The sequence below is a fragment of the Trichosurus vulpecula genome, chromosome 8, assembly GCF_011100635.1.
Source record: "Trichosurus vulpecula isolate mTriVul1 chromosome 8, mTriVul1.pri, whole genome shotgun sequence".
Classification (NCBI taxonomy): Eukaryota; Metazoa; Chordata; class Mammalia; order Diprotodontia; family Phalangeridae; genus Trichosurus; species Trichosurus vulpecula.
This window is the reverse complement of record NC_050580.1, coordinates 222,705,357-223,282,072: the sequence shown is the minus strand read 5'-3', so window position 1 is coordinate 223,282,072 and position 576,716 is coordinate 222,705,357. Positions and strand designations below refer to the sequence as shown.

Genomic DNA, 576,716 nt, shown 5'->3' with positions numbered 1-576,716 from the left:
GGGGTATTTCCTATGGTCCCTGAGCCTGTGTTATGGCAGGATGGATAGGGATGATGTTGAATTCACTAAGTAGGAGATATATAGGAGTCCCAAGAAACAGAGGGAGGACTGTCAGTAAATACTTTGGAGATCTCTATTATATATGACTTCACAATCAGAGGAACCTCCTATGCTATAAGGGATCCATGTTATAAAGGCAAAGGGATCATAGGATTATAGACTTAGAGCTGAGCACTGAAAGAAACTTCAGAGATCATCCTGTCCAACATCTTCATTTTCAAAGTGAGAAAATTGAGACTTAGAGAGGTTAAGTGACTTACCTAAGGTTGCATAGCCAGTAAGTGGTAAGAGATTTAAACACACATTCTCTGACTACAAATATATCACTCTTTGCACTACACCATGCTGCCTCTTATGGATTTTTATGTATCGCTTATCAAAATCACTCTCATTATTTTATAATAACATTATGCTTCTCTTGTATCTCACACAAACAGGTGCTCATTAAGTCATTGTTTGTCCTTTGTTTTGAAACAGGACCAATGACATCATAGGGTGATGCCTTGACTTGCTCAAGAACTGGATTTAAGTGAGGCAGTGTTGCACAAAGTCATCAGATTCACTTTCTCTTCCAGAATCATCAAAGTCCAGTGGCAAGACAAGAGTCAAGATGACTAGTGATGGCCCAAGAAGCAGTGGATGACCTTAGTGTCTTTGATGCCTGACCAAGTTCTAAGTACTCCACAGTGCTGGTTTCAGCTGCCTTCATGGCTGTTAGAAGAACTTGTTCTCATCTGCTCATTCCACCTGGGGAAGTCTTTACATGCTTGGGGTAGACATCTCCCTAACTAAACAACAAATTTGAGACCTGTTGGTTACCCTCAAGCCTGTCATGCTGTGCATGTTACAGATTATTGGAGCCACAGGTAAGAGTTGGGCTACAGGTAGACACCAAAGGTGAATGAGCAGCCCAGAAAAGGCCTTGGCAAGCCCTCACACCAGAGCTGCTAGTTTTCCCTGAACAGCCCATACACCCTTCCCTCAACAAGTCCTTCTTGAATTAAGGAATGAATGAGAATAGGACCCCATCTGTAAAATGAAGGAGATGGGTTAGCTTACCTCTAAAGTACTTCCAGCTCTGGGATTTTATGGCTTCATAACTTGTTTTGTAGAACCTTTGTCTATAATGGGTTCAAGTAAGCCATTATAAGACAGGGGAAAAGTGAAAATATGAACCAGGAATCTCAATCCCCAGTTAAAAATTCTAATTCCACTATCTCTCTGAATTGAATTTTTCTGCATGAGAAAAGATCTTGTGGGGTTTTTTTTAATTCAGCCTTGCAGGAAATCTCTGACCAAGCATAACTACAAAATACATTAAGTCACCTTGAGCCTAAAATTTTAAAAAAGCAATTCAAAGTATGTAGTGTTTCTGTTAGTGCTGTCTTTAGTATTCATACAAAACCTTCTGGTGCATTTTCAATCTGAAGAGGTGGATGCTAATAACCTATAATCAATGTCATATTTGCCAGCAGCTAAAGAGGAAAAGAACCTTTAATTGAGTATGATTTGGTGTCAATCAAAAAATTGACTTTAGTCAAGAAAAATTGAGAGATTGCAAAACCGGACAACCTACCATGTGGATTATTTCTGTACTCAGTGTGGAAAATGCAAGCAATGTGATAAATATAGATATGAGGATTTTAGAAGGGGGAGGGAACCTTACAGAGCATCTACTCCGATCTCATAATTTTGCAGTTGATATCTTCGTGTGAAAGGCATAAAGTTCATCTCAGAATCAGGAAGATCTGGGTTCAAGCCCTGCCTCTGACACCTACTGACTCAGTAACCTTGATCAAGACACTTAACCATTCAATGGCCCCAGGCAACTGTCTAAGGCAGTAAATTTCAGAGCAGTTTGCATATCTGCCTCAGTAAATGCAGTTTCCTCACTGGTAGTCCACTACACAAATTAAATGACAGATAATATTTAAAAATAAAAACTTCCTATGAGTATGGATTATGTCTCACTATAGGGAAACTTCTTGAGATAGCTTTGTTTAAAATCTATATTCTGCTTCAATGTGTTTTACTCAGGCGATACTATCAATTTTTCAGTCACAATTTAACACACTGTACTGTGACCCCAACATCATGTCACTGGTCCTCTTTGAGTACAAAAAACAACCATGAATTTTTTTAGGGACCAGACTTGTGAATGGAACTCCTGGTGAGAAATTCTGTAGATCTGAAGCTTTTGGTTTTAACATTTAAATTGTTTGGGGCAGTGAGAGATTAATTGACTTGCCTAAAAGTATAAGACTAGTATGTCAAGAGATGGGATGTGAACCTAGGTTTTCCTACCTTCAAGCCCAGTCCTCTATCCATTGTGCCAACTTGATCATTACAAAATGTGATGGTTTGCCTTTTGGTTTGTGTTCTGGTAACTCCAAGGCTTTTAACAGAAAAGCTTTACATTTAGTTCTATAGTGAACATAGGGTTCATGGAGTGTTCAGAGAGGACTAGCACCTCTGGTTTAGCTTTTCAGAGCTGCTCATCCACCTTTCATGGCCACCTGTCACCTACCTCTCACCTGGAGCTTCAAGAAGCTGTAGCATGCACAGTGGCCACACCCTGGTAAAACCATCTCAACCAATGGCCAAACCAAGTTGAGAATAACCAACAGGCTTCAAAACCATGGTGAGTCAAGGAAGTGTCTACCCTAAGCACATAAACATTCCACCAGTGGAATGGGCAGATGAGAACAATTTGTTCCAACAGCCATGAAGGCATCTGAAGCAGGTGCTATGGAGTATTTAGAGCTTGGTCAGACATCAAAGATACAAGGTCATCTGCATCCTGGGCCATCACCAGTCATCTTGACTTTTGTCTCACCACTGGACTTTGACTGCTCTAAAGGAGAGAGTAAGGCTGATGACTTTGTGCAACTCTGCCTCACTTAAATCCAATCCACAGGCAAGTCAAGACATCATCCCATAATGTCATTAGTTCTCTTTGAAAACAAAGGATGTACAACAACAACAAAGCATAAGTATGGGAGCATGTATGTCAACCATCATTACCATCTGAAAGCCTAGTTATCTGTCAAAAAGAAAGGTTGCAATGACTTAGAAACTAGTTGGTGAAGGTGTCCAAAATTAGTGAGCTGTTTAATTGTCCTTAAGTATTTGTATTGCTTTAAAATTTGTTCTGAACTTTATTTTTAATTTGGTAACTAATGATTAGTAAATATTTATGAATCATAGTTTTAATTAAGGGGGATTTTGTTTTTAACTTAATCAAAAGTATGTTTTTCTCTTTGCTTCATTTAACCAAGTCTATGGGAAGCCCATTTGGACAATTACATTATAACCAAAGCACCACTTTAAATGGGATGACAGTTCGTGCTAATTACAGGTAACTAGCAAGAAATAAACTGCTTTCAGGAGTGATAACATTGAAAATTCAAACCTATAAAGTGACTGTAAACTCACTTGTCACATCCAAATTTCCATGGGACATTTTTACCCTCACAGTCCCCCAATACTTTCAAAACATAAATATACACACAAACATATATATATTCTCTCTCTCTCTCCCCCTCTCTCTCTCTCTCTCTCTCTCTCTCTCTCTCTCTCTCTCTCTCTCTTTCTCTCCCTCACACACACACACATACATATACATGACAGTATAGTCACTTCACACCTTGGGGACAAAATATGACAGGTGTTTACTGGCTATAATGGCTTTAATGGTTAATAATGCATAAGCAAAAAATAAGTAAGGCAAAAAATAAAACATACATGATAAAAAACGTTGTTTTTAATTATTATTTTTCATTATGAACTTAACAATTACCCACAAACATTTTGATACATAAAAAAGAGCAAAAATGAGGTTTGAAGTGTAGTAAGTGCTATTTCTTGTGAAATTCTCAGATTTTCTCTGCCTAGCTCTGGTTGACTATGTGGAAACTCTTGAGTTTGTTTCTAGCCATGTTAACCTATTACTGAAAGAACTTGGCATTTTAATAGGACATCATAAATTTTGGTTCCTTTAGTAAAACTTTTATCCTATGACAAAAGGAGCACAAGGTGTTACATCTGTTAAAAGAAGAGAGAGCGTCCAGCTGGAATTCTCTTGGCTTCAGCTCTTCAGGTGACACTCTATGATTCTAATGAGAAATCAAGAAGAATCATCTTTTACTGCCCAAGTATCATGACAATTCTGTTGTGGTTCTCCATTGTAAAACATGGACTAATGTAAGTGGAGGACACAGGAGAAGGCTGAGGCAGGTGAGGACCCTGGTTGCTTTTGCCTTTTTGATTTTGTTCCTTCCTGATCTAAGATAAACAAGTATCCTATGGTGGAAATGACCATCTCTTATGAGAACTCTGTGAGCTACAACTGGACTAAATGGACTGGGAGTTCTCTCAATTGGCAGATGCTGTGTCCCTAGAATTGCAGTGGCTAAAGGAAAGGGAAGTTTCTACACTGCAGAAATCAGCCACCAGAAAGAAGATTAACTATTTGATCAGACTGAAATGAAATGTAAAATGGTGAATTAGTAACCCTGAAAACTCTTTTATGTTATGATGAGGTTTAAATGTTAACTTCCTAACCAAGTGAAACTGGTTATGTTATGTTATGTTATGTTATGTTATGTTATGTTATGTTATGTTATGTTATGTTATGTTATGTTTTGTTACATTGTTACTGAATCCTGTACTAACCATTTTGTATTTGGAATTATGTGTGTGTGTGTGTGTGTGTGTGTGTGTGTGCCCATGTACATGCTCTTATTCTTTTATGCTTATCATTTGTTTCAGTGTAGCAACAAACTATTTGTCCCAAACCTGATTGATGTTTTTACATTGGATACCTTTTTTATTTGCCCTCTGCTTTCTCTTTGGTGAAACTCTTAGGTTTACACCTATTATATTAGGTCACACTACTATTATAATTAGTAGTGTAACCAGGACACAAGGTGGGTCAGAAATTGCTAATAAGCCAATAAGTAAGAGAATGGGGAGAATAATTCCCTTAATTAAATGTCAGGCATCTCTAGGACTAAACACAACACAAATCACAATGGCTTTGACAAGAGCCATAGCATAGCCCCTGTGGGCTCAGCCATGAACTCTCTCAATTTCTCCACATTAAATATATGGAAGTAAACTTCTATTATTGATGTGGTTTTTTGGAGGGGAAAAATGGGGGGAGGGGTGTTAAATATTAAATGTGACACATATACTCTGACACACTTTCCCAGAGCCAGGCTGATAGTTTGCTCCTCAAGGTTGTAGAAGGGACATCCTTAAACGCTGAGGTGTTGCTCCTTTCTAATGCCCTCAGCTTGAGTCCCCAACAAGCATTGTTCTCTATGATTAGGGGTCCAATTATTAGCGCCTCCAGTTACATTTAACTGCTTATTTTAACCACTTCACTAGCATCTAACATCAATTGGCTTTTGCAAATGTAAATCTTCTTCAGACATGGCAAGAACAAATATACAAATATTTCCCCCAGCACCTCAAAAGTATGATTCTCCTCTGCCCTGCCATACTACCTTGGTCTCTAGGTTGGTAGGGGAAATAGGATCAGTTTCTACATAGCACTGGTCCCACTAATTTCATATCCAAAATCCAGATTGCTGGATGAGTTTTTCCACTGGGCTGTTGTTATTGTTCATTCATTTCAGTTGTGTACAACTATTCATGATACCATTTGGTGTTTTCTTGGCAAAGATACTGGAGTAGTTTGCCATTTGCTTCTCCTCATTTTACAGATAAGAAAACTGAGGCGAACAGGGTAAACTGACTTGCCCTGGGTCACACGTCTAGCAAATGTCTGAGGCTGAATTTTAACTCAGGTTATCCTGACTCCGGGCCCAGTGCTCTATCCACTTCATCACCTAGTTGCCCCTTTCCACTGGGCTAGAGTGCCAAAAATCACTCTTGAATATTGCTCCTGGAAGGTGTGGGAAAATTGGAACACTAATGCATTGTTGGTGGAGTTGTGAACTGATCCAATCGCTCTGGAGAGCAATTTGGAACTATGCCCAAAGGGCTATAAAAATGTGCATACCCTTTGACCCAGCAATACCACTTCTAGGGCTGTATCCCAAAGAGATCATACAAATGGGAAAAGGATCCATCCATACAAAAATATTTATAGCAGCTCTTTTTGTGGTGGCAAAGAACTGGAAATCAAGGGAATGCCCATCAATTGGGGAATGGCTGAACAAGTTGTGGTATATGAATGTAATGGAATACTATTGTGTTATAAGAAATAAGGAGAAGATGGACTTCATAATAAGCTGGAAAGACAAATATGAACTGATGCTGAGTGAGGAGAACAGACCCAGGAGAACATTGTACACAATTATACATACATTGTATCTGTCATATACTTGGTTCTTCTCAGCAGTGCAAGGTCCTAAGACAACTCCAAAAGATTCATGATGGGAAAGGCTATCCACATCCAGAGAAAGAATTATAGTCTCAAGGCAGATTAAAGCAAACTATTTGCTCTCTTTTTTTGTTTTGTTTTGTTTCTTCTTTCCCATGTTTCACTCCATTGATTATAATCCTTCTTTACAACTTGACTATTGTGAAAATAAGTTTAATGTGAAGGTATATGTAGAACCTATATCAGATTACATACCATCTTGGGTAGGAAATGGGAGTGAGGGAGAGAATTTGGAACTCAAAAACTTTTGGAACTAAATGTTGTAAACTAAAAATAAATAAATTTTAAATGAAAAAACCTTTATATATTAGAGGTTAATATTTTTTATATATAACTTTCATTTTCTGTTCTATTTTGTATGTAGAAATGGGATTTAGGGGTTCATCAAATTCAGAATTAGATCTTGACTCTAAGAAATCTGTGACTTGCTCTCTCATGGACAAGGATTTTACTTCCTGAATCTAGAATGGAAAGGAACAAACAAAAAAGCCAAGAACTTGGGCCCATTTCTCTGGTCAGATAGTAAGAAAGGCTTAACGTCTTCACTTTCATAGTAAAGTCTCTCGCTATATGTGACTAGATCCCATCAGAGGAATAGTTGCAAAGCTTCCCCAGATACTAATGAATCAAAGAGAGACAGTAAGGCAGATTCAGGCATTTTTGAATAAGCTGACTACTCTGGCTATGCAGCCAACCATAAAAAGCCCTCCCCAACCACATAGTTAGCTAACTGGAACCATTTACAGAATATCCAAACATATATCATGGTCTTTCCAAAGCATTCCCCTTATATATCATCATAATTCTCTTGGAAGCCATCTCTCTAGTTGTGGTTATGTTAGTCAAGCAAACAAATAGGGTCTGGACTTGTGCAGACACTTCACACAAATTTTAAAAGGTAGTAACGAAACTCCTCTATTTATTTCCCTTCTAAATTTTTTCTGTGCATTTTAGTGTTTTATTGATTTTTTTAAATTTTCCTACATTTTTATCACTACCTACTACCACATAATCCATTCCCAGCTGCCAAATAGAAGACTTCATTTGTAACAAATAAATACAATAAGGCCAAAAAAAGAGTAAACATGTTAGCCATGTCTGAAAATGTATGTTTCATTCTGCAATTCTAGTCTCTATCAACTGGTAAAAGACATGTTCTTCTGAATTTACCAGTGTTCTGAATTCTGGATTGTCACTGTGTTGGACAGAGTTCTGAAGTCCTTCATTGTTTTCCATTGTTCTACCAGCTATGCTCATTTTTGACTCAATTCATATACATCTTTCTAAGTTTCTCTGGATCCATCATGATCATCATTTCTTTTTTTTTTTTTCAAAAAAATCTGGACTTCTTACATGAACTGATACAAAGGGAAATGAGCAGAATCAGGAGAACATTGTACACTGTAACATCAATACTATACAACGAAATACTATGAATGATTTAGCTATTTCTCAGCAATACAATGATCCAAGGCAATCCCAAAAGATTCACGATGAAAAATGCTACCCGCCTCCAGAGAAACAACTGATCCTATCTGAATACCGACTGAAGAATACAATGTTTCACTTTCTTTCTTTCTTTTTTTTTTGTTATTCAAGTCTTCTTGCACAAAATGATTAATATGGAAATGTCTTACATGATTGCACTTGTGTAGCCTGTATCAGATTCCTTACTGTCTTACTGGAGAGATAGAATTTGGAACTTGAAACTTAAAAAAAACAACAAATGTTAAAAATTGCTTTTATATGTAAATAGGGAGAAAAAAATAAAAAATAAAATATTTTTTAAATTGTACCTAAAATAGATTAAATGCAGTTGGAAAGATTCCAAATGTTTTCAAAATGATGCCACAACTTTCCAACATACTTATTAGAAGTTTGCCTGCACAACTGACCAATGAATAGATAGAATTAATTAAGTATAAGTCTTGTTCGGTTACTTATGAGAAGGTTGCCCTTCGCTGCTTGTCTCCCCGCTTGAAGACATGGCAACTTGGAATGATTTTTAAGCAGCTGTTTGATGGCAATATGTCAGACACGGAGTTCTGAAGCCAAAGAATCCTTTTCTTATATTTGGTGTGCCAGCTGCTCAAAAATTTCTTGGATTTATTGGTGAAGTTTTTCATTCAGCTGCTCTACCTCACCAAGACTCATTGAACTCAATTGTTCTCTGGTATAATAAGTGTGCTGTCTCTGGTCACTAATGTCTGAAACAGAAGCTTTCTTTTCTTTTTTCTGAGTTTGCTGGTGATGAGACCACAAAACACTATTATAGTAGAAAGGGGCACTTGGATCTTGTAACATTTCAAGCCTGAAGCTTGCAGATTTGCTCTGCTCCAGAATTCTTTGCACATGGTTTTAGACTTTCACTGTTGTTCCATCTATCCATTTTGCAGAATATTTTGGTACTTGGGAATCAAACTGTGGTAATAGCTTTCTATCTGATTTATGTCTCAAATTTAAATACGGGTGCTGGGAAGTTTTTGAACATTCAGGATCAGACTCTACATCCTTATCCAGGGTAGGCTGCATAATCCAATTAATCTTTTTACTAAATACAGCTTTGACTTCTTCATAAGTGCTTTTGGAGAGTTTTGATCCAGGACAATCCTAGTTTGCTATCAAATGGAATTTTTCAAAGCACTCTTTGTGGCCCCTTAATGGTCTGGTATGCTTCTCCTTCAATATCTAGCTCAAAGCAAAGGTGGTAGAAGGAAAGTGTTTTTTTATCTGTTGCCAGTTTACAAATACCACAAATGTTGTCATCATTTAAGTCAATGTTTACAAAGTGGTCTTCATTCATAATTGCCCCTTGGGTGGATCTTCTAAGAGTTGCAAAGGACTAGAAGGCATAGATAGGTTGAAATCTGCACTAATGGAAGGAATTCTCATACATGGACAAATGCAAAGATCCACCTGGGTCTCCAAATGCTCTTTGTGCTCATTTGCCACACATACCTCACAACTTGAAGATGGGTTTCTTCAGTTACTCTCGACTGTCTTTCTGTAGGATTGCCACCATTTGTGAAGAAATGTATTTCTCCCTACCCCAGTGAAGTCTTAAGTTAGACTGTGTCACTTCCCAGCTCAGGCCCACCCCCACCCCATCCCCAAGGCAAAGTGATAATCATCATTTCTAATAGAGTAATTATATTCCATGACATGACATTCTTATTTCACAATTTGTCCAGCCATTCCCCGACTCCTAGACATACAGTTTGTTTCTACCTGGACTCCTGGACATACAGTTCTTTACTACCACAAAAAAAAAATACTGCTGTAGATATTTTTGTACATTTGAATGATTTCCCTCTGTCTTTGATGTATAATCAATCTAGTAGTGTCACTGGGTCATATACAGTACTCTTCACCAAACTGGACTTCTTGCTGTTTCTCACATACTATAGTCCACCTCCAATCTCCATTCCTTTGTGGCCCCCTTCAAAGCTCAGGTCAAATGACATGTCCCAGCCGCTAAAGCTTCCCTCTCAAAATTACCTCATGTCTACTTTCTACATACTTAGATGTATTTGAGAGCCAGCATGGTAGTGAATAGAGTGCTGACCTCATAGTCAGGACAATTCGAGTTAAAGTCCTACTTCTCAAATATTCTGGCTATGTGACATCTCAATGCTCTGAATACTTCTCAAAGAGAAGAGTGCTTGGGGGGCGGAGCCAAGATGGCCGCTGGTAAGCACGGACTAGAGTGAGCTCCGTACCTGAGTCCCTCCAAAAACCTTTAAAAATGGCTCTGAACCAATTCTAGAACGGCAGAACCCACAGAACAGCAGAGGGAAGCAGGGCTCCAGCCCAGGACAGCCTGGATGGTCTCTGGGTGAGGTCTATTCCACACGGAGCTGGGAGCTGGGAGCTGGGAGCTGGGAACGGAGTGGAGCAGAGCCCAGCCTGAGCGGCGTGGATGATCCAGACCAGAAGCCGGGTGGAGGGGTCCCTAGCGCCCTGAATATGTGAGCTGCGGTGGTTACCAGACCCCTCGACCCACAAACACCAAAGACTGCGGAGAAGGTTAGTGGGAAAAGCTGCGGGAGTGGAAGGAGTTCGCGGTTCGGCTTCCAGCCCCGGGGGCAGCGGAGGTGGGGCAGCTATGGCTGCTGCTGCTTCCAGCTCCAGGCCCACCTGGTGGGAGGAATTAAGTGGCGGATCAGAGCAGGAGTGCAACAGCCTGCTGAAAATCTAAGCCCAGTCTGGACTGGGGGTCCTTGGAGAAGGAGGAGTGCGGCTCTGACAGAGCTGGCACCTCCCCCCCAAACGTAGAACATAGAACTCGTAAGTCTACAAGCAGTCATTCCCCACTGAAAAACTCAAGGGTCAAGTTAGTTGGTTGGGAATATGGCCAGGCAGCGAAAACGCGCCCAGATTCAGTCTCAGACTTTGCATTCTTTCTTTGGTGACAAAGAAGACCAAAACATACAGCCTAAAGAAGACAACAAAGTCATAGAGCCTACAACAAAAGCCTCCAAGAAAAACATGAACTGGCCCCAGGCCATAGAAGAACTCAAAAAGGATTTGGAAAAGCAAGTCAGAGAAGTAGAGGAAAAATTGGGAAGAGAAATGAGAAGTATGCGAGAAAACCATGAAAAACAAGTCAATGACTTGCTAAAGGAGACCCAAAATAATACTGAAAAATACACTGAAGAAAACAACACCTTAAAAAATAGACTAACTCAAATGGCAAAAGAGCTCCAAAAAGCCAATGAGGAGAAGAATGCCTTGAAAGGCAGAATTAGCCAAATGGAAAAGGAGATCCAAAAGACCACTGAAGAAAATACTACTTTAAAAATTAGATTGGAGCAAGTGGAAGCTAGTGACTTTATGAGAAATCAGGATATTATAAAACAGAACCAGAGGAATGAAAAAATGCAAGACAATGTGAAATATCTCATTGGAAAAACCACTGACCTGGAAAATAGATCCAGGAGAGATAATTTAAAAATTATTGGACTACCTGAAAGCCATGATCAAAAAAAGAGCCTAGATACCATCTTTCAGGAAATTATCAAGGAGAACTGCCCTGATATTCTAGAGCCACAGGGCAAAATAGAAATTGAAAGAATCCATCGATCGCCTCCTCAAATAGATCCCAAAAAGAAATCTCCTAGGAATATTGTTGCCAATTCCAGAGCTCCCAGATCAAGGAGAAAATACTGCAAGCAGCCAGAAAGAAACAATTTGAGTATTGTGGAAACCCAATCAGAATAACCCAAGATCTGGCAGCTTCTACATTAAGAGATCGAAGGGCTTGGAATGCGATATTCCGGAGGTCAATGGAGCTAGGATTAAAACCTAGAATCACCTACCCAGCAAAACTGAGTATCATGTTCCAAGGCAAAATATGGAGTTTCAATAAAATAGAGGACTTTCAAGCTTTCTCAGTGAAAAGACCAGAACTGAATAGAAAATTTGACTTTCAAACACAAGAATCAAGAGAAGCCTGAAAAGGTAATCAAGAAACGGAAATTGCAAGGGACTTACTAAAGTTGAACTGTTTTGTTTACATTCCTACATGGAAAGATGATGAGTATGATTCATGAGACCTCAGTATTAGGGTAGTTGAAGGGAATATGCATATATACATATATATATATATATATATATATGTATGTTTATGTATATATATAAGTGAATGTGTATGTATGTATATATCTATGTGTATATGTATGTATGTGTATGTATGTGTATATATATATATATATATATATATGTAAAAGAGAGAGAGCAGACACAGGGTGAGTTGAAGATGAAGGGAAGATATCTAAAAGAAATAAAATGAAATTAAAGGATGAGAGAGTAACATACTGAGAGAGGGAGATAGGGAGAGATAGAATGGGGTGGATTATCTCGCATAAAGGTGGCAAGAGGAAGCAGTTCTGTGGGAGGAGGGGAGAGGGCAGGTGAGGGGGGAATGAGTGAACCTTGCTCTCATCAGATTTGGCCTGAGGGGGAATACCATACATACTCAGTTGGGTATCTTACCCCACAGGAAAGAAGAGGGAGGAAGATAAAAAAAAAATAAAAAAAAATAAAAGGCGGGGGGATGATGGAGGGGAGGGCAGATGGGGGTGGAGGTAATCAAAACAAACACTTTGGAAAGGGGACAGGGTCAAGGGAGAAAATTCAATAAAGTGGGATGGGTTGGGAAGGAGCAAAATGTAGTTAGCCTTTCACAACATGAGTATTGTGGAAGGGTTATACATAATAATACATGTGTGCCTAAGTTGAATTGCTCAACTTCTTAGGGAGGGTGGGTGGGAAGGGAAGAGGGAAGAGAATTTGGAACTCAAAGTTTTAAAATCAGATGTTCAAAAACAAAAAACTTTTTATATGCAACTAAAAAATAAGATACATAGGCAATGGGGTGTAGAAATTTATCTTGCCCTACAAGAAAGGAAGGGAAAAGGGGATGAGAGGGGAGGGGGGTGATAGAGGGGAGGGCTGACTGGGGAACAGGGCAACCAGAATATAAGCCATCTTGGAGTGGGGGGGAGGGTAGAAATGGGGAGAAAATTCGTAATTCAAAATGTTGTGAAAATCAATGCTGAAAACCAAATATGTTAAATAAATAAATTGCATTAAAAAAAAATAAAACAGCCACGGGAGAAAAAAAAAAAAAGAGAAGAGTGCTTAACTTTTTGTATGTCATGGATCCCTTTGGAAGTCTGGGAAAACCTATGAGCACTTCCTGAGGACAATGCCTTTAAATAATTGAAGGAAATGCTAAATTTCAGTTTATCGAAAATTAAGATTTAATTTTCTTCCCTTCCAAGTCCATGGACCCATCGAACTCTATTCACAGACCCCACAAAGGGCAAGGTTGACAACCCCTGCTCTCAGACTCTAAGTTGGAGAGGGAGTATTGATCTGCATTTGGGGTGGGTAATTTCCACAAAAGGAGGTCCCTATGCCTAGAGGCAACTAGTAGCACAATGGGTAGAACCCTAAGTCTGGAGTCACAGAAGAAGAGTTCAAATCTAACCTCAGATACTTACTATGTGACCTTGTGCAAGTAACTTAAACTCCTTTTGCCTCATTTTCCTCAATTACAAAATAAGGACAATGACTTTACAGGATTATTATGAAGATGAGATGAAATAATATTTAGAGGTTTTTCTCCAATGACACAATTTTATTCTCTTCTTAACCACAATTCTTATACAATGGTTTCCCAGAAGTTGTAATAAAAGAAAACTTAGATTTTATTCCAAAAATGGTGGCTGGAAAGCAGGGACTTGTGTGAGCTCCCCACCAGGTCCCTCCAAAAACCTATAAAAATGGCTCTGGACAAATTCTAGAACTGCAGAACCCACAAAATAGCAGAGGGAAGCAGGGATGCAGCCCAGGACAGCCTGGATGGTCACTGAATGAGGTCTATCACACACAGAGCTGGGAGCAGAGCAGAGCCCAGCGTGGGCAGCAGCAGCAACAACCAGACCAGGAGCCCAGTGGAACAGGCCCTAGTGCCCTGAATTAGTGAGCTGTGGCAGGTACCAGACTTCTCAAGCCACAAACACCAAAGACAACAGAGAAGGTTAGTGGGAAAAGCTGCTGCGGACAGAGTGGAAGGAGTTCGTGGTTCGGCCACTGCCCCGGGGGCAGCACAGGTGGTGCAGCAGCTACAGAACTATAGCTGCAGTTGCTTCCAGCCCCAGGCCCACCTGGTGGGAGGAATTAAGGGGCAGATCAAAGCAGGAGTGCAGAGCCAGCTTAAGATCTGAGTCAGGTCCAGGCTGGTGGTTCTTGTAGAAGGAGGAGTGCTGGGGTGGCAGAGCTAGCTGTATAGAAATAGCTCTGAAAACAACAGCTCATCCCCTCAAGCTTGGAACAAAGTACTCTCTACTCTACAAGCAGTCATACCCTGACAAAACACTCAAGGGTCAAGTAGGTTGGCTGGGAACATGGCCAGGCAGCAAAAACACACTCAGATTCAGTCTCAGACTTTGGAATCTTTCTTTGGTGACAAAGAAGACCAAAACATACAGCCAGAAGAAGTCAACAAAGTCAAAGAGCCTACATCAAAAGCCTCCAAGAAAAACATGAACTGGTCTCAGGCCATGGAAGAGCTCAAAAAGGATTTGGAAAAGCAAGTTAGAGAAGTAGAGGAAAAATTGCAAAGAGAGGTGAGAGTGATGCGAGAAAACCATGAAAATCAAGTCAATGACTTGCTAAAGGAGACCCAAAAAAATACTGAAAAAAAAATATTGAAGAAAACAACACCTTAAAAAATAGACTAACTCAAATGGCAAAAGAGCTCCAAAAAGCCAATGAGGAGAAGAATGCCTTGAAAGGTAGAATTACCCAAATGGAAAAGGAAGTCCAAAAGACCACTGAAGAAAATACTACCTTAAAAATGAGATTGGAACAAGTGGAAGCTAGTGACTTGATGAGAAATCAAGATATTATAAAACAGAACCAAAGGAATGAAAAAGTGGAAGACAATGTGAAATATCTCATTGGAAAAACCACTGACCTGGAAAATAGATCCAGGAGAGAGAATTTAAAAATTATTGGACTACCTGAAAGCCATAATCAAAAAAAGAGCCCAGATATCATCTTTCAAGAAATTATCAAGGAAAACTGCCCTGAAATTCTAGAGCCAGAGGGTAAAATACAAATTGAAAGAATCCACCAATCACCTCCTCAAAAAGATCCCAAAAAGAAAACTCCTAGGAATATTGTCACCAAATTCCAGAGCTCCCAGATCAAGTAGAAAACACTGCAAGCAGCCAGAAAGAAACAATTTGAGTATTGTGGAAAAACAATCAGGATAATACAGGATCTAGCAGCTTCCACATTAAGGGTTCAAAGGGCTTGGAATATGATATTCTGGAAGTCAATGGAGCTAGGATTTAAACCCAAGAATCACCTACCCAGCAAAACTAAGTATCATGCTCCAAGGCAAAATATGGATTTTCAATAAAATAAAGGACTTTCAAGCTTTCTCAGTGAAAAGACCAGAGCTGAATAGAAAATTTGACTTTCAAAGACAATAATCAAGAGAAGCATGAAAAGATAAACAAGAAAGAGAAATCATAAAGGATTTACTAAAGTTGAACTGTTTTGTTCACATTCCTACATGGAAAGATGATGTGTATGATTCATGAGACCTCAGTATCAGAGTAGCTGAAAGGAATATGCATATATATGCGTGTGTGTATATATATATATATATATACATATATATGTTTATGTATATATATACACATATGTGTATATGTATGTATATATGTAGGTATATATATATATATATATGGACAGAGGGCACAGGGTGAGTTGAATATAATCAAATTAATGGATCAGAGAGGAATATATTGAGAGAGGGAGAAAGGGAAAGAGAGAATGGGGTAAATTATCTTGCATAAAAGTGGCAAGAAAAAGCGGTTCTGTAGGAAGGGAAGACGGGGCAGGTGAGGAGGAATAAGTAAATCTTGCTCTCATCGGATTTGACCTGAGAAGGGAATACCATACACACTCAATTGGGTATCTTACCCCACAGGAAAGAAGGAGGAAGAAGATTAAAAGGGGGGATGATAGAAGGGAGGGCAGACAGGGGGAGGAGGTAATCAAAAACAAACATTTTCGAAAAGGGACAAGGTCAAGGGAGAAAATTCAATAAAGGGGGATAGGTTAGGAAGGAGCAAAAAATAGTTAGTCTTTCACAGCATGAGTATTGTGGAAGGGTTTTACATAATGATACGCATGTGGCCTATGTTGAATTGCTTGCCTTCTTGGGGAGGGTGGGTGAGGGGAGGGAAGAGGGGAGAGAATTTGGAACTCCAAGTTTTAAAAACAGACATTCAAAAACAACAAAAAAAAATGTTTTTGCATGCAACTAGGAAATAAGATACACAGGCAATGGGGCATAGAAATTTATCTTGCCCTACAAGAGAAGAAGGGAAAGGGGGATGGGAGGGGAGTGGGGTGACAGAAGGGAGGGCTGACTGGAGAACAGGGCAACCAGAATATACACCATCTTGGAGTGGGCGGGAGGGTAGAAATGGGGAGAATATTTGTAATTCAAACTCTTGTGAAAATCAATGCTGAAAACTAAATATATTAAATAAATTTAAAAAAACAAGAATAGAAAACTTAAAAACACAATAATAACATCTACAATATCATGAATATAAAAGATGAAACAAAACTGATTACTAGTCAAATGACACAAAATCAGTCAAATGCATTTTCAAATTAATCTTATATTAAAAATCATTCATTTTATCTCCCTACCATTTTGTACCAATCACATTTGAAACCCAATATAAAGCATTCAATGAAAGAAATAATAATAATTAACAAATATACAGTGCATTCCACATCCCAAGTCTCACGTTAGGCACTTCACAATCATTTTTTTTCTTTTTTGCATTGGATTCAATTTTTTCTCAATTACATGTAAGTAAAAAGTTTTAACATTAATTTTTTAAAATTCTGAGTTCTCAATTCTCTCTCTCCTTCCCCTAGCTCCCTACCTGGGAAGGCAAGCAATTTGATATAGAGTGTATTCATACAGTCATGCAAAACATATTTCCATATTAGCCATGATGCAAAAGAAAACAAGACCAAAAAAACAAAAACAAAAATAATAAAATTTAAAAGTATGTTTCAATCTGCATTTAGACCCTGTAATTCTTTCTCTGGAGGTGAATAGCATTTTTCATCATAACTACTTTGAAATTGTCTTAGATCAGTGTATTCCTGAGAAAAGTAAGTCATTCATAGTTGTGTATCACACAATATTGCTGGTACTGTGTACAATGTTCTTTTGGATCTGCTCATTTCATTTTATAAGTCTTCCCAGATTTTTTTCCGAAAACATCCTGTTCATCATTCCTTATAGCACAATAGTATTCCATCACAATCATATGCTAAAACATGTTCAGCCATTCCCCAATTAATGGACAACCCCTCAATTTCCAATTGTTTGCTACAACAAAAAGAAATTGTTATAAATGTCCTTGTACATGTGGGTCCTGTTCCCTTTTCTATGATCTCTTTGGGGATACAGGCTTAGTGTTGGTATTGCTGGATCAAAGGGTATGTATGAGTTTATAGTCCTTTGGGCATAGGACCAATTTGCTCTCCAGAAAGGGTGGATCAGTTTACCACTCCACCAACAATGCACAAACAGTGCCTATTTTTCCACATCCCTTCCAATATCTGTAATTTTCCTTTTCTGTCATATTAGCTAATCTGATAGGTATGCAGTGGTACCTCAGTAGTTTGCATTTCTCTAATCAATGGTGATTTGGAGCATTTTTTCTCATAGATATAGACAGCTTTGATTTCTTTTGAAAATTGCCTGTTTATACCCTTTGACAGTTTATGAATTGGGGAGTGATTCCTTTTCTTATAAATTTGACACTATTCTCTATATATTGAGAAATGAGGGCTTTACAGAGAAACTTGCTTCAGAATTTTTTCCCATTTTCCTGCTTCCCTTCTAATCTTGGCTGCATTGGTTTTGTTTGTGCAAAAAGTTTTAATGTGATAAAAACAAAATTATCCATTTTACATTCCATAATGCTTTCTGACTCTTGTTTGGTAACAAATTCTTCTTTTATCCATAAATTTGATAGAAAACATATTAACACGATCCCCTAATTAGCTTACAATGTCACCTTTTATATCTAAGACCATTTGGCCTTATGTGTTTATATGGTGTGAGATGTTATCCACACCTGCCAGACTTCTTTCCAGTTTTCCTAGTAATTTTTACCAAATAGTGGGTTCTTGTACCAAAGTCTTGAATCTTTAGGTTTGTAAAACACTAGATTACTGTGGTCATTTTACTACTGTGTATTGTGTAGCTAATCTATTCTACTGGTCCACCACTCTATTTCTTAGCCTTTACCAGATTGTTTTGAAGATTACCACTTTGTAATATAGTTTGAGATCTGGTATTGTTAAAGTCATATTTCTTCATTTTTTTCATTGAATTCTTTGATATTCTTGATCTTTCGTTCTTCCAAATGGATTTTATTATTTTTTTCTAGCTCATTAATTTTTTTGATAATTTGATTGGTATAGCACTGAATAAGTAAATTAATATAGGTGGAATTGTCATTTTTATTATATTGGCATGGCCTGCCCATGAGCAATTAATTTTTCTCTAATTGTTTGTATCTGTTTTATTTATGTGAAAAGTATTTTGTAATTCCTAGGTTTGTCTTGGTAGGTAGACTCCCAAGTATTTTATATTATCTGCAGTTATTTAAAATGGAATTTCTCTTTCAGTTGCTTGCTGCTGGGATTTGTTGGTACTATATAGAATTGCTGATGATTTGTGCAGGTTTATTTTGTATCCTGCCAATTTACTGAAGTCATATTGTCTGCAAAGACTGACAATTTTGTCTCCTCATTGCCTATTCTAATTCCTTCAATTTATTTTTAGTATCTTATTGCTACAGCTACCATTTGTAGAGTAATATTGAATAATAGTGTTGCTAATGGACATCCTTGCTTTACCCCTGATCTTATTGGAAAGGCTTCTAGCTTATCCCCATTAAGGATTATATTTGTTGTTTATTTTAAATAAATAATACTTATCATTTTAAGGAAAGCTCAATTTATTCCTATGCCTTCCAGTGTATTGTATTTTATCAGAAGGTTTTTCTGCATCTCTCGAGATAATCATACTATTTTCTGTTGATTTTGTTATTGTTATGGGAAATTTTGCTGACAGTTTTCCTAATGTTGAACCAGCCCTGCATTCCTGGTATAAATCCCACCTGGTCATAGCATATGATCTTTGTGATATTTTGCTATAATCTCCTGACTATTTAAATCTTTTTGCATTAACATTCATTAGGGAAATTGGCTTATAGTTTTCTTTCTCTGGTTTCACTCTTCCTGATTTAGGTATCAAAACCATATTTGTGTCATAAAAGGAATTTGGTAGTATTCCTTCTTTGCTTATTTTCTCAAATAGTTTACATAGAATTGGAATTAATTGGTTTTTTTAAAACTTTTGGTAGGATTCGCTTATAAATCCATTTGGCCCTGGGGATTTTTTTTCTTGGGGAACTAATTTATGGTTTTGCAATTTTTTTTCTAAGATAGGGTTATTTAAGTATTTTATTTCTTCTTCTGTTAATCTGGGCACTTGTAGTAACAATTTGGCTAGCAGCAGCTGTAGGGGTATAAAAGCCAACAAGAACAGCACAGAGATGGCCACTAACACAGGTGCTTTGATCTGCTTTACTAAGGAAAGTAACTTTGAGGGGTTAACAATCTCACTTTAATCCAACATACAAATATCATTCACTTAGTTCAGGAAGAAAAGCCAGCAACCTGAACTTCAGAGCAAATACAAATAAATTACAAACATCAGCAGACAGACCTTGTCTGATTCAAATCTCAATGCATAGTTACCAGGGTTTAACAAAGTCCCAACATCTGGGTTTACAAGCCAGAAGGCTCTTAATGGCTGTCCAGAGTTTCTTCAAGTTACAGGCCACTCTTCCTGTGAGTGAGAGCCCCAAAAGTCAAATGCCAATCTTTGATCTTATATACCTATCTCAGGGCCCTGGAGTGCTTGATTACCTCAGTGCTGAGGAGCACTCAAACAAAGAACAGTGAAAAATCCCATTTAAGGTGTGGGAAAGTTAATCCCAAGTATCACCTTATACAAGTCAATGACTCCTGATTGCCTTAGTACAGAGAAACATTCCAAGACAAGATCCCACTTTATCTGCCCCATTCAAACAAAGGCCAGAATCACTAAAGGCACTTAAGAGAAGAACAAAAAAAAGTCCTACCTTAATTATTGATACAGCACCATATATTTTTGTAAACATTCATTCTTTCACTTAGATTGCCAAATTTGTTGGCATATAATTGGGCAAAATATCTCCTAATAATTCCTTTAATTTCATCTTCATTGATGGTGAATTCACTCTTTTCATTTTTAATACTTTTAATGTGGTTTTCTTCTTTTTATAAATCAAATTAACCAACGGTTTGTCTATTTTATTGGTTGTTTTATTATTCATTCAGTGGTTTTCTTGCTTTCAATTTTACTAATCTCTCTTTTGATTTTCAGAATTTCCAATTTGGTGCTTAATTTGGGATTGTTAATTTGTTCTTTTTCTTGCTTTTTTTGTTTGTATGCCCAATTCATTCACGGGTACTTTCTCTATTTTTTTTTGATGTAAGCATTTAGAGTTATATATTTCCCCCTAAATACTACTCTGGCTGCATCTCATAAATTTAGGTATGTTGTCTCATTGTTGTCATTCTCTTTAATGAAATTATTGATTGTTTCTATGATGGGTTCTTTGACCCACTCATTCTTTGGGATTAGATTATTTAGTTTCAAATTAATTTTCAATTTATGTTTCCACAGTCCTTTATTGAATATAAATTTTATTGCCTTATGGTCTGAAAAGAATATATTTAATATTTCTACCTTTCTGCATTTGGTTGTGAAGTTTTTCTGTCCTAATCCAGGGTCCATTTTTGTGTAGATGCCATGTACACTGAGAAAAAGGTATATTCCTTTTTATTCTCATTCAATTTTCTCCAATACTATATTATATCTAACATTCCTAAAATTATATTCATCTCTTTAATTTCTTATTTATTTATTTTATGGTTTAGATTTATCTATCTCTGAGAGGAGAAAGTTGAGGTCCACCACCAGTATGCTTTTACTATTACTTCCTGTAATTCATTTAACTTTTCCTTTTAGAATTTATATGCTATGCCTTTTGGTGCATATATGAAGTAATTGTGTATGGTACCTTTAGCAAAATGTAGTTTCTCTGCTTATGACCTTAATTAGATCTATTTTGCTGTGCTTTCTCTGAGATCATGATTGTTGTTCCTGCTTTTTTTACTTCAGCTGAAGCATAATAGATTTTACTGAAGCCTCTGCTGAAGACTCTGTGTGTCTCTCTGTTCCAGGTGTGTTTCTTGTATACAATACATTGTTCAAATCTTGTTTTTGATTCATTCTGCTATCCACTTCTGTTTTATGGGTATGTTCATCCCATTCACATCCACAGTTATGATTATTAACTATATTTTTCTCCTCTCTCTCTCTCTCTCTCTCTCTCTCTCTCTCTCTCTCTCTCTCTCTTTCTCTCTCTCTCTCTCTCTTCCCATCTGTCTCTCTCTCTCCCTGGCCTCCTCAAAAGTTTATTTTGCTTCTGAGTACTACTTGTCTTGATCTGTACTCCCTTCCATCAGCCCTAGTTACCAGTAGGGTAAAATAGATTTTTATTACCAACCATTGCTATTGTTTTTATTCAGTCGTGTCTGACTCTTCATGAGCCCATTTGGGGTTTTCTTGGCAAAGATGCTGGAGTCATTTGCCATTTCCTTCTCCAACTCATTTTAAATGTGAGGAAACTGAGGCAAATGCATTAAGTGACTTGCCCAGGGTCACATAGCTAGTAAGTGTTTGAAGCCAGATTTGAACTCAAAAGATGAGTCTTCCTGACTCCAAGCCTGGAACTCTAGCCACTGTGCTACCTAGCTGCTGATGCCAAACTAAATGTGTATGTTATTCTTTCTTTGAGCCAATTCCAGTGAGAATAAGGTTCAAACATTGCCTGCCATCTCCCCCATCTTTCACTTCATTATAAAAGCTCTTCCTTGCCAGCATCTTTTATGTAAGAAAATTTTCCCTGTTCTTTCTCTCCCTTCCTTATTTTCCCAATGCATCCCTTTTTCTCATCTTTTTTTTTAAATCATCCCATCATAGTCACTCACATTCATATGCACTATATATACTCCTTCTCACTGCCCTGATAACGATAAAGTTCTTAGGAGTTACAATTATCATCTGTCCACATACAAATGTAAACATTTTACCCTTATAGATTCCTTTATGACTTCTCTTTCATGTTTACCCTTTTATGCTTCTCTTGGGTCTTCATTTTGAAAGTCAAATTTTCTATTCAGCTTTGGTCTTTTCATTGGGAATGCTTGAAATTCATTAAATATCCATTTTTCCCCTGAAGGATTATAATCACTTGTGCAGGGTAGGTTATTCTTGGTGGTAATTCTAGCTCATTTGCCCTCTGCAACATCATTTTCCAAAACTCCAGTCCTTTAATGTGGAAACTGCTAAATAGTGTGTGATCCTGACTGTTGCCCCATGATATCTGAATTGTTTCTTTCTGGCTACTTGCAATATTTTCTTCTTTACCTAGGAGCTCTTGAATTTGGCTATAATATGCTTGGAGTTTTCATTTTGGGATCTCTTTCAGGAGGTTATTGGTGGATTCTTTTGCTTTCTATTTTGTTCTCTTGATCTAGGATATCATGGCAGTTTTCCTTGATAATTTCTTGAAAGATGATCTCTAGGCTCTTTCTTTCATCACGGCTTTTCAGGTAGTCCAACAATTGTTAAATTATCTTTCCTTGATCTATTTTCCAGGTCTGTTGTTTTTCCAATAATATATTTCACATTTTCTTCTATTTCTTTCATTCTTTTGATTTTGTTTTATTGTTTCTTGGTATTTCATGAAGTCATATGCTTCCACTTGCTCAATTCTAATTTTTAAGAAATCATTCTCTTCAGAGCTTTTGTACCTCTTTTTCCATTTGGTCAACTCTGTTTTTTCAAGCATTCTTCTTTTCAATGGATTTTTTTGCCTATTTTATCATTTGGCCAATTCTGTTTTTTTAAGGTATTATTTTGTCTTATATTTCTTGTGCCTCTTTTATCAAATTGTTGACTCTGTTTTCATAATTTCCTCACATCACTCTCATTTCATTTCCCAGTTTTCCTCCACCTCTCTTATTTGATTTTTAAAATTCTTTTTGAGCTCTTTAAGGAGTTCTTTTGAGGCCTGTAACCAATTCACATTTTTCCTTGAAGCTTTGCATGTAGTTATTTTGACTTTGTTATCGTCTGAGTTTGTAACTTGATCTTTTCTGTAATCATAGTAACTTTCTATGGTCAAGTTCTTTCTTGTTGTTTGCTCATTTTTCCACCCTTTTTCTTGACTTTTAACTTTATGTTAAAGTTGGGCTCTGCTTCTTTGGTCCCAGGGTCACTCTCCCAAGCTTCAGGCCTTTCTTGCTGCTGTTTTCAGACCTAGCTCTGGAGTCTGTAGGTTTTTAGTGCTTTCAAGGTGAGGTCCTCTAAGGAGAGGTGTGGTCACTGTTCTCCTCACTTATGCACTGATCTCTACCCATGAAGGGATCTTGTTCCTCTGTAGCCACCAGTGTTATTACTTTTCCTGACCCTGGGACTGTGCCCAGGTCCTTGCTCTCCTGTACCACAATTTTTAGTGTTCCCTCTGTCTTGGAATTGGGACCAGAGTCCATACTAGTGACCATAAGCACTCCTCTCTGTCCTTGAGACCAGAGACCCTGCTCCCCTGCAGCCATGAAAACTATCACTGTTCTTATCCTTGGGACTGCAACCCAGAACTGAGTATGGATAATGCAACGGGGTCCTGAACCCAGACCCAGCAAAGGGTCCCCTGCGATCTTCCAATGAGTTATCTGACTAAAGCTGGTGCTGCCATCAACATAACCACCCCCAAGACACAACCTGCAGTACTTGTGCTGTGGCCCCAGGACGTGAAAAAATAATTTGCTTTTTGTTTAAGTGCTTAGTATATTGCATGGCACATAGTAGGTGCTATACACATTTTTATTCCTTTTCTTATTCCCTTTCCCCTATGAAATTACAGGTCCAACCCCCTCCCCCCATACACACACAAAAAAAAACCTTTTCTATGTAAATATTGGTTCTCTTGATTTAAAAAAAAAATTAAGCTCCTTGAGGGCAAACAGTGTTTCATTTTTTTGTCTTTGAATCCTTGGCATCTTGATCCACTGCCAGTCACAGACTGAGTGTGTAATTAATTCTATTAATGGTTTGACTTGAACTCATCAGAGGCACCTAGGTGTTCTCCAGTCAGTCAGTCAACAACTATGCACCAGGCACTGTGCAAAGAAAAGAAAACAAAGCAATCCATCATTCCTTCAAAATGGGCCAGGGGTTGGAGAAGAGACAATACGTAAATACCTAGGTATATATAAGAGATAGATAGATAGATAGATAGATAGATAGATAGATAGATAGAGGAAATCTTAAATAGGAATATTTTAATATCTAGGGGTGATGGGAAAAGACCAGGGAAGGTCTCCTGCAGAAGGTGAGATTTGAGATGTACCTTAAAGGAAACCAATGAATCTATGAGGAAGAGGTGAGAGGACAGAGCATTCCAGAAATAGAGATCAAAGATACAGAGTCACATTCAAGGAACTGCAAGCAGAACCATGTGTACCTGTATCATATCATGGAGAACAATGCAGTATGAAAACACTAGGAAGATTGCAAGGGATCAAAGTATGAAGTGCATTAAATGCCAAATAGAGAAGTTTCTATTTGATCCTGGAGGTAGTAAGAAGCCACTGGAGCTTCAAGAGCCATGAGTTATAATGATTAGATCTTTAGAAAAATCACCTTGGTCACTGACTGGAGAATGGACTGGAATGGGATGAGAACAAGTCAGGAAGACTAACTAGAAGACTCTTAGCTTAGTCTAAGTGAGAGGTAATGGGGGCCTGAACTAGATAGCGAGGGGCAGATTAGAGAGAATTTAGAAGATAGTGAGGAAGAAAGAAGTGGAAACATCTATAAGTGGATTTCTCGAGGAGTTTAGTCTAAAACAGGGGAGATACAGAATCATAGTGAAAGGGGTTTTTGTTTGGTTGGTTTTTGTTTTTTTTTTTTAAGGACAAAGACAATGGCAAAGACATAGGCATATTTGTAAGGTACAAGGAAGGAACCAGTAGACGGGAATGGAATGAATATAAGAGAGAGTGAGGATGATGGTGAAATCTGCTTGAGAAGTTATTTGTCCTTCGTTTTTGAAAAAGACCAATGCCGTCATCAGGGTGATGTCTTATTTGAGGCATGAATTGAATTTAAGTGATGCAGAGATGCACAAAGTCATCAGACTCACTCACTCTCTTCCTGAATCAGTATACAGTCCAGTATACAGGACAAAAGTCAAGATGACTGGCGACGGACCAGGATGCAGTGGATGACCTTGGTGTCTTTGATGCCTGACCAAGCTCTAAGCACTCCACAGAGCCTGCTTCTGCCACCTTCATGGTCATTGTAACAAATTGTTCTCATCTGCCCATTTCACATGCTTGGGGTAGACATTCTCCTAACTCACCAACAGGATTGAGGTCTGTTGGTTACCCAGAACCTGGTTTAGCCCATCTGCTGAGAAGGTTTACTGGGATATGGCCGCTGCACGTGCTACAGCTTCTTAAAGCCACGGGTGAGACTTGTGTGCCAGGTGGATACCAGAGGTGGGTGAGCAGCCCTGAAAAGGGCTCAGCAAGCCTTCACACTAGACATACTAGTCCTCCTGGACACCCCATACGTCCCCGCTGGAGAAATAAGGAAGGAAATGAATGGCTTTGGCAAGAGGGGCCAGCTTTTCATCTGTGCTTCTATGATCTTGGTCCTAGATTGACAAGTGATATTTCCTTCCATTCTCCTCACTAAGAGTGTTGTGTTTAAAGAAACAATCTAGCTTCATCAGGTTTCCCCAGTCAGACGCATAATGGCAATTCTTATAAAGATTGACTTCCCAGAAACTGCTATTTAAAACAAGCCTGACAAATAGAATGTTCACAATTAAAAATAAAAGCACCATCCTTATCCTCACTGGTGACTTCTCCAGGTCTCCCTTCTCCAAGTATCCACTTTACGGAGGAGTTGGTTTGTAAGCATTTACAAAGGACAACAGAAGCAGCGCAACTTTGAAAAGAAAAGGTCATGCCACACTAGCTTCATTTCCTTCTTGGTCAGGGTTACTTGAGTGGCAGAAAAGAAAATGCCGTACACCTGAATCTGAGTTTGGAGTTTGACAAAAGCTATAATAATATTCTTGTGGACTAGTTTCCTGGGGGAAAATGTGGACTAGATGTTTAAATTGCTGGACACAAAAGAATAGTCACTGATGGATTAATGTCAACTTTAAAGGAAGTCCCTAGCAGAGTGATTCAGGGATCTGACCTTGAACCTGTGCTTTTTAGCATTTTTATCAAAGATTTTTAGGATGGCATAAATGTTACGTCTACCAAATTTTTCAGATGACACAAAGCAAGAAGAGATAACTAACACATTGAGTAACAGGATACAAAAAAGTTTTGAGAAGCTAGAATAATAGGCAGAATTTAATATAAAGTTAAAATTAAAACATTTGGATTTTTAAAATTCTTCAAAAATACGATATATAGCTTGACAACAATTTCTCTGGAAAAAAAAAGCTTTTTAATAGAATGCAAATCTAACATGAGGCAATAATGTTACATGGTAGCCAAGAAAATTAATGCAATCTTAGGCTGCTTTGAGAGTGTGAAGAATAAAGAAGCTCTTCCTGGTCTGGAGTATTATGTTCAGTTCTGAGACACATATTTTAGGAAGTATATTAACAAACTGCATCATGTCCACAAGAAGGCAACCAGCATGATGAGGGGACTAGAGACCCTAACTTGAAAGACATGGGAAGGTTTAACCTGGAAAAGAGAAGACTGGGAGGGGGTGGTGACATAGAGGCAGTCTTCACATTTTTAAAGGGCTCTGGTGTGGAACAGTGATTATACCTGTTTTCTTAGCCCTGGAAGAACTAGGGACAATAGGTAGGAGTTAGAGAGAGGTAGACTTGGGCTTAATGTAAAGAAAAACTCCTGTAGCCTTTAAAAACTCTGGGTATCCTTATCTCAACTACCATTCAGTGAGTCAGCAAATCAGATTGTCAGAGTGGGACTGTATCTCCCTCTCGCTGTTCCAGAGCTACCCTTGAGGAACTGAGGTGATTCTTCTCTAACACTGTTGGTGCAAGCTTTCATTCTGATTTGTCCTCCCCAAAATCAATCACCAGTTATAGCAATTACTTTCCTTATAATATTGACACCCATCAGTGATGATAATAATAGCAGGTACTTACACATTGCTTTAAAGTCTACCAAGCACTTTACCAATACTATCTCATTTTATCTTCACAGCAGCACTGGAAAGTAGGTGCTATTACTATCCCATTGCACAGATGAAGAAACTGAGATACCGAGAGTTTAAATGACTTGTCATACCTCTAGTAAGGGGCAAGCATAATCTTCACTAGTAGCAAAATTTGCCCTGGATTCCCATCACCAGATATATTTTGGTCTGCCCTTCCAAGATTTCAAAGCTATAAAGTTCTAGCATTCTCCAAAACCATGTACCTAAAAGCAAGGAAAAACAATCAAAAGAGGCAATAATAAAGGCCTGTTTTCACAGCGTATATAGCCCCAAGAGGGAAACTAAAGCCTAAGGACTCTCTCTCTACCCAGAAACCTCAAACAGCATCTGTTCCCTATCCCTCCATTTAGTAAAAAGTAATAAAAATTTTATAATCAAAATTCTATTTTTCTAAATACCCCTGATTGAGCTAGTTCAGCATAAGAACAATCTTTTTTGACAGGAAACAGTTTTGGCAATGTCAAGTTACACATAACTGTGTATATCCAACTGAATTGTCAGTTAGCTATGATTGTTATTATCATTACTATTAATATGAAATAAGAAATTAAATAAAGGAGTTACTAAATTTGAGAAGGCAAAAGTTGAAGAAACTTGGGCTGTTGAAAATCTTCAATGAATTCAAACTCCCGAAATTCCACTTAAAATGTAATAGATGTGATGAAAATAATATTGACATTTCAAATTATTTTGAAAAAAAAAGATTGACATTTCTAAATTGAAATTTCAAAAAGCCTTTTTGAGTTTGATGTCATGAATCCAGCTAGCAGACCAACTACAACAAAACTGGACAATTCAAAAGAGCTAGCATTTGCTATAACTCTCATGATCAATCGATCGCTCAATAAATAAATATTAATCTCATGAATAAGTGTTAAAAACATGTCAGATATAGCATACAACTTTAGTAATAATACTACTAAAGACCTATGTTAAACACCATCAGGGCAAAAGCAACTTTAGAGAGCTACTGAAAAGCTGCAGAAAGGCCCTGAATACATCACTATCTAGCTGATTCACGATAGAAGATTTGTACACCCTATATCCAATTAAAGGTAACCAAAAAAAGAAACATGTTGAGTGGAATCTAGATAACAAAAGCCTATCAAACATGCTAGATTTCCTAAATCACCAATTGAAAGTAAAAGCCAAAAGATAAATGGTATACAAAGACTCAAAGCAACCCAAAGAACAAAATAAACAATTCAGTAGGGAAAATGACTGATCCTGTGATTTCATTGATTTAAGGAAATGTTGGAGAGCCTACTGGTTGGAATGTGTGTCTGTCTCCAGTCTCTCCCCACTCCAATCTATCCTCCATTCAGTCACTAAAGTGATTTTCCTAAAGCACACTTATGGTCATGTCAGCTCCCCATGTCCTTCTCTTATCCTCACGCCTACCCCCACCCCCACCCCAAATAAACTCCAGAAGATTTTATACTGCATCGATTAATTATCATAAAACCTTTGACTCTGTTTTGCACTCATAGCTTATTCTTGTATACAATAGAGCAAAGTTATGGTGAGAATCAATCACTCAACAAGTATTTAAATATTACCTACTCTATGTCATACACTGTGCTAAGTGTGGGAAGTATAGTCAACAAGTCAACCACCATTTAAATTCTTACTACATGCCAGCCATATTTGAGGTACAAAGGAGAAGTGGAGAAAGGAAACAATCATTTATATAGTGCCTACTATGTGCCAAGCACCGTGCTAAGAGCTTTACAAACATCTGATTCTCACAACAACCCTGCAAAATAGATGCTGTTATTATCCCAATTTTATAGCTAAGGAAATTGTAAGTGAATTGCCCAGGGACATGCAGCTAGTAAGTGTCTCAGGCTGGATTTGAACTCCATTCTTCCTAACTCCAGGCAGTTTATCCACTACACCATCTAACTGCCTCTAAGAAAACTAAGAAAAGTAAAAGAATAGTTTTTACCTTTAACAATATTACACTCTAATAGGGGAGATGACACAAACGATTATACGCGTATATGATCTATACAGCGTAAATACAAATGTAATGACAAAACACAATGAACACATATTTGATATCAAGATGGAAATCTGTCTCTATTTAAAACATGCCACCATTAAAATATAATTTATATCAAATGTGGTATTTTGGGGAGCTATAGTTTAAGCCCATTATGGTTCTGCATGGCTTTTTATCCATTATCATTTCTCTTAAATAGGAGTGTGGCTTCCAAGTTAAAAAGGGAGTTGGAACAAAATATCTTATTAATCACTTGATGCACATAACTAACATTAAGCTACATGGGTCCACTACTAATCTCTTTAAACAGCTGCTTGCTTCATCATGTAGAATCTCCAATGATATCAAAGTAAATCTGGAACCAATGAGTATAAAATAAGATATGTATAAGAAAAGACTGAGAGTAAAGTTTTAGAGCTTGAATCTGCAGATCAAATTGAACCAATTGACAAAGGTAATATAGATACTTTGTTCTTCTCTGCACAGGATACATCAAACATAAAGCTATTAAGAAGAAAAATGGATGAATATGAGATCTAACAGCAACCTAAAATTAATACTTAAGGGGAGGAATAATTTAAACAATTAATGACTTGCAATGGCTATCTTAATTTACATGTTCAGAACTATCAATTGGACCATAAAAAATTGGAAATTATGACAAAAATCCACATCATATTAATGAACTCCAGGGTTCCTCACCCTAAGGAAGCTATAGAAAGATGAACCCTTCTTTGCCAAAGAGGAGGAAGATTGATAGACATTTTCATATCACATGATTAATATGCAGAAAAACTAACAGAAATACTTTTGGAGCAAGAAGATATCACTCCACTGAGCAATAGTAAAGGCTAACGTCAGGTATGTGCCATTGGAATTCTCAAATGTAAGTGAAAGTGGTTTATTTCCAGAACTATAAAAACCGTTATAAATTATAAGTATAAATTATTAATTATTAAAATCAACTATTTCATCTATTTGTAAAATAGTCCATGTAACATTAAATATAAAAAGATAAAAGCAGCATCGCAACTTGTCTTAAAACCATTACAATATTAATTTCATCAGGATGAGAATGAGATAATGGCAATAATAATAATAATAATATCTTACATTTTAATAGCATCCAAACATTTTCACATATCTTATTTCCTCTTCACCAATCATTTGAATTACTTGTGTCCCCATCCCAATCATTTTGGCCAGAAAATCTTTTGTAGTACAATGGACAATGACTTAAAACATTAGAATTAGGACTCCATACTCACTATTCTGAATTAGCATTGTTACTTAACCCTGTTGGCTTTGTTTTCCTCATCTGTAAAATGGGCTGAAGAAGGAATTGTCAAACCATTCCAGTATCTTCGTCAAGAAAATCCTAAATGGGATCACAAAGAGTCAGACCCAACTGAACAACAACACATATATGTATGTTCCCTTGTGGAGCAGGGAGTCTCTCCCCTTATATGAGGGAACATGAGACAATCAGAATGCTGATTCTGGGGTCAAAGAACCTAGGTTCCAATTCTTCCTCCTCGAATTCCGCAATTTCTCTCTGTGTAACCTTGGACAAGTCAATTAACCTCTTTAGATTTGTTTCTTCATCTAAAAATGATAGTGATTTCACCTGGATGGGCTCTGAGTCCTTTTTCACCCTAGATCTCTGATCCTTTATATAATATATATATTATATACATATATATATATATATATATAGTTATCCCCTCCACATCATGGGGATTAAGAGGATCGTACCTCTGTGATGTATGTAGAATTCTTTGGCCCTCCCTTCATAGCAGAAAAGAAGTCTGAATTATTACAGTACTAAAATATAAAATATGTAGATATGCAATACTATAGATATATTTTATGCATTTTTGAGTTTCTAAACTTTTTTCTGAGTCATCTGCCAGCCTTTGTGTGTCATCTGGGGCTTCCTCAAGACTCTTATGCCCACCCACAATATATTGAAACTGTGATGGGGAAAGTTGTGTTGTGGATGGGATAACTGTACTCAATCTTTGGCTTGCAACTCTTTATTCATATGGCCACTACCCTAGTTCAGGCTCTCATCACTTCTGGCCTGGACTATGGGAATAACCTTTTAATTGAACTCCTTGCCTTGTCTTTCCTCACTCCAATTCATCTTCTTCCCTGCCTCTAAAGTGATTTTCCATGATGCAATAAACTGTTGAGACTTACTTTATGAGAAGTCTGGTAATCAGCTTTCCTTGTATGGCAAAAAAAAAACCCAATAAAAACAAACAAAAAACAAAACATTGTTCCAGTTATTTGCTTTCAGAATACTGCTAATTGCCTTTATAACCTGAACTCTTCCCTGCTGTACAGCTGCACAACCAACAACCATTTCCTGAGAAGGTTGAAGTTGCTACCAGTGAGTATTCTTAGTGCACTAATAAATCTCTTTTCCTTTAAAAAATAAAATTTTCCTAAAGCATAGTTTTGATCATGTAACCCCATCCCCATTCAATAAGCCTCACTGTCTCCCTACTATTTCTGGAATCAAATCCAAACCTCTCTGTATGGTATTTAAAGTTCTTCATAATCTGGCCCCTTCCTACCTTTCTAGTCTTTTAATACATTACTTCCCTCCCCACACTTAACAGCCCAACCATACTGGCCTACTTTCTATTCCTCACATACAACACTGTGTCTCTTATCTCTATGCCTTTTGCGCTGGTTGTCTGTCCCTTACGCCTGGAACACTCCTCCTCCCAATCTCTGATTCTTTGATTTCCCTGACTTCTTTCAAGACTCAGCTCAAACATCACCTCCTCCAGGAGACTTTTCTGAATCTCAACAGCTGCCCTACCAAATCTCCCTTCCACCTACTCTGTATTTATCTTGAATGTTGTCTTCCTTGTTATAATGTAAGCTCCTGGAGCATGGGAAAGTTTCTTTTTCTTTGAATCTCCAATGCTTAGCACTGTGCCTGCAACGTAGTATTTTTTGGTCAATTGGCCATCCAGATAAGCTAGATTGGGGGGGGGGAGAGGAGAGGGAAAGGGAGAAAGAGAGGGAGGGAAGGAGGTAGGGAGAGAGAGAGAGAGAGAGAGAGAGAGAGAGAGAGAGAGAGAGAGAGAGAGAGAGAGGGAGAGGGAGAGGGAAAGGAAGAAGGAGAGGGAGAGGGAGAAGGAGAGGGAGAGAGAGAGTTTTTCGTATAATTCAGAGATCCTAAAACAGTTGGCCTATTCTGATGGATGGATGGAAGTGTGTGTGTGTGTGTGTGTGTGTGTGTGTGTGTGTGTGTGTGTGTGTGTGTGTGGTTTCAGGTCTCTGAATTATATGAAAATCCCTCCCTGTATAGCAGCAATTCATACTGGTGTAAGGCTATTTCTGGGTCAGTTTATAAAATACTTAGCGACATGTGAATGGCAAATGTGGGGGATACTTATGCACATGCGCAAATTACTAAAACATTTCCAAAGAGCCAACTTCCCTGCCTTCCAACACTGACCATGGCTCTGTTCCATACCCAGAGGAGCACTTAAATGATGAGAGGTCAGTACACTCACTTAGACTGGCTTCAATTTATCAGCAATGCAATGAGGGCTAAGCAGGAGTTGACTGGCTGTCATACCATTATACAATCATCTGGAAATCTAATTTGTGGAACCAGTAGCCATCTGTTCAATGGGTAATGTGCCAAGGTACCTGCCAACTACTGAACAAGCTTTCTACTGTTGGGTAACTAATTGCTTCTGTGGGACTGACACAGCATGAGGCCCAAGTCACAGAACATGATCTTCCACTAAATTACTATTGCTACTCAGGTTTCTTTCTGAGTATGTGTACCAACTCTGCGGTGTCTGTGACACAAAAAAAACTGGACGACAGGAACTAGAGAGAGTGCCATGTCCAATAGGTATGGTGGGTCAGTGACGACAAGGGAGTCTCTCTCTTGAGGCTTCTCAGGTGATTACAGAAATAAGAAAGCCAGGCTCAGAAAAGATGTGGCAGAAGTGAGGGGCCAGAAGAGAGAAAAGATGGCAGCCCCTGTTGTGTTCCCTAGAGTCTCTTTTTGGTCTACATAAGAAATGGTGCCTAGAGGAGTAGAACATGTGTGAGCGATAGGAAATGTCTCCCTGGTCACTTGTGGATTAGTGGTACTGAAAAAGGACTTGGAAATTCTGCTAAAGATGGCAACTCCCTAGACCAGATGTTCTCAATATTTTCTTGCTCTCAGGACTCCTTTATACTCTTAAAAATTATTGAGGACCTCCCCCATGAAGAGCTTTTGTTGTATGTGGTTCATATCTTTGGGGGAAGGGAAATAATTTTAATTTATTCATTTTATTTTTTTTAATTTTTCAGTTTCAAATTCTCTCCCTTCTGCCAACACCCCACACAAACACCCATTGAGAAGGCAAGAAATATGATAGCTATTATAGATATGAAGTCATCCAAAATATTTTATGTGATTTCTATCTTGATATTCACCATATTCAAAATTTAAATGTCTTAGTACTATTATGAAAATAGTTTCAACCTCATGGACTCTCTGAAAGGGTTTCAAGGACTTCCAGGGGTTCCCAGACCCCACTTTGAGAACTACTGCCCTCAACTATAGAAGGAAAGCTCTTGATGTAAATGGAAGTCTGTCTAGGAGAAGAGGAAGAAAGGAATACCTTTTTTGGAATCCTTTACTGATGGATCACAGCTGGCCTCCCCTTTTGAGCAGTAGCTTAAAGGTGAGTGAAGGCATCTGCAGAGTGAGAGACTCCTCAGAGTCTCCTTACCCAGCCCCTGTGACTGGGATTTTATATTACGGGTGAAGGCTACCTCACATGTAATTATTATTAGTTTCTCCCAAGGGTGCTACGCCATCCAAAAAATACATGTGTTAGGCCAAGTGCAAGCCTATCCTTTCTCATTCTCTTCATATCAGGCAGTGATCACTCTCTGATCACATGTGAGGCCTCTCCCTCTGGTTCATATTACAAGGGGGAGGCTAGCCCTTATTCATTATAAGAGATAATGCATGAAAGAGGTACCAAAATGTTATGAGAATTAAGAATATGGAGAGATAAGTTCTTGGGGAGTGGGGTAAGGTTGATGCTAAAGGAGGCATTTGAACTGAGCCTTAATACAGGTAAGATTCCACCAGGTGGAGATGGGGAGGAAGGAATCCTAGGTAAGAGATTTTCAACAAGCAGTTGGAATTGTGGGCCTGGAGCAAAGGTAAGAGGGCAGACCTAGCTTTATAGACTGTGAAGTTTTCCATACAGGTCATGGCCACAAAAATAAATGAGTTTGTCAAGGGAGAGAGTTTAGAAAGAGAAAGGGCAGTCAGCAGTGTCAGACGCTGCCAGGAGGTCAAGGCAGATAAGGACTAGAGAGCAAAAAAAAAAAAAACCTAAACATTGAATTTTACAATTAGTTGGTCACGGTTTTCCTCTCAGAGAATATTTCCAGTAGAATGGCTAGAGTGGGAGGAAGATTGCAAAGGGTTGAGAACTGAATGGGAAATGAAGATCTAGAGTCTTCGAGGGTTAGAATACTGTTTTGAGAAAGAACACTGAAAGGCAAGAGAGAAATTGGACAGCTCCAGGGCCTAGGATGCAGAGAGTGGTGTAGTGCGTAGAGTGCCACACATGGAGTTAGGAAGACCTGACTGAGTTCAAATCCAGCCTCAGATGCTTATCAGCTACGTGACCTCAAGTCACTTAATCTCCGACTGCCTCTGTTTCTTCTACACTGGGATTCTGTTAAAATTGTATCTTGTTCTGGTCCCCCTGATCATCACCACCCCTTCTAATCAGTATGGCAAGTAAGTTATTATATAAAGGGGCAATAGCAGGAAATAAGGTAGCAAAGGAAAACCTGGAAGTCTTGTATAAATCTTCCAAAAGATCAAAGGAGTATAATAAATTGCAAACTGTATTATATATTAGGAGCAGTCAGGAAAACTCATCTTCCTGAGTTCAAATCTGGCCTCAGACACTTACTAGCTGTGTGACCCTGCACAAGTCATTTCACTCTGCCTCGGTTTCCTCATCTGTAAAATGAGCTGGAGAAGGAAATGGCAAACAACTCCAGTACCTTTGCCAAAAAAACCCCAAATGGGGTCATGAAGAGTTGGACATGACTGAAATGACTTAACAAAAACAACAAAATCATATAGTAACCAAAATTCACATCCTGGTAACATGTGCTGAATCAGGGGATTTCGGTCTTATGATATATAAATGCCAGGAAAATTCCAGACCTGTAGAACTTCAAAGGGTACTAATAACTTTGGGATGATGTGGATATGTTAACTTTGAAGTTTACCCGATAACTTAGACATGATTTGGATACGTTAATGAACTAACCCCCAGGTGGCATAGATAAGAGTTGGATTCTCTCCCCAAAAAAACGCTGTAAAAATTAGACCTCAAACTCCTGCCCCCCACTCCAGCCCTCTTCCATTTCCTAAGGGTCCATGCTGCCTAGTGCTCCCAACTCTAATTCAGTTACATGAGTGGTTGTGTGTGCCTCTCCCCCTCCCCATCCCATTCCCCATACTACCTGCCTCCCGCCCCCCACCCCATCCTCTCTCTCCACACACTTGTCATCACTTGTCTCTCTCTTTCTTGCGCTGTTTGCCCTCAAACCTTTTGTGGTTATTAATAGTGTGATTGCCACCCCATTTCCCCACTGCCAATCACGGTCTTTACTGGCAAGTACCCAAAGAACCAGGTGTGCCTGCCTCCATTTCATAAATTAATGATCAATTCAGGGATAAAAATCATAGCTACCTTTCAGGATGCTGAGAGGATAAAATGAGATGATATTTGTCAAGTACTTGGCAGGCCTTTAAGTGTATATAAATGCTAGTCATTATTATCGTTGTTATTATCTCGCAGGGCTATGAACTACAGCAGCGTGACCTTGGGCGGGTCACTTCCGCTCTGTCTAGAGCTTAGAGAGTATGGCTGCAAGGCTAGTAGAACTGAGCAGAGGGCAAACAATGCAGAGGCCAGAAAGCACAGAGAATGTAGGGTTAGGAGAAATGTGTTTAAATATGACCTCTGATATTTATAGTTGTGTGTCACCTTGGGCAAGTCGGTTAGCCTCAATTATCTCCTACAGGAAACGCAGATAATCATATTTGTATTCCCTATCTCACAGGCCTGCAGTGAAAAGAGATACTTTTATAAACCTTAAAGAGCTCTATAAATGAACATTTTTACATTTTGCTTCCCCCACCTCATAGAAATTTGGGGATTGGGTCCTATACATCCAAGATACTCTGAAACCATTTGCCCCTTTATGGAAAGGGATTTTTCCCCCAGCCTGACACTGCCCCCCCATTGCTTCACACCCCCACATACTCCCAAAGGAAGGAGCTGAAGAAATGGTCCCCCCTATCTAGCAGATTCCAGGAGTGTCACTGAGGCTGGCAACGGGGAAGGTCAGGCGGGGGGGGGGGGGGGGGAAGGGGGGGTGAATGTAGTTTTCAACTTCCCAAATGCCACGGTGATATTTACAGAAGCAATCATGCAAATGTTATTTACTGTGACAAATGCATTTCCAAAACAGATGCCTCCCACAATCTATCCACTTGGCTGCTTCGAAATGAAACAATTAATTTTTTTTTGCAGGCTCCCAGGAGGGGTGCTATTGTTTCAGGGGCCTGGGATGGAGGATTAGCAGCCAGACGGGAAGATCAGCTAAGATCCCCATCCTCTGCTGCAGAAAAACCCAGAGAATGTATTTTGCCTGAACTGGAGACTTGAAAGGACAGAGGTCAAACACCCTCACTTGGTCAGCTCTGTCACTTGACTTGGTCAAAAGCTGGACTTCTCAATGGTTGCAGACTGAAGCATTTGTAGCATATGCCCAAGCAACTGGGGATAAAAGAAACAGAAAGTCTGTGAATGAAGCACTCAGTGAGCAGGCAGGATTCAGCAAACAGCCAAATTCAAGAGGTTGAAAGCCAGCTGTTTAGTGGCACTGCTTAATTTGCTAGGCACTTTTACCTTCCCAGCAGATTTCAGGGCTATAGGTTATCTGGACATCCAGTACTTGGCTTGGCCCCAGAGACTAGCAAAGACCTTGGGGTGAAAGGAGGCAAGACACTTGTTTAAACACAGCTGGAGTTGGTGTAATGATTCCCCTCTGCTTCCACCCACACTTGAACTAAGCAGGCCCAAGGCTCAAGAACAGTAATGGTAAAGGGATCTAAACAGTTTGATCTTTGGTGATATGTGTGGCATAGGGACAAATACAGGAGCAAAAAATCAGGTAAGCTATGGAGGACGTGGTGTATTTTCCCACGGTTTATAGAGGGTGTGTCTGGCTACTAACACTCTGGGAGAGGGACACAAGGAGTATGCTTGTACACCCCAGGTCCCCACATATTTCTTTCTTGTGTACTGCAGGTCCCCACAAGGTCAAGTTTGATGCTGCCCCAAAACCCAAGAATTTTGTTCTTGTTGTTGCTCAGTCACTGAAGTCATGGTCATTCTAATCATGTGTCTGACTCTCCGTGACCCCATTTGGGGTTTTCTTGGCAAAGATACTGGAATGGTTTGCCATTTCCTTCTCCAGCTCATTTTACAGATGAGGAAACTGAGGCAAACAGGATTAAGTGACTTTAGTAAATCTGAGGTCACATTGGATTCAGGTCTTCCTGACTCCATGGCCAAAATTCTATCCACATATCAAGGGGGTACCTGAACTATGTACTGTGTGAAACCCTGGGAATACAAAGAAAAGCAAAAAACATTGGCCCTACCTTCAAGGAGCTCACTATATAAATACAATATATAAATATTCTTGGGGGAGATGATATGTAAAGTATTATGTACATACCAGATGTATACAGTGTAGATGGTAGATTGTTGGTGTTTGTCCTTTATTTTCTTTTTTTAAAATTTACTTATTTATTTTTAGTTTACAACAATCAGCTGTACAAACTTTTGAATTTTAGATATTCTCCCCCTCCCTCTTCTTCCCTGTCCCCAAGACAGTATGCAATCTCCTATATCTACATTTACATTCATATTAAACATATTTTCATATTAGTCCTGTAAAGAAGAATTATAACCAATGAAATGAACCACAAGAAAGAAGAAACAAAACAAAACAAAAAAGAGAGAAGAAATAGTATGCGTCGATCTGTATCCAGACTCTGTAATTCTTTCTCTGGATGTAGATAGCATTTTCCATCATGACCCTTTTGGAGTTGTTAGAACCTTGCGTTGCTGAGAAGAGCAAAGTCTATCAAAGTTAGTCATCACACAATGTGCTTGCAACTGTGTACAATGTTCTCTTGGTTCTCCTCATTTCACTCAGCGTCACTTCATATATGTCTTTCCAGATTTTTCTGAAGTCTGCCTGCTTAGCATTTCTTATAGCACAATAGTATTCCATTACATTCATATACCACGACTTGTTCAGCCATTCCCCACATTGATGGGCATCCCCTTGATTTCCATTCTTTGCCACTACAAAAAGAGCTGCTATAAATATTTTTGTACATATGGGTCCCTTTCCCACTTGTCTTTGGGATACAGACCTAGAAGTGGGATTGCTGGGTCAAAGGGTATGCACATTTTTATATCCCTTTATCCTTTGTTTTCAAAGAAGACCAATGACGTCACAATATTGGGGTCAGGGTATGGTGCATTCAGCTGATCAGTCCAATACAAGTTTGAAAGGCACAACCACAGACTGGCCACAAGTGGTTGGTCCATTAGAACACTTGAGGTGGAGGCTTCTGGATTTGTGCAACTCATTTTTCCTTTGTGCTTCTAAGATTTTGCTTTGCTTGTAGAGCATAGCACCTTCTTTGAAGCAGGCACACTGTGCTGGACAGTGCATGCCAGTGTTTCCCAAGTCTAACAATCAATGCTAGAGTTCTTCAGAGATGCCTTGAGAGTGCCCTTATGCCACTTTTTCTGACCACGATGTGAGCACTTACCTTGTGTGAGTTCTCATAATGTCAGACAGAAGGCACTGGAGAGGGGTACGAGTTGTAGAGAGGAGGGAGGTGGGCAATGACTAGATCTCACCTGAAGAAGGTGAGATTTGTGCTAAGTCTTGAAGGAAGCCTGGGAAGCTAAGAAGCAGAGTCAAGGAGAGGGAATACTTGTGATATGAGGGGTAACCAATGCAAAAGCACAGGGACAAAAGATGGAGGTCATATTCAAGGAAATGCAAATAGGAGAGTTTAGCTGCATTTTAGAGGACATGGAGGGGAGTAAAAAGCCAAACTGTGCAAGAGAGATTATGTTTGACCCTGGAGGTAATAGGGAGCCACCGTAGTTTGTTGAATGTGGGAGAGGAAAGTGACCTGATCAGATCTACCCTCTATGAAAATCACATTAGCAGCTGCATGAAAGACTTATTGGAGTAGGAAGAGAAACTGAGAGCCCAATCAGAAGGCTATTGCAATGGTTCAGGTGACAGATGAAAGCAGTCACTATGAGTGCAGAGGAGGGGACATATAAGAGTGATCTTGTAAAACTATACATGGCAAGATGTCAAAACAGATTGGGTCTGTGGAATGAATGTGAGTGAGAAGGGAAAGATAGCACAGAACTTTCCAGCCTGAAACAAAAATAGAGAATTGGAGTGAGAGAGAAAGAGCATGAGTTTTGTTATGGTCATGATGAGTTTGAGATGCCTATAGGACACCCAGTTTGGCATATCCAAAAGTCAGTTGGTGATGCAGGACCGGTTGTCCAGAGAGTAGAGGCAGATATGAAAACCTGGGAATCACTTGCATAGACATGATAATTGAATCTATAGGAGGTGATGAGATCACCAAGTGAGACAGTTTAGAAGGAATAAAGAAGCTTGACCAGAACAGAGACTTAGGGGACCCTTGTGGTTAGTGGACATGACAGGGATGAAGGAGACTGAAAAGAATAGGTCAGACAAGTAGCAAGAGAACAGTGTCACAAATACCTAGAGAAGAGAGGCAAGGTCATCAACAGTCTCAACAGCTGTGGAAAGATCCAGAAGCATGAAGACTGAAAAAAAAAAAACATGAAGAGATCATTACTAATTTTGGAGAGCGCCTTTGGGTATTGAAGGATGAGGTCACAAGCTGGACTGCAGATGTTTTAGAAGAGAAGGAGAGGAAAGGAAGTGAAGACACAAAGTTGTAGAAGCATATTTAAAAGCATCTTTTCCAGTTTTTCTAGGAATATTAGGAAATATTTCCCTGATGTAAAAGCCCTTTCCAGATCTAGATGCTCTAGGACAGAGCTGTCCAACCACAGGTTTTTATTGAAACAATAGACAATATATTTTGATTGCAAGAGCTCTGAGGTAGCTCAGTTTTGTTTGCTAAAGCATTTGTGTAAATTTCTATGCTTGTAAGCAGGCCACATAAATTGCACTGCAGGCTTCATGTGGCCAGCGAGCCGCATTTTGGACAGACCTGCTCTAGGACAAGAGCAAAGGGCTTTTCTTAAGGAAATTGATTAAATTTGGTGGAAACTGAACTTTTCCAGAAAAGTACCTCTTGTCTGGTTAAGATTCTTGCATTCTCCATCCCCTGAAGCAATTGAAACCTACTCTTCTCCATTCAGGACTGATACATTGACCTTTGATAGAAGACCCTAGTGACCCTCAAGGGGAATAACCAAGGAAGGAATTGAATAGTAGCTGAAATATTAACCTGAAAGCTAGGCAGCTAGGTAGTACAGTGGAGAGAGTACTGGTCCTGGCATCAAGAAGACCCAAGTTCAAATATAGCCTCATATACTAGCTGTGTGACCTTGAACAAGTCATTGAACCTCTGCCTACCTTTGTTTTCCTACTATAAAATGGGGACAATAATAGTAAATGCTGTGTGGATCAAATAAAATAACATTTATAAAGCATAGTGCCTGGAATAGGCAATTAATAAATGAATAAATGCATATCTCTTCTTTTGCAAGATTCCTATAAATGTTACCTTAAATGATCTTTGGATAGAAACATGTCCAAGGGGACAGAGACCATTTAAAAGGAAGACCAAATCTATCAGACACACAGGGAGAAGTATTTGTGCATGTCTGTGTTTGTAGCTAATTTATATGTGCCAGTGGAAGCCCTTCTCTTAGGCCACCTACCAGTTCCCGGAACTAAGTCAATTATACCAGACCATTGAAAGCCAAAGTGAGGGAAATTAAGCCTAACTCAGTGTCCCCATGGCCGGGACACCTCTCTTATCTTCTTCCTGATATTGGATAGTACATGGTGCCTGATATTTGTGACCCACTCTATGAGCAAGAGTCTCATTGCTCCCAAGCATTCTGACATCTTAGTGGCCCTCTGCCCTGAAACTTTCAGCTGGTTGAAAGTGACAAGTTTGTCAACTCTAATTTCTTCAGTGTATGCGAATCTGCTCTGCATTCAGACATAAAGGCTTAAGGAGTGACTAGTCTTAAAATCAGCAGCCCTTTCATAGTAAAAGGGTATGTGATTACAATATCATAAGGACACTCTTCAGAAGTCTTGACTGATTACTCAAGAAATTCTTCTGCTCCTTTCAGAGTGCTTGGCTAAAATTGGTCAGTGGATCATCCTGTCCGAGAGAGGCTGAATTCAATGTGAGTAGATCCTTGGCAGTGGGAAATGAGGTCAATGCCTCTGTGCCCACAAAAAGAATTCTTTTCTCTGTTATAGGGTTGAATCTGGAATCAGTCTATGAGTCAGTGAACTTTGAGAACAGATTTTCCATGATGCAGGTGAGGTCAGTACTGAAATGTCAACTTGGGAAAAGTTGGGAAAACCTCAGGATGGGGGCAGAGCATTTTTAAATGTCTCTGTCCTAGGAAAAGCCAGTATTTGTATCTCACTCAGTAGAGGAATGAAATGTGCAGATTCTTAAACAAATGGTTTTATCTCACTTGGTAGAAAAATGAAATGTGCAGATTCTTAGGACAAAATGGTTTAGCTGGTTTAATTTCAAATATGATTCTTTTTAATAATCAAGATTTTTTATTTTTAGTTTACAATGCTCAGTTCCACAGATTTTTGAGTTGCAGATTTTCTTCCCCACCCCCTCCCCAAGATGGCATGGAATCTAATATATCTTCTACGTATAACTTCTCATTGAACTTATTTACACCATAGTCAAGTTGTAAAGAACAATTATGACCAATGGTTCTTTAACCTAAATTAAGAGTATACTCAATGGAGTTTTGATTGTGAGTGAAAGATTGCTAGCAACAGAAATGTTTGTTTTTAATCTTTTCTGTAAGTTTGAATTGATATCCATTCAAGAAAATGGTGCTCAGCCCTTAGCAGAACTAAAACTAGTTTTAAAGTTTGACTCTTGTTTAAACAGTAGTTCAAATCGCATTTCCATATGACTCCCCTCACAGACAGAGATGGCTAGCTCCATACTCCACAGCTGCATGAAGGGTGGAGTTGGCTCAAAAGCTTGAGAGATTAGAAATGTAGGCTATTGGCTTCTAGTTTTGAGAGAAGACACGCTTTTGGCTTCTACCTTTGAGAGAGGACATACAGCTTCAGATTCTTGTCAGGGAGCGATTCTATAAGGGAGGAGAAAGATTCTGGGAAGAAGCAAACATGACAAAGGTGCAGCCTCCTGGAATGATATGTTGTCTTCTTTTCAGAGTGCTTCCTGTCAGGGACCTCTTCCCAAAGAGACTCTGCAACTGCTTGCTTCTCTCTCAAAGGTGGAAGTCGGACACCAGGATCTCTCTTCTCCCAATATCAATCCATCAGGAAGCATGAAATATTGAGTCCACCCATTTCTGTCAGAGAGGAAAATTTGTTGCAAATTAACTTTAAGCCATGGGTTATACAAATGATTCCAAAAGTGGAGAAAAAATGAACTTCTAAAGCAATTTTCAGCTTAACTGGTTCTTAAGAATCCTACTCTACAGATGCCATTCTCTTACATTTTCTCCTCGAGTTGGAAAGGAAGCTTGTGTAAATTGATGTGAGGAAAGGAGTTGCCTCAGAAAAAAAGTGAGTAAAATACCTTTAAGGGAAAAAAGCAATTGATTCAGAAAAAGGCTAAATTTCATTTGGGAGTTTGTTTTGCCTGGCCACCATGGGCTTCTGAATGTGTTTGCCTGAATTTAATTGCCATAATTAATAGTAAAGTCATTAAAAAGACATTAGGATTGACCAGGAATTTTTAGGTCTTAAGTAAAAAAACTAATTTGGGAAATGAATTGTGTAGCAAAAAATGATGTAGAAATTGGCTGTAAACCTGGAAGTTTCAGATAAACTAAAAAAAGCAAAGTTCAACTAAAAACAAGTTTTGCAATGAATGTGTACTGATTTGGGAAGGGCAAACAAATTCCATGGAGGAAAAAAAACAAATTAGACCTCTAAACACAATTTGAAACATGATTTGAAAACAAAGAAATATAAATTTAAGAAATTAACAGTGTTAGGAAGAAACTGAAATGCCTAATCAATATGAAGAGGAATGGAAGTTTATGACTTGCAATAATCAGTTAATCAGAGTCAGTTCTGGAAAAGAAAAATAAATAAATTAGATTGAGTTTATACTCCCACAGAGAACAGACTTGAAGCTCAATAAAGGACAATAAAAAATGTAAAAAGATGCTCTCAAAAATAGAACAAAATTGGAATGCAACATATATGTGGTACTATTAACTCAACTAGTGCCCAGACTGAATGATTTCAATTTCAGATTCCCAACAGCAGAGAGAAAAGCTGAGGATTGCAAAAAGTGTTGATGCAAGTTTAAGCAAGTTTCAGACATCATTGAGATGAGAAGAGAGTAACTAGATTGCCTTGCCTATAGAACTTCCAGACTCCGTTTGGATAAATGCTTATTTCCTCCCCAGAGAGCTGGAGGTTAATCTTAAGGTTTCTAATGATTAATTTTATCTAAGCTCAGGGGGCAGTTAGGTGCCTCTGTGGATAGAGCACTGGACATGAAGTTAGGAAGATTTGAGTTCAAATCCAACCGAAGATACTTACTAGCTGTGTGATCCTGGGCAAGTCACTTAACCCTGTTTGCCTCAGTTTCCTCACATGCAAAATGAGCTGGAAAAGAAAATGGCAAACTACTCCAGTATATTTGCCAAGAAAACCCCAAATGGGGTCGCAAAGAGTAGGACATCACTGAAATGACTTAACAACAAGAAGAAGCTTAACTGAAGGCCCTAATCCTAATATTGTTGTGGATTTGAAAAAAAAATCAATGGAATCATGAAGCAACCTTTAAAATTGAGATTTATATTTGGTTTGATAAGTTAACTGGGAACATTATTTTTCATTGCATAGTTAACCTATGCTCTACATGATAACTGCTGGTGCCACAACTTTGTAGCTATAAAACTCATACTCTATACTGGTTTCTAAAGGCAGCCAGTAGAGAATGACCAAAATGGCGAATGAATACAATGTTTGGGGTTTTGTTTGATGTGAGTGAGTGTGTGTGTGATGCACACAACCATCAGTCTAATGCCATTAGACTGGCAGTAAGTTTGTTTTTGTCTTAAGTCCATGAGATCATTTTACATTGGTATTGTGCTTATAAGGTTCTTGCATTCTAATTTTGGAAATGATGATAAAGACATCCTGTTGAGTTTTGGAATGACACCATATATTTGTAACTTGAGGATAAATACTCTTTGATCAGAATGCTGTGATTGATTGATGAATTGGAGCTATTTAAATAGACTGTTTTGTCTGGAAGACAAAAATATTCTAGTTAATGACTTCAAATGAGCGTACTCTGGTTTGTCGAGTACATTTAGGCTTGGTAAATGGAATATTAGACTTTGGAAAGGAAGTTGGAAATGCTATTTGAGAGCATGGTTTGAAAACAGTTAAGCTCTCGAGATCTATCAGTCTTTTGAAGACTGTTTTCATTGTTTTTTTGTTTGTTTGTTTTTTTTAATTTATTTATTTAACTTATCTAGTTTTCAGCATTGATTTTCACAAGAGTTTGAATTACAAATTTTCTCCCCATTTCTACCCTCCCCCCCCACTCCAAGATGGTGTATATTCTGGTTGCTGTGTTCCCCAGTCAGCCCTCCCTGTCACCCCACTCCCCTCCCATCCCCTTTTCCCTTCCTTTCTTGTAGGGCAAGATAAATTTCTACGCCCCATTGCCTGTGTATCTTATTTTCTAGTTGAATGGAAAAACTTTTTTTTGTTTTCGAACATCTGTTTTTAAAACTTTGAGCTCCAAATTCTCTCCCCTTTTCCCTTCCCACCCACCCCCCCCAAGAAGTCAAGCATTCAACACAGGCCACATGTGTATCATTATGTATACCCCTTCCACAATACTCATGTTGTGAAAGACTAACTATACTTGCTCCTTCCCAACCTATCCCCCTTTATTGAATTTTCTCCCTTGACCCTGTCCCCTTTCCAAAGTGTTTGTTTTTGATTACCTCCACTCCCATCTGCCCTCCCCTTCATCATCCCCCCTTTTTTTATCTTCTTCCCTCTTCTTTCCTGTAGGGTAAGATACCCAATTGAGTATGTATGGTATTCCCTCCTCAGGCCAGATTTGATGAGAGCAAGATTCACTCATTCCCCCCTCACCTGCCCTCCCCCTCCTCCCACAGAATTGCTTCCTCTTGCCACCTTTATGCAAGATAATCCACCCCATTCTATCTCTCCCTATCTCCTTCTCTCAATATATTCCTCTCTCATCCCTTAATTTGATTTTATTTCTTGTAGATATCTTCCCTTCATCTTCAACTCACCCAGTGTCTGCTCTCTCTCTCTCTCTCTCTCTCTCTCTCTCTCTACATATATATATATATATACACACACATACATATATACATACATACACATTCACTTATATATATACATAAACATATATATATATATGCATATTCCCTTCAGCTACCCTAATACTGAGGTTTTATGAATCATACACATCATCTTTCCATGTAGGAATGTAAACAAAACAGTTCCACTTTAGTAAGTCCCTTGAAATTTCTTTCTTGTTCTTTTTCTTGATTACCTTTTCATGCTTCTCTTGATTCTTGTGTTTGAAAGTCAAATTTTCTATTCAGCTCTGGTCTTTTCACTGAGAAAGCTTGAAAGTCCTCTATTTTATTGAAAATCCATACTTTGCCTTGGAGCATGATACTCAGTTTTGCTGGGTAGGTGATTCTTGGTTTTAATCCTGGCTCCACTGACCTCCAGAATATCGTATTCCAAGTCCTTCAATCTCTTAATGTAGAAGCTGCGAGATCTTGGATTATTCTGATTGGGTTTCCACAATACTCAAATTGTTTCTTTCTGGCTGCTTGCAGTATTTTCTCCTTGATCTCGGAACTCTGGAATTTGGCGACAATATTCCTAGGAGATTTCTTTTTGGGATCTATTTGAGGAGGCGATCGGTGGATTATTTCAATTTCTATTTTGCCCTGTGGCTCTAGAATATCAGGGCAATTCTCCTTAATAATTTCTTGAAAGATGATATCTAGGCTCTTTTTTTGATCATGGCTTTCAGGTAGTCCAATTATTTTTAAATTATCTCTCCTGGATCTATTTTCCAGGTCAGTGGTTTTTCCAAAGAGATATTTCACATTGTCTTCCATTTTTTCATTCCTTTGGTTCTGTTTTATAATATCCTGATTTCTCATAAAGTCACTAGCTTCCACTTGCTCCAGTCTAATTTTTAAGGTAGTATTTTCTTCAGTGGTCCGTTGGACCTTCTTTTCCATTTGGCTAATTCTGCCTTTCAAGGCATTCTTGTCCTCATCAGCTTTTTGGAGCTCTTTTGCCATTTGAGTTAGTCTATTTTTTAAAGTGTTGTTTTCTTTAGTGTGTTTTTCAGTATTTTTTTGGGTCTCCTTTAGCAAGTCATTGACTTGTTTTTCATGGTTTTCTCGCATCCTTCTCATTTCTCTTCCCAATTTTTCCTCTACTTCTCTAACTTGCTTTTCCAAATCCTTTTTGAGCTCTTCCATGGCCTGGGACCAGTTCATGTTTTTCTTGGAGGCTTTTTGGTGTAGGCTCTTGCACTTTGTTGACTTCTTCTGGCTGTATGTTTTGGTTTTCTTTGTAACCAAAGAAAGAATCCAAAGTCTGAGACTGAATCTGGGTGAGTTTTCGCTGTCTGGCCATATTCCCAACCAACTAACTTGACCCTTGAGTTTTTCAGCAGGGTATGACTGCTTGTAGACTAAAGAGTTCTATGTTCTATGTTGTGGGGGATGCACCAGCTCTGCCACACCAGCACTCCTCCTTCCCCAAGACCCCCCAACCCAGACTGGGCTTAGATCTTCAGCAGGCTGTGCACTCCTGCTCTGATCCGCCACTTAATTCCTCCCACCTGGTGGGCCTGGGGCCGGAAGCAACTGCCGCTGTAGCTGCCCCACCTCCACTGCCCTGGGGGTGGTGGCTGAACCTCGAACTCCTTCCACTCCTGCAGCTTTTCCCACTAACCTTCTCCGCTGTCTTTGGTGTTTGTGGGTTGAGAAGTCTGGTAACTGTAGCAGCTCACTGATTCAGGGCTCTAGGGCCGGCTCCACCCGGCTCCTGGTCTGGTTGGTCCGCGCCACTCACGCTGGGCTCTGCTCCACTCCGCTCCCAGCTCCCAGCTCCGTGTGGGATAGACCTTACCCAGAGACCATCCAGGCTGTCCTGGACTGGAGCCCTGCTTCCCTCTGCTGTTTCATGGGTTCTGCAGTTCTAGAATTGATTCAGAGCCATTTTTTATATGTTTTTGGAGGGACTCGGCAGGGAGCTCATGCTAGTCCCTTCTTTCCAGCTGCCATCTTGGCTCCCCTTCATTGTTTTTTGATGACAAATTTGGTGATTATTCCTTAGACATACTATTCAGATGATCTTCTCATCAGGTTTGTTAAACTTGTATCAATGGGCATAGGTGATCAGGCAGTATAAAATCCTAGGCAACCATGTGCAGGACTCTACTCTTTGGTATGATACACGTCTAACAGATCCTTCCCTGAGTGGATGCGAACCTGAATGATCAAGTAAGGAAAGCTCAGGAAAGTGAAAAATTTTAAAGAGAAGAATTCAGCCCATAAACAAATTTGGAATTTTTACTTTTGTAGACTGCATGAAGTGTGTGCAATGGTGTGCCCGCCCTCAGATACTACTTCTGGCCCTATGAAAGGAGCATAAAAAGAGCCTCCCTTAGAGGCTCCCTTCCTACCTTCCTAAACCTGAACTTGTGGAGATCCCAAGATCGTTAACAATATTACTATGCTCTGTGGGGTGTATCTATTTATTAGGAATCTTTATGGCTGCAATACTTAGAAAAATAGGTGTTATCTTTAGGTTCAGGTCTCTCCCATTATTGGGATAGTTGGGATAGTTGTTGGGAAACAGTTGACAAAGTTTTCCTCACTTGAAACGTCTATTTCTGAGTTGTTGCCTGGGTTAGGCAGATTTTGCATAAATTGGCAGGTGATCTCTTTTTCCTGGAGTCTGCTGAGATGAATATCTATCAGTCTTCATCTATTGGTGATTACCAATATTCCAAGAACAATTCCTCTATTAGTGATTATGGTGGATTATCTTTTCAGGGCCCTCTCCAGTTTCTGAGACTATAGTACTGTTAAGTACTACGTAATATAAAGTACATGCTATATTGTACTGGATTATAGCCAAGTCACCCAGTCTCTCCACAACTAAGCATGACTAGCTTTCATCAGTCTCCTGAGTTACACATCCCATAAACATCAAGACTTCTCAGCAAAACTCTTGTCTTCTTATTGAAACTGTCTGTCTAGGCCACCTGGCCATCTGCCTGCCATTGCTGCCTCTCTCCTCCCCACCTTGACCAGCACTCTATGCACAAAGGGTGGACCTCTGCAACCTGGGCGTTTTGAATCCATGCCCCCATCCCTCAGAAGTTGGAACACCAGCCCTAGGGCCTAACCATCTTGACTGGTGATTGAGTGAATGCAAACTAGTTCACTTAGTCAACTATATCCAGTTGCACCTAGATCCCAGAACACTCTCTACTTTCACATCCCATGTAGCCATCCACTCAGACCATCTTTCCATTTGCTTGCCAATACATATGAACTTCCTCCACCACTTGCTTCCCACTCTTACTATGATCATGGTAATCAAATAAATTATACTATTGCTTCTGGAAATAGTGTGTCACCTTCCCTTACTATACACCAACTTACTACCCTTATGACTCCCCAGACCAAAATTGTCTTCCTTGGACACCAGTCTTGTATATATGTTGTCTCCCCCTGTTAGACTGTAAGCTCCTTGATAAGGAACTCTCTTTCTCTGTTTGGTGCTTGGCAAAGCACCTAGAATATAGTATGTTCTTAAAAAGTACTTTTTAATCCACTAATTCATCCATTTATTCATTCATTAGACATAGAAACGACTTTTGAGGTAGTCTTGTCCAACTCCCCATCCCCTCACCTTTACTTTTCCTATTACTCAACTGAGGAAATTGGGTGAAGTTCAAGTGACTCTCCCAAAGTCACCCAGATAGTAAATGGTGAACCAGAACTCAGGTCTCCTAACATAAGAACTCATAGCTACAACACTCTTCTCTGCAACAAGTAGTGAGAGTAGAAGTTGAGTGATGCTCCTTATTTGTGGCCACCTGTATGGTACAGTTGGCCTAGAAGTCAGGAGGCAAACAACCTTGGGCAAATCACTTCACTTCAGTGTGCCTCAGTTTCTCTTATTTGTAAAATAAAGGTTACAATTGTGTAATCCCTAAGATCCCTTCTAGTCCAATGTTTTATGATTCTTCAATTTCCCCTGAACTTATTCGTTTTCATGGCTCAACTCTGGTCTTTCAAATTTCTGCAGCATCAATCCTGTATTTTGAGGGACTTGTTTTCCCAGTCTTCCTCATATTTTTCAGGGAAAGATTGGCTGACTAAAATCCTAGTCCTAAGAAAGCCATTTAAAATGATACCCAAATTTTCCACCTTCTCAGCAACGGGTCTCTGACTAATAACTATCCCAATTATCTCTTCCTGGAGTAACTTTAAAGCAATAGGAGTAGAGGACTGCTAATACTTCCTGGGATTTGTCTAGCAGATGTGTGCTTCAATGGTATAGCTTAAAGTTAGCTTCACATAACACTCCACAGCTAGACTGTAAGTTGTTTACTGTTCAGCTCTTTCATGCTTGACAGCACTGAGGTCACAAAAGGCTTTAAGAAGCAAGACCTTCCTACCCAAGTCTTGAATACTGCAGAAAAGGGTTTTGGTGGATTACTAGAAGTCTTTCCTGGTGAGCATTCTAAGCCAGCACCCTATCCAAGATAACATAGAGACAGTATATTGGATTGTGATCAGAAAAACTTTAATGAATATGTCGTGGTTAGCATTAATTTGCCATATTAGCTTTGTGACCATGGAAAAATCATTTAATCTCTCAGTGCCCCAGAAAAAAAGCTCTAAACAGATTAGTTTGCTAATCCACATGTCAGTCAGCTAGTATATAGCTAGCATATACATTACCACAAACTAAGATTTAAAAATGCTTCACATTATACCATCATGGAGGGGCAATCATCATGGGACCCTCTGTTACAGACAGACAAAACTTGGGACAACCCTAATGCACAAAAGAGAGACACAGAATGTTTCTGACCCTTTTAGATTTAAATTTCACTGTATCCCCAAGTATCTGAAGACTTATTGAAAGAGTGTTCCAAAAGTTCACTATATTCTTCTCTGTGTTGTCATGAACATACTATATATGTTTACCTGAAGTACACTCCGGGCAGAGGTCCCTTAAAGCACAAGAGCTGTATTTGGCTTCCCCTCCACTGTTCTCTTCATTGTGCCCTGTCCAGGATAAGCTCATCAAGAGGAAACTCATCATCATGGATATTGCTTCAGTTTTGTTACTCACACCTCAACAGTACCTCTAGTTACTTCTGCTCCTCTGATAGGCAGAGGGCAGAACAAAAAAAAATCCTCCCATATCTCCCTTGATAGAGGATTCAAAATCCCAGTCATCTCTTCAGTTACCACCAGTTGCTCTACTTGGTTTCAACTCCAACACCACCATCATTATCATGCCCCTGGGTGGGGTACCCTTTGGCACCCACACCAAGGCTTTTCAACTTCCTTTTGTGGATTGTCTTCCCCCTTTAGACTGTAAGTTCCATAAAGCAGGAACTCTCTTTTTTATATCCGTACACTCAGTGCTTAGCAAGATGCCTGGCACATAGTAGTCATTTTAAAAATGTTTATCATATCATATTTATCCTCACGACAACCCTGGAGGTCAAGTGCTAACATTACCCCCATTTTACAGGAGAAGGAACTTCGTCAGAGAGAAGCTAAATGACTTGTCCAGGGCCGCACAGCAAGTAAGTATCTGAAGGTGGATTTGAACTCAGGTCTTCTTAACTCCAGTTGCAGGGTTCCATCTGCTGTATCACCTAGCTGCCTATATTGATGGAATAACATGTCCAACCAATATACTTGCATTTTTAAAATATATTTTACTTATCTTGTTAAATATTTACCAATTATGTTTTTTATAAAAGTTTATTCTGACTTAAGCAATAAAACAAGTGTTTCTATAATGAAGCAGAATAGAAAAAAAGAGAATTGCACCCAAAACTTCAGATACATTTATGCAACTTGCTATTCCTTTCAAATGTACAACAAACTTATCACATAGCTTTCTTTTTTTCCCCTCCCTTCCAACCCCCTAATCCTGCAGATGGCTACCATTAGACACACATGCGAGTGCACGTGCGCGCACACACACACACACACACTCGCACACATGCACACACACACACACACACGGACATGTATTTAATTCTTCTCTGGAGGCAGATAGCATCTCTTTTCACATATCCTTTTAGTTAATTTAGGCATTTATAATAGTCAAAATGACTTATTTGCTCAATTTTGCTCTTAAAACACTATTGCTATTGCTACATACAATGTTCCTTTAGTTCTGCTTGTTTCACTCGTCCTTATTTCGTCCAAGTCTTTCCATGTTTTTCTAAAATAATTGAGCTCATCATTTCTTATAGCAGAGTAATATTCAATCTCAAACATATACCACAATTTGTTTAGCTTTTCCCGATTATCTGGAATCCCTACAATTTCCAGTTCTTTGCTACCACAAAGAGAACTGCAATAAATATTTTAATAGGTTCTTTTCTTTTTTTCCCTAGTCATCTTGGGTAACAGAATGAATAGTAGTATTGCTGGGTCAAAGGGTATAGGTGATTTAATAGCTCTTTGGGCATAATTCCAGATTGCTCTCCAAATTGGTTGGATCAGCTCACAGATGCACCAACAGTGAATTAGAGTGTCTGCAAAAGGTATTGGGGCAGTTTTCCTTTATAATTAAATTACTATATATAATTTGCATTTATAATTACATAAAATGCAGATTTTATATAATTATAATTCCTTTGTAATCTTTTGAAATAAGATGTCTAGACTCTTTCTTTGATCACAACTTTCAGGTAGTCCAATAATTCTTAAATTATCTCTCCTCAATCTATTTTTCAGGTCAGTTGTTTTTCCAATGAGATATTTCACATTTTCTTCTATTTTTTTCAACTTTTTGTTGTTGTTTCTTGATGTCTAATGGAGTCATTAGCTCCCACTTCCCAATTCTAGTTTTTAAGGAATTATTTTCTTCTGTGATATTTTGTACCTCTTTTTCTGTTTGGCCAATTCTATTTTTAAGGTGTTATTTTCTTCAGTATTTTTGCCTCTTTTACCAAGCTATTGTCTTTTCTTAATTTTCTTCCTTTCCTCTCATTGATTTACCCAATTTTTCCTCTTATTTGATTTTGAAAATCAGAGTTAGAGCTTCCAGAAATTCTTATTTGGCTTGCATCCAATTCACAGTTTTCTTTAAGACTTTGCTTATAGTTGTGAACCAATATACTTTTGTGTATGTGTTGATGACAGCATCCTAGGGATGTTCCACCTTTTGCTTCTCAAAATTTTCCTTAGCTTTCTTCAGCCTCTCTGCCTCAAATAGCAATTACTGCTCTCTCATCTTAATTCTTCTGGTTCTGGCCTTTGATAGTACTTGTGGTGATGGATGGTCTTATTATAGAAGCAAACACAGTTCCAGAATGAAAAAAAATCCCCTTAATTTCACTTTCTCAGAATCATTTTTCCTATTTAATATAATGTTTTCCTTCTTGGATATTTTTTATTAGTGACTCCAGGATATTGTATGTTCACTTTAAGAAAAGGAAGAATTGCAAAAGAAGGTGGTCTAGCCATATCAGATCTCAAACTGTATTATTAAGTGATAATTATCAAAACAATCTGGTACTGGCTAAGAAATAGAGTGATGGATCAGTGGAACAGATTAGGAACAAATTAGATAATAATAAATGGCCATAGTAATCTAGTATATTGTAAACCCAGAGATCCAAGCTCTGGGAAGAAAAACTCATTATTTGAAAAAACTGCAGGGAAAATTGGAAAACAGTATGGTAGAAACTAGGTATAGACCAACATCTTACAATATATGCCAAGATAAAGTCAAACTGGACACATGACTTACAAGCAAATTAAGAGAGCATGAAATAGTTTATCTGTCAGATTCATGGATAAGAGAAGACTTCAGGACCAAAGAAAATATAAAGAGTGTAAAATAGATAATTTTAATTATATAAAATTTTAAAAGTTTTTGCATAAGCAAAATCAATGCAACCAAAATTATAAGAAAAACACAAAACTGGGGAAAATTTTGCAACAGTATCTCTGATAAAGGCTTCATTTCTCAAGTATATAGAGAACTGAGTCAGAGTTATAAAAATGCAAATCATTTCACAATTGATAAATGGTCAAAGGATATGAACAGATGGTTTTCGGACAAAGAAATCAAAACTATATGTATGCAAAAATGCTCTAAATCACTATTGATCAGAGAACTGCATATTAAAACAACTCTGAGATACCACTTCACACCTATCACAGTGGCTAATATGACAAAAAAGGAAAATGTTGGATGTTGGAGGGAATGTGGGAAAACTGGAACACTAATGCATTGTTGATGATTGTGAATTGATCCAACTGCTCTAGAGAGAAATTTGGAACCATGCCCAAAGGGCTATAAAACTGTGCATACCCTTTGATCCAGCAATACCACTACTAGGTGTATATCCCATAGACATCCAAAATAAAAAGGGAAAAGGACCTATTTGTGCAAAAATATTTATAGGAGCTTTTTTTGTGGTGGCTAAGAATTGGAAATCAAAGAAATGCCTATGAACTGAGGAATGGCTAAACAAACTGTGGTATATGATTATAACAGAACATAATTTGTGTGCTATAAGAAATGACAAGCAAGATGATTTCAGAAAAACATGGAAAGATTTACTTGAGAGGCAGCGAGGTAGTGCAATGAGTAAAGCACCAGCCCTGGACTCAGGAAGACCTGAGTTCAAATCCTGCCTCAGACACTTGACACACTTACTAGTTTACTAGCTTACTAGTCACTTAACCCCAATGGCTCTGCCTTCCCCCCTCCAAAAAAAAAAAAACTAAAACAAAACCAAAAAAGCGACTTACTGTTTCAACAATCCAGCTAGCAGCATCTGTGGGGGTGTAAGATCCACTAACAGCCAGTACCCAGAAAGCTGCCAGCACGCTGCAAAAGCACAGGTTCTTTTGATCTGCTTAGCTAAGGAAAGTAAGGTTAAGGGGCTGACAAGCTTACTTTAATTCAGCATACAAATATCATTCACTTAGTTCAGGGGAAAAGACCAGCACCCTGAACTTCAGAGCAAATTACAAACAAATTACAAATGTCAACAGACAGACCTTGTCTGATTCAAAACCCAATACATAGTTACCAGAGTTTAACAAAGTCCCAACATCCAGGTTTACGAGCTGGAGGGTTTCTTAGCTACAGCTGCCCAGGAGTCTCCAAACGCCACCAAGAGTGAGAGCCCTGCGCAAATGGCTCTGTCTTCTCTTCTTATAGGGTTTCAGATGTCATCAAACGTCATCTGAATGACCAGAACTTAGGCTGCTATGATTGGCTCTTGAGTTAGCACCACCCCTTGGTACCCTGAGAGCTTCACACACACATTGGCTTAGCACCTAATAGGGGTTTGGGCCTGGGGCTTAGCACCTAGTAAGACTCAAGATGGGCATAGCTCTGGAGTTAGCACCTCCCCTTAGTTAGCCCCACCTTGGGCCCCACCTTAGTTACCAATCCACACCCACATAGGTTTTACAACTAATAGGGGTTTGGGCCTGGGGCTTAGCACCTAGTAAGACTCAATAAAATACACTGAATTACTCAAAGGAAACAAAAGCCAAACTCTTCAAGGGCACTTGGCTGAACTAAGTGTTAAAAGCCCATTTTGCTTACCAACACACTTACCTGAATTGATGTATAGTGAAGTGAACAGAACCAGGAGAACATTGTATACAGTAGCAGCAATATTATTCGATGAATTGTGAATGACTTAACTATTCTCAGCAATACAATGATCTAAAACAATCCCAAAGGATTAATGATGAAGCATACTATCTGCTTCTAGAGAAATAACTGATATTGATTGAATACAGAGTGAAGCATGCTATTTTTTACTTTCTTTCATCTTTTTCTTTTATTCAAGTCTTCTTGTGCAAAATGACTAATATGGAAATGTTTTACATAATTTGCAGATGTCTGACCGATATCTGATTGCTTACCATCTCAGGGAGTGGGGAGGGGCAGGAGAAAGGGGCAGAATTGGAATTAAAACTTAAATAAAAATGTTTAAAATTTTTAAATTTTAAAAATGAGGAAAAGAAAAGGGAGGATTTGAATGGAAAATTTTTGTGCCATTCAGTGGAAATTACAAGTGAAAATTCAGATTTCACTTCCCAGTTACAAAGAGGTTTAAGGAGTAGGGAAAAGAGCAACTAGCTTTAGAAACGACTTCCAGGAATGTGAATCCCTTTGAGAAAAATTAGATTTCAATTAAGTAAATAACTAAAGGAAGAGATCCTAGATGAAGTTTCTTGGGTTGTTTTAAGTAATGGAAGGGATCCTAGATGAAGAGGAGTTTTTTTTTTTTAAGTAATTGAATGAGGATTCCAAAGATGAAGTTTCTTGGGTTTTTTAAGTAATGGAAGGCATCCTAGATGAAGAGGAGTTTTTTTTTAAGTAATGGAATGAGGATTCCAAAGATGAAGTTTGTTGGGTTTTTTTCAAGTAATGGAAGGCATCCTAGATGAAGAGGAGTTTTTTTTTCCTTTTTAAGTAATGGAATGAGGATTCCAAAGGCAAGTTCCAAAAGCAATGGTGCAAGCCCTCATTACCTTACATCTGGACTACTGCAATAGTCTACTGGTTGGTATGCCTGCCACAAGCTTTTTTGTTTATTCCAGTCCATCCTCCTTTCAACTATCAAAGTGATCTTCCTAAAGAGTTCATCTGACCATGTTACCTCTGTTTTCAATAAACTCCAGTGGCTCCCTATCATCTCCATGATCAAATAAAAAAATCTTCTCTTTAGCATCTAAAACTCTGCATAACCTGCTTCTTCCCCAACCTTTCCAGTCTTCTTACATATTATTCTCCATCCTATCCCCTACATGTTCTGCAATCTGATTCTGTCCTCTTTGCTGTTTCTTAAACAAGACACTTCACTCCACACTGAGGTATATTCACTGGCTGTCCCTCAATACCTCAAATACTCTCCTTCATCATCACCACCTCTTGGCTTCCCTGACTCTCTTCAATTCCTAACTAAAATCCCACCTTCTACAGGAAGCCGTTCTTGGTACCCCTTCATTTAATGTCTTCCCTCTGTTAATTATGTCAAATTTTACTTGTACGTAACATTGATTGATTAGGGCAAATAGAGTCAGGATAAATAAGAATAGGAATGAATATAAGTAGCAGCAGTAGGACGGGTCTGTGCCTAGAGAAACACACTAGAATGGAAAAAATTAGGGGAGTAGGGAGTTGGGAATCGAGCTAGAAGGACATATTAATGACAGTAGAAAGGAGATATTGAGTAAGCAGAGATGATTAGAAAGGGGAAAGATAGTGAGTAGTCTTATATTTCCATTGGCAGGGACTGGGAACCTCCTCCAAGGGCATTTATCCCCTTAATTTCCTATGTAGAACAATGCTATGAAGGTGTAAGGCTAGAACCTGAGAGATGCTTTCCAGTCTAGGTCCCTCCAGATTCAAATGTTATGAACTTATGAATGACAGACCAATAACGTAAGTCATACCTCTCAAGTCTTCAAGGCCAATGACAGGGAAGAAAACCATGGAAGATGCTATGGTGCCTCTGAGCCTGAAATACCAGGATAGATGGATCTTAAGCCTGATACAGTGTTACAATTTCTATGTACCAATATCTCTAAGCAGAAAAGGGAAAATAACAATGATAGTAATAGCTAGTGTCACAAAGCACTTCACATGCATTGTCTCATTAGAAAATAAAATTTTATAACCAAAGGAACTTTGCTCAAATTCATTGTCAAAAACAAACACACCTCTGCTCTTCTTTTGACTTCACAATTTCTGTTAATGGCCCCATCATTCTCCCCATCTGTTGAGTTTAATACCTAAAGCTGTCTTTGACTCCTCCCTCTCCCTCACTTCTCACAATCAGTCATTGAGTCATTTTTTATTCTGCCCTTGCAATATCCTTCAAACTCTTTCTCTCCTTACCAAACACACATACCACCCACCATGGGCTTTCATGGCTTCTTTGCTATGGTATTGCAGCAATTTCATAATGAGACTCCCCACCTTCATTTAGTCTTTCCCTATTCCAGTACATCCTAGACACCACCCAGATGAATCTTTCTAGTATGCAATTCTGACAAAGTAGCTCACCCTGCTAAAAAATCTTCAGTGCTTCTCCATTTTTTGGACCTAAAAGTCCAAATTTCTAAGGTTGACATCCATGATCTCAGGTCAATATGCCTTTCCAACCTTAACTCACACTATTCCTTTTCACATATTGGCTATTCCAAACAAATTTTCATCATTTTCTGAATGGGTCCCACACTTCCCCAACTTTATATTTTATTTAAACTTTCTCTTCCACTCCATGTAATCATCACCTGTTGAAGTCACACCCATCTTCAAAGTTTAGTTTCAAATATCACCTTTTTCATAAGCCTTTCCAGCTACTTCCACTCAAAAGTGGTCTCCCTCTTCTGAACTCTCTCACATTTTTCTTTGTTCTTCTTTATAAAATATTGATTTGCACATATCATATCTGTGATTAAATTGTAAATACCTTGAGAATAGGGCCCATTTCTTATTCATCTTTACTATCCTCAGTGCCAATCACACATAGTAGGTGCTTAATAAATATTTGCTGAACATATGAATTTATTAAAGTTATAAGACTTTAGTGCCTGCAGCCTTGCAATATTAAGATCTTTTAAGTAAGAGAAGCCTTAATTCTGGGATCTGAAGAATTTTCCAGGTCTGGTTCCCTTGCTAGACACTGAGGAAATATAACAGTCTTTCAGTGAAAAACTGATCCCTTGAATCCCAGGAAATGTAAAATTATTCAGGTCTCATTCTTTATGGGCTTTGAATGATTTCCCCTCTAGAGCTAAAGAGGACAATAAAAGACAATGTAGGCATGCACTTTTGAAGGGTTTCCCCTGCTTCAAGCTGTAGAAGGCACTAAAGAACAAGACAACCTTTTCTTCCAAGTACCTTTTACCCATACCAAAGGATCGTCCTTTCTTCCAAACGAGTTCATTAAAACAGTAGAGTTTTCCTCCAATCAGATCAGCTCCCAGCATCAGCAGTAGATCCTCTCTATCAGTTGTATTCAGCTCTTATCAGCCTTTCAGCACTGGCTCCAGCTCCATAAGCTTTTGACTTTGTCTTCTGTTTTCTGGCCTCTAGCGTAACAACTTCTGTTCATTTCTTTGACCTCCCTCCTGTAATTAGCTTATTTGGTGACTGACTTTCTAATGTCTGACTTCTAGAACCTCAAATCAGGGCCTTCTAGTGAGTCGTGACAAATCTCTAACTTAGGTTGAGAAATGCAAAATTCACATTTCTTTCTTTCACAAATACTTCACATGTAATAGTTCTATAGTCTCCAAACACAATTTGATTCACTTTCCCAATTCCTAAGTCCTCCAAAAAGAAAAAAAAATCTGTCATATTCAAATTAATTGCTGGAGAAAAATACAGGACAGCCATTGGTCAGCAGTCTTGCCTCGTAGGGAAGCTATTTTTTCCTCAGGTCCTCTCGTTTTTTTTTACCTGAGGGGATTCTTTATCTCAGTTTCTCAGAATTTTTTTTATGTTTCTCCACTAACTTTTTCTCTGTTTCTCACACAAATGATCTTTTTCTGCCTCTTTCAGAAAATAAATGTACCCATAAGAAATTGTCAATACTTACACATATCTTCAGTGTGTAAGAGAAGAAGGGTCCCACTTCTAGAAAACTGCTACAGGACAGAGCACACAACATTAAAAGTGATATTTTTGTAATCTATAGCATATATTGTAAGCAATAATATAATTTTCTCCATTCACCTTACTCTTTTATGTAGGTAGTAATATAAACTCATACATGTTATAGAAGTGATATATTCAGGAAAGCAGACTTACATATTTGCTGAATTTACACATCAAATATTTGAGGAGTGGATGAATTAATGTTGCATTAAAACTCTGACTTTTGCATTTCCTGGCCATGAAATTTGCATCCCTATTACACTGATGTATGGCTTTGCCTTTGCTCATCTGATACATTGCTTCGGGTGCTCAAGGCTAGCAGGGAAGCAGGCTCTAGGGGGATACCTCAGCGACTTTGGTACTCTTCTTGAGAGAAGAAAGAAGAGCCTTCCAGCCACTTTCCTGGCATGTGGTCATTATTTCCTGGGCTTTGAAGATCAGAGCAGTGATTTTATTCATGGCCAGACTAGAGTACATGCATCTCCATTTAAATCCTTAAACCAAAGAAGCAGCTTGCAGAGAATCAGCAAAGCAACTCCTGGCCAAACAATTAAATGGAAACTCTGTCCTGAGACCCAGGAGTCAGCTGGAAGAATGGATGGTGGCCAGCAGTGTATGCTTCTCTAATCTAAGTAGTTGATCTTGCTGCATGGCATTGGAGCTGTTCCTGTCAATTCTTGCCCAACTGCAGAATTTCCATCTCATTGCATCCTAAGAGTGATGTCTGCCATTTTCCTCTCATTGAGGTGATGGATAAAGATTTATAAATGACCAAATTGAGGCTTGAGTTTCCCATGGAATTGTGATAAATAGATGTGTGTATTTATGCAAGTCAGTCAGTCAAAGTCCAGGTATAAATACTAGAAGTTGGACCATAGCTATTGTTCCTTAGTGATCGACAAATTGTGCCTGTTAACATTCTTGTTCTTAATTTAATGACCTATTTAACTGGTACTGTTCTCTTCAGAGTCTCTTAACACATCAAAATGGGTAATTTAAAAACAAGCAGCAGTGATTATTTTTAAAGGAAATACAGTAATCATAAGCATGATTTATCACATAACCAAATTTGGCAAACATGCTTCTCATGAGCTCACTGCTCCAATAGGTAGAAAATTCTAGTTACAGTGCTACTGGCACTATCTCTTTCACTATTTCTCATAGTGAAGAGACTTTGGAGACTTAATTTGTCATTATACCAATATTCCTCTAAAGACAGTGGGGATTGGCTTTCTCTGAATACTTCCAGACACTCTAAGATGGTTAAAAAGACTAGCAACTAGGTGGCACAGTGGATAGAATGGTCTGGGCCTGGAATCAGCTTCAAATCTGGCCTCAGACACTTATTAGCTGTGTGACCCAGGGCACATCACTTAATCACTGTCTGACTCAGTTTCCTGAAATGTAAAATAGGGAGGTCAAACTCAGATCTCTGAGTCTTCTCATTGGAAAACTTCCATACTGACAACTAACCATTAATGACAACCCTTTTGAATTCAGCTATTTACCTGTTTCAGAATCCATCTCATTGTACTGTCATCTGCTGAACATCTGTCCATCTTTTCCAAAACAATAGCAGGGGAGTCAGACTCTGCTAAAAACTAGATGAGCTCTTTGGGCATCTGGGAGGAGCAGTAGATAGAGTACTGGTTTTGGAATCAGGAAGACTCATCTTCCTGAGTTCAAATTCAGTCCCGGACACTTACTAGCTGTGTGACCCTGGCCAAGTCACTTCACCTTGTTTGCCTCAGTTTCCTCATCTGTAAAATGAACTGGAGAAGGAAATAGCAAACTACTCCAGTATCTCTGCCAAGAAAACCCTAATTAGGGTCATGTAAAATTCAGACAATTAACTACAAATATGAGCTCTTATCTAGAGCATTTCCCTAATCTACCAGTTCAGTAAACCTGTTGCAAAAGGAAATGACGTTAGTCTGGTATGATCTGTTCTCACTAAAGCTATGTGATAACTATTTTCTTTTCTAGATGTTCCCCAACATTTCTTTAATAATTCATACTAGAATTTTGCCAGAGACTGAAGTCAAGCTCTCCAGCCTTTGGTTTTGTGAGGATCAAGCTAAATATTTGTAAAGCACTTAGTACATTGTCTGGCACATAGTAGTTGCTTTAAAAATGCTTGTTCTCTCCTCTCCTCCCCACAGTAAGTACTCTCTCTCTCTTGCTACATTCATCCTCACAACCCTTAACCACTTGTCTTTCTCAGAGGGTCTGAAGGTTTCAAAGGGAGAAGGGGAGTCATGGATTGTCCCTCATATTTGGGAGAAAGGAAGGTCTACAGAGTAAGAAATGGCAAGGTTGGAGGCTGAATGGTGTAACAAAAAACATAGCCTTAAAGCAGAAAGAGCACTGAACTAGGAATAAGAGGACTTAAGTTTGAATCCTAACTCTGTTCACTTCTCTTTTTGTTTCATGTTAGCTGTGCAACGTTAGACAAACCATGATATGACCAAGTATTTATTAAACAGTCTTTGCTGAAGACTGTGCTACAGGTACAAAGAAGGAAACGATCCCTACCCACAATGAACTAAATTCTAATAGTGGGGACGGGTCCATATCACAATATGTACAACACAAATATGAAGTTCATAAGTGTGAGTGATCATAGTTACAATAACACACACTAAATATTTTACTTAAGGGGTAACACTAGCAGTTGGGGCATCAAGATAGGCTGTGTGAAGAAGATGTAAGGATCAAATGACATAAGATTTTTAACAAGCCCTTAGCATAATGCCTAACACATAGTAGATGTTGTGTAAGTGCTTATTCTTTTCCCCTCCGTATCCCTACCTGCTCCCCCACCACCCATGAACAGAAAGAAGGTCAATTTGGCTGGATTATAAAGTATGGAAAAGAGAGAAATTTAAAATGAAGATAGAAAGGGGCAGAGGCATTTATAACCTCCAAGATTCATTTTCCTTATCTTTAAGATGGATATAGTATTAGTACTATCTACCTCATGGGGTTATTATGACTATTAATTATTTCTATCTGAATTTAAGCATTTAAAGTATGAATTACTGTCTCGTCATCTTCCCTGGAAGCCCCTGAAATTTGATCCAATAAACATTTATTAAGTGCCTATGGTATGCATGGCACTGTGCCGGACTCTGGGGGTAAAAGGATAAAAACAAATCAGTCTTTCTCTTCAAGTCTCTTACATTATATTGCACCATCTATCTGCAATGCTGTTGGCTCTTAGTTTCTCAAATACAATAGTACCTGGCACATAAATTTTTTTCCATTCCTACCCTTTCCCTTCTACTTGAGTGTTTTGATTCACAGATTGATGCTCCTTTATATACCCAGGCCTCCTAGTTCATCAACTGAGAGGCTTCATGGTACAGTGGATGGAGCATTGGATTCAAACCTTGATTCCGATACTTATTAGCAACATCACACTGTATGTAACATCTGTGACTTCGGTTTTGTAAAATGAGGGGGCTTGGATTCAATGATCTCTAAGGTCCCTTCTAGTTCTGGATCTATGAACCTATACCCTTTACTGCATTCTAAAACACAGGCAGGGATGTTCACATCTGGATCTCCTCATCCCTTTCAGTGTTCTGCTTCATCACCAAGACCTCTGAAATCTTATGTGACCCACACCTCCTGTGATCATCTCTCCCTGTACCTCATCCTCCTAAACCTAATTTTGACCCTAGAATTAAACAGTTCAACTCTTCACTGTCTGCAATCTCTTTCTTTCTCTCTCTCTCTCCCTCTCTCTTCCCCCCTCTTTCTCTCTTATAGATATAGATATACATATAGATATACACATACACACACCACCCTTTAACTGTGGGGGGACAACACACCTCTATTTGTCCTATTGCCACTTATGCCTTGCCAGTTTCTAACTTACCACCTACATACCTACTCACATGCTATTGGTCAATGCTAGAGGAGGTCACCCAACCCAATCATGCTGACTGAATCTACTGTGAATTTTATATTCTCTAATCTCAAGTGGGCCCTTGCTTCCATAAAGCAATCTTTTATCTCCTCTATGACTAACTAGATTTCACTCCTCACAACAGCTATTCCATCTCTTCCAAGACTAACACACCACACTTTTCCCTCTGTCTCAAAAGAGGACATTATTTAATACTTTGGAAAACAGAAGACATTCACTGTGAGCTTCTTCTTCACCCCATCTATAATCTTATATGCCTTTGACATCATCTTCCAATAACCTCTCCAGTATCTGAAAAAGTAGCCTTTCTCTTTGCCAAGGTCAACACTTCTACTTCTTCAATTAATCCCATGCTCTTCTATTTTGTCTAGCAGAATCCCCGTGCAAATTTCATCTTTCTCTCCAGTCCTCAATTTCTTCCTACTATCTGTCTTTTCCTCCATAGCCTGTGAAAGTGTCTATGTCTCTTCCATTCCTAAAACAATCACCTTTACTTGGCCCTATCATCCCATCAAGCTATTACCCTGTATCCCTCCTCCCTTTCACATTCAAACTCCTAGAAAAAGCTCTCAATGCTCTTTATCTCCATTTTTTTCTCTCACCCTTCAACTCCTTGCATTCTAGCTTTTGACCCCCTTAGTCAACTGAAACTGCCTTCTTCAAGGTGGCCAATGATTTCTTAATGGCCATATCTGAAGGTTTTTTCTCATTCCTTATTCTTCTTGACCTCTCTGTAACATTTAATACTGTTGAATATCTTCCCCTACTATATCCTCCTTCCCCCTGGGATGTCATGAATGCTCACTCTTGGGTCACTTCTATTTATCAGAATGTTATTTCTCATTCTCTTTTTCCTGGATCTTCTCCTAGATCTTCCCTCTCTCCCTCTCTCTCTCTCTCTCTCTCTCTCTCTCTCTCTCTCTCTCTCTCTCTCTCTCTCTCCCTCCCTCCCTCCTTTTTCTTCCCCCCTCTCTCTCATATAAATATAGATATAGATATATAGATATAGATATACGCACACCACCCTTTAACAATGGGGGTACAAAACATCTCTATCCTGGACCTTCTTTTCTCTATATATACCTTGTACAATCTTATACCTTACACACACACGCACACACATACGCACACACACACATACCACACCACACTGCACCACACCGCACCATACCACACCACACCACCATGGACTCTGCCATCCAGTAACGTTGTCCTCCTTGCTGTTCCTCAAACAAGACACTCTGCTACTTGGCTCCATTTTCATTGGCTGTCTCCCATGCCTGGAATGCTTTCCCTTGTCACCCCTGCTTCCTGGCTTACCTGGCTTCCTTCAAGTCCCTTCTACAGGAAGCCTTTCCCAATCCTTCTTAATTCTGTGGCCAGCCCTCTGTTGTATATTTCCTATTTGTCCTGTATACAGCTTGTTTGTACATAGGTATTCACATATTATCTCCTCCATTAGATTATGAACTCCTCGAGGTCAAGGACTGTCTTTTGCTTTTCTTTGTATCCCTGGAACTTGACACAGAGCCTGGCACAGAACCTGGTAGGTTAGGTACTTAATAAATCTCAGTTGACTGACTGATCTCATTAGCTTCCATGCTTTCCATTATTTAAGCCATCTATGCAGACCCTAGTTTTCTCCTACACTTTTATCCTGCCTGATTTACATCTATATACACTGTAGGCATCTCAAATTTAAGATGTCCAAAACAATCCTTTCTTTTATTATTAGGGGCAGCTGGTTGAATTAGCTTAGAGTCAGGAGATCTGAATTCAGATCCAGTTTTAGACACTTACTAGCTGTGTGACCCTGGGCAAGTCAATTAACCTTTATTTACCTCAGTTTCCCAACCTGCAAAATGGGGATAATAATAGCACATATCTCCCAAGCTGATTGTGAGGATCAAATGAGATAATTATAAAGTGCTTAGTGCAGTGCCTGTCACACAGTAAATGCTATATAAAAGTTAGCTGTTATTATTTCTATTTTATTCTATCCTAACTTCCCTTTTTGTCCCAGGGCCCCACCACATTTCCAGACCCACAGATTCTCAACCTCAGAACTTCTCCTTCACTGCCCACATCCACAGTTGCTAAGTCTTAGCAATTCCACATCTGCAGCATCTTTTAATCCAACTACTTTTCTCTCTACTCACACAGCTGTCACCCTAGTTCAGACTCTTGTGACCACTTGCCTAGACTACTGCTATAATCTCCTAATTGGTCACCGTGCCTCACATCTCTCCCTTCTCTGATTCATCCTGCACACAGCTTTCAGTGATATTCCTAAAGCAGACATCTGACTTTGTCATTCTCCTGCTCTAGTGACTTCCAATTACCCCTCAATCAAAAAAAAAATTTTTGCTTAGCATTTACAGACCTTCACCAATTCAATCAAGCCTACTTTTCCTGGTTTTTTTATATGTTCCACACTCTCCATACCAATAAAACTGGTCTATACCTTCCTACTGTTCCTTGTATATGGCAGCCTATATCTAGCCTCCACACCTTTATATTGGCTATCTCCCATGCCTGAAATGCTCTCCTCCTCACCTCCACTTCTTAGAACATCTCACTTCAAGTGTCATCTCATAAATGAGGCTTTTGTTGACCCCCCCCCATTGCTAGTATCCCCATCTTACTTTGTATATATTTTGTACATATATAAGCATATAAATGTTGTTCTTCCCAATTTAATGTGTACTCCCTGAAGGCAGGGAATATTTTGTTTATGTAGCCATGTTCTCAGCATGTGGTGGTGTTTGATAAAGGTTTGTTGAGTGAATGAATGAATTCCCATTGCCCTCTGAAGTCTCTTGATACAGGGTCTTCCTGGAGTTACTGGGCTGAATTCAGGTCAACAAGAATGCATTCAGGCATTGTAACAGCAAATAAAACCAAGACAGCCAGCATAATAAAACTTTTCTCTTGGGCTTTGCAATCTCAAAACAGAGCTAAGACTTGAATACAGATATGCAGCAATACCCTACTTAAAACCTGTAGTTCCACAAGGTTAACAATGGAACTAACAAATGTGTATTGTACCCAGGAATGTTATCCTCATGCAATTCACAGTGGAAAAGCATACCTGAGCTGTTCCTAGAATAGTGAAAGAGATGGCACTTGAATGTTTCCCTCCCCGACCCCACACGCACACACCTCAACTGCAGGGCCCCAGAATTTAAAGTAGTATAAATGGCTCATTTTCCAACTTTTAACTATTTTGACTCAGTTTCTTTAAAACAGCAATGACCTTGAAAGGCTCCCTAGAGTATCCCATACTAATATTGGGGTGGTTATCAGTGTTCTTGCTTCTTTGTAGTAGATTTTTAAAACCTGCTGTTGGGGGGGAGTTAAGAGGGAATAATTGAGCCTTACTCTAATCAGATTTGGCTTAAGGAGGGAAGAACATACACACACAATTGGGTATGAAAATCTCTTACCCTACAGTAAAGTAGGAAGCAAGGAGATGGGGGGGGGAGTGGATGATAGAAGGGAGGGCAAATGAGAGAAGGGGCTAATCAGAAGCAAACACTTTTGAAGAGGGACAGGGTCAAAGGAGAGAACAGAATAAATGCAGGGGTGGGAAAGGTTGGAGGGAAATATAGTTAGTCTTTTACAACATGACTGTTATGGTAGTGTTTTGCATGTAAGAGAAGGGAGGGGTGGTGATAGAAGGGAGGGCAGATTGGGGGAAGGGGTGGGGGAGGGGAGAAATGGGGAGGAAATTTGGAACTCAAAATCTTTTGGAAATGAATGTTGACAACTAAACATCAAATAATTAATTAATTAATTGGTTTTTTTTTTTTGAAAGAGACAAAAAAAATTTTTAAGCCTACTGTTTAAGAGGAACCAAATCCTGAATATGCCAAACTCTTGGAAGCTGAAACATTCTACCAAGGCAGGTACAATTTTCAGAGTCCCATCCCATTCCAGCCTAAATGGGGCTGGCTCTTTCTACTGACTCACCCCTCCTAATTAGTAATCACCTTCCCACTTAGGCTTTACATATAGGCATCACCTTGTTTCTTGCTCTATTGTACTTATTATGAGATATTGTGCTGTTCAGCTTTTTCAGTCATGTTCAACTAAAATATTGTACATGATAATTAAGTTTATGTCTTCTCATTTTACTAATCTATAAGCTCCTCAAGGACAGGGACCATGTATTATTCAAACTCTCTATTTCCTCTAGTGTTTATTACAATACTATGAATATGATAATGGGTAATTATTCAATCATCCATTAATTAAGGGATGCTTTATTATGTCATTTTAATGGATGGATGATTAGCAAATGTCATTTTTAAAATTATATGTAGTGTCTTAGTGGAAGGAGCTCTTGGCTCTCAGAAATCTTTGGTACTTAGATAGTGAACTCCTGGAGTGCACAGGCTGTCTTTTGCCTCTTTTTGTATCCGCAGTGTTTAGCACAGTGCCTGGCAGATAGTAGGCACTGAATAAATGCTTATTGACTGACCTACTTCCAAATGTGTGAAAATTGCCTTTCTTTTTCCATGTACATAGTCCTTCCCCATGTAGACAGCTTAGCTATATTCTTCTCAGATTTCAATAGAATTTGACAAACACGTCTGAGTTGACTGACTGTTTTAGGATCAACACACCTCAGAGGATTAGTTTTGCTTATTTATTTCTTAAAAAACCAGCAAGAAGAACACATGAGCACTATAGAAGAGACAGATAATGTGTACATATATGTCTATACATACACACATACATATGTATCATATATATACATATGTGTGTGTGTGTGTGTATACATACACACACACATATATCCATATAAGGGCATGCTTCTTCCAGACTAGCAAATTTGCAGATTGTAAGAGGCAAGAGACAATGAGACATAATGTCTCATTCAGAATGCATTTACATTTTGTAGATAGTGAGCCCCTTTTCAAATGTGAATCCATCATTCTTCACCTAGAAGATGCAAGGTTTGGGTAGCTCATTTGCACAAGAAAAGACCAGTAGAGATGATGAACTCACCCCCAAATCATCCCTTTTCCCCAGCCACTCATTTGCACAAACAGGAAAACCTTAATATTTAAAAGAACAAGTCCAGAGATTTGTCAAATTGGTCAAATGGTCGTTGTCTGGCTATATCCTAACCTGAACATTAAGGAAATGTACTGAATGAGCTCCATAAGTTAGGGTAAGGTCTCTCACCTAAAGGACCAAGCCCTGAACTAGAAAGAATTGTCAAAAGGAAAGGCTAAACATCTGTTCTCCTACCTCCTGCCTGTGAGGTGACAAGCCTGAAAGCTGAGGTCCTAAAGGAACAGTTTTCTGTCAGTCCCAGGGTTTGCAGCTAAGCCTGAAGCTGGAAGTGGTAAAGATTTCAGCTACGTACTGAGGAGCAGGCAGATAAATCTGAGCAACAGAGAGTCTGTGAAGAACAACCTAGCAGGGATACTAGACCTTATGAAGAGCAAGAGCAGCTCAGAAATCCATCCATACCCAACAGTGAACTCCATGAAAGCTCTAAGAAGATATCAAGGGCACTAAGAGTTATGAGTTGCTTTGGCCACATCTGTTTACTACACATGTGTCTGAGTACCACTGTACTTTAAATTTGTGCCTCCTCTCCCCAAAGACAGTGTGTATGCATTTACATATATTTATATGTATATAAAATATATATATATATGTGTATGTATATATGTGGAGGAATGTGCCCCAGGTTTGTGGAAGGGAAGAATGTTTTATAATGACTGTTCTATTATGTCATTTGAATAAATGTCTTTGCTAAGAGCTATTTGAGTCTACTGGATAATTGTTAATGGGAAGCACATCAATAGGGGCTTGTGAACTATGGTTTTAAAGTGGTAGTAACACGGTATGTTCAGTCTCGAAGTCTGAGAGTAGTTGCCCCCTCAAAGGACCTGAGTGGAAGTGCAGACAGGAGAAGCAGCTCTATGTATATGCTCTTTATTATAGAGACATCGTGTCATCTTCATATTAATGTAATCAATTTGTGGTTTTTGGAAACAAGATTGAGGATTTTTTTAAAGCTCCCAAACACTAGATAATTAACTCAAGGACATGTTCCAAGAAAAAATAAAAGAATTCAAAAGAGTAATCTTCCACTTGAAAGACTCTGGTCTCTATTAATTATAACTTCTTATTCATTGTGATTAATGATTGCCAGTATGACATTTAGAAAGTTTAAGAATAACAAGGGAGAATGTGTCCTTGTGATCAAGTCTATCAGGGGTATAGTTTTTCCCTAGGGAAATGGTAGAGCCTTCTCTCTGAAATCATTTAAAACTAGTCCTGACCTAGCTTGGAAAAACATGCTGGAATGAACAATAGCCCTCTAGGGAGAGATTCTGGATGACCTAATTAGTGTCTTCCATCTCTGAGTGGTGTGATGATTGACAGCTCTGATAACGATGATGACAATAACAGCAGTAACAAATGTAGACAATTAAAATGGGAACAATAGCTTAAAACAAAATGGCAGCCACCAACTTGGCAACTTGATGGAGAAAAAGCCATAAATACTTGCTAATCAGATATTCTCAGGCAGAATCAGACCCATTTTCATCAAGAAATCATTAGGTCATCTGAATGACCTAATAGAGAGTGGAACCAGGAGTAAACCTGGACAATTCAATGAGGTTAAAGGATAAAGCCTTCGGGACTTATGTCTCTTTGGTAGGCGTGACATCCTAACTGACGGGGATGGGGAGTACCCTAAGCCTGGTTCATTATTCACTCCATTCCTACCTATCTGAGGATAATTAATTCAGGCCTAACTTGAAGTTGGAGAGTGGGAGTAGGGGTGGAGGTTGCAACCAAGGGAGGCAGAGGAATTATTTGATTGGATCAGACTATTGTAGATTTGAACCCCACTTTGGCACTAAAGCTAATCAAAAGGAAGACAGTTTGTATATGAACCAGTTGGGAGAAGGAATACACAAAGGGAACTGAAAAGGTTAGGGGGTGGTATAGGTAAATGGTAAGGGGAATTCCCCAGGAGAAGAATGAAGCATGGCCAGCTTGGGCCTGTCCCCAAAATGGAGGCCCTGAAAGGAACTCACCTCCCAGGTAAGAAGGCACCAGAGAGAAAAGTTCCAGGATGAGAGACCAGGTGAGATATGGTACTAAGAGTCAGAAGCTGAACTTAGAAGCAATGGTGGAAACTTTCAGGAAACGACATGGGACAAGAGGTGATAGTAGCCAGTGGCGGTCAGTGATGGAATAGAGGGAGCTCCTATGCCCAGCATCCTGAAGGAGCAACAAGAGTTGCTGAAACAGGGTTCTTGGTAAAAACATATAGCTTTGGAGTTAGAGGAGTGGCAAAGGACAGAGCCAAAGCGTATAGGTGCAAATTTGGACTTTGCACTCCTGTTACCATGAGTTCTTCAGATGATGTGGCACTTTTGGGAAGAGAATTGCTAATATAGAAATCCTAAGTCCAAAATTCTACTGTGAGGCATCATAACCTTCCACCTTATTAAGGTTCTACTAAGAATTTAGAGGACTATATAGATTCTTAGGAACGTTACCAGAAAGTGAAGAGTTGACTTATTGACTGCCAACTGCATCTATATTCCAGGGAGTCTAAGGTACGGTAAGAGTGTAATGAAATGTATGGGACACTAGTGGAGATGATGGGACTCACCAGAGGGACAGGAGTTCATCTTTGATCATTTATGTGCTCCTGTGAGTCTGTTGGTTTGGTTGTTTTGGTTGTTTTTGCTTTTTTTTTCCGTGGTCTGTTCTGATTCCAGTATATACCGTTAGCTTGAGTATTTGCGTAGGAGCTGAAGACCTTATGATCCATACCATTAGAAAACTAAACGCAAGCTATATATTCCAATATACCCAGTGGGGACAAAATAAGCCGCATTCTGAGGTTCCCAGGAAAAACCTGTACAGGTACATAAGTAAAAGAAGAAAGACTTTTAAGGAATCCCCAAGATTGAGCTTATGTGAGCCCAGAGCTTGAAATTCTATGCCAAAGGCAAATATAACACAGAGCATGATGTAGACTTCAGAAGAAAACATCTTCCCTATGTGCCCTAAAGAGCCACTGTCATTATCTATTAGAATATGCTGCCCTTCTGGGGTGCCTTTTCCAAAGGGCCGTAGGCAGGAAGGAATTACCTATACCTACCCTGATACCACCATAGAATGAGCTCCATGGCAGGGATTATTAGCCTATTTGTGTGTCACAGACCTCTTTGGCAATCTGATGTACCCTATGGGCTCTTTCTCAGAAATATGTTTTTAAATTCATGAAAAATACATAGTACAACAAAGAAAACCAATTATATTGAAATGCAGTTATCAAAATATTTTTTAAAACTAGTTCACGGACCCCAGGTTAAAAACTCCTGCTCTATATCAAACTGTTTGAGACATCATATTATTTGGTTGGAACCCAACACTATCCAGATGAATTAGGGGGCACTCTTATCTCATTACCCGTATCTATTCTTGCTCTTCCCCATTTGCCTTCTTCCTCCCTATTGTCACCCCTACTTTGCTAGCTATTAGGCCATACAAATGAATTAGACATGAGAGAAAATGAGGCATAAAGAGGAATTGATCTTTGCAGAGCTGTGAAGACATTTTCTGTTCCATGCTCTTCTTAGACCCTGTACATGGCATATGATCTTTACTGGGTGTACACTGATCGATCAATCCATTTCTTCTCCTTTCCTAAAGTCCTGGCTCAAAAGTTACCTCCTCTAAAAAGCTTTCCCAAGTTAATCTCACTCACTCTGAGGAGTCTTTCACTTTGCATCCTCCTTATCCATACTTAGCACACCCTCTCTTTATGTTTTCTTAATTGACAGTTTCTTGTGCAGTGGTTTAGTAAATATTAAGTCATTTCCATGTGAATTATACTAGATGGCTTTCCAATGCTAATATTCTTTGATTTGTTTAAGTGTGTTATGTATTTCTAAGTGGACTGTGTGATCCTTAGCAGTAGATACTATGTCTTTTATTCTTTTTTAAAATCTCTTCCCTCTCAGACTTCCTTAGCTTGGTGCTAAAAGTTTAATGATTTTTCTCACTCTTGGATGGATTTATTGCTCTGTTACAGACTCATATGGCGAATAAGGACAATTCCCCAAACCTTTCCATGCTCCTCTGGGCCACATGGGGCAAAGGCCACCATTGAAAAGGAGACAGAATATACTATGCAGAAACATATCACGTCTCTCTTAAAGTTGATATAGTCCTATCCTTTTATGTCCTTTCTCCCATCCCCAACATAGAATTCCTCACCAATCCACTGTGCTTGGGTAGGGCATGGCAGGGAAATGAAAGAAGGGGCCAAAAGACTCAGCCTCTCTGAAGATTCTTTTTTTATTACTTTCAAACACCAAGCTTCACAGAGGAGAGAGTGACAGGCCAGGGACTGCAGTAATTAGATTTCCTAGAATTAACTAACACATTCCATGCTGAGAAGCTCAGGGTAGGCAATGTATTCTCTAACTCATCAGCATTAATTAACGGCCATTTTATTACACCTGACCCATTTATGGCAGTAAATCCCAGGTTGCCTCCGATAGACATAGAACACCTGTGCCTTCTTAAAGGGATCTCAGGCTCTCAGCCAAATACGTCTACCTTCTGTATATAATGTTATGTCCTCCTCCCCCACTGGCCAAACTAGACTGAAGAAGAAATCCAGGGCCTATCACTTACCCAAAAAGAAGAAGACAAGGAATTACAATGGCTAGTTTTCCTATCTTCCATTCCCAACTAACACCCTCCTAAATCAAATGAATTAACCTCAGTGGCCCCGTCTTAGCTGAGCTCCAGATGAGTCATTTATTCAACGTTTCTCTTCTTTCCTCTCCCACATTCCCGACCAGACAGCATTTTTCTAACTTCTTTGCTTTGTCATTATGTACTTTTCTAGAAGTGATTTATCGTTCCTCCATTCTTCCACTGTCATTTTCAGAAGCAAAGAGGAAGATATAGTGGATGACTTCTTCTGCCTTGGCCTTTCAATCTAATCTTCTAAAGTTAAACCAGAAGACTATGGTCCTGTAAGGACCATATTTCCCCACTTGTGTTAGATGCCATCAGGATTCTATCTGTAGCTCTGGATCTTCTATGCCATCTCCTCAATTTGTTATAGGTTCCCCCTCCTATACTTATAGGACCAGCTCCTAGAGCCCATTTCCCACCCAGCCAAGAAATGATGAGTGATGACAAATAAAGGATTGCTGGCTTTCATGCATGACTAGTGGAATGTCTACCATCAGTAGTAAAGCCTTTCCTTTTTTTCAGCATCCCCCCACCAGCTGCTAGGGCCTACCATCACCAAATTGTATTTATTTTGTATATATTTATACTGCATATGTATATGTTGTCTCCTCCAACAGAACATAAGCTCCCTGAGGACAAGTTCTATTTCTTTTTTGCCTTTGTGTATCTAAAACCTGGAAAATAATAGGTGCATAATAAATGCTTGTTGATTGATTATTTGAGCTTTATCTTCAAACACTTGTCATTATAAACTCCCAATACTTACCTCCCATACAAGATCTGGTTACTTTTCCTTTAAAAAAAAGTTTTAAAATTTTTTCTCCCTATTTTCTCCACCCCCCCAACCCCACCCATTGAGAAGACACAAAAAACAAAATCCATTATAGGTATGTATATTCATGTAAAACAAATTCCTGCATTAGGGGAGAGAGAGAGAGAGAGAATAAAATTGGCTTTAATTTACCCTCCTAGTCTATCATCTGTCTATATGGAGGTGGATAGTATGTTTCATTATGAGTCCTTTGAATTGTGGTGGGTCATTGTGTTGATCAAAGTTCCTGTCTTTATAATATTACTGGTTTTGGTTCTTCTTGCTTCACTTTGCCTTAGTTCACACAAATCTTTCTAATTTTTTTCTGAAAATATTTCCTTTATCATTTCTTACTGCACAATAGTATCACATCACATTCATGTACCATAACTTGTTCAGCCATTCCCCAATTGATGGACATCCCTGCAATTTCCAATTCTTTGCCACCGCAAAAAGAATCACTATAGATAACTCTGTAAATATGGGTCCTTTTCCTCTTTCATTGATCTCATTCAGTATAGGTCTAGTAACAATATTGTTGGGGTAAAGAGTATGCACAGTTTAATAGATTTTGGAGCATAGTTTCAACTTGCTTTCCAGGATAGTTGGACTAGTTCACAGCTACACCAATAGTGTATTAATGTACTTGTTTTCCCACAGCCTACTTGGATTTGTCATTTTCCTTTTATATCATCTTAGCCAATCTGATGGGAGTTAGGTGGTATCTCAGAGTCGTTTTCATTGGCATTTCTCTCTTTCTTAGTGATTTAAGGCATTTTTTCATAAGGCTATTGATACTTGAATTTCTTCCTCTGAAAACTGCCTATCCTTTGATATGAATAAATTGAATAAATATCAAGTGGAGAATGGCTCTTTTTCTTATAAATTTGATTTGGGGGGAGGGGTAGAGCCAAGATGGTGGGAGAAAAGACAGGAACTTACCTGAACTCACCCCAATTTCTCTTGAAACAACTTTAAATCAAACTTAAAAACAAATTCTGGAGCAACAGAATCCACAAAAGAATGGGATGAAACAATTTTCCAGCCCAAGGTAATTCGGAAGGATTGCAAGAAAGGTCTGTTTCACTTGAGTAAAAAAAAGGGGGGGCACAGCCCAATCTGCATCTGAGCAAGCCAACAGGAGGTCTGTAGCCCCATCACAAATCAGTAACCGAGGCCCCACAATCCCAGCTCAACAGGCCAATGGCACAGTGGGACAGCTGTGAGGCCTCCAGCCCCAGAGCAATAGGTGAGCCACCAGCTCTGGATCCCTCAGCACAAATGGTGAGCCTCCAGTTCCAGAGGCCCCAGAGTAGCAAGCCAGAGGCCATGCCCCTTGCCCCCAGTGTAAGAAGCTTGGGACAATGCCTTCTATACCCCAGGAGCAGAACTCAACTTTAAAAGTCATGAAATTGGCTGGAAAATAAGCAGAAAAATCCCCGACCATAGAAAATTATTATGGTGACAGGAAAGATGAAAACACAAACTCAGAAGAGGACAACAATGTCAAAATGCCTACATGTGAAGCCTCAAAGAGAAATACGAATTGGTCTCAGGCCCAAAACATTCTCAATCAAATAAAAAAGGTAGAAGAAAAGTTGGGAAAAGAAATGAGAGTTTCATGAAAAAAAGAGTCAATAACTTGGTAACAGAAGCACAAAAATATTTTAAAATGTACAAAAATTCGATGAAGAAAAGAACTCCTGAAAAAAGTAGAATGGGACAAATGGAAAGGGAGGTACAAAAGGTAACTGAAGAAAGTAATTCCTTAAAAGTGAGAATTGGACAAGTGGAAGCTAATGACTCTAGGAGACATCAAGAATCAATTAAACAAAATCAAAAGAATGAAAAAATAGAAGAAAATGTAAAATGCCTCATTGGAAAAACAACTGACCTAGAAAATAGATGCAGGAAAGATAATTTAAGAATTATTGGTCTACCTGAAACCTGTAATAAAAAAAAGAGCCTGGACAGCACCTTTCAAGAAATTATCAAGGAAAATTGTCCTAATATCCTAGAACCAGAGGATAAAATAATACTTGAAAGAATCCATTGATCACCTCCTGAAGGAGATCCCCGAATGAAAATTCCCATGAATAACCAAATTCCAGAACTCTCAGCTCAAGGAGAAAATACTGCAAGCAGACAGAAAGAAACAATTCAAATGTCAAGAAGTCAAAGTCAGGATTACACAGGACTTAGCAGCTTCTACATTAAATGATTGCAGGGATTGAAATATGACATTCTGGAAGGCAAAGGTGCTTAAATTACAACCAAAAATCAACTTCCCCTTTGGGGGAAAATGGACATTCAATGAAATAGGAGACTTCAAGCATACCTGATGAAAAGGCCAGAGCTGAACAGAAAATTCGATTTTCAAATACAAGACTCAAAAGACACATAAAAAAGTAAGGGGGGGACACACATAAATTATGCAATAGGGTTAAACTGTTTACATCCCTATGCAGGAAGATGATACTTGTAACTCTTAAGAACTATCCTATGAGGGCAGTTAAAAGGAGTATACATAGACAGAGGGTGCGGGTGTAGGTTTGATGGGATAATACTAAAAAAAATTAAGGGGTGAGAAAGAGGATTGCACTGGGAGAAGAGTGAAGGGAGAAGCAGAATGGGATAAATGGTATGAAGAGGCATGAAAGACCTATTACAGTGGAGGGAAGGAAGTGGGGTGAATATTGTTTGAACCTTATTCTCATTGGATTTGGTTCAAAGAGTGAATCACATACCCACTCAGTTGGGTATAGAAATCTATCTTACACTATAGGAAAGTAGGAAGGAAGGGAGATAAGAAAGAGGGGACTGATTAAAGGAGGTGGTGGTCAGGAGCAACACCAGTGAGGAAGGACAGCATGAAAGGAGAAAGAGAGAAAAGTATGATGAAGAGAAATACAGAGTAATCATAACTGTTAATGTGAATGGGATGAACTCTCCCTTATAAATTTGACTCAGTTCCTTCTATATCTTAGAAATGAGACCTTTATCAGAGAAACTTGCTGAAAATATTTCCCAAGTTTCCTGGTTTTCTTCTAATTTTAGCTACATTGGTTTTAATATGTAAAAACTTGTAAATTTTATATAATTAAAATTATCCCTTTTACCTTCCATAAATTTCCCTATCTCTTGTCTGGTGATTAATTCTATCCAAAAATCTGACAGAACATCTTTCATGCTCTCCTAACTTGCTTATGATATCACCCTTTATGTTTAAATCATGTACTCATTTTGAGCTTATCATGATATACATTGAGATAAATTATGCTTAGTTTCTGCCAAACTGCTTTCCAGCACACCCAATGGTTTTTGTTGAATAATGAGTTCTTGTCCCAGTAACAAGAATCTTTGGATTTATCAAAGACTAGGTTACTGTGTTCATTTGCTTCTGTATATTGTGTGCTTAAGCTGTTTCATTGATCAACAACTCTATTTCTTACTCACTACCAAACAGTTTTGGTGATTATCACTTTGTAGTATAATTTGAGATCTAGTACAATGAAGTTCCCTTCTTTTCCACTCTTTTTCATTGACTCGCTTGATATTCTGGATTTTTTTTGCTCCCTCAGATGAATTTTATTATTTTTCTATCTCTATAAAGTAATTCTTTGGTGGCTTTGTCATTTTTATTATATTGGCTTGGCCTACCCATGAGCAATTTCATTTCTCCAGTTATGTAGCTCTGTCTTTATTTGAGTGGAGTGTTTTATAGTTGTGTTCATATAGTTTTTAAGTATGTCTCGGCAAGCAGACCCCAAATATATTCTCCAAGTATAGTTTCTAGTTATTTTAAATGGAATTTCTCTCTCTTCTTGCAGGGTTTTGTTGATAATGTGTAGAAATGTTATGATTTGTGTGGGTTTATTTTATATCGTGCAACTTTGCTGAAGTCAATTGTTTCAATCAGTTTTTTACTTGACTCTCAAGGGCTTTCTAAGTAAACTCTCATATCATTTGAAAAAATGTGATGCTTGTGCTTCCTCCTTGCCTATGCTTATTCCTTCAATTTTTTTCTTGTCTTATTGCTATAGCTAGCATTTCTAGTATAAAATGGAATAGTAACGGTGATAATAGACATCCTTGCTTTGTCATTGATCTTATTGGAAAAGCTTCTAAGTTATTCCCATTATAGATAAAACTTGCTCCTGGATTTAGATAGACAGTATTTATCATTTTAAGGAAGTCTCTATTTATTCCTATACGTCCTAATGTTTTTTTTTAAACAGGAATAGGTATTGTATTTTATCCAAAGCTTTTTCTGAATTATTAAAATAATCATATGATCTTGTTGGTTTTGTTACTTATATTTGTCAACTATTCTCATAGTTTTCCTCATATTGAGCAAGCCCTAAATTCCTGGCATGAATTCAACCTGGTTATAGTGTATGATCTTTATAATATGTTTTGATAGTCTCCTTGCTAAAATTTAATTTAATTGATCTATAATTTTCTTTCTCTGTCTTGACTCTCCTTGGTTTGGGTGTAAAGACCATATGTGTGTCATAAAATTTCATGGGATCCTAACTTTACCTACTTTTTTCAAACAGTTTATGTAGTATTGAAATTAATTGTTCTTTAAATGTTTAGTAGAATTCACTTGTAAATCCAGCTGGTCTTGAATTTTTTTTCTGTGAGAGTCCATTTATAGTTTATTCAATTTCTTTTTTCTAAGATAGAGATATTCAAATGCTCTACTTCCTGTTCTGTGAATCTGGGCAAATTATATTTTTTTGAAATATCCATTTAATTTAGATTATCAGCTTAAAATTATTTTAATAGATTGTGAGTTCTACTGGCATATAGTTAGGCAAAAATAGCTCCTAATGATTGCTTTTATTTCTTTCTCATTAGTTATGAGTTTATCTTTTTCATTTTTGGTAATGATAACTTTGTTTTCTTCTTTTTTTCTTAATCCAATTGGTTAATGGTTTATCTCTTTTATTGTTTTTTTTTAAACCACCTCTTACATTTATTTACTAATTCAATTCTTTTTTTACTTTCAATTTTTTTACTCTCTCCTTTGTTTTTCAGGATTCCTATTTTTGTGTTTAATTGGGGTTTTTAATTTGTTGGTTTTCTAGGAGTTTTTTTCATTGTAATTCATAGAACTGTTCTTTCTTTTATTAATGAAAAATTTTAGAGATAAAGATTTTTTCTTAATTACTGCTTTTCCTATTTCCCATAAATTTTGGTATGTTATCTCTTGTTGTCATCTTCAATTAAATTATTGTTTCTATTATTTGTTCTTTGACCCACCCATTCTAGTCTTTGCTTCAAAGACTCTTTATTGAATTTAATTTTCATCATATTATGGTCAATTAAAAGTGCATTTGATATTTCTGTTTTTCTACACTTGTTTGAGAGGTTTTTATGCTGTAAGATAAGGTCAATTTTTGTGAAGGTGCCATGCATAGTATTTTCTATGCATACTAATTTCTATTCCCATTCAATATTCTTAAAAGGTCTACCATATCTAACTTTTCTAAAATTCTATTCAGATCTTTAACTTTTTTCTTGTTTAGGTTTTTTTGTTGTTTGATTAATCTAAGTCTAAGGGAGTAATTTGAGATCCTCACTATTATAGTTTTACTATTTCTTCCTATAATGCATTTAATTTTTGCTTCAAGAATTAAATGCTATTTCATTTGGTGCACATATGTTTAGTATTGATATTAATTGATTGTCGATGGTACCTTTTAGCAAAATGTAGTTTTCCTACTTATATAATTAGGTCTATTTTTACTTTGAAATAATAAAAAGCATCCCTGACTCATATTCAGCTAATGATTGCTTTTATTTCTTTCTCATTGCTTAGGAGTTTATCTTTTCCATTTTAATACAATAATTATTATTTATATATAATATAATAAGATATAATATAATAATAAATCCTATGTCAGCCCTTTATTTTAACTCTATGTATATCTTTCTGTTTCATGCGTTTCCTGTAAACAACTTATTGTTGGATTCTAACACAATCTTCTCTCCTCTATTTTATGGGTGAGCGCATCCCTTTCATATTCACAGTCGTGACTGCTCATTGCGTTTTCTTCCATCCTATGTATTTATTCTTCCCTTTTCCCCCTGCCCCCTCTTTAAGAATCTATTTTATTTCAGATTAATACCTCCCATAATGTAGCCACCCTCTTACTCCCCCATCTTTTCCCTTAACCCTTTTCCTTCCTATTCCCTGTTAACTAAGATGTATTTCAATACACAACTGTGTGTGTTCTTCCTGCTTTTAAATAGTTCAAATGAAAGTGAGGTCAAGCTTGGACTGCTTCCTCTATCCACTATCCCCTTCTTTTTATATAAACCCTTGTTTGTGCATCCTATTTCTATGAGATAATTTTCCTTATTGTTCCTCTCCCTTCTTCCCCCTTCCAGTATATTCCTCTTTCCCACCCATTCCATTCTTCTTTTGAGATCATCCAAACACAACAGAATCATAGCTAGTGCCTCTGTCTTCTTAGGTTTCCTCATTCTGACTACTTTTTTCAAAATTGTTGACTGGAGGGATTCTAGCTCTCCAATTTTCTCTTGACCATCTAAATTTTCCTAATAATTTGAGTTGTCCCAATTTGAATAGGCTGCTAGGAAGATAGTGGATTTCATTGGCTCCCAAACTATTATATTTAACTGATAGTAAGGTGTGTTTTTTAAGTAAAATATTTTTAAAATACTTTGATATGATTTAAAGTATTTTACTAAAGTGTTTTAACTCTACTCAACATAATAAAAATAAATTTTATATTAGCTTAGTTGTTTAAATTCCCTGTTGGTTTTCAAGATGAGGCTAGAAAACTACTTGTCTGGAGTGTTGTGAAAGATATTGAAACTTCAGATATAGGTTGAAATAGTTAATTTTGGAGGTTCCTTGCAACTCTGAGGTTCTATGGTAAACCATTGAGTCCCTTGTCTTGCCTTGACCTTCCAGGCTTCCAGACTTTTGGTTTGTATCAGATCCTGACAGGCCCCCACTTCAAAGCCCGCTCATCCATGACTCCCCAGTAGCTTTCTCATGCTGGCAACACCTCCATCTCTATAGCTTCTCACAGCCTCCATATGAGAAAGTACACTTGCAAGCCATGGTCACTTCAAACCAGCTCACTCCATGACTTCCCACACAACTTCACAATTTCCCTCCAAAGGGCATTTTTCAGCTCCCTTTAATGTAAACTCCTTGAGGGCAGAAACTGTGTCGTTTTTGCCAGGAAGTAATGTTGTGCCTTGCACACAGTAAGTACTTAACAAATGCCATATGTAGCTTAAGTATCCCTTCCAGTTCTAAATTTATTATCCTCTGACCCTGCTTGACCCTTGCCACTGGTACTTGATCCCTTCCTGAATATTATTCCTGAATGTTACCCATGCCCCAATATATACCACTAAACCAACAGTTAAGAAATTATCCAGAACTCAACCATCTTGGTGGTTCAAGAAGACTTTGCTCCTGGATATTCATACATATTCACCTAAACCTTCTAGCTGAATTTCATCAGAGATATCTTTAATGATAGTTGAAGATTCCAAACAACACCCACCAGAAAGTGAACTATGACAGTAATGATCATCTCAACACTCAGCAACCTAGGTAGAAATTAGTTGAATTAGGGTCCATTTACACATATCTGCTTCTATGCAGACAAGCACCTACTATATAAGAACAATTAGATAAGCCCTACCCAAATTTAGTAAGCCAATCAAGGTTTCAAAACATTTTGAAAGTAGACCCCTTGAAATACAGTATTAATAAATTGATTAGACCCTCCAGAAGGAATAATACCTTAAGCTTTATCCTTTATTATCAGCTAATATTTTAGTGGAGTTTGAAGCACTGGGAAAATGAGTTACAGGATAAACAATTTAGGGGTTACAGTAATATAACTCAAATATTTTCCAGGGGAATAGGCATTTAATTGAGGAATCCTAAAGTATTACTTCTTTGTGGTTGGACTACACCAATAGGATAAAAAGAACAATATTATCTAGATTAATTTATGAATTTAGTGCCATAACAATCAAACTACCTAAGGGTATACTTTATAAAACTAGACAAAATAACAGCAGAACTCATTCAGATGAAAAAACGGTCAAGAATTTCAGGAGAAAAAATGAAAAAGAAAAAATAGGAATGAAGGGAGCCTTTCTTTCTTCTTTCTTTCTTCTTTCTTGTGATTCATTAAATTGGTTATAAGTCTTCTTTACAACATGACTAATGTGAAAATATGTTTAATATGACAGTATATGTAGAGCCTACATCAGATTTCATGCTGTCTTGGGGAGGAGTGAGGGGAGGGAGGGAGAGAAAATTTAAAACTCAAGCTATTACCAAAATTTAAAACTCAAACTATTATCAAAACTATTTTGTAGTAGTTAAGAAATGGAAAAGGTGATCAATGGAACAGATTAAGTAAACTAGATCTAAGAGCAATTAAAAATAGTAGAATCATGTATGATAAGCCCAATGTCACTATGGACAGAGGGTGATTTCTTAACCAAATAAAGAGTACAGTTAATCATAAAAAATAAAATGGATAATTTTGATTGTACCTTTGTACAAACAAAATCAAAGCAGCTAGAATTAGAAAAGTAAGAGTTAACTGGAGAAATAGCTTTGCAGCAAATTTCTCTGATGAAGTCTGATATAAGAGCAAGAGCTATTCTCCAACAGATAAATAGTCAACGGATATAAATAAACAGTTTTCAAAAGAAGTATTAACTATAAATAACTATTCCAAAAAAATGTGTCTAATCATTAATAACAAGAAAAAAGCAAATTGAAACTACTCTGAGGTTCTACCTCAAGCCCGTCAATTCGACAAAGATGAGAAAATAGGAAAAAGGCCATTATAAGAGGAGATATGGAAAGATACAAAACACTAGTGCCCTATTGGTGTAATTGTGAATTGGTCTAGCCATTGTGGAAAACTATTTAGAACTCTACCAAAAAAAACAAACAATAATCCAATATACCCAAAGGGGTCAAAGACAGAAGCAAGGGACTCATAAGTACACAAATATTTATAGACGTTTTTGTGATAGCAAGGAACTAAAAACAAAGTGGGTGCCTGTGAATTGAATAATAACCAAATAAATTTTCAGGCACTCAACAACTCTTCCCTGGACTACTGCAACAGCTTTTTAATTGGTCTTCCAGCCTTAAGTCTCTCTCTCTCTTTCTCTTTCTCTCTCTCTCTCTCTCTCTCTCTCTCTCTCTCTCTCTCTCTCTGTCTCTCTCTCTCATCTTCTACTCAGCTGCCCACTTATCATCATCATCATCATCATCATCATCATCATCTATATTATACTTTAATTTTTGCAAATCACTATACACATATTATCATATTTTATTTGAAATAAAACAAAGCTCTTGATAACCTGGCCCCTTCCTACTTTTCTAGCCTTCTTACAATTTACTTCCCTCCACACACATACTCTGTGATCCAGAGATACTGGCCTACTTTCACTTCCTCAAACACATACTCCATCTCCTGATAAAAAAAGAAAGGAAACCATATCAATAAAAACTTTTTTTAAATACACAGAAAACAGCAGAAGGAAGTTCAAAAAAGGAAACACATCTTATTAAATTTAATACTCATTTTAAAACTGTATAAAATAGTTCACAGTTTCATAGACAATACTCTTTTCTCTTATTCTTTGTAGACTGAAATGTCCATGTTTGTTCATGCTTGTTAAGCTAATAATTTTTAATTAATTTTTTAAAAGAGTGGTGCAATCCTATAAGACTGGTATCAGGACTCCAAAATCTCAGAATGAGCTAAGGCTGAAAATAAAAGCTAAAGACAGTAAAGAAGGGAGTACGGTGGCTAAAGCTATGAGAAAACTAGGAGATCAAAGAAGGAGAGGAACATTATTCAAAGAGGATGGAATGGAGCGATGACAACTGACAAAAAAGAGAAGGAATAGCTACTAAATTCTGATTTTGTGTCTTTTTCCTCTACCAAGAAGAGTGAATTTTGCACTGGAAAAGAAAGAACAAAAGATGGGCTGACAGTTAGCAAGAAGATAGTAAGAGAGCACCTATCTGCCCTTAATTAATTCAAGTTACCTGGGCCACATGAACTGCATCATTAGATACTGAAAGAACTGGCAGGTAGATGGGAATCTTGAGCCCCTGTCAGTGATTCTTGAAAGATTATGAGGAAAAAAGAGAGGGCCTGAAGAAGGACAAATAGAGTTCTGAATTGCAAAAAAAAAGAAAAGAGAATAAAATACGTAGAGTCTGACTTTGAATCCTGGGAAAACTCTAGAATATATTATTAAAGAGGAGGTTAGTGAGCATTTGGAAAAAGAAGCAGTGATCACAACAGAGCAACATGTATTCATCAAAAACAAATCTTGCCAGACTAACCTTATTCTCTTTTAGACATAGTTACTAAGCCAGTAGATGAGGGTAATGTTATAGAGATGGCTTACCTAGATTTTAGTGGCACATTTGATGACATATTTCATACTACTATGGAAAAGATGGAGAGATATAGACAAGACTATAGTACAATTAGATCGATTCAGTATTGAATGAATGGCAAGAGTAGTCATTCACTATTCAATGTCAGATTGAAATAGTCTCCAGTGGGGTGCACTAGGGGTTTGTGCTCAGCCCTTTGCTATTCAACATTTTTATCAATGACTTGGATAAAGGCATAGATGGTAGCCAGGTGGCTCAGTGGATAGAATGCTGGGTTTAGAATCAGGAAGACTGATCTTCCGGAGTTCAAATTTGGTCTTGGACACTTACTAGCTGTGTGACCCTAAACAAATTGCTTCACCCTTTTTGCTTCAGTTTCCTCATCTGTAAAATGAGCTGGAGAAGGAAATGGCAAACCACCCCCGTATCTTTGCCAAGAGAAAGGCAAATGGCATCATGAAGAATCAGACATGACTGAACAATAACAACAATAGATGGCATCCAGTAGAATGCAAGCTTTTTTAAATCAGGGACTATTTCATTAGGGTGACAAAAGGCCAGCCTCAGAAACATACTAGTTGTATGACCGTAACAAATAATTTAACCTCTCTCTGCCTCAACTATAAAACGGGAATAATGATAGCATCTACCTCCCAAGGTTATTGTGCAGATTGAAAGAGATAAGATTTAGCACCTAGTAGGTGCTTTTTAAAAATGTTTGTTTCCTTCCTTCCTTCTTCCCTTTTTAGCCCCAGAGCTTAACACAATGTCTGTTACAAAGCGGGAATTTAAGGAATTGAATAACTGTCAAATGGCAGTCTGACACAAAGCAGGGAAGGAAAGTTAACACATAAGATAACAGAGGCAGAATTCAAAAATATCTTGCCAGGCCAGAAAATTAGACTTTTTTGAAAAAGAAAATGAAATTTAACATCCTAGACTTGAGTTCAAGAAATGGACCTCACAAATACAAGATGGGAAAGGCATGGTGGGACAACACCTTTTTTTCCAAGTAGACTTGGGGGTTTCAGTGAACAGTAAGCTCAGTTTGAATCCAGAGCATATTAAGGGAGCCATAAAAAGCTAATTTGATCTTGGGCTACACTAAAAAGAGTAGTCCAAAACTAAGGACATGGTAGTCCCCTGCTCAGACTAGGTCTGTGTTCAGTTCTAAGTGCTCAATTTTAGGAAGGACATTGATAAGTGGGAGTGCACTCAGGAAAGGGTAACTAGAATGGTAAAAGGCCTCAAGCTATTTCCATCTGAGAATCAATTGAAGAAACTAGGGAGATTTAGCTAGAAGAAGAGAAGATTTAGTAGGGGGCATGATAACTGTCTTTAAATTCCTGAAAGGCTATCACATAGAAGAAATATTATTTTTTAATCCCAGATGGCAAAAGTAGGAATAATGGATAGAAATTGTAAAGAGGAGATTTGAGGTTTGCTATAAGGAAAATTTCCTAACAATTAGAGCTACCCGAGAGTACAAAGGGCTGCCATTGGCAATAATAGAGCCCCACTCCTTAGAGATCTCTAAGGAAAGGCTCCACTTACCAGGTATATTGTGCTGGGAGTTCTATTTGGGATATGGGATGAACAAGATGCTTTCTGAGACCTCTCCTGCCTCTGAAATTCTGTGAAACACTGAGAAACCTTTAAGACCTCAAGAATCTTTCATTTCAGGTACCATGACAAAAGTCGGGAGATATTTGGAAGCACGTACCCTTCAAATTGCAGTGCTAAGCAGTGTCCTAGCCCACCTACTTATAAGATTGGACCAAAGAAGAAATGTACCTATGGAAAAAAATAACTTTCTACAGTAAGACCCATGTATGGAAAGTATGTAACACTATTGCCCCCTGTTTCCCAACCAGGGTATCAGTATACATCAGCACATCATGAGAAGATGGCTGTGTGTGTGTTTACGAAGGTCTTATGATGTCAAATGAAAGGGAGTTAAAAGACAAATTACTTTTAAAACACTTGATTTAGTTCTAAAAGACTTTATTAATTTAATTGTTTTAACTCTACTTTTCTACTGCAATAAAAATGAGTTTTAAATTACCTTGTTTTAAAACTTCAAACAAAAATTATTTCTTAAGCAGAATTAAACTTTTATCTGTTTTTGGCTGAGTCCTCTCCACCAATTTGCAAACAAATGAGCATTGCATGGCGGTAGGGTGGGTGAACTGTTGGTATGGATTGACAGTGTGGATAGACAAATGATTAGACTAGGGAATGAAGGAAAGGTATAAAGTTCAATGAGACAGGGGCAAAATACACACACACACACACACACACACACACACACACACACACACTCCCACTCAGTTTGTTGTAGTAAATTTATAGACTTGTCATAGACTGAAAATGATTGAGTGCCTACAGATGTTTCCAAAATGCCATTCTGACTTTTATGTATACTTTATTCAAGTCAAGAGTCAGGAGCATGTGTGCGTGTGCGTGTGTGTGTGTGTGTGTGTGTGTGTGTGTGTGTGTGTAATGTACATACATGGTTAGAAACTGGAATCAGCCAAAAAAAGTGGATTTGTGACCCTCTCCAAAACATTTGCATAAGACAGTGAGGTCTGTCACCAATACTGTAGTACTGAATCAACCACAGGAAATGTCCTGTTAAAACGCTGTCTGAATGAAGACTTCTCCTTCAACAGAGAATTATACATTACAGTGAGATGGGGCAAAATGCACCAGAGAGGGAACATAAGATTCACTGAACACGACATATAGTATTAGGAGGGCAACAATATATTAATGATACCCAAATAACTTTTCAATCCCATAAGTAATTTACAATTATATGTAATAATTGATAATAAATTCTAGTCATTAAATACTAATTAATCCTTTTGCTGAGTAATGTGTTAGTTTGATTGGTGTTCTACCTTTAAATAATTTTATTTTTTTTGTTGTAATTAAAATTATTAAGTAATTGTCAGAAGCATTTACTATGTTAAGCAAATCCCATTAAACACAGTTCAATAACAAAATCTGTAGTTATAATAATCCAAATCATTTAAGGATCTCAAAGAACTTTCTAAATTACTCCCAGACACCAGACATTAGAAGATTCTACCAATACCATGTAATTATTTCCCTGATAAACACAGTTAACTAACACATTCAAGGAAAGCCAGTGAGATTACACACACACACACACACACACACACACACACACACACAAGATATTACATATAGCTGAAATCTTCACCCCTTATATTTTGAGCAAAAGTAGTCCTGAGAGAGTCGTCCTTGGAGAGGGTAAAGAAGAAAAAGGGCCAAGACTAGATTTATGTTCAGTTGAATGAAGAATCCATTTCTGCACCCTTTAGTGAGAATTTTCCTGAGGCCAGACCCAGAAATCTGTTTAGGAAATGTGATTTCTGAAAGACCTTATTTAAGAAGTGCCCTTTACAGGTTACGCTTGTCTCTAGGGCAAGAAGGGAATGGAGGGGCTGAAAGAGAAGGTCATCTCCCTCCCTCCTTTCTCTGTCTCTCTCTGTCTCTGTCCCTCTGTCTCTCTGTCACTGTCTCTCTGTCTCTGTCTCTCTCTGTCTCTGTCTCTCTGTCTCTCTCTCTGTCTCTGTCTCTCTGTCTCTGTCTCTCTCTCTGTCTCTCTCACTCTCACTCTCTCTCTGTCTCTGTCTCTCTCTCCCTCTCTTTCTCTCTCTCTTCCCTTTCTCCCTCTTTCTCCCCAACTCTATTACTTGTCTGCCTCCCTTTTCTCCCCCTTTTCCTCCCCCCTTCTCTTTCTCTCCACAAACCCTTCTCCCTCTTTCTCTTGCTCCCCCTTCCCTCCCTCCCTTTCTTCCTTTCCCTCTCCTTCTTTTTTCTCTTGATATACTGGACACGTACAGAGAGTAGTAAGTGCTTCTGTATGAATGTGTAAATATATATATATGGAGGGCGGGGGGAGTACGTACTGTCTGAAATGTGAATCTTTTCAAGTCTAGCTCAGTTCAAAGCAATTTTTTCTCTCCAAAGCAATATAATGTAAACTCCAGGGAAGTCCCTAGTAAAGAAACAGCCCTTGGGGAACACTGCAAGCTTAGTGAGTACCCAGATTGGGTTACAAAACCTAATGTGAATATGAAATGTTTCCATCAACTTATTTCTTAAAAATTCAATAAAAAGCAGAGGCTTTATTATTATTATTTAGATTCCAATCTCCCCCGCAGTGCTAGGAACACTAAAGCAGTTCTGCTAAGATAAGGGAATCCGGGGAACAAAATGGAGAATACACGCTGCAAGCAAAGCAGACACTTCAGACTTCATTGTCCACCCAGAGGAAAATGCAATTTGGAAAAAAAAAAAAAAAAGCTAACAAACCACACAAATGCTGACACCTCAGCAGGGCCTTTAAAATTTTCCATCTGAACTGTCTATGCCTTACATTAGAAACCTGGTGATGATTTCTGATTTCTAGAATCTGAGCTATTTTCTCTTAAGGCTGGCTCTTCTACTCCATCATTTTCATTAAACAAGGCAAAGCCGTTCTCTCTCCTAGTCTCTGAAGAGAGCTTTTAACTCTCTGGTCTGATTGTATTTAAGCGTCCTCAAATGCACTCCCTACTTATTATTCTGGGTCCTTAGCTCTCCAAATTTCTGGCTCCAGAAGAACAAGGGTTGGCAGAAACTCAGGGAAAATTGAGAAAGGCACCGGGAGACCCAGGAAGGTGAACCTAGGGGATTCCGCCAGCAGGCTGGGGAAGGGAGAGAAAGAAGGACGTGGTAGAAAGGTATTCAATTTTCCAAAGTCAGCAGGCCAAGGTCCCAGGAATAGATAGGGTAAGCCCAGGGAATCTACCTCGGGAGAGATTCCATTTTCTGACACTCAAGGACAGCACAGGAAGCTACACATTTGGGTAGACCCCAGAGGATCAATGCAGTATAAGCTAGGAATGTGTGAAGGGGGAATGACAAGCCTTACAAAGAAGTCAGCTTTGCAGGCACAATAAGAACACAAGGTGCACTGTATTGGAGATACCTGAGGAGCATTCCTCATTAGGAAACAGCAATCAGTTTAGCCTAAATGCTTATTGACCCCCATATACATATATGGATAATTTCTATTAGAGTCTATGTCTATTTGTGACCTCACCAGTAATGGCCGTGTTTTATGGATCTAGTAGCATTAGAGTGGTAATCCCCAGAACTCTAGGGTTATTGATTTAAACATACTAAGCCAAAGCTAATTGTCAGAACTATAGATAAGGCAGCAGTGATTGGGGCTCTGACTCAGGGCACTCACTGAGTAAAAGAAGTGCTTCCTTCCCATAGTTGTCTTTTGGTTTTCTGTCTCCAACCCAGATCCCTCACACAGCCTTGTGGCACCTTCTACCAGGACCTATCATTTAGCACTACCAGGTTTCTATTCTTGTGCCTGGTGGAATTTTACATGTGTACAATGCTTAGGGAACAACACACCTAAGATTATTTAGTGCATTGTTGTTTAGCTCTTTAGATAATGTCATGACACTTTGATCTGAAGAATGGACCCAGATGGGGTTTGACTTACATATACCACCACCACTTCCAGTTGAATTCACCTCGTATACAAAAGGTCCTACAGCTATAGTAATTATATCACTTCTTTTGGGGGAGTAATTGATCCTTAAACAAGGAAATTGGTTCATATGAGAAGAAATGATGGCATCTCCACCACAGAACCAATTTCCTTCAGGAGATGCTCCTACTCATTCTTGTGTCTGTCTCTGTCCACGTCTATCTCTTTCCTTATCTTCTCTCTCTTATCTATCTTTGCTCTCTCTGTCTCTCATCTCTGTGTCTGTCTGTCTGTCCCTTCATAAACAATGTACATTCTAACCAGAGAGGCCTCCAAATATAGCCTCCAGAGCCATAAATATTTTAGCCAAGGAGCAGAATCAATAACCTCTAGATTTCTGGGCATCATAACTCTATTGACTATCACACTGCGTCCACCAAAGCACACTTAAATAGTCACACCTCCCATACACGGATCTAATGTTACTAGGTCAATAGGGCATGGCCGTCACTGGTGAGGTCACAACTAGATGTAGACTCTATCCATATAAGTATCCATATATGTATAAGAGGGTGTCAGTCAATAAGCATTTAAGCTGAACTCCTGATTATTGTTCCTTAATGAAGAAAGGAGGGCCACAAGGTTTATACCCAAGACTTGACTTTCTTTCCCCTAAATAACACTTCCACGATGAACACAAATAGCAGAGAAACATATTTATCCAACTCAATCACAAAACAGAAATCAGAAAAAGTATAAATGTGAGACTATATACCAGATAATAGAGAGTAGAAAGAACTCTCTCATTAAGAATGAGGTAACTCAGCTCAACCAAAAAAGAGAGTCACAGATCCTATCCAGTTGGGTATACTCTGAGTACGTTCTCTCCCCTCCTCCCCCTCCCCCTAGCTTTTCAGCTTTCTTTGGTGTGTCGTCTTCTCCCATTAGGTTGTAAGCTCCTTTAAGGCAGAGACTGACTTTCTTTTTTCATATTTGTATCCCCAGTGCTTAGCACAATGCTTGATACATAGTAGGTGCTTAATAAATGTTTCTTGGCTGACTATGTTACTAACTCAGGTCAGTCTTACATAAAACAACAGATAGGGACAGAAAATGGGTCTTTTTAGCTCCATAGGTTTTCCAGCAATAGAACTGAAGGAAGGAAAGAAAGAGAGAGAGAGAAAGGAAGGAGGGAAAAAGGAAGGAAGGAAGAAAAGAAGGAAGGAAAGAAGGAAGGAAAGAAGGAAGGAAGGAAGGAAGGAAGGAAGGAAGGAAGGAAGGAAGGAAGGAAGGAAGGAAGGAAAGAAGGAAGGAAGGAAGGAAACAAAGAAACAAAGAAAAGAAAGAAAGCCTTTTCTAATATGTCAGATGGAGGTGCCTGCAGGGTTGCATCTATTTGGCTGGAGCACAAGCCTTCACCAGCCATGGACCAGATCTCTAATGTACTATACAATCAACTTGGCCAACCCCTTGAAAATGTCACTGAATAGCAGCTCAACTAGCCTTAAGCCTAGAGAACCTGCATTCTCTACACAGATTAAGCTTTTTAAAAGATCGGATCTGATGACTTCATTACTTTCTGTATCGAAAAGTCTGCCCATTAAATGCTTTTTTTTGTATGCTAGAGTCAGCAGAAGGTTGTAGGGTTTTTTGTTTTAGTTTGGTTTTGGTTTTTTGGGGGATGTGGGGAAGAGCTTGAAGATGATTCAAAGCAAAGGGAAAAAATTTTCAGCAGATTTCTGCTGGTTTTCTTTAGATTTAAAATGGGGGAAATGGATTATTCAAGCTTAATTAATGTTTTTTTCTCCAAAGGAAATGAAAAGCCTTTAATTCGTAGGGATTTTTGTAGGTTCATTACCAAGCTATCACCTTCATCAGTGGAAATGAGCATGTGTTTTTTCTTTTTCTCCCCAGCTCTGTACATGAGCTCATCTATTTCCCAGTAGTGTCTGAGTCTCTAAGAAACTGGCTAATCATGTTGGTAAGGAGGGATAAGCCGAGCTGAGGAGGAGATGGGAGCTGTAAGATATTTGAGCAAAAGATATTTGATGCTCCTTTCGATTTCAGTAGTTTCTCTAGCAAAGTAAAGCACTCAACCAAATTTTCTACTCTTAGCAAAGACAACTTGTCCTTTCATGTTCCCAAATCCATACACAGTGTTTTGACTAAAGGCAAAGACTTGTATAAAATGATACAAAGTGAAGAAAGTAAGGCCAGATGAACAGTAGACATAATAACTACACTATAAAAATGAAAGCCCTGCTATTGTTATTTGTCCTTCGTTCTCAAAGAGGACCGTGACATCAGGGAGGTGACCCATGACTTGCAAGTGAATTGGATTTAAATGAGGGAGGGATGTGCTAAGTCACCTGCCTCACTTTCACCTCCAGAGCCCTCTGGGTCCAGTGGCAACATAGAATTTTAATGAAGGTTCCAGGATGAAACATACATTCCCTCCTCTAGGTAGAGAGGTAAGGGAACTACAGGTGCAGAATTTTGCTGATGCTGTTAGATGTGGGGGAAGGGAAAGGAACAAGCCGCAAAATACTATGTATGGATTTGGGAACATGAAAGGAAAAAATGTCTTTGCTAAGACGTGTGCCAGGCACTGTGCTAAGCCATTTACAACTCATCTGATCCTCATAACAACCCTGGGAGTTAGGTGCTATTATTATCTCCACTTTTACAGTTGAGGAAACTAAGGCAGACAAAGGTTAAGGACTTGCCTAGGGTCACACAGTTATTACATTCCTGAGGCTGGATTTGAACTCAGGTCTTCCTAACTCCAAGCATAGTTCTCTATCTGCTACAACACCTAACTGCCTCAGTGTAGTTGCCTTTTCAAGTCAATGTTGCTTAATTACTTTTCTTTTGCAATAGGGGGCTAATCAAGGAAGCCTCTGACCAATCTGATGAGTTCTCCTCCAGTCAACTTAATGAAAATATAGCTGAGTCTTGAAGGAAGCCAGGAGTTGGAAAAAAGGAAGAAACCCATTCCAGGCATGGGGTGGGGGGAGTCAGTGAAAAGGCTCAGAATAGAGTTGTACGCAAGAAATAGCAAGAAGGTCAATGGATCATAGAGTATGTGGGGGGACATAAAGTATAAAAAGCCCAGAAAGGTAGGAAGAGGCCAGGGTGTGAAGCCCAACAGAAGATTTTCTATTTGATCCCGGAGGTAAGAGAGGAGAAAAGTGGCATGATCAAACCTGTTCTTTAGGCAGATCCATCGGCACTGGGTGGAGGGAAGATGGAATGCAGAGAGAAATGAGGATACAAAAGGATATTCTTAAGATAGTGTAACAACAATGTTGCTAGCAGCTGCTGTGGAGGTGAAGGACCCAACAAGAGCAGCACACAGAAGGGCTGCTAGCACAGGTACTTTGATCTGCTTTTCTAAGGAAAGCAACTTTAAGGGGTTTATAAACTCACTGTAATCATACATAAATCATTCACTTAGTTCAGGGAGAAAAGCTAGGACCCTGAACTTCAGAGCAAATACAAACAGAAATTACAAACAGAGACAATATAAACAGATCAACATTTCTATCTAACCAAATCACAGTATACATAGTTACCAGAGAAGCACCAACATCTGGGTTTTCCAAAGCTAGAGGGGCTCTTAACAATGGCTACCCAGGGTCTTGTCTGGTCAAATCACAGGATACTCTTCCAGTGAGTGAGAGCCCCAAAGAAAATGCTAGTCTCTTAGTTTATATACCTTTCTTAGGGGCCAAAGGCTTCACACCTAACCAGCATGGGGCTTAGCATCTAGCTAGACTTAATCAAAGGCACTTGATTACTTTAGCATTCTAAAAGAGGAAACAGTAAAAAAAAAAAAAAGCCCCACCTTAATTACCAATACAGATAGTCCAGATGTGAGAAGACAACGGTCTCTACTCACAAAGCACCAGAGTGGTGTCTAGTGAGGGGAGAGAAGGGGACATAGGCAAGAGGTGTTATGAAGGTAGAAATGACTGGGCCAGACAACAGATTGTATATTTGAAGTGAGTTTGAGTGAGGAGTCAAGGTTGGAGTTGTGTGACTGAGCGGATGCTAGTGTTCTCCACCAAAACAGGGAAGTTCAGAACAGGGAAGAGTTTATGGGAGAAAGGTAATGAGGTCTGTTTTGGACATGTTGAGTTCAAATTGTCTACAAAACAGCCAGTTTGACATGTCTAATCTGGGAAATCATATCTCGAAATCTCTGAAAAGGCACAGAATAGAGTTGTATGCAAGAAATGGCAAGAAGGTCAATGGATCATAGAGTATGTGGGGGGGACATAAAGTATAAAAAGCCCAGAAAGGTAGGAAGAGGCCAGAGATAATTGAGTCCATGGGAGCTGATGAGATGGCCAAGCAAAATAGTACAGAGGGAGCAGAAGAGGGCCAAGGACAGAACCTTGGGGGACACCAACATTTAGTGGGCATGTCCTAGGTGAAGATCCAGCAATGGAGATGGAGAAATAGGAGTCAGAAAGGCAGGAGGGGAACCAGGAGAGAGCAGTGACACAAAAACCTACAATGACTACCTGTGGTCATTCATTCAACTAACATTCATTGAGAGTCAGCTCAATGTCAAAGGTATTGTAGAGGAAGAAAGGAAGAAAAAGACATAGGCCCTACTGTCAAGGCACTTATACTCTAATTAATGGTAGAATTAGAACTAGAAGCCAGTTTCTTGTGTGTTTCCCACTATATCACAAGCAGATTAAATAAGACCTAAGAGGAAAATAGGCAGATTGTCTAACTGGATATATTTGATCTAAAGCCTCAAATGAGGTCTTTGAGAGTAGAGGCAAACCAAGCTTCATTCCTCTGCTTCTTAGCACAGAAGCCAAGGCTTCTGATCCTCTTCAGTACTTGGGCTGGTATTCTAAGCAGGGCTTTACTGCTGGCTCAGCATGTAGCACTCAGCGCTCAATTACCCTCTTCATCATGGAGCATTAGACTGGCAGGGCCATTCAGTGTTACCTCCAGGCCTCAGTTACCCAGCTGTTTTTGTAGCTCAGGAGCCGCTGCTAGAGCTGAACAGTTGGGTAGGCGAATGAGCCATTCATAGGAAGCAGGTGCCACTGGTTCTGGAATGTGCCTGAGCAATTCTTCTCTCCCAGCCATTTGTCATGAGATAAAGACAGTGTAAATGTATTTCCACAAACCTTTAACACTAACCATCTGCCCTATGCTTATCTCTCCTTCCTCTGAGCTCATAGCACTCTCGGTATCACTCATTTGGCAACTAATAATGGAATGCCTTGGGGTGTCTTTAGCATTGTTGTATTATGTTGTTGTTGGACTAATTCATGTGTGTGTATCATGTCTCTCCAACTAGAGTATAAACTCCTTAAGGACAGACCAATATCTCTGTCTCTCAGTACACTTGGAAAATTCTTTGAACATGGTAGGGCTCAATAAATATTTGTTGACTGATTTATTAATTTACCTAATCGAGAAATCAAAATAGCTCTTTCCCAACCAACGCTATATCTAAGTACTTGGCAATTACATTCCCTTTTGGTTTTGAAATTAACTGTAGGGGGGCAGAGCCAAGATGGCAGCTGGAAAGCAGGGACTAGCGTGAGCTCCCCGCCGAGTCCCTCCAAAAACCTATAAAAAATGGCTCTGAACCAATGCTAGAACTGCAAAACCCACAAAACAGCAGAGGGAAGCAGGGCTCCAGCCCAGGACAGCCTGGATGGTCTCTGGGTGAGGCCTATCCCACACGGAGCTGGGAGCTGGGAGCTGGGAGCGGAGCAGCACAGAGCCCAGTGTGAGCCTCAAGGACCAACCAGACCAGGAGCCAGGCGGAGCGGGCCCTAGCGCCCTGAATCAGTGTGCTGCAGCAGTTACCAGACTTCTCAACCCACAAACACCAAAGACAACAGAGAAGGTTAGTGGGAAAAGCTTCAGGAGAGAGTTGAGAGAAAAGAGATCAGAGAGAAAGAGATCAGAGCAGGAGTGCACAGCCTGCTGAAGATCTAAGCCCAGTCCAGGTTGGGGGTCCTTGGGGAAGGAGGAGTGCTGGTGTGGCAGAGATGGCGCATCTCCCCCCAAACATGGAACATAGAACTCTTTAGTCTACAAGCAGTCATACCCTGCTGAAAAACTCAAGGGTCAAGTTAGTTGGTTGGGAATATGGCCAGGCAGCGAAACACACCCAGATTCAGTCTCAGACTTTGGATTCTTTCTTTGGTTACAAAGAAGACCAAAACATACAGCCAGAAGAAGTCAACAAAGTGCAAGAGCCTACACCAAAAGCCTCCAAGAAAAACATGAACTGGTCCCAGGCCATGGAAGAGCTCAAAAAGGATTTGGAAAAGCAAGTTAGAGAAGGAGAGGAAAAATTTGGAAGAGAAATGAGAAGGATGCGAGAAAACCATGAAAAAAAAGTCAATGACTTGCTAAAGGAGACCCAAAAAAATACTGAAAAACACACTAAAGAAAACAACACTTTAAAAAATAGACTAACTCAAATGGCAAAAGAGCTCCAAAAAGCTGATGAGGACAAGAATGCCTTGAAAGGCAGAATTAGCCAAATGGAAAAGGAGGTCCAACGGACCACTGAAGAAAATACTACCTTAAAAATTATATTGGAGCAAGTGGAAGCTAGTGACTTGATGAGAAATCAAGCTATTATAAAGCAGAACCAAAGGAATGAAAAAATGGAAGACAATGTGAAATATCTCATTGGAAAAACCACTGACCTAGAAAATAGATCCAGGAGAGATAATTTAAAAATTATTGGACTACCTGAAAGCCATGATCAAAAAAAGAGCCTAGATATCATCTTTCAAGAAATTATCAAAGAGAACTGCCCTGATATTCTAGAGCCACAGGGCAAAATAGAAATTGAAAGAATCCACCGATCGCCTCCTCAAATAGATCCCAAAAAGAAATCTGCCAGGAATATTGTCGCCAAATTCCAGAGCTCCCAGGTCAAGGAGAAAATACTGCAAGCAGCTAGAAAGAAACAATTTGAGTATTGTGGAAACCCAATCAGAATAACCCAAGATCTGGCAGCTTCTACATTAAGAGATCAAAGGGCTTAGAATGCGATATTCTGGAGGTCAATGGAGCTAGGATTAAAACCAAGAATCACCTACCAAGCAAAATTGAGTATCATGCTCCAGGGCAAAGTATGGATTTTCAATAAAATAGAGGACTTTCAAGCTTTCTCAGTGAAAAGACGTATAAAGTGTTTCACAGACTTAATAGCACAATATAAATGACAACCATTGTTTTCACTGTATTTCCATGTGTTCTAGATTAGATACTTTTTTTCTCAATCAAAGTATCGAGGTACTTTGGGGTGTCGTGGTAACATCCTTGATATATCAAGACATCCTCCATTACCTGACTCCTTTTTGCAGTCTTGAGGCAGTGGTGACCTATAGTGCATCTGAGGTGAGATTTAAAGTTGGGTCTCCCAGACTCTGAAGCTAGCTCTCTATCCACCATCTCAAATTGTTGTCTCTCTAACCGTGTTTTCCCACGGTAAAGACTGAATCTATGGTTACTGTCTTACAGGGCAGCCAAGCCAGCCTAGCCGGAGCAGCAAGGCACCCTAATAAGGAGACAGCAGGCAGCATGTTCCAGGCAAGTCAAACCCTCCCTGCCACTACTTTGACCACCATCTGTCCTCACACCCAGATAGAGAAAGCCAAGGATCCTGAACCTAGGAGCCTTGGGAGTTTCGATGCTTCCACCTCAATTTTTGCAACCATCATCTCCAGGAAGCAACCTCTGTGAAGAGGCAACCTGGCCACTGCTTCTGCCCGTGCTACAGCCACCACTACTGAAGACCCAGAAAATAAAGTTCATGTCACTAGAGTCTTTAGCACGGTCCAAATGGTTCAACATCAGAAACTGATATGATTTTATCAGGGGAAATGACATTAAAGAAGAAGCATTTACTCTGATCAAGACAATAATCCAAGACAATTCCAAAGGACCCATGATGAAAAATGCTTTCTACCTCCAGAGAGAGAAGTGAGGAATACTGAGTGCAGATTGAAGCATACTTTTTTCCCTTTTTTATTTTTCTTGGGGTTTGTGTGTGTGTGTTTTCTTTTGCAACATGGCTAATATGGAAATATGTTTTGCAGGACTTCATACGTATAATCAACACCATATTGATTTCCTTCTCAAAGGGGAGGGTAGTGGAAGGAGGGAGGGAGAGAATTTAGAACTCAAAATATATATATATAGATATATATATGTATATATATAGATATATATATATGTATATATATATATAAAGTTAATGTAATTAGGAAATATTTAATGAAATAAAAATATTTTTAAAAAGTTTTAACATCTGCTTTGCTGTTGCATCCTAAGGACCATGGGACTTTTCCATCTGACTTACAGCTGAAACCTTCCATATGTACTGTCTCCCACATTACGATGCAAGTTCCTTGGGAGCAGGGGCTATCTTTTCTATCATATCCTCAGCGCTTATCATTGTACTTTGCACATAGTAGGGGCTTAATAAATGCTTTTTTCATTCATTTATTCAATCTCAATATATGTTCTCTGTTCCAGCCATGTTGGGCTGGTTTCCTCACTGACTCCCCTTCGTTCCTATGTCAATACCTTTAATTTTTTTCTGATGCTGCTGTGGATCCTTTTTCACCCTTCTTTCTATCTAAATTCTATTGGTATTTCGAGATACAGATCAAATGTCACTCTCTGCATGAAACTTCTCTCCCTAGAGTCCAGCCAACGTTCCATTCCATCTCATTTCATTACTTCCTATAAACATTTACCACTGCGCCGCCCCCTTGTGGTGCCCTTCCTTGGGGAATGCTCAATCAGCATTCCAGTTGAGCACATGGAGTTCTTCCCCTCCTAGTTTAGAGTATTCTCTGCCTACTTCCAGCTGAGTTCAGACCCCCGACTGGTTGCTGAGCTGGAAAAGCTGACGATTCAGGATCCCACACCTGCTAAAAGACAGAGCTCCTGGCTGGCAGGTCTCTCTAGGCAGCTTTCAAGAAAATACAATGTGATTTTGGTGGGAACTGGGAGGGAGGAAGAAGGAAGGATCGTAAGACAGGGTCAGAGCCCTCTATGTCCTCAATACCCAAAGGTAATGTGGATTCAACCAACCAGGCTTGTGCCAGAGGCCTCTGGCTCCCTTGATTCCTCTTTGGCGCTTCCTTTCCTCTAGCTACATAACCAGGTCCTGGAAGGCAGGTGAGCGCCAGCAACAAGGGCAGCATTGACCCCAGTGGTCAGGGTTGCAGCAGCAGTGGCAGACCTGGGCTTTTGAGTAGGAAAGCATTGGCATCAGAGGAGGAGGTCCCCAGAAAGATAATAATTTCATGTAGTGCTTTAAGATTCACAATGGTTTTTATGGATGTATTGCAGACAAAGAAAGGCAGACAAAGTTAACAACTTGCCCAGGATCACACAACTAGCAAATGTCTGAGGCCAGATTTAAACTCACACCTTCCTAATTCTAGGTCCGGTGATCTATCCACAGTGCTACCTGTTATTGTCAGTCATGTCCAACTCTGCATGACCCCATTTGAGGTTTTTTTTGGTAAAGATACTACAGTTGTTTGTCCATTTCTTCTCCAGGTCATTGTACAGATGAGGAACTGAGGCAAACTGGGTTCAGTGACTTGCCCGGTGTCACGCAGCTAGTAAGGGTCTGAGGCCAGATTTGAACTCAGGGGCTCCTGACTCCAGCTGGAACTCTATCCACTGTGCTACTACCTGCCCAAAGATGATCCGTCTTATTGTTTGGTCAGACTGTGTCAAGTGACATGAGGGAGGAACTGGATAATTAGTAATTTTGCACAAAATTGTTTATGTCCCAACAAGGCTTAAATGTTACTCTCCCTTGTCCTAGTACTTGTACATGATAAGCTAATGAATTCTGTAATTAGCATTCTATGATTCTTCTTTGCTTACTATTCCCTTTTCGGTGTGGGAATGAACTACCTGCTCCATCTTGATTCATGTTTGTACCTTGAGTACCCTTCTGTTCGTCTCCCCTCATTGATCCCTTCTCAGCTAGTTGAGCTAGAATGTTCTCTCCTTTCTACTTGTTCAAATCTCCCCACTTCCCAACCAGATCCCCGGTTTTTCTATAGGTTCTACAAAGTGCCCTTCGCCCAATCAGAAGAGTCATACTTAGGTGAAATGTCTTTAATTAATTTAAGGAGGTGCTCAGGCCTTGTTCGCTGCTAATGAATAATCACCTAATTAATGTATTAGGGCTAAATGGGGGTGGGATGGTTTCTGACCCTGCCTTAATACTTGTATGTGTACAAATTGTTGCCTAGCCCCCAAAAAGTAAGTTCCTTGAAGACAAAGATTATTTCATTTTTATTTTTGTATCCCCATTGGCTAGTAGGCATTTGATAAATACTCATCGATCGAATGATCTTATATTATCCTCTGTTTCACGTATGTCTTCTTTCTCTAGCAAGGTTATAAGGTCCTCAGGATCAGAGCCTGAGTCCTGTTCTTATCTTGTTGGGTTTTTTGTTGCTGTTGAGTCGTTTCAGTCATGTCCAACTCTTCATGACCCCCTTTGGGCTTTTCTTGGCAAAGACACTGGCGTGATATCCCTGATTAGTCCCATGCCCTGCATCATCAGCTCCAGCCATATAGGACTACATAATGACTCTCATCACTTGGAGCTAAAAGGTCTTCCAATAAATGGATAGTACTGCTATCGGAAGCTGCCGACAACATGCTATTTATTAATTAAAATTACAAAGAACTATTCAGCCCACAAAACAGAACTGCCGCTAACTGATGACTAGAGCATTCAGTTTTCACACTTCAAGGCTCAAAGCAGAGCCAGAAGAACAGGGAAGAAACAGAAGGTGAAGGTAAAGGGAAGAGAAGAGACTGGCAAAGTGTCAAGGATGGTCCCATTGTTAAGTTTGTTCAGTCATTTTTTTCAGTCACGTCCGACCCTTCATGATCCCATTTGGGGTTTTCTTGGCAAAGATATTGTTGTGGTTTGCCATTTCCTTCTCCAGTTCATTTTACAGATGAGGAAACCGAGGCAAACAGGGTTAAGTGACTTAACCAGGGTCACACAGCTAATAAATGTCTGAGGCCAGAGTTAAACTCAGGAAGATGAGTCTTCCTGACTCCAAAGCCCAGGCCACTGCACCATTTACCTGCCCCAATTGTTGTTAAGATAGCATTTATTGATAAAGAAACTGTGTGCATTTAGGTACTTCTTATAGTAAGAGGTTGACACATTCCTTATGAGCCTTGGCCAGCTTCTGCTTCGGTACCTCCAGCCGATCCAGCCACTCAGTCAGCTCCTCCTGCCCGTAGGCATTGACAGGCCTCGTGGTCCAGTGGGACACACATTTGCCTGGGAGACAGGAGACACCAGTTATGGTTTAAGCTCTGCCTACCACAGCCTTTGTGGGCTTGGGCAAATCATCTTCCTCTTCTGTTCCTTAGTTTTCTCATTTGTCGGTTGGAAGTTACATCTGGCCTACTTGCTTCACCAAGTACCATATCAAGAGACTGATGCTATTAGTTATAGCTCATACTTTTATAGTGCTTTACAGTTACAGATACTCTACCTTGAGTATCTCATCTGATCCTCCCAATTACCCTGTGAAATGGGCGAGATGGATATTGTTATTGTAATAGGAGCAATCAGAGGAGCCCTTTGATTGGGTTGGGGACTGTGGGGTGGACGGCATCCCATGGACCATTGCAGGAATGAGCCCATACCCTTGACCCTTGTCGAGGGACCCATTTGCTCTGGCTCAATGCTAAAGGGCCTATGCTTTGAGTTGATAGAGTAGTTCCTTTAAAAAAAGAAAACAGCTAAATTTTGAAGGAAGCTTGGGATTATAAGAAGTGAGGATGGGAAAGGGAGTGCATAGCCTGTGCAAAGGTACGAGAATGGAGAGAGAATATCATGTGTAAAGGACAGCAAGAAGGCCAGTCTGGCTGAAATCCAGTGAATTTTGATCCTATTCTGCAGTAAACAATAAAATTTGGGAAGACTTAAATCTTGTAATCCCTTGGAAAGTGAAACCTAACTTAACTCTCTCTCTCTCTCTCTCTCTCTCTCTCTCTCTCTCTCTCTCTCTCTCTCTTTCTCCCCCCTTCTCTCTCTCTCTCTTCCTCCCCTCCCCCCCACACACACATACACCCCACAAACACCACCCATGCCCAGCTCCTCCATCTAGTCATATATATTCTGCAAGGGCCCATGTTTATGAGGAAGGTAGGATGACATAGAGAATAGAGTCATGGTCTTGGAACAAGTAAGACTTGGATTGAAATCCAGCCTCCAACACTTACTAGTCATTTAACTGTGGAGAGGTCATTGACCTCTCTAAATCTCAGTTTCCTTATCTACAAAATAGGGATGAAAAATTCCTATAGCACCTACTTCACAGGGTTGTTGTAAGCCTTCGTTGAGATGTTTATCTGAAGTACTTGTACACTTTGAAGTTACACATAAAAATTCATTGAAAAAGTGTGGCATGGTGACTGGAGAGCTGACCTCAGAGTGAAAGACCTGGGCTTGTTCTACCTCCGACACATGGTGGTTATGTGATCCTAGGCAGTGTCTGTGTTTCTTTGTAATATCTCTGTGCCCCAAAAGAGGGCAGAACTGGAAGCAAATGACAGAAGATGCAAACAGACAAATCTAGGCTAAAAGTAAGAAGAAACTTCCTAATGATGAGGACAGTTCCAAAGTGGAAAGAGCTGCTTTATTAAAGGTCTTTAGGAAGAGACTGGATGGGAGAAGATTCTGGGAAGATGGGGGAGTAGGTCAGAAAATTCCAAGCTCTCTCGAGATTATCCTCCACAAAAGGGATAAAACAGTGACCAAGGGCAAACATAGAGCAGGTAAAAATAAATTAGAGAAGGGGCAGAACAGGGCACCTCCTGCAACATTTGGAGAAGATCTGAAGAAAAATCCCCAGGAGGAGGCAAGGTCTGGGTAAAGAAACACCTCCAGGCTAGGGACCACTTAAACAACAAGCAGCAAGCCCTGGGGTTATCTGGGTTGGGAGGCTGTCTCAGCCCCAGCCACAGGAACCTTTACCCCTTGGACGGTGGGGGAGTTGGGAGTCAGAGCTAGGGAAGCTTGATAGAACCTCTGCTGAACACCAGACCCAGCTGTGCTATGGAGATGTAGCTGACAAGAAAGAACCAGTATACCCTGGTGAGTGCAAAAGCAGTGGAGTGGGGATGTTGGCTGTGGGCACTTACAGGAAGCTGGAGGTCTTGGTTTGGGTTCCCGGCCAGAGGGGAGAACTGAAGGAGGATCTGAGGCCAGAGGCACCATCCCCCATACCCCAGGACTAGAAATGATTACAAAAATTAGGCTATTACAAAAAAAAATCAAATGAGAGAGATGGAGGAAAAACTAAAAAAAGAGAGAGAAAAAGAGAGAGAGGAGAGAGAGAGAGAGAGAGAGAGAGAGAGAGAGAGAGAGAGAGAGAAACAATCCAAGAAAAAAAAGAAGATTATGAAAAGGAAGTCAACCAATTAGAAAAGGAGACCTAGAATCTTAAGGAAGAAAATGACTCCTGGAAAATAAGAATTGGGCAAGGGGAAGCCAGCAAAATAAGAGATCAAGAAATAATAAAACAGAATGGAAAAAATGGGAGAGAATGTGAAACATCTTGTAAGAAAGATAACTGGTCTGTAGAACAGATCAAAAAGAGAAAACGTAAGAATAATTAGATTACCTAAAAGCTATGATCCAAAAAAGAATCTTGATACAATAACACAGGAAATAATTAAAGAAAATTGTCCTGAAGCATTAGAACAAGAGAGGAAAGCAAAAATAGAAAAAATCCACCAATCATTACCTGAAAGAGATCCTATGAGGAAATTTACAGGAATATTACAGTCAAATTCCAAAACTCAAGAATAAATGAGCAACAAGAAAAAACAATTTACATATGTCAGTGCCACAATTAGAATCACACAAGACCTAGCAGTGGTGACACTAAAAGACCACAGGTCTTGGAACACCATACATTGAAGAACAAATGAACTGGGCCTTTGGCCTAAAATATCATACCCAGCAAAGTTAAACATAAACCTGAATGAAAAAAGTAATTGGACATTCAATGAGTTGTCAGACTTTCAGGACTCTGTTTAAAAAAAAAAAAAACCTGAACTTAATAGAAAATTTGATATACAGGAGCCAGAGAAACATAAGGTACATACCAAAGATCAATTACAAGGGACTCAATAAGGACAGGATGTTTACCTTTTCTGTATGTAAAACATCTATCTAGGGGAAGCTAGGTGGCACAGTGAGTAGAGCATCAGCCCTGGAGTCAGGAGGATCTGAGTTCAAATCTGGCCTCAGTCATTTGACACATGTACTAGTTGTGTCACCTTGGGCAAGTCACTTAACCCCAATTGCCCTGCCCCCCAAAAAAAACCATATATCTAAGATTGGTATTATTAATTGGGTAGTTCAAAAAGAAGATTGGGGTAGACCTGAGCATGAAATAACTTCAAAAAGTAAAAACAGTTCAAGAACAGCTAAAAAGAGTAATTATCTTATACAAATGATGTGTGAGAGGAAGAACCAATACAGAGGAATTAAATGGGGGAGAGAGGCTGTTTGTTCTGGAAACCTACTTTTATCGGGAATGAGTTCAAGAGGGAACAATACATATACATCTAGAAGAGTATAAAAGTCTTCTAAATTTAGAAAGAAATAAAACTCTAAGAAGATAAAGAGTGGGGACAGGATAAGAGAGGGGTCTTTGGAGGGGAGAATCAGGGAACAAAATAAAGGGGGATATAGAAGGGTGTTTAGTAAGAATAGGAGAGTAAGGGAGACATTTAGAGGGGAGATTGAAGGAGTAGGTCAAAGGGGCATATAAAAGGGTGTTTAGATTTATGGAAATGGGAGGATAAGGGAGGGATCATTGGAGGTGGGTAGGTTAAGTAATAGGAAGGCAAGGGTAGAAGTAAAATAGAAGAGCCAGGAGGGATAGGAGATAAGAGATACTCACAAACCTAAAAGCAAAGATTAGGAGTAGACTATCTTAGGGAAAGTATATGCTTATGTATGTATGCATGTATGTATATATGTATTGTGTATACATGTATACATATATATATATATATGTGTGTATATATATATATACCCATGCTTAATTGTAGCTTCTGGGGGGAGGGATTAGGAAGGGGGGATAAAGAACAAAGTAAAAACTGCACAGCAGAGAACAAAAGAAAACTTACAAGGAAGCAAAGAAAAATGGATAGTTTTCAACACAAAGTATAGTATTTAATGTATAGGCTTTGTCGAAATGGAAATTTATTGCTATATATTTTGAATCCTCTTACGTTCTGCTGTGCACATGACATGTTTTTTCTTTTCTTATTTTATATTTAAGTTTATAATGTTTTTCTTTTCTTGTTATATATTTAAGTTGTAGTATTAAAGTCTGAAATAAAAAAGATTTAAAAAGAAGAAGAGACTGGGTGACCATTTATCGGGAATGTTGAAATATGAATGAATTTTTGAGATTGGGTTATACTTCATGGCCTCTGATGTCCTAATTCCAAAAGAAAAAAAATTTGCTAATTAAGTCAATTCAGATACGATAAAAATAAAAAATATAGACTGGGGGAAAATTTTGTATTAGACAAAGATAGGGATAGACCTGTGATTTCAGTGGCATAAGGAAGTCCTATCTGAGGAAACTCCCTCTACCAGAGCAATAAAGCACATTTTCTGCATGTTATAGCCTTGGAGTACTATCAGCAATTGGCCCAGGATCACACAGCCAGTAAGAGGTAAGACCTGAACCCAGGTCTTCCTGGCTCTAAGCCTAGCTTTCTATTCACTGCCTCCAATGTATTAGACAGTTCTGATAAACAACCAATACCCCAAATTTATAGAAATTGACGCAAATCTCTAAAACTAAGAGTTGCTCCTCAGTAGATTTGTGGTAAAGGGATAGGAATAAATGACTTTCAAAGGAAAAAATATAAATGCTCCACATCATCTAGAAAAGTGCTAAAAATTGCTAATAATCATAGACATGCAAAGTAACCCAAATCCACAGTGTCACCTTGCACCCATCAAATTTGCAAAGACAATAAAAGATTTTTAAAATTCAGTGTTGACAGGGATATGGACAAAAACAAGCATGATAATCCACTGTTGGTTTAGCTGGGAATTGTTCCAACCATTTTGGAAATCAATCTGGAAATTATGCAAGTTACAAAATTGTTCATACCATTTGACCCAAAGATCCCACTAATGGGCTTATACCTCCCAATGAGATTACTGAAGGCATGAAATGAATTATCTGGACTTGTTCTTCTTAGCCCCAGAAGGCAGAACCAGAAACTATGGGTGAAAGTTGCAAAGAACTACACTTAGAGTTTAGATAACCAAAAAAAAAAATCTGCCCAGGAAGGGTCACCCTTGCTGGAGATTTTTAAGTAAAATCTAGGTGGAACATTTTGGGAGGCTGTTTTAAAGGAGCTGTTTTTTTAATATTTGTTGGATTCGAAGTTTTATAAGGTCACTGCCAACCATAGAATTCTGAATGAAAATATTTGTAATAGCACTTTTTTTAAGTTAGGAACAAATGGCCTACCCAATGATTGGGGAACGCCTGAGCAAGTTGAAGGAAATAAATGTGATGGTGTATTACAGTGCCATAAGGAATGACATATATAAAGAATTCAAAGAAATTTGTGAATACTTTAATGAAGTGATGCAGAGAGAAGAGAACTGATCCAACAAAACAATATCCCACAATGACTAAAATAATAAAAAATGAAGACAACTTTGAGAGACAATAAAATAGAGATAAACATAATGGGAAAAGCCATGCAAAAGAAGCAGAACCAAGAGAACAATATAGACAGTGACTACAACAGTGTAAATGAGCAGATCACTAAAGGGAAGTCACTCTGCATAATGAAAAAACTAATGAAGGTCCCAGGAAGAGATTATGAGATGTACCTCCTCCCAGAGGGCAGAAAGTTAGTAGACTAGGACAAAACATTGCATACATTGTCATATATAGTCAGATATAATCTCTTTATTGGTTGTTGTGGGGTTTTTTTCCTTAATTATTTTTCTTTGTCACAAGAATGGGTTCAGTCTGGGACAGAGATGGGGAATAATTGTGATGTACATGTTTGTAATGTAAAAATGAAACATATCAATAAAACTTTAAAAAAACAAAGACAACAGTTACTAATAAAACATTTTAAGATAACAACTTACTAATTTACTAAAGTAAAAAAATACTAAAGCTATTAAAATGTAATATATTGCATGTACTGTTACTCTCCTCTGTTTTGCTTCTTCTCTTTTCTCTCTACACTCTCTCACTTGATCTCATCAGCTCCGCAATGAACCCAATTATCCTCTCTATACAGATAACTTTCATATCTGTATATCCAGTCCCAATCTGCAGTGTTAATAGCCTTTTAGACATGTTCAATTGGATATCTCCAAGACATTTCAAAACTCAGCATATCCTTCAAAACCCACCCCTCTTCCAAAGTTCCCTCTTACTGTTGGGAGTGCTGCTATCCTTCAATTCACCAAGACTAGAAATCTTGTTGTCATCCTTAACTCCTCAACCCTGCTTGTCCCACATATTCAACCAGTTGCCAAATCATGTGGCACTTCCTCTGGGACCACTTTCCCAACTTGCACTCACATTCACAGGTTGGGGTCACCAGAGGCAGTTAATATTACTCTCCTAGGGTTCTAGGGAAATGTTCTAGGTTCTTTTCAACCCCTGAGGGGTTGGGTTTCTAGTACTGTTGCTCCTGAGCCCCACTGGTATGTTCCATATTAACAGTAACCCAGCCAGTCTTAACTAAATTTTAGTTAAAAAAAAAAAAACATTTACTCAGATGTAAGAATTTCCACCAAAACCTAGAGTAAACTGTGCCACAAATGCAGTGTCCATGGGAAGAGTTCAGCAGTGGTGAGGCCCATTTGTGCAAAGAGATACCTCCCAACTCCTGGCCCCAGAAGCCCTTTCTCCCTTTGTGGAGCCCTTGTAAAGTTCTCCCTATGTGTAGCTCTCTGCTAAGCTTTGAAGGTCGATGCTTTTCTAGAATCATAACCAGCATTATTCTTTAGTGCAAGGGATCATGTTCCTTGACTGCTGCTGTCATTGAATAACTGTCTTTCAACAGACTATCTTCCAACATGTGTCTGCAGTTCCTTCCATTTCTTTTAGCCATTATTACTCTGGTTATCACATCTATCAGTTCCAGTGGATGCTGACAGTATTTAGTTCCAACTGCTAAATGGATCCCGAGGAGACCTCTCTATTTCCTGGACTCCAAAATTGCCCAGGCACTCCCATCTCAGAATGTTCACTCACCTAAAGAATAAACACAAAAAACTCACCCGAGACCAGGTTGCTCTAAGCAGGTCATATGCTTAAGGTCTCCATTAAGCTGGACAGAAGACTCAGAAAGCTTCCTCCAACCCAGATCTCAGGAAACAACTCAATCTAGCCCTCCCAATTCAAAGCCACAAGGCAGAGAAAAATGTAGGTGGGTCAGCCCTTTTATATGTACACTTGGTTCCAGCTCAGCAAGCGCTGAGTCATCAATTTTTCTAGATCACAGAGAATTCTCTATCTCTTGCATAGAGAATTTTTTATTATCACACAAAACAAAATCTGAAGCATCTTAACTGAAAGTAAGCTCACTACAAGCTTTCACAAGGTTACTTGGACTAAACACAAGCAGGAACTATCTATGCATGCTCCAAGGACTGCCCCTTCCATTGACCAGTTAATCCTAATTACACTCATGATTTCTTTCTCTCAATAACAGCCCTGCTTCAATTCTCTCCCCACCCCAATCCATACTCCATGTAGCTGCTAAAGTGATTATTAAGGGATCACCTCTAGAATCAAATATAAAGTTTTCTGGCATTTAAAGTTTTCATAACCTGGCCCTTTCCTATTTTTCCAGGCTTCTTTCATAAATTCTCTCCTCCATGCACTCTATAGTCCAGCCATATTGGCCCATTTGGCCTTATACACAATGTCCTATATCTCATGTTTGCTCCTTTGAACTAGCTATACACCAGGAATGCAATGACCTGCCTCTTAGAATCCCTGTCTTCCTTCAAGACTCTGTTCAAACATCATCTTCTAAAGGAGGCTTTTCCTCATTCCCTCAGATACTTGTGCTTTTCATTTGTCCTATATACATCTTGTATATGTGGTGGAGGATGAACCCCAGTAGCTTATTCTGAGTTGTTCTGTCCATTTGCAAAGAAGCATATGCTTACCTCTGAAGGAACAATCATTTTGGAATGATGAAGCAAAACCTGGGGGGTACCCTGATCTGCCACCCTATGACAGGGGAGAGTAGGGAGAATGGCCCAAAACCATGTCAGATAGGGTTGGGCACTTATCCAATGAAGACTGGCACAGTGGACCTAAAAAAGGAATGACTCTATTTTCTGCTTTTTCCCTTTGACTCTGCCCAGGGCATCATGTAATTCAAACTCCCAGTGAAGGGTGGGAGAAGATGGTCTTTCTCCGATCCAGCAGCATGGCAGCTCTGGTCATATGGCAGACAAAGCAGCGTTTTGCTAAGTAAGCTGAGTCTGCACCATGGGCCATTGGCTGCCTTTTCTGTTTTGTGTTTCTCAATAGGTGATTTATTCTAGTGCTTTTTTGGAGAATACCACCAACACAACAACGAGCCCAAGCCCTAACCTACCTTACCAGTCTGTGGACTTGAATGGAATTGTTTGGACAGTGCAAAGGTAAAAATGTAAAAAACCTATTCAACTGCTCTGTAAACTGCTTCATGATTAGATGTTTAAACTGCATTTTCCCAGAAGAGCAGAAGAACAGTAGTTGTCTCACTGTTATTTCAAGGTTGCTGATTTTTTTTCTGTCAATGCGCGTTTGTGCGTCTCGTGTTTAGCATTTCTTTTATATAGAGGCAATAAGTAGCTGTCCTAAATTTGATGTGCATTGTCCACTGAGTATCATTCTACTCCTCACTTTTGAGGAGATCCTAGATGTAAGCCAAACCTAAGCTTTCAGTGATTCTCCCTGGAGCTGTAGGGTGGGAGCATAAAGAACTTGACCCTTCTTTTAAGTTGTCAGGATCTCCCCAGGAAAAAGTACTGTACCTGAAGATGGAATCAAAAGGCCTAGATTCAAATCCCAAGTACCAATTCTTTGACCAAAAATATCTCTCTGAGCTACATGATAGAAAATCATTTAACTCTCTGACATTCAGCTGATTCTTTCATCTCACAAGGTTGTGAGGATCAAATGCATGTGAATAGGTCTTGTTCCCCTTACCTAGTTCCTCCTCTCTCTTTCTCAAAAAAAAAGTAAATACATAAATAAACCCCTTATAATTATTTTGCACTTAAATGTGTCCTTATCTCTTCCAACAGAATGTAAACTCCTTGAGGTCTGGGACTGTCATTTTTTTTTGTGTATCCCCAATGCCCACCAGACGGCCTAGAACATAATGGCCCTTTGAACTATACAAACGTCAGCATGACACAATGAGAGTAATGGTGCAGTCACAAGACCAGAATCGGTGACCCAGGAAGGGAACAAACTTGCTTATTGGAATGAATAGAAGAGGCTAAAGCTTTGAAGCAACTTATGCCCTTAAGTTTGTTCTGGGTAGTGTTTACATTTGCCTGAAATTTCTTCATTTTTAATTTAGAAACTGTTCAGAAATGCAAAGCTCTGGCCTCAGGCAACTGAGGGCCGGTGGGCTGTCTAGCCCTGTGCAGAAAAGCAAGCTACTTTGTTACAAAGAATAAGCTTTAGTCCATAAAGTAGGTTTATAACAATCCGGGGCATTTCTCCCCTTGTAAAATGCATGAACATGATCAATAAACATTCTTCTTAAAGCAGCTTTGCCGTCTGGAGAAACGAGACATCGTCTCACATTCAGGGAGGAAGGAGGAGAATCAGGACTAGCCATCTCTGTCTGCAAATTCCAGCTGAGAAGCATTTTGTTCTAAATTGAAGTTGCCAGTGTGTATGCAAGTTCCCAGGGTCTAGTTCAAAGATAGCAGAAAGAGGGAATCTTTCTTCCATTAATCAATATTATTCCTAAGACTAAATTAACTTTGATTTCTCCTTCCCTTTCTCTTTCTTTTATTTCTTCCTTGTTCTGCTTCCATATTTCATTTTTTCTTTTCTTTTCCTTCCTTTCCTTCTTCCTCCTTTTCCTTATTTGCCTTCCTTCCTTCCCTCATTTCTTCCCTCCCTTCTTCCCTCCTTCTGCCCTTCCTTCTTCCCTCTCTTCTTTTCTCTCTCCCTTCCCCCCTCCCCTCCTTTTCTCCTTCCTTCCTCCTTCTCTTCGTTCCTCCTTCCCTTCTTCTCTCCCTCTTTACCCTTCCTTCCTTCCTTCCTTTCTTCCTTTCCTCTAAACCAAAGTCAGTTACTCAGTAAGGAAAGAAACTGTGTTTGGTCCACATGATTTACACCCAGGAAATCTTTAATGTCTGCTGATTATCATCATATGCCTGTCCTTTAGCTGTTTGCTAATTGACAGTAGTGTTGATCCTGTGCTATCACAGGTATTAAAGTCGGAAAACAGACATTTATTAAGCACATACTATGTGCCAGGTACTATGCTGCTTAGAGACATGGCCAAAAACAACAATAAAAACAGTGACAAAAAACCAAAAAACAGAAAACAATCACTGTTCTCAAGATGAATGCATTCTAATGGGGGACGTGATTATAAATAACTATGTACACACAAGATATATACAGTGTAAAGGGAAACTACCATCAGAGGGAAAGCACTAGCAGGGGGTGGGGGATAGAAAAAGGTTTACAGAGAAGGGTAGTTTAGACTTATTGTTCCTTCCAACCGTTCCCTACCCAGGGAAGAAAGAGAAGCATCTTTTGCACACCACGTTCTTCTGCTTCTTCAAATCAAAGCATTTTGCATTAGGAAAAGGTGCCCACTGTAGAATACGAGCTTTCTAAAGGTCTGTTGTATCTTTGTTGTCTTTGTATAATTGCCAGTCAGTCACAATTCTTGGCACATGGTAAGCATTTAGTACACTCTTATTGAATTCACTTGAATTGATGGTGTGCAATGCACGTCTAAGGCCACCCTATCTGTTACTATTTCTGGTAAGACCTTTTCCTCCAAATGTATGTGATGGAACTGTGTATCCTATCTGATTATAGCAACATAGCGTCTAAAGTTGGAAGGGGCCAAAGAGAACATCCATCTCTCTAGTTTTATATATTATGGAACCAAGAGGGGAAGTTACTCACCCAAGGTCATACAGGTGGTAAATGGAAGTACCTAATTTTCAGAGTCAAGCTACATTATGCATTTCTACTGTACCACAACTGTACATTTGTACATTTGTTGATCTTCCCCAACAATCCTGTAAGGTAGGCAATGATGATAAACAAATTACATATATACTATAGTGCTTTAAGATTTGCAAAGCACTTTGTATACATTATCTCATAGGAGCCCAGGAACAACACTATTGAGGTGGGTGATATTTTTATTTAAATATTTACTTTTATTTATTTATAATTTATATATAATATAAATATACAATATATTTATATATAATTTATAATATATATGTTTATTATTTGTATTTCTTTACTTAAATATTTATTTAAAATAAAGTTTTACAGGTGAGGAAACTGAGGCTCAGAAAAGTTAAAGAATTTGCCTATGTGTCAAAGGATAGGTTTGAACCCTCATCTTCCTGACTTCAGGCCCAGAACTCTATACACTATGCTACTTGGCCTCCGGTTGGACAGGTACTATTACGATTCTCTTTTGGAATCACAGCATCTCATCGTCATAAGCCAGAATACAACCCCGCTTCCTCAGAATTCCCATAGTACTTCCTTCATACTTCTTTTATGGCATTTATCTCAACCTCTGTGCTACAATCATTTGTGTATTTGTCTCCTCCTGGATAGTGAGGTCCTGGAGGATAGATTCTTTTTCTTTGTAAATCCCATAGCATCTAACAATTCCTTGCACATACCAGTTTTTCAATAAATATTTGATAAAATCATTTCAATTTTAGAGCTAGAAGGCAGAACCTGGATGACCACTTGCCAGGGGATTTCTGCTCTTGTCCTAATTGTGTGAGAGGACCACTGAGATCCCTCTGAGTATCCAGGATTCTAAACCAATATTCATTAGGGGCTCAAAGATTTACGTGAGATCTCTCAGAAGGTTAGTGGAAGAAATTAGATTAGACCCTAAGTCTCTCCCTTGATACTCAATCTAGGTCTCTTTCCAATACCCCTCCCTTGAGGGAAACTATGTTTCTTAGTATAATCCAAGCTACACCAAAGACATATACTAGAAACAGGGCAGGCAAAATAGGAGAGTTTTTTCCCCCCGGGCTGATCTGGGTTTCCACCTGGAACAGATGTTTTTACTTCCTGAATTTAAAGCAGATGCTATGCATTATTCAATCAAAGTACTATATTTTCAACCTGAAAAGTACCATAAAGCTTCCTATATAAGGACCATATTTTCTGAACCAAAAATCAAAACACTTGGTCTGAAAAATGATATTGTTTCTTTTGTAAAATCTTGCTAAAAGCACATTTTATTTTCTGGAAGATCTGAGCTGTATAACTTCTTGGCTCTCTTCAAACCAAATGATAATTCCCTAAATCCACTATTTCTTCTCGAATATATATATGGGTAAAGAACTCCTAACAAAGACCCCATCCCTACCCATGTGGATTCCTATAGTGAAATTGACCTTCATTATCTTCCTTCACTTATAGGGGGTAGGAAGGTGTGATATCAATTAAGTTGGGACTTTCTTACTCTTTTAAAATGATTAATTAAGTGTCTTTGATTGAACCTTACTAGGTGCAAAGTCCCAGGCCCAAACCCCTATCTACTAGGTGCTAAACCAATGTGGGTGTGAAGCCCTCAGGGTCCTAAGGGGAGTTGCTAAGACCAGAGCCAATAGTAGAAGCCTGAGATCTGGTTGCTCAGATGAGATTTGATGATGGCTAAAGAGTGTATAAAAAAAGAGAACAGAGCTATTTGCTTGGGGCTCTCACTCTTGGAGGAGTGTTGATGTGGAGACAATGAGGCAGCTGTAGTTAAGAGCCCTCCAGCTTGTAAACCCGGATGTTTGGACTTTGTTAAACCCTAGTAACTATGCATTGAGATTTGAATCAGACAAGGTCTGTCTGTTGATGTTTGTAATTTGTTTGTATTTGCTCTGAAGCTCAGGGTGCTGGCTTTTCCCCCTGAGCTGAGTGAATGATATTTGTATGTTGTATTAAAGTAAAACTGTTAATCCCTTTCCTTAGTAAAGTAGATCAAAAGAACCTGTGTTGGCAGCTTTCTGTGTGCTGGTTGTTGGTGGGTCTTACATTCCAAGCAGATTGTTCCAACAGAAGGAATGCATCTTCCTGACATTCCTGACTTCTTTCAAGACTCTACTCAAATCCTACCATCTACAAAAGGCTGCGCCCCGACACATTGCTAGTACCTTGCTCTGAAATTACCTCCCATTTGCCCTGTATATATTTCATGTGTGTGTATATATATATATGTATATATATTTCATATGTATGTATATATGTGTATATATATATATGTGTGTGTATATATATATTTGTTTACATGTTTTCTCCCCCATTAAAATATGAGCTCTCTGAGGACAAGGATTGTGTTATTGCATTTCTTTGTATTTCCAGTTCTTAGCATAGTGCCTGCTTGTTGATTGACGGTATTATATCTGTCAAAAGTATATTTCCTTTAGAATGTCACCCCGCTAGTGGGGGTCACAACATCTAGTTTTTCAGTTAATACTTGCATGGAGCCTTCTGAGGTAAAAATACATGGAGGCACAAATTGAATGCTCTCCAAGGAATTAGAATGCTGATTTAGATGGGTTAATTCTTAGTAGATTCTTCCACATTTGTCAAGACCAAAATTCTTTTCACCTTCCTCCCCACTAACAATTAAACTGGATTCCAACACTATTCTTTATTCTGCTGAAGTTGAAAAGTTTTTCTCCAGTGTCACTTTCTATTCTAAAGAATTTGACACAAAATCTGTAAATATAAATCATTTCTTCTCATATTTCTTTAAAGAAAGTAAAAATCAATGTTGGAGGAGAGGGCAGAGTAGTGGCAAGTGGAGTCAAGCCTGTAAGCAAAAAGAGTTATTTGTAGACAAAACATCCAGAGGGAGGGCAATAGACTGTGAGAGTGAGAGAGGTTGGCTACAGACCTATGGAGGCATGAGAAGCAAGGGGTTTCTGAAGTGAATCAGCACCACAGGGCCTAAGTTCATAGATAAGCAAGTCCTGGGTTGCCATCTTTAGTGTCAGAGAGATGGGCTGTCTAATGAGAGCTTCCGGGCTAAGTTTACAGAGTTTTAGAGCCTTTTGCTGGAAATTGGAAGTCTGGATCTGATGCCTCTTTGTTACTCCATCAGTAGCACAGCCCTACATACAGTGATACTTAACATCATACTGGACACTCCCCAAAGTCTCATCTTTGGCCATCTGCTTTTCTCCATACCCATTTGCTTTAGTTTATCCATAGTCATAGCTTCAGCTCAGAGAGGATTAGCAGAGAGCTAATAACCCTCAAGTTTCCAATTAGAGCACTGACCTCTCATCTGTGTTCTTTTCCCATATTTCCAGTCACCTACAAGACATGGATCACCTTCTATCCTCTCAGCACAATATGTCAACAGAATATAATTTCTCTGAGGTCAGGGATGGTTTCATTACTCTCTTTTGTATCACTAGCACCTATCATGATGCTTGGCTCAGAGGTGGTGCCTAATAAATTTTGGCTGACTGATTGACATAAAATTGATTGACATAAAAATTGAACATAAAAATTGAATAAAAAATCATCTCTCAGCTTAACTATATGAGCTAATGAAGGTAAGACAATTCCTCTGATTCGGCCTCAGCTGTAAAATGGAGAAGGATGTACTACATGGTCACTAAGTTCCAGCTCTAATTAAATTGGGGGAGGGGGGAAGGAAAAGAGGGAGCGAATAAGCATTTGTAAGCCCCCTCTATATGCCAGGCCTTTCCTAAGCCCTTTACAAATATCATCTCATTTGATCCTCACAACAACCCTGAGAGGAAGGTGCTATTATCATCTCCATTTTACAGTTGAGGAAACTGAGGCAGAAACTTAGTGACTTGCCCAGGGTTACACAGCTAGTAAGTATCGAAGGCTGAATTTGAACTCAGGTCTTCCTGACTCCATTGGACCACCTAACTGCCTCACTTTAAGCCTCAAGGGTGAATATAATGATCCCTAATATCCATATAGTTCTCTTATCTTCAGCTTTAAGGAGCAAGAAAACATCAGATTACATGACTGTATTATGTATTATTACCATACTATACTAATTATATTATATTGTCTGTGGATAGACAGGCACTGGGAGGAGAAGTTGGGGGAAGAGCCAACCCTTTCTCAGGACTTTCCTCAGCCATCTCTGCTACTTAATATCTATCTCCCTTCTTTGCCAAAGCCACTTTTGCTCCGCAGAATTAAACAGAGTTGGTTCATTACACTTGCTCTAATCTCCCTGACTTCAGACCCTCAGAGTCTCTCAACGGTTCTGAGATAGCTCCTTCCCTTTATACAAATTCCTTAGAACATGACCAAGTCCCTCACATAATGGCTTTGATTGATTCAAGCAGGTGTACATATCCTGGTCACACTCCTGTTCTGCATGATTGATTCGATCAAGAAGTATTCTTGCCTAACAAAAGTAATTACTTTTAAAGTGGGTGAGATGTTCAATGGAGCTCCCTTTTATATTAAGATAAAGTCTACATACACACATACACATAACACTCCAACTTCTACACTCATTCCCTTCCCACCCTCTACCACTGCTGCCAAGACGATTCCCTTCCCAGTTTCCTTGATTCTGCCAATAGCACCATGATTTTCCCCATGTTTCAAGTCAGAAATCTCGAAGTCATCATTTTTGTGGTAGTTGTCAGGTCATTTTCAGTCATGTCTGACTCTTCGTGACCCCATTTGGGGTTTTCTTGGCAAAGATACTGAAGTGGTTTGCCATTTCCTTCTCCAGCTCATTTTATAGATGAAAAAACTGAGGCCAACAGGGTCAAGTGATTTGCCCAACATCACACAGCTAGTTAATGTCTAAGGCCAGATTTGAACTCAGGAAAATGAATCTTTGGAGTCATGATAATAGCCTACATTTATAGAGGGTATCCCAAAAGCCATCACCATCATCATCATTATTATTATGGTTGTGGTTGTTACTGGTATTTTAAGTTATTAAAAGCTTATAGCTGCACTAAGACTTTTAGGACACTTTGTATAATGTTTTAAAATGTACAAAGTGCTATATATTACGTTATTTCATTTTAGCCTCACAATAACCCGGGGATGTACTATTATTGCCCCTTTTTACAGGTGAGTAAATTGAGGTACAGAGAGGATAAATAAATTGCCCATGGTAAAGTAGCTAGTAAGCACCTAAGGCAGGATTTAAGCATAGGTCTTCCTAAGTCCAGGTCCAACATTTTATCTACTATACCACGTTCCATCATCCCTTTTTTATCTCCTATGTATCTAATCTTGTCAATTCTTCCTTCAAAATGCCTCCCGAGTTTCTCATACATATCCACTTGCCACCACTTTAGTCTAGATCCAAATCACAGCAGGCCTGGATTATACAACTGACTCCAAATTGGTGTCCCTATCACCAGTCTTTCTTCACTCCCCTCCCCCTACCCTCCATTTCACAGCCAAACTAATTTTCTCAAAACACTGTTTTCATCATGTCCCTCATTTGCTTAAGGACCTGAAACAGCTCTCAATTGCCTGCTATCTCTGGCCTAAACTCTGCCTAGCCCTTCATAATCTGGCTCAACCCTGCTTATCCAATCAATTCCCAAATGAGCCTTCTGTCCCAATCAGACTGGCCTCCCACAAAAAGTCACACAAATCACCACCACTATGCTTTCCTCCAGCATGGATTGCTCCACTCTGATCCCACTTACGCAAATTCTACCCTTTCTCTGAGACCCAGTTCTACTCCTCTCTTCCATGACACCTTCGCCAGCTGTTGTGATCCCCCGTGGGGTCTTTTTCCTCTGAACTCTTTTGTACTCATAGTCAGTTCTGCACCACTGAACTCACAGGGATATGTCAGTATTTATCACTCTTTGGTTGCTACATAGGTCTCTCTTTTTGCCTTTTTAACCGAATCACACGTTCCATAAGGAAAGTCCCTAGCATCCTAGTCCTTAGCACAGTGCTGGTACACATCATCGGTACTGGACAACTGTTAATGGATTGCCATGGATATTAAGGATGTTGAGCCCAGATTTGTACAAAGTGGAGATTTCTCAAACCTGGGAGGATCCACGTTCAGAAGGGTAATTCCACATTCCAGAACAAGAATCTAAGCAAACCAAACTCACACCTACCACTAGAAGCCAACTGACCAGGATTTTTGGTGTTTTCCACAGCTGCCCACTCAGAGAAAGGAGTTTCCTTCCCTTGCCTCTTGGTATGGAAGTAATTAGAAACAGCAATCATTGCCATGTTGCATACCCCAAAGCACCACGGCTGGATGCACTGAACACATGTAGCTATGAGACCACCTGCCAGGGAAAGAATAGAAGAGTCATTTGCTGAACATGGCAGGGGTGACGGTTAAGGGGATGAGCTGCTGAATAGCAAGTAGCTGCCCCAACTTCCCCAAAGCCCTAAATAATTTCCACGCTTTAAAAAAGAGAGAGAGGGGGGAAAATATGCTTTAAATTTTTCATGTCTATTATTCCACTTGTGAGACTTTGTGAAGGGCTGTGAATACTAAGAGCAAGAGCTAAGATGACACAATTATATTAAGACAGATACAATTTTGGACTGAGAAGAGGGAAAAATCTGTCACTTTCACCAACTTGTGATAGTTACTAGCTACGTGACCATGAGCCTCTCTCTGCCTCCGTCTTACCATCTGTAAAAAATAAGGGTCATAATACTGAGGTACTTATCTCACCTATTGTGAGGTTCATGTGTGATGACATAAGAAGCATTTTACAAACTTTATGTTTTACAAATTTAATGTTGTGTTCATCAAATATTGCAAGGTGGTTGTTGTGTTTGTCCTCTGTTCTCGAAGAGGACCATGACATCAGGGAGATGATGATATGACTTGCAGTTGACTTTGATTTGAGTGATGGAGGGCTGTGCAAGGTCAACAGCCTCACTTTCTCCTCCAGAGCCATCTGGGTCCAGGGGCCTGATATTCGCCAGGTTGGATGATGGCCCAGGATGCATTGGTAGCTGCGAGGTGGGAAGATGAAGGCACTATGCCTGTCCAAGAAGAGGCTGGATGACAATTTGTATCCCTCCATTGTGGGGAGTGTAGTGCAGGAAAGGGGAAGGAATAAGCATTTAGATAGCACCTACTATGTGCTAAACTGTGCTCAGCATTTCACAGATAACGCTGGAAAGGACACTAGATTTTTGAGATACGGGACTTGAAACTGAATCCCAGTTCTGCTGCTTACCCTCTGGGTGACTTTGGGCCAGTCTTCATTTCTCTGGCTCTCTGCCTCCCAGCTAGATGGGGCAATGGACAGACCACTAAACCTGGAGTCAGGAAGACCTGAGTTTAAATACAACCAAAGACACTAATTAGCTGTGTGACCCTGAACACACTTGACCTATCAGCCTCAGTTTCCTCACCTATGAAATGACTCTCCCAGGGTTGTTCTGAGGGTGAAATGAGATGGTAGTTGTAAAGCGATCTACAAATCTTAAAGCATGATGTAAGTGCTAGCTATCATCATCATCATCGTCATTATTGTTATTATGAGGTTGCCCTACAGCAGGGATTCTTAATCTTTTTTGTAGAACAGACTCCTCTGACATTCTGCTGAATCCTGTCCTAAACCTTTCTCCAAATCAAAGTTTTAAATAACAGGAGCAAAAGTTAAATTTTGGCAATAAAAATGCAATTTTTCCCATGCAAGTTCACATACCATCTGAAATCTATCCATGCACCCCTCAGTGCATGGATCCCAGGTTAATAATTCCTAGTCTATATAGCCTCAGATCTAAATATATGTTTCTGTTAGCTCTTCCTACAAAGATATCTATGATCTAAGAGTATGGCAGCCAACCAAACAGAGGCGACTGCCCTCTCTTAGAAGCACTTGCAGGCAAGGAATGAATACATCTCTGAAGAAATAACTTCTTAGTTCTCCTAATAATGTCTCTTTTTCCAAAACCTGGTAGTTAAAATCCTGTCTTCCTCTCCAAAAATTCACTCAAGCCCTGCGGGAAGACAGGACTCTGTCACCTCGTCTCTTCAAATACACCTGTAGGAAAAATTCATTTCCCTGACAAATCCACTGCTCCCCTCCTAGCATTGGTTTGGCCTGACATTTCCTGAACATCCATCACTGCCTGTAGCATACCAGTGTAAAGCTTTGCTGGGTTTTGCTCACCCCTATCACGTGCCCTAATTGCTTAATTGCTCAGGAATATACTCTCCAAAGATTTATAGGATTCCCTCCCTCTTTTTACAATTCTGTTGTTGCACTAATCACTACCATTAGATTACCTTGGTGACAGTTTTGAAGATCTCTAATAAGCTTTCTCAAAGATCAAAACCAAATTGGATTTTTTTTCTTCCCTTTAGTCCTATGTAACTGACAATTCTCTTTTTATTTGGTTTGTTATCTAATTTTCCTATCACCCAAATGTACAGGTCATCGAAGATCTGATTTATTTGTTTATAGAAAATCAGATTATTAATGATTGTATGTTCTCTGTAACTATATTTTTCCTATGGTCCTAATTATATTTTACATGGCATTTGGGGTTTTTTTAAAGCTATTTGGCCTTAGGCAACATTTATGTGGTTATATCCATACACAAATATACTTTTAGGTTATTTTAAGTCATCTCAACTTAACTGAAAGCTACAAAGAGCAACATAGACTCTCCTAGGTAGGTAAATTGAGCCAAGTGGATTTTGTCCTGAATCCTGAAATGAATACATACCATTTTTGGAATGTTCTTATCCTGCTATTGTAGCAAACCTAGAATCTTTCCATTGCCCCATATGCTCATTTTTTAAACATTTAGCAAGAATGCACACAACTATCACAGAGGTTCTAAGCATGGACATTTTGGAAACATCAACAAAGATTTCACAAAAAGTTTTCTGATCCTTCATTAATTGCAAAATTCATATTTGGGTTCAACATGATCCTATTTCCACTTGGCTTATAGAAAGTACAAAGCAGCTATACCTGACTTACTTGGCAACTACCTTTTATATTATATCCCAAAGCAGCAGGATAGCCAACCCACAACAAGTTTAATGTTTGCTAGTGTTAACCTTTTACAGGTAGTGAGGGTTTAGCTGAAGTGGGTATGTATATAAATGGAGTGTTTGAATGAGTTTCAGAAGTCTCTAATAGGATCATAGGTGTAAGAAGAACAGTGATTGTGTCATTGACAGAAATGCAGGATAAATGTTACTTGTTCCCACTCTGCCTTGTTCTTCTAAAAATACATAAAGGAGTGTACTCCTACATGTACTCCCTCCTAAGGGGGAATTTCCTTGATACATTTTTTGCTATGCTGCATTTTGCTTTGAACTAGTATATCATATAGTTGCTCTGGTAAAAGGAAAATCACTGGGTATTCATGAGCTGTGGTTTTGAGTATATGCTCACCCAAAGTATGCCTACAAATACCTTTAGGGGATCCTTGATTGAGGGGAGCTCACATAGGATTCAGAGGTAGAAGTGATCTGAGAAATCATAGGATCATAGATTTAGAACTGGAGGGAAACTTAAATGACTTAGAGTTCAACTTTCTCATTTATAGATGGGGAAATTGAGATCTAGAGAAGATGAACGATTCGCCCAAGGTCACACAGGTGGTTACTGGCAGAGTCCCCAAACTCTGATCCCAAATCCAGTGCTTTTTTCATCTAGGCCAACCTCTTCATTTTAATTCATTATGTTTTCAAGGAAGTCTATGAATTCCTAAGTTATCCTGTGCATCCTACCTTTAAGTTCAGTCATTTTGGCTTCTTGTAGAATTCATGTCCTTACAAAGCTGTTATCTTTTGATCCTCTTCCACTAATGTTTCTTCTGCTTCTGTATTTTTGAGTTCCAAATCTCTCATTTTCTTTTTCAAATAAACACTTTACAACTTGGAGTTTTCATCTATATTTTAAATGATCTATTTTGTTATTTGTCATATTTCTTCTTTGAAAGTTATGATATCTCGTGTAATGTCCATTCTAATATTTTCTTTCGAAAGTTTTATTTGAGGGGCAGCTAGGTGGCGCAGTGAGTACAGCACCAGCCCTGGAGTCAGGAGGACCTGAGTTCAAATCTCGACTCAGACACTTGACACACAAACTGGCTGTGTGACCTTGGGCAAGTCACTTAACCCCAATTACCCTGCCAAAAAGCAAAAAAAAAAGTTTTATTTGTCTTTTGAACCATTCAGTTGTTTCAGACTCTTCATGACCCTATCTGGGGTTCTCTTGGCAAAGATGTGGTTGCTGCTTTCAAAGAGGACCAATGACATCACAGGTGAAATTTTGACTTGTGTATGAATTGGATTTAAGTGTGTCAGCCTCACTCTCTCTTCTTGAGTCACTGAAGTCCAGTGGCATGGCAAAAGTCAAGAGGCCTGGTGGTAGCCCAGGATGCAGTAGATGACCTTGGTTTCTTTGATGCCTGACCAAGTTCTAAGTACCAGACAGAGCCTGCTTCAGCTACTTTCATGGCTGTTGGAACAAATTGTTCTCATCTATTCATTCTGCCAGGGAAAGTCTTCACATGCTCGGGGGAGGTATCCCCCTAACTCATCAACAGTTCTGAAATCTGTTGGTTACCCTCAACCTGGTTTAGCCCATCTGCCAAGATGGTTTACCAGGATGTGGCTGCTGTGCATGCTACAGATTCTTGGAGCCACAGGTGAGAGTTGGGTGACAGGTGGACACCAAAGGTGGATGAGTAGCCCTGAAAAGGGCTTGGCAGCCCTCACACCAGACATGTTAGTCCTCCTGAACACCCCAGGAGAAATATAGGATGATTGTGGAATGGTTTGAGAGGGTCTAATATAAGTCACTGGTTTTTTTCAGGGTGGAGGAGAATTGGGAATGTTTGAAAACAGTAGGGAAGGAAGGAAAGTGTAAGGACTAGGGGCAGAGAGAACAAGAACAAGGCAGAATTGCTGAGGATGTAATCTGCCAGAGAATGGATGAGGGGTTGGGATCAAGTACATATATATAGGGGTTGTCCTTGGCAAGGAGAAGGTCCACCTCTCTGCTTAAGACTGAAGGAAAGGAGGAAAGAGTGGAACATAATGATGTTGGGTTTTGAGATAAAGGGAATGGGAGAAGAGGGAGCTTCTCTCAAAGGGCTTCAATTTTTTTCTTTAAGTAAGGTAAGAGCCCAGGTCCTCACCTAAGGATCATTATTACCTCAAAATTATGCATGCACATAAATAAACTCTTGTCCTTTCTGAAGTGACTCCTACATCTATGGTAGAAAAACTGGATTGGTTTGCTATTTCCTTCTCCAGCTCATTTTACAGATAAGGAAACTGAGGTAAACAGGGTTAAGTGACTTGCCCAGGGTCACACAGCTAGGAAATATCTGAGGCCAGATTTCAACTCAGGAAGATGAGTCTTCCTGACTCCAGCAGTCTATTCACTGTGCCACCTAGCTACCCTAGGATCAATGTTCCCCACTTCTTACAGGCTGGAGGGGAGGGGAGTAGCTCATAATGAATCATTTCCATGAAGGGACTATACAGAGACCACCACAGCTGTCTCCTGAAAAACAAGCCTGGTCAAGCTCCCCTCTAGCTCTAAAATCATAATCCTGTGGCCTCTAAGGTTGTATCTGACCACAGGATGAGCCAGGGATAGGCAGAGTGAATGAGAGCTTTAAGTTTTTCCAAGTCTAAAATGTTATTTCAGAGAGTTTTTACTTTGGCATTTCTAATTTTTTATCTCATTTAATGTAGCTTTAATTTCTATAGATTTGGTTCTGTTTCTTCTTTTAAAGTTGTTCGGTTGGTGGGGTTATACTGAAAGTACCTCATTCGTCATTTTGTCAGTCATGCAACCTGCCAGGCACTTATTTTATAGTTAAGGAAAAATGAGGCCAAAGACGTTCAATGACTTGCCCAAAGTCACCGTCTTGTTATCGTCCTTGAGTCTTCATGCTTGCTCACCCTGCATATCCAATAAGCTACCATAGCTTGTTTCTACTTCTGTAACATCTCTCCCATTTTCTCCTTTCTCTAACTCACATGGCCACCACCTTGGTTGAGGTCCTCATTATCTCTCACTGAGAATGGTGTAATAGCCTCCAAACTGGTGTCCATGCTTCAGGTCTCTCTCCTCTAGAATCCTTCCTTCCCACAGCTGCCAAACTGATTTTCCTCAGTGGCAAATCCGACCATGTCACCTCCTTACCCAATAAATTCCAGGGCTCCCTATTACTTCCAGAATCAAATATAAAATCTATTTTAAAAGTCTGTCCCAACCTGGTTCCAACCTAACTTTCTGACTCTATTTTATCTCAGTCCCCTCCATGTACACTGAGGTTAGGACAAACCAACTTTCTTGCTATTCTTTTTCCTACATTTGTATGTTCTATGCCTGAGATTTACTCACTTCCGTCTCCCAGAATCCCCAAGTTTCCTTCAAGGCTTAGCTCAGACACTAACTCCTACATTTGGCCTTTGTTGAGCACTTCGGCTGCCAATACCTTCCTGACCAAATCATAGTGCATCTGCTTTGTATGGTATCTACATAGGTACATGTTGTCTACTCCAATTAGACTGTAAGCTCCTTGAGGGCAGAAACTCTTCTCACAATTATCTTTCTAACCCAGAGCCTAGCACAAAGGGGGTGCTTAACAAATGTGGATTAATTGTTTGATCAAGGTTTCAAGGTCAGGATTCAAACTTCTGACTCCAGATCCAATATTACTTCCCTTATAACATGCTGGCATGCTAAGTGGTGCAGTGGATAGAGTGCTGGGCATGGAGTCAGAAAGACTTTTCCAATCAAACCTGGCCTCAGACACTTACTAGCTGTGTGACCCTGGGCAAGTCATTTAACCCAGTTTGCCTCAGTTCCTCATCTGTAAAAAGAGCTAGAGAAGGACATAGCAAACTACTCCAGTATCTTTGCCAAGAAAACCCCAAATGGGGCTATAAAGAGTGAGACATGACTGACAACAACAAACATGCTGGTTATCTCTTCTAATCTCTAGAATAGTTATTAACTTGAATCACGCCCAGAAATAGGCAAAGTGTTGTGAGGCTCAAATGAGATAATGGATACAAAATTCTCTGCAAATCTTAAAGTACTATATAAATGCCAGTTATTATTATATTAGTTTACAATCACCAGCTCTCCAGTTTGGTGATGACTTTATCCCCTGAGCCTTGTGCTGTACTGCTGAGCTCAAGCAACATTATGGAGCAATAGAGGAATGTACTGATAAACACTTAACAGGAGGGAGAGGATGTAGAAATGTATGCACGCATGCTTTTAAATTTAATCTGCATCAGTAACACTTTCTTCATTCTAAACAATCAACAGAATAACCAATCAATTCTTGGTGTGCTTTTTTGATTGATTGCCAGTTTCCAAGATGTAAATGTTCACACTGAAAGTTTAACAATCATTTCTCCCAAGCTGGTTAAAGCTGCCTCCAGCACATCCCTGGAAACAGGTATGTAATCTGGGTAGAAATTAGTGGCTAGGGATGAAATGTTCTTTTTAGCAGAGTAGTTCTAAGTCATTTTAAATTCATCTTTAAATTAACTTTCTTCCTAATTTTCCACTGAGCCACCCCTTTATCTTTCCTTGTGGCTTTAAAGTGTTCTATAGCTTCCTCCTACTTTCTGTTAACAAACTCTCTTGTTACCCTTGCCTTTTCCCTGTGAGTATTAAAATCTCCTATTCTCTATTTCTACAGCTTAACCACAGATCTTCCAGGAGTCAATTCTCTGTAAAACCAGATTATATAGTCTTTTCTTCTATGTTCTTCATTTGAATGATCATCTTAATTATACTTTCATCCTGCTGTGACCTGAATCCTCACATCTCCACTCATAGTTTCAGTTTTTAGGGTATTATCTCAAGATGTTGTATTCCCATCCTCCCTTATTGTTCTCTGAGCTTGGCTATCTGGTACTCTCAACCCCCTCCTGGGACTTGGGAGTCTGTGAAACAGTTTCTATTCCTACTGAATCCATACGGTTTATGGTCACTGGTACTGAGCTTCCCTGTTGTTCTCATGTTTCCCAATCATTTTCTTCCTATTGGTAAGCAGCAGGTTCAGAGCTGTTGCATTTTCTCCTTTCTAGGTCATAAAATTTTCCTCTGTGTGATTTAAGAAACTCTCAGATGCTGCAATGGTAACTCAGCAGATAACAGGGTAGTTAAACCCCTGTGTGTGTAAGGCAGATAGATCCATTGTTTATGGTGACCTGTCACCACAGCAGCTAGCCATTACCAGTTGGTATGTTAAATTTCAAGAGCACTTGAAAAAAATCACTTGATTATTTGTCCATTGCTTAGTAAACTCCAGTGAGGTGGCCTCAAATGGAGCATCCCATTTGTAATGGATGAGGAAGCTGGAGATCCAAGGTCAAAGGACTTTCCCAGGGTCCCACAGTGATCCATCAGTTACACCAAAATTCAACCACACAGACCATAGACTGTCTGAACATCCTGAATGATTGAAATCAGAGCAGATAGAAGGGTTTGAAATTTCACTTTCTGGGTCTTCCCAGCTCTTGGTGTTTATTCTCTCTATCTCCCCCTAAGATTGCAGAGACCAAATTCCCCCTGCATCTAATTGCATGGTGAAAGGTTATTTAACATCCTTGCAAAAATATAGAAAGAAAATACATTCTCAGAAATAACGAAGACCTACATTCTCATTTCAATGTCCATTTCAATGATGGAAAATCTGATGCACAGAGAGGAGATAGGATTTGATCAAATGTCCCTAGGAGTCCATGAAAGAATCAAGAATGGTGCCTGGAATTCCTAGAACCCCCACTTTGTGCTTGGCTTAAAGTGGCCATATATGGACCAACCTCGAAAGAACAAGGGGAAAAGTTAGTAGGATCATAGAATTTGAGAAAGGACCTCAACGGTCAGCTAGACCTTATTTCACAGATGATAAAAACGAGCCACAGAGAAGCCGACTTGCCCATGGTCACATAGGGAATAGTGCTTACTAGCTGCGTGACCTTGAGTAGGTCACTTAAAAAAATCTTTGCTTCAGTTTCCTCAACTGTAAAATAGAAATAATAGTACCATCTACCTCCCAGGGTCATTGTGAGGATCAAATGATCATAAAGGGCTTAGCACATAGTAGGTACTATGTAAATGTTAGCTATTATTATTATCATCATAGCTGAGATTTGAACCCAAGTCCTCTGATTTTTAACTCTAGCTCTCTTAAATGAAAGGAACCAGTTTATCCTTCTTCACAGTCGTCTAACTGTAGTGGCAAGAGACAAACTCCTGTTCTTGAGGTCTTCATAGGTTTGTAACTTACTGATTTTTTTTTACTAGACTTGCAATTTCATTGGTATTGAAACTACCAGTTAGGAAACTCCCTCCACTAATGCAGATCAATACTTGCTCTGCAATTTATAATATTAAAGAGTTGCCTGGGGCATTGAGAGACCAAGTGTCTGGGATCACACAGCCAGTATGTATCAGAGCCAGGACTTAAACTCAGTTCTTCCTATCTCCCACCACACACACCCCACACCCCCGCATGCCCCCATCCACCCATCTCCCCCACAGACCACGGGTCTAACAACCACAGTTGTCTCTCATTTTCATAGTAAGAGATCACATTTATGTAGCATTTCATAACTTTAAAAAAATACTCTTCCCATAAAAACTTTATGAGCTAGCTATTACAATTCTTATCCTCATTTTACAGATGAGAAAACTGAGTTTCAAAGAGGCTATAACTTGCCCAGTATCAAACAGGCTGTTCGGGGGCAAGGAAGAGACTTCGAGTGGTATTAGATCCAGCCCTATCTCTGCCACATCATATGGGCTCCCTTCCATGGTCAAAGTAACATGGAACTCCCAGGGCCAGAGCAGGGTCACATCCTGATCTAGGTCTAAGCTGTCAGGCCTCCAATTGTAGTGGAACATTGCTTTACGTCCTTTTTAAACTACCCTGCCACTGTCAGTTTGCAAATCAATACTATGCAGTCACTTTAAAATTTGTCTACAGGCAGAGTCTTCTCAGGACATGCCCTCAAATCAAATTAACAGCACTTAATCGCCTACCAACCATACCCAAACACCTGACACAGGACATCAGAAAGTAGGACCCTAATACAATACATACGATGTAACTTAATACAATATTATGCAAGCAACACAAGCTACTCAAGATGACTCAAACCAGGACATCTGGTCACCTTGGACTTACCCACAATGCCTCTGAACAGAAAAGGAGCATGAGGGAATAGATCAGCAGAGAGACTTTTCCCCGTCCTTTTTACCTCCTTGCTCTTCCTCCCATACAACACTCCATCTCCTAGCTATCCCCGCTATCTGGAATTCTCTCCTCCGCATCTCCTCCAGCCCCCCTGACTTCCTCAAGTCCCAGCTTAAATTCCACATTCTACAAGAAGCCTTTACTGATCCCCCTCAATACAAGTTCCTTTCCTTTATTGATTATCTCCAATTTATCCTTATATGTCATTTGTACATAGCTGTTTATGTGTTGTCTCTTCAATTTTAGATTGTGAGCTCCTTGAGAGTAGGGATTGGTTTTTTTTTTTCCTTTCTTTGTATCCCTGTTTGTTGTTGTTCGTCCTTTGTTTTCAAGAAGGCATCAGGAGGATGATGCCTTGACTTGCAAGTGAATTGCTTTTCAGTGAGGCAGGGCTATGCAAAGGCATAAGCCTCACTCTCTCCTCCAGAGTCATTGGAGTCTGGAAAGTCTGGAAAGACATAAGTCAAGATGACTGTCAATGACCCAGTTTTGTATCCCTAGAACTTAACACAGTGCTTGGTATATGGTAGGTACTCAATAAGTGCTTGTTGATTTGGCTTTACCTATGGAGATACCAAAACTCTACCTCTAAGGGTAATTTCATTTGTCTTCTAGTCTTAGACCCCTTTCATAATTCAGGTTTATGCATGTGGGTATATAGACACCACTACCACAGGTCACAGACTCTCAGGCCAGTTGCAAAATAATTCCTTCCTCCTCATCTTCATTTGTATTTCACAGTGAATTAAGTACCACAGTAGAGGATTGACCAAGATACATGTCTATTTCATGTGGGAGTGGGCTATCTCAGCTGCAAATTTCACCCTCAGCATTTACCTTCCTTCTACCCCTATCCTAACCTGCCCCATTAAACAAAAAACAAAAAACTATACTTTCTATCCCAGCAGATCAAAGGATTCTTATTTAAAGCTGTTCTGGGCGTTGCTATGGCAATGAGAGATTCTGGCCATCAAAGCGCTATAGCCCCTGGTGCCGTAGGTGTCACTGAATCACAGGCTAGTTCTGGATGGATGAGCAGCACAGCACCAACCAGCAAGCCTTTCTGCTCATGAAAATCACTGAGTTGTTCAAGCTCCTCTCAAAACTCCTGTGAAGCATCCTTGACAGAAAGTCAGCCACTCTGCCGATGGATTGGACACCATCTGGCCCCCATCAGAGCCCTTAGCACAGACCAAGATTCTGGTGGGGTATTTTTCCCATTATGCTCTAATGGGCCCTTACAAGGAGTCTTTGAATGAATGAGCAATTTGCCAGCTGAGTCTGAAAGTGGCCCAATTTCTCTTCTGCTGTATCTTAGAAGGAGCCACTCTCCTGACACACCCCACCAAGCCATGCATTCCTAAATCCAGCTCACACAAGCGATTGCCAGAATTGGAGGGGTGACAGTGGGACCTTTAACTAAATTTATCCCAATGTTGGCATCTTCCTAGACACCCTCAGGGTAACCCCAGATCTCAGACATTCTGATTTTGCTCCCGTTTTGAAAAGGGTTCTCCCCCCATGATGAAGAAGGGAGCAAAAATTTATTGGTTGTTGTCCTCCATTTCCCCCTTACCCTCCATGATGAGGAAGAGAGCAAAAATTTTTTAAACTCCTACTACAAGCCAGGCAAGTGTTTTACAAATATAATCTCATTTGATCCTCACAACAACCCTGCAACGAAAAAAATGTTATTACTTTCTTCCCAATTTTACAATGATGAATTGAGTCATACAAGTTAATTGATTTGCCCAAGGTCACCCAGGGAGGAAGCATCTTGAGGCTGGATTTGAACTCAAGTCTTCCTGGCTCCAGGCTTAGTGCACTATCCACTGTACCACCTAGTTGATTCTGAAAGAGGAAAGGGAAGGGATACAGAAAGAAAAGTAGGCAACGTGAAATCAAAAGATGGCAATAGAAAAAAAAATTTAAAGAAAAAGATTCATGCAGTCAGTTGAGGAAAAGGCATAAGAAGTCATGGATGGGTAAAACAATAAAGAACCTTATTCTGCTTGACTTGGCCTTTCCTTCGTGGTCTGGAGTTCTTTCTCTTCTCCTTTTAGTTTTCTATTCCCCTCCTGGAAGGCCAATCAGCAGCTGGCAGCATTAAGCTTCCCCCTAGCAATCATGTAGGAGGCCTGGCTGAGCCTAGGACATGTATCAGTTGGTAATCTAATTCCATCCTATTTGCAGAAGTGTGTGTGTGTGTGTGTGTGTGTATCCTTAGGGTTATTGTCATGTCTTCAATGTAGAGAAATTGTTTTCAATAAAGCTGCATATTTTTTCTACACTAAAATTTCCCTGAAACTCCCTTGGATTGCAAGTCTGCAATAAATATCTCTCCCCCTCTTTTGAAAAAGAAAAAATAAAATGCTCGAAGAGTCAAGGAAGAACAGCTCCATTCCTATAAAGAAATGACTGAAGTTCTCCTCCAAGAAAATATTGGCTTATCATCCTTGTCAGGTAGGTCATGGAGGGGATGCCCTTTCAAGTACAGCTTGTCAGGGGTTCTTGATCCCTTTGGCAGTTTGGTGAAGCCTCCTAGGTCATCTCTTTTTGTTATTTTTGAAGTTTTTGGCAATCACTTGTGTGTGTTGGATTCCAGAACGTATGGCTTGGCAGGGTGTGTCAAGAAACAGCCCCTTCTAAGAACCAGCAGCAGACAAATTGGGTCGCTGTCAGACTCAGCTGGCAAATTGCTCATTCATTCAAAGACTCCTTGTAAGGGCCCATTAGAACATAATGGAAAAAGGTGAACCCTTTCACGTTAAGGCCATAAGCATTTATTAAGCACCTGCTGTATGCCAGGCCCTGTGCTAAGTGCTGGGGATTCAAAAAGAGGCAAAATCAGTCCCTGGTCTCAAGGATCTCATTGTCTAGTGGGGAACACAACATGCAAACTATGTACAAGCAGGACATATATAGAATAAACTGGAAAGGGAAGGTACTAGCTTTAAGGGGAGTCAGGAAAGGCTTCTCATAGAAAATAGGACTTGAGCTGACTCAGTGAAAACCAGGTAAGTCAGGAGATGAAGAGGAGGAGGAAGATAATCCAGGCATCAGGAATAGCCAGGGAAAATACACAGAGTTGAGAGATAGAATGTTGCGTGAGGAAGAGCGAGAAGGCCAGTGTCATTGGATCATAGAATAATATTTAAATGCATAAAATATGTAGGATTATAAAGGAAAAAAATTATATTGAAATAGAGTTATCAACATTTTTAAATGAGTTAGTGGACCCCACATTAAGAACCCCTGGACTAGGTGGTCTCTGAGGTGCCTTCAAACCCTGAGATCGTATAATCCTGTGACACAGAGAACAATATAGGACTAAAATAAGGCTGTGTGGTAAGAGGAAGAAAAAGAACCTTGAACCCAGAGTTGATGCCTCCTGCTGCCATCTCCTGGATCTCCCACTCAGGTAGAATTTCACCAAAAAACAATTTCCTAAGCCAAGATAGCTCAGGTTCCTGGGAAACTGAAACCCAGGATATCACAGGCATCACCTCTGACATAACAAAAGACTAGCTGTATCAGTGTTTTCTTGGATATTCCAGAAATGAGGCCTGAGGTCAGGACAAAGTGTCAAGCCTTACTGGCATGGCTGGATCAAAAGGGGTTCAGTTCATGATGAAGCTGATATTTCAGGGAATCATGCCAGGTGCAGAACACATACCACCACCATAATAGGCTAAAGTTTGAGAGAAGCAGATTGTCTTAGATCCTCTGTGTTCTCTCCCTGGCTTCTTGAAACCTGTACTTCTGCTTTCTGAAAGCTGTTCCCTGCTGACACCCTAGCTACTTAGACTTGGGCATTTAGAGAATCCTTGACCCTGACCTCACTTGGCCCTAGGTTTGCATTGTTTGCATGAGCCTGATTTAGACCTTTCCCTTCCCTGGGAATTTTTTCTTCAGACCCTAAGACTGATCATTGGTTGCAATGGCAAGCAATTATCTCCAATTTAACCTGTATATATTTGGCATGTTTTCTCCCCCATTAGACTGTAAACTCCTTGAAAGTAGGACCTGGTTTGGGGGGAGGTTTTGCCTTTCTTTGCAGCCCCAGCATATAACACAGCACCTAGCACACAGTAGACATTTAATGAATGCTTGTTGACTTGACTTGGCAGATGTTGCAATTCCTCTGACCCTTGCCAAGGTGGGAGCCGGTGGGGGGTGGGGGTGGGAGAGAGACAGGAAGAGAGAAAACAGAAACAGTGAACATAAAGCCAAGGTGCTAATTCTTTTCCTCATTCTAGTAAACTGGCTATTCTGCAGTTTGATTATTCAATCTAATCCAACTCAACATTCATCAAGTAGGTATTTTTCTCATTTTGTCTGAATTGAATGAAATTGTCCTGAAATATCAAAAGTTGTTTGGTCATATGTTACTAAGTCATCTCTTTTTGTGATTTTTGAGGTTCAAGAAAGTCCCAGGGAAATTTATTCTCTCCTCTTCTCTCTCTCCCCTTTCTTGTCTCTCTTTTCTTTCTCTTCCTCTCTTTTCTCTTCTTCTCTCTCTTCTCCATTCTCTCTAACCTTCATTCTTTCTTTCATCTCTCTTCTTTCTTTCTCTAAAATTCACACACACGCACTCGAGCGCGCGCGCGCGCGCACACACACACACACACACACACACACACATTCTTCTTTAAACCATCAATGTAGGCAACTTCTAGGAAGGAAACTCCCTCCAATGATGCCAATTTGCAATTGTTCTATAACTTAACTCAGGTACCAGGAGGTTCAATGGTTTGCTGGGGGTTACATTACCATTTATGTGTCAGAGGCAGAATATGAATCATAGAATTGTATAGATGTAAGGAAAGTCAGATCAATAGCAATGCTGTCTTTAGCTTTTGTCTTACATCTGGTTGCTCCCACCACATGAGTATTAGTATGCAATATTTGGGCAACTCAGTGCATATGTAACTAAAAATCAAAAATATGCCCGATATATTCTTAACTGAGTTTATATGTGTGTGTATATACATGAAATATGCATATTATAAATGTACATAAAAGAAATCACTGCTGAGCCCAAGGGGACCAAAGCATTTCACCCACTCTCTTTTATTAAAAGACCATTCTGCTGTGGCCCACACACATGGTCAAACTGAGCTCAATTCTAGGGAGAGGTTGGCTTCTAAAGGGGGTAAGGATACCCTATATCAAATTCTTTAGCCCTTTAAACCTGGCCCTGGTGCCATGGAGATAAATCACTTAAAACTTAGGTGTTGGCTGTCTTCCCTTTCCATGGGAAAGAAAAATATATACTCAATATACAACGTACTAAAAACCAGATATGGGATGGGTGTTTGTTTCTTACACACAAAAGAAGTGCCAAATGGTTACAAAAGACCGTTCACTAACAGAATAATTTAAAACAGAATTCAGCAACAATGCATAACTAAGATTATATTCTCTTTCAAGAGGTTAATAGTTAAACTTCATCTGAACGTAAAGCAGTTTGTAGGATAGCCAATTGGGCATTTTACATTTCACCTTAGCTCTAAACAAATCTCAGCTATGTGTTCTGGAAAATGTGCCAGGCCTATCATTGTTGGTGGTTGTCTTTTCCAAGAGCAGCGAAATAGCTGTTGGGTTCTCCTGCCTGTACTGCTAGTCAGCTATGACCAAAATGACCTCAGACCTCTGGACCTCCTGTATTCACAAAATCCCCTCCATGTCTGGACACATCGATCTGAAGATAGATATCCATTCACCTCCAAACCAGAAAAAACAAATACAAAAGAGGAAGCCTAAAATTCAGGCTCTGGCTTTAGGCAGGATCTGTGCTGTAAGAAGACATGCAATCATGGCACCCCAAGAACAGAAACCCAAAATAGGTCAAGCCACCTCACCCCTCTTATGAAGTAACTCAAATGGCCCCTACCAGGATCTAAACCAGAAAAGAAAAGGGCACTGAGGATGGTGTTAATCTGAAGATCTACTGAGTTAATCAGCAATTCTGGTTGAGTGGCGAATAGAGGGACTCTATTATCTCATGGCACAAGTTATATATGTTCGATATTTAAACTCATATTCTTGTTTACCTCAAATAAAATCCCAATCCTCCTCACAGACCTACCATCTACCTATCACCACCACCATGTTCTACATAGTATAGAAATTTTTTTTTCTTTCTGGCTGAAAAGCTATCATTTCTCTGACAAACTGAATGGCTCTATCTCCTTCAAAATTCTAAAATCCAATTTATTAAAAATCCAGTTGGACTTTACCCTCTTTTTTTAACTAAACATCTATAAATTCTCACCTACTTTAAGTAGTACTCCTTGTCAAAAAACAGGTATACTAACTCATGATTGGTGGAGCATCAGATTGACTCAATGGTCCTGGAAAGAAACTTGGAATAATGCAAAGAAAGTGACTAAAACATCCATACCCTTTGACCCAGAGATTCTATTGGCAGGTATATAACCCAAAGGCCTCATTAGCATTAAAATATTTATGGCAACACTTTTGTGAGAGCAAAAACTTGGAAACAAAGTAGATGTCCATCAGTTGAAGAATGGCTAAACAAATTGTGGTACACGAATATAATCCGGTATTACTGTGCTTCAAGAAAAAAATGAACATGATGAATACACAAGCATAGGAAGGCATTTGAGGTGATGTGCAATGATGTAAGCAGAACAAGGGGGAAAAATGCACACAATGACTGCGACAATTTAATTGGGAAAAAACCTGAAGCCTGCGCCCCCACAAAAGAGATACGAGAAGAAACCTCCCCAATATCCTTTGCAGAGGTAGGAAACCGTGGGTATGAAACACGGCATATGATGTCAGACCTTTTCAATATGTTGGTTAGCTTTGCTAAATTGCTTTTGTTTTCTCTCTTTTTTAGCCTTTGTTATAAGAAAGCTATTTGGGAGGGGGAAGGAGTGTTGTGTTCGGTTGTTTTCAGTAATGTCTGACTCTTCGTGACCCCATTTGGGGTTTTCTCAGCAAAGATACTGGAGTGGTTTGCCATTTCCTTCTCCAGCTCATTTGACAGATGAGGAAACTGAGGCAAACAGGATTAAGTAACTTGCCTAGGATCACACAACTAGTAAATGTCTGAGGCCAGATCTGGACTCAAGAAGAGGAGTCTTCCTGACCCCAGGGCCTGCACTCTATCCACTGTACCACCTACCAGCCTGGAAAGGAGTGTAGGCGATATAAAAACAAAAGATATTAATAAAACTTATTTTAATATGGCAACATAGTAGTTCAATTTCTTAGCATGCTGTGAAAGATGTATTGGGCTCTCACAAATTATGCCAATGGAGTATAAGCCCTAGCTGGTTTTACCAAGCTAGATGAGTCATGGACCAGATGTTTGCACTCTGAGGAACAACCAAGCTAAATTTGTAGAGGCTCCTCCCCAGAATGATTACCATCAGGTGATGAATATTTTTTAGCTAAGGGTGGAGGGAATTGGGCAGGCAGGGGCAGGTGAGGAGAAAGTGGTCCTTGGGAAAAGGGTTCCATAATGGCTGGACCCTAGGGGTAGCAGTCTAAGCCCAAGGTGGGAGAATAAATGGGGGAAGGAGGAAAAATGCTCCCCACTCCATGTTGGTGCCTTGCAGCACAGTCCCATTTAAGGCTCTGGGTAGCAGTGGGATGTAATGAAAAGAGTAGCGATTGACATGCAGATGCCCAGCTTCAGATACAGGTTCTGACATTCCCCAGCTGTATGATCACTGGCATGACCAGACAGCTTGACTTTACCTCTCTGAACGTGTTTCCTCTTCTGTAGAACTGGGATCACAATGAAATCACAGGTCTGGACCTACCCCACCTCCACCCCAGCACCACCCACCTCACCAAAGGAATAACAATGACACCACCTGCCTCACAGAGAAAAATGCTTAAATAAATAAATATTGCCAGTGGCTGCTGTCATTTGTGCTGCTGTTACACCTCTCAGTTCTGACCATCAGTCTCTTGTGTCTCCTTTCATCTTTGCCAGTTCCAGCTCGTCTTCCCATTCACTTGTCTCATCTGTCCAGGGCCGCAACATCGCAGACAGAGAGCAGGCCTTGGAGTCAGGAAGACCAGAGTTCAGGTCTCACCTCTGGCTTCATGACTGCTGGTAAATCATTTAGTTCCCTCGCACAATAGGCAACTCTTGGAGTTACAGAGGGTTACCAACCTGCATCAACAGGGACCACTTCATCATCTGAGAGTTCCTTATAACAATAAAATCACAGGTGCAGTACCTATCCATCCTAAGCCAGCCACTACTTGTTAGTACTTTGGAGTATTCCCTTCTAGTCTGAAGGGAGCTCCATCCAACCAGTACCTGCCCCTGTTAAACAAATAATTAATTCAAAATTGACATTTCCCTCAGGGAACAAAACTTCCACCTGATATTACACCAGTGAACCATCTGTTCTCCAAAGTAGAAATGAAACCTTGGGAGCTCTGCCCTGGGCTGTTTTGATCTTGCCCCCACCTTGTTATAGTTTTCTGCCATCACCAAAGAATATCAGTATTGCCTTCCAGTCATTTTGACTTGACTCCAGACACGTACACATCCAATCAGTGGTCAAGTCTGATACGTTCCAGCTGCAAATTCTCTCACTCCATAGTATTCCCCCTTCCTACCAATTCCACTGTAACCTCTGGTAGACATCCTTGTCTCTTCTTAACTAAGCCTTTAGAAGAGACTTCTAAATGGTCCTCCCACCTCTTCTCTTTCCAATGTGCCTTCACACTTTACCAAGATATCTTCCTAATATGTTGCTTTAAATATCGATTTTTAAAAAGCTTCCATGGTTCCCCATTGCCCACTGGAAAAAAAAAGCATATACTTCTGGTCATAGGATTACAGATTTAGAGCTAGCTTAGCCATTTACATATGAGGAAATTGAAACTCAAAGAGGTTCAGTTTATTACGCAGTTTAGTAAGGTTTTTGCCCAGGCTCACATAGTCATTCAATCAGTAAACTTTTATTAAAAGCCTACTATGTTCCAGGCATTGTACTAAGTGCTGGGGATACAAAAAGAAGCAAAAGACAGTCCCTGACTTCAAAAAGCCCACAATCTAATGGGGGCAGGAACAATATGCAAACAAACATATACATATAAACTATATACAGGAAAAACAGGAAATAAATAAAAGGGGAAAGGCCCTGGAATTAAGAGGGCATCCTGTAGAAGGCTGAGATTTTAGTTGGGACTTAAACGAAGCCAGGGAGGTCAGTAGTCAGAGCATACCCAGATCCAAGATATGGAGTGTCTTATTCATGAAACAGCCAGGAGGCCAGTGTCACTGGATCAAAGAGTACATATGGGGAGTAAGGTATAAAAAGACTGGAAAGGTAGGAGGGGACTAGGTTATACAGAGCTTATAATGCCATACAGAGCATTTTGTATTTGATCCTGGAGGCAATAGGGACCCACTGGAGTTTATTGAATAGTGGGGTGTCACAATCAGACCAGGAAAATCGTTTTAGCGGCTAAATGGAAAATAGCCTGGAGTGGGAAAAGACTTGAGGCAGACCCACCCGCTATTATCACAGTCCAGGTGTGAGGCGATCAGGGCTTGTACTAGAGGGATGGCAGTGTCAGAGGAGAGAAAGTAGGGTATATAGGAGAAATTGCAAAGGTGAAATTGAAAAGCCTTGGCAATAGCTTGGATATGTGGGGGTAGAGAGGCAGGGTGAGAGAGACAGCAGAGGAGTTGAGGATAACACATAGGTTTCACTTCTGAGGGACTGGGAGGATGGCATTACCCTCTACTGTAATGGGGAAGGTAGTAGCAGGGTAGGGAGGGTTAAGCGAGTAAGTACCTGAGGTAAGATTCAAATTGAGGTGTTCCTGATCCCACTTCCAGTGCTCTACATACCACAGCACCATTTTTTCATTGGCCACATTCTATTTTTTTTTTCCTATTAAACATATTTTCACATTAGTCATGTTGTATAGAATTAGAACAAATGGGAGGAACAATGAGAAAGAAAAACATAAAACAAAACAAAAAAAGAAAATAGTCTGCTTCAATCTGCTTTCAGACTCCATATTTCTTCTTCTGGATATGGATGCCATTTTCCGTCATGAGTCTTTTGGAATTTGTTTTAGGTCCTTGCATTGCTGAGAAGAGCTAAATCTATCAAAGTCAGTCATCGCACACCATGGCTGTTACTGCGTACACTTTTCTGGTTCTTCTCACTTCACTCAGCATCAGTTCATATAAGCCTTGCAGATTTTTCTGAAGTCCACCTGTTCATTATTTCTTACAGCACAATAGTATTCCATTACCTTCATATAGTACCACTTGTTCAGCCATTCCTCAACTGATGGGCATCCCCTCAGTTTCCAGTTCTTGGCCACCACAAAAAAAAGTTGCCATGTTTTTGTACATGTGGGTCCTTTTCCCATTTTTGTGTTCTCTTTGGGATGCAGACATAGAAGCAGTGTTGCTGGGTCAAAGGGTATGCATATTTTTATAGCCCTTTGGGCATACTTCCAAATCACTCTCTGGAATCATTTGCCACATTCTGGTTGTCCTTCTCTTTCCAGTCTTAGCTCATATTATCCCCTTTCACATACCCTCTGTTCCAGCCAAACAGGACCATTCTCTCTCCTCCATTCTTATTCTTTTCTCTCCTGTCTCCATGCTTTTGTTCACATTGAAGTGCACTCCTACTTGCCCCTTTCCTGGGAGTAATTGACATGTAGCATTTCTCAAACCTTAAATCACCATATATACAATTTGTTGTTGTTATGTATCCCCCTCTCCATGTGCTGAAGTCCTTCCCTTTCAAGGCCAAATTCTGATACTACTGCCTCCAAGAAGTTTTCCCTGGCCTTCTTTCCCTTCCCCACCCCCTAAATGTGGTTTTTTCTTTCTCATATTTCTCACAGGACTTTCCCTAGACCTCTTCTTTGCAATTATCATACTCTCCTTTATATCATACTAATCTATACACATCTTTCCCCTGCTATTAGGTTGTAAATTGATTAAGAACAAGGTCTGTGTCATATCAATTTTTGCAGATGGAATATAGTATACGTTTAATAAATGTTTATTAAATGGCTTTTAAAATTGAAGCTTGGCCTGTTTCCTCCTTGGCTTTTTCTTCTTGGCCTCTTCATGCTACTAGTGATAGCACCATTTGTCTAAATCAAGGGTTATAGAAATCCATTGCTGTATGACCTACCAACCTTACCAAAATGGAGCCTGCAGAGAGACAGCCTAAAAGCCCAGAAATTCAGAACTGGCGGGACTAGGTCACTCCACTCGTCCCCAGAAGTTGTGTGTACAATTGCTCAGTGGATAAGATAGGCATTTAGCACTCTTAGCTTAGCGTAAGGTAGCACTGGAACTCTCATTTTTGTCCAACACCAACAAAATATCTGGTTATCCTTTGGTCTGAACTTATAGCAGGTGAGCCCAAGGAGGGTTTTAAGAATTCCTCTGCAGGGGCTCAGATTCAACCTGGTTCAGATTCATTCTGGCCCTCTGGCATTAGTGATACAAATGCTCATACTCCTTAAGAATCTACCCAATATGGCAGATCTTTAATAAACTTTGTTTTATTTGGGCTGAAAAAAAATTCCTCTGAGGGTACAGTTTATCAGGTGATAGACAGAAGTAATTTATTCCACCTCTCTGGCCTTCCCTTCTTCATTTGTAAATGAAGATTTAGACCAGCTTGTCTAGTCAACTAGAATGAGGCAGCATGGAATACTGGCCTTGGCCCCGGAGGACTTGTGTATTTAAACCTCATCCCTGACATTTCCAACCCAAATGAACATGGGCAAATCACTTAACCTCATGGACTTGAGTTGCCTTGTCTGTAAAATAAGGGAGTTAGAATGTATGGATTAGATGAAGGCTCTATCGGCTCTAAATCTATGATCTCCAAAAGTCCTTCAAATGCTAAAATTCTTGGATTTGGAGTGGCTTTAGATTCTCAAAAACCTTCCCTTGTACTGAACTTCCCCAATGTAACCAGCAGCAATTATGGATTTAGAGTTGAAAGGGACCTTGGTTGTTGTTGTTCAGTCGTGTTTGGCTCTTCATGACCCTGTTGGGGTTTTTTTGGCAAGGATAGTGGAGTGGTTTGCCATTTCCTTCTCCAGCCCATTCTATAGATGAGGAAACTGAGGCAAACAGGGTTAAGTGTCTTGCCCAGGGTCACACACGAGGCCAGATTTGAATTCAGGAAGATAAGTCGCCCTGATTCCCAGTCTGGTGCTCTATCTACTGCACCTGGTAGCTGCCCAAGGGACTTGGAAATCATCTAATCCAACCTCTTCATTTTACTGTTGTGGAAACCAAGAGGTTGAGTGGCTTTTCCAAGATGAGAGATAGTTAATGAGAGGCAGGATTTGAGTTCATGTCCTCTGATTCCAAACCCAATACTCTTTTCTCCCCTCCTCCGGGCAAGAGAGTCAGTCAGTCAATAAACATCTATTAAGTGCCTACTATGTGCCAGGCACTGTGGGGCACTCTAGTATCTTTGCCAAGAAAACCCCAAATGAGATCATGAACAATAAGACACAACTGAAAAATGCCTGAACAGCACAGGAGGGTTAAACAGTCAGTCAGCAACCTTGCTTGAGCTCTCTCTTCACAGAGTAAAGTGGTACAGTGTGAAAATATGCTGACTGTGGAGTCAGGAGACCTAGGATCAAAATTTGCCTCTGATGCTTACCTATGTGACCTTAAGGAAATCATTTAACTTCCCTGTGCCTTCAGTTTCCTCATTGATAATGTGAGGTAATTGAACTAGATGGCTTCCAATAACCCTTTCAGCTTTAGAACTGTGATTCTACGATCTAGGGAAAGATACAAAGGCTAAGTGGCACAGTGGGTAGAGCATTGGGTCTGGAGTCAGGAAGAACTGAGTTCAAATCTGACCTCAGACACTTAATAACTGTGTGACCCTGGGCAAGTCATTTAACCCTGTTTGCCTCGGTTTCCTCACCTGTAAAATGGACCGGAGAAGGAAATGGCAAACCACTCCAGTACCTTTGCCAAGAAAACCCCAAATGGGGTCACAGACAGTTAGGTATGACTGAAATAACTGAACAACAACAAAGGAATAAGGAGTATGTTTCTTTCCCTAAAGAATCTTGATGACCTAGTAGGAATAACAGGCATTGAAAGAAGCATCCCATCTCTATCATCATTCAAAGGTCTCAGGATCCACAGGATTTAAAATCTGGAAGAGACCTTAGAAGTCACCTAATCAACCCCTTCATTTTAGTGGTGAGAAACCATGGCAGGGGATATGACCTGGAAAATTACAGACTTAAAAATAGAAAAAGTAATTTATTATTTCATTGAGTTTTATAGCTTTACACACATGGGACCATGTATGTCCCCTCTTGATGCCCCTCTGGCCATTCTCGGGTAATTAGATCATTGTCTTTATCCTGTATCCTCACTACCTTCTTTCTTGGTATAAAACTCCTTTGCCTGTCCTAATCCACTTACTACACTTTCAAATATTCTAATGATATTTGTCACATTAGAAGTTTGAATGTTTAAGGCTTTGAACATATTAGATGTCCAAAATAAATATAACAAAGTAGAAAGAGCGTGGGATTTGGAGTCAGAGGACATGAATTCAAACCCCACCTTCACTACTTAACTAGTTGTGCGACCTTTTACAAAGCATTTAAAACCTCTCTGGACCTCAATTTCATCTGCAAATTGAGAAGGTTGGATTAGATACTCTCTAAAGTCCCTTTCAGCCTGAAATCCTACATATTTGTTGGTTTGATTTGACCATTCTACATTCCCTGAGGGAGTTAATCTACTCAGTTTTGGAACTCTGCCCTGGGACTAGGTGGTTTTGGTTGGCGAGTGGCCCAAAAAGCTCACCCAACTCATTATACCTAGCCAGGTTTCATAGTTCATCCTGCCATTCAAACAGTGCTTACTAGTAAGTCCTACTGGCCTACCTCACTGTCTTTTTACCCTCCCAATCACTACCCTCTTTGTCCCTACCTGGAAAAGCCCTCTATTGGGGCTGACCATTAGAGACCATGCCTCTCTGACTTCTATCCTCTAGGGAACTGAGGCCAACCAGGGGTGGTTTACCATCTCCTTCAACACTGAATGCTAAATCCAGCTCTTGCTCTGGTAATAGTATTAAAATCAATGAAAAGTTACCATCCCCATAATTCCCTAGACAAAAATTCCCTAACCACTATTACCTAATTTAAAAATTTCTTGAAGGCAGGAATGATTTTGCTCTTATATCTATATCCCCACAAACTAGCCCAGTACCTGGAACTGGAAATAGGAAATATCTGATTTCATTATATAGAGAAGTATAAGGAAATTCCCTCTACCAAAGCAGGTTAGCACCTTCTCTGCAATTTATGCAATTTAGTTGCCTAGAGCACTAAGTTGTTAAGTAACTTGCCCAAGGTCACACAACCAATATGGGTCAAAGGCAGGATTCAAACCCAGGTCTTCCTAACTCTGAGGCCAACTCTCTGTTACTCTATTATGGCATGCTGCCTCTGCCTTGAAAATAATAGATGTTTAATAAATGCTTTCTCATTCATTTAAAATATTAGCTCATCCCACCTAACATCTTTAACTGGTTCTGTGAAAACATGGCTTTCAATGAAACAACATTGTCAAAGCTATAGCTTCTGGGTATGGACTAATATGGGATGTTTTTAACAGTAAGCCAATAAACATCTATTAAGAGCCTCTGACAAGTCAGGCACTGCACTAAGTACTAGGGATACTAAGAAAGGCAACAGACAATCCCTGCTCTCAAGGAGCTCACTATCTGAAGGCTGAGACAACATGCAAACAACTATGTACAAACAAGATGCAGACAGATAAATTGGAGACAATCAACAGAGGAAAGACACTAGCATTAAGGAGGATTGGAAAAAGCTTCTCGTAGAAAATGGGATTTTAGTTAGGGCTTTAAGAAAGCCAGGAAAGTCAGGAGGCTGAGATGAGGGGGGAGAGAATTCTAAGCATCAGCAACAGCCATTGAAAATACAGTCAGGAGATAAAGTGACTGGTATGGGGAACATCGAAGAAGCCAGTTTCACTATATTCAAAGTGCATGGGGGTGAAGTGTATGAAAACTAGAAAGACTGGAGGGGGCCACTTTATATAGGGCTTTAAAAACCAAACAGATTTTTTTAAACATTTAATCCCAAAGGCAACTATAGGTGACTGAATTGGGGAGTTTCATGGTCAGACCTGTCCTTTAGGAGAATCAATTTGACAGCTGGTGGAGCAGTGGGAAAAGACCTCGGGCAAGGAGACCAAGCAGCAGGTTATCACAATAGTCCCGGAGTGAGGTAATGAGGGTCTGCACCTGGCGGGTGACAGTGTCAGAGGAGAGATGTGAGAGAGGCCGGGAAGGTAGAAACAGCAAGACTTGGCAACAGATTGACTCTGGGGGTGATTTCCTCTCCTCCCTGCAGTCACTTCACAGCTGCCATCCACCTCCCGCTGAGGACCCAGCCACACCTCCCACATTCTGGAAAGCCTACGTGCTGGGAGGGGGTGAGAATGGGCGGTTCTATGGCCAAGAAGTTGCTGAAGGTGAGAGGAAGTCTTGGCATCTTCTATGGCAATTAGTGTCTCCAGGTGGCTGGTTTCTATTAGCTCCGAGTCAAGCGACAGGATTCTCAAGTGCTGCCTCCTGGGCAGCGTTTAGGGAATCTGGTGCGGAAATGTTAAAGCCTTAGAAGTCCCATACCGATGACAAGGAAGAATATTTCCCTTCCCATCTTCCTGATCAGCTTTGCTTGGCAAGGGATTGAAGGTAATGTCCCTAAAGTCTTAGATATCAGCCGCCATTCATTCTCTCATCATTCAACAAAAACTTTTTGAATACCTACTGTGTTTCTTTACATACAAAGATATAAAAGATACAATACTCCCTGGATCCTCCCCAAATTGGAGAGATAAAAAAGTAAGCACACATGAGAAGTTAAGTAGCAATACAGAGAAGTAGAAGGCCGTGTGGTATGGTGGACAGAGTCCTGGAACATCCGGGTTCAAAATCTACCTCTGATACTCATTGCATTATTTCAGTCACTTAAATCACTCTGAGCCTCAGTTTCTTTGGTAAAATGGAGATAATACTTGGAATGAGTCACCTCAGAGGGTTGTTGTGAGGCGCATTGAGGCTTATTTTTTCAGACTTTAAAGTGCTATACAAATGTCAGCTCTTATTATAGTAAATGTTTATCGATCATAATAGCTAGCCTTTATATAGTGCTTGAAGTTTTGCAAAATGCTTTACATATATTAACTCATATGATCCTCACTAAAAACTTGTAAGGTAAATGCTGTTATTATCCTCAAGTTATAGATGAGGAAACAGGCTCAGAGAGATTAAGTAACTTGCCCAGGGCCACACAGCTAGAAAGGATTTGAATTCAGATCTTCCTAACTTTGAAGACGACGCTCTAACCACTGCGCCTCCCAGCTTCCTAGTACCCTGTGATTATTGGATTGCGTTGATAAATGCTCCATTGGCTTCCAAAGCGGGGGCCAAGTCCCTACGGAGGACAACGGCATCACCCCGAGGGTTCTGTGGCTCACCCCAATGTGAGAAGATGGATGACAGCTCCTCCACCCGCCGCAGCAAAGCCAGAAGTGAGAAATAACTCCGCCACACCTGCACCTACCCTTATTCTCCAATGGACCCCGACCTTGCTCTCTCTCTCCACTGTGCAACCTCATAACTTCCCACACTCTGAGCGAGGTGTCAGCCTCAGGGCAGTGATGACCTGTTCTCCCAGTACCCTCACAGAAGCAGCTATTCTAGAGTCGCTAGAGAACCGTCTCCTTCAGGACATTCTCCCTCTCACTCCCCAGCCCGCCAAACATCCCTCAAAATGTAGGATCTACACTCTGTGTCGATGACTGAAGAGTAAAAGCCACAGCCACATAGCATTCAATCTGAGGGATTAGGGTAGGGTTGGGTGGGACGGAGTGAGCTGCGCAGGGTGAGCAGGCATGGATGAGTTTCAACAGACTGTAGATGTCCTTATACTATCTATTCATCTACCCCAAACCCATCCCCTGCTCTTCCAAACTTTTCAAATGTACTACCATCCTTTCCACTATCCAACGTTCGTGACCTCAGTGTCATATTTAAATCTTCACTTTCTCACACCTCACAATGCCAATCAATTGCCGAGTCTTGTGGATTCTCCCTCCATAACATTTCTTACACATTTCCAGGTCTTCAGTCATACGGCCACCACCCTCCTTCAGGCACAAATGGCCTCTCACCTGAACTGTTGCAATAGCTTCCTGATTGGACTCCCTGCCTCAGTGCTCTCCTGCTCTAACCTATCCTTCACCTAGCTGCCAAAGTGACCTTCCTAAAACATAGGTCTGACCATAACACTTACGAAGTCCATAAACACCAGTGGCTCCCCTCTGATTCTAAGATCAAATATTTCATCTTTGTCTCACTCTCTTTTAAGTTCTATTTTTGTATAAGTTTTATTAAGTATACAATTATTAGCACAGTAATACATATACATTGCCGTTGCATTTTTATAAATTGTTTACTGATGGTAGTGTATAATCAAAAAGGTTTAAGACTACTGTTATATTCTATAGTATTATAAGAGTTCCAAACAATGAGAAATTATTTCATTAAAAACTCCATGGATCAGGAAATACCCAGGAAGGAAGAGGATGCCTACCCCCCAATCCCCCTTCCTGCCTACCCCCCTGCCCTCCACCCCCAGATTAAAAACCACAAGGGTTCTGGACTTGGAGAAGAGGAGGCTTGAACTGACTGAAGGTTTTGGATGGGGAAAAGAAATGGGGAAGACATTCTAGGAGAAGGTACAACATAAACAAGGACATGCAGATGAGAATGAATAAGGCGTGTTTGGGGAACTATAAGAAGACTGACTTGGCTGGAGTAGAGGTTTCATATTGAGCAGTAATGGGAAATAAGGTTGATAAACCTCAGTGAGTAGAAGAGATTGAGTGGAAGACACGGAACACCAAACCAAAGAGCAATGAAATTGTTCCCCTTCGTTCTACCCAGGGCGAGGGTGCAATAGCAGTACCAGTCAAGAAGCTACAGCTGAAAGACCTCTAAAGAACGATTCTGAAGGCCCTTCCCTTTGTTGCTCTTCAAGGAACTTCAGTTGTGGACAGTTCCCATTTGCAGCTAGCATTTCCTACAGAAAACAACTGTTCAGAAGTTCGTAGAAAGTACTGATTCATTGTGCAGGATGGATTGAAGAAAGAAAACTGGAGGCAGGAAGATTCATTAACAGATAATCACAATAGTCCAGCTCTAGGGTCTGGGCTAGATTGGTGGCAGAGAGAATGAAAAGAGACAGATGGGAAATGTTATGAATCAACACAATTCCAGAATCAGTAATACATAGTATAAGGAAAAGGGAGGCATTAAAGACAATTCCTGAATTTTGTGCCTAGGTAATAATAATTATAGTTGACATAAGCTTTAATTGCTTAAAAGTGCAACAACTTTTGAGACACCTTGTATGGTGCTCTTAAGTTTCCGAATCACTATATATATATATATATATACACACACACATTACATATGTGTGTGCGTGTGTGTGTGCATGTGTATGTATGTATATGTGTATGTATATGTATATATACACACACATTACATATGTGTGTGCGTGTGTGTGTATGTGTGTGTGTGTGTGTGTGTGTGTGTGTGTGTAGAGAGAGAGAGAGAAAGAGAGAGAGAGAGAGCATGCATGCCATTTGAGACTCCAAACAACCCTATGAGGTAAGTGCTAAAGGTGTAATTATCTCCATTATACAGATAAGGAAACTGAGATTGAGAGGTTAAGTAATGTGTATGGTCACACACAGAATAGTATGTTTTAGAAGCAAGATTCAAATCCTGAAGTTCCTGATTCCGAATCCAGCATTGTACACAGAGCTATCATTAATGATTCTGATACTCGGGGTCAATCCTCAAATCAAATTTTTAAGACAAGTTCGATTGTGATGGGGAGAAGGCAGAAACCTCTAGGAGAGACTGCTGCGGGTGCTTGGGAAGGATACTGAGAGGTTGCTGATGAGAAGGCCTCCACCAGAAGAGGGGAAAAGCTGGTTACAAGAAGGGGAGGATCATCTAGGATTTGGCTGTTAGAATGGGGGAAAAAAAGAATGGGGTATAACAGAGCTTGCTATTTTAAACAATGAATCCTGGTAACTCGTTGCTAGGTTCAGTTGTTTCTACCTGCCAAATGAATACAAGTGTTGTCAACACTCCCTAAATTTCAATGCCCTGGATCAAAGCCTAAATTTCCCTGGCATAGTTATTGCTCTGACTGTACTCTTGACAGGGAAGTCAGGAGGGAGAGTCAGTCTTATGGTGAAGATGATGAGCTCTGTGTTAGACGTGTTGGGTTTGGTCTGCAGCCCCAGAGTGTGGCGCAAGATAAAGCCTGAGTCTTCTCTCTTACCCAGTGGAATATATTGGTGCTGCTGGCTCAGCAGGCCCCGTTATCCAAACAGCCTACAAGTAGCAGAGGAAAGCGTCAACACTGCATGTTTTTACCCCTTCCCACATCTCTAGGTTTTGTGCAGCTTCATCAAGTTCCAAGGCTAATTTATTCATAAGCAATTGAGCTGAGAATTGGAAGGAATCTTTGTTTCCTGGAAACCTTCCAAGTACACCAGCTCCTTCCTCACTGCAGACACAGACACTGGGCTTTGACTCAGGATGAAGGAAAGGTCCCCAGGGAGGTACTAAGGCCCAGGACCCTCACCTCCTGGACTGGCTCTTGCTGGCCTTCCAACTCCTTTTTCTGGTTTGAAGGAAGTATTGAACCTCACATTTTGAAGCTTTTAGGGGATTTTAGATGAGTTTGTTTCCCCTTCAGTCCAATGTGTAGTAACAAAAAAGCATAATGGTTAAATCTAGTCAGATTTCATGTACCTTTCAGTAAAGGATTGATAGGGCCATGATAGCCACCAATAGTGGCCCCCATGAGAAATGTAAATAGTTGGGCTTTAAGTGAGATTTCATTATACTCAAATTGCATCAGTTCCCCAAGGAACCATCATGGTGTGGTGGGAAAAGCACTGGATTTGAAGCCGGAGAATCTGGTTTGAATCCCAGCCCTGTCAATCGAAAAGTATTAAGCACCTATTTGTCAGGCACTGTCCTAGGCACGCAGGAAACAAGTACTCTGAGAATCTTCCCCTTCCTGATTGATTCTTTTGTGAAGACAAACTAGACCATCTTTTGCCTCAGTTCTTAGCTTGCCTTTAACTACTGAATGGGTTTTGCCTCAGACAAACTGAGACCTGAGAAAGAACTTAGCTGAAAAAGGCCCTGCTCCCCACCATATCCGATGACTAGTCATCCTGACCTATGTGTTGCCCAGGACTCTGATAACTCTGAAGGAGAGAGAGGGACTGATGACTTTGCACAGTCCTGCCTCACTTCAATCCAATTCATTTTCTAGTCAAGACATCACCCTCCTGATGTCACTGGTCTTCTTCAAGAATGAAGGACCACCAACAACAAAGAATGAAATAATGAAGTTACATTCAAATGGGGGAGATAACAAATATGTGCACATATATGATAACTACAAAGTTAGTTAATAAATACAAACATATGCAAAGGAGTTCAAAGCAAAGTAGTCTGAGGGGCAATTGAGAGAATCATGCAGAAGATATTGTCTAAGTTGCATCTTAAAGGAAGAAAGGGACTCTAAGGGAAAGGGAAGGAACTACACACATAGGGGACAGCCATTGTCAAGGCATGCAGATGGGAAAGGAGTCTCATGAATGAGGAGCAGAGTGAAGGCCAGTTTGTCTGAATCAAGAGTGAGGAATGAGAAGTGGTCGTACTTCTTTGAGACTGTTTCTTACCTTTAAAATGAAAATTAGATGACCTCAAGAGGCAGAGAATTTGGATTCATTTTTGCTAGTGAGACAGAGTAGTATAGTGGCAGCAGCTTGGTGTGGACTTAGGACTGGTGGTTAGATGAAGAGAGAAAGAGATGCTTCAGCTTCAGCAAGCACGTAGCCATGTGAGCCTGAGAATAGTGTTGAGCCAATTTGAACTCTCTCTCGGCTCACTATCTGTGCTCATTCAAACCTACTGAGAAAGGGTCATGCTATAATGGGCTAGAGCTGAAATTTACAAAGGAGTAGTGAAGTGTTTAATTTTCCCCTTCCCCCTACCTGCAGATGACTGGCGTGTACTCCAAGATTTTTCTGTTCTCTAAGGTCATAATTTCCAAAAGTCGTCTTAATTTGATATACAATTATGACCTCTTTGTTATTTGGGCATGTTCTTAATTGTGAATGGGAGGGGGAAGACTGAAAGGGAAAGAACTAATGAATGGCTTGGAATTAGATAGAGAAAAGCAGATGCTTGAGATTTTAGGACAGCAAGGAAAAGATTCTGAACCCAAGTTAAGGCATGAGCCATCTGAAAGAGATCCTTGGGAGTTTTTACTTTTTTAATAACCTTTAAAAGCTCCTCAATAGCAGAGAAGATTAAACCACATGACTTAAGACCAACCTTTTACATTAGGCTAGGCAGGAGTCATGAGTAAATGGACTTGGGTGGTATAAGATGGCTTGGTAAATGCAGGATGCTTCTCTGAGACAATGAACCTCAAGCAAATTCACTCCCCTCTTTGTTTCTTTTCTTTTGAAACTGATCTATCCCTACTGAGGGGAAGAGGGAAAGGCAATAAATACCCTATGAGGGGTAAGCGAAGAGTTGAGAAAAGAGCACCCACATTCCAAAGGCAGGGGTCATCATGAAGTGAGAAGTCAGTCCTTCACCTATGGAGCCAATATTGCCCAACAGCACCACCTAATGGTTAAAAATGGAGTGACTAATGAAAAAGCATTTATTAAGCGCTTACTATGTGCCAAATACTATGCTAAGCACCAGAGATACAAAAAGAAGTGAGGTAGTTCCATTTCTCAAGGAGCTCACATTATAATTGAAGGGAGACAACAAATAATGAACAATTTGGTTTTAAAGTGCGTAGAGAGTCTCGTGGTTCTAACAATGCTGCTTATGTCTCAGGTCAGTCTTATGACTGATACCAGATCCCAGGAATCTTTAGGGTGCATTGAAATTCAGATGGTAATGTCTGGGGGTCTGGAGAGAGTATTAGCAACTAGATGGTAAGGCCCAGTAATCTTTGATCATATAGGATGGATTGTTGTTGGAGACTCCTGCTTATTCAAGTGGTGTTAGTGGCCATGTCTGCCTGGCAAAAGGAAGGGAAGGGGTTGATGCAGGGAGCCACCCACTGCCATTGGAAAGGAGAAACCAGGATGGCATCCCTTGGTTCCTTCTCACAGGGCAGTGATAGAAGGTTCAACATCCAGCCACATGAAGGAATGGAAGAGGGAGCATTTGTAGGAAGATTAGGGGAAAGTGTAATGCCTGCTCTTGCTGGACTCTCCATATGAGATCTGAGTCAGAGGAAGGACTGGGTTTAAGGAGGGTGAGGTAATCTGTAAGTTATAGAATAATTAATGATCTTCATTGGAAGAAGGAATTTCCTCAATGGAGGCTATAACAACAATTTTACTTGCAGCTGCTGTGGAGGTGTAAGGCCAACAACACCAGCACACAGGACAGCTGCTGGCACAGGTTCTTTGATCTGCTTTTCTAAGGAAAGCAACTTTAAGGGGTTTATGGTTTCTCTTTAATTAAACATACATACATCATTCATTTAATTCAGGGGGGAAAGTCAGCACCCTGAACTTCAGAGAAAACACAAACAGAAATTACAAGCAGAAATTATATAAACAGAGCAAAATAACATAAATCAGCAGACAGGGCTTCTGTTTGTCATAGCAATACATATGTAATTACTAGAGAGAGAAGCACAAACATCCGGGGTTTCAAAGCCGGGCTCCTTAACAGCTACCCAGAGATTCCTCTGGCCAAGTTACAGGAACACTATTCCAACGTGTGAGTCCCCAAGCAAAACCTCTCCTCCTTCAGTTCTGAGAGTTCTAGCTTAAGGGCTATGTTCAGAGTATAAGTACCCTTTTTCAGGGCCCCAGGGCTTCACACCTCTCAAAGGCTTCACACCTCTCCTGACCTAATTAGCTAAAGGGTGTGGGCCTTCCTATGAACAAAGGCAAGACTCAATCAAAGGCACTGGATTGCCTTGGTGTGCTCCATAAGAAAAAACAGTAAAAAGTCACACTTTGCTTGCCCTAACAGGAGCTCCCTACATACTATAAAAATGCTTTAAAGTTTATATCACATAGAATAGAAACTTCTAGTATCAGGATGATATGTAAACTTTGCCTCTGAGCCTATATAATTATATTTTATTACAATCTTTTCTTAATTGTGTGCCTGTCCTGCCAAATTCCCAACCCCCTGCCCGTACGTACCATCTATTCCTGAACTCTACCTCATGATCCATGTGGGAGGTAATGTGTGTGGTACAGTAGAGTGCGGGGTTTTGCTTCAGAGGACATAGGTTCAAATCCTGGTTCTGCCAGTACTACCTGTATGACCCATATGATCCAATGCAGTCACTTATTTTCTCTGGGCCTCAATTAGAAGATGAAAGAGATAAAATAGATATCCTCAAAAATTTCATCCATCTATGATCCTATTACTATGAATTCCGTGATTCCTGGTATTTGATCCACACTTGATCCAATCATTAATTCTAGTTGCTCATTGGTTTCCCCGGAAAGACATCATGAAGAATGTCAAGGAGCTTGACAGTATTCTGCAGACCAGACAATGAGGGGTAAAGGGTGGGTTGGGGACATATATGAATCTGTACAGTAATGAATACTACTGTAATGGGGCATTACTCTGTGTCTGCTCATGCACACATGCAGTGGATATACAGAGATAAACCACATTTTCATCTGTTCACACACCAAGAGAGAGACATATCTCTACCTTTGATGCATCCCTAGCCACTGTCAGCCTCATCTTTGTGAAGTTAGTAATTCCTAGGGGCCATATGATTGTTCAGCTGAGTCATTACCTCCTGAAGGCCTAATTGGAGTAAGGCAACCACCTGCTCTCCTAAATGAGGCATTCATCCTTACAAACCCAGCCTAAAGTTGGAAATATTCACTGGCTTTGGACGCAAGCAAACTCCCTGTATGGGATGAATACTTCCATCATTTAAGCAAACACCACCTGGGATATGCTGCACTCCTGAGAGCCCCACAACAGCCTCATGGGAAAATTGTATCTGGCCGGTAACCAAGGAAACATTGTCATGGGTATTAAACACCTAGGGTGACTTGGCAAACAAGGCCTGAAATCAAGAAACCGTGTTCACCTGGGAAATTTGCTGTCTTGATGCTGTTAAGGTAATGAATGACCAGCAGGTGTTCATACAGGAGGTGGCTGCTCCAGCTGCCTTTTCAGTCTATTTTCACAAAGTCCATCTCCCACTAAAGAGCTTGCTAGGTGGGCTTGGTGGTTAAGGTAAAGCATAAGACATCCCCTGCCTAGTAGCTTAGCTCCCTGGAGATGGGACTTTTACAGAGGCATCTCTTGAGCTTCCTTCTGTGCCTTTCACATTGACTAGGTGGCATAGTGCATAGCGTTTTGCACCTTATCAGAAAGGCCAGGTTTGAATTCTTCCTCTTACACTTGCTAACTGTGTGACCCTGGACAAATCACTTCCCCCAGCCTCAGTTTCCCCATCTGTAAAGTGAGAATAATAATTTACTTCAAAGGGTTATTGGGAAGATCAAATGAGATAATATATGTAAGGCACTTCCCAAATCTTAAAGTGCTACATAAATGATAGCTATTATTATTAGCAATGAAACCTTGAACCACTACTTGGGGGTTGGTAACAGAAGCAAAGCCCTTTTGGAACTATCATCCAGAGAACCAGAAAGATACCAAGAATTATAACCTGATTTAACTTGTTAAGAATGGAACTATTCTTGGGTAGGGAAAGAAAATGCAATTAGCGAGTAAGTAGCTACAGTCTTAGGACTCCCCAGAAACGTTTTGTTATCCCTTTCTATATCTAAGAAGAAAAAAGACCTGAGTCACCCTTTCCCTCAGGTCTCATTTGACCCTTCTCATGGGTCTGCCCTGAATAATGGAGGTTCTTTTTGCCAGATTAAGGATAAAAAGAAGTCATCTTCCAGGTACCACAGGGCTGGTGTGTAGGTGTCAGTAAGGTGAATTTTAGTGTAAGTAAGGTAGATTTTAGTGTGTGTAAAATGGATTTTTGTTACTATTTCTTAGAGTTCAGTTTCCCAGGATCTATGGCCATAACAACCTCAATTTCCCAGGATCCATGGCCATAACAATCTCTGTTTCCCAGGTATTAGCTCATACCTGGCTCATGGTTCAAAACATCCCCACCATGCTTGTGCAGCATTATTTAATGATAAATAATATAAACATGTGTGCTGGAATTGTAAACATCCACTGTGACTGCACAGTGAGATATAGGGATGAGGTGATGTAAACTTGGGAGGCTATTGCCAGCAATATACCTTCTTTGTCTGATGCCCTATAAAACAGGTGGGCATTAGTGAGTTGGAGAACTTTTATGGTTGAATGCACAAGCTGGGATGCTGTGTGCCTTGACTAGTCCCCATCAAGGCTTGGGAGGGGGGGAATCTGTGTTTGCCTCAATAGGCCCCCATTGAGGCTTGAGGGGATTTAGGAGAACCCTTTAGGGTTGAATGCACAAGTTGTGCCTGTCTCAATTGACCCTATCAAGACATAGGGGTAGTTGCCCCTGCTTCTCACCGGCCACTGCGAAAAGGGTGATTAGGGAATGCTGTAGGAGTTCGTGATGCTTCCGTTATCAGCAATACTGTGTTAGAGAAGACTAGACTAGAATAAAGCTTGTTATTAACTCCTTTGAAGCTGTTTTCCTGTCTGACCAGATCAAGAATGAACCTGTTAGAGGCTGGAGTCCAAACCTCCAGTGCCTCCTGTATGTTATCTGTCTAACAGCAGGGAAACCATGAGAAGTAAACTACATGGAACCTCTATTTTAGGCTCCTTCTGTCCTATGGGAGATTGGAGAGGTTAGCAAGAGAAACTTACCCATTTAAGGAGAGAAAGAAACAGAGAGAAGGGAGAAAATAGTATACTGCAATGGTTCTCAAACTTTTTGGCCTCAAAATTGCTTTATGCTCTTAAAATTTATTGAAAACTCCAAAGAGCTTTTATCTATTTGGGTTACATCTATTGATATTAACGCTATTGGAAATAAAGCTGATACATTTAAAATTATTTGTTAATTCATTTAAAAACAACACTAATAAACACGTTAGCCTATGAGAAATATGAAATATACAAATATCGAAAAGTTTCAGTGAGAAGAGTGGCATTATTTTATGTTTTCACAAATCTCTTTAATGTCTGGTTTTAAAAAAAAAAAGTCAGCGGTAGTCTCATATATGCTTTGGCAACGTGTTGCTTTTGTTGCAGTATCGGAATTAAATCTAGCCTCACACTGGTATGTAGTTGGAAAAGAGAGGAGCTTTTCAGATCATTAAGGTGAGTCTTCCTTAACACTATACCAAAACTCAACAAATAGTAATTCCTTAAAGGTTAGTTGCAATGTGGAATATGAAAACAATATCAAAAAACTCTTCATGTTTGTATGTTACATTAAAATTCATCAATCCCTCTTGCACTTTGAATGGATGTTTTTCGTAAGCATACGTGATTTTGTAACATTATGTATTGGTCATTTGGGAAAATATTGGTTCACTGATTTATGCGGATCTTCCAAACATTGACCCATTTGTTGATACCATTACCAATCTTCTCAGAAAAGTCATTAAGTATTGAGAATCTGTCGAGTTCCTAGTGCTAGATACAAGTTTTCCAAAATTCTAATTTTTCCCTTGAAAGTTCAAATTTGATTATTGGAAACAAATGTTGTCAAGTTGTTTTCCTTAAAGTAACATGCTCACTTCATCCGTTTTCAAGAAAATATCTGCCAAGTACCCAAGTCTGAATAACTACAATGTATCTATCAATAGTTCTTTAAAGTAGTAATGTTGTTTCATGGGGAGGGGGTGGGAGGAGGGGGCCAGAAGTAACTAGTTCTGCTGTATTGGCAACCAAAAATGGGCTCCTTAGCACTTAGTCAACAAGTGCCCTTGACTAGTTTGGCTTTTTTCCCCTGAACTGAATGCTGTTTGTATGTTGGACTGGAGTAAGCTTGTCGGCCCCTTCACCTTGCTTCCCTTGCTTAAGCTGATGGAAAGAACCTGTGCTTTCCCGGTCAACCCCTTCACCTTGCTTAAGCAGATTGAAAGAACCTGTGCTTTCCCCGGCGTACCTTACAGCAGAAACTGGATGGTTAAAAGCAGCTCCCGTTGGAGCCAGAGGCTGCTACAGCTACAGCCACAGCCACAGCCACAGCTGAAGCAGGAGCTGCCAGTAGCAGAGCTGACCTACGGGAGGAAGCTGAACAAAGACTTCAGGCCAGTGGGTAATCTTTTTACCATAGAGGGGGAAGCATGATTTTTCTTTACGCAATCATGCTTCTCTGTAGCCTCCTGGTTACTCTTTCAAGGCGTACTTATTGGGCCTGGAAGCTTTTGATCAATATATCAAAATGGGGTTGCTGGTTCATGGGTTGGTTACTGTGGAGCCTAAATATATGTTTTGATTCTTCTACCTTCTACTTTGAGAGTTTCTTATATCCGGCGGTTCCGAACCTTTCAGACATGTTTATGATCCTCTTTGAGATTATAAACTCTGCCCTCCTAATACAAGAAGTAACTAGTTCTGCTCAAAATTCAAATAATCACATTAAGTGTTTTTCCTCAAGCCAATCATTAGAAGTCTTCCATGAATACTTTCCATTTAATCACACAGAAAATTAAAAACACATATTCTCAAGGTTAGATTTAACAAAATTAATAATTTTGTTGCTTCATCAAAGATATTCTTAGGTAAAACTGGCATTTTTTAACCATGAATATGTGACGATAAAGAATACAATGACTATTAATACAGTTTGGTGCCACTAATAGATTCATGCTAAGGCACTATTATTTTTACACCATCAATGCAAATATGAACACAATTGTCCCAGGATGAACCACGGGATTCAAAAAAAGTTATTCAGTACTTCGAGTATTGCAGTCTCACTTGTGTTTCTTGCCAAGACTTCACATAAAAGATCTTCTTTGGCCCTCGGCCTCTGTTCTCTGACCCCAGCGGAGGAAGCCCCATCCAGAAACTCAACATGTCTATTTTGAAGATCCACACAAGACAGATCTTTGACTCTTGTGGAAACCCCACCATTGAAGTTAATCTCTACACTGAAAAAGGTCAGTTCCGAGCTGCTGTGCCCAGTGGGGCTTCTACCAGTATCCGCTAAGCCCTGGAGCTCCAAGACAATGATAAGACCCGCTACATGGGGAAGGGTGTCTCAAAAGCGGTTGAGCACATCAATAAAACTGTTGCCCTGACCCTGTTTAGCAAGAAAATGAATGCTGTGGAGCAGGAAAAGATTGACAAATTGGTGATAGAGATGGATGGCACTGAAAATAAATCTAAATTTGGTGCAAATGCCATATTGGGAGTGTCCCTGGCTGTTTGTAAGGCCAGAGCTGCCGAGAAAGGTGTCTCCCTGTACCGCCATATTGCTGACCTTGCCGGCAACGATGAAGTCATTCTTCTAGTTCCAGCCTTCAATGGGATCAACGGTGGCTCCCATGCTGGTAACAAGCTGGCCATGCAAGAGTTCATGATCCTCCCTGTTGGAGCAGCAAACTTAAAGGAGGCCATGCAGATTGGAGCTGAAGTCTACCACAACCTGAAGAGTGTGATTAAGCAGAAACATGGACAGGACGCCACCAACGTAGGGGATGAGGGTGGCTTTGCTCCTAACATCCTGGAGAATAAAGAAGCTCTGGACCTGCTAAAGACTGCTATCAGTAAGGCTAGCTATACTGGTAAGGTCATAATTGGCATGGATGTTGCTGCCTCAGAATTCTCCCGATCTGGGAAATATGACTTGGACTTCAAGTCTTCTGATGATCCCAGCAGATACATCTTCCCTTCTGAGCATGGGGACCTCTACAAGAGCCTCATCAAGGACTATCCAGTGGTGTCTGTTGAAGATCCCTTTGACCAGGATGATTGGGGAGCTTGGAAGGATTTCACTACTACTGCAGGCATCCAGGTGGTAGGGGATGATCTCACACTGACCAATCCCAAGTGCATTGAAAAGGCTGTGAACAAGAAAGCCTTCTCAAAGTGAACCAGATTGGCTCCGTGACTGAATCTCTCCAGGCGTGCAAGCTGGCCCAGTCCAAATGCTGGGGAGTAATGGTTTCCCATAATTCTGGGGAGACTGAAGATACCTTCATTGCAGACCTGGTGGTGGACCTCTGCACTGGGCAGATCAAGACTGGTGCCCCCTGCCGATCTGAGCGTCTGGCCAAGTATACCAGCTTCTCAGAATTGAGGAAGAGCTGGGCAGCAAGGCTAAATTTGCTGGAAGGAACTTCAGAAACCCTTGGGCCAAGTAAGCTCTGTGGCCAGGAGGCCTATGAGCTCGCAGGCACCAGTCACCTCTGTAGAAGTCTGCTCCTGCCCTAAGAATGGGCAGCACCAAGTACTGGACCAGTTTTGTTTTGGGGGCAGGGGCCTCTGCTGCTTAACTTTCCTCTCCCTTCCACCTTTCTGTGATGTTCTCACTGCTTCGTTCGCACTGTCTTACACCAGAGACTACCTGACATGTGGCTCTCTGTCAGAAAACCCTTATCATGTTGTGACTGGGATAGAATCACCTTGTCTCACCCCCAGCCCTGGTGTTGATGTGCAGAGCCATGTACTTGTGATGCAGCCCCAATGAGCCCACAGGCCAGATCCTTAGTGGCTTCTATGTACAGAATAAAAGTATTCGGTAAAAAAAAATCTTCATTAGTTGGTTCTGATACCAGAAAAATACAAGTAAAACAACTGTATAGATTAGTCCACTTGTAAACACAAAAGTCCAATTCTGCAGAAGGGATATTAACTCATTCTTCATTTTTGCAGCTAAATCCTGAAGCCAAGGGAAAATTCTCCTGTATGCTCATGACAAAATAAGATTGAAAAGAGCGAATAAAGTTGATACTATTATGAAAATAGTTTTGACCCACTAATCAGGGATTGGGGACCACATTTTAAGATCCACTGGTGTAGTGTAAAAAAAAAAGGCAAGCTAAACTTGGAGTCTGGATATTTGTATACAAATCCTAGCCTTAATTCTAGCCTAGTGCTCTATGGGAAAATGATTGATTCTATATTACCTCATCTATAAAATGGAGATAATATTTCTATTTCTATTTGTGTACCTGTCTTCCAAGGTGATTCTGTGAAAAGAACTTTGTAAGCCTTGAAGTATTATAGAAAGGCAAGGGTAAGCTCTGATACACTTTAAACTCTGCCGCCTATATCTAAATGCAAATGGCAGGGTACATAGGGAAAACAATAACCTTGACTTTATCTCTGGTCTTTCCCCTACCTGCTTACTACATGGGAGAAGAGAAGTCTGGAGCTGGAAAAATGGGGAATCTTGAAACCCCAGAACTCTCTAGTAGTTTGTTGGGCAAATGTCCTTTACATGGATAATGAACATGGAGTATTCTAGTCTTCAAAGATTAAAATCAGAAAGCAAAGGGAGTGTTCACCTTAAGCTAGAATGAAGTCTCTGACAGAGCAATCCAAGTCCCTGAACCTAGAAGTTGAAGTCAAAGAAAAATTAACTTGATTCTGAGGGCACCAGCTATTTACTTAAGAGTGACTTTATTTGTTCCCCTAAAAGGATTGGTGCCTGGAACTGAAAGTCTTCTTCTGAAGATGGGAACCTCCTAAGCCAAGTCTCTGAAGGGAACAAGATGAGTCACCTCATAAGGAAAAATAACTGAAAAGAGTGGATCCCTGTGCCCAGGTCCGTTGCTGGTGCACTGGCTGAGAGTGGCTGCTTTCCTGGAAGAGCTATAAAAAGAAGCTTCTAACTTTTGAAGCAAATGACCATTGAAGAGTTACTCTTTGAATGAGGAAGAGATAGGCAAGGAAATTGATGGAGAAAACCCTGTAGCCACATGCCTAATGAGGCTGTGTCAATCACAGAATATCTAGTGATCTAGTGGGGACCTACATGCCTGGCAGAAACCAGCAAAAGCAGTGATGACAGCACCAGAAAACATCAATGCCTCTGAAGGCTTAAAGGTATTAGTTGCCCCTCCAAGCATGTGACATACATGTTAACTACATGGATGCCCTGCCATGCATATTCCTGGACCATATGTGCTAAGTGGTAGAAATTCAAAAACAAAAATGAAGCCATTCCTGCCCTCAAAAAACTTATATTCTACTAGTGGAAAACAATACAAACAATAGATGTCAATTTAAAATATATACTGACTGTAAAGACAAAGTAATTTTGGGAGGGGGGGAAATATAATTGGGGAAATTAGGAAACAAGAAGCAGTACTTGAGGTACTTAAGGTGGTACTTTAAGGAAGCTGGGAAGTCTAAGGAAGGTGAGAAGGAAGTATGTGGGGCAATTCCATGCCTATTCAAAGGCATGGAGGTGGGAAACAGCAAATAGACCAGTTTGGCCAGAATGTAAAGTTAATGAAGGGAAGTTATGTGAAATAAGCCCACTGAGCAGCAGAGATGGAGCTTTAGTCACTAGATGGCTATCCCTGTTAATGTTCCCATACTTTTTTCCATATTTTCCCAGACTTTTCAGGAGAATACAGTAGCACCTCCTTTTGTATAGAAGCAGTTATTATCTCCTCATAGGCCACATGGATGTTAACATAGAGGCAATATAATATAGTGGATAAATGCTAGGCTTGAAGCTGAGTTCAAATCCTCCAATACTTCATAACTTTGTATGTATTTTGAACATACTTGGTATAAAAATGGGATTGAATCCATCACATTCCATTTTAGCTCTGACATAGGTGAAGACAGATCTCAACCAATCAATCCAAAGATCTTGTACTTGGTACAAAGAGATTTCCAGACTAGAATGATGTTGATAAAGATTTGTGTTAGGATTAACCAAGAAAACCTGACCACATTCCAGAGATCATCTATACATTGTGATTCAAGTTGAGGAGGGGAAACTTTTCCAGAGATTGGAGGAGGTTGTTTTCCAGCATATCTCTGACAAGGAACCATCTGAAGAAGGGGGCAAGAAGAAGCTTCAGATTAGACTTCAGCCTTGGCCAGATCTCCTGCCCTACACCCACCCCATACTTTAACTTAAAGAGGACCATCTAGTTTCAAAGGGTCCAGAAGATGATGGACTTCCCATTTTCCCATTGAGTTCTAAGCGGAATTCCCAGAAAAGCTGACATCTACAACCCAACAAAGAGACTATACCATGCCTAAGGGAAATTTCTTGGACATCCCACAGATGGGAGAAAAGGACTTCCAGCAACCAAGAGCTATGTTGCCCTTTTGGCCACATGTGTTTTCTAAGGTTTGAGCCTATTTTCCCGTGGAGTGTGTATGTATTTGTGAAAGAGTGTGTCACAGACCTTTGAGGGCTATTTCATGATATTTCATGTCAACTTTTCTTAATGTGGCACCTTAGTAAATACTCCTTTCTAAAAGCTACTTAAGACTGACTAAATTTCAACTGGGGAGGATTGGGGGTTTGAGCAAATGTCATTAGAGACATCAACTCTGACTCCTCAAGGGAACCTTCAGAACCCTGGGACAGGGGAGGACATAGCCAGCCCAGCTCTGGAAAACTGACTCCTCAGTGAGAATGAAAACAGAGACCAGGATACCTCAGAGCGCATATGTGTTGCACTTGTTATTTCCCCTAATAGAATGTAAGCTCCTAGAGGGCAGGGGCTATTTTGGTTTTGTCTTTGTATTCCCAGTACCTAGCATGTTGTTTAAAAATCAGGGCCTGTGGTTTCAACGATACAAGAAAATTCCTGGGGAGGAAGCTTCTTTTATCACTTCATATGAATAATTTCTCTGTAACTTCTCATCCTAGAGAATTGCCTGGGGCATTAAGAGGCTCAGGGTCACAACAGCCAGTCTGTGGCAAACGCAGGACTTGATCTTCCTGAGTCTTCCTGACTCCGAGGATGGCTATCACTCTACCTCTCACCTGCAGCAGCTGGATAACCATGGAAATGTCACTTACTCTCTCTAAGCCTCAATTCCTTCATTAGAACGTTAATATAATGTTTTACTGGGGGTGACACATATACTGGAAAGTAAATTTTACATATATATTTGTATACATATATGTGTGTATGTGTATGTATGTGTGTGTATGTATGTATATGTAAAACCAACTTGGCAGATGGGCTAAACCAGTTCAAGGATAACCAACAGGCCTCAAACCTGTCAGGGGATGTCTACCCCAAGCACGTATGTATACATATATACATATATATGTGTGCGTGTGTATATGTATGTATGTATGTGTGTATATATGTATATACACATATATATAAATGTGTGTGTGTATATATGTGCGTGTGTGTGTGTGTATATATGTATATGTAAGTACAAAATTTACTTTCTTGTTGATGCCCCCAGTAAAACATATTCTTTGAGGGCAGAGAATTATTTTTTGTTTCTGTTTTTGTATTATCAAAACCTAGTATGGAGCCTGGCACCTAGTAGGCACTTAATAGATATTTGTTAAATTGGATTGACTTGCAGCAGAGGCCTACTCTTCAGCCTGCAATTTAAGACATATTTGAATCTCAGTTTGATATTTTTCCACCCGGCCTCTAGAAGTAAATCACTAAAACTAAATCATAGGAATTACTTGTGCCCCCTTCCTAACAGCTCGACAAGCCAGGAATTAGAAAAGGAGCAAGACAAACTCTTAGGTTGACTTTTCTCTCCATGCTTTCAATACTGTTAAACTAAAGTTGGGTTCAGTGGAGAAGAGGAACTTGTCCTACCTATTTCATGGGGTGGAGATAATGTATGTAACATACTTTGCAAAACTATATAAATGTCAGCTGTGATTATTAATCTATCCTGTGGAAAAGACACTGAATTTAAATTAAAAAGTCCTGGGTTCAAGTTCCGGCTCTGCTATTCACTAATTGTCATGAATCACTTCCCCTGGGGCCACCACACGGCACACGATACAGCACCAGGCCTGATGTCAAGAAGACCTGAGTTCAAATCCAACCTCAGATACGAGTTGTGTAATCCGGGGCAAGTCACTTAACATCCATTTGCCTCAATATATTCTTCTATAAAATGGGGGTAATGGTAGCACCAACCTCCCAGTGTGGTAGTGAGGGTCAAATGAGATAATCCTTGTAAAGAACTCAGCACAGTGCCTGGATGTAGCAAGTGCTGTATAAATGTTAGCTATTGTTATCATGATTCGTTATTATCATTACTTCTGGACCTCACTTTCTTCATCTGCAACATATGAAATTCGAACACTGTGTCTCCGAGATTTCTTCCAGCTTTCTGAACATCCGCCATGATGACCTCTAGGGGGAAAATGTTCTGTTGACCAGATTTTTAAAGTTCCTTTGCTGAAGTCCTCCTCTGATGGATGAATCATCATGGTGTGGTGACTTTCACCTTTCGAAAACTGTGCTAGCAGAGCCCTGGGAGATCTCGTCAAGCTGGAGAGCCTTTGGTTACAGCTTAGCAACGGTCTGCGCGTCTTCACCCTGGAGACCAACCTAGGTTCATTCTGAAAAGATGAACGCTGGAAAGCTGATCACCGCATTATATGTGTGTGTATGTATGTATGTATGTATGTATGTATGTATATATATGTGTGTGTGTATGTATGTGTATATGTGTGTGTGTTTGTGTGTGTATATGTATGTGTATATACATGTGTGTATGTGTATATGTGTGTGTTTGTGTGTGTATGTATATGTGCGTATATGTGTGTGTTTGTGTATGTATATGTATGTGTATATGTGTGTATGTATGTATGTGTGTATGTGTGTTTGTGTGTGTATGTATGTTTGTGTGTGTATGTGTGTGTATATATGTGTGTGTTTGTGTATGTATATGTATGTGTATATGTGTGTGTTTGTATGTATGTGTATATGTGTGTGTTTGTGTGTATATGTATGTGTATATATGTGTGTGTATGTGTATATGTGTGTGTTTGTGTGTATGTATATGTATATATGTGTGTGTGTATGTGTATATATGTGTGTGTGTTTGTGTGTATGTATGTGTATATGTGTGTATGTATATGTATGTGTATATGTGTGTGTGTTTGTATGTATGTATGTGTATATGTGTGTGTTTGTGTATGTGTATGTATATGTATATATGTGTGTATATGTATGTGGGTATGTATATGTGTGCGTGTATGTGTGTGTGTATATACACATACACACATACATATATATATATGTATGTATAGACACATACATAAATATATAGATTCAGCTGTAACAATGGATTTTGATCTGCATTAGTGGCGAGTATGCCCACACTGATGAAATCACAACTCCTCAAAATATTGAGGCATTTCTTAAATTAGGCTCTCCAGGGGATCTTGAATAGACCCCTTTAAAAAGAATAACTTCTCTGGAATGAGAAGCTCCTCTAACAGGCCTACGCCACCCAATTACACCTATTTTTGTATAATCTTTGACTTAGAGAATATAAGCATCACCCACAGAAATCTGACAAACAGGAAGTCCAGAGACAGCCTACCTCTCTTCCCAATAATTATCCCTTCAATTGAAAAAAGCCTTAGTTAACTAGTGTAGTGGAACAGGCCTGTAATCCCTGCCACCAGAGGAGGCTGAGGATGGTGAATCCCTCGAGTTCAGGAATTCTGAGCTGCAGCAGAGCTAAAGTCAATCAGTAGTTGGCACCAAGTCCAACACCAATACGGTGAGCCCCCAATAGCAAAGACCCACCAGTCTATTTAAGGACAGGCAAACTGGCCCAAGTGTGCCAGTCAGCAGTGGGGTGAGGCCATTGAGTGGCTGCTGCACTTCTAGCTTGAGAGAGTTAGGGAGTTTTGTTGTTGTTGCTTAGTTATTTCAGTTGTTTCCAATGCTTCATGGACCTATCTGGGGTCTTCTTGGCAAAGATACTGGAGTGGTTTGTCATTTCCTTCTCCAAATCATTTTACAGATGAGGAAACCGAGGCAAACAGGGTTAATTGACTTGCCCAGGGTCACACAGCTAGTAAGTGTCTGAGGCCAGATTTGAACTTGGAAAGACGGATCTTCCTGACTCCAGGCCCACACTCTGTCTAACTGCTCCACCTAGATGCCTTGAGATAGGGAGATGCAGTCTCAAAAAAAAAAAGAAAAGAAAAGAAAAAAGTCTTAGTTGAGCAACTATTCTGTAGATCATGCTGTGTGTGGGACCCCTCCCCCCCCCCACACACACACATGCTCTTCATAAGAGTTATAGGGATCCACATGCACTCATATGACCTCCTATGAACAAAGACACAGAGAAAAAAGGTAGAACCTTTCATGGAGCCTTGCACAGACTTCCTAGAAGAAGATGATGATAATAGCTCATATTTACTCGGTGCTTTCCTCATAATGACCTTGCAAAATGGGTTATGCAAGTGTTATTATCATTAATCCCATTTTACAGATAAGGAAACTGAGGCTTAGGGAGCTTAGTTGATATATCCACTGTCATGCAGCTTGTTGTAAGATTTAGAGTCATAATAGAAATTATCAAATTTTTAGAGTTTATCTAATCCAACCTTCTCATTCTCATTTTATAATGAGGAAACTTGAGCTCAGAAAAGTGAAGGAAATTGCCAAAGATCTCATCCCTGTGTAGCAGCATCAGGATTTGAACAGAGGCCCTCTCATTCTAACTCCTATGCTTCTTCCATTATCCCCATGCTGCCTCCTGGGTGGCAGAGGTAGCCCTTGTACCCAAGTCCTCTGAATGAAAGTACATTGTTCTTTCTCACTACCTCAGATGCCCCTTAATAAATCTGAGCACCCAGACTTCCCCTTAGAGCAGCCAAGGTCAATTGACATGCTGGGATGAAAAGCTAGGGTCCCTGAAGGGTCCTTCTTTCATTATTCACCTTGGGGAAGATAAGCCAGAGCAGATGTAGAGGGGGAAGCCGGAAAGAGAATGTCCCAATGTATTCGGTAGCATATTTTCCTTTCTTGCTCTCTCTGGAGTGTGTTGGGTATTCAAGGGGGACTGGCACCTCCTTAAGGCTGCCTTTGGTGCATCGTCTCCCAACTGTCACCTGTAGCTCCAAGAGGCCGTAGCAGACACGGTGGCCATGCCCTGATAAAACTGACTAGACAGGCCAAAGCAGTTTGAGGGTAACCAACAGGCCTCAAACCAGTTGGAGGGTTAGGGGGGCTTTACTCCAAGCATGTGAAGACTTCCCTGGTGGAATGGGTAGATGAGAACAATTTGTTCCAACAGCCATGAAGATGACTGAAGCAGGCTCTGTGAAGCATTTAGAGCAGACCCGCACAACTTGGCAGGTAAGCAGGGGCCAAAATTAAAATGGACTAAACTTCTTTGGACCTCAGATAGTTTTTGTGGCTCACTTTCCAAGTTATAATTAATGATTAAACTATTTTGCAAATAGACCATATTAAAAAGAGAAATTTCAATTAATATCAATTAATTACACTTATTAAGATTTTTATTTATCATGAAATCACATTAATGTTAAAAATTACTTTGCTAAGTGGTACAAGTTTTAATACATTTTGCAAGTTTTCTTACTCTTTATATATGTTCTGATTCAATCTTCCATTTCTTTTTATCACCAGTCACCCCAAAAAACTTTAATGTTAGAACCAAAAAATTTCTATTGCAACTACTCACATAAGAAAGAAATACTGAACCAAGTGTCTGACCTTGGAAAGAGCACTCATGTAACTTGGAGGGCAACTACGCAGCAAGGGAGGGGAAGAAGCCCTTGTGTTGTTGCCACTAGTGGCATAGCGGGCATCAGCTGCATTGGCACATGGCTGCACTCACTATGTCCCTGCTCAATGCCAGTAATGACCAAAAACACAGCGAAAAAATATCTCTCACTCCTCTCAGACTAGAGACAGACTGACAATGTTTGGTTGCTGTGGGGCACATGACAAACGGGAGAGGGTGCGTAGTGGCAACCCACCCACCGAGTTACATGATGGGCACAATAGTGACTAGTGGAAGGTGGGTTAAGCAAGACACAGACAAAGCACTCATTACATCTTTATTTTACAAGCTCTACATTTTTGCCGGCTGCCCAAAATCCTTTGGTTGGCCACAAGTGGCCCTCGAGGCATATGTTGTGCAGGCCTGGTTTAGAGCTTGGTCAGACATCGAAGATGCCAAAGGCATCTACTGCATCACCAATCATCTTAACTCTGTCTTGCCACTGGAAGAAAGAGTGAGACTGAAAACTTTGTGCAACTCTGCCTCAGTTTAATCCAACTCACACAAAAGTCAAGACATCACCCCATGATGTCATTGGTCCTCTTCAAAAAAGAACAACTCCTGTTTGCTTTTCTCTCTGTCTCTGTCCATCTCTCTGTCTCTGTTTCTTCCCCTCCCTTCTACAGAAAATGAGAGAAGGCAATCAAATACAGTAGAAAAAAAGTCATTTCATCAATAGACCCTTGGATAAGGATTTCCCTTTTTGCTCTTGTGTGTGCATTGAGCACACAGATTTAGAAGCTGCCCACCAAATATAAAAGCACTGGAGTTCTCTACAACAATCCCTTTGTGCAAATCTCTGATGAAGTAGTCAGTGAAGCGGAATAGAAACATGGATGTGCTGGTAATACCAAAAAACGGCTTTCCAAAAAAGCAGGACATACTTTTAACTTCTGCATTCTTAACATTTTCTCTGCCACTTAAGTCTAAATGACCGCTATGACAATAAATGAAGGCTAATTTGGTTTTCACACTCTGGAGGTATAAATGCTCCCACTGAAAATTTAACAATCAGCTCTTACTAGAAAGCTTGAGCTGGCTCCAGCACACCCCTGAGGAAAAAGCCATACTAACTGGACCAGACCATACACCTGAGAGTTCTTGGCAATAGTATCTACATAAACATTGGTTTCCTCATCCTTAAAATGAGAGGGTTAAATGCACTGATCTCTACTATCTCTCCCACCTCCAGAAACATAATATTGTCCTCTTAAGGTTTAGGAAAGAGACAGATGTCCAAAAAACAACACCAACAACCCAGTGTCAGGGACAGAGTAAGCGGCTGAATTTCAGAGAGGTGACATAAGTACTTTTCTGAACCTGAGGTGACTTTAGTACTGTGTCTTATAAGCATTAATCACTCAACAGTTTTAGAAAGTAAGGCTGGGGAAGAAGGAATCAAGGTCCTAACTCTATAACTGTGTTTTTTCAAAGCAAAAACACAACAGCAAACTCACACAGAGACCTCTAGTCCCTCACAGTCTTTCCTCGTGAAGAAAGGGAACCATGGACAGCAGCCCTCTCTCTGTGACTCCTGCAGCAGTGACAGGGAGAGCTGGCTACAGTTCCCACTACTGGAGCAAAGACCTGAAGCTGGAGAAACTCTGATTGCCTCCAGGTGACTCTGGGGAAGTGATTGAGTGACTAGGGGACAGGAGGGGGGCCATATTGCTGCAGGCTCAGATAATCAGGAGGGTTTATGGTGGTGCAGCTATTACCACACTCCATTGAACTTTCACACAGACAATATCTCAGGCTCAAAACGACCATCTACTCCCAAGTCAGTTACTAGGAATAGGCAGCTATTGCCACGACTTCCCATTCATCAGAGACAAAGCCAGGCAATGACAAGGTCGTGGGCCTCACTCACACAGGAGTAAATTAGGTTGACCTCTGGGAGGAAAGGGAGATATGTTACCTTCTTAACACAATCATTGGGCAGATGGCCTCTGTCAAGGAGGACGGCAGTGTATTACTGCCTCTGAGGAAGTAGGACTGGGGGTCTCTAGCCTGGTTGGACAGAGGGCTGAAAAACCAAGGTCAGAGCAAAAGAACAAGATATTTCTTAATTTCTGTGGCCTCCCAAATGCCCATCTCCTCATGGCCTGGTCACTCCCCTCCTCACCTAGACAGCTGAATAAAAGAAAAAGACCCTTTTGGTGTCATTAAGATGGCAAGAAAGGGGGATAAGGAAAAATAAAGGGGAAAGGATGAATTTTCTCCCATTAAGGTAACAGAAGCCCCTTACCCAGTGGCCGATGATGTGCATGAGAATAAAGAAAATAGGAAGAAAATTGATGTAACTCCTACGTGTACCAGGCATCATGCTGCACACTTTACAAACAACAACCCTGGAAGGAAGGGAGGGAGGGAGGGAGGCACTATTATTTAACCCGTGTTGCGGTTGAGGAAAGTGAAGCAAACAGAAGTTGTGATTTTTCCAGGGTCACACAGCTGGGGCTGGATCTGAATTCAGGTCTTTCTGACTCCAGGCCCATTGGTCTCTCCACTGATAGATCAGCTCCCTCTGGTACAAACCCATCCAAACAAGTTTGGGATTATTCTCCCCTGCAGAATAAAATGTGAGATCTACCCAAGGGCGTGTGCCTTAATTCCAGGTACAGATCTTGTGGGCCCTGCTTTCCATTGGCAAGGTTACTTCTTAACAAATAATAATAAACAGACAGCTACTCTGTAAGGGAATTAATTAATTAGTCTCGAGTGGCTGGGGCGGGAGGGGGAGCAGTGTGACATTCTATTCAGGTAGGTCAAGGCATTAGGCATTGCTGGTTATCAACAATACTCCTGATGTTTCCTTATTGCTTTACAGTTTACAAGGTGTTTACTTCCCAATGGCTTCTTAGGAGTAGGATCATCTCTGTTTTACAGATGAGGAAAATAAATATTAGGCAGGTGCAATGATTCATCCAAGGTTATAGCAAGCAGGTAACAGAGCCAGATCTCAAACCCAGGGATTTCTTATTCTTGTTTCAGAGCTGTTTCCACTACACCTCGCTGTTCTTCTCCAAAGCACTCGCATATCTCATTCTGGGCATACTGAAGTCAGATTTAATTTGTTCAGGACAGCCCGTTGTTAAATTATCAGTCTGAGCATTTACACCTCAGGGATCATCAAATGCCACAAGTCAAGGCTTGATTTATTGTTTTGTTGCTCCTCTAGACTTAAGAAAGTGATGAAGAAAGTATTAATAATGACAGATTAAACTTAAAAGTGTGTCCTATGTCCATTCTCTCTCCCCCTAAGCAGGTGGTTAAACATTTACCAGCATATCATTGATCTCAGGGCTGCACTTCACTGTAGTGGAGTCATTGCAGCTTAATAGATGGGGACAGGGAGCTCTTATGGATGGAGTCTGAGAAGCAAGGGACACCATAATAGAAAGAGAAATCTTTGCTCATGCCAACCCCCCCCCCAAATCCTACAATACCCACTTAGAAACTCACCTCCCCCATGAAGCCTTCCTTGATACGCAATGCAAGTACGTATTACAGTGGATATAGCAACAGGCCTAGAGTCAGAGAGAGCTCTGTGACCCTAGGTAAGTAATTTAACCTCTGTCTGACTCAGTTTCCTCAACTATAAAATTATGATAATACTAGACCTCAGGCTATTTGTAAAGAGATAAGCACAGTGCCTGGCACACAGGAGGGACTTAATAAATGCTTTGAAAAAAAAAGCTTCAGTCCACAGTGATCTAAGATAGGCTTGGCTAGTTGGCATCTTGAATTCTGAAATTCTATAATTCTGGGACTCATACAGAACTTTTCATCCATACCAGTCACCAAAGATTTGCAGAAAATACGGACTGGGCATGCTAGCACACCTGGCCCACTCCATCATGGATGCCAATGATAATCACAGAATTATAGCATATTAACTATAGAAGGGACTTTGGTGGTCATCTTCTCCATCTCCCTCATTTTTGCAGGGGAGGAAAATGAGTTCTAGAAAGGGGAAGCTACTTACTGAAGGCTGAATAAACCATTAGTGGTAGAGCTGGGATTAGGAATCAAATATCCCCATGCTAGGTACACACACAGTAGGAGCAATATATCATAAGACTCCGCCATGCAGGCTAGGCTCCTTTTCCTAAAAGGTATTGAAACCAACCTCAGAAAGCAAATGGTCCAAGGAGCTAAGGCCTGAACCAATGATGTAGTTTCTGTGTGGCCTAAGTACAAAAAGCTAGCATGGAGTCAGGTACTCCAACATGGCCCACACAGAGGCAAAGAAGCCATGCCCAGCTGAATCAACACTGAATCTTTGTCATAAATTCTTTCTATGCTATGGCTAAGTGGACCTTCTTTTGCTAGCTTTTGGAAGCCCTGCAAATATCTCTTTTCATTCTAATCTGAGTCTGAAACATCAGACCATCCTGAACCATACCAGCCTATAACAGTAGTCCTCAGAATTGGATCAGAATAAGGGTGGAAGGAGGAAAGGAGGAACAAATAATTTTTAAGCATCCACTACGCTGTGTTAGGCATAGCTAGGCAGTATATAGAGTCTTCCTGGAGTCAGGAAGACCTGAGTTCAAATCTGGATTCAGACACTAGGACATGACCTTGGGCAAATCACTTAACCTCTTTTTGCCTAACAAGGCAGCTAGGTGGTTCAGCGGATAGAGGACTGGGCCTGGAGTCAGGAAGACCTGAGTTCAAATCCAGCCTCAGACACTTACTAGCTGTGTGACCTTTGGCAAATCACTTAACCTCTGCCTTTATCTACTGGAGAAGGAAATGGCAAACCTCTTCAGTATCTTTGCCAAGAACGCCCCATGAACAGTATGGACCATGGGGTCATGAAGAGTTGGACACAACTGAATAACTGAATGGTGAAGTCTTCCTGGTTCCACGCCCAGCACTCTCTCTACTGAGCCATCTAGCTGCCTCTGTGCAAGAGGGTAATGACCCTTTAGTTACCTTACTACACATAACCCTGACCCATGATGAGAGTCAGTGGTTGCCAGGAGTGTTATTGTCTGCCCTGTAGTCCTGAAGTTTCTAGCGCTACTCTTGCTCCTCATCTCCACTTTACCTCTGGAGACCCTCTGTGAACTGCGAAGATTTGGCATTCCCCATCACATGGAACAGGCTATGAAGCTGTGGAATTCAGACTTTCCAAAGTGAGGACATGAAGCTTGGGATTCCTGATCTTGATTCAACACCAGATCCCATCACTCCTTCAGGGGCCTGTTACCTAGTTTGATTGGGGGGGATAGTGGGGGAAGTGTTACTGTCTGTTTTTGTTTTTGTTTTCTCCTCCTCTAATGTTACTTGTACCAGGTTTCTAACCAGGCATATGATGGAGTGTGTTTGTTTCAACCTGTGAGAGCTGCTTCTTAAATGTTCAATGTGAGCATTTACACCTCAGAAATCAGCAAATGCTACAAATCAGGGTTTGATTTATTGTTTTGCTGATTACCTAGACTTAAGAAAGTGATGGATCAAATGCTAATAATGCAAACTAACAGCCCTGGAGTCAGGAGGACCTGAGTTCAAATCTGGCCTCAGACACTTGACACACTTACTGGCTGTGTGACCTTGGGCAAGTCACTTAACCCCAATTGCCCTGCCTTCCCCCCTCCCAAAAAAAATAATTCATATTAAACTTTAAAGGTCCATTACCCACTTTTGAAGAGCCAATTGTGAAACATTTTCCAGCACACTACGACTTCTAACATGCCAGGAATCAAGAGTGTTCAACAACAACTTTAAGAAGATTTAAACTGTGAAAGGTGCTCTAGAACAGTAAACCACATATAAGTTGTTGTTATATCAATTGAGTTGTGTCTGACTCTCTGTGACCCAGTTTGGGGTTTTCTTAGCACAGGTTTGCCATTTCTCCTCTAGCTCATTTTACAGATGAGGAAACTAAGGCAAACAGGGTTAAGTGACTTGCCCAGAGTCACATAGCTATTAAGTGTCTGAGGCCAGATTTGAACTCAAATTTTCCTGACTCCAGGGCCAGTGCTCTACCCACTGTACCTGCTGCTCCGTCCACCTAGCCACCTGGCTGCATATTGACTTAGAAAACCACATACTAACATTATCTATATTCTATTGTAATTTTATTTATTTTGTTAAATATTTTTAATCTAGCTCAGGCTATACTCAAGGGTGTTGTCTGAGGCATGCTCAAGCCCTGTGAGTTTGACACCTCTGCTCTAGAAGGCCTTTAGGACCTTTGGGACCTCAGATCTTCCTAATGATCTGAGATGCCTCCTTTCTCAAGGTCCTTAGTTTAATAGTGCTTGACATCTAGATGATACAGATGAGGCAAAGTAAAATACAGGATCTCATTGGTTAAAAGACCTATATCTCCACCCTCCAGCAGAACCTTCAGTTCATGCCTATGATCCATGACCAGTAGAGGATCTCCAAAAATGGGCAGAAAATGGTCATTCACTAGCCCCATGTAGGACAATAGAGAGCCTCCACCAATGCAAAGACTGGGTCAGCCATTGGTCAAGTACTCATAGGTTTATTGGTCAAGTACCATAGGTCCATTTCCCCAGCAAAGGGTCAATTAAGGTGGAGGGACAATCAAAAATAGTTGAGGAACTTTCCATATCATTAGGTCATCTTAGCCACATAGGGCTTGCTCACCTACTCAGCAAGAAGAAAGGATGGAGGTCTTCTAGTTAGCTTCCTATGATGAAGCAAGTAAACTTCATAGCAAGCAAGTTAACTTGTAATCACTCCTAAATCTAAAGTTCTGGGGCTTATCATTAGAAAGAATCCCAGAGCTTTATTAATGAACAGACTGCATAATTGTAAATTGATAAAGTATAACAAAAATAATGACTACCCCTACAGAATCACACTAGAATGAATAATACTGATTGGGATAAAATAGGGGGATAAAACATGGGTCTAAATTAACCATTTCCCACAATATACAAAGTGCCATATAAATATTTGTTGTTATAAACTGCCCGAATGTCCCCAGGGCCTTTCACAGAATGAAGAGTGAATTGAATTCAACTGCTGGAAGTGGGGGATTGTGGGTACATAGTATTGCTTATACTATCAGATTCAGACTTGCCGCACTGTTCTTTTTTTCCTCTTTTTCCTTTCTTACAAGATATGGGTCTCTGGGCAGGGCAAAAGGAAGGATGTATTTAGAAATGAAGGTAATATGAAAACAAAAGGTGTCAATTTAAAAAAAAATACTATAGAAAGAGAAAGTTGTGGTCCTTACTGAAGTAAAGGGGATCTGAAAAAGGGCACCTGGGGAGTGGCAGAACCAGAGATCTCAAAGCACTGACTGATAGAATGCATCCACTGCATGCATTTCATGGCCTGGATTGATTCCCAAGTTGAGGAGAAGAGAGACAGACAAAAAATCAATGAATTCCCCTGAGTTCAGAACCTAATGGAAATCCCTATTTGCCAGTTACAATGATAAAGCCTATATTAACCAGGATGCTTGTTTCAAGATTAGGAAAAGTAGGCCCATTCTTTAGTGGAGGAACTAGAATGAGAAATCCTAAGAGTCTTCAGTTAACAATCCAAGTTAACCAAAGAAGAAGAAGGAGGAATTGGAAAAGGAGGAGAAGGAAGAAGGGGAGGAGGAAGAGGAGGAGGGAGGGAGAGAGAGAGAAAGAGAGAGAGAGAGAGAGAGAGAGAGAGAGAGAGAGAGAGAGAGAGAGAGAGGGAGAGAGTAATATGCTGCTGTAGGTAACTCCCTCTGTTTAGCACTGATATGCCATGATTCCTTAGTTGGTATATGTGTTCTGAATGGTCATCGCCTATGGCCCTGGCACCTGCTCCCAAGACCACCTGCCACCTTCCCCAGCCCAACAGAAGAAATTTACCATGGCTGATACTAGGAGGGTTGTCTATAGCAAATGACTCTAAAATCCTGACCCCTTGACACAGACCTTGAAGCTTTCACTATCAGGCTTATTGTTTCCACAACCACACAGGCTATGTGAAATGGGTAAATAGTTTCTGCCAATTGCCTATGCCCAAGATGGGCTCTCAGTATTCTCCTTCCCCCTTATGTCCTCTCCACTAGGGCCTGAGTACCTTAATGGATTCTCTTGGCCTGGCACTGATTGTGATAAACAGTGTGTCTATATTTGCGGTGACCTGATGAGAGCACAGAGTTTGGCAATAATTATCATGGATTTCTGGAATGGAGACTAATGGTTCAAGTTCAGATCTCAAATGCTTTTGATCCACTTCATCATTAAAAGGCCATTAAACATACAAGACATATATTAGCAAGCATCAAATCTACATCAGTGTAAAGAGGAATTATGCTGATAATAGCTCCTGAGGCCGTTATCTGCAGCGAGCAAGGGCACTTGTCTACTTGTCACCTTTCATGGGTCTGGAGAAATGGCTTTTATTGAACCTGGTGAGGTAACCAAGCCTCTGCCTTTGCTAATGTCCTTCCTCCTTCTTCGAGCTTTCTGCTCCCTAAAGATTTATTTTCCCTCTGGAACCCAGGCTGCCCCCAGGGTGAGGTACTCATATATCAGTAGATGCAGATAACTGGTGGCAATAACTGTGGGAGTCTGTTTGGTCTAGTATCCTCTAACCACAAAGAGCAAGATCACAGGGAGAAGTATTATAGAAAGGGACCGAGGAAACAACTGGACGCCGAATGACTATGTAACAGTACTGTGGAGTGGTTCTACACTCGGTTGTTAAACAGAATTGTCGCTCTTACTTCTTTCTACTTCTGCGTGGGTTGCTTTTCTCCTTGGGTGTGACTTTACTCCAGCAGTTCTCAAGGAGAAGTTTTTCCTTTCAAATTGGGCTTCAGTTGGTAAGAAGTTTGTCAAAAGCACTGCCTCCAATGAATCTCAACCAGCAAGTCTCCCATAGCTAGACTAGTAATTCTGGACAGATTCAGGAATAAGTTTTTTTAAACACTCTACTTAGGGAAGTTGGGAAAATGAGTCAGCTCAGGCCCCTCCACCAGAATATAATGTTCTGGCAAAATGTTATAGTGTTAGTCTCTCTTTCTCCCTCCCTCTCTCCCTCTCTCCCTCTCTCTCTCTCTCTCTCTCTCTCTCTCTCTCTCTCTCTCTCTCTCTCTCCCTCTTTCTCCTCTTCCTCCTCCTCCTCCTCTTCCTCCTTCTCCTCCTCTTCTCCTCCTCCTCTCTTCTTTTCTCCTCTCTCCCTCTTCTCTTTCTCCTCTTCCTGTCTTCTTTTTTCTCTCCATCTCTCTTTTCCTTTCTCCTCTCTCTCCTTCCCTCTTTCTCTCTTTCTGTCCTTCTCTCTCTCTTTCTTGAAAAGTGAAAGAAAGGTAAACAAAGATAAGCCTCCCATGCCCTTAAAGAGACATCAGATTCCTGCCCTCTCTGGAGAGAGAGGGAGGGTTGAAATGGGGCAAAGACCACTAGCCCCTCTCTGGAGTCCTGAATGTTTACAGTAACACAACATCTGTCTGTCATGCATAACTCAATCATACAGTCCCAGTCTGGGCATTTTGGTACTCACTCCTTATGGCAACAAGCTTCCCTGCCTCCACTTCTGCTGCTGGCTCTTGGCCACACTCCTTTTGATTCTACGTATTTGCTCCTGCTCCTATATACTTGTGTGGCTTCCAGTCTCCTTATAATGAGATGGACTAACTTGTCAGCCAAAATGTGGGTTAAATAGTCGTGGAGGCATGGCAGCTTCCCAGAGATCAAGTAGGGGAACACTGGATTGATTTCTGCCCAAACTAGCAGTCACTCCAAATACAACATTGTAACTACTATGTACTCACACTCAAACAACACTCGGAGAGTGAGTGAATAAAGTAAATATGCATCTCTCCAGATTTGTGTGGAGAAAGGACAATTAGGTTACAAACTACATAACACGTCTTCAAAACCATTAGATACTCTATCCAGAGTAAGCAGCTTGGCCAAACAGCCTTTCCAAAGATCATTTCAATTTGCTTTCCACACAAAAGTTGTGGTTCGATTATATACAAATTCTGTATATTTTGCTGCTTTTCCCATCAGAAGATGATGGGACCGAAGATGACAGCTTATGATGCCTGTATTTCTTGGTGTTTTCTTCCTCCTTCAAATTATCACATATATCCCTGAATGTTTTCATGTTGAATCTCCTGTAGGCAGAAAATGACATGTTTGTCTTTGCATCTCCAGCAGCTAGGTGGTGTTGGTCTTCAAGCCACAAAGACCTGGTTTTGTATCCCATTACAGGCACTTATTAGCTGTGTGACCCTGGGCAAGCCACTTAATCTCTCTTGACCTCAGTTTTCCTATCTGTAGAATAGGGGTAATAATAATAGCACCCACCTCCTAGGGCAGTTATGAGCAACAAATGAGGTAATATTTGAAGGGCACTTTGCAAATCTTAAAGCACTGTATAAATGCTAGTTATTATTATTAACTGCAGTGTCTTGTACATAGTAGACACTTGTATTGGATGGGATTGGATGGTCCAAATTAATTGGATGAAAATGGACCAATTTATAGGTAAAAAGAATAGTTTGCAGTTATACAGTACTTTTAAGTTTTGCAAAAGAGCTTTCATCACATGGAAGGCAGATAATGAAAATATCATTCCTCCCATTTTACAAAGGAGAAAACCAGTGTGAGAGAAATGAATGATTTACCCAAGGTCCCAATACCTAAGAAGAGTCAGGGCAAGGATGTAACCTGTGATGATCAGCCTGGTGAAGCAGAAAGAAGACAGGCTCTGGAATAAGGGGACCTGATTTGAAATCTTGTCTCTGGTACTTAGACCTTGCATGACCCTGGGACACAATTTCCTCATCTGTAAAATTAGAGGGTTAGGCAAGGAGGTACTTTGCCTAAGGTACCTTCTTATTCTAGATTTTTTATTACTCTTAAGCCCAGATCCAATATTGTTTCCATTATACGACCCTGAACCTCTAGGCTGTGTAGAGATGCGCAAGTGAAAGGACCAGGATGCAGGGAGGAGGGGCATTTTTCTTGGGTGAGCCTTCCTCTGCAGGGATGCCCCATGATGTCACATATAAATCTGCTACTAACTGATAAGGAGGCTAAGAGTTCCTGTGTTAGTAGTAAAGAGAAAGGGAAGAGAACATGCATTTATTAAGCACCTACTGTGTGCCAGGCACTAGGCTAAGTGCTTTACAGATAGTATCCTCACAACAATCCTTTGAGGAAGGTACCCTTATTATCTCCTTTTGGCAGCTGAGGAAACCAAAGCAAAGAGAGATTAAATGACTTGCCCAGAGGCCACATAATGTCTAAGGCTGAATTTGAACCCAAGTCTTCCTGACTCCAATCCCAGTCCTCTATCCACTGCACCACCTATCTGTGGGTGGGATAGAGTATTGTTAGGTCTTATCCTGGGGGATCCCACCCAAAACCTCCTTTAATACTACCCCCATGCAGAGGATCTCCTCGATATCAAAGCATTATAATCCCAGAAAGTCTTCATTTACCTGGGGAAAACCCATTTGAGGAGCGAACAAAGTGCAATAGCTACAGCTCACAAAATCACACAATTACAGAATATTAGAGTTGGAAGGGACCTAAGCAACCATCAACCTATAACCTCCCAATAAACCACACTATAATATAGCCACCTTCTGCTTGAATACCTCCAATGAGGCTGAACCAGTCACTACCTTCTGAGGCAGCACATTCCATAGCTCCATTTACAAAGAATATTTCCTGACTCTAACTCAAAAGAATATTAATTCTTATCATTTCAGGAATCCTCTCCAATGATACAAATCACAACCTGTCTTGTGTGACTCTTGCTCATTCTAAAAGTTCACCATAGGTTGTCCATTCAACATGCTGGGGGGCGGGGGGGGGGGTCTTCCTCACTTTCTCCAGGCTCGATGACGGTCAGTCAGGAATGTGTTGAAGCCAGTTGAAACATTTATACTTCGAAATTGGCAAATGCTACAAATCAAGGCTTGTTTTATTCTTTTGTTGACTGTCTAGCCCAGTGATGTCAAACTCAAATAGAACCATACAGAATCACCACTGGCCACATATTGAGTTAGTTTTAAAATGTTAGGGCAGGGCAGGGGGGAAGGGAAAAAAAAAGGAAAAAAAGAAAATTACATGATAACTTTATTATATATTTAAAAGAAATAGCTAGTCGTACATTTGCAGTTTCATTTATTATGGAAATGCTTGTTTTTATTTCTTAAGTTCAGATTAAAATAAATAAAACATTTTGAAATGAAATGTTATTTGTGTTTTACTGTATTTTTATTTATTTTTGTTAAGTATTTTCCAATTACATTTTAATCTGGTTCTGACATTACCTGAAAGTGCTGCTACTGACACCTCTGATCTAGATTTAAGAAAATGAGTTGAAAATCTTAATACTGTAGATTAAATTTGTGTGGTGTGCATGCATTGTTTTCTAGAGAACCAGCTGTTAAACATTTACGAGTACACCACTAGCCATCAGTGTAATACTCTGGCTGTCTACCTGTCATCCCTCATTCTTACCTTATGACCAGCCCATCTTCTCTTCTCAGCATGCAATTCCTTCAGGACTTTTACTCCTTTTCTTCAGAGTTCCTTGTTGGTCATGTTAATTGTTTTTTTTATAATTATTTTTTTAAATGAAGATCTGTCTTCTCTCCTTTCCACCTCCTCTCCTCATTAAGAAAGCAAGAAAACTTAAATACCTTTTTATAAACAGGTAGAGTCAAGTAAAACAAGTTCCCAAATTGGCTATATCCAAAAGAAAATATGTCTCAATCTATGCTCTGAGTCCACCACCTCTCTATCAAAAGGTAGGAAACCTTTTTCATCACGAGTCTTCTGAAATCATGACTAGTCATTGTGTCGATCAGAGTTCTTGAGATTTTCAAAACTGATCATCTTTACAATATTGTTATGTATAAGTGGTTCTCCTTTTTCTACTCACTTCCCTCCACATTGATTCATACAGATCTCTGAAACTATCCCCTTCACAATTTCCTACAGCATAATTGTATTCCATCATATTCATATGCCATAACTTCTTTAGTCATTCCCTGATTGATGAATACCCCCTTAGTTTCTGATTCTTTTCCATGTTGGTTACATGTTGTATAGCTCACACCCATCATAAACCTTTCCAGTGTCCTCTATATGAAACTCCTTTTTAAGAGTTCTTCAGAGGCAGTGGTGTTACACATCTTGCTGTCACATAAACAATGTAAGTATTTAAAAGATGAGTCTTTGATCTTATGATAAGTTAGAGGGCAATAAAAGAGCTCAGTTGTTTCCCAAAAGTAATCTAGCCCACCCTCCAATGTCTGATCAATTCTGAGCCCAGTTCACTGTCTAGCTATAATATCTGCCAGAGAAATTATATGCTATTGGACAAATTCTACTGGGTGCTGTTCAAATGCATATTGAAATCTGGGCAATAGTCATTCTTTGTAAATTTGGTCTTTTCTATGTAGATGCACAGGCCAAACTCCTTTACCAGATTACTGCTCTCTTCCAGTTCTGCAGTGTCCTGGAGCTTGGTGTCAATGTCATCTGCAAATGGAGTCATTTGGAAGATTATGCTCTTCAACTTTGACTCTTTGTGGGATCTCCTCCATCACAGCAGCAAATACATTTGGTGAGCACCTTTCTGTATTATGCTTTTCTAATGTTCATTATCAGGGGACTGCTGAACAGGGTTATTTATGTTATTATATCTTCTGAGTAGTCCTGAATGATCTTGATGTATGCATGGAAGACAGTTTGTTGTAACCGTCTATAAGGCAGTGTTTTGTTCTACTGAATCAAATTTTTCTCTTTCTCCTCCTCCTCCTCCTCTTCCTCCTCCTTATCCTTCTTCATAATCAACAAACAACAAGCATAGTTGGATCTTAAATTGCATCTTTCAGTTAATTGTGAAAGGGTAAAGACAATGGACTATTGTCTGGAAGCAGGCTTCAAAACATCTACTTGTTCACTATTAATACCCTCGGAGAGGGTGCCCTCTGTTAGTGTGATTCTTAAGAGATGATTCTCATAAGGATTTTGTATACTAAGCATATAGATCAGTAGATATTCTTGATCACCTTTTCCTATGGTTCAAAACTTCTTCCATGCCTTTATCTTTCCTTCCTTCATATACCTTATTTATCAGTCCCTTGATGCCCCCCGGTTTTATGGCCTCCACCATGGATCTTCTCTACATACACTTAGTCAGATGAGCTTGCTTTTTCCCATCCTTGTGTTATTTAGTGCTATTTCTACCTCCTCTATAAGCATATCTGGAACTGTGATGCTGAGGTCCAAGTGTACTTCTACTATTATTGTTGATAGACAAAAATTTGTTAAAATGGTTTTTGGTTTTTGTAAATCTTTTTTTTAATTTTTCCTCCATTTGTAATTCTCCTTCCATTTTCATCTTTGAATGACCTGGCTCAATTGGTTTTTCCCTCCACTGATTCCCTTGCAGCTTTATGAGCAAATGCTCCTCATAATTGTCCATTATCCTTCCTCATAAGATTTTACACATGAATTTATATCAAGAAGCAGGATTACCTTTGGCAAACAATCTTTCTCTATTTGGCAAGCAATTCAGATGTTTGCTAACTAACAAGTTTTCTGGGCTCTTTAAAAATTCTTGTGGCAATTAATTTACATTGGTTAAACTTCTGGAAGAAATTATTACAGTCAATGTCATTTTTATTGTTCATTTTTCTTACTTTCAGTTAAAAATAATTCAAGTTTAAATTAAGTAGACTATGTCCTTCATTGTTTCTGCTCTTCTTCCTCCTTTACTTTCTCTTCCTCCCTTTCCTCCCCTCTTCCTCCTCCTTTTTCTCCTACTCCTTTTTCTTCTCCTTTTCTTCCTTCTGCTCTTCCTTTTCTTCCTACTCTTCCTTCTTTTCCTCTTTTTCCTTTTCCTCCTCCTATTTTTCCTTTAATTCCTTCTTCTCTCCATCTTTCTCTACCTTCTCCTCTACCTCCTGCTCTTTTTCCTCCTCTTTATTCTCCTACTTCTTCTCCTCCTTTGCTTTGAAATCACCAAGTATCAGAGAATGTTGATTCAATATGAAGGGTCCTCATTTCTCCAGTTACCATTGGTATCTTTTCATTAATAGCTCCATGATCTACCTTACTTATCATTAGTATCCTCATACTTACCATTAGTATCTATATGATCTACATTAGTACTACATAATGATAAAATACCCCCTTTAAATACTATTTCTAGTATTCTCTGGGTGAATGATAAAATTCAACTCCTTTCTTTGTCTCTCTAAGGAGTACCTTAGAGCCATCCTGCCATTTGACTTTAACTTCTTTAGGGTCTATTTTAGCAAGAATGTAGAATGATGGGACGGAGCCAAGATGGCCACTAGAAAAGAGGGACTTGCCTAAAACTCTCCCCCGGGTCCCTCCAAACACCTATAAAAATGGCTCTGAACAAATTCTAGAACTGCAGAACCCACAAAATAGCAGAGGGAAGCAGGGTTCCAGCCCAGGACAGCCTGGATGGTTGCTGGGTAAGGTCTATCTCATGGAGCTGGGAGTGGAGTGGAGCAGAGTGGAGTGGAGCCCAGAGTGGGCCATGCTGAGACCAACCAGACCAGGAGTTGGCGGAACAGGCCTTAGCGCCCTGAATCAGTGAGCTGTGGCAGTTACCCAACTTCTAATCCACAAACGCCAAAGACAACAGAGCCGGCTAGTGGGAAAAAACTGCTGGGACAGAGTGAAAGGAGTTCGCAGTCAGCCACTGTGCCAGGGGGCGTGGAGGTGGTGCAGCTCTCAGGTTGCTTCCAGAGCTACAGCTACAGTTGCTTCTGGCCCCAGGCCCACCTGGTGGGAGGAATTAAGCTGCAGATTAGACCAGGAGTGCAGAGCCTGCTTGGATCTGAGTCGTGGTTCAGGGTGGCGGTTCTTGGGGGAGGAGGAGCGCTGGTGTGGCAGAGCTTGCTGTGTAGAAATAGCTCTGTAAACAGCAGTGCAGCCCTTCAAGCTTGGGACAAAGTACTCTGTACACTACAAGCAGTCATACCTTTGCAAAAAGCTTAAGGGTCAAGTAGTTAGCTGGGAACATGAACAGGAAGCAAAAACAGACTCAGATTCAGTCTCAGACTTTGGAATCTTTCTTTGGTGACAAAGAAGACCAAAACATACAGCAAGAAGTCAACAAAGTCAAAGAGCCTACAACAAAAGCCTCCAAGAAAAACATGAATTGGTCTCAGGCCATGTGGAAGAGCTCAAAAAGTATTTGGAAATGCAAGTTAGAGAAGTAGAGGAAAAATTGGGACGAGAAACGAGAGTGATGCAAGAAAACCATGAAAAACAAATCAACAGCTTGCTAAAGGAGACCGCCAAAAAAATGCTGAAGAAAATAACACTTTAAAAAATAGACTAATCCAAATGATGAAAGAGCTCCAAAAAGCCAATGAGATGAACAATGCCTTAAAAGGCAGAATTAGCCAAATGGAAAAGGAGGTCCAAAAGACCACTGAAGAAAATACTACCTTAAAAATTAGATTGGAGCAAGTGGAAGCTAGTGACTTGATGACAAATCAAGATGTTATAAAACAGAACCAAAGGAATGAAAAAATGGAAGACAATGTAAAATATCTCATTGGAAAAACCACTGACCTGGAAAATAGATCCAGGAGAGAGAATTTAAAAATTATTGGACTACCTGAAAGCCATGATCAAAAAAAAGAGCCTAGATATCATCTTTCAAGAAATTATCAAGGAAAACTGCCCTGATATTCTAGAGCCACAGGGCAAAATAGAAATTGAAAGAATCACCAATTGCCTCCTGAAAAAGATCCCAAAAAGAAAACTCCTAGGAATATTGTTGCCAAATTCCAGAGTTTCCAGTCAAGGAGGAAATACTGCAAGCAGCCAGAAAGAAACAATTTGAGTATTGTGGAAACACAATCAGGATAATATAAGATCTAGTAGCTTCTACATTAAGGGATCAAATGGCTTGGAATATGATGTTCCGGAGGTCAATGGAGCTAGGATTGAAACCAAGAATCACCTGCCCAGCAAAACTGAGTACCATGCTCCAAGGCAAAATATGGATTTTCAATAATATAGAGGACTTTCAAGCTTTCTCAGTGAAAACACCAGAGCTGAATAGAAAATTTGACTTTCAAACACAAAAATCAAGAGAAGCATGAAAAGGTAAACAAAAAAGAGAAATCATAAGGGACTTACTAAAGTTGAACTGTTTTGTTTACATTTCTACATGGAAAGATGTGTATAATTCATGAGACCTCAGTATTAGGGTAGCTGAAGGGAATATACATATATATATATGTGTATGTATGGGCACATATATATATGTATGTATGGGCACATATATATATGTATGTATGTATGGGCACATATATATATATATATATATAGGCACAGAGTGAGTTGAATATGAAGGGGTGATATCTAAAAAATAAAATCATATTAAGGGATGAGAGAGGAATATATTGAGAGAGGGAGAAAGGGAGAGATAGAATGGGATAAATTATCTCACGTGAAAGTGGCAAGAAAAAGCAGTTCTATAGGAAGGAAAGAGGGGACAGGTGAGGGGGAAAGAGTGAATCTTGCTCTCATTGGATTTGACTTGAGGAGGGAATAACAAACACACTCAAATGGGGATCTTACCCCACAGGAAAGAAGGAGGAAGAAGATAAAAAAGGGGGCACAATAGAAGGGAGGGCAGATGGGGGAGGAGGTAATCAAAAGCAAAGAATTTCAAAAAAGGACAGGGTCAAGGGAGAAAACTGAATAAAGGGGAACAGGATAGGAGGGAGCAAAATATAGTTAGTCTTTCACGACATGAGTATTGTGGAAAGGTTTTGCATAATGATACACATGTGGCCTATGTTGAATTGCTTGCCTTCTTAGGGAGGGTGGGTGGGGAGGGAAGAGGGGAGAGAATTTGGAACTCAAAGTTTTAAAAGCAGATGTTCAAAAAAAAGTTGTTTTTGCATGCAATTGGGAAATAAGATATACAGGCAACAGGGCATAGAAATCTATCTTGCCCTACAAGAAAGTAAGGGAAATGGGGATGGTGGGGAGTGGGGTGACAAAAGGGAAGGCTGACTGGGGAATGGGGCAATCAGAATATATACCATCTTGGAGTGGGGGGGAGGGTAGAAATGGGGAGAAAATTTGTAATTCAAAATCTTGTGGAAATCAATGCTGAAAACTAAAAATATTAAATAAAAAAAATAAACTTGCAAGAAAAAGAATGTGGAATGACAAGTAGCTAGCTACTATATAGCACTTGAAGGTTTTTAAAGTACTTTACATATTTGATTTTATTTGATCTTTACAACTACCCTTTGAGATAGATGCTATTATTATCCCATTTTCACAAATAAGGAAACTGAGTCTGAGAGGTTAGTGACTAACACAGCTATTAAGTGTCTGGGGCTAGATTTGAATTTAGATCTTCCTGTCTCAAAGTCTGGTCAGCACTCTATCCAGTGTGCCACCTAGCTGCCTTTCATGATTTAATTCCTCTGGAAATACGTCCGCTCATTAGTCATTTGACCAGTTCCTTGGGTGTGGCCTTTTGACTGAGTCCAAGTTTTACAGAACAAATCTTTTCATTAAGGGGATTTGTTCTGTGAAGTTTGAATTCAGTCAAAGGGCTGCAATTGAGGACCTAGAGGGCTGCATGTGGCCTTGAGGCTGCAGGTTCCTCACCCCTGGACCCGGATCTCACATTCAGAGTACTAACAGTCAATGTCCCTCCCAAGGCTTCTCTTCTTCAGGTCCCACACCTCTAATTCTTTCAATCAATCATCACATTACATACTCGGGGCCCTTCAACATCCTGGTTGTCCTCTTCTGGAAGTTCTCCATCCTTACTAAAATACGGCATCCAGAACCCAAGACTCCGGGTGACATCCGAACAGAGCAGAATGCGGCGGGACTGTAATCTCCTTCTTCCTAGAAGCTATGCCCTTCTTCATGTAGCCCAAGATTGCAACAGCTGTTTTAGCTGCAAAAAATGTGCCGCCGGCTCATTTTAAATTTGGAGACCACTAAAATCCCCAGAAATTCTCCTGAAAAACTGTCGTCTTAATGTCCCTTCCTGTTCCTCTACTTGGTAGAGGTGATTTTTTAAAAAAATCCAAGCGCCGTTTATCCCTATTGAATTTAATTGTATAGATTCATCCCAGTATGGTGACTTGTCGAGATCTCTCTGGATACTTCCTCGGTCTTCCGCCGAATCCTCTCTCCCTCCCGGCTTGTCGTCATCTGCAAATTTGATAAACAGGCCGTCCGAGCTATGGCTCAAAATGTTAGGCAGCGCAGAGCTAAGCGCAGATCCCTGGGCACTCCGCCTGAGGCTTCCCACCAAATTGACACTGACCATTAATACCTACTCCCTGAGTTCAGCAAGTTCCAAATCCATCTAACTGCGCTGTCATCAAACTTACATTTCTCAGTTCTTTCCACAAATATAGTGAGAGGCATTTTACCAAATGTTTTCCTAAAATCTAGGTAAATTAAATCTACGACCTCTCCTTGATCTAACTAGTTAGGACTCTGTCAAAAAAAAAAAGGAAAAGGAAATGATTTGAGTTTGACACAAACTCTTCTGGATCATAGTCCAGGAGTCCACTAATTGTCCCTTTAATGATGTTTTCAAGAATTTTCTCAGGAGTCTTGCCCCAACAGACACACTTCTCACTAACGCTCTGCTCTTCCCAGCTCACCTAGTCAGCTCATCCAAGCATTCTAGTGCACTTTGCAGTGTTCCACGAATAGGTTGGGTGAGGGGAGGGTTCTAATTATCCCCCATATCGTGGCCTCTCATTCAAAATGGATGACCAGATGGTAAGAGATTATATGCTTCTTTGGCCTGCCAAGGGAGACAAGAAAAGAGTGGAGAGGGAGAAACCAGAGATTCTGAGTAGGAAGAGAAAAGTTAGGTGAAGTTAACTTTATTGTCCTTTCTTTAGGGTCACAGCTCTGGGCCAAGAACATTAAGAAATGTGCAAATCTTACTGGAGTGGCAATCAAGGAAAAAATTCCTAGAGGCGGCTGCCTCCCCCTCTGCCACACTCTTCACCCACATCTCCCGTTCCTTTCTCCTTCACCCCATTTTCATGGAAAAGCAGCTTGAGGAAATGTTTCAGCACTTCATGGGCTCATTCTAATTGCAAAGCTCATAAGCACTTAGCTCTGCCTTGGCAAACTAGGCCACAGGGATACATAATGTTTAAACTACTGTTACATTAATAAGGAGACATGGTCAGGTAATAAATAACCTGGCTGTTGAAGAAAAATAATATTAGGAAAGCTAATGTTGAGGAGAAGAAACAAGAGCCAAAGATTGCAATGGAGAAAAGAGAGAGGCCAAGTGGTCACAGGATGTCTAGAGACCCCATTGGAGCACGGAGGACCCTCTCATTGGGTCCAGAGGAAATGAATGTGACTCTAGCCCTGGCCCCATTTTCCCTTCATACTGGCATTGGTTTGATATGGGAAGGAGGGTGAATCCTAGCAAAGAATATAGAGGGAAGAGAAAACCAGACCCCAGGCTATGTTTCCTCTTGCCTCATGATAGCCAAAGGTGTGGTTACCTCTGGATATAAGTCATTTTTTCTCCACAAGATAATCACACAAATCATGTAGAGAGATGGAGCCATTCATAATTATTTTTGTATTTGAACATCTATTGCATCACTAGAATCTGAAAATTTTCTTTTTTTTTTTTTTGTTCCATAGGATATGTACTCAGTGATGGCTCTTGGGTGATAAGATCTAGGAATTACTGATCACCACTTTCCCCTTCCCTCTTCACACCTGCCTTAGTCCTTTGCCATGGTCCCTGAGATTTTGATGTAATGCACTTGGGTCCCAAAGCCTTAAAAAAAAAGAATCAGAAGCTAGAAAAGACACCTGGGTTTTACTTCTGTCTCTGTCATGAGTGTTCTGGTAAGCAAAAAAAGATGGAATCTGAAAAAAATCAAAGAGTAATAAAAAGGAGAAAAACCCAATGACTTGAAAAACCTTCTCCCAGAAGACCCTGGCAGGAGGCTTAATTGAACTGTACTTCAGAATTGTCCCTATGAGAAATCAGCTCAGCCAGTGTATTGGCAATTAAATTGGGACTTTCTTACTGTTTTAGAATGATTAATTAAGTGTCTTTGATTGAGCCTTATTAGGTGCAAAGCCCCAGGTCCAAACCCCTATCTACTAGGTGCTTAAGCCTATGTGGATGTGAAGCCCTCAGGGTCCTAAGGGGAGGTGCTAAGACCAGAGCCAATAGTAGGAGCCTGAGTTCTGGTCCTTCACATGATTGATGATGGCTAAAGAGTGTATAAGAAGAGAGAACAGAGCTATTTGCTGGGGGCTCTCACTCTTGGAGGTGTGCTGATGTGGAGACTCTGGCCAGCCTGTAAACCCAGGTGTTCGGACTTTGTTAAACCCTGGTAACTATGCCTTGAGATTTGAATCAGACAAGGTCTGTCTGTTTATTTTTGTAATTTGTATTTTCTCTGAGGTTCAGGGTGCTGGCTTTTATCCCTGAGCTGAGTGAATGATATTTGTATATTGGATTGAAATAAGATTGTTAACTCCTTAACATTGCTTTCCTTAGTAAAACAGATCAAAAGAACCTGTGTTGGCAGCTTTCTGTGTGCTAGTCGTTGGAAGGTCTTATACCCCTACAGCAGCTGCTAGCCAAATTGTTGCAACAGCCAGCAGCTGTGGATAGGAAGAAACAGGACCATGTGCAGTCAGTGTGGTTCAGGGAAAAGACTTGGTAGTCAGAGCACTTGAATTCATACTGTCTCTGACACTTGCTTCTGTAACTTTGGGCAAGTTACCTAATCTCACTGGTTCTCAGTTTCCTCAACTGTAAAATGGGTTAGGCTACATAGTCTCTGATATCTCTTCCATCTTTTGATCTGATCTACAATCCTATGAATTCAATTCAACAAATATTTGTTACATAACTTTTATTATGCAAGGCAATGCACTGTTCTTATTTTTTAGTAATATTTCTTTTTTCCAATTGTATGTAAAGACCATTTTTAACATTTATTTTTAAAAATTTTAAGTTTCAAATTTTTCTCCATGTCTCTCTCTCCTCCCCCCTTCCTAAAATGGTAAGCAATTTGATTTAGGTTATATATGTGCAATCATGCAAAACATATTTCCATGTTAGCCATGTTGTGATTAAAGAAACAGACCAAAAGGAAACACACACATACACACACACACACACACACACGTACACACACACTCACACACAAAAAAGGAAGTGAAAATAGTATACTTCGATCTGCATTCAAATTCCATCAGTTCCTTTGTAATTGACTTGGATCATTGTATTGCTAAGAAGAGCTGTCATTCATAGTTGGTCATTGCACAATGTTGCTGTTACTGGTGTTCTCCTGGTCCTACTCATTTCACTTTCCATCAGTTCATGTAAGTCTTTCCAGGTTTTTCTGAAATCTACCTGTTCATCATTTCTTATAGCACAATAGGATTCTATTACATTCATATATCACAACTTGTTCAGTCATTCCCCAGTTGATGGGCATCCCCTTTGTTTCCAATTTTTTGCCACCACTAAAAGAGCTGCCATAAATATTTTTCTACATGTAGGCAGGTCCTTTTCTTTTTTTTAATGATCCCCTTGGGAGATAGACCTGGTAGGGGTATTGCTGGATCAAAGGATATGCATAATTTGATTGCCCTTTGGGCATAGTTCCAAATTGCTCTCCATTAGTGTCTCAATTTTCCCACATCTTCTCCAACATTTATCATTTTTCTTTTCTGTCGTATTAGCCAATCTGATAGGTGGGAGGTGGTACCTCAACATTGTTTTAATTTCTGATTCTCTAATCAATAATGATCTAGAGAATTTTTCATATGACTATAGATAGCTTTGATTTCCTCACCTGAAAACTGCCTGTTCATATCCTTTGTTTGACCATTTATCAATTGAGAAATGACTTGTATTCTTATAAACTTGATTCAGTTCTCTGTATATTCGAGAAATGAGGCCTTTATCACAGATACTTACTGTAAAAATTGTATCCCAGCTTTCCACTTTCTTTTTAATCTTGGTTGCATTGGTTTATGCAAAAGCTTTTAATTTAATACAATCAAAATTACCCATTTTACATCTTGTAATGCTCTCTTTCTCCTGTTTGGTCAGAAAGTCTTCCCTTCTCCATAGATCTGACAGATAAACTATTCCTTGCTCTCCTAATTTGCTTATGGTATCACCCTTTATGTCTAAATCATATACCTATTTTGACATTATCTTGGCATACAGTGTAAGATGTTAGTGTATGCCTAGTTTCTGCCATGCTGTTATCTAGTTTTCCCACCAGTTTTTGTCAAATGGTGAGTTCTTATCCTAAAAGCTGAGGTCTCAAATCTCAAATCTCAAACAAGAGATTACTAGGTCATTTACTACTGTGTCTTGTGTACATAATCTCTTCCACTGATCCACCATTCTACTTCTTAACCAGTACCTGTATCTGTAAGGCAAGTGTCACAATATAAATAATGACCATGAATATGCCTACATAGTTCTGTATTGTAGAATAGACACCAGAGGATCAAATCCCAAAACCAATAACTATAATTCAACATAGCAGCAATTGTATCCCAAAACCAGTAAGTCCATTTCATTATAATAGCAAGGAAATTAAAACACAATATCAAAGCAGGGCCCTTCCCCTCTGCTGGTGCCTTCCCATAAACACTCACTCACAAATCCTAGTTGTCTGCTTGCCTGCCTCCCCTCTTTCCACAGTCCTGAGAGCTTGCAGTTCTGAGAGCCCTTGTAGTTCTCAGTACCCTTGCAGTTCTGAGAGCTTAAGACTACCCTGTGTGTGTGTATGTGTATGTGTATATGTATATGTATATATATATATATATGTGTGTGTGTGTGTGTGTGTGTGTGTGTGTGTGTGTGTGTATATATATATATACACACACCCCTTTTTAGGGGCCTAGGGCTTCACTGAAGATTTCTTCTTTATGATGTAGTTTGAGATCTGGTATGGTTAGGTCACCTTCCATCATTTTTTTTCTTGATTCCTTTGATATTCTTGAGCTTTTGTTCTTCCAGATGAATTTTATTATTATTTTTTCTAGCTCTATAAAGTAGTTTTTTAGTAGTTTAATTGGCATAGCACTGAATAAGTAAATTAATTTACATAGAATTGTCATTTTTATTACATTGACTCAGCCTACCCACGGGCAATTGACAGTTTTCCAATTGTTTACATCTGACTTTATTTGTGTGAAAATATTTTGTAGTTGTGTTCATATAGTTCCCGGGTTTCTCTTGTCAGGTAGACTCCCAAGTATTTTATATTGTCTTACAGTTATTTTAAATGGAATTTCTCTTTCTATCTCTTGCTGCTGGGCTTTGTTGGTAATATATAGAAATGCTGATGACTTATATAGGTTTATTTTATATCCAATAACTTTGCTAAAGTTATTAATTATTTCAAGGAGTTTTTACTTGATTTTCTAGGATTCTCTAAGTATACCATGATACTATCTGCAAAGTTTTGTTTCCTCATTCCTATTCTAATTCCTTTAATTTCTTTTTCTTCTTTTCTTGCTATCACTAACATTTTTTTTTGTTTTGGGAAATATAATTTTATTTCACAAAAAAACAACTCAACCCAGCTATGAAATAGTTGATGATGATGATGATGCTAGCTGTGAACAACAGTGGTGGTGATGGGTATCCTTGCTTCACCCCTGATCTTATTGGGAAGGCTTCTAGCTTATGCTCATTACAGACAATATTTGCTGATAGTTTTAGATAGATACTACTTATAATATTTAATCAAAGCTCCATTTATTCCTTTGCTCTCTGGTGTTTTTAATAATAATGGGTCCTACATTTTGTCAAAAATCTTTTTTCTGCATTTCTTGAGATAATGTGATTTCTGATGATTTTGTTATTTATATGGTCTATTATGCTGATAATTTTCCTAATATTGGACTAGCTCTGCACTGCTGGTATAAATCCCACCTGGTCATAATATATGATCCTGATTATGTATTGCTATAATCTTCTTTCTAGTTTTTATTTAATTTTTTTTGCATTAATATTTATTATGGAAATTGGTCTCTAGTATTCTTTCTCTGTTCTGGCTCTTCCTGGTTTAGGTATCAGCACCATGTTTGTGTCATAAAAGGAATTTGGTAGGACTCCTTCTTTGCGTATTTTCCCAAATAGTTTATATAATGTTGGAGTTAATTGTTCTTTAAATGTTTGGTAGAATTCACTTACAAATCCATCTGACCCTGAGACTTTTTTCTTAGGGAGTTCATTGATGGTTTGTTCAATTTCTTTCTCTATCTATTAATCTGGGCAATTTATATTTTTGTAAACATTCTCCATTTCACTTAGATTGTCAGATTTATTAGCATACAATTGAACAAAATAGCTCCTAATTGTTGCTTTACTTTTCTCTTCAGTGGTGGTGAATTCACCCTTTTCATTTTTGATCCTGGTAATTTGGTTTTCTTCTTTCTTTTTTTTTCAAATCAAAATAACCAATGGATTGTCACAGGAGTGGGGAACCTGCAACCTTGAGGCCACATGTGGCCTTCTAGTCTCTTGGGTATGGCCTTTTGACTGAGCCTAGTTTTACAGAACAAATCCTTTTATTAATAAATCCTTTTATTAACTTGAGTGACTGGAGGAATGGTGATCAACTTGATAGAAATAGGGAAGTTTGGAAAAGGGGTGAGTTTGTGGGTAAAGATAATGAATTCAGCATGCATCACGTTGATTTTGTGATGCTTATGTGACATGCTGTTGGAAATCATTCAAAAGGCAATTGGAGATGTGTGACTGCCACTCAGGAAGAGACTAAACTGGTTATTTACATTGGGAGTTACTTCATAGAGATGATAATTATACCTGGTAGGGCTGATTTGGTGACCAGAAGAGAGAAGAGATAGGGGGTATAACATGAAAGGTGTACCAGCAAAAGAAACTGAGAAGTAGTGGTCAGGGAGCCAAGAGTCCAAGTGTCCAGTGTCCTAAAAACCCTGAGAGGAGAGAACATATAGTAGGAGATTAGCCCCTAAATTTTTTGTGCTGCATCTGCTCTTCTCAGCAAATGAGACTGATACCAAAGCAGATATTGACAGAGAGGACTTGAAGGAAGTCAATTTGGCTAGTCATTCAGAAACTGTAGGCCTGCATCTCCTGTTTTGAAGGGCCATTTCAAGTGCTGGCTGTCTGCTCCTGGAGATGGGGAAGAAAAGTGACCTCTGGGACTCTAAAAGCCTGAACGTTAAGCAAGAATTACAATGCTGACAGCCAAGCTTTACCTTACCAGGACTAGGATATTTCTATGGGCTTTAACCTTGCCCTAGATGCCTCATCATATATATAATATTTATATTCCCAATCTCACCAATGAAACTTTTTTTAACCTACTTCATCATGATATTGGGAAACTGAGTTGAGACGATTTTTGTGAGATAACTTTGAAAAAGTTATATGCTATAGAATCTATAAGATTTCTCACTCCCAGCACCCATACTACAATCAACAAACACAGGGCCTCCTGTGTGTCAAGTACTCCAGTTAGAGGAGCTATGGATTCAAAGATAAAAAGGAAATGGACCCTGCCCTGGGAAGTTTACATTCTGTAAGAGGTAGAAGGCTTTACGGGTGATTCTCCAAACTGTCTATCCTGCTAGTTGACCAAAGCCAGTAACAAACAAAGGCAGGGTCCTTTATCTCCTTGCAATGTGATGCTTGGAGTGTGAAATTCATTTGGGAAATTGTGGCTAAAAACCATTATTTCAGGTGAAGCATACATGCTATGCAAAGCCTCTTATTAAAAGACTGCCCCTAACCGAAAATATAATTCCAACAGCAATTTCAGCTCTAGCATAAACGTTTACCTTCACCAGATGACTTATTCTTTGGAGCACACCCAGGAAAATTATTTCTGCCCAGTGGTGTACCTTGTTAAGCTCAGAAGGTGAATAGCAGCAGCTCACCCACAGTTTGCCTCCTGAATTAAGGAGCTGCTTTTATTGCTGTGTAAGTAGCAGCCTGAGCATCCATTTATCATAATACAGCATCTCTGGGTAAGTGCATCTGGGCTGGTTGGCACTGTGGCCCAGAGGACTGCCAGCCAGGGCTCTCATTATTGCAAGCAAATGGCTACCAAATCATTGGATGGTAGAATCACAGAATCAACAGGATCCCAGAGCTGGAAGGGACCTCAGAAGTCATCTGGTTCAACACCTGGTAGAAACATTAATCTGCTCTCCAACATTTCAGAAAAGTATTCGTCCAGCCTCTCCTAAAATATCCAAGCCCCATCTGTGCTCAAATGACACTGGACCATTTCAGGCTTCTCTTACAACAGTTGTGTGGTAGCCAACATTTTCACTACACTGACCATGGCCGACAATGCCAATTCTGAGGTTATAGAGTCAACTCCCATTTAGCCAATATGACAGAAAACGGGGAAATAGAGAATGGGGTTATATAGAATATCCTAGCTAAGGGAATATTATCATATGTTGCACCTGGATTGCCAATATCCAAGCGATATGAATTCTACTTTGTATCCGTAAGACAGTTTATCTGTGTCACATTTATCCAACTCCTTGAGGAGTTGAACAGGAGCCATAGGATCATAGATACAGAGCTGGAAAGGACATAGAATGACTGTCTAGCCTAGGGGTGGGGAATCTGCAGTCTTGAGGCCACATGTGTCCTTCTATGTTCTCAAATGCTGCTCTTTGACTAAGTCTGAGTTTTACAGAATAAATCCTTTTTTTAAGGGGATTTGTTCTGTGAAGTTTGGATTCCGTTGAAGGGCTGCACTTGAGGACCTAGAGGGCCACATGTGGCCTCAAGGCTATAGAGGGCCACATGTGGCCTCAAGGCTATAGGTTCCCCACCCCAGTCTAGTCCACCTTCCCTCATTTTATAAATGAAGAAACTGACACTCACAGAGGCTGTGACTTGCCCAGAGTAGCACCTGTCAGAAGAAGGGTTTGAACCTAGGTTTGCTGACTCTAGAATCAATGTTCTCCCACTATACTATACTTAACTATTTTTTATCCATTACTACCTAACATGGTAGAAGACATACAGTAGGCATTAAATAAATATCTACCACTGGATTGACTTTATAGAGCTTTTAGCTATTTTGAAGCAACTAAACTTCTTTTGTATTATTTGATTCTCAAAACAACAGAGTGAAATAGACCAAAAAAAATTATGATGTATTGGTAGTTTTATCAGTGAAGTCAGAACTGAAATATTATCATTCCCAGTAAATGATGAGGAAACCGAGTCCCAGAGTGGTGAAGTGACTAATCTAAATTCAGATAGCTAATTAATGGCAAAGCAAGGACTAGAATCTCAGGCCCTAGTTGGTGCTTCAGGATCTCAAGCTCTCAGGGTTATGGGAGTGTGGAAACAATTCTGGTTTTGAGCTTTCTGGTTGATTGGATTCTTGATAAATTGGAGTTTACATAAACATTAGACGAAAGAGATTGATAGAATCTCTACCCACTCCCAGGGAATGCTAGAATACTTCTTTAGTTTGACACAGGAGCCATGTCTAGCTCTTTTGCTTCAGCTCTAGGTTTTTATTGAGAGCTCTTCTCTTGAAATATTTGGTTTTCCAAGTTTGGTTTGGTTTTTTTTAATTTGCTATCATTTTCTTTCTGGCTCCTCTTTCTTTGTTGGTGGGCATACTCCTGTGACTAGGATATAAGGTTACCTCAGATATTTAGTGTTAGGGAATATACAGTAGGCTGGCCTGCAGCTCTCTGACCTAAGTATCCTCTAAGGGGGTGCTGACTTGACTCCCAGACCTGAGAACCTAGGTTCTGACCATTGGATCTAACTGAGTTTAGGTGCCCTTTCTTCCAGGTTTAGTGCAGCAATCCATGCTGGCCCCTTGCCCTAATTTCTCACTTCAGTTTTCTTCTCCACCATTCCCCTCTTCCTCTCGTTGCTGGGCTGCATTAGATGTCTGCTGCTTTTCACAGGACATGGGGAAGATAGAGAGTGTACATCTCACAGAATCCTTGAGGATTTGGCCATCTCTAATCTAGGGCTAACAAGTTATATCTTTTAGCTCTTCCCCCTTTCATCCTTATGTGGCTCAGAAGTCAGTGGTTGATGCTTATCGGGCATAGGATGGGGCAAGCAGGGATTATGCTTTGCATTGAGGGGTGGCGTGGGGGAGGAGAGCCCCATGGCAGCTCTCAGTAAGAAGCCTATGAGATAATTTGTCTTCTTTCCATGAGAGGATGAAATCCAGTGGGAGAGACATGCTGATTCTCTGGTGTTCATTCAAAAGAACTTTAACTTTTAGTGGTTTTCTCTCCTTTGTCCTATGGATTAACTTGTACTTGCTCTACATCTGCTGAACATTTCTTTTTATTTTTCTTTTTGAGATTTGGAAAGTTAAAGGGATCTAGAAAAAGTTATTAATCTGCCATCTTCCAGCTTCACCCATCTGTATGGTAACATCTCTCTACATAGGGAGGAAGTGGTAGAAATACCAGTTCCAGGGCCACCCAAAGCAGGTGCCCGTTGTGCACAATTAAAACCATCCCCTGCTTATCCCCTTATCAAAGTAATTTTTAGATGACATAAAGTGAAGAAACATACTTAATATGTTAGATAAAAGAACTGAAATGTTCCCTATAGGGCTACAATGGGTAAGATCAACATATAAAATGAAAGTCCTTGAAATCCCTGAGAATTCTGGATCTAGAGTCCTTTCATACTTTTCTCAGATGCAGGGTGACTGTTTTGAGTTACCAGTTTTGCATGGCCCAAGCCCCGATCCGGTACAACACTCTCCATTATCAGATCATACAAGAGACACCAAACCAAAGGCAAAAAAAATGTAAAAGCAGCATAACAGAGAAGGGAATCAAGTAGGAGAGTCATTCTCTGCATGTACAATAGGTACAACCTCTGTCAATTCCCATGATGGGAAATGGCATAGGAACCTCCTGGGAAAAACTCACACAGGTGTGGAGAAACTATTTCAGTACATGGGCGTATGGTGCGACTAAACTATCAATTGGTCCTGTGTCTCCTCACAGCACATTCTCAGCAGCCAGCATGGACAAATCTTCAGGACAGGCTATTATATACTTGTGTCTCTCTGCTTGGATCTGAAGTTATATAGATCCTGCTGAGGCCTCACAGGTTTAGGGACGCTGTAGCAGCACCGTTCCACTGCTTTTACCTTTCACCTAAGTTTACCTCTCCATCTTTGTCTCCTGGTGGCTCAGGAACCCCTGGGACTCCCCAGATGTTGAGCCCAGTTGCCTATTCATACTGCTCTCTCTCTCTCTTTTCTTTCCTGCTGCTGCCCCATCATCCTCTAAACTGGGCCACCAGAGATCATTCCTAGGTACTGCTAAGTCACTGGACTGTGCAGTCTCTGAGACCATCCAGGCTCAGGTGTTTTCTGCCCTGCTGGCTGACTTTCCACCTCTTGTTCTGAAAACATAATCACATCAATATTATCGTTGTTTTTAGAAAGAATGCTTCAAATAATTGCCCCCTGTTGTTCTGCTCATCATCTTTGTGACTTCCCGCAAAGCTTTACTTTTCCATGTGGCTTCTTCTTCATCTCCCTTTCTTTTCAAGTCTGTGCTTTCTAATGAACTCCTCACATCCTAGTTCAAGTTCTCCCCACAAGTCCAGGTCTCCTTCACTGAACATCATCCCCACAGGCATGAAACTAGACAGGAGAGTTCCCATTAAGTTTCGACAATTGCAATCCATATTACAAATAATATTAATTTTACCAATGATAAATGACAAATTATGTGACTAGATTGTTAAAAATCATTTCCATAAACACAGAATGAAGAAGGCATGGCTAAACCACAGTCAGGGTTGGGGAACCTGAGGCCTCAATGCCATATGTGGCCCTCTAGGTCCTCAAGTGCAGCCCCTTGACTGAATCTAAACTTCACAGAACAAATCCCCTTAATAAAAGTATTTGTTCTGTAACACTTGGGCTCAGTCAAAAGGCCAGACCCAAGGACCTAGAAGGCCACATTTGGCTTCGAGGCCATAGGTTTTCCATCCCTATTTACTGATGTAGATCCAGGGCCTGATCTCCCTACTGGTTCAAGCCCTTCTTTATGGGTGTTTTTGAGAGAACAAACGTAGGGCTCCTTCCATCATTACAGGATGCTCAAAAGGTGGCAGTCCAAGTAGTTTAGCACTTCTCCAATCCTTCGACTAACAAATTCCCATCTTTGTCTGTTTTAATTTCTATGGAAGAAATACAGAGTCTTCTGAGGTTCAAACAAAGAACTCTTTTACCTACTTCTTACTCTCTCATCGCCAGTGATGATAGCCTATAAACTTTCAAGTTCCTATCATGCCCTGCTCTCTCCTTCCATTGTGGGGATTTTATACTATTGCTAATAAACTTCTCTGTATCCTAAATCTCTCACAATCTTTCCTTCTTCTTGGACCTTTGGAAAACTGGCTCCTGCTGGTAGGCACAGCATCCCTGGATGTTCCTTCCAGTTTCATTTGGGCATATCTACCAACACATTGGGCCAAGAGATGTAGACATACCCCTTTCTCCTCAATACTACTCCCAGAGCCTCCCTGTGCCCCTATCACTCAGCAACTTCTGTTCCTTTAAGGTTCATGCCATGTGCATATCCCCCTATTGAGATCCTCACAGAAATTCATTTCCAAGTCATTCTCTCATTTATTTCTATTTGATTCAGACCCCTGACTTCTTTATTATAAATTTCAAAAAGCATGTTGCTGTCACCTTGAACACTTTGGCTTCCACATTCACTAACTACTTAAGTGCCCAGGACTTACAGCTTCACCGCCCAAGTCACTCACATTGAAGGTCATTCATTGCACCCTTAATTTGACCACCACCAATAAATGTGCTTTGTCCATGATTTTGAAATCTGAAACTCTTCAGATAACTGTGCCAACTATACCCTGTCCTATACCATTGAGTCCCTTGCCACCTAGTCTATTTGTAGAGAGCTTCTTCTTCTCCCGAGTTTCATGCCTCAAAACTCCTCTCTATCTTCCTTTTCTCCAGTCTCCTTGACCCTGTTGTTAACTATGTCAACTATACCCTATCCTATACCCATGTGTTTCCACAATCTGGCTAGCAGCTTCTGTGGGGGTGTAAGATCCACCCACAGCCAGCACCCGGAAGGCTGCCAACAGCACAGGTTCTTTTGATCTGCCTTAATAAGGAAAGCAAGGTGAAGGGGTTGACAAGTTTACTTTAATCCAGCATACAGACAGCATTCACTTAGTTCAGGGAAAAAAACCAGCACCCTGAACTTCAGAACAAAATACAAACAAATTACAAATATCAACAGACAGACCCAATACAATTCGTAGTTACCAACATCTAGGTTAACCCCGGGAGCTTGGAACAAGGGCTGGCCCAGAGTCACGCACCACCACTGCTGTAGGTAAGAGAGCTCCAAAGAACAGACAGCCAACCCCTGGTTTTTATATCTTTTTCAGTGTTGGGGCGAGTCACACATGTGACTCACCCATGTGACCTAGAATCAGCAGACTTAAACCCACATGGTCTAAAAGCCTCTGCTCTCCCAGACAAGTAAACTAGGCCCTCCCTGGAGTTAACCCCACCTTGGGCCCCACCTTAGTTACCAATCCACACCCACTAAGGTTTTACACCTAATAGGGGTTTGGGCCTGGGGCTTAGCACCTAGTAAGACTCAATCAAAGACAATGAATTAATCAAAGGAAACAAAGGCCAAACTCTTCAAGTGCACTTGTTGAACTAAGTGCTAAGGAGCCCATTTTGATTACCAACACACTTTGAGTCCCTTGCCCTCTAGTCTATTTGAGGGAGCTTCTTCTTCTCCCCGGTTTCATGCCTCAAAACTCCTCTCTATCTTCCCTTTCTCTTCCTTTTCTCCAGTCTCTGAGTCAGAGTTGGTGCTTCTTCTTACAAAGGTCGATCTCTCTATTTGCACTTTGATCTCATTTCTCTCTTATCTCCTCTGGGAGCCTGCCCCTTGAATCATTCCATCTCTCCCTCTTTTATTTTCAATAGTTCCTTATCCACTGATTTGTTCTCTGCTGCCTGCAAATGTGCCCAGGGCTCTTCATCCTGAAAAAAAAAATTCATTGGATTCTATGATCTCCTCAAGCTATCATCCCACATTTTTCTTTCCTTTAACCAGCAATCTCCTCAAAAAAGTAACCTAGAATTGAAGCCACCATCTCCTCATCTTTTATTCACTTCTCTGCCCCTTCAAAACTGGCTTCTCATGCCAACACTTGGCTGAGACTACCTTCTTCAAAGTTACCAGTGATCTCTCAGTTTCTAAATCTGGTGGCTTGTTATTGGTCCTCGTTCTATTTGACATCTCTAAAGTTTTTGACACTGCCGACCTCTCCTCCTCACTACTATTTCTTTGCCTTCTGTGATATCGATTTCTCTTGATTCTCTTCCCCTCTATTTAACTACTCTTCCTCAGTCTTCTTGTAGTCTTCCAAAGTTCTGTCTTGATACCTTTTTTTTTTCTTCTTTCTATAACATCTCCCAGGGACCTCATCAGCTCCCATGGATTAAACTGTAATTTATATGCAGACCACTTGAAAATCTGCACATCCATTCCTAATTTCTTTCCTGAATTCCAGTTCTCTTGCACCAACTGCTCAATCGACAGGTGTGATATATAAAAAGTTCAAAAGACATCGTTTATGGGTAATTAATCATTCTATTAATGATGCTAGCATATTTTTGATAAAAGGATGTTCATTTGGCTGCCTCTCTTAGACCAAAGACAAATCATGGAACCCACTCAACACTTATATGCTCTTTGATTGAGTCTTACTAGGTGCTAAAGCCCAGGCCCAAACTGTATCTACTAGGTGCTAAGCCTGTGTGGGCGTGAAGCCCTCAGTGTCCTAAAGGGAGTTGCTAAGACCCGAGCCAATAGTAGGAGCCTGAGTTCTGGTGGCTCAAATGATGTTTGATGATGGCTAAAGAGTGTATAAAAAGAGAGAACAGAGCTATTTGCTTAGGGCTCTCACTCTTGGTAGAATGCTGATGTGAAGACTCTGGACAGCTGTACTTAAGAGCCTTCCAGCTTGTAAACCCAGATGTTGGGACTTTGTTAAACCCTGGTAATTATGCATTGAGATTTGAATCAGACAAGGTCTGTCTGTTGATGTTTGTAATTTGTTTGTATTTGCTCTGAAGTTCAGCGTGCTGGCTTTTTCCCCTGAACTAACTGAATGATATTTATATGCTGGATTAAATTGAGATTGTTAACCCCTTAACGTTACTTTCCTTAGTAAAGCAGATCAAAGAACTTGTGTTGACAGCTTTCTGTGTGCTGGTTGTTGGCGGGTCTTTCACCTCCACAGCGGCTGCTAGCAGGTTGTTGCAACACCTGAGGGTGGAAAACAACTCTGATTGGTTAACAATTAATGAAGGAATTAATATTATAATGAGAGGTGGGCCTGTTCTAATGAGGATCAGGGGTATATGACTCTGATCATTCAGTTTTGGTCAAAGAGAATTATCTATGTCCATATCACCCATCTGACAAAAGGGAGAATCCACATTTTCCCAGACCTGTCTGAATAAAACACAAAGTGCCGGAAGCCACCGATTCACCTATTTTACCTTTTGGACAGATCTGTGTTCTCCCTCTCAGTATCACCCCTGTACTTCAAAAGCCTGCCTGAGAAACAACTTATAGGGGCTAATTTTTGAATGAGGAAGTAGAAAAGGGGAAAAAACTTAGTCCTAATTCAATAATTAGTTATCAAATACAAGAGAAAAATAATCATTTCTCTCAACAGCACTATTTAAATACCATACTTGCAACTCAAACTTATCCACAAAAGAGCTCATCTTTCTCTCTTTAACTTGCCCTTCCTTTAAACTTCCCTATTTCTTTTAAGGGTACTACATTCCTTGAAGGTTCACAATCTTGGAATCATTCCACCCCCTACCCCCATTTCTAATTCATTTGCCACATCCTGTAGATTCTATCCTTCTAATATCTCTATTATCCTTCTCATACTTTCTATCATACAGCCATTGTCCTAGAGCCTTAACACCTCTAATTTGGATTATTACAAAGCCTCCTAATTGGTCTGCTTGTTCTTAGTCCCTTCCCTCTCCAATCCCTCCTTCACCAAGTTATCAAAATAATTTTCCTAAAATCAGGTCTGACCATGCAACTTTTCTGTCAAAAATCCCTGTTCGTCCCCTATTGCCTTTAGAATGAACTGTATGGCATTGAAAGCCCTTTACAATTTGGGTTACACCTGCATTTCCAGGTATATGTTATTCCTTTTCACATACTCTGTGTTCCACTCAAACTGTCCTTTAGTCTTTTCTTGACTTTAGGCCTGCATTTCCCATTTCTATAGCTTCACAAAAGCTACCCCCATGCCTAGAATGTACTCTCTCCTCAACTTTTCCTCCTGGAACCCCCAACTTTTTTGAGAGATGGCTCTGTATGGTGATAATATTTTGAATTAACTCGCAGTTTCAGGTCGCTGTTTCTTTAATTTAACCCTTTGACTTTTCTGTCAAGGACAAAGTTTGTACTATTTGGACAACAGTGTGATTACTGTTTTGAAGAGGAAAAAAAAGTGGGGGAGGGAGAAGTTTTACAGAGAAAGCATTTTATTGACTCTCTCCCTGATGAGGTCAGGAACTATATGTTTTTAGGGGTGCTCAAGACCCCAAAATACCAACATGCCAGGTCCTGCTCAAATGAATTCCACTCAAGCCTTCTCAAAAGCCAAAGAAAAACAAAGTTTATTACAGATTCGCCATATTGGGTTGTCTTAAGAAATCTCACCAAGCAGGCCAGATTCAATGAGAGGTAGATGGAACCTGAGACCCTTCATGGAGGAAAGATGAAACTTATACGCACAAAGTTTGCAGGAGGGATCTAAGGTGGTCCTGGGGTGATGGGAGGAGGGGTTTAGGGAGGATCTTGAGGAGGAGTCTAAGGAGGAGCTTGATGGGACTGGGGCGAGGTCAGAATCCAGGAAGCAAGAGAATGGAATTAAGGCTGGGAAGTAGCTGAAGGCTAGTTTAAGGGTAACAGATTTGGGCAAAGGCACTTTGATAGGATCAAGGGTGGAAACTAGCCAGATAATGGAGGGCTAGGCTAGGTTAAGAGTAATTTAGCCTAGAGATTTGGGCCTAGCAATAATGACAGGCTTATGGCCTCAGGCAAATACCTTATCTAGTGGGAATATTCAAGGAGAGTTCAAGGGGGCTCCCAGATCCTGTACCCCATCACCCCCACTCCCAAATGTTTGGAGTTGGTGGGGGAACAGAAGGGACAATCATGTACAAAGATATGTTATTATGGTACGAAAATTATTGGTTTTATAGTGAGCAATGATTTAAGTATTTATGTAGGAATGTCGTATAGAGATCACCGTCCCTCCCTCTAGCTTTGCTAAATTTGCTAAGCTAACCCTGCATGGCTCCAGGGTTAAACTACCCAGGGCATGATCATCATTCCAACCCAAGTATCAAGTGAGCCTGGGGGAGAGAGGGAGAGGAGCTTACACAAAGAGTTCCAAAGCAGTCCAAAAGACAGTTTTGATACAAAACAAAAATGAGCTGAAATAAACTTCAGGCTGTGGGCTAGATTCAAATTGCTACTAACACTCCCTTAAAAGAGAAGAGTCTACAAAGTAGGATCAATTCAGCAGAGAGCTAGCCAATGGGAATGGAAACCTAGGGTAGAGCCAGTACATAACTGTGCCACAGGGAAAGCAGCCTAGTCAATGACACCAGCCAGTTGTAGCTGGGTGGAAAAGGCAGCCATGAAAATGATATCAATAGCTCTGTAGTGAAGTGTGTATCAGCTTCAGAGGCAGAGAAGTATTCTGGCAGGGACACAGTCCTAAAAGCACTTCCAGACTGCACATGTTCCACCTCCTGCTAGTCATGTGGGGGAATCTGTGGAAGTGTGCCCCAGTATTTATGGAGAAATTTTCCTTGTTATTTGCCTTGCTCTATGGTTTAATAAAAATGATTTTGTTTTGAGTTAATGTGCCTTCTAGTTCAGTCTGGTAAACAGATCACTGGATAGAGTCTCATATGTTGTGTTTTGAATAGCTGCTGATCCAAAGTTTCAGCCTTGAAACAAGGTTTGATTTCTAAAGGCCTTTGAGGGATCATTAGGCTATATTTAGAATATGGGCCTGGGAGTCAGAGGACTTTGGAACTATCTTCATGACCTTAGGCAAATCACTTAATCTCCCAGTGGTACAGAAATCTTATGTGTATGTATATACATATGTACGTTTATGCGTATATGTACATATATATAAATACCATATGTATGTACACACACATACGCACACACACCTTATTGTAAAACTAAATGACATATACAAAATTAGAGAAAGATAGCAGGGTGTTAGGAGCACATATGAGATCAGCATCCTATTAAGGTTTGATTTGGGCACAAATGAGATAATTTGTAAGTGAATAAACAGGTAATAAAGGGAGGTTTGCTTATATCTAGCATAACAAGGATATGCAACAAGAATATAGCAGCATAAAATTTCTATAGAGACAGCTTCCTCTTGCCCCCATCTTCATTTAGAAATGCATCAGGTAGGCAGGGTAGGCTATGGTGATGCATGGTTTTCAGACATCCACCAAGCTGGAAGGGACTTATTATGCCCTTAGATGACCAGCAATCTGCATCAAGGCAGGCAGGGGCCAATTAGCTCCTAGGGACAGCTTTGTCTTCTTTTAGGGAAAACTAATCCTGCTGCATCCCTGTTGTGGGAGGAAGGAAGAATTTTGGCCAATTGCAATCTTATCACACAGGAAAGCCAGCATGCCTCTTAGTTATGTCATTGCTAATGAATTTGGAGCTGGTAAACTAGGATGCCAGGCTCTTTGATCTCATTCTCCCTCTGTCAGTCTGGTTTATTTTTACTTAAATATGTGTTAATGGTTTCAGGTAACTGGTCTGTGGGGGAACGGATCAGGTTTTTTATTACTGTGCACAGAGCACTTCAGGCAAAAGGCCATGTAGTAAATATCATAGGATGGTGATGATAGGGTTTGGTGATGCTCTGGGATTTGGTTTGGTCTTTCATACAGGGCACTTAATACTTCCTGGTGAAGCAAGCTATTCTCATGAGGTTCTTATTTATTATAAGACTACTTTGGCAGAACAAAACATTATTTTTGGTTGCACAAGCATAGATCAAGGGTTCTTCATTCATCCACAAACCACTCATGTTACAAACGAGGAAATTAGAGCACAAAGAAATTAGATCATTTGCCCAAGATCACAAAGCTAGGCAGAAGTAGAACCTAGGTCTTCTGATTTCCAATTCTATGCTTCTCAGTTAGAAGTACAGTTACTCTTTTTCCATGGACAAGAAACTGTAAAAAATAATATGTCTAAGGACTCATGTCAAACCAGAACAGAAACAGACCTACAGCCCTTACTTTTCAACATGTTTTGGCTTTCAGGTCAGTCTAAAACTAATAACAGCTAGCACTTATGTTATTTCATTTGATCCTTACAATTACCCTTTGACATTGGTGCTATCATTTTAAATTTGGGGAAACTGAGGCTGAGAAGGGTTAAGTGTCTTGCCCAGGCTCAGGAAGACCTGACTCCAAGTCCCTGAACTCCCTAGCTACCTATGTGTTTATCAAATCAGCTAGATTCTCAGACACTGTCAATCATGGAGAAAGAGAAAGTTAAGCTCAGTTCTAAATCATACTGTGAAATGGCTACTTGGTGAGCACTTAGAAAGAGAAGCAATGTTCAATAAAAGCTATGTTGGTTTCATCAGGAATATTTATCATTACAAACACTTTGGTTTTTGACAGGGTAGTTAGGCTGCAGAGTAGGTAGGCTACTTAAATTTCAACAGAACTCTCACGTTCTGCTGATAGAGAAGATGGAGGGAATCGGGCCAGATGATATGTGAATTTGGAACTAGTTGAATGACAGGACCCAATGAGTAATCACTAACAGTTTGTTGCCAAATTGGAGAGAGGTTTTTAGTGGAATACCCAAGGGTATTCTGGCCCTGAATTAATAAAAAAATTTTTTTTTCATTGACTTGAAGGCCTTCATGAAAACAGCTCCTCCAAAACAGATTTGGGAATTTTGGTGGCTTGGTGCACATATGAGTAGTCAAGAAGCTGCTCCTATCCTAGGCCGCATTAAGAGAGCTGATAATTCTGTCATGCTGCCCTGGTTGCCTCTGGTTGATGAGGGCTCAGTCTCTGGGAACCCCCTTGAATCTGGAATGCAGTCTCTGGGAGCCCCCTTGAACTGTCCTAGAATCTTCCAACTGGATCTGGCCTTCCCCTAAGGCCACAAGCCTCACATTATCATTAGGCCCAAATCTCTACCTAGCCTCACCCTTTGTTGTTCAGCTACTTCCCACCCTTAATCCCATTACCTCACCTTGCCCTCCTTGGACTTCCCCTCAAGACCCTCCCTAAACCCCTCCTCTGGTCACCCCAGACCACCCCTCAATCCCTCCTACAATCTTTGTGTATATAATCTCCATCTTGCCTCCATGTAGGTGCTCATGTTCAATCTAATTCAGTAGGTTGAATCTGGCCCACTTGTGGAAACAGGCGTCACAAAGGGGGGGGAAGGATTTCTTAAGACAGCCCGTTGTGGTGAATCCCTAATAAACTTTGTCTTTTCCCTTGGCTGAGAAGGCTTGAGTTGAATTCTTTCGGCAGGACCCGGTGCGTCAATATTTTGGGGTGTCGAGCACCTCTCAAACCTTTAACCTCTTCATTTATGGTGCATTGGCCGGAAACGACTGCTAATCTCAAGTTTTTCTCCAGCCAAGACTGGAAGGTAAGCCTCTCCCTAACCCAAACTCTTTCTCACTCTCCAAGCATTTTGGAAGTGCTTTTCGGGCCTGACTCCCCAGGTCCTCAGTAGGTCAGACAGCTGCTCGCTGTCTTGGACTCAGCCCGACACTCTCAGGTTCTTGGTCCAGTGGTTTATGTTCAAGGCCATGGACCTGGGCACACCTTCTGAAGCATAGAGGACAAGGACGGATGCCCTATCCGGAAGTGCGTCCCAATTTTCCCAATTCTCCCAACACTAGGGAATGGGAAAATCTCAGGTACCTTTTTGTGTTTGTTTTTTCCTGTCTTGCTTTGTTCCTTTTTGAGGCTTACCCCCAGATCCTCCTTGCAGAGGAAGGGACTCCCAGCCCCCGCCAGGTCACAATGGGTCAATTCTCCTCAATCCCCAAAAATTCACCCTTAGGTTGTCTTTTACAAAATTGGAAAAAATTTAAGTTCTCTAAAGAACTTAAAAGGAAAAAGCTGGTATACCTTTGCAATACTGCTTGGCCACAATATCGCTTAGAAGACCATGAAGAGTGGCCTTATTTTGGGACTTTACAATATAATACTCTTTTACAGTTAAAATTATATTGTCAGCGAGAAAGAAAATGGACAGAAATTCCTTACATAATGACCTTCGTGGAGCTCTCTCAGAACCCCGTTCTCAGAAAAGATTGCAAGATGCTCATAGCTAGAGCCCCCCCACAAAGGGGCAATGGGGGTCAACAGGACATTTTGGATAACCCCTTCCTTATGGCCCCCAGGGCTTCAGCCCCAGCCCCTCCTCCTGCTCCCCAACCTCCCCGGAGCACCCTTGTTTCCTGTGCTCCCCCTTCCGTGGCCATCCCCTCTTTCTCTTGGTTTCCTGTAGTGCAACCCTCCTCTTATCCTGCCTCCTTCACGGTCCAAGTCTCCTGCCCTGCATCTCCTCCCATGGCCCCTGCCCCCTTGGCGACCCCTGCTCAGGTCCCAGCCAAGTGTCTTGTTGAGGTGCCTCCCTCTGTGGCCCCTTCCCCTGAAGGGACCCCTACTCAGGTTCTGGCCTCACAGCCTGCCCCTATTTCAGGCCCTGCAGTATCTACCACCATGGGCCCTACCCCCGAGGCAACCCCTACTTAGGTTCCAGCCTCGGGCCCTGCCCGCATGGCAGTACCTCCTCCCCCTCTCTCTGAGGTGGCTCCCACTCAGGTCTCTTTGGTATCTCCCTCTCTGACCCCTACCCCTCCTCAGGTACTAGCTGATCTTCTCCCTTGCCAGCCAGATGCCCTGGCCTTGCAGTCTAATCTACCTCAGTCAGCAGCTCCTAGCTCCTCCCTCACCAGAAGCGGGACTTCGTATATCCCTCCCGAAGCTCCAGGTCCCACAGCGCCTTCAAGGCTTTTTCCCCTGAGGGAAATGCCTGCCTCCCCTGCTGGGACAAGGAGAGTGCATGTTCCATTCTCCATTTCAGATCTCATTCAAATTAAAGAAAAACTGGGGAGATACTCAGAAGATCCCACTAAGTTTACTGAGGGTTTTAGGGATCTGTCCCTGCAATTTGAACTTTCTTGGTGTGATTTGCATATCCTTTTCTCTACCTGTTGTATCACTGAGGAGAAGAGGAGAATATGGGAACATGCTTAAAAATCTGGGGATCGTTTGGCTAGCAATAACCCAATAAAATACCCCCCAGGAACAGCGGCTGTTCCCATTAGTGACCCAGGATGGAATTATCAAAGGAGTGAGGATAGAGAAAAGAGAGACCATATGGTAATTTGCCTGTTAGAAGGCCTAAGAACTGCATTGCAAAAGCAAATAAATTTTCAAAAAATCAGGGAAGTTACTCAGGGAGAAAAGGAAAACCCTTCTCTTTTCCAGGCCCGGCTAGTAGAAGCTATTAAGAAGTATACAAATTTGGATCCTGATTCTGTTGAAGGGGTGGCAATACTTAACATGTATTTCATTAATCAGTCTGCCCCAGATATTAGGAGGAAACTGCAGAAATTGGCCATGGGACCCCAAACACCTCAGCTCCAATTGCTGGAGACAGCCTTTGGAGTCTTCAACAATAGAGACCTGGTTGCAGCAGAGGAAAGAAAATGCAGGAAAAGAGCTAGAGACAGAGAACACGCTCAATTCTTGGTTGTTGCCATGGCCAGGAAAAGACCCAAGGAGCTCCCCTCCAGGGAGCCCCCTTGGAAGCCCATTGGCTTGGGCAGTGGGGAAACCTGCTTTCGATGCCACAAGGAGGGTCACTGGTCTAAGGAGTGACCCTCTAGGGCGCCCCCCTGGAAGAAGCCTCCAGGACCGTGTCCAGCATGTAACCAGGAGGGACATTGGAAGAAGGACTATCCTGGAGGCTGGAAAAGTGGTAGAGTCTCCTCCCAGTACCCTGTCCTCCAGTCTTCTCAAGACTCGGAAGGAGGGGAAAGCCTGGGGCTTGGCTGTGCTCCCACTTTCTCCACCTCTTTCGCGGAGCCCTGGGCAAAATCGAGGCAGAAGGTAAGGTTACCCATTTTATCACGGCTATGTTCTCTCCTTTTAACTAATGGCTCTGGCCCCACATGCCCCTCAACCCATCAGGTCGTGGGCATCAAGGATCTGTTGTTTGAACACTCCTTCTCCGGCCCTGGCCCCCTGTTGGGAAGGGACCTGATGGTGAAATTGGGAAGCCAATTTTCTCTAGTTAAACCTCATAACTCCCTTTTCCCTCCATTTACCAGACCTCCCCATCTTCCCCCAGAGGTGTGGGAGAGGGTTGAGCCAATTATTTGGGATCAGGGAATTCCTGGGCAAGCTACTTCTGCCACCCCAGCCATAGTTCCCCTCCATAGCCTTCAATATCCAATTAAGCCCAAGGCTTGGGAGGGACTGCAACCATTAATTGCCACTCAAGGCCCTGACTCACTCCCTCTAGAGTGGGGCCCCTACCCAGCACAAGCTTCTGGGACTTTGAAAACTAAACTGACTACCACTCCAGCATTAGCTCTACCCAATCTAGAAAAACCTTTCACTCTCTATGTTGATGAAAGGAGAGGACAGGCCTTGGGAGTCCTAACCCAGGCTTTAGGACCCGACCCCAGACCTGTTGCCTATTTTTCAAAGCAGTTAGACTCTGTGGCTACTGGATGGCCTGCATGCCTCAGGGCCATAGCTGCTATAGCCACTCTAATTGAGGAAGCCTCTAAACTTACACTTGGCCAGCCCCTGGAAGTTCTGACTCCATATAAAGTTCAGAGCATACTGGAAGCAGAGAGAGGGCCACCAGTGCCTGGCTAACCACAGGCTCACCACATATCAAACCCTGCTCTTAGATACCCCCGACCTAATTTGGATGTGCTACACACTCCTGAACCCCGAAGCAGAACAAGTGGTTAGGAGAGCTAGGTATGAAATAGTCATCTTTAATTCCCACCAGGGATATTGTCCTTTCTCTGTACTCCCGTACTGTCTGTTTTGTTGTTTGCTTAACCTCCTTGTCAGGTTTGTGTCCTCCAGGCTCCAAGCCATCAACTTCCAGATGACCGCTCAGACCTTGTACCCCTTGAACTGGACCAATTGAGACCCCTTGAACTGGACCCATCGAGCCGGGAACAGATCTACACCCCTTGCCAGCAGGAAGCAGTTTCAGAAGCTGAGATCTTCGTCCCTGACCCCAAAAGAATTTGGGTCCTATATATTTGAGGGGGGAATGATGAGGGCTCAGTCTCTGGGAACCCCCTTGAATCTGGAATGCAGTCTCTGGGAGCCCCCTTGAACTGTCCTTGAATCTTCCAACTGGATTTGGCCTTCCCCTAAGGCCACAAGCCTCACATTATCATTAGGCCCAAATCTCTACCTAGCCTCACCCTTTGTTGTTCAGCTACTTCCCACCCTTAATCCCATTACCTCACCTTGCCCTCCTTGGACTTCCCCTCAAGACCCTCCCTAAACCCCTCCTCTGGTCACCCCAGACCACCCCTCAATCCCTCCTACAATCTTTGTGTATATAATCTCCATCTTGCCTCCATGTAGGTGCTCATGTTCAATCTAATTCAGTAGGTTGAATCTGGCCCGCTTGTGGAAACAGGCATCACAAAGGGGGGGGGGGGGAGGATTTCTTAAGACAGCCCGTTGTGGTGAATCCCTAATAAACTTTGTCTTTTCCCTTGGCTGAGAAGGCTTGAGTTGAATTCTTTCGGCAGGACCCGGTGCATCAATATTTTGGGGTGTCGAGCACCTCTCAAACCTTTAACCTCTTCATGGTGGTGTATTAGGTTTCATTCCAAGCCCTGAATTTTAGGAAAGTCAAGGATGGTGAGAAGACTGAAGAATGTGGCATACAAAGATCATTTTGAAGGAATTGGGGATATTTAACATGGAGAATACTTAGGGTAAAGGAAAAGGGAGACAGTATGCTATCTTTGTTATTTGAAGGGTTTGTCATTTTGAAGGAGAATTTGATCGATCATATTTCGCCCCAGAAAACAGAATGAACTATAGGGGTGAAGAGGGTTTGGGGTGAGAGGTGCTCGACACCCCAAAGTACCAACACACCGGGTCCTGCCTAAAGAATTCGACTCAAGCTTTCTCAGCCAAGGGAAAAGATAAAGTTTATTAAGAGTTAGCCAAATAGGCCTGCCCCAAGAGATCCCACCCCTTGCTACCCCTGTAAGGAAAGAGAGCCTGATGAATCTGAGCTAGATTGGATCTGACCAACTTCCTGGAGGCAAAATGGAGATTATATACACAAAGATTGTGGGAGGCATTGAGGGGTGGTCTGGGGTTATGGAAATGACAGACAATAAAGGGCTAGGGTAACAGAGCTAGGGTATAGATATTTTGATCAGGATTAAGGATGGGAAACAGGATTAAGGGTGGGAAACAGCTGGACAATAGAGGACTGGGCAAGGTAGGCATTTGGGCTTAATGGTTATAGCCTCAGGCCAGGGCCAGGTGGAGTGGGAGGATCAAGGTAGGCATTTGGGCCTAAGGGTTATAGCCTCAGGCCAAGGCCAGATCCAGTGGGGAAGATTCAAGGAGAGTTCAAGGGTTCAAGGAGTTCCCAGAGACTGTGCCCTCATCAGGGGGAGGTTTCAGAGAGGCAGTTTTAGGTTTGAACAGGAGGTCATATTTTCCTCCCCTCCGTCAGGGCTTGTAGGCAGAGGCTGGAGGGCCACTTTGAGATATTACAGAAGGATTACTCATTCATGGAGAAAACATCCCTGAGTCAAGACTTGGGAGACAATCTTTATCTTTTTTCAACTATGTATGTTATTTCGTGGACAAAGGGAACTTCTGGTGTGGACCTTTTTCTGCTAATGTAGTTCTTACGTTTTCTGTAACTTAGAATCACTTGGTGGTGGCTGTTGTTGCTTGTCCTTCGTTCTTGAAGAAGACAGTGACATGTGGGTGGGTGGGTGTGGGGGCGATGCCATGACATGCAAGTGAATTGGATTTAAGTGAGGGAGGACTGTGCAAAGTCACAAGACTCACTCTCTCCTCCAGAGCCATCTGGGTCCAGAGGCAAGATAAACACCAGGATGACTGGAGATGGCCCTGGATGCCATGAAACCTTGGCCTTTTTAAGCTAAGAACTTTCTTAGGTCTCAGTTTGACTAAGGCAAAGCCTATTGATTAGGCTTAGTAAGAAATGATAGCACTTGTTTCCATTCTGGCCAGAAATTCTGATTTTTTTTTTTGAGTAGGTAAAAGAGGCCATTTTTCTTGCTTCATTTCTTAGCTAGTCTTAATCAGTGAATGGGTGTTGCCCAGTCAGTGATTAAGGTTAGGTAACAAATGAGGTAGGGAATGTCCTCTATTACCTACTCAAAAAAAAAAATCGATCTGGGAGGGAAAGACCCTCAGGGTTTCTGGTGAAAACAGAAACAGTTGCTATTTACATTCACTCTGAGCCAAACAATGACCAAGTGGGGCTTGGTCTGGGGCCTATTGTTAGCCAAAGGAAGAGAGCCAGAGTGATTTGGACTTAAGGCAATGTTCTAATTGGAGGGAAAGAAGGATGGATGGATGGAAGGAAGGAGGGAGGGAGGGAGGAAGGAAAGAAAGAAAGAAAGACCTCTGTAGTCCAACTGGCCAGTTCTAGTTGGGTCCCCAGTGGGGCAGCTCCTTCCCCTATTCGCAAAGGTTGTGGCCAGATACAACTGGACAACTGGAGAGATGGCCTACTGAGAGTTTAAGTGATTGCTTAAGGTTACACAGCCGCTATAGGGTGAAGGCAGACTTAAACCCAAGTCTTCTGGTTTTTGTTGTTGTGACTTCAGCCAATTCTCCATCTACTATGCCAGATCCCTCTCTATTCTAAATGTGCATGTTTTTAAGGTTAACAACGTCTGCTCTTTGGAGCATAAAAGTATTTATTTTATGGTAAGGCCTATGTGCTCAAAGACTGCAATGAATAGTAACATAGAAAATGCTTGCTAAGAAGGATGAATCCTTTGTCCTGGTCCCATCATTCCTCAGGATGTTTTCTACACCCACAGTTTGAAATATTAGGGCTCTGCAAATTCCCAGCCTCCAGAGCTGCCGTCATGCATAGCTGGGTTATATACCAGCAAACTCCTTTTGTTTTCTCTTAACATGCTCTATTCACATCTATTTTGAGCCTCCAAAGACTTGAGGCTGAGAGGTTACAAAAAAAGGTAAGTGTCATTAGGAGTCCAGAATTGCCTTCCTGCTTTCTCACTTTCTCCTATGAGCTCCAGCACGTTCCTTAGTCCTGAGCTTTAGAAATGTGTGACTTATTTCCCACTGAATAGGGGTCAAGGCATATGAACAAACTACTCAAAAGAACAGCAAACTATTAACAACCGTATGAAATACTGTTGTAATTTGCTAATAATAAAAGACATGCAAATCAAAATGACACTGAAGTTTCACCTCACACCCAGCAAATGGGCAGAGATGACAAAAGATGTCTATGTTATAAGGGATACGGAAAGACAGGCACATAATCTTAGCTATAAATTGGTCCAACTGTTCTCAAAAGCAATTTGAAATGATGCTAAAAAAAAGAAAAACAATTCAAAACTAAAACCAAACCTGGCCAAAATGCCAAAATTGCCACTCTTTGACCAAGAGAGCCTACTTTGAGGTATATACAAACACAACCTGTGAGTAATCTGAGCTGCCTGAATAGGGAGCCAGCCAGTTGGGTAATTCAGCTCGATCTCTGCCTCTCTTTCTCCTCTCCAAAGGAAGGTAAATTTTGATGGTCAGAAACTCCGCAGTTAACTTGGGGTTTACTGGCTAGATTCCTGCCCCCACCCCTCTCATTTCACTCTGAAGCTCATAGATTGGACCACAATAGGTCCCTGCACAAGCTCCACTTAATGGCTGTATTTTGAGCCTCCTGGCTCTGAGTGAATGTCGGTGGTAACTGTCACTCTTTTCACTAGCAACCTTGCGGGTCTTCCCCTCCCAGTTTGATTTTTTTTTCTTTTCTCTAATTAAAGGGGCCATCCCTTGACTCACTTCTTAAAGAGGCCTATTCACTGAAGTGAATTTACTCAAAGCGAGAACCTGAAAAGGCTTCAGCCTAAAAGGGCCAGGGTCTCTCATTGCATCCTGGGCCATCTCTAGTCATCCTGATTGATATCTGGTCGCTGGACCCAGATGGCTGTAAGGGGTTGGTGCTGACCCCAGGGCTGTTAGGACCCTAGCACTTGGCCTGTTTCCTGGGTAAACCAGACAGGCTTAGTAGGAGTGGAACAGCAGGCACCTGGAGGGAAGCCCCTGTAATCATCCTACACATGCAGGCAGAGCCTGTCCACGAGGGACTCACAAGCCCAGAAGAAGGGACCCAGCTGGCCGTTACCTAATGCTCTTGAACCATTGCCTAATGCAGTGCTTTGTTACTTTGCTTACAGGAACATCTTTGATACTTTACAGGGACATCCTGCCTCGTGCCTCACGTAGCTCATACAGCTCTGATACCATCTTGCAACATGCCCGAGCAGTTCCATGCCCCCGTAGATACTGTAGAGATAGATACATTGCAACAATCCAGATCCTTCCCATGCCCATACGATACCTATACCGAAACAAAGTGCAACAATACACCTGTATTGCAACATTTCTATCCTGTCCCTCTGCAACATTTCTGTTCCTTCGCATGCTGTCATCCCCATACCCATTGGCCACTTGCTTATGCCCATGTAGTGCAAACCCTATAAAAATGGATGATTTCTCCCAATGAATCGCAGTTCCTTCCATCTTGACTCCTGCCTCATCATTGCATACCGAGACAGGTCCTTGTTGGTCAAGGACCCCCAGAGGAGAGGAAACCCCCTACAGATGGCTATGGAGGAGAAAGTGAGGGTGGTGACCTTGCACAACCCTCTCTCGCTCAAATCTAAGTCAACTGCAAGTCATGTCATCACTTTCCTGATGTCACGGTCCTCTTTGAAAATGAAGGACAAACACTATCACAATATACCCCAAGAGTTCGATACCAGGATAGAAAGTTTCCACCTATACCAAGATATCCAGTGTCATTTTTTTTCTTTTTGGTGATATCTTTTGGTTGGGGACTAGCTGAGCAGATTGCGGTATGTTAATACAACCAAAATTAATCACTGTACCATAAGAAATGATAATTATGAAGAATTCAGAGAAACATGAGAAGACATAAATTAATGCAGAGTAAAATAGGCAGAACCAGGAAAGCAAATGTAATACAACAATTGTAAATAGAAAGAACAGCAGTGATAACAAAAAACAATCCTAAAACATTATAGTTATAGTGACTAATTTTGGCCCCGGAGAAGAGTTTCCAGAATTTACCTCCCTTCCTTCCCCACAGTAGTGGGGGACTATGGCTGTGGACCATACTGAATGTGCTGTCAGATTAAGTCAATATGATAGTAGTCACTGCCACCATATTAGCACAGTATAAACTTTCTTGGCGATGGATGAGGGAGGCTTAAATACAGAAATGAAGGTGATATAAAAAAAAAGGCATTCATTTAGACCAGTAATAACAACAACAAGAAAAAAAAAACCACCACAACGTCTGGCAAGAGTGATTTAAGCCTGAAACAGAATCTCACAACTGGGAAGGACTTCCAAAGCCATAGAGTCAGTGGTCCTCGAGGGTATATTCAATAGGAAGTTTCCTAGTGAAGGGGAAACCCTTTACCTTCCCATTCATCTCCCCTGAGCCAAGCAAACCATTCCACTCTTGCAGAGGCTCTGATTGCTACCAAATTATATCAAATCCAAACTCACTTCTTTGCAATTCCCGCCTCTTTCTCCTGACTGTGCCTGAAGGCCAAGAAGAAGAAGACCAGTCCCTTTCCCATGTGAAATCCCTTCCAGTACTTGATGACAGCTGCCACATCCCTCCTTAAACTTCTCCAGTACCTTCGATTAATCCTCATGTATTCTTGAGGCCCTTCACCATCCTGCTTACTGTCCTCTGGAATTTCTCCAGTTTAGTCCACCTAAAATGTGCCATTCATATAATACTTGAAGCGCGATCTGACCCAGTCAGAGTACAAGTCTAAGAATTCATTAGGTTTCTTGTCTGCCACGTACCTTCTGACTCATTTGAGCTTATAGAAAAGGGAAGGGAGGAGGGGGTGGGGGAAAGGAGGGAGGGAATAATGCATTGTGCCAAGAGTTTTTTTTACAAATAGATCATTCAATCCTCACAATATGACTTGCCCAGAATCACACAGCTAGAGGCTGGATTTGAACTCAGGTCTTCCTGACTCCAGGTCCAGTGTCTTTTTCAGAGAAACTGCTATCTGGTCATACCACTTTCCCTCTCTTGTACTTGTGAAGTTGATTTTTTTAAACTCAGGTATATGATTTTACCTCCAATGAGTTAGGATCAAAGATGCAGAGAAGTTCTACAAGTCAAAATTTTTCTGAATCTTGGCTCTTTCATCTGATGGTAGCTTTCCCTCCCATAACCATTTACTTTTCTGGGTCTGGTTTCCCCACTTACATTGGGGGCTGAATGATGCATATTTGTGAAGCACTTGACAATCTTCAGTGATTATTCACAAGGTCTAGTCCTAATGCCTTACAAACACAAGTAGTTCATTGCAAATACTAGGTGGGACCTCACTTTAATATGGTAATAAAGCCAATCAGGAAATAATAAAGATAATAACTGACATTTATAGAGAGCTTTGAGATTTACAATGTATTTTACAGAACAATATGCAATGTATGTAAATCAGGATATAGACATTTGAAGGAGTGGGACAGTAATGGGAGGGCCTGGTCCATAGGACAAGAAATGAGACGGTAAGGCCATGGGGCCTCTTGTTCAAGTAGAGCTGGCTGCTTGGGTTTAGCCACTGAACCTCAAATATGAGAGATCAATGACGCTCTTGAGAATGGCTGGGCAAGAGCTACAGGCCAGAGGTTAGTGAGCCTCTCGTGAACAAATGAGGAATGTAAAGACCCAGGGGAGGGGAAATTACACAGATCATGGCAGCTACAGCTGGATTCAGAGGAAACTGTCTTTAGGACCCAGTGCCTCACACCCTAAAGAACCATCCCCTGTCTGAGAGGTTGGCTGTAGACTGAAATGAGCCACGGGCATTTGTACATGGTTTAGGAAAAGAAATTTCCCCTAAGTCTGTCTGGAATAAATCAAAATCTCATCCACCACAAAGTTGCCCATTCACTAATCCCCAAGCCACACATGGAAGACTTAAAGCCTCATCAATCCCGGTTACTGCATGGCCTCCAGGGAGCACAGAAGAAAAATAAGGCTGGGCCAGGCAGCTGGCCTGCTCCACCCCCCAGTCCCTATCTCTGGGTAATTGAGATTTGCCCACAGATAATATAGTATTTTTAAATGAAAAAAGAAAGCCTGGTGCCAAAAAAAAGGAAAAAGGGAAAAAACCCCAGGAGGGGATGCTTGGTAAGAATAAGAAGAATGTTATGCAGTGACTTCATTCTCCCAGAGGACAGAATAGTAATGACAATCATCTTCACCTCCCTATATTTGAAATGGGTTTTCTTCTGGGTGCCCTATGGTCTTCCTGACATCCTCCACTTGTTCATCCTAACACATTTCCTCCGAGGGAGGCTTCCAACCAAAGTCTATGTTATAGCAGAGGTTATTCTAGCTCTCCAAGTTCATCTGAAGCACAGAAAAGCATGGGGCCTGGGCCACCTCAGTCCCACACAGTGGCTCCTAAATTCTCTCAAATTGAAGAGGATCCGTGGTATTCCCAAGGGTCAGCACTAATCATTTGATTCTCTAGTTTTGTTTTGTTTTTAAACAACTTCTCCTGTTATGAAAAATGTCAAATTACCCTAATTTTCTTTGACTTTCTAAAACTAGGGAAGATCTGAGTTCAAGTCTGCCCTCAGAGCTTTACTAGCTGTGTGACCCTGGGCAAGTCACTTAACTGCTGTCTGCTGCAGTTTTTTCAGCTATAAAATAACAGTATCTACCTCCCAGGGTTGCTGTGAACTTGAAATGAGATAACATTTGTAAAGTGCTTTAGCAAAGTGTCTGGAACAAAGCAGGTGCTATTTAAGTGCTTGTTTGGGCAGCTAGGTGGCACAGTAGATAGAGTGGCAAGCCTGGGATTAGGACAACTCATCTTCACAAGTTCAAATCCAGCCTAGACACTTAGTAACTGTGTGACCCCGGGCAAGCCACTTAACGTCCACCCCATTTGCCTCAGTTTCCTCATCTGTAAAATAAACTGGAGAGGGAAACGACAAACCAGTTGAGTATTTTTGCCAAGAAAACAGCAAATGGAGGTCACAAAGAGCCAACACGACTGAAAAATGACTGAACGACAACCACAAAAGAATGCTTATTCCTTTCCCTTCTTCCTTGGAGAAATTTAAGTAACAGAAGGTGGTGTGTGTGTGTGTGTGTGTGTGTGTGTGTGTGTGTGTGTGTTAGTGAGAGAGAGAGAGAGAGAGAGAGAGAGAGAGAGAGAGACTGGGAGAGGGAGAGAGGGAGAGAGAGGGTGGTGGTGGTGGTTAGGCAAGCAGAGAGTTGTCCAGGGTCACATGGTGGCTACAAAGAGTAACTAGTTAGTATGTTATGAAGTTAGGACAGCCTTGCAAATAAACAAGTGGCCTAGCACCAGCAAAGTCAAAACGCTCAATGGGCATAGCAAACCTCCAGAACATGCTCTTCTTCCCCTTCCTGGCAATCGGGCTAAACCCCAAGTGCACAGCTCGTAGTAACTGTGCCAAGAAAGCTTGTTTCCTTAAGGCCTTGTCATAGTCAACAAGTCAGCAAGCATTTATTAAGGCTTCCTATGTGCCAGGCAGTGTGCTAAGCGCTGGGAATACAAACACAAACAAAAAGACAGGATTAAGCCTGCCCTATCATTCGTTTTACAGCCCTGCCCATAGTGGCAAACAGCCCTTAAAATGTTTGCATGCATTTCTCCTTTCATCAGTGGGGCTGTGTTGATGCTCTCCATTCAGTCCAGTTACGTATGCTGTGTAAACAGGCAGGATGTTGCTGTTCAGTCATTTCAGTTGTGTCTGACTCTTTCTGGCCCCAGGGTTCTCTTGGCAAAGATTCTGGTTTGCCATTTCCTTCCCTAGCTCATTTTGCAGATGAAGAAACTGAGGCAAACAGTTAAGTGACTTGCCCAGGGTCACACAGTTAGTGTCTGAGGCCAAATATGAGCTCAGGAAGATTAGTTTTCCTGACTCCAGGCCGGGCATCCTATCCACTGCATGGTCTAGCTGCTCCTAATAGGCAGGATAGGGTAGGAGAAAAAGTATCATAGGATGACATCGAGACCCTAGAGACCATGAAATCCAACTCCCTCCTTTTTACAGAGGAATCAGAGGGCACAGAGAGGTCAGTCAACTTCCTCAGGCTTGTGTCTGTTCCAAGATTATTACCCGGATCCATTTTGATGTCCCAAGGTCACCTCAAAATCAGTATGAGCAAAATAGATAGTATCCCCTTGCCCAGACTGACCCCACTTCTTGCAGTGAAATGACCCTCTTTCTACATCCTTATTAAAAGTTTTAAAGCCATTTTTGATCCTTCCCTGTTCATCTTCTGTGTCCAATGTGTCACGAAGCACCTAGTTATTCCTTAGAAAATTTTCTCCCTCTTCCTATTGCTACCACACTAGTTGAGGCCTTCATTACTTCATTCCCAAATTATTAAAAAACCTTCTTAGGGAGTCAAATAAGTTTGTTTCTTCTCCTCCTAATTTGCCTCTTATGCCCAGTAGGTAGTCAGTTATCAGCTCAAGGAATACTGCCAGACTGACTTTCCTAACACACTATCATGTTACTTGTGTGCTCAAACTGGCCTTGAAGCCAGGATGTAAGCCCAGGCATAGATCTCAGGGACCAGAAGCAAGGCTACACCCACTTCTAACTACACTGTTTAAGAACAGCCTCCAAACTACTGACGAGACATTTGGGGGAAAAAAAGGTACAAGGTACAAGTATGCTCTAACTTCATTATTACCCTTGGATGCCAGTCTTGCTGTGGGGCTAGGAAATGAAGCTGCATATATAATCACAACCCAGGAAACTGGGTCTATAAGAAATATAGATGAATTCTTGTGGCTCTCGTGTGGGTCTGGAGGTTTTTATGATGAGGTAGACAAAGGAAGCACACAATTTTTATAAATGTATCAATCTAGGGCAGGGAGTCCCCAGTTGCTTCTGAAAACACCAATTGTGAGTATAGATAAGAACAAACATGGGGGCTGGTAGATGTCTTGTGATGTTGGGGGCTGTCCTTCTGGATACATCAGTCATTTCAGCTATTTCTGCTGACATGTTCACTGTTCTCTTTCTGAGGGAAGGGGCCTGCTTGGCATGCTTACTGGCTGTGTAAACATGGGCAAGTCACCTAAGCTTTTTGCTTCAGTTTCTTCATCTGTAAAATGGTGCTGTGGAGACCAAGTGATGTACATTAAGGCGTTTTATAAAATTTAACATTATTTTAACACAAGAACCCAAAAACTTTATTCCCTAAGGAGTAGGAAGACTGTTAGAAATCATTTAGCCCAAGCCCTACAATTTATGTATAAGGAAACTGAGGCTCCAAGAGGAGAAATTTCCTCAAGGTCACAGTTAATGCAGCAGAGCCAGAAACTTGAATCCAGGTCTCCTGACTTCTAGCTTGGTGCTCTGATTTAAATAATTTAATCTCTCTTTAATCAATGTCTTCCATGAGGGGTCATCTAACTCAGTCGCGGCCTGTGATACATCAGACAACCATAAGAACTACAAATTCGAAATTATGTCAGAGTAGTTAGAGTTCTACCATTTCCATCAATTTTCATTTCCACCAAAACTAAAATTTAAAACTAGTTACTGCGAAATGGCTTGATGGTTGGTCTTTTTGCACTTGAATGGTCCAGCTTGAGAGGTATTGGAACATCATTAGGCAGTTGTGAGAGAAAACATGTGGGCCTTTCATTTTATTTTAGTGCAGCTAAGAGAGAATGGCTGTGAGAGACACTGTAGTCTATGGAACAGAAGATTGATCTTGGATTCGGAAACACAGGAGTTTAAGTTTTGATTTTGACACATATGAACTATGTGACCATGGACAAGTCATTTAAACTTTCAGTACCCCTGATAACTTTTTAAGTCTCTAATTCCACAGTTATAGGCAAAGAACCAATCTACACTGTCTACCTGGCATTCTCTTAAACTGATGAAGTCATAGGTGGAAGAGAAGAGGAAGAGGAAGGGATGAGAGTGAAGGAGAGAAGGGAGGGAAAGAGAAGCGGGGTGGGGTGGGGAGAGGGAGAGAGAGAGAGAGAGTTAGAGAGAGAGAGAGTTAGAGAGAGAGATAGTGAGAGAGAGAGAAACACAGAAAATTCAACTCTGATACTTAACATGAAATCTGTTACTACCCTCCAAAGCATTCAGATTTTTCATTTAGAAACTGGGTATATACCAGAAAAGGTCCCTACAAGGTGCTTGCAACCAGGAGGTTCTTTTTACAAGAATAGTGAAAGATGTCCAGAGGGAGTTTAGTAATTACTATCCCTTAAAATTACTTTTCATTTTGAGATAGTGAATAGAGAATTTGGAAGAGTCTATTGGACTCAACTTAGTTTTTTAGACTCCTACTATCCTTTTCTCCCCATCAATAAAAATTGCTTTATTGATGATATCAGATTCCACATGTTGTGGGACAGACACTGGAGATCACAGCTTTCCATGCTTAGTGGACATCTGAAGGTACTTCCTCCTCTCAGAAGCTGGAAAAGGGGTGCGAAGGTTTCCTCAGGCATGGCCACTAGGGTATCCAGTCCAGCAGGATATACACTGATGATATTCATGACCTCACACACATATATAGACACATAAAATCTCAGTAGTTGGAAACATAACTGAACAAGCCTGGAATTATTTTCAATTTAGAGTTTTTCCTTAGTAGTGGTAAGGGAAAAGTATTTCATTCAAGTTTCCTATATCACACTAAACTAAACCAACCCCCCTCAAACCCCATCCCCTACCCCCCCACCTTGCCCTACCAACCCAAAAACAAAAAAAAGTTTAAAAAAAAGTGCAGAGCAACTTTATAATATAAGCACACAGGCAAACTTAGCTTTGCTTGTCAAAACAGAACGACTATATTCAGGGACCATATATGAATGTCTAATTGATCCCTGAAGATTTCTCATGAGAAAGTCAGAGAAACTGAAGTTAGACACAAGGAAAAAGTTACAAAATTCCTCCCCTTTCTCCTTTTATCATCATTTTCCATTTTACTGTATTCTTTCATTACAATGTTGATTGCCAGTTCTCTCACTGACCAGAAATATGAAAAGAAATTACAAAACTTCTATTTTTTAAATTTATTTTTTGTTATCAAAGACAATGTCCAGAAACATTAAGTACTAAAGAATTTGTTCATGGCATTGTTTTACAAAAGTTCCTAATGGAGGGTGAATAGTTTATTTTCAGATGTATCCTTCATTTATTAATGATGAGGTGATGAATCAATGCAATTACTTAAAAAAAAATTTAAAGAAAAGAACATCTAATTCTCATTCTGAATCTGTTGGTCAAAGCGGGTTTGGTGGTCATGGCACCACCAATAGTTAAGAACCAACTCTTCCCCCACCAAGAGAGGGAGTGGAGTTTGGTCCTTCTGAACAGGTCACACAGATCTCTCAAATATAGGCACCATGTTTGAAATCTCACACATATAAAATATGTTCATGTCACTCAAATTACACAATGTGGCAGTGTTAAAAAGTCAGAATTATAGTCAATTAATGACAGAGACAGTGTAGGCCAAACGCTCACTTGATAATGAATGAAGGGGATGGAACCTTGAAAGAAGGGGCCAGGGAGAAAACAACTGTTTGCATGTGAGTAGGCTATTGGTCTGCGCACAGGGCAAGTGCATTGTAACAAAATGTGTTCGTTAAGGAGGAATTCCAGCGATGGTCCATCCATCTGTTTGAAGCTGTTCATTCAGTCTCAGGCCTGAAGGCTTTCATTTGTTTAACTCTGGGTTAAAACATAAATTCAAAGTCTAGTTAGTATGCTGTTTGGCTCAAACCAGTTTGAACTGAGTGAGTTTGTTCCATTTCTTTGCCTGCAAATTCATTTCTCAGCTTCTGGGTATGTGGGGTACTTGACTGTCTCTATTTTCTCCTTCACTTTGTAGGAAGGGTACAAGCCTGTTCTCCCTAGTTTCCTATTGACACCTTTAGAATAGCCATCCCAGTGATTTCCAGCCACGCCAATAACATCTCCAGGGTCCATAGGGATTTCATCGGCAGTTCGTGGTTGATGAGGATAAACAGCAATCTGGTTGTGGGCATTCTGGCCCCCAAAATAGTAAATGTCATCCAAAGAGTGGAAGTAGGCAGAGGCATCTGGATGCAGTGTCTGCATGATTTCATAAGCAACTCGACAGACCTTGGAAAAGAGGGAAAAGAACAATTAGTATAGAAACACATCAAGGAAAACCACAGGCTTGGAAGAGGTGTGGATCTCATTCAAGGAGTATGACATAAATCCGGTCTATCATGAGAGAGCGAATGATTATGCAATTTGACAGTCCATCAGATGGTAAATTCCTTGAGGGCAGGAGCTGTCTTTGGCCTCTGTGTATTTCCAGTGCTTGGCACAGTGCCTGGCACATACTAGGAGCTTAAAAAATGTTTATTGATTGATTGACTTTACTTCTCTGACTTGTATTCTTTTCTACAAAAAGGATGAGAAAACAGTGCTTCTACAGTGTGCCTGATATGTATGGGCTACTGGTGTTGTTGTTTGGTTGCTTCAGTCGAGTCTGACTCTTTCTGGCCCCATTTTAGGTTTTCCTGGCAAAGACACTGGAGTGGTTTGTCACTTCTTTCTCCAGCTCATTTTACAGATGAAGAAACTGAAGCAAACAGGGTTAAGCAACTTGCCCAGGGGTCACCCAGGTAGTAAGGATCTGAGGCTAGACTTGAACTCAGGTAGAGGAGTCTTCTCTGACTTGAGGCCTAGCACTCTATCCACTGCACCAGTTACATACCATCCCCCTTGAAATAATCTTGGGCAGGGCCGGACTGGGCAGGTAGATGTCTCAGTGGACAGAAAGCACATTGGGCCTGGATGTCAGGAAGACCTGAGTTCAAATCTGGCCTTAGATACTCACTAATTGTGTGGCACTGGGCAAGTCATTTAACCTACCTCTGTTTGCTTTAATCCGGTGGAGAAGAAAATGGCAAATGACTCCAGTATCTTTGAGAAGAAAGCCCCCTGGACAGCACTGGCATGCTATGGCCATGGGGTCATGAAGAGTTGGAGTAAACAACAAGGGCTGGATAGGTCTCCGCCTACCTAACGGTAAATCAAGCAGTCACTCAGTGATGAAGACCCCACTGCTCCAGAACCATGCCTCCTACCTGCTGGCTGAAATCCCTTCTTAGTCTAACATGTGACAGGCAGCTAGGCAGTACAGTGGAAAGGGCAGTAGACCCAGAGTCCAGAAGACTTGAATTCTAATGCAGTCTCAGCTGCTTACTAGCTGCTTGACCCTGGTCCAGTTTGTCTGCCTCAGTTTCCCATCAATGTAATGGAACCAACCTCACAAGGTTATCATGAGGACTAAATAGATAACATAAATCTAATGCTGTGCAAACTTTAAGGCATTACATAAATGCCAGCTTTTATTAGTCATCTGTATCATAGTATTATGGACACAGTGCACTAAAGCCTTGGCTGTGCCACATGACTTCACATGCATAATGGGTGGGGGAGGGAGGCAGAGAATTTGGAACTCAAAATTTTAAAAAATGTAAAAAATAATAATAAAAGAAATAACATGATCTCATGTCCTGGACTTGGTCTTATTTGAATCAAAGACCTAATTAGTCCTCCCTGAATAGAATTAATCTCGTGAAAGGATCTCAATTCTCTGAAATTAGGATTAAAGTTTCTCTTTTTTATAGTAACCGAACCAGGAGTGGCAATGTTTTTGTTTAATTCAATTAAGAGAAGCAACTCTTTGTTCATCTTTGTTCACCAGATTAAAAGGGGAATGGAGAGGGAGGGAGTAAGTGGTTTCAGGGAGATATTTTTCCAGGGATATGCTAACATTAATGTTTCTATTATTCAGTTTGGTTTATCAAAAAACCCCAAACCTAAACTACATACCTATGTTTTACTTTGCTGTGGACTTTTATCTTTTGTTTTAGGACAATTATAAATATAAGTAGAGACTACTTGGGGGATAGAAAATTCCAATGAGTAGGGGAAACTGCTTCTTTGCTTGCTCGCCAAGGGAGACTGCATATAAATAGGCTATGATAGACTTTGGCTAAAATACAGAGTATAAAATTTCCTCCACACCCCTACCCCCCGTGATAAAAAGCAATTTCAAGTCTTTTCCTGAGGAAAAACTTTTAAAGACAGAAAACACTGGGAACCAACAGAAGGGAATAGCATTATGGTAGAGAAAGGACACAGACTAGAGAGGCTTTACTTATTTCAAAACATGCCCCAGGCCTGGCACTGTAGATGGAAAATGTTCACATTCAGTATGATGGTAAAGTTGTTAATAACATATAGCATGACAAAAATAAAAAACAACGCATCACAGCTAAAGTCCAAAACCCAGTTAATATCAATTTGAGCCAGAAGATCAGTCAGTCAATAAACATTTATTAAATACCTCTTGTGTGCCACAATCATCTCATCATACCTTGTGTATTCATAAATCCTTAGCACTTAGTACAGGTCCTTGAAACAATTTAATTCAATTCAGCCAACATTCATTAAGCACCAATTTTAATCAAGGCACTACACAAAGAAGTCTCTGTCCCTTGAGGAACATTCCACAAGGGGCTATAAAAAACAGATTTAAATGTATACAAGATAGTTTCAGGAAGCATCAACAAGTGGGGAGAAGGATTGAAAGGAGGCTTCACAGAGGGAGATAACTATGAGCTGAGCCTCGAAAGAAGCTAGTGATTGTAAAAGGCAAAGGTGAGGAGACAGTGTACTCCTGGCAAAGGCAAAGAAATGGGAGAAAGAAGAATGCTGAGTTCTGGGAATGGTAGGAGGTAAGTTTGGATGAGGTGCAGAATATGTTAAGGGGAGTTAACATGAACATGAAAAAGTAGGTGGGAGCTAGACAGTGGAGGGGTTTTAATTCCAGATTAAGGAGTTTGTGTTTTATCTTAGAGGCAACAGGGAGTTCCTGAAGATTTCTGAGCAGCAGTAACATGGCAGGATACATATTTAAGATAAATTAATTTGGTGGCTTTGTGGTAAATGGATGGGGAAAGAGGAGAGACTGAAAGTTGAGAGATCATTTAGGAGAACAAAGCAACAGTCCAGGCAAGAGGTTATGAGGTCCTGAACTAGGGTCCTGGCCAGATGAGTGGAGAGAAAGGAGTTGATGCTAGAGGTGTTGTAGAGGTAAAAAATGAAAGGTTTAATCAACAGAAGGGATACAGGGAGAGAGGGACAGGCAAGAATCAAGAATGACCCTAAGGTTCTGAACCTTGAAGAAGAATGGCACCTTCAAAAGAAACAGGGTGCTCTAGAGGAGTGTTAGAGTTAGGAAGGAAAACAAGATCTGTGTTTGATGAGTCTGAAGCAACCACTGTTGACATACAGGGGTAGCCATCCATGAACAGTTGGTAATACAGGACTTTCCAGATTAGATTAGGGATGGATGCGTAGGTCTTGGAGTCATCTGCATATAGATGACAACTGAAATCCTTGGGAACTGATGAAAGAGTACAGAGAAAAGAAGAGATATAGCAAAGGAGACTGAGTCAGAATGGTCCTGTGACAGGTAGGAGAAGAACCAAAAGTAGGATTATAGAAGCCAAATGGAGAAGGGAGTAGAAACAAAGTATCAAGGAAGAAGGGGTAAATCGAAAGTGTCAAAAGCTTCAGAAAGATAGGAAAGAATGAAGACCTAGTGAAAGCCATCAGCTTTAGCGGTGAAGAACTCACTGACAACCTGAGAATAGTTTCAGTTAAATGACAGAATCATTAATTTTTTTTCTTTTTTATGGTTATGAACTTGACAAACGTGAATACTTCCATATACTAAGAACAGAAAGAGGATCACATATGATACCATGATTTTCTATTACATACAGATTTTTAAAAATACATATGAAACTTGGCAGCTTAACACTCTGCTTTCTTGTAATATTTTTAAAAAATATTTTAGTCACTCCTTTTCTTTTTTTGGCAGGGTGGGTCGTAATTATTATCACTTCCTCTCAAATCTTCTTATAACTTTCCTCCTCAATAAAAATAAAAGCCTTCCCTTGTTAAAAAAAAAAAAAACGGACTGTCAAGAAAAATAAATCAACAGTGGCCATGTCTGAAAATTTCTATACCTTTAATTAATAACCTCTGTCAAGAGTAAGAAGCATGATTCATCAGTAGTCTTCTGAAGTTGTGATAGACCTTTGCACTGATCCAAGTACTTACATCTTTTAGAATAGTATTCCTTTTACAATACTACGACCATTATATAAATTGTTCTACTGGTTCTGCTCACTTCAGTCTGTATCAGTTTATGCTATTCCTCATAGGCTTCTCTGGATCCATACTTTTCATCATTTCTTAATTGTATTACATTCAGATAATTTATTTACCTGATTCCCAATTAATGATAACCATTTTGTTTTCAGTTCCTTGCTACAACAAAATGAGCTGTTATAAATATTCCTGTGCATATAAGTCCTTCCATTCTTTATTTGATCTCTTTGGGATATATGCCTCACAGTGGCATTGCTGGGTTAAAGGGTATATATAATTTAGTAACTTGGTGGATATAGTTCCAAATTGCTTTCCAGAACGGTTGGATCAATTCACAGCTCCACCCACAATATATTAGTGTGCCTGTCCTTTTTGGTTATCTTTGCCAATCAATGGGTATAGAATGTCACTCCATAATTGTATTAATTTACATTTCTCTTAGTAGTGGTTGGGAGCATTTGTTCATATGATTGTTTATAGCTTGCTTTTTTCTTTTGAGAACTTTCTGTTCATATCCTTACACCAAAAGGAATGACTTTTATTCTTTTGTATTTATATCAGTTCCTTGGATATCAGATATTTACGAGATACATTTGCTGCAAAGATGTTAACTCTTTCTCTTCCAGCTTTGATTGAACTGATTTTGTTTGTGGAAAAATTTTTAATTTATCTTCTGTGATCCTTTCTATCTCTTGTATCCCTTGTATCGCTTATATCTCTTCTATCCTTCTAGATTTTGTATTTTTACTTTGCTTCTTGTTCTAATAAACATAGGTAGTTTTCTTTCTTTGATTTCTTGAAATATGGTGCCAGGTTTTTATTTCATCAAGATTTTCAGAGAGCCTTACGGTTCTTAAATGAGCTCTCCTAGACCTATTTTAATTATAGATACCTTATATTTCTTCCATTGACTTCCTGCTAGCTTTGTTCTAATACCTCATAGAGTTATCATAGAGTTGATTGATCCATTCTATTTTGGGGGGGGGCAGGGCAATTGGGGTTAAGTGACTTACCCAAGATCACACAGTTAATACATGTGTCAAGTGTCTGAGGCTAGATTTTAACTCAGGTCCTCCTGACTCCAGGACTGGTGCTCTACTCACTGTGCCACCTAGCTGCCCCTGATCCAGTCTATTTTTTAGGGAGTCCACTACTTGGGTAAGATTTTCCTCTTACTATTCTAAGTTTTCACTTCACTTCAATTCCACTTAATTATCAAGTTCCCTCTATTATTTATAAGTCCTTGGCACTGTCAAATGGCTCAACTCCAGATACAGTTTTTATCAAAGGAAATGACATTAAAGAAGATGCACTAACATCAACTTTGATGCTGCAATCTAAGGACTTTTCCATCTTTCTTGAAGTTGGAATACTCTTACATGGGTCAATTGTATTTCTCTACTTGCATCCTCAGTGCTTAGTATAGTGCTCTGCACATAGTAAGTGATTAATAAATGCTTTTTTTTATTCAATCAATCATTAATTCATTATGATGAAGACCAGCCTTCACTAAATTTAGCCAGCATTTGGTTTTAAGATGTGCAGCATATCACATATAATAACATCATTACTATAATATAGTGAACTGCACTTATAAAATAATTTCCAACTATTTGTATTAATGGATGAGAAAGAGTAAAGTCATAAAATGCTGATAATCTAAACTCATTTATACTTAGCACTCAAAATACATTTGATTATGGCTTTGCCTGATGTTCTGGTAATTTACTTCAAACAAAATAACGAATGCCATACTGTTAAAAATTATCAACTCAAGACCAGATATGAAGCTATCTAGTTTCCCAATCATGAATACAGCTTTAACTCCTTGTAACCTTATTCTATACATTCTAATGTGGTCCCTAAAGATCATAACATAAAGCCAGGGTAAACCTGATTTAGCATGTCTGCCCCAGGAATGCCACATGTTCCAGATATTTCCTGATCCCCTGTCTCTGATCAAAACTTGTCCCTACTATGTGTCATTCCTTCTTTTGCTAGGGTTAGTAAATAAATTAATCTAAACTATTCAGCACTTAGCACAGTGCCTGGCACATAGTAGGTGTGTAGCAAATGCTAGCTAATTATTAACACACATGAAAATCAGTATGTTACCCTCCTCAAGTAACCATCATATTTTAAGAGGGGCATTCAATTCCTCATGAAAAAGTGAACAATTGTGAGATTTCAGATGCTAAGGTAGTCATGTGCAAGAGAGATTTTGAAGGCTAGGGAAGTTGGAGATTGCTTAAATCATAGCACATAGATGGCCAGTCCCACAGGGAAGTGGTAATTCATAGCCACTACACGCCCCACAGCTGTTAATCAATAATTAAGGTTCAAGCAGAATTGTAACTGGAAACAAAAACAAAAGTCTCCCTCCTAATCATAGAGATGGCACAATTTAATGTAAATTCCAAAGACTGCTTTACTTGAGGGCACTACTGAAAATCACGCTGGAAAAAACCAAAGCTGCTGTGTCTAATTACGGGTGGCTTCCTCTCCCAGCCTTCTCCTCACAAATGTAAACAGCCTGCCTGTCCGGCTGATGCCAACACTAGGTAAGGTTTGATTTTGACAGGTGACACTGTTGAGGGGGGGGCAAATTGGAGTTTCAGAAGCTGACTCTGTGTAACTGCATGGCGCCTGTTTTATTTCATCCTGTGTTGACATGGTACTCTATCCTTTTTAGCATACCGCTAGGCACACAGTAAGTGGTAACAGGAAAAATATTGTCAAACGATAAAACACAGATGTGTCTCTTATTTCAGAAAAACACTAAAGAAGCAGATCTTCAGCACAGACTGAATTTCATTCCTGAAGACTGACTGGTTGACTCAATGACAGCCCCAAGAGACAGTTTAGACAGAGAAGATTCCCCTGAAAGTTGGGGAAATGGGTTCAAGGTTCGCTGGGTGATCCAAAGCATTATGTACGGGGTGGTGTGGCAGAACTCAGAGGGCCTGAATGTGAGTTTTGACTCTGCTACTTATTACCTGTGTGACTTTGGACAAGCCACTTAACTGTTCTGGGCCTCAGAGTCCTCTGTAAAATAAAGGCCCTAAAGGCTTCTAAGGTTCCATTTGGTTCTAATAATGTGGTCCTTTACCTGTATTGTTTACCTTTACCTTGTTTTGCTCAAAATGGAGAAGACACATGTTTTTGAGTATCTCTGAGGGATGTTAAGAATATTGATGAGATTACTGCCCATGTGTTATGGTGTTCTTTATTCCAAAGAAGTAAGGATCTGTACAGATTCAAAACATTATTGTTCTAACCTTCTACTTGTGATAATTGCAGAGGTTCACTTCACTGAGGACTTCTTGTGCTCTCTTTGTGAAGCCTTAAATTTACATAAGCATTTTATGATCTCCACAAAAGTGGAAATTCCTAAGCTGAGCATCTGTCTGTAATGAAATGAATACAGGTCTTGGTCTCACCATCTGTGGCCCCTAAGTAAACATCTGATTCAGAATAAAATTAGTCAAGTATAGTGTGACATCTCTGTTAGAAATCAGAGGGTGCTGTTTGTACAACTGAAAGGCATAAAATGAGGTATCACATGAAAAAAAGCAGCAGTCCTGGCTTAATGAGTTGTAACCTGTGATGATTTTTCTGCTAACTGTTGGCTCTTCTGAGCTTCTTCCTGTTTAATGTCTAAACCCTCCGGCATCTTCCCACTGCTCTTTTGCTCTTTCCCCTGATCTTTGACAATGGACCTTGATCCCCAACACCTTCAGTGACCCCAGATGATGACAACTTCTATGATCACCTTTTTCTATTGTTCAATCTTTTCCTAACTATTGGTTCTTTCCCTACTGCCTCCAACAATGCCAAAGACTCCCCTATCCATCCTTTAAAAAACTATCACTAGATCCTATCTCCTCAAGCTACTATTATACATTACTCATTCCTTTCTCAACCAAACTCCTAAAAGTAGCTCTCTGTGCTTGCTACCTCAACTTCCCCTCCTCTCACTCTTCAACCTTTTACAATCTGGCTCCCAAACTCATCACTTGACTAAGACTGCTCTTTCCAAAGTTAACAATGATCTCTTGTCAAATCCAAGAGTCCACTCTCTTCATCCTCTTGATCTATCTGCTACATTTGACATTACTGACCACCTTTTCCTCTGGGACACCCCCTTTTCTCTGAACTTTTCATGATACTACTATTTCCTGGTTTTACTTGTCAAAATTGACATTTCTTGGCTAGCTCATCATCCAGATCACAACTCCCAAATGTGAATGCTGCCTGAGGGTGTGTCCCAATCCTCTCTCTGCACACTCTTGGTGTCCTTTATCAGCTCCCATAGGATTACCAGCTCTATGTCATTGACTCCAAGATCTATACATCCAGTCTCAGTTTTTCCCTTGAGCTTCAATTCCAAATCAGAAGTTGGATATTTCACACTGGATGTCCTAGAGACATCTCAAAACAAAACTTCTCTTTCTCTTCCAAACCCATTCATATTCCAAACCTTGATATTTCTTTCAAAAGCACCACCATACTTGCAGACTTTCAGGTTCACAGCTTTGGCATTATCCTTTCTTCCTTACTTTCCCTCATTCTACATTTCCAATCAGTTACCAAATCTTGTTTCTAACTATAAATCATTTGATATTCCCTTCGTTCATACAATTACCATCTTATTTCAGGCTTTCATCAGATCTCATGTAGATTATTTCTATGGCTTCCTACTTGGTCTCCCTGCTTCAAGTCTCTCCCCAATCTAATCTAATTTAAATGACTTACTCAGGGTCACAAAGTAATAAGAAAGCAGAGCCAGGTTCTGAACCCATGTGCTTTGACTCCAAATAAAGAACTCTTTCCAATACACTATGGCAGAATCCCATTAATCAGGAATCTCTGATTAATATTGGGAAAATTTTAAATTGTGTGCTAAGTGTTTTTTATTGAGGCTTTCATTTTAAAAAATAGTAATGAGAAGATAGAACATACGATAGAAGATATGAACAAAAAGGTAACAAGTATAAGCCCATTATCTCTGGGTGCTATATTACTCTGAACTTCAACCTAAAACACTTCAAATTATTCTCTGAGTCTATTTTTGGCTTTACGAAGTTTTTAAAATGTTGGCTTAAGTCCTCAAGTGTGGCCCTTTGATTGAATCCAAACTTCACAGAACAAATCCCTTTGATAAAAGTTTGGATTCAAAGGGCCACACTTGAGGACCTAGAGGGCCACATGTGGCCTTGAGGCTGCAGGTTCCCCAACTATGGTTAAGTTCTTTATCAGACTGAATAAAGTTTTACTTCTTTGTTGCTGAATTTGCTTTGAATTCCCAAGTGATTCCAGTATCAGTAGTGACACAGTCTTCACCTTTGCATACCCTCCTTATTCTCTCATCCCTATCCTACTCATGTCGCCCTCTTCAGGCTCCAGGTACTTCAACAAGAAGGGATATTTTAGTATAAAACAGAATTAAAAAGGAAGAACAAAATTCTTTTCTGCCCTAGATACGGATAAAATGTCAAAAGTCAACATATGTTAATAGATATTTCCTCTCTTCCTAGATATACTGATGTCTATCTGGACTGAGTCAGGCTATGGGAACAGAGAAAATTTTCTTTATATATACATACATACATATATATATATACACATACATATATATATATATACATATATATATATATACATACATACATATCTATCTATCTAATCTTTCTAGGAAAAGCCTAAGATGCTATTAAAAAAAAGGCAGGGGTGGGGGGGTAGGGGCGCCTAGGGAGGAGGAAGACAATTTAACTTTGTTCTTTTGGCCTCAGAACCTATCCTAGAGTACATAGTCAGATATAACCATACTAGATTTAAGTGAGATTTTGGACAGGTTCACCTTGTTTCACCTTAGAGCTTCTTACCATATACTCTCTGGAACACAGAAAGCCTTATTCCCATAAACGATTTGTTCTTTCTCGTTCAGAGTCAGAAACCCAACATCTATATTCTAGAACTCTTTGTTCAGATGATACGGATACAGTTATCATTATATATACATTTGTTCATGTGTTAATTAATTCTTATGCAATTGTTTTCATATATGCACACTCTGATTTTGTTATAAGCTCCATGAGGGAAAGAACAAGTCTTTTACTTCTTTTGAACTCCTCTAAAGCATCTGGCAGGCCCTAAATAACTGCCTGCTGAATGGATGAAGCAGGAACAAATAAATATGACATATGTAGTGATGGAATAGAAGAAAGTCCATAATAACTACCACTAAACTGAAACTGCCACTGGCTATTCAAGCCTGATCCAATCTCTCCAAACCAAAACAAACAAATCAAGCTTGTAAACGTGATTATCTGCAAAAACCAAACTAAATGGAAGATCACAGGTATTGTTCAAATTTAATGTACAGCTTCTTGTCAGAGAGTAATGTAATTGACTTGAAGCATTATATTTGCTTTGCTTTTCTTGGTTCCCAGTGAGGCAAAATTCAAGTTAAGCCTCTCAGTATCAGTACACTGATGTGTAGAAAGGGAGAATTACACATTTACTGTATGCAAGAAAAGGAAAAAAAATTAAATGTATTTAATTACTTGCTGCTTTTGTTAAATTCTTTAAACAAACCAAATACTTTAAGCATTATGCAATGACTAGCTTTGGTAGAAAGGTACTCAGCTATTGCTTACAAAATGACTAAAACTGTTCATGCTCTCAAATTTTATTGAATCTTTTCATTCTTCCATAACAGATCTTTACAGAACATCAACAAAATTGTACCTGAATCACTATAACCAGGATTAAGTAAAAATAAAAGTAAGCCAATTTCACTGGCTCTCAGATTAATGAGCATAATGCATTGGGCATGTCCCATTGTTATACTTACCTGGGATGAAAATGTACAGACTAGGAAATCTGCCTGTGACAGAAAATGTATATCCAAGATCACACCTCGTAGGGAATTTTCTGTGTATCGATTGTGTAATCCAGCTGACCAGGATATAGAGTTATCACTGATAAATTCATAATTTGGGTACCTGAAAAAAAAGGAATAACAAATATACTGATGAGCTATTTTAAAATTCAGCTCAAGTAATCAACCAACATTTCATAAGTCACCTACTATGTGCAAAGAACTATGCTGGGTGCAGGGGATAAAAAGTTAAACAGCGTCTCAATGAACTTCCATTTTACTTTAAAGCCCACAATGTCCTTTTAAAGAAGCAGATCCCTAAGACTTTTGGGATGGAGTCTTTGACATTCTCCTTAGCAAGGCTTTATATCTTTACCAGCCAAATAGGAAGATTTCGATCTTGACATTCAGTAATCAATGAGCCATCTTTGAATTCATCATTGGGAGAAAAACTATCTTTCAACAACCAGAACATTAAAAGGAGACACTGGAGTCTCCTTTGCCAAAAAATTAAAGGGCTGTTCTTTATTCTTTTTGCCAGGTGTATTCTCCAACAGCTAGCCTTTTCAGCTTGCTTGAATAAGTGACCTATGCTTTGATAAAAAGGCTTAATGCAGGTAGTGCTGTGGAAAGAATCCTGGAAGTGGAACTGATGGACCTAGGTTCAAATCCCATCTCTGCTAGGTACTACTGTGATGTCAAGCAGGTCACTTAAATTCTCTGGGGCTTGGCTATCTCATCTGTAATATGAAGGAGTTGGACTAAATGACCTTCCAGCTCTAAATCTGGGATGGCGTATTATGAACCCATTATAACATTTTACAGTTCACTAATTAGGTGTAGGAAGCTCTCTGAAAAGGCTTCTCATTACAGACCCCTTAACTATATGTTTAAATAATTGACACTAGACACTTCTGGAAGGCACACAGAAATCCCTACACTCTTCTCCCCACTGTCTCCCTGTGCATCAGTGTGCTAAAAAGACAAACAGACACCCTGAATTCAGGGATGCTCTGCCTGGCGACATCAAGATAATGATGCAGTCCCCTTTCCATGCCTAGACTTAGCTGGGTCTTGCTCTTGTATTTGGAACAATCCAGCCTGACAAAAAGGCACAGAAGTGGGCCAATCCAATTAAACTGAAAGGACCTGATAATATCACCCACTACCAACTCCTTAAATATCCCTGGTAACACCTTTCCATTGCAACTCAGTGCTGTCCACCATTCTAGTGCTGAATCATCCAGCTACATTCAGGTTCACCACAACTGCTGGTCATGGTGTTAAACTTTTACAGCTAGCACAACAGTGCTAACAGAAACACAGTGAACCAAATTTTCCCATTTTGCTCTGAGTATCTCCCACCCTATTTCACTCAAACTGATAAAATAGGTCCTTGAAGTAAATGAGACATTTTTGGAAGCCGTATTAACTATCATGGGGTCCCATTCAGTAAACCTGCAGCAGTCATTTAGAGGTGGTGCCTTATAGATTTAAGAAAGTTAATTCAGGATCCAAAGGTGGCTGCAACCTTATTTACCCCCAGGATAAAGCTTAACTACCTGAGCCTGGACCATTTCCCTCATCCTTTAACAACTTTAGTATTCTCTCCATTTCACTACCACTGATGAGCTTTCTCCCCATTGCCTCTCTGTGATAATGGCTGTGAAGGTAAAGCCTTTGAGCTTTGCTTTAGACTGGCATTCACTGTATAGCTCCATTTGGCCTCATTATTTTTTGACATTTTGCCCACTATAGCTCAGACTTTGGGAGATGAAGGAAATGTCACACTTGTTCTGAAAAGAAAACAGCCAGGAAAGCTTTTAATGTGGTTCCTGTGAAGCTGCATACTCAGGAATGGGGCAGAAAGAGCTCTAAATAAATATGAAAGGGAGGTTGTTAGACACACTGGAATTGGTTACTAAGAGAAGTTATAGTGTCTCCTTCCTAGAATAAATATCAATCTTACTAGTTGAGCTTGGGTGCTGAGTGAAGACGAAAAGAAGGGGGTATGATGAAACCTCACCATCAAGTGAAATGATGACGCTAACATCCCAAGGGATCTGGTAAGCAAATCAATTGAACTGCATGATTAGAAGATCAGACTTCTACATATCAGAAATGATTTAATGAGGGATACTGACATCTTTAAAATGACAAGAGAGAAAAATCAAAGAAAAGTAATGATAGGAGAGGAGGATTTCTTGTCTCCAAGAGGCAATATTCAATTGTCTGAATTTTGTTTTAAGATAATGATAGGAAGTGTTTTATTCTTTGCAAAGATACACGCCAACACAGAAATTATTTTCTAAGTATACTCTACCTAAATTGCCCTAACGCTTGTCATTTTTTGATAAGACTTTTAATACATTACAATCAAACTTACTAAAGCCATTAAGCCCACTGTAATGTCATTTGGTCAATTACTTATGGCATCATTCTTATGGGAACTGTCTCCTACAATGTTGTTTCTCCTAATGTGTTTTCACAGAACCAATGAAATGATGTTAGGTAGGGTATCCCGGTAATTTAAGGATACTTCATGTAACACAAAGTGACAAAGATTGTAAACCATATATTTTTTTACAACTTAAATAAATTTTTCCCCCTCTTCAATCTAAAGAACTAGCCTAAGCTTGTAAACTGTAAACAGTTTGACTAGTCCTATTTTTCTAATTCCACATGATAAAAGAAAATCCAAGCACCTATTAAAACTGGCACAGTCCTCTTAATTCTGTCCATTTCTATGACCTATTTATAAGATGCTTTGGCATACATAGCCTTTTACAACTCTCAACTCCAAACTCATAATCTAGGTGCTTAGACATATCAAAGGAGGGATTCTTGAACTCAGGAGATGTTTGTATTTTCTTCCATCTTACCACCCTACTGGATAAAGCTGCTTTCATGTGTGTATTCATACCTCACGTCCACTGATTAGCAAATCATCACTCTCAGCACCATCATCATCACTATTCAGGGCATAGCAGTAATGGTGGTTAATCATATGATTATTACGATTACTTACTAGTATCATTATTATAATTATTTAATATCAATATAATTATCATTATAATTACTCTTTTAAAATTTGAAAAGCACTTTTTATTACATATCATTTCTACCTCGAAACAACCCTATGTGGTATGTATAGTAGATATTTTTCCTATTTCACAGAAGTACCTGAAGCTCTCAGAGATAAAATGCCATTGGGGCAGCTGGCAACACAAAACAGAGAACGCTACACCTGGAATCAGGAAGACCTGAGCTCAAATTTGATCTCAGACATTCTACTAGCCATGTGCCTCTGATCAAGTCACTTAACTGCTATCTAGTCTGTTTCTTCAACTGTAAAATGGGGATAACAAGAGCACCTACCCTCAAAAGTGGTGAGGATCAAATGAGTTATTTTTAAAAAGTGCTTAGTAAAGTGACTGACACATAGAAGGCATTATGTAAATGCTTGCTAGCTTCCTTCAGAGGTAAAAGCTGAACATAAATCTAGTACTTTCCCCACTATGCCATGCTGATTCATATAAGATAAAAGGTGGTTTATAATTTTTCCACTGCTCACACAATTTTGGGAGGCAGTATTATCCTGCATAGCCTTAAAAGGATTAGGTTTGACCCATTTCTTTGACTCTGGTTTTTAAACAGCTTTAATACTGTGCCACATCAGAACCACTTATCCAGATTAGGTACAGTCATCAGTCTACAACCAAACTGAAACTTCCTTCACTAACAGTAGCAATTTCTAACCTAGAGAATCCTAAGACTTCTCATCCATAAAACATCATCTGCTCATCTACACTTAGCAACCAATTATGTAAAGTCTCTACATGATAAACTTTATCCTTTTCCAAAAATCTATTTTAGGTGTCACATACTCAGCTTGAACAATAGAATATAATATGTTTGCTTCTGAATTTTCAGGGAACTATTATGCTCATTATGTTGATTTTTTCCTCTGGTTGCCTGGCCTTGGATAGTGTATAAAATGACAGCATTACTCAACTGAGGGTCAAATTCATGATTTGGTGTCCTGGAACAAAGGCAAAGCCTATAAGACATGCCTACATCAATTTTTCTGAGAAACCTAAACCAGTGCCACAAAAGGTTTAACTAGAACATACGGAATAAAGGAAGCAGAATTTAAAACACTACAGTCTCAGAGGAGACTGACAAGACGAACATTCAAGAAAGTATAAAAGGAAAGAAAGGGAAGCATCATGAAATCACTGTATCATCTTTAAATATAGAGAAATGCTACATGGATTCCTATACTACTGAAGAAAAAAAGGAATATTCTAACTTTATTATTCTTACAATCAAAGTAAACACTGTCACCTATGTTACAAAGGTTAGCCCACTGGTAGAAGAATATTGTGCTGCAATTACAGGACACTAGACGGAGCCTCTAAAAATTAATTGCTTGTTTCCAAGCAATATATAAATCTAGTCTGTGTTTTAAAATGAAGGGCCATAGAGTATTACTTCTCCCTTCCTCTAATTAGTAATAGAACTTGAATGAATCAGAAAATGTTTACAAAATTTTGTGTCCAAAACATGTATTTGGTGCCAAAATTTTGCCTTATAACAAGTTTATAACAACTAGGCTAATATATTGCTTGGTCTGGTAATGACTTATCTGACAAAGATATGCATGGTATTATTGGACCAAGCATTAGACTTGGAGTCAAGAAGACCAGATATTTACTGGTTGTGTTACACTGGGAAAATTACAAGATTTCTAAGCCTCAGTTCCTTCATCTGTAATATGAGGGGACTGGACTTGATAACCATGAAGGTCCCATTAGCCTTGAATTTTTGACCCTGTGATGTATAAATATCATCAGCAGCAAAACACACAAACCAAAGTCACAAGACCTGGGTTTCAGTCCCAGTCCTAACACTTACTAGCCACAGACAAAGTTATTAGCATTTCGCATTCTCAGTTTTCTTAACTTTAAAATGAGGGTAAAAATATTTGTACCATCTACCTTCAGGGCTGTTGTGAAGAAAACATTTAGTGAATTATAACTTTAAAAAAAATCCTAGAAAACCAACATAATTAAAAAAAATCCAACTAAATGCAAAATAAATTCTGAAATTCACAAAGGTGAAAGCAATACAAGAATAAATAAAAAAACTTTATTTTAAAAAGCAAATAAAATAAATCATTAGCCAATCTGATTTAAAAAGAAAGGAAAACCAAACAGTCAATGCTAAAAATGAAAATAAAAATGAAAACAGCAACAAAAGACCAATAAGGGAAATTATTAAAAATTATTTTGCCCAAAACTAATTTGCCCAATTTTGTTCAAGACTGACAATTTAAATGAAATACATGTCTAAAAAAATATAAAACACTCAAGAGTAACAGAAAAATAGTGAATTTAAGTAACTCAGTTTTAGAAAAAGAAATTGAGAATACAAAAATGAACTACTAAAGAAGAAAAACCTAGCACCAGATGGATTTTATCATTCAAAGAACAATTAATTCCAATAGCACATAAGATTTTTTTCCAAAAGTTGGAAAAATGATCCTACCAAATTCCTTCTATGATATAAATATGGGGAGAGACAAATCAGAGAAAGAAACCATACATAAATAACCCTAATAAAGTGTAACACTTTTGTTTTCCTTTAGGAGGTGTGAAAAAGTTCTTCAGTCAACTTGATAGAATTATATGACAGCTAGTCACTCGATGGCTGTAAAATGAGTCATTCTTCTTCGGCTAACGAAAAAAAAATCAAGCTGCCCAGATCAAGAATCAATCTAGAGTGAAGTTCCGACAAGAGAGAAGAGTGAGTTTAGGTACTGATCTCTTCTCACAGAGTCATTTCTCTTCCTGACTGTCAGAGTACCTATCTTGACTGGCCAAAATCTGAGGGGGGAAATGCCCTTTACTATGTGCAAATAGACTACTTCATCTTATTGTCTCTGTTACCTGCCTCTCATATGCTGTAATTTTATCAAGATGGACTGGGAGAAGACTCAATTGATCAAAAGAGTCCCCTCCTATGACCACCATATACTCACATATCACAAATCAGAAAACAAAACAATTTTCATTAATTAAATGAATAGCAAAATGACCTCCATAATATTATACCCTACTTTTCAATTTTCTTCTTCCTTCTCCCTACTACCAGAAATCAAATAGCTTAAGAAAAACCTCACTAATTTGGGGCTAATGTGGGGAAAGATGTAAGACTGGTCAGAATTAGACTGATTTTATAGAGTATCTTTACAAATTCAGTTTTCTCAGTTTCAAGTACGTGAAGCAACATGAACTGCTTATAATATGTTGCCAAGAGAACTTACTTTAATGAAGGGCTCCTAGCTCATGTCATTTGAGGGCCAGGTGAACAAAGAAGGGATATTTAGCCCAAAGAAAAAAAACCGTAGGTGAGAATATAATAAGAGCTGTCTTCAAGTGTCTGAAGGCCTTTCGTGCGGAAGAATTAGATTTGTTTTGTATGGCTTCAAAGGACAGAATGAAGAACAACAGGTAAAAGCTACAAAAAGGCAAATGTAGGTTCGATATAAGAAAAGGTTGCATAATCATCAGAGCCCCCTAAAAGTAGTAGGCTACCTCAAGAGGTAATGGTTTCATCCTCAATGGGGGTCTTCAAGTGAAGTCTAGATTACCACCTTTCAGGTATAATGTGGAAGGGATTCTTGTTCAGGTATAGGTTACACTAGAAGGTCTCTAAGGACCCGTCCAACTTTATGATTCATAAATAGTGCAAAAGTAAGCTTCAGTCTTCCCCAAAACTAGTTATCACAAATTATAATTTCATAGTTTTTGAAATAATTAGGACTTTTTTTAAGGGTATATGGTTGATTGTATTCTTTACTGAACTATAAAATAGACAAATCTTTTCTTCCATTTTACTTTTAACAGACCACCTTACACGAAAGGTTTATGTGTGAGGTGAACATTTTCTTCAAGCATCTGCTTAGCTAAATGCTTGAATATCTGACTGTCCATGTTAAATTTCTAAGAAAGGAAGTTCCTACAGCAGGGAGTGGATATTTAACCAGGTGTATACAGCACCTAAAAGTCATATTTAGATAAGCACTTGAATGCTTTTGATGATGTTTACTACGCAACAATATGGCCTAATAGATTTCAGATTAATGACTGCAAGAAAATATTATATGTTACTGATAGGGACCCAGGTAAATATATGTGTACACATATGCTTTAAAAAATTAACATTCAAGAATGGAGTTTCTTTTCAACTGAAAGAACCATTTGCACATAAATACTACCATTTGAAAACTCAGCTTGTTTAACTTACTTGGACTTTGCCTCCTTCAATAAGGAAGGATCATCTGTAGCCAAATAAACTCTTTTTTTGTCCACATGCATTCTGCGTTCAAGAAGCTGGAAATGCTCTTCAACATGAACCATGTATTCTTCAATAGGATGGAATGCAGCTTCTGTCCCCACTTTGTCCGTACGTCGGACATGAACTCTAGGAAGACAAAAGAAGGAACTTAGACTCTGCTACTCAAGTTTGTTGGGAACTTAAAAAGCATTCCACATCAGAGCTCCAACACACTGATATCTCAACAGAGTTGCAAAGAACACTGAACAATGGCTATATGAAATGAAAGACAGACTACAGAAGAAAATTCAGTTCCATAAAATACTTTCTGGCAGAAAAAGCAACTGATGAATAAGAAACCTATCAGTTGGAAGTCTCTTATTCTGATTTATATTTCTGTTGTTAGTGACTTGGAGTAAACTTTCATATAATTAATAGTCTGCAACTATCTTACAAACTTTTTAAAAATAATTATTTGAGGACATATCTACTGGGAAAAGAGCTTTTGGTCTTATATATTTGCGTTAATTACCTATATATCTTGGATATCCAACTTTTTTCAGAGGTATTAGCCACAAAGATTATTTTTTTTCCAAGTCAACAACTTCCTTTCTAATCCTGGTTGTATTGACTGCATTACTGTGAAAGCTTTTTCAATCTCATGAAACCAAAACTATTCATTTTATCTTTTGTGATCATCTGTATCTTCTGTTTGCTTAAGAATTCTCTCTGGTCATAGCTATGAAAGGTAGTTTCTCTTCTAAATATTTTACGATGTAATCTTTAATATTCAGGTCCCATATTTATTTTGAGCTTATTGTAGCCTAAGGTATAAGATATTGAGCTAAATCTAATTTTGGCCAAACTTCTTTAGGGAGGTCTTTCTCAAGTAATTTACTTTCTCAGATTAATTGAATGCTGAGTTACTGAATTCAATTATTTCTAATTCTTCATTTAGTCTTTTTCCACTCTTCATCTAGTCTTTAGCACTGATGTATTTTTCTATTTTTAAACCAGTTCCAAAAAGTTGATTGCTATTTTGTAGTTTAATTTGAAGCAAGTTCTATTTTTCCTTCATTACTAATTTCTATGCCTTTTGTTCTTCCAAATTAATTTTGGTATTATTTTATCTTGATATATAAAAAAATCTTCTTGGTACTTTGATCAACATAACACTAAGTCTGTAAACTGTAAATCATTTTAGGTAGTAACATCATTTTTAAATCATATTAGCATGCCCCAGGCCATGTACACTGAATGTCCCTTCAATCATTTAAGTCATTTTTAATTTCTTTATATAGTTTTCTGTAGTTCTATCTATACGAGTTTTAAGTGTGCCTTGCTAGATAGACTCTCAGATATTTTATGCACTTTGTAGTTATTTTGAATGGGACTCTGCTTTCGATTATCTTTTCCTTGGTTTAATTATTGTTACATAGAAATGCTATTGGTTTTCATGGGTTTATTTTGTATCTTGCTAACTTAGTGAAACTATTGTTTCAATTCACTGCTTTCTTGATTTTTTTTGAGGTTTTCTATGTGAACTACATGTCATCAGCAAATAAAGGTGGTTTTTATCTTCTCTTTGTCCATTTTTAGGCCTTTTAATGTCTTTCATTTGTCTTATTGCTGTCACTAGAACAACATCCAAAACAGAAGGAAAAGGGTGTATCTTTGCTTTATTCCTGTACCTATTGGGAAGTTTTCTAGTGTTTGCCTATTGAATATAATGCCAGCTTTTGGTTTTGGATTAAGTGATTCATGGTAAACTTTATATATTAAACACCAATACAACCAATGAGACTTGCTTTGTAACTATTTACATTTAAATAAATAATTCCAATTTCTAAAATGGTATGACTTTTTAATTATACTAATTTTTTAGCCTTATATCTCTGTAAGGTCATTCTCATTTACAGATGAATAGGCAGCTCATAGTGCTTTGCATTGGGGAGTGCTGCTTTATCAGCTAATCTTCTCTGAATTTGGCATGGAAGAAATAAAGCTCCTTCTTCCTGGTTTTCAGAAACTTCTTTAAACAACATAGAGAGTGGGTAATTCTCAACACTTAATAATTCTGCTTTTTTGCTGTTGTTTTGTAGTGTTTCTTTATAATGGGCAGAAAGGAAAGGAAAAAACAATTGAGAGATGATGATGGTATGGCGCTATGAGCTGAATGATATCAAGAAAAGAGGAAAGGAACCTGAGTTGGTGATATGACACTGGTGCTTTCCATTTGCTCTTGTGAAATAACCAAACATGTTGGCTAAGGGTGTCAACACATGGCTTTGGACAGGAAATAGCTCAATTGAATTTATATTTTAGAATACTGGACAAATTTGTATTTTAGAAAATACATAAATCATTACTTGTAAAAAAAAAAAGACAGCTGGACTAAATGATCTTTAAAATCCCCTCTAGTTCTAAATCTATGAGTCTATGAATTGAATTTAAGCCATTTTTATTAAGGCAATGTGCCACTCAACAAATAGTAACCTCATATAGGTCAAATCCTGCCTGTAGGCTATACCTTTGGGATTCCTTCTTGCTTATATTTCCTGATACCTCTACCTTAACATACTTACTTAACATACTTACCTTAGCATAATATTAAGTAAAGGTATATGTGGTGAATCTGAGGGCACCCTAGAGATTTTTTTTAATGTAACTTGAATAACTTATTTTTTACATTACTAAAAATATGCCTTTTTGTTAAAGCATCTCTAGTTGTAGGACCACAAAACAGAATATTAACAGTATCAAACCACTATTTTTTTAAAACCCACTTATTAATTGCTTACTGTGTGCCAGACACTGTGTTAAGTGCTAGGGATATAAAGAAAGGTAAAACCAGCTTCTGTACTCAAGATCACAGTCTAATGGTGGAGACATGTAAATAACTAGATACATACAAGATAAAAACTAAGTAGATTAGAGATAATCTCAGAAGAGAGTAGTCACTAGCAGCTGGGGAGGATCAAGAAAGACCTCTTATGACTTGAAATTATGACTTGAGCTGAGACTTTCAAGAAGCCAGGGGAATTAAGAGTCAGAGGTGAGGAAGGAAAGTATTCCAGGTATGGGAGACGGGCAGCAGGTAGGCATGGATAGGAGATGGAATGGTAAGAGCAAGGACAAGCAGGCCTGTGAATCTAGATCGCGGAGTAAGTGGAAGGGAATACAAGACTGTTATTAGAAGATCACAGATCTAGGGCTAGATGGAACTTCAAGACCGTCTAGTTCCCCGTTTTACAGATGAGGAAACTGAAGCCCTTACAAACTGAATGATTTGCCCACATAGGTATTAAGTGGGAGAATCAGGATTTGAATTCTGATCAGCTGGCTCTTAAAGCAAGTCAAAGAAATGTTATAAAGACAACAGCCTTACTTCATGGCCATATTAGGTTAAGATTGATTTCATATTTTATCCCACAAAACAAAATATTCCTCTGATTAATTTCTCTTGGAAAGAAAAAGCATTCTAACTATATGGCCCTTCTGGTTCTAGTGCCAGTCCAGGAAAATGATCAGCATCTCAGCTGTTCTAGGAACATGCAGGGGCTGGATGATTATTTCAGTGCTGATCAGATACATGACATACATTTCTGGGTTTCTTGGTAGAGTTATCAGAGGGTACTAGAAATCCCCCAAGTCATTGTAAATTCTGATACAGTTTGACACATGAACAAGTAAATCATATTCTTACCCGATTACTGGATGCTTGAAACCAAGTTTTTTGGTGGCCTCTTCAATTTCCTTCTCTAACCAAGGCTGTGGACGGATTAAGTATTTGACAAACTGGGAAACCCACCATACAGCAGGATCTCCATGGACCCGCACTAGTCGATCTGCAAGGTCTTCTGGAACAGCCAATGGTAAATAAGGTGGCCGTGGATGAAGGCTGTCAACAATGGGAAGCTCTACCACCTGAATGTTTTGGTCATTTATCTCACCTACAAGAGAAGACCACAACATACAAGAAACCTTAATGGGCATGACATCCTAGTGATGTACTCAAAGATATAATCCAAAGTTTGTATTGAGCATCAAAATGGTCAACATAGGGTATTCACATGTTGCCAGTGGGGACAGAGGACTTGGCAAGGTTCTGTTTTTTGTTGTTGCTGTTTTTGAAAACATGAAAATGAGGACTCTTGCTAGCTCTAATAAATTTATCAGAGTAAGGAGCTTTAAAACTAGAAAATGGGAAGCAAAGAACACAGTGATTTTTGCAAATCATTACTGTCTGGGGCTGTCTAATGGTTCCAATTGTAAGCCAAGCATCTGTCTCTATTTAAAGGAAAAATGATTTTCCTAAAAAATAACTGGATAATCCTGAAGTACCTCAGTACCCAAAGAGACTCCCCTTTGCACAAACCAGTCTTTAGGGCTTATTTCTTAATGAAAACAATAAAATCAGTGTTGATTGTGTATTGATCTGCCTGACATTTGAAAGTTAGGATAGAAATGAGATATTCCTTTTGTGGTGAGTTACTTTTTTCAGCTTCTAGCCCTCATATGCTATTAAAGGTACTGCCACACAATTAATTTTTTTTAACATAATGTTAAGCAAATAGAAGCCAAAATGAGCAGCCAGGGTCCCCAGAGTTGATATTACATATTAAAACTGTAACAATAATAACCAGAAGACACAAAGATACCAATAGAAAGATTTGGAGTATTAAATGTACTGAATTACATTTTCAGTAATGAAAGATATTAACCTGAGCATACAAAATAATTTCAGTTAAGATGTTGTCACTCTGCATAATGAATTAGAATCAGAGTTAATCACCAGACCATTAATGAAAGAAAGCATTTGCGTCAAATAAACCTTGACATTTAAAATGTATTCTCCATCAAAATAAACTACTGATTTCTAATTCCATTTTTCTGCACCTTTGCAAAATGTTTTGAAAAATATCAAATGATCTAACAACATGGTCAGTCAAGTCAGTGGTTTGGCTAAAAGAAATAATGCTTTGTGGAAATAAGAATTAAAATTATCTACTTAATATTTTCACTCACATTCCAGCATTTCAGGACCCCCGTAAACAAAATCCTTGAAGCATGACATTTGTTGCATCAATAAAAGGCAAGTGGAAAGAATCTACCACTGGTATTGCACAGTTCACTAGTTAAAGGAGAGCCTGCTTGGCACATCTATTAGATGAGAAGCAGTAATTAGGACTGTCTGGTATGTTGCTATGACCAGAGTCACTCTTGAGGTACGGCCAGATGGACAGTAAGTGGCGGATGGAGGTGGCTCTGACTGCAGACAAATTACTCTACTATTCCCTCTGGTTTAGCAATCAACCAGTCCATCTTCATTTTGCAGATGAGGATTAGAACTCCCACCCCATTTTATCAAAATACGAAATCTTCTGGTTTCAATCTGAATACAATTAGATTACAGTCGACTTTCCCATTTGAGGATGCTTTTGACTTTTCATTTGAAGAAGATGCAGATTTCTTCCGTATAAAAGATAAAAATATGGGAAGAGGACTTCACATGGAAGGATCTACTCTGGACCCACATCTCTCACCAACAGCTTTCAGAAAGAAAGGCACCCTCCACCAAAACTCACAAAGAAGAAAGCTCCGTGTAATGCCTAAATGTTTTTATAAATTTTTAAAATGAGTTAAAAAAAACCCTATTCTTGAATGCATTAATACTAAAGCAATTAAGCCAAGGATGTTTGCATTTACAAATTAAAATAATCGTTCATTTTCTGTCAAGCACAAAAGATTAGTGTCCCCCAGTAAGGATAGACTGCAAGCATTTAAAAAAAAAAAAAGGAATTCTATCTGGTTTTAGTAGCAAAGTATTACTTCATTAAGATGACCACTTGACCAGTTACCACTTCCTTTTAATATACAGTAAAAATCCTGGAGAAAGAAAACAAAGAAGAAAAAGGGAGCTGGAGGACGAAGAGAAGGCAAAGGAAGAGGAAAAAAAGGAGAAGAAGGGTATAAGCACTGATATAGTCAAGCTGTGAAAGACTAATTATATTTCCCTGAAAGACTAATTATATTTGCCTCCATCCTATCCCACCCCCAGTTTATGCTATTCTCTCTTTTGGCCCTGTCCCTCCTCAAAAGTGTTTGCTTCTGATTAACCCCTCCCCCAATCTGCCCTCCCTTCTATAACCACACCCCCCCATCCCCTTCCCCCTACTCTCCTGTAGGGTAAAATAGATTTCTATGCACAACTGTATATGTTATTCCCTCCTTAAAAAAATTCTAGTGAGAGTAAGGTACTCATTCCCTTTCCCCTTTTCCCCTCCACTGTAAAAGCTTTTTTGTGTCTCTTTTCTGTGAGATAATTTACCCCATTCTACCTCTCCCTTTCTCTTTCTCCCAGTACATTCCTCTCTCAATCCTTAATTTTATTTTTTAGATATCATCCCTTCATATTCAACTGTTCTGTGTCCTCTATCTACATGTTCCTTCTAACTACTTAATAATGAGAAAAGGTCCTACACTTCCATGAATGAATGTAAACAGTTCAACTTTAATAAGTCCCTTATGATTTCTCTTTCTTGTTTATCTTTTCAGGCTTCTCGAGTCAAATTTTCTATTTAGCTCTGGCTTCTCAAGAATGCATTAAATTCCTCTATGTCTCTCAATGTCAAGTTTTCCCCCTCATTGATTAAACTCAGTTTTGCTGGGTAGGTGATCCTTGGTTTTAATCCTAGCTCCTATGACCTCCAGAATACTATATTCCAAGCCCTCCAATCCCTCAATGTAGAAGGTGCTAAATCTTGTGTTATCCTGATTGTGTTTCCATGAAACTTGAATTGTTTCTTTCTAGCTGCTTGCAATATTTTCTCCTTGACATGAGAACTCTAGAATTTGGCTATAATATTTCTGGGAGTTTTCCTTTTGAGATCTTTTGCAGGAGGTGACCAGTGGATTCTTTCTATTTCTCTGGTTCTAGAATATCAGGGCAGTTTTCCTTGATAATTTCTTGAAAGATGATGTTTAGGCTCTTTTCTTGGTCATGGCTTTCAGGTAGTCCAATAATTTTTAAATTATCTCTCCCGGATCTATTTTCCAGGTCAGTGGTTTTTCCAGTGAGATATTTCACATTATGATTTGTTGATTTTTCTTAGAGTCATTAGCTTCCATTTGTTCCATTTTAATGGAATTATCTTCTTCAGTGAGTTTTTGGACTTCCTTTTCCATTTGGTCAATTCTGCTTTTTAAGGCATTCTTCTCCTCATTGGCTTTTTGGAGCTCTTTGCCATTTGGGTTAGTCTATTTTTTAAGGTGTTATGTTCTTCAGCATTTTTCTGGGTTTTCTTTACCAAGCTGTTCACTTGTTTTTCATGATTTTCTTGTATTACTCTCATTTCTCTTCCCAGCTTTTCCTCTACTTCTCTTACTTGATTTTCAAAATCTTTTTTGAGCTCTTCCATGGCCTGTGACCAATTTATATTCTTCTTGGAGGCTTTGAATGTAGGAGCTTTGACTTTGTTGTCTTCTTCTGGTTGTATGTTTTGATCTTCCTTGTCACCAAGGTGAGATTCTGTAGTCTGATTTCCCCACCCCACCCCGGCTGTTTGCTCATTTACCCAGGAAATTACTTGACTTTTTAACTCTCTGTTGAGGTAGGGCTCTGCTTCCAGTGTGGAAGGCATACTGTCCCAAGCTTCAGGGATTCTGTGCAACTGTTTTTAGAATTACTTCTAGAGATCTGTAAGTTTTCAATTCTCTCATGGTGGCATGATCTAAGAAGAGGTCTTTACTCCTCTCCTGGCCTGTGCTCTGGTCTGTGAATGACCACAAGCACTCTTTTCTGCCCTTGAACTATGAGGATGGTCTCCCTTTCACTGCTGCCACAAGCTCTACTATGCTCCTCTCTCACCCAGGTCCAATATACCTTTCCTACTGACCTTCTAAATTGTCTTTGGCTGTTGTGGGCTGAGGAGTCTGGAAACTGCCACAGATGCCAGTGATTCAGGCCCCTGAGGCTTGCTCTGGGTTTGCTGGGGCCTGGTCTGCACTGGTGCAGCCTGCACTGGACTGTGACTGTCTCTTAGCCTAGTGCAACAGACTTTTCCTGTCCACCTTCCAGGTTGTCTTAGGCTAGAAATTTGTTTCACTCTGTCTTTTTGTGAGTTCTGCTGCTCTAGAATTTGTTTAGAGTCATTTCTTACAGCTATTTTGAGGGATTTGGGGAAGAACTCAGGAGAGTCCCTGCCTTTACTTTGCCATCTTGGCTCCACCCCTTGCCTTCCTCTCCTTTGTAGAAGTGGTGGCCTATGAATGCAGGACATGATGTATAATGTTGTACTTGTTTGGTATGTTGGTTAGTTTGATTCTTTGATGGTCTTTGTTAGCAAGGAATTACTCTCAGGGGAGTAAGGGAAGGATATATTTAGAAATGCCAGTGACACTAAAAACAAAGCATATTAATACAAACATTTCTTACAGAAAAAAAAAAAAAACTTTCCCCTAGCTCTAAGTGTGAAAGGTGTATAATCTCTTGCTTTCTAATTTTTTTTTAATGGTATGAACTTTTATATTCAGGTCACATATCCAATTTAAACTTATTGTAGATTATAAGTTTTCAGACAATGTAATTTCTGCTGAACTGCTTTCTAGTTTCAGCAGTCCTTATAAAAAGGGAAAAATTTTCCTAATAGTTTATGTTCTTGTATTTATCAGATTTTGTAGATTATGTGTTTCTTGCTTATCCAGTACACCACTGTCCCAATGATCTACTTAAAAAAAAACATACACACAGTTTTTAATGACTTTGTTTCTTCAGGTCTGCTAGGCTTCCTTCATTTGTACTTTTTCTTATTTTTACCTTGTGATTCTAGACCTTTCATTTTTCCAAATGAATTCTACTATTGTCTAGTTCAAAAAGTGTCTCCTTGGTAATTTTTTGGTATGGTACTGATTATGTAAATTAATTTGGTAATGTCATTTTCATCATATTGGGGTGGATGGTCCAACTATGATCACTGAATATTTTTTCATTTATTTGAATCTCAATTTCTGTAAAGACTATTCAATGCTATTTACATAAATCTTATGCATGTCTTAGTAGGATGCTAGACATCTTATGTATTTTGTAAAACAGCAATTCATTTATGGCTAGCTTGATTTATTTTCCTCATATCAGACTGTTTACTATTCATTCATTCTTTCTTTTTTTCCAGTTCAGGTAAAAGTATGACACTTAATTTTCCATGCCCCTCTCCCACCAACCTCATCTATTCCTCTATTCTAGTGATAAAGAATACCCTTTTACTGGAAGTGTTTTCATTATACCTTCTCCCCCTCCCAATTCCTTAACCCTTCTAGGACTCTCTAGAATCAATTCACAGGAATGCTGATTATCAATGGAGGCAACAGGATTAAGTGGGAAGAGCTATGTGGCCCTAGCTGTGGTAGGAAGTCCTATTCTTTTTGTTTTCATTTATTCTGTTTTTTGGAGGATAACTTTCAGTTTTATGGATGTATTTTATTTTTATATTATAAACACTTAAAGATTACCTTCACTTTGTGAGAGATCTGTAACAAAGTTAAAAAGTTAAGTAAAACTAACATGGAGACCTCATGTGAAAAATGTATGCAACATTTCACATCTCTATTGCCCCTACCTCCCTATTAAAAAAAAAAAACAAAAAACAGAAACCTATTTTCTATCCTCTCCACCTCAATGGAAAAAAAAGGAAAAGAAATAAACAAATTTCTTGGAACAAATATATATAGTTAAGCAAAATATTGGAATGGATTAATTAGTATTGAGATTAATGACCCCTTCTTGTAGTGGCTATTTTCATGAAATACATAATGTACCTTCACTGCACACTAAAGAGTAATATTTATAGTAAGACCCTCTTCTGCCTCTAGAGTTACTACAGAATGTTGAAATATCATTCCATTTGTGCTGGCCATACTAAACTCAAATTTTTCTTTTGTTTTCCTTATTCTCCCACAATCCCAAAGGGAAGGGTAGAAACTGAAATTCTCTTCTATAGCTTTCCATCTGAGTCTTGATCAGTTATTTCTTAGCCTCTCCTACCCTCTTCTTTCCACATCTAAGATAAGTTCCTCTGTATGACCCTGCCATCTATAATGTTAATGTATTAATCATGACATATAATTTTTGCCTTCAAATATTAGTTCACTTCTTTTACCTATTTTTTAAATGAATGAATCAATTAAGCAATTATTCTGTGCAAATCACTCCTGCTCTTAAGGAGCTCATATTCTAATAGAAGATACATACAGGGTTCGGCCATAAGTCATTATACCTTTGTCTTCTTACATTGTGCTCTTTTTGTTTTCTCCCTGTCACCCAAAAACAAACAGAAGTATTTCTCCATACTACATACATGTCCCTGTAGAGTATGATGAAGATAAACATGTCATTTTTTGTTTTTCATTACTATTTGAAAGTATAAACTTTCTGCATTTTTTTAAGCTCATATTTTGAATACTTTGCTCATTCCTTGATTATCTGGAAGAAATGATTTAAATTCTTCACTTTTACTGAAAAATCTTATTTTCTCATTTCTTTTTGATGTTTAGATTCGACTTTGTGGGATTTTTTTTTTTTTTTTTTGGTGACAGAATGCTCTTTGGAATTTTAGATCCTCTTATTTTTTGTAAATGTGGAGTAATCTCATGCTATTTTGACTGTTTCTACTTGGATTTTAAAGTTGTTGGGTTTTTTCCCTTGCTACCTGAAATATTTTTTAATGTTGTACTTACAAAATTTGACTATAATATTTCTCAGTGATTTAAACTTAGGTTTCTTTCACTGGTGTTCTGTGATCTGAACTTTGTTTTCAGCTGCCAATATTTCTGGACAATTTTTCTATATGATTGCTTGAAGTAAGGTATTTAGTTGTTTGTTTTCATATTTTTCTGTATAACTTACAGTCCTGATATTATCCTTATCTCTATTTCATTATCTTTCCTTCTATCTCTGCATTTTTGTGTTTTAATTTTTTTTCAAAAGATTTACTGATATGGATAGTGCTTCTGTGATTTATTCAAATTTCTCTGATCTTTCTTTGGTTAAACTTGCTGGTTTCACTTTGAAATGCTCCAATTTCTGTCTTTCCTTCTTTGATATTTTCATTTGATTCTCTGAATGCTTTTCAGTTGCTCCACTGTCATTTCAAGAATCCTTGTCAAATGTGAGTGATCTTAAACTTCCTCAAGAGATTTTGGCTCTGTTTCCTTTGTTTTAAAATGCTTTTCCACTGAGATCTTTTCTCCAAATACATGTTCAATTCTCCAGAGCTAAAGCTTTGGTGTCTCTTTATCAATCACACTGTTGTTGATTTCTTCGCTCTAAACATGGTGTTCTTGCTGTAAGTGAGCTTTTTACCGACAAACTTTTCTCTTTATTATGCCCCATTTCATGCCCCTCTCCTCGTCCTTTCTATCTATTCATTGTTATTTCAGATGTCATTTTCCACTGGTTGCTTGGGGTCCACTTTCTTCAGAGGCTGACCAGGCTGACCTGTAACTAGACTACAAGTGGCCACTGTAGCAGGGCCTATTCTCTATCTTCAGCAGTCCCACTCTTCTGAGAATCACTGTTCTGTCTGAAACTGGCTTTCTTCAGTCCCTCAGTAGCCTCTGCAGGCTGGTCATAAAGGGACTGAGGTAGCTGCCTATTTCCTCCTTTGCTTTATTAACTTTTATCAGTGGTGCATTTCTGGTTTCTTTCCTCTTCCACACTCTTTTCCCTTAGGCTCTACACTTCTCCATGAATTCTTACCTTTTCTTCTTCTCAGAACTTAGAAATGGTCAGATTCATGGACTACATCTTCTAGCAGTGAGTTTCTTCCTCAGACATTGCCAGAGGGTTAATTCCAAAAGCCAAATGGCTAAAACCACAGAAGTGTGGTATGAAAGAGATGATGGAAACAGCAGAAGCACCAGGAATGATGGGTTGGTGAGAATGTCTTTGGTTTTTCTGTAAGAATTCCATTGTGGTGAGTTCTTTTACTTATCTTCTTTTTCTTGATAACTTTTCTGAAATTGTGCACTTTTTAGTTATATAACTAAAAGTTAAAAAAACTATGAAGTTATATAACTTTTTAGTTACATAATTTGATATGGTGGGGGAAGACCTGCCCCTAGAGACCCTCTGAATACAATATATTTCCAGGATTCTTCCTGGCAGCACTTTCTCCATTTAAATGAAGAGTAGAGTTCTGCATTCCTTTTCAGTGAATTTGCAATAACCTCTTTTGATCTCTTCCAATATTTGTGACTAAACAAACTCTTCAAAAAGACCACCTATTATAGGTGCCTCCACTTAACCCCTTATGCTTTAGACCTTATCATTCCACCAAAAATGTTCTCTCCAAAGTACCAATGATCTCTTAATGCCTAAATCTTTTTCTTTTTTTTAAAAAAATATTTTATTCTGATCTGAGCTTTTCTTCATTTTCTTCTGAACTTAAGAAATAAAATAAGCATTTTCATAACATAACAGGAAAAAAAAGACGATGAGCCTTTTCTCAATTTTCCTTCTTCTTGACCTTTCTGCATTTTCTGACACCACTAATCACTATTCATTGAGTGCTCTCTCTAGGTTTTCAGGACATCAATCTCTCCTGGTTCTCCTTCTACCCATCTGAACTCTGTCTCCTTTGCTGGATCTTCCTCTAGATCTTGCCTTCTAACTGTAGGTGTCCCACAGGTTTTTGTCCTGGATCCTCTACACTTTTCCCTGCATACAGCTTTACTTGGTGATCTTATCAACTTCCATGGATTTAATTATTATCTCTATGCTATCTCCCTATCTTGATCTTCAATTTCGCCTCTCCAACTGGATGTCCAGGAGAAATCTTAAATTCAACATGTCCAAAACTGAACTCATCATTTTTCCCCTAAACCCTCCCAACAACTTCCCTATTACTTTAGAGGGCAACATCATCCTCTCAAACCCTCAGACTTGCAACCTGTGCCATCCTTACCTCCTCACTATCTCTCATCCCCCACATCCAAACTGTTGCCAAGGTGGCTGATTTCATTGTCACATCTCTTGAATGAGCCCTCTTCTCTCCTCTAATACTACTGCCACCTTGGTGTAGGGCCTCCACCTCATGCCTGGATTATAGCAATAGCCTGCTGGAGGGTCTGCCTACCTCAATTCTCTTCCCACTCAAATTCAGCCTCCATTCAGCCACCAAAGTGATTTTCCTAAAGAGAAGGTGCAATCATGTTGCCACACCTCACTCAATAAACTTCGGTCGCTCCCTACTGTCTCCAGGATTAAATACAAAATACTTTCTTTGGTGTTCAAAGTCCTTCATAAGCTAGCCCCCTCTTACCTTTCCAGTGTTCTTACATTCTTAATTTAATCCAGGGACAGGGATAGTGACCTTCTGGCTGTTCCATGAAAAAGATATTCCATCTTTTGGCTCTGAGCATTCTCTCTGGTTGTCCCTCATCCCTAGAATGCTCTCCCTCCTCCACTCCAACTACTTACCCCTCTGGCTCTCTTTAAGTGCCAAATAAAATTCCCTCTTCTGCAAAAAGGCTTTGCTAACCCTTCCTAATTCAGGCACCTTCCCTCTCTTTCCTATTTGTAAATTTCCTATATATAGCCTACTTATACCTTTTTTGTACATGTTTTTATTTGTTTATTACTCCCTCCTCCCCCCATTATATTGTGAGTTCCTTGAGGGCAAGGACTGCTTTTTTGCCTCTTTTTGTAACCCCAGCCCTTAGCACAGTGCCTAGCACACGGTAAGTACTTAATAAATATTTACTAACTGACAGTTAAATAAGATTGTGGCTGGGCTAGTAAACAAATTTCTACAAACCTTTAGTAAATTCTGTGGCTTTCAATTATAATAGAGCTACCAAGAAACATCAATTAAGCTTAACGACCACATTTAGCAGAAGAATATCAGTTTTAAGACAGAAATGAACTCAGAGCTGGGTCGACATCAATCAGAATTCCCCAAGGGAAATGGCTATTTACCCAGCATTCCTGTTTCTCTACATACAAAAATCTATTCAATTTTTCCCAGGGCCATAATGTAAACTTGCATCTACAAAAGATCATTTATCATATGTTGATTCTTTAGGAAGGAAGGAGGGATGAAGAGAGGAATTTTCCCCCAGAATACCAGAGATTCTGGATCACCTTAGGATTCAGATCAAATGAGCAGCTTTTATTAGTGGCAAATGACAAAAACAAACAAACAAAAATGTTTGTCAACCTTTTTTGCAAGTTCTCAAACACCCCTAGTATTTGCTTGATTTTATCCCCTCACTGCCCACAAAGCTAAAATAGGGGCTCTTGACCTTTATAATATCATAGACCCCTTTGGCAGTTTGTGAAGCCTATGAACTTCTTAAAATAAAGTTTTTAAATGCATAAAAAATAGGATTAGCAAGGAAATTAATATATTGAAAATTATCAAAATGATAATAAAAACAAGTTACAGGACCCAGGGTTAAGAACTCCTGCCCTAAATATGGTAGGTAATATACCTCTCTGAAATCAGCTGCAGGGCTTCTTAAACTCTTTCCACTCCCAACCCCTTTTCACTGGGCTCTCTTTTCCCAAGGACCCCTTTTCCCATTTACGCATTTGTTGGCATGTGGCCTGAGGGCATGTGCAGTACAAAACTGCGCATGCTCTGTGTTCGGAACTAAGGCCCCAGTGAAGTTGTGCAATGCAACATGGGCAAGCACTGCCAGAAACACTTTGGGTTCATTACACATTTGATTTTTAATTCATTTTTGGTTGTTGCACTTTCTGAAGGCTTTCACTGTTGCCAAATTTTTCATGACCCCACCCATAGTTTAAGGAGTGCTGAATTATAAATAACCATTTTACATCACTTCCCAATTAGCTGACTGAGGATTTACCTACATTTCCTTCTACTTGGTGGCAAACTACCATAGATTACAGCAGGTCAGGGTTGGCAAACTTGAGGCCTACAGGCCAAATCTGGCCCACCACCTATTTTTGTATGGACCATGAGCTAAAAATGGTTTTTACTTTTGTAAATAAAGAAAAATGTCTGATGGCTGGTTGGACTTAGACATAGGTCATAGCTTGCTGTCCCCTGGACTAGAGGAAGAGGATTCTAGTTTTAGCTCTAAAACTAACTAGTGGTGTGACTTTGGGAATGTCATTCTTTCTCTCTTGGCCTTGGTTTCCTCATCTGTAACTGGGATTGATAATCTCCAAGTTTTCTTCAGCTCTAAAATTCTAGGAATATTAGGATCTTAACTAGGAAAACTCTACCAGAGGTTTCCTAGAGAAGTGAGAGCTAAAAGTCATGTATGTAAACGAATGGCTGGTTACAAAATCCACTGACCACTGAATGAGTTATTTTCTTTTCTCTTGGGATACAAATGATGGCTAATATTCCCAAGCCAAGGAAATTAACCTAAAATGCCCCCAACATTAAAGCTTTAAAGCAGTGGTTCTCAAACTGTTTGGTTTCAGGACCCCTTTACACTCTTAAAAAATTACTGAGGACCCCCTCCCAAGAGCTTTTGTATACAGGGGTTATATGTATATAAATATTAACTGTATCAGAAGTTAAAAGATCTTAGCATTGTTATGAAAACAATTTTAACCTCTCAGACCCCAAGAAAGGATCTTAAAGAAACTGAGAAGAAACCTCTCTGTCAAGCACATTCCATGGTAACTTGACAAACTGCTATCTTGGTATATTTAAATCATTTGGTGCTATCATGTCCCAATATTTTAATTATCTGATAGTTATTTAAAATATGGATAACGGAAATATTACTTAGAAGAGCGCATCTGGGCCACATTCCTTTTATTTTTCATTCGATGCGGCAGATGAAGATTTCTTCTCAAACCTGAACGAGCCACTGTTGCTGGTCATATGAATTCCATCACTGCTCTACTTAAACAACAACCCAAAAGGCTATTACTGCTAGTTTGAAGCTTTCACCCAATCAAGTGAGAAGTTCTCAATTCAATCAGATGTAACACAGTGCAGTGTTTGCAACATTCTTAAGAATTAGCATATCACCCAGTGGGAGCGACTGTGCAGAATCCTCATGAGGGACTTTCTGTTCTTGCTGGCAACTGCAAATGCAATGCAGAGACATTGGGTTCATGGTTCACTGACCTCAATGATATTCTCTCCACTCTGGAAAGTGTGCGATGAGAATGGCTAATGCAAAATGTGCGGTTATCTTGATGAGTTATCCAGCCCAGGGTAAAGTAGGGCTATGTCAAAAGAAACCAGCCCATGAGGTCTGCTTTGCTTTGTGTAGCTAAACAGGCGGTTTCTGGTAGCTACTCTTAAGGCTTCTGAAGCAAATTTAGGCATTTTACTTCAATATATAAAAGTTACTCTGCCAAGCCTCTCGTTCCACTAGACAGCTTGCTTATAAAGGGGCGATTGCCAACAATCACTTGGATTAATCTCATGGAAGAAAGCCATCCCAGCCTATGGTAAGAGGCTTGGGGAGCTTTTAAAATTTTAGCTCTTTCTCCTAACAGCCCCTCCTCTCCTCTCAAGCTCCCCTTCTGGTCCTGAAAGAGCCAGAAGCAGCATTTTTCCCCCACTGGCAAGACACAGTAGGGTAAATGAACAGAAAGAGGGGGTTGAGGGCTAGGAGGGATGACAGTCTTAATCTCATAAAAGCTCCCAATAAATAAGGGTATGTGGGTATGTCTGGATGTGTGTTTTCTCTGTTCTCTTGCTCCTTTATCATGGGTCACCTCTCCCTGAATAAAGCTATGAGGAGGAGAGAATCTTTCTATCTAAAGTCTCTACACCTTTGTCACAGGTCACTGAAAGGCAGAAAAAGAATTAGCATTAAGCATGCTATAAAGGATCACATGGTACGAGGGTTTAATACTAAATGCTAATTTTACCTTTTTTAATCCATAAATTACCATCACTTAGGACAATATTAACTTTAATGCCTCTTATTGAAAATACTAATGACCTACACAAGATATCTGACCAATATCCCACTAAAATCTTGACAACACTAAGGAAAGAAGAAAATGAAAAATGATGCAAAGGCAGAGATAAGAACAATGACAACTTCGTGGATGAGCGTGATGGCAGAGTACTTACTTCTTTGGTCCATGTGTAGGATCTCTATCAAATTAAACCTACCATGAATGTGGTGCTATGTAAGCTATACAAAATGAAACTAAAACTGAGGTTTGGGGTCAGCAATGCCCACAGACCACACAGCGGGCTGATGGGCCAGTCTCCCCTCCTAAGCACAGGCTGATGTCCTCCCTGCTCCCTACCACAATTCCACATGCCTAGCTCCTCTGAGCTCTTCTCCATCTGCCCCCACCTCTATTTTGGAAGGTAGAAGACGGTAAAGGGACTAGCTTTTAGTGCCAAGCCACAGCTGCTGTCGTCAGTGCTGCCGGCAAATTGGCACATGACTCACACATCTCCTTCTTCTGCCTTACAGACTGGCATGAATACCTTACAAGGTTGCCAAGACCTTCTTCCACTAGTTAGTTTACAATCCATAGCTACAGGCAGCACAGCTTAGAGAAACATTACAAACACACTTTTCAGAGTTTGCCTTTTTGTTGTGGTAGCTAATCAAGCTGAAGTTAGTTGAATTAGTTGAAGTACATGGACAAGGTAGGAGGAGAACTAAGTGTAGGGGGACAGAAATAAACTTTAAAAAAAGGTTAAAAGTGCACTAAGACTTTTGGGACAACCCAATAAAGTTGTACCTATGATGAGAAGGGAAATATGACTGGGAAAGCTATGAGGATAAGGAAGGAAGGAATGTTTGATTTAATCTAAGAAATGTTTTTGCCCAATACTGTTTTGAGGATGAGGATAATACTTTGTACCTGTACACTGTACACTGCTTTATAATTCAGTATTTCAAAATATTTGCAATTCAGCTGATTGCAACACCCTCCGTTGAGCAGTTTCGTGAACTGCTATTTGACTGAACCTGTGATATCACTGACACAGGAAACTCTTAGTGTGGAAATTCCCTTCACTGACACAGATTTGTGATTCATCTGTAACTTAGTCTTAGAAAGTTGCCTTGGGGAACTGAAAGGTTAACAGTACAATGTCCAGTCAATAGCAGACATTTAATAAATGCTTACAGACTAAATCATTTTCTCATGGTCACAAAGACAACAGGATTAAAGAGCGAGAGCTAGGAAGTCAGTCTTGCCTAACTCATTTTACATATGGGGAAACTGAGGCCCATGGAGGTTATATGACCTGCCCAAGGTTCTACAGGCTCTAGGTAACTGAGTTACAAGATAAAGACAAAATCTTTGATTCTAAATTCAGGTCTTTTTCTATGATACTATAATTATTTAAAACCTGATTATAAAAAGATGGCATGGATTTGCTTAATAAACTGTTCTACACTATAGTATGTTTTTCTTGTGACAAATCTTTAGATTTTATTCCCATAACAGCAGATCTGGTGGTTTAAAAAAAAGATTAGTAGAAATATTTGTTCAACCTATCATAATTCAATGCAACTAATCCACTTACATACAATTTTTCAACCATTAGACATAAGAGCAAGTATTTAGGTATTTGCTACAATTCTCCTTTTAATCTTATAAATAATATTATTAGTGATAGGCAGATGATATTTTCTAATAAAGACTACAGTTTGATCATCTGTGCTGTGCTTGAGGACGAAGTCTGAAATTCAGTACAATAGATTATTACACATAAAAGAAACATGAAATAAAGCATGAGGCTAGATTATGTAGACATTCTTCTATGAGATTATAACCCACCCTTTGATTCCCTAAAATATCTCAGATAGAACTGTTGGAGTTGAGTGGGATATGTATGCTATTCTAGTAAGTCAATGAATTGAAGACAAGTACACATAGCGACAAAGCTAGGGTGTGTTTCTATCTAGAAAACTGCAATTTTCATTGACATAGTAAGAGAAAGAAATTAGGAGGAAAAACAGGAGGAAGAGAGATCATCCTAAGATGAATGCTGAGGAGGCAATTTGTTCCAGGTCTCTAAGATCACAAATCTTTGAGACAGAATAGGCATTGCTATCCGTTTTCACTTATAGGCTGATGGGTCATAAAAACATTAAGTGATATGGATAGGCCAAATGATCTTTTAAGTACCTACAGGAATGTGCTGGTAAATGTTTAACAACCAGGTTTTCATGGGGGGAAATGTATGCATAACACACTTTTGAGTTTAATATGAATTTCTAACATTTTCTCTATTATTTTTATAAGTCTAGGCAATCAACAAAATAATAAATCAAGCCTTGATTAATAACTTTTGCTGATTTCAAATTGGTAAATACACTGAAAATTTAACAATTGGCTCTCCAGAGTTGGTTCAAGCCAGCTCCAGCTAGAAGCAGAACTAAGGTCTTTGGATTCTAATATACTCCTCTGCTAGAGGTTTCCTCCTTTTTAAAAATCATATTTGTATGACCTGCTAAATTTGTATATTAATAGTGCCTACTATGTGCCTGGCATTGTACTCAGTGCTTTACAAATATGATCTCATTTGATCTTTACAAAAACTCTGGGAGGTAGGTGCTATCATTATCTCCATATTATAGTAGGGAAAACTGAGGTAAACAGAGGTGAAGTGACTTGCCCAGGGTCACATGGGTAGGATATCAGACTAGATTTGAACTCAGAACTTTCTGACTCCAGGACCAGAATCTCTACCCACTATGCTACTGAGCTGCCTCTAAATAGGACACAATAAACAATGACTTCTGCAAATCCCAGAACAAGGCGTAACAACAATGCTGCTTGCTGCTACTGTGGCTGTGTAAGACCAACAACACCAGCACATAGGAAGACTGCCAGCACAGGTTCTTTGATCTGCTTTTCTAAGTAAAGCAACTTTAAGGGGTTAACAATCTCACTTTAATCAAACATACATATATCATTCATTTAGTCTGGGGGAAAAGCCATCACCCTGAACTTCAGAGCAAATACAAACAGAAATTACAGAGACAATATAAACAGAGTAAACACACACAGTTATCAACAGACAGGCCTCTAGCTGTCTGACCAAAGAATTACACAGTTACCAGAGAGAGAGGCACCAACATCTGGGTTTTCAAAGCTGGGGGGCTCCTTAACCAGAGTCTCCATACCAATACTCTTGTAATGAGTGAGCCCCACAACGGCAAAGATGAATATATATACATACATACATATATATATATATATATATATGTATATGTCTCAGGGTCAAAGGGCATCATAACCAAGCTACTCAAATCTATGTGAACTAGGCTTTCTTGTTTCTTAAGCAGGTCAAACACTTGATTCAATCAAAGAAACCAAAGACAAGAAAAAGTCCACTTTACCTGCCATTATATTTGAAAGGCAAGACTCATCAAAGGTACATGATTACCCCAGCATTCTAAAAGAGAAAACAAAAAAGTCCCATCCTAATTACCATAACACAAAGGTCTATTCCTTTTTAGAATAAAGTAGGAAGTTTAAGAACGGTGAAAAGGGGGTGGGGTGGCAGAGCCAAGATGGCAGCTGGAAAGCAGAGACTTGCTTAAGCTCACCCCATGCCCCAGTCCATCCAAACACCTATAAAAATAGCTTTGAACAAATTGTAGAGTTGCAGAACCCACAAAATAGCAAAGGGAAGCAGGGCTCCAGCCAAGGACAGCCTGGATGGTCGCTAGGAAGGGTCTATTGCACGGAGCTGGGAGCAGAGCAGAGCAGAGTAGACCCCAGCATGGGCCATGCCAGGACCAACCAGACCGGGGGCCGGGCAGAACAGGTGTAGCACCCTGAAGCAGTGAGCTGTGGCAGTTACCAGAATTCTCAACCCACAAATGCCAAAAGACAACAGAGCAGGTTAGTGGGAATAAACTTCTGGGACAGAGTGAAAGGAGTTCGTGGTTGGCCACTGCCCTGGGGTTGGCAGAGGTAGTGCAGCTCTGAGGCTGCTTCCAGAGCTACAGCTGCGGTTGCTTCTGGCCCCAGGCCCACCTGGTGGGAGGAATTAAGTGGCAGATTAGAGCGGGAGTGAAAAGCCTGCTTTGCCCTGCCTGGATCTGGGCTGCAATCCTGGTTGGTGGTTCATGGGGGAGAAAGAGTGCTGGTATGGCAGAGCTTGCTGTGTAGAAGTAGGTCTGAAAATAGCAGCATAGCCCCTCAAGCTTGGGACAAAGTACTCTCTACTCTCTAAGCAGTCATACCCTGACAAAAAGCTCAAGGGTCAAGTAGTTGGCTGAGAACATGAACAGGCAGCAAAAACAGACTCAGATTCAGACTCAGACTTTGGAATCTTTTTTTTTTGGTGACAAAGAAGACCAAAGCATACAGCCAGGAGAAGTCAACAGAGCCAAAGAGCCTACATAAAAAGCCTCCAAGGAAAACATGAATTGGTCTCAGGCCATGGAAGAGCCCAAAAAGGATTTAGAAAAGCAAGTAAGAGAAGTAGAGGAAATATTGGGAAGAGAAATGAGAGTGATGCAAGAAAATAATGAAAAACAAGTCAACAACTTGCTAAAGGAGACCCCCCAAAAAATACTAAAGAAAATAAACACCTTTAAGAATAGACTAACCCAAATGACAAAAGAGCTCCAAAAAGCCAATGAGGAGAACAATGCCTTAAAAGGAAGAATTAGCCAAATGGAAAAGGAGATCCAAAAGACCACTGAAGAAAATACAGACTTAAAAATTAGAATGGAGCAAGTGGAAGCTAGGGACTTTATGGGAAATCAAGAAATTATAAAACAGAACCAAAAGAATGAAAAAAATGGAAGACAATGTAAAATATCTCATTGGAAAAATCACTGACCTGGAGAACAGATCCAGGAGAGATAATTTAAAAATCATTGGACTATCTGAAAGCCATGATCAAAAAAAGAGCCTAATCATCTTTCAAGAAATTATCAAGGAAAACTGCCCTGATATTCTAAAACCAGAGAGTAAAATAGAAATGGAAAGAACCCACCGACTGCCTCTCGAAAAAGATCCCAAAAAGAAAACTAGAAATATTGTAGTCAAATTCCAGAGTTCCCAGTCAAGGAGAAAATATTGCAAGCAGCCAGAAGGAAACAATTTGAGTATTGTGGAAACATAATCAAGATAACACAACATCTAGCAGCTTCTACATTACGGGATCAAAGGGCTTGGAATATGATATTCCAGAGGTCAATGGAGCTAGGATTAAAACCAAGCAAAACTGAGTATAATGCTCCAAGGCAAAATATGGACTTTAAAATAGAGCACTTTCAAGCTTTCTCAGTGAAAAGACTAGAGCTGAATAGAAAATTTGACTTTCAAACACAAGAATCAAGAGAAGCATGAAAAGGTAAACAATAAAGAGAAATCGTAAGGGACTTACTAAAGTTGAACTGTTTTGTTTACAATCCTACATGGAAAGATGACGTTTGTAATTCATGAGACCTTTCTCAGTATTAGGGCAGTGGAAGGCAATATACATACATACATACATACATATATATGTGTATGTATGTATGTACATATGCATATGCATATGCATATATATATATAGACAGAGGGAACAGGGTAAGTTGAATATGAAGGGATGATATCTAAAAAAAAATCAAATTAAGGGGTGAGAGGGGAATATATTGAGAGAGGGATAAAGGGAGGGATAGAATGGGGTAAATTATCTCACATAAAAGTGGCAAGAAAAAGCAGTTCATTGGAAGGGAAGAGGGGGCAGGTGAGGGGAAATGAGTGAATCTTGCTCTCATCAGATTTGACCTGATGAGGGAATAACGTACACACTCAATTGGGCATCTCACCCCACAGGAAAGAAGGAGGAAGGGGATAAATAAAGGGGGGACAATAGAAGGGAGGAGGTAATCAAAAGCAAACACTTTTGAAAAGGGACAGGGCCAAGGGAGAAAACTGAATAAAGGGAGACTGGACAGAAGGGAGCAAAATATAGTCTTTCACAACATGAGTATTGTGGAAGGGTTTTACATAATGATACATGTGTGGCCTATGTTGAATTGCTTGCCTTCTTAAGGAGGGGAGGGAAGAGGGGAGAGAATCTGGAACTCAAAGTTTTAAAAGCAGATGTTCAAAAAAATAAGTTGTTTTTGCATGCAACTGGGAAATAAGATATACAGGCAGTGGGGCATAGAATCTATCCTGCCCTACAAGAAAGTAAGGGGAAAGGGGATGGGGGGAAGTGGGGTGACAGAAGGGAGGGCTGACTGGGGAATGAGGCAATCAGGATATATGCCATCTTGGAGTGGGGGGGAGGGTAGAAATGGGGAGAAAAATTTGTAATTCAGAATCTTGTGGAAATCAATGCTGAAAACTAAAAATATTAAATAAATAATAAAAAAAATAAAATAAATAATAATAATGACAAAAAAAAGAACAATGAAAAGGAATGAACGGATAGAAAATGTAGGGGATTCATTATTTAACAGATGCTATCAGGCTAAAAATGTAAAGGGCCAAGATGGCAGAACAAAGGCAGGGGCTCACCTACTTCACTCCAAACAACTTTAAATAAGGCCTGAAAATGAATTCTGGAGCAGCAGAATGAACAAAAAGATGGGGTGAAACAATTTTCCAGGCAAATATAATTTAAAACGTTGGCAGGAAATGTCTGTCTCACTAAGGTGAGAGTGGAGCTCAGTGCAGTTCAATCCATGCCATAGCAAGTCAGCAACAGACCTTGGGGAGACTGAATCAACATCAGTGGCTTCCAGAGCTCTTGGCCCTCAGACAGTAAGGGGATCTGACAACTGATCAGAAAGAGATTACAGGGTACCCTTTGCAAGCAATGGATAAAGGATTCTGTTGCATTGCGGTTCTGGGTTGCAGTTCCAGGGGGAAGAGGAATACTAGCAGGAGTTCCAGAGTGGAGAAGAGTGCTTGTGGTCATTCAGAGGCCAGAGCAGGACAGGAGAGCATCAATCACACTTCTTTTTAGATCATACCACCTTGGAAGAACTGAAAACTTACAGAGAACTCGGCCACCCACCTCCCACCCCTGTCTGCCCTCTCCTCCTCACCTGAACTAGCTTTGAAAACAGCAGCATGAAAAACCTGAAGCTTAGGACAGTATGCCCCACCTGGGAGCTGAGCCCAACTTTAACATAAAGTTAACAGTCAAAATAGGCTGGAAAAATGAACAAGCAATAAAAAAAGAACATGACCATAGAAAGTTACTATGGTGATAGGAAAGATCAAAACACAAACTCAGAAGATAACAAAGTCAAAACAGCTACATCCAAAGACTCAAAGAAAAATATGATTTGGTTTCAGGCCAAAAATTTAAAAAAAAAAAGAGAGAATAGCTTGAAAGAGCTCAAAAAGGATTTTAGAAGTCAAATAAGGGAGGTAAAGGGAAAATTGGGAAAAGAAAGGAGTGATGCAAGAAAATTGTGAAAAAAAGAGTCAACAGCTTGGTAAAGGAGGCACAGAAAAAAGGCACTGAAGAAAATAACACTTTAAAAAACTGAACAAGCCAAATGGGTGAAAATGAAAGAAAAATCCACCAAAGAGAACTCCTTAAAAAGTAGAATTAGCCAAATGAAAAGAAGATACAAAAGCTCGCTGAAGAAAATAATTCCTTAAAAATTAAAATTGGGCAAGTGGCAGGTCAAGAAACAATGAAACAAAATCAAAAGATTGAAAAAAGAAAATGTGAGATATCTCATCAGAAAAGCAAATGACCTGGAAAATAGCTTAAAGAGATATAATTTTAGAAACACTGGGCTGCCTGAAAGCTATGATCAAAAAGGAGCCTAGACATTATGTTTCAAGAAATTATCAAGGAAAAGTGCCCTGATATTCTAGAACACTGCTTCTTAAACTGTGGGTCACAACCCCATATGCGGTCATGAAAAATTTGGCAACAGTAAAAGGTTTCTGAATGTACAATGACCAAAAATGAATTAAAAATCAAATGTGTAATGAATCCAAGGTGTTTCTGGCAGCACTTGCCTGTGTTGCATAGCACAACTTCACTGCAGTCTTGGCTCTGAAAACAAAATACGCACACTTTGCACTGGACATGCCCTTAGGCAACACGATGTGAATGATGCTGCTGAAATGTTGGAAAGGGGTCACGAGTGGAAAAAGTTTAAGAAGCCCTGTTCTAGAACCAAAAGCTAAAATGGAAATTGAAAGAATATACCAATCACCTCCTGAAATGAGCTGAGTGAAAATTTGCAGGAAAATAGTCAAATTCCAGAGCCCCAAGGTCAAGGAGAAAATATTGCAAGCAGCCAAAAAGGAACAATTCAAATACTGTGGAACCACAGTCAGGATAACACAAGGTTTTAGCAGCTTCTACATCAAAGGTTCGAAGGACTTCAAATATGATATTCTGAAGGCCAAAGAAGCTAGCATTACCACCAAGAATCACCTACCCAGCAAAACTGAGTATAATCCTTCAGGAGAAAAAAATAGACATTTCATGAAATAAAGAACTTTCAAGTACTCCTGATGAAAAGACCAGAGCTGGATAGAAAATCTGACTTTCAAATATAAGACTCAAGAGAAGAATAAAAAGGTAAGTAGGAAAAAAAGAAATCCTAAGGGATTCAATAAGGTTAAACTGTTTATATTCTTACATGGGAAGATGATACCTATAATTTCTAAGAACTTTGTCATTTTTAAGACAGTTAGGACTCTATATAGACAGAGGGCACAGGTGTGAGTTGAATATGATGGGATATCTAAAAAAAATTAAATTAAGGGGTGAGAAAGAGGATCCAACCACTCTGGAGAACAATTTGGAACTATGCCCAAAGGGCCATTAAACCATGCATGCCCTATGACCCAGCAATACCACCACTAAGTCTGTATCCCAAAGAGATTAAAAAAAAGAAGAAAAGGACCTAGTACAAAAATATTTATAGCAGCTCTTTTTATGGCTGCAAAGAACTGAATATTGAGGAAATGGCAGAACAAGTTATGGTATATGATTGTGATGAAATAATATTGTGCTATAGGAAATGATAACCAGGATGCTCTCAGAAAAACCTGGAAAGACTTACATGAACTGACTAAAGTGAAGCAGAAAAGAAGAATGTTGTACACAGTTAATAACAATATTGCACAATGTTCAACTGTGAATGACATAGCTATGCTCAGCAATACAATGATCCAAGACAATTCTGAAGGACTCATGATGAAAAATGCTATTCACCTCCAGAGAAAGAACTGATGGAGTCTGAATACAAATCAAAGTAAACCTTTTTTTTTTTACATTTTCTTGAATCTTTCTTTTCTTTCTTCCTTCCTTCCTTCCTTTCATTTTATTTCACAATATGAGGAATATGGAAATAGATTTTGCATGATTGCATAATTATAACCTATATTAAATTGCTTTCCTTCTCAGTGAGAGAGGGGAAGGCAGGGAGGGAGAGAATTCGGAACTCCAAACTTTTAAAAAAAATGTCAAAAATTGTTTTTACATCTAATTAGAAAAAAAGATGTCAAAAAGTAAAATAAAAAAGAGTAGATAGTTTTTTAAAAGGAAAAAGAGAAACGAGCATTTATTAAGTGCCAACTACATACCTGTAACTGTGCCTCCTAAAAATAAATAAATAAATGTAAATGAGTTCAAGAAAGGTTTTTGACAAAGTTATGTATGACAGGTCTAAAATGCAAGGATACTTGCAGTATACTCCTAACCTTTGGGGTGCATACATCATATGTAAGGCCACAGAGGGTGTGTCCCATGATCAGTGTCAGAAGAACAACAACGATAAAACGGAAACATAATGACTATTACAATAATTATAATGACTAAAGTTGGTCCCAAAGCAAAGAAAATGTATTTCTCACTTTTGCTTGCAGAACTGGGAGATGACGAGTGTGGAACAGTGTATCTACCATAGATATATCTCATTTTATTATGCTTCACAGATACTGTGGTTTGTTTTTTTTTTTTTTTTAAACAAATTGGAGGTTTGTGGCAACCCTGCATCAAACAAGTCTATCAGCACTGTATTTTCAACAGCATGTGCTCACATTGTCTTTGTGTCACATTTTGGTAACTCTCACAGTATTTCAAAATTTTAGATTATCATTATATAGGTGATCTGCCATCTTTGATAGTTCCTACTGTAACTATTTTGGGGCACCATGAACCACACCCACATAAGACAGCAAACTCAATTAATAAATGTCGTATGTTCCAACTGCTCCAATGACCAGCCATTCTTGTCTCCCTTTCCTTAGGTCTCCCAATTTCCTGAGACACAAGAATATTGAAAAATAATACGTAAACTTAGTTGTTAAAAGCAGCAGCAGGGTTTGAGAGGAATGACTCCAATTTTGAAAGATGTTCTACTATAGGTAAAATGCTATCAAACAGTATCATATGCTATAGAAAAATTTTTCGTGAAAGGAAGAGGCAATTGATGTGGCAAATTTATTGTTATCCTATTTTAAGAAACTGCCCAGCCACCACAACCTTCAGCAACCACCACCCTCATCAGCCAGCCGCAAAAAGATTACAACTCGCTGAATGTTCAGATGATGGTTAGTGTTTTTTCAGCGATAAAGTATTTTTAATTAAGTTCTAGAAATTATTATTTTAGACACACTACTGCACACTTAATAGACTACAGTAAAATGTAAACATTAACTTTTATATGGACTGGGAAACCAAGAAATTTGTGTGACTCACTTTATTACAACATTCACTTTTTTGTAGTGGTCTGGAACCAAACCCACAGTATCTCTGAGGTATGCCTTTATTAGACTCAGTGCATATGATGGTTAATTCTGTCTTTTTCCCTCACCTCTTTCACTTTAATTCTTTGTTATAAGGGGTGGGATCACTAGGGAAAAGGATATATGTGAAAATAACGATGCCACAAAAACCACAGGTATCATTACTTTCTTTTTCTAAACGAGAACAGGCAAGCCTTAAAAAAAAAAAAACTGTTGTTATTACTTGGGTCATTTTGTTTCAGTTATGTCTGATTCTTCATGACTCCATTTGGGGTTTTCTTGACAAAGATATTGGAGTGGTTTGCTATTTTCTTCTCCAGCTCGTTTTACAGATGAGGAAACTGAGGCAAACAGGTAAATGACTTGCCCAGAGTCACACAGCTACAAAGTGTCTGAGGCCACATTTGAACTCAGATTTTCCTGACTCCAGGCCTGGTGCTCTATCCACTGTGCCACCCAGCTGCCCTTTCAGATATATTACTTCCCTAGTAGTTCCTTCTCTATAAAATGGGGATTATAATGCTTGCATGACTTAACTTGTAGGACTTTTGTGAGGTAAATGCTTTTGTAAACCTTTAAGGCAGTGTGGAAATGTTGGTGTATTATTTCTATCACTCCTGTTAGGTAAGCAGACATTTACAGACATTTTATGTTTCCTTCTGTTCTTTATTTCTTTTGCTGCCTTGGAAAAGTTAAATTGCTTTTGTTGGTTGGTTTTAAAATAATTCTATAAAACATTTCTATAGGCTATTCAAGATTCAGAGACCTGTGCTCCCAAAAGGGCTAGGTCAGATTCAGACTGAGCTAGTGAAAGTAGAGGTAATTAAATCTCTTAGAGCTATTTTTTTCCTCTTCACCTTAGATATCAATGAAGAAGTCAATTATCCAACAACTATTTATGGAGTGTCTATTATTATTCAAGGTACTGTGCTAGTCATAAAGCATACAAGCACAACAATAATAATAATAATTGGGATATAATTATAATACGTTTGTCATCAAAGAGCTTACATTCTAGTTGAGGAGATAATACATGTATTATGTATATATGAAAAGATAATTAACTATGCTGGACAGTAACTGATAAACATCCTACGGACTATAATTGGGGAGTGCCAAACTAAATGAATGAATTTGGTGTCTCCTGTTTTGAAGTGATGGCCAATATGGTGCTAAGATTTGAGAAAATCATGGTTTCTGACACTGACCTTCCCGGAAAATGTCTAACCTCTCCTCCTTCCCTCCTTGATCCCTTAAGAGAGAAAATTTCCTGTTCTTCTTGTACAAACCGAAGATAATGCTACCAGCCCATAAGGACTGTCTGATGAGGACAATGAATGAATGAAGGCACATTGGCCAGGATCTTTAGAGATGAAAAGCAGGATACCTGTAAATTGCTAAGTATTATCAGCAAGGATAGGAAAGAATGATAAGATTTTTTCTTTGAGTAAGAGAAGAATAAGAGCAGAGTTTTCAAAGAGGTCCCTAAACCAATTAACCAGGGCTAAACAGGACAAATACGGAAGACAAAAAAGGGCATTCTATTAAATCAAAGACCTTATCAGGTATAATCAGTCCAAATGTAAGGGCTAGCTAGAGAAAGAAGCTAAATTAAATTAAGCATGAGTCACAGGCTACCTGAAACTCCCGCTACAAGAGAAACTTGCTCTGACTGAATATATTTAATTACTTCTTCAGGTCAAGTCTTTTCAAGTCTAGTATCTAATAACTCTGTTAATTTTGTAGTCAATATAGTTGAGCATTCTAATTGTATATAAGTAGAAACCTGACTGTTCCAATGTTCTATTTTATACTAAACAACATACAACATCCGTCCACAGATATAACTTTTTTGACTGTAAACAGAAGGAATTTGTGGCTTTAAAAGTTGTATCCTTCTTCCATTAATCTTGGCCACAGGCTGCTGCCTATAAAAAACAAAAACAACCCTTAATGAACACTAATCTTTTATCCAGAATGATTTGGATGTAATGCAACATATCTATCAAAAAGGTATCAAAGCCGTTAACTTAAGCCCATATAAATAGCTTGATCAGGTTCCACTGTAATAATGTGTATTTTCTTTTAATCCAGCCTGACTGGGCACAGAGATTTATTTCATGTTAGACTTATTAAAAAAATTGATTCAGAGCAGGTGTCACAGGTTAGATTGAGGACTGCATAAGTAAGCTTTGTGTTGGGAGGTGATAAGGATACATTTAAAATTTTAATAGGAAAAAAACCTGAGACCAAAAGCAAATATGCAATTCCTTAAAAGTCAAAATAAAACCAGCTATAAGAGAGAGCAAACATCATGGTGTTATCTTCATGAGACAAAAACAAATTCTGAATTCTGAACAAATTCACTAAAAAGTGAAACTTTGTGAATGGAATGAATGACAAAGTATTAATAAGCACTATATGCCAAACACTGCTAAGTGCTGGGTATACAATTAGAAAAATCAAGAGTCAATGTGGAAAAGGAGCTTACATGATAACTGGGAGATACAAAACATCAAAAAAAAAACAAAAGAAACCAAACCAGTTCAAATGAAGGACAGATGGCAAAGGACAAAAGTTCTTATGTTCCACAGGTAGTTGAGATGACAGGGATGGGGGCCTGAAGAAGACAGAGGCAGGATAGATGGTAAAGCCCGGAGATGGTAAAGCTCTTTGGAGGCAGAGACAGGGCAGATGATAAGTCCTAGAGGGTCCTTCATCACATCAGAAAATATGTGACCAGTCAAGTACCTTGGGTGAAGGAGTAAGGCGAGAAAGGAAGGTACCTCTGGTGGTGGCAGCTTCCCCTTCTTGGCTTTGTCATATGCAGCAGCTCTTCTTACCACCATCCTGGATGGGCTCTGGGATGTCTCAACAAGGGGAGTACTCTGTAACTCTAAGATAGTCACCCACCCTTCCTTGTTTCTAACATCTCACACAGCTTAGATGAAAGGAGAGTCAACAATTCTCTTCCTTCCAAAAGCACGGAGTTCTACCAGGTTTTGCTGTCTTTTACTATCTGTTTATGCCCCGTAGGCCCTCAACATTGTTATTTGATGTATGCTGTTATTTGATATAGGTGGCACAGTGGATAGAGTGCCAGGCCTGGAGTCAGGAAGACTCATCTTTATAAGTTCAAATCCAGCTTCAGCCACTAACTGTATGACACTGGGCAAGTTAACATTGCCTCAGGTTCCTCATCTATAAAATGAGCTGGAGAGGGAGGTGGCAAACCATTCCAGTATCTTTACCAAGAACACCCCAAATGTGGTCACGAAGAGTCAGACTTGACTGAAAAATGAATGAGCAACAACAGCCTAGGGATCTCTGGATCTATCATCTAAATTACCACTGCATCCTTAGGAGAGCTGGGCCTTTCGATCTTCCCTTCTGGCAAGCTTTCTTTTATGTGCTATCTCCTCTAATCAGAATGTGGGCTCTGGAAGAGCAGGGACTGTCTCCAATTTTTTTTAAATGATGACCACAGTGGCTGGGCATACACTAAGTGCATAATAAATGTTTTTCCATTTATTTATCATATTTATTCACAGTTAAAGTTTCATATATGTATATACATGTATATATATGTATGTGTGTATATATGTATATATACATGTATATATATAATTTTCCTATGTAAGCATATGGCCATGGGACCAAAGCCATATTTTGTTTACCTTAGTATTTTCCTCAGTGAGTGGTAATCAATAAATAAATCAAAAGAAATTTATTAAGCACATGGTATGTACCAAGCACTGTAGTAGGCACTGGAGATACAAATAAAACAAGTAAAATAATCTCTGTTCCTAAGGCACTCACAACACTCTTAGTATGAGAAGTACTTATGAGTCCATAGAGAATAAAAGGAGAATATATACAAAGTACTAGCAGCTGGAGGAAATCAGGAAAGGCTTCAGGTAGGAAGTAGTGTCTGAGCTTCATCTTGAAGGAAAATAGGGAGAGGTAAAGGGGGAATACATTTCAGACTTGGGGAGAGCCAGTGGAAAAGCATGGAGACAAGCTGGAGGGTTGTCAGTTCTGAACTGAGAGGTCAGTTTGACTAGACTGCAGAATGCAGGAGGGAGAAATGGCCAGCGGCCCCGGAAAGATAAGTTGTGGTCTGGATGTGGAGAGCTGTTAAAAGACAATCAAGGAAATTTATATTTTAACCAAATAGCAATAAGAAGCCTATTGGAATGGAATGGGTAAGGGAGTCACATGGTCAGATCTATGTTTAAGGAAAGTCACTTGCAGAGGATGAACTGAAACAGGGAAAATTTTTAAGCAGGAAGACCATTCAGGAGGCAGTTGCAATAATCCAAGGGAAAGACAATGAGGGCCTGAACTAAGATGGTAGTTGTGTGAGCAAAGGGAAGAAATTTGCTAGAGCTGATATATGGAGGTAGATATAGCAAGATTTAGCAACAGATCTGATATAAGGAGTGGGAGAAGGTGAAAAGTTGAGAAAAACATTGAGGGTAAAAACCTGGTTGTCTAAAATGATGGTAGTACCTTTGGCAGAAATAGGTAAATTAGGAAGAAGGGAGGGTTTGAATGGGGGAGAGAAATTAAATTCCATTTTAAAGGCGGGTAGCCTGGGAGAGGAGATAGGGATTCCCTTTTGCTTTGAGGGTCAAGAAATCTTCTACAGTGGATGACTTCACCTGATCTGGGAGGGACATCTCTGGGAAGGACCTCTTGGTACACCTGCTGGTAAAAGGGCAACACTTTCTTTTCCTAGATACTGTGTTTGTCCTTTGATCTTGAAGAGGACCATGACATCAGGGAAATGATGACATGACTTGCAGTTGACTTTGATTTGAGTGAGGGAGGGCTGTGCAAGGTCACCAGCCTCCCTTTCTCCTCCAGAGTCATTGGGTCCAGTGGCCTGATATTCACCAGAACGACGGAAGATGGCCCAGGATGCACCGGGGGACCCTAGCCCTTTCAGGGTAGGGTCTTTTGAGGCTCTCACTTTGAGTGAGGTAATGCCCGTTCGGTGAATAGGCCTCTTTAAGAAGTTAATCAAGGTACTCCACATGTCCACAACGGTGGTTTTCTCCAAACTGTACAAGGGTTCTGTATGGTTTTGTGATTTCTGTATTTTGTGAACCACCATTCAAGAATGATAGTTCCTAAAGCTGTTCTTGCCTGATTTTATCATCACAGTCAGGGATAAAGAACTTTTAAATTTCTTCCAGAGTGTGTCCAATTTGGGTACATGCTTTTTTGCTTGTGGGGCAGAAACTTCAATGAGGATGATCAGATCTTTGACAGGAAAAGACTTGACTCCTTTGCTTTTATTCAATTCTTTTTCTTTCGTTTTGTCCTGCATGGAACCTTTTCGAAGAATGGACATTTTGGCCAAGGTTTCCTCCTGTAGACACTATAAAGAACTTCCAGTTTGATTCAACAGTTTTCCAAAACCTCCTTTCTGGACTCCAGGTCTATCCAATACCACTTCTGATATTAAAATCCAAACTCTTTCTTTTTCATGTCATGTTGCCTACCTTGTCATGTCTGTAAAGTAAAATTCTTTTTTTAAAATGGATTCTTTTTACTGAGCTTTTTTTGTATCACCTAGATTTGCCCCATATCCTTTTCCTCTCCCTTTCCCAAAAAGCCATTTCTTATGACAAATAATTTTTAGAAAATAAAAAGAGAAAGAATTCAGCAGCACCAATTAATGTATTAAAAAAATCTGAAGTTATTTGCAGTGCCCCAAAACAGATACCCTGACCTCTACAAAGGAGTAGGAGGAGTTGTCTTCTCATGTTTTTGGAGAGCCAAGGGTCTTCATTATTTTGTGGTGGTTGTTCTTTCCATATACACTGTTGTAGCCATTGTGAATACTGTTTTTCTAGTTTTTCCTACTTCATCACTTGACACTGATTAGTTGAGTCATCATGGTTATCATTTCTTACCACAGCGTAATATTCCCTTATATTCATATACTGCAATTTGTTTATCCATTTCCCCAGTTCATGGTATCTACTTTGTTTCCTAATCTTTGCTACCACAAAAAGTGCTGCTATAAATATTTTGGTGTATATGGGGATTTTCTATTATCAGTTGCCTTGGAGTATATACAATACTGTAACATATTGCTGTTCAAAAGGTACAGACACTTTAATCAATTTATTTACATAATTCCAAAATGCTTTCCAGAGCGGTTGGATCAATTCCCAGCTCTACCAACTATGTATTAATGTTCCTATCTTTCTACTACTCCAAAACTGACTATTTTCTATCTTTTGTCATCTTTGCCAATTTGCTGTGTATAAGGTGAAACGTCAGTTTTTTTCTAACTTTTCTATTTTTTAAGACTTATTTTTAGTTTTTAACATTAATTTCCACAAGGTATTGAGTTACCACCCCACCCCCTTCACTTTCTTGTAGGGCAAGATAGATTTCTATACCCCATTGCTTGCATATCTTATTTCCCAGGTGTGCGTAAAAACAATTTTCAAAAATCTTTAACATTTGCTTTTAGAATTTCAAGTTACAAATTCTCTCTCTTCTTCCATGCCCACCCACCCTCCCTAAGAAGGCAAGTAATTCAATATAGGTTACATGTGTATCGTTAAAACACTTCCATAATAGTCATGTTGTGAAAGACTAACTATATTTCCCTCCATCCTATCCTGTCCCCCTTTATTCAGTTTTCTCCTTTAACCCTGCACCTTTTCAAAAGTGTTTGCTTTTGAGTACCTCCTCCCCCAATATGCCCTCCCTTCTATCATCCCTCTCCTCTTATCCCCCCCTCCCTACTTTCCTGTAGAGTAAGATATCTAATTGAGTGTGTATGTTATTCCCTCCTTAAGTCACATCCAATCTCAGCAAGATTCACTCATTCCCTTTCACCTACCCCCTCTTCCTTTCCATTACAACAGCTTTTTCTTGTCACTTTTATGTGAGATAATTTACCCCATTCCATCTCTCCCTTTCTCCTTCTACCAATATATTCCTCTCTCACCCCTTATTTTTATGTTTTTAGATATCATCCCTTCATCTTCAACTCACCCTGTACTGTGTGTGTGTGTGTGTGTGTGTATACACATATATATATTTATATTCCCTTCAACTACCTTAATTCTGAGAAGGTCTCATGAGTTACAAATATCATCTTTCCATGTAGGAATGTAAACAAAACAGTTCAACTTTATTAAGTTCCTTGTGATTTCTCTTTCTTGTTTACCTTTTCATGTTTCTCTTGATTCTTGTATTTGAAAGTCAAATTTTCTATTCAGCTCCGGTTTTTTCATTGAGAATGCTTAAAAGTCCTCTTTTTCATTGAAACTCCATACTTTGCCCTGATTTCTCAGTTGTGCTGGGTAGGTGATTTTTGGTTTTACTCCTAGCTCTTGTAAGCCCTTCAATCCCTTAATGTAGAAGCTGCTAGATCTTGTGTTATCCTGATTGGTTTCCACAATACTCAAATTGTTTCTTTCTGGCTGCTTGCAATATTTTCTCCTTGACTGGGAACTCTGGAATTTGGCTACAATATTTCTAGGAGTTTTATTTTTGGGATCTTTTTCAAGAGGCAATTGGTGGGTTCTTTCCATTTCTATTTTACTCTCTGGTTTTAGAATAGCAGGGCAGTTTTCATTGATAATTTCTTGAAAGATGATTAGGCTCTTTTTTGATCATAGCTTTCAGATAGTCCAATAATTTTAATCATTAATTATTAATTAATCAATTATTATATATTAATTATTTCTCCTGGATCCATTCTCCAGGTCAGTGATTTTTCCAATGAGATATTTCACATTGTCTTCCATTTTTTCATTCTTTTGGTTCTGTTTTATATTTTCTTGATTTCCCATAAAGTCCCTAGCTTCCACTTGCTCCATTCTAATTTTTAAGTCTATATTTTCTTCAGTGGTCTTTTGGATCTCCTTTTCCATTTGGCTAATTCTTCCTTTTAAGGCATTGTTCTCCTCATTGGCTTTTTGAAGCTCTTTTGTCATTTGGGTTAGTCTATTTTTAAGGTGTTATTTTCTTCAGTATTTTTTGGGGGGTCTCCTTGAGCAAGTCATTGACTTGTTTTTCATGGTTTTCTTGCATCACTCTCATTTCTCTTCCCAATTTTTCCTCTACTTCTCTTACTTGCTTTTCCAAATCCTTTTTGGGCTCTTCCATGGCCTGAGACCAATTCATAATTTTCTTAGAGGCTTTTGATGTAGGCTCTTTGACTTTGTTGATGTCTTCTGGCTGTATGTTTTGATCACCAAAGAAAGATTCTGCAGTCTGAGTCCTTTTATGCTGCCTGCTCATTTTCCCAGCCAATTACTTGACTTTGGAACTCTTTGGAACAGCTTCCAGAGTGGAAGGTGCTTTTTCCCAAGCTTCAGGGGTTTTGCGCTGCTATTTTCAGAGCCACTTCTATTCTGAAGTGGTATGTTACTCCTCTCCTGGCCTATGCTCTGGTCTGTGAGTGCAAGCACTCCTTTCTGTTGTGTAACTACCAGGAGAACTCCCTCTCCACGGTCACCACAGACTCTGCCACACCAGTGCTCCTCCTCCCCCATTGGGCCTTTGTTTGCTTGTTTGTTAAATAAACAATTGGACTAGATAGTCTAAGGTTGCTCCAAGCTCTAAATCATAGGATAATTTAAATGGAAATATGAAATAAGATTACATGAAGGTCCTTATGAGACAATATGCAAATTAATTCCAAGAAAAGTTTGTATAGGTATCCATGACTACAGGCAAGATGGCACAGTGGAAAAAGAATAAGGTTAAGTTTAAATGACCTGGGTTCTAATTTCAGCTTTGTCACTGATCAGTGGATAACCCCAGACAAGCCCTTTAAACATTCTGAGTCTCAGGTTCCTCTTCCATAAAATAAATTACAATACAATTGCTTTCATTACCTATTTTACAGGAGTGTTTTGAGGATCAAATGAGATAATGTATGCAAAATTGGTTTAAAGTCATACAATACTATAGAAATGTAACCTATTATTCATCTGAACAATTACATGAACACTTCTATTGCAAAAAAAAAAAGAGATGGGTATATACTGGCACAGTTAAAGAGACACTTCAATTGTAAAGTTAAATGGGCATTAGTGACTCTCCTTTCAAGCAACAGAAAAGGCAGGTTAATGGCTATTTTAATATAAGAACACACCAACCCAAACACTGCTACCATTGCAGAACAAAGAGGGAATATCATTATTCTGTGTCATCTGTGTATCTTTCCATTCAGGCAAAGGAAAATGATCCCATAAACAATTTCATTAAAATGAGGACTACTTATTTTGAATTGTAAAGGCACAGACTATCAGAGAATAGTGATTAATGATTTGTCCATACATACATTAAGTAGTTCACTGAGAACTGAGAACCAACACTAGTCAGAGAACGTTTAATTTTCTTTTTTCTGAGAAGCTATTATAAGAATGAAAAATTACCATAAATTAGGATAAGATATAGCTTATTATTATACACAAGAACATATACAAATTACAAAACCAGAAGAAGGATAGCTTCTTTTGGCATCATCTTCCTTACCTGTAAAATGGGGTAAACAACTGCCTACCTGATGAGGTTACTTTGTGATAAAAATACTTTCAATATAGACATATGAAGGAGTTGTTTTTCATAGCTTACAAAAGGACATATGTGTGTATGTGTATATATATATATGTGTGTGTATGTATATACGCACATGCATATTACATATATTGTTTTATTTGAACATTTAAAGTAGTACATATTAGTACTATCATACTAATATTACAAAGTAGCAATATATTGCTAGTAGTATTATAGTAACTACAGAGTAGTATTACTTCTATCTTTTATTTTTTTTCATTTTCAATTATCAGTTTTATTGGTATATAAACAAAATATAATTATTTTATTTCTTCATTGCTTGTGGGTTCACCTTATAATTTTTTTTGTTTTTAAATTTATTTCTTTAACATATTTAGTTTTCAGCATTGATTTTCACAATAGTTTGAATTACAAATTTTCTCCCCATTTCTACCCTCCCCCCCACTCCAAGATGGCATATATTCTGGTTACTCTGTTCCCCAGTCAGCCCTCCCCTCTGTCACCCCCCCCCCCCTCCTCTCATCCCCTTTTCCCTTCCTTTCTTGTAGGGCAAGATAAATTTCTACGCCCCATTGCCTGTGTATCTTATTTTTTAGTTGCATGCAAAAACTTTTTTTTTTTTGTTTTTGAACATCTGTTTTTAAAACTTTTAGTTCCAAATCCTCTCCCCTCTTCCCTTCCCACCCACCGTCCCTAAGAAGTCGAGCAATTCAACCTAGGCCACATGTGTATCATTATGTATAACCCTTCCACACTACTCATGTTGTGAAAGACTAACTTCATTTTGCTCCTTCCCAACCCATCCCACTTTATTGAATTTTCTCCCTTGACCCTGTCACCTTTCCAAAGTGTTTGTTTTGATTACCTCCACCCCCATATGCCCTCCCCTCCATCATCCCCCCCCTTTTATTTTTTTTTTATCTTCCTCCCTCTTCTTTCCTGTGGGGTAAGATACCCAACAGAATATGTATGGTATTCCCTCCTCAGGCCAAATCTGATGAGAGCAAGGTTCACTCATTCCCCCCTCACCTGCCCTCTCCCCTCCTCCCACAGAACTGCTTCCTCTTGCCACCTTTATGCGAGATAATCCACCCCATTCTATCTCTCCCTATCTCCCTCTCTCAGTATGTTGCTCTCTCATCCCTTAATTTCATTTTATTTCTTTTAGATATCTTCCCTTCATCTTCAACTCACCCTGTGTCTGCTCTCTCTCTTTTACATATATATATACATATATATATATACACACATACATATACACATATATACATATACACATACATACATACACACATAGATATATACACACATACACATTCACTTATATATATACATAAACATATGTATATGCATATTCCTTTCAGCTACCCTAATACTGAGGTCTCATGAATCATACATGTCATCTTTCCATGTAGGAATGTAAAAAAACCAGTTCAACTTTAGTAAGTCCCTTGAAATTTCTTTTTCTTGATTACCTTTTCATGCTTCTCTTGATTCTTGTGTTTGAAAGTCAAATTTTCTATTCAGTTCTGGTCTTTTCACTGAGAAAGCTTGAAAGTCCTCTATTTTATTGAAAATCCATATTTTGCCTTGGAGCATGATACTCAGTTTTGCTGGGTAGGTGATTCTAGGTTTTAATCCTAGCTCCATTGACCTCCGGAATATCGCATTCCAAGCCCTTCGATCTCTTAATGTAGAAGCTGCCAGATCTTGGGTTATTCTGATTGGGTTTCCACAATACTCAAATTGTTTCTTTCTGGCTGCTTGCAGCATTTTCTCCTTGATCTGGGAGCTCTGGAATTTGGCAACAATATTCCTAGGAGATTTCTTTTTGGGATCTATTTGAGGAGGCGATCGATGGATTCTTTCAATTTCTATTTTGCCCTGTGGCTCTAGAATATCAGGGCAGTTCTCCTTGATAATTTCTTGAAAGATGATATCTAGGCTCTTTTTTTGATCACGGCTTTCAGGTAGTCCAATAATTTTTAAATTATCTCTCCTGGATCTATTTTCCAGGTCAGTGGTTTTTCCAATGAGATATTTCACATTGTCTTCCATTTTTTCATTCCTTTGTTTCTGTTTTATAATATCCTGATTTCTCATAAAGTCACTAGCTTCCACTTGCTCCAATCTAATTTTTAAAGTATTATTTTCTTCAGTGGTCTTTTGGGCCACCTTTTCCATTTGGCTAATTCTGCCTTTCAAGGCATTCTTCTCCTCATTGGCTTTTTGGAGCTCTTTTGCCATTTGAGTTAGTCTATTTTTTAAGGTGTTGTTTTCTTCAGTGTATTTTTCAGTATTTTTTTGGGTCTCCTTTTAGCAAGTCATTGACTTGTTTTTCATGGTTTTCTCGCATCCTTCTCATTTCCCTTCCCAATTTTTCCTCTAGTTCTCTAACTTGCTTTTCCAAATCCTTTTTGAACTCTTCCATGGCCTGGGACCAGTTCATGTTTTTCTTGGAGGCTTTTGTTGTAGGCTCTATGACTTTGTTGTCTTCTTTAGGCTGTATGTTTTGGTCTTCTTTGTCACCAAAGAAAGAATCCAAAGTCTGAGACTGAATTTGGGTGTGCTTTCGCTGCCTGGCCATATTCCCAACCAACTAACTTGACCCTTGAGTTTTTCAGTGGGGTATGACTGCTTGTAGACTAACGAGATCTATGTTCCACGTTTGGGGGGGAGGTGTCAGCTCTGTCACACCAGCACTCCTCCTTCCCCAAGAACCCCCAGCCCGAGCTGGGCTTAGATCTTCAGCAGGCCCTGCACTCCTGCTCTGATCCACCACTTAATTCCTCCCACCAGGTGGGCCTGGGGCCAGAAGCAGCAGCAACTGTAGCTGCTCCACCTCCGCTGCCCCACCTCAGCTGCCCCCGGGGCTCGAAGCCAAACCGCGAACTCCTTCCACTCCCGCAGCTTTTCCCACTAACCTTCTCCGCAGTCTTTGGTGTTTGTGGGTTGAGGAGTCTGGTAACTGCCGCAGCTCACATAATCAGGGCACTAGGGCCCCCATGCGCCCGACTCCAAGTTTGGTTGTTCCACCCCGCTCAGGCTGGGCTCTGCTACACTCCATTCCCAGCTCCCAGCTCCGTGTGGGACAGCACTCACCCAGAGACCATCCAGGCTGTCCTGGGCTGGAGCCCTGCTTCCCTCTCCTGTTCTGTGGGTTCTGCCGTTCTAGAATTGGTTCAGAGCCATTTTTTATAGGTTTTTGGAGGGACTCGATACGGAGCTCACTCTAGTCCCTGCTTACCAGCCGCCATCTTGCGTATTACTTCTATCTTAAAGATGAGGAAACTAAGGCTGAGAGAGATTAAGTGGTTTGGTTGGGGTTAGGACTTGGACCCATGACTTTGAATGCAAGATTGTGAAACAACTTTCTAATCAAAGAGAGGAATTCACCTTTTTTTTTTTCTTTTGACCTTTTAGAACAACTTGAATTCAGCCAGCCATGGGATCAACCATTTGGCAGTTATTCCACTCTATATTAGCATTTCCAAATTGCTTTACAAACCAACACATTTAAATGTGCTTTAGTTAACTGCAACACTCTTTAAGAGCAGCATTCATTGTTTTATGTCTTTGGCATGGCTTTTGATGTGTACTTTCCATATCATATGAGTCACATCCCTGCCACTCTATAAACAGGGCTACAATTCCTCGATTTAATTAAAAATTCAACTGAACAATTCTAAATTAGCTGTCTACTTTTTTGAGTTTCAAAAATCATGTTTGCTATCATTTGCTAGTTTTCTCAAATTACTGTTAATGTGTTATAAAAGTACACAAAATATTCCTATAAATAGGGAACCTAGTAGAAAAATTGAAGCAGTTGTGAACATAAACATCTGTCTTCAGTTTCTCCTCTCCAAGGGCAGCGAAGCATGAACATAAAATATGAGTTCTATTTAACCAGAATATAGACATTTTAAAAATATTGTAGCCTAAAATGAATACCTGGAAATTAAGCTAGCATGGCTATCTATCTAACTTACCATAACCTCTTCCCTGATTCCATGGTAACAATACAAATACTGATATCTGATGATGGAGGAGTCTTATATTTTGCTTTTTTAAGGAGTTCATAGGTTTATGTCTTAAAACTATATTTTCAACCTTTTGAGGTCAGAGAGTTTACAGTCTGTATACTGCCATGCAAATTGTAGCAATGACAGTAAATATTTGTGGAACAAATGATTTACATTTTTTAAAAAAATTAACATAAGGTAGTAAAATGGGGCAGCTATGTGGTTTAGTGGATAAAGTGCTGGACTTGGAGTCAGAAAGATTCATCTTCCTGAGTTCAAATCTGGCCTCAGAAACTGTGTGACCCTGGGCAGGTCACTTAACCCTGTTTGCCTCAGTTTCCACATCTGTAAAATGAGCTGGAGAAGGAAATGGCAAACCACTCCAGAATCTTTCCCAAGAAAATCCCAAATAGGGTCACAGAGAGTTGGACATGGCTGAACAGTAACAAACACTGAAACACTGCTACTACCGTTAATTCATATTTCATGCTACTTGTCATCCACCTTAGGTTTCTTTCTTAGATTCTATTCCTTAGCCATTATCTTTTTCTTTCAGACTTATTAAAAAATTATTTCGTATTTAACATGAAACAAAATGGCATTTCTACATACAAAGTAGAACAGAAGAAACATAAAACTGCACATTTCTATTATGAAAACAGGGGTTGGCAAACTACAGCCCAAGGGTCAAATCTGGCCAGCCATTGTTTTTGCCAAGTTCATGAGCTAAGAATGGTTTTCACATTTTAAAATACAATATAGCTTTATTTCAAAATGTATAAACCATTTTTAGATCACCAGCTGTAAAAAAAAGATGCTTATTGTAGTTTACTGATTCCTAATGCAGAACTTGCTTTTTCTTTCAAACATATATTAAATTCAACTTGTAACTTTCAAAGCTATCCTCCTTGTCAGTTTCCTTATGTTCTCTCCTGTGTATTAAAAAGAAACGCTTCAATGACCCTCTTTTCTTTCTTTCTTTTTTGGTAGGGTGGAGGAGGCAACCTAACCAGTAACCCCCCTCCCAACCCAACCACACTGATGGAAAAATTAAAAACAAAACCCTTGCAACCACTATGTGTAGCCAAGCAAGAAAAATCCCCTCACTGGGTCATTGTCTTATGATGGGGCAGTTTGTTTTTTATTTATAAGTATGTTTTCTTCCTTGTACTTGTCCCCAATAATTAAAGTTTGTTTCTGTCTTCCAAGTGTTACCAACTCTACTTAGCCTGTTATAATCTTAAGGTCTAGAAACATGTCTTCAAGATTATTCTCTAAGTCACTGATAGAAATGTTAAATTAATTTAGACCTTTAGGACATCATTTATGTTTTATTCCAAAGTGACACCAACCCTCCATTTGATATTCTTCCCAGGTGAATCCACAAATACACATATTCATATTTCCCAGTACAATTCACATTATATGATCCCTAGCTAGTTGATTCAAAACCCCCAAAATAGACACCTAGCTTAAGAGGCCTGTTAATATATCATAGAAGTCAACCATCCATGATAGCTGTGAAAAGATTTATGCTGACCATAAATTAACTTTGGATGTAGATTATGAGTACATGGAATTTGCCCGATGGCTTCGTCAGAATTGTGTCTTTTTACTATCCGGACAAATCAGGCCAGAGATAGGCAGGGCCCAGAAATTAGACATACCTACTCAAGGAAGGCAGGTAATCAGGTAAGGATTCAGCAGCATGAAGGAAAATGAAAAAAACAGACAAACCCACAGGCAAGCAATTACATCAAGGAGAGCAGGCAGGAAGCACAAGATGAATGTCTCTGTAGCCAGATAGACAACAAAGAAAGAGTCTAGTGGTTGGGTGAGAGGAAGGTCTGTTAGCAGTTAGGTGAGACCTAGCCATAAAGACTGGAGTTTAGGGGCAGAACTGAACGCAAAAGTTTGGATGACAAGTAAGAATACCTAACAATCCTAATACAAGGAAGCAAGTTTGGCTTTTAAGTATCACTAAGATCAGGTAAAATGGAACCTATGACAATTTCAAAAGGAACAACACAGATTAAAAACAGAAGTGATGTTGTCTTTGGGAATATACACAGACCACCTAGACAGGAGGAAGCAGATTAAGAGTGTAGGGAAAAGACCACAAGCTTAGTATGAAGAATGGTGATAAATAGTTAAAAGGGATTTTAATTATCTGGACATCTGGAGTTCTCTCTTTGCTCCAAGCAGAGAAGCTAATATATTGTTGGCTTATCTAAATGATAATGTCATCTTTCAAAAGCTAGAGGAAGCAGTGAGGGGAACCAGACCTGATTCTGACAGACTGGTTGCTGATGTAGAAATGATGGGAACTTGAGAGTTTGGCTGGTGAGGAAGTATCACTCCATCTTGGAAGCTGTGATAGAAATGGAAAGGAAAGCTGTTCAAAATCTGATAAGCATTCTAGATTTCGGGAGAGATGATTTGAAAAGGTTCAGAAAAAAAAAAGGACATAGGATTCAAGATTTATGGGTGTTGAGATATTTAGAGACCATGTATCAGGTCCATCATTTTAAAGATGAATAAACTAGGCAGAGAGAGGTTTAATCACTTGCCCAAGGTCATACAACTACTAAGTACCAGCATGCTTTGACTAGGTCTTACTGACTCCAAGTCCAGTGCCCTATCCACTACAACACAGGTAGTACAGTTGAGAATTTTACAATGGTAGTTAGTCTTGGAGAGATGGGAAGCCCTCAAGAATGAATTCTGAAGACATGAAAAACGAGTTTGACAAGGAGAAAAAAAGAGACCAATGTGGTACTTTCTGTGGTAGTAAAAAAACTACAAAATATGTGGCCATTGTTTAGAAATGGGTGAACATATGATTTATGACTGTCTCTTCAGACTTTGCCATCATGTTTCACCTTCTACCTCTTCCTTCTCCTTGTACCTCATGGACCCCTTCTCCAACTGATGAGTTCCTCCTTGAATTCATTTTGAAGAAGGGTACAGACTTCACTACATTTCCCACAAAGGTGCCCCTCACCTTCCACACCTCTGCTTTTCAGCTTTTTTGTATGCATTGTCTTTCCCTATTAGAATCTAAGGTCCTTGATGGCTAGGGCTATCTTTCTTTTTGCTTGTATTTGCGTCCCCAGTGCTTTACAGTTCCTGGCACACAAGCACTTAGCCTAGTATGCTCCATTCAGAGAAACTGCTCCAGGGAGAACTAAAATAAATGGATAGACATTACAGGGAGGTAAGTTTCTAGAAGTTCTAATAAAGTTATCATGTGAAGGGATGACCTGTCAATACTCTAAAAGAAAATGGTGATTATTCACAGGCAGAATGCATTTTTCAAGAAAAGGTCATGCCAGACTAGCCTTTTTTTTTTTACTTTTTCTTTTTTTGGACAGGATTATTAGACTTGACAATCAAAGGAATGCCAGAAACAGAGTTTATTGGGATTTCAGCAAGTCATTTTCCAAGGCTCTCATGAAAATCTTGTAAACTAGGTGGAGAATTTGAGCTAAAAAGTATTTTGGTGGATTTGGAAGTGGTTGAATGACTTGTACCAAAACCAAAATTATTAGTAGATTGGTATAACCCTGGTGAATTGCCTTTAGTGGAGTACCCCAAGACTCTGACCATGTGCCTATTTTATTCAACATTTTTTTTTACTAGAAATTACCTGTCATTCTGGATATCTTTCTTCTAATGAATTCTAGCATAGTATTATTTTTTTTGTATGCCATTTCATACCATTGATTCATATTAAACTTGCAGTTCACCAAAACCTTCAGATTCATCTCATAGGAACTGTTTTCTAGCCATCTTTTCCTCATCTTGTATTTGTTATATTGATTTTTTGGAGCTCACGTGTAAGACTTTACATTCATCCCTGTTGAATTTCATTTCATAAGATTCATTCCAGAGCTTGCCAAGAAGTTTTTGCATTTGCACTCTGTCATCCAGTGAGTAGCTATCCTATCAAGCTTTCTATCAACTTTGACTTTGACTAGCATGCTCTCTATGCCTTTAAGTTGAGCATCCATCCATTCATTCATTCATTCATTCATCCATTCTCTCTCTCCATCTCATCAGCTCCTATGGGTTTTAACTATCATCTCTGTACAGATGACTTCCTGATCTACATATCTAGCCCTAGTGTGTGTGTGTGTGTCTGTTTGTCTGTCTGTCTGTCTGTCTCTAGTTTCAGTCCCATATCACTAATTGCCTATTGGACATTTCAAACAGGATGTCCAAGAGACATTTTAAACTCAAGTGAACTCATTACCTTCTCCTCTAAACCTTCCCCTCTTCCATACTTCCCTAATTCTGTCAAAAATATAATTTTTTCCATTTCTCAGATTCAAAATTTCAGCATTAGCCTCAATGCTTCACCCAATAGAATCTATCCAATCAATCAAGAAATGCTGCTGTCTCCACTTTCACAAATCTCTTGCATCTTACATAGTAGAAGCTTAAAAAATAAATAAACCTGCTGATGAAATGTTAATCTGCTTTTGTCACAGTCAGGAAAGTACAACTGATGTGTGGGACATGAAGGCACCTGATAGGATGAGAACATCAGTGACTTTCCCTCTCTGAGGCTGCCAATTAGCCCTGGCTCTTGAATTGGCCTTTCTTAAGCTGGCTCTCACATTGAGGAATTTAAAATAGTGACAAGGAGAGGAAGAGAGACAGATGAGACCAAACTGTGGCAGAGCAGTACAGCTCTGAGAAGCCTAGTAAATTGAGAGTCATTCCCTCTGCCAGTATTTGAGTTCTGTTCTCTGTGTGCAGGTAAGGGAAGTGTCCAGTGGAAAGCCTTGCAAGTCAGTGAAGGTCCTTGGCACAGAGCACACCAAAAGAGCTGGGAAGTGCTGATTGTTTCAGCAAGTCAATAATAACTGACTGTATCCTTGAAACTCTTGGATCCCTTTCCTAGTCTCTGGAGGCAGGCCTGGGTCAGATTATGGGACCTTGACTCTCTCATTCTTTAGACCATGAATAGGAGAAGAGTAAACCATTTTAGAAATCAACATATAATCTCACCTCACACATGACAACTCTAATCAGTCAATGGACAAGAACTAGGGAAACAGGGTCTCAGCCGGGAGCCCTCACATATTTACATTCAGATCTGTAGTATAAGCATTCAGTTCCAACATCAGTAGCCAAAAAGACACACGTTCTTTACTTCTTCAGATAAACCTTTCCCCATGTGTGCGTGCTGGAACTTGTGTGTGTGTGTACATATATCCTCCCTTTTTTAAACTCCTAAAATGAGTCATCTACACTTGGTTCCTCCACTTCTCTCACTCTCTTCTAAACTGTCTACATTTGGTTTTGATCTCACCACTGAACTGACACCGCTTTCTCTAAAGTTACCAGTGATCTCTTAAGGGCCAAATCTGATGACTTCTTGATCCTCGTTGCTCTAGACAAGGATCATGAACTACTTCTCTGCAGCGGCTGACACTGTTGACCACTTTCTTCTTCTTTCTTCTCTCACCTCTGGGTTTTCATAACCCTGTTCTCTCCCAGTTCTCCCTCTAACTGTCTGACCACTTATTCTCAGTGTACTTTGCTTGTTCCTTATGAATGTCATGTCCATTAGCCTTTGAGTATCTTCCAAAGCTCTGTCCCAGGTCCTCTTTTTCCTTTACACTTTCACTTGATGACCTCATCAGCTCTCATAAGAACAATAATCATTTCTATATAGAATTTTCCCAGATCTATATATCTAGTTCTAGTTTTCCTCCTAAGCTTATCCTATATCACAAAGTACCTACAGAACATTTTGAAGTGGACGTCCCATAAGCATCTCAAACTCAGTATGTCAAAACCAAAACTCGTTATCTCTCCTGTGATCCCTCTTCCAAACGTCCTTATTATTGCTGAAGGCACCATCATGCTTCAAGTTATCCAGATCTGCAAGCTCAGCATCATTCACAACTTTTCACTGTCACCCCACATATCCAACAAGTTGCCTTGTTTCTACATCCACAATATCTCCTACATACATATATCCTGTTCTCTCCACTCGCACAGCCACTATTGTTCAGATTCCTCATCTACTCTTGACTACTATTTTAACAGCCACTTATTTGGATCACCCTGGCTCAAGCCTGTCCTCCCTTCTAGGATATATCCTCTTATTAAATAAACTCCAGTGGCTCATTATTATCTTCTAGGTAAAATACAAACTCCACTGCCTGGCATATAAAGCTCTTCATGACCTGGCCTCTTACTACTTTTCCAGTTTTCTTATATGAGACTTCCCTCTAAACACTGCAATCCAGCCACACTGGAGTATTTGCTATTCTGCACGCATAACACTCAATCTCTCCTTTTGTCTTCACACTGGCTATTTATCATGCCTAGAATGCTCTCCTTTCTCACTTCTACTTCTTGTAATCCCTGATTTCCTTTAAAACTTACCTCAGATGCCACCTTCTACAAGGTCTTTCCTGATTCTACCAGCTGCTAGTGCTTCTCTCCCTAAATTACCTTGCATTCATTTCATATATATCCTATATATGGTTATAACGTATATGTTGTCTCCCCTGACAGAATGAATCTAAGCTTCTTGAAGTTAGGGCCTGTTTTGCTTTTGTCTCTAGCTCACCCAGTTCACGTAACAGGCACTAGGCCTGCGGAGAGATCGTGTGCTGGACTCTACTGATATACAGACACACATTTTTAAAGACTACATTAGACCCAGACACGAATTCACTTTTCAAGGCTCCTGATAATACTATTAGTGTAAGAAATACCTATCCATATAGCTAGTAGGGCCTCACTCCTTAAAACATCATTTATACCCAAACAAAAAGTAATTACTTTTGTAACACAACCAAGGATTTGCTTCATTACTTGTGCTTGCACAACATTTTAAACATATACTGTCTTTGGAGGATTCCATTTGTCATTTATCACATTTTTCAAATTCTTTAACCTCAAAATCAAATTCTTTAATTTCATCTCTATCTGTATCCTTAACTGCTGTGTGCGGCTCTATCATATTCCATATTTTAAACCCTTTTGCCTCTTTCAAGGCTCCTATACTGTTTTCCAATCATCTCTCACTCAGCAGATGACCTTGTGTCTTATTTTACTGAGAAAATCAAGGAAAATACATGGTGAATTCCATCAACACCTCTCCTCTGTACCTTGCTCCTTCTCCTCTTCTCACCTCCTCCTCATTCTTCTTCTTTTCAGCAATCTCTCTCAAGCTACTGACTCCTTTTTCACTGCCTAAAAATATGCTTAGGTCTTAATAAAACCTTCATCTCACTCTACTGTTCTGCTGTATCACTCTTCCCTTTCATCAATAACCTCCTAGAAAAAGCATCTACTCTCACTGTCTCCATGTTACATCTCAACCCCTAGAATTCTGGATTTGACCACACCACTGTAATGAAGCTGTCCTTCCAAATACTGTCTGATCTTTTGGTTGCCTTCTCTCAGTCTTCATTCTCCTGGGCCTCTTTTTGTTTCTGACCATTGTTAACCATCCTTTCACAATACTGAATATTCTTTTATCCCTCGGCTTCCATGACATTGCTCTCGCCTGGTTTTCCTGTAACCCATCTGATTTATTCTGCGTCTACTGCTAAATCATCATCCACCTCCTGTCTCCCTAAGCACAAGTTCCTTCTCGCTTCCCTGATTTACTCAGTTGCTATAGGTTCAATTATCACCTCTATGGAGATGACTCCTACATGTTCGGATCTAATCTTACTTAGGAAACTTACTCCTTCATTTCCAATTTCTTGTTGGATATCTCTACCTAGTTGAAATAAACAACCTGCTGACTACCCTAATGGCATCTCAAACTGACCAAGTCCAAAATGGAATCTTCCTCCCCAAACCCATTTGCAAACTGCCCTATTTCTGCCGAGGATACCATCATCTCCCTACTCAAGCAGGTGCAGCCTCTTGCCCCTGTCACCTCAATTAGTTGCCAAATATGGTAATTCCATCTTCACAATAACTCTACCATTCTTCCTCTTTTTTCCACTTACACAGCTGTTGCAGTAATTCAGGCCCTCAAAAATTCTCCCCTAGACTATTATAAATAGGCTTCTAACTAGTCTTCTAGCCTGTAGTTTCTCTTCTTTCAAATCTAGCCTCTATACAACTGTCAAAATAATCTTTCTGAGGCACAAATCTGACCACATCACTCTCCTGGTCAAAACTTTCAATGGCTCCCTAGTGCCTCTAAGATACTATTCAGACTCCATGAGCTGACATTTAAGTATTTCAGCAATCTGAATCCAACTTTGTTTTCCAATCTTATTTCATAGCAATCTCCTTCACACACTCTACATTACAGCTGCACTAGGTTATTCTATCTGCTCCTCAAATTCAATATTTGGTCTCCCATCTTCATGTACTTGTTAAAGGAAACCTCCACTCTGCTTGGAATACATTCCCTCTTCTTCATCTCTCAGCAATTTTATCTTTGTTAAAGAATAGCTAAGGGGCCACACCCTCCATGAAGCTTCCCCATCCTTAGCTGTCAGCTTATTTGCTCTTCTCAAATTACCTTTCCCCCTCTTATTTTTGTATGCGCTTTATCTTGCCACCTCAACAGAATGGAAGTTTCTTGAAGGTTGAGACCCTTTGTTTTTTGTCTTTGTACCATTCAGTGCTTTTCTTTTCTTTCTATACATATACGTATGTGTGTGTGTGTATATATATGTATATATATATATATTCCATTTATTTTAAAAGATTCAATCAATACTCATAAGGCAATGTTATTCCCATAAGGCAATAAAATGCTTAAAAATCTGCCTATGAAAATAATATCATACTACTTACATAATACGATGCAGAGCTACATGATTTTGCAGTGCTTTGGGGAGGACAGTGACTGTCTGAAGGGATTTGATTCCCAAGGAAACATTTTACTTCCTAGCTCTGCACCCTGGGAGGCAGACAGACATTTGATTTGGCCGTATCATCAATAGCTAGGGAGGCTGCCTGTATGGTAGGTTATTCTTTTTTTATTGATTGAGATGTGACTTTAGAATAAATTTTAAGAAGTCATTAATCTGTTTTTAGCATTCAGTTTAAAAAAACATTTTGAGTACCAAATTCTCTTTCCCTCCTGCCCTTCCCCCACCCATTGAAGAGGCAAGCAATATATCAATTATACATGCGAAGTCATACAAAAAATATTTCCGTATTAGCCATGTTGCAAAAACACCACCACCAACAACCACACACACACACACACACCCCACAAGAAACAAAGAAAGTGAAAGTGTATGCTTTAGCATGCATTCAGAGTTTATCAGATCTCTCTCTGGAGATGGATAGCGTTTTTCATCATGGGTCCTTTGGAACTGCCTTGGATCACGGCATTCATCAAAACTGCTAAGTCTCTCGCAGCTGATCACTGCTACAATATTGCTATTACTTTGTACAACGTTCTTCTGGTTCTGCTCACTTCACTTTGTATAGTTCATACAGGTTTTCCCAGGCTTTTCTGAAACCATCCTGGTCATCATTTCCTATAACACACAATCACATACCACAAATTGTTCCGCCATTCCCTAATAGATGGGCATCCCCTCAATTTCCAATTCTTTGCCACCACAAAAAAGAGATGTTATAAATATTTTTGTACATATAGGTACCTTTCCTTTTATTTTTATTTTTTAAAAATATCATGGGGATACAGACCTAGTAGTGGTATTTCTGGGTCAAAGGGTATGCACAATTTTAAAGACCTGTGGGCCTAGTTCCAAATTGTTCTCTAAAATGGCTGGACTAGTTCAGTACTTCACCAACAATGCATTAGTGTCCCTGTTTTTCCACATTACCTCCAGCATCTGTCATTTTCTTCTTCTGTCATGTTAGCCCATCTGATAGGTGTGAAATGGTGCCTTGGAGTTGTTTTAATTTATATTTTCCTAATCAATAGTGATGTAGAGCTTTTTTCATGAGATTACTGATAGTTTTGATTTCCTCTTCTGAAAACTACAATTAACTTTTAAAGCAAGTAATAATAAAGGAGAAACAACTGAGCCAAAATGAATGATAATAAATAACAATTGACCCACAAGCCTTATGATGATCCTTTTCATCACTTTATAGTCATGACCTGGGCATATCAGGAACAATGTTGGAATGTTGCCTGGAAGGTGTGAGTTTAATGCAAAGCATAGTTACTGAAGCAAGTTTAAACCTTTTATATAAACACTGTCATTTGTATGCGCTGCAGAGGTTTCAGTTATTACTGAAATAAAATGAATGGTAAAATAAAGAGTGTTTTCCCTTTTTTTGCTTCTTTTTTTCTTTTTTCATTTGATTTTTTTTCTCCCTTTTCATTCCTTTGGGATTTCTGCTCCTATTGTTTTGAAGTGTCTTCTTCAGAGGAAGTAGATAAGATCTTTTCCTTTTCTTTTTGATTTAAACTTCCTCTTTGCTCCATTTCTTTTTTTCTTCCTCATTTGTATTTTTCTCAGGTAAAGTCTGCAATTTATTTAGTTGCCCACTCTCTTCCTTGTTTTCTTCACTACTTGTGCTGCTGACTTCTAAAACCATGTCTTTTTGGGGGTCCAACTGGAGAAAATTTTGCCATTCAGATGACCAGAATAGCACCCCATTTTTTTTTTTACATTTTGCCCTTGCTGCCAATGCTAACTGAAATTTAGCATTTTCTTCAATTATTTAAAAAGTCTTCCTCTAGGAAGCAGTTCATCTGACTATTAAATGGGTCTATCACACACACACACACACACACACACACACACACACACAGAGGTTAAGGAATCTCTGATTTAGGACCATAGGATTTAGAGCTGGAAGGAGTTCTTAGTCCAACTCTCTTTTACAGCTAAGGAAACTGAGGCCCGGAGTCAATTTGTTCTAGCTAACACAGCACATATAATATGCTCAATTCTTTGGATTTTAAATTGGTAGGACCATAGTACAAGATAGAGCTGTCGGGTCCTATTGCCCTGGGGACACCTTCACGTAGCCCCTGGGAGGGGGCTCCAGCCGGCAGAGATAGCCTCGGTGCTGCAGGGTCTATGGTGGTTTTTATCAGGTAGAACGACAGTGCTGTTTGTGTGATCAGGGCTGGGTTTCTGAGGGTAAATGAGCTTCATCTTCAGAGCATGCACACAGTACTCTGCCTGCTGCTAGCCCCTAGAAATTAAAGAGTCTGCTTCCAGAAAGGCGTCTTGATGTGGAACGCACGGGTTCTTATTGCCAAACTGGAGCCTGAGATTGGACAAATCAACCAAGCAAGCGATCCCTTGTTACTGTTTCTTTCCTTAGCCTCTCCGTCCTGGTTCACATGAGGAGTCGAGGACTGCTGATCTCTCCTTCCATGAATCCCTGTCACACTGTTAAGAGCTAGGCCCTTACAATCACTTTCTTTCTCCATATATATCTATATATAGATATATATATATGTGTGTATATGTCATATGCACACACCCATATGATAGTTATTTGTCATATTCTTGTAATAAGTTGTAGAAAACAAGGCCGAGAATCACACATTATTGCATATTTGTACCTCCAGTGCATAGGAGATGAGGGTATTTCACTGTACACAGTAAGTGCTTAAATAACTGTTGAACTGAACTACGTTAGTAATGTTACTGATTATATTATTTGCAAAAATCATCCTTTTTTTTTAAAGTCAGTTAGTCATGTCCAGCTCTCCTTGACCTCATTTAGGGTTTTCTTGGCAAGGACACTGAAGTGGTTTGCTATTTCTTTCTCCAGCTCATTTTCACAAATGTGGAAATTGAGGTAGTAAATGGGGTTACCCTGAGTCACACAGCAGTAAGTGTCAGAGACCAGATTTGAACTCAGGTCTTCCTGACTCCAGGGTCAGCCCACTATCCACTGAACTATCCTGCTGCCCTACAAACACATTCTGAATTTGAATAAGATCTTCAATGCTACTGAATTTTCCACAAATCAGGATCCATTACCAAAAAGCTGCTGAAATATCTTACTCTTCCTTTTATGCACTCTGATGTCTGAATCTGAAAGCCAAATATCACAGTAAAGCTCAAAGATGAACATAAGCATGCCCAAGGGAAAAGCCAAACAGACAAACCAAACCAAACGAAACCAAAACAAAATTTGAGAGAAAAAAATCCAAATCTGAACAAGAAACAAATAAGGAGGTGGCTGATTCATATTATAAAAGTCATTCTCAAAATGAAAAAAATTAAGAGGGAGAATCGGGGGAGGAGTCCTTTTAATAGCCAACTACCTTTGACCACGTAAAATATAATTTTTTTAAAAAGCAACTTACAATTTTGTAGGAACACATTTGGGCCATGAAATAATGTAAACCTATATTTTCGAAGCAATCGAGGCAGTGTGGATTGAACAAGATCCCATAAAGCATGATAATGGAGATGATGATGGATTACATCTGCATAACTTCTTACAAATAGTTTTACATCTATCTTATTTGATGGGCAATTAGCGCCCATTTCTGACACTAAGTGGCAACTAAGTAGCAATTCACTGAGCACTGGATCTGGAATCAGAAAGACTTGAATTCAAATCCTACCTCAGACATTTACTGTGTGAACATGGGCAAGTCACAACCTCTGTCTGCCTCAGTTTTCTCATCTGTAATATGGGGACAACAATAGCCCCTCCTTTCTAAGGCTGTTGTAAGGATAAAACGAAATAGTATTTATAAAACACTTTGCAAACCATAAGCTGCTATGTAAATGCTAGTTGTTGTTGTTATGTAACATTGGGCAAGTTTTATACATACCTAAGAGAATTTCTAAACTACGTTTTTCATTATATACTGACTTTTACTGTAACTATACACTGCTACTTTCTGTGCTACATTGCTGAACTCATTCTGCCAATACTTAATCAACCAAAAAGCCAGAAAATATTGCTATAAAGATTCATAGTTAGTGCTAACCTATATTTTTATGCTTATTACTCATAAAGGCAAATTCTAAAAATTGTATAAAACCTAAATTGTTAAAACATTATACAGTTTAATAGCTAGGCATTTTATGAAGATAAAACTGTTATCTGTCCAAACCAAATGAATAGCACATTTAAAAAAAAAGATTTTTAGGAAGGAAACTTCCTTTTATGCTGAAAGGTTAAATTCCTAATTTGATAGGTTAGCCTAGTAGGCCCTAGTAAATGAGAATGCTGAAGATATTGATTCATTCATTCATTTTCATAACATTTATCCACACACACACACACACACACACACACACACACACTCTTTAATTAAAATGGATATCCAGTGTATCCTCAGGAAAGAGTAAAGAAGTCCCCCAGAACATTGGGTGGACCCCATGTGGAATACTTATAGGAGAAAATAGTGAAGAGTCACACAAGATGGGCAGATACGATGATCACTGCCGTGGGGAACACCTAAATTAATAAAGTTAGAGCAGACAACTAATGAGTGTTAGAAATAAAACTCAAAGCCAGATCCAGCAATCAACACATTATAAAATAAAATAAAAACTGAAATAAGCTTGTATGTATGCAAAGAAGGTAAGAAAAAAAGATGGGTTATCACCCTTCCTTCTCCTAAAGCAGGGGTTCTTAAGTTTTTTTGTGTGTCATGCACCCCTTTGGCAGTCTGGTGAAGCCCTCAGACCCCAACTTGGAATAATGTTTTTAAATGCATAAAATACAAGGGATTACAAAGGAAAATAGTTAACACTGAAATACATAATCAAAACAAGTTCACAGGACCCTCATTTAAGAAATTCTGTTCAGGGGGAAATAAGAGACATTCTGTTCAAAAGTGAGCATGTTTTAGATGAAGTTTTTATTTCTTTAAAAGAAGCTTTAAAGAACATAGACACTATATAATTTACAGCCTTCATAGGGTTGCTGAGGTAATAGGTATAAAATGATTTTGAGTTCCTCAGAGAAATGATAATTTTATTATATCAACATTATACTATTAAAATAAAGTCATAATTGTTTTCACTTGATACTAAGTTGGGAAGCAGTAACAGAGTGACCCCATCCAAAAAGTTAAATAGAAAGTACTCTTTCACTTCTTTATTAATATGATCGTTTTTGAAGATAAATATTTACACCTTGGAAATCAGCGAACTCTACAAATCAAGGCTTGATTTATTGTTTTGTCTATTTAAAGAGATTATGATGCAGATTAAACTTAAAAGTGTGCCACAGATACTTTTTCTGCCTCCCTCTCACACACATTCCATATCCCCCCAGCCCCCAACTGGTTGTTAAATATTTACTATCACATCCCTGTAGATAGTAAGCTTTCCAGGAATGACTTAAAAAAGCCTCTACTCTAAAAGCTAAAATTTTGACCACAGATATTTGGATCCACTTGAAAGGTACAACTTTATAACCAAATACTAAATAGTCCCTTGGTATCATGGCCTGGTTGGACATATAGGTTGTTCATATCCTGTTCTCTAATGTGTTCAGATGAAGTAAATGACCTCAGGAGGCAGTAGACCTGGGCTGCACAGACATAATTCTGCCGTACGTCTGGTCTGCCTTTTCCTCATCTGTAAAATGGAGTCAAGCTAGATGTTTAAGGTTCATTCAAGTTCTAAAACGTTATGATTCTGAGATTTAATGAACCATACCTGACATAAGAATTCAGTTTTATAGATGAGGAAAAGTCCTTGTATACCTATATTGAAAATGCTTTAGGGAATGAAGAGACTTGACTGAAAAAAAAATTTTGTTCAGTATTATAGCAGGTTTCAAAGAAGTAACACATAGGTAGTACCTAGAGCATCCTTATCCTTACCTATAGTCTCACGTCACTTAACTTCTCTCTGAGTTTAGAGTTTCACATCTATAAAAGGAGAGGGTCAGCCCAGAGATGAGCAAGATCTCTTTCAGTTCTGAAATGATCAAATGTTTCCTTTCTTTTAAATTCCAAAAGGGGGAAAAACTAGACAGAAAGCTCCAATTCAAGGTTCAGTCACACTTCTCAACACATTCATGTCACACTAACACATGCTAGTAAAATGTTCATTTAAAAAAATCACATGACAAAACTCATATAAAATAAAAATTTAGTAGTAGTGTAGTCCACTGTCTACAGAGTCAGAAAGCCTGTATTCAAATACTACTTTGTATATCCTATTTCTACAACCTCAGACAAATCTTTTAAATTTTTGCAGCCTCAGCTTTATCTGTAAAAAAATTTGGACTAGACATGCCTTCAAGCTCTAGAGCTAAAGCAGATCTGGTCTCCCTCAATTCTTTATCTTGAAGGTTTTTCAGCAAGTAAAATTTTCTTTGATTTTGTGTCGCTCTCCATTCTCCACCACCACCACCATCACCCCAGTCCCCAACTGCCCCCTGCCCCAATCACTTTATCATTTTAGCCACTGCCTTACAGTATGTGATCACCCTCCTAAAAGTAGCAAAGGTACATGAAAATAAAGTCTATTTGTTATCAGACATCTGATCTGTTCTTGACCCTATGCTGTTTTAACATTTTTATTAATGACTCTGATAAAGGCATGGATAATAGTATGCCCATCAAATTTACAGATGAATCAATGCTGAAAAGCAGAGTTAACATAATATCCAAAAGGATCCTGACAGGCTCTCAGAGCACTGGGTTGAATTATCATGATGAAAATCAGTGGGGACTAATGTAAAATCTTGCACCAAAGTATAAAAAAAATCAACTTCTTAAGTATAAGAGAGGGAACTACGCTGAGAGAGCAGTCATTTCAAAAAAAGAGCTGGTGATTTCAGTGGACTAGAAGTTCAATACAGCAGTAAAGAAAACAAATGAATTTGAGGCTGCATTGACAAGAATAGCTTCTAGGAATAGGGAGGTATTTTATTCTCTGCTCTCATGCCCTAGGCCTACGTGGAGAATTGTATTCCGTTCTGGGTACCAAGGGTTAAAAAGGAAGTAGATAAACTAGAGTGCCAGGGAAAAGTAATGAAGGATGGCAAATGGTCTTGAGTACCTATCACATGGAGATCAGCTGAAGGAGTTATGGATGTTTAGCAGGGAGAATGAACATGACAGCCACCCTCAAATAGCTGAAGGGCTGTCATGTGAAAAAGGGACTAGATGGGTTTTGATTGTCCCCCCCCTCGAGGGGAGGGGGCAGAACTCTAAGCAATGGGTGGGAAGCTGTAAAGAGGCAAATTTAAGATGATGTCAGGAAACATTGAGAGCTGACTGACAACACAATGAAGTGGTAACTTCTCACTTGGTGAAAGTCTTCAAGCAGAGAATAGACAATTGACCACTTGTCAACAGACAGATTTTGGACAGAAAATTCAAAATCAAAGCAAGTCCCCCATTTTCCTGGACACCTCCCCCCCCCCTCCCGCCACTATCAAAACAAACAAAAACCCAAAGAAACAAACAAAACCCTCACAAGCCCTTGGTGGTACTGTAGACATACGATTAGAATCTCTAAGTCAATTCTTCATTCACGTAAAAGGAAGGCCCTTGTGCAAAATAATTCAAATTAACAGCCTTTTGCATTAGTAAAATGGGACAACAGTGTATGCTGACCTCTGGGGATGGACCAAGGCAAGACATCAATTATTTTGGACTAATAAGGGCTGCAATTCCCCAATATCCTTAGATTCAGGGCAACTCAGCCAATAAAAAGTGAGTGAGTAGTGGAGGAGAAAGAAGAAGATAAGACATCTGTATCAAAGAATGGTGGTCTATAGACCACAGGCATCTTCCTTTTGTGTTTTTCTTATTCAGACCCATAATTCAAATGGTTATTTGTAAGTCTTCTTTTGAGAACTATTCATTAACATCCATTGTTTTTTTCTACCCAATAGCTCTTGGTCTTAGAGCTGTATTAATTCCCTATATATTTAGGAAAGCAAACCCTTATCAAAGATATTTGATACAAAGAGTTTTCATCCCAATCCAAGGATTATTAATTCAACTTCTTCCTCCTTTTCTGATTCTTTAAAATGCTCTTAAATCATTAATCCCTTAGGGCTTTTTTGTTGCTTCATGTCCCTCTTTTACCCCTCAGTTCATTTTCTTTTATTTCTATATAGAATAGCTTATAAACATGAAAGAATTTATTTTTTTAAATGCATTTTACTTATGAACAGAACAAAGATCAACAAACATGGACATTTCAGTGTACAAATGACAGAAAAGAGCATGTGCATATAAGCTTGTAACCTTCTGTTACCAACTCCTCCACCTCACCTTAGCTGTAAACAGAGATGATCATCCCCTTGGTCTTGTAATCACTCACAAATGCACCACTTCCATGTTCATGAACTCTGAATTTTCCTTGTCTGATCATAATCTGTTATCATTCCTCTTCAACTTGTGCCTTGCAACCCCTAAGCATGTTCTTCTTCCTCACTGTAACCTCTAAGGCCTTAACCCTCAGTACTTTCCCAGGCCTTCCATCAACCCTGCACTTGCTACACTCTCCTCCCTTCCTCATTGTGACCCCTTGGTGAACAAGTTCAACTCTGCACTGTCCTCTTCTCTTGAGTCCCTTGCTCCTATATCCTATCAAAGATACTGCCTTGCCAAGCCTCAGACTCTGGACGGTAACTTTTCTCCTACTCGTTCTGTTGGGCAAAGATGAAAAGAATCATGAAACTGCACTACTGGGTCTCAACCAGGCCTTCACTAAAGGAAAGTGATCCTTTTACATTTCCTGAATTGACTCACTTTCCCACTCACAACAACTGCTTTTCCAAACCTTTTCATTCCTTCTCCAACCTCCTGTGGCTCCCTGTCCTCCCATTTCTCAGCTGAGAACCTTGCCTCATATTTCACTGAAAAAATTAAGGCCATTTAGCATGAAGCCCTTCCTTCTCCCTGTCTCACATCACTCAGATACCTTTTGCCATTTTCTTTTCCTTGATACTCTCTTCTCTCTGTTTTCATGACATTGCTCTTCATGGTTCTGATCCTTCCTGCTCAGTCTCCTTTGCTGGATCCTCATCTATGTCATGGCTGCCCCCGAATTCTGTCCTAAGCCTGATTCTCTTCACTTTATGTACTACTTCACTGGGTGATGTCATCACTTCCCATGGATCCACAAACATTTGTTTTCAGTCTCTCCTCACCCCCAGTCTCACATCTCCAATTATGTACTGGACACCTTGAATTAGATGTCTCATAAATATCTTAAAACTCATTATACCCAAAACTGAACTCATTATCCACTCCTACACCCAATTCCTCCCTTTTTCTTAACTTTCCTATCATTATGGATAGTAGTACCATCTTTCCAGTCACTTGGGCTCACAACCTGGAGGTCATTTTCAACTTCTCACTCTCTCACCCAAGTCCTGTCATTTCTACCTTCAAAGTATCTTGTCTATATGCCCCTTATCTGCTACCAGATTCGTACAGGCCTTCATCAAATTATGCTTAGACTACTGCAATAGCTTGCTGGGTTTGAGCATGCTGCCTCCTAATCAATCAACTCCAGTGGCTTCCTTTTGCCTCCAGGTCCAAACATAGCACTCTCTGTTTGGCAGCCAGACCCCTTCCTACCTTTCCAGTCTTCTCACACCTCATAAATTCTCCCCACACTTCCCTACTGGACTCTAGGATTCAATGATACTAGATTCCTTGCTGTTTCTCACACATGGAACTCCATCACCAGAATCCAGGCATTTTCATTTGATGTCCCCTCCATGCCTGGAACTCTCTCTCCCTCCTCATCTCTGCCTCGTAGTCCAGCTGATTCTTACTGCATTCTGAGTAAGTGTGTTATAAAGGAGTGGACTACATAAGAGGGAGGGTCAAAAAGGACCCTGAGACCAACTGCCTTAAACTTAACCTCAAGCTTCTCTTAATTTCTTTCAATGATTGCAAAAAGTAGGGATTCATTTTGAAGAATCTCTCCAAGAGGGGTCCATAAAAGATATTACTCCTTCCAACCGGGCAGATTGCAACACATCTCTGTCTGCCCATCTTCTGTGATTCTTTTCTACATTTTCTCACAAATCTGTCACAGATCATCCAATGTACTGAAGATCTTCTAGATCTTATAATGTTGCCAGGATAGAAACACACCACAGGGCTGTCCATTGATTATCTCTTGCATTTACTAGGTATCTACCCATCTTTGTTTTCCTGTCATACATTTCTCTGATAACAGTAGCTTTTGTAGTATTATTTATAGACAAAGTGTATATTTCCATATTAAATGCTCAATGAGACATCTCAGGCAGAGATGCATCTTTAATGTTAAATACCAATTGACATTAGGTCACTCAATGAAATATTTTTTAAATCCCTTTTTTACTGAAGAGGAAGTAAAGGAAAAGGAAGGAGGAAATCCATCTACTCTAGTGACAAAGAACATATACAAAAGCTTCTGTATTCAGAAAATTCAGTAGTTTCCATCTCTTTAGGTCATGAGAGGGTTATAGAGTACAAGGATTCAGTCTGATTATGGAACTATAGCAGATGGCTATGTAATCATGGTGTTTATATTAAACACCTCTCGATTGAAAAACAACAAACCTCTCCTACTATAATTAATGTAACTATCAATTCCACTTAAAAAGAGAAGCCCTGGAGGTTGTGAATCAGCTAGTAGCCAAAAAGGATATCAATCAAAGAAGACTAGTCAGAGAGGGGGAAAAAAACAAAACATACACAAACAAAAATGCTGAACTGGTTTAGCTGTACCAAGGTGGCTGAACTGTCCATTTTTTAAGAAAAAAATAGTATAGATATGGGGATTCAGTTAAGGGAGAATCTAACTTGGAATATATTAATCACTGAATCATTCAATGGCAAGGTTTTTCCTCCCTCTCACTATCAAACCATTTTGGAAGTTATATTTAGAAACAACTTTTTAAAAAGTCAGTATATTTAATTCAAGAGAAATTCAACTGAAAATGGCATTTATCAAACTCTTAAATACCCAGGCCAAATTAACATTCTAAATTACTGTAAGGAATCTTTGTAGGAGAAGAATCAGGACCAATATAACCTGTTAGCTTGAGTTTGGGAAACATCTTGGCTCTGTTTAGCAAAATAAAGAGATTGTTTTGTCAATCCCTTTGGAACATGCACCTGTTGGGAACAGACATGACATTTTCAGGTGCTGAAAGGATTTTTGTTGTTTTTAATTGAAAGCATGATCTTTCATATTTTGCTTCAGTTAAGCCAAAATGCTTACTCTAAGGATATGGTTCCAGAAGGGATGTAAAATTGTGAAGGAAAAATAGAATTAATAGAATTAAATGATCAGCTATGCACCCCAAGACCTGTACGAGTGACAGATTTGAGTTGGAATCACTAAATTCCACCTGCAGGCATATCATGTCAAATGGGTAGGAACAATAATAATTCATGGCAGTGATGCCAAGGGAATTATCCCAAGATTCTTTGCACATGTCAGAAAAATAACAGATGTAGTTACTTTATGCCCAACTAAAGGATTAATGTCAAAGTAGTTATTAGTATTCACTCTATTTTCCTTAATTCTGAAAAGGCACTAATAAAAATATACACATATTTATAAAATATGCATATATAAAATATACATTTATATAAATAACAAAAATATACCTATCTAGATAATAAATAGCAAAACAATCAGTCATAGTTCTTAAAAAACAAAAACTACTTCAATTCAAAGAAAAAATGCCTTAACTATTCTGACAATAAGTTAGTATTAGTTCAGTTATGATGTTCTCTACAAACTTTTAAAAATCACCAATCTGAACTAATTAAAGGTATCTAACAAGGACAGTTCGATTCAGAAGCATGAAAATAAATGCATGATTTCAAAGAGTACCTACAGTGCTAAGGAGAGTATGATTTACTATAAACTGTACTTCTGCACCATTGGCTGTAACTTACTGATGAAATGGGTCCTTTACAACCCTGGAAAATGAATGTAAGTGACTGAGAGAATGGATGCAGATGCACTGATGGCAACTTTCCCTTTGCGGCTGATTAACTAAAATATCTGTTCAGCTTCATGAGGATTTTAAATAAAATGTTCAAACATGTGAATACTAAATATAAAATAGGCTTATTAGGAGGGAATAGAAAGAAAGTAGGAGAAAAGGGATGGAAAATTTTAGTAACAATTACACATGACTCTGGTTTTCAAAATAGGCTAACTTCTTTTTTTATTCTAATAATAGCTCATATTTGTACAGCAGTTTGCAAGAGTTTTCCTCCAACGACACTGCAAGGTAGGCAATTTGACTATTATGCATTATCTCCATTTTAAATTAATCTAATTAATTAGATTATCTCCATTTTAAAGATGGACAAACTGAGACATAAGGAGGCAAGTGTGTTGGCCAGAGTACAAATTGGACTAGATGATCCAGTGAGGCCCCTTCCAGCTCTAAGAGTCTCCAATTATAACATAACTACCAGAGCAGGAACTTAAACTTGAATCTTCTGACCTCAAGTTCAGTAACCCTACCATAGACCATGTTGCTTTGTTTAACATTATGACCATGGGATAGTGGAAGAGGCAGGAACCAGAGATGTGGATTCTGACCACTTCTGCAGGAGTTGTGGTTCTGCCCCTAATTATCCCAAGTGACCTCAGGGGAGCCACGTTACTCCCCGGACTTCCATTTTCTCATCTTCAAAATGACAGGGGAGAAGGGGGTGGTTGAGATGATCGTAGGCTTGTGAACTTGTGGCAAACTTAAATTTCTAAACCTTCCACTACCATGTGACCACTCCCAACTGTAGAATAAGAACAAAGAGAAAATTGAAAGCTAGTGGCTCAAATGAGATCAAATTGGAGGGCAGATTTTGATCTATCCATTATGCTTCATTTTTTCTAACAACTGGTTACCATCTAAAAACTCAGATTTTACTAGGAGCAGTGAAACACAGCAGTATCTGTGCCAACCTGACTGCATAGTTTCACATTCACAGAAGCTTGAAATTGGACATAGTCTACAAAATGAAAAAGTTAGCCACAGGGAGCCAAGAAGAGCTGCTTCTCTTGGCTGATAGATTTAGCATCTTTAAAACCTTGATACTCAAGCTGATAGTACCAGTTGATGACAGCAGCAGGTCTGATCTATAGGAGATATACCCTTGGAACTAAAATTTAGTTCTGATTTTTAGGGAAGAGGCTTATTTTAAAATATGAGAACTTTAAGGAAAGAACCAATTGCTGAATAGATTCTAAATCTTCCTAAGCACTGATTACAAAATACCTCTTAAGAAAATTCTTTGTATTGCTCTAAACAGGGGTATGGAACCTGTTGTGGCCTCGAGGTTGTAGGTTCTCACCCCTGCTAGAGTCTAGCACCTTTCTCAGAGAAGCTCAAAGCACTTTATATACATTATGTGATTAAGCTTTATGAAAACTCTGTGACAAGACATAATTATTTCAATTTTTCAAATGGAGCCATAGAAGCAAAGGGGCCAATTTAAGGCTATCTACTTAATGTCAATTATATCATATTAATTGTACTGGTTTAAATATAGCTTCATATTTTCCCCAAATCTGAATTGCATCAAACCTAAGTGAGGTCTACACACACACACACACACACACACACACACACACACACACACACCCCAAACTTGATACTATTCTTCAGCTTATATCGAGTTTTTCTTTTTCTTTTAAAGAGATCTCATTTTAGGGATGTGGTCAATATCAGTAACATGCTGATCAGTACGATTTTTCCTAACTCCAAATGTAATGCTTTACCTTGGAAGAAAAGGGTATCAGATTAGCTTTGTAGGTCTTATTTGGTGGTTTTCTTTTGATAATGCCATTGTTCTTAAAACCCAAGATTTAAAAATTCTATTAAGTGAAGTTTTACAGAAAGGCAGAGTTAATAATAATAATAATAATAATAATAATAATGACAGTTTGTATTTATATAATGCTTTAAGGTTTGCAAAACATTTTACAAATATCTCATTTTATCCTTACAACAATCCTGGGAGGTCGTTGCAATCATTACCCTCATTCTATAGAAGAGGAAACTGGAGCAGCATAAGGTTAGGCAAGTTGATTAGGATCACATAGCTAGTAAATGTCTGAAGCTGGATTGGAACTCAGGTGTTCCTGACTCCAAGTTCAATATTCTATCCATTGCACAACCTCACTGGCATTGAAATAATCTATTACTTCTAGAAAGACTATGAGTGAATCCTTTGATTCCACATAAAAACATGGGTATCAAACTATAAAATTCAATACTTTTCAAGTTTAGTTTGCATGAGAAATGCTTGTCACTTTGGAGCACAGAAGAAAGAGAACTATAACATTTTTAAAAGCTCTAAATAAAAATCAGAATACTTAGTCATTCAATCCTGAGATCCTTTGTGCTGTACAAATTACCAACCTGAGAAAATAAATACCTCTTGAATTCTTACCTGTCCAGTGTCCAGTAGTAGTGCCTGTTCTATCTGTGCATGTCTCACTTACAGGTCTAAATACAGTCTCCCATCCACCAGTAGCATAGCGCCAGTTATGGGATTCCAAAATGAGAGTTCTCTGAGTGCCATATGCAATCATGAAGCAGTAGACAACATGGTGGAGTTGACAGCCGTAGCCACAGCCTTTGTTGATATTACACACCAGCTTCTTGGCTTTTCTGCAATCCTTGGGGTTCTGGGAGTGGAAGAAAGAAGTAAAGCTGGAGACAAACTATATAGAGAGACTTGTTTCTCTAAGTGAAAAAATGACGGGTCTTAAATCACATGTAAGCTAAGACTATTCCAACACATTGCCCATTAAACAAAAGAGCGGGCTTTCACTCGGTGAAAATTTATGTGCATTCTTGGTAAGATAGTGGTGAAAAAGGACAGTTATTTCACATGCTTCACTGAACAAATGTAAAATAAAACAATTGGCATTTTAAATTACTCTTTTGCTTTGCCATCTGTCGGAACACACAGATGTGATCATCTTTGAACTCAAAATTGTGTATATCATGAAGAAAACCTTGGTGAAGGGATTACCTGATTTACTTTGGCAGCATCTCAGTGCTCTGAGCTTTCCCTCAGTGAAAAGGCTCAAATTTTCCTGAAGGAAAACTACAACTTACATGAAACCACAACTACAAATGTGAGACCAGAACTCTAAATGTCACAAGTGAAATCAACATTTAGAACATGGCAACACAAAGCCACTGGGTTGTAGCTGACATTCTGGTCAGAAAACCTCAGTTATGTCAGAGTTGTTCTATATACTGCCACCCTTTCATGATTCTTTTGCTAATAACTTTCAGTGTATAAAGTTTGTTTTGCCTTAGCTCTCATAAGAATGTGTTATGCCATTTTTTAATTCGGGGAATTATTTTCCTAAATGCATATGTTGCTATTAAAATGAGGCTAAACATGGTTAAAATACTCAAGACTATTTAACAGTGAGGCTAACTAACGTGGGAATTTTCTTTTTCAGTCTAATTTTAATGTTGTCTTAATGTTTCTACTTTTGCTAAATATCCTCAGGTTGCTACTTAAATACAACTCCATTCTCACCTGAGATCTTTAGCATGAGTTTGCTCCAAGCTGTTTTGCCTCAAAGGAAAATGAAAGTGGAAACAGTTGGAAATGCCAAAAATTTGTCTTCAATATATCAAGAGGCAAAGTAATTATTCCTTAGTCTAAGGTAAATTAGTCACCCAGATTTCAAGTGTGCACCTACATTCTAAAGGATGTTGTCAAGTACAGGCCAAAGATACTAAGCCTAGGTGACAATGGTAAAAATAAAACATGATTTGGAGAAAAAAGCCAAGGTGAAAATGCAATAGAAATAACTAGAGGTACCTTGCAAATTCAAATGTGATCCTGCTAGCAGGTTGTTTCTAAGAACAGGCCCAGAACCTTTTAGAAGCCAGGGGTCTTGAGTGGTCCCAAAGGACTGCACTGATAAATCTCATCTATGTTTGGTCAAATTTATTTCCAGATCAAGTACCAGAGTTGCTGATTCCTTTTGCCTAAGCCTCTGAAAAATCTGTCAGAACTGATCAGAGGCTTCTCACTGAGGCAAACGGTATTCATTCCCTTCCCAGCTGTTACAGATGCATCAGATTTGGGAGAAAAAGAGAGAGAGGAAGGGTGGATGATGGAGAGATGGCAATGATGAGCAATGCACCATTAATTCTTTGTTCCCTATCAAACAACGATACTGGGAATAAATAGCATTCTCAAGCTGATTGAAAGTTTTATTAGCTATTTAGAAGTTTATCAAGAGAATACAGAACACTAACGTTTATCAGATTTTGTGATTTGAAAGAAATATAGTACTGCTCTGTGAGTTAAATTTTTATATGTATTAAAAAGAGAATGTCCTTTACAACGGAAAAATATGAAAAAAACAAAGAAATGTTGTGACTTCCATTACTAAACTGAAAAAAAAGCTGTTTGACCAGAAAGCTTCAGCAGCTTTACATCTTTTACTTTATTTTTCAATTTTCCTCATAAAAACTATCATCTTCCATTTAGGAAGAATGCATATAGCATACTTTATAATAAGAGTTTAATTAGATTATAGTACTTTTTTCACAAGGATTTGGGGCTAAGGGAAAGAAGGGAATGGAGCTATTAGACAACATGAGATTTAATGCAATAATCTAAATGTATTTCAAACAGGTTGAAAGACACTATCATTCAATATGTGACTTTGCTGTCCTGCATCATAGGGAACGTTGAAGAAGGAGGGAAAATTCCATTACGTTTTGCTCAGAAATGAGAAAGGTCTAAAAGTATAAGGTAAACAAACAGAAGCCTTCAAGGCAGAGAGCTCATGATAAGAGAAAAGGAAATAAGGGGCTGCTTGGATTGATAACCACAAATAAAAGAACTCAGAAATGCAACCCAATTTATTGTCACAGTAGTATTTTAAAAGTCCAGGGAACACATAAGACTTTGGCCAGAAAATGTGTGTGTGTGTGTGTGTGTGTGTGTGTGTGTGTGTGCGCATGCCTGTGCACACACAGGCTAATATAAGACAAAGTTATTTAGAATTAATATCTGGAAAAACCAAACAGCTCCATGCTTCTGATCTAAATGGGAAGCATTGTTTCAGGAGAGAGAACCAGAATGAATAAGACTAAGTTTGTTCTGTTGGGAGGAATGCATACACAACTTCTCTGTGATTCAGTTTATTAATATATAGAGTGGAAATAAAAGTATATGCCCCTGTTTATTTCATGAGCATACTATGATGATATATGTCAGGGTATGTCTCAAATTGCTTCAAGCAATTTGGAGAGGCACTAGATAACTCCAAGGTAGTTGTATGTCACACAAGATAAATACAACAGGGCTCTTTTATAATGCTGGTGTAGCAGACAGGACTAACACCTGGGCTATGGGATATCTTTATTATATGTGGCTTTTACGTAATATAGTGACTTTATTTGAGGAGACATTACGTGACCCTCACATATCAGATCCAGAAAAGATAATATGTATGATGATGGAGCTGTTCCCTAGCATGTGCGGGAATAGCTTTAATGGGACATAGAAAAGGCAATGCCAATATTACCTTAACCTGGCAGAGGGGAGAGCCTGTTCCCAAAATCTAATACAATGGAATTATTATATATTGGTTGAAAATAAGTGAATTTCCACAAAAGTCACTAACTCTGAGTCATGCTGGCTATCCTCCTCAAAAGGCATCAGTATAAGCTGTATCATTAGAAAAGTGAGATACATGTAATACTACTGATATCAATAATAATATTTACATTTTCCCTATTATCTTATTTCAACTTATCAACAAGCATTTACTAAGTGCCTTCTATACTCTGTTCCAAGTATTAGGGATATAAAATAATCCCTGCCTTCAAGAACCCTATATTCTACTGATCCTTAAAACAACCCTGTTAGGAGAGAGGTAAGGCAGTTATGATTGCTTCTATTTTGTAGATGAAGAAACTAAGGCTATGAACAACGTTCAACAATGAAAGAATCAGAGTTAAAGAATCACAGATTCTCTGAGCTGAAACAGATAGCTTTTAGTTTAAAAAAAAGAGAGATGTCCTTTAGTCCAATCTATATCTGCTGTATAAATCTTCTCTGTAATATTTCCTTATCAGTAGTTCCAACTCGCAGAATGTATTTGAGGAGCTGGCTCATTCCACTTTTAGACAGCTCTAACAGAACATTTTTGCTAAGTTCTAGTTCTGTTCTCTGAGGCCAAGTGAAACAAGAGCAAAATCTTTTCCAGACGACAGCTTTTCAAAGATGTGAAGATGGTGCCCATATCCCTTCTAAGTCTTCTCTTATCCTAAATGTTTCTAGATCTTTCAGTGAATCCTCTCATGACATCTTAGTTGTTCTCCTGTGGACATGCTCCAATTTATCAATTTCCTTTACCAAAATATGGTGGTCTGATGACAACAGAATATAGTGAGCCTTTAACTGACCCATATTTTCAATATTATGTTTCTTTTAATACCTACCTAAATTCACACCTGCATTTTAAACTGCAAAATCACACTTTGACTTATATAGGGGGTGTGGTTCAATAAACCTCCAAGTGCTTTTCAAAACAAAACAAAACACTATCTACTTTTGCCTTTCCTGTCCTATACTTGGTGCAGTTGAGGTTCTGAACTTATGTGTAGGACTTTATATTTATTCTTATCAAATCAAATTGGTATCAAAGATTGTTATAACTTAGAAGACCTTAGATATTTTCAAGCTCAATCAGATAATATTAGACAAAGAGAGATTAAGAAAGGTTAAGAAGTTCTATGTGCCCCTTATTAAAGTTAATTTTCTTAAATTACAAAAAAAGAAAGGTTAAGAAGCCTGCTCATGGTCATAGCAGTAGAGCCTACAACCCACACATGTGGATTCCTCTTTCCACTGCACTACAGTCTCTTCCATGTCAGAAGAATAGTAAAGAGGAAGGGATGGGTGCTGAACTACTAGGGTTTACAAAGTTGCCTTAACACTAACTCTGAATTGGGGCTAACTAGCCCCACTCCAACAACTGCCCACAGGTTGTGTGAATGGTTTGGTTATAAATAGTTCTTGTTTCCAACAGAAAGACAGTGGAATTGAGAGAGAGAGAGAGAGAGAGAGAGAGAGAGAGAGAGAGAGAGAGAGAGAGAGAGAAAGAAACCCAGATGTTTAATAAACAATTATTAGATTCAACTCTAGTCTAGGTTTCCCTAATTACAAAACTAAATACTTTTCAAAATTACAACATTCAACTTTGTGCTGGTAATGAAGAGCAGATTTTTTAAAACATAAAAAGGTATTTCACTTCACTAGAAACAATGTTTTTATTATCTCCTAAATTATATAAAAGGATGCAGCAAAAAAGGTAATGAAGCAAATGAGATAAAGAGATATTGTAAAGAAATAATTAAACTTTAGGCTCTGGGTGAAGTTCATAGCCACAAAAGAGAAAGTTAAATACAGCATTCTCACTTTTAAAAGCTAAGAAAGGAAATTATTCTCAATTTATGAAACAATATTTTAATAGTAAGGATAAGATGTTATCTCAATGTCCTTCTGAACCCCCTAAGGCAGAAAAAATTTTGGCAAGCAAAAAAAGTGGTACAATAGCACAGGACCAAATGTGCTATACCCAAACGCTTTAAGGAATCTGTTTCCCTGGGCATTTCTTTAAGACTCGTGTGGAAATCTAATGAGGAGATGATAACATATCAAGCTGTACAATGTGCTGACTTTGTTATCTTGACAGCTTGGTACTTTAAAACAACTGCACATACAACCAAGTCAGAAAAAGCTAAAGCAGTCTTTTACAATTTGGAAAGAGGAAAACTTACAGCTGCAAGTAAAGGTACCAGCCATCTTAACTTGATAATTTCAATTGTATTTTAAAAATCCTTGCCTAAAAGCCTCTAAGAATGCTTTAAAAAAAAACTTTAATATAAACAATTAGCAGTAAATACACCCACACAATTACCCAAAAATTACAGTAAGCAGGTTGAAGAAAAAGAGGAACTGATTGCTTATATTCGAGATCCATAAATCAGCACTTTTGTCGGATCTTTACAATCAGGACACTGCAAGCCATTTATGGAAAATGCCTTCTCTTAGATCTTCTTCCCTGAACACCGAGGGGGCTCAGAAATGTTTTAGAACCAGGAGTTCTTAATCTTTTTTTGTGTCATGGACAATCTGGTGAAGTCTATGGGCTCCCTTTCATAATAATATTTTTCAATGCAGAAAGTAAATAAATAGGATAAAGCCATATTGAAATAGTTATTTTTCAAAAAGTTGACAAATCTCAATTTAAGAAAGCCTCTTTTATACAATCCAGGGTGAAAAGAGCAAGACAATCAGCCCATTTCTCTCATTCATACTTTGACGAGGACAAAAAAAATTCCACATAAATCCACACGACGCTGCTCTCCAGGAGCACATACAATGCTCTGCCTCAGATTTGTAGCCCATGGGCCTGTTTCCACAAGTCAGAGACTCAGGACAAATGTGTGAGGTTAAAGATAGCACATCATCTAAACTACTCATAATTACTACTTGACTTCAGAAAGGTCCTCTATCACCACTTTATACAGCAAATAGAAGAATTCCTTCCCTCATAATGGACACACAGAGCCCTCTGGGATGGAATGCCACAGCTGCTTTTTAACATGTTCATGTTAACACTCCACAGAGAAGAAAAAAGTACCTACCACAGGTAAAAAGAGGACTTGGGGCCTGAGATCTGGATCACTGTATTTGTCTTAGACAATAAGGTGAGATGAAAACTGATGAACACACAAAAAAATAACATCTTAATATTTAGCAATTCTAATTATTTTTGTTGTTTAATAAAAACTATCAAAACTTACTCTGACTTCTTTACTCCACAGCAAAATGCCAGGTGCCTGGTAATTTTCAACAATATTTACAATTATTGTTGATTCAAAATGTCAGCAAACAATAAAGCCCAAATCAAATTCAGCCACTGCCACTGCTGGACAGGGACACCCTTTTCAAATCTTTTCATGAAGTCAGTAAGCCAAAAGCCTTTATAAAGCTTGATAGCTTCAGTAGGATTTCATCAATATGGGTACTTTTGATGGTACAAAAATGCAACTTATCCATGTCCTCTCATATTGTACGACTCCTGCCTCTGCCTCTCATAAATCCTTCACAGGAGTTATAACCAATATGTTATGGGCCTTCCTCTAAAGTTCATGATATTCTAAAATTACCAATGGACACACAGGCTCTCCCTTGATTATGTTCTATTCTCACTATATAACTGGCCTTACTCCTCTCCCTATCGTCTATCTTCTCAGATGATACCCTTTATGTACTTCTCCTGAGAAGTTCTCTAATGATAACATAATACAGCATAGTTACCCTCTCTATGCATCTCTCTGTTGTGCCAAGGGATTTTTTTTTTTGTTTCCTTTGGACACAACAGAAAACAAACTCTACCAGCTCGTTTATTATTAGCCTCTCTGCCAGGGATTCTTAACCATTTTTGTATCATGGACCCCTTCTCAGAAAGACGTTTTTAAATAAATAAAATACACAGAATTACCAAGAAAGCAAATTATGTTGAAATAATTATATAGAAAGGTTTGTAGACACTGGCTCCCCACCCTTATGTGTGCCCCCCCTCCCCAAATCCAATTAATAATCACTACTGCTAAACCATCTTTACGTGTAGTTCTAACTTCCTTTCCTCTTATGGTATTATTTACAGAAAGAATGTCAATATTGCTACGATTCAGATCCTTCAACAGAGGTAACTTATTGGACAAGAATCTCATGGGTAGATTACTATTTATAAGAATTGCATGATTCTTAGAACTCTTTGACTCCTTCTCCTACATTCTGTCACTGTCATTGAAGACAAAAAAGAGGGCCACATAGAACCCAAAGATGATCTTACATTTTTCTTCCTTTCTCCCTTCTTTTCTCTCTCTATTCCTTCCTTCTTCTCTTCCTTCCTCCTTTCCTATTTCTTTGCCACGGCCAAATAATTAATCATTTAGTGGCCAGCCTATTAGTGGTGAGGTTCTCTGTAATTATCAAGGCTGGTCCTCTGAAAGCACATACAACTTGCTAAGATCACATTCATGGTATAACCTTTTCAGCTGGCAAATTTTTTTTTGAAAACCTGGGTTACTTCCATGACAAAATGAAGCAGTAGATTAGCAACCTAAAGAGGAATACAAAAAAATTATTTTAATTAATAGTAATAATTACACAAACAATCTAGTCTTTTAAAAATTATATTCAGGTACCCCTGGGCAATGGCTGAAAAAATACTATTACAGAAATATAATGGAATACTACCCTGCTGCCAAAAAAATGGCAAAAAGAGCGAGTTATAGAGAAACATGGGAAGACTTATATGAACTGATTCTGGAGCCAAGAGAACAATCTTACAGCATAATAACATTACAGCATTGAATGACTTAAAAACTCTGATCAATGCAATGCTATCAGAGGACCAATGATGAAGTATGCCACCTACCTCCTGATAGTGAGGCGATGGATATAAGATACAGAGTAAGACATATATTTTTGGACATGGCTTATGAAGGAATGTAGTTTGACTTAACAATATATTTGCTCCAAGGGTTTTCATTTTCTGTTTCACTTTTTTTCTTCCCCAAATAGGGTGAGAAGTTTTAAGGGAAAAAAAATAAATCTTGTTAATTGAAAATTAAATTAAATTTTAAAAGAAATGAGGTACATTTTTAATGTACCTCAAACTTTTAAAAACCCAACTCCTGACAATTCTTCTCAAGACTAAATTAATAATATTCTGACTGAGAGACAGGGTGGAGTAAATAATGGACAGAGAGCCAACCTCAGAGTCAGACAGACCTAGGTTTAAGTTCCTCCTCTAACACATACTGGTGACCTTAAGAAACTCTGTGCCATAGGCAATTCTCTAAGAACTCAAGGTGAAATGATCAGACTGATCTAAATAAGAAAATATAATAATAATAGCATTAAAACAGAAGGCAAAAATAATGCCAACGATATCTAAAATAACTTTTCTTTACCACCTGGGCACTTATCAAAGCATTTATCAATTTAATGATTTTGAAAATGAGATGCCCCATTTATAATCGAACTTTGCAAAGCCCTTTTTGAGCTTGATAGCATACATCTGACTAGAAGAACTATATTAAAATAACAACTAACAGCAATAATAACTAACATTTATATAGCACTCACTATGTTCCAAGTACTATGCTAAGCACTTTACAAATATCACCTTGTTGGATCTGAATTAAAATCAAGCATTAAAAAAACTGATTTTGTTGTGAGCATTATGAATAAAAACATTCTCCTATAATATTTTACATAGTACAAAAACATTTTACGGCCTGGACACGATGGCATATCCTGCAACAAATGCCATGGTTAAGAAACCCAGAAGAAAAAAAGGTAGAATTATTTAGGCATACTCCTAACAATATACTTCATAATACAGCGTGGTAGAAGCAGCTTGAGAAAATGACTGAAAACCCAGAGAAAAGCACTAGAAGATTGTAACACTAAGCCAAGTTGCAATAGAAAATTGAACACTACGCAGCTCAATTAAACCCTACAAAAAATAAACATAGGGAAATGAATACAGACAATTAAAGCATATCAGAAATTCTTGATATCCATAATCAGTGATTGAAAGAAAAGGCCAAAAGGTTAAGGTGATTTAAGAATCAAAGCAGTACAAAGAACAAAATTAAAAATTAAACATCAAAAATTGTATGATACAAGCTTGAGAAGCAAAGAAATAAGAGAAGAAAGAGAAAACCCAAACAAGAAAAGAGGTGGAAGATTTCTGGTTGTCTAAATGGTCAAAATAAATCCAATACAATGAGTGCAAGCAAGTTAAGACCAAATATGAAATAAAAAATCTCAAGTGCTATTAGTATAATAAATAGCAGAACCATATTAAAGGAAGTGACTAAAACTTCCTTTTCTGTAAAATGAGACAACAGGTCCGAAAAAGTCCCAAAATTATTTGAACAAGTGATTCACAGTTTACTAGCAAAGCACTTTACTAAGCTTTCTCTCTGATTTAAGTATGATCCCATGTAATTTAAGAGAAGGTATCACATATTTGTTACCAACATAAGAACACCAGTGATCCCTCCAAATATAGGTCACATACATGTTTATGTACTTTATACTAAGCATTCACAGCTTTTATCTCTGAAAAAAAATCTATTAACATTCCTCAAAAAACAACTACTAAACCCAATTAATTAGAAATAGGGAAAAAAAGATCTCCCAATAAGTCCCAGAGGTTTAAAGAGCAACTCATTATTTATTTATTTAGCCCAAAGTGGCTGTAACATTTCTACTACTTTTTTGATTACCGAAAAGACTTTAATTCAATTCTGTACTTATGGCTTAGTCACATACTATAGAGTCATATGCCAGGAAAATAAGAATTTAAAAGCAATAGATTATCTATTGAAATATAAAATACACAAATAAATAAAAGATCAAATAATAATAAATACACTATATTAAATTAGCCAATATGACAATACTAATATGATATATAATAAACAAATTTCAGAAAAGAAAATTGAATTAATTTACAGAAACTACCAGTGTTGAAGGAGGAAGGAATCTTGGTTTGTACAAATTTAGAAAATCCTATCAAACTTTTAAAGGATAATTAATTCCTATACTATTCAAACTAGTATACAAAATTCAGAAAAAAATCACTCTACCAAAGACCTACTATAAGACAAAGTTAGTCCAATACTAAAAGCTAAAAGCAAAAAAAAAAAACAACCAAAAACAAAAACAAAAACCAATGGACCAATATCTTTAGTGAATATAAATCTAAAAATTTTTAATTAAATTCCAGAAAAGACCACAACATTTTATATTAAAAAAAAACATTCATTAATATCAAGCTGGGTTTATAGTAAGAATGTGAAAATGGTTCAACATTAAAAAAAACTGTAAACATAATTAATCCACATGAAGGCAGCGTGATGCAAGTGAAGTCACTACTTTACCTCCCAGTGCTGTAGGCCAGACGTATCAGAAAAATATACCTGCAGCCCACAACACACTGCCAACAACACTCCTGAGTGTGGCCTGACCCAGATGAAAATATAATTAGGAATTATTTAATAAAACATAATAAAACAAAGATAATACTAACATGTGGCTTTCGAAATCAATATGAGGCCTGCAAGGACCCTTATGTAGGGAATAATGGCCCCTGTTTCTACTTGAGCTTGCCACCACTGCTATAGTTACCTCTTTTCTAAGTCTACAATGTGCAGAGGGTGCCAGGTAAGTTTCTTAAACTGAGAGTTGCCTATACCCATGAAATTAGAGGTGTAGTCCCTATTGTACCTAATCATATTAGAAATAAAAGCATCCAAAACAATGTTTACATTAATAAATGCAGAAAAAGTCTTTGATAAAGTATAACATTCATTTATTCTACAAATCCAAATAAATCTTTTTTTGGGAAATGTTAAAAATATCTAAGGACCTAAAGCTATGAAATGCAGCATGCAATGGAGAAACAACAGAAGCCTTCCCAGTAATTAAAGAACTGAAACAAGGATGTGCCATTTCCCTGCTGTTTTTTGACAGGTTTTAGAAATGGTACCAATAGCAGTAACAGAAGAGAAATAAAAGCCAAAAAATACATAAAGAAGAGATTAAACTATCTCTATTTTCTGTCAACATGTGATTTACTTAGAAAATTCTAATTAATAATAAAAAAACAACTAATTTTGACATTAATAGTTTAGGAAAATTAGCCAATTATAAAATACCTCCCCCCTGCCCAAATCAAAAGAATTATTACATAAAAAAAAATCCAGGCAGCAAATACAGAAGGGGAAGTCCCACTCAAAATAACCACAAAATGAATAAAATATCTAGGATTCAATCTTTCAAAGCATACTAGTAAAGATACAATTACAAAATGCTTCTTGAAGAAATGGAAGAACAACTTAAGGAATTAGAGGAATATTCAGTGATAATGGTTGGGTCATACCAAATATATTAAAAATTAAAATAGTACTGAAATTAATTTATAGATTTAGTGCTAGAACCCAGGTAATATTTTACTGAGACAGACAAAATTAATCTGAAGAGATATAGTGCAAAAAGTAGGAATGGAAACTATGTTATGAAACAATAGTAATGAAAACCATTTGGTACTAGTTAAAATTTAGAAAAGTATATCAATGGAACAGACTAGACAAGGAAGAATTAGACATTCAACCATGTGAAAAAATGATCCAAATCATTAATAATAAGAGAAATTCAAGTTAAAACAACCTTGAGGTTCTACCTCAAAGAGATTGGTAAAGATAAGAGAAAGAGAAAAATGACAATTATTAGAGGTTATCGGGGAGAACAACACACTACTGCCTCATCTCTGGAAATATAAACTGGTCTAGCCATTCTAAAAGGCAGTCACTAAACTATGAATATACCATGACCCAGTAATACCACTAGGTTCTAGAAGAGGAAAAGAACATACACATATGTAGTAGCAATTTGGATTTGAAGATTTTACCCACCCATTAATAGGCCATGTGACCTGCTTACCTCACAGGAAGCCTAAGACATGTGGTGGGAGGAGCTTCCTGACAGGAAAAGGAAGTTATGTCACAGAAAATGCTGAGAGAGAGAGAGAAAGAGAGATGTTATGGCTACTGATGGCTGCTAATGGCCGCCCTCGTGATTGTTAGAGCTGAACAGGCTGACTTAGCTGTATTGTGAGTTTGTCTTTGGGGAGACCCCAGCAGGGGGTCGGAGAGAATACAAGGGTTCTTAACCTAGGGACCATAAACCCACTCACGAGTTTGTGGATAGATTTTAGAGGGCTCATGAATTTATTTTTAATATTTTGGTAACTATTTCAATATAATTGGATTCTTTTGCACTATTTTGTATTTTGTTTTATGCATTTAAAACCTGCATTAAGAAAATGTATCTATGGGCCTTACCAGACTGACAAAGGGGTCTATGACAAAAAAAGATTAGGAACCCCTGAAATAATGAAATATTATTACAAACTATGAAATTATGAAAGGGATGCTGGATTTAGAAGTTGGGAAGACTAAGATGAACTAATACAAAATGAAGTGGGTAGAACCAGAAGAATAATCTACAACACTGTAAAGATAGCCAACTTTGAAACTCTTAAGGATTCTGATCAATGCAATGACCAATCATGATTCAAGAGAACTGATATCTGAGCATGCTACCTGCTTCTTGACAGAGACTAGAAATGCTGAATGAAATAGGTATTTTTGGTCTATTAAACTGTGGATGCCCTTTGATCCAAGTGATACTGCTAGTAGATCTATACCCCAAAGAGATAAAAGAAAGAGGAAAAGGACCCATAAGTTTAAATATTTATAGCAGCTCTTTTAGTGATGGCAAAGAATTGTAAACTGAGGGAATATTCATCAACAGGGAAACGGATGAACAAGTTATGATTCATGAATATAATGAAATACTACTGTGCTGTGAGAAATGATGAAGGGAGTAGTTTCAGAACAAACCTGTAAAGACTTAAATGAAATGATGCAAAGTGAGGTGAGCAGAACAAAGAGAGCAATGTACACAAGAACAGCAAAATTTAAACGATAATCAACTTTGAAAGACTTGATAACTCTGATAACCACAACAACCAAAATTATGAAGGATTCATGGCTAAAGAACTAAATTCATGATAGAGAACTAAAAGACTCAGAATGCAGACTGAAGCACATTTTCTCCTATTTCTTTTTCTTGCCTTTTTTTTTGGGGGGGGAGGTGGAGAACAAGGCTAATGCAGAAATTTATTTTGTATAACTATCCATATTTGGAATATGTTTTGTTTTTCTTGCCTTCTCAATATGGAGGTGGGGGGGGGAGTGAGGAGAAGAGAGGGAGAGAAATTTGGAACTGAAAACCAAAACAAATTAAAAAAAATATATCATGCAAGAATAAGAGTGTGTGTGGCGGGTGGGGGCATGGGGAGCGGGAGAGAAGAGAGCCAGTATGCCAGTGATGGTATCTGAAAAAGTGGAATTAAAATTAGGAAAAAATTTAAAGAGACAAATTAGAACACAATGTAATGAGGGAAAGAAAAAAATAAATTGTAACAATTCCCAATTTATATGTATCAAACAATACAGAGGTTAAATTTGTAAGAGAAAGGTAAACAGAAATACAAGAGACAAAACATAACAATAGTTGGAGACCACAATACTCCCCTAATCTGAATGTGACAGATCAAATAAAAGATTTAACAACAACGAAAATCACACATACACATGCTTTTTGGATCTATGTGTTCCTTTACTAGGAAGAGATCACTTAAATTGAGAAAGCCAGGCCTGTCATGAAAATAACACTGCCTTTTTAGCCTAGTCTGTCTTTTCTTTTCTTCATTATACCTTACTGCAAAAAATATCCTTCTTTTCTTCATTATACCTTCCTGCAAAAAATATCCCTCCCTTGTAACAAATCAAGTAAATATAGTTAAGGAAATTGAATGAAAGAAATTGATTTTATCAATAAGAATAGGATTTCTTCTTTGTATGTGTGAAGGTGGAGCAAAGATTAAAGTATGTACTTATTGTTTCAAAGTAAAATAAGTTTTATCTGTATTTGGTATGTGCAGGATGTGACTTGTGTTAATTCAGGGAGTAAGATTGGACTGTTAACTTTCTATGAGACTCCTTATGTTTATTGTGCATATCTTAAAGAGTTCTATATAGTCTCCTTAAGGAAGTTTTTACAATAATTTCCCAAATACATCTTAAAATCTTATGTTTCCCATTCATATTAATCTGGGATGATACAACTTTGTTCTCCTATTAAAATTTTGGAAGTAGATACTTTACATTATGAACTAAATTGCAGAAATACACACCCTTTGAAATATTAAAAGTATTTAGCATGATGATAAATGAGCAACATTATAGATACAAGTTAGATATGCATTAAGCAGCTAAAAATTTATAGGACTTGAAATGCAATGTTACAAGTACTTGAGGAGTCACTGAAAAAAAAACCTTAATATCTCTATTTTAGAAAGAGAAATTGAGGAAGCCTTAATTTAGCTTCCATAGGAAAAAATGGGAAGATCCAAATCACTAGTCTAGATAAATTATTTTCAGACAGAGAAAGATGGAGCTTTATACCACTCAGTTGACAAACTTGGTCCCACTTCACAGATTAGGAAGGGATTAAGAAGAGAATCAGAGAAAGAAAATTCCAGATATATATCACTAGTAACACTGGTGCAACAATAAATAAAACACTGGCAAAGAAATGATGTAAATATATCAAAAAATTATGCATTATGACAAAATTGAATTGATATTAGAAATACAGAGAAGATTCAACAGTAGGAACCATATACTACAGACCACAAGGGCACAGTAGTCCATTTCTGACAGTTTTCTTTCATACCCAAGCTGCTTTTTATATGTTGTCTTCTTCATTAGATTGTGAGCTCCTTGAGGGCAGGTTGGTTTTTGCCTTTCTGTATATCTGTAGCACTTAGCACAAGTAGGTTCTTAATAAATGTTTGCTGATGGGCTCTATCAGTTAGATAAAAACATCAAGTATTATTAATTTCCTTCTACTTGGAAGAAAGAAGTCTCATAGATAAAATATATGTAAATTAACTTTTGATTTTTATCTGCTTAACAAATAATTCCACAATCTTCTACTATTAAATTATCTAGCTTTTCCTAAAGCCTAGAGCAAATTAATCATTTCTAATAACTTTCACTAAAATTGCTGACAGAGATAATGGCCTACCAAGACACTATTTCACATGGGATTTCCATATTAACAATTGACTTTGTGTTCTCTACCATGTTCTTTTTATTCATGGAAAAAAAAACAATTTGTATATTCTGAGATTTATAGATTTGCATGAGTCTTCAAACTCTGAAATGATAATATGGGGGAGTGAAATGTAGACCTATGATATCATCAGCATAGAGAATTTCTAATGTACCCCCCAATTCAGTGGCAATGGCCTCCTGGCTGTTCTTTGCACAAATACTCCATCTCCCAACTCCAGGCAATTTCGCCAGATGTCCCCCATGTCTGAAAATCCCTCTGTCTTCATCTCTGCCTGCTGGCTTCCCTGGCTTCCTTCAAATTCCACCTAATATCCCACCTTCTACGAGAAGCCTTTCTGGATTCCTCCTTAATTCTTTCCTGTGTGGTTTATCTCCAATCATCTCCAACTAAGTATTAGAGTACACACACATCTTTTCAAGACTTATTAAAAGCATCTTCAGAAGCCAGGATGACAGGACTGACATATGGGTCATCCTGCCCCCATATGGCCTTTTCCCATTTTTAATAAATTTTATCAATCCCTTTTATTTTTACAAAATTAAAAAAAAATTTCCCATAGTTTCTCAGTATGTTTGCCTTCTCATCTTTTTGATAAGGCTGAGACAAACTGCTTGAAGGGACATTTTTACCCTACTTTATATTTGATGTTTTATGGACTATTTTATGCAGATGAATGAAAAAACTATATATATCTATGCCTGTATGTGTATATTTACGTATATATACTTATTTATATCTATCTCATCAATTCTTCTGTCACTTATAGTCTTATAGAGTTGCCTACAGACACTGAAAAATTAGATGACTTACCCATGGTCACATAGATAATATGTCAGGAAGCAAACCTGAACCCACATATTTCTGATTTAAGGCTAGTACTCTATCTCATGTAACAGTCTTACAAATAATGATACTTAAGAAGAAATTATCTTAAAAATTAGGAGGTCCCACTTTTTGAGACTTCATTCTGAAGACTTTCTTATTACTCTCTTATCAAATTAATAGTTTTTGTTGTCTTTACCCATTTATTCCTATTTTTTTTACAATAGAACCCCATGTAGTCCAGGATGAAGTTGGGGAAAAGAAGACTATCAGCCAACCTCTGCCTATATCCAATAACTTCAGAAAAACTTCTTACCATCTGAATCACCAAGACAAAGCACTGTATTTTTCCCTTTCATGAATCTCAGTGTTTCATTTTACATCTTCTTTTCCCTTTCAAAGCCATCCTGGATATTGATGACATAGAAGATGCAAATTCTGGCCCATATCCCCACCCCCACGCCAAAAGACAGAAGGCATCCATCCATACATGTATATGTATAGACATGTATATGTCTACACTCTCTCTCCTTCTCCCTCTCTCCCTTTCTCCCTCCCTCCCTCTCCCTTTCCCTCTCTCTCTCCCTCTCTCTAGTTTCTTTTCTAGGCTTTGAAATATTTAGTTGTCACAATAGTGAGGAATTTGAGGGAATTACAACAGTAAGTGGTTAACTGCGGGAATTAAGTGAACCACACTGACTCCATTTTGTGTCTCAATTCTAAAGCTAGCTTAGTTCCCTTTCTATTCAATTAATGGTCTAGTCCTAATTTTGTCTTGTGAGAAAACTTTATTCAATTGTGGGAAATAGGAGACAACCCTATTGTATTGTTTGAGCCTACCCTGCATGGCTGGGAAGCTGGACCACTTCAGCCAGCTGTTTTGAGACCCTTAACTAAGGACTTAGGGTATGCTGATTAGAAATCCAGTCAGACGCAAAGACTGATGCAATGAGTTTTCTCACAACTATATATCCCAAACAACCCATATGTCTTATCTGAAAACTGTCCCTGTACTGATCAATCAGTTCTTTTGATTGTTTACAGGCACTTGCGGGAAGTGGGATACCTCCTTTTCTGATTTCCAGGAACTGCACCTAGTCATTCTCTCCCTCCCAACTTAGAAAGTCCCTAATCTTTCCTCCAACTAGGAATCAGATTACTTAATGTTATAGTTTCCTTTTACCTAAATGGCCTTATTTGAGTAATTATTTTTAATGTAGAAAAGTCTGTCTCCCCTTGTATAGGGGATCCAGCCCCAGCTGAGGTGGTCTGGTCCCACTTTATTCTACAATTAGCATGGATTGTGTCATAAATCACTATTTTCAAGTCGAACCTTTGTTTCCTCAGTAATTTCATCTTTCACCTGTGACAGTGATTATTTTTGAAAGGAAAAAAAATCCCAACTCTAAGTACGGTTTTAAAATGTTAACATCCCCTTTTATTTTAAATTTTAATATTCACTAAATGATTTTGAATCTGTCTGCCTACTTTAAAGGAATTTATAAAGAAAGCCCTAGTTCAAATTTCCCTGGACAGCTTTTGATGAGCTGTAAGTTATCTAAATCATCCCTCCTACCTAAAAAGATCTAAGGCACCTAGAAAAATTATTAATTAAATATCTTACAGATGCTTATTATAGCCAACATATTAGTTTTAGTCTCATTAAAGATACAGTAAAGCTGAGCTAAAAGCATTCTTTACAATGCATAATTAGAACATTACTTGACTATTTTAAATGATTATGGAGGTTCATGGTCATCTTATCTTAGGTGCTTTTCAATTTTTTTTCATCTCAAAAATGAGTTTGACCCTTCCTGCTATAAAAATTCTACTTCTGAAATTCTATGATTCTATGATGGCTGGTGATAACTGATTTATCTGATACTGACAGGGAGTATAGCAGAGCAGAGGGAGCACCAGACTTAACAGTTTAGAAGATCTGCAGTCAAATCTTGTGTTTTCCTAATCCTTAAGCTTATTGTTTTTTTTTTAATTTCTAATTGAAAGGAATATTGGGAAATACATCTTCCTCATCTATCAACTAGAAATAAAATGGGCAATTGGTGTTCTACTGAATGCTAATATTACTGATGCTTTTGCACATCCAAATCCAATTTAGGATATCAGTCTTCTTCTCCAAGTGTTTTGTGGACCTAAAGTAGATTTCAGTGGCTCTCAGTAATGGCAGTCAAATAATTAGTTTGGAAATTTTACTGATCTCTCTATATTCTTCTCCTTCCTAAAAACTGTCCTGACTATTGGTCAAAAAACATTAAATTTCACCATAAGCACTGCCCACTTTTCACATATGAGCCTTCTAACTATCCTGTGAGGGTGTCACTTTCTCCTGTTACCAATGAGTAAAGTGAGGTTCTGAGAGGCTGAATGATTTCTCCATGGTCACACAGATAGTGTGGCTACTAGACAGGGTACCCCAAAAGTCTTCTGTTATTAAAAGCTGCAAACTGTACTAAGACTTTTGGGACACTGTATTCTTTCTCTCTCTGTCTCTCAAAATATAAACCTGGCTGTTTACTGTCTAAAACTTTAAGTTTTTGATACTAAGAATTATACTTCTAACAATTTTATCGAAAGAGGAAACGCCCTATGACTCAAGCAATTAGTTTTTTGCATTGTCTTGAGTAGACAATGAAAAGGCTTGAATTAAGTTGATGACCTCTTCTAATCTGTCATAGTAATTACTACTACTTTTGGTTTTGCTTTGGCTGCTGCTGAACAAACAGAACTCTTCTAGAGCCTCAGGCAAGACTATGAATTATTCTAATGGAACACACTATACCCTTTAGGAACATTCAGCAAAAAATTTCATTTCAAGGCCAGCACTTCGGTGAACAATAGTTATAAACTTGGCTCATATTTCTTAAAGAATTCTGGAAACATAGCCAATATCTGTGTAGGGAACATTTCTCCAGCTCAACTCAAACAAATGTTCTAAATAATCAATTCAACAATCAATTATTAAATGCCTACCATGTGTCCAGCACTGTGCTGAGCACTGGAGATATAGAGACAAAAATGAAATAGTTTCTTATATTCAGTTGCGAAGAAATAATACGGATATAGAAAATTAGATACAGAATATGTACCAAGTAATCTGTCAGAAGAATACTAAGGGCAAATGGAAGAATAAAGGTAAGAAGACCTAGAGAAAGTGCTTCCTGACCTGAACTATGAAGGAAAGAGGAAGAGGGAGGTGGGAAAACATTCCAAGCATGAGGGAGGAGAGGTTTCAGTCAGCACCAAGTCACAGGGACAGGAGATGGAATATCTTCAACGAGGAATGGCCAAGAACCAAGTCTGGATGGAATATAGTCTATAAGGACAGTAACGTGCAGTAAGTATGGAAAGATAATCTGGAGCAAGACGGTGAGAGGCTTTAAAGGCCAAACGGAAGAGTCTGGATGTTATCCTACAAGTAAGAGATAGTCATGGGGTTTGAAGAGAATGGGACAGGCATGGTCAGACCTTAGACCTTTATTCTAGGAATATCAATCTGGCAGTGATGTGGGGAGGATTTATTGGAAGGAGGAGACCTGGAGGCAGCGAAACCAATCAGAAGGTTGTTGCCATTATCCAGGGCAGAGGTGATGAGGGCCAGAACCAGGAAGGTGTCTTTATGTGTGGATGAAAGGGGACAGATGTGAGCTGTATTATGCAGGGACAGCTGACAAGACTAGGTAACTGATTAAATATGAGGGTGAGGAAGAAGGAAGAGTTAAGCAACTCACAAGTTCAGGTTGTGACCCTGGGTGAACAGAAGATTAGTGTCACCTTCAATAGAAGAAGTAAAGATAGGAAAAAGGGTTTAGGGAGAAAAATCAGTTCCTGGTATGGCTTCAGGATGACTAGAGTTTACATCCAGACCCAAACACTTGCTAGCTGTATGATCAAATGTGACCAAATATCTTATGCATTGCAAACCTTAGAACTGTGTGTCACTTAGATGACAAGGATAATGATGGCTTGGTTCTTCATCTCCAAGGTCTGCTCCACAGTCAGGGGTACTCAGATATTACTTTTACAAGAAAATAATGATTGTCTCTTAACAATTAAACCTTAATGTCTAAACAATAAACAGAGAGTAGTTTAAAAAAATCCATTGTTTAAAAATTTTTCTAGCTTTTATCATTTTTTGCATGTTTACTATAGTTCATTTCCAAAAAATTTCAGAACATTAATCTGTTCTTATATCAAGTCTTAATTGAAAGTTTTATTCAACAAACGATAAAAACAACAACATAAAGTAGAACTGTATCGTAAGATTTAAGGACTGTGACCGATGTGATGACCAATCACAATTCCAAAGTACCAATAATGAAATACGCTACCTACTTCCTGACAGCGAGGTAATGGATTCGAGATACAGAATGACACATGCATATGTGGATAGGGTCCATGTAGAATTTATTTTGCTTGATTATGCACAGCTGTTGTAAGTTTTTGTTTTTCAATTGAGGAAGATTAAAAAGGAGAAAGGGTTAGGGATAGAGTACCCCCAAAATTTTTTTTTTAAAGAATCAAAAGAAGACCAGAAGGAATCACAGATTAGCAAGACAATTTTCAAAGGTAACATGCCGATTTTATTACATACTGTAAAAGAAAAGCAAGATCTGTATAACTGAAATTTGCAGTCCCATGTACAATCTTTTCCTTTGTTTCCATAACATATAGACCTTTTTTTTGGTTTATTAAGTTCAGAATAAAAAAGGAAAAATATAAAAGAGAAAACCTACATCATAAAGGGAAGTATATACATACGTACGTACAGATACACATACACACACATACAGATAGTATACATGAGAAATGAGAACTTAACCTACAGTTAAAAATACAAATTTTAAATTATATAAAAAAACAGCGGGAATCTGTTCCCTGATAAATATCTATACTGAACAGTTTAGAGGTCAAGAGGGGGAATAAAGCCTTTATTGTTGTAGAGCAATACTGGGCCCTGATGGCCCACTGGGTTTTCTATGCCACTGTAGATGTATCCTATGCCCTTCTTCCTCCTCCGGTTCTGAAACTATAATCAAGTAAAATCTATCATTGCTCTTGAAAAGATGTAACAATCCACTCTCCTATGACTCTATTAACTATCTTTATAAAAAAAGTTCCAAATCAAAATATTCCTCCCCTGGTCACCACTGCCTTTTCTGTGTTGTCTTTCCTTATTAGAATTTAAGCTCTTTGAAGGCATCCTCCCCACCTGGCATAGAGCTTAGCCCATAGTAAGCCCTAAATAAATATTTTTCATTGATTCATTTATAAGAAAATTGTGAAAGGATGAGTCTGAATACTAGGCTGAACACAAAAGAAATAACTGTGGGATATGACCCACAGTTTTATTTCTCTAATTTCTATGGTTTACACATTTCAAGAGAAAGATGAGGCAAAAAAAAAAAAAAAAGATAAAGACAATTGTTAATAGATTCTTCACCTAGTAGAAGACATTTCCCATAAAGGTGCAAATCAGAGCCTTTGTAATCTTTTGATCAGCATAGTGCTAGGACATAAAACATACCCTGGGGCTTCCAGTTAAATTTGTTTAATGTAGGTTTACAATGGATCCTGTCCAAAAAGGTATAGTAGTCTGACCTATGCCCTAGTCTGACCTAGGGATGTTACTTCTTATAATGAATCAAAGTGCTAGGACAAGTGAGTGGCAATTTAAATGGAAACAAACCCTTTCAGGTACAGCTTCAAGTTATCCAGGATTTTTATAAAATCTAAGAACTGAAGAGAATATCTGATACTGACAAGGAAAAAACGTCAACTACGAGGGCAAGGAACTTGTCTATGTAGTTACTGTGTAGTGCCATGTGCAAATGTTTAATGTGTGGCTCTGTACATTCCCTTTTCTCCTTAGACAGACTTTCTCCCTTTGGCAAACTAATCTTCTCCTCTACCTTCATCTATTGAGTCTTTCTGATGACACAAATTTTGATCTCCAACTGGGACCTCTCTTTTGAGCTTCAGACCCACATCTGGGAATGAAGTAAAGAAATTAGGTATTTTTAGCCTTAAGAAACAAACTCTCAGAAGGGACACGACAGCTGTCTTCAAGCACTTGAAGGACTGTCATATAGAGGAGGGATTAAACTTGCTTTATTTGGCCCCACAGGGAAGAACCAAGATCAATGTGCAGGAGTTGCAAAGAAGCGGATTTAGACTTGATGTCAGGAAAAACATCCTAACAATTAGAGTTGTCCAAAAGTTGAACAGGCTATTTTGAGTGTTAGTGTGCTTCCCCTCCTTCAAGGTCTTCAAGTAGAGATGAACAATTTTTTGGAAAGACCCAATAGCCCTGGGGGCACATTTCCACCTTACATATTCCTCTTGTCTATTCACCAGCTCACCAGGGAAAGCCAGGGGACAAGGCAGGCATATTACCACTGGAGGCATGCTACTCCCCATCCCCACTCTGTATTGTTCCCCTTTCACTGGGTCTGCTTGGATGAGATCTAAGTCAATAACTCTATTCCTTCTTATGAGATGGAAGATCGGCGTGCCTTATCATTTTCCCTGAAATCGCCTAACAGACGTAACCTAAAGATGCCTGAGCTCTTAGGAGTTCTGGGCTTTTCATTCATCCAGCAGCTGAGCTCGCTTTTACGTATTGTCTCCTTTGATTACAGTGTAAGTTCCTTGAAAGAATGGACTTATTATCCAGCTTTTATTATTTGGATCCCCAGCACTATACACGTTCTTGGCACATAGAGAGGAGTAAATGCTTATTCATTTGCTTATCTCTTCATCCATTCATCCATCTATGTACAGATACATCTATGTATCTACAGGCTAGATAGCCACCAAGGTCCCCTCCAACTCTAAAAGTGAGTGTTCCTCTAATCTTTTTTTTAGGGCATTTCCAACTCAATGTCCCTCAAGTTTAATGTTTGGGTTCATTATCTTTCCCCCTGGACATGGTTCAATCTTCTGACTTCACTATTTCTATTAGCAGCACAATGACTACAACAGAGAAATGGAGTCAAGTAGCTGAGGTACCTAGTAAAAACAAAGGCAGTATGAAACCAATCAGTGCCAGGGATCTGCAGGCCCTGAGAGGCAAGATTAGAGACAGAATTAACCCTGTGAGCCCTTTGACAAAGAGGCAAAGTCAACTAATTTACCTGGATTCCACATTTTTCTTATAAGCTTCCCACCCTAAAGTAAGGGTCAGTAACACTCAGTAGTCTGTCCTCAAGTGCAGGTGGAATTTCCTTCAAGCAATGATATACAGTAGTATTTGTGCCCCAAATCTTTTGGTAAAGATCTAGACAGTGGGCCGGAACAGAACCTCAGAGCTAGAAGGGACCTTAGAGGTCACCTAAGGAATTCCAGAACTCCGGCCCAGAGGCCAGGCTATTCTGATTGGTGCTGCCCCTAGAGTTGACCCTGTTTTCCCCACAAACATTTTCTGACATTCCACCCCTCTTGCTCTGGAAATCAACACTATCACTGCTCCTGGAAAGACCAAGCAAAATGACTGCCTTACTTTTCCATTCACTACCCTTGTGAATTCTACAGACAAAATACTTTTTCCTGGTCAACACTCCCTCTATTACAATATAAACTCCTTGAGGGCAGGGACTATTTTATTTTGTATTGGTATCCTCAGCACTTAGCACATTTAATAAATTAAAGCTTCATTAAGACTTTGGGGACACGCTGTATAAACCAATGAGTACACAGAAAATACATGATTGGTTGTTGTCCTTTGGGCTCAAAGAGGACAAAATAACATCACTATGTCAGGGTCAACGTACAGACAGTATGTCCAACTATGGCTGATCAGACCAATACAGCCTCAGAAGGCTCTACCACAGGTCAAGCCATGAACACCTGGAGTGGAGATGTCTCTACATTTTCACACCTCACGTTTCTTATGAGCTACAATTCTGCTTGTTCATATAACACAGCACCTTCTTTGATGTGAGCATGGATGCTGGGCAGTCCTGTGCCAGCATCTTCCATGTTTCACAGTCAATTCCATGGTTCTTTAGAGAGACCTTGAGTGTCCTTGTATAGCTTCTTCTTACCTCCGTGTGAGCCTTGCCTTGTGTGAGTTTTCTGTAAAATAGTTTTTTAGGCAAATGTACATTTGACATTTCACCAATGTGGTTAGCCCATCAGAATTAAACTCTCTGCAACAGAGTTTGAATGCTTGGCAGTTCAGCTTGAAAAAGGACTTCAGTGTCTAGTACCTCATCATGCCAAGTGATTTTCAGAATCTTCCTAAGACAGTTCAAATGGAAGTGATTCCATTTCCTGGCATAGTGCTAGCATATTGCCCAGGTTTCACAGGCATACGACAATGAGGTCAGCACAAGGGCTCTGCAGACCTTCAGTTTGGTAGGCAGCCTAATACCTCTTCTCTCCCACACTTTCCTTTGGAGCCTCCCAAACACTGAGCTAGCTCTGGCAATGTGTATGTCAACCTCATCATGTATGTGTGCATCCCTGGAAAGTATACTGCCAAGATAAGTGAACTTATGCATAGCATTAAACATTTCTCCATTTGCTGTAACTGATGGTTCCATATATGGATGGGGTGGTGTTGGCTAGTAAAGAACCTCTGTTTTCTTGGTGTTAATCATCTGCCCAAAATTAGTACAAGAGAGTTGATTTATGCTATGCTGCATCTCAACCTCAGAGGCTGCATTGAGTGCAAAATCATCTATTAACAAAAAGCCACATACCAACTCTCCCTCTACTTTTAGTCTTGGCCTGTAGTCTTTTCAAGTTAAATAATTTACACCAGTGGGGGAGCTGACCATGATGCCATTTGTATCTTCCGTGGAGGCATCCAGCAACATCACTGAAAACATCATGTTAAAAAGCACAGGAGCAAGCACACGGCCCTGCCTCACTCCACTGATGACTGGGAAAATACAAGAGCATCATCCATCATCCATAACCCAGGCCAGCCTGCCATTGCAAAGCTGGCATACAATACTTGGAAACTTCTCTGGGTAACTTCCGACTGACAATATCAAAGGCCTTGGTCAGACCGGCAAACATTGTTTACAGACATCTGTATATGTACATTTATCTTGGGGCTGTTAGGCAGCAAACACCCTATCAACCATTCCCTGGCCCTTTCTGAAGCCACAATGACTCTAAAGTGGAGGGCAAAATATATACTAAGTAGGTGAAAGGGAACTTTAGATGGGATGGCACTGTGGGGAACAGGAAGGTCTACTGGAGATGGTGACATTTGAGCTGAGTCTTGACAGAAGCTGGAGATTCTAAGAGGCAATGGGAATGAGGGAGAATTTCAGACAGCTATTATAAAGGCATGGATATAGGAGACAGAGCATCCTGTTTCAGTAATGACAAGTAGAATCATAAAATGCGTAAAGTAAAATGTAAGAATATTAAAAGGCTTGGAAGGGGCCAATTAACAAAAGCTTTAAATGACAAAAGACTTCCTATTTTATTCTCTAGGTGATAACCACTGGAATTTTCTGAGTAGTGAGAAACTTGAAGCAGTGAGACTAAGTAGGAGGCTATTTCAACAGTCCAAGTAAGAAGTGATGAGGGCCTGAACGGGGGTAGTGGTTGTGTTAGTAAAGAGTAGGGGATATATATGAGAGATGTTGTGAAGGCAGAAGTGACAAGATTTGGCAATAGAATGGATATCTGGGGTGGGTAACAGTGAGAAGTCAAGGATGACAACTAGGTTGTGAGCCTGGATGAGTGAGAAGAGTAACAGGAAAAGTTGGGAAGGATGGGGGGCTTGGAGGGAAAGGGAATGGGTGCTGCTTTGGACACTGTGATCTTGAAGTGCCTGGAGATTATCTAATTCAAGATGCCCAAGTGGCAAATTAGTGTAGTACTGGAGCTCAACAGAGATTAAGGATGGAGATACAGAGGCGGGAATCATCTGCATCGAGATGATCAGGGAACCCATGAGGGCTGATGAAATCACTGAAAGGACATGGACAGAAATAAGGGTCCAGGACAGAGCCAAAAGGGACATGCACAGTTAAAGGGCATGATGTGGATGGAAAACAAGCAAAGAGGGACTGAGAACAGGTGTTCCCAATGTCTGGAATATTATTCTTTCCCTTCTTTACCTGTTGAATTTCAAATCCTTCTTTAAAGCTTGATTCAAATTTTTCCTCTTACACAAAATCTTTTTTGATCTTCCTAAGTACACAATGGCTTTCACTTCCATTCAAAACTTATATAGCATGTTATTTACTCTTAATATACTGTATATCATTTTATATGCATATGGTATGTATGTGTTACGTTAGATTCTCATCCATAGTTTCATGAGGGGAGGGACTATACTTTTCCCCCCAAACTTTGTATCTCCCCCAGCATTAGAACTAGAGCTGGAAGGGACCTCAGAGGCCAATAGAGTCCAGCTCCTTCATTTTTCAAACTTAATGAATGATGCTGAATTGAACATACTTCTTAATGACAATGATGAACTATGAAGGAAAAACTGATCTTTAGCAGTGAAAATCTGACAAAATTAGAAATCTTATTGATCATCTGCTCTAAATCCCTAAGTAATCATCTAAAATAAACTGTGAAATGTTTGAATTATTTAAAAGTGATGTAAATAGGCCATTTAAATGGTGAAAATATGCCAAGAAGATTTAGGATATTATTAAAGACATGCTGCCTTTAGTATGCTGTTCTTTATTATTCCATGCTTAAAAGCAAATTACTATAATTCTTCATATTTCCAGTGTACCTTTCAAAGCATTTCTAAGCACACTGCCAACATCCCCTCATCCATCCAGAAAATACCTCCAACAAATCTAGTAACATTATTATTTTACAGAAAAAATGAAGCCCAGTGAGATGTGCATTCTACCAACCTAGTCATGTAGTAAGTATGGAAGACAAAAAGAGAATTCCAAGTTCTTCATTTCCAACCCATGAATTCACATTTTCCCCTCTCTGAAGCACTGTGGAAGCCTGCAGATGCAAACTCTTTCAGGCCAAGCTTCTTGTCCTGGGAAAAGAAGCTCTGGTCTTCTGCCAGTTTTGTCTCACCTGAAATTGTGGAGGTGAAGGGAGAAGAACCAATGCAAGGAAGAAGAACCAATGCAGAAACATGAAAACAGTGCTGGGAATGAGCCTATATTTATGAATTTCTAAGAAACTCCTACAGTGCTTACAACAAAACTTTATCTGTATTATCTACCACACAGAATGAACCTGAGCCTTCTCACTTCTCACAGTGTGATTATGCTTTCTTCACTGAAGATTAATCATCAGCTTATATTTTAGCAATGACCAAATGGACTTTGCTAAGGCACTATGGCAAAGTATCCCCAACTGGGCCCACTTGGTTTATCCTGTGCAATACAGAAGTGTCAGCATCATTTGCTGAGTGAGTTTAAACAGCTGTCTCAGCTATGGGGAAGGAAGGATGGAAATTAGAAACAGATTTTCAGAAGGGAAATGACTTGTTTTCCAACACAGTATTCCAACAAAGCAAGTTGAGAGAGGAAAGATAGAACTTTCTCCCAGAATTAGCCTAGCTTTTTCAACCTCACTGTAGTAGGCAGGTAAAAAGATTAAGATATTTAGGTATTGGAATTTCAGAAGACAGTTATAGTTGCTAAGAAAACTGAGTGTTGCCATCACCTAGAGGGAAAAAGACGTAGAAAAGAATGGGTGTGACTGCTTCTCATTTGCAAGTGCAAATTAAACAGGAGGGCAGCAGCTTGTTCCTTTTGTAGTTTCCCATCATAGCAAAAGGAGAATTCAGAATGGTGACCCTGCAAATCACAAGCTTTCACTTGCCACTCTCCTATATTGTACTCTCTAGAGATTGTTGGGCCTTGCCATCCTCCCTATTGAGTGGTCTTCCGGAACAAGGGGGTCTGCTGCTATATCTTCCTATATGTGTTTTCAACCACTATTAGAATGTAAGCTCCTTGAGGGCAAGTGCTCTTTCTGTTATATGTGTATCACCAAGGGTGAGCAGAATGTTTGGCACATAGTGGGCCACATGCCAACATTTAATAAATGGTTAATTCAAACAAATTTTTGTGACTGAATACTGTGTTATAAGAAAGGACAAATGAGAATAATTCAGAGAAGCCTGGGAAGAGTTTTCTGAATTGATGCAGAGTCACATATATAGAACATGGAAAACAATAAATACAATTACTGCAACAAACTAAATGCACAACAACCACCAAAAGAAATGTAACATGCTTCTCAAATCTACTTGTCCAGGTCTAATGTTTCTTTCTCAACTTCCAACCTCACATCTCCAACTGCCTATTAGATGTCCCATAAACATTTGAAATTCAACACATCCAAAATTAAAACTCTGCCACTTTCTAACTTCCCTATTATTGCTGAAGGGATACCCCAAACACCCAGGCTTGCAACCTAGGTATCATACTGGACTCCTCACTCTCTCTCATCCCCCATCCCCAATAAGTTGTCAAGTCCTGTCCTTTCTACCTTTATAAAATCTCTGTTGTATGCCTTCCCTCCTCTCCTTTAGAACTGCAACCTCCTCAGTGCCTGCACTGCCCTCTCATTACTTCATCCTAGACTATGGCAATAGTCTGCTGCTTGGACTCCCTGACTTAAGTCTCTCCCCACTCCAGTCCATCTTCTACTCAATTGTCAATCTGATCTTCCTAAAGTATAAATTTGATCACATCACCTCCCTAATAAAGTCCAGTGGCTCCCTATTGCCTCCTGGATCACATATAAAATGCTCTGGTTGGCTTTTAAATCTTTTCAAAACCTGGCCCCTTCTTTCTTCTTACACTTTATTCTTCTCTCCATACTCTGTTATCTAGCGACTCTGGCCTCCTAGTTGTTCCTCACACATGATACTTCCTCTCCCAAATCCAGGAATTTCACTGGCTGTACCCGATGCCTGGAATGCTCTCCTTCTTCATCTCTGCCTTCCTGGCTTTCTTCAAGCCTCGGCTAAAGTCCCACCTGCAAGAAGCCTTTCACAGTCCTCTTTCATTGTGGTGCCTTCCTTCTAAAATTACTCTCCAGTTTATCCTGTATGTACACTATTTGTACATAGTTGTTTGCATGTTGTCTCCCTCATTGGACTGTGAGTTTCCTGAAAGTAGGGACTGGTTTTTTTTTTTTTTTTGCTTTTCTTTGTACCCTGCTGCACTTAGCACAGTGTTTGGCACATGGCAGGTGCTTAGTAAATGAAAGTTGACTCACTGATTGACTAAAGCTTGTTCTTGAAGAAGAAACAAGAAATGAATGTCTCTCCCTTTTTTACAGACATGGGAGCGACTAAGGCATGTTGCCTTGAAGTCTAGAAAACATGAATTAAAATTTTAACTCTGACACTACCTGTGTGACATTGGGCAAGTCACTTAACCCCTCTAAGCCTCAGTTTCCTCATCTATAAAATAAGGGGGTTGAATTAGATGACTTCTAAGGTCCCTTACAGCTCTAAATCGATGATTCCATGATGCTCTGGGTATAGAACACTACACATAACAGTTTATGTGCTGGATAGTTCTGTTGAATTTATCTCTCTCTTTTTTTTCCATTCTGTGTTACAAGGAAAGGGCACAGAAGAAGGTCCAATTTGAAAAGAAAAGTGAATGGGATGGATAATTGTGAAGACTTCACAGGGTATATCTAAGGGAGTAGGAGAGGTCTGGGATTTGGCCTTGTGATTCTGGAAGGTCAGGGCCTGGAGCTGTGGGCATGCCCCCCCCAGATGTTAGAAGATAAGGAACTTCCTGTGAGCTCTTAGTTCTCTGCTCCAGGAAGGTCTCTCCTCCCCCCGACCCCATTTCTTCTCCTAGACTTTCAGACGCCACCCCGGCAGTTGAGTTCTGATAGGGAAAACTTGAATGAACCAGATCAACCTTGGTCTTCTGCCTAGTTTTCGCACCTAGACTGTAAGCCTACCTCCCAGCCAATGGTGAGAAGGGATAGAGGTGGATGGGAATCTTTTCATTAAGAGTATAAATTAAGGCAGGTTCCCTTTTACCTCGCCTCCTCCATTATGGATGTGTGCCCAAATCTTGCAAGGTTTGTAAAATAAATTTACTTTGAAGATGTCTCCTGAAGATGTCTTTCCTATTATTTGAAAATCCCCATCCCACACAAAAAGTAATATAAAACCAAAAGACAGCACTAAAATTGTTTTTAAAAAACCTAACTGATTTTAAAGAAAGTAAAAAGAATAAAAAGTTGCTTTGAAGTTTTGGCTAGAATTAATAAGAAGCCCTGGCTGCAAACAGCATTCCTAGAATTAGACCTTATTAAGGAAGAGTTACAGCTCACATCTGGCTCCTCAACATAGTTAATACAACTTCCGATATTTGGAATATCTCTGATACTTTCTTAACCTTTTAGTATTAGTATTTAGTATTGTTGCTTGTCCTTTTATAACTCCATGGATACTTGTCTTTAAATGATACTATTGGACTCTCATAATCTAAATTGTGTGAATGGCAAATCTGTAAAGATATTTCGCTTAGAACAATTCAAGTCAACTCACAGAATCAAAGAATTTTAGGATTAGAAGAGACCTCAGACCTCTAGTCTAAGTCATACCCCAAAAGGAATCCACAACTACATCTATTACGACACACTAGACAGAGAGATCAGGTGGTCCAGCCTCTACCTGAAGACCTCTAAGAAAAAGGAACCTAAGCACAAACTGAGGAGGCCCATTCTACTTTTGGGTACCTCTGATTGTTAAGAAGATTTTCCTGACACAAGCCTAAATAGGCCTTTTTGTAAATTCCTGGTTCACCCTTCTATGGCTAAACCAGATAAATCTAATCTCTCTTCCATATGATAATCTTTCAAATGTCTGAAGACACCTATCATGACCACACCAAATCTGCCAGATGGGGTCTGACCAGGGCTGGGAGAGTGGCACTATCATTCTCCTTGTTCTTGGTGATTACCTACCCACTCTTAATTCCACCCAAGTTCACACCTGCGTCTTTGAAGGCTACTGCATACTTTCACTGAGCTTGCAGTCTAGTAATAGCTCATCTTTTTTTTGGAGACAAATTATTATCTAACTATGACTCGCAATCCTGTACTTATGAAGTTAATTTTCTTGAAATGAAGTGCAAGACTTTCCATTTATCCTCGATGAATTTCATCTTATTAGATTCAGCTCACTGCTCTAGTTTTTAAAGATCCTTTTGGATTCTGTTTCTGTCATCCAGTGTTATTAGCTATCCTTTGCATCTGTGACATATGCAAATATGATGAGCATCCCAACTATGCCTGTACCATAGATACCGGTAAAAATTTTAAAACAACATAGAACCAGAGAGATCTCTGAGACACTTTACTGAAGACCATCTGCCAAGGTGACCTTAAATCATTAGTGATTCATCTTTTGAATCTAGCCATTCAACTAATTATTCCTGAATCTAATTGTTCAATTACCAGGTCTACAGCTTTTTAAAAAATCTCTTTTAAAAGAAAGGCATTAGCTACTTTATCTATTCTCTTTTCTAATGCAGGGGGCAGAGGGGTGTATGTGTGCTGGTGGTTGGACCTGGAGTCGAGAAGACTTTGGGACAAATCTGTCCAGGGACACTTAGTGTGTGACCCCGAGCAAGTCACTTAACCTCTGTTTCTCTCCGTTTCCTCAAATATCAAATGGGCATAATAACAGCACCTACTCCACAAGGTTGTTGTGAAGATCAAATGAGATAACGTTTGTGAGAAGTGCTTAGTTAGCATCGTGCTTGGCACACAGTACGTGCTGTATAGATTCCCCTCCCCTCTTACTAAACCCTTTGTTAACACAGAAGTAAAAGACAGACCAACAAACAGATAGAAACCTATCTCTATACAGGTGGATAATGGACTTGTAGGTACAATCCTGAGTCCAGGAGAATTAACAATGATCCTTGCCCTCAAGGGACCTATTTCTACTGGGGGAATTTAACACATACAAATAAATATAATAGAGAGTAAATTAAGGAGAGAGAGAACACTAATAACTAAGGGGACTATGGAAGAATGTATTAAATATTTGATACTGGAGGCAAGCCTTGAAGAAGTAGAGATGAGGGAGTGCATTCCATGCACAGGGAAAAAAGGTTTGCACAAATCCATGGAGGTAAAAAGATAAGAGTGCCAAGATTACAAAATAACTAGCAGTTCACTTTGTCACACAGTTTGTGAAAGGAGAATGTGAGTCCCAAAGCAAACTTCATACAAAGATGTGTCAAGAAACTGTGAGAAGTAGCTTCCCAACTCCTTTCTACAGGGCCATAAAATGAATTTGGTTAGTTTGTGTGTATCTGTTTGCTTGGTATGGAGCCATCGGACAGTGAGCTCCAGGAGGGCAGGTCTTTTTTCTTCTTTTTTAATCCCCTAGAGCTTAGCACAGGGTGTGGTACAAGGCAGGTGCTTAATTAATGTTTATTCACTCAAGCTGTCCTCTAGATTAACAACAAAATATCTATCTATCTAGGAATGAAATCTTTAGTCATGACTATTTTTATCCTAATGACTACAACTGTATTTTGAATGGAAGACATAGTTTACATTCCCAAGAAATTTGTAAGCTCTAGCAGGAAAAACAGACCATGTGGGTGTAAAACAACTGAAGGAAAAATATTTTTCTAGAGAAGCTTTTTCTCTAAGATTTCTGTCCCCTTAAAGATATGTACTTCTTTTGGTACATAAAAAGGCACATATTGAAAGTACTTTTGAAAAAATGTTTTTCCCACCATAAAAGTTTTCTCTATAGAAACTTTATAGAAAACTCTAAAATGGTTCATACTGAAAAGCAAATAAAATGAGGATTTGTGGAAGGTCAGTGATAAGACTAAAATTAAAAGTAAAGAAAATAATGTAAGGTTAAATTCGCTATAGCAATTTAAAGGGTTTAAAAAAAAAACTTCTAGATTAAAATCCCCAAAGGGATTTTATAAGTGAGATTCTCTAATATGAAACAATAATCATCAGCAATCATATGCAAGAATTAGCACTTGAGTTAAGAACATTTGGCCACTTAAAATCAGGAGGAAAAAACACTGAAACTAACTGAAGCAGGTGGTAGGCACATGTTACAGTGGGAGGTGGGGGGTGGGGATTAGACTGTGACCAGATCATAGCTTAAAGATAACATTTTTATGGGATAAAATTTAATGAACATGTGGAAATGGAAAACGCTTAGAAAATAGAGCTATTTCCATTTTAAATGAGGATGATGGTTCTGCACCACCAGCTGTTTAGAGTTCATTGAATGAGTATCTAGTTGATAAGGGATAATTACCTCTTCCCTACAGGAGGTGAAGTGTTTCTCATTCTACAGACACCTCTGATGAATGGCCATGAGAAAAACAGAACAAAACTGCATGTCAAGATCAGTTTGGTTCTTAATGGTCTCCTTAAAAACTTGATTTTCTATCTTTCCTAGTTTAACTGCAGGAAAATTTGTACCCTGAAATATATACTAACATCGGGGTATCATTTTGCTTTAACTTCCCCAATCTTAGAAAATAAACAAAGATCATTGCCCACCATAACTCCTACAACAATAGGAGTTCAAAAGGGGAGGGAAGGGAGATATTATCAATACAACTTTAATCCAGTTATTCTTTTTAGTTATTAAAGAGTCCTCTATGGGAGAAAACAACAGTTAGAATCAGCCATCTGATTAAGAAAAATGTCACAATCCCAATATATTTGTTGTCTCCTCTCATTAGAATAAAAGCTCCTTGAGGGCAAGGGTTTTTATATTTGTATCCCCAGTGCTTGCTTCATTCATTCATTCATCAAAGCAAAATGATTCCTGTTTTTGTAGCTATTCTGTGCTAAAATGTTTACTTTTACAACCTCTTTTAGTGTCGCTGTCTTTCCTCTTAATTCAAGCTTATTGCTTAATCTAACCTTACCTGAAGATATGTTATTCTCCTCTGGACCAACTCTGTCAGATCTTTGGCTTCTTTTTCTCGCCAATCACCTGCTCCATCTGCTTGACTGAGGTAGTACAGATCTGTAATTATTGACCTATAAAAAGAAGGCAACAATAGATATCTAATTCAAAGACATCAGATCAGAAGTTTTGGTAAAACTGATAAACAGAACAAGAGTTTCCAATTACACAACTACACTGAATACCTTACGGTGACTGATATTTATTAATTTTTTTTTTTTATTGAGACTATGGGATCATGTAGTTGGCTTCTCATATCCACATTTGGACCTAATGAATGCTTAGTATTGAGGCAAACATCTGTCCTGGGTACAGGAAGCAGTCTCTTTGTAGGCCTTACCCCCCACTTCAGAAGAGATGCAAAAATATTTTGATTAATAGATGAATCTTCAAATAGAACCTATTTCTATATTCTAAAGGCATCTTTTCTAGCTTCTGTACATCTATCCTCATATTTAGCCATCATGAGTAGCTGGAAAAATATTAAAAAGGAAAAGCTCTACCATGACTCATGTATTGGTCCAATTTAATGTACTGATTTCGAGGCACCTGCTTAGATGGTGTCAGATTGTGTACAAAATCACTGAGACAGAAGGAAGGCCAGAGAAAGCTAAAGACTAGCAAGACAGCAAAGTTGTAGGTTGAATTTTCATATTGAATTTGTTATATACTTAAAAAATAACCAGTACTCAACAGAGATCTATAGTATCAGGGAATGGCCAAAGAGCCCAATCTCTATGTGTGGAGTGTCTCTGACCACTTCTCCACATGGAAGATGTGTAGGATTCTGCTTCATGGGATGGTCATAATGACATGTGATGGAAGAGTCTTAGAAAGAACTGGATCATGAGAAGATTTCTGTTACTGGTTCTGGTCTACCAACCAGGTAGCAAGGAGGAGCCTCTCTGATGAGCTCTAGCTATATAGACAGAACTAGAGGGGAGATAGACACTCAAAAAACACTAGTTAACTTGGTTTCACCCTCTTCATGTAATTTCTTCCAGGCTGATGGCATTCCAGCAAGGAACTCTGTTTTAAAGGAAGAGGATATAGGCCCTCCCCATCTGAGGCAGACATGGGACTTACAGGTAAGCCTTCTCTTTTCTTTGGGTAGGCCCTTCCTCTCTCTTCATGCTTGGAGCACAAGGGCATCTGTTTCTGGATAATGACATACTTGCTATTCCTTATACAGAATACCCCATCTCTATATCTTGGCAGTGACTGTTCCTCATGACTGGAATCCTTTCTCTCTGATCCTCTGATTCTTGACATCCCTGGATTTGATCAAGATACAAATGTTATCTGCAGGTGGCTTTCCTGTCCTCCTAAATACTTAAGCCTTCCCCTCAATGTTACCTTCTTCCTACTCCCTATGTATCTATTTAATTACATGTTGTTTTCCACATTTGCATGTAAGCTCCTCAAAAGCTTATCTACAAAATGTGCTTTTGCCTTTCTTTGTATCCCCAAGGCTTAGCACAGTGCCTGGCACACAGTAAAAGTTTGTTGATTGTTTGACATAAGCAGGGGAGGAAACCATGAAAAAGAGACTGATGTAATGAACTGTGCATGGACCTGGAGAGATTCCTGCACATCCATGTATTCTCAGAGGGAGCCGTGTGCCTCAAGGAGCTGGTGCCAAATGGAGAAATTGACAATGGCAACTGGGCTACAACGGGGAGGTTGGAACTTATGAATCTTGTCCTTGCTCCTACTAGAGACACCAATGGGGCAGGAAAACCATATGCTTCAGGGCCACAAAGGAAAGGAGAAAACCTGTAGACCTTGCCGCTGTTGTACAAAAGAGGGGGGTATAACCCAGACTTTAATGATAGAACTTGGTATAATAGAAAGAATTCTGAATTCTGAGTCAGAAGAGATGGGTTTTAGTACTAGGTTTTGCCACCTACTACTATCCGTGTTAACTTTGAACAACTCATCAAACCTCTCTTGGCCTAAGTATTCACATCTGTAAAATGAAGGGTTTGGACTAGTTTTAATCTATGACCTTCAAAATATTCAGTCATGGGGGAAAAAAGGACCCACCAGAAGAGAGGGAAGGCTTAATGTCCTCTCAAAAGGGAAGAGGGTTTCTGATGGTTAAATTATTCAACACAAACTTGTTTTGTATTTTTGGAGAGTAAGATAAAATTTGTCCTATATTCAACAACTTGTTAGAATGAGTGGTTGCAGGGAAGCAAGAGAGCCTTAGGAAAGCAAAAGAAATCAAATGTTAATTTTCCTTGGGTTTTCCTGACTCAGGGGAAAGGAGGTTAACCATAGATTTTATGAGAAAATCCCCCACATTTTACCTGGTTCTGAGTTGTGAAAGACTTGGATCCAATCAACATACAGTATAACATAGATTACAACAGTAACATAAACTTTGAAGATAATTTTATTTTACTTGTGTCACCCAATATGAGTACGCCTCTAATGTTTTCATTAAAGAAAGACAAAAAAGTACACTGGTAAGAGTCAGGAGAAAAAAGAGAGAAAGGGTCTCTGGAAAGCAATTGACATTTTTTCCTCTTCTCATATCCAACCTAACACCAATTTACCCCTTAAATCTCCCATTATATATTGGATAGCAACAACATTTGTAGCATAGATATTAAGAGTTTTAATTTTTGGGATATATAGAAATTCCTACTATATGTAAGGAAGATTCTAAGCACTGTGGAAATAGATAATAGAATCACAGATCTAAAGCTGAAAGGGACCTTAAAAGTTCACCTACACCAGTGGTGTCAAACTCGAATAGAAATGGGGACCATTAATTGATACATAAGGATTATTGCAGGCTACATTACGACTTAGATTTAAAATGCGATATTCTCTGTATCTTACTGAGTTTTTATTTTGTTAAGTATGTCCCAATTTACATTTAAATCTGGTTCAGGTCACACGTGAGAGTGTTGTGTGCCACAGGCAGCCTGTAGGCCACATGTTTGACATCTCTTGTGTTTTAGAAGGTAACTGAGGTCCACAGAGGAGATTTAATTTGCCAAAAATCAAGCAGTTGAATCAGGCAATACTATACCAAATGTTCTTTCTAAAACATTTTCAAAAAGCTTACAATCAAATGCAGGGTAGGGGAGTGAGGAGGATATGTACACAGGTTGTAACAGAGTATGTGACTACTACAAAGAAGTTCAAGTAAAGTACTATGAGAAATGTGAAGACGGAGAGATCACTTTCAACAAGGTAAGACAAAAGGCTAATATTTGAATTGGGCACTGAAATAGGGAAGAGGGGGATTTCAAGAGCTGGTAATGCAGAGGGAGCCTTTTTTAGGTATGGGGTACTAGGTGAGCAAAGGCAGAGGGAGAATACAGGAGGATGAAAACAAGGAATGAAAAAGAGAGGTACATTAGGAATATTACTGAGGGACTTGCGGGGATGGAGCCAAGATGGCGGCTGGAAAGCAGGACCTTGCGTGAGCTCCCCACCAGGTCCCTCCAAAAACCTACAAAAAATGGCTCTGAACAAATTCTAGAACTGCAGAACCCACAAAATAGCAGAAGGAAGCAGGGATCCAGCCCAGGACAGCCTGGATGGTTGCTGGATGAGGCCTATCGCACATGGAGTAGAGGGGAGCGGAGCTCAGCATGAGAGACAGCAGGACCAGCCAGACCAGAAGACGGGTAGGACAGGCCCTAGCACCCTGAATCAGTGAGCTGTGACAGTTACCAGACTTCTCAACCCACAAACACCAAAGACAACAGAGAAGGTTAGTGGGAAAAGCTGCAGGGGACAGAGTTCGCAGTTCGGCCACCGCCCCAGGGGAAGCGGGAGAGGTGCAGCTACAGAACTACAGCTGCAGTTACTTCTGGCCCCAGGCCCACATGGTGGGAGGAATTAAGTGGTGGATCAGAGCAGGAGTGAAGAGCCTGCTGAAGATTTGTGTCAGGTCCAGGTTGGTGGTTCTTGAGGAAGGAGGAGTGCTGGGGTGGCAGAGCTGGCTGTATAGAAATAGCTCTAAAATCAACGGCGCATCCCCTCAAGCTTGGAACAAAGTACTTTTTGCTCTACAAGCAATCATACCCCGATGAAAAACTCAAGGGTCAAGTAAGTTGGCTGGGAACATGGCCAGGCAGCGAAAACGCACCCAGATTCAGTCTCAGACTTTCGAATCTTTCTTTGGTGACAAAGAAGACCAAAATGTATGGCCTGAAGAAGTCAACAAAGTCAAAGGGCCTACACCAAAGCCTCCAAGAAAAACATGAACTGGTCTCAGGCCATGGAAGAACTCAAAAAGGAGTTGGAAAAGCAAGTTAGAGAAGTAGAGGAAAAATTGGGACGAGAAATGAGAACGATGCAAGAAAACCATGGAAAACAAGTCAATGACTTGCTAAAGGAGATCCAAAAAAATACTGAAAAAAATATTGAAGAAAACAACACTTTAAAAAATAGACTAACTCAAATGGCAAAAGAGCTCCAAAAAGCCAATGAGGAGAAGAATGCCTTGAAAGGCAGAATTACCCATATGGAAAAGGAGGTCCAAAAGACCACTGAAGAAAATACTACCTTAAAAATTAGATTGGAGCAAGAGGAAGCTAGTGACTTGATGAGAAATCAAGATATTATAAAACAGAACCAAAGGAATGAAAAAATGGAAGACAATGTCAAATATCTCATTGGAAAAACCACTGACCTGGAAAATAGATCCAGGAGACAGAATTTAAAAATTATTGGACTACCTGAAAACCATGATCAAAAAAAGAGCCTAGATTTCATCTTTCAAGAAATCATCAAGGAGAACTACCCTGATATTCTAGAGCCAGAGGGTAAAACAGAAATTGAAAGAATCCACAGATCAACTCCTCAAATAGACCCCAAAAAGAAAACTCCTAGGAACACTGTCGCCAAATTCCAGAGCTCCCAGGTCAAGGAGAAAATACTGCAAGCAGCCAGAAAGAAACAATTTGAATATTGTAGAAAAACAATCAGGATAACCAAGGATCTGGCAGCTTCCACATTAAGGGACTGAAGGGCTTGGAATACGATATTCCGGAGGTCAATGGAGCTAGGATTAAAACCAAGAATCACCTACCCAACAAAACTGAGTATCATGCTCCAAGGCAAAATATGGATTTTCAATAAAATAGAGGACTTTCAAGTTTCCTCAGTGAAAAGACCAGAGCTGAAAAGAAAATCTGACTTTCAAACACAAGAATCAAGAGAAGCATGAAAAGGTAAAGAAGAAAGAGAAATCATAAGGGACTTACTAAAGTTGAACTGTTTTGTTTACATTCCTACATAGAAAGATGATGTGTATGATTCATGAGACCTCAATATCATAGTAGCTGAAAGGAATACGCATACATATATATGTGTATGCATATATATACAAATGTGTGTGTGTCTATGTATGTATATATGTAGGTATATATATATATACACACACACACACAAAGGACACAGGGTGAGTTGAATATGAAGGGATGATATCTAAAAAAATAAAATCAATTTAAGGGATAAGAGAGGAATATATTGAGAGAGGGAGAAAAAGAGAGAGAATGGGGTAAATTATCTTGCATAAAAGTGGCAAGAAAATGTGGTTCTGCAGGAAGGGAAGAAGGGGCAGGTGAGGGGGAATGAGTAAATCTTGCTCTCACTGGATTTGACCTGAGGACGGAATACCATACACACTCAATTGGGTATCTTACCCCACAGGAAAGAAGGAGGAAGAAGATAAAAAAGGGGGGATGATAGAAGGGAGGGCAGACAGGGGGAGGAGGTAATCAAAAATAAATTCAAAAAGGGACAGGGTCAAGGGAGAAAATTCAATAAAGGGGGAGAGGTTAGGAAGGCGCAAAACATAGTTAATCTTTCACAACATGAGTATTGTGGAAGTGTTTTACATAATGATACGCATGTGGCCTATGCTGAATTGCTTGCCTCTTAGGGAGGATGGGATTCCCTCCCTAAGGAACTCTGGAACTCAAAGTTTTAAAAACAGACGTTCAAAAACAACAACAACAACAACAAAAAAGGTTTTGCATGCAACTAGGAAATAAGATACACAGGCAATCGGGCATAGAAATTTATCCTACCCTACAAGAGAAGAAGGGAAAGGTGGATGGGAGGGGAGTGGGGTGACAGATGGGAGGGCTGACTGGGTAACAGGGCATCCAGAATATATGTATGTCATCTTGGAGTGGGAGGAGGGTAGAAATGCGGAAAAAATTTGTAATTCAAACTTTTGTGAAAATCAATGCTGAAAACTAAATATATTAAATAAATTTAAAAAAAAGGAGTATTACTGAGACAGCCTTGTGAAGAATGGGGACTGGGGACAGTCTACAGGAAGGAAGACCAGATAAGGCTGTTACAAGAAGGCCTAACTTAAGGAGGTGAGAGATACTAACAAGGTAGCATCCACAGGGCTTGGTAACTTATTGACTGAAGTATGTTGTGGGAAGGATGGAGTTTGTGGGGCAGCAAAGATTTACAAGCCCATAGGACTGAGAACATAGTGGTGTAATTAACAGAAATAGAGAAATTAAGAGGAGATCAGCTTTTGGAAGAAAAGTTCTGTATTAGGAAAGAATCTAGATTTAGACATGCAAGAGAGGAATCTAAGTTTCTTACAGGTAATTTGAAACATAGGACAGGAGATTCACTGGGATGTGGAAGAAAGTAAAGAAGGCAGCAGAGGAGACAGAAAAGTAATCTAAGAAGTAGGAGAACCATGAAAGGAAAGTATCAAGAACAAAGGGGTGATCTACAAGATCAAATGCCATACAGGTCAAGAAGGATGATTGTGGTGGGAGGGGGGATTGGATTACAAAGATCTTGGAGAGAGCTATTTTGCTGTTGTTTAACCTTTGTTCTCTAAGAGGACCAAAACAGCAGGAAAGTGATCCATGACTTGCAAGTGAAGGAGGGCAGTGCAAAGTCACCAGCCTCACTTTTTCCTCCAGATCCATGTGGTCCAGTGGCAAGACATAGACCAGGATGACTGGAGATGGCCCCAGAAGAAAAAGAGAGTTGTTTTAGTATACTAGTGAAGACAAAAAAAACAGTATTGTACAATTACAAGAAGTCAGGAGTCAGTAAATTATAATATTCCTTTTAGAATTTTAAAGGGAAGAATACAAGAGAATAGCTTGATGGAGTAAGCTGGGTCAAGGGAAGGATTGGTTTTTTTTTTGTTCTTGGGATTTTTATATAACATTTTATTTTCCCCCCAATTACATGTTAAAAGCAATTTGTAAATTTTTTTTAGTTTTGGGTTCTAAATTTTATCTCTTCCTCCTTCCCTCTTCTCCCCACTCTCTGAGATGGTAAATAATCTGATATAGTTTATACATGTACAATCATGTAAAACATTTCCATATTAGTCATATTTTTAGCACAGATGTCTGTGAGATGAGTGGAAGGTAACACCAGAGAGGGAGAAATTGCAAACACATAAGAGAGGATGATTGATAAGGCAAGATCACCATAGAGACAAAGGAGTTGAAATCCCTACGAATAAGGATTCTCAATATGACATGTCTACAGAAATTTAGAATTACTACCAATTTCTCTATGACACAGAATCACAGATTTAGATTTGGAAAAGACATTGGAGGCCACTGAGTCTAACTTTCCTCCCATTTTAACTAGAACACTAAGGTTAAGTGACTTGTCTAGGGTCTCAAAGCCAGTAAATGTCTGAGGCAGAATATTAACTCGGTTCCTTCCTAACTCCAAAGGCCAGCACTTTAACTACTTTACACCTAGTTTTCATTATTTCACTCTCATAATCAGTAGAGGTAATGTTCAAAGGGCCAGAATGAAGGAAGCAACAAGGTATGAATAAGAAGAAATAACACAGTGGTCAAGAGAACTAATTTCTCTCTCTGTCCCTCTCTCTCTCTCTGTCCCTCTCTCTAACACACACACACACACACACTTTGCCACAAAGGTCATTAAATACTTTCCGTTTCCCCAAAGAGCTTCTGATTAGGTTCTATGAGTTGAACTATAATAGCACTTTTAAATTCTTATTCCCAACGTTATTAAGTATGACCCATTATAGGCATTTCCTAAGAGTTCTGAAAGAGGAATACATATTGATATCTACATAATATAATATACACATATTTAATATATAATATATGAGACAGACAAATATATAACATACAGCATATGAGATATATATATACACACACACATACTATAAAATATACATGATATACATATATGATTTTGTTCACTTGTTTCCAGTCATGTCCAACTCTTCATGACCCCATTTAGAGTTTTCTTGGCAGAAATACTGGAGTGGCTTGCCATTTCCTTCTCCAGCTCATTTTACAGATGAGGAAACTGAGGCACACAGGGTTAAGTGACTTGCTCAAGTAAGTGTCTGAGGTCAGATCTGAATTCAGGAAGATTAGTCTTCCTGACTCCAGGCCAGGCACTTTGATATATACATACACATACACATACACATATACATACACATACACATACACATACATGTGGAATTCATTTATATAGTGTTTTAAAGTTTGCAAAGCACTTTAAACATGTTGATTCATTTACAAGCCTGTGAGGTGAAGCTGGGTTGAGTTAGAATTTTAACCTTGTGATTAAAAACATAAAAATGATTAGCCGTCAGGTGTTGTCACCACAGCCCTGTTTCCAGTAACATCCACGCAGAAGGTCAACAAGAATCTACTCTAATACACCAACACAGACTTAGTATGCCTGAATCCCTACTTTTTTATTACGCTGAAGAATAATTCATTTGAAAGCAGTGGTCTTCTACTAAAGGGAACGCTTTACAGTATTATTCATTTTTATTTTTTAAAGCAGTATGTTTCTCCCCAGATTCCACCTCTCAAGAGCTAAAAATGAACCATTACATTGATATATCAAGTAAAACCATTACATTGTCCATAGCTAACACATAATGCCTTGTAATAGTCCCACTGAATACAGCAATACCATTAATAATAAACACATGCACATTAAAAATCACTGCTATAGTTCAGAATACTCAGGCCAAGCTTTTACTGTGCATGCCTAAATTAACACTGGACTAGCTCCATACAATGGCCTGACACAATAGAGTCGTTAGCAGGTGCTGCATTTTAAGCATCTGTTTAATGTGTTCACATTATTCACTAACAATAAACTTTATAGCTTGGTTATTTCCATTTTCACCATCTATAAACAAAGTAACGGGGAGGAAAATACAACGATTAATCATATTTTTCTTACTTATTATTCTTGGTTAAGAATCTGTACGTTTTCTGTTTATATGACAGAATAATTTTAGTTAGAAAAGCAAAAAGCTTCAGTTTCTTGCTCTCCTTAAGCCACTGAGGAATTTAACAGCCAGAGGAGACAACAATGGGCATGTGGACATCTGTAAGTTCCCTACACTTATCTCTACTTCATCTTTTCTCATTTAGTTCTCAGCTCTTTGCAATCTTTGCTTCCGACCTCAACACTCAACGGAAACGACTATCTTTAATCTTAGTGCCGTCCTTCTGAGTCTACCCCCAATTTATTCTGCATATATCCTGTTTGTACATTGCTGTTTGCACATCATCTCCCCCATTAGGCTGAGAGCTCCTTGTGAGAAGGGACTGTTCTTTTCCTTTCTTTGTATTCCCAACACTTAGCTAAGTGCCTGACACACAGTAGAAGCTTAATGACTGCTGGTTGATTCATTTCTCCATTCTCACCCTTCTTGCCCTCTCTGCAAAATGTGACACTACTGAACACCCTCTTCCTCCTGGACACTCTCTCCTCTCTGGAGACAAACCTTTGGACTCTTCAGAGAATAAAACAACAGCAAGAAACTTTTATTGTCTAAATATGTTAAAGTTTTATAAGAAGGCCTCCAACACAATGGGTGAATACTCTGGATCAACTATGGAAGAATGTGACCAGAACTGACCAAGATAATATGAAGGCATAGATGGACTATATCTGTAGTGACATAGGAAAATGCGACATCAATGAGAGAACACCAATCCACTGACACGCTTAATTATTTACTATTAACAAAGCAATCTGAGTACTGAATTCAGTTCAAGAGTCTACATTTTATAGGCATCACAGACAAGCTGAATTATAACCAGGAAAAGGTAAAAAGTATGATAATAGAACTCAAAAGCATGTCATATAAATTAGTTGGATGAATTGTAAAAATGTTAGTCTAGGGAAGAGGAAACGTATGGCAATCATATAGCTAGGCTGAAATCACTTAAAGGGTTCTCATGGAGAGGAACGATCAAATGGGTGTTTGACTCCAGGTTGTCCTAACGCAGTAGGAGCTGCCTGTCTGTTGAACTGAATTCAACTAGGGTCAATAGGCAGTTGTAGGCACATTTTTTGGTTGAGCATAAAAAAAATTCCTAATAATCAGAGTTATCAAAAATCAGAAGCAGCTCTTCTAGAGATGGTCAGTTCACTCTCACTAAAGGCCTTCAAACAGTAGGTAGATGACTATTTGTTGCCGATGTCATACATAGGATTCATTATTTGGGTGAGTGTAGGACTATATGAGCCTACGTGAAGTCCTCTTAAATGCTTAGGTCTGTTGTCTACAGTTCCACATGTGATCTTCATACCTGCAAGGCAGGAATTTTTATTTATGGAGGGATTAGAACAGCAAAGATCCAGATCTGAAGTTCTGGTATGGAAACCTCCTCCTTATATGCATATTGGCATAATTCCTATAGCATATAGTCTCAAGGAGATGCCTGGGGACAAAGAAAGGAGAAGATAATGACTTGCCTATGATCATATTTAGTTAATTTATGTCAGAGGCATTACTTGAACCCAGATTTTACTGACTCTAGCACTGGTCTTCTATAAACTATACTATGTTGCTCCTTGAGGTAGCTAGGAAGGCATCATTTACCCTACTTTACAGATACGAAAACCAAAGTTCACAAGTGATGAATGTAAATGGCTACTGAGTGGCAGAACCACAACTGAAACACATATTCTGAATTCTAGTCCTGAGCTCATCTCACTACAGCATATGGATTCATGTTGATATAGCCCACAACTGAAAGAATTCCCACACTGACTGAAGCTGGTACAGCCTTTAAGTTGTAGGAATTCAGAGATGAAAGATATTAACAAGGCTGCAGTAGTTGAGAAAGCCATTATGGACTTAAGTAGGGCTGTAAAGGTTGGCTCACAGCCAAATGAATGCTAAGTCTTGATTCTATGCTTACATCATCATCAGCAGTCATCTCCCTCTCTAAACTCAGTTCAGGCCCACATTACCTCTCACCTGGACTATAGGATCAGCTTCTTAACTGGCTCCTGCTTGAAGTCTCTATCCCTTCAAATCCCTTCTCTGCACAACTGCCTAAATAATCTTAAATCACAGGTCTGACCATGTCACTCTCCCACTCAGGAAGTTTCAGTAGTTCCCTATTGCCCTGGGATAAAATACCAGCTTCTCATTTTGGCATTTAAAACCCTTTACAAACCTGTGCTAACCTACCCTTAAAGACATTTTAGATTATATCCCTTCAAGCAGTCTGCATTCTGGTCAAAGTGGCCTACTTGCTATTCCCTAAATTTGGCATTACATAACAAACTTCTCTGCTCTCCTCCCTTTTGTCTGGAATTGTGCCTCATCACCTCCAGTTCTTAAAATCTTTAGTTCCTTTATGACTCAATCAAATATCTCCTCCTATTAGAAAACTTTCTTAGTCTCTTTATTTACTCAGGTTCTGCCCCCTCTAAGATCTTGGATTTACTTATCTGTGTACCTATTGTATTTCTGCCTGTTAGGGTTCAAACAGTATTTTTGTTTTTATTTTTGTGTGCCCAGAAAAGCTTAATTAATATTTAATTGAATTAAAGTCTTAAATGGTCAGAATTTGGATAGCTAAGTTTTGAAAGTTATTATAGACTGGTCAAATAGCTTGAGTAAAGGCACAAAGGGAGAAATTAGTATCTGTGTTATTTCTAAAACAGTAATAATTACCAGATATACTTAAGTGGAGAGTCCATGTTTGGTATATTATCAGATCATAAGAAACAAGACATAAGAAGAATTTAGAGAAACCTGGAAAGACTTAAACGTACAATGAAGTAAGCAGTATTAGGAAAAGAATGTACGTGCAGATTATAATACCATAAATGAAAAGAACACAAAAATGAGGTTGACTGATGTGATTATACTGACAAACCTTAACCCAAGTGAAGAGATGGAGAAATACAGCCCCCGCACTCTTCTTGTCAGTTGGAGAACCGGGAGACAATGGGTAGAGAATGCCACATATGCTATCAGATGTGGTTACTAAGTCAGTTGTGTTGGTTTAACTGTTTTTTCTGTGTTACAAGGGAAAGTTCATTGGGGCTGGGGGTTGGGGGAAGGAGGGCTAAGAGATCCAGAAATGACTGAGATATCAAAACAAGCAATAACACTTTAAAAAATAAAAAAGAAATATTAGGTAGTAGAACTCAGAACTAAGGCAGAAAGAAATTAGAATCCGGGATCATCAAGGAGCTATTGCAAAAAGGGATAATTAGGATTTGGACCAGGGGTAGTAGTGACTGTAAGAATGGAGAAGGAACAATCTGAGAGATCCTTCAAAGACTGATGAAGCATGGTGTCCGTTGACCTGATGTATCTGTCGAAGAAGAGAATAAATTCAAAGGTGATTCTAAGATTTTGTGCCTGTGTGACAAGAATGGGACATGGCAAGGTGAGACATGGTCAATTACTTAATATATGTTACATAAGTCAGTTACTTAATACACATTAAATATAGTATCTTAAAAGCCTTAAGAATCATAGATACTTTGATGTAGTAAATCTCAGTTGCTATACTACTAACAATATATTCCAAGAGTTTTGATTTTACTTGAAAATAAACATGATGGCTTTTCTTTTTTTTTTTCTTTTGTTGTCTTTGAAAAATACTATTTGTTAAATGAGATTGCTCTTGGGGAGGAAATACTGGAGGAAACTATATTGATGTAAAATAACAAAACATCAAATAAAAACTTATTTTTGAAAAAGAAAATGATAGCTTACATGTATATAAAGCTCTATGGTGGCAAAGTACTTCTTATTTATTATTTACCTTAGGAAACAAAGGAGACATCTGAAGAGAAAAACCACAGGTTTAGATAAGCATTTTGAGAAAAGGCACAAAAGATGTGATACTGTGTTAAGAAAATGAATTCTTTTCATTTCAAATGTGGCATTTTATTGGAAATGAAAATACTAGTGAAGAATTGACCACACGCATCACCAATCTTGCTGATTCAGGTACTGTCCTCGTGAATCATGTGATACCAGAAATATAAAAATCTTCGAATGCCCAAGTAAAAACAGCTTATTTTCTGTGTATAAAACAAACTCCAGAGAACGACTATCACTGATAAGCAAACTAATAAATAGTTATGTTGTTACCACTGTACTCAGGCTAATACAATCGTTCTAAGGGTAGTGGCTGTTATCACATCACAATGTAGTTTCTTGAGCCCAGCAAAGAGAACTTGCACTCTTCTTTCTTGCCAAGTCTAAGTGTTGGTGTGGTGGTGGTGGGCATTGTTCAGTGGTTTTTCAGTAATGTACAACTCTTATTCACTCCCGCTAGGGCTTTCTTGGCAAAGACACTGGAGTGGTTTGCCACTTCCTTCTCCAGAGCATTTTACAGATGAGGAAACTGAGGCAAACAGGCTTAAATAACTTGCCCAGGGTCACATAGTAAGTGTCTGAGGTGGGATCTGAACTAATGGAGATGAGTCTCTCTGGTTCCAAGCCCAGTGCTCTATCCACTGTGCCACCTAGCTGCTCTGGTTGGCTTGGTAATATTTTAAGATTTTGCTGATGCCTTTTCTGGACATTCATTTCCAAATATATATGCTTTCCTGGCTGGCCTCTGCCCTCTTCTAAAAAAGAACAACATTTGTTTTAACCTCCTTAAAGATGTGGTTCCTCTAGATGTCTGTGTACTAAGAAAACCGTTACATTGTTATTCTGGCACGTTATATCTTACAACAAACTGCTCAATTGGTCTCTCTTAAGCAGGATTGTTTGTGTTACTGTTCTTTCCTTCTCAAGAGGACCACAGACATCTGCAACCCAAGCCTCAGTGGCTCATTGTTTAGATTTTGATGGCTTAGAATGAGTGTAAATAGAAATTGTTTTCTGTTCTACACAGAAAGTTGTAGGGTCAACCCCTCTCAGATTGGTATCTTTGTGTTGGTAAACTGAGCTACCTCTGTCTCAACCCCTACGCAGCCCTTAGTCCTTGAGTGGGCAAGGCATCAGACAAACTGAGACCAAGGAAAGACCTTAATTCAGAAAGGCCAAGGTCACCCATGGCATCGGGGATAGGGGGGGAATCAGCACAGCAAATATATGGCTTCTCTTTAAGGTTTTCTAGCTATTTTTTTCTAAACTCCTCAATCCTAGTTCTTCTGTGTAAACAAATATAGCTTGCTGATCATTTTCATACTCATAAAAGTATTTCAAATCTTGAGTAACCCTGAACAAGTCACATAACACACCTATAACCCTATACCATTAAATGTAAAATACGGAAACCAATGTGAATAGCATTTAGGTATTAATATGATTCAATTAGGGCCAGAATGCATTATTTTAAAATGTAAAAACCATTCTTGGCTCAAAGGCTACAAAAAGAGGTGGCAGGTTAGATTTGGCCTGGATTAGAGTTTTAACAGTAGACCAAAAAAAAGCAGAAACATGGGGTTGGGCTTTATCTACAGGCAAACCAGTTATAGAAATCTTTACTTCATTTACCTTGTAATAATTTTCTTGTAATATAGCCTAGCCCAACCTTAGAGGAGGGACATTTTGGCAAGCCTTTAAACATTGTCTCTGCAAATCTACAAGTCTTTTCAACATTGTCTCTACAAATATTCAATTATAAAAATCTCATTCCTTATTTTCTTTCTTCTTAAGATCGTAAAAAGTGCCAGAGGGTCTCTAAAAGATCCTTTTGTCATTGATTATTCACACATGGAGAAAATGAATAAATTTTATATCTACTCTCTACTAAAAAAAGAGTATGGGTTAGAGTAATGGTTTTTATTTATTTGGTCTGAGAATGGGAATGTCTAGGGAAGGAGAAAAGTGATTAAATTAAAACTATAAAATAACAAATTTATAACGCACTCTAGGACTGAGAAAACAATTTTACTCACAACCCTGTGAAATAGGCAAGTATTACCCTCATAACTGAGGGTCACAGAGGTGGCAGCTTGCCCATGGTCATGTAAGTAGTAAAGGATAGAGCTGAAATTTGAACCCTCTGGACTTCAAGTCTAGCATTCTGTTCACATTCACACTCCCCCTAAAAAGTCACAGATTTCATTTACATAATCATAGCTTTAAAGTATAAATGTGCTTTAAACACAAACATACCAACTTGTTTGATCCTCATAAGCAACTTCTGAGGTTGGTAGTATAAACATTATCATCTTTATTTTATAAATGAGCCAGCTAGGTGGCTCAGTGGTAGGACACCAGGCCTGAAGTCAGCAAAATCTGAGTTCAAATCTGGCCTCAGACACTTACTAGCTGTGTGACCCTAGGCAAGTCACTTACCTTCGATTTGCCTTAGTTCGTCACCTGTAAAACGAGGACACACTGGAGAAGGAAATGACAAGACACTCCAGTATCTTTGCCAAGAAAACCCCACGGACAAATGTAGAGTTGGACATGAATGAACAACCGAATAACAACAAAAACAAAATATTATACAAATAGGGGAAATGGGCTTCAGATTGGAAGTGTGAAAGCATCAAATCACCATAAGCTAGCTCATGCAACAATGCTTTGCCAGATGACATTTCTCCAACTTCTCGTAAATATATGTAAAAACAAGAAAGTTAAAAGAATATTTTAAAAACACAAATCTTAAACTATATTTTAAGAAATTTGTATTATCTTAAGTAAACTTTTAAAGTGGTCTTAAAAAAAATCAAACAGCATTCAACATTTCTCACCTGTTAAAGCCTCTTTTAAGACCAGATGTGTGATATGGACCTACATTAGTTAACATGGCCCCTAACACAAATACCACTTTATTTTTTAAAATCAGCAAAAATTGTACATTAAAACGTAATACAGAAAAATATATAAACTAAAGTTAGCACGGTATTTCCCAGCCTACAACACACTGCCCATCTGATCCCTCAACAAAAATGTTCCCAAGTTCTTATTATGTGCACATGGTTGAATGGAATAGTTATTGATGCTGATGTCTCTACAAAAAATAAAGAGTCGTGAACAACCATCACACTTAGTGAACTACAGGCACTCAACATTAATGGTAAAACAACTGAGCATCTTCTGAATAATGCTATCCTAAAATGAAATCGATTATTGTGGGCATAAAGAGAGAATTTAAGGGCCTGCAAAGAGATTATGTGACCTGACTAGATAGTAGGAGATAGAATCTAAAAATAATGTAAAGCAGGATAAGCCTATGAAGAACTTTAGATCATATTTGAAAAAGTCTCAAAATATTCTGAAATTAATACACATGGATTGATTCTTATGTGGAAAACTGGCCCAAAACAGTATGATCCTGAATTTACAACATAATTTAACCACATTGTAAGGGAAGGTGCATATCATTTCATTTTACTGGAGCAGTAATTGACTAACTAATACTTCAAGAGTAGGAAAGAGTTAAAGTCCTTGGATGTCCCACTATTAGCTGACCATCTTCACCAAACCACATCCTTGTTTTGAAATTCATATTTTCTTATATTTGATTATCATGTTCCTGGTCACCAAGTCTTCACACCTTGAAGGCATTTTTCCACTGTTCTTTACCTCATATATATCTAAGCAGCTGTCAAGCCTATCCATTCTGCCTCTTCCCTGCCTCTTTTATCTATCTGTCCTCTACTCCTGTCCCTTTCATTCCTACAGCCCCTATGCTAATTCATATTCTTATTACCTCTCACCTAGACTTCAATAACTGCCTCTTCATTGGCCTCCCTGCCTCCAGTGTTTCCCCAATCCAATCTATCCTACACAGAGATGACAAAGTGATTTTCTTAGGCAGAACTCTGATCAGGTCATTCCCAGGCTCAAAACTCTTTCATCTTTTCATCTCTTCCCATCTACTTTCAGCAGTAAAATACTTTTCAATCTTTTAAAATGATGACCACCTCCTTTGTCCCTCTACACCCCCCATGACAGTAACTGTATTGTTAGTATCCATTAAAAAAGAAAACACATAATTGCAAAAACTATGAAGTTAATAATACTTTTAATTATTTTATTAATTGTAATAGCATCTATAGATGTTTAAAAAACAGTAATACCTATACAAATACATACTGTCATAGAGTCACTTATAGCCGGTAGACCTTGTGTTTTATTTCCTAGACATCCTAATTTATGAATCAAAGAGTCATAGAGCTAGACAGACACTCACAGGTCATCTACTGCAAACCCTTCATTGAGCAGTTAAGGAAGCTAAGGCCCAGAAATTGTTAAGAGACTTGCCCTGCATCACCCAGCAATAGACCCAGGGTTTGAGCAGCACAGGGCAAAGTCCTGAGTCAATGGTAAACCTTTTACTGAAACTATCACATGCTTCAGTCTGGAGGCTTGGCTTGGGAGAGGCAAGAGGTAAGGCAGAGATTCAGGTTGTGAACACACTTAAGGGCACCATGGTTCTTCGTTCATGAACTATGCCACCAACTTCTTTTTACAAACAATTACTTACAGACACATGGAGACTCTATGAAGAACTCAGTAAGATTCTCTAACTAAATCACCATATACTATTGACTTCAATTCAAAGGTGAGTTTGAGTAGGAAGTGAGAAATATGTTGGAAAGTACTGTGCATAAGCAGGAAATGAAAGAGATCAAAGGTTTATAGGCTATGCAGAGGCCTTATGAATACTTTCTTCAAGAAGAGCTACCAGGAACCATATATAGCAAGTGTCAAATATCATCAGAAAAAGATATAAAGTGATGATATCTTAACAGACTAGAAATGAATGGTTACTGAAGTGGGAGTGTTTGTTGATACAGCTGTGTACAGTCAAACCAGACTTGTTAAAGCAAAGCTAAAAATCAATAATAAAGTAGAAAAACAAAAATGAGAAGGTACAAACTGAAATTAAAACATCTACAACCAGATCTCTTTCAACAAGCTCTGGGCTTAAATCAAGCAGAAAATATTTAATTTTTGTCCTTGAGTCTCCAATACCTAGTACCGAACAGCCACTTGTTATTTGCTTCTTGACTGGGAAACTGAATAGTAAATGGATAAAACTGACATTAACACAGACTATCACCATTTTCTAAGAATATTTAAACAATGAAAACCAAGAGCTGTAACAAATAGGCCCAAAGAGTCCAGAAACCCCTCTGCTATTAAATGCTTGATCTCCTTACCAAACTAAGAGATGGGGCTGCTGAAGTTGACACTGGTTTAAAATATAAACTCGCTCATAAAATCTTAGGGATATAAACAATAGGAGATAATGTGTGCTATTCACTCATAAAACAGTATAAAGTTGTAGAGGGAAAAGCAAGCTTACAGAAAGCATAGTAAGAAATCCAACTGAGCCAGAAAATTCCAAGAGCATTTAAAAACAAACTGGAAGGACAGACCAAAACAAAACAACTCCAAAGTATAAAATATGCCAGTATTGATAAAAGAAATTCTTTTCTTCACGAATGGTAATGGAAAAGTCACATTTGGACTTAAACATCACATACCTCAAAATGCTGTGTAAGGAAGCTGAGAAGGTACTAAAGAAAAAAACTGCCACCTAGCTTACTGTCATAGCACTTAGCCTAGATCAAACACACAAAGAGGAGCCTGGGAAAATAACATGATTTTCAGGGCACCGGAGATCCATAACTGAAAGGATATTTGAAGTAGGGGAGGAGATAAACTACCTGTAAATAATCATGGGTGTGATTACTGAATAAAGTACTGATAAGCTTTTTCAGTAATAACGCTGGCTTTTATACGTAACAATTGGCATTTGTTATACTAATTGACGCCCATTTTCCCAACTCTGCAAAACATTTAATAAGCATAATCAAGTATTGAGGTCATACTTGATGAAAGAATAAGAAGGAAAGAGGTAAGATTTTACAACTGGAATTCTATAGAACATTATATTTGGACATTGATAGAACTCATTGGAAGGCGCAAAGAATACAAGATTTCACTACTTAATTTTTGTTGATTATTATTTTTTAAAATAATTACTTAGGCAGAGCTTTGTCCTTTGAAGATTTAATCCACGCATATGTCAAAACAACCTAAGATTCCTTAAAAGATTCAACTATAATATCGAGAGATCCAGAAAAATGTTTCAGTCACGCCTGTTGTAGTTCCTTCCCTCGACCCCCAAGAACTTATGAGACGATATTGACAAGAGAAAGGTGAAAGGAATGTGACTGGCATTGTTAAACAGGCCACTTTTTGTTAGAGGCAGCTAGGTGGAGCAGTGGATTTCTCCACTGGAGCTCGAGTCGAGAAGATCTCGGTTCAAATCCTGCCTCAGACACTAAATTGATGTGTGGCTCTGGGCAAGTCATTTACCTTGTCCACCTCAGTTCACTTGTCTGTAAAATGGGTATAATAATGGCACCTGCCCCTCAAGGATGTGGTAAGGATAAATGAGAAAGTACTTGTAAAATGCTCCACAAACCTTAAAGCATTATATAAATGCTAGCTATCGTTATTATTATTCATCAGCATCAATGATATCAGGAATCCAACAAAGTACCTTAATAAGTGGATGGGAGATGACTTTTTTTTTCATTAAAGCAGACAGATATTAAAGATAAGGTGAATGAGTTTCATTGGATTAGAATAAACCCCAAATCCAAAATGATTTAAAAAAAAAGAAAAATAGCAGATTAGGGCAATATTTATGCAGTTAAAATTTATGAAAGCAAATATCATTCTATAGGAGATAAATGGTCAAAGGATATGAATGTTGTTTGTCCTTCGTTCACGACACAAGGAAGGTGACTTGCAAGTGAATTAGATTTAAGTGAGGAAGGGCTGTGCAAAGTTACCAGCCTCACTTTTTCCTCCAGAGCCATCTGGGTCCAGTGACAAGATACAGACCAGCACGACTGGAGATGGCCCTGGGTGCAGTGGGAAACCTTGACCTCTTTAAACTTAAGTCTTTCCCAGGTCTCAGTTTGACTGAGGCAACACCCATTCAGTGATAAAGGCTAGGTAATAAAAAATGCTGACCTTGAGTAATGATTAATTCAATTTTGTGTATCATTTCTGTGATATCCCCCACCTACCACGAAGGCAAGGCTAGTTTTTCTCCAAAAGGCAAGGAAACTATTACGAAACTTAGTTGGCCTAGAAGCAAAAGTTCTAATTTTTTGAAGCAGCTTCCTACTTCCCTAAAGGCATAAAAGAGGTTATCTCATTAGAAGGCAGGGCCCTTCAAACTTGGTGGATGTCCCACCCCCATGCAATACTCTCTGCCCAGTTAATAGAGAGAGCTGTACCTCTCTGAACCAGAGCTGTATCTTTACTGAGTATTCTTTCCATATTATGGCTAAGGATACCCATTTTTATCAAATGTTGAGTAACCTCTAAGTGTCTTATTTCATTCCAGTGTTGAAACTGAACTATCAGACCAATCTGGGTCAGGCCCAGTTTATTACATTTTGCAGCCATGGGAGGATTAGATCAAAATGGCATCATTGCTCACTCCATGGTGGAAATGAGAGAGGGGCAGCAAAGGGTGATCAGACAGTCAGATATGGCATCCTATGGCAAGGGTTCGTTTGATGTCACGTGGAAAGTTTTCAAGCAATCAAACAAAGAGAAACAGTTAGCTCACTGGGTGCTAAATGAGGAAGACAGGAAAGATAAAGAAAGAATCAAGTCCAGTATTCCCTGGTTATCTGTGAGCCTTCCCTGCCACCCAACAAAAAAATAGTGGCCATTCAAGCAAACAGAGCCATTAATACAATTAATCAAGAAACATTTATTAAGTGTCAGGCACTGTGATAAGTGTTGAGGATCCCAAAAGAGGCATTCACAGACACAGACAGATACAGACAGGTGATATGGAGATAGAAGGAGGAGGCCAAGTGCATGCCAGGCTGCTAAGTGGCAAGTGGGAGGAAATTTTGGGTAAGGTTGTTAGAACAAAGTTTGATAAGGAAGCAATCAATTAAAGACCAGATTATAGTAAAACTATACCATCATATCCAGGATCAGGGTAGGAAGGCTGCTTCTTCTGCCCTGTCCAAACCCAAGGCATCCCTTAATTCTCCTACCCAACATGGCAGTCCTAAACCACCTAAATCTCTGTATACAGACTTATATACAGGGATCACTCCCTCTAAGGCCATGCTTGAGGTTTCCCCAAGGCTCAAGTCATTCTAACTATAGGACCTTAAGGGGACAAGAGGTCATCTGTCTAAGTCATCGTGGCTTAGAAGGGTTCGTGAAGCAGGGTACCAACTACACCATAGCCAGATTACTTTCATAGGAAGGGATCCCCAATGGGAACACAGATAACACCAGTTTCAATCAGAGATTTCTGAGGAACTATTGAAAGGAGGAGTCTTTTGCTCAGGCAGAAATGGAAGACCCCACTGTCAGGGTCACAACTGTAGTGACTGTATTATGGGAATGGAGTACTTGGGAGTTGGTGCCTATATCAGGCCCTTGCATAATCTCTACACCAGTTACCCTTGGGAGGGTCAAATGGAAATCCTTGGAGTTGCTCAAGCCATTCTGTGTAGTTAATATCAAACAATATCAGGATCTAAAGCAGGAAGGTGGTGGGTCAAAAGACAATTTTTCCCTCATGATGGATGCTATGTGAACTCTCCTTACGACAACCCCAGTGGTACATAGGGAAGGCAGACAGCACCTTTTGGCTTACATTGGACTAGAAGAACCTACAAAATATGGTCATACCTGCTGTTACAACCATTTCTGAAATCATCAGTGTGAAGGAACAGGTAGCCTAGTCGCCAGGGTTTAATGGTATATCAACTGAGCCAATACTTTTTACTCTGCTCCCGTGGCTGAGACAAATCAGAAGCAGCTCCCTTCCAGTTGAGAAGCAGTTTTCACTGTCTTCACTATCTTTCCCCAGGGCTGCCTGAACTCTAATAAAGAGACCTAAAAAAGGCTCCCCTTCCTGAGGACATTGACATACACACTAGATTGATGATGTAATGTTGACCAGTCCAGATAGCACCACAGTGGCATAAGCCCTGTATTGGATAGAGGCCCATATGAGGGACAAATGGCAGGAAATCAACTCTAAGAAAACCCAGGGTCCAGCTGGCTCAGTCAAGCTTTAGAAAATACAATGGATGGGAAGAGCCAAATGATTGTGAACACAATACAAAATTAGTGACTAATACTTGATTCCCCACAATTTAGAAAGAAGCCCAGAGATTTATTAGACTGTATTCTTTATATACCATGGTTAAGTAAACCTTTTTATCAACTTTTGAATGATGCATAAATGACACATTTTGTTCTAATCTTGAACCACAATGACCAGACCTGCTTGAATGAAGTCTGACCTATTACAACATCATATTTATCAACTGGCAAAAAATAAAAATAAAAGCAATAAAACTCAATTTGTGAGCTGTGGAAAAATAGTTACAATCATTTATTACCAGTAAATTGTCAACTATTCTAATCTACATATTATAATCTACTGTAACCTAGAAAGTAAACTAGCAGCTCACAATAAAAGTAACAAAAACAATTTTACCCTTTGACCCAATTATCCCATTTCTGGAAATATATCCTGAGAGTGTTATTAAAAACAAAAAAAAGAGCTACATGTAGAAAGATTTCTATAGTAAGATTATTTCTAATCTAAAAAATTTAGAAGCAACCTAAATGCCCAATTGTGGTATGTTAATGTTATGTAATGCTACAATGCAATTAACAATGACAAATATGAAGAATAAAAACAGGACTTTTATAAAATAATAAAAAGTAGAACCAGATTGGACTACCTGAAAGCCATGATCAAAAAAAGAGCCTAGATACCATCTTTCAGGAAATTATCAAGGAGAACTGCCCTGATATTCTAGAGCCACAGGGCAAAATAGAAATTGAAAGAATCCATCGATCGCCTCCGCAAATAGATCCCAAAAAGAAATCTCCTAGGAATATTGTTGCCAAATTCCAGAGCTCCCAGATCAAGGAGAAAATACTGCAAGCAGCCAGAAAGAAACAATTTGAATATTGTGGAAACCCAATCAGAATAACCCAAGACCTGGCAGCTTCTACATTAAGAGATCGAAGGGCGTGGAATGCGATATTCCGGAGGTCAATGGAGCTAGGATTAAAACCAAGAATCACCTACCCAGCAAAACTGAGTATCATGTTCCAAGGCAAAATATGGACTTTCAATAAAATGGAGGACTTTCAAGCTTTCTCAGTGAAAAGACCAGAACTGAATAGAAAATTTGACTTTCAAACACAAGAATCAAGAGAAGCATGAAAAGGTAATCAAGAAACGGAAATTGCAAGGGACTTACTAAAGTTGAACTGCTTTGTTTACATTCCTACATGGAAAGATGATGAGTATGATTCATGAGACCTCAGTATTAGGGTAGTTGAAGGGAATATGCATATATATATATATATGTTTATGTATATATATAAGTGAATGTGTATGTATGTATATATCTATGTGTATATGTATGTATGTGTATGTATGTGTATATATATATATATGTAAAAGAAAGAGAGCAGACACAGGGTGAGTTGAGGATGAAGGGAAGATAGCTAAAAGAAATAAAATGAAATTAAGGGATGAGAGAGTAACTTACTGAGAGAGGGAGATAGGGAGAGATAGAATGGGGTGGATTATCTCCCATAAAGGTGGCAAGAGGAAGCAGTTCTAGGAGAGGAGGGGAGTGGGCAGGTGAGGGGGGAATGAGTGAACCTTGCTCTCATCAGATTTGGCCTGAGGGGGAATACCATACATACTCAGTTGGGTATCTTACCCCACAGGAAAGAAGAGGGAGGAAGATAAAAAAAAAAAATAAAAGGCAGGGGGATGATGGAGTGGAGGGCAGATGGGGGTGGAGGTAATCAAAACAAACACTTTGGAAAGGGGACAGGGTCAAGGAAGAAAATTCAATAAAGCGGGATGGGTTGGGAAGGAGCAAAATGTAGTTAGCCTTTCACAACATGAATATTGTGGAAGGGTTATACATAATAATACATGTGTGGCCTAGGTTGAATTGCTCAACTTCTTAGGGAGGGTGGGTGGGAAGGAAGAGGGAAGGGAATTTGGAACTCAAAGTTTTAAAATCAGATGTTCAAAAACAAAAAAACTTTTTGTATGCAACTAAAAAATAAGATACACAGGCAATGGGGCGTAGAAATTTATCTTGCCCTACAAGAAAGGAAGGGAAAAGGGGATGAGAGGGGAGGGGGGTGATAGAGGGGAGGGCTGACTGGGGAACAGGGCAACCAGAATATACGCCATCTTGGAGTGGGGGGGGAGGGCAGAAATGGGGAGAAAATTTGTAATTCAAACTGTTGTGAAAATCAATGCTGAAAACCAAATATGTTAAATAAATAAATTGCATTAAAAAAAAAAAAGAAAAAGAAAAAAAAAAAAAAAAAAAGGACTTTTATAAAATAATAAAAAGTAGAACCAGAATATGGGCTCTAACCATATATAAAGAAAAAGTAAAAGGGAATGAATGGACAAAGAATCTTGACATGGAGAAGACAGAAAAGTTGTGACATTCTATGAGCTGAAATTATATTATATTTAATATGTCAATAGTCTCAATGCAAATTTAGTGGTGGCATTGTCATTTAATATTATGTTATTATATCCATAATAATATGAACATCATACAACTTATTGAATAAGTACTATGAAAGCATGTAATTTACATCTAGAGAACATTATTATTCAAGTGGATTAATTACTCAAGTATTCAAATACATCTGTGATGTTTTATCAATTAGAGTTCCCTCTAGCAACGCAGGCTGCAATTGTCCTAAGCAACTCTCATCCAAGTGCTCTTATATGTTCATCACAGTCCATCCAATATGTCTGTTCAACCTCCCCACTTTCTGCTGACACCATGAGGGTGAGCAGTTCCATGAGGCCAAGGAATACATATGCGCTTTAGCATTCCCATTTAGAAGATGATATAAGTCTTTTAGCTCTAGTTTCTCCAGCACTTAGTTCACGTCTATATTTTCCCATCAATTTTTCTAATAGATTTGCCCCAAATGAGGGGACATTAAAATCTCCTGCTATTATTGTATTACTATTTATATCTTCTTGCAATTAAATTAATTTTTCATTTAAGCATTTAGATTTTAAAGCATTTAGAACATAGTAATTTATAACTGATGTTGGTTTATTACCTATGGTTCTTCCCAATATAGTTTCCTTATTTGTCTCTTTTTACCATATACATTTTTTTTTAGATTTACCTGTTACATAGTTTTTTTTTTTAAATCCAACTTTTCATTTTTATTTTGTTTTTGCCTTTGCTTTTTAGCTGTGTTTCTTGTAGGTAACATATTGATAGGTTTTGTTTTCATATCTAATTTATCATTCTCTTTCATTTTCCTGGATTATTTAATCTATTCACATCTAAAATTATGAGAGTACAGTCTATATTTTCCTCTATTTGTAGTTAATATTGTTTTTGTTTCTAAATTAAGATTATTTTTGTTTCCTTTTCATATATATACATATATATAATTATAATAATATTTTTCTCTATAGCTTCTAAGAATCTGGACAATAGTTTTCTTTAAAGATTGATCTATGACACTTACTAGTTAACTATTAACATAATTTACATACATTATTTAGAGAAAATCTTGAAGCTTTTTTTTCTTTTATTTTGAAGACTTCAGACAGATAATAGATTTTTAAGTTTTCTAGGTGCTGGCTCTCTATGGCTCCCATTATCAACTTCTGTATTCACCACAGTGTCCCTAGTCTAGTGATAGATGACTTATAATAAGGCAAGCAAACCATGTAGATGACTCAATCGGCTATTCAGGGGGAATAAAAACACCTGCAAAGAGCTTTGCCATTCCCAAATTTAAGTAATATAAAAAAGGAACAACATCTATATATAGATACCCATTCAACGCATAGTAACTGCTGAGAGCCTACTTCAGTGGCATAATTCAGAATATGGCATACCTTCAATTCCCTCATAATGGGAAAGATAAACCGAAGTGATAGCAGCAAAACTTTCAATAATTAATCATCACAGAAAGAGTTAAAATAGGGGTGGGCAAACTACACCCTACAAGCCAAATCCAGCCCAGTACCTGTTTTTGTATTGCCCACAAGCAAAGTTTTTACATTTAAAATTAAAATTCTGTTGTATCTTAAAATGTTAACAGTCACTCAGCTTTAGGGCCATATGAAAACAGTGGGGAGGCTTGAATTTGGCCCTCTAGCCATAGTTTGCCAATCTCTGTTTTAAAACCTAAATAATGGGAACTGAAACAAGATGGGGGGGAAGAGGGCTAAAGATTCACCTGAGCTCTCTCCAAAACCCCTGCAAATAACTTTAAATAAGGCCTCAAAACAAAATCTGGAGTGGCAGAACCCACAGGAGGACAAGGTAAAACAACTTTCCAGTCAAAGACAACTTAAAAGGTTGGCAGGAAAGGTCTGTTGCACTGGGGAGAAAGTGGAACACAGTCCAGTACAGGCTGCAGCCCAGCAAACAAGCAGTAGGTGCTGAAGAGGACTGAATCTGTGGCATCAGTGGAGGTGTTTGGACAGAAAACTGATTAGAAGGAGATTACAGGCACTTGTTGGCACTTGGGGCAGGACTCTGGTTTGTTACCCATACTTAGATCTGGGTCTCAGTCCCAGGGCGAGGTGGAGCACTAGCATACCACAGCTTGTGGACACAGGGGAGCCAGGCCCCTGGTTAGAGTTCTAGGGCAGAAAAGAGTGCTTGTGGTCATTCACAGACCAGAGCACAGTCCACAAGGGTAGTAAATACATCTCTCCCTAGAACATACCACCTAGGAAGAACCAAAAACTTACAGATCCTGAAAATTATCTCTGGCAACAGCTGCACAAAAAAATCTAAAGCTTGGGACAGTGTGCCCTCTACCACTTTAGCACAGAGTTTCAATTTGTCAAGATATAGGTTGGAAAAAGAGCAAACAACAGAAAAAAATCCTGACTACATACAAAGTTACTATGGTGACAAGGTAGATCAAAACATAAACTCGGAGGAAGACAACAAAAGTCAAAACTGCTACATCTAAAGCTTCAAAGAAAAATATGAATTGGTCTCAGGCCATAAAGAGCTCAAAAAAGATTTTAAAAATCAAATAAGAGAAGCAAAGGAAATATTGGGAAGAAAAATCAGAGTGATGCAAGAAAAGCATGAAAAAGGAGTCAACAGCTTGGTAAAGGAGGCAAAAAAGTACTATAGAAAATAACACCTTAAAAAACAAAATGGGCCAAGTGAAAAAAGAGGTGCAAAAATTCAATAAAGAGTAGAATGGCTTGGAAACCAGAACTGGTCAAATGGAAAAAAATATATACAAAAATTCACTGAAAAGAAGAACTCCTTAAAAGGCAGAATTGGTCAAATGGAAGAAGAGGTACAAAAATTTGCTGAAGAAAAGAATTCCTTAAAAAGCAGAATTGGCCAATTGGAAAAGGAAGTACAAAAACTCAATGAAGAAAATAATTCCTTAAAAATCGGAATTGGGCAAGTGGAACAAAGAATGAAAAAATGGAAGAAAATGTAAAATATCTCACTGGAAAAATAACTGATCTGGAAAATAGATCGTGGAGAGATAATTTAAGAATTATTGGACTATCAAAAAAAAAAGAGCCTAGACAGCATCTTTCAAGAAATTATCACAGAAAACTGCCCTGAGATTCTAGAACCAGTGGGTAAAATAGAAATGCAAGAATCCGCCAATCACCTCCTAAAAGAAATCCCAAAAGGAAAACTCCCAGGGATATTGTAGCCAAATTTCAGAGCTCCCAGGTCAAGAAGAAAATATTGTAAGCAGCCAGAAAGAAACAACTCAAATATTGTGGAGCCACATCAAAGGATTAGAGGGCTTTAAATATGATATTCAGAAGGAAAAAAAAAGCCAGGATCACAACCAAGAATCACCTACCCAGCAAAATTGAGTATAATCTTTCAGGGGAAAAAATGAATACTTAACGAAATAAAGAACTTTTGAGCATTCCTTATGAAAGACCAGAGCTGAAAAGAAAGTCTGATTTTCAAATATAAACTTAAGAGAAGCATAAAAAAATGGAAAAAAGAAATGATAAGGTTAACTGTTTACATTCCTACATGGGAAGATGATACTTGTAACTCTTAAGGAGTTCCTCATAATTGGGGCAGTAAGAAGGAGCATACACAGACAGAGGGCAAGGGTATGAGTTGAATATGATGGGATAAGATCTAAAAAAGAAAGATGAATGAACTGGGAAAACGGGAAAGGGAGAGGTAGAATGGGATGAACTATCTCATGTAAGAGATACAAAAGAGCTTTTACAATGGAGGGAAGTGGGGGTGGGGGGGGGGAAGGGTGGCCAACATTTGAACTTAACTCTCATTGAAATTGGCTCAAAGGGGGAATAAAATACACACTCAGTTGGATAGAGAAATCTATCTTACCATTCAGGAAAGTAGGAAGGGAAGGGGATAAGAGAAAAGAGGGGAGAAGGGGAGGAAAGAGGACGGCTGAAAGAAAAGTGGGCACACAGATTGGGGAAGGTAAAATTCAGAAGCAAAACACTTTTGAAAATAGACAGGGTAAAAGGAGAGAGAGGGTAGGACAAATGGGGGAAAACAAGATGGAGGGAAATATAATAATAACTGAAAAAAATTTACAAGTTTCTCTTATAAAGACCTCATTTCTCAAATACAGAAAACTGAACCAAAGTTAGAGAAATAAGAGCTATTCCTCAATTGGTAAATGGTCAAAGGATATGAACAGATAGTTTTCAAATGAAGTAATCAAAGCTATCATGTGAAAAAAATATTCTTTATCACTCTTGACTACAGAAATGCAAATTACAACAACTCTGAGCCATCACTCCACACCTATCAGATTGGCTTATATGGCAGAAAAGGAAAATGACAAATGTTGGAGAGGATGTGGGAAAATTGAGACACTAATACATTGCTGATGAAGTAGTATACTGATTTAACCATTCTATAGAGCAATTTGGAACTGTGGTCAAAAGGCTATAAAAACCTTGCATACCCTTTGACCAAGCAATACTACTACTAGGTCTGTATCTCAAAAAGACAAAAAGCAAAAAGAAAAAGGATCTATATGTACAAAGCAGCTCTTTTAGTGGTGGCAAAGAATTGGAAATTGACTGGAGAATGGCAGAACAAGTTGTTACATATGATTGTGATGGAATAATATTATGCTACAAGAAATGATAAAGCCAGATGCTCTCAGAAAAACATGGAAAGACTTTCATGAACTCAGGCAAAGTGAAAGAAACAGAACCAGGAGAACATGGTACACAGTAATAGCAATACTGTATGATAATCAACTGTGAATGACTTAGCTATTCTCAGCAACACAATGTTCCAAGACAATTCTGGAGAACTCGGGATGAAAAATGCTATCCATCTCCAGAGAAAGAACTGATGGAAGCTTTATGAAGATTGAAGCACACTTTTTCTTTACATTATTTTCCTTGGAGGGTTTTTTTGTCTATTTTCTATCAAAAGACTGACATGGAACTATGTTTTGCATGACTGCACATGTATAACCTATATCAAATTGCTCCCCTTCTCAATGAAGAGGGAAGAGGAAGAAGGGAAAGAGAGAATGTGAACTAAAAAAAAATGTAAAATACAAATGTTAAAAATTGTTTTTACATGTAATTGGGGAAAAAATAAAATATTAAATTTTTTAAAAATATAAACCAAGTTCTTTGCCAAGAAAACTTCAAATAGGGTCACGTAAGTGTTAGTACTGAAATAAATGAACAACAAAAAATCTAAGATCATATGTTTAAGAGATACTGTTAACTATGACCAGTGTTGTGAGGAATGGTACAACCAGTGAATCAAGGGGCCTATGTCCTAAGTTCATATATTAGAAAAGTAGGAGACTAAGATATTAATACAGATTTTTTTCCTTTAACAAATGTACATAATTTGAGAGCTTGGGGCATAATTACCAACTTAAAAAGAAAAGTAACAAAGATGACTGTGGCCATTCTCATGCGATTGCATTATTCTCCCCACTAGGCAAGTTTCTTACGAAAGCCTTCTGAGTTCACCACTGGATCAAAAATTTTTGAGGCCATGGAGTATAGAAGATTGAGACTGAGTGGTATTATCTTCTATCACAGCAGAAAACGACAAAGATAATCCTGGCTTTACAAAGTATTACACATTAAGATTTTTGTTATTTGGTGGTTTCAGTCATGTCTGGTTCTTTGTGACCTCGTTTGGGGTTTTCTTGGCAAAAATACTAGAATGGTCTGCCATTTCCTTCTCCAGCTCATTTTACAGATGAAGAAATTGATGCAAAAAGGATTAAGTGACTCGCCCAGAGTTACACAGGTAGTAAGTGTCTAAGGCCAGATTTGAATTCAGTTTTCTTGACTCCAGGCCCTGCACTCTATCCACTGCACCACCTAGATGCCCCTACACATGAAGATACAGGGTTAGAAGTAAACTAGATATTTTTAATTCTTTTTACAAAAGAAGTCTCCAAAGCTTTGTTGAGCTTCCCTAGTGTATTTCAACTTGGTTAAATTTACAAAAATGATAATACTTACATCAACTTTGCAGTGACATAGCTATTCCAGAAAGACAGGTACTCTAGCACATGCATGTGATGCAAGCTTATTTATGTCAAGTTAAGTCAATAAGCACTCAAGTGCCTATTATGTTCCAGGCACTGTGATAAGTACTGAGGATACCAAGGGGAAAAAAAAGGCAAAAAAAAATTCTTGCTCTCAAGTCACTCAAAATCTAATGGGGGAGACAACACGCAAACAACTATTGTACAAGCAAACTGTATACAGCCTAAATTGGAGATAATAAGCAGAGGGAAGACTCCAGCACTACGGGGAACTGAGAATGGTTTCTTCCAGAAGGTGGAACTTGAAAGAATCCAGGAAATCCAGAAGATGGAGTAGAGGAGGGGGAAAAATTCTGAGAATGGAGGAACAGCCAATGAAAGTGCCTGGAATCAAGAGATGGAGGGTATCATGTAAGGAACAGCAGGGAGGCCAGACTCCTGGATCACAGAGTACATGAAGGAGAGTAGAGGGTAAGAAAACAGGAAAGTTAGGAGAAGGTCAGGTTATTAAGGTTTTGAACACCAAGTAGAGGTGTTAGGTAATGGTTATCAATTCAAATACATGATAATTCTCTAAAGAATGATTTCTGATATATCAAAAAGCTAAAATGAATAAACAAATTTTTGGAATTATACAAAACCTCAAAACAAATATATGTCATACAACTAACTTTAAAGTTGAAAATTCAAAATAAAATTCATAAGATTAATAACAAGAATTCTTCTATATATGCCCTATCTGAAAACCTGTTCAGCTCTTATATTATCCTAGAATTGCTTTAAATCTACAGAACTTCCATATCCTGAAGGAGTATACAGGTACTAGAAAAGTCCATTAACAGGTGGCATTGTGGTCTAGGTACAAACTAAAATTAGTACTAAGAATTTAAATTAAACTTTTCTAATGTAGGACATTACTACAGTATCACAGATTTATAGCTAGAAGGAACTTTATTGGTAACTGAATCCTCTCATTTTCCATATGGGGAAACTGAAGAACATAGAAGTTAAATGATTTACCCTGAACCACACAGCTAGTAAGTGTCTGAAGCCAGATGTGAACTCCAGTCTTTCTGGGTCTATCCAGTGCACTGCCTAGTTTTCATATTTTCACTCTCATAATCAGATGTCTCAATCTCATGGACAATTCACAGACAGTCCTATGCCTGGCATGGTGCCTCACATAGTTGGTTATTGTCCTTCATTCTCGAAAAGGACCAAAAGGACATCACTATGTTAGAGTCAAGTTACAGTCTGTCCAACAGTGGCTGATCAGACTAATAGGAGCTCAGAATGCTCTACCACAGGTCAGGCACAAATAGCCCACGTGAACATTTGGGGTAGATTCCCTAAATTTGTGTATCTTGTGTTTCTTTTGAGCTACTTCAATTCTGTTTTGCTCATAGAGCAAGCACAGAACCTTTTTTGATGAAGGTATGCCATGCTAGGTGGTCCAATATCAGGGTCTCCCATGTCACACAATCAATTCAAAAGTTCTTCAGAGAACATATGTTAGGATCATAAGATAATAGCTAGCTAGCATTTATATAATGCCTACGTACCAGGAACTGTGTTAAATGCTTTTTAAAAATATGATCTCATCTGATCCTCAAAATAGTCCTGTGAAGTAGGAGCTATTATTTTCCCTTTTTTATAGTTGAAGAAACTGAGGCAAAGAGCAGTTAAGTGACTTGCCCATGGTCAATCAGCAAGTGTCTGAAGGCTGGATGTGAACTCAAGTTTTCCTAGGTCCAGGCCTGGCACCCTAGCCACTGCACCACCAGCTGCCTTGAAAACTGATCACAGTTTTCAAGCTAAAAGGGTACTCAGAGGTCATCTAGTGCAATGTCCTCCCTCATTTTACAGATGAGGGAACCGAGGTCCAGAAGTTAAATTTGCCAAAGGATACATAGGTAATACCAGGAGTAGAACAGAGATTCAACCTGAAGTCCTCTAATATCCAACTGAGCATTCCTTCCACTGCACCAGGGCTCCTTTCTTTAGGCATTTAGAAAATATTTACTGAAATTAATTAAATCACTTGAAATCCTCACTAGAATAATCCTGTCGATTTATTAGCACTAAGAAACAAATGTCTGTGAAATGACTGTTCTTCTTTGCCTTTTCTATTAAAACAGGGAAATGATTTTTCAAAATTTCTAATAATACTGTTCACAACAGTATATGAGGCTGTCTTATTTCGAAAGGTGCTTTTTGCCCTTTATAGGCGTAGGTAGGGTTAATACAACAATTTTTCTTTTATTGTTCACTAATGAGAAAGTAATTACCCTCAGAATCCTACTGGGAATATGGCTTTTTGAATATAATACGTCCAAGTACAGGTATCACTGTTTTTACAATGAATAACAGATTTTGTGCTACATTAAAAATAAATGTGCTAGACAAACTATATTTTTTAACTGCGTAAACAGCCAATAGAATCAAACTTAAGTTTCCCTTTCCATCATGGAAATGGAAGGCTAATTAATAGAATGCTGCTTTTCAAAAACTCAAAATCTGCCATTAACTTTCAATTAGCAACAAAGAGCTATATTCAAATTTTTAATATTTATGATATGTGTCATTACTCAAAACACGGATACATTTAATATACAGCAGGGAAAAACTTTTTTTTTTAATATTCGTGTTCCATTCTTGCATTACAGTCTTTCTCAAGACCAGAAAAAAATGAAAACAGAGGTACCTTTCCTGATGACCCAAATCAAATAGAAATTCATCCACATGTCTTTGGAGTTGACTTCCTTCTAAATTTTTCAATTTCTTCAATTCACTCTGGAGAAAAAACCAGAGCTCCTTAGCTCCATTTTCAATCCTCCTCCTCAGTACTTCATGATCCTTCCCTAGACCTGCTATTGAAGAGCATAAGAATATCAGCATTTCCAAAACTAGGCTGAGTAGAAAATTTCAAATATTTGTGGTAAAGTAAATATTAGGGGAAGAAAACTTAAAAGTGGTATAGTCACCAACCATCTCTGGTTTGCTTCTTGTAATTTTCTATCTGTTCTTTGGCTTTTAAAAGCTGTTCTTCTAAAGCACGTACCCTTCCTGCAGCTGGTCCCTGGTCCATGGGACCTTCTGGTATCCTAAAAGATAAGAAAAAAAAATAGTCATTTAGATAATAAATTATGCAACAATGCATGGTTACATTGCTAAAAATTATTTATTGATGACTCTGCAAATCACTATAATATCAAAGAGCACAATAAAAGCTGCCAATGAATTTCTCTCTTCTTGGGCACAGAAGAACATTAGGAACAAAGCTGGGTTAAAACAGAAAGCAACATCCTAACACAGCTGTGTTCTTAAAAGAAGCAGAGAATCTTTTTCAACTTTCTCATTATTCCCCCCAAATTGCTTTTACTGTCCCTCTCCCCAATCCCCAATATAACACATCTACTCTCTCAAAGGTCATATACTATTTTGGATTAACCATAAGGATTATAAATAGCATGGACTAGTGACAGAGTATTGGACATGAAGTCAGAAAGATATGGATTCAAATTCTGACTCAGAAGGATTACTTACTAGCTATGTGACACTGAGCAAGTCATTAATCTCTCTGGGACTCCGTTAAATCTGTAAAATGAAAGAGTTGGACTTGATAGTCTCTAAGGTCCTTCCAGCTCTAAATCCATACTTGTATGATTATTTATTTGTGTTTTTGTCACAGAAGCTTCCTTGTCACAGACAAACTTAGTTCTATGCTGCTGACAATAAGGGATGTGAATGAATATTTGTTTCCACATTCCAAAACATAAATAATAATTTGTTTCTCCACTATTTTAGATTATCTGCAAATACAGTCCTATTCAATAGTGTGGAGAACTGGGAGCTAACTGTACCAACAAAAAACTAAAGTTTTATTGTGCTGTTAAAATCGAATGGCCTGTTTGCTCTCAGCAGAATCAATTACTTTTGTTATCTAAATATGAACATGGTAGAACAAATCAGAATGGTTAAGGCAGCAAATTATCTGTCAGTACTAAATATCTTTCACATGTCTACAGGGAACTCAATTCAAAGCTACTTTTCTAGCATAATTCTAATGATACCTGCTTTATCCCAGCTTTTGATCTTCAGGAAATGAAGAATTTTATATAAAATAATCAATTAATATTGCCCAAATGCCCTGGGACAAGAATTTGTTAAGCCCATGTTATAAATGAGTCACCCGGTTAAAGAGTTGCTCAAGAGAACAGAAATGTGCTGAAACAGGGATGCAGTCCAGTTCTTTTTTTTTTTTTTTTTTTAAATTTATTTTTTATTTATTTTTAGTTTACCACACACGGTTCTACATAGTTTTGAGTTCCAGTTTTTCTCCCTTCCCTCCCCCCTCCCTCCCCAAGACGGCATGAAGTCTCATATAACTGTCATGTATAACTTCGCATTGAATTAATTTATGCTCTAGTCAAGTCGTGGAGAAGAATTTTGACCAATGGAATGAATCATGAGAAAGAAGAAACAGAACCAAAAAAAAAAAAAAAAAAAAACAAAAAAAAAACCCCAAAACCAAAAACAAAAGAGAAGCAGAAAAGGCGAGCATGTAGTAGTGTGCCTCAGTCTGTATTCAAACTTCGCAGTTCTTTCTCTGAATGAAGACAGCATTCTCCATGGTGAGTCCCCTGGAGTTGTCCTTGCCCCTTTAGGTTGCTGAGAGAAGCGCAGTATGTCAGGGTTGGTCCTCAAGGAATCCACATATCTGTCAGTCCAGTTCTTTTAAGTATAATGTAATAAGGAGAACCCAAAGCAGAAATAAGAACATGATTATGACCTAGAAAGAAAGGAAGACTCAAAAACTATACTAAGGTGTAATGTTGGGTCCAGCATCCTGTCTTCACATTCCACCAACTGAAGAAGCTAACAGCAGTGACAGCATCAGCTAAGTACTTTATTTTTTCCATTTTCCACCTTCAACCACTCCCCCACTTTGAATTGGTACTCTCCATCATAGTCCAGCACTAAATGTCATTACCTATTCAGAATGACGGACAAATACCCAATTAAAACAAATAAGTTACTAAGCTAAGGATGATTTTCACTTGGTGATGACTGCAAAAAATATCATTAACCTGAGATTCCATAATAAGTTACCTTAGTATGTTACTCAATTGATTAAAATTGATTAAAAAAGAAAAAGTATCTAACAAATTCACTGAATTACTGGACTATTTGGTCATTTTGCAAAGGAGAATTGGACATAAAATGTGTTTTACCACCATCATCACCATTAAGTTAAGGAATTTTCTCTTTATTACAGTTGGTTAGAAACTTCCATGCTTCTAATCAAAACCTTAAACACAACAAAACTCTTATGGCAATTTCAATATTTCTTATGTAGCCAAACAAGCAGAAAGAACTATTAACTACCTGGGCCACTTAAGAACATCTGTTCAGTAAAGCAGCTGGCTTTTCTTTTTTTTAACAGTTAAGGCACCATTAGAGGATATATTTTGCATTTTTCCTCTAAATTGGTATGCATTAGCACTGACCAGGAACAGATGCATGAATAAAAAATAACCAGCTTCCAGAAGAAAAACATATTGCTTCCTCTTTAAATCATAAGTGTCCCAGACTGCAGAAGGTACATGAAAAAGCCTTCATTTGTGTATGCACAAGCTGGGTAATGATACAAGGAATGGAGCACTTAGGTGCACAATTACCCAATTTATGGCCATAAACATATATATACTCATAAATGAGGCATCTCCTAGTACAACACTGTTAAGACTGTAAAAAAAAAATCAGATCTTAATCTCTTTCCGAATTGGATGGGCAGTATCTGGAAAATGATTTGAAAGCAAAATAAACCCCATATCCCTTAAGTTTATTTTAGCAGCAGCCAGCTCGAGGACAGAGATGTCAAAATAACAGATCTGAGAACAAACTTTATCGATACAAACATGAAGACAACAGGAAGGTTACTTCCAGGCTCTCTTTTTCCCTTATTTCATCATCAACCGATAGGATAACAGGGACAAAATGGGTGTGACTGTATTAGGTATGATCTTAGCAGTGAATTTCCATTGAGTATCTAAGTCCAACCCTGCCATATAGAAAACCAGGATCAATACTTTTCATCATATAACAAACCCAATCTAACTCTACTTAGGCCCACATTTCAAAAGCCATTAAAAAATGGTACATATCATGGGCTTATTTTCTCCAAGTGTGTATATGTGTGTGTGTGTGTGTGTGTGTGTGTGTGTGTTGAGGGGAATGGAACATTGGTATATTATAGAGTTATATTTCTTTGTTAAAAAAATAAATTTTTGCTCCTTTCTTCTCTTTTTCCTATCACCTACACTGACTACCACTTCCTTCAAATAACTATAATTATGCTCTTCCATACACAGCCCTCCTGTGTATGGCTACCAATATGTATAGTTTTTTAAAGCTTAGGGGCCCATTTCCCTTGGAGTGGGGTATACCAAGAATCCAACTAAGGATTTTTCTCTCCATCTGAAAATTTCACTTCTGGATGGGCATTGAGAGCTACTATGTTAGTTTTGTTCAACAAGAGGGATCAATTGCTGGTCCATCCCCATTCAAACAGTAGAGATGATGGGAGTTTACCTGGTTAAGTGTAAATGCTAGAGAAACGTCACTGTTTCCCTGATTCTCAGAGGAGACCTTTTATCCACCTCTCTTTGGGTGGCTACTGACTACATAAGGGGTCTAGCTTACTGGGGATTTCTTTGGTGAAAATCAGCTTTTGAGTCCCCATCTCTTTCTCTGAACATGCTCTGTTTCCTGAGTCCTCATCACTGAGGGCTACTAAATAATGGAGTCAGTTGCCCACAGAAACAGATAGGTATGGTTACCATGTTTTACTCTTAGGATAGAATCCATACCAATTTTTAAAATACACAATAAATGCAGCTTCTCTCTGAGTAACAAAACCAGGTGATTTAGAAAAGGGACTATTCAGCTTGCTTTAGTCTCCATGCCAACTCATCCTATACAGGGACATTTAATAAGGCCAATAGAAGAATTCTAGATATAGGTGGGGAAAGGTCTTCAGAGGACACCTACACCAACCCCCTCATTTTATAAATGAAGAAAGTGATTCCCAGGGAGATTAAGTGACTTGTCTATGGTCACAAAGTGTTAGAAGTAGAAGCACAGAGTCAGTGCTTTCTCTTCTTGAAGGAACTCCAGACCCAAGGCTCAGTACCATATATAGATGCCATCCTACTGCAGAACCTCATCCACCTCACACCTGGACTACTGCAATAGCACGCTTATTGGGCTCCTTGCTCCAAGTCTCTTCTCACTGTAGTCTACCCCTCACTCAGCTGCCAAAGCAATCTTCCTAAGAAACCTTCTACCATGACCATGTCACCACTCCCACCCCCCAACTCAATAAACTCCAGTGGCTCCTTATCACTGTCAGGATCAAATATAAAATTCTCTGTTTCGTTTCCAAAGCCTTTTATAACCTCCCACCATTGCACTATATTTCTAGTATTCTTATGCCTTACACTCTACCATATACTCAAAAATCCAAAACATTGGCCTCCTTGATATTCTTTCCACAAGACACTCTAACTACAAACACGGGGCATTTTCACTGGCTATCTGCCAGGCCTACAATGCTCTACCTCCTCATTTCCATCTCCCATCTTCTGCAGGAAGCCTTTCCCACACCTCCTTAATTCTAGTACCCTCCCTCTTTTAATAGTCTTCAGTTTATCTTGTCTATAGCTCGTCTGTATATAGTTGCTTATATGCTGTCTCCTCCATTTGACTGTGAGCTCCTTAAGGTCAGGGACAGTGTTTTGCCCTTCTTTGTATCCCCAACGCTAGGGGGCATATAATGTGCCTGGCACATAATGCTTAACAACTGACCAACTCACCATTTGGTGCTGCCTGGAATTCTTGTTAGCCACTGTTTGTTTGTTTGGTGTCTTATTACTAGCATAGACGGCCAATTGCTTTTCCCTCCAGCAAGCTCATCACCCTTGGACCAGGTAAGCAGACTCCGTGGCAAGGGCCAGAGAGAAGCCTGCTACTATCAGGGCTTGCTGGTATCTATCTATGCTCTAGGTGGGCTACAGCACCTCCCTCTGTAGCTGCATCTTGATACTTCCTCCTGCTCACTTCCCTTTGTGGCCACATATTTCATCAGTCCCTTTTGCCATGTGAACTCCACTAAGAGTAGTCATTGTTTCATGCTTTGTATTTGCATCTTACCCCTTAGCATAGGGACTGGCACACATTAAGGACTTCATAAATAGTTGTGGATTAAAGCTGATCAATGCCCTTGCTCTTCCACTGGACAGGCAAAGTCCCACACCATGCTGCTCCCCACAGGGGATGGAAAAAAGGTGGGAAGCAGGAAGGAAGAGGAGAAAAGAAAGGCAATAAGGATTTTTATAGCACCTCCTATGTGCCATGCACTGCACTAAGTGCTTTACAAATATTATCTCATTTGATGTTGTTATCAACCCCATTTCAAAGTTGAGAAAACTGAGGCAGATAGAGGTTAAGTGACTTGCCCAGGGACACGTAGCTAGGAAGTATTTTAAATTGGATTTGAACTCAGTTCTTCCTAACTCCAGGCCTAGCACTCTACCGTGCCACCTACGTGCCTCAGCTAGGGAGCACAACTGGAGGGCCATTACCTCTAGATGCAACCCCCAATACAGCTTATCAATGAGTTATTCCTTTGTTCTGCTATAGCTATTTTGGCCATGTTATTTCAAGGAAGTGCTGAAGAATGGTTACAAGGATTTTTTTTTTGAGGGAGGAGGAAAAGAGATCAGCATAATTTGTTCATGTTGGACTTGATGTTAGAAGAATGACTGATATGGGAAGACAGGAGCTGTGCAGAGCACTGTTACACAGCCACAGAACTGAAGAATTTTAGAGCTGGAAGGGATCGTACAGTCCTTCTCATTTTACAGTAGAAGTTAAGTGGATCCGAGGATGTTAAGTGACTTGCCAAAGTTATACAACCTTGTGATGGCAGTGGAAGTGTTAGAAACAGTATACAATTCCAAGTCCAAAGCCCATTCTTTTATATCAGCAGCCTTTAATTTTCTAACAAGATTATAATAACTTATCAACTATATTACTTGGTGTTTCAGTAAGGCAATAATAACAATGTAGATGATAACTGTCAAAATGCCTAAGTAGTTCTGTATTGCAAAGTATATGAGACTCTCCACATAGAAGGCAGAAGAATTAAACCATTTATTCAGACACCAGAGAACCACATCTCACAACCCAATGTTCAGCTCCCACAACCAGTTAGCCCACTTCATCATAACAGCAAAGAACTTAAAACACAGTATCACAACCTGGAGCCTCGCCATTCCAAAACCTCTCCGAACGTCTGCTGGGGTCTTCCCCAAAACAAACTCACAATACAGCTAAGTCAGCCGGTTCAATTCTAACCATCACAACGGCGGCCATTAGCAGCCATAACTATGTGCTGGCTCTCTCCCTCTCTCTCTTTCCCCCCACATTTCCTGTGACATAACTTCCTTTTCCTGTCAGGAAGCTCCTCCCACCACATGTAACTTAGGCTTCCTATGATGTAAGCCGGTCACATGGCCTATTCATGGATGGGAAAGATGTTCAAATCTAAATTGCTCCTACACTTGGTAAATCCATCTTATTTGGATTGCTGTTGTTTGGTGGTTTTCAGGGCCTTTTGGAGGTTTTCTTGGCAACAATACTGGAGCGGTTTGCCATTTCCTTCTCCAGCTCATTTTACAGATGAGGAACTGAGGCAAACAGGGTTAAGTGACTTGTCTACTAAGTGTCTGAGGCTAGATTTGAACTCACAAAGATGAACCTTCCTGACTCCATGCCCGGTTGTTCTATCCACTGAACCACCTAGCTGCCCACCTTATTAATAACTAACTTGATAAAAATAGTGACAGCTTAAATATCAGGAAACATGGTCACAACTCATGATAGCCAATGAAACAGCAAATACTGTTCCTTGCCTCTTTGTCTACTTAACAAAGAAATACTTAATAAATATTACTGCCAGCTAGAATTTATGAAAGCTTCTCTCCTTCTTCTCCTAGATTCAAAGTCCTTCCACCTGTATTGCCTTATTCATTTATTCGTATTACTCTTCACTGAAGCAGACAGTGGCATGTTTTATTTATTTTTTCCTATTTTACAGGAGTCAGACTATTAGAGAGGTTAAGTGTCATAATGCATATGAGCCAAGAAGGAATACATAGATGTACATGACAAATACTTTCAGAAGAGATGATTTCGAAAACCTCTGGGAAAACACAGACATGACCTGAGCTTCTAGAAAGGAAGATACCTCTAGTAGGATGCGAGATTCAAGTATGATTCTAATGGGGAAAAGAAGGAAAACGCCTAAAGATACAAATGGGTTCATAATAGAAATGCTCAGATTTTCAAAGTGCAATTAGTTGAATTCAATTAAATTCAACAAATATATGTCAGGTGCCTACTGGGTACAGGTGGCACTACATTAGGTACTAACATTTATAAAGTACTATAAGATTTGTAAACTGGCCTACATATTTTATCTCATTTGATCCTCAATCACCCTGAGGTAAACAGTAGTACTATCTCCGTTTAACAGATGAAGAAACCAAGGCTGACTGATATTGCTCACATATGGTTTAACACAAGTAACAAAGGTCTGAGACAGAATTTGAAGACTATTAAGACACAGTCACTATTTTGACGGCTCTAAAAATATAATGGGGAATATGATGTATAAATATACACTTTTAATTTACAAAGTATATTTAGGAGGTATAAAACAAAATGCTTTGTGAGGTCCAAAGGGGAAAAAAGGATGTTAATGAGTGTAGGCATGGGAGGAGTTGGGAAAGACTTTTACAGATGGGCTAGAAATTTATTTGTATTTTAAAGGTGCAATGGAGAGCATACTTGGGAACAATATGGGCAAAAGCATTAAGGCAGTAAAGTCCTGGGATTAGAGGTTGGGGGGTGGCAAGGTAATATAATTTAGATGGAATCAATGAGCTAAATGCATTAATTAATTAAGCACCTACTTTGTGCCAAATGGGGTAACAAAGAGTCAGACATGATTTAAACAACAATGTGCCAGGCACTATGTATAAGTGCTGAGGATCCAAAAAAAAAAACCAAAACCCAAAAACCCACTGAAAACAAACCCAGACATAAAGGTGCTCATAGCATAACAGAGGAGACAAAATGCAAAATAACAAAACAAAGCAAAACTCTATGTACAAACAAATTGGGGGGTGATCTCAAAGGGAAAGTCAAACAGAGGATTGTAAATATTTGATCCTAGAAATAACTGGGAGCCACTGGAGTTTACTGAATAGAGGAATGATATAATCAAACTTGAATTTTAGGGAGATCAATGTGACAGCTAAGTGGACGATGGATTGGAGTGGGGAGAAAACTTGAAGCACGGAGCCCAACTAGCTGGTTATTGCAGGAGTGTAGGAGGACCTCTCTACACTGGCTTGGTTGCAGTGTCTGATGAGAGAAGCGAACATGCACAAGAAGTGTTATGTCAGTAGAAACAACACAACTAATTGGATATGGAGTGGGGTGGGGAGTGAGGTAAGGGAGAGTGAAGAGCAGAGGATGGCACCCAAGTTTTAAAATCTAGAGGACTGAGAGGATGATGACACCTTCAACAATAATAAGGAAGTTAGGAAAGGGGAAAGATTTGAAGGAAAGGATAAATAGTTCAGTTTTTGGCATTTTTAGTTTAAGATATCTATGGGGCATCTAGTTTGAGATGTCTAAAAGATAGTTGGAGAAGTGAGACTGAAGGTCAGGAGAGAAGTAAGAGCTGGATAAGTAAATTTGAGAATCATTTGCATAGAGATAAATGAAGCCATGAGAGTTGATGAGATAATCAAGAGAGAGAGCATAAAGGAAAAAGAGAAGGGCCAGGACAAAGCCTTGGAGGACACTTACCCATGGTGGGCACTATACCGAAGAAAATCCGGCAAAGAAGACGAGAAAGAGAACAAGGAGAGAACAGTGTCACGAAATTATCAAGGAGAAGACGGTGACTGACAATATAAAGGCTGCAAGAAAGGTCAAGCAGGATGAAGACTAGGAAAAGGCCTTAGGGAAATCACATGTCCTAAATGAAATTAAGTCTCCTGATGTAGATGAATCTAATCTAGGGTGCAGAAAGAACTTGCAGATGTCCTTGCTGAACCACTGTCATTTTGGGGGGACAGAATTGCAAGAAAAAGAGTTATCTAGAAGAGAACTGGATGTATACATATACATATGCATATATGTATATATGTAAAAATGTCTCAGTTCTGAAAAGGCCTGCAGAATATGGAGAGATGGATTCTACAACCTATAGACCAGGGAACATGATATCCAGCCCTGAAAAATTCTAGAATGGATAATTAAATGGATGATGTGAGAGACCTTAGAGTACCAATGACCACTAGGAATCAGCATGGCCTCACAAAGGACAAATCGTGCTCAGCTAATTACATAAGACTCAGAGCTAGAAGGAACCTCAGAGATCATCTAATACAACCCCCCTATTTTACGCAGGAGGAAACAAACTAAGACTCAAAGAAATGATTTGGGAATCACATAGCTAGGTAGCAGAAGAGTCAGGATTTGAACCTAGTTCTTCTGTGTTTCGAGAGACTGGTAAAACAAGGAAATACCACGGGCAGTATATGCCTGAATTTCAGCATGTTATTTTAATCTAACATGATGGTTCTGAAAGTGTGGTCTGCAGATCTCTGGGGGTCACCAAAGGCTTGTAAGGGGATCTGTGAGGGCAAAAAACTATTCCCAAAACAAGACTAAAAAGTTATTTTGCTATTAAAATATTCCTTTTCCCAAATACTTATCTGTGTGAAGCTAGATTTTCTTTATATACTTCAACCAAAACAACATATTTCAAAAAGAAGCAGAATAGCTGTAGAAGAAGACAGGAGAATTCAGTTGCCTTCTATTAAGACAGACATTAAAGAGATTTGCAAAAATATGTAAAACAATGCCATTATTCCCACCAAATTTTTTGCTTTGGAAAATATAGTTATTTTTTTTATGAAAATGTTATCTCATTTAGCATTGTAATGGCAAGCAAAGTGGGACTTTCCATTTTGCTCTTTTTTCTTTTAGAGTTGTAGTTCTTCTCAGTACTACGGTAATCAAGTGCCTTTGATTGAGACTTGCCTTTGTTCCAATCAAGAGTCTTTGATGACCTGATTAAATCACAAAAAAGCCTATGTCACAGGAGTGTGAGTCACATGGTTGTGACATCCTCTGACCCTGAAGAAGCGTATACATACTCTGAGGTTAGCATTTTGCTTTGGGGACTCACTCATTGGAAGAGTGTTCCTGTGATTTCACCAGACGAGACTGTGGGTAGCTGTTAAGGAGGCCCCTGGCTTTGAAAACCCAGATGCTGGTGTTTCTCTCTATGGTAACTCTATATATATTGCTATGGAAAGACAGTCTGAAGCCCTGTCTGCTGAGTTATTTGCTCTGTTTATATAATTTCTGCTTGTAATTTTTATTTGTGTTTTCTCTGAAGTTCAGAGTGCTTTTTCCCCTGAACTAAGTAAATGATATATGTATGTTTAATTAAAGTGAGATTGAAAACCCCTTAAAGTCACTTTCCTTAGAAAAGCAGATCAAAGAACTTGTGCTAGCAGCCCTCCTGTATGCTGGTGTTATTGGCCTTACACCTCCACAGCAGCTGCAAGCAGCATTGTTGTTATAATCATGTAATGGGTTATTTTAAGATAAATAAACATGTTAACATGTTACCTATTTTCATTTAAAATATGTTAAATATTGCTAGATAAAACTCATATAAATAAAAGCTCTTTGGGTTGCACAACAATTTTTAAGAGGGGCCTGAGACCAAAAAGTTTGAGAACCAGTGATCTAGCAGATAAAACAGTGAAAAGAGTATTCCAAGATGATAAGGTGAGGCAGATTATTGAATGATAAGAGGCTGGAAAGGACCTTTGAAATCATCTAGCCAACTCCCTTTCCCCCATATTGCAGAGCAGAAAACTAAGGCCTTCCCTCTCCTCCTCAATATTCTCTCCTCTATGGGCTTTTGTGTCACTCTTGTTTCTTGGGTTTCTTACTCCCTCCTTAACTATAGGTGTTGACCAAGGTTCTGTCCTGGGCTTTCTTCTTTTCTTTCTCTCTATACTCTCGCTTGGTGATTTCATCAAGTCACATGGATTTAATTATCATCTTATGCTGATAACTCCCAGATTTCTGTATTCAGAGATACTGTCTCTCCTAAGCTCCAGTCCTACGTCACCAACTATCACGTCAAACTAGACTGTCCTGTAAGCATTTAAAACTCAACATGTTCAAAACAAAGCTCATCATGTTTTGTTTTGGGTTTTTTGGGGGTAGGTGTGGGGAACCCAACTTTCTTCTGAATTTCCCTATTTTTTCCAGTGGTGTTGTCATTCTTTCAGTCGCCCAGATTTGTACCTTCTACTCCTCCCTCTCTCTTATCCCACATAGGCAATCAATGGCCAAACCTTGTCATTTCTACTTCCTCATTTCTCACATATTTGTACAGTTATTCCTTTCATTCACGCCTTCATCATTGATCTCCAGGCCTGTTTCAATAGTTTCCTCCCTGGTCTCCCTGCTTCTGGCCTCATCCTACACCAATCCATTCGCCGTACACAGCGGCAAAACTAATATTCCAAAGGCATCACTCTCATATGAGGAATAATGTCAACTGGGGGGAAGGTCTTTAAAGGCACCACACCTCAGCGTTCTGTCCTGATACATTCCATTCCACATTTAGTCTATTCTTTGTCCTGCTACATCAAAAAAAAAATCATCAATGCCTTAGATGAACAATTTGATAATATTACTATAGTAATTGTTGGGTGACAGCAATAGAATCCAGAAAGATATCAACAGCCTGAACTGAAAGACATCTATTTAAAAGGAATAAATGTAGTGCATTTAGGAGGAAATATAAATGTCTTCAAATAATTTAACAGCTGCCGCATGAAACTAGCTGGGAGGGCAAGACACTTAAATTCTCAGCCTCGGTTTCTTCAACAGTGAAATGGGGATAATGATAGCACACACCTCAAAGGGTCGCTATGAGTATCAAACAAGAAAACACGTAAAGTGCTTTGCAAAGCTAAAGTGCTAGCCAATATTGCTGCTGCTGTTACTATTATAAAAATCATTGATCCAGAGAACTTTTCAATACTTAGAGTATACAAATATATATCTGTATAAAGATACATATAATAACATATATTTATATAAAAAGAAATAAACAGAATCATCTTGAAATGAGTCCCCATCCTTGAAGGCATTTAATTGGTTGTGGGATGAAGACTTGTTAAAGATGTTGTGAAAGAAATGCATCCATTGGCTATGGAATGGACTTCACAGCTAAAACTCATCCACAAAGTTCAGTAAAACAAAAAACTAAGCGTGTCAACCAAGCCCATTCTCATCAATCAAGCTGCTGAGAACTACTTAACTGAAAAATTGAATGTTTTTCTTTTCAATCCTCATCTTTCTTGACTTCTCTGCACTACATTACCAACTACCTTCCTGTCCTGGAACCTCTTCTTTCTGTTTTTTGTTGCTGCTGTTTGCTTTTGAACAACACTCTTCATTGGTTCTCCTCCTATCTGTCTGACTGTTTTCTATCTCAGTCTCTTTTGTTGGACCCATACCCAAATATATACACCAAAGATCTGTCCTGGGCCTTGTTCTTTTTTCTCTCTGTGAGGTCCTGATTGGAGAAAAGCTATAAAACAGTACTAAGTGAAAAGCCATAAAAACTAAACTCTGTGAAAGTTAGAAGCCCAGACATGGTAACCTGTTAGAAATCATAACTTAGATACTAAATCATAACTTAGACACTGAGTCCAAGTTTAAGATACTATGACCTATGAAGGCCAAAATAAGAATATTGTGACCCATATGTGACTGGTATATGATCAATACGCTAACTTATGTTGAACATAACCCTGGATTAATGCCCAAGCTCATTACTAAGCAGAAAACCAAAAATATCCACCCATCAGTAGTGATACACTCCCTAGCTCCTCCCTTTTGCTGTTTTCTATAATTAGTATGGGGATTTTGGGAGTTCTTTAGTGGGGATCCACTAAACTGTCTGGCCACTGCCCCAGACCAAAGATTGCTCCTGTTTGCAAGCGTTCATAATGATTGATTAAACTACTATGTATAATCAATATGGAGGTACTTGGCCTCTTCCTTTGGTACACCCCATGGTTAGGGGGGAGATACAGGGTTCCTCAGTGAGGGGAATTACAGACCTTACACTCTCTAACCTTTCTTATTTGGTAACTCCATCCTGGCTTCCATGGGTTCAAATATTATTATCTTTTTTTTTAAGACAACTCCCATATTTACATATTTACATATCTAGATCTATCTAGTCTCTCTCCTGTGCTCCATTCCTGAGTCACCAACTGTCTACTGGATACTTCAAACTGAATGTCCTAGAGGGATCTCCAACTCAATATATCCCAACTAGAACACACTATTGGCTGTAACACATGCCTTGTATCTGCAGTCTGGCTTTTATATTACAGCTACAGGAAACAAAGGAATGCCTTGATTAAGCAAGAATTTGCAGAGCACTGAATCAATCCTTCAGCAATTCTGCTGAGTTGGTCGGGAAATTATTGCTCTGACTCTGGTGAGCCCTGTTTTGGCAGTTTTCCCTCACTGACATGCCCCGTGCCCCAGCTATAAGATTTTGAAATCTCTACATCAGGGCTTAGTGAAGGTTGGGCTTCAGCCTAGGCTGCCTGAATTGGAAGGCACATGACCAGCCAAAAGCAGAAAATAAGATTTGGTTGACACATTATTTGTAAGGGATCCTACTGAATGAATGTTAATGTCTCTGTCTTCTCTTCATTAAATCATTTGATCGGTTTGACATATCCCTGCTTGAAGACTGATCTTTAACTGTTTCTTATGAGTTGGCTCTGATTTAAGAGAGCTTCAGATAGAAGAACCTTGCAAGTATCTGTCTGTCTCTGATGACCAACATGGGAGTTTTGGACCAACAATAAGAGCCTCTCATTTTTCTTGTACCTTTCTGGTTCTGGTTGCCAGCTATGGCTGCCTGAATTTTATTTTATTTTATATTAATTTGCAAGGCAATCTATTGGGTTTAAGTGACTTGTCCAGGGTCACACAGCTAGTAAGTGTCGAGTGTCTGAGGCTGGATTTGAACTCAGGTCCTCCTGACGCTAGGGCCGGTATACCATCTAGCTGGCTGAAATTTTTAGGGCATATTATTGGTCCGGCTTACTGGCTGTCTATCACGTCTACTGCAGATCACCCTGGTTATAAGAAAGTAGATGTAGGAGTTGCTTAGCAAGTTTCTGATGCTTGTCTGTAAAATCCTGAGTCCCAAATACTCATAGACTCTTGAAAAGTACAAAGATAGTGCATGAGTTAGCATCACTTGCTTCCATTCCCCTTTACCTTTAGAGCAAGTTTAGGCAAACTGGCCTATGGCCTGTTTTTTTTAATGGGCCCATTAGCCTTAAAATTAACCTTTGCGGCCATAGTTTGCTGACCCCTACTTTAGATGAACGAGAAGTAAAAGCCATGTTAAGGACTAGAAATTTTGTAAACATGATAATTGATTATTATAGGCCCTTCATGGGACAGACAGAATATATCTGTATCATTTTTTTTCCTGCTGGCTATATTTCTGTTGGGTTTTGTTTGTTTATTTTTGGAAGATCTAAGATATCACTGTGAAGAGTGGCATGGTAAGGTCCACTGGCAAACTGGGTTATTTTTATGCACATTCATTATTGTTTTAGGACCTGAGGAAAAGTGGAATTGCTATGCCCAGGAAGACTGTAAAGAATCTTTTGAGCACTATAAAAAGAAAGTGGGGAGGGGAGTGTGTGGAAGAGAGGAGTGTGAAGGCAGCAAGTTGTAGTTGCGTAAAACAGACAAAAAAAAGTTAACTATCTGTGACAAAGGATGGAAAAAAGCCCAAATAATTAATTTTGTACTGCCAGAGCCAAAATTGGAATGGATCCCAGGAAAAGTTAACTATTAGCGTTGTCTTTGTGATTCTATGTATAATTCAATATTGGCAAGAGTGCTTGGTTTTTTCATCTATGATTACCCTTAAAATTAGAAAAAAGACAATTCAGAATCAATTTGCGCAGAAATCTCTGCCCTTCTCTTGATCTGGCAAATCAGGAGTCAGGAAGAAAAATCACAGAAACTGCTGGGAGATAAAAATTCCCTTTTCCTGTTCCCGAGATTTGATGACTCTATAGAAAAAGAAAACATATGAATCAAATCAAATATGATCTCTGGAATAGGAACTTAAAAATTCTAATGGGAATAAAAGTGAGTTTTATGGTGAGTTTCATAGGGAAGATTCTCTGAATTTACTATGGATTGTTAAATTGAAATTTAAGAAATTGGAATATACTTTCAACCAGCTCATTTCTAATTCTCTTCTATGGAGATGGTGGGATACAGGCATTTCCTCAAACCCTTTAATACCTTTATTTATAATGTTCTATTTAATAGAGATGCAGTTTGAGAGTTAAGCCTGGAAAGGCGCTTTGGTGCTTTGTCTTCATAGCTGTAGATAGATTAAGTTCATCTATCAGTATTGCAAGTAAGGACCATTTCATTCTTTGTACTGGTACCTCCTGTCTATAGCACAGAGCTTAATAGTAGGTGCTTAACAAGTACTTGCTGATTGAGTGGGGAAACAAGAAGCATTTAAATTTACCTCTTCCACCTAATAGCTATTTGCTCCTTGGTTTCTCCTTTCTAACGGAAAGAGCAAATTCTTTTACCCTTTAGAAAGCAGCTGAGGGAAGAAGATTCCTCGAAAAAGGCAGGGTTTCATCTCCTGAGAAAATGTTCTTAAAAATAAATAAATAAAAAGAACATCTAATTCTTTTAAGAGAGCATTCTAAGCAGAAATTTAAAAACCAATAAAACTTCATGTTTTAGTGGGAAAAGTTTTGCTTGCATGCATGAGGCAGTTCAAAAAATAATTGTGTTTAATCCAATTACTTTGGGAAATTGCAACAAAATATGTATGGGTTCATTGTAATTATTTAAGTAACTTAAGGGAATTTAGTAGGAAGAAGGGAATTGTGTTTAAAAATCTAGAAGCTTCAACTCTTAAGTAAAAATATGCAAGGAAGTATTGCAAAAACACAAACCATATATGAAGCTAAAGGATGATAGAGTCCTAGCATATTTATACATGAAGAAAATGGAGATAATTATTAATCTAATACATAGGAAAATGAGGCAAACTGAGGGAAAAGGAGACATTAAAACTAATAATACAACTGAAACACCTACCATATGATTTGGAAGTACAGAAGTATAAACTTAAGAGGAGCAGGGGAAGAAATGTTATAGGCGTGCAAAGAAAAATGCATTGAGTTGCTACAGAGCTGGTGTGATCTGTGAGACATTGAAAAGCTACAGAGATTCAAGAAATGTAAACGGGCAGATCGAAATCAGGAAATGAGAAAAGGAATTAAAAGGAAGTTTGAATTACATTGAAAACTTGACACTCAATTAAAAAGCTCAATTATGATCTGTATAGAGATGTGCTGGACCCAGGAAGAAAGTCGTAATAAATATAAAGCAGAAGAAAAAAAATTAAGTGCCATTAAATGGGCATCCTAGCAAAAAGAGCAGCTTCAACTGCTGATTACTGAACAGCAGTAAGAAAAATATATAATTTTACAAATGATAAACTGCAGGAAAAACAGCCCAAGTGGCTGAAATGGCATCACAAATTTCAAGCCAAAAAATAAATTAAAATTTTGAATTTCAAGCCTCTAAGTAAACTGAGCTCAGAAATGTTCATATACTTATTATAATGGACATTCATTAGTCCTCTAAAGATGGTAATCAAAATTTAGATTCTGGCTTTATAATTTCAGATTAGTTATGACCAAAGAGCTACATGGATTTTATAAATTTCATACATCTATATATGAGCTTATTACCAATACAATACACCTAAAGGTATTTGTTTTCCCTTCTACAAAATATGAATATGGTACTTTATAGAAGCTTATTAAAAAACTGATATGATATTGAATTCATTCAGAACTTCTAATAACTTTTTGCTTTGTAATAATAATTATACAGCAATGTGTAATAATAATAAAGCACTGCTAATTTAAAAACACAAACAGCAAAGTTTATAAAAACAGCAAAGCTCACAGAAAAAAAACTTGAGAATATTTATTAAGCAATTCAATTATGAAATGGGTTGCCTATTCTATAGTTAAATAATGAGTCTGAGGATTTTCCCTATAAAAATATAAATCCTACAGAGTGAGCCCTAATACTTGTCATGTATTATGCTACAGTTATTAACAGATTCCAATATTATTTCTTACTGGTATTATAACTTAATGATAACTTCACCCTGCTTTAATGGTGATCATCTGAACATGCTACATGAGGTAGAATGTCTCAGAACTGTAAATTAGACTTACATATTTTGCCAGTAGTTTCACTTTGTTCCTTATGAAACTGTTTATGTTGACAAATACACATTCCAAAAAGCAAAGAAGCTAAGGATATAACCCAGGATGATACACCTTGGAGAATCAGGGCTAACTGTTAATGCAGACAGATGCATGTTCAATATAAAAGAGGCATTTGAAGTATTCCTAAAAAGAAAACCACACTGGGAGCATTTTACAAGAACTCTAATCAATGCAATGACCAACAATAATTGAATGATTTAATAATTTTACCTCTCAGAAAGTTAAAGGATTCAAGATGCAAAATGAGACATAAGTTTATGGGCATAGCCAATGAGGGAATTTGTGTTGCTTGATTATGCATACTTGTTAGAAGGATTTTGTTTTCTTCCCCTCTCCCACTTTCCCCCAACGGGGAAAGGGGATGACAGAGAAAATAAATACTTTTACTTTTTTTTTATTGTTTACAACACGTGGTTCTACATAATTTTGAGTTCCAGATTTTCTCCCCTCCCTCCCCCCTCCCCTCCCCAAGTCGGCATGGAATTCCATATAACTTTCACTTATAACTTCGCACTGAATTAATTTACACACTAGTCAAGTTATGGAGAAGAATTGTGATCAACGAAATGAATCATCAGAAAGAAGGAAAAGGACCAAAAAAAAAAAAGCCAACCCAAAAACAAAATAGAGAAAAAGGAAAAAAAAAAAAAAGGTCGGGGGGGGGTGGTGGTGGTGGAAAGGCTAGCATGAAGTGTGCCTCAATCTGCATTCATACTTCATAGTTCTTTCTCTTGATGTAGATAGCATTCTCCATCGTGAGTCCTTTGGAGCTGTCTTTGTACCTTGTGTTGCTGAGAAGAGCAAAGTCTGTCAGGGTTGGTCCTCACAGAATCCATATATCTGTAGTTGTGTACAATGTTCTCCTGGCTCTGCTCCGCTCACTCAGCATTATGTCGTGTAGGTTTTTCCAGATTGTTATGAAGTCCGTATCATCCGCATTTCTTATAGCACAATAGTATTCCATTACCTTCATATACCACAGCTTGTTCAGCCATTCCCCAATTGATGGGAATCCCTTTGATTTCCAATTCTTAGCTACCACAAAAAGAGCCACTATAAATATTCTTGTACATATGGGTCCTTTTCCCACTTGTGTGATCTCTTTCGGATACAACCCTAGAAGTGGTATTGCTGGGTCAAAGGGTATGAACATTTTTATAGCCCTTTGGGCATAGTTCCAAATTGCTCTCCAAAATGGCTGGATCAGTTCACAACTCCATCAGCAATGTAACAATGTTTCAATTTTCCCACATCCTCTCCAGCATTTATCATTTTCCTGTTTCATTATTTTAGCCAATCTGACAGGAGAGATGTGGTATCTAAGAGCTGTTTTGATTTGCATTTCTCTAATCAATAGTGATTTCGAGCATTTTTTCATATGCCTATAGATATCTTTAATTTCTTCCTCTGAAAACTGCCTGTTCATATCCTTTGACCATTTCTCAACTGGGGAGTGACTTGCATTCCTATATATTTGGCTCAGTTCCCTGTATATTTTAGAAATGAGGCCTTTATCAGAGACACTAGTTGTAAAGATTTTCTCCCAATTTTCTGCTTCCCTCCTAATTTTTGTCGCATTGGCTTTTTTTGTACAAAAATATTTCAATTTAACATAATCAAAATTATCCATTTTGCATTCTGTAATGCTCTCTATCTCTTGTTGGGTCATGAATTCTTTTCCTTTCAATAAATCTGACAAGTAAACTATCCCTTGCTCTCCCAAATTACTTATAGTATCAGCCTTTACTCCTAAATCATGAAGTCATTTTGACTTTATTTTGGCATACACCATATACCGAAAATAAATATTTATTGATTTAAAAAATTTAAGTTAGATGGCAGCTGGAAAACAGGGACTTGTGTGAGCTCCCTGCCAGGTCCCTCCAAAAACCTATAAAAAATGGCTCTGAACAAATTCTAGAACTGCAGAACCCACAAAATAGCAGAAGGAAGCAGGGATTTAGCCCAGGACAACCTGGATGGTGGCTGGGTGAGGTCTATCACGCACAAAGCTGGGAACAGAGGGGAGCAGAGCCCAGCGTGGGCGGTGGCAGGACCAACCAGACCAGAGCCGGGAGGAGCAGGCTCTAGCGCCCTGAATCAGTGAGCTGTGGCAGTTACCAGGCTTCTCAACCTACAAACACCAAAGACAACAGAGAAGGTTAGTGGGAAAAGCTGCAGGGGACAGAGTGGAAGGAGTTCAAGGTTCTGCCACTGCCCGGGAAGCAGCAGGGGTGGTGTAGCTACAGAACTACAACTGCAATTGCTTCTGGGAGGAATTAAGTGGCAGATCAGAGCAGGACTGCAGAGCCTGCTTAAGATTTGCATCAGGTCCGGGTTGGTGGTTCTTGGGGAAGGAGGAGTGCTGGTGTGGCAGAGCTGGCTGTATAGAAATAGCTCTGAAAATGACGACACATCCCCTCAAGGCTGGAACAAAGTACTCTTTACTCTACAAGCAGTCATACCCTGCTGAAAAACTCAAGGGTCAAGTAAGTTGGCTGTGAAGATGGCCAGGCAGCAAAAACGCACCCAGATTCAGTCTCAGACTTTCGAATCTTTCTTTGGTGACAAAGAAGACCAAAACATACAGCCAGAAGAAGTCAACAAAGTCAAAGAGCCTACATCAAAAGCCTCCAAGAAAAACATGAACTCGTCTCAGGCCATGGAAGAGCTCAAAAAGGAGTTGGAAAAGCAAGTTAGAGAAGTAGAGGAAAAATCGAGAAGAGAAATGAGAATGATGTGAGAAAACCATGAAAAACAAGTCAATGATTTGCTAAAGGAGACCCAAAAAAATACTGAAAAAAATATTGAAGAAAACAACACCTTAAAAAAATAGACTAACTCAAATGGCAGAAGAGCTCCAAAAAGCCAATGAGGAGAAGAATGCCTTGAAAGGCAGAATTAGCCAAATGGAAAAGGAGGTCCAAAAGACCACTGAAGAAAATACTACCTTGAAAATTAGATTGGAGCAAGTGGAAGCTAGTGACTTTATGAGAAATCAAGATATTATAAAACAGAACCAAAGGAATGAAAATGTGGAAGACAATGTGAAATGTCTCATTGGAAAAACCACTGACCTGGAGAATAGATCCAGGAGACAGAATTTAAAAATTATTGGGCTACCTGAAAGCCATGATCAAAAAAAGAGCCTAGATATCATCTTTCAAGAAATTATCAAGGAGAACTGCCCTGATATTCTAGAGCCAGAGGGTAAAACAGAAATTGAAAGAATCCACAGATTGCCTCCTCAAAAAGAAAACTCCTAGGAACATTGTCGCCAAATTCCAGAGCTCCCAGATCAAGAAGAAAATACTGGAAGCAGCCAGAAAGAAACAATTTGAGTACTGTGGAAAAACAATCAGCATAACACAGGATCTAGCAGCTTCCACATCAAGGGATTGATGGGCTTGGAATACGATATTCCGGAGGTCAATGGAGCTAGGATTAAAACCAAGAATCACCTACCCAGCAAAACTGAGCATCATGCTCCAAGGCAAAATATGGACTTTCAATAAAATAGAGGACTTTCAAGCTTTCTCAGAGAAAAGACCAGAGCTGAATAGAAAATTTGACTTTCAAACACAAGAATCAAGAGAAGCATGAAAGAAAGCAAGAAAGAGAAATCATAAGGGACTTACTAAAGTTGAACTGTTTTGTTTACATTCCTACATGGAAAGATGATATATATGATTCATGAGACCTCAGTATCATAGTAGCTGAAAGGAATATGCATATATATATGTGTATGCACATATATACATGTGTGTCTATGAATGTATATATGTAGGTATATATATACACACACACACACACACATATATATATATATATATAGACAGAGGGCACAGGGTGAGTTGAGTATGAAGGGATGACGTCTATAAAAATAAAATCAAATTAAGGGATAAGAGATGAATGTACTGAGAGACGGAGAAAGGGAGAGATAGAATGGGGCAAATTATCTCACATAAAAGTGGCAAGAAAAAGCAGTTCTGTAGGAAGGGAAGAGGGGCCAGGTGAGGGGGAATGAGTGAATCTTGCTCTCATCAGATTTGACCTGAGGAGGGAATACCATACACACTCAATTGGGTATCTCACCCCACAGGAAAGAAGGAGGAAGAAGATAAAAAAGGGTGGACAATAGAAGGGAGGGCAGACGGGGGGAGGAGGTAATCAAAAACAAACACTTTTGAAAAGGGACAGGGTCAAGGGAGAAAATTCAATAAAGGGGGATAGGTTAGGAAGGAGCAAAACATAGTTAATCTTTCACAACATGAGTATTGTGGAACGGTTTTACATAATGATACGCATGCGGCCTATGTTGAAATTGCTTGCATTCTTAGGGAGGGTGGGTGGGGAGGGAAGAGGGGAAAGAATTTGGAACTCAAAATTTTAAAAACAGACGTTCAAAAACAACAACAACAAAAAAAGTTTTTGCATGCAACTAGGAAATAAGATACACAGGCAATGGGTGTAGAAATTTATCTTGCCCTGCAAGAGAAGAAGGGAAAGGTGGATGGGAGGGGAGTGGGGTGACAGATGGGAGTGCTGACTGGGGAACGGGGCAATCAGAATATATTTTAAAAATACCTGCCTATATCTATACTTTGTAGAGCTTTTGACATAAATAAATGTCATAATTTGTGAAAAAAATGTGCCACCAATAATATCAAAAACAATATAAAACATGATGTAGTTCTGCCTAGGCTTAAATTCATTTTCATTTTAGCTAAATAGTCCTCAATGTGGCTTCCTGAAGGAGAAATTAAGTCAAAACATCTTGTTAACCAGTTAATGTATATGACAAACACTAAGCTATGGGGCACCACTAGAAAAAAAACTTAAGTAGTTCCTTTAATTCACGTAATCTTATTCCATTGACATCAAAGTATCACTTGTATTCGATAAGTATAAAATTCTTAATGTAAGCCATGGATATATAAAGACTGAAGACAATCTCCCTGATATAATTAGAAGAACTGGAAAGATAAAGAGATTATTATTATTTCAAAAAACCAAAGTTATGGAGAGAAATTGGTGATATGTCTGTAGCACTACTAATTATACGCATTGATATGGCGCTCAGAATAAATCTGAAAGGAAAAACCATGAACCCATAAATCATAAGGGTTCCAGAAGATGATCTAAAAGGAAACAATGTCCTTGGGTTCCTGAGGTATTTGATGTGTATTTCAACAATAAATACCAGCTGAATAAAACATCTGACCAAAATCTTTATTTAGTTAAGAAGCTGTCCTTCTGACACCAAAGCATAAGCACCAGTGTGCTAGGGAATTCAAGCGCAGATGTAGAGACCTCAGGAGAATGTAAAAAACAATAAATTACTTATTTTCTGCCAGAGAATGAAAAACTGTGACTTATAGGATCAAATGGGACAACTGTACAAATCTCCCAGAGAAATGCAGATCTTGTCTCACAAAACTGCATTAACAACTAATCAAAATCAGGTTCACATGGAATTACGTGATGGGAAAGATGGAGGAGGAGCTGTCTGAAAATGTCTCCAACCTCAAAACCTAAACGGCTTTTTAAAAAGGAGAGTGGGGGAAAGAGGTAGAGTGAAATAAAACTAAAGCTGAGTCTATAAAGGTGAAAGAATTAAAATGGAAAAAGTAAAAATCTCATCAAATAATATCCAACAACTAAAATACCTACAATTCATATACACAGTCTGCAGTCCCACCCACCAGAGCAATCAACCTCACAAGCTTGTACATGAGGTCTACTAGTGAGTGTTCCTGGCCAGGTCCCCCTCAGAAATGAGTCACTGAATCTTACTTTGTTCCACAACAGAGGGCAAACACTGATTCAAGTCTACTATTCTGACAGATGAAATCAACCTCTCTCAGATATTATCCCTCCACCCAGCTGCCTCTAGGGCATTATCTAGCCAAACCCAGCATTGTCCCCGCTCCTAAGCCCCAAGAAACATTTTGAAATGTCTAATCAAGTCTCTCCCTCAACAGACCTCTTCTCCAGCCACTGATATTTTGCCTAGACTTGCTCTTCAATGGTTGGAACATTCATATCCCTTTCTCAGTCATTGTGAACCCCTAGGTGCCACAGTACAAACTCCATACCCATCAACACCTTCCTTATACCCATTCCCTTACCATTTCCACCACCAATTCCAGATTCACTGCTCCCAAAGTAAACAAGAAAATAAAACAAAAACTACACCTCATATTAAACCTTTTCCTTTCATACTACTTCTATCTTCTGGCACTCATTGAAACCTGGCATTCACTTGAAGACAATATCTCCCCTCTACCACCATTTCTGGGCAGTTAGGTGGTATAATGTTAAGCAGGGTGGAATTTTTTTTTTTTTTTTTTACCTTTGGAATGCTAAGGCAATCAAACGCCTTTAATGAGTTTTGCCTTTGTCTGAATCTGGCAGGTAAAGTGGAACCTTTTGTTTTTTGTTTTGGAGTGCTTCTCAGCACTGAGGCACTGCGTCTTTGAGTCTTGTCTTTGTTTGAATCAAGAATCACTGATTGGAAACAATGTATATGATGTGGTGCTAGTGATTAAAGATCTTCCCCACACCCTTTTTGCTAAGTGGGTGCTGAGCCCTCAGGGCCCTGAACAGGGTATATGAGTTCTGAGGCTGGCATTTTGCTTTGGGGATATACTCATTAGAAGAGTGTTGGTGATTTGGCCAGATGAGACTCTGGGAAGCCGTAGGAGCCCCCTGGCTTTGAAAACCCAGATGTTGGTGCCTCTCTCTCTGGTAACTATGTACATAATGTCTTGGTCAGACAGCTAGGGGCCTGTCAATTTCTGTGTGTTATTTGCTCTGTTTATATAAGTTCTGCTTATAGTTTCTGTTTGTGTTTCCCCTAAAGTTTAGGGTGCTGACTTTTTCCCCTGAACTAAATGAATGATATATGTCTTTAATTAAAGTGAGACTGTTAACCCCTTAAAGTTGCTTTCCTTAGAAAAGTAGATCAAAGAACCTGAGGCCAGCAGCCCTCTTCTGTGCTCTTGCTGTGGGTCTTGTTGGTCTTTCACCTCCACAGCAGCTGCTAGCAACATTGTTGTTACAATTTAATAGAGAGTGCCAGGCCTAGAGTAGAGAACACTCAACTTCCTGAATTCAAAGTTGACCTTAGACACTTACTAAACTGGGCAAAGTCACTTAATCCTGTTTGCCTCAGTTTCCTCATCTGTAAAATGAGCTGGAGAAGGAAATGGCGAACCATTCCAGCATCTTAGCCCAAAAAAAACCCAAATAGGGTCACAAGGAGTCAGACACAATGGAAAATGATTGAACAACACAACACCACCATAGAACAGGCTGCACTTTCCCTCCTATGCCCAACTCCTTGGTGGGAGAGTGGAATATTCTTTGCTCTCAAGTGCAATTTCATCTCTCTTTCTACCTCTATCACTCAGCATCATCTTCTCCTTTGATGATGACTTGATCCAAATTTTTGACCCAGTCCAGATCCTGATGAACCCCAAGGACATCCTTCTTTCTTCTATGAATTCAAAGCCTGGCTCACAGCCTACAACCCCAACTCCTTCATTCAAACTAGGAGATTTGAACATACATTTTGATGCTTTCTCAAATATCTCAGTTATTTAATCAATTCAATTAACATGACCTATTCCTCCAGTGTTACCTCAGCTACACATTAAGATTATCCAATCTTTGACCTTGACATCCCTTACAAAGATTCCATTCTGACTCATGAACTCTGAAATTCTCTTATATGTTCAATGTCTTTCATCATTCCTTCTTGCTCTATGCTTTGTAACCTCTAACCAGTTGGTTCCTCCTCTCCAGGACCTCTATTTACCCTACTCTTCAAGTAATCATCCTACTCCTTCCTAAATGATTTACTATTCCACAGTACAAAGCAGCTGATGCAAAGTTTCTCCTCTTTCCTAAAGTCTCCCAAGGCACACATTCCCACACCCTCTTTTTTTCTATCACTCCAGCACTGACAACAGTCTTCTACCTTCCCTATCTTGACTTTTTAGAGAATCAACTCAATTCTACATTGTCCTCTACTCATGAGCACCTTAACCCTTATCCAAGTACTAATAACTCCTTGCCAAATTCCATTCCTGACTTACTCTTATCATTCATCTCCTTCACTCCTATTCTCAAATACTTCAGCAACAGAGCTATAGAAAATAACATAACCATGCCAATTGAGTCCACTACAAATTTATGTTATCTAATAACAACTGGGCCCTTGGGCAATTATCCTACTCCTTCCTAATCAATTCACTATTCCACTGTACACAGTAGCTGTTCCAAAGTTTCTCTTATCTCCTAAAACCTCCCAAGACATGCACACACTTCCACAATCTCTCTGCTAAGGTCTTTGCTTCCTATTACTCCAACAAATTGTGCCCATTTGCTGAAAGCTTCTTCTCATCTCACTCTTTCCTACCCACTAGCTCCTCCTTCACCTCTGTCTCCTATGAAGAGGTAGTCCTTCTCCTTGCCACAGCTGGCTTTTTTACATGCATCCTTGATCCCATCCTATTCCATCTCTTCCACAAAATAGCCTCCTTCTTTCTTCCCTGCTGCCCACAAACATGCCTGTCTCACTCATCTTTAAAAAACTTCCACTTCATCCAACAATCCTTGATATTGTCTTCTATCTCTCTTTCCTCTTTAGCTAAACTCCTTTGGTAAGCCAGTGACATCGGGTAACCCCATTTATTTTCTGGCCACTCACCTCTAAACCTTCTAAGACTTTTGAATGAATCATTTAACTAAAACTGTTCTCTTCAAAGTTGCCAATGATCTCTTAACTACCATGTCTGAGGACTTTTCTCATCATTCTTGAACTCTCTGCAGCATCTGATGTTATTGATTACCCTCTCTTAGATATTGACATTTCTCTATGGTTACTTTCCTTCCTAACAATTCTTCAGTTTTCTTTGCTGGTTCTTCATCCATGTCATAATCACTAACCATCAATACCTCCCAATGTTCCATCTGGGACCTAGACAAGAATAATATTTAGGAGATTTTCCCCAAAGGAAAACTCAGGGATGGGGACATGAGACAGAGAGAGAAAACTGAAACTTTGGAGGTAGGCTGCTAGGATGTGACCTTATATACAGAAACCCCAAATCCTTGGGAGGACTCTGAGCCATAAATAAAAGCATAAATACTGAATATATCCTTTATGGATTCAGTCACAATAAAATTAATTATACCATGATCACAAGCAAATGATTCCATACTACATAGAGACTTAATAATGTGATCAATGAACAAATCATAGAACCAATTGATATTTGTGTGAAAAAGAAAAACTCTGATTGGATAAAACATTACATTTTTTTAATATGGGTAAAGCAGGACTACAAAAAAACTGTCTGAAAGCATAAATTACAAAAGAAAAAGAAGATTAATGAGCACCCCCCAAAAATCTTAAAAATCAGTGAAAAAATAGAATGGAAGACAAAAAGACTAGAGAAATAACAAAAATAAAAGCTGCTTGTTTGAAAAAAATTAATAAAAATCAACAAATCTTTAACACATTTCAAAAAGAAAAGATAACTCAATTATCAAAATAAAAAGTTTGCAACAGCAAAACCCAAGACACACAAACATATGGTACCAAAATTTTAAAAAAATTTATAGGAGACATGATATAGTTGGCTCAGTGGACAGAGTGCAGGACCAGGAGTAAGGAAGATCTGAGCTCAAATCCAGCTTCAGACACTGACCAGTTGTATGATCCTTAGCAAATCACTTAACATCTATCTGCCTCAATTTCCTCATTTGTAAAATGGGGCCAAATAACAGCACTTATTTCCCATGGTAAGGACAAAAATAAAATAATGTTTGTAAATTACTTTACAAATATGAAAGCACTATATAAATGCTAACTCTTGTTGTGGCTGCTGTGGTTATAACACTCAAATTAAACAGAAGATGAAATAGAGAGCTTATACAACTAAGTTTTTTTTAAAAAATTGGAATAAGCCATAAAAGAATTACCAACTGAAAATAATCCTGGGTCCAGACATTTAAAGGAGAACTTACCTACTACCCCCAAAATCATACAATCTCTGCCTTGCCACTATTGTTTCTACCTCTCCACCAAGAACAGCTTCCACACCAGACACGCAGAGACATAGCTTGAGGAATTAATCCACTCTGCATTGAAGTTCTACCCTAGGACTGAGTTGTTTTAAGTGGTAGATAAATGAGTGCAAATCTACCCACCCTATTATAACTAGATGGCCCCAGACCTTGCTTCACTGCCCATTTATTCTGGATATTGTTCCGTCTCCCTTGCTGCTACACATATTCTCTCCTCACCCTTTTCTAGCTCTTGTTCTGAGAATAATCATTCAATCAATATAGTCACTACTTCTGGGAAAGAGCGTGGCAATGACTCTACTCAGCATTTCTAAGGCTCCCAGGGAAGGATAGGGGGCACCTCCTTTCCCTGAATCCCAGTCTCATATATTTTGTCACTTATTTTTAGAATGTAAATTCTTTAAAAGCAGGGACTTTTTCACTTTTGTATCCCTACGGCCTTGTACAGTGCCTGTCACACAGTAGATACTCAATAAATGCTTTTTCAATCAATTCTAAAAAAAAAAGTTAGGAGTTCAATTATTACCTAGGCTGTACAAATTGTCCAAATTTTTTTTAAAAAACTCTATTAAACTACTCAAGACAAGTAGGGTTCTAATGCCTAAACCAGGAAAGGATAAAGCAAAAAGAAGGGAGAGAGAGAGTGAGAGACAAAGAATGAATGCATACATCATCACTAATAAATATTGATGAAAATTTTAAATAAAACACTAGTAAGAGAGGCTTCTTCCCTTGAAAAAAAACTCAACAGAGAAAGAAAAAAAAGAGAAAGGTCACAGAAAACTCCAATTAGGGTTCTTTTTCAACTAGATGTTGAGAAAATCTTAAATAAAATGTGGTGGTTTTCACAATCACTAAATAATGCCAATTTTTTCTCTTAATTTCTGGTACCATGCTATTGGTACAATGTATATAACATGGCAACCAAAACATCAAACAGAGTGATTTCTAATGCTTCTTTTTGAAGATATGAACTACGTTGAGGTGCTGAAATAGAACCAATAAAAGTAATTAGGATTGAGATCTCTATGGATAATGTATGATGGTGGCGTTGTGCTGCCATGCTGTTAAAATAAAGATATATTGCTAAATTTGAACTGAACTGGTTAAAAATAGGAATTCCACTCAAAGATTCACAGATGTTCATTACTTTAGTTGGCATTTTAAGTGGCCACCCATGAGACTAAAATATCTCGGGTGCCAGCACAAAACATAATTACATTTAATGGTGAAGTCTTGCAAGAATCTGTCAAATTAGAAGATAGTCAGGGTCTCCTTCTCTTATGGGAATATCAGAATCATTTTATTCAAATGAATGGCTTCCTGTGTTTTCAGTTACTTATTTGCCTAGAATACAAATACTCAAATATGCCAAAAGTTCTGTGAATTATTCGATTAGGATGTTATCTCCAATGAAGAAGACTGGAACTAACCTGTGTTGTCCTATCCCTGTGTGATTCTTGTCCATGCCCTCCCAGGAATTCACCATACATATTCTACTAGCAGCGCAACACTCAATCATAAGGCACTTAGCCTTATGCAATGTTTCTATTTTCTTATCTTCTGAACTCAGCTCTGGTTAGGTTTTATCTGATGTATAATTCCTTTGTCTGAGGTTTTTGGATTGGAGAAGTATGCAGAAAACAACTACTTTGCCATCTTGCTAATTACAAGTTCTACTAAATGATTTTTGGACAAATAGCAAAGTAGGTATGGGTTGATGCTTTCTTGATTGCTTTTTTTCAGAAAGTTTTTTCCAGGTACTTTTTTTCAGGTGCTTCACAATTTGATCTCTCAATTCCCTCATAATTGTGTAACCTCCAGCATCTATCTGTCTATATATATTAAGCATATTTGATCTAATCCAGCTACTTTAAACATTTTAAAAATAGTTTATTATTTTTATTTTTCAACTGACAAGCATTTTAAATTATATTATCTCTACTACTTCTCCAAAATTAAGCAAATTTTTAAAAATGAAAAATACATATCTGCAAAATCTGACAAAAGAAATTCCTACCTCAACCACATTTAAAAATCTATGTGTCCTGTGGTATTTTAAGTTCATCATCCCTCTGTCAGGAGGTAAGGGGCATATTTCTTCTTCAGTCGTTTGAACTCATGACTTACCATTATGCTGATCAGAATTCTAAACTCTTTCAAAGCTGTTTTTCTCTATGATGTTGGTATGGTTTGAGGGGTTTTGGTCCCTTCAAGGACCCAGGTACAAGAAAGGGTTGTCTGGAAAGAATTCACAGACTCAAGCAATCTTTAAGTCAAGCTGGCAAAGGTTTGATATTACCCTATTCAGTGGTCAAAAATTCTTAAGGAACCTGAGACCTTAAAGGTATACAGTTAAAAACTATGGTAAAACATGTATCAAGTGTGCTAATTAGGTGATTCAGGGTGGGATTAGGGAGTAGTTATGGAGTGGTCAGTTCTTAATGGAACATGCACTTTTTGTGTCTACTGTGTAGCCTTTTTACCCAGAGTTCACCAGAAAAAGCCCACAGGGATGTGGCCACAGGGAGGTATGGTTTTTAGATCTGCCATGTCACTAAGTTAACTAGCAGTTAGGGCTGCCTGAGGGTTGTCCTGTCTGCTACCAGTAAATGTCTTGTTTGATAAGATAGATGTAGGGAGTGTACATATGTCCTGAGTCTAAGATACAAATAATGAGTCCAAGATGCATATTATGAGGTAGAGAGTTGTTAAAGACAGTCTGATACTGAATATTTTTATAAGCCAGTACAAAGCCATTTCAAACCAATAATTCCTACAGGTGCAGTTTGTTACTGTACCAGGGAGAGAGATAAATGTTTCACTGGGGCCCATTCATGAGTAATTGCTGAGCATAGTGTCCTTGGGCTGGGGAGAAACTGCCAGAGATAGTGTTTTTGAGGCTAGAGGGAAATATGGTCTTGGAATTGGGGTCAGTCAACAAGCACCCAAGCACCCCATCAGTGGTATCATTATATAAATTATTTCCTAGTTCTGCTCACTTCACTCTGCATAAGTTCAAAGGTATCTTCCCAATTTCCTCTGAAATTATCCATTTCATAATTTCTTATGGCATAACAATATTCCATCATAACTACATACCACAATTTGTTTAGCCATTCCCTAATATAGGGACAAATTCTTAATTTCCCATTTTTAGGTACTTTAAAAAGGGCTGCTATGCATATCTATTCCCCAACTCCACCCCATGTGCAGTTGTATGTGCAGGGTATGTGCAGTTTGGCTACCTCTGGGGTTCCTTTCTACAATGGCTGGACCTGGTTACTTTTTCTACCCTTATATTGCCATTTCTACCACCCTTATGAACACATCTAGATATGTGATCTTTTAGTTTGTGAAAGTAAAAAAAAAAAACTGTAAAAACTTTGCAGATCTTTCCCCTTTTTCTCCTGTTTATTGTTCTATTTTAATTTTTATCCTTAAATTGCCAGAGGATGACTTTGTTTAACTGGCTCTCTTGTCAAGCTTTCATCAAACTGGTTTAACCCTCTACCACTACTTCACTTTATTTTTTTTAGTTGATACTGCAAACAGATAACTAATTCAGGAATGACACAGTCATAATAATTCAATTCTTGTCGGTTAAAATACAGTGAATTTTCCTTTTTAAAAATATTATTTGCTGCTCTCTATATCTGAAAACTGGCAATTCTTTTGCAAAAGAAAAAATTTATGATAAATAGGTGTGAGGCTGCTACAAGTATTTGGCCTCTCTCATTCCTTATTCCTAATGTATACGTTCCAACATATCTTTCCTCAATACCTCTTTTGCATTTTTGTATTAGCAAATTATGTATTGATTTAGAGTGCCTTTTTGAGTAGTCTATAGAATTCCGTTTTCTCTTCATCCCCCACAAGAGATCTTGGCATGTAAGCTATAATTATTTTTACAGTGATCTTTTTCACATACTTATAAGTTTCGTAATACATGACCAAATGCACTCATGACAGTTCTTCTTGCCTTTGGATGCATAATAAAACCACCCCCAATAAACTCAATTATTTGTTTCTTCAAGGAAAGGCTGGGAGTCAAATTTCCAGTTAGCTGCAACTTAACTTTTTCTTTGGTTTTCAAGGAAAACACATATAGAAGTGGTCATAGTACTACATTTTGTACATTCACATTTAGTTTCAAGTTGAATGTGGACAAAAGAAATGAAGTTTATGATGAGGAAGGGAGAGGAAGAACAGAAAGGAATAAGAAGGAAATCCCCACAATAATCTCTACTGAAGCCTTAGCTGCTAGGAACAATTTTCTTCCAAAATCAGTGCTTAAGCACTGTGACAAAAAGAGCACACATATTATAGGGCCAATTCTATGTGAAAATGCACTGCTAACAAAGCTTCAGGAACCAGAATGTAAAGGAAAAATTTGTTCTTCTCTTAGTCCTAATTTCATACTATTCTCTGTACTGGTTAGCTGCTTAGATACTGATACTCACTTTAGATGTGAGGAACCAGTGAATTATGTCTTATTCCATTTTTATATCTCCCGTAGTGTCCATCATCACGAAAGAAGATATTTAATAAATGCTTGTTGAAAATCAACATGACAACAGTACAGTAAACCAACTTTTTAGAACATTGTACTACACAGCAATGATAGCAGTTACTCCTGTCACTCTGGTCCTCTTCACTGATCTTTCACTGATTCCCCACTGCTTCTAGAATAAAATAGAATCTCCTCAGCTTGGCATTTGGGCTCTGGCTCCAGACCACCTCTTCAGGACTTCTGTCTATATATTCAGTCAAAATGGGTAATTTGCTGCTCCCCAAACTTTGATGCCTCCGCCAATCAATTAATAATAATCAATGATTTATTTATGAAGTACATACATGTACTAGGCATTAGGTATACAAATACAAAAAATTTTTAAAAATCTCTAAATGAGTTTATAGTGTTACTTATACCTAGAATATAATCCCTTCTTTCCACATATCTAAGAATCTCCAACTTTTGTCAAGGCACCACTCATATGCTATCTCTTTGGAAAACTTTCCTTTCCTATAGGTAACCTTACTGGTTCCTGATTTTTCCCTCCTATTTCAAATTATTATGGCTATATTTAACCATTTATATAATATCCCCCCTACTAGAATGCAAACTACTTAAAGGCAGAGACTATATTATATTTTTATCTTTTTATCCCTAGTGCCAAGCACAGGGCCTTCCATATTGTAAGCACTTATTAAATTACTTGGTATATCAGATTAGATTCTAGAAAAAACAAAGTCCAATGAATTACGAAGGATCAAAGATCACATAAAATACAATTCACTTAGATTTATTTTAACAAACATATATTACTTCATAAATCATTAACTTCATGGGAGAGAACACTTTGTATATTAGAATTCATGGCCAATAAAAAAATTTAACTAAAAATTAAAATTGAATGAGGCAATATTTAAACAGTGCTCAGCATAGTACCTGGAACACAGTAGGAACTTAAGAAGTGTTTGTTCCCTTCCTCTTCCCCCTTCTTTAATGACAATAAATGGCAACAGGGAAGTAAGATCTGGCAAATTCTCTAAGGGCAGGGACTACTTTGTTATTTAAATCTCCATGTCCAGAACAGCAGATTGCATATAAGTACTTAAAAAGTGATTTGATTAATAGAATTTGAAAAAAATTTTTGATTTACATATAGTTCGCAAAAATATCAACATGTGGCAAAGTATACTTGAAAAGAGGCAGTGCCATTTTACAGATAAGGAAAACTGAGGGTCTGACAGGTTTAGGGTTAGGATTAGCTCTTGGGCTTGTCCAAATTTACTAAGCTAGAAAAAATCTGGCAAGGACTCCAACACACATCTTTTGCCTTTTTCTTATTCTCTACTGTAAATCATTTCCACAACTTTTCTGTTCCTTTCCCTGCCCTTCTCATGGGGTGGGTGTGGGTGTGTCGGTGTGGGTGTACATATACACACACGTGCATCTCTATATGTGTGTGTGTGTACATATACATGTGTATACATATATACATATAGAGAGAGACACACACACAGTATGTACATAGTTACACCACATGTATTTATTATTATTCCTCCTTCCATTTAAGTCAACAATATATGTCTGTATATAAGATGCAAAGGTCATGTGGACTGTTAATATTAAACTTGAAGTTGCCATGACTTAGCTATTTACACTAGTTAGCCCAGACTGACTCAAGTATTAGACTTGAAGCAGGAAAACCAATTAATTAGGCTGTTACAATAGTGTGGGCCAGATGAGACATGGGTTTAAAGTATGGTAGTAGCTGGGTGACTAGACAGAATGTGATGGATGGAAGGGAGGTTGTGGAAACAGAAACAAGGTTTGGTGACAAGAATGAGAAGTTAACGACTACACCAAAGTTACAGTCCAGAGGTGACCTGAAGGAGGGTGAATTCCTCTACAGAAACAAGGAAGTCCAGATGAGGGGTAGTTTTGTTTTGTTTTGTTCTGGGGGAGAAGAGAGTAAGATAATGAGTTCTGTTTTAAATATGTTGAGCTTGAGAAGCCTAAGAGGTATGATTTCAATGTTATTAAAACAGTTGATCTTGTAAGAAAAAAAGATTAGTTTTTCTCCAGAACAATAATAGACTGCCAGAGATGAATTAAAAACCTCAGAAGCAAAATCATATAAATTACGGAAACACTAAAATCTCTATCTAAATATGGTCTGTTGTCAAAGCAATGATTAATAAGTATGTATAATCTTCACAAAACATGCGTATTCACATAGGGAATGAATAAAAATGATATTATAGCAGATCTATAGTTAAATCACACTTCATCAAAACTATAACATTTCATTTTGGATATGTATGCTCATAAATTCATCTTTTCATACATATATACAAACCCAGTAAGAAATGATGATACTAAAAGGGGAAAAAAAGCACCTCCAGAGACAGAATGAGACTAGAATTAATCCCCACCTTTCCTGACAAAGGTTTTACATTCCAGATCATCAGTTTGTCAGGTCATTATACAACCTTCATTTCCATTGTTATTAGATAAATATATTTTCTAACCCTGATAATATTGTTTGAACCAAATGATACTTTAAAGAACAAAGACAGTCATAGTAATTATGCATCAGTCACCCAAAAAAGTGGTTTAGGTTGGAATGAATAAAAGAGAGAGAAGAGGCAGATAATAAACTGTTCCTCTGAGTTCTTTTATAGATAACATACAAAAATCTGCTTAGTTTCAAATCGGCTGTCTTTCACAACTAAGCAATCCACTAGACTGGCCCACAAGCTGATGTAGTTAATACTTTTTAAAAAATGGAAATAAGAAAACTTTTTTTTGTTTTAATGGAAAAATCAGTTACCCATAATAGCAACTCATGTATTCATTCTCCATAGTTCTGACACAAAGGAAAACACTAATATTCTTTTAATTAAAAATAAGAATTCTGAAATAATCTAGACAATCAGATTTCAATGATTAGAGGTAAAAAGGGATCCAGAATAAGGCCACAGGATTTCTATTTTTCATAATGCTTTCTTAAAGCTTTCCTTTCTAGATAGATACATACATCATACACACACACATAAAATTTGCATTACCAAAATAGAATTCCTATATCACATAACATATAACGAATGTACCTGTACACTATATATGATCAAACATAAATTGTGTGTCTATATATACATATATATTTTATAATATATACGTATATATATAGTCTTTATATCACAGCCTTTTCCTTTCCACTCTAAATACTGAACTCTTCCTTAAGACTAAAATATTCAATTCAGAGACTACAACTGCAAATGAGTAAAATACTATGTCTTGAAAATATCATATCTGCGCACTGTGAGTGGAGAAGACTATTTCATTATCTTATATCCAGAAGTGTTACTGTTTTTCTTTCCATTAATTAGTCAAGCAGTCAACAAGCATTTACTAAGCCCTCCTAGTACTAGGCACTGCCTAAGTACTGGTTGGCTGTTGTCCTTTGTGCTGAAAGGGGACCAAAATGACATCACTACATCAGGGACAAGGTACTACTGAGAATACAAAAAAAAGTAAAGATAGTCCTTGCCCTCATGAAATGCAGAGACAACAAATAAACAAACAGGCCTTAAAAACACACACAAAGTTAATAGAAGGTAATCTCAGAATGGATGGCACGAGGAGCTGGTGCCAGGGAAAGGCTGCCTATAGAAAGTGAGATCTGAGTTGAAGTCTTAAAATAATCCAGGAAAACTAAAAGGTGGTATTTGAGAAGGAAAACGTTTTTTAGAATAGCAAATAGTTTGCACAAAAGCATGTAGCCAGAGATAGAGTAACACATTCAAAGAATACCTAGTAGGACAGTAGGGCTGTACCAAAGAATGCACAGATTTGATTCTAGCAGAAAGAAAATTAGAAATAATAAAAAAATGGGTCATTCTGAAAAGCTTTTAAAAAAATTTTTTAATATATAATAAGAAAAAGAAATATTATAAACATAAATATTGAACTTAAATACAAAATAAGAAAAGAAAAAAACCTTGTTATGTGCACAGTAGAATATAGGAGGAGATTCGGAATATATAGCAATAACTTTCTATTTCAAGAAAGCCTATATATTAAATAATGCGTGTTATGTTGAAAGCTGTCAATCTTTGCTTCCTTGTAGGTTTTCTTTTGTTCTGTGCAGTACACTTTTTACTTTGTTCTTTTCCCCCTTCCTGCTCCCTATCCCTAACAACCCCCCCACTACAATTAAGCATTAATATATTTATATACAGACATTGGTATATACGTACATGTATACATATATACACACATACACATAAAAACATGTACTGTCCCAAAGAGATTCTACTCCTAATCTTTGTTTTTATGTTTTTGCATATCTTTTTTCCTCTCTCTTAACTCTACTTTACTTCTACCCGGTACCTTGCTCTCCTGTTACTTAACCTATCCCCCAAAAAGCTTTAAATGTCAAACTAAGGAATTTATATTTCATCTTATAGATAATAGAAAACCTCTGGAGTTTATCGAGTAGGCATGTGACATGGATAGTGACTTGCATCTTAGGAAAATCACTTTGAGAGTTAGGTAGAAAACATATTAGAGGAGAAGTGTGATACAAAGAGATCAAGAATGGTGCCAAAGCTAAGAAAATGTGCCAGTTTCCCTTATTTGCAGAGGTGGGGGATTATATAAAACTAAATGCAACCTATTGTTTACAACGAACACTAGAAAATTTTCAACTAAAACAAGGATACAGCAAGAATACTCACTTTCCCTTTACTTGACATAGTTCTAGAAACAATAGTTATAGTAATAAGACAATAAAACAAACTAAAAGGTATAAAGATAGGCAGGGAGGACAAAAAACTATCCCTATTTGTAGATCAGATGATAGAAAACCCCTGAGAATCAAGGCAGATATCAATCAAACCTAATATTTCAGTATAACAACATAAAAAATATACCCACAGACCATCCAGATTTTTCCATGATACTAACAAAAGCAACAAAAAAAGGACATTCCATTCAAAATAATTTCAAAATGCCATTAACTTATAGAGGTTTTAGAAGGTCTTGACTCTTCACTGTTACTTAAAATTGCCTGACCTAAATCACACATAAAGTCTCAGAAATGGCTAATTTGTTATTTGCCTTACACAATGTATACATACTTGTTACAAAAGAGAGTTTCTACTCAAGGGGACAAAGTTCGGTTATTATAAGTGACAGATATGGGGTGGGAAGCTGTGAAATGAGCAATAATAATACTTTGTTTACAATGTACAGAAGAAAAAGGAGCAGAAGGGGACATATATAGCAATTTTGTTACTACTTTATAAACTACACGCATGCACACACATGTTCACATATGTATACAAACATGTGCTGCACACCTATATGCGTGCGTGCGTGTGTGTGTGTGTGTGTGTATGTTCTCTCCTTTTATAAGACACAATGTAGCAGAAATTCAGGCCCTTAAACAATTCTCTCCCCTGTTCTTTATAAAAGGAAAGGTTTGTATTTGTTGATGACTGTAAAATTCAAAATTAACTAAAAAATAAAATTTCCTGATCTGTAAATCTTTAATAATATTTGAACCTTTCAGACCCTTTCTATAGATACACAACTGATTAGCTAAAGAAAATAACAAATTAAAAGTACTAATTATATGTTTATTAATAATGAATAGAACAGTATTCAATTGAACTTTTTTATATGAATCCACATTTGGCAAAGTCTTTATATTACAATCATTTCCTATTTATTTTTTATAGTCTTTTCTCTCAAGTTTTTGAAGTTGAATTCTAACCTATTTATGAATGTTGTATTACTCCCATCTAAATTTCAATACTAATTTCACATTCAATAATAACTAAGTATAACTAAGTATAGTTATTTGGTATGGAAGTGTTTTATATATTTATCAACCTGGAAATGATGTAAAGAATTTTCAACATTATTGATGAGAACATTTTAAGAGGAATAAAAAATTAGCTTCCCAATTACATAAAAGGAAAAAATATCACTGTCTTAAACTAAATTGAACAGGTTTTACATTTTTCATATGGACTCTTTTAATTTTTAATTTAAAATTCCATTCTTTTCCCTATCAATTTTTATCATTTTCTACCAATTAAAAAAGAATTAAAATATATTAAGTGATAAGATAATCTCCTATGATTTAATCTTATTTTGCTATTTCTATATATTTCACTTTATTATCAGCTGTTTATTCAAGAAACAGTACGTAATATCAGATGAGTTATAATATAAATTAATTGCTAAAATTAGACTACATGAGTCTTTGATCTTTACTAAATACTAATATTATAGCAATTATAATGACGATGAGCTTCAGTCAATCGACAAGCTAATTCAAAGAATACAAAGAAAAAGTAAAAACAATCCCTCTCCTTGAGAAACATAAATACAAAGAAAAAGGCACATACAATATGCCTATAAAGTGGATGGATATCAAACTTAGAGAGGAAGACATAACAGACAGACCAAGGAACGTCACCTGAAGATGGGGAATAGATCCTACATGTAATCTGAAGACACTGTAGTTTATTGAGTAAAGGACAGTACACGGTCAGTTGTATGGTTGTCTCAACTGCTACCCTCCTTCATTCTTTTTTTTTGGAGGGGGAAAGGCAGGGCAATTGGGGTTAAGTGACTTGCCCAAGGTCACATAGCTAGTAAGTGTGTTAAGTGTCTGAGGCCAAATTTGAACTCAGGTCCTCCTGACTCCAAGGCTGGTGCCCTACTTACTGCGCCACCTAGCTGCCCCCCTCCTTCATTCTTAGTACCCTTGATATTGAACTTGGGGGAAATATATTGGCAGTCTATTTCTCACCCATCTTTTTTAGTTTATAGGGGGAATTCTACTTCTGGCTTCTCTGTGGGAGAAGATTTGTGAGAAAAAGAGCTGGAGAAGAAAGAAGTACTTGAGCAAAAATATAAGAAATCATGTAGGAGACTTGTGTAATGAGGCTGGAAAAATAGGCTGGGGTCAGGTTGTGAAGGGCCTTAAAAGAGAACAGAAAAATTTATAATTTATCCTTGAGACATCAGGGAGCCACTGAAATTAATCAAGTTGGGAAATGGCATAGTTGGATCTATCCTTAATGACAACTATATGGAGGATGCATTGAAGTGGGGAGACTTGACACAGAGAGACCAATTAGCAAGTCATTTCAATATTCGAGGTAACTCGTAATAAGGGCCTGAACTAAAGTGGTAGCTGCGAATGCTGGTGCCAAAAGAAGAGTGAGTTGGGGTTGAGGGGAAGAGGAGTTCTATCTGGATATGCTGAGCTTGATATATCTTTGGGTTATTCAGTGAGAATAAAGGAATAGATGAATGATAGTGAATTTATTAAGTTGTTACTATGTGCCGGGTACTGTGAGAAGAAGAATAAGATAAGAGCCTACTATGTGCTAGGTCCTTTACTAAGAACTTTACAAATATTATTTCATTTGATAGTCACAATAATCCTAGGAGTTAGGTGCTATTATTATCTCCATTTTACATGAGGAAACTGAGGCAAATGGAAGGTAAGTGACTTTCCCAGTGCTGCACAGCTAGTAAGTGTCTAAGGCCAGACCCTAAGCTCTACCCCCTGAACTACTTAGCTATTCCACTAAGAACTAAGCACTGTGGATAGAAATACAAAGTAGAAAGGCAGGGTAAAGGGGACAGAGACCAAAGCTATGGCAGGAGAGAGATGAGGATAACCATGATGGCTAAAACACAGTTGACATGGTTTGGAAATGTCTGGGAACTAATAGATAGTTGGTGACAGAAGAATGAAGCTCAAGGGAGAAAATGGGAATGTACATAAAAATCAAGGAAGCATCGTCAAAGAGATAACAATTAAACCCATGGGAACTGATGTGGTCATTAAGAGTGAGCACGTAGAGAGAGAAAAGAAGGGGGTCCAAGTCAGAGACTTGGGAAATACCCAATTAGACAGTATTCAGCAAAGAAAACAGAGTGGTCAAAGAGGTAGGAGGGTATGATCAGAAATGACAAGTTAAAATTAAATGCGAGCAAAACTGAAAGTTCAAAGGACAATTATGAGTAGCTATAAAAATATAAAACATCCAAACTAAAAAAGCAAAATAAGAATCAGAGAGCTTCAAAAGCCCAGTTTTAGAAAAAAGAAATCTAACAAGTTATAAATGAGTTGCTGAGGCAGGGGTGAGGAAGATAAAAATATATGGGCTATGTGTATTTTACAAAACATACTATAAAACCATTTAAACAAGAATGAATGTTTACGCTACAAAAATTATTTTCTGAAAGAAATACATAACATTGTACCACACCAAAATCTATCAAACCAAAAACACACATATTGTTTTAGTAATGACCTAAGGGAGAGACAAAACAGAAGACAAGCAAACACCTATTTTGCTAATGATTTTTGATGCAAAACTATTAATCAAAATCCTCTCTGAGATACTATAGAATTGTATCTAGAAAATAATTCAGTATGACCAATTTGGATTCATACCAGGGATTCAAGCATGATTTAATGTTAAATTATCATGATCAATCAAATAACCAATAAAGGTAACAACGACAAAAAACAAACATCACACAATTGCTTCAATAGATGTAGAAAAAGAAAAACTTTTGTAACACGAAGGTCTCATTTATGTTAAAAACTCTTAAAAGCACAGGCAAGTAGAGGCCCTTCTTTAATACTATATGATCGAAAGTACATACTTAGAACTAAGAGTTATTCATTTCTTGCAATGGAGAAATACTAGAAGCTTTTCTAGTATAAATGAGAGTAAACAAGGATGTTCAGTCACTACACTATGATTTAAAATAGTTCCAGAAATGGTAGTCACAGCCGTAAGACGAGATAATAACATCAAAAAGTATACATATCAATAAAGAAAAGATGAAATTATCCTGTAAGCTGATAACACAATGATGAACTTAGAAAACCTAAGAAAATCAGCAACAAAAGTGAGACAAATAACAGCTTTGAAGCAAAATGACTTCCAGCTAGAAGCAAAGGAAAAGACAGCAGCTGGATGAAAAATAAAGCCACACAAACCATCCACAGTTCTATGCAATACCAACAACAAAACAATAAAATGAAAATAAATTCAATTTAAAAGAACACCAAAATACATAGAATATGCAGGAATTAACTTACCAAACTCTCAATATCTTGAGAGGCAGCATTTTTAAAAACCAGATCTGTAATCTCCTGTATATACAGAACTCCCTAACAAATGATGATTAGCACCTGTACTCTAAGTCCCTTGTGCAGAACAGTGGTGTCAAACTCAAAAAGAAACAGATCCTTGCGGGCTGCACATTGACTTATAAAACCCCAAGTATCATCTATGCTTTACTCTAGCTTTATTTATTTTGTTAAATATTTCTACATTACATTTTAATCTAATTCTGGTTAAACTTGTGAGTTTTGCTGACAAGCCAGGCAATGAGTCTGACTCTTCAGATCACCCATAGTTACTTGCCTAAGGTTATAAAGCACTATGTGTCAAAGTTGGTACTTGAACCCAGGTCTTCTGGACTGGATCCAGGACTAGTTCTGAATCCACTACCCCAAGGCTGCTTCTAATTGCTAATAATCAATATAAATTAAACAAAAGAATATTTCTATCCCCATAACAGATATAAACTGTAATTTTCCAAGTAAATCAGAAAATATATAAGCATCCTTCAACATCTAGCTATTCGTATTTATGGTGCTAAGCTAATTACATTCACATTATATGAAGAAAAATAGGCAGTATAAAAATGAAATTAAGTCAGTTAATCTACTTAACTGGCATATTCCACATAAGGCCCCCTTGACTCTGATGATCGAATCCTAATAAAGCTGCCCCGAGCCCCAATATTCTAACTTCCTTATAGGTCCCACTGAACAGCAGACCCACAGCCCCTACCTAGCCATTCACGCCCCACCCCCTCAATATTCTAACTTCTTCATATATGCCTCACTGCTCACTAGAACAACAGATGTGTCTATGAACTCTTATTTCTCACAGAAACAGCAGGAGCGTCCATGTGATGGGATTCCAGCCACTGCCTCTAGCTAGCCATTGCCCCCAGACCCATTCCTCATATTTCCCACAGAAACAGCAGGTGTGTCCATGCACTCAATCACAACCACAATCCATCTAATCTCAGACAGGACCACAATACTCAGCCAATCAGAAAGCAGCAACACCAGGATGCCCAAGCAGGATGTAGACTCCAAAACAATAGAAGAGACTTTCCCTAAGTAGGCACCTGAGCAGTAATAGTAAAGAACTGACCTAAAGTAAAGTTATGACATAGAGAGGCTTATTAAAATATCATTATCATACATATATACCCCCCAAATGGGTTTTTCTGTATACACTGTGGGTAACTGCATGAACAGTTCCACTGTGGCTAGGAACACTCCCCTATTACTTAATCCCTTAACAAACCCTTCCTGCCTTTTTAATATTTATAATTTCTGTTATGTAATTGCATCTTTACCCTATAAAAATCTATTTTGCTTTCTTTGAAGTTTGCTGGTTCCTCTTAAAACTTAGCCCACTTCATGAGAGGCGAAAATTTCAACAAATGCCTATACCTGGATTAGAGGTGGTCTGACTCTGAATTATTTGAGATGGTTCTACCACAACACACCAGGAAACCACAACAGTTTTTGGCATCCCTGGGTGGGCAGAGCCTAAATCCCAACACCAACTCACTAAGATTCCCAGTCTTTCTGTCTTATATACCTCTCTTAAAAGGGTCTTGGCTCCTAGCCCAAAGCAAAATGATTGCCAGCTGGAAGCAAAGAAAAAGAAATGGACAGATACAGTTAAAAGTGGGGAGGGATGGAAAAATTGACCATGGGAAAATACCCTATGATGATAAAGTAATGATTCTGACTTGTCTGATTGGACAAAAGATCTGTAAAGGCAATTTCAAAACAAGTATTCTCAAAAATGTTTTCGGTATGATGGCATCATCATTTGAATGTTTTGTTATTCACACCAGCAATTTTATCAAGGTGTTCCCAGTGAGGAAATGTCCTCCACCAATGCAGATCAGCAACCGTTCTACAACTCAAAGTCTTAGCTGCCTGAAATACTCATTGGTTACGTGATTTGCCCATATTCATGCACCTGGGACCTATAAGAAGAATTTGAATCCAAGTCTTATAGACTGTGTTCCACTATGCCATATTGCCTCTCTCTGACAAATAGTCTCCCAAATAGATTGATTTAAAGAACAATAACTCATTTGGATGTGTTATAGCATACTTATAAAGAAAAATAAATTATGAGATCACTAAGACACAGTCGCCCAGTAGCATTGTATGTATAAATGAGTTGTCTTTCCATATATATGCCCTGACCACTGTGTTCCTTATGTGTATGTCCATGCCATCCCATGTTTACTTCTCCATGTATGTATATGTATATATTATATATATATCCTGATTTTATTCTAGTAATAAGTTCCCAATTATACAAATTAATGACTTTATCTTAACTTTAAAAATTACTAAGAATGGTCTGAATTAAATTTGTTTCAAGCAGCAAAAAAGAAAAAGAAAAAGCAACTGTTACTTCATTATACATAGTATTCAATCTTTGAACATTTTATAAAAGGGAAAAGACTGATGGTTAAAATCCACTATAAGAAAAAATGTTGGCTTCTAGAGAAGAAAGATGTTTGATTTTGTAGATTCAACAACGTATGTCCGAGTTAAGTCAACCTTTGGGTCAAGGCTTAAAGTTCTGTTGACAATATAAAGCAACAAAATGATTAGAGAATTCAAAGTCGGGGTCAATTTAAACACTGGTTCATGTATATTAAAGGTAAGGATGCCATTTATAATAGCAGAAGTGATTGATATGATATATGATATTGATACAGATGTGATAAAAACTGAAGAAGACAGAAAGCCTTTCTCTTTCAAAGACAACAGAATGACCAGACAATTTATCTTTAAAAGCCTATGCTTACTTAAAGAAAAAAAGCAAGACATCTGTGGAGTTTCTCAAAAGGTCATAAAATGGCCTGAAATGACTTCAAGTTACTTCAAAAATGCCTGTGAAAAATCTCTCCCAAGTCAATTCTTCCAATTTTCTTGACAGTGACAAAGTCATTCCTTAACTTTCTGATCTGTTAACAATTTAAAAAAAATAAAGAGAGAAAGATGAAGATAAAGATGCTAAACAACCATCTTAAATACAACTTCTTGTACCTATCCACCTCAAGGTCTTGATAGCCTTTTCTCATCCCTTTGAGAAAGATATTGATCACCAAATCATAAGATCAGAAATTTAGAACTTAGAAGGCACCAGAGAGGTCATCTAATCCAATCACTTTACATGAAGAAAATGAGGCCAACAGAGATCAAATGATTTGCCCAAGATCACACGGGAAGTGACAGAGTTGAAATGTGAGCCCAGGTCTTCTGACTCCAAGTTCATTGCTTAATTGGGACTGTTGGAACTGTGAAACAGTTGAATGAGCTACTGGAGGAAGTTGGATATTCCTGATAATAGGAGGTCTTCAAGGACAGTCTGGATCAATTGGTCTCAAAACATGGTCCAGAGCCATCCAGTGGACCCTGAGAAGCCTTTAAGGTATCTACAAGGTGAAAAGTATTTTCATAGTAATATGAAGATGTTCAATTTCTAACATGGTAAATATAGATATAATCCACCTAAGACTAAAGTTCAATTTTTATACAACAGTGTGTAAATGGAGTCTCAGACCAAAAATGTTTGAGAACTGCTGAGCTAGAAGATGCCAAGGGTATTGATGTTAAGATAGAGATGGGTAAAATGACTTGCTCCCAATTACTCAGGCATCATAACTGGAATGTGAATACAGGCCCTCTGACTTCAAAAGCAACATTCTTTAGGTGGTACTATGACTATGTGACCTCCCCTAAGCAGAAGAGAGTTTGAGTACACAGTCTTAAAAGTTTTTAAAAATAATTAATTACAACAGTCTTTTCACAGCCTGTGCCTTTGCTAGTCTAAAAAAATATATTACCCATGAAATAACCTGGTTCTCATTCATAATACAACCTGAGTGATGAAGGAGAAAAGCTGTTGTTTTCCCCTCCCTTTATCATATATACTTTCCAACTGGAGATTCAACTAGATTTCTTCAGAACCTACTCTGGGCAAGGCACTCTTCTTTACAGAGAAAATCTATGGTTAAAGTCTATGAAATTATACAAGCATATGAACACAACACACACAAGGATTTAGTTACTAAATCCAGGAATGTTTAAATTGTTTGGTACTATCTGGAGTTTAAAAGAGATGTAGATTTTAGACAAATTAGAAAAAAAAAAGGTGATGAACATATATACAGAGATCATTACCCTCAATAGTTAGCATAGGCTGAACAAACAGAATGAAGCAGATTTTTAAAATACTCTAGTGGAGAACTGATCCATGTGGGTTATCTAAAAGAAGCTACAAAACATCCCTAACCTAAAAAGGTTGCAAATATGGAGGACAACTGCATGTGTCTTCTAAGAAATATATTTTGGTGTTATTTTCAGGCACTGTATGGGCAAGTCCCTTAATTTTTATGTGTCACAGACAACTCCCTAAGATTAATATACTAAGTTAGAGATTGTGATCTCTGCTTGTTGAAGGAGTTCAATGGGCTCACAATGGCACTATATGCATCCTCACAAAAGCATAAATAGCTTTCAGTGAAGATTTATACTTTTTGCAACAACAAAGAATAAAGTTACTTCTTCTATAGGAGGTCATTTTTTATGTGGAGAAGAGAACTAAGAAGTCATGACTCATAATGATGTTGTCTTCTTCAAAGGCAGTGCTCAAGCCTAAAATTTCAACATAAATGTATTTCAAGGTGGTCTATTACATATTAAGATTTTTATAGTCTGTTTCCAAATAGAGAAAAATTACAATTAAAAAAAGGGAAAAATCAACAAACATATCTGAGGGACCAGAAAGGTCATCTAATTCAACCCTATTACTTCACAACGAAGAAAGCATTACTGTCCCTTGCCTCTTTAAAATAAATCTGGCAATCAACCAATTACACATATGGCTGCTGAATGCACAAAGTGAACAGAGAAGGCTGCATGAACATAATTAATCCCTCCATTAATGAGCTACTCTAAACTTCCTGAGGAATTAGGAGGTGAAATCTAGAGACAATGACCTTTGTTTATGGGTGATTTTTTTTAGCATTTTATTGTCTTGCTACTGATTTTACACCTCCTTTTTAATCACAACCAAGTCATGCAAAGAATTGTTATAATCAATCTATGACTTGCCTCCAGTGCTAACCTAATCATTAATGTGTGCTGCTACTAGATTATACATGACACCAAAAAGAATGGCTATTGTAATGATGCACATTTGTCCTGGTTAATGTACCAGAGTAGTTTAGGAGGAAGGCAACAACTAATTTTCAGCTGGGGTAGTAAAGAGGGGGTGACTTCACAAAACATTTCAGCTTCAAGCAATACTTATCTGAGATGAGGGGCCCAAGTCAGGGTCTTCTATTTCTCCCACTAAAGTTGGCAATGAAAAATGCTAATCGGTTTAGGAAATCACAAATGGTTATCTCCAACACTGCCTTGTATTCAAGGACATCAAGCTACCAGTGCTAATGAAGCCCTGCAAAACCCCAGGGAAGGAAACAGCCTGTATTATCAAGAACTGAGTAGTTAATCTTTTCCAAGTCAGGCTTGTATTTTCCTTTATAATATTTTGTTGGCTAGCAAAGCAAAGATAGTTGCTACTACCGGGGAGTTGAAGTTCAAAGCTTTAAGCTCTCTAAAAGCTTTCATAGCACCTCATACTTCTCTCCTATCTGAAAATCTTTGTCCGAATAAAAACTAAACATTGATTTACCTTTCTATATCCAAAACACTGCTTCTATCCATGCCTAACCTCCCTAACAATGGGAAGGCCTGGTGGTCATTTGAAACTACAGTCCCTGGAAATAATGGAAAACCAACAGTGATGTAGAGTTTAAACAAATGTATTCCCACAAATGACAATCTAGCATTCCCTCCCCAAAGGCTTTGACCTGTTCTTTTCTTTCCTAAACACCAACAAAACGCTTTTTCTTTCTATTGCTTATAATGCAATACCACAAAGAGGAAGCCCTATTTTTTTATGAGTCCAATTAAAAAAAAATCCAAAATAAAGAGACAGGAGTGCATCCTTCTGTGCTTTCTTCCCAGGCAGATGGATTGGCAGAAGGAGGTGAAGGAAACATTATTATCCCTTGCCCTAAAGCATATGATACAAATCTAAAAAAAAAAAAGTTTGAAACCCACTTCCAACAAATGACAAGGAAGCAGGGGAAAAAAAAACCAAAAACCAATGTTCTAAGTAGAATTTCACTGCTGGTAAAAATACTAAACCGGAAAGGCAGTCTGTAGTGCTTTCAAGTATTTCATTCTATATGAATGAGCAAGAATACATGTTGTATAGGATGGTCATTAAGTTCAGTCTTTGTGCCAGTATTAAAATTCACCATTCATCCAGGCAGTCCAAACACTGACATACACTCAGGGAATAACACTATTTGTGAGCACATTAGTGTGGTTCTTTTTTTTTTTTATTATGATGATGCACTCACTTCAAACCTAGACAGCCCTATCTTTTACCAAGTAAGTGATCCTAGGATTTTGCAAAGATGAGAGGCAGATGGAGATGTCTCTGGGGTGGTTGTTTGAGAGGATTCCCCCCAAAAGTCTTTTCTTTGGCTCAGTTTTTAAAAGCTCATGAAGAACAATTTGGAAGGGTAGTCACTATGCTGCAATAACCATGGTATATTTAAGAATAAGATTTGTGTAATCTTGAAAAAAAATCAGAGGGGATCAGACTTCAGCAAATTCATTTATATTTGGCAATGAATGAAGGACTTAAAAATTTCTAGATTCGGCACAGAGAGAACAGAAATATAGTCAATCTAAGCCCACATCTAATGAGACGTGTCTATTTCACCAATGATGGTATAGAGAGAAAAAGCTGAAGTTGGCTTTCTGACCTTGAGATCACCAGCCCTGAGTTTGAATCTCAGTTCTCTGAAAAGGACTTAACTAAAGTTTCTTCATCTATGAAATTAGGGAAATGGACAAAATGCGCTAAAAGGTCCTTTCTAAGTTTGCACAGATTAATGCAGACACACCAGATAAATTCAATTGTGTCTTCCTAGTTCAGTTCCAGGTATGGTTTTCGTACTCCAAACGAGCTAAAGACATGTCACATTTAAATGTTATTCATGCAATTAATTTTTTTATTCATTCATCAACTCTTGGACATATTTTAAATGAATTGCTTTTACTTCATGTTGCAGTCAAAATGATGTAAATTTCTAAGGAAAAACTTGCGTAAGTCAATGACCTTAAAGGACAAACAGCAATTGGGAAGATGATTAAATTTATATGTTATTTTTATTCACTAAGAGATTGGGAAGTTTCAGAGTCTAGGAAACAAGGTAAAGGGCACATATTACCTCCTTAATTATTACTGACCCAGATTATTTTTTAATTACTTTATTTTTAGTTTTCAACATTCATTTCCATAAGTTTTAAATTTTCTCTATCTCCCTCCTCTTCCCCCCTCCCCAAGATGGCATGCAATCCGATACAGGCTCTACATATACATTCCTATTAAACATTTTCACATTAGTCATATTGTATAGCTAAGAACAAATGGGAGGAAACTGACCCAGATTATTAAGCACAAAACAGAATGATGATTGGAAATATTTTCTTTAAAAAAATTTAAGAACTTGATAAGAAAACAGAAGGTGTCACTGTATTTTCAAATCAAGTCAACCTTCAAAGCTTAGTTTGACCATTATCCCTGTCTTCCTCTGTGTACCTAAATGGCTCATAAATGCTACTAACTTACTAATGTCAGTCATGTAATTCAGATATTCACTGAAAAACAATGAGCATAATTCTTCTTTAAACAAGAGAAGATTCATATGACATATGCAGGATCAAAGATGTGATTATGAAATCTTTTCTCTATGTAAGCCCTTATTCCTAGAATTTCTTGCTTACTATCCAGTGGGGGAACAAATGACCTCCTAAAGGATGTAAATACAGTAAAAAATTAATTTGGGCTTCCCTGATCTGGGAATTATAATAATTCAACCTAGTTCAATTTGAAGATTACCTTTGCACTATGAAAAAAAGTATACACTAAATAAACTGACAGAGGAAAAACTGTAGAGGACTTATTTAACATACAAACTTTTCTAACAGCTCCTAAGTGTCTGAGGCAGGATTCAAAATGAGGTCTTCCTCACTACAAGTTTCAAACTCTATTTGATGTGCCACTTAGCTGCCTTAAAGGATTAGAATTAGAACTGGAAGGAACCTGATCCAAGGCCCTCATTTTACAAATGAGTCAACTAGATTAAAGAATTTCTATTTAACACTACCTCAGCCACACACAGAGATGATCACATATGTATCTTCCTGCCACCCATAAATTTTCTACTTCCCTATTGTTATTTCACCTCTCTTCTATTCCACTCTTCTTTGCCCTCATGGAGGCCTCTAATGCCATCACCCCTCGTAACTTTTTCAGGCTATTTCTCTTGTTCGGATATCACTCTCCACCCTCCCCAATATCACCCAAATTAACCATTTCAACTCAACAGTATCCTCTGTCCTTGTACTCCCTGCTCCCTTGTATTTCTTGTCCCCTTGTTCAATCACTACTCTTCTCTGGACAAACTCCCACCATGATCTCTCCTCTACTTCCACTCAACAGTTACTAAACAGAGCTGATGGAAGTCTCACAAACTTGATGACTGGGAACATTATGAATGTGTTATTATTCAACTTCCATTGGGCCAGGGCAATCCTTTTATTCCTCTCTGACTCCTGATTTCATTCCCAATAGAATCTACTTTGAACTTTCTCTTTCATCCTTAAACCTCACACACCTTCCCTTCCTTCTCAACTGAGGACTTTGTCTCTTACTTTTACTGATGAACTTGAGGCCTTTCAATACCATTTTTCTCATCTTCCATTCTCATCTCAACACTGCCTGATGACACGTCTTTTTATTCTTTCCTCCTTTTCCCCACTATGTGGCAAAAGGGTGAGCCTTCCTTGCCAAGAACAACCTACTGACATCTGCTCTTGATTCCATTCCCTTCCATATTCTCCAGTAGAGTGGAGAATGCTCAAGCAGCCTCACTTGTTCTTGAGAATTTTTAACTGGCTCCTTCTCTACTGCCTCTAAATGCGCCTGAGTCTCCCTAATTCTTTAAAATGTGGTAATAATAAATAAATAATCCCAAATGACTTTCACTAGATCCTCAAGCTGTTATCCTATAACTCTACTCCTTTTCTCAGCCAAATGTTTTAAAAAGCCATGTATACTTACTGCCTCTTTTTCTGGTCCTCTCATTACTCTACCCTGGCTTTCAATCTCATTGCTCAAGCAAAACTGCTCTCTGAAAACTTACTGACGATCTTTTCATTGTCAGAACCAATTTTTCTCAACCTGTGTGCTGCACTTGATGTTACTGACCAACATCTCCTCCAGGACACTCTCTCCTCATTGGGGTTTCAAGACCCTAATTTCTCTTGGCTAGACTCTTACCCATCTGACTTTTTTTCCTGTCTCCTTTACAGGCTCATCAACCATATCAGCCTCTATAATTGTGGTATTCCCCCAAAGTTCTGTTCTAAAACTCTCTTGGAAATTTCATCATCTTCTTTGGATTTAGGTATCATGTCTATGTAGATGACTCAAAGGTTTACAAATCCAATGGTATCATCAGTTCCTTGTGGAGATTTCGAAGTAAATGGACAATCATAAACTCATGTTGTTTAATCAAAACTAAGCCCATAACTTTTCTCTCTAAACCCACAATGTTCTTCCATACGTCACTATTTCTGTCAACAGCACTACTGTCTTCCAGTCTCCCAGGTTTATAACTTTGACATTGCTACTGACTCTCTTACTCTCCCCCTCACTCCACATAACCAATCAGTTACGAAATCTCACCAATTTTACTTTCATAACAATTTTTATACTTATTGCTTCACTCCATTCCCATGGCTACCACTTTAATTTAGGTCCTCATTGTCCCTTGTCTAGATTACTACAATGGTCTCCAAACTGGCCTCTTTCCCTTAAGTCTCTCCTTCCTCCAGACCATCTTACACACTGTTGCCCAAATAATTTTCCTTAGACATGGATCTTGATCATGTGATTCTCCCCCTCAATTAACTCCTGTGGTTTCCTCTTACCTCTACGATAAAATATAAACTTTTCATTAGCTTTAAAAGCCCCCAACTATCTTTCCAATCTCACTGGACATTACTCCCCACTCCCTCACAATGCAATCCCGACTCACTGTTCCCTCTGTTCCTCACATATGACCGCCCATCTCTGTGCTTTTGCAGTCACCATCACACATGCCTAGAATAGACTTCCTCCTTACTTCTAACAGAACCCTCTTCTTTTATGGAGTAGCTCTACATGAAGCCTCTCTTGATACACACACACCCACTACTACTTCTTCCCTACCAAACCACCATGTATTTGACTGCTTTGTATATATTTCTACTGATCAGCTTTATGTTTGTGCAGTATACATTTTTATTGTACCTGCTATCTTCCTTTATCAGAATGTAAATCTTTTGTGCAGAGGAATTATTTAATTCTTTGTAATTGTATCTCCAGACTAGCACAATGCTTGGCAGAACTATTAAAAATGTACTAAGACTTTTGGGAGATGCTGTTCTTATTAAGTAACAATTCTGTGCCAAGCACTGGCTATCGAAGCTTAAAACCGTACTAAGACTTTTGGGACACCTTTTATTTAATGACTGATTGACTTGATCAAGGTTACATAGAAGCACAAGCAATAGGGCTTATTCTCAATTACGCGAAATTCAAAGCCAAGTTTTCTGACTCCCAATCTAGGCCTCTTGATGATATACCATGGCTATTTAGCCATTAAAGTAGGCCCAGTATTTCCTATGCAATGACACTATTTATTAATGCTAGTTCAAATTACTGTATGTATTTGAAAATGATAAAATTCCATTTCACAAAATATTCTAGAATTCAAAAAATGTCATTACTTCAGCTTACCAAATATTCAATATTAATTAGGTTTTAATCACACAATGAATCTCTTAACATATTTTATATGAAAGTTTTACAAAAAGAATGAATTTGACTGGGAATAATCACACTTGGGAAATAATTTTCCCAAAAATTCTTGGGATTCAGTGTTAAGATCTTTCTTTTGTGCTGCACATACTTATTTTTAAAAGTTCTATGTTACCTTTTTTTTTCAGAGGAGGGGTGGGAGGGAGTGTAAAATGAAGGAAGGAAGAACAGTGATTTCATTTATGCGGAGAATTCCTCCTGTGGAAACTCCTTCCACTGATTCAGACCAGTCACCAATCTAATTTATAATCTTACAATAATAACTATCTTAAGGCTGAAGTCACTGAGGTAAAAGTCATTGCCCCTTATCAGCAAGTTAGTAGTATATATCAGAGGAAGAACATGAATCCAAATTATCCTGCCTCTAAGACCAGCCCTCTGAATTTTATTCATATGCACAGCTAAACATTTCCATCCCAAATCCTAAAAGCAAATTGCATTCTATGGCCAGGAGAGATAATTTAAAAATTATTAGACTACCTGAAAGCCATGATCAAAAAAAGAACCAAGACATCATCTTTCAAGAAATTATCAAGGAAAACTGTCCTGATATTCTAGAGCCAGAGGATAAAATAGAAACTGAAAGAATCCACTGGTCAAGTCTTGAAAAAGATCCCAAAAAGAAAACTCCTAGGAATATTGTCACCAAATTCCATAGTTTCCTGGTCAAGGAGAAAATACTGCAAGCAGCCCGAAAGAAACAATTTAAATATTGTGAAAACACAGCAAGATAACACAAGATATAGCAGCTTCTACATTAAAGGATCAAAGGACTTGGAACTCGATATTCCAGAGGTCAAAGGATCTAGGATTAAAACCAAGAATCACCTACTCAGCAAAACTGAGTATCATGCTCCAAGGCAAAATATGGACTTTCAAGCTTTCTCAGTGAAAAGACCAGAGCTGAATAGAAAATGTGACTTTCAAACACAAGAATCAAGAGAAGCATGAAAAAGTAAACAAGAAAGAGAAATCATAAGGGACTTACTAAAGTTGAACTGTTTGGTTTACATTCCTACATGGAAAGATGATGTGTGTGATTCATGAGACCTTTCTCAGTATTAGGGTAGTTGTGTGTATATGTACACACACACACACACACACACACAGAGGGCACAGGGTGAGTTGAATATGAAGGGATGATATCTAAAAAAATAAAATTAAATTAAGGGGTAAGAGAGGAATATATTGAAATATATTGAAAGAGGGAGAAAGGGAGAGATAGAATGGGGTGAATGATCTCTCATAAAAGTGGCAAGAAAAAGCAGTTCACTGGAAGGGAAGAGGAGGAATGAGTGAACGTTGCTCTCATCGGATTTGACTTGAGAAGGGAATAACATACACACTCAATTGGGTATCTTACCCCACAGGAAAGTACGGGGAAGGGGATAAAAAAGGGGGGATGATAGAAGGGAGGGCAGAGTGGAGGAGGAGGTAATCGAAAGCAAACACTTCTGAAAAGGGACAGGGTCAAGGGAGAAAATTTAATAAATGGGGACAGGAGAGGATGGAGGGAAATATAGTTAGTCTTTCATGACATGAGTATTGTGGAAGTATTTTACATAATGATACATGTGTGGCCTATGTTGAATTGCTTGCCTTCTTAGGGAGGGTGGGTGGGAAAGGAAGAGGGGAGAGAATTTGGAACTCAAAGTTTTAAAATCAGATGCTCAAAAGAAAAAGTTGTTTTTGCATGCAACTGAGAAATAAGATACATAGGGAATGGGGCATAGAAATCTATTCTGCCCTACAAGAAAGTAAGGGGAAAGGGGATGGGGGAGGGGAGTGAGGTGACAGAAGAAAGGGCTGACTGAAAAACAGGGCAATCAGAATATATGCCATCTTGGAGGGGGGGGGCGAGAGTGGAAATGGGGAGAAAATTGGTAACTCAAAATCTTGTAGGAATCAATCTTGAAAACTAAAATATTAAATAAAAAATAAAATAATTTTTAAACAAAGAAAACTAAAAATAAATAAATTTTTAAAACAAAAAAATTTGTTTTAACCTACACCTTCATTATTTCACTTTGCTTCTGGTGTAGAAATAATATAAGTATCACTGGAATAGGGGGAAAAGAACTCATTTTTATCTCTGTATGAGGTTAAAAAACTTGCTTAACTTCAGTGATCCTTAAATTTCTTTGTCTTTAAAAAGGAGTTAGATTAGATAATCTCTAGTCCCTTCAAGCTCTATTAGTCTGTTTAGGAGTGACCAAGTGTTTGTTTTGTTGCTCCCCACAGGTCTGTAGAGGGAAAATTGATATCACTAATTGAACACATGCCCTTGAGTAGATGGAATGAAAGAGTTAACAGTTTCAAAGGAAAGTTCAGCATTGTTATATCCGGGTAAAGAAACTCATTTGAACCATAAAAGCACATTCTGTCTCTGCCCTAAATAAATAAGACAAACAACACAAGTCACATTCACTGGGGCCAAACATACCTAAAAATCAACAGTAGGCAAGACAAGCCTGGAGATGGAAAGTTAAGTCCTTGCCCTTTAGCCTCTCTGTATTACCTAAATTAACTTGTAATCTGGAGTCACTATTAACCAACTAGTTATCAATGCCTGAAAATGATTTCTCAATACTAATGATTCAATAAGCTTAGCAACTGAATGAACATGTCTCTGAAATTGTGAATATTTTTTCCTATACAAGGTTGGTATCAAACTTTATACTATTTTTAAAAATCAGGCATCTTCCTGACACATTATATCAGTGACATGCCATGTAACATACTTTTTTTCTGGTACAAAACAAAATGCATTGTGCATGTTATGTCCTGCCAGCTTTAGGGAAAAGAAAAGCCATTATTTCCTAAGAAAACTATGGCAACTGGAAGCATACTGTCATATCTTAACCACATTCTAACAAGTCAGAGATTCTCCATGATTATATTACTTGATTTTTTATTTTGCTCCGTACTTAAAGAATAAAATCACAGTAGCATAAAAGGGCTTAAATAAACTCTTAACAATCCATTTTCATATTATTTCAAAGTAACACAAATGTACATCACAATGCTTCTTTTTTAAATTAAGCTCTCTCTGAAAGACGAAGAATGATTAAGTCCATAACACCTTTTAGTTAAGATGGGGACAAACGGTTGAAGAAGACCTGAGCTAATCCACATTTACTCCAGCAATGATCCAAAAAGAGCACCAAATTAAATGAGGATCAACATCCCCAAAGAGAAAAAAGAATGAGCTCTTTCATCCAGCCCAGGATGACACAAAAGGACAGACACAAGCCAGCAGGCACTGTGTTTGGATTTCCTTAATCAGAGAAGCCAACTCAAGCTTAGTTAGGTAAACAAGGTGGAAGTAAGCTAGTACTCTGAATTTAGAAGCTCTTGGGAGTGCTATGATGGGGAAGATTCAGAAGGGTCAGAAGCCTGGAGCGCTCAGACCATGAATGATGGGGCTGGAAGCCAGCAGCACTCTGGGCAGGATGCCCCAGGAGGCCTCAAAGGCTACAGCATTTTGACCACAGAAACTCCAGAAGGCCTTTAAGACCACAGCATTCTGCTGAGTGAAGTGAGCAGAACCAAGAGAACATGTACACAGCAACAGCCACAGCATGTGATTACTGACTTTGATAGACTTGGCTCTTTGAAGCAATGCAAGGACCTAATGACTTTGATAGACTTAGCTCTTCTCAGCAATGCAAGGATCTAAAATAATTCCAAGAGGCTCATGATGGAAAATACCATCCACATCCAGAAAAAGAAATATGGAGTCTAGATGCAGATCAGTGCATATCATTTTTTTTTTGTTTTATGTTTTTCTTTCTCATGGTTCCTCCCATTCGTCCTAATTCTTCTATACAACATGACTAATGTGAAAATGTTTAATAGGAATGTATATGTAGAGCCTATATTAGATTGCATGCTGTCCTGGGGAGGGGAGGGTAGAAAATTTAAAATTTATGTAAGTGAATGTTGGAAACTAAAAATAAATAAACTTATAAAAAAAAAGATCACAGCATTCAGATTGAGGTTCAGGGAGTCTCGAAGGAGGCTATGCTCTGTTCTATGACACTCAAGACAACCTAAAACCTGACAATGTAAACACCACAGAGATGGAACTAATCAGAACTTGACCACCCCAACCCAGAGATGAAGGGGTGGGGAGAAGGACACAAAGGCAGAACCTGGTCCTATCACAACACCCCAAATCAAGAACTGAGGCTATAGATATGAGTAAGTGGAAGAAGATGCAGAATTCTATGGGATTGAGAGATATCTTACAGGCAAACCCAGAAGAAGAGTAAACATTCACAAAAAACCTCTGGGCTCACAGATAATACTTCTTTTTTCGAATGTATGTCACTGTTCAAAATACCTAGATATATGGATAATCATAATACTGATGTGAACAGTGAATATAATGAAAACCCCATAGAATGTGCAATCTTGCACATTCATATAGCATTAAAGGTTTGAAAGTACTACACAATGCCTTTAAGATTTAGTATCTTCCTTTGCAGTGAAATCCTGCTTAGAACATCATTTTTCTGGTCCCCTGTCATTTGCTGGAAGTAGGTTTCAAACTATTTGTTTTAGGATTGCATTATATGCTTTAGGGCAAGGATAATAATGTTTCTCTCACCACCTTCTGCCATACCATCTGGCTTGGCAACAGGGATGATAAGGAAAACTATGGGAAATAAAGCATAAGATAAAAAATGAAATAAATCTGGAGGGAAAAAATTGGAAGAATAAATAGCTTAAAACAGAAGGTAGAAAACTTTACCTAAAGAGCAGACTCTTTGAAAAAAGTTTTATTGATCTTTTTTCTTGCCTTACAAATATTTACTGATTACTCCCATTTCCTGAGGTCTCTTGGAACAAAGTAAAACAATTAGGCAAAACTAATAATACAGTGACCTCCTCTGAAAGTACATGCAACATTACCCATCTACAGTACCTCCTCAAACTCTTTTTAAAAAATTAACAAAAAACCATTTCATTTCCCCTCCCACCCGGCACCTCGTAAAAAAAGGAAAAACAAATTTCTTCTAACAAATGAATGTAGCCAAGCAAAACAAACTCCTCTAGTGGCTGTATACTCTATGTCTATATGTAGGGATGTAAATATTTACATAAGTACTCTACATATGTATACTACATATTTGTATTGTAAGTATAAATATAAAGCATTCTACGACCCTAATCTCTGTAATAATGGCGAGCAAGTTTCAACATCAGTTCTCTGAGAGAGCAGGAATATAGCGATTACAGTTCTTAACAGCCTTCAAAGTTATTTGTTTTTACATTATTGTTATTGTATAACGCATTCTCCCAGTTCTCATTCTTCATCAATTTATAAAAGTCTTCAAAGTTGTTATATTTTAATTTGTTGTTCTGGTTCTGCTTACTTTACTTTGCATACAAACTCAGTATGTCTCCCACATCTTTCTGAAATCATCTACATCTTCAGGGTTTACAACACGATGACACCCTATGACAGCCCTATACTATACTCATTCAGCCGTTCTTCAATTGTTGGGTATCCCTTTAGTTTCCAGTTTCTTGCCACCACAGAAAGAGCTGCTATTAATATTTTTGTACACAAAGGAACTTTTCCTCTTTCTTCTCAATGGCGTAACACTGAAAAGGGCAAACAACGCTTAGTAGCTTTTTGTGTATAATTCCAAATTGTTTTCCAGACTGGTTGGGTCCAGTTACATCAACGATGCATCAACGTACCTGTTTTCCCACAGCCCCTCCAACTTTTATTATACTCCTTTTTGGGCAACTCTTCCACTCAAACAAGCCCATTGGTATGATATGGCTACTAAAAAATCTAATGTATGAGGTGGAATCTCAGGACTGCTTTAATTTGCATTTCTCTAATTTTTAGTAATTTAGTTAATATTATTTTTATTATACTGTCTCATCCTACTCATGAGCAATTCATTTTTTTCAATTATTTAGATCGGATGTGAACAGATGCTTTTAGTTGTATTTATATGGTTCTTGTGTATATCCTTGGAAGCTAGACTTCAAGAGTATTTTGTGTACACACACACACACATTACATATAGCTACATATGTCCATGTTGCCTACTCTATTAGACTAAGGCTGCTCCTTCTGAGCAATTACTGATCTCCTTTTGTCTTTGTATCCCCAGTGCTTAGGACCATGCCTGGCACATAGTAGGTGATGAACAAAATATTTGCTGATTAGACATAATTAGGTAGATTCAGACTATTACTAGTAGTAATAGTACTACTAAGAACAACAATAATAATAGCTGACATTTCTATAGCAACTACTATGTGCTAGACATTTTTATTAATATTATCTCATTTGATTCTAACAACAATCCTGGGAGGTAAGTGCTATTATTATTGCCATTTTACAGAAAAGGAAACTGAGGCACTCAGAGGTTAAGTGAATTGCCCAAGGTCATACAGCTAGGAAGCATCTAATGCTGGATTTGAACTTAAGTCTTTCTGATTCCTGGCCCAGTGCTCCACTCATTGTGCCACCTAACTACCTCAGAACTGGTTAGAATGGCCATAGCTTTGTAGTTATTAATATTATTCAATGTTAACACGGCAAGAGGTCACCAGTAGAATACCCCAGGGATCCATGGTTTATAATGTGGCTTGGTTTTATGCTGTTTAAGATTTGGACTCATGACTTGGATAAAGGCAGTGATGTCACACTCACACTCACACACACGCGCACACACACGCACACGCGCACACACACACACACACACCATTTATAAACAATAAGCTAGGAAGGAGAGCTGACACACTGAATAATAAACTCAGGATTCAAAAAGAGTATAATAGGCTACAGTTTTAGGGTTAACCTAATTAGATAAAATTTAAGAGGTATAAAGTAAAATGTTATACTTTAGTACAAAAAAAAACCAACTTCGCAAGCACAAAATGGGTGAAATTTGGTTAGAGAACAGTTATTCTAAAAAAAGGTCCAGGGATTATGCAAGATTAAAAACTCACTGAGTCTACTGGTATGACGTGTCTACTAAAAAATATAATGTAATCTTCAGCAACATTAAGAAAGGCTTGGCTTCCACTAATAGGAAAGCAATAATCTTCAAGTATTTCAAGCATTATAGTGTCCAGTGAGAATTGGACTTCTCTTTGACCCAAGAGAACAATACTAGGAGCAAAGGGGCATAGTTAAGCTTGATATCAAGAAAAACTTCCTAACAACTAGAACGTTCAAAAGTGGAATGGGATGTTTTCAGAAGCAGTACGTTTCCTTTCTTTGAAGATCTTCAAGAAAAGGCTGGATTTCATAAGAGATTTGTTATAACAAGGATTCTTTTCACATATGGGTTGGACTAGAAGGCCACTAAAATTCTTCCAACTCTCAAATTCTGTCATTCTATGATGTGTATTACCCAACATCATATCAGCAGCAACAAAGCTTGGGTTTGAATGAAGGCCCTCAGATTTTAAATACTATGCAGTGTACTGATAATTTTTATCCAAATTATCACAGAAAATAGTGAAAAGTATCAAACCAAGACCTCAATGATCTTAACAGCGAGTATCAGAATTCCCCTTATTATTCCACATCATTTAAGCCACAGCATCTAGGCACATGTAGTAATTCAGAGGCTACCAAGAAAAGTCACTTGGAGAGGGCACTCTAGTGGGTGACTCATTCCTCCATTCCTCTCTGGACTCTGCTCCTGACTCTCCACACCATTCCCTAGCAGCTTTCTCACCCTGGAAGATTCCCTTCACCCCTGAAGCCCTTTACTTTGTGTATTGGTAATTAAGGTGGGACTTTTTTTTTTTTTTTTTTACTGTTTTCTCTTTTAGAAATGCTAACGTGATCAAAGCCAGGCCCATACCCTTTTTCTAATTAGGTTCTAAATCCCCGGCCCACACCCTTTTGCTGATTAGATGTGAATCCTTTTAGTTCTGACACAGGTATATAAGATCCAAGGTCGGCCTTTGATTTTTGGGGCTCTTGGTCACTGGAAGAATGGCATGGGACTCTGGGTAGGCATTTTAAGAGCCCCCAGCTTGTCAACCCGGACGTTGATGCTTTCCTGGTAACTATGAATTATAATTTGGTCTCTTTATATTGTGTATGTTTGTAATTTGTTTGCATTTGCTCTGAAGTTCAGGTTGCTGGCTTTTCCTCCTGAACTACTGTGAATTATATTTGTATGTGTGATTAAAAAAAGACTGTTAACCCCTTAAAGTTACTTTCCTTGGTAAAGCACATCAAAGAACCTGTGCTGGCAGCTCTTGTTGCTGGTCTTGTTGGATCTTACACCTCAACAGCTGCTGCTAGACAAATTATTGTTACACTTTGACACAATCTCCCACTTTAATGAAGTCACTGGAGAAGCTTATGTTCACTCCTCAACTTCTTTAGGGGCTCCAATTCTTAAATTATCTGGACACCATTCTCCACTAACCCAGGCTTTTAACCTTCCTTTTATAATCCATCTTTCCCCACTGTAAGCTCCTTAAGGGCAGTGGCTGTCTTTTTTTATGTTTATATTTACATTTCACTGCTTAGAACAGTGACTGGAACATAGTAAGTGCTTAATAAATGCCTGTTGACTTAACACATTTATCCAAATAGCTAACCTATACAAACCTTCTTTTATTCAAATGTTAATGCTGAAATGCCATCCAACTGGAGATGGTTATGTCTACACTCATGTTCATAAAAGAATCTTCTCCCCAAATCTTAATGTAACTTTAGATAGCAAAGTTAAATAACCATAATTTGGGTGTGATGTTTAACTACTACCAACAGAAGCATTCGCTGGGGGGAGAGAGGGAGAGAGGGAAAAGGAGAGGGAGAAAAAGAGAGGGAGAGAGGGAAAGGGAGAGTGAGAAAGAGAGAGAGAGAGACAGAGAGACAGAGAGAGTGTGTGTGTGTGTGTGTGAGAGAGAGAGAGAGAGAGAGAGAGAGAGAGAGAGACAGAGAGACAGAGAGACAGAGAGAGAGACAGATAGACTGAGACTGAGATTGAAACTGAGATACGTAATATTTTTCCACTCAGTGAAGGATGTTTGCTAAATACATTGTTAAAGCACCCCTAGGAAATAACATTATACAAGCTAACTATTACAGTTGTTGAGAGCACAATAATTACAACACTTACCTTATATATGTCATAAATATTCACATCTTTACTACCTGCAAGACTAACTGGCTGACAGAGGCTCACTTCTTACTCTACTAACGATATGGAAGCTGATTGATTTGTAGTTAATAAGATTGATCCCTAAATTCACTAAGTGGTCTAACAACAGATGTTGGAATATTAATCCTGGTGGAATTTGATTTGCTCTTTAGGTGGTGAGTCAATGGATGGTTTAATCATTCATAAACCAAATTAATTGGTATAAAGTAATAAATAGGAAAGAAAATGTGCTATAGCAGCAATTTTCACTCCAGCTTCCAAATTTCCATTTCCTTTAAACACTCTTAACTTCCTCTAAAAAAAATCATCACACTAATTCTTTATATGCCATCTTTGCCTTTGAGATTAACTCCTTCTTTGAAAACCCTCAGCTATGGTCAATGATTCTAAAAAATATGTAGCAAAAAAAATGTAAAGGGGAGCTAATCAAAATAGAGTATCTCTTCGCTATTTGTATCAATTACAAATCATTTTTATTCAATCACAAGATACTGATATACCATACAGAAATCCCATCTACTATCTTTGGCACTCATAAAACTTGTATGTTTTTTAAATCTGTAAATTCTTGTTGAGAGTAATTAATATTCTCAGCAATTTCCTTCTATGTTTATCCATAACTTTCTTAACTTTTCAGAAGTTCATATTATTTTTAAATGAACATTCGTTCTGAAATGTCACTATGATTTCAACTACCTCCTCATTCTTGTGAGGGAAAAAGAATAGCTGTTTATACATAAGAAAGTATTCTTCTTTCATTTTATTCCATCTTCCCCATACCACTAGGGTTGGAAAGAATAGTTCCTTTTCTGCTAATCTTACTTGACTGAGTGTCATAATCCCGCATACATTGTGTCTTGAACTGCATCTAACATATCTGTTGTTCAGCAAATGTTAACAAAGGAACACCTTATTGTTAAGTGGCCTGTAGGACTACTATAAGGGCAATATAACACTGATATACTATAACACCCATCTTTTCCTTCACACAACCTATCCAAATCCTCTTTTATCCAAATGGTAATGCTGGAATGACATCCTACTGAAGAAGGCTGTGCCCAAACTCATGTCCACAAAATCTTCTCCCAAAATCTTAATGTGACTTTAGATAAAAAAGTTTTTTAAAAATGACACCATTATTTGAATATGATGCTTATTTTTCTTCTTAAGCACACCTAAAATATAGTTATTTATGTTTTTCTTTCTTTGAATCTTAAACAACAGTCTTCCACACAAGGCTTCCCTACAAACTAGGCTTTATGCTTTTTTATGAAACACAGTTTCACTGATTTCTTCAGTTATTACCTAGATATATTATTGCCTTTATCACTCACAGTGGACAATGAGATGAAACACTTTTCCCACCTTTAATGATTCTGTAAATTTTAGACCTAGAGAGGAACTTTAGGTATGGCACACCATGCTTAATGGTCATGGAGTATCAGTTGACTCTATTTAGAAAGGCCTGCTCTTCCCTTTCCTTTTTGTTAGACATCATCTTTTGCTATTTTCCCTGGTTCTCTCTCTTACCTATTAAAAAATAATTTCCAGTGAATCTGATCAGAGTATTTGAAAAGGTTTTAAAGGTTTTTTCCTCTGATAGTTAGTATTTGAGCTTGAACTGATGATTTATTTTTCTCATTCAGAAATCCCAAAAGGAAGGACACTCAAGGTTGTGTTTCATAGCCAATAATTCAGATGACAAAAATGAGAAAAGTGAATAATGGTATTATAATAACTAATAGAATTATGGGCACTACCTAATACTCCCCTTTAATTAGCTGTGCTGTTTGACTTCCCGCATAGGGATCAAAGTACAGGCTATTTTTGAGTAGCAGAAAGATTGTGAAGTGCATAAAGAAAAAAAACAGAAATTTGTAGTGAACCTGGCAATAGGGAGATGTGATTTCTTTTATAACAGATTGGCATGGCATGCTATGTATAAGTGTAAGAGGTACTACTTGTTTTATTTGTAAAACAGTTCAGTTGCTTAAAGAAACAGAAAAATAACTTTTGTGTAAGAAAGCCTGATAAAATCAACTTGTGAAGAAACAGTTTCTCAGGAGAGTCACAGACTGTTCTGAGAATCAGAAAGAGACGTTCCCTTGCCTGTGTATTACTCTGCCTGCATGGGTGGGTTTGAGGCCAGAAAGATTATTCTGAAAGCAGTCAAAAGGATCAATTTAGTGGGAAAGAATAGAAGCAAGAAGACCTCAAAAGAAACCATTTTCATAGTCCAGCTGGGAGGTTTTGAGGGCCTGGATAGAGAGGGAAAGACAGATATAAAAGATGTGACAGAGGTGGGATCAACAGGCCTTAGTAATGGATGGGAAAAGAAAGCAAGAGAGAAGAGCCAAAAGTAATCCCAAAGTTATGAACATGGGAGCCTAGGTGAGTGATTGGTGTCAGAAAGCAAGAGTAAAGTTAGGAAGATGAGCAAGTTGAACTGAAAAATAATGGAATCTAAGCAGTAGTTAGAAACATTACCACCTCCTGTTCAATCTCTTCATCCTCATGAGTCAATCAAAAGGGCACTAGACAGAGAAGAATCTGGAAAACATAGTACTCAACTATTTATTCATGGAATTAAAAAAAAACATATTGAAGAACATCACCTTAGAGATTACTTTAAGGAATGTGAGATTAATATTACTGAAACAATTGTATATAGGTAGTTTGGATTTACAAGAGAGAAGCTTTGTTTTTTTTTAATACTTGATAATTACAATACTGTCAATAAATTTATATTACGCATAATTATTATATATGATGTTATGATAACATGCCATCATGACACAGAAGTTTAAAAAGAGTTTTAGTTGTGTAAGTAATGTAAGAAATCTAACATTTGGGGAGTAGTAGAGGAAACTCTGGATTGGGCATTCACAAGGTGCTGGTGAAAGTTTTGGACCAGGAAAGGATGTTGGAGAGAAATCTGATGGATACAGAAGAGCTCAGAAATGTATAGACAGTTGGTTACAACAGATATGGGAAATGGGATGGGAGGAGGGAATTGTGGGGATAATATTATTTGTAGAGAAGGATGAGAAAGTTTGGTATTGGGAGACCTGGAAATGACAACCAAAGCTAGAACAATTTTGGAAACTATAATTAACAGTTTTTGTACTGTGACTTAATGCAAAGTGGTAACTGTGTTGGTAGCAGGAATGCAGGAGGAGGGGAAGACACACCATAAAGCTGATGAAACTAGGGTTCACAGGTAGCTGAAGAAGAGGGGCCTTTAGAGGAAGCAGCCTAAATAGAACTTTTTCCTGTTTGCCAAGAGTTTCATAGTATAAACAAACAAACAAAAAAAAAAAGATGAAAGCTCAGAGATAACAATACAGCTCCAGGCTATTGAAACAATGTCAAGGAACCATTTACCTCAGTTGTACATAAATATGAACAGATACACAGAGCCATTTAATTAATTAATAATATTACACCTAACACTGGAGGAAGGATTATTAAAAACAAAAACAAATACATAAATATGCTTTTAAGGCTTATTTGCTTTTAAGTTCTGTTGCTTCCTACTGGCCACAGTAAAGAGTATAAAAAAATTCCTTGGCTGATAATTTTCTGTTTGCAAATTTCAAGTGGCACGTGACACTGTTTAAAAATATTTTATTTCAGTCTTTTAAAAAAGCAGGATAATGATGTAATACAGTATAATGTTTTCCTTTAAACAAATTTAGTTGTCTGTTATATTTAAGAAAGTGTTCACAACTTTCTTTTGACGGAACTAAGGGGAACTCGGTCATAAGATAAGATAAAAAAATGGGGGTTTTAATTAGGTAAGCTCTAAAGATAAACAGTTGTACTAGAAGCAGAAAACAAAGAATCTTTCCTGAGATGGAAATTCTGGTGGGGATAGAGAAAGGATGGGGGTAGAATTAGTTTTTTGTAAGGAACTGAGGAGAGAAACTGAGTGAGCTCTCAAATGACTATGTCCTTAATCTTCTAAATAAATTAGAAGATTGCTACAAATTGTAGGAAGTTAGTAGTGTTATAGGTGAGAAGAAAGAAGAAAAGGTTTGTAATAGACGTTTTGAGCAGAGATAGAAGAATGTTACACAGGAAGGAAGGAAGAAAGGAAGGAAGGAAGGAAGGAAGGAAGGAAGGAAGGAAGGAAGGAAGGAAGGAAAAGAAAGAGAAAGAGGAAGGAAGGAAGGAAGTAAAAGAAAGAGAGAAAGGAAGGAAGGAAGGAAGGAAGGAAGGAAGGAAGGAAGGAAGGAAGGAAGGAAGGAAGGAAGGAAGGAAGAAAGCTCACTTAATCATGGGCAGAGGACACTGGGAGGTTCTGGTGGGAGAATGATCAAGCATGTGGAATGGAGAGGAGACAGCCACAAAAAGTAGCAGATGCATGAATGTTTACCTTAGCTAATTTTTATTTGAAACTTTTGCCTTACACTCCAGATAGTAACTATCTTTTAAGGACTGCCATTTCAGGAAAAAGTCACAGTCCTGCTTCACTTCATTCCAGACCCTCTAGTCATCTCCTTTATTCCCTTCCTGCCCCATGAGAAACTTCTGCCCTGGGACCTATTCCCCAAATTGATGAATACCAACTTTCCTGGATGAAGTTTGTTAATCTACTCCCCTACTGCTAAAGCCTATCCCTGTAAATTTCCAGACAAAGAAGCATTCTCACACTTGGTCATACTCTTTACATCTCAGTTTCTTTGAACACCAGTAGATCATCTTCTAGCCACCATTCCTTATTTATCCTCATTAGAATTTAAGTTCCTTAAAGGCGGTGAATGTTTTGCTTTATACTTCTGAATGCTAGTGCTTTAGCACAGAGCTTTAAACAAAGGTCTTCATTCATTTATTCATCTGAAGTAAAAAAAAAAATCTAATATGAATAAAACATTTAAGGAATTAGATAAGGCTCCCAAAAAAGGCTAATAATCCTGCAGTGCAGATTTGACCTCCATCTCCTGCTGCACCTTAATCCTGATGAATCCAAGCCCTTCAAAGAGGGAAGAGGTCTTTCATCTGACTTACATGATGCTGTCCCCCAGCTCATTCTGCACTTGCCTCTAAGCCCTAACTCCAACCTCCACTGGAAAGAGTGGTACCTACCATTCAATGATAAACATTCTCATAACTGGTCATACCCTTCACATCTCAGTGACTCTGAACCCCTATAGAACATCTTCTAGCCACCATTCCTTGTTTATTCCCAATACAACGTAACTTCCTTCAGAGAAGGGACTGCTTTGCTTTTATATTTATTTTACATTTCCCACCCCCATCACTTGATTCCTTATTCACATTCCCATCCCCCTCAATCCTCCCACCCCAAAGTTTCAATCAAACACCACCCAATCCTTCCACTGTGCCCTCTGGAATGCTGGTTCCATAGGTAACAAACTTTCCTTCATCCCAAATCTTTTCCTCTCCAACTCCTTCCATCTACTAGCTATTACTGAAAATTGGCTCTACCCAAATAACACAGGCTCCTCGGCCTCCTCATCCCACACTGGCTGCACTTTCACTAATTCTTCTTGGTTCACTGGTCAAGGCAAGGGAGATGGAATATTCTTTGCTTCCCACTGCTCCTTCCAGGTTCTCCATCATTCAGCAACCTCTCTTCCTTTGAGGTTCATGCAATTCATATCTGATATGCAATCAAAGCCTGGTAGCTGTTGTCTATAGACTCCCAGTTCACTCCTGTTCCTTTCTCAATGAATTCGATACAAGGCTTTTTTCTTTCCTCCCCAGCTCCTGAGGTCACATTAGGAAACTTCAACATATATACTGACTCTCCCTTAAACATCCTAACCACTCAGTTCCTCAACCTACTCACTTCCCATGATAACTTTTCCACTCTACCTCAGTGACACACAAAGGTGGTTATGTGCTTGATCTTGCTACAGTCAGCAGCCCGTGAATGGGAGCAGGAACAGAGAAATGGAAAGGGCATAGGGAATATAGAAGAGTATTACTCAGTAATGAGGATTTCTAGCTTAGAAACAGCAGAAGGTAAGGTGACCAAGCAAGCAAAGCCAGAACAGGAGGATTTAAACTAAGAGAAAAAAGAATCGGTCAAAACACTCAGAGAAGCTAGGTGACAAAATTTAGATAGATAGAGCACCAGGCCTGGAGTCAAGAAGACCTGAGCTTAAATCTGGCCTCAGACATTTACTAGCTGTGTGACCATGGGCAAGTTACTTAACCCTGTTTGCCTCAGTTTCCTTATCTGACCCTGTAATTCCTCAGATAAAAGTTATCAGTGCAGGTACAGGGTGCCTGCCCAAGGACCTTACCAGTGGCAAACCTTTATATAAACAGAACTACCTAGTCCCTTTAACAAAGCCATCTTGTAGACTCCCTGAATTTTCTCCTATGTTCCACCAGCCCAGAGCACCTGGCCCACCCCCACTACGTGCATATACTGACCAATCCTTAATTGCACCTAGATCCTTTCACTGTCCCTTTTGTATATAAGCAACAGCACCATCTTCATTAATTCACCCCACTTTATTGGCATTACAATAAACTTTGCCACTAGAGCAGAAGATGGTGTGAATGTGTGGATTCATTCCAGGCAACTCTGCCCTGTACCCTGACATTCTGGGGTTCCCAGCACCCCTAAACTGAATCAGGGTCACAGTCAGACACAAACTGAAACAACTAAACAAAAACAATAAAAACAAGAGATTCTGGGTCTAGATAAGAACAAAGAGCAGGTTTATTACGAGTGAGAAGAGAGGAAATGAGAGTTAAAGGTGAAGTAGAAGGATAGGAAGCTATATTTAAACTGTGAGATTTTAAAGTTCCAATTCTTGTCAATAATCTGTGGGTTTTTTGTACTTCAACTCCATTTCCGCATATCTGATTCATCCATACAATCTCTGTTATTGACAGTTTTGATTTCTTGGTTCCTTCCATTTCTTCATTTTAATCAATTATAATGGACATTGGCTCTAAAAAGGTAGTAAAAAAAAACCAGCATATAAATGAACACTTATATTTTATACATACTCTGCCAAGAGAGATGCTGTCATCATTCCAGGGCCCTTCAAGGAAGGCTATAAATAATAACAGCTGACATTTTTATATCACTATGGTGAGGAAGGGGAAAACCCAATGAGAAGGGAAGGGCAATGGAAAAAGATAGGAATAAGCACTTATATAGCACCTACTCTGTGCTAGGCACCACACTAAACACTACCGTACTATCTCATTTGAGCCTCACAACTCTGTGAGGTAAGTGCTATTATTATTTCAATTTTACAATTGTGGAAACTGAGGCAAACAGAGGTTAAATGATTTGCCCAGGATCACGCACTTAATGTCTGAGGCCACATTTGAACTCTGGTCTTTCTGACTTTAAGAGCCACCCAGCTGCCTCTAGAAAAAGCTTACAAAGTACTCTTTGCTACACATATTGTTTCACTAAAGCCTCATAACAATGCCATAAAGTGGGTACCACTGCTGTTATTACACTCATTTAACAGATGAAAAAATGGAGCTCTAAAAGATTAAGTGACTTTCCACAGTACACGACTAGCGAATAGGATTTGAACCCGTTCTTCTAACTCCAAGTCAAGAAGTCTGCCTGTACTACATTATGCCACAACCTCTTGTAAAACAAGCCTACTGATTCAGGGGAGGGTACAAGAAAAGGGAAAAGGAAGGGTCAGTAGTGCAAATACACAGAAGATGGGCAAGACTAGAGTTAAAAACAAGGCAAGCAGGATGCAACAGGGTTTGGCTCCCTCAGATGCAAGAAGCTGCTTTTGACTACATGGCAAATGGGTTTTCTTATCTGTCCTGTTTCAGCTCTTTACTTTAGAAAACCCCTTGGTCTTCTTTAATTAATTTATTCTATTCATCCACTTTTCCAAATTTTTTTAGCCAGTACAAATACTACTGACAATTACTATTTTATAGTATATTTTGAGAGCCAGGAATGCTAGGCCTTCTTGGACCTAACTTTTTTTTCATTAGTTCCCTTGAGAATCTGGACCTTTTCTTGCTCCAGATGAATTCTGTCCTGTGTCTATAAAATAACATCATTAATTGGCATGGCAATAAAGCTTTACATTAACTTGGGCGACATTATTATTTTTACTATGTTGATATAGCATAACCAAGAGTAATAATTATTGTTTTAATTGGTGTGGCACAAACACCAACTCTCCCCAGGTTCTCTCTCCCTGAGCTGAGGCTGCTTCATTCATCCTAACTGGACCCAGAGGGTCAATCTGGCAAACTGGAGGAATTACAAGGTAGGGTTCAGGCAGCCACAGCCATCCACGACCACACTGCGACTTCTCTCTCAGTGACGGGTGGGTTACCCAATCATATGTATTATTATAACTCTGGAACCTTCACACATGATCTTCTCCTGTCACAGTGACATCATTTTCTCTTCAAGAATAATTTATAACATTTACTCAAATAGAAGGCAAAAAAGGAAAACTCAAAAATATAATAGTCACAGTCATAAACCTGGATAATATCCGCCCACCGATGTGAGGAGCAGGCGCATATGTGCGTACGCACAGACACAGACACACACAGACACACACACACCAGTCGTACGAGCAGAGAAACATCATGACCTGGAACTGAAGGCCTGAAAGTCAATTTCCTCTTTTAGATAATGAAAATAACTGCTTCAGTTTCCTCATGGGTAAAATGCTTTTGGAAAAGTGCTTTACAAACATCTTATCATTTCTATCCTCACAAAAAACCCCGGGAAGCAGATGTTATTATTATGTCCATTTTACAGATAAATAAACTGGTAGTCAGAAGTGAAGTGACTTAACCCAAGGTCACACAGAGTAAGATCTGAAGTCAGGTCTTCCTAACTCCAGGTCCAATGCTATATCCAGTGCAGAACTGTTTGCCCTGCAAATCCTGAGCCTCTCTACTCTCTTACAGGTCCAACCTATTTCTCTGCTACCGTTGGCCAACTAAAACAGTATCAGACCCTTTCAGCAAAGCAGCAATGTAACACTTATTCAATGAAAAAGTAACACTAAGCCTGGAGTCAGCAGCTTTCCAGGTCTGCTCCCTTGGCTGGACACTTATTTAGTGTTAAGCTAGGTCAATGAGACCCATTTCTCCTAAGGCAGGGAACTGCAAAACCTCTCAGCAATGACCTCTGGGCTCTGAGGAGTTTCCTCCCTCTTGAACCAGGGAAGGCAATAAAGGCAAATGCATTTAAACTCCTGAAGGGTTTTCCTTCTCTCAGGTTACAGATGGCATGGGCAAGAAGCCTAGCAAGCTCATTAGCAGAAAGATTCTGCTTCCTCCTTTCAGCTTCCACTAGGTTCCAGGGCTCTCCTCTAATCAAACAGCTCCCCACATCAGCGGCAGAGCCTACCGATCAGCAGTGCTAAGTATATGTCTGGTTCTGTATCTGTATGTGTCTTCTCACATTTGCTTTTCAAGTTTAAGATCCTCTCAACACTTAAATCTCCTCCCTCATCCGATCCTTTCTTATGCTCAGCTTCTGATTTTTCCTGCTTCAAAGCAAGACCTCCTTATATTTACTGATCCATCTCTGCTTTAAAATAAACTCTCAAAAATTCAAGGATTCCCTCCGCCCAACAGCACTTATCTACTCATCTCATAGACCACAAGCAACTTTCCGATTTATATTTTCTGATCTATATTCTTCAAATCCCTGAAAAATCATATGTAGATGAACTGATGGGTGACAATTTACTGCAGTCATCTTTATATCAGTTAGCACTTCTTCCTATGAACTGCTTTCAAATGGGTCCTCTAAGTATTTTTAGCTGAATGGCTAAAATTAAGTTTTCTCTCAGACCTTTGGCAGCCTCAAACTGCTTTTCTCACATGAATATCATGTCTTTCCCACGGTTGTATGTGTGTTTCGTTTTGGGTTTTTTTTTTACCTTTCAATAAATGAAATATCCACATACAAAAGGTGCAGTACCTTACACATTTATGTAAGGCTATGTGCTTTGGTAGATGGAATTCCAGATATTTCACAAATTCTGTAATTACTCTGAGTGAATTTTTTGTTCTCTCCTCATGATGAACTTTACAAGTAATAAACAAAAAGTCTGATGCATTTTGTGGGTTTGTTTCACATCCTATTTCACTACAGTTATTGCTTCAATTAAATTTTAGTTAGATATTTAAGGTACTAATCTTTTAAGTAAACCACAATACCATCTGAAAATAGAAATGATTTGGTTTTTTCCTTGCCTATTCTGATTCCTTCAAATTCTTTATCTTGTCTTACTACAATAGCTAGCCTTTCTAGATCTATATCACATAGTAGTGACATCCTTGCTTTACTGCTGATCTTAATGCAAAAGCCTCTATTATTTCTCCACTATAGATAATACTAGCTCTTAGTTTTAGATAGGTACTTTTCTGTACACATTGATATAATCATGTGATTTTCTTATATTTTGTAATTAACATGCTCTCTCTATTAAATTTATAATTACCTTAATGTTGAACAAGTCATGCAATCGTGATATAAGTCCAAAAAAGCAATGATCTATAATTTTTCTAATATGTTGCTGCAGCTTCTTTGATAAATGATACAAATATGTAAGAATAATAGACATTCCCCAATAGTCCATGGATCTGAACAGGTAGTATTTTTTTAAAAAAAGGTATGCAAACTATTAACCACCATACAATAGTACACTAAATCATTAATAAATTAAAATTAAATTAAAACAATTTATACCCATCAAATTGGCAAAGACAATAAAAGAAAATGGCAAATTTTAGAAGTAGTGGGAGGGCAGAAACGCTAATATACTGTTGATAAGGCTCTAAATTGATTCAAACATTTCAGAAAGCAAGTTGGATTTAAAACCCCAAAACTCATGAACTAACTTTTTGACCCAACGAAACTAGATATTTACCTCAAAGAGGTCAAAAACAAATGAATACAACCTAACTGTACAAAAATATTTATAGTACCCTTTTTTGTTGTCATAAAAAATTGGAAACTAAGGGGGTGCTAATCCCAGAGAAAATGACTACATTGATACTTGAGTACAATGAAATATTAATTGTGCCATAGTAAATAATAAATGAGAGGTGCAAAGAAATCCAGGAAGACCTGTATCAATTGATTCCAGATGAAGTGAGCATAAAGGAGAAAAAAATTTATACAATGATCAGATTAATGTAAAAGAAAACAACTTTGAAATATTTCAGAATTCTCATTAATATAATAATCAACCACAACTTCAGAAAACTGATGATGGAGCATGTTTCTTACCTTTTGACAAAGAAGTGATGGACTAAAGGTATAGAATGAATCATACATTTACAGATATAGCCAATATAGTCATCTCTTCATCATCATGAGGGTTAGAGATGTGGCACCCCTGCAAACTGGAAAATTTGTATAAAAATTTTTGGCCTCCCTTTGTACCAGAGAAGAAGTCTGAATTATGGTATTAAAAGACAAAACATGTTGCTATTATATCACACTATACATGTTTTATGCATTTCTGAATTTCTAAACTTCTGTGTCATCTGCTGGCCTTCACATGTCACTTGCGGCTTCTACAAAAATCCCAAAAAAACTCCCATTTAATTCCTTATGCTGACCTGTGATACACTGAAACAGTGATGGGGAAAGTCACAATGGGGAAGGTATACTTGTACACTAATTTATTTTGCTTGGCTAAATGCATTTCTTATAAGAGAGGGAGGAGGAATTTGGGGAGGAAAAAAGATCTTGGGCTTTTTTGAAAGAGGAAAGAAAGGAAATCAATGAATTATTTTTTTCTAGGTATATATATAGGACAGAAAGAAATTTCGAAGATGACACCAACAAGCAGAACAGTTATGCTGCTGAGTATTAAGCTTAGTATATATTTTTAAGCTGTACATTACAGAAGTTTATAGCTTCATATGCAATTCTCTTTTCTATTCTATGTATACTGAAATGTTCACATGCCAACGTTTAAATTCATAACAAAAGTGAATTGAAGAAAAAAAAAACTGCTTGTACTGCTTTGAGGAATCAGCCAATCAGCAAGAGTTTTTTAAGTTTACTTCATGCCAAGTACTGTACTAGGCACTAAGGCTACAAAGACAAAAACAATTCTTGTCCTCAAGCAGCTTATATTCCATCAAGGGAAACAACATTCCCATAAATACATGTACACAGAGCATATGCAGAACTAAACACAAAGTAATTGAGGAGGGAAGGCATAATAAATCAAAAGCTTCAGTAACTATTTCATATAAAAGATAATGTCTGAACTGAATCTTAAAGGAAAAAAGAAACTCTAAAAGGTAGAGGTGAGGAGGGAGAGTAGCAGCCAAGGCAAAGGTTGTCTGTGTAGGAAGAACAAAAAGGTCACTGGGGCATGACTGGAAAGTGTTGAAAGGCGAAAAATGTATAATGGCTAGTATGGAAATGATTTCCCTGACTTCACACATATAATCAACATCAAATTGCTTGCCTTCTCAAGAAGGGGAGAGGGATGAAAGGGAGGCAGTGAATTTGGAACTCAAAAAAAAATTTTAATGTTAAAAAATTTTGTTTACATGTAACTGAGAAAAAATAAAGATAAAAAAAATATAAATAGAACGAAAAAAATCTATCTATAATAAGTCAAGAAAGGTAAGTTGGAACAAGGTTTTGCAGGGCTTTACAAGTTAAACAAAGGAGTTTATATTTTATCCAAGAGGCAATAGGGAGCCAGTAGAGTATATTAAGTAGAAGTAATGACATGGTCAGACCTGTATTTATAGAAGATTTGATTAATTCTGCTCTACATAGTCATTTGGCTACTTCTTTATACAGTATCTTTGCTACTGAATAAACTGCAGTTATGATCACTGAATTTACAGAGACACCATGCTACAAATAATTTTTGCAGAAGGTACAAAATGAAACAGTATTTCTTCACTTTCAATTTTTTACCTTCTTTTCAAAATTTGAATTTGATAAATATTAAAGATGAATTTTCCATACACAAAATAGAAAAGAAGCTTATGTATGAAATAATGAACCTCTATCACATACAGCTCATTTTAACATCATCTTGAATTTAACACAGTAGTCCCAACACAACCCTATATGTCTGTGTCCCCTTCTCAACACTGTCCTGACATCTTTTATGTATTTTTAAATGCTTCATTGATGCTCATTTTTCACTACCTATATATTTCCACCATCTATATCACTCAGTTCCACCTATAACTCACCACGCATACTCAGCCCCCAAAAAACCCTTCCTTGTAACAAATAAATATAGACAAGCAAAATACATCATCCATACATTGACCAAACTGTACTTGTAGTCCCTCACCTCAATATATTTCATCATCAGTCTTCTGGAGTCATATCTGGTCATTGTAATGTTCAGAGTTCTTAGGTGAATAAGTAAATGAGTGGGGCAATATGGGAATAGAATGAGATACTCTTTCTAGAAGCACTGACAGAGTTTATTTGATTATGGATCCAAAAGAATGGAAAGAAAACAACTGGAAAGAGGGTGGGTGGTGTAGAAATCAGTGGTACAGCAGCTGGTAAGAAAATGGCTAGAAAGTGAGATGAAGTATCCAGGGCCTTGTATGTAATTAGTGATTGAGGAAATCAACAACCTTTATTAAAAGGACCTAGGTGGAACAGTGGATAAAGCACAGCCTAGAGTCATGCAGACCTGACTTTAAATCTATCTTCAGATACTTAACCAGTTGTAAAATTCTGGGCAAGTCACACCTTCCAATGGCTTGAATTTCCTCAATTATAAAATGGGGATCATAGCAACTGTATTTTTCAGTTAGGGTTAAAAGCTTACTTTTCTCATGACCTGCTGGTTTAACCATTTCTCTACTGGGAAATGCACCTTGTTCTTATATATCTATACCAATTTCCTAGAGATCTTCGATATCAGACCTTTATCAGAAAATTTACTGCAATTTTTTTTCAAGTTAACCATTTCTCTTTTAACTTTAAGTATACTGATTCTGCTCCAAATTTTTTCAACTTTATGGAATCAAAATTGTCCATTTTAGTTCATGTTAACATGTTTTTCCCTTGGTAGGTCAAAATCTTCCATTATTCATAATTGTGAGAAGTACTTCTTTCCCTTGTTTTCTAATTTGCTTTTTCTATGACCTTCTATATCTAGGTTATGTATCTCTTTGGAGCTAATTGCAGTAAACAATGTGAGATATTGGATTAAACCTAATTTCTGCCAGTTGGTTCAGGCTTTCACAGTAATTCTTTTCAAATACTGAGTTTTTACATCAGTAGTTGGTGCCATCAGGTTCATTAAACATTCTGTAGAATTAGAGTGCTTCTGGGTGTTAATGTACCTAATCAATTCCACTGATCAGTTCTTCCATTTTTTTTTAACAAAATACACTAAATAATTTTGGTGATTAAGGTTAAGCCCTCTCCTTCCTACTTTTTAAAATTAACTTCCCTTGAGATTGTTGACCTTTTATTGTTCCACTTGAACTGTACTATTTTTCTATTTCTATAAAGTAACCTTTGATAGGCTAGTATGACAATGAATCTGCAAGTTAATTTAGATAGTACTGTCATTTTTATTACATTGGTACAGCCCAACTATGAGCAATTCATATCTATGTAAATGTCTCTACTTCTGTATAGCACTCTATAGTTGTATTCATTTAATAATTCATATAATTCCTCTGTTTACCTTGGTAAGTAGGTTCAAAATCTTTTCTACACTCTGAAGTTCTTTGTTTTTCCTCCCTCATTTGTTGGCTGATTTTTATTGCCTTATTTTATATTCTGCTACTTCAATAAAGTTGTTTATTGTTCAATTAATTTCTGATTTGAACTTATAGTGTTTTCTGACTAAACCATCATATCGGCAAAAAAAAACCAACTATAATTTTGTTTCCTCTTTGTCTATTCTTATTTTAATTTCTTTATAACTAGAATTTCTAGAACTATATCATATAAGAGTGGTAACTGTATATCCTTGTTTTAACCCTGATCTTACTGGAAAGGTCCTTAGCATTTCTCCATTACAGATAATGCTAGCTCTTGGTTTTTAGATCATTTGTTATACCACAGAAAAGACTAGTTTGTCCCTATATATTTTTGTACTATTTAACATTAAATGTATTTTGTCAACAGCATTTTATGAATCTATTGATATAATCATGTGGTTTTCATTGTTTTTGTTATTACTGTGTTTATCGTTTTCCTAATATGGAACTAACTCTGAATTCCTAGCACAAACCCAACAGTCTTAATATATAATATTTTTAACATATTGCTAATGCTTTATTAAATATTTTCATATTAATATTCATTCAAAATATTAGTCTATAGTTTTCTTTCTCTGCTTTTGGTATTAGGACCATATGTGATCTCATAGAAAAAGGATCTCTTTTTCTTTGGTAGGATCTCTTTTTCTTTATTCTTTTGGCAAATATTTTGTGTAATACTGGAATTGTTCTTTGAACTATGACAGAATTCATTTCAAACTTCATCTAAGGTTTTTTACTCTTTTGGGATTTCTTTGATTTCTTTTTTCTGAGACTAGGTTACCTAGATATTCTTTTTTATTGCTATATTCTGAGAACTTTTTTTTTGTAAATATTCACCCATTATAACTTAAAGTTGTAAATTTTCTTAGCAGAGAGTTGGGCAAAATACTGTTTTACTTTGAACCAATTCCAAAATATTTCTATCCAAACACAAGGAGTTAACACATAACTACAGAAACAATCTAAGGCCCTGAACTATCCAAAGTGCCTTATGACAATTAATTGTCTTATTATTATAGATAATCTATATAATAACATATACTGTCAATACATTAAGACATAATGAATCTGGAAAAGCAAAAAGTTGCAGGAGGGACACACTGCTATTTTCCAGTGCCTGAAGGATAATCATATAGAAGAGGTATTTTATTGTTCTATTTGTGTAACATTAGAGGGGAGGCAACTAGGTGGCTCAGTGGATAGAGCACTGTGCCTGGAGTCAGGAAGACTTGAATTCAAATCCAGACTCAGACACTTACTAGCTGTGTGACTCTGGGCAAGTCACTTAACCTGTTTGCCTTAATCCACTGGAGAAGGAAACGGCAAATCACTCCAGTATCTTTGCCAAGAAAACCCCATGGACAGTGTTAACATGATATGGTCCATGGGGACCACCAGAGGGTTGAATTGGAAGCAATGGGCATAAGTTGCTAAGAGGTGAATTTCAATTCAATATACAGGAACACTTTTTAAAGTAAGAATAGTTTTTGTGTTTTTCTTTAAAAGGGGGGAGTCCTTCTCAAGAGCTGTGTAACTCCCAATATTTACCCTGTATTCATTTTGTGCCTATTGTATGCATTGTCTCCCCCAAAAGAATGTAAGCTCATTGAGGACTTGAATTATATATCTTTATCTTTGTATTCCCAGTGTCTAATATAGCACCCAACACAGAGAGGGTACTTAATAAAATGCTGACTGATCAACTGATCTAAGAAAGTAAAGAGTTCCCTATCATGGTAAGTCAAGTGAACGCTGGATGACCACTTGTCAGGGATATCTATTCAGATATCAGTTGGATTTGATCAGCTCAAAGCTTCTGTGCTCCTATAAAGTGATTTGCTTATTGAAGTCACTTAATATTTCTGTGATCTATAAAATGAGAATAATGTCTGTTTTTTTCTTGAAAAGATGTCAGTCACATTTATTAAACAGCTACTTTACAGAGCACACTATGTAATGCCTTCTTATACACTATAGGTGCAAAATAGCAAAAAAACAAAACAAAACAAAACAAAACAGAATGCCAATCTTTGCTCATCTAACAATCTAGCTGGAGAAAGAGACTATGTATGTGAAAATTACCTTACATTTACAAATCATCATATCAACAAACACCAAAAAATTATATCACAAAATGACTAAGTATTAAAGGGATACAAAATAAGAGAGAAGAAAAGTGAAAGAGAGCAACAAAAATTACTGAAATAAGGGGTTTTGAGAGTTGATATTAGAGTACATTTAAAACTTGCTCAATGTCTCTTGGAAAAGCAGCCATGACACTTTAACAACTAGAGCTTTACAAAGGCGTAACAGGCTGACTCAGGAGTAAAGATGTTGCTCCCTTAGTGGATGTCTTCTAGCAAAGGTTATCTAATCCCTCCTTAGGTATGGTGTAAAGGAGTTTATTATTCGAGTAAAGAGTGTACTAGATGGCCTCAGGTATTCTATGATTTATGATTCTGAAGATGGATGGATGGAGATAGATGGCTAGCACCTTGGAGCAAACTGCAGCATATGAAATTACAAAACTAAGTGCCATGGCCTTTGATATTAAACTGTGAAGTCTGCTTACTGTTTATTTCTGATTTTGCACCTGGACTCTGATCTCCCATAAATCTTTTTCCTAAGTGGTAGCTCCAATAGACTGTATTCTGTTACTCTTAATGGAGAATCTTCCTTCTGACTCCCCTGAAGACACTGGCTGATCTCTAGCTATACTATCACTGAGTTAGAACTAACAAGTCTTTAGCCTTGGGTTTCTCAGGTATTTATGTCTATGACTTTATCTCCTCCCATCACACACCACAGAGTCAGGTAGTTAGGCCTTATGGAACATCCTAACTCCACAAGATATTGAGTTCTTCAGTAGCTAAACCTAGAGATGAAAATAGCAGATAGCTTCTGAAAACAGATAAATCATTAAAACTGTTAGGACTGTATAGGTTTCAGGAATTTAATTTGATTCTTTTCTCTTCTTGATGACTTGTGACCAGCAATCTAAAGAAATTTAATATGGTATGAAGCTGCCTAGAAGACATTAAGCATTTATTACAGTTTTATTAAGGTCTACAGTTAGTTATAAATTTGTAGTACATATGTATCTTATATATTAGCACAGTGCTGAATATTATGGCGATGTGATGTGTGTTCCCATGGAAATAATGTATCTAAAAGTCCTTCACAACAGAATTAGGGGAGACAGTTTCAGCAGCCTTTATGTAATACTAATGATTATGCAGAAAACTTCATTGCTAGATCATAAAAATCACAATGTTAAGTCTGAGAATAGATATTCTGAAAGAAAGGTAGGCCAACAAATCTCAATAAAGACAGGAACTCATAGGGTAATATTCAGGTTAGCTGAATTTTAGTCACAAAACTATTATATGTCTAGTGGTAAGTTTAACTCTGCACCTCACATTGTACGTGTGCACGAATGACTAGTGACTATAGTCTAATGCACATGAAACTGAACTTGGAATCAGAAGACCCAAGCTTGTGTCAGTCATTAGTTGTGTTACCTCCCTTCTCTCCTCAAATTCTTCATCTATAGAACACAAACAATAGAATTTCCTTCATAAGATTGTCATGATGCTCAAAAATGATTATTTATGTAAGATGCCCTGTGAGCTATTAGGTAATCGTCAGTTATTGCTGTTATTACTACGCTACACAAAACTGTTCCAAAGTGTGAACATCTTGGTTGTGATTTCCAATTTTCCACTCATTCACACAACAAATATTTACCTCCATGTGTGCAGCATGAAGCTATGGGTATAGGACACAAAACAGTTCCTATTACTAAAGAGCTGGATTCAAATCCAGATCACCTTGCCTTGTGCTCTACTCACTACCATACAACCTCTCAAGGTCATCTAGTCCAATCCATACTTCAACAGGAATGCCCTCAACAACTCCACTAAGTGGTCTTCCATACTCCTTAAAGGAATATGTAAACTGACAACTTTGTAAGGCACCCAATTCCACCTTAGCAAAGTTCTACTCTGACTCTACAATTTCTACTCAGTTTTGCCATTTACTATTTGTGTGACTTTGGGCAAAACATGAAATTTTGGGTCTTTGTCTGTAAAATACAAGAAGAAAAAAGGGAAGGAAAGGAAATAAGCATCTATATAGCACCTACAAAGTGCCAAACACTAGTACAGACCCTAAGCATCATCTCATTTAAAAATATCATTTCAACAATGCCGTGAGACAATTTTATAGCTTAGAGTTTTACAATTGAGGAAATTAAGGTAAAGAGAGGTAAAGTAACTTGACCCAGATCACACAGCTATAAAGTATCTGAGTCCACATTTCAACTCAGGTCTTCCTGACTCCAGGCCTGGCTCTCTATCCGTGGGGCCATGTAGCTGTCTACAAGGACTGATCAGATCTCTAGAGTTTCTTCTGCCTCCAAACCTGTATTTTATGACTCTATGTTAGGCCTAAATGTGTTTTTAAAAGAATACTAGACAGGAAAAAAGAGGTGACTCTTTTGCCAGAAATCAAAATCTGAGTAAGAAAAAATAATTTATGTGCTGATTTCAAGCTACATTTTGGGAGAGCTTGTTGAGTGATACTGAAATATTCTACCCCAAAAAATGTACTTCTGACGGAAAAGATCATTAAGAAGACTTCAGCCTGTATACAAAGATGGTAGATGTAATCTCTTCTACTCTTTCTGGCTAAGTTCATGTATTCAAAAGCCAGCTCTTGCCCTAGTGCAAAGACCCAGAAAGGGCATGCTTAGAAGGCAAACAGAGGGAGAAAATTCATGCTGAGAGGAAAACCACCTGCAAGGATTTTTCACAAGCTGCCAGGAAGCTCCAATGTGCTCCATCTGGAACAGAAATTGTATATAAACCCTGATGGGCCTTTGACTCTAAGAAAAGGCTCATTTACATTCTTATAGCTGGGGTATGTCTTAAATATGATTTTAATTTTATGAGGAAGAAAACATTTGCCTTATCTCATCAAAATAGTAATTATTTCTCTCATAACCTTTATTATTACAAGGTACACTGTTTTCCAAGAATGATTGACTGTTTACTTTTCAGTACCTTGAGTAGAAGCCGTCATTAGTGAGCTTGCCTCAGAATCAGAGATGTAGGTTCATGTTCCATGCCTAACACATGTTGTCTTGCGTGAACCCTCACTTAATACCTCAGTTATAAATCAATATATCAGTAAGCATTTATTAAGCACTTCAAAGGAAAAAAGAAGAATACAAGCATTTATTAATCATCCACTATATACCAGGCTCTTTGCTAAGTGTTTGATCTTACAACAAACTTGTAAGGTAGGTGGTACTATTTTATATTGCCTAGGGTCACACAGCTAGTGTCAAAGGCCAAATTTGAAGTCAGGGCTTCCTGACTCTAAGCCCAAACTCTCTGTTCCCTGCACCAACAAGCTACTCTACTATGTCCCAAGCAGTATGCAAAGCTTGGAAATACACAGAAAAGCAAAAAACCAGTCCTTACCTGAAGAATAGACAGGCAGGTGCCAATTTGATTGGTAGAGGAAGTTACCTTACTGCGTGTTCTCTATACCAACGAAATGGCAAACCCAGTCCTTAATAAATCAACCAAGGCATTTTAACACAAGTTTCCAATTGCCCAAGATTACTGCACTAACCCTTCCATGACAGTCAATATCAAATTCCAATCACACATATATAGTAGAGAAAAGAGATTATAAGCTCCTTCAAGGCAGAAACCATGATTTCTATATAATAGTATTCCATTTAGACTTGCATATAGCAGAAATCAAGAAATGCCTGTAGAATGTTCAATGATATCACAAATTTCTGTTTTCTATTTTGTAGTCATTAAAAAGAGTCATCATAACTGCCATTCCTCAAGGGAGGTCAACTCAGCAATACAAAGTAGCAAAATTCTCAATGTATATTAATAATTCCTATATAAAGTAAGTCAGACAACAAGTAAATATTAAGCATTTACTATGCGCCAGGCACACAGTATGATGATACAAAAAAAAAAGAAAATCTCTGTATGATTAATATGGAAATAGGTTTTGCAGGATTTCACAGGTATAATTGATATCACTACTTGACTTCTGAGTGGGTAGGAGAAGGGGTGGAAGGAAGAGAGAAAATTTGGAACTCAAAATTTAAAAACAATGCTAAAAATAAATAAATAAGTGGGCGGGGTGGGGTCAATCTTTGGCCTCCCGGAGCCTACATTCTAATAGGGGAGCCAAATATGAAAATAACCAGGTTCAAGGAAGATATTCAGAGCAGAGGGAAAGGCACTAAGGGGCAGAGGTGAGGAAATGCATTCCAGGCATGGCAGATATAGCTGATGTAAAGGTACTTAGCTAGAGGATAAAGTGTTTGTATGAGGAATGACAAGTAGGCCAGTATTAGCTGCACTGTAGGGTAGACGGATGGGAATAAAGAGTTAAGACTAGAAAGATAAGAAAGGGATAGTTTGCGAATGGTTTTAATTGCCAGTCTTTATATTTGATCCTAAAAAGGAAGTCACTAGAATTTACTGAGTGTTGGGAGAAGAAGGAGTGACCCGTGTTTTAGAGAAATCACTTTGGCAGCTATAGGAGAGACTAGAGCAGCATCTACACTATATTTAAGTGGAGAAAAGGGGATATACAAGGTTGCTAATGAAAGCAGCCCTTACAGGATTTATATCTTGTATATAAACTAAATGAGGAGTTAATGGGAGTGAAAAGTTAAGAATGCCTAGTTTATTGAGAGGATGGTGGTGTCCTCAACAGGAAAAGGGAAGTTAGAAAGAGGAGAGCGTTTGGGGGAAATCAATAATAAATTCTGTTTGGGACATGTTGAGTTTGAAATACTGACAGCATATTCAATTCAAGACATTCAAAATATAGGTGGTTATGCAGGGCTGCAGCACAGGAGAACCAATGAATCTGTACCAATCCATAATACAGAGAGCAGATGAAAAGCAACTTCATTTATCTAGACATGCATATGAAAAATGGTCCTGCTATATGGTTTTATCAGCTCTAACAATGGGAACAACAAAGTAGAACCAATAATTTTTTTTTAACTCTCACATGTTGTTTTGTATTCTTGGTAATAAACATAACCACCCATCTTCAATTAAAAATCCTCATTCTTACTCTGAATAATATGCCTCTCTAGAATAACTGAGCCACAATATATCTTGCAGAAGACACTGGCCTAAAGTGAATTGATTTTAAACATCCTACTTCTACCACAACATGTGATATATCACACTTAACAGATGCAAACTAGCATATGAGAATAAATATGAGAGCTAATTTATATTTTTTACTATATCCATATCCCCCCCAAAAAAATCCTCTAGAAAAGGCACATAAAGAATGAATATTTTAATGATTACAACTCTTTTGTACATGCGTATGAATGCGCATGCACACACACACACACACACACACACGCACACACACACACACACACGCACACACACACCCTTTCCTCTGTACGTACTTGCCAGATTAGATAACCTTTAAGGCATTCCTAAGTTTGAGATTCTTGTGATCCCAGGAAAATTCAAGTCAAAAGCTCGGTAGAAAAATCAAAAGAAAAGATACAAATTTGTGAGATGAAGGTCAAAGGCATAGAATTAGAAGACACAGCTAAGAGAAATGGTTTAGCCAGCACATATGTAAGGGATTAAAAAGCAAAAGAGAAAGAGACAAATCTAAGTCAATTAAGTAGAATAACTAAGAGCATACAGTGGTACAGAAGCCAAAGTGGAGTTACTTTTAAGAAAAAAATGGCCAAATGCTTCACAATTTTTTTTAATTGTGAACTGAGCAAAGGGGACTGGTTTTAGAAACTAGGAGACTGGTGGTGACTTTGGAGAAACAGTATCAGCAGAGAGGTAAAGCTTTGAGAAATATGGAAATGGTAAGGAAATGGAGGCAACCACGCCCTCTAAAAGGATGACACTGAAGTGAAGGAGAAGGGATAAGATAGATGCTTGAGGGGGGTAAAGCAGGGTCAAGAAAAGGGTTTGGGTTTTTGTTCTGTCTTAATTAGGACAAGATGATGAGGAATGCATGACCCTTTTTCTTGTGGGAATTTGGGTGCCTAAAGAGGCCCCTCTACACCCCCATTAAGTTGCAAGTTCCTTAAGGAACCCTGCCTGCTTCTATTGGCATCACAATAAACTTTGTCACTTGACTGGAGGGCTGTTTGAGTACTTGAATTCCTTCCAGGAGATGACACCCTGCACCTTGACATTTTGGGGTTCCCAGCACCCTTAAACTGCATCAACAAGAGGATAAATGACAATGCTTATAAGCCAAAAAAAAGGCATCAGTAGAGAGGGAAAAACTGAAGGGGAGGGGGGTGTTCATGGACAGTATACTAGACGAGCCAAGGTAGAAGTAAGATCAAGGGTATAAACAGACATTTAACCTTGAAAAGGAGAAAAGATATCACTTCACAGATAGGAGGAAAGGAGGAAAGGTTGGATAAAGCTACAAAGAAATATTGAAGTAGAAAGAAATAAAGTTGAAGCCTCGATCTTCTCAGAAAAGCAGGAAACAAAATCATTTATTTTAATTCAAAGTAGGAAACTTCAAAATTTACTATAACATGATGATCTCTGCTATTCTAAGTTGCTAAAACATAATGGTAAGACATAGCGGATGGGACAGGCAAGGTAAAAATACTAAAGAAGAGAATCAACAGAAAAAAATACAAATAAAATGTATAGAGGATTATAATCCTCCTTCTGCGGCTGAATCAATAAATACTATAGTTCATGCTACTTAATTTCTGCAACTACTATGACCAGGATTCAAATCTTAGCTCTTCCTCTTATTACATATGTCCCTTAAGAGAATTAGTTGAAGGGTGGTTATCAACACTATATATTCACTTCCCCTTAATCAAACACCCCTCAAGAAAAACAATTATTTATAGAGTACACAAAGGCCTAACAGTTTGCTGCCTGTTAAGATTCAGAAGAAACTTAAGACATAGTCACTAACAATAAGGACCTTGCAGATAGAATGATAGCTAAGATTCTGATCTCTGAGTCTTTGAAAATTCTTATTTAAAAAAAGTCAGAAAGAACAGCAATTAGATAAGACTGCATAGAGCTCCATGGTCACAAAAAGATTTTTTAAACGCCATCTTAACCAATGAAGAAAAGTTCTGAAAAAGGCAAGTATACTTATTCCAGTAATCTTATGATTACCATCTTCTCTGAAAACAAAGCAGTTAATAAAGCAAAATACCAAACTCCATAGCTACGAAACATAAAATCTAAAAGCCCACCATGCCAAAATAAACCAAAAAAAAAAAAATCCTCAACCCTACCATTTCATTCAATTCAGAGCTTCCATTAGTTTTCCTCAGAGAAACATAATTTTAAAATTATTTTCCCAAATTTGTAACAATGTCAACAAAATTAGCATATGTGTGTCAGAAAGGCTTGCTTAGCTACTTTTAAAATTAACATCCAAAATCTCAAAAAAAAATGCTTTAAGCTTCCACAGTTGTTTTTAACACATAAAGTTATCTCAAAAGATGTACTGCACATAGTTTGATTAGCATTCTAACCTAGTTGTACAATTATTTGAAATCATCTTTGCACTTTGGCTTGTTCAATGGTTAACTACCAGAAAAACACAGGGTAAAATAAGCCCCCAAAATGTGAGCAGAATTATGGTTCGGGAAAAAGCCACAAAACCAATATGAGTAGCAGCCATGCTCCTCCTTCTTCCTTTGAAACCAGTGGCTTTCAACCTTTTCTGCTTTTTAATTTTATTTCTATTTTCAGTTTCAAATTCTTTTCCTCCTTCTGGCCCCTCCCCCACTCATTGAGAAAGCAAGAAGTATGATACTCATATTTACACACACACACACACACACACACACACACACACACACACACACATTGTTAAAAATGATTTTTCTTGGTAATCATCTTGGAAACTCAGAGCTTCCCCATCCCCTTTTCTTTCAAGAAAGTTCAATCCATCTGGACTTTTAAGATCTGATGGGTCTATTACTGCTCATTAAGCTGCCCAGACAGGTCTGGGACAACCTGGATTCCTCCTTATTGTTAAGAGAGGTGATATGGAAATTCATGTCTCTTTGATCAGGATTTAGTGACCTAAGTCAGTACTCAAGACTTCATTTTAATATAGCACATCTCCCAGCATGTCTACCAATCAGAGTTGATTGAAATCCCCTGGGAACACCTACTCTTTGAAAGGCATATAACCATGTACCCCTAAGATCCAAATCAAGCCAGTTCTGAACTGCCCCCCACTCTGGGAAGGCGGAGGGCCCAGTTTGGCACTGTAACTCCAATGCAATGCATGTCAAGCCAGCTTGAGAGAAATTAAAACATGGACACATGTATCCTAATTTCAATTGTCTCTTTCTTCAAACAGACTGTTTAAAAATTGAGGTTCATAATATATATATGTATGTATGTATACTCATATGTATGTTCATATGTACATATAAATAAATAAAAGTCATGCTAAAGATCAGATTTTTCTAAAATAAAACCCTATTTTAATAATTGGCAAAAGCATCATAACCCCATGAAGAAAGTGGGCAGGGGCATGTGACAGGGAATTTTAATATGGGAAAAAGTTAACATATAATTTCCTAAAAGCATTGTGTGGGATGAAAGACCCTCACCAATTAAATTTATAATAAGGATCCATCTCAGGGTGGGAAGAGAAATAAATTTTATTCAATTCTCAAGAATAGGGCATTCTCTGCTAGAACAGATCTAGCAAGGGAGGTGTTTTACAAGAGGCGAAGCACCAATAATTATACCTAACACAAGAGAATTCCCACCCACCTCTGACTCTTCTCACCATTGGCTGGGCGGTGGGCTTATAATCTGAACAGGAAAGCTAGACAAAGAACCAGGAAACTGAGGCACAGAAACTCCAATTCCCATTCCCTTAGTTAATGATTACAACTAAGGTGACATCTATAAATCTAAAGAAGGAGAATAGGATAAGGGGAGGGGGAGACCCTCTCCATTCTCTTACAGTATTTTTACAGTAAAGAAAAGCAGGTCACAGTGACCCTATTCTTACTGAGCAAATCTTTAAACCAAAACCAAAAGAAAGAACAAAAAGTTTAAGGGTAAACTTTCCCAGAGGCTGAGCCATCAGACTCTCATGGCCTCAGAATTTTTTTCACTTCCCTATTTTCGTATTTTTTGATTTTTAAACATTTCTTAGTATAGATATAGATACATATCTTCTCTGTGAAGTCTTCACATTTTATTTACCTCACACAGCATCATCAGAGTTCATTTGCACAGTCGACTATACCAAAGGTTCTTAACCTTTTTTGTGACGTGGACCCCTATCTGGTAAAACCTATGGACCTCCTCAGAAAGTTCTTAAATGCATAAAATACACAGGATTGCAAAGGAAACCCTAGACCAAGAACTTGTGATCTACATTACTAGCAGACAATATTACAAATTTAGAGTATCTCTATAAATGTTTCTGCTTCAAATGTCCAATATAAAGTAATTCACTCTAACAGCTAAAGTTTTATCTTCCTATCAGACTGACAATATGCTAAGTTAGATTAAAATTCAGAAAGCACAAAGGATCTTTTTGAGGAAAGGAGAACCCAGATTAAAGACATGATTTCCTCCACAGAACAGAAAGCAGATTACTAGAAATCAGGAAAGTCAGGTATCCCAAGTACAGTGAAAACTAGCAGCAAACTGAACAACTGTCCGAAGGCTTAGACTAACACGAGGCAAAAATCTGCTTAGCAGAAAAAAAAGTCCTATGAAACACAAAAGCTTTTGTGATACAGGAAACTAGAACTCCAACTCCTTATCAATCTGAAAATAAATGGGGGTGTTCAGGTTAAAGACTGTTTCTTGATAATGCTCTTACACCTGATACTAGAAGTCATTGCTCCGGTCATTCATTTTTCTGTTTTCTATGATTCCAGGATTTAAAATAATATTTAACAAATTTCTTTTCATTGTGATGGGGTATAGGCTCTGGGAATCCCCTTGAATTCTCCTTGAATCTTCCCACTACATCTGGCAGCCACTTGAGGCTTCCATTATTGCTATGCCCAAATCTCTTGTTACTCTTAACCTAGCCTCCACAGTCTGCTATCTCTGGTTAGCCTTCAGCTACTTCCCACCCTTAATCCCATTCTCTTGGTTCCCAGCCTACTGGCCACTCCCATCAAGATCATCCCTGGACCCCTCCTCCAGTTTACCCCATACTACTTGGCCACCCCTAGATCCCTTCCACAGTCCCTCTGTATGTAAGATCCACCTTGCCTCCATGAAGGTGCTCAGATTCATCCTTGCCTGCTTGTCAACACAAGCATCACAAATGCTCAGATTCCTTAAAAGTCTACCCAATATGGCGGATCTTTAATAAACCTTGGTTTTCTTTGGCTGAAAGAAGGCTTGAGTTGAATTCATTCCGGCAGGATCCATGTGTCACTATTTTGGTTCCCAGCACCCCTAAGCCTTAACAATTGGAGTCGCCATGTGTATAAATGTGCAGAGAATACTGTACTTATCAGGATACATGGTCCCTGCCTACCCACCCCACACTAGAATGTAAGCTCCCAAATAGGAGGGACTGTGGTTTTTGTATTTGCATCCCAAGCCCAGTGCCAAGCACAAATTCGGGGTTCAATAAATGCTTGCTGATTTGAATTGAATTGAATAGACCTTACTATCTCAGAATCTTGAATTTGGAAGGAATCTTAGACTCTGACTAGTTGAACACCTGAAAAAGTATCCACTGAAAACAAACTAAACAAGTAAATGGTCATCTAGTATTTGAAGACTCCTATCCAAAAGAAACCCTCTACTACTTTCTCATGGCAGCCCATTTTCATTTTTGAAAAGCTCTGTTAGGAAAGAGAGCTGGAGCCGGCTATGTATATGTATATGTATACGTAGGCCATTTGCCTTCCCTTATCACCAGGCCCAAATCTCTGTTACCCTTAAACTAGCTTAGCCCTGTATTGTCTGTTATCTCCAGGTGTCTTTCAGCTATTTCCCACCCTTAATCCGACTTCTAGTCACCTCAATTCCATCAAGATCCTCCTTAGACTCCTCCCTAAACCTCTCCTCTAGTAACCCCAGACCTCAATCCCTCCCACAATCTTTCTCTGTATAAGCTCCATCTTGCCTCCATGAAGGTGCTGGGATTCAATCTAGCTCAGATTCAATCTAATTCAGATTCAATCTGGCCCACTGGCATGAGATACAAATGCTCAGGCTCCTTAAGACTCTAGCTAATATGGCAAATCTTCAATAACCTTTGTTTTTCTTTCGCTGAGAAGGCTTGAGTCGAATTCCTTTGGCAGGACTCGGCATGTCGGTATTTTGGGATCTCGAGCACCCCTCAACCCCAAACCTCATCAGCATCATCTTCCTGATGTTATGGTCCTCTTCAAGAACAAAGGACAAACAGCAACAGCTAATTGGGTGGCTCTGATGAGGGTTAGACTGTTTAGACTGTGGGAGCCCCCTTGAACTCCCCTTGAATCTTCCCACAGGTGATTGCCTGAGGCCATAAGCCTTTCATTATTGCTAGGCCCAAATCTCTAGGCTAGGTTACTCTTAACCTAGCCTAGCCCTCCACTGTCTGGCTAGTTTCCACCCTTGATCCTATCAAAGTGTCTAGGCCCAAATCTGTTATCTCCAGGAACCCTTTGGCTACTTTCCACCCTTAATCCCATTCTCTTGGTTCCTGGAGTCTGACCTCATCCCAGTCCCATCAAGCTCCTCCTCAAGACCCTCCCTAAACTCCTCCTCCCATCACCCCAGGACCACCCTAGGTCCTTCCTACAATCTTCCTGTATATAAGTTTCATCTTGCCTCCATGAAGGGGCTCAGATTCCATCCACCTCAGATGGAATCTGGCCTACTTGTGAAAATGAGTGTCGCGAAGGGCGAGATTTTTTAAGACAACTCAATATGAAGAACCTGTAATAAACTTTGTCTTTCTTTGGCTGTGAGAAGGTTTCGAATTCTTTGGAGCAGGACCCAGCATGCTAGTGTTTGGGGGTCTTCAGCTCTTCTTGCTGAGGGTAGCACTTCTTTATGCTTTTCTCACACACACACACACACACACACACACACTTGTATGCAGCTAGATAAAACATTAAGTCCTCTTTTTCCTTCTTGTTAGGATTTGTGTGTAGTAAGAGCCTCCCTTCCCCTCCATCCCATCTTTCCCTTTCTTTGATCTCCCCATAGAAACTGAAGCACATGTAGAATCCCAGGGGGAGATAGGAGAACCTATGCATCCCTCTGAAAACCTTAATTTTGACTGTAGAAAACTAAAAGCCATCCTCCTGGTATTCCTCCTAAGCTTGCATGGGAAATTCATACCCATATGGACAGGTTAGCATCCTATGTTAACTGCTTCTTCCTTTTGCTTTCACTCATAAAAGCAGCCATAGAACTATCCCTTCATCCCAACCCTTATTGTCTTTTCTTTTAGATTTTCCCCTCAGTCATTCACTCCCTCTCTCTAATCTTCAGTGTCTTCATTTGTACTGGTTCTGTCCCTATTACCTTCAAATATGACCAAGTCTCTCCCTTAAACTTTTATTGGACTCTACCATCTCTTTAAGTTCTACTCTCTTTTTTAGTCAAACTCCTAGAAAAAGCAGTTTTATGTTTTCCCTCCTCTCAATCCTCAACCCTTTGCCTACTCTAGCTTTTGACCTCATTCAACTGAAACTTGAAACCAAATCCCTTAATTACCAAGTCAGATGTTCTTTTTTCTGTCCTCATCCCTTTTTAACCTTTCTACTGCATTTGTATTGTTGATCATACTCTCCTGAATATTCTTTCTTTGGGATTACTAGCCCTAGCATCTCCTGGTTCTCCTCTAATCTGTCTGACCCCCCTTCACTCTCCTTTGATGGTTTATCATTCATATCATGCCCCATAAGTATGGATGTTCCCCTAGGTTTATGTCCTGGGCCCTCTTCTCTCTACATTCTCACTCTTGGTGACTTCATCTGCTCCCATGGGCTTAATTACCGTCCCCTTATAGACCATTCCCAGATCTCTATAAACAACTCTTATTTCTCCCCGGAGCTTCAGTCTGATAGCACCAGCTGCCTATTGCACATTTCAGACTGTGGATGTTCCTTACACAACATGAACTCAAAATGTCCAAAACATAACTCATATTTTCCTAAACCCTATTTCTTTTCCAAACTTCTCTATTTCTATTGATCAAATGGGAAGATTCAAGGGGGTTCCCAGAGACTGTACCCCCATGAATGCCATGACTTGCAAGTGAATTGGATTTAAGGGGGGGGGGCTTTCCTTCAAAAGCCATCTAGGACCACTGGCAAGAGATAGATCAGGAGGATTTAAGATGGCCCCACACTTGATTAGCAGAAAGTGATAGTGTATAGGCCCTGGCCTTCGCCTTCACTATGCCCCAATCTCTATTACCCTAAACGTAGCCTAGCCCTCCATGGTCTGTTACCTCTAGGTGGCCTTCAGTGATTCCCACCCTTAGTCCCATCCTCTGGATTCCAGGAGTCTGACCTCTAGTCACTCCAGTCCCATCAAGATCCTCCCTAGACTCCTCCTCAAGACACTCCCTGGACCCCTCCTCCCATCACCCCAGACTATTTGCCCACCCCTAGATCCCTCCCACAGTCTTTCTGTATAAAAGATGTGTCTTGCCTCCATGGAGGAGCTGGGACTAGCTCAGATTCAATCTGATCTGCTGGCATTAGAGATACAAATGCTTAGGCTCCTTAAGACTTTACCCAATATGGCGAATCTTCAATAAACTTTGTTTTTCTTTGGCTTAAAGAAGGCTTCAGTCGAATTCATTTGGACAGCACTGGATGTGGCAGTATTTGGGGGACCCGAGCACCCCTAAACCTCAAAGTACTAGAAAGAAGGCTGGGGAAGGGGTCAATGGAAAGAGATTTTGAGATAAAGGAAAAAAAGGAATTCACATACAGTGAATATCCTTAATTTTTTAGGTCATCAGCTGATAGCAATAGAGAAGTAGGAAGTGTGCAGAGCTCAAGGACAGAAGTTTTGGAATAGCTTACGTGGGAAGTTAAGTAGGGAATCAATTAAGGAGGTATAAAATGCCTACCCTGCTGCAATGAGAGGCCAGTTAAACTTGGATACTACAAATTTCTAATGTATCCGCTCAGTATGTTTGTTAAGAATTCTCCCAATGCATGAGTAGGCATGGAGGAAGAAAATGGTAGACGTCATCTAGGGCCAGATTTGGCAAAGGAAAGGACAAGTTGTGGACTTGAAATGGTTAGCTATAGAACTGAGATTGGAAAAGGAGCAAAGTGAAATCAGAGCAAAGGTACTGGCCTGTGAAAGGTCTGAAGGACAGAGGGAATGAAGATTTTGATAAGAGCTAAGAACAGGTTTAAGACAAGCATAGAGAGAATGGAATGATAAAAGGTTATGATCACATAGAGGAATGTTAGCATTTTGGATCAAGCAAGTGGAGTACCTGTGTGTAACGAAAGCAAAAGTTCCAAAATTCATGAAATTCATCAATGACATGAAAACTGTTTGAAGAAACGCAACATAAAATAATAAATGAAGACCAACTCACCAACTTCTCCTTTCTGGTGTTCCACTTCCCCCCACCCATTTCCCTTCCCACTCTTCCATGACTGGGGAGGAGGGTGTGTGTGTGCAAAAGAATAATATAGGGAAAGAATTTAGATGCCCCTAAATATTACAATTATCAGCACTATGCTTTAGGACTTAATCTTTGCTGTTGGCACAGGGAGACACTCATTCCTAAGACTACTGTAGGACCCACGGTTCCATGTGTTTCTCTTCACATGTCCATCATGTAGACCAAAGGGCTGGCCCTGTGCAGCCCTGATAGCTATATATCTGGTTTTTAAGCAGGGGAGAGACTTGGTCAGGTCTGAAGGTAGCAGAGATAGAACTCATACACAGGAAAACACTGAAGATCAGAGAGAGGGAAGGAATGATTGTGGGGATAATGTAAAGTGGAAGACAAGAAAAGTTGGCATAAAAGGCTAGTTTGGCTGGTTTTATGAGTGAAAGCAAAAGAAAGAAATAGTTAAAATAGGATACCTAATCAGCAGAGTCCCAAGGGGAGGTAGAAGGAACTACGTGCACCACTATAAGGTCCTTAAGTCTCACTTGAGAAAACTAAAAGCCATCCTCATGGTACTACTTAAACTTCCTAGGAAAATTCATACCCATTATCAATTGGTTAGTATCTTGTGTTAACTGTTTCTCTCTTTTGCTTTCACTCATAAAACCATCCAAAAATGCCTCCTACTTTTTTTCCTAATGACTTCACAGCTAAGTGTCTGTCTGGATCCAAATAGCACCATAGCACCTGACATTATAGATAAGACCCTTCACATTCCCTTGTTAATGAGTAATTGTGAATAAATCTGAAAACATTCCAACTTCATACTTGCATTCCCTACAAACCAGTTAATACATTCCAAGATCCTAAGCATGGACCTGGAAACAGAGGGAGCAGATAATACATGGCTCCCCACTAATAATCAATGCTGAAACACTCTGATCCCCCCAACATAGTTTCTCTACTGCATTTCAGAGATGACACTTTTCCTGAACAAAAAGAGAAAGCCAAGAAGTTATCTTTGCAGTCACCATACAACAATAATCTGGAGAACTGCTGCCATAACACCCCAATGTGGATACAGATTTGGAGGTCCAGAGGATCCTACCTCTACCTCTAAATGGCTGTAAAGAATATCAGTTAGTAATAATCTTTATTCGGACAAATATGTCTAAAGTATGGGTTTCTTCCTTTTTTTCCTTTCCTAGAACAGATGCTGAATAATGACACATATGGAGAGTCATTTGTCATCCACTTTTGGAGTAGAAATGGAGAGAAGAAATTGATTAGGACTCCTCCTCATTTACAAACTCCTCAAACTCAGAGAGTTCTCATTCCAATTGCTCTAGTGATTGGTCTTAATTTATCCCATTAATAAATCAGTATTTTAGAGAATGTTATTTTATCTTTGAAAAAGCTATGACAGAAAACCCTATTTCACATAAATAAGGCATTACAAATGGTAGCAAAATGAGTATTGCTTTCTTTGAGAAACAACAAAATTCTTCATTCACCAGTTTCAAGAGCTTATTTCAATGTATAAGTGTATTGAACATTCATGTAAAGATGTGATAAGACAAGCTGTCTCCTATTTATCTATGACAAATGTGTTCCTATTACAATAATATTTGGAAATATGATCACTTTGTCTTTCTAGATCAGAAAATAAATCTGAGCACCTTGCATGTTTTTCACAAATATCCATTAAATACATAAGATTCAGGAGAAACATTTTGTTATAAAACAAATTTGCTTCATATTTATTATAATCTATAAGAAAAAAATGACAAAATTTTGTCCTTTAGCTCAAACATACTTCAAATACTTTGGCACAAGAAAGCTATCTTATGTTTTACCCCCACATCATCATACAGCTTTGCAAAGATCCTTCTTTTCAATGGGATTTTTAAAATAAAGTCATTTAACCTTATAATAACTTGAAAAATATTAATTCTTCACTAATATTTTTCTATGGAAGTTATTATGTATAACCAAATTTTATCCTTATAATGATTGAGCTCCATCAGTCAGTCCCATATTATATCATTTTCATTCTTAAAAATCTGCCAATTATAATGAAAATTTCTTTTGATGGGCCATTGCCATCAGTAGATTTGCAAAGTAATAATTCTTCCTTATCATGAGTTTTAACGACATAGTGTATATATGCAATCAAATGAACATCTTTAACTACATCTGTTGCTTTTTTCATATGTAATGCAAAATAAGAGATTTTAGATTCTCAAGTTATTGCAAAGGTCTTCAGACACTTAAGTATTTCTCTTCTCTCTCTCTGACCCGTTCCCTAAGTGGAACCATTTCAAGAGCTTTTGCATATAATTTGCTAAGCATCATTTCAACCATATCAATAGTTGCATATAGCAATTTTGCCTATCTAATGAGGCTTTTTACACTTAGTAATTGCATAAGCAATCTCATGCAATACAAGCAATCTTTTTGATGTCACAGACATGGTTTGTCTTTGCTTACTTTTTTTCAAGCAACTAATGTTCTCTGGAAAACTTCTCATCTAACCAGCTTATTCCCCAATGAGATTTGACACAAGTTGACTCAAATTTGACTTCACTTGAGCATAATAAATAACTGCATTCCATTCATAGGATCATATATATAGAGGTGGAAAGAATATTTAGAGGACATCTAGTCCAACCCCCTCATTTTTTTCAGATGAAAAAACCTTATGAAGCACATAAAGACTAATTTGCCAGCCCAAGGTCACACAGGCAATAAGTGGCAGAGTCAAGATTCAAACCTAAGGCATTTGAGTGCAAACCCAGGACTCTTTCCACTTCACTATCCACCAAAGTGAATCTGTTGTGTTAGTCTCATTTCTGTTGACTTTTAATGTAAACAATTATTACTGGAAAAAAAAATAGATGGCATGGTAGCTGTATTTCTTTTCCCACCCAGATGTACTCCTAGACTTCATAATCTCTAGAAACTCACTATCCTGCAAGATATCATTTCTAAAATTCCTATCTCCTCAGTAACCCCTATCCCTAGAGCCTAACCCTCCCTCAGTTGTAGAAGGGAACTCTGAAAATCACCTCATCATTTCCCACCCCGACTGCAGGACTTCATCATGCCCCTGCATCATCTCCCTATCCCCCAACTTTTCAGCTTCTTTTTGTGTTATCTTCCCCAAAAGGACTGTGAGGTCTTTGAGGGCAGAAATTGTCCTTTACCTTTCTTTGTATCCCCAGTACTTAACACAGTGCCAGGCACATAGTAAGTGCCTAATAAATGTTTACTGGCTTTGACTCAAAAATTTTCAATAATTCTGGACGGCTGAGAGGTTTTAAAAGCTCTACTACAGGCTATTCTCAACCAATTGCCTTTTAGGTATCCTTCAATTTTACCTCTTCAAAGACTAGAGTATTCTGGGGCACCTAGGTGGTACAATGGATAAAGCACCAGCCCTGAAGTCAGGAGGACTTGAGTTCAAATCAGACTTCAGGCACTTAACAGCTGTGTGACCTGAGCAAGTCACTTAACCCTGATTGCCTCCAATAAATAAATAAATTCTTAAGAAAAGAAATACTCTGGTATTCCATTATTCAAAGACTATAGCATCAGTGGAAGAATTTTGGGATAATTGGGGGGGGGGGGATTAACCAGACCTGAGATATGTACAGGGCACTGCCAATACAGAACTTCCTTTTGCCAATAAAGATCAGTACCGGATTGGTAGTACCTGATGAAGGGAGAAGAAGCCTGCTTGGTGTGTGTGTTATCCACAATATATGTTTTTGCTTGATCTGGAGACAGGCTGAGCGAATTCTTTCTAGATGACCTTGCACCCCAACATTTTGGGGGGGGTCCCCGAACCTCATCAAAGTATATACAAGAATCATCATTACCGAAGGCAATAACATTTTAATTTTTGCCAAGAATGAAAAAATATATATTTTCCAAGAACCAACTGAAGTATCACACCAGAAAAGTCTATCACATTTTTTTCTTTTTTCCTAACTACTTATAGAAACTTACCTGAGAGACTCTGCCATCCGCCTCAAGTCTTCATTCTGTTGTTTTAAGCGTTCAAGCTTTGCCAGTATCTTGGAGAGTTCTCTGCTAGAGTGATCAGGATGATCATTGTCCCGTACCAAATGTCCTCCTATGTAAAACAACAAAGTCCCCCAGGCAAAGAGAATGAGCATAATCCAGCGCCAGGAGCCAGTCCATGGCCTCATTTTCAGATTCTCAACTCTCTCCCTTTGCCTCTAGAGCTCAAAGAGCTGCAAACAACATGGTGACTTGGACACTAACACAAAGGTGGGTTGGTTGCCCTTTCTTTTTTTTTTTTATTTCAGCACATGATGCTTCAAACAAATTAGTATCAGTTGGGAGTCCTGGGGCAATTTCTTTCAGAAGTCCTTCTGGTGCTGTGAGTAGGAAGCTTTCCTTTCAAGTCCTTGGATTTTACATTCTGTGGAAAGAATAAGAGAAGAATTTAATGAAATGATGCAAATTTATGGATAACAGAATGTGCTGACCTTCAATCAGTAGTTCTTAAATATTTTTGCATCTTGGAGTCCTTTGGCAGTATGGTGAAGAGCCCACAGACCCCTTCTCAGAAGAATGTTTTTAAATGAATAAAACAAAATAGGGAGGAATATAAAGGAAACCAATTATATTGAAATATAGCTGTCAAAATATTTTAAAAGAAAGTTCATGGACCCCCTGAAATATATTTACAATCTATCTATGTAGCCCAAATTAAAGAACCCTGACTTAACAGAAAGGCAATGATGGCTGTATAGTCAGAAAAATTAATGGATAACATTACTATCCATGTGTCAAGTAAAATGGAAAAGCTTTTTGGGACCCACAGCAAATTAGCTCTGCATACTAACTAGGTCTGTCCCAGCTAACAACACAATTAGCTCTAGCTCTAAAAGGAACATAAACACCATCACCCTTTTTCCTTCTTACTATTATCATTCTCTGCTTGTTCACACATGAAGATGACAAGATTTTTATCCTGGTTAAGGCAATAATCAGAAAATGCCCTCTTATACAGGTTATGTATTACTATTTCCTCATTATCTTCAAAAGAAATAAAAGCATCATTAATAGTAAATGACTGCAAGTCTTCAATCCCATCCCTTATCACTCTTTTACACTCTCTCCCAGTTTAGTAGCCATTAAAACATTTACCTCTGAATTCCACAGGCAGGTTGCTACTTTCAGAATAAACTCTAGAGAAGTACAGACTGGTGAGGCAGGGGCCATAACAGACACTAAGAAACTGGCAAATATTACCTCCTGAGAAGAGAAGCTAAGGTTCTCAACTGAGCAGTACAAGTATCTGATCCTCCTCAAACAAAATGAGTTTTCCTCATTTAAAAGAAAAAACAGGTAGCTTTGCCACTGGACCTTTCGAAACGGTCTGTATTTCCAATTTAACTTTTGATTTGGTTTAGAATTTCCTTTTGTGTGAGGTAAACAAAATGTGAAGACTTCACAGGGAAGATATGTATAAATATATATCTATATCTATACTAAGAAATGTTTAAAAATCAAGAAATTGGGAAATAGGGAAGTGGAAAAACTCTGAGGCTGTGAGAATCAGCCTCTGGAAAAGTTTACCCTGAAACTTTTTGTTCTTTCTTCTGGTTCTGGTTTAAAGATTTGCTCAGTAAGAACAGGGTCACTGTGACCTGCTTTCCTTTACTGTAAAAGTACTGTAAGAGAACGGAGAAGGTCTCCCCCTCCCCTTATCCTATTCTCCTTCTTTAGATTTATAGATGTCACCTTAGTTGTAATCACTAACTAAGGGAATGGGAATTGGAGTTTCTGTGCCTCAATTTCCTGGTGCTTTGTCTAGCTTTCCTGTTCAGATTGTAAGCCCACCTCCCAGCCAATGATGAGAAGGGTCAGAAGTGGGCAGGAATTCTCTTGTGTTAGGTATAATTCTTGGTGCTTTGCCTCTTGTAAAGCGCAACTCTTGCTAGATCTGTTCTGGCAGAGGACGCCCTATTCTTGAGAATTGAATAAAATTTATTTCTGTTCCCACCCTGAAATGGCTCCTTATAAATTTAGTTGGTGAGGGTCTTTCATCCCACACACTTTGATAACACAAAAATTTTCCCTTTAAGGCCAGTAAGGAAAGGCAATTTAAAAAATTATATAAATATTCCAGTTACAGGAAAGAAGCCATCTGTAAAGCCATTTATCTTTTTCTGAAAATGGTCACCAAAAGGACAAGAGATAAAAGTTTTTGTCTTTTTTCAACTGAATGTGTTGATACTTTATCACATTTATATTAAACATAACAGAGGCCATAATAAAATACAAGATAAAAAAATTAAACTAAAAAAAGAAAGAAAGAAAGCCTAGGTGGAATAACTGTCATAATAAGCTTTAAAGTCTCTCTTTCTACTTTGAAACTCAAATTTTGAATTACACTTAAACAAGAAATTAAGGTGGGGGTGATTTTTTTCTTAGTATCCCAGCTGCAACCTCTCCCTCTTTCCTTAGCCAAGTAACAACAACAATAAACAACATTTATATAGCCCTTTGAGGTTTTTAAAATGCTTTATATGAATGATTTGATTCTTATTACAACCTGTGAAGTCGGTGCTACTGTATCCATTTTTATAGATGAGCAGAGAGAAGCTCAGAGAGATTGGAAACTTGCCCGGGGCCACATAGCTAGTTAAGTATCAGAGGCAGTATTTGAACATCTCAATTCTGTCAAACATTTTATCCATTGTGCCATTTAGCTACATTAAGTATTTTTAAGTACTTAAGTACTTTTCCCCTAGTACTACAAAGTGCTATAAATCTTGAGTAGGTTCACATGCACTTAAATAAGAGGTTGAAGGAGGGCCAAATAAGCAACCAATCATTCCAGTGAAAGTTTGGTATCTTTTCTCTGCTGTTCTATTGTAAAATCTTTAATTATGCCCAACTGCTTTTTAGTAACTTTACCTCATTTGTTCAATTCTTCTTGCATTCAATATTCTTTTTTTAAAATTTTTTTGAAAATTTATTTATTTTTAGTTTTCAGCATTCACCTCCATAAGATTTTGAGTTTTAAATTTTCTCTATATCCCTACCCTCCCCCCACCCAAGAGGACCTGCAATCTGATATAGGCTCTACATATGCATTCATATTAAACATATTTTCACATTAGTCATATTGTAAAGAGAAAAAAAGAGAGAGAGCGCAAATAGTATGCTTTGATCTGCATTCAGACTCCATAGTTCTTTTTCTGGATGTGAAGAATATTTTCTGTCTTGAGTCTTCTGGAGTTGCCTTAGATCCTTGCATTGCTAAGAAGAGCTAAGTCATCACACAATGTTGCTGTTACTGTGTACAATGTTGTCCTACTTCTGCTCACTTCACTAAGCATCAATTCATTTAAGTCTTTCCTGGTTTTTCTGAAGTCTGCCTGCTCATCCTTGCTTATGGAACAATAGTATTCCATTATCAATATTCTTCTTTAACTGTCTTATCACTTCCCTTGCTAAGTGAAGCCTACTTTTTAATCTCCTTTTGAACACCCAGTTGACCTAATATGGACCTTTAAAGTTTCCTAACATCAAAGATAAAAATGAACCCTTTGAAATATATCCTAATAGATGAATGTGATTGAAAAAGTCAATAATAACAGGATCATTTAACATTCAAACCACTAATATTTGTGTTTTTTAGAAGAACACACAGGGAATTATGAAATTCCTGTCATCAAATACCTTCATCCCACTATGCTACAAACACTATGCTGTACCAATGAGCCCTTCAGAAAACTCAGTCTTCTTTCCTTTTGAAGACAGAAAGCCTACAAATCAACCTCCAGCGAGGGCCATAATTCCCTCCAAAAACAAAGGAAAGCTTAAAGGACTATTTAAATAAAGAGCAATAAAAGTGTGTGCAATAACATTTTACTTAGAATTACAATGATACACAACAGCCATAAATCTGCAAAGCTGGAGGCAAAACATACAAGACAACACTCAGACTGAGGCAGAATTTTACAGAGCCATAAAATTAGGCCTACAGAATTTAGTTTAAATTGACACCAGTAGATTTCAGAAGGGAAACAAAAAAACAGCAAAAATACTGAGACTTAGTAAATTATCATATTGTACAGAAACAGGGGTGGCTTTGTGATCTGTCACTAATTAGAAAATACAGATGCAAGATATTTGCCAGTACTGTTCATTAGCATTACTTTCTATTTCTTAAACAACAATGTTGTAGCCTTTAAAGAAAGGTATTTCCGGGTAGACTTAACGTGGGAAATGAAAGAAAGTATTCTGTTTCCAGAGGATTAAAACTCCTCCCAGTTTTGTAGGGGTAATAATGGAAGTGATAACAGGACGTAAGTCAGAGGCGACTGTATCTAGTCAGAGCTGTGACCCAGTAGAACCAGGCTTCTGATCAAGTAAAAGTTTAGAAGCTTGTATGCATGCCCCTAAGGAGGGGGACATGATGTGGATAGTTCAGGAGGTCGCATCTAGCCAATGGAGAGCAAGGAGGGAAATTCAAATTGGGAACGGAATAAAAAACGCTGCATTTGTCTGAGCAAGTGTATTTTCCAGGAGGTACCCATTCACTAGGAATGTAGAATAACTGGCTAAAATAAATGTAATGAGATCTTTCCTGGCTTCACAACGAGTATTGTTACTTTGTTTAGAGTGAGCACGTTTCTCACATTAATTTTTCTCTTGTGATGTCACGATAAAATGAAATGACAAGAACAAACCAAATGGAGAAATATGGAATTGGGAAACACGTCGTCCCTAAAGTACCTTAGCATGATCTAGAAAAATTTCATGCTTGGGGTAGTTAAGTTGGAATATTCCTCCTTCCTACCACTGAGTTGACCTAAATATAAAACAAATGATTCTTTCTTACACAGGATTCAATTTCCTGATTTATATAATCCAGTCGCTAAATAAACATTTATTAAGCACCTACTATGTGCCAGGAACTACGCTAAGATCTGGGGATACAAAAAGAGACAAAATATAAGTCCCTTGCCCTCAAGGAGTTCGCAATCCAATGGGAGAGAAAACAAGCATGTGTGTGTGTGTGTGTATACACACACACACACATACACACACACATATACAAACAATACACTTTAAAAACTATGATAAATGAGAAAATTACTTTAACAAAAGGAAGTCACTATCCTTAAAAAACAAAAACAAACCAAAATAAAAAGCTGCAGGATTTTTATGTCCAAACAAGCTACATTAGTTCTATGTTTAATAATAATAATTCACATTCACCTAGTATTTTAAAATTTGTAGATTTGTACCTCCCAAACACTGCAAGGATTTACATGGATTTACACGTATACACAAAAAAGAGCTTTGATGACACAAAAGGAAAGCCAGGGAAGGATTCATTGCTTGTACTTTTCCCTACCTACAGAGTTTCTGATATAACCTTAAGATTTCTGGAAGTTTCAAGATAATATAAATGGCAGGACATGATGGTTGTTGAAAGGAGCAACAAAGAATAAATCAGGCACCTGTTATGTGCCAGGCACTGTGCTAAGCACTGGAAAAAAAAAGGCAGAAGAGTCCATGTGCCCAAGGAGCTCACAATTTAATGGGATAAAAAACAAGTAGACAAATATATGCAAAGCAAGCTATTTCTAAGGTAAATAGGAAGAGAAAGTACTAGAATTAAGAGGGATTGGAAAGACTTCCAAAAGAAGGTGGTAAAATGAAGCCAGGGAGGTCAACAGGCAGAATGAAGGAAGGAGATTGTTTCAGGCAGGGAGGACTATCAGAGAAGACACCTATAGCCAAGAGAAGGAGTGTCTTCTTGTGGAACTTGTTGGGGGGGTGGGGGAGGGGCGGAGAAGAGAAATGTAAGGTATAAGAACACTAGAAATTTCAGATGGGGCTAGGTTATAAAGGGCTTTGAATGCCAAACAATGTATTTTGGTACAATGACAATGTATTTGCTTCTGGAGGTGATAATGATGAGGTCTGGGGTTGAGGGGTGCTAGAGACCCCAAAATACAGACATGCCGGGTCCTGCCGAAAGAAGCCCAAGCCTCCTCGGCTAAGGGAAAAGACAAAGTTTATTAAGGGTTTGCCATAATGGGTTGCTTTAAGAAATCCCTCCTTTTGTGATGCCCCTTTTCACAAACTGGCCAGATTGAAACTCAGCTGAGCTAGATTGAATCTGAGCACCTTCATGGAGACAGGATGAGACTTATATACACAAAGATTGTAGGAGGGATCTAGGATGGTCCTGGGATGATGGGAGGAGAGGTTTAGAGAGGGTCTTGAGGTGGAGTCTAAGGAGGAGTTTGGTGGGACTGGGATGAGGTCAAACTCCAGGAACCAAGAGAATGGGATTAAGGGTGGTAAGTAGCTGAAGGCTACCAGGAGACAACAAGACAATGTAGTGGTAGGCTAGTTTAAGGGTAACAGATTTGGGCATAGACACTTTGACAAGATCAAGGGTGGAAACTAGCCAGACAATGGAGGGGCTAAGCTAGATTAAGGGTAACAGATTTGGGCAGACACTTTGACAAGATTGAGGGTGAAAACTAGCCAGATCAAGTGAGAAGATTCAAGGAGAGTTCAAGGGGGTTCCCAGAGACTGTACTCCAGGTTCAAGGGGGTTCCCAGAGACTGCACCCTCATCAATAGGAAGTCACGCTTTTTTACTGAGAAGGGAGGTGCTTTAGGAAAATCACTGAATGGAAGATGGATTGGAGTGGGAAGACAGTGGAGGCAGCCAGGCCCACTACCAGCCAAGCATAAGGTGATGTGGGCTTGCACTAATGGTGGCAGTGATAGGCCTAAGCCAAGACCTTTGACCCTTACCCCAAAAAGAATGTGGGTCCCATTTCTCTATTGGCCCAGGAAAACTCCACCTAGAACTCTCCAGGAATTTACCCACTTGATCTGGTGTTTGCCTGAGGCTATAATCCTCTCAACTGGCCTTTCATTATTACTATACCCAATTCTCCCTCACCTTAAACCTAGCCCAGCCCAGCCCTTCATTGTCTGTTACCTACTTCCTCACCCTTGATCCTATCTAAACCCCATTCTGTTTGTCCAGGCATTAGCCATACAGTCATCCCACCCAATTGGCCACCCCCATCAAGATCCTCCCTAGGCCCTTCCTCCAGTCACCCCTGACTACTTGGCCACTCCTAGATCCCTCCCAGTCTTTCTATATATAAGATCTATCTTGTTTCCATGAAAAGTGCTCAGATTCAATCTAGCCTGCTTGTTAATACAACTGTCACCAATGCTAGGCTTGGGTCGAATTCATTTGGGCAAAACTTGCATGTCACTATTTCAGGGTCCTGGCACCCCTGAACTTCAACAGCAGTATCTGAGGATAGAAGAGTGTATATTCAAGTGATGTTGCTTAGGTATAACTGGCACACTTGGGCAACTGTTTGGATATTTGGGGGAGGAGGAAGTTGGGAGGAGTAGATAGTGAGAAGTCTATGACTCCTACGTTGTGAGCCTGAGAAATTGAGAGGATGATGTTACTCTATAAAGTAATAGGGAAGAGGGGCATAGGGGAAGGAGAGATTAATTCAGTTTGAGACATGTTGAGTTTAAGATGTCTACTGCTCCCTTTGGTTCAGGCACTATATAGGAAGGCACTCCACCTATCTCTTTTTTTTTTGTTTTGTTTGTTTTTTTTTGGAGGGGGGGAAGGCAGGGTAATTGGAGTTAAGTGACTTGCCCAAGGTCACACAGCTAGTAAGTGTGTCAAGTGTCTGAGGACGGATTTGAACTGAGGTCCTCCTGACTCCAGGGCTGGTGCTCTACTCACTGCGCCACCTAGCTGCCCCACTCTACCTATCTCTAACCATCCTGAACCCTCCTTTGATGTTAGTTTGTACTTCATTGGGATGAAGTAAAAGAAAGTCACTCAGTAAACCAGATAGAAGTTGGAGCTGGAAACCCACTGTGGGAAGGAGTAAAGTACCTCCTCTTGGGCACATTAAGAAAGATGGAAAGAATAGGTATGTGGCCCAAGTCAGTCAGACTAATGAAAAAGAACACTTATGAATTAGAAGGGGCAGTGTGTTTGAATGGAAAATAGAGCTGGATACTGAGTCAGAAGATCTGGGTTTGAATTCCAGCATGCCATTACTATCTAGGTAAACTTAGTCAAGTCCTTTAACCAAAGACTCAGTTTCCTCAACAGTAATATAAAGGGGTTGGACTGAATTACTTCTCTGGTTGCTTCCTAGAAATCTATTTTCATGAAAAATAGCCACTAGACCTACAGCGTGGAAGGTCTAAACCTAAAAAAGCACTTTCCTAAAACAGAGGAAAAGAACATCTAAACAGGAAGCTCCTAACTCCTCCAGAAGGCAGTAAAAAAGCCTGAGGTGCAGTGGCAGACGTGCTTCAGGGATTAATAGCTGAGAAGGGGACTTCAAGGGGACTTCAACAGCTAGGAGGCAGAGATGGCTTTGATTGATAGTGGCAGAAGCAAAGTGTCTCCTGATGACAGCTAAGGAGGAAAAGGGCTGGGGTATCAAGGCTAGGAAGCCCTCTCTCCAGTTCCCCTAAAGTCACAGTTTAAGAGGCTAGGAGCTCCCCAATAAGTTGTCCCAGCAGGCACCTAAATGAACTTCCTGCCATTGTTTTCAGAGCATGAAGAACATTTATACCCTTTTCCCCATTGATAGGGGGACTGTAAGGGTAACTACATTCCCCAGTTTTTAAGACATTAAGAAAAACTGTGTTTCATAGATTTATCTGTGAGTTGTACCGCGTTAGTAAACCACAGTTGGTATTTCTGGTGGCCTGGTGTGTAAAGGTTGACTCTGCACTGAATGGAAGCTGAATCCAACCCCTTCCAAGTTGAAACTGTGCATTGTGTGGGGACCACAGAAGCAAAGGATTAACCTCAACACTGTGTGGGGACCAGTTACATTTCTACTGGGGGCTAATTCAAATGGGGGGAGAGGGAGGAGGCCATAAATGAGGATGGTGTTGCTAAGTACTAACTGAGAGCCCTACCCGCAAGTCCTCAGTACAGGCAAATCCTTTACATTTCTGACCCAGAGGATATCACTGGATCAAGTTCAAGCTGTGTGTAACAAAGGCTGCAGAATTCTTTTTTCAAGCTCTAGGCTGCAATTTCACAAGAAGTTTTTATTTTTTTTCCAATTCAAATTCTATTAACAACACAGGTAAAATGAGCAAGTGTAAACTAGAGTCTAAATGTCAAAATATATTTTGTTACAAGGATTACAGATCTATTCTGATAAACAGTACATCTGGATGCTATGTATGGTTACCCAATTACTACAGAACAGAGCTCAGCTCTATGGCAGAACTTCACCCTCATCAAGGGCTGTTAGTGTAGTTTAGGGCAATAATGAAGGGATGCTGCACCATGCCCTGGACTGTGGGACAGCTGTGAAATGCAGGTACCGTAAACAGGAAATCCCTGAGCAATGGTTAATAAATGTACCACAATCAAAAAAGAAAATAAGTAAGATTATCATTCCCAAAGTGAAAGGCGGATGGACTGAAGAGGATACAAACTACTGCTGGGCAGGAAGACACCTACGGAGACACACAGTATCGACTGATTCCAGCAGCCAGTGACCTGGTAACAGTGTAAGAAACAAGCGCCTTACCAAGAACTCCACAATGGCCATTAGTGAATTCAGGAAAGACTTTTATTTAACATGAACTGGTGACCCAATGCAAAAATATAATCTTTTCCTTTTCCTGTCCCCAACGCAAAACCCTACCCTGGTTCCCCACTGGTTGGGTACTGCAGGGTTTATGGCCAATCTGAAACACCTAACTGCCCCACCCCCAACGTGAGTCTCTGCCTGTTTACATTTCCCATTTCTCACATTTCAGTGCCCCCTCATCTTTATTTTCTTTATACTTTACTTAGTAAAAGTATAACAAGCCCTAAATACTTTTTAGAAGAACTCAGCTTGTCTGTATCACTCAGATTTATGATCTCCATATGTGTTTAACCATAGCATGAGAAAGGAATTTTCTCAATTGATAAGGGCATTGACAAAGTGTCAATTGAAAATACAACCCAGGAGATCTGTGTTTCCTTTACCATTAACATAACCTAACATAGGTAAAAAAAAGTCCCATCATTCAAGATAGTATCTTGGGTTAATGGACCACATCTTTAATGGAGCTTCACCTGGCCTTGTAGTTGTTGACACAGGAAGAGACATTCTCTGAGTTTACTCAGAGACCAAAGAAAGGAATATTTGCTCTATATGCAGAAGCAACATTCCCAACTACATTTTCTACATCCAGTTTATTTCTTGCACTAGTCATAAGTAAGCAATAAGTGAGAGACTTTCTGACACATAAGTCTCCTTAGGTTTAGCAAATCATATATCACATGATTTCTGTGGAAACGAAAGTTTAATCATTTCTTACAGCAGCAATGGACAAGAAATAGTCTTAGCCAACCAGTTATTTGATGTTAGGGGCACGGAGGCAGCACAGCAGATAGAGCACAGAACTGAAGTCAAGAAGACCTGTGTTCAAATCTAACCTCCAACACTTAGTAGCTGTGTGATCCTGGGCCAAGTCATTTAACCCTGTCTGCCTTGATTCCTCATCTGTACAATGATCCAGAAAAGGAAACAGCAAGCCATTCCATTACCTTTGCCAAGAAAACCCCAAATGGGGTCCCAAAGAGGCGGACACAACAGAACAACAACAACAACAACATGACTTAAAGTTGCAATCAGCTGAGACTTGAGGATATTTTCAATGCATTTAAGGCAATAACGGACTGATCTGCATAGGGCAGTAGTTCTGCAAAAACTACTCCAGTTTATATAGTACCAGGATTAGGAGATACTGCTTCTAACACTCTTCAAGATACAGCTAGGACATGCCACTGAGGTATGGCAGAACTGGTAGAGGACTAAGGCAGAGAAATACAGGAGATGAACTTTAACTGCCTAGAACTGAGAGAGTTATGTAGGGAAACAGAAAAAGCGGTCAAAAGGTAGGCATCTTCCCAGGACAAGAGGAAGACTCAACCAATTACATGAGATATTACTAAGGAAGCTCTGGCCAAGTCTTCTTAAAGGCATACCAGCATGCAAAAACACCCCTTCCAAATAAGTAGAGGCGACTGAAGTCCAAGGTTAAAGCAGCCAATTTGAGAAACAGCAAGAGCAAAGAAGATCTGAAAGGAGTTTTCTTTTGTTACAACTATAGACAACATGGGCATATATGCTACAAAACCCAGGCCTAATAGGCCAGCTGCAATACCCAGGCCTGCTAAGGCAAAAGCTTAAGTCTGCTAGACTGGCATCAGGAAACCCACTTGGAGGTTGAAGAGAGGGGCTAGCTTAGGCCCAGCAGAAGTAGCAGAATAGGCAGCTCTTCAATGTTTTCAGGGCGTAAGACTGGCTTCCTTCCTCTCTAATAATACCCAAATTCCCAGGTATTTGTTCATGGGCACAGAAGTTGGGGGGTGGGGGTGAGGGGGAATGCTGCCCACTGTTATAAGGGTTTAAGTCATTATGCAATTATTAAGTACCTCCTACATGTCAGGCACAGTGCCAAGTGCTTAAGAAATATTTCATTGTATGGATTTTCTTTTATGTTCTGTCAGTATAATTCAACTAAATGCCTTATAACTTGATTTATGGTGATTTGCTCAGGCTGTGGGTAGAATCTGCACTGGGTGGGAGAAGATATTTCTCTTATCCACAATGGACCACAGAAAGAACTCAATATAAACAGTATACTTATATAAAAATAAAGGACATTTTATTTAATTCATACTTAAACCACACACATATAAAATTAAACTACTTAGAATTTATCACTAGATATTTGTTGATATTTTCTTTATATGTATTCTGACATCTTTTCATGTATTTATTTATTACAAAGTACCTTTCATCGGCAGTGTTTTGCTTTGAAGGAACACTACTAGAATCTCCCTGGTTTTATTATTAGCTGATTAAAATCTCATTCATTATTATTATCTGTCCAAGGCCTGGGATATTTATATGGACCTTCATGATGTTCTTTAGTTAAAATCTTTAGCTTTTATCTTATATCACACAAAGACCATATTAAGTTACATTTGGCTTTCTCAGTGTAACTTGATTTAATCCAATGAATACTTCTTAGGCACCTAAGATTAGTGGACTAGGTACTATTCTCTTCACAAGTGTTTCTTTCAGCAACCCTTAGGACCAACTTTGCTTAGAGCATGCTAAATGTTAAACTACCCAAACCACTTTATATTGTTCTTTTCTTCCTCTATAAATATGCATATCATTCTGGGGCAAGGGCCATGATAACTTTTTCTATACTGTTCCAATTTTAGTATACATATCACAAATCACATTGTTTTTGCTTGTTAAAGATGAGTTATTGTGTCTTCTTTCACATTCTTTCAATAAAAGTGGTATGGCTACACTCTAAATACGATTTATAGGTGAATACACCTAAAACTTTACATCCAAGTGGCTGCTCTTCCTTTCTTCTAGCTTAGGAGGCTATATTGTAACAGTGGTACCACTGCCCAAAGCACTTTTGGATCTTCATGAAAAGATAGACAATGTTCATCCTTTAAAAAATGGATTTCTCCCAGTAGTCAAAAGATATAAACAGGTAGTTTTCAGAAGAAAAATTACAAGAGATCAAAAACGAAATTGGAAAGGGGAGGGAGGAAGGGAGGAAGGAAGGAAGGAAGGAAAGGGAGGGAAGAAGGGTGGGAGGGAGGGAGGGAGGAAGGAAGGAAGGACCAATGAAACTGTTTTCAAAAATACACAGAACTGAGCAAATAGAAATTTAGAAGGAGAAAGAAACAAGTAGGCCAGGTTTGCTAATACTTTGTGAAATTTAATATAGGCTTTAAAAGAACAATGTAACAGAAGTTCTTTGTTTCACATATAATCTTTTTTTTATGTTATTTTTTGTATATAGAAATGATCCTACTTCTTGGTATTTATTGAGTTCATAATAAAGGCAATTTAAATAAAATGGATTGATTTATTGGGAAGCAACCATGTTAAAAATGCATCAATACAATTTTTAAAAAATATATACTTCATGATTTTGAAATACATGTCTTCTCTTCACAATTAAAGCCACATCATGATGAGCGAGTAAAACCAAGGTTCTAAGGGTTATTGCAGATGAGTTCAAGCTGTAAGCCATTTCTACCACACTGAAAGGGCTGTGACTACAGGTCCAGCAGCTCACAAAAACCACCTACTGGAGCTTGGTGTCGCTGTGACCTGCCACACTGCTTTGAGCCCAAGTTACAGGGAAGCTTGAGTCACATGAGCCTGTGGTGAGAGGAGCTTGCTGAACAGGTGGAGGAGGAAGGGTTAGAACACAGGAACTGAGCGGGTGAGACAAAGCGGTGAGAGGAGAGAGGAGAAAGGGAGAGACAGAGAGAGAGAGATTCTGCTTAAGGGAGCTTGTTTGTGGGGAGGCCTGACGGAGGGCAGGCTTGGGGATGGCGGTGTCCCCTGCATTGGTAATGTGTATAGACATCTTTATTATTATGATGGATTTGGCTTCCTGGTGTTTGAATAAATGTCTTGGTTTCGTCTTCAATGAAGACAGTCTGTTATATCTTGTGATTCAAACCTGTAAAAATGTCGGCATATTCATAGCAGCTGCTGTGGGTATCACATTGGCGATATACACACCAGTTATACTAAGCTTTGACACACACCTATACTAATGACTCCCCTAGGACAACACTACCTGGCTTGCAGATTCATGAACAAAACACCCTCTGGAACAATTTCTACTTATCCTAACCCAGACCTACCTGAAAGTAAACAAAACCATTCCCAGGGGCATGAAGTCTTAAAATATTTGATTCTATTCCTAATCTCTTTAGCCTACCTCCTTTTTTCTTTTATGAAACATACTCCTATCTAATTCAATCATCCAACATTATTCTCTCTTCACTCTTCCCCATAATCAAAATAAAGAAAAAAATAATCATCAATCATTTCTCCTTATTAACTGATTTACTGATTCCACTTTCATAGAATCATTAGGATATGGACATAGAAGCAAACAACGTCAAGACTTTCTAGGCTAAACAATATGGCACAATGCATAGAGTGCTGGATTTAAGAGTTAAGAAGACCAGAGTTCAAATCCAGCCTTAGACACTCACTAGCTATGTGACCCTGGGTAAGTCGCTAAAGGTTTTTAAATCTTAGCTTCCTCATCTGCGAACCAAGGCCAATAAGATGGACAATACCTTTCTCACAGGATTATTGTAAAGCTTGAGCTATATAAATTTCAGTTATTATTCAACTCAACAAACATTTATTAAATATATACTACAACTGAGTATATAGGCAGCTATGTGGCACAACAGATAGAGCACCGTGAGTTGGAATCCAGCCACTGACACTTCCTAGACATGTGATCCTGAGCAAGTCACTTAAGCCTGTTTGCCTCAGTTTCTTCATCTGTAAATGAGCTGGAGAAGGAAATGGCAAAGCACTCCAGTATATTTGCCAAGAAAATCCCAAATTGGGTCACAAAGAATTGGAAATGACTGAACAACAACCAAAAAATGTGCTAGGCACTATGCTAAGAACAAAGATGAAAAGGCAAAAATGAAACTGTCCCTGCCCTCAAAGAGCTTACATTCTATGGGAGGTACATATAAAGGGAAGGAGAAGGGAAGCACTTACTATGTGCCGGGCATTGTGCTGAGGGCCTCATCTGATCCTCACAATGACCCTGTAATAGAGGTTACTATTCTCATTTTACAGAGGAGGAAACTGAGGCACATAGATTAAGTGAATTGCTGAGGATCACACAGCTAGCAAATGTCTGAGCTCAAATTTGAACTCAGGACTTCCTGTCTCCAGGCTTAGCACTCTTAGCACTCATGGAGTCAGGTAAATATAAAGTTTACATGTAGTAATACAAAGTAATTTCAAGATGTAAATATGAGAACCCCTGATCAGCTGTACCCTTCACTAGGAGACTGTCCCACCCCCCAGAATATTATGTCACCCCGAGTAAGCTGGAAGGCCCCAAGATAAGCAATCACACCCCAGCTTAACTCACCGGAGTCATTAGTGATTTCCTCTAAAGAAACTCCAAGTTCTGCTTAACCTAGGGTAAAAAAAAAAGAGGCAGGGACCCAGCAGGGAAAAGATAAAAAGAGAAATTCCATTTAAAATAACTGCAAACAATATAAAGTACTTGGGAGTCTACCAGGCAAGACGAACCCAGGGATTATATGAACACAATTATAAGACACTTTTCACACAAATAAAGACAGATCTAAACAAACGGAGAACTATTCATTGTTCATGGGTAGGCTAAGCCAAAATAATGAAGACAACAACTCATTTTACTTTTTTTTTTAATTATTTTTTTTGGCAGGGGGAAGGCAGGGCAATTGGGGTTAAGTGACTTGCCCAACGTCACACAGCTAGTAAGTGTGTCAAGTGTCTGAGGTCACATTTGAACTCAGGTCCTCCTGACTCCAGGGCTGGTATGCTATTCACTGCACCACCTAGCTGCCCCCAAAATAATTCAGCCAAGGTTAATTTACTCATTCAGTGTCATACCAATCAAACTACCAAAGAATTACTTTATAGAGAGAGAAAAAATAGTAACACTACTCCTCTGGAAGAATAAAAGATCAAGAATATCAAGGGAATCAATGAAAGAGCATTTCTTAAGTGCCTACTGTGTGCCAGATTCTGCACAAAGGGCTTCACAAAAATTTTTTCATATTATCCTCACAATACCCTGGGAGTTAACTAGGTACAATTATGATCCCCATTTTACAGTAGAGGAAATTAAGGCAAGCAAAGGTTAAAGTGACTTTCCCAGGGTCACATAACTTATAATAAGGGGATGGGGGGTGAGGGAGGGAGTATTAGAAAATTTGTTTGCTGCCCTAAAATGTGCCTGGAAAAGCAAGTAAAAACATCTGAATAAAATGAGGCTGCTCTGTTTATACCGCAATAAAACTCTAATTAACTTTTAGCAAATATTTAAAAGTGTTAGTGCAGTTGAAACCACACATGGCTCTGTAAATTTAATATAAGATGTCAATAAAGACAGGTTAATAAATCATTAAATGACTGAATTTAGACATTTGCATACAGTTTCAAGAGGAAAGGATTATTTCAGCTATAATATTGTAATAGTCGTTCTTATTTTTAATGAAAAAATATATTAAAACAAAATTCAGAAGTCCCTGTTCTACAGATATAATCAAGTCAAATCCAACTGCAAATTGTTTCTTCACAGTTTATAATAAAACCTATCAAAAATAGTTTTTATTTAATAGGAAAATATATATTATAAGGGAGATAAAACCAAAGGAAAAGATAAATAACCTATGTTAATGCTTGATTTAATTAAAACTGGCTGTTCTTAATCTAAGGAAGACATAGATAAATACTATATATACCCTGACTGGTTAGAAACCTCACCTAGCACATGTTTTCATTCATTTTTTGCCATTGATTCTACAAAGGAATGAGACCTTAAAGTCACAGCATGAGGGATGAGGTCTTACTACACACTAAATGGAGCCAAGGGAAAGAAAGAGAAGACAACTGGACAAGTGCTGTAAGCCAGTAAGGTTTTAGGCAATCTCAGAAAGGGGAATTCATACCTTTGTCAATGCAAGTGTGAACTAATATTAGACAATTAATGAATTCTCAGATGAACACCTACCTCAAAGGGCTGTTGTGAGGATAAAATGAGATAATATATGCAAAGAGCTTTGCGAACCTTTAAGGGCTATAAAATTTTTAACAATTATTATTATAATATTATATTCCTGTTGAAACCAGTAAGTTGAGTTGAGTCTGGAACTCAAACGAACCTACTACCCAAAACCATACAACTAACTACTAAGCTTATATAATAAAGATAGCCTGAATCCCAGAGAAAATGACTATCTGAATGGGTATCACTAATAAGCCACAGAGGTATTACATAGGATTCATAATAGAATCCTTAGACAACTCAAAACAAAATAACCGTAAGAATTACTGTTCCAGCAACCCACCTCCCCTTCTCCCAAAAGAACTTCACTAAAATATATAATCTGCATGGTATACAACTATGGCAGGCCTATTATACTTTAAAAGTTAAAATCCTACAATAAGTCTATTATATTAACCATCATCAGAAGTGAGAACAAAAGAATAATGACTTGATACTACTCTTTGAATTAAACATGGGATTTAGAGATGGAATGAGACCTTAGGAGTTAGTGAGTCACACTCTCCTTTACAGACGAGGAAATTGAGGCCCAGAGGTGTTGTCTCCTTTTTTTGGGTAAATTTAACAATTTATTTTAACCTTAAATACAAAATGAAAAAAGAAAAGAAAAACACTCCCAAGTAGACACAGTAGAACATAAGAGAGGATTTAATAAAAAACAATAAATTTTCATTTCAATAAAACCTATATGAAAAACTGCACAGTGTTTTCAAAGCTGCCCAGCTTTTCTTTGCTTCCATGTAGGTTTTCTTTTGTTCTCTGCTGTGCATTTTTTTTTTACATTTTTCCCCTCCCTCTTTAGCCCCCCAAAGCAGCTACAATTAAGTGTGGATATACATACATGTACATAGAAATCTATAAACATACACATATATACACATACTATGTTTACTTCCATTCGTTATCTGTTTCTCTAAAGGTGGATACCATCTTCCTTCATAAGTGTTGCCATGTTTTTCTGAATCAATCAGCTCTCTGTTTCATACACCACAGCAATATTCCAAATCAATCATATCCTATCTGAGAGATTGTCTGTGAAAGTTTTTTCCTAATTTTCTGTATTCCTGCTATTCTTGGATACATGTTTTATTTACACAAGAAAATCTTAATTTAAGATAATCAAAATTATCCATTTTATACAACAACAATGCTCTCATGCATACAGGTTATGATCTGATACTGCTGAATCTGCTTCCTTTACATTTTTTCCCCTGGTTTCTTTGAAGTCCCTGCTATTTTGTTATTACATATGAACTTTGCTATTGTTTTTTCTAATCCAGTAAGATAAATTTTTAGTAATTTAATTAGGATGGCACTGAATAAACAGATTTATTAGGTAAAACTGACATTTTTATTTATTGGCTTTACCTACTGATGAACAATAAATATTACTTCAATTATTTAGATCTAACTTTATTTGTATAAAAAGTGTTTTTACGTTTATATTCACAAAATTCCTGGGTCTATCTTGGCAGGTATACTCTCAGGTATTTTATACTGTCTATTTATTTTAAATAGTCTCCAAAACAATATTAAATAATATTGCTGACATATAGCATAATTTACCTAGTTTTCTCTTTTGATCAAATCTATTTTAGCTTTAATTTTGAGATCATGATTAGCACTCCTGCTTTTGTGACATGATATGCATATCTCTCATTTTTATGGTGTTTCCTGAAAGCAATATACCATTGAATTCAAATCTGCTATCAGTTTCCATTTTATGGGTAAACTTATCCCATTCACATTCTATGCTATCACTTGTGGATTTTCCGCCTTCCTATTTTTCCTCACTATCCTTCTCATCCTATTTTTAACTTTCCTCACTCCTCTGCTTTACTTCTACCTGCTACCTTGCCTTCCTATTCCTTGACCTACCCACCTGTCCAAGAGCCCCTTCCTTATTCTCTCCCTCTGCCCTATCCTCTTGCCTGCTTATTTCTTTCTGTATTTAGAAGACTTTTATATGTTTCTAGACACACACACACACACACACACACACACACACATACACATGTTATTCCCTCTTTAAGCCATTCTAGAGAATAAGGGTCCATCACTACACCCACCCTCCCCTTTACCAGCCTCTTCTGTATCAGTTTCTCCCTTTATGCCTAATTTGTATGACATAATTACTCCTTATTATCTCTCCCTACACAGTTGTATTTTTTTAGAATCACCTCATCATGCACAGCTCAGCCCAAGTCTTTTTTCTTAACAAACAAATAATGATGACAGCCCTAAGAGTACTGATAATATTTTCATTTATAAGAAGTAAATAATTTCACCTCATTGAGTTCCTTATAATTGGCCTTTAACATTTACCTTTTATTTCTCCTGGATGTTCTATGTCAAATTTTCCCATAAGTTCTGCTATTTTTGTCACAAATACATTTAAGCCTTTCAGTCCATTTTTTAAAATTCAAGATTATAGATAACTTTAATGGGTAAGTTACCCTGGGTCATAACCCCAGCTCTTCTGCTCTACAAAATATAGTATAAGACCTATGGTCCTTCAACACAGTGACTGCTAGATCTTGTGTAATCCTTTTCATAGATCTACGATATTTAAACTGTTTTTTTTTCTTGTTGCTTCCATTATTTTCTCTTTAACTGAGCTTTGAAACTTGTCTATGACATTCCTGTAAGTTTTCCTCTTGGGATCTTTCAGATGGTGATGGGTGGATTTTTTCAATTTCTGCTTTGCCTTCTTATTCTAGAACTTCAGGGCAATTTTCCTTTATAATCTTGTAACATTATATTAAGATTCTTTTCTTTTCATAACAATTTTCAGGTAGTCCGATTATTCTTATATATTTCTTCTCGATCTGTTCTCCAGATCAGTTGTTTTTCTGATGTGATATTTCACTTTCTCTTCTATTTTTTTCATTCTTTTCATTTTTATTTTATTATTTCTTGGTGTCTTAAAATGTCATTAGCTGGGGGCAGAGCCAAGATGGCAGCATGAAAACAGAATGTTATTAACTTCCTTTTGCCCAATTCTAGTTTTTAAGGGATTATTTTCCTCTTTAAATTTTTGATTATTTCAAGTTGGTTGATTTTCTTTTCCATTTGATGTTTCTTATTGAAAAAGGAGTGGCTTTTTTAGTAATATTATATGGCGATAAAAATTATCCAACCTACAAAAGAGAAACTGAAGAAGAGCTCTGAGCCAATGGCACTCAGATCTTCCTCACGATCTGAGATGCCCCCTCCTTCCAGGATCCTATTTTTATAGGGCCTGATATGTAAACAATCAAGAAAAGAGTAATTTCATTGGTTGACATATGAAGCATGGGCTAAAATACACAAAACAACATATTAATAGAGTCACCAGTTGGACAAAGCAAGGAATATCTCCACTGACTAGGTGGTCATGAGATGGTCACAACTTGGGTACTTGTTCATGTTGGACAAGAGAGAATGGTCCAGAGTTACAAAAATAATTTGGGGGGACTTTCCATGCAGTTGAATCACCTCCACCACACTGGGTTTGGTCACCACAACAAGGAAAAACAAGGGTGGAGGGCCTCCATCCAGCTTCCTATGATTACACAAGTGATCTTACTATCTGCAGCTCACAGCTGTGGCTAGAACTTATAATCATATCAAATCAATTGATACTGACTGGAACAGAGTAGGGGGGTCTTCAGTGAATCGACTTCTTCATTTATCTTCCTCTGAATATGAACCCAGATCTTCTCCATCCCCATAGTAACTATCTATGGTTGGGTTCTTCCTCCTTAACCATTTTTTTTTGTTTTATTTTGTTCTTAACAGCTATTTGTATAATCAAGTTATAGTCCCAAGTATGGAGAATGATGCTCCAAATCTCCTTACTGTTATTTTCTGATGTCTGTCCCAGGGCCCAACCTTGAGCTCTCCTCTCCACTCCTGGAGCCAAAGCTAGGGCCCCTAGCCACACTCTCCCACAAATGATCTTGCTCCCTGGGGTCCCTTAAGTGGCTGTAAACTATAGCTGTCCTCTCTGCCTTGGAACTGAAATCAGGGACTCTGCTCTGCTGCAAATGCCCACAGCTGGCAGCTACAGCTCCTGCACTCACCAGGTGTGTGCTAGCTTCTCCCTGGCAGCTGTAGTCTAGGACAAGTCTGGTCAGCACTGTTGTGCTTGGTGACCCTTGACAGTGGAACGTGCTTTAACCTTCTCCTACTCAGCTGTAAGTGAGCCCCACCACCTCACCCGCCGATCGCCAATCCCCCCCCACACACACACACCCACTGTCAGTGAGATGACAGTTTCTAAGGCTGAGGCTGCCAGCCCAAGGCTAGATGTTTGTTGATTCTGCAGAATGAGCCTGGAGGTATTTACACTTCACTCAAGCTGAACCTTAGTCCCCAGAGGCTGGGTCTTTCCTGGGATCTTTTCAAAAAGTCTTGGGCGAACAACTGTTTAACCCTAACTTTTGTTTATTTCTGCTGCTCTACATTCCCTCTGAGGCAATGTTCTGCCTTATTTTATCGAGGAAATTTGGAGAGCTGAAAGTTTTCTGACCTACTCCACACATCTTCCCAGAGTCCTCTGAGATTAAGTCATTTGTTAAGTGATGTGAAGCCTCACAAGAGTTTCAGGCATGTCTGAAGCAAGTTTCAAACCCAGGTCTCCCTGATTCCGTACTCTATATTAACAAGAGAAAAAAGAAATGATTCACATATTTAGCAAATATATACTGAATGCCCACACTGAAGAAGGACAAATGACATTATGAAACACAAAGAAGGCAAAGTCAGTTATTCCAGAGGGTCTGCTCTCTGAATAAAAACTTGAGAAAAGAAAGTTAATCCTCAATTAATTCACTGATCAAAATATTAATCAAAAAATAATCCTTAATCCACAACATTGTAAGAGCGCTTAAGTGAAAAAGGACCCTTAAGTAATCTAAGTCATTTAAATAAATCTATAAATCAAAGTTTTAATAAATGTATGACTAAAGAGACATAAAAAAGGAACATTCTCATGAAACTGCCCTCTCATCAATATTTCCTGACTGAGTTCTTACAATTTATCAAAATCTGACACAGAGATATGTCTTCTCAAAAGCAAATAAGCCAACTTATTAACTTACATAAAATGTAAAGAAGGCTGGAGGCCTAAAAAGTATGTTTAACTCTATAAACTAAATATACAATAATGGGGTTTTTTTGTCATTAAACTTATTTCATTACACTTAGACAAAAATTAGTCAATGAAACTGACTGAAGCAAATTATCCCCAAAAATACTTCCTATAGTACCTACCAGGATAATAAAATCTGATTTCCAACAGTTTCATACATCGGCTAAGCACGCATCTATTATTCTTGAACTTTATTACCATTAAAGTAATATTACATGAACACATGAATTCAAACGGTCTTGCATTCTGAATTAGTAATAACAAAATGTTCTAGTATTGCACTGAAGCCAGTCTGTATCTTAGAAATTAATCTAGTTACTTATGAAGCACAAATACACAGCTGCATTTACAGGTTTCTACAAGATTATTTCACATGGTTCACTTGAGGCTCACCATACCATACCATGTTGTTTCCTTTTATCACTCAAACACCAAGGAAAAGCCAGACTTAAATTGGGTGCTATTGCCCTGAATGAAGCAATTAATTCATTAAGGAGCCCAAGACAAGTGGTTTAAAAAAATTTTTTGATGAAATAAATAGCTAATATATCTTTTGATGAAAAGCATTTTATATAACTCTTCAAATTCTGAATATATTGTGCATATGATTGTCTTTAAAATTCTTCCTTTATTAAATAATTCACTCAAAAGCTTAAACAAAATTACAAATAATGAAAACAAATACTGGCAGAAATACTGAATCTTATAATCTTGGATAGATGACACCCTTAACATATTTTAACTTCCTTTTATTTGCAATAAGAATATGGCTAGAACAGAGGAAGAGACTGATCAAATTCTATCTGAAGTCAAACAAAATTCCTTCCCTTGGGCAAACTTTAATTTTTAAAGGAACTGAAACATGGCATGGTACATTTAATAACCAATAAGGCCTATCTTCAAGAGGTGGATATACTTCAAGGATCCAAAGTTATATTTAGCAAGTGCCATTTAGGCTCAGAAACAACAACCTGACAAAGATTTATCAAGCACTTGCCCTCCTGTGCAGAGCAATATGCTGTAAATATTTCCCTATGTACTTGTCTTCTCCCCCATTAGAATGTAAGCTCATTGAGAGTAGATGTTGTTTCATTCTCTATACTTCTTTTCTCCAACACTGAGCACAGTGCTAACACTTGCGTTTAATAAAACCTGGTTGAATGACTGATTGACAGCCCATGAGATCCACTGGTACTCCCAAAAATATCAACAATATTAAAAGAAGTCTCCCACTAAGCGTAATGAGTGGACTCCCTGTGAAGGCTTTATGAAGGACTCATATGTATAAAAAGGTGTGGATGATTGCAATCTTCACCACTGGAGGGAGCAAACTGTTGAAATCACAGATACTATCAAGGATAATAGCATAAAAAAATGAAGTCTTTTTGATGTTACAAGTAAAATTTTTCATTACAATCATTTCCTTGTGGAACAAAGGAGCGACTATTAAGAACTTTGGACAGATAATTTTCTCAATATATCCTACAGAAACATAAATCTAATTTACGAAGTCAAAAGTTTTGGTTAAGCCCATGAACACTCCATATAAATCAAGTTGTTATTCTTAGCACTTCTTTTGAGGCTATTTTAAAGAAAACAATGTACACTCTTTCACAATCAATATAAAAAAATCACCAGAATAAATGAGCAAACCAAGCCTTTGAGGAAAGATTACCTAAGTCATGAACTAATTTTTTTGTGTGTGACTGGGGCTAATATATCCCTTCCCTAAAAGTTACAGGGAAAGATTAATATTTTTCAACAATTATCCCAGGATATACAATCTCCTATAGATTATAATCTGAAATCCTATGGGTCACACTCCTCTGTCTCAAATCAACCAAATAATTGCAATGATCACTGTTGATGGAAAAGTTTCACAAAGAGTAAAAATACTGATTTTCATCCTTAACTTTTCATTGGAGTTCTTTTCTCTGAGGGACATACTCTCAATAAGAAGCATGGCATCTTGAGATCATACAAACTAATTAATGATCTCCCAGGTGCTGGGCATTTTTCTTGAAAGTTTTCATGCTCCAAAAAATTTTTCTTCACAAGAAACCTGGTATCTTCCCAAAGCACCATCTTTTCTGGCTCAATCTTTAAAAAAAAAATTTTTTTTTTTAATTGGGGGTAAGGGGATGTACAGAAAATAGCTAAATTTAGTAGCACACTCCAATTTCCTAAATGCACTTCATTTTGTTGTTTTCTTACTATATGTAATAATATAATTTCAATCATTTAACACAACTTTATTTTTGCATACCGTTTTCAACTGCCAATGCTTTAAAATTCATTAGAGGAACTTTAAAGAAATAATGAGCAGCATTAAAATTTTACTTCAGTTTGCTATACCTAAATAGATGAAATAAAAAATATATTTGTCACTGGAAACAAGTTCCATTCAATTGTATGAACCATCATGTTAGGTTTTCCTGAGGTTTGTCACCCCCACTCCAAAGAAGGTATTAGGTTGTTGGGAATTTTTTTGCCTCAGACTAATTTAGAATCTCTAAGTTGAAAAATATGGAACTAAACACTAAACAAACTAAACATCTGTGATGGGGAAGAGCTACACACACATACATATGTGCATGGGGGTACTGGGGCAATGAAGGCTTATGAGGGAGAGGCAGAGTGGGACCAGGCTGGGCTGAGGGGGACAGCTAGCCTTTACTCTTAACAAACTAACAGTGGTCTTTATAACCTGACGGCTTTCAGAAACACTTTCTCCATCCTGTGGAATAAACAATACTCTTCCTACCACAAGAGTTCTAGAGTCCTCTATGGTTTGATGGAATTTTAATTCTGCCTCATATATTTACTAGCTGTATGATCCTGGGTAAGTCATACTTCATTTTACCCTCTCAGCCTCACTATCCTTATCAGTAAAATAGGGATGATGATAATTAATAGCACCTACTTCAGAACTGTTGTGAAGATCAAGTGAGATAATATATGTAAAGTTTTAAAGATAATATATGCAAACCTTTAAGCACCACATAGATGTTAGCTATCATTATTTATTATTTAGTCATAAATCATTAAAATCTGTAACCAAAATAGGAGATAACATTCAGTGAGGGTAAAAAAAAAACCCTTAGAATTAAACCACCTTTAATTTAATGCATCAGTTGACAGGTAACTAATAGTTAATGAAAGTGAACAAACAAGGTTTGATTTACAGCAAAGAATAAAGAACAAAAACACTTGCTAAAATAAATTTAATTTAAGCATTATCAAAGGGAAATGGAATTCTTACAAAGAAATTTCAGTTACCTAGAAATGCATCTGGAAAATGCATCTTCCCTGAAAGGTTCTACAGCTGGGAATTTTTCATATTAATAAGTCCTTAGAAGGCTGTTAATTTTGCCCCAGGTGTCCTCACTGTGTGGCTAGTTGGAAAGCATATATGCTCCATTCTCCTGCCCTTCCAAACTATACTAAAGACTACTCTAGCCCAGTTTCTCACCCTCTTGCTAACTGATCAGATGATAAAATAAGATATAAGAGGAGACCAAGCTAAGGTCTTGCTAGTTGGGAAAAGGGAAAGAAGCTGTAACCGTGGCCAGAAGCAGAATCTTACCGATACAGAATTGAGATTTCTCTAAAAAAAAAAACAAAAAACAAAAAACCAGAAGGATTTGGCCATCACAGCTATTACACTAACCGGTTATGGAGCTAAATAAACAAAAGATGGGAAATGAGGTCCAGAGTCTGAACCAAAGTTCTTAGTGAGGGGCAAGGTTAAAGGAATAATGGCATATATAAGTGGGGGGGAGAAACAAAGTGGTTTCTGTGCAGATTTTGGATAGCAGAATAACCCTAAAAACTGTGACTCTAGTCTGTTTGTACCTGCAGAGGTGATGCATAACTTTAGAGGGGGAAGGAATAGACGTATTTTTATAGGAGAAGAAGAGGTACAGAGGTCATCAGCCAGATCAAAGTTGGCTTGTTTGTGTAAATGAAATGGCTCATGGAATGAGTCCCAAAGAACAATACGTATTTATGAGGTACTTTAGACTTTTTGGGTAGAAATATGGGTCCTCAAATCAAGAACCAGAAGACAGTGATCTTCCTAGAGGAAGTAAGAGTTAGAGAAAGAAGAATTGTATCTTGACTGATAGTGTAGTCAAGTGATGTCTTAGTTGATACTGAAGCAAGTCATTTAATAAAGAACGATCTGTTGAACTGAAATGGAATACAACTTCTGAATGAAACTGGGATGAGTCCTGAGGTTAGCTTTGTATTGCAGGATCTTGGTGCAGTGGTGAGTCACCTACCTGTTCCCTCTAACTCATCTCTATGAAGAAGAGGGTGACCTAGAAGAGATACATGAAGACCAAAGGGAAGGTATTCAGTTGGATGAGGAACATAATACACCATTTGGAAGGCTGGAACTTAGAAGCTTTAATTTGTGTAGCACCCTTAAGAATAAGAAATCAGTAGGCACAATGAAAAAGAACCTTATCCATCATGTTTTTAAAAGTCCTTTGTAACCAATAAACAAAGAAATAAGAGTTCCAATCTTATTCCTGCTACTTACTACTTGTGTAACCTCAGGCAAGTCATTTAATAGCCCTCAGTTTATCTGTAAAATGATGAGGTTGGGCTAAATGATTTCTAAAGCACTCTTCAACACTAACTACCATGTTCCTATGAGACAGGTAGTGCAAGTATCATTTTACAGGTCAAAATGGATAGAAGATGTACCTTGATCGATTGGACTTAGATCGTATTAAACCAGTGATAGCCCATATAAGAGAAATACCACCTGGCTTCCTTTGACTGTCACCACTCCCATCAACCTTCTGTCCTTCTTCTGTGCCTTTCTTTTTAACTATGCTAAAGCCCATTTATCAGAATAGTCCAAGGTTCACTCCCAGTTTGGAGAAGATTCTAAAATGATAAGAATTCAAGTCTTTACACAGATTTGTTTCTAATCTCTCCTAAGATTTTAGGAAAAAAGAATAAATTATCCTGAGCAGATAGCTGCTAAGGTAGGGGAGGATAATGTGTGAGAAGAGAACTGTGTTAGGGAAAGGGAGGAACCTGAAAGTAAATAAGAAATGATAAAGCTGAAACCAAGAAGGAGGTCACTTTTAATCCCAGATTCAGTTTAAGGATAAGATTCATTACATCAAAGAAAGTGATCTCATTCTAACTTTACCAAAACTTGCATCTTGGACTTATCTACCCTGCTGATACAAAATGATCTGAATATTGCCCCATTCATAATATTGGTACAGTAGATATTCAATGACACTATGTATCAGCTTCAAAGGCATAAATATGCTTTACTGTGGTAGACTACAAAAAATACCCATTCCATTGACTGATTTTGTAGTGACCAAGACAACTTTAGAGACTTCTAAGAAGTTCATCTGGGCATTTCTTTGACTGGCAAGAATTATGGTAAGAAATACTGAGAAAATGGTAGAGTGAGAAGTTTCTTAGGGAGCAGCTCCGCCCTCACGATAACAAATAATATAAATAAACTCAAGCAATAATAGGAAGAGGAAAAGTTAAAGTACTCACTCCAAGGCAATTCTTACAGAAAAAAAAATAAGACCAACAGTCAGTTGGCCCATAGTGCTTCTGCATCTTAAACAACACAGGAAGAAACAGGCATGCAGCAGGAGTGAAAAAAAGGTGAAGCCCAGATGTAAAGGATTCTTAGTAGTGTCACAGGGGTCCTTTCTCTGACCTTTTTCTTCACAAATAGCCCTCAGCATAGTCACAAATGGTCACCTGTACCTTCCAAGACAAACAGATCTCTAGTGCAACTCTGATGTTCTGAGAGAACAAAAAGGGGAAGGAGTGGGTGGGAACAGAACAGCCCTGAGCAGGCTAAAGGGAAAGGTCTAACAATAAGCATTTTCCCCCCAACTAGAACACTATAGAAAAAATTAAGAGTGACTGAAACAAATGAAGTTGACTGAAAAGGAAAAAAATTTTCAACAAGAGTTATCTCAATGGACAAGCACTTTTCAACAAAACAAACTGAGTCAAAATCCCCTAAGGAAGGTAAAAAGATCAAATAAATTCCTTGGGGTCTGTTTTTTTTTCAAATGGAAGACTTCTGAAATGATTCAAAATTAAAATCAAATAATTAAGTTTAAAAAAGGAGTAAAGAAGTAAGGCCAGAAATCAAAGTCATTAAGGAAAAAAGTCAGCAAGTCTGATAAGAGACTAAAAATTTAGAATAAAACATACAAGGCCACTCCATAGTAATTTATAAAGTTCTTCAAAGTTTACAAACCACTTAACAATTTTATCTTATTTTAACCTCTTAAAAACAATATAATTGAAATGGGAGAAATTTTGAGGATGAAATAATAAATAAAAATAAAATAAAAACACCTGAGAGCTCTAGCAAAATAAAAATGATGGCTGTGAGTACAGCAAGAGAAAAGATAATTCAAGGTCATCCAGAAAAAAAAAATAATGAAAAACAAAATCCTTATGCCATTTATGTAGAAACCATAGAGAAAAGTCAACCCAAAATATTGGGAGAAGATAGCAAAGTACAGTTAGAGAGAATCTACAAACACAAAAAATGAAATCTCCCTTATAAACTCACCAAAATCATCACTGTCAAATTGGGGGACGGAGCTCACAAGCATGGTGCCTTCAGATTCTAAAGAACCAATCACAAAAGCACACAATTACCCTGGTCTCTCATCTTCCACATCCAATCAATCATCAAGTCTTGTTGATCTTACCTTCATAGTATCTCTTCATACTCCTCCTCTTCTTCTCTAACACTGCCACCACCCTGGTACCAGAACCACTGCAACAGCATTCTGGGGGGTATCCCTGCCTCAAATCCCTCTCTACTCCATTTCATCCTCCATTTAGCTGTCAAAGTGATATTCCAAAAGTGCAGTCATAAGATTTAGAGCTAGAAAGGACCTTAAGAATCAGGTATGGCCAACTCCCTCATTTTAAAGATGAGGAAACTGAGGCCTTAGGATTATTAAATGATTTGCCCAAGTTCACAATACAGGGCAGAGTCAGAATAGGATCCTAAGTCCTTGGATTTCAAATACAGTAATCTATCCACTGTACCACATTGCAGAAGTGATTTCTCTTTCCTCTGAACTCCTATTACATTGTTTGTACTCCAGCATTTATCAAATGCAACCTTGGAACAATTATATTTGCAAACTTTTCTTCTTCTCCTCCACATCCACATTCTCCCAAATAAACTCCTTGTAAGCAGTAGATGTGTTTTAATCACATTTGTATTTACAGAGGAATCCAACAAAGTATTTTGTAGTAAAATATATTGCAAAACAATTTTTAACCAAATTCTGCCATTTTTTCCTTTTAAATTGATTCTTACGCACACTACAGATTATTCATCCATATTTTGCTAGCTATTTGTATAATATAAATTATATATAATTAAGCATATAATAAATATATAAATCCAGCTTAGATGATTCTAAAGGTATATTTAACCATACAATCAAATACCCCCTAACCAAATGAAGCTGAATTTTATTTCAGGCATGCATTCAACAAATGGGATAGATGAATAAAAATTAATATGTACCTGGAAAAAGAGCATAAATTATTGTTGCCTGTAAGTTTTTAAAAAAAACCTCTTCAAGTATATGCTGTCTCCCCTCTCCACCAAAAACAAAAAAAGTGCAAGCATTCATCGTAAAGCTATACCATGAAATTAATAATCTAATTGTATTGTCTTACTCAATGACTCTATGATTTTATTCAATCCGTTCCTAATCAAAAATTTTAGCACATAAACATTTTGGAAAAATGTGATGAAATGTATAGCCTTCAGCACACGCTGTGTCATGCTCAGATGATAGAAGTTGCCAGAATTAAGTATAGATATTCAAACTTTACCTTTCCCTTTAAAAAAAATAATCCATTTTTTATAAAATCGACCAATCTTAAATATATACTCTATGCAAATAATTCTTCTAGGCACTGTGGAAAACAGGAAACAACTATGGCTTGCTGTTTATACCCTCAAAGAACTTGTAAACGAGTTAGGAACACTAGTCTGAGATTCATCCCTTCTCATATCCTTTCATATCTATATATTTCAAAGTTAGTAGAGGGAAAAAAGGAAATGAGAAGAATTTGTGTAAGGGAAAGATTATATAAAGAACCTTTGCAAATTGATAAATCTCCAGCATTCCAATGACAGTAGTGCTATTCACATCACTAAAAGAGACTGCTCTGAGTTTCAATTATAAAATCCTATTCTCAAATATAGGTAACTCAGTCATAATAATCCTCTCAGGCACTAGATCTTGATGTATTAAGTACATTCCTCAGAGGAATGTTTTTCTTGGTACTATGTTCAGACATTTTTAACCTTTAAGATGATAAACAGCAAAATATAATGGCAAATGTTTGCTAAAAGAGCTGAAAGCATCTTTTTTAGTTAAAAAAGAAATCTTACAATGAACTTTATAATACAGACTAGCTAGCAGCTTTAGCTGTTTGGAAAATAAACAAATATAAAGATAATTGAATTATTTTCCTTGGGAAAGCAGCATGATAACTAAAACAGGGGTTTTTTTCCCCTCCCAATACAAAAAATAAAAATTGTATGTCTATGCAATTGCTAAAGCATGGGGAGGTGTAGGATAAGCCCTTAAGGAGACATTAACTTTAAAAATTTTAAAGCAATACAAAAATAAGAATAACAAAATCCCAAAAATCTCATTTTATAGGCTAGCTACCTAAGACGACTAAGAAGCTGAAGACAGAGTCCTCTAGGAATAAAAGTCAGGAAGAGAGTGTGACTCTCCTCTCCAAATCAGTAACTCTGTGACCATGGGCAAGTCTCTTCACCTCTCTGATCCTCACTTTCCTCATCCATAAAATGGGAATAATACTTGCAGTACATATCTCAGAGGTGTGAGGACCAAATGAGAAGATGTCACGGGCACTTTGTAAAACCTGAAAGCATTAAAGGAATGCTATGAACAGTCCGCCAAGGACCGTGACATGATTCCGACCAGTTCACCAATTAGATCCGGAAATGATCCGAGGAATGCCCAACATGTGCAATTTTACATCAAGTCACACATGACAACGACAACAGCAATAACATTTACAAAGCACTCTGAGGTTTGCAAAATGTTTTATTTACATCAGTTATCTCCGTTGATCCTTCCAATTGCCCCACGAGGTCAGGACCATTATAATTTCCACTTTACAGATGAGAAAAATGAGGTTGAGAAAGATTAAAGGACTTGTTGGGGGTACCCAGATAGTTCAGTGGCTGAGGCAGTCTTCCTGGCTCTAGTTCCAAGGCTCTGTCTACACAAGCTAGCCACCTCGCTGGTAGTAAGCAGCAGGTCAGAATTCAAGAACAATCTTCTAATTCCAAATCCAACATGAGGCAACCAAGTGGCTACAATAAGGAAGCCATGAGCTCAGATCCTACCTCAGACATTTACTAGCTATGTGACCTTGAGCAAGTCCCTTAACCTCTGCCTCAGTTTCCTCCTCTGTAAAATAATAGCGCCTACCCCCCAAAGTCACTGTGGGGATAAAAGGAGAATATCTGTAACGTGCTTTACAAACCTAAAAGTACTATGTAAATGCCAGCTATCTTTATTATTTTTCCAGTACGATACCACGCTACCTTTCATACAAAACCATTTTTATGTGAGTTTATTACTTCAAACTGCACACAATAATTCTAACTAGTGATAAAATGATTCTAAGTAGAAAACTTGGTTTAATAAACAGATGTCTCATTTGTAATAAGTAGCACACATTTGCATTCAGAAATGTATGTGCTGAAGTCTGCCAAGCCCAGGATAAACTGAATTAGCACAAATTTTGCATTCAGTGTAGTCCTAATGGACAAGTCTTATTGTAAGAGAAAAGTTTACTTTATTTGTTAGCATACTACATATGGCTAAACTTAAGACTGCCCTGCTCAAAAGGCAGTTTCCACAATCAGGAAAGTTTGAGGGATTTCAAAACACTAACCTAGGGCTAAGTGGCTAATCAAACTGGACAGACAGCTCTAAGTCATTTTGAAATATAATGATCCTATGGGTTACAAAGGTGTGAGACTCAAATCACACAAAAGTCTTTAACCCTGAATGGAAACACACCCACCCCTCACACTTACTCACATCCCAATCCGCCCCCCCCACACACACAACCGCCCTCCCTCACTGAATGGCACAATGTTCAGCACAAATGAGCAAATGCATGCCACCTCTGAAATTTCCCCTACAGCAGTGGTGGACCTCTTTGACCTTACAATATAACAGGGAGAGGAATACGAGGTTTAGAAGCATTTATCTCTTTTATCTGAGGGCTCATATTTTCTTTTCATGAGCTCAGAGATCAGAGAACAAGAAAGGGCTCCAAAGGTTGATCATTCCTGACCTCCCTTTTCCTCAATATTAAACCCACCCTGAGACTTGGTTTAACCTGTTTTTATACATCTCAAACTGAGGCTAACATCTCCATATGCCCATTTATTTCCATTTTCATATTCACGGCATGGTCAAGAAATTGTATGTGAAATGTTTCCTATTTTTAACTCATAGTTCTCAGACAGACGGCATAGTTTTTCCTCTCCCCTATGCACAGGACCATACATTTAGACTGGGAAGGGACCTTAGAGGTCATGAAGTTCTATAGTACAATCCAATTTTCCATTAACTTTTTTTTCCACACTACAAAAATTATATTCCATCAATCTGTCTCTCCATACTGTAAATCAAAACTGCAATTCACTTTATCATTTCTGATGCCCTTGTATAAACTTTGTCTTCTTCATAAATAGTCCCAATTTTAGCAAAGTGTGATTCTACTGAGCTTTCATAAGCCTTCTTTTATTTTATTGTTCACTTTTTGGTTTTACAAAAGACCCCTTAGAAAAACAATGCAATTTACTGGTTCTGCAAGGGTAGTTTTATGAATTTCTATCTTGTTTGCTGCTTTGCTAAAAACTAAATCCTTCATGTTTCTGCTTTATAAGTGTTCCATTAAAACTGCAAAGAAATACCCATTCCTTAACTCACTTCTCAAAGCTAGCATTATTATAAGCACATTTCATTCTATCATTTTGGAAACATTTGTTCATGTAGACACACCTATCCAACGCAATCTCTCTATTTCAGATGCACACCCCTGCCCATGTGACACTTCTAACTCCACAACTACTTCTTTCAATCAATAAACCAACAAGTAACATCACTGCTTCCTTTCTTATTGCTGTTGTTTGTCCTTTGTTTGGAAGTGGACCAAGGTCATCATGGGGTGATGCCTTGACTCATGGGTGAATAGAACTGAAGCAAAGAAGTTCCTCGAAGTCATCAGTTTCCTGAGTCATCGAAGTCCAGTGGCAAGAAAAAAGTTATGGGAACTGGCAATGGCCCAGGGTGCAGTGGATGATGACCTTGGCATCTCTGAAGTCTGACCAAGCTCTAAGCATTCCACAGTGCCTGCTTCAGCTACCTTCATGGCTACTGGAACAAACTGTTCTCATATGCCCATTCCACCAGATCTGTAGAGGGCCAGCTCTGAGAAAGTCCATTCTGGGATAAGAAACAGGCCAGAGGCCTGTTCTTGCACATGGGCTCTCCATCCCTCCCTCGGCATACACATGCTGCTCAGGATGAAGGCTCTTCAAGCTTCCTCAGTGCACACATGCTCTCTCCAAAACCCCCATGGCACACACGTGCTAAATACCACCTGTGCACTATTAACACAATATTGTTTACAGCAAAAGGGGAATGAAAGCATGAGGAAGTCATGCATTATGCAAATGCCTCGAAAGTGGATTTGTTGATTCTGCTTACCTAAAAGGTACATAAGCCCTTTCCCTCTGCATAATAAACGGAGCTGTTCTTTACTCTCCCACCTGGCCCATGTTTTCTTCTCACTCTCTGCGGCATTCGGCCATCTCTGGCCATTTCGGCTCCACAGCCACCGGGGCAGAAGTCTTCACATGCTTGCCATATACACCCCCCTAACTCAACAATGGGTTTGAAGCCCATTGGTTACTCTCAACCTAGTTTAGCCTGTCTGCCAAGACAGTCTATCAGGGTGTGGCTGCTGTGCGTGCTACAGTTTCTTGGAGCCACAGGGGAGAATTGAGTGCCAGGTAGACACTGAAGGCAGATGAAGAGCCCTTGAAAAGGGTTCAGCAAACCCTCACATCAGATGTAAATGAAAGCAAGATGATACTCACAGGAGATAGCAGCTGGGTGGTATGCAGTTCCTAGAGTCAGGAAAACTTGAGTTCAAATTCAGCTTCAGACAGTTAGGAGCTGTGGGATGCTAGACGAATCACTTAACCTTTGTCTGCCTCAGTTTCCTCAAATATAAAATAGAGATAATAATAGCAACTATTGCCCCAAGGTTGTTGTATGAAATAAGATATGCGAAGCACTTTGCAAACCTTAAAGCTCTATTTAATGCTAGTTTGTTGTTATTTATTATTATTAGCCCATAGCTTGGGCCCTTTCTATACAACCATGGGAAAAAGGTTTCACACCTTACAGTTCTCCTCCTCCCTCTTTTTCTGGATATGACTATAGCTTCACGAATTTGATGGCTATTACATTGTATAAGGACTGGAGGTGTCAATACTGAATCTAACAAAACCACCCCCTTAGATGGTGCTAGCAGTGGGGAGCTCTTATGTACTTCCAAGACTGCAAGTGAGAGAAGAGAATATGGGACAGCCTTTGAATTTCTTTTTCCTCTGAGAAGGTAAAAGGCAATTTTTCATAGGCTATATTCATAATGAACCAAAATCTGAGTTCCCTCTTTTGTTTTTTTAAAGCACCATTGTACCAATAATTCTAACCCTTCCTCTTCTCCCAATCTATCACTCGAGGTCTGACATAACCTACCTCCCCTCAAATTCATGATGATGCAGTTCAGTTAACCAGTTCAACTACATAGAGTCTTTGACATTTTACAACATACGCTTTCTAGGTTCTTATTTGTTGCTTATGAGGAAGTCACAAAGCCCTGTCAACTGAGTTCACAAAAAATGTAGCAACTGGGGGCAGCCAGGTGATACAGTGAGCAGAGTATGGGCCCTGAAGTCAGGAGGACCTGAGTTCAAATCCAGCCTCAGACACTTGACACACTTAATAGCTGTGTGAGATTGAGCAAGTCACTTAACCCCAACTGCCCTGCCTTTCCAGGACAGGACAGGACAGGACAGGACAGGACAGGACAGGACAGGACAGGAAAGGAAAGGAAAGGAAAGGAAAGGAAAGGAAAGGAAAGGAAAGGAAAGGAAAGGAAAGGAAAGAAAAATGTAGCAACTGGGCCCTCACTGCTGTACAGTACTTTTATTCTTCCCAAATTTGTACTTCATTATATTTTCTTCACAACCACTGTTACAAATCTCTTCAATCTGTACCCACGCTTAGACTCAGCTGAAAACCCATGAATTTCCTGACAAAAAACAAAGATATCTTAGCAAGCTTACTCTTCTTTCTTATTCCATACTTCAAAATTCCTCTACATTGTCTTCCATTCTCTGAGGAAAAAGTGGTGCTTCTCTTGGTCAAAGTCCTTCTCACCCAACGTATGCTTTTGTTCCCCATCTTCTCCAGGCTTTTCCAAAAGTCTTCCTCTTTAATCATCTCATCCCCCTTCCCCCATCTTCATTATAGTCAGGATCAATAGACACCTAGTGTCTTAAGTGTCAATAAGAAACCTAGTGTCTTAAAACCAAAACACTTTGTCCTCCCTTTCATAGTCAAACTCCTAGAAAAGGCCATCAACAGGTATTTCAATTTAATAAAAATTTACCACTTTTGCAGGAATGAAATCAATGCAACAAGAATAAGAAGAGAAACTACTGAGAGGGGAAAATATTTGCATTAAGTACTCTGAGAAGAGTATGATATCTAAAATATATGGTGAACAGACAGAAATATCAAAGTGATTAAGAAATATCAAATGATTCTGCAAAAGATAGGGTGTGAATAAATTTCTTTCAGAAGAAATGCAAATGAACAGCCATGTGAAAGACCATTTCCATAATCTGCATAAGACAATTCAAATAAAAGCAATTCTGAGGGCTCACTTCACCCACATCAAATAGCAAAAAAAAAATTTAAAAGGAGGAAGAAATTAATGTTTGAGGAGCTGTAGATTGACAGGTTCACTAATACACTAGTTCACTGAAGTGTAAATTAGTCCACCCATTCTGAAAAACAGTTTGGGGTTAGATGTGAAAAGTTATGGATCTATTCACAGGTGTGAAAAGTTACTAACCTATTCATACTCTCTGAACTACAGATAATAGGTATATCCTCCATGGAGATTAAAGACAGAAAGGTCTTATATAATAACAAAATACTCATAGGAGCATGATTTAAAGTAGTGAAAAACCAGAAACAAAGAGGTAAACATTAACTGCAGTAAAAAAAAAAAAAAAACAACATTATAAGGCAAATTCCAATAAACACAAAAGGCACATGAAGTGAAACAGAATGAGGAAAGAAGAATCTAGAGCATATAAATGATGAAAACATTGATGTAAACATTAACAACATTAAGAACTAAACTCTGATGAACTATAATGACCTATTCTCCCACCATTCACCTCTCCATTGTCCTTTGGGTGTTACTCATTTTTAATTCTTTGGAGGCACTGGTGTTCCATGCCATGCTGCTTTATATATCAATACTTGTAAAACTGTTAGTACCAAAAAGATGTTTTTGCTTTCCTGGGAAGCATGGGGTGGTTAAAATAGCTTTCTAACTTTCCAACGTTCTCCTCATTTTCAAATCTAAGCTCAGATTATTGTCCATCTGTACTGTCCGTCCCAGATATACATAATGGTGCACAAGCTCTACAAGGTGTCCAACCAAATGACTGCTTGAAAAATCTAGGCAACAGACAAGGTTCCTCCATTGGTCTTTCTTGTGTAAATGGTGGGGGAGGCTTCTTTGAATGATTACTGATTTTCTTCAGGCAACTTAGCAATGCCCTGAGACTTGATCCAATCAACACAACGACTTAAGTAAACAAGAGCATCTGGAAGACTTTACTATCCAGAGGGACCCCCTTTTCAACTTGGGTTCTCTGCTGAATCTTCTGCACCACAGTTGCAAATACCTTGAGTGAGCATACATTTAGGATTTTTTGCCTCCTCTGTTATTTATTATCAGAAACTCAGTTGTTTCTTTATGAGCCAAGTTATATTTATTGTTTTATCTTCCAAGGAGCCCTAAGTAAACCATATATGAATGAGAGACACCTTGAAGTAAAAGTACCTATAAGGTGATGTTTGTACTACTAAATCAAATGTTTTTATGTAATCAACAAACTATAAATACAAATAAGATCTTATCTTCTCTACATCTTTCAGTTGTAAGATGGCAAAGATGTTGTTCATTGTTGAATATCACTCAGGAAAACTACTTGTACCCTACTGATATCCTCATTTAAGATGCCTTCAATTTACATATGGATAACTTTCATAAAGATTTATATAGATGAGATATAGGTCGATAATTACTTATATTTTCTAATTCACTTTTTTCCCATTAATAATTATTCAGGTTTAAATTTTTTTCCCCATAGTTCTGGAACCTTTCTCTCCTGTTGTATATCGGTCCCCCAATATTCTCACAATCATATTGCCTCCAGTAGAGAATTTTTTCTATATATCCCTGGTCTAATCTGGCTACTTTTCCAATCTTTGTTCTCTTTTATAACTTTCAACATCCTCTACAGACACTTCAAAGACTGTGATGTTAGGGTCCATTATGGTCTCATTACCCTTCACGGGGAAAACAGTTTGTTGAAATGTTTTGTTTTTTTTCCAAACAATCTCTTCCATTTCTCCTTTACTTGTATTTCTTCTATGATTTTCATCCTTGAATGGTTTGGAGATTATTGCTGACTTGGTCATCTTGCCAGGCTTTATTTAAACTGGTTTAAATCCACTGCTTCTCTCTCCTTTACAAAAAGATACTGCTCATAATTGATCATCATCCTTTTTAGGAGATTTCAGAGAGAAGTTTATATTTTAAACTGGTATTGCCTTTCACAGTCATCTTTCTCCATCTGGCTCCACTTGAATCAGGTATGTGCTGATATTAAGGTGCTTTCTAGGTTCCTTTGATCTCCTTGTTGTGGCAATTAATTTACACTGGTTAAACTTTTGAATTAAATTTTTATAGCTGGTATAAATGTTATTTCTATTGTCCATTTCCCATTATTTTAATTTCTGATTCATTGTTTAAATAATTCAGGGTTAAATCATTTTAACTATATACCATATATTTTTCTTATTATTCTTTTGTTCTATAAATTCTGATCTTAGCTGTGAAATATCAAGTCTGAAGCTGCCTCAGAGGTAACCCCTATACCACCAATGACAAGTCTTTGCTATTTGACATACTTTCATTCTTTATGGTTTAATCTGGTGCCTACCACGTTCAACACCTAGCAATTCTCTTTTTCAAGGAAATGTTCATTACATAGAAAAGTAATCTGTGGAATGCAGAAGTCTTTGTCCTCTCCCATTTTGTTTTTCCTGATTCATACTTCACCATATGTGTTCTTCCATCCTTATCTTTTCTCACCTTTGCAATTAAGTCAAGTATCAAAGTGTATGTTGCTTTCATTTGAAAGGTAGGAAGGTAGATATTATCAAGTTCTTCGAAGAATTTCTTTATCACTTTATCCCCAGTAAATTAGTGTACAAGTGGCAATTATCTTCCTGGAGGTTTTTTGTTTTGTTTTGTTTAATTGGTTACCCCAGTACTATAATATGTGATGACAAAATAGCCTGTGAAATAATGTTTCTTTTTGCTTCTCAGCATGTGATAAAATATACTCTGACAAGTCCTTATTTATCAGGTAAAAGCGAGTCATGGTTCTATTCAGCTGCAACTTCCTTCTTTTTTCTAGTTTCATTTACAGCAAAAATGAAGACTAATATGATTTAGTCCCTCTACCAGTATATATCCACTTGTCTAGTGGCCAAGGATCTCATATTGAGAATACAAACAGCAAAGCTGAGGTCAGTTGATATATCCTTTCCCATAAGGAAAGTGTTGATTGGAACTACTATGCCTAGAGCATTAAGTTAGAAAGTACAAAGGGAAGGGAGAGAAGGGAAAAAATGCACACCAAAGATGAATAAGGAGCAACACAATGGTGGGTTTGGGTTAGCCTACAAATGGTTAAGGTTTACCAATCAGAAACCCACGGGCTAGAGTAGACCCCAACACAGACACTATCTCTGTGATCATGGGCACTTATCCCTCAGGGCATAAAGAACTCTGTATGACAATAAGTTACAAATGAACTGATGATCAGCAACATAGAGTTTTATCAGCAAGGAGTTTCTTACATCAGTGTAATCACAGTCCTGGACACAAAACAGCCCTTTGTCTTCACTTATCAGAGTAGAGGAATAAGCATTTATATATGGCCCACTAAGTGCAAGGCACTTTATAATTATTGTCTTATTTGATCCTCACAAGAACTTCTGGGACATAGGTGCTATTATTACTCATTGTACAGTTAAGGAAACTGAGGCAAACAGAGGTTATAGGTGACTTGCCCAGGGTCACAGCGTGTCAGTGGCCAGATCTGAACTCAGTTCTTCCTGACCACAGGCCCAGTGCTCTATCCACTGCACCACCTAGCTACTCAGTAAATATTTCTATACCTCCAGTAGAATGTAAGGTCCTTGAGGGAAGGGACTCTTTATTTTTGTATTATTAGCACCCAACACCTTGCACATAATAGACATTTAATCATTTCTTGTGGCACTGAATCTCTTTAATGCCAGAATTTTCCCAGTCTGTCAAGAAGATTTTATTAAGCACTAAGTTATTAAGCCCAAGCACTAGGATAATCACCAGGGATAAAAAGCAAAGCAAATACTACTATGTGGCTCTAAAGAATCAAAATTGGACGACTCTGACAAACTGTGCAAGAGAAGTGTTGTAAATGAAACAGTCACCAGGCACATATATAAACAGACACATGTATATGTATATGTATATGTATATGTATATGTATATGTATATGTATATGTATATGTATATGTATATGTTTATGTATATGTTTATGTATATGTATATGTGCATATCAAAAGGAAGTGAGCTAGCACCATTATCTCAAGAATGAAACCAAAGAGCTATATAATTCCAGTACTAGATTATAACCCACATATATAAACTGGGCCAAAAGAAAGCCTCCAGGACATTGGACAAATCCTTTAAAAGAAGTATATAAAGACAGATATGTGAATGAGGTAGGATTCAAACCTAGATCTACTGACTCTAAATACAACATGTATTGTACACCACAAAGCACTGGTTTGAAGGGGCCTCAAATAATTCAGATTCATCTAAATATCTAAGTGGGTTACATCTCCGAAACAAGATTGCAGGTACCCTATAAAGTGAGAACTACAGTCCTTCTTCTACTCCTCAGTCAACAAATGATTGCTGTTTATGATGTTACTAAATATGAAGATCTTATTTCCTGTTTACACCACTAAAATAAAATTTTATCCCTTAATTCCAATAAAAGATAATAAAACACCCATAAACAACAATAAAGTCCTGCAAAATGTACTCTGAATACCATGTGTGGCTTTTAAGAAAGGTTATATGTAAAGTTTCTTGTCTTAAACTGTTTTCTACAAAAAAACAGTTCCTTAAGTGTATTTGCATGCTTGTTGCTATTTTTGTTTTGCTTATAGTATAAAGTTTGCTTTCAGTATAAAGAAATTCTGCTGCAACACATAGTTCCGTAAGTTTATTTGCAGGCTTAGTGCTGTTTATTTAGGTTTTCTGTTTGCTTCTTTAAAAAAAAAGTTTTCGGTATAAAGGAATTAATATTTCCAAAGAAATTAATCAAATAATTTTGATCAATACTTCTTAACATGCATTTAGTAGAAATGGACCTAGGAAGAGCCTATTAATTCACTTAATACCTCCCCCCCAAAAGAGAATGATGGACATGGATATAACATGGATTTTAGCAATATTTTTGGTGGATTTATTTTCATCTGTAAACTATCCCATTTGTCTTATGGCCCAAATACTCAAATGTGTCTGTATTAACAAATCCATATGCCATATGCTATAATCCATTTCTTATTTCCTCAGCGGAAGAGTTTGTATACTTAACAACTGCACTGCTATTCCATTTTTTAAAACTATTAGGGAATATCTTATTCCTTAAGGGCAAGGACTATGCTTTTACACATTCTCTCCTATTTATAGCATACTTTAGGTGCCTAATAAATGTCTAATAAAAAGCAACAATCTGTCAAGAGAAGTGACAAACAAGTTTCCAGAGAGTAAATTTTTTCTATCCCATTTGAGATTTGTGTTAAAAACTTTGGTAATCATACAGCAACCACACATATTAAAATTTACCCAGTGAACTATAAGAACAAGAATTATGATGTATTCTTATTAATATAAGCACTTTGCCTATCTGCAAATTAAGGATATAAAATTAAGCAGCTTTATTAATTTTAAGCTAAATGTTAAACTTTTTCCTGCTGATTAAAATCTAAGTGCTCAGGATATACAAAGAGAAGAGTAAAACCATGGCCACGCTCAAGAAGCTTACTTTCTAGGGTGGGAGAGAACATGCACATAAATAGATGAATACGAGACACGTGCAAGACAAAAAAACAGGCAAAAATACTAGCCTATAGAGCACCCTCATGCAGGTGGTGTTTAGGATGAGTCTTAAAGGAAACTGGGTACACAAAGGGAAATGTAAGAAAGGAGTGAATTCCAGGGGTGAGGGGCCAACAATGTAGAGGAATAGAGGCAAAAGACTGGGTAATCTGGCAAAATGTGCTCATAAGACTGGCAATATATTTAGCTTTCAATATTAACTGATTGAACATTACAAATTCTGCTACACAATGAACTGGAAACAAAGCAGATGTCCGATTATTGGGGAATAGCTAGACAAATCATGGTTCATGATTATAATGGAACATTAATAAATCATTAAAAAATGACTATGTAGTTTCCAGAGAAGTATGGGAAAACTTATATGAACTGATGCACTGTGAATTAAGCAGAACCAGGAAAAGAATATAAACAATGGCCTCAATAATATAAATGTTTAGAACAATAAAACAAACTGAACACTGTGTAATTACAATGACGCAGGGAAGATTTAAGAAAAATGCACCTCCCTTCTTTCACGGCAGAAGTGGAACACTATGGATGAGTCAGTCAATAAATACTAATTAAGTACCTACTATGTGTCAGGAGCCCTGCTAACTGTTGGGGATATGAAGGTTAAAGGTATTCCCTAATCTTAAGTAGTTTACAATCTACTAAGGGGAATAATATGCAAATAATTATGTACAAACAAGATGAAGACATGAGAGAGAGAGAGCATGCCATGCATGGGGGTGTAACAACAGTGCTGCTAGCAGCTGCTGTAAAGGTGTAAGGCCAATAACACCAGCACATAGGAGGGCTGCTAGCACAGGTTCTTTGATCTGCTTTTCTAAGGAAAGCAACTTTAAGGGGTTTACAATCTCACTTTAATTAAACATACATATATCATTCACTTAGTTCAGGGGGAAAAGTCAGCTCCCTGAACTTCAGAGAAAATACAAACAGAAATTATATAAACAGAGCAAATAACACAAATCAGTAGACAGGTTTCTGTCTGCCCATAGCAATACATACATAGTTACCAGAGAGAGAAGCACCAACATCTGGGTTTTCAAAGCCGAGAGGCTCCTTAACTACCTCCCAGAGTCTTGTCTGGCTAAATCACAGGATCACTCTTCCAATGAGCCCCAAAGCAAAATGCTAACCTCCAAGTATATATACACTTCTTCAGGGTCAGAGGGTGTCACAACCATGTGACTCAAACTCATGTGGCTTAGGCAGGTTATCAAAGACTCTTGATTCAGTCAAAGACTCAATCAAAAGCATCTGACTGCCTTAGTGCTGAGAAGAAAAAAAGAAAAAAAAAAAAAACAGCAAAAGACCCACTTTGCTTGCCATTACAGGGAGATAGCCAACCAATGACAATGTTGGCAGTCCAGAGATGAAGTGTCAGCAAAAAGACCAGTACTACTGGATCAAAGAGTACATGGGGGGCTAGGAGAGGAGGTAAGGTATAAGAAGACCGGAAATGAGGCAAGTGGGGTATGGAGTGGAATAAGTTGTAAAAGGCTTTGCACACCAAACAGGATTTTATATTTGATACTGAAGGTAATAAGGAGACAATGGAGTTTTTTGAGTAGAGGAGTTACATGGTCCTGGGCTTTAGGAAAATCACTTTGGCAGCTAAATGGAGGCTGGACTGAAGAGAGACTTGTGGCAGGCCAACCAACCCTAAGACTATTGCAATAGTTCAGGCACATGGTAATGAAGGCCTGTACCAACAAGCTGGCAGTGTCAGAGCAGAGAAGGAAATGTATTGGAGACATGTTACACAGGTAAACTCAATAGGCCTTGGCAATAGATTGGACATGAGGCATGAGAATGAGGATAAAATCTAGGTTGTGAGCCTAAAGGGACTGGGAGGGCAGACATGCCCAGCAAAGGTAAATTTGGAAGTGGGAGGCTTTGGGGTAAAAGATAATGAGCTCCGTTTTTGGACTTGTTAAGTCTAAGATGGCCTCAGGACATCCAGGATAGCACATCTAATAGGCAGTTGGACTGCAGAACTGGAGGTCAGCAGAGAGATAAGGGCTATAGATAGATAATTTTGAGAATGATGAGTATAAAGATAATTTTATCCACAGGAGTTGATGAGATTACCAGATGAAATACTAAAGAGAGAAGGACCTAGGACTGCTCTGTGGGAAACCCATGATTATCAGGAGTGTGCTAGATGAAGAACCAGCAAAGTAGATTAAAGAGGCAGGTAGAAAAACTAGGAAATAGCAAAGTCAGAAAATCTAGAGAGAAGAGAATTTTGAGAAGAGGGTACTCAATAGTGGCAAAGGCTACAGAAAAGTCAGGAAGGAAGATAACTGAGAAAAGGCCCTAGATTTGGCAATTAAACAATTATCAGTAACTTTGGGGGAGGAGTTTCAGTTGAATACTAAAGCTAGAAGCCAGACTGTAAAGAGTTAAGAAGAGTGAGAGGAGAGGAAGTAGAAGCACTTATTGTAGACAGCATATCAAGTATGGTTGATGTGTTGGTTGATTTTGCTGAAATGCCTTTTTTATCTGATTTCTTTTTAAATCTTTGTTATGAAGGCTTGATGGGTAGAGGATGGGGGAGAAATATATTCAGAAATGTATGTGATATAAACAAAAAGCATCCAAAAATAAATGCAAAAGAAATCCTTTAAAAAGCTATAGTAAGCCAGATAAAATAAGCCCTGGCATCATATTAACTTTTTCTGGCCCAAAGATTATTACTAATAAATTCTGGACTCCAATTCAACCCAGTTCTGTCCCTAGAGAGAAGGGTTTCCCCCCCCCCCAGAAATGCATACCTAATTTCACGATCATGTCCTCTAGATATCATGTTCCTGCTTGTTTGTTTCCTGCTTCCCATCTGTGCTAGTAATTTTCAGCAGAGTCACTACATGTGTCCTGTTGCTTGGCAGGTGCTCAGATGGTCCTACCTTACAAGATTGTCATTTCTTATTATCAGCAATAAAGGTGCTGACTTGTGGTGATTAACTGGCAGTCTTTATATAGCGACCCTACTGAGAGGTAAGCTTCCTAGCAGCCTTTGAGAAGGAACAAAAACTGTTACTAAATTATAGGATGCAACTCCTCATCATCAGGAAGTTTTTATAAAAGCAGGTCATTTTTATAAATTCCAAATAATTCAGAGAATATGATGGGTCCTTAATAAATGGCAGATAGCAATGACACAACAGTTAGATTGTAATTAGATTTCTGCCAGACAGTAGTCCCTAGTGAAATATAATTAAAGCCTCCAGCTTCCTCCTATATAGAAATATTTGACTAGCTTGGTCCATATTTTATCACAAAATATAATATTTTTATTACAAATAATCTGGGGACAGGAAGGGAGTGTTGTTTTTTGCCTTTAGTATAGATAAGGTTACTTCCAGAGCCAAGATCAATTAGAAAGGGTGGTCTGGGGATACTTTCTTGACATTCAGCACTTTCTGCACTGGCAGAGTATCTCCCAAGACTTTGATTCACCTGGGAATGAACAATACTTCAAGAATGAGTCCTAAAAACATTTCCCTTGGGTTATGAAGTCTTCAGCAGGAACCTGAAGACATCAGAAGAATACAAATGGTATTTTCATCAGTGCTGTCAACTGAAGGCAAGAAGAAAATGGCAAACTTCGAAGTATAGCTCATTGCCAACAGCACTGGAAGGTTAACAAAGTACTTTATATATTATCTTTATATGCCAACTCACTTCATATAGAACTTCCCCACATTAGTCAAAACAGATGACTACTGCCTACTTCTAGCAATTTACATGAACACAAAAGATGCTTCCAAAAGGAACATACACTACATAAGGTCTGGTCCCTACAGTTCTGTATCATTGTTCATAAAATATATACAGAGCTTTTGCAACTGTAAATGCTATCTTAGTGAATGAACTGACTTATCTTACTAAAAATGTATTAAAAAGAGAAGCTGTAACTCCTTAAAGCAAAGGCTTTATTGTTTTTTCAACAGAAGAAAATACCACAAGGCCACTCCTCTTAGCTTTAGTCAAGTTAGCAACAGACAGAAAAATCCTTAGAATACTTTGTTTTCCTTTACTTACGCAATTTATTACAATTTTAATATTTTCCTTTATATCCCTATTAAGAAATTCTGTTTTCAGGATTGTGAAAATGCTCTTTTCATCCTAAATGAAGCAATTTCTTGCAGCTCCTTAAATTCTTCACATCACAAATTTCTATATTCCAATGTAGATAAAAAGGATGCATTCTCACCATGATGTTTATATTATTCAGCAAACCACTGCCCTGGAATCCCTAGGAACTAGAGAACTGAAATACATCAATGGCATGGCCTAGCTGGGCCCACCAATACTAAGGGGTGACGCTTTCGTCAAAAGCTTCTGGGAAAAGAGGAACTGCTGAACTTACACGTTGCATAAGCCAATGTTAGCTGCCCAGTCAAGTCAACCAGCCACTGGAACACAAAAGTCCTAATCTTCTGAAATGTGAAGATCACTGATACCTAAATCTCTCCATTTTACCAATGCCTTAATCTTCATGTCCTGATTTCCGCTATCTGTCAATCATATTGAAGGATTTCTTACCACAACTGCCCTTCTGGACTTCCTGGCAGTTTAATCTCCTATTCTAAAAAACTACAGACATCAAAAACTCACTGAGCCATCTACACACCTAAGCTACCTGTTGCCACTTATTTGGCTAAAAGGGCCAAACTGGGGGAGACACCACAAAAACAATAGCATTGCTGTGCCAGACCCTGACAGAGAGCTGTGCTACTACTTTGCACTACCTGATCTCTAAATTCAAGAGAGTACTAGCCTGCCTCAGAAAGCAGATAAGTATTAAATAAATGTTCTAGAACTTAGTTTTCTCTGTATATTGGGGTGTATCTGTCTGGGTATATCTGGGGTGCTCTGTCTTAGCAACCAAAGTAGGGAATTATTCCCCCTAAAATGAATAGTCATACCTGTCAGCTTAAATAAATGTCCAAGCAGAGCTGGCTGAACCTCAAATCAGTACCAGAAATGGTATACCTTTTGTATAAAAAGAGAAGTCATTAAAGCCATTTGGGGAGTTACTTTCCCAAATTAGCTACCTCTTTCCCAAACTTCCATCTTGGTTGCCTAGAGAACCTTGTGCCAGCTAGGATTGAAGCCACCTTCCTACGGTATCTGACTTCATCCCTGAGACTTCAAAAAAGGTACTCTGTGTCACTCCAGAAACAAGCTATCTGCCTGTGGCTTCTGATCTAACCCCAACACTCCCAAGGGAATGGTGCATCAAGCCCCAGCATTTTTTTCTTCTACCTGTGGACTCCTCACTCCTGATACTTCTCATGAAGCACAGGATCAACTCAAATCCAGGCCTTAGGTTGGTAGCCTTTATCTTTGTCCCAGGGCCTTCTCCAGTGCTCCAGAGGCCATGCAAGATGGCCAGTTCCAGGCTCTTCCAGGTTATACCTTCACCTGCTCCTGCCTTCTGGGAATCAGGCTTCCTGAGCATCATGGGACCCTATTAGTTAATCAATCAGTAAACATTAAGTTTCCATTATGCACCAGACACTGTGCTAAGCACTTACAGTAAGTCTGGACTTCAAAGGAGAATCTAGAATAACCTAATCTCTCAATGGACTTCTCTTCAGCCACAGACAGTCACTTGAACTCATTCCTCAATGACATTCATTCCCACCCAATCACACTCTCCCCATCCTAATCGTCTTTATGCCCTCACAATCACTGTACAAGCCCCATTCCCCATTACTCAGTGCCCACTCCCTTAATCCTGTTACCCTCAACCTCACCCCTCAAATGTTCCATTGCAGATCTACCTACCATTTCCCCTGAGCTCTCTGAAATGTCTGTCCCATGAAGAAACAAACATGCTTTGATCGTAAACCCTATGCTTTCTCATTCCTTCGATCTTCTGGCACATATTGAGTCCAGGCTTCCATTCAAAGACAGAGCTTCCCTGGATACCCTGTCCAGGACTATTTGTATTTCATTCATACCCTTGCCACACTGGTTGTGGTAAGAAACTTGATCTACATTGCCCTCTTTCCTTTACTCAGTAATCTCTCCTCCTTGGAGATTCATTCAATTCATATTTATCAATTATTAAAAATTTTGGTAGCTGGTATCTTCTGAACCACAGGACTCTCCTTTCTTCCTCAATAAATTCAGTGCCTTGGGGCAAGCTAGGTGGTGCACCGGCCCTGGAGTCAGGAGGACTTGAGTTCAAATCCGGCCTCAAATAATAATAAATTCAGTGCCTAGTTCAAGGTCTTTCATAAAAAGGGACTTCAAAATATATATAAATATTCTTTCTCTCTCTCTCTCTCTCTCTCTCTCTCTCTCTCTCTCTCTCTCTAACACCTGAATTTCTGAGTTCCTCTATTTACTCACAGATGAATAAATACTGTGAGAAATGAATATTTCTGTTATTTAATAACTACTTATTGTATTAGAACCAAGGTTTTTCCCCTTTTCTACTTCCTCATCCAGAAACCAACCAGTGTGGGAAATCCCTTTTAAAGATTCACCCAGGCCAAGATCTAATCTGACAGTAAATGAAATTCTAAGTGTGGGCTAATGAGTATATTCCTATTCATTGTGTCTGCTATGACAGGTCTGGGAAAATTCTGATTCTCCTTTTCTTTCAAGATAGGTGATACGGAAATTGGTGTCTCTTTGACCAAGATTTGGGTGACTCGAGTCACGTGCTCCAAGGTTCTAAATTTAATATAGCCCACCTCCTAGTGTGTTAACCAATCAAGAGTTGATTGGCAGCCTCTGGGAATACCTACTCTTCAGAAGGACATATAAACTGTGAGCTCATCACTAAGAAGGGTCTTTTGTCTAAGAAAAACAGCCAAATGACCACCATTTTATTAATAGCATGCTGCACTTATGAATAAAATGATTAAATTATCCAGAAACTATTATCTCTCGAAATTATTTTTATCACCACATTACAATGAGAAGGAAAAAGCGAAGCTGTCTCAAGTCACTCACCAACTAATGCTTTTAAGATACACACAGAAGATAGAAGCAAAAGCAGATAACAAAAGGATAAATATTACAGTATGTTACTGTAAGAATACTGTCAAGAGTCAGAATGTTCTCAGAAAAGAAAAGAAAGCTATGGACATTTTATTTTTAAAGAGAAGGTTTAGCTACACTGGGAAAAGAAGGAAAATCAAAAAAGAGATAGAATCTGCAGAGTTGAGAAAAAGGATAAAGTCCCAATCCATTTACCTGCTTTGGGGGATTCAGATTTCCAAAAAAGATGACAACTGACTGATAATGCTAAAAGGAATAAGCTTTTTACTAGGGACAGGGTTTACCTTACAAAAGTAGAGTGACTTAACTTTTGAGAGAAGCAAGGGAAGAGGGGACACATGTACACACTGGGATTGTTGTCATCCAAATGACAAGAATACAACCAGATTCCTGGAGCAGGCAGGATATAAAGAGGCCCTGACTTGAGTGTTATGATCTTCAGACATAGGAGACTGATCATTCAGATGGAAGTCATGTCCTGCTCTGGCACTTGAGTTACTGCAGACTTAGGATCCCCTCCTCTGAAAATGCAGACTGAAGCCATATTGTGAATATCTTTAAATGACAATGTAGGGACCATCCATCTTATCTTAGAAGCAGTGGAGAACCACTGAAGATTTCTGAGCAGGGAGGAAAATGACATGGCGTAATAGCAATTTAGATTTGAAGATCTTTCCCACATATTAATAGGACATGTGACCTACTTACATCACAGGAAGCCTAAGTCACATGTGGTAGGAGGATCTTACTGAGAGGAAAAGGAAGTTATGTCACAGAAAATGCTGAGAGAGAGCTATTGTGGCTGTTAATGGCCATAGCGATAGTTAGAGCTGAGGTAAAGAAAGTCGACCTGTGATTGCTGAGCAGACTGTGATAGCTGAGCAGACTGTGATGACTATACCGTGAGTTTGTTTTTGGAAAGGGGGTTGGAGAGGTTTTAGGATAGCGAGGCTCCATGTGATATGGTGTTTTAAGTTCCTTGCTGTTATGATAAAGTGGGCTAACTGGTTGTGGGAGCTGAACATTTGGTTATGGGATATGGTTCTCTGGTGTCTGAATAAATGTTTTCCTTCTATTTTCCATATGGAGAGTCTCTCATACTTTGCAATACAGAACTACATAGGCATATTCATGATTACTGCTGATGTTGTGTTTATTGCCTTGCTGCTACACCTGTGCCTTGGAAAGGTGATTTTTGGCAGCTGTTTTGAAAATAGACTGAAAAAGGGACAGACTGCAACAATCCATGTGCTGAGCAATTTAACCTAGAGTGGTGGCTGTAGAGGAAGAAAGAAGAAAGGAGAGAAATGTTGTAGAAGCAGAATCAGTAAGATCTGTTGAGACACAAGGGAAAGAGAAGAGTTGAGGATGACTGGAAATAAAAGCAAAGTCAACAGAGAAATTGAGAATTTTGGATAAAAAGTGAGTGGGGAAGGGGAGAGGGGAAGAAGAGTTCCTGTTTTGGGCATGTTGAATTTGAGATGCCTAAGAGAAATCCATTTGATTATGTCCTATACAGATCCTACACAGAATTGGTGAGAATAGTCAGATACTGTTCACAGATCTTACACAGCAATGATAATTATATTCATGGGAGATGCTGAGATATTGGGTGGGGAGGGGGCAGGTAGAAAGAGGAGAGGGGAGGGCATAGGAAGAGAGGAGAGAAGGAGAGGGAGGGAGTAACTAGAATAGAAGTTTGTAGAAATCCCATAATGGGAGAGAATATGTCCCCATAAAAGAGACTGAGAGAAAAGTGAGATAGAAGACAGTGTATAAAAGACAAAAGAGATTATCTGACAGAGGGCAGTCAATTGTGTTAAAAGCTGCAGAGAGGACAAGAAGGATCAACAAGAGAAAAAAATGAATAGTCTTAGGAATAAGAAAAAGTTTCAGTTGAATCATAGAGACTGAAGCAAGAGGGGGAGGTAAAGAGTAGGATACAATGGGTAAAAGAGGTATTTTCTAAGCATTTGGCTGTATAAGTATCTCTGCCAAAACAAGCTTACCCATGCAAAGAAAATTAGATGGTCCAAATAACCCGCATGTGATAATCTACAAATTCCTTAGCCTGGTTTAAGGTTCTCCCCAAAAAGGCTCCTAAAATATCTTAGCGGGATTATTTCCATGGAGCACCCTACATTCCAGCCAAACTGTTATTACCAGCTGCTAGTGTGATTCTTCAGCACACTAAGGAGGCTATGCTCAAGGTGTGGAATGCACTGTTTCCCCCACCCCCAGCCTCCCACACCTCCTTTATCTGTTGAAATCTTTTTTTTTTTTCCTCAAGGGCAGCTCAGATGCAAAGTTCTTTGTAAAGCCTTACTTTATCATCCCAGCTCAAAGTGATCTGATATTCCACTTCTTTTTTATGGCTTATTGTCAATCCCTCTTTTTTTTCCCCTTATCATATTTCCTTCAACTTTTCTTTATGTTTGTGGTTTTTTGAGGTGACCTGAGTAATACTAGAATAATTCTTTAAAGAGGAATATGCACCAGTATACAAACACTCACTTTTAACTGAGATTAACCAGCTAGGCAGCAACAACAACAAAAACACAGAATAATTAATTGCCTATTCTTGACATGTTTTTGCATTCTAGGCAATTAATATCCATGTTTTTCCATAAATCTTCCCTGTCAGATATTCTGAAGCTTTTCCTCCCACACTTCCAGTATCTTATGAACACCAATACTGCTTGGGTTATTACTGGTACTCAAGTTTAAGGAACAAAAGGAACTAGAAAAACTTACTCTAGCGAATGGAGCAAATGGACTCAAAAAAAAAGTACAGGGTTTGAAGTCAAGAAAACCTGGGTTTGAATCCTGCCCTCAATCACTAGCTGTTCGACCTTTGCTTGTGGAACCTCTTTAGGCTTGAATGACCTTTAAGGTCCCTTCCAGCTCTAAATCTATGCTCCTATGACCTCTGGTCCTAACCCACTATTATAAGAGAAATAATTCCTCTCTGAGTTGCTGTGGTGGGTAACTGCTGCCAAATATATATTTACTACAACAAAGAAATTAAACCTAGGCTCTAGTATTATGCTCAAGCATAGGTTTAGGCCTCAGAGAAAATCTGAACCACTATTAGGAGTCTCATAAGTCCTCTGATAGGCAAAATTATGCCAGTGACAGAGAAATAATTCTTTTACATATTGCAATCTTGTACACATTCGTCTTAGGTCATAAAAGTTAAAGAGAAGATGGACATATCCATAATCCTAGACTTCCTTCAATGTCATAATAGTTGAACAAACTTACTTTTTAAACAGTCATAATCTCATACATTCCTAAGAAAACAAACCTCCTCGAACAAACTCTATATGTAAACTAAGTCAGGTTACAGATTAAACTACATTTAGAGGATTCACAAATAGGCTGATTTTGGAAGAGGATTTGTACCTAAGCAAGACATCCTCTTCTTCCTGGGACTTCTAATCTAAGGCATGTTTATGGCTCTTAAGTAAATTTTTATATCCCATGGGACAGCTTTTGTTCAGGTAAGCTTGATATTAAAACAGACTTAACCAAAAAAATTGCAGAAGGATTGCTCCTTAGTCCTGAACAATAAAAGGAAATAAAAATTTCTCATAACCCCACAAATCTGGAGCAAACAGCAGTTACTTATCTGAGTCCACACAAGTGGTGGGCAACAAACCCAGGCAGGAATCAAGCTCAGTTCTTCCATCTCCAAGTCCAGTGGGCATTTCAGTCAGTCAGTCAGTCAGTCAGTCAATAAACATTTATTCAACTCCTACTACCTGCCAGGCATTGTGCTAAGTAAGTACAGGGGATAAGAAAAAAGGTAAAGGACAGTCCCTGTTCTCAGGGAGCTCACCCTCTAACAAAGGAGACAACATATAAACAACCAGTTACATACAAGCTATTTACCAGATAAATTGGAAATAATCATCAGAAGGAAGGCAGTATATAACTCCTCCATATCTACAGTCCTTTTGCTAATAGTGAAACATCATTACCAATCTTCCACTTCCATGATGCTTTCTAAAGCCAGCTACAATTTTTCCTCTCTCTTAACCTTTTCTGGTTATATCATTTCTTTCTTGAAACACCATTCTCAATTGTTTGCGATCTTTCTCCATGGTATTCAAAAGATCATAAAATAGTGTCACATGCCTAAGCCCTAGAATAAAAAAGGGTGAAGGGCTTTAGTATTCTTCTATGAACATCTTTTTTTTTTTAGGGGGGAAGGCAGGGCAATTGGGGTTAAGTGACTTGCCCAAGGTCACACGGCTAGTGTGTCAAGTGTCTGAGGCCGGATTTGAACCCAGGTCCTCCTGACTCCAGGGCCAGTGCTCTACTCACTGAGCCACCCAGGTGCCCTGCGCTTTAGTATTCTTGAAGTGTAGTCCTCACTTTTCTTATCCTATTTCATACTTGATCATCTGTTTAGTACTCAAACCCCACCCATAAAAATTTCATATTTTACTTTTAACCTAAGTAATGCTACTAAGATATTGTTACTATCAGAAATTTTTAAAATAGATTTTAATTTATCTCAGTTGCATAGCAATTTCAAACAATATAACTAATAACTGTTTGCCCATGGAAATAATGCAAAAACATATCAAAAATGTTTCACCTTCTCTTTCTGAAGCAATGGAGGACCATGGACAAATATTCTACAGATCATCATGGGATATTTTAAAACAATTCATTCCCAAAATAAATACATAAATACTAAATTTCTTCAAAAGCTTTACAAAACATTATATTTGTCAATGAGTAGTTACAAGTGTCATATTATGTTTACTACTCAAATCCCTAAAGAAATTAAATCAACTTTTTTATTCCTAAAATGAGTCAGCTGCAAAATATCTTCATCTTAGACCCCTCTTGCCCCTTTCTTCTTCACTTGCAGAGCAAAGTGGATTTGGACATTCACATCATTTTGATTAGCAAGGAGTCAACAAGTGAAATCCTTCCCAGCAAGGTGATAGGTTAGTAAGCTTTTACCATCTTTGCCTACCACTGTACCCTAAGTATCTCTGGGCCTTCCTATCTTCCCTCAACAGAAACCCTTCTTAAAGGTATTATCTTTTTCAATTAGAACATAAGCTCCCTGAGAACAGGAACCATCTCAATTTTCTATATTTGCTCCCCTTGCTTAGTACAATGCTTTGCACATAAAAAGTACTTAATAAACTTAATTTACTAATTCATTTAAACTTCCCATCCCAACCCCAAATTAAAGGATTTTCCTTTTTTGATTCATAAATTAGGAATACTTCTCTGATTTAAGAAATTACTGAAAACAACACTTTTACATGAAATTTGACATTTGTATACACTTTGCAGTATCTGCTATAAATGAGAGATCAACTTTTATTACAATTAATTTACTTTAAAACAAAAAGAATTTTCTCAGTGCATTCTATATGGGTGTTTAGGATATATGTGTAAGAAATGCAACAAGCTTTTCCCAATCAGAATGCCAAAAATGGTTCATTATTTTGAGGTATTAACGCACACTGTGTTTGAGTTTTAACTTAAGCAAAAGATTATTTGGTATTTGAAATATGAAATTGGTAGTCAAAAAGAAGTTAAATGGTCAAAGAACCAGGAACTTATGAAAAGACTTGATAAAAACATTATGTAATACCTAATTCACTCAAATATACTATATTGGTTGGAATTTTATTAATAAATATCTTAGTTTTTCTTTTTAAATATGTAATTTTATGTCAATTAATATTTGATAATTTGATGTTTCAGTGTCCAATAAATATGAAGCACTCTACAGAGCTCTGAATTCTTATGTATGTAATCCTTACATAGTAAATGGATTTAATGTTTTCCAAACTAGAGCTTGTGATAATACTTTGAGGAATTATTAATAAGCTAGCTCACCAGCCAGAGAGGAACAATCTTAGTGAAGGAAAAGAAAATGGGAAGAGAGGCTATTTAATGGTTAAAGAGATATCTTCCAAGGATGATGAGCAAAAGGTTAACTGGGAGCTAGAGTAATTAGGGATATAGAGGATAAATAGATAGAAAGTTGGCCTTAAGTTTCAGAAGATTCAGTTCAACTGATACATATGGCTTGTGAACTACTTCTCACAGCCCCAGACAACTCTAAGACAGTAAATTGCAGGGAAGATGCCAATCTGTAAGTTTCCTCACTGGCAGTTCCCTATAAAAATGAAATCAGAGGTCTGGTCCTACTCCATCCAATTAGGGATATATATGGAAATGAGAAGGGACAAATGAGTAATAACATAAGAGTGATCCAGAAAGGAAATACTGAAGTAGTAGTTTAAGAAACTAGATTGTAAATGAGTAATGAATACCAGGCAGAAAGGCAAAATATTTCAACTACGTATGTATAGTTCTACATATACACACATAAATAAAATGTAGATTATGGACAAACAAAATAACATCCCCTTCAAATACAGGTTTCACATAAGACACATTATACAAAAAGGAAAAGCAACACACTAGAAGTCTTCCCCATTAAATTGTTACATGACTGAAAAAGCTGCTGCATATGTGTAAAATCAAGGAAATAGCGCACAACTTGCGGAAATTTTTCAAGAACCAAAAATAATATACTGTCAACACGAAATTCTCTGAAGGAAAAAAGCACTATGCAGACAATTATTATTTTTATTATTACTATTAAAGTTTTTATTACTGTTAAAGTTACAAATGACATTGATTTTCTATTTCAGAAGGACTGGAACTTAAAATTCTTTCCTGTAATTTAAAAGCTGACTTACCTTCCTTTCCTTCATAAGCAAGATGCTGCCACAACCGCAAGATGTTTTCAGAAGAATGTATTTCTGAGTCACTGAAATTATCAACTGTTCAAAAAGGGAAGAAACAAAGAAAGAAAGTTATCTGTAGAACCGTGTTTTCTTTGTTACAAATACACCTGTCAAAACTGAAACCATAATGTCAAACAGAAAACATAGACTCTTCTGACCCCTTCCAAAGAGTTTTTGATATGATGTGTGTAAATCACTAAGATTATTATTGTTATTAATCATCATCATCATCATCATCATAACTGAAACCACAGACTGAAAGAAAATTGCATGAAATCTTTTAAGCCATATAAGATCTCTCCAGGCTTCAACCCTGGAAAGATATTTTCTTTATTGGAAAAGACTTTCCAAAGCTTTTCAAATTACAGAGATTATCTAGAGAAGGAAGAACCTATTCTCTTTCTCATGCAACAAAAAAAGTTTATCTAAAACAAAACAACACAACATGAGGTTTTGTCAAGGCAGGCTCCACAGTGAGGATGCAACACATCCAGGTGGCTTTAAAGGACAGAAAGCATGTTCCATGGTAGAATACATCCTCATCTGGAATTCAACTACCACATGACTGCAGCAATCAGCCAAGCTGAGCAAATTAAAATAACAGTAATTTTGACAGATTATCTTCTATAAATATTCAAATATGGGTGTTTGTGTGAAGGCATGGAGTTCTATATGCCAATCAAAATGCTTTGTTCGAAATACCAAAATCTAGTTTGCTTACCTTTTCTAGGAATCCCCTAAATCACCATTTCCTTATTTTAAACTGCTGAACTGAAGCTGACTAGCAGGAATATTAAAATGTTAGATTGAGGATTAGGATTTATAAAAACTATAGCAATTAAGTGAATGGAACCCATGGAATTCTAGGTTGGTAAAAATTAAGCACAGAAAACAAGTGACCAAGTAGATTTTTAGCACATTTCAGGAGCTGATAAAAGTCACATTTATTGTTTGTATGGTGAGATGCCAGAGCCCTATGTTAAAGGAAAGACATCTAAAGTTCGAGGGTTCCATTAGAAAGATGGCCATTTTTTAGTTTTGTTTATGAAAGCCTCTTTCAGGTTGATTATGTGTCTCACATCTCACTTAATCAAGCTCAATAATGACTTAATGAAGTCAGGATCTATGTTCCTTAAAGCACACAGATAATTAGCTTTTGAATATATTATAAAGATAAAGTCTCTCAATATATTAATTTGCTAATTGTTCATCTGAACTTGAATGGGAAAATAGATATCTTTATTTCCATTTAAGTGGTTTCCTTTGTAATCCTGTGTATTTTATTTTACATATTTTTCAAACAGTATTCTGAGATAGTTAAAGAGTTCCATGACCCAGAAAAAAAAGATTAAGAATTCCTATATTACACAGATAAGAAAAATTAAATGAGATAATATTTGTAAAGGATTTAGCACAATGCCTGGAACATAGTAGGCACTTAATAAATGCTTATTTCCTTCCTCTAAAAAAAAGAGTCAATCCACCTATAAGAGAAAAAGAAGCAATACACTGCACGCACTTAAACGTGGAAAAGTGGAAGAGTGATCAAGATTGTCAGTTTTGCTATATTATTTGGGTAAAGGGATGGGGAACACAAAGATATGGGACTACAGAGAAATGGAAGAATGGCAATGAGTAATAATGTTCAGAATTCGTCTCCATATTAAGTTTGAAAGAAATCCTACCACCTCTGCTCACTCCAATGCCTTTTCTAATCCAAAGCATCAAAGCCAGCCTAATGTACATTTGTTATCTGGAGTCCTCCCATAAATCCTGAGTGATTCCCTCTCTCCTTCATAATCCCTTCCACCCTTATAGGCCTTTGCTAAGGTGTTACCTGTAAATAGCTAATCATATTAGTGATCCTATGATTAATTTTTCTTTGAGTTTTTTTTTTTTTGGGGGGGGGAGGTCCAGACCTATTACTTCTTCTTTGCATTGACCCTATGATGTGTAAATTCCCTCTACTGATAAGGATTTGTTACTACTTGTCTACGATTTATCTAAAACTTATACTATGAGTGCCCTGGGAAGAAAAGTTAAGTTTCTTGCCTAAAGTCGAGAATATCATTATGATGCAGGGTTATGACTTAAACTCAGATATTCCGGACTCCAAGGCTCTAGCCAAATTCACTTGAAAAGGGAAGTCTTGAATGACAAAAACACTTCAAGAAATCAAAGCAATGATTCCAAAAATGGTAAAATTCCAGTTACCGTGATAGTCTCTAAGGGGGATAATTTTAGGCAGGAGGCTTTGTCTGATACCTCCCAGGACTTACAAGCTAACAGAATGGATCAAGAAGGCACATACACAAAGCACTTATAAGGAAGAAAATATCACTGACAGCCAGCACTTCTAGCGCACTTTAATGATCCTCAAATGAGAGGTAGATGCTACTATTATTCCCATTTTACAGATGAGGAGCCAGAAGTGGACAGAGGTTAAGTTACTCGCCCAGGGTTACACAGCTAGGAAGTATCTGTGTCTGAATGTGAACTGTAGTCTTCCTAACTCCAGGTTCAGTCTATGCTAGGCATATAGTACTTAAAGAGCTACAAAAAGTTCAAAGTCAGGAGAAATTTAAATGTCTGGGATGATTAGGGATTATGGAAGGTTGTGTTGTGTTTTGTTTTGTTTTAAAATGGTAAGATTTGAACTGGGTCTTTGAAGGATGGTACTGTTTTGATACTCAGAGATCAGAAATTCTCACAAACTTCCAAGGAACCATATGCACATCATGACTTCAATTTTGCCACCACTGAGATGAGCCCTAATCAGGCAAAATGAAGCAGTAACTATCATAAGGACGACCTTGTTAGTTGGACATTAAGAGGAAATGAAAAGCTCTACTGAAAATGATGATAGATCCCATCATTAAAGGATGTTTGCACTAGCCTGTGAAGCTTATGATACAAAATCTAAATGAGCTAGTTTGTCCTGCTCCATGGCTCTCATGGAGTACCAACTTCACAAAACAGATCCTACCAGAGTACATCAATCAGCACAAACAGGTCCCTTTGAGACTAGTTATAGCTTGGAAGAAAAAAAAAAGAAAAAGACCACACATGATTCTGCCTAGTAAGAAATTTGACTCAGTTTGGTTGATTTTAGGGAGTTCTTTTTTTAACTGACAAAAATACACAAACATTTCAAAAGGTGTTAGGTAACTTCTCCAACAGTTTGCCTACAGCTTAGTGTTTTGAAATTTTGCAAAGAAAAGAAATTTTCATCCAAACCAGGAAAAAAGAAATACAAGAAAGAAAAAAAAATAGTAAGAAACACTTCCTAGCTTACTTCCATTTCAACAAGCATTTATTAAGCATCTACTCCATACAAAGCACTAAGCTTAAGGGCTGGGAGAGAGAAAAGCAAATAAGACTCAGTTATTGCCTTCATAAATTTTATATTCCAACAACAAAGATGCATCACGTATACATAAGTAACAATTACACAAAACAGGGCATAAGTCTACGAGAGGTCCAAGGTGATTAGCACATTTCAAAGGAGAGAAAAAGCTCAACGACAACTGGATAGCTAGAAGTGGGACAGAAATCAGGGCAAGCGTCAATGGGGTATTTAAGCTGAGTACTATAAGATGGGAAGGACTTTGGCATAAATTAGTATGGTGGCTGTTGCTGTTCAGCCATTTCAATTGTGTCCAGCTCTTCATGACCCCATTTGGGGTTTTCTTGGCAAAGATATGGAGTGATTTGCAATTTCCTTCTCCAGCTCATTTTACAGATGAGGAAATTGAGACAGACAGGGTTAAGTGACTTGCCCAGGGTGGCATAGCTATTAAGTGTCTGAGGCCAAATCTGGTCTTCCTGACTGCAGGTCTGGCACTCTATCCACTGTGCCACCTAGCTGCACCATTAAAATGGCAGGGAGTACATTTCAGGGATAAGAAATTTGGTCTAAACAATGCAAGAAAAGTACAAAAGTATACAATGAACAATGTCCAATTTCTCTGCAGCACAAGTTTAATGGAGGGTAATAAGTACGGAGGATATAGCACTGACCTGACAGAGTCAGGAATGAGAAGAGTTCAAATCCAGCCTCAGACACTTATTCTCAGAAAGTCACTTAACCTCTCTCTCCACCTCAGTTTCTCCATCTGTAAAATGGATATAATAGTGGTATCTACTTCACAAGGTGCTGTGAGGCTAAAATGAAATAGTATATGCAAAGTGCTTGGAAAACTCAAAGTTTCATATAAATGTTAGCTATTACAATTATTATTAGATAAGGACAGAAAGGAAAGAACCAGATCATGAAGTGTCTTGAATGCTAGACTAAGCAGTTTGATCTTTATTCTGTGTAAAATAAAATCAGGAATAGCTAAATACCTGCAATGCCCAGAAACAGTACAGTATCTGACACACAGTAGGTACTTAATAAATGCTGACTGACTGATTGGTTGAATGACGTATGTGATCAGATCCGGGCATAAAAAATCTGATAGAATTTCTGTCAGGGAAAAAAACACCACACTGATGTTTGTGTGTAGAGGTAATGTCACAAGCAATCTAAAATCAATAGGGGAAAATAAATAAGAGAATTCTCCACATATTGGGAACTCCAATATTGTCCAAGATTTCATTAAAATGACCTGAGATTATCAGAGGTAAGAAAAGCACACATATCCTTAGCTGCCCTGAACTTTCAGCTGAGTAACAAGGTCATAAGGCTGTGATTGTACAGAATAGAATTCAAAATTATTTAGATCAAATTGAGACCTGCTTCAAATAGGTGATAATATCCAATGGGTAAAAATAAAAGGTATCCCCTGCAACTATTAATAATTTCCTAATGAAGACAGGGATTGAATAGCAAGACACAAGTATCTTCACCAAAAACCTGAGGGTCAGTATGGACCACAACCTGAGTAAGCTATATACAAGAAAGAAATATGAAGGTGGAATGTATTATTAGGTCTAGGGCATCAAACAAAACAATGAAAAAAATTACTCCTCGGGGCCACTAGGTGGCGCCCTAGAATCAGGAGGACCTGAGTTCAAATTCTGCCTTAGACACTTGACACACTAGCTGTGTGACCTTGGGCAAGTCACTTAATCCCAATTGCCCTGCCTTCTCCCCTCCAAAAAAAAAATTACTCCTCACTGGAAAATATTTAAAATAATACAAAATAAGGTATGAAAAATAATACTTTTTATTTAAAATAACAGAATGTAGAATTTAGAAGCTGGAAGGGCCCTTACAAGATCATGTTATCTTCATCACTGATCCAGGCCCAATTAAATTTAAAACAAAAAAAATTTTTTTTAGATATCCATATTTCAAGAAATACATGGATAAATAAGGAAAGGTCACAACCAAGAGTGCCAAGGGATTAAAGGGATCAAAAGCGAGCAAGATTAAAATAATTAAGACTAATTACCTATTAAAAAAGAAAGCTGCTGAACAACTGAATGACTGTCTTCAGATGGGAAAGATGTTGACCACATTATTCTCACTTCATACAGAAAATGGGTTTAAGGTGAAAAACAAAAACAGCGAAAGATACAAAGAATTTGTTGGCTATAAAGGTGATTAAACACACTGTTGCTAATTCCTCCACATCATTTAAAAGATCTCCTAATTCTCTGAAAAAGACTTTTAGACTGGCATTTTGGCCAACTCTAACCTAGAAAATTACTTCCTTCTGCTTTGGATTCCACTGGAGTTTCAATTAGCTGATTTTCACTTTTAAAAGCCATTGTCAGAATGTACTAAAGTAGAATACAATCTCGGCGAGCGGGTAGAGTGATCATTACAAATTGAATCTCAAAACAGTTTGGAAATCATTCAAGAAGAAAGATATAATTATCAGTAATGAAAATGATACCAGGAAAGAAATTTTGTAGGGGTTTTTTTCCTGACATAAAAAAAAAAGCTATCAAAGAGTAGATAGACAAGACTTCAACAATCACTCCACTACAGGAACAAAATTTCTGGGGCTCATAAGTTGGGGCAATGGTGACAGTGGCACAAAAGTGATTACATCTTCAAGGCACCTGTCAAATTTCTGGGTTATGGATTTTCAAAGTACTGAACCATGTGATCAGGACCAAAAAGAAAACTGGGGAAAACCATTATTTGTTGTGTTTTTTAAATTTTAGAAATGTCTCAAAGCCTTTTATGAATTTTAATAGATTAATTCTCCCCAAGAGTTCTTCATTTTACTATTAATGTCCCCAATTTATAGCCAGGAAAAAGGGGGGGGGGGCAGAAAGATGAAGGATTTTTCCTCAAGGTGACAGAACCAACTCCCTACTCATCTGTTGTACTCCCTCGCCATCACCACTTACCCTTTTCTGTTATTAGAGACTTGGGAATTCTAATCCCAATCAGATCTAAATGTTGTTTCTGAAAATGTTGAGACAGATATCAAATGCAACTGTCAGACAGTGGTTGCCTGTAACAGGCCTACACCAGAGATTTCAATAATTCATGGGAATTCAGAATAGCATGATACAGCAAAGTTCTCAGAGATAAAGAGCATCGTTGTACTTGGAAAATAAACTGAGTTTAAAATAAGCAACATTACATTTTCTATGTATTTCACAGTAGAGAAACAATTACAATGGTATTTTATCTGCACACAGTCCAAGTATGCTTCTTTTAAAAGTACTGAAACTACAATACCTCCTTCACAAATTCTGAAAAAGGACCTAGCGACCCTGTTTCTGAGGAAGAACTGCAAAGCTTCGGATATTCAAAAACAGCTGCTTAACTCTTCACAGTCAATGAAGTGTATCAAGGTATCAGAAAGAATACTGAACTGAAGAGAACAAGGGGGTGCAGTAGCTAGAGTGCTGGAATGCGGGGGACGGGGCGGGTTGTTGTGGGGAGGAGGGCAACAACACAAAGACCTGAGTACAAATCTAGACTCAGTGACTTCTTAGATGTCTGACTTGGACACATCACTTGACCTCTCTCTGCCTTAGTTTCCCCATCTATGAAATGAGAAGAATATCAGCACCTACCTAGGATGATTGCTGTAAGGACAAAACGAGCTAATATTTGCAACATATTTCGAAAACCTTAAAGCACTGTATAAATGCTAGCTGTTGTTATAGAAAGATTCTGTAAATTTTAGTTTTAAAAATACACAAAACTATAGACTGGAGTTGAATAACTTACTGTTTCCATCCATCTAGCTAATAAAGTAAAACAAAGTTGTTTGTTTTTTAAGTAGCCTATGGGAAACAATGTATGGGCAGAAGTTTAACTTACTAAATAGTAGGGGCACACAGCGGTTTCATAGTCAACACAGGAAAACACAAAAATACAGAGCCTCCACGTTCCTTGGGAGTTTTAGTTATGATTTTGTAAAATTAAATATGACTTCTATAAATTTTTGAGATTAATAAAACGACCCAAACTGATTTCAAATTGCATTCATCTTTAAAGTAACCCCTCTGTTAATTACAGGGATAGGGCCTGGACCTGTGATTTCAAGTGAGGAAACTCTTCCTATCAAAGCAGGTCAGCATCTCCTCAGCAACTTACAGGCTGGAGCTGTCCAGAGCACAAAGAGGTCAAGAGACATTTTTCCAGAATCACACATCCAGTATGTTGGGGGCAACACTTGAACCCAGGTCTTCTTGGCTTTGAGACCAGCTTTCTAGCTACTATGTAACACTTCCTTTCTTCAATTATTGGGCAATTCTTCATATCATCTGGCATCTGAGCGCTAAGCCCCAAGTCAGGAAGACCTAAGTTTACCAACCTCAAACATTTATTAGCTGTCACCATGAGCAACTCACTTAAGCTGTCAGCCTCAATTTCCTCAACTGTAAAATAGGGACAACAGCAGCTACTTTGCAGGGCAAATTATATCATATTTGTAAAACATTTAGCACAGTGCCTGGCATACAGCAGGTGCTTAATAAATCTTTCTTCCACAGGAATAACATACACACTCAATTGAGTATGGAAATCTATCTCACCCTACAGGAAAGTAAAGGGGAAAGGGATAAGAGAGGGAGGGATGATAGAAGGGAAGGCAAATGTGGGGAGGGTAATCAGAAGCAAACACTTTTGAGGTGGGACAGGATCAAAGGAGAGAACAGAGTAAATAGCGAGCAGGGCAGGATAGAGGGAAAAAATAGCCTTTCACAACATAACTATTATGGAAGTGTTTTGCATGACTACACATGTATAACCTACATCAAAATGCTTGCCTTCTCAGTGAGGGTGGGTGGGGAGGGAGGAAGGGAGAGAATGTGGAAGTCAAAGTTTTAAAAATCAATGTTAAAAATTGTTTTTACATGCAGCTGGGAAATAGGATATACAGTCAATGGGGTATAGAAATCTATCTTGCCCTACAAGAAAAGAGAAGAGAAAGGGATAAGAGAAGGGGGTGGGGGGGAGTGATAGAAGGGAGGGCAAATTGGGGGAAAGGGTAATCAAAATGCATGCTATCTTGGGGTGGGGGGAAGTGAGAAATGGGAAGAAAATTTGGAACTCAAAATCTTGTGAAAGTGAATGTAGAAAACTAAAAATTAATTAATTGAAAAAATAAATGTGAGCTATTGCTATACCAAAAAAAATACAATAAAATAAAAATAAATGCTTCTTCCCTTCCCCTTCTTTCCTTCTCCTCATCTATACCACCACCACCTGCATGCTAGAATACTGCCAGCACACCTCCCATATCACTCAGTCCTGTTTAACTTATGAAATTTTAATACTAATTTCAGTCAAATATAATTAGAGTATTAAAATTAAAAAGCCAATTACATATGAAAAATGATGAATTTAACCATTTTCAAAGCCATTCCCTTTCCACAATGTAGTTTATCCAGTAATATTCACATGTGTCCTTTAAAACATTAAAAAAAGAAAACATTTAAGATTATCACTAATGAACATTCTTTAAAACGCAGAACTGTTTTTCAATCATGAGGAACAAGGAGAAGAGGGGGCTCCACAGGGCAACTGATTTATTTTCATGAGGAAAAGTCAACAGTCTGATATAATATTCCTCCTAACAAGATTTACTCCAAGTCATCTTCTTTTCCAGCCTCCTAATGACAGCCAGAATAAAAAATCATGGAGTAAGGGTATTTTAGAGCTAGAAGGATTCTTAGAAATCATTTAGTCTAACCTCCTCATGTTACAGATGAAGAAACTAAGGGAGAGAGTGGGTAAAGTGATTTACCTATGCTTATACTGACCTCACCAGCACCAGAACTATACTGTAATGGGGCATAAATTTGTTATACAAGGATTCACAATATATTATTAATAAAATATTAAATTATATTCTATAAAATTTGGCCAAAAATATCAACTCATCATCTTCCCCTTGAACCTGTCCCACCCCTTTCACATAAGTCACTCAGGCTCAAAACCTCAAACTTCTCCTTGACTCTGTCCCCTCTCTGACCGCATATTCAAAGTTTCCACTTACTGCTGCATCTGCCTTGGCGTTCTCTCACACATCCATCCCTCAAACACTGACACCATCCTAATTCAGGCCTTCGTCAGTTCTCACTTAGACTACCAGAAGAACCTCCTAACTGGTCTGGTCTCTTGCTTCCTCCTTCCTCAACAGTACAGTCAATATAATGCAATGTACAATTCTGATCTGAGCTCGCCTGCTGAAAAATCTTGAGGGGCTTCCCACTGAATCCAGGATAAAGTACAAGAATTCTTGTCATTCAAAATGGCTACACACTACATATTCAGCCTTATTTCAAACACACTGTGTGTTTTGAAACCAAACTTGTTGGCCTACTGTCTACATGCAGTAGTTCAGACTTCTCCCTTATCGCCCATCCCTTTATCTGGAACATACTCTTTTAAAACTGTTGATGTCTCTAGCTTCCTTATCAGCAGGCACAAGAAGTTATTTATAGGCTAAAGAACACTGATATACTATTAAGACCACAGGCTATAGAGTCAGAAGACTTGAGTTACCATTTTACTTTTCTTACTGGCGTGGAACTGAACTCACAAACTGTGGGACTTTAGGAAGGCCATAACATCTCTGAATCAAACTTCCTCATAAGTAAAATGGGAATCAGAAGATGCCTACTCCCTAGAGAGAAGCTAGAGTTATAATACTTGAGGTTTTAACCTCAAACACTTGGTACTTCTGCAACCTGCAACACTTACTTAACTGTCCTTAGTCTCAGTAACTTCATATGTAAAACAGTGGGAATGAGAGAGGAATGGAGAGGACTAAAAGAGAAACTATGTAAATTTTTCTATAAGCCTTAAAGGCTATGTGAATGCAAGGTATTATTATTACTACCACAGAAACTCCTACCACAATCCACAGTAAAAGTGAAACTGAATTCTTAAGTCTTGGCTAAAAACCCAAACAGTTTTAAGCTAAATGACAGAATCGTCGTTTTTCAGAGGTTGCCTTAAGCCCATGTACATCAGGAACATAACATGAGAAAAGGACAAGAAGTTATCTGGCTTCTTCTAGAAGGCAGCCCATCCATAAACCAACAATTCTAATTGTTGCAAAGTTTTTCCTGGCCTGGAACCTCAAGTTGCCTCATGGCAACCACCTCATAGCCTCTTGGTTCTGTCCTCAGGGATTAAAGAGAAAAAGCTCTAATCTCTCCTCCATGTAACAGTCATTCAAATACTTGCAGACAGATTCCTCTTCTCTAGAGTAAAATATGTATACTTCCTTCAACCCATCTTGCATACGAAATGCGCTTAAGGTCCTCCACTAACCTGGCTGCCCTTCTTTGGACATTCTCCAGCTTATCAATGCTGTTTGGAGCCCAGAACTATTCATAACTCTTCAGGGGAAGTTTGTGAAGGCAAATTGCAGGAGGTTCATCACCTCCCAAATGCTGGAGACTATGCTTCTCTTCATATACTGAAAAATTATATTAGTTTCTTTGGTTGTCACATAAAACTGCTTGCACTCCACTAAAACCCCCAGATACGTTTCAGACAATTGCTGTAGAACTGGGTCTCCTCCAACTTGTACTTCTGAAATTGATTTCTGTTACCAAATGTAAGACGACTGAATATCATCTTATTAGGTTGAACCCAATGATCTAGACAATTAATCAACCAACAACCATTTACTAAGCACCCACTATATGCAGACATCATGCTAGGTCTTGGGCACACAAAGAACGAAACTGATGAGGTTTGGGGTTGAGGGGTGCTCGAGACTCCAAAATACTGACGTGCTGAGTCCTGCAGAACGAATTTGACTCAAGCCTTCAGAGCCAAGGAAAAAGACAGAGTTTATTAAAAATTCACCATATTGGGTTGGGTGAGCCCTTTGTGACACTTGTTTGTGGGCCAGATTCAATGTACTGAGTTACACTGAATCTGAGCGCCTTCGTGGAGGCAAGATGAAGATTATATACAGAAAGATTGTGGGAGGAATCTAGGGGTGGTCAAGTAGTCTGGGGTGACTAGAGGATGGGTTTAGGGAGTGTTTTTAGGAGTCGTCCAAGGAGATTCTTGATGGGACTGGGGTGACTAGAGGTCAAGACTCAAGGAAGGGAATGGGATTTTGATGGGATCAAGTGTAGAAGCAGCTGGACAATAGAGCGCTAGGCTAGGTAGAGATTTGGGCCTAGATAATGAAAGGCTTATGGTCTTAGGCAAAGGCCAGATCTGGGAGAGTTCAAGGAGAGTTCAAGGGGTTTCCCAGAGACTGTATCACATCAGGTTAAAGGGGGTTCCCAGAGACAGTACCCTCACCAAAACAACTGAGCCAAGATGGCAGACTATAGGCAGCAACTTGGCTGAACTCCGCCAACATTCTCCTCCAAAGAACTATTAAATAATGCCTGAAATCAAATTCTGGTCGGGCAGAGTCACCGAAAAGACACAGCGCAACATTTTTCCAGCCTAAGACAAGGGAGGAGGTCAGCAGGAGAGGTCTGTGAGCCCAGGGCAATGGAAGGCTTGAGCACAAGCAGTGAGCCTTGGAGGCAGCTGCAAAAGCAGAATCAGCCCAGAGATGGTAAGGGGGTCCAACAACTGGTCAGAAAGAGATTAGAGGGGACCCTCTGATGGTACTGGGGGCAGAATCATGTTGTATTGCCTATACCCAGTTCTGGGCAACCAATGTTACATGGCTAAAAGGAACACTAGCACTGGTAGTCCCAGGGGACTACATAGTTACAGGGCTAAGAGGAGCATTAGCATTTGTCCTTGCAAGGAAGCAAGATCCTTTACTGAGTAAAGACCAGAGACCACACCTTGCCTTGGATCATACCCACCTTGGGAGCACTGAAAAAGTCACAGACCCCTAGAACTAGCTCTGAAAATAGCAGCACAAAAAGCCTGAATCTTGAGTCAGTGACCCCTACACCCTGGGAGCAGAGCCAAACTTAAAGTTAACTTTTAACATAAAGTACAAAGTCAAGAAATAAGCTAGGAAAAAATAATGAAACAACAAAAAAAGAACCTCACCGTAAAAAGCTACTACAGTGACAGGGAAGATCAAGACAAAAACTCATAAAAAGACTAATGTCAAAACAGCTACAAGAAAACCCTCAAAGGGAAAAAAAAGTAATATTCTGGAAGGTAAAGGAGCTAGAATTACAACCATCACTAACGCAGAGTAAGAAATCAATAAAAGTCTTATATTTGGGCTCATAGTTAAGAATTTGCTTTTTAAAAAAGAAGATGAGTTTTGGTGGACTGCACATTCAATATCAATCAGCAGTATAATGTGACACTCCAAAAAGCTATAATATCCTTGGGTTGCATTAACAAAGACAAAGCTTCCAAAAATAAGGAAATATTTTGCCCTTGTCAGACCACATCTTAAGTACAGTGTTTTATTTTAGGTAACCAGTTTTTAAAAGATACTGATAAAGCAGAGGTATTCAGAAAATGGCAAACCAGGATAGAAAAAGGCCAGGAATCTTTGCCATAGTAGGATCCATGGAAAGGACTGGGGATCTTGAGCCTACACAAAAGACTAGAATGTGATAGCTGTGTTTAAATATTTTAAAAATTATCATATGGAATGTGGGCTAGATTTAATCTATTTGGTCTCAGAGGGCAGAAGATGCAAAGGGACAAATTTCTTTTATGTTAAGATAAACTACCACTAAGAGCCATCAAAAAATGGAAGGCTTTTTTTGGAAGTAGTAGGTTCCTTCTTATTAGAGGTCGTCAAACAGAGGCAAAATGATCACTTGTTGGGTATGGTACAGCATAATTCCTTTTGAGTACAAATTTCACAATTCAAAAATTCTATGATCTGGTAATGTTATTATAGCTTAGCATTAGAAAGGACAATTGGCACCTGAGCTTCTCATCTCATCTTGGGTACTTCTATTTATGAGAATCCAAGTACTTTATAAAGATGTCAGTGCCTACATTGGACATTGTTAAAACTACAATCTGTTTCTCTATAAATTCTTTCCATTAGTACCAAGTCTCTATGTTTAAATTTTAACTTTCAAGAGGAAAATTCAGAAATGACTTCTTTTACCCATTCTTAATAAACAGACTTGCAGAAAAACTACAGAATTTCACAGTTAGAAAGGACTTCAAAGTTACCCAGTCCATCCCAAACCACAAAAAGAATTTCTTTGGAGGGGTGGAGCCACGATGGCAGCTGGAAAGCAGGGACTTGCCTAAAGCTCTCCCCCAGGACGCTCCAAACAACTATAAAAATGGCTCTGGACAAATTCTAGAACTGCAGAACCCATGAAATAGCAGAGGGAAGCCGGGCTCCAGCCCAGGACAGCCAGGATAGTCGCTGGGTAAGGTCTACCACACGGAGCTGGGAGCAAAACCCAGCATGAGCTGTGCCCGGACCAACTAGACCAGGAGCCAGGCGGAACAGGCCCTAGTGCCCTGAATCAGTAAACTGTGGCAGTTACCAGACTTTAACCCATAAACACCAAAGACAACAGAGAACGTTAGTGGGAAAAGCTGCAGGGACAGAGTGAAAGGAGTTTGCCAGCACAGAGGTGGTGCAGATCCGAGGCTGCTTCCAGAGCTACAGTTGGTGGCAGTTACCAGACTTTAACCCATAAACACCAAAGACAACAGAGAACGTTAGTGGGAAAAGCTGCAGGGACAGAGTGAAAGGAGTTTGCCAGCACAGAGGTGGTGCAGATCCGAGGCTGCTTCCAGAGCTACAGTTGCAGTTGCTCCTGGCCCCAGGCCCACCTGCTGGGAGGAATTAAGTGGCAGATCAGAGCAGGAGTGCAGAGCCTGCTTAGATCTGAGTAAAGGTCCGGGTTGGCAGTTCTTGGGGGAGGAGGAGCGCTCATGTGGCAGAGCTTGCTGTGTAGAAATAGCTCTGAAAACAGCAGTGCAGCCCCTAAAGCTTGGGACAAAGTACTCTCTACTCTACAAGCAGTCATACCCTGACAAAAAGCTCAAAGGTCAATTAGTTGGCTGGGAACATGAACAAGCAGTGAAAAAGGATGCAGACTCAGACTATAGAATCTTTTTTTGGTGACAAAGAAGATCAAAACATACAGCAAGAAGAAGTCAACAAAATCAAAGAGCCTACATCAAAAGCCTCCAAGAAAAATATGAATTGGCCTGAGGCCATGGAAGAGCTCAAAAAGGATTTGGAAAAGGAAGTTAGAGAAGCAGAGGAAAAATTGGGAAGAGAAATGAGAGTGATACAAGAAAACCATGAAAAACAAGTCAATGACTTGCTAAAGGAGACCCAAAAAAATACTGAAGAAAATAATACCTTAAAAAAGAGACTAACTCAAATGGCAAAAGAGCTCCAAAAAGAAGAATGTCTTGAAAGGCAGAATTACCCAAACGGAAAAGGAGGTCCAAAAGACCACTGAAGAAAATACTACCTTAAAAATGAGATTGGAGCAAGTGGAAGCTAGTGACTTTATGAGAAATCAAGATATCATAAAACAGAACCAACGGAATACAAAAATGGAAGACAATGTGAAATACCTCATTGGAAAAACCACTGGCCTAGAGAACAGATCCAGGAGAGATAATTTAAAAATTATTGGACTACCTGAAAGCCATGTTCAAAAAAAAAAGAGCCTAGATATCATCTTTCAAGAACTTATCAAGGAGAACTGCCCTGATATTCTAGAGCCAAGAGTAAAATAGAAATTGAAAGAATCTGTTGGGGTCTCCTTTGGGGGTCCTTGACTGGCAAGGACCTGTCTCGGTACGTGATGAATGAGGCAGGAGTCAAGATGGAAGCAACTCTGATTTATTGGGGGAAATCATCCCTTCTTATAGGGTTTACAATGCATGATTATAAGCAAGGGCCAATGGTTACGATGATGACAGCATGGGAAAGAACAGAAATGTTTCAGTACAGGTATCCGCATGGGCATGGGAATAATCAGGCATGTTGCAATATTGCCAGCATCTCTGTATCAGAGCAACATGGGCTACATGAGACATGAGGCAGGATGTCCCAGTAAAGTGTCAAAAGATGGCCTAGTAAAGTAACAAGGCACTGCATTAGGCAATGGTTTGGAAGCATTAGGTAATGGCCAACTGGGTCTCTCCTTCTGGGCTCGTGTCTCCCTCATGGACAGGCTCTGCCTGCATGTATAGGTAGACCACAAGGGCTTCCCAAGGGCGGAGGCCCTTCCTCTGGGCACCATGTTGTTCCACTCCTACTAAGCCTGTCTGGTTTACCCAGGAAACAGGCCAAGTGCTAGTGGTCCCAACAGCCCCAGGGTCGGCACCAACCCCTTACAAGAATCCACAGATTGCCTCCTCAAAAAGATCCCAAAAAGAAAACTCCTAGGAATATTGTCGCCAAATTCCAGAGCTCCCGGATCAAGGAGAAACTACTGCAAGCGGCCAGAAAGAAACAATTTGAGTATAGTGGAAACACAATCAGGAGAACACAAGATCTAGCAGCTACTACATTAAGGGACTGAAGGGCTTGGAATATGATATTCCAGAGGTCAAAGGAGCTAGGATTAAAACCAAGAATCACCTACCCAGCAAAACTGAGTATCATGCTCCAAGGCAAAATACTGACTTTTAATAAAATAGAGAACTTTCAAGCTTTCTCAGAGAAAAGACCAGAGCTGAACAGAAAATGTGACTTTCAAACACAAGAATCAAGAGAAGCATGAAAAGGTAAACAAGAAAGAGAAATCATAAGGGACTTACTAAAGTTGAACTGTTTTGTTTATATTCCTACATGGAAAGATGATGTTTGTAATTCATGAGACTTTTCTCAGTATTAGGGTAGTTGAAGGGAATATATATAGATATATAGATAGATAGATGGATAGATATAGATATAGACACAGAGAGAGAAAGAGAGAGACAGACAGACAGACACAGGTGGCACAGGATGAGTTGAATATGAAGGGATGATATCTAAAAAATAAAATAAAATTAATGGGTGAGAGAGGAATATATTGAGATAGAAGGGAGTAAATTATCTTGCATAAAAGTGGCAAGAAAAAGCAGTTTTTGGAAGGGAAGAGGGGGCAGGTGAGGGGGAATCTTGCTCTCATCGGATTTGACTTGAAGATGGAATAACGTACACACTCAATTGGGTATCTTACCCCACAGGACAGTGGGGAAAGAGGATAAGAAAGGGGGGATGACAGAAGGGAGGACAGATCGGGGGAGGAGGCAATCAAAAGCAAACACTTTTGAAAAGGGACAGGGTCAAGGGAGAAAACTGAATAAAGGGGAACAGGATAGGATGAAGGAAAATATAGTTAGTCTTTTACAGCATGATTATTGTGGAAGTGTTTTGCATATTGATACATGTGTGGCCTGTGTTGAATTGCTTGCCTTCTTAGGGAGGGTGGGTGGGAAAGGAAGAGGGGAGAGAATTTGCAACTCAAAGTTCTAAAAGCGGATGATCAAAAAAAATGTTGCTTTTGCATACAACTGGGAAATAAGATAGACAGGCAATGGGGTATAGAAGTCTATCATGCCCTACAAGAAAGTAAGGGGAAAGGGGATTGGGGAGGGGGGGTGACAGAAGCGAGGGCTGACTGGGGAACAGAGCAATCAGAATATATGCCATATTAGAGTGGGGAGAGGGTAGAAATGGGGAGAAAATTTGTAACTCAAAATCTTGTGGAAATCAACGTTGAAAACTAAAATATTAAATAATAAAATATGAAAAAAGAATTCATACATGTACAGTACTTCTATAAAGTATGACTCTTGCTTTGAGAGATGCTAGGTTAGAAAATTAGGTTCAGCATTGTGTTTTAAAAGACAACACTATATTGTTAATAATTATTAGTAATGTCCCATTTTCCCAATACTCCACTCAGTGTTGATCTGAGGTTGCTGATACATAAACACAACAATTTTTAAAAAGGGCGATTGACTGTATTATTTTTTCAGTAACAGTTTTAGTTATAGTCTCAGTCAAGACTAGACAATGAGAAACCTTCTGTTTATTCTTTGGGAGAAAACAGCAGAATACTTAAAAGAAAGGGAAAAATAACCACCTGGGAGAATCTTGTGGATTTTTTGTTTTAAAGGAAGGAGATGGAATAAAAGTGTTAACAATGAAGAGTTACTAGAAAGTATCTTTTTAAAATAATAATTCGGTTAGCATAAAAAGGTTATGCTCAGGTTTCCCTCAGATGCTTCAGAACAGAAAACAACACTTAATAAAGCACTCTGAATTGCACATTTCTTATGTTCCTGTGTTTTTTGGATAAAAAAATAGTCTATAAATTTGGTGTGGTATGGTATGAGTCGGTCTCCTGTGGCCTATCAGACACTGTGTCTCGTAAGAGAGTCTTGTCATCTGTGAAGGATAAAAAGAGGGACTGAAAATATCATGGGTTATTTTGTGACCTCAGAGTGCTTTACTTAATCATCCGCTCATTACTTACAGGCAGAAGGGTAACACTGTCACTCAATTATCTTGCAGGGATATTGGACAGATTAAGTGATTCAGATGGTCAGCTAGGTGGCACAGTGGACAGAGCACTGGTCTTGGAGTCAGGAGGACCTACATTCAAATCTGGTATCAGACATTTAACTACCTATGTGATCCTAAGCAAGTCACTTCACCCTGCTTGCCTCAGTTTCTCATCTATAAACTGAGCTACAGAAGGAAATAGCAAACCACTCTAGCATCTTTGCCAAGAAAACCCCAATTGTGATCACGAAGAGTTAGATATAACTAAAACAACTCAACAACAACAACAACAAAAAAACCAATTCAGAATTGTAAAATGAGTTGAAAACACTAAACACTGCTTAAATATTAAATATTCTTTTGTCAGAGCCATCACTAATACAAAGCAGTTCATTCATTAACCTGTGCTTCTTCTTGATTATTATAATTTCATCTCTTGAGGTTGAGCTATAGTAATTATGTTTTATTAACAGGTTAAATCATCAGCTCTTCAGTTCCACTCCAATTCTTCTCTAAATTCCTAATCACTTTGGAAGATTTATGGAACTATACCCAAACAATACTGGCATAAGTCCCAAATAATTTATGCATTTCCATTTACTGACTCAGGAGGAATACTTATAAATCTTTTGGTGGGTAGCAGCAGTGACCAAGTTGGAAATAGCTATTGAGTGGTATTTTTACCAGGCCTTGATTTATCCTCAAAATCATTTAAAAGGATAAAAGGTTGATCTGTACAAAATTATTCCTGGTGCTCAATTTATAACAGCAAGAAAATTGGGAATAACTTATATGTCTGATGACTTGAGAATAATTGAAAACATGATGGTATATTGATGCAAAAGAATATTATGGTGCCATTTTTTAAAAAACAAGATACATAATTTCATTGGTATAGGGAAATCCTAATGAGGAAAACTCCCTCTACCACTGTGGAACAATTCAATTCAATAAACATTTATTAAATGCCTACTATGTGCCAGGCACTGTGATTAGTGCTGAAGATACAAAAAGAAACAAAGACAGCTTCTGCCCTCAAAGAGCTTACAATCTAACGAGAGACCACATGCAAACAAATATATACAAAGCAAGCTATATAGAAGATAAATAAGAAATAATTAAAAGAGGGAAAAGCCCTGGAATTAAGAAGGGTTAAGGAGGATTTCCTTTCGCAGGTATGATTTTGGTTGGGACTTCAAAGAAGCCACAGAGGTCAGCAGTTGGAGAGGAGTATAGATGAGAGAGTGTTCCAGACATGGAGAACAACCAGAGAAAATGCTGTACCCAAGAGATGGAATGTCTTACTCATGGAACAGCTCAAAGGCAGTTTATTCAGAACATATTTCATTTAATCTTCACAACAACCCTGTAACATATACTACTACCAACCACATTCTAAAAATAAAGAAATTGAGTTTAACATGGTTAAGTCACTTGCTTAGGGGCATAATCAGTGCCCAAGACAAGACCTGAACTCAGATCATAATGACTCCAAGTCTACACACTACTATGGTGCCTAATGAAGACAATCAATATCTTCGGTGAAGCCGTAGCATATAAAATAGAACTCCAAAACTCAACAGCATTTTTATACAGCAATAACAAAATCCAGGAAGCAATAATAGAAAAGGAAGTTCCATTCAAATTAACATATATATATGTGTGGGTGTGGGTGTATGTATGCATATACTCACACCCACACCCACACACATACATCTACATCCACACACATACATCTATATCCACACCCACACCACAAATATCTGAGAATCAATCTACCACAGCACACTCTATGTTTGTATAGATACAAATACAAAATGCTCCTTAAAGAAATAAAAATCAATTTAAATAATCTAAAGAATATTCATTGCTCATGAATGACCATGTCAACATAACAAAAATGAAAAACTACTGAAGTTAACCAGCAGGTTTAGTGCTATACCAATCAAACTACCAAAAGGTTACTTTGCAAACCTAGACAAAATAATAATAAAATCCATTTGGAAAAATGTAAGACCTGGAATGTCAAGAGAACTTAATTTTAAAAAGTGGTGAATGAAAGGGGACTAGAACTTTCAGACTCCAAATGCTAATACAAAGCAGTAATTACCAAAAGTATTTGTTATTAATTTAAAGATAAACAGATCAATGGGACAGACCAGACAAGGAAGAGTCAGAAATAACTGAACTCACAAAACCAAATGGAGATTTAACAATGAAATCCTCAACAATAAGTAGGTCAAAGAACAAATCGCAGAAACAATAATTATGTGAAAGAAAATTATAACGATGAAACAGAAATAACTGAACTCAATAACCTAGTGTTCAATAACCTCAAAAAATAAGTTGTCAAGGAAAGAACTTACTTGACAAGAATTGCAGAGAAAACTGCAAAGAAGTCTGGAAAAAAATGGAGTTTTTAATGGCATGTACCATCATAAAATCACAATGAATACATGATCTGATTATTAAAGATTAAAATTATCAGAATACATAGTTTTGGCTATGGGATTAGTTCTTAAACAAAAATTTAAAAGGTTTTGCTTGAAGAAAATTAATGAAAGTAAGGGAAGAAGTCAACTGGGAAATAATCTTTATATCAAATACCTCTGGTAAAGGTCTATTATCCAAGATATATTGGAAACTAACAGAAACATATAAGACTAGAAGTCATTCCTTCAATAGTTCAGTGGTCAAAGGATTATCAATAGTCTTAAGAATAAAAAGTTTCTCAAAAAGAACAAAAAGTTCTCTAAAGAAAAATTACAAACTCCTAAAAAAAAAACTATGTGAAAGAATGCTTCAAATTATTTAAGAAGAAGAATGCAAATTAAAATAACCTTGACATTTCATCTCATATCAAGCAAACTGACAAGGACAACAAAAGAGAAAAGAGTTTTAGAGGTATTGTGATGGGTATGTAATCATTCTGTATAACAATTTGGAATCATGGGAAGAGAGTGAGGAAAATACACATATCCTTTGACTCAGAGATCTCACTGCTAGGCATATAGTGCTAGGAGACTGATGGCAAAATGAAAGGCCTCATTCTACACCAAAATATTTATAGCAGCACTTTTTGTGGTAGCAAAAAGTAAAAACAAAGTACATGATCATCAATTGGGAAATGGCTAATCAAGTTTTGGTAGGGGAATGCAAATGAATACTTGTGATATAAGAAATCATGCATATGAATACAGGAATAAAAGACATATGAAATGATTCAAAGTAAAGTAAGCAGAGAAGCAAAACAATATACACAATAACTTTGTTGTTACTGTTCAGTTGTTGCAATCATGTCTAACTCTTCGTAACCCCATTTGGGGTTTTCTTGGCAAAGACACTTGAGTGGTTCACCATTTCCTTCTCCAATTAATTTTACAGATGAGGAAATTGAGGCAAACAGGATTAAATGACCTGCCCAAGGTCATATGGCTAGTAAGTGTCTGAGGCCAGATTTGAACTCAGGAAGACAAGTCTTCCTGATTCCACTATGCCAATTAATCGCCCACTGGATAACACACTCTTTTTAATTCCCCGTAGCTCCTAGCAGGATGCTAGACACAAAGTCACCACTGAAATAATTGTTCCCTGACTGAAACTGTAGAGTTACAAAATCTACCAGCCAAACTACTTTATTTTCATTTCTGTGCTCTAATTGCTATTTACCACACATACCAAAGCTGGTCACTTCAACCGTCTCCAAAACAAGGGTACTAGGCTAGATGACTGAGTCATTTCCATGCCTAAATCTAAGACCCTGTGATTCTCCTATGAATTTTCTAGATTACCTAGAACCGGGGGTATCTGCTGCCTTGAGGCCACATGTGGCCTTCTACCTCCTCAAGTGAGGCTTTTTGACTGAATCCAAACTTCACAAAACAAATCCCCTTAATAAAAGTATTTGTTCTATAAAACTATAATAGATTCAGTCAAAAAGCTGCACCCACGGACCTAGATGGCATATGTAGCCTTGAGGCCACAGGTTCCCTGCCCCTGACCTAGACCTACAGCATCTGGCTGGCCTGTGAATCAGTCCTAGACCAAATGGAAAGAGACATATAGATTAGGTATGATAAAAATATCTTAATTCTCTTGGACCAAAACCCTGCTCTTGGCCGCAGTCTCCACACCTTCTTCTCCCCAAATCCTACCCTAAAGCTGCCATGCATCATGCTCCATCACCATGACACCCAACACTGTTACATCGTTAATGTTAGATCCTGCTTTATGAATCAGTCAGAAGGATCAACCAGTCTGCTACCTAGACAAGATGATACCAGTCATTTTAAATAAAAGTTCTTACCAACAGAGATGAAGAAACTACCATAAAAAATAAAAACAAATTAATAGAAAGTCATCTGCATTTCAAGTTAGATGGCAGTAACTTCAAAACAGGTCTAAATTCGGTCTTAAAATATTGTTTCTTTAAGTCGGTTCAGTAAGATATCACAAGTGGAAATGCCCCAACCTTGATTAAATTACCAAATTTTGTTTGGAATGCACATGCATTCAGAATACACATTAGCTTGAAACTCACCTCAGAGACAAAGTGGCAGAAATTATTTCACAGTGCACAGTTTGAAGATGGTCCAGCACAATCAATAATTGGCAATAATTACATCTGCATGTTCCTGCACACATGGCGCTTGAGTTTCAGGAATCCTGAATGTATCAAAACTTTCACAACTATATTTTCTTCAACTTAGGTGAGGAAAAGCAATGTAAAAGGGAAGTAAAGAGACCTTAAAACCCACTATTTTGACTAAATCTGCAGCTGTAATTACAGCTGTTCTGAAGCTTTTCTTGGAACTGCTCAATTACAAGCAAAAAAAAAAAAACCACAGGTTTAATGAACTACAGACTGACAGGAAGAAATTCTTCATTTTTAAATCATTCTGCCTATGCAGCTATTAAATGACGCAAGTCTTTAATTTTTTCCTTCGCTTCTGCTTAGTAGTCTAAAGGGTGGGTTGCAAGAAACATTTAAAATCATCCTTTCATTGGGTTCCTTTAAAAGGAAGTGAACTCCTTACCAATTCGTTGTTGATGGAACTGTGAACTGAGCCAACCATTCTGTAAAGCAATTTGACTAAAATGCTTATCAGCTTTGACCCAGGGACCTGGCTGTTAGGAACAGTGCCCCACGGAAGTCAATGATGATAACGGCCATCATTCATACAGCACTCGGAGGTTTGCAAAGAACATCCTCACAGCAGCCCTGGGAGGCAGGTACTATTACTGTTCCCATCGGACAGATGAGGAAACTGCGTTGGAAGAAGTGAAATGATAGGCCCAATGTCTGAAATGCATTTGTTCTCAGGTCTTCCTGACCAGCGCTCTATGTACCATACTATTTTGGTGACACCCTGAATATAATAGTGGGAAGCCAAATAAAGGTCACAGAGATATCAAAACATTCCTAAGTCTTTTTTTTTTTTTTTGGAAAGGAACTATGAACAAAATAGGTGTACATCAATTGGGGAATGGCTAAATGAACTCTGTTATATGAATGTAAAAGATGATTACTGGATGAGAAAAAAAATGTGAAGAACTGGGAGGAACACAGGAAGACTTCCATGAGCTGATGGACGCTGAAGTATGCTGAAACAGAAACATAATGTATGTGAAAAGAAGAAAGAATGAAATAACTATAAATACTGTGTAATTATAATAACCAAGTTTGGTCCCAGAAAAAAGCTGAGAAATCTACACCTACCAAACATTACTACTGAACTAACAGTCTATGAATTCTACTGTGACAGTAGGATACTATATTATAGATGCTATCAGACATGGTTGATGTCAGGTTTTAAAGAACTTTCTTTGTCTTTTTAAAATCTTTTTTAAAAGAGAAGGCTCACTGGGTCAGGGCAATGAGAAGGGATAGACTCAGAAATGAATGTGATGGAAAAAAACAAAATGCATCAATACAAAACTAAATGTTTTAAAAAGGAACTATATACGTACTATATTGGCTTTTTAAGTACTCATGCTGAAACTCACATTTTACTGTTCTCTCCTGCCATGTCATCTTTTATTCTTTTTAACAATGAAACAAAGCCAAAACAACTTGTGTGTACATATATACATGAACATATGTGTGTACATGTGTATATGTATGTAATTAAATTGTATACATAATTTTTGTATTGTCACTCCAAACATATACTCCAAGGGATTATTCAGAAAAAGTTTTAGGCACCAACACGAAGGCGTGCCGCCCTCCATTAAGACTTATTTATATATTATTTTTGAGGCTATGATTTATACCTCACTGAGCTGCGTGAACAAATATTACATACAAAAGGCATGATAATAAGAATCACAAAGGACATTTTTAATACTTACTCACTGGTAAAATAGAATGGATGAAATTTTAGTTGTATGTATAACTATAGCAAGAGGAGGAAACGAATAATTCTTTTCTATGATAAAAATCAAGCCAAACTACTGACCAAAAAAAGTCTAATTCCATAAGATATGTAAGATGTGACAGTATGATAGAGATCTTAAATAATTCAAGAAATCTGGATTAATTGAACTTTTGCTTCTTTGGATAGGGATCTGAAGATACCTAGGGACATTAGCAACAGTATGAAATAAAACCTTCCACAAGGAGTCATTTTGTGTGTTTAACACCCCCAAATCTCATAACCTAATTCTTTGGGCTCTAGTTTCCTCCTATGAACATTACAAAGGTTATAAAGTCACAATGTGACTGATATTTCAGGGGTATTTATGCTTAATACCAAAATGAAAAGAAGTAATTTTATTATGTATTATTATATAGTATAAGAATGGTATAGTGGATTAAAAAAACTCTCCTTGGAGTCAGTAATACTTGAGTCCAAATCTTGACTCTGACAGAGACTGGCTATGTGATTCTAGGCAACTCACTTCTAGTGCTCCAGAGTGGGGGCTCACCCAGAGCTCCTCCATACCTAAGAAAATAAAGTAATTATCCAAAATAATTTCATATTGTATGAGTAATTATAAATAAGATTTAGATAAAATAGATTCATATCAAATCAGCATATATGCCTAGCACATATTTTCTTAAAATGTTCAAAATATTAGAATATATTTCCCATAATTATTCCCAAAGTGGATGATAGCCCATGCATTAATTCTCTTTGGTTTTTTGATGGCATTGAGAAGTATAAAGATCTCCTAAGCAAGGTTACCAAAAAGAAAAAAAAAACTTTTTAGCTACTTTCTACAGAAGAGGGGAAAAAAATGTACAAGTGAACTTCAATATGGCACCTAGGCAATTTATTCATAGGTTCCAAATATTTGAATAGGTCAATGTTTCCCATAGGCATTAACCAACGTAATCACAGAACAAAACCCAAGTAGTGATTACGCTAGGAACCAGGGAGCCATAAAGCAAGAGGGCAAACTAGCATATAATAATAGGATTTGGGCACTAAATGGGGATGAGGATAATTTAATTTCAAAGACCAATCATATTTACAGAAGGAGAACAGATATGCCTGTGGCTAAATGGCACCTCATAATGGTAGAGAAATCACATGTCACATAGTGATCAAATCGTCATACTACTATAATCAAGTAAAGGCAGGAAGACAGGAAGGAAGGAGGATGGATATTTGCTGCATTCAGTTAAGACCTAGGATACTAACTATAGTGCAGGGAGGTTTGAAAAGTTGGCTGAACATTACCAAAGCAAACCATCAAATATTCCTGTATAACATGTCGTGCTAGAATCAACAGGAAAGGATAGGATGAAGTGAATGAACAAGTTATATTGGCTCAGCTAATGCTGATGAAGATAACAGCTTTTCATATTAATCTCATATTTTTCACCCATTTGTGATAAACTATTTTCAATTTCTACATTAAATGATCTGGCTTAACTGAATCTCTTGCCAAGCTTTCTAGAGACTTTATTTTCTTTCGACCTCTTGCTTTTTTCATGATATAATACTCTGTTTCTACTTGAGAAGATGATTAAGGGTTTGCTGGCTAAAGTCATTCTAAGGTCATTTGACAATTGACAATTGACTTGAACTTGTTAAATTTCCTTACGAAGTTGTGATAGTCTGTATTAATGTCTGTGTATCAATTTTTTATTTTAGTTTTTAGCATCGATAACTTGTAGTTGTTGTCAAATGGCACACAGTCTAATTTTTATTCTAATTTGGCAATGATTTTGTTATTTGCTTTAAGCAATTGGTGCTTTGACTATACTCCAAAAGCTGAATCAGAAATAACTTCCACATGGGCAAGTATTTATTTTCTGTCAATATGTAATCAATTTCATTTTTCATGCTATAATTCAGTGTTAACCATTTTTAGTTCCTGCCAATTCTCTTCTTGAAAAAAGTGTTTATGGCACGCAGGCTGCCGCACGGGATACGTAGACTCTTTCATGGTGTACAACACTTAGCTTTTTTGATTCTTGCACAGAAGCCAGATCTTCGAATTTAATCTCATCAATTCAATTCAACTCAATAACCGAATTATCGACTAAACACGGACATAGGAATTGTCGCATAATAAAAATAGCCAATTTTGATTCCATAGAGTTAAATGGGTTTTTCAGAATCAAAACCTGTACAGTTAAAATGAAAAGGGAAACAGTTAAATAGGGGGTAAATTACATTAAGATTTTTTTTCTGATTAAGATCTCATAATCAAGATATATAATTGACTGATTCAAATATATAAAAACAAGGTATATGCCTCAATAGAAGAATGGTCAAAGGATATGAACAAGAAGTTTTCAAAGGAAGAAATCAACAGGTTAGTGAAAAAAAATGCTCTAAATCACTAAGAATTAGAAAAATACAAACTAAAACAGCTCCACGCTTTTACCTCACAACAATGAAACTGGCAAATAAAAATGACAATTATTGGAGGGGAAAACAGACACACTAATGTAGTATTGGTGGAACTCTGAATTGGTCTTGCAATTACAGAAAGTAATTTGGAACTATGTCCCAACAATCACTGAATACCTTTGGACCCAGCAGTACCACTACTAGTTCAACATCCCAAAGAGATCAAGGAAAATGTGAAAGGACCCATTCATATAAACAAAAATATATATCACCCCTTTTTCTTACAGCAATCAACTGGAAACTAATAGAGTACCTATCAACTAGGGAGTAGCTTAAAAAATTAAGGTATAGGTGTCATAAGAAATACAAAATATAAAATGAAAGAAATGGTATGATAGGACCAATATCTACCAGGTGCCCCTCCTATTCCCTCAAAAAAAAACCCCAGAAATTAGTTTTCCCTAAGAAACAACAGTTATTCCCAGGTCCTGATTAACCATTACTCCCCCTGAAGCCACACCCTGCTTTCTTAAGTTGGGTGTGTAGCTGTATGAAGACCACATAATTCACAATTTAATGCCCTGGAGACCAGACTCATTATATGGAGATAAAACGACTGTCATCTATAAAAGCTAAATACCCCTGTATCCTTGTTACATCTCCTAGTTATTTTAGGACTAAGTAAACCTCCTTTAATTAACTGTTAAATAACTTATGAGTGCCTTATTTCATCCAAAGTGGAACCTGAAATAAGAGGATGCCAGCATCAGGTCTGCCCCTAAGAAATGGTTCCAGAGAAGCCTGTAAAGACTTATATGACCTGATGCAGAACAACGTAAGCAGAATCCAGATCTGAAGTCAGGTTTTCCTGACTCCAGTCCTCTATCCGCTGCATAAACCAGCTACCCTATTTCTTTTTTTCATTTGGTAAAGAACTTTTTGAGTTCTAGAAAGAATCTGCTATCCTTCCCTTCCCAAGTATCCAGGCAGCTAGGTCTCAGCTACATAAGCAACTGTAGCAGGGGCAGACTATCAGAGTGGGAAAGGTTTATTCCCAGAGGGTGAGAGACCACTGAAAAAGAGCACACTTGGTATTGATTTGGCTGTAAAATTGCTAACAAGAAGCTTTTATAAAAGAGACAAATGTTTTAATGAAATTCAAATATTGGTCTCTCTGCTGACTTTAATTGTTCCACGCTTATCATTCTCTTTGTTTGGCAATAAAACTCCCTGCTCCATGCCTGAACCAACCCTACTCCCTTTGGGAAGGCTCTTGTAGACTAGAGGCAAAAACAGAACTGTTCCTAAAGAAGCCTAAGGTGAGGTAGAACAGGAGCACTGGGAGCCTAGTTGCCCTTCTAAAAAGTCCAGCAACCAAACAGCAATGAACCCAGGGCACACTGGGAGGGCAGGTTAAGGATAAACACTGTCAGAGGTCACTAGCCCCTGTGGCTTTGGTCTCCTAGTGTCTGGCAAGCTGCTGTACTAGATCTAGCTCATAAAATTAGAGAGACATTGCCATGGGAGCATATTTTGGCCCCAAGACAAAAAGTAAGGATGCCACACATAAAAGCAGTAAGTCTATTTTATGTTAAACAATAAAGTTAAAGTAAAATATGGATGCAATAGAGTGGAGAACAGTAGGTCTGCAAGAGCTAGATCCAGATTTTTTTCTCTGCCATTTAATATCTGTGTAACTTTGGATACGTGATTTAAACTATCTGGGTCTCAAGTTCCCCATCTGTAAAGTAAGAATTTGAGATTAGATTATCCTTTCCACCTATGCTTCTAATCCTCCATTTTCCAATACAATAATAACTTACATTTAGGTAAGTCTTCTGGCTAGAAAACACTTTATATATTATTTCACTTGATTAAAAATAGTTTTTAAATGACTAATACAGAAATGTTTTACATGAATGCACATGTATAACCCATATCGGATTGCTTACCATCTCAGGGAGGGGGGAAGGGAAGGAAGGAAGGAAAGAATTTGGAACTCAAAACTTCGTTTTAAAAAATGTTAAAAATTGTTTTAACATGTAGTTGGAGGGGGAGAATATTAAGATATTTTAAAAATAAAGTTCATGTAAGAGGCAAAAAGGCCTTGAACAAGAAAAAAAACAGTTAACAAAAATGTTTTTTACAAGGACCTGTCTTTTCCTCACCATAGGGAACTCCTGGTGAGGAAATTCCTTAACCAATATAGACTGGCACCTTCTCTGCAACATACATTCTAAGAGAGTTACTCGAAGCACTAAGGCTTAAATGACTTCTAGGGTCACACTTCCAGTTTCTGTCAGAGGCAGCACTTCAACACAGGACTTTCAGATTTTGAGTCTAGCTTTTTATCCTCTATGCAATGCCATCATGATGTTGTCGTTCAACCATGTCCAACTCTTCATGACCCCATGGACAGTCCATGGGGTTCCTGGCAAACATACTAGAGTGGTTTGCCATTTCCTTCTCCAGCAGATTGAGGCAAACAGAGATCAAGTGACTTGCCCAGAGTCACACAGCTAGTAAGTGTCTAAGGCCACATTTGAACTCAGGTCTTCCTGACTCCAAGCCTAGCACTCTATATACTTACTGAGCCATCTTGCTGCCACAATGTTATCTCTCAACACAAAAAATAAGTCACAAAATTTACCAAGTACTGAAACAGTTTAAAAAAAATTGAAACTATGCTTCCATGAAATGTGAGTCTATATATATTTAAAGAGAATACTACAAATTAAGCTCTTTATTTGCAGTCTCATGGGAGGTGGCCTAACTGTATTTCTACCAGGATACAATGGGTGACCTTTATCACCCTTTGAAAGCCAGAAACTTCTCTTTATAGTAATGTTCTAAAATAATTTGCTTATGTTCTCAAGATTTCCTCTGTACCTAAGAAAAGTTAATTGGGACTATTAAATAGTGTGCTTTCTTCTGGTATGTTTTAAAAAGTCCAACCACTTCCATTTATTTTCCCACTCATGATATATAGATGTCATTGCAAATAAGATCTGAACCTAATTTATTTCATAAATGTGATAAATACATGGCATTGATTGATTCTTACATTAAAGAACACTTCACATACCCTTGAAATGTTTAAGTAACTGTTCTATATCCACCGTATTAAATGAATTTATAGCCAAAAGAGCTAGCTCAAGATTACTCCAAATTACTTTTTTCCTAAAATAGCTCTACTTCTCAATTTTTGCCAGTGAGAAATGGGAGCCTGATACACCTGGCCTATTCAATGTTTGCTATCCCATCTAAGATGCAGATGGAGTAGCAATCACTGCCAAATGCATATCAGACAATAGCTCTCAAATAATTTTTCATTCCTACTATATGAGACATTTAAAAATCAATGACTACAAAGAGAAAAGCTTCATGACTCATTTCTAATCCCTTAAGTCAATTGTATCACTTCACATGATTAAGAATTACAGCTTTCGGGGCAGCTAGGTGGCACAGTGAGTAGAGCACCAGCTCTGGAGTCAGGAGGACGAGAGTCCAAATCCAGCCCCAGACACTTGACACAGTTACCAGCTGTGTGACCTTGGGCAAGTCACTTAACTCCGATTAACCTGTCTTTCCCCCTCCAAAAAACAAAAACAAACAAAAATAAATAAATAAAAAGAATTAACTGCAGAAGAAATTTAAAACTATGTAGCATTCTATTTAAAGAAAGCTGTCCTAACAAAATGAAGGCATGGCCCCCTTCCTTTCCTGGATTTTGAAAACTCCACTGGTCATCAAATCTCAGCTGCCTGACCACAGAGTTGGAAGGGACTACATACCACTCTTTAAGCAAACACAGGGCTAACAATACACAAACTAAAAAGAAAGCCAGGAACTTTAATTTGAAACAAAAACTTTTACCTGGGGAAAAGACACAAATTATGACCTTCCACCCCCACCACTGCATAGTAGCAGTGCCCTAACTGTAAACCTATGTCCTCTTCTGCTTTGTCTCTCCCCTTTCCACTCTCTCTTCTACACAGCTGCCAAAGTGGTTTTCCTAAAATGTAGAGTTTGATCATGTCATCTCCCCATCCAGTGAACTCCAGTGGTTTCTTAGTCCCTCTGGGATAAAATATAAAATTTCTCCGAGTTTTAAAGCCCTTCACAACCTGGCTCCAACCCACTCTGTTAACTTTAAAACATATAATTCTTGTGAGCTGACAACAAAACTTTCCCAATCAAAAGTAATTGAGGAAGGAGTTTATCAAGTCTTACGGCAGAGGGGAGAACCAAAATAGGCAGCCTGCTGCCCTCAGACCTCTAAAAGTCACACATTATTATACAGGATTCAAACAAAGGAGCAAAGAATCAGCTGATTAGCTAATCATTACCTGATCGGTTAATACACAATAACTTTTCCAAATAAGGCACAAACATTAATTAAACTTCACACGGATTAATTAAAATGTACTTCTCAGAAAACCAGAAATTAACTGCATATTTCAGTCAAACTGATTTTCTTGATGTTGCTCACACACTCCTCTATCTAATACGACTAGCTACCATCATTAATAAAATGTGTTCCCATCTTACTGCTTTTTAGAATCTTGATTCCTGGCAGAGCCAAGATGGCGGCTGGTAAGCAGGGACTAGCGTGAGCTCCGTACTGAGTCCCTCCAAAAACCTATAAAAAATGGCTCTGAACCAATTCTAGAATGGCAGAACCCACAAAACAGCAGAGGGAAGCAGGGATACAGCCCAGGACAGCCTGGATGGTCTCTGCGTGAGGTCTATCCCACACGGAGCTGGGAGCGGAGCAGCGCAGAGCCCAGCCTGAGTGGCTTGGACCAAAGAGACCAGGAGCCGGGCGGAGGGGGCCCTAGTGCCCTGAATTAGTGAGCTGAGGCAGGTACCAGGGCTTCTCAACCCACAAACACCAAAGACAGCGGAGAAGGTTAGTGGGAAAAGCTGCGGGAGTGGAAGGAGTTCCCAGTTCGGCTTACAGCCCAGGGGGCAGCGGAGGTGGGGCAGCTACAGCTGTTGTTACTTCCAGCTCCAGGCCCACCTGGTGGGAGGAATTAAGTGGCGGATCAGAGCAGGGGTGCACAGCCTGCCGAAGATCTAAGCCCAGTTCAGGTTGGGGGTTCTTGGGGAAGGAGCAGTGCTGGTGTGACCGAGCTGGCACCTCCCCCCCAAACGTGGAACATAGAACTCTGTAATCTACAAGCAGTCATACCCCACTGAAAAACTCAAGGGTCAAGTTAGTTGGCTGGGAATATGGCCAGGCAGTGAAAACGCACCCAGATTCAGTGTCAGACTTTGCATTCTTTTTGGCTGACAAAGAAGACCAAAACATATAGACAGAAGAAATTAATAAGGTCAAAGAGCCTACAACAGAAACCTCCAAGAAAAACAGGAACTGGTCCCAGGCCATGGAAGAGCTCAAAAAGGAGTTGGAAAAGCAAGTTAGAGAAGTAGAGGAAAAATTGGGAAGAGAAATGAGAAGGATGCAAGAAAACCATGAAAAACAAGTCAATGACTTGCTAAAGGAGACCCAAAAAAATACTGAAAAATACACTGAAGAAAACAACACCTTAAAAAACAGACTAACTCAAATGGCAAAAGAGCTCCAAAAAGCCAATGAGAAGAATGCCTTGAAAGGCAGAATTACCCAAGTGGAAAAGGAGGTCCAAAAGACCACTGAAGAAAATACTACTTTAAAAATTAGATTGGAGCAAGTGGAAGCTAGTGACTTTATGAGAAATCAGGATATTATAAAACAGAACCAAAGGAATGAAAAAATGGAAGACAATGTGAAATATCTCATTGGAAAAACCACTGACCTGGAAAATAGATCCAGGAGAGATAATTTAAAAATTATTGGACTACTTGAAAGCCATGATCAAAAAAAGAGCCTAGATACCATCTTTCAGGAAATTATCAAGGAGAATTGCCCTGATATTCTGGAGTCACAGGGCAAAATAGAAATTGAAAGAATCCATCGATCACCTCCTCAAATAGATCCCAAAAAGAAATCTCCCAGGAATTTTGTCGCCAAATTCCAGAGCTCCTGGATCAAGGAGAAAATATTGCAAACAGCCAGAAAGAAACAATTTGAGTATTGTGGAAACACAATCAGAATAACCCCAGATCTGGCAACCTCTACATTAAGAGATCGATGGGCTTGGAATCCGATAATCCGGAGGTCAATGGAGCTAGGATTAAAACCTAGAATCACCTACCCAGCAAAACTGAGTATCATGCTCCAAGGCAAAATATGGACTTTCAATAAAAGAGAGGACTTTCAAGCTTTCTCAGTGAAAAGACCAGAGTTGAACAGAAAATTTGACTTTCAAACACAAGAATCAAGAGAAGCATGAAAAGGTAATCAAGAAAAAGAACAAGAAAAAGAAATTGCAAGGGACTTACTAAAGTTGAACTGTTTTGTTTACATTCCTACATGGAAAGATGATGTGTATGATTCATGAGACCTCAGTATTAGGGTAGCTGAAGGGAATATGCATATATATATATATATATATATATATATATATATATATATATGTTTATGTATATATATGGGTGAATGTGTATATACCTATGTGTGTATATATATATATATGTATATATAGAGAGAGAGAGAGGGAAAGGGGGAGAGAGAAAGAGAGAGAGAGAGAGAGAGCGGACACAGGGTGAGTTGAAGATGAAGAGAAGATATCTAAAAGAAATAAAATCAAATTAAGGGATGAGAGAGCAACATACTGAGAGAGGGAGACAAGGAGAGATAGAATGGCGTGGATTATCTCGCATAAAAGTGGCAAGAGGAAGCAGTTCTGTGGGAGGAGGGGAGAGGGTGGGTGAGGGGGGAATGAGTGAACCTTGCTCTCATCAGATTTGGCCTAAGGAGGGAATACCATACATACCCAATTGGGAATCTTACCCCACAGGAAAGAAGAGGGAAGAAGATAAAAAAAAAAAATAAAAGGGGGGGATGATGGAGGGGAGGGCTAATGGGGGTGGAGGTAGTCAAAAACAAATACTTTCGAAAGGGGACAGGGTCAAGGGAGAAAATTCAATAAAGGGGGATAGGTTGGGAAGGAGCAAAATATAGTTAGTCTTTCACAACATGAGTATCGTGGAAGGATTATACATAATGATACACATGTGGCTTATGTTGAATTGCTTGACTTCTTAGGGAGGGTGGGTGGGAAGGGAAGAAGGGAGAGAATTTGGAACTCAAAGTTTTAAAAACAGATGTTCAAAAAAAAAAGTTTTTGCATGCAACTAGAAAATAAGATACACAGGCAATGGGGTGTAGAAATTTATCTTGCCCTACAAGAAAGGAAGGGAAAAGGGGATGGGAGGGGAGTGGGGTGACAGAGGGGAGGGCTGACTGGGGAACAGGGCAACCAGAATATACACCATCTTGGAGTGGCGGGGAGGGTAGAAATAGGGAGAAAATTTGTAATTCAAACTGTTGTGAAAATCAATGCTGAAAACTAAATATGTTAAATAAATAAATTTAAAAAAAAGAATCTTGATTCCTTCGAAAATCAGAGCAAACAGCATTTACTTTTTTTAAAAAATTCATACAACAAAAACAGCACTTTCTACAAGAATTTTTTCTGGACCTCATCAGTCCTTAGCGATCTACCTCCCAGAGTTATCTTTTTTATATATATTCTGTATATGTATGTGTTCGTATGAGACAGACAGACAGACAGATACAGACACACACACACCACTCCCTCCCTCCCCCTCCCACACACACCCCCACCCCTTTCCTCCTGACACTGACACTACTTTGGCAGAGGCCCTCTTCACCTCATACCTAAATTATTGCAATAGCCTATTGACTGCCTTCCCCACCTCAAGGTTCCATGCAACTGTCAAACTGTTCTTCCCAAAGTACACGTTTGACTATGTTATTCCTTCTATTTAATAAACTCTAATGGATCCTGATTATCTCCATAATCAATATGAAATCTTTTTAGAGTCCTTTATAACCTAGTCCCTTAGTCCCTTTCCAGTAGTCTTACATCTTACTCCCCTCTACGGCCTCTACAATTCAGTGACAGTGACATCCTTACTGTTCCTCACATTAGACACTCCATCTCCCAACTTGAGGGACGTTCATTGACTGCACCTCGTAGCTGCAATTCTCTCCCTCCTCATCTCTGCCTCCTGGCTTCCTTCAAATCCCAGCTAAAAGCTCACTTTCTGAAATAACCTTGTCCTCAGTCCCCCTCAAAGTTAGTGCTCTCCTGCGACTACCCCCAATTTAGCCTCACTCTGTCTTGTCTGTACACAGTAATTTACAAGCTGCCTTTCTGTTAAGTCTTTGGGCCCCTTGAGGCAGGGATCCTTTTTACCTTTTTCTATACCCCCAGTGCTTAGTGTCTGCCTAGCACATAGTAGGTGCTTAACAAATGCTTGACTTGACTCAGCTAAGAAGGAAGGGGCTTTTCTACTGAGTAAATTCTGGGACCAACTTCCTACGGCCTGCTAATAAAAGGCATTAATGTTCTCCAGTATATATTTGTATCTAGTTATAGGTTTCTTAATCTTCCAAAATCCCCTACCCTAGGAGCCCACTATCCCAGCTGGTATTTGGTATCCTAGAGGTACCAAATTTCTTGACCTAAAGGAAAATTATTGTTTTAATGGTATTACCACTAGTAAGGCATTTCTAGGATCATCCTTTCTCATCTTTTGAATGTTGGCATACAAGTCTGATTTGAAAAACATCTTTAATTGCAAAATATCCTACCTTTTGAAATGTGGATACCACCATGCTAATGGCATTTTAAGATTTCAAAAAGCTTAATGTTATTCATAATTATATTACGAATCTGCTAAGATCACTATATTAATCAAAATTAAATTTGAAGTTTATAAGATAATGATTACTAAGTCATAATTTGCTACCATACAACACTTATGTGATAAAAACTGACTATCAGGTTTGGAACCTAATGAGCTTAATTTTTTAAAATGTTGATTACATCAAGTCTATTATGAAGAAAATAAATATTTCAGGTGTTGTTTTGTTTTTTTAATAAGTTTTTATTGATATTTTATGTTTCTTATCTCGTGATGTATCCTCCCTCAACCCTTCTCAAAAAGCCCACCCCACATGACAAATAGTATTTTTAATATCATAATAGCTACTATTTGCAATGCACTTTAAGATTTACAGAGTACTTTGTATATGTTACTTCATTTGATACTCACAACTCTGTGAAGTAGGTGCTATATTATACTAGGCATTGTCTTAACAAATGACAATTATGCTTAATATTATGTACTCTTCTCCCCCACCAAAAAAAAAACAATTATCAAATACATGCTGCAAATTGCTACAATTTATCTGTTAATTCTCATCATAAAAATGTTTAGTAGCATTCTATATGATAACTCTACAAAATTTTTCTCTTTCTCCCAAATCTCATTTTTAATATGACAATAAAACTCAGAGAAAAATACTCCAAGAATCAATACATGTAAATCCAGGTAACAGTAGCACCTACCCATTTCATAAGAACTCTTCATATTTTCAGCATAATCTTACACAAAGCTACAGAAGTTTACTTTACCCACTTCTGTTTAAGCACAACAAATTGAAAAGAGGTAGTCAAGCTGAACTAGATTCTGCCATTGAGTACGGCAGTCATGAGCTCACAACAATCGGGATTTGTTTGGTTTCTCAGCCAGTAAACATATTCTCATCTAGCCTATTTCCTCCATTTATGTTCTCCTTGCAGGCACAGTATTTGATGGCATCACGTCCATGAGCCATCATCCTACCATACCCAAAGAATACTGTATAAATAAGCCATAATCCAAGTTCCATTTCTGGTCCTTGGACCCTGGTGCCAAGATTTTTTACGTTGGTAGGAAGAAACCAAAAGTGAATGGTTTCCCATTTTCTAGCTATCTGGTGTCAGATGAATACTGTCTTCAGAAGCCCTAGAGGCTGCTCAGCTCTGAGCCAACAAGTACACAGTAAAGAGTTGTGGAAAGAATGGTTCTTATATTCATATGCTACTGCAACCCCTTCATGTCATTCACATTGATAAGACATTTTCCTGTGCTGAGGCTGACAGACATGGGTGGTGTCTTCAGGAAACTTCAGACTACTATAGCCCACATACACTCTGGCCAGGTCATTATGTCTATTCTCATCAAAATCCATAACAAAAAACATGTGATTGGGGGCAGGTGGCACAGTGAGTAAAGCACTGGTCCTGGAGTCAGGAGGACCCGAGTTCAAATTCGGCCTCCAACACTTGACACACTTACTAGCTGTATGACCTTGGGCAAGTCACTTAACCCCAATTGCCTGTCCTACCCCCCTGCAAAAAAAAAAAAAAGTACATGTGATTGAACCTGTAGGGGGTATTAAAAGGAAAAAAGAAAACAAAGACTATACTCTAAGGAGATGTCTATCAATAGTTAAATGGCTGAACAATTTGTGGAATGTGAATATAACGGGAATATTATTTTTGGTCCATAAGAAATGATGAGAGAGACAACAGCAGAGAATCTTAGGTAACACCAATAGATACACAATATAATGAAAAAACTAAGAGAAAACTTACACAAGGATAACAGTATTGTAAGATAAACAACTCTGAAGGACTTAAGAACTCTGATCAACGATGTCTCCAGAGCACCATGAACAAAATATATTACCCAACTCCTGGCAGAGATGAAGGACTAAAATTGCAGAGAGCTACATTTTTGTAAATGGCCATTTTGTGGCTTCATTTTGCATGGCTACTTATTTGTTATATTCTTCCCCTTTACTTTCAGTTTTTAATTAGGGGAGGAGACTAGGGAGGAAAGAAAGGGCAAGCGATACTAATAAAAAGAGCAATTAAAACATTTTTAAATTGCACAGAAGAAAATAGCAAAAACTAGCAGGTCAGTTTTGAAAGTAATTTGTAGGATTTATTGGGAGTTTGCTCTGAAAGAAGGGATGGCTGGAAATAGCAGCTAGAAACCCTTAGTAAAGCAGCAGTCACCCTGAACAAAGAGGTGAAGAGAGAGAACTCAAAAAATTCAATGATACAACAAGAGAGCAAGTTAGGACAAAGTCAGAATATAACAAAACTCAAAGAATAAATGAGATAGTTACAATCGGCAACGAATGACCTGGAAGACAGCTGTCAGAGAGATAATATGAGAATCACTGGTTTCCCAGAAAAATATCTGTGACAAAACAAAATACATATAGCAAAACCGTCTGAAAGTACTGGAGACAATAGTGCAGAGTGGACGATAAAAGATTCCACAAGACAGCTCCAGCTAAGAAAACCCAAGTTTAATTCACACAGAAATGTGATGGCTAAACTCCTAGGTGTCCAGGTCAAAGAGAAAGTATCACAAACAGCTCAGAAAGAACAGTTCACATGCCAACAAAATGAAATTAGAATTGAACAGGTCTTTACACATATGTTATTATTCTAATCAAACTACCAAAGGGATACTTTATAGAGCTAAATAAAATAGTAACAAAATTCATTTGGAATAACAAAAAACCTAGAACAGGGAAAGGCAAACTGTAGCATGCAGGCTGTATATACACTGAAAATTACAAACTTTGAACTACATACAATGAATTGTTGGTAGACTTTCCATCTCATGGCTCCAGATATTTTCTCTGGTTGCCCCCCATGCCTGGAATACTGTTCTTCCTGAACTGTGACTACTGACCTCCCTAGCTTAAGTCCCAACAATATCTAATCTTTTACTGGAAATCTTCCCCAACCCCTCCTCCCCAATTCCCTCTTAATGCCTTCCATTAACTATTTCCTATTTATCTTGTGTTTAGCTTGCTTTGTATTTATCTGTTTGCATATTGTCTCACCATTTAGACAGTAAACTCTTTGAGGGCAGGTACTATCTTTTGTCTCTTTTTGTATCCCCAGAATTCAGCACTGCGCCTGGCAAAATAGTAAGAGCTTAATCAATGTTGATTTATTGATGGAAGCCAGAAGAGAAGACAAGAAGCCAAAGAAGAAGACATATCTGCTATATAAAGAACAAAGCTGATAACAGAAAAAAAAAAATTGCCCCTTGCTGCATGAAAAAAGAAGAAAGGAAAATCAGAAGATAATTCAACAACTGCTTTGTGCTGAAGCCAGACAACCTCTATAGCTGCTGTGAGAGCTATTCTGACTGGAGGACAGCACTGTGGCTGCTAGGAGCTCATGGGTAAAAGATGACTGGCTGTCTGCATTGCTTTTTAGCACTATCTTCAGTTTGAGAGCTGAATGAGGACAGGCAACTAATCTGGGGGGTGTTTTTGATTGGAGGGTAAGCTCTCCACTTGCTGGGAGTTCATTGGAAAAAGCAGAATCTGGATGTGTACAAAGCTACTTTGCTCAGAAAGCAGTTTATGAGGCTTTAACATAGCTTCAGAGCTCATTGAAGGGAAGAGATCTGAAAAACTGAAGACCCAAGGTTTAAAACTGCTGTTTCAATGGAATAATGCAATAATGCAACGCAGCTACTTTACTAAAAGAGACTCAGAAAGCAGGGAAGATTCAGAAAAAGAGCAAAGGGATACCTAGTTCATAACTTCCTAAAAGAAAGCACTGACATCTATACCTGTAGTCCAGAGTCGTGAGTATGTGAATTTCCCCACCTGTGTCTCTCTCTACTAAGTTTCTCTAAATGGGTGCTACTCTCCCCACTGGATGTATCCACAGGTACAGTGGATAGAGTACCAAGGCTAGAATTAGGAAGACTCATCTCTTTGAGCTCAAATCTGTTCTCCGACACTTACTAGCTATGTGACCGTGGGCAAATCACTTAACCCTGTTTGTCTCAATTTCCTCATTTGTGCAATGAGCTGGAGAAGAAAATAGCAAACCACTCCAGTATCTTTGCCAAGAAAACCCTAAATGGGGTGGGGGGGGGAGGGTGGGCAGTCACAAAGAGTCAGACACAACTGAACAACTCTCTCCAACCCCCAAATGACACTATATACATTGGTAGGAGAGTGAGAGGATTATGTGATGTTTTGATTACTCCTGCTTTGGATTTTTATTGCATATGTATTATGTTATGATTATTACTTTTGCCTTCTCCTTTAGTTGCGACTGCTTTGTGTAAGTGGAAAGCACAATAGTAAGAGTCCAGGAGCATCAGTGGCAAGATGCTCCACACCAGGGTTATCCCAAGGATGTGGAAGTTGAGTTGTAGCAGCATGGTAGTGGCCATGACAGGCCTCCCACTGAATGCTGGCAGGGATGAACCAGCCCAGGAAAAAGGGGAAAAAGGGCTTGAGTACCATGTCTAATGCCATACTCACAGGCTACACTGCCAGCATTAGAGGGTCAGTATAACACCTACATATGAAGCTTTTACTTTAAAAAAAAACAAAAACAAAAACAAAAAACCTATCAAGCAAAAGAAGACATCCCATGATGTAGGAGTATGATACTTCATATGGAATTTTACTCTGTACACAATAAACTGAGCTTAATGATCTTCTAAGCAAAGCCTTTAAGGTATAGCTACTATGTTTATCAAATCTGCAGATAACACAAAGATGCAATATCTAAGGTAATAGGTGTGAATTAAGATCCAAAAGAATCTTGATAGGCTAGAGCAACAGGCTGAATGTACTAAGAAAAAAATCAACATGGGATAAAAAGTCTTAGATTTAAGTTCAAAAAAAATTTCACAAGTTGATAGATACACAGCAGTGGTTCTGAAAGGGACTTGGGATCTTCCTGGACTGAAAGTACATTATGAGTCAGTAGCATGAAATTTCAACCAAAAAAAAAAAAAGTAATGACATCTTAGACTGTATTAAAGAGAGTCATAACTTTCAGAAATAGAAAGGTGATAGTTACCCTGAACTCTGCTAGTTCTGCCACATCTAAAGTATTATGTTCATCTATGAGGGGCATTCCTAAGCTGGAAAACATCCAAGAGAAGGTAACCAGGCTGGAGATGTTTCCTGAGCTCATGGTATGGGGATCAGATGAAGGAACTACACATGCCTGGCCTGGAGAAGACTCATAAGGGATAGGATAGTAGATGTCAAATATCTTAAAGACTGTCATGTGAAGCTGGATCTATATTTGTCACATTTGACCCCAGAGAGGAAGAACCAAGAGCAGCAGCTGAAAATCACAAAGAGGAAAGTTGTTACTCAACATCAAGAAAAACTTCCTAATATTTAGAACTGTCCAAAAGCAGAATGGCCTACCTAGAAAGGTAGTGGGATCCTTGTCATAAGAAGTATTCAAAAAATAGAATAGAAAAAAATAGAAAAATAAACTCACTTTTTAAAAAAAAATCTTCAAGCAAAAGCTAGACAACATTGTTTGAACCTTGTTCAATATGGGAAAGGAGGGATTCTGTTTCCGTATGGGTTGAATTAGATGACTGTTGAGTTCCCTTTTAACCCTCAAAGTCTGTGAATCCATAACCCCCTTAAGGATATTTTTCAAACAAATTGATTGGCAAAGGGGGCTTCACTTGTTTTATAAAGGTTCTTAAGGGTTGATTATTTGATCTTGGCAAAATACTTTGCAGATGACCAAAGCAGCGATAAATATGTTTGAAATAATTTTTATCTTTTAAGACAAACAGGAGTTAATGAAATGAAGGGAGCTTTGAAATACCTCTGGCCAAAGCTTTTAAGAAGTGGTGAAAAAATCCACACCCAGAATGACAAAGAGTAGAAGCTTAGTATGGTCTGCAGCAGGACTGACCTTCTGTTTAAGTGACTTCCTTCCCTTAATTCAAGTCCAGATCCAAGTAGCTAGAAAGGTGCAGGAAGACCTTATAAGCAATCTGGTCATTCAATAAAAGGGCCAAACTGAAACCCCAAAATAATGTAAGAGTTGGTAGCAGACAGTTCCTTACACAAAATCTTAAATAATAATGCCAACTGACATCCTGTTCTTGTGGCATTCTTTGAGTTTGACTCACCAAGTATATAATTTTCATCAACCCTGACACAAAGCAGCTGTGAATCAGTTAGCTAACTGATAACATCATGAAGTCTTCAAGCACTGACTCTAAACTCACACCCCAAAGGAGTAACTTTGTCTTCCAAGCGGCAATAAATCACATTTAATTAGCCCTGTGGGGAAAATATGGACTATCCCAGCAGGAAAAAATAAAGGGGAAGGGGATATGTAGGGGAGAACAGTGACGCACACTGTAAGCTAGTTCTCATTCTACAGTTTACTAAGGGAGTCTCTGCACTTATTTCATACAATTGTATATAATCTCATTTCCATTGGGACCTTCGTGCAACAAGGCATTCCTTTTACTCCTATTTCCACTCCCCACATCCACTGCTCCAAATCTTCTCTTCTGTCTACAGGCATCCCATAGTACTTTCTCTACCTACACCAATTCTTTTCCAATAAGATAAAAGGTATACACTGTGAGCTCCTAGTTCTTCATTTTATATCTCATAAACTCTTTAAATGTTCTTCAATTCAAGCCTCACAAACACCTTTGCTGCTTCATCATCCCCTACTCTCTCCTCTACTCCAATCTGATGAAGAGACCCCTTCTACTTACCAAGGCCAATCCCTCTATATGTGCCCTTAATCCTAACCCCTACCCATCTTCTCCAGCAGATTGCCTCCCACAAAATTCTTGTTCATCCTTTCCCTCTTGCTCTTACTCTCTCCCAAACTCATCACTCAAGCTAATGTTCCAAAGTGATCTCTTATAATTGACAAATTATGACGGCCTCTTCTTCATCCTCATCTTTCTCAGCCCCTCTGTACCATGTGAAACTGCTGACTACCCCCTCTATACCTGCGCACACTATCCTCCCTAGGTTGTTATAATAATGCTGTCTCTTGGTTCATCTCCTACATATCTCATCATTCCTCATCTCGTTATACTCTCTATACATTCTCAAACTTGATGACTTTATCAGTTATCCTAAGTTCAATTATTATGTCTATGCAATTGATTCCAGATCTATACATCCTATTCTAGTCTCCTTCCTGGGCTATAGTCCCATATTTCCAAATGTCTATTGGATATTTCAAATTGAATGTTCCATAAGCATCACAAATTCAGTATGGCCAACATAAAATTCATTAGGTTTCCCTTTTTCTAACCTTCCTTATCTCTACAGAAGTGTACCACTACTTTTCCAGTCACCCAGCACCCAACATGAGTATTACATTTGATTCTTTCCTCTCCCTTCACTACACATATTCAACCAAGTGCCAAATCTTGTCATTTCCACCTCCATAACACCTCTTTATCCACCCCCTTTCTCTCTCTAGTTTAGGCCCTTACCTAAACCATTGAAATAGCCTCCCAACTTGCCTCACAAGTCTTTCCCCATTCTGGTTCATCCTCCAAATAGCGAACAAAGTTTTTTCTTAAATTGCAACCAAATTATTCCCTTTACGCTCCAGGACAAAATTCCTCTGTGTAGCTCTTAAAGCCCTTAACTTTGGTATCTTTGGTTTTGTTTCCTGTCCCCCTTCAACATATATGACTTTTCTCAATTATTTTATTTTATATGTAATTATATCTGGTTTTGTGCTTATACGGAGAATGTATGCGTCTGATGGGTAGCAAAGTAGTGCAATGGAGAGATTTTGAGGTCTGGAGTCAAGAAGACTCCTCTTTATGAATTCAAATCTGGCCTCAGACTCTTTATTAGCTGTGTAATCCTGGGTAAGCCTTAATCCTGTTTGCCTCAGTTTCCTCATCTGTAAAATCAGCTGGAGAGGAAAATGGCAAACCACTCCAGTATCTTTGCCCCCTCTTTCCCAGAAAGCAAATGGGGTCACAAAGAGGACACAACTCAAAAATGACTGAACAACAAATGAGTCTAATAGAATGTAAGCTCCTTGAGATCAGGCACTGTTTTTTGGTTGGACCTAGGACCTAGTAGGATGCTCTGCTTATATATAGTAGGAAATTAATAAATACGTTGAATTGAATTCTAATTATTTGACTTTTACATAGATTTCCCACAACTGACACTCCAAAAAAAAGAAATGTGAAACAGCTCCAATGATGCTGGAAGAAGTGAGTTCTTGCAAGACTTCAAAGACAGCCTAGGTCTGGACTTTAAGGCGAGTCTATCACTTCCAAAACACTTCATGTCTACAACAAGGAGTACTTTATAAAAGTTAACATCAAAAATCTAACATGAACAATTAAAAATCAATTTTGTGGAAAAAGCACTCTACTTGAGGTCAAGAGAATGTGGGGCTCAATTCCCAAGAGAGACACTTACTAGTTGTATAAGCATGGGGTAACATTTTACCATATCTGAACCTCTGTTTCATGATCTGTAAAATGGGGAATCTTAATAATGGCTATAGTACCTAGGTCACAAATTTGTCGTGAAGATCAAATGAGATAATGTCTGCAAAGAGCTTTACAAACCTTGAAGCTATATATGCCCCTATTTATAAAACAAGGGAAATTAACTACATGGCCTGAAGGTCTTTTTCAATACTGGATATATGATCCTATCACCCAATAACAGGAATCAGAGCTACGTGTGATACACTTCTTTCTTTAAAAATCAAATTATTTAGAAAGAACTTTGTTTTCTTGCAAACCACAAAACACTAATCCAAAGTCAGGTTAAGTTGATCTTGCAGAAGAAAACTGAGTCCCAAGTGAATGATAGTAGACAAATTAAGCAAAGATGTTTCACTGAAAAGAGGTAATGTTTACAACAACCCTGCAACATAGACAATGCAACTATAATTACCTCCATTTTACCAGTAAGGAAACTAAGGCTCAGACAGATTAAATGAGTTGGCACAACATTTGTAAAGGATGGAGCTGGGACTAGAACTCACTCCAAAGTTAGTGTACCTCCACTACATCATGCTGCCTTGCACTGAATAAAGCCTTTTACTGCTAATTAGTTGAAATTAAAACATTCAATGGAACAGATTCTGTTGCACCCATTAGATTAGTGAGACTGTTAAAGGGAAAAAGAATGGTCAACTCAGTGATTCTTTTACAGGGAGGTATAGGAGAACACAGGGCAGCTGGGTGGCACAGTGGGTAGAGCAATGGGGCCTGGAGTCAGCAAGACTCATCTTTATGAGTTAAAATCTGGCCTCAGACTCTTTGTAGCTGTGCGATCCTGGGCAAGTCCCTTAATCCTGTTTGCCTCAACGTAAAACCAGGTGGAAGCATAAATGGCAAACTACCAGTATCTTTGCCAAGAAAATGTCAAATGGGGCACACGACTGAACAACAACAAAATGGGAAGATATTGGGGAATTCCTTAAGCTTCTATGTGATGACCAAAAAATATCCTGAGTAAGAAGAGCTCCAAAGACTCCTAATTAGGAGATCAAAGAAGTTAATAATTCCCAAACTTTAATCTTTGGTTTAGTTAAGTTTGGTTACTGAATGATAAAATTACAATCCTCTGTGCTGTTTTTAAGAAAAAAAGAAAATTGGAGGACATCTTTTGCAAACCCAAGGAAATCAAATTTTACATCTGTGTCCTAGTATATATATATCAGAATCATGACATAGTGGATAGACAGCCAGCCTCAAAGTTAGCAAGACCTGCGTTCAAGTCCTAGGGCAATTCACTTAATTTCTCAGTGCCCCAGGCAACTAAAACTAGAAATTGCAGAAAAGGTACCCATAATCTGAATTGGTAAAATTTTTACAGGAGCCCCCCACAAGCAACTGAAATCAAAGTTCCCCATCTAGTCCCATCCCCATTTGTAGTGTTAGTCCAAGAGTGGTAAAGCAGAAGAGCTTAATTTAGAACTCTATTAAAGCACTGAAAGATCAAAAGACCCACATTCAGCTAAAAGAACGGTCTAAACTTAACTTTCGGATTAGGGGATCTCCAAGGAAATCACAACAATAGCAAAAGAACCTTTTAAAATTTCTGGACTTTTAAAGGTCACATTATTCTCACTGACATGGATCACTAACTTAAAACATTTAGAAGAAAATATGGTAATATTATCTACCCACACATTACAGTGAAGTTTGGAAATGATTAGAAAATGTGATCTGGGTCTCTTTTTAAAACCATCATCATCATTAGTGTACTTTTACCATGTTAAATTTAACATATGCTTTAAACTATTTTGTTCTTTGTGAGTTGAAATGCCTTTGTTGATGATTACTACATTCATAAGAAAAGAAGAAAAATCAGTCTCTCTACCCAGTCCATTTAAATTTTCAGGCGAGATTACCCACCTTACTGCCATATGTATAATCCAGAATGCCTTCTGAAAAGAAATACACATATCTGGTGATTTAGTATCTCAGTCTACTTCTTATGCTCCAAAGGCTCACCAACACAACCATAATTAGTCTGATTTATCTTTAATTAAGAACTATATCCATGAGAATGTGGGAGAAAGGTCTGGAAAAAAATAGTAGAACATCCCAGTAAATGCTCTTGGTTGACTGTCTGGGTGCCTATTGCCTATGACTCCAAAATTGCAGTACTGTTAACTTCCAGGTATCTAGCATTTAGCCCACAAAAGGTACCTAGTAAATGATTGATGGCTCAAGAGACTCGGATTCACTTTGTACTTATACTTTCCACTAATTAACAGGAATTCTGGATTTCAATATTAGGAAAATTAAACAATAAAGAAAAATGCAGTGCCACTAATTTTAAGAATGTCTACAACCTTTCCTCAACAATATCTTTTCAAATGCTCAGCAGGCCCCAGGGCATAGTCAGAAGACAATAATTTTTAGCATGAAATAAAGTGGAAGTTAAATCTCAATGCTATAGCAACCAGTTCAAATCAATCAATACACATTTTTAAAAAAGCCAACACATAGTGGCCACTTAGCTAAGGCATTGAGATACAAAGACTAAAGTGAAACAAGTCTTTGCATTCAAGAAGTTTACATTCCATAGGAATAAATAAACTCTTAAGGGGAATTCAATCCCAGTCATCCCTAGACTAGAACCTAAAAGATTCTGATCTGATGTTGTACATCTGGGAATTAATGTTCTTGCTTAAGAATTCTAAGAATTCTCCAAGACAAGAATTAACAAACAAGACGACAGGACAAAGAAATATAAAGGCAATGAAATGGTAGAGCTCTATTATTCACCTAATTAGCTGTTTTCTTTTTTAGAGTAATTGATGAGGGGCCATGGGAATAGCATACTTTTTCTAACTTTAAATAAATTAATTGGCCTGAAGAATGTCACTCTTACAAATAAGCTAATCGAAATCAAAAATTATGCATAGCAAGTCAAACACAAGGATCATGACTAATCCACTTATCATCATCATTAATGAGCTGGCCAAGAGAGCAAACAAAACACTGCTTCAATCTATGGCGCCACTAAATTAGAAGTCTACAAATATTTAGAAAGGACAGAAATAATACAAAATATCTTGGGGAGGTAATAAGATAGAAAAGTTAACTAGAAACAGAGCGTTCTATTCTCTGGCCTCACAGTTTTTTTTAAAGTGGTGAAAAAGGGGTTTAAATGATTACAGTGTCAATTTTTAGATATGAATATATAAAATCAAGATTGGCTCTATCCAGAAGAAGCCTGTAAAGAATTTGCATTCGTTTCCTTAAACCCACTAAAGGATTACCCCCTTTAAACACCTCTCAGAAAAATAAAAAAAACCTGTTTGAATCTTCCTTCTTATTGATCTTCTATAAATACAATCATAATGACAAAGAATCTCAGAGTTGGAAGTGACTTCTACCAGCAATCAAATCCAACACATAACCTCAAAGCAAGAATCCTCCCAAATGGTGCAGTGGTACACAAATAAATAGTAACAATGGGCTCCGGGCGAAGAAAGGTTGGAAAAGTATCCACAACATACTCTTAAGCTTAATTTGTTTTATTAAAATGTTCTCCATCACTGCAAGTCCAGACTATCAACAAAACAATAATTCAAGCCTTGATTTCTGAAGCATAAATATTCACACTGAAAATGTAACAAGAGGCAAGCCAATGAAAAAGCTGGCTCCAGCATACCCCTGCAAATGGGTCACTAACCTCCCACCTGACCACAGAAAGGAAACTCTAACTGTTAAGCAACACGCTTTGCTTTTGGACAGCCTTAACAGTTAGGGAGTTTTGCTTCTATCAAGCCAAGATCTGCCTTTCGTCAATTTAAAACCATTAAGAACTATTAATATAACACCTCTTTCACATGATAAATGTTTGAACTCTACTATTACACTCTCCCTTCCTTCCTTCCCTTCGCTCTCCCCCCAAGTCTCCGCTTAACCTTAAATAAAATTTTTCAACCAAACCTTATATGGCATGGTTTCTTGTCCCTTTAACCATTATATTTAACCTCCTCTAGACATATTCTGCTTGTAAATTTTCTTCACAAACTGGTGGCAAAGATGTAACTTGAGAAGCCAGTATTCCAGATTCAGTCTCAAGGGCAGAGCCTAAGTAAGCTGTATCTTTTCTGAGGTCATAATGATTCTATAAAAGCAGCCCAAAATCATATGAGCTGTTTAGGCTGCCACACCACAATGATATAAGCTCGTAATCCACTAAACCAAGTGTCAGGAGTTGTTATCCAGACATGCTTCCCATTATATTCCTAACTTTCTGAATCTTTGTGTAGGATTTCCATCTATCCCACCACATCATCCCAAACTGTCCAAATGTTCTTAGATTTCAATCCTGTCATCCACCATACTAACTATATAACTAGTTTAATGTCATCTGAAAGTTTTATAAGCTTTCTAACCTGGCATTCATAGAAAGAAATCAATGATAAAAAAGCTTAAGAAAAGACAAACCCTGTGAAATACAAGTGAAGAAATGGAATCTGTCAGTTGTGATCTGTTTCTTCCTTTAAAAATCTCTCTTGAAACTGTTGCTTCCTCTTCATTCACACTGCTACAATAACCCTAGTCCAAGCTTTCCCTAAGCTTGGTCTCTAAACATTCATCTCTGTGCCTCTATCCATGCTCCCTATATAATGATATAAAACTTCCAAAAACACAGCTTTGATCATGTCACTACAAAAATCTGCAATGGCTTCTTGCTGTCTACCATATGAACTCTAGCTTGTGAGGCCCTGCATGATTCATGATCATGAGTTCCAACCTATAAGGCCAAATTTACTTCTCATTACTCCCCTGACATTTGCCCTCCATTTCATCTACACTTGTGTATTCACTGTCAACTTCCCCTTCCCCATCAAACAAGCTATGCTGATGTTGTTTCCTCCCCTTGAAATACTCTCCCCTCTACTTATCTACACAAATCCTAAGCCATACTTAGGTTCCATTTCTCCCATGAAGATTCCTGGGCAACTTAAGCTTACAACAATCTTTCCTTTTTGAACTCCTGATATAGTTACAGTCAGTCTTCACATATCTTAGTTTCGTCTCCTCCATTAGATTATAAATTCCTGAGGGCAGGGATCATGAAATTTAAATATGCCACTAGAATTAGGTTGCTACTAGGCACATATTAGGTACCTGACAAATATTTAAGGAATCATAAAACTATATAGGACCTCGAAGATCATCTCTGTTAGTCCCCTCATTTTACAAATGTGGAAACTAAGGGAGCCAAGATGGCGGCTGGAAAGCAGGAACTACCATGAGCTCCCTGCTGAGTCCCTCCAAAAACCTACGAAAGATGGCTCTGAACCAATTCTAAAACGGCAGAATCCACAAAACAGCAGAGGGAAGCAGGGCTCCAGCCCAGGACAGCCTGGAGGGTCTCTGGGTGAGGTCTATCCCACACGGAGCTGGGAGCTGGGACCTGGGACCTGAGACCTGAGAGCCGAGCGGGAGCAGAGCCCAGCGTGAGCAGCACGGACCAACCAGACCAGGAGCCGGGCGGAGCGTGCCCTACCACCCTGAATCAGTGAGCTGCGGCAGTTACCAGACTTCTCAACCCACAAACACCAAAGACTGCTGAGAAGGTTAGTGAGAAAAGCTGCGGGAGTGGAAGGAGTTCAAGGTTCAGCTACCAGCCCCAGGGGCAGCGGAGGTGGGGCAGCTACAGCTGCTCTTGCTTCTGGCCCTAGGCCCACCTGGTGGGAGGAATTAAGTGGTGGATCAGAGCAGGAGTGCACAGCCTGCTGAAGATCTAAGCCCAGTCCCGGTTGGGGGTTCATGGGGAAGGAGCAGTGCTGGTGTGGCAGAGCTGGCACATCCCCCCCAAACATGAACATAGAACTCTCTAGTCTACAAGCAGTCAAACCCCGCTGAAAACCTGAAGGGTCAAGTTAGTTGGTTGGGAATATGGCCAGGCACTGAAAATGCACCCAGATTCAGTCTCAGACTTTGGAATCTTTCTTTGGTGACAAAGAAGACCAAAACATACAGCCAGAAGAAGTCAACAAAGTCAAAGAGCCTACAACAAAAGCCTCCAAGAAAGACATGAACTGGTCTCAGGCTATGGAAGAGCTCAAAAAGAATTTGGAAAAGCAAGTTAGAGAAGTAGAGGAAAAATTGGGAAGAGAAATGAGAAGGATGCGAGAAAACCATGAAAAACAAGTTAAGGAGACCCAAAAAAAACTGAAAAATATACTGAAGAAAATAACACCTTAAAAAATAGACTAACTCAAATGGCAAAAGAGCTCCAAAAAGCCAATGAGGAGAAGAACGCCTTGAAAGGCAGAATTAGCCAAATGGAAAAGGAGGTCCAAAAGACCACTGAA

At 38.6% G+C, this 576,716-nt stretch overlaps 1 protein-coding gene, 1 non-coding gene and 2 pseudogenes across 2 annotated transcripts; 1 reads left to right on the top strand and 3 right to left on the bottom strand.

The window, feature by feature from the left end:
- Window positions 1-8,570: 8,570 nt before the first annotated feature.
- LOC118859087 lies at window positions 8,571-9,277 on the bottom strand (annotated as a pseudogene).
- Window positions 9,278-157,083: 147,806 nt separating this feature from the next.
- Window positions 157,084-158,374, top strand: LOC118829280 (annotated as a pseudogene).
- Window positions 158,375-222,359: 63,985 nt separating this feature from the next.
- Window positions 222,360-499,629, bottom strand: FUT8 (fucosyltransferase 8). The gene is made up of 10 exons (XM_036736089.1): window positions 499,571-499,629; window positions 471,120-471,558; window positions 374,219-374,334; window positions 373,935-374,100; window positions 340,394-340,508; window positions 306,288-306,525; window positions 245,433-245,679; window positions 241,697-241,873; window positions 234,359-234,509; window positions 222,360-223,422 (listed from the first exon to the last, which is right to left on the bottom strand). Exons 2-10 carry the CDS (start codon window positions 471,320-471,322, stop codon window positions 223,105-223,107), a joined length of 1,731 nt encoding a protein of 576 aa, XP_036591984.1. The 5' UTR covers window positions 471,323-471,558; window positions 499,571-499,629; the 3' UTR covers window positions 222,360-223,104.
- LOC118830374 lies at window positions 483,355-483,459 on the bottom strand. Its single transcript, XR_005009021.1, has one exon. It is a non-coding gene; the product is annotated as a U6 spliceosomal RNA (small nuclear RNA).
- Window positions 499,630-576,716: the final 77,087 nt, after the last annotated feature.

Bases quoted from the DNA above. Each gene is read 5' to 3' on its own strand.
- FUT8 (XM_036736089.1), bottom strand. From the start codon at position 471,322: ATGAGGCCATGGACTGGCTCCTGGCGCTGGATTATGCTCATTCTCTTT. The intron at 241,874-245,432 runs GTAAGAATATGA...TTGTCTTCCTAG, and splicing joins TTCAAGCATCCAGTAATCGG to AGTTCATGTCCGACGTACGG. The intron at 223,423-234,358 runs GTAAGTATAACA...CTCTTTTCCAAG, and splicing joins TCTGTACATTTTCATCCCAG to GTCTGTCGAGTTGCTTATGA.